This window comes from Delphinapterus leucas, chromosome 15 (assembly GCF_059928025.1).
Source record: "Delphinapterus leucas isolate spDelLeu-1000000601 "Yukka" chromosome 15, BTC_Dleu_Yukka2, whole genome shotgun sequence".
Classification (NCBI taxonomy): Eukaryota; Metazoa; Chordata; class Mammalia; order Artiodactyla; family Monodontidae; genus Delphinapterus; species Delphinapterus leucas.
The window spans coordinates 21,422,341-21,933,120 of NC_143143.1; the positions used below are offsets into that span (position 1 = coordinate 21,422,341).

General features: G+C 43.9%; 12 protein-coding genes, 3 non-coding genes and 4 pseudogenes across 29 annotated transcripts; 6 read left to right on the forward strand and 13 right to left on the reverse strand.

The window, feature by feature from the left end:
• Nucleotides 1-22,765: 22,765 nt before the first annotated feature.
• On the reverse strand, nucleotides 22,766-55,636 carry LOC149747405 (solute carrier family 68 member 1-like; annotated as a pseudogene).
• A 2,823-nt stretch (nucleotides 55,637-58,459) lies between these two features.
• Nucleotides 58,460-83,825, forward strand: CDR2 (cerebellar degeneration related protein 2). 4 transcript variants are annotated; one of them, XM_089896040.1, is made up of 6 exons: nucleotides 58,510-58,857; nucleotides 64,288-64,431; nucleotides 67,136-67,248; nucleotides 79,619-79,767; nucleotides 80,025-80,186; nucleotides 81,691-83,812. In XM_089896040.1, the coding sequence occupies exons 1-6, from the start codon at nucleotides 58,779-58,781 to the stop codon at nucleotides 82,547-82,549; spliced, it is 1,506 nt and encodes a 501-aa protein (XP_089752166.1). In that variant the 5' UTR covers nucleotides 58,510-58,778; the 3' UTR covers nucleotides 82,550-83,812. The 4 variants fall into 4 exon arrangements, with proteins under 4 accessions (XP_089752165.1, XP_022444276.1, XP_022444277.1 ...); XM_089896039.1 differs by lacking the exon at nucleotides 80,025-80,186 and having other exon boundaries at nucleotides 58,460-58,857; nucleotides 81,691-83,825; XM_022588569.3 differs by lacking the exon at nucleotides 64,288-64,431 and having other exon boundaries at nucleotides 58,475-58,857; nucleotides 81,691-83,803.
• Nucleotides 83,826-88,857: 5,032 nt separating this feature from the next.
• On the reverse strand, nucleotides 88,858-120,512 carry POLR3E (RNA polymerase III subunit E). 4 transcript variants are annotated; one of them, XM_089896037.1, is made up of 22 exons: nucleotides 120,357-120,512; nucleotides 115,891-115,945; nucleotides 113,241-113,314; nucleotides 112,037-112,087; nucleotides 108,744-108,821; nucleotides 107,867-107,982; nucleotides 107,349-107,431; nucleotides 105,446-105,553; nucleotides 105,042-105,091; nucleotides 104,595-104,714; nucleotides 103,205-103,290; nucleotides 102,898-102,942; nucleotides 102,712-102,803; nucleotides 101,617-101,737; nucleotides 98,976-99,057; nucleotides 97,625-97,684; nucleotides 97,375-97,532; nucleotides 96,789-96,850; nucleotides 95,682-96,205; nucleotides 93,324-93,401; nucleotides 90,581-90,706; nucleotides 88,858-89,657 (listed from the first exon to the last, which is right to left on the reverse strand). In XM_089896037.1, exons 3-22 carry the CDS (start codon nucleotides 113,274-113,276, stop codon nucleotides 89,601-89,603), a joined length of 2,133 nt encoding a protein of 710 aa, XP_089752163.1. In that variant the 5' UTR covers nucleotides 113,277-113,314; nucleotides 115,891-115,945; nucleotides 120,357-120,512; the 3' UTR covers nucleotides 88,858-89,600. The 4 variants fall into 4 exon arrangements, with proteins under 4 accessions (XP_089752163.1, XP_022444278.1, XP_022444281.1 ...); XM_022588570.3 differs by lacking the exon at nucleotides 115,891-115,945; XM_089896038.1 differs by lacking the exons at nucleotides 88,858-89,657; nucleotides 115,891-115,945 and having other exon boundaries at nucleotides 90,592-93,401.
• A 183-nt stretch (nucleotides 120,513-120,695) lies between these two features.
• Nucleotides 120,696-120,777, reverse strand: TRNAL-AAG (transfer RNA leucine (anticodon AAG)). The gene has a single exon. It is a non-coding gene; the product is annotated as a tRNA-Leu (tRNA).
• A 9,565-nt stretch (nucleotides 120,778-130,342) lies between these two features.
• Nucleotides 130,343-190,889, reverse strand: EEF2K (eukaryotic elongation factor 2 kinase). 2 transcript variants are annotated; one of them, XM_022588574.3, is made up of 18 exons: nucleotides 190,517-190,889; nucleotides 179,057-179,369; nucleotides 164,469-164,569; nucleotides 161,091-161,151; nucleotides 159,739-159,776; nucleotides 159,190-159,361; nucleotides 155,496-155,645; nucleotides 155,132-155,264; nucleotides 154,745-154,872; nucleotides 153,830-154,031; nucleotides 151,950-152,017; nucleotides 148,734-148,811; nucleotides 147,812-147,874; nucleotides 146,224-146,358; nucleotides 145,902-146,090; nucleotides 140,264-140,388; nucleotides 136,166-136,344; nucleotides 130,343-134,431 (listed from the first exon to the last, which is right to left on the reverse strand). In XM_022588574.3, exons 2-18 carry the CDS (start codon nucleotides 179,291-179,293, stop codon nucleotides 134,322-134,324), a joined length of 2,169 nt encoding a protein of 722 aa, XP_022444282.1. In that variant the 5' UTR covers nucleotides 179,294-179,369; nucleotides 190,517-190,889; the 3' UTR covers nucleotides 130,343-134,321. The 2 variants fall into 2 exon arrangements, with proteins under 2 accessions (XP_022444282.1, XP_089752167.1); XM_089896041.1 differs by lacking the exons at nucleotides 159,739-159,776; nucleotides 161,091-161,151; nucleotides 164,469-164,569; nucleotides 179,057-179,369; nucleotides 190,517-190,889 and adding an exon at nucleotides 159,544-159,728.
• Nucleotides 190,890-197,054: 6,165 nt separating this feature from the next.
• LOC111182265 (large ribosomal subunit protein eL22 pseudogene) lies at nucleotides 197,055-197,887 on the reverse strand (annotated as a pseudogene).
• On the reverse strand, nucleotides 197,620-223,470 carry SDR42E2 (short chain dehydrogenase/reductase family 42E, member 2). The gene is made up of 11 exons (XM_089896052.1): nucleotides 221,496-223,470; nucleotides 220,921-221,016; nucleotides 219,593-219,650; nucleotides 218,783-218,901; nucleotides 218,008-218,083; nucleotides 214,012-214,094; nucleotides 212,290-212,427; nucleotides 211,712-211,777; nucleotides 210,025-210,088; nucleotides 208,443-208,516; nucleotides 197,620-205,391 (listed from the first exon to the last, which is right to left on the reverse strand). The coding sequence occupies exons 1-11, from the start codon at nucleotides 222,759-222,761 to the stop codon at nucleotides 205,152-205,154; spliced, it is 2,280 nt and encodes a 759-aa protein (XP_089752178.1). The 5' UTR covers nucleotides 222,762-223,470; the 3' UTR covers nucleotides 197,620-205,151.
• TRNAL-UAG (transfer RNA leucine (anticodon UAG)) lies at nucleotides 198,622-198,703 on the forward strand. The gene has a single exon. It is a non-coding gene; the product is annotated as a tRNA-Leu (tRNA).
• Nucleotides 223,471-225,759: 2,289 nt separating the features above from the next.
• Nucleotides 225,760-276,091, reverse strand: VWA3A (von Willebrand factor A domain containing 3A). Its single transcript, XM_089896065.1, is given in 34 exon segments — nucleotides 225,760-229,282; nucleotides 230,444-230,567; nucleotides 231,503-231,650; nucleotides 232,066-232,214; nucleotides 232,683-232,827; nucleotides 235,607-235,715; nucleotides 236,659-236,796; nucleotides 237,620-237,717; nucleotides 238,269-238,379; nucleotides 239,052-239,142; nucleotides 240,887-241,039; nucleotides 244,007-244,077; nucleotides 246,318-246,513; nucleotides 246,957-247,101; nucleotides 247,299-247,373; nucleotides 251,668-251,787; nucleotides 253,246-253,340; nucleotides 253,761-253,841; nucleotides 255,492-255,595; nucleotides 255,705-255,840; nucleotides 257,484-257,609; nucleotides 259,564-259,629; nucleotides 259,836-259,944; nucleotides 260,256-260,381; nucleotides 262,697-262,803; nucleotides 264,194-264,292; nucleotides 266,263-266,317; nucleotides 268,345-268,422; nucleotides 268,519-268,646; nucleotides 272,107-272,145; nucleotides 272,148-272,223; nucleotides 272,439-272,467; nucleotides 272,787-272,910; nucleotides 273,226-276,091. Coding segments are annotated over 34 exon segments (3,882 nt in total). The 5' UTR covers nucleotides 273,288-276,091; the 3' UTR covers nucleotides 225,760-228,913.
• LOC115803794 (U6 spliceosomal RNA) lies at nucleotides 248,641-248,748 on the forward strand. Its single transcript, XR_004024588.1, has one exon. It is a non-coding gene; the product is annotated as a U6 spliceosomal RNA (small nuclear RNA).
• A 1,613-nt stretch (nucleotides 276,092-277,704) lies between the features above and the next one.
• Nucleotides 277,705-345,285, reverse strand: MOSMO (modulator of smoothened). Of its 2 annotated transcripts, none has more exons than XM_022588582.2 (3): nucleotides 344,592-344,861; nucleotides 294,441-294,653; nucleotides 277,705-289,858 (listed from the first exon to the last, which is right to left on the reverse strand). In XM_022588582.2, exons 1-3 carry the CDS (start codon nucleotides 344,695-344,697, stop codon nucleotides 289,674-289,676), a joined length of 504 nt encoding a protein of 167 aa, XP_022444290.1. In that variant the 5' UTR covers nucleotides 344,698-344,861; the 3' UTR covers nucleotides 277,705-289,673. The 2 variants fall into 2 exon arrangements, with proteins under 2 accessions (XP_022444290.1, XP_089752189.1); XM_089896063.1 differs by lacking the exons at nucleotides 277,705-289,858; nucleotides 294,441-294,653 and adding exons at nucleotides 294,672-312,492; nucleotides 344,929-345,285 and having other exon boundaries at nucleotides 344,592-344,672.
• A 5,364-nt stretch (nucleotides 345,286-350,649) lies between these two features.
• Nucleotides 350,650-365,678, forward strand: PDZD9 (PDZ domain containing 9). The gene is made up of 4 exons (XM_089895395.1): nucleotides 350,650-350,680; nucleotides 352,484-352,729; nucleotides 359,085-359,274; nucleotides 363,927-365,678. Exons 1-4 carry the CDS (start codon nucleotides 350,650-350,652, stop codon nucleotides 364,321-364,323), a joined length of 864 nt encoding a protein of 287 aa, XP_089751521.1. The 3' UTR covers nucleotides 364,324-365,678.
• Nucleotides 365,575-397,051, reverse strand: UQCRC2 (ubiquinol-cytochrome c reductase core protein 2). Of its 3 annotated transcripts, XM_089896054.1 has the most exons (14): nucleotides 396,920-397,051; nucleotides 394,078-394,161; nucleotides 393,831-393,980; nucleotides 392,811-392,875; nucleotides 391,397-391,453; nucleotides 391,053-391,177; nucleotides 389,016-389,113; nucleotides 379,516-379,573; nucleotides 374,958-375,053; nucleotides 374,456-374,655; nucleotides 371,590-371,670; nucleotides 369,247-369,323; nucleotides 367,022-367,175; nucleotides 365,575-365,843 (listed from the first exon to the last, which is right to left on the reverse strand). In XM_089896054.1, the coding sequence occupies exons 1-14, from the start codon at nucleotides 396,950-396,952 to the stop codon at nucleotides 365,760-365,762; spliced, it is 1,362 nt and encodes a 453-aa protein (XP_089752180.1). In that variant the 5' UTR covers nucleotides 396,953-397,051; the 3' UTR covers nucleotides 365,575-365,759. The 3 variants fall into 3 exon arrangements, with proteins under 3 accessions (XP_089752180.1, XP_022444292.3, XP_089752181.1); XM_022588584.3 differs by lacking the exon at nucleotides 391,397-391,453; XM_089896055.1 differs by lacking the exons at nucleotides 365,575-365,843; nucleotides 367,022-367,175 and adding an exon at nucleotides 365,868-366,968.
• Nucleotides 397,052-410,499: 13,448 nt separating this feature from the next.
• LOC111182305 (apoptosis-associated speck-like protein containing a CARD pseudogene) lies at nucleotides 410,500-411,149 on the reverse strand (annotated as a pseudogene).
• An 86-nt stretch (nucleotides 411,150-411,235) lies between these two features.
• On the reverse strand, nucleotides 411,236-411,832 carry LOC111182268 (apoptosis-associated speck-like protein containing a CARD pseudogene; annotated as a pseudogene).
• Nucleotides 411,833-421,888: 10,056 nt separating this feature from the next.
• Nucleotides 421,889-439,482, forward strand: CRYM (crystallin mu). The gene is made up of 8 exons (XM_022588585.3): nucleotides 421,889-422,803; nucleotides 423,309-423,462; nucleotides 425,337-425,399; nucleotides 428,610-428,711; nucleotides 432,839-433,022; nucleotides 436,388-436,509; nucleotides 437,214-437,298; nucleotides 439,143-439,482. Exons 1-8 carry the CDS (start codon nucleotides 422,634-422,636, stop codon nucleotides 439,205-439,207), a joined length of 945 nt encoding a protein of 314 aa, XP_022444293.2. The 5' UTR covers nucleotides 421,889-422,633; the 3' UTR covers nucleotides 439,208-439,482.
• A 2,827-nt stretch (nucleotides 439,483-442,309) lies between these two features.
• Nucleotides 442,310-450,931, reverse strand: ANKS4B (ankyrin repeat and sterile alpha motif domain containing 4B). Its single transcript, XM_022588587.2, has 2 exons — nucleotides 450,768-450,931; nucleotides 442,310-445,189 (listed from the first exon to the last, which is right to left on the reverse strand). The coding sequence occupies exons 1-2, from the start codon at nucleotides 450,929-450,931 to the stop codon at nucleotides 444,115-444,117; spliced, it is 1,239 nt and encodes a 412-aa protein (XP_022444295.1). The 3' UTR covers nucleotides 442,310-444,114.
• A 1,983-nt stretch (nucleotides 450,932-452,914) lies between these two features.
• On the reverse strand, nucleotides 452,915-506,139 carry LDAF1 (lipid droplet assembly factor 1). Of its 5 annotated transcripts, XR_016387799.1 has the most exons (5): nucleotides 503,509-506,139; nucleotides 496,358-496,526; nucleotides 493,951-494,089; nucleotides 487,718-487,962; nucleotides 469,097-469,190 (listed from the first exon to the last, which is right to left on the reverse strand). XR_016387799.1 is itself a non-coding variant. In XM_089896062.1 (4 exons), exons 1-4 carry the CDS (start codon nucleotides 503,602-503,604, stop codon nucleotides 452,958-452,960), a joined length of 429 nt encoding a protein of 142 aa, XP_089752188.1. In that variant the 5' UTR covers nucleotides 503,605-506,139; the 3' UTR covers nucleotides 452,915-452,957. The 5 variants fall into 5 exon arrangements, 4 of the variants coding, with proteins under 4 accessions (XP_089752188.1, XP_089752186.1, XP_089752185.1 ...); XM_089896062.1 differs by lacking the exons at nucleotides 469,097-469,190; nucleotides 487,718-487,962 and adding an exon at nucleotides 452,915-452,982; XM_089896060.1 differs by lacking the exon at nucleotides 487,718-487,962 and having other exon boundaries at nucleotides 469,078-469,190.
• On the forward strand, nucleotides 468,798-480,374 carry ZP2 (zona pellucida glycoprotein 2). Its single transcript, XM_022588588.3, has 18 exons — nucleotides 468,798-468,953; nucleotides 469,048-469,127; nucleotides 469,978-470,061; nucleotides 470,467-470,561; nucleotides 472,107-472,259; nucleotides 473,006-473,047; nucleotides 473,200-473,364; nucleotides 474,134-474,230; nucleotides 474,319-474,500; nucleotides 475,204-475,330; nucleotides 476,173-476,360; nucleotides 476,441-476,532; nucleotides 476,633-476,757; nucleotides 476,916-477,105; nucleotides 478,256-478,391; nucleotides 478,468-478,564; nucleotides 478,978-479,061; nucleotides 479,922-480,374. The coding sequence occupies exons 1-18, from the start codon at nucleotides 468,892-468,894 to the stop codon at nucleotides 480,065-480,067; spliced, it is 2,145 nt and encodes a 714-aa protein (XP_022444296.1). The 5' UTR covers nucleotides 468,798-468,891; the 3' UTR covers nucleotides 480,068-480,374.
• Nucleotides 506,140-510,780: the final 4,641 nt, after the last annotated feature.

Below are 510,780 nucleotides of genomic sequence, written 5' to 3' on the forward strand. Positions count from 1 at the left end.
CACTTACAAAGAGAACCTATAGAGAGAGAGAGCTGGATCTGTAGAGGACACAGAATGTGCCATCACTGTTGTTCATTGTCATCTCTTTGAAGAGGTAATGGACTAAAAAGAACTCATATAATCACATATTTTCACGGACTTAGATTCTTTTTATGCTTCTTAATATTTTGTAGAGTGTCAGAGAAAGGTGCAAGTTTTCCCCAGTGTATTCAATACATGTTCCTTGTGGTTATTAAGCAATGAGCACCTCTAAAAAATAAAACTAGTACATATATTCAACAATTATTTTTAATTAGTAAATGTAAGGAAGGGATTTTTATCTGAACTTGGTTGATATAATCTCAGGCATATGCAATGACATCACTATGGTTACTGATAAAGTCTAAGCTAAGGTGAAACTGCAAATAGGTTTTAAAAAAAAAAAATAATAATAATGGCAGGGGCTTCCCTGGTGGCACAGTGGTTGAGAGTCCGCCTGCCGATGCAGGGGACACGGGTTCGTGCCCCGGTCCGGGAAAATCCCACATGCCGCGGAGCGGCTGGGCCCGTGAGCCATGGCCGCTGAGCCTGCGCGTGCGGAGCCTGTGCTCCGCGGCGGGAGAGGCCACAGCAGTGAGAGGCCCGCATACCGGAAAGAAAAAAAAAATGGCAGCATAAAGTAGCAGAATTGAACCAAGAGTCTGAAAACCTGGTTAGCAAATACAAATAACACAATATACTCTACTGGAAATCTCCTAATGCTACTCATTAGCATAGTGGTTTATCCTCTGAGCTCTGAAAGAGACCACCTGGGTTTGAAGCCTGGCTCTACATTTCTTGATTTTGCAATTTGAGGCAAACAACTTGACCTCTCTAGGTCTTGGTCTCCTCATCTATAAAACGGAGGTAATAATATATAATATTATTATATATTATTATATAATATATAATGTATCACATCATGGGGATGTGGTGAGGATTAAATTGTATATTCTAAATATAGAGGGCTTAGCATAGTGCCTCAACACATAGTAAGTTCTCAAAAAATGTTAATTTGCTCTTGCTTTCACTGTAACTTGGATGACTCAACCTCTTCTGAACCTCCCTTTTCTCATCTATAAACTGTGGGCCACGATTCTGAGTCGCTTAGTTCACAATATGTCTGTGAGAATCAGATGATCTGAAAGCTTCATAAACTATAAAAACTCAACCAAGATTATCATAATGATGCTCATTCCTAATGCGACTGGTGTCTGCAAAGCTAACCTCCATAAAACATTCCCTTAGAGCCCACGATTATAGCTCCTCCTCATAATGTGTCTGTCTATTCCCACACCCCTTCCTGAGACTTTGAACTAGGAAGTGAGAATGAAAGTGGCTAAAAGGAACATGAAACACAAAACTATTTACATAACATTCAAACCTAGAATCACAAAATCAGGCAGCAAATTCAAGTTTACTTGTCAGAGATGCCTGTCTTCTTAGTAGGAAAACCTTTCCATCTCTGATGTATGAAACCCTTCCTGGCTGGCTCATTTGCATACCTCTGGGCCAGCCACAGCATTTCACCTGCTTAGAACCTTCTGAACCCCACAGCTTCCCTCCCATGGCAATCTCATACCTGTTTCAATTTATGTCAGGAATAATATTGGAAAGACAAAGAACTACCACTTTCACGTAGGCAATAAAGATTTATTGAGTACATGCAAGACATCAGGCCCTGGACTAAATGGAGAGGAAAGACAATGACTTACACAATGACTTACCCCCATACAGCTTACTGTTTAGTAGGGAGGCAGACCTGTCCAAGTAATCACAAACTGAATAGTTAATTACAGTTTGCTGAGTGCTAGAAAAGAAGTGTACATTGTTAGGAGAACTTACAGCAGAGACCTGACCTCAGTGGGGGGTGGGGGCAGGGGGGCAGTTCAGGAAAAGCTGTCCTGAGGAAGTGTTGCTTTGTGGGCCTCATTTTGATATCTCCTTGCTAAGCTTGAGAGCTTCCAAGTTGCCCAAGTTCCTCTGGACTACAGGTGCACCCAGTAATTATGGGAGAAAATATGGGGTGCCCCTGAGAGCCTTCTGGGCTGTGAGGAATCACGGTGGGCCACCTATGTACTTATGTTGTCCATGTAGGCAACTGCTTCTAGGATCTCTAAAAGAAATTTGCACATATAATAGTTTGATCCACTTAAAGGAATATATGGTTTTTTAATGTATATTTCTATACATATATTCTATATTTCAAGATCTTCCTAGTAGCAGGTCTGAGTCAGAGCTGTGATAAAAGAGAAGGCTGTTGTTTTCATTCACTTTCTGGGGCATTTTCAAGGTCCAAGATCTTTCATCTTGTTTTAAGTATATTTTCAAAACATCCCTATCCTTGGCCTCTTAACTGCTGTCTCCTGCATGTATGTGGGTTTGGTCCTGTGAATGGCTGCTTCCTCTCCACCCCAGCTCACCATGTAACTTTATGGCACTGTGTTTTCATATACTTATTTTGAAACTATAAAGCCTTCTTATTTTGTGACTCTACAACTTTCAAACGTATGGTTTATATGAAGTACATGAAAAAAAATTGCATGGTACGATGAGAAAGCTTTTAACACTCAAAATCTAAATATTTTATGGTAGACAAAGCATGTATGTGTGTACATAAACATAAGTATCTTAAATAGTTTGTACAACATACCACAGAACCACATCTCTGCTGGCATGAGAGAAGACCACTATTTTATCTTTGCACAACCACAAACTGGTCTGAAAATGAGGAAGAGTACTTTTATGAAAGAGAATACTTGAGCAATCAATCAACCTGAAAATCAGACAGAATTAACTCCCTTCTCTGCTGAAAACTGTGATTGAGTTTTTAATAGCTACAACTAATGTGAGTTTGTTTTGCAACTTAGCCTGGGATCTTCCTTAAACTTACTGTGTGCATGAATCATTAAATCCAGGGGAAATGCATTTGGTTATTAGATAACCAAAACCTTAGATTGTGAGAACTCTGCAGTTGTTCCATACAGTTTCCTAAAATTGACAAAGTAAGTACTGAAACCAGCTATTAAGCTGTTTTACAATAGAAGCTTTATTTCCAAGTTCATTAGATTTCTATGCTCAAGTCTTTCCAAAAAAGTTTTAGATATGACAGGGCAGGCATCAGAGGCCAGAAGCCTTTCCTCCACCACAGAGACTTTTGTTCTTAGCCAACAGAACTCAGATCCCACCTTCCCCTCATGCCTCCCACTCCAGCCCTGGGGACGTGGGTCAGGGAAGCCAGCTTTGCTCAGGAACCTCACTAAAGTGAAGTTTGGTATTTGTGAATGTAGAACAGGCTGTTCTCCCTCCAGGAATGGTCCATTTTATAACCAGAACTATAAATGATATTGAGCCAAATTTGATGCTTTTCAGATATCTTACAATTTAAACAAATTGTCTTAGGTTAGTTATATGCACTTTTTTTGCTTTCATAAGGAGACATATTTACAGATCATTTTTACCACATCTACAGTGCTCATCATGATTATTCAATAGAATAAGTCTCAGGAAAATAAATATAAGTTACTCCTGTAGGGTTTGATAGTACAATGGATTCATTTTTAGAACCTTCAACCCCCTGTTTGATTCATGGACTGGAATTTCTCCACTATTGTCTATAAATAGCAGCCCATGTCTATAAATACATGGGCGTATTTTCATCTTGACACATGGTAACACATCATATTTGAGGACATCTAACATTTGTTAGCTCTTTTATCCAGTTTGGAACTTATGTCTGTTTGGACACAAGCATCAGGAATAAATTATATTTTTGACATATATGTTTAAAGATGTTTCAAGAAAAAAACTTTGTTAGGTTTTTTTGACATGGTAGGTGGTACATGGAGTCAATCATAAAATTGCCTTCAAAAAAATTCTGGAACTAAGGAAACAAAATTGCTGAGAATCACACTTTTTGAAGCATGTACATAATGGATTAGAGCAAAGAGATGAAAAGTCATCTTTAAAATAAGACAGGTCCCCAAACCAAGACTTGGCTAAAAATTGACTGAAGGAAGGTAATAACATATTTTAGAATTAACAGCTCGTGCGAGTGGAGGGTGGGGAGGATCGGGTCAGCCTTAGAAAAGGGAAAGGCAGACTGATTTCACAGTGGATCTCCACCACAAGCCCAGGAGACCAAAGCCTGGTCCATTTTGCTCAATGCAGCAGGTGCCTCTCTGTGTGGATGGAGATGGGTGCATCCATTTTATCAAGTGCCATGACATCATCCATTAACGTTATCCTGAATCACCATGTCCCTCATTCTATGCCCACCATATCCCTTATATAGGATAAGGGATAGTGGGGGAACATAACCATTTGTCCCATGGATAGTTTAGTGTCTCAGTATAGATTAAGATAGGTTTGGCGCTTTTTTTTTTTTTTTTTTGCATTGGTCTGTGAGTTTGATCCATGCTACTGTGCCTGTGAGAGATGATTCCATTCTCAATGGACCAACATATTATTTCTATACCAAAAAACCCTCAAACTGTGATTAATTTACCTACATTATACTCCTTATGGGAATGGTGATGACCAGCCAGCCTTCCCTCATCCAACAGGTATCAGGCCTCACTTGCCTGAAACATGCAATGTATAGGAATGAGGCTTTCTCATATGCCTGTGGTTCTTATTCAAGGTCTCTTCTGTCCCACCACACACTCCCAGTCCCTGGTCCCCATATCAGTTTATCCAGCCCTCATCTTTATCATCAAAAACAGGGTGAACATTTACACCAGGAGGCAGGAAACTCAAATTCTAGTTACAATCCTGATATTTCCCATGTGACCTTGGAAAATCACATAACCTTAATCATTTTGTCTGCAAAAATGGAAATTAATAAAGACCACCTGTACATAAAGTCATGGACCTGGATCAGAGACTCTTAAAGTCTCTTCCAGTTACAGGGTCTGTTCCTTTACCTGCTTACTTTCTTTTGTGAATTATAAATTCTGTGGGTTTTTCCCAAAGGCTAATATAAACATATCTGTACTTACATAGTATACAAGAGAAGTGGTATAATTTTCTGTGTTTTCCCACACATTTTAAAAACAAATCTCATAAATTCAGAGTTCATAACACTCCATAAGATAAATGGGAAACGATTTACTGCAAAATAGTACATACCTGCAACAAAGTGTATAAGTGGAGACATTGTTTTGAGAGTTATGTGCTTGACAAATTGTCAGCTCCTTATGATCTGAAACCAAAATCCCTGCATTTCTTACTCCCCCAGCCCATATTCATCACCCTCTCCTTTACCTTCCCCTGCTGTTTCATTGCGTGAGGCTTGCCTAGTCCCCTGAGGAATACCTGGAGGAAAAGTACTCTAAAAATGAAAATAGATGTATTTCTACCACATGAAGTTCTCAAGCTGGACCACAGCTTCACTCTTCAAGAAAAAGAGTCTTCCATGAGGGAAGAATTATCAGTATGTCAGCCAAATGAAGATATTTCTGAAACGTGATAATAAAGTTCAAAGGATAAAACCAAAAAAGAAAAAAGAAAAAAAGAAAGAAAAAGAGCTTCCTACAACAGCACTGCAAGACTATCACACATGCAACTAACAACAAGGACAGCATGTACTAGGTGCCAGACATTGTGCTGACGCTGTTAATCCTCACTACAATCTAACAAGGTTGATAACACTGTTATCAATTTTTCTTTTTTTAACAGAGAAAGAGTCTAAGGCACAGAAAGCTTCCACTGCACAGCAGATGAGTGGTTGAAGCATGACTTTAGACCAGGCAGTCTGATTTCAGAACCCACATTCTTCACACAAAGCTCTACTGCCTCCTGGTGTTTATTAACAGTGCTTGGACCACAAGCATTAGAATCCCCAGTGATGTTGGTTAAATGCAGTTCCTTGGGCCATCCCATGTGGGCTGATTCAGAATCCTGCTGTAAATAGGGAGTTTGCAACATGGCTCACCAGGGAGAAGACAGAGACAAGGTCCTCAGCAAAGCAATATGTACTTTAATTAAAAGCATTCAAAAGTCATGAAATTATTTTTTAATGAAGCAATTAATTTTTAAGTGTGCAGATAACCTAAAAAAAGAAAATGACATTTCAAAATAGCAAGTCAAATGGCATTTGTATAATCACTTCAGCACAGCCTTCCAAAAATAAAATGAAAGCAAATTCTGTGGTCTGTAAATTTTTTCAAGTCAAGTAATTCACCCTATGTAGTGTACAATTTATGAGTTTTGACAAATGCACACAACTGTGTAACCACCACTACAATTAAAATACAGAGTATTTCTATTACCTAAAAAAAAAATCCCTGTGTCCCCATACAGACTGAAAGTGAGGGGATGGAAAAAGATATTCCATGCAAATGGAAATCAAAAGAAAGCTGGAGTAGCAATACTCATATCAGATAAAATAGACTTTAAAATAGACTTTAAAATAAAGAATGTTGGGGCTTCCCTTGTGGCGCAGTGGTTGAGAGTCCGCCTGCCGATGCAGGGGACGTGGGTTCGTGCCCCGGTCTGGGAAGATCCCACATGCCGTGGAGCGGCTGGGCCCGAGAGCCATGGCTACTGAGCCTGTGCGTCTGGAGCCTGTGCTCCAGAACAGGAGAGGGCGAAACAGTGAGAGGCCTGCATACCGCAAAAAATAAATAAATAAATAAATAAATAATGTTACAAGAGACAAGGAAGGACACTACATAGTGATCAAGGGATCAATCCAAGAAGAAGATATAACAATTATAAATATATATGCACCCAACATAGGAGCACCTCAATACATAAGGCAAATGCTAACAGCTATAAAAAAGGAAATTGACAGTAATGCAATAATAGTGGGGGACTTTAACACCTCTTTTACACCAATGGACAGACCATCCAGACAGAAAATTAATAAGGAAGCACAAGCTTTAAATGACACAATAGACCAGATAGATTTAATTGATATTTATAGGACATTCCATCCCAAAACAGTAGATTACACTTTCTTCTCAAGTGCACACGGAACATTCTCCAGGATAGATCGCATCTTGGGTCACAAATCCAGCCTCAGTAAATTTACAAAAATTGAAATCATATCAAGCATCTTTTCCAACCACAACACTATGAGATTAGAAATCAATTACAGGGAAAAAAATGTAAAAAACACAAACACATGGAGGCTAAACAATACATTACTAAATAACCAAGAGATCCCTGAAAAAAATCAAAGAGGAAATAAAAAAATACCTAGAGACAAATGACAACAAAAACACCACAATCCAAAACCTATGGGATGCAGCAAAAGCAGTTCTAAGAGGGAAGTTTATAGCAATACAATCCTACCTTAAGACACAAGAAAAATCCCAAATAAACAATCTAAACTTACACCTAAAGGAACTAGAGAAAGAAGAACAAACAAGACCCAAAGTTAGTAGAAGGAAAGAAATCATAAAGATCAGAGCAGAATTAAATGAAATAGAAACAAAGGAAACAATAGCAAAGATCAATAAAACTAAAAGGTGTTTCTCTGAGAAGATAAACAAAATTGATAACCTTTAGCCAGATTCATCAAGAAAAAGAGGGAGAGGACTCAATAAAATTAGAAATGAAAAAGGAGAAGTTACAACGGACACCGCAGAAATACAAAGCATCCTAAGAGACTACTACAAGCAATGCTATGCCAATAAAATGGACAACCTGTAAGAAAGGGACAAATTCTTAGAAAGATGTAAGCTTCCAAGACTGAACCAGGAAGAAATAGAAAATATGAACAGACCAATCACAAGTAATGAAATTGAAACTGTGATTAAAAATCTTCCAACAAACAAAAGTCCAGGACCAGATGGCTTCACAGGTGAAGTCTATCAAATATTTAGAGAAGAGCTAACAGCCATCCTTCTCAAACTCTTCCAAAAAATGCAGAGGGAGGAACACTCCCAAACTCATTCTATGAGGCCACCATCACCCTGATTCCAAAACCAGACAGAGATAATACAAAAAAAGAAAATTACAGACCAATATCACTGATGAATATAGATGCAAAAATCCTCAACAAAATACTAGCAAACAGAATCCAACAGCACATTAAAAGGATCATACACCATGAGCAAGAGGGATTTATCCCAGGGATGCAAGGATTCATCAATATATGCAAATCAATCAATGTGATACACGATATTAACAATTTAACAAATAAAAACCGTATGACCATCTCAGTAGATGCAGAAAAAGCTTCTGACAAAATTCAACGCCAATTTATGATAAAAACTCTCCAGAAAGTGGGCATAGAGGGAAGCTACCTCAACATAATAAAGGCCATATGCAACAAACCCACAGTGAACATCATGCTCAATGGTGAAAAACTGAAAGCATTTCCACTAAGATCAGGAACAAGACAAGGATGTCCATCCACTCTTGCCACTCTTATTCAACATAGTTTTGGAAGTCCTAACCATGGCAATCAGAGAAGAAAAAGAAATAAAAGGAATACAAATTGGAAAAGAAGAGGTAAAACTGTCACTGTTTACAGATGACATAATACTATACATAGATAATCCTAAAGATGCCACCAGAAAACTACTACAGCTAATCAATGAATCTGGTAAAGTTGCAGGATACAAAATTAATGCACAGAAATCTCTTGCATTCCTATACACTAGCAACAAAAGAACAGAAGGAGAAATTAAGGAAACAATCCCATTCACCACTGCAACAAAGAGTATAAAATACCTAGGAATAAACCTATCTAAGGAGGTAAAAGACCTGTACTCAGAAAACTATAAGACACTGTTGACAGAAATCAAAGATGACACAAACAGATGGAGAAATATACCATGTTCGTGGATTGAAGAATCAGTATTGTGAAAATGACTATACTACCCAAAGCAATCTACAGATTCAATGCAATCCCTATCAAATTACCAATGGTATTTTTTACAGAACTAGAACAAAAAAATCTTAAAATTTGTATGGAGACACAAAAGACCCCAAATAGCAAAACCAATCTTGAGAGGAGAAAACAGAGCTGGAAGAATCAGACTCCCTGACTTCAGACTATACTACAAAGCTACAGTAATCAAGACAATATGGTACTGGCACAAAAACAGAAAGATAGATCAATGGAACAGAAGGAAAGCCCAGAGATAAACCCATGCACCTATGGTCCACTAATCTATGACAAAGGAGACAAGGATATACAATGGAGAAAAGACAGTCTCTTCAATAAGTGGTGCTGGGAAAACTGGACAGCTACATGTAAAACAATGAAATTAGAACACTCCCTAACACCATACACAAAAATAAACTCAAAATGGATTAAAGACCTAAATGTAAGACCAGACACTATAAAACTCTTAGAGGAAAACATAGGAAGAACACCCTTTGACATAAGTCACAGCAAGATCTTTTTGACCCACCTCCTAGAGTAATGGAAATAAAAACCAAAATAAATAAATGGGACCTAATAAAACTTAAAAGCTTTTGCACAGCAAAGGAAACTATAAACAAGACTAAAAGACAACCCTCAGAATGGGAGAAAATATTTACAAACGAATCAAAGGACAAAGGAGTAATCTCCAAAATATGTAAACATCTCATGCAGCTCAATATTAAAAAGACAAGCAACACAATCAAAAAATGGGCAGAAGACCTAAATAGACATTTCTCCAAAGAAAACATACAGATGGCCAAAAGGCACATGAAAAGTTGCTCAACATCACTAATTATTAGAGAAATGCAAATCAAAACTACAATGAGGTATCACCTCACAATGGTCAGAATGCCCATCATCAAAAAAATCTACAAACAATAAATGCTGGAGAGGGTGTGGAGAAAAGGGAACCCTCTTGCACTGTTGGTGGGAATGTAAATTGATACAGCCACTATGGAGAACAGTATGGAGGTTCCTTAAAAAACTAAAAATAGAATTGCCATATGACCCAGCAATCCCACGACTGGGCATATACCCAGAGAAAACCATAATTCAGAAAAACACATGCAGCCCAGTGTTCATTGCAACAGTATTTACAATAGCCAGGTCATGGAAGCAACCTAAATGCCCATCAACAGACGAATGGATAAAGAAGATGTGGTACATATATAGAATGGAATATTACTCAGCCATAAAAAGGAATGAAATTGGGTCATTTGTAGAAACATGGATGGACCTAGAGAGTGTCATACAGAGTGAAGTAGGTCAGAAAGAGAAAAACAAATATCATATATTAATGCATATATGTGGAATCTAGAAAAATGGTACCGATGAACTGGTTTGCAAGGCAGAAATAGAGACACAGAGGTAGAGAACAAATGTATGGACACAAAGAGGGGAAATCAGGGTGGGTGTGGTGGTGGTGGGATGAATTGGGAGATTGGGATTGACATGTATACACTAATATGTATAAAATAGATAACTCATAAGAACCTGCTGTATAAAAATAAATTAATTAATTTAATTAAATTTTTTAAAAAATCCCTGTGTCCCTTTGTAGTCAACCCATCTCCCTAACCTTCAGGCCCTGGCAACCACTAATGTGTTTGCTGCCCTGATAGTTGTGCCTTTTCCAGAATATCAGATAAATGGAATCATACAGTAGATAACCTTTGTCTGGCTTCTTTCACTTAGCATAATGCATTTGACATTCATTCATGCTGTGTTGGTATTAGTAGTATCTCTTTTTTATTGACGTGTAGCATCCCACAGTGTAGATGTACCACACCCTGCTTACCAGTTAACCAACTGAAGGACATTTGAGTTGTTTCCAGTTGGGGGAGGGGTAATTATGAATAAAGCCACAATCAAATGTGTACATATTTGGGGTGAACATAGTTTTTGTTTCTCCTGGGCAAACAGCTAGCAGTGGGAATTCTGCATTGTATGTCAAGGGTATATTTAACTTAATAGGAAGCTGCTAAAACTGTTTTCCAAAGCAGCTGTACCATTTTAATTCGTACCAGAAAGGCATGAGAGTTCTGGGTGTTCCACAACCCTGTCAGCATGTGTATAGTATTATTCGCTTTTTAAAAAAAATTCTATTCATTGGCGGGTTTTTTTGGCCATACCACATAGCTTGCCGGATCTTAGTTCCTTGGAACCCCGGGCCCACAACAATGAAAGGGCAGAGTCCTAACCACTGGACTGCCAGGGAATTCCTGTATTATTAGGTTTTATTTTAGCCATTCTAATGGTTATGTAGCGATATCTCATTGTTTTGGGTTTTTTTTTAAGATTTATTTTTTCTTTATTTTCTTTATTTTTGGCTGCTTCGGGTCTTAGTTGCAGCACACGGGATCGTCGTTGTGGTGCACGGGCTTCTCTCTAGTTGTGGCGTGTGAGTTTTCTCTCTCTAGTTGTAGCACGCAGGCTCCAGGGCACGTGGGTTCTGTAGTTTGTGGTATGCGGGCTCTCTAGTTGAGACGCATGAGCTCAGTAGTTGTGGCGCGTGGGCTTAGTTGCCCCGCAGCATGTGGGATCTTAGTTCCCTGACCAGGGATCAAACCCACGTCCCATGAATTGGAAGGCGGATTCTTTACCACTGGAGCACCAGGGAAGTCCCTATCTCACTGGGGTTTTGGGGGTTTGTTTTGTTTTTTTTTTCTCGGTACGCGGGCCTCTCACTGTTGTGGCCTCTCCCGCTGCGGAGCACAGGCTTCGGACGCGCAAGCTCAGCGGCCATGGCTCACGGGCCCAGCCGCTCCGCGGCATGTGGGATCTTCCCGGACCGGGTCACGAACCCGCGTCGCCTGCATCAGCAGGTGGACTCTCAACCACTGCGCCACCAGGGAAGTCCTCTCACTGGTTTTTAATTTGGATTTTCCTAATGACCAAAAATGTTAAACATCTTTTCATGTACTTTTATACCATCTGTATATCTTCTTTGGTGGAATGTCCAAGTATTTATCCATTTTTTTTATTAGGTTGCTTGTTATCTTTTCATTAGTTGTGAGAGTTCTTTATTATTCGACCTGCAAGTCCTTTATCAAAGTTGAATTTTGCAAATAGTTTTTTCCCAGTCTGTGGCCTTACCTTTTCATTTTCTTAACAGTCTTTCAATGATAAGAAGTTTTAATTTTTTTTTCAGATTTGTTGAGGTGTGATGAACAAGTAAAAATTGTATATATTTTGGGTTGTACAATGTGATTTTTAAAGGTATACAATGAGATGATGTGTATATTAATACACATACATTGTGAAATATTTACCATAATCAAGTTAAATAACATATCCGTCACCTCACATTGTTACCAATACAGTATTATTAACTACAGTCACCATGCTGTACATTAGATCCCCAGAACTTATTCATCTTATAATTGAAAGTTTGTATCCAACCCTCCCCACCCCTATCCCCTGGCAACCACTGTTCCAACCTCTGGTTCTATGAGTTCAACTTTTTTAGATTCCACATACAGTTGAGATCATAGAGTGTTTGTCTTTCCGTTTCTGGCTTACTTTACTTAGTATAATGTCCTCCAGGCTCATCTGTGTTGTCACAAATGACAGGATTTCCTTCTTTTTTATAGCTGAATAATATTCCTGTGTGTGTGCATGCGTGTAAAATCCCATTTACTTTTTTTCTTCCCATTTTATTGTGATATAATTGACATACAGCATTGTATAAGTTTAAGGTGTACAGCATAATGATTTGACTTACATATATCATGAAATCATGACCACAGTAAGTTTAGTGAACATCCATCACCTCGTATAGATACAAAATTAAAGAAATGGATAAATTTTTTTCCTTGTGATGAGAACTCTTACGGTTTACTCTCAACTTTCATATATAATGTACAGGAGTGTTACATTTATCATGTTATACATTACATCCCTTGTATTTATTTATCTTACAACTAGAAGTCTGTACCTTTTGACCACCTTCATCCAATTCCTCCTCCCCCCACACCCCACCTCTGATAACCACAAATTTGATCACATTTTCCCTGAGGTTGTTGTTTTTGAAGTATACTTGATATACAACACTATGTTAGTTCCTGGTACACAACATAGTGATTCGATATTTCTGTACATTTCAAAATGATCACCATGATAAGTCTAGTTACCATCTGTCACTATACAAAGATGTTACATAATTATTGACTTACATTCCAAACACTACATTTCCCACTCATGACTCATTTATTTTGTAACTGGAAGTTTATACCTTTTAATCTCTTTCACCTACTTCTCTCCTCTCCCACCCCCACAAACTGTGTATTCTCTGTATCTATGACTCTGTTTTTGTTTAGTTATGTTTGTTTGCTTGTTTTTTTTAGATTCCACATCTAAGTTAAGTCATACAGTATTTGTCTTTCTCTGTCTGACTTATTTCACTTATAGCCTAATACCTTCTAGGTCCATTCATGTTGTCACAAATGGCAAGATTTCATTCTTTCTATGGCTGATTAATATTCCATTAGACACACACACATACACACGCACACACCACATCTTCTTTATCCATTCATCTATTTATGGGCTCTTAGGGTGCTTCCATATCATAGCTATTGTAAATAATGCTGCAATGAACATAGGGGTGCATATATCTTTTCTAATTCGTGTTTTAGGTTTCTTTAGATAAATAAACAGGAGTGAACTTGCTGGATCGTATGGTAGTTCATTTTTAATTTTTTGAGGAATCTCCATACCATTTTCCATAGTGGCTGTACCGGTTTACATTCCCTCTAACAGTGCACAAGTGTTCCCTTTTCTCTACATCCTTGCCAACACTTGTTATGTATCTTCTTTTTCTCTTGTCCCCAAACAAGATTCCAAGTGGAATGTACAAGGTGAAGGTGGCCCCAAAGGCATCTGGTCTGAAGAGCTAAGGTGGAGTTGACAGAGCAAGAGGACACCACAGCTGATGGGCCAAGGACACACCTTCCTCTGAAGAAATGCTCAGAACTTGTTTTGAACTAGAAACGCCTGTGGAAAACTGGGCATGTAACTGAGGAGGACCCTATGAAGCCTGCCCAGAATAGAGCCCCCACCCATGTCCTCTGCCTGCCTTTTGTCTGCAGAAAAACTTTAGTCAAAGAATAAATTTAATCAGAGAAATGAGAAAAAAAATGAGAAACAGTCAAGCAAGGCAAAATAATAATACCTTAGCTATTAAACAAAGTCAAGGACCTTTAGTTCCTCCTCAAGGGCTGTAGATAATATTCTCAGCCACATCCTTGAGCTGTTGCAGATACTGAAACCCCCGCCAGGTGGAAGAAGTTAACTGCATGCTGCCCACAAGCACATAGATCCCAGACCAGTTGGAACCAGAGGGTTGGTCATGCTGACTCTCGATGACCTCACCACCAACCAATCAGAAGATCCATGCACGAGTGGACCACGCCCTGCTCCTTGAGCACTATAAGACTCCTCACCACCCCCTCCAGGGTGGGAAGCACAGTTTGGAAGGCATTAGCCCACTGTGGCCCCTTTGCCTGGCAAAGCGGTGAAGCTATTTTTTTTTTACTTCACCCAAAACTCTGTCTCCACGTTTCTATTCTGCACTGGTGAAAAGAGGCAGAGTTTCTGCAACAGATAGGGGGCTTGATGTGGGAGAAACATCTGGGAAGCTAAGGAAGGGAATATCTCATGGCCCAGTGTGCACTGGGACTCTCAGGAAGTATAAGGAGGTGGGGAGGTATAAACAGGCACATTTTAAGCATGAGGCTTTGTTTTCAAGGTTGCCTCATGGTCACAAGACAGCCATTGTACTCCAGCCATCACATCTGCTTCCATCAGGAAGAAGGGCCCAGCCACAAGTAGCCAAACCTTTTAGAAGTTTGTACAAATGTTTCTACAAATAGGATTTCACTTGATCTTTGATCTGAGGGAGGCAGGAAAGCAAGGAAAGAGGTTCATAGGGGCTAAGGGACTTGACAAATGTCACACAACTAGTAAGGAACAAAATCAGGATTTGAACCTCAGCCTTAGTGAAGGCTACCTGCCATTCCTTACTCCAACTAGGGTGGCTCCCCGGGAGGAGAAGCTCACATAACTCTACTTCACCCACCAACCACACCCTGGGTTTGAGAGAGGCAGAGCTGGAGGTTTACTGCCCCTGCAAGCCTTTGCCTGGACACCTTCTCTGTGCACTGCGCTCGGCTGGTTGTGGTGGAGTCAAGACATACCCCCATCTTCGTGGAGTTGAGGTTCCAGTGGGTGATAAGACAAACACAGACCAATGCCTCCAAGCAGACTGTGGACCGGGTCAAGGGGAAGAGGTTGCAGAAGTCCAGGTGAAGAAGTTGGGAAAGGCCCTCAGAGAGTAGCATTTGAACTGGGGCTCAGAGGAAGAGCTGGCTTTTGATATAAAGGTGTAGAAGGAGGAGGAGGAAGGTGTGAGCATTCTGGGAAGAGCGTGTAGTCCAGTACGGTTTTCATTTCTCACATCTACTCCATCGTCACTTCCTGTCTGTCCATTGCAAATCCAGGCCTGCCTTTATCTATCCCTGCCACACCCTCACCTAAGCCGCCAATACCTCTCGCCTGGATGATGGAAATATCTTCCTAACTGGTCTCCTGGCTGCTTCCTTTGTCTCCTTCCAGTTTGTCCCACATGCTGTTACAGGTTTCCAGCTTGAGTGACTAGGTCCAGTAGTATCACCAAGTGAGACTGGGAATATGAGAGAAGAACAGATTTGGGGGTAAGGGGAAGTATTAGGTTTGGATGTCCAGTATGAAGCGATTGTGGGACATCCAGGAGAGGACTTCCTATAGGCAGCTAGGGGACTCACAGTCTATACCTTAGCTGGGAGCTACAGAGTTGGGTGTCTTCAACAGAGATGAAGTGATCAAGGCCACGAAAAAGAAGAGGGCGTACAGGATAGTCAGGACAGAACCTGAAGGCAGAGGGGACGGGGAGAAGACAAAAAAGACATCCACAGAGTAAAACATAAAGACAAGTTTTAATAAGAGGGCAGATCAACAGTGGATGTGGCTGAGAGGACACAAAATGACCATCCCCTGGGCCTGCAGTTGGGATGTCTTGGGGTTTTGCCAAAGTGGGTTCAGTGGAGGTGGGGGCAAGGGCCAGATGCAGGGGCTTGTGAGGGAATAGAGCAGAGAACATCAGGTACAAGTTGTCATCAAAGAGTAAATAGGAAAGAGAAAGCAATAAATAGCTAAAAATTAGATTCACAGGGCCATTCTTAAGAGTCCATATGAATGTAGTGTTTCTACATTATCAGTTACGTAATGTAGTTTTTTTGTTTGTTTGTTTTTTGTTTGTTTTGTTTTTTGGGTTTTTTTTTTGCGGTACACTGTTGCGGCCTCTCCCATTGCGGAGCACAGGCTCTGGTCGCGCAGGCTCAGCGGCCATGGCTCACGGGCCCAGCCGCTCCACGGCATGTGGGATCTTCCCGGACCGGGACACGAACCCGTGTCCCCTGCATCGGCAGGCGGACTCTCAACCACTGCGCCACCAGGGAAGCCCAGTAATGTAGTTTCTTATCAGTTCCTACTCTTAAAAGGAAAAAACTAGAATGCACAAGGACACACAGACGAGGATATTCACCACAGCACTGTTTTTCCTTATAAATTGGAAACATCCTAAATGATATTCAGTAGGAGAAGGGCCGAACCTCTATACATCATATGGCATTACATACAACAATTAAACAAGAAATGATTTATGCACCAAGATGAGAGGTTCATTCAAAATACACGGGCAAGTGACAATGTTGATAGTCATTATGCAAATAAGTTATAATCAATACTTTTTATGGATACATACTTATGTGGATGCATAGATGTGTAGGAAAGTGTGTACCATGAATGGATGATGGCAGATACCTCTGGGGAAGGAGAGTGGATATTGGTGGAAGTCAGAGAGGACTTTACAGCCTTATGAATGCATTCTTTAGAATGAAAAGTGTACACAAGTAAGCCTTCAAGGCCAGAAAACGATGGAAGAGGCAGAACATGTTTACTGGCCAAGAGAAAGGCACCAGTAACAGAGAAATTAAAGACAGGAGAGAGAAGTTCTAGGTGGGGATAAGATCTCAGAGATAGAAGGATGCATCTTCCTGGGTCCACGGATGGAGGGGAAACTCCTAGTGGCTCCAACAGGTAGAAAGGAGATAAGGGTAGGTGTAAAGTAAGGGAAGGGGACACAGACCCAGATCCCTCCAGATGGCTTCAATTTCTAACTAAGTAGGTGACCAAGTTGTCACTAAATATGATAAATATTTAGAGGCATGCAGGGAAAAAAAAAAGGAGAGAAAGCTGGTTGGGAAGGAAGAGAACTAATGAGCAGGGCTTGGGTTGGAATGAACCACTTACCCCACTAGCTACTTATAACACTGTTGGGGTGGATCTGCCCTGGGTGTGAGGACAGAAAGGTCAGGTGGGGGTAACACCAATCCAGGACCGGGTTTGGGTGCAGGTCCAGCACATGCAGAGTGTGTGAAAATGACGAGGTTCAGCTGGGGTAGGGAGAGACCAGGAAGAGAATCTGAGGGATAGGAGAGAAGATGGGATTCAAAAGCCTGGAGGCAACATGACAACAGAGGAGGGCTAGGAAGGGGAGACTGATGGTTAAGGAGGAGCTGGGTTTAATTTCAGAGGCGGGGCAACAAGGACCTACTGCATAGCACAGGGAACTATACTCAACATTTTGTAATAACCTACAAGGGAGAAGAATCTGTAAAATAGATATATACGTATGTACAACTGAATCACTGTGCTGTACACCTGAAACTTACACAACATTGTAAATCAACTATACTTCAATAAAAAAGAAAATATAAATATTTTAGCTAAAAAAAAAAATTTCTTTCAGAGGTGGGCAGGTGGGGGAATAACCAACCAAGTCCAGAGTGGACATGGCACTGGGCGGGGCTGAAGCAGAGCACAAGAGGCAAGGGTCAGAGTTGAGGTCAAGAAGGCTAAGATGTTGACCCAGTCATCGCGTGGACATTAGTGAGCCTCCCAGGAGAGCAGGAGGGTGGGGGAAGGCAGGCCCGAGCCAGGTGCCACCCCAGTGAAGGGAAAGGAACTGATGCGCGTAGAAGCCAGTGCCTTGCAGGAGGGTGAGTGCCGACTTTCCGGTAGAAAAGGAACATCTTGGTGGCATTGGGCTCTGAGGAAGGGAAGGCCCGGCCCTCCTGGCCCGGAGCACGTGAGGTCTGAGAATGAGCTGCTGTGAGCTGGGGCTGCCGGGGAAGCAGAGGTGAAAGAGGCAGCGATGAGGAAAGCTCTCTCTCCACCCTAGGGAGTGTTTAAATGCTGGTGCCCAACCACCCACCACGGCTCCCCCCAAGAGAGGGATTTAGTTTGTCTAAGGTAGAACCTGGATATGGGTGATTTTTTTTTTTTTTTGATATGGGTGATTTTTAACTTGTGATAATTTGAGACTTCCATAAAATTTGCAAGAATAGTACAAAGAATTCCCCCACACCCTTCTCTCAGATTCCTGTTAACATCCGAATCACTCTTCATTACTTTACTATCTCCACACACGTTTTCCCCAAAGTGTCTGCATTTAAGTGGACAGGAATGCCTCAAACCTCCCGGGTCATGTGCTTAATGCTTCCAGGATCAAGAAGCACTGCTTAGTAGAGGAACCCGGAGTGAACAGTATAAAATGGCAAGGAGGTGAAGGTAAAGAAATGTTATAGAAATGAAGGTGGGGTGCCCCCTCACTCAGGCCCAGGGTCTGAGGGCAACATGGACGAGCGCCTGGCTGGCACTGCAGGTCTGCAATGACTTCCTGAAGAATGACCACGGGCATCTGAGCCTGGGCCTCTCCTGGTCCACCACTGCTGTCACTGCCCATCAATGCCTGGCACTTTCCATCACCTCCCCTGGGTACAGGGGGTTGGGGTCCTAGGTCAGCCAGATCTCTAAGTCAGTGTGGCGGAGCCGTACTTTTCCTGTGACACTGAAGAGCATGGAGCCCTGGGCATCCCGGAACACTGGGTTGCCACTGTGCAGTAATGGCATGGGGGAACAGTCACTGTGCGTATGTGGGCAAACAGGACCCTCTCATTTTCCTGCCAGATGTAAGTCTTTGGCCCAATCTCCACACAGGACACATTGCTGTTCTGGTCCAGCACATCATGGATGTAGTGGTATGGCTGGATGTGGATGATGGACTCTTCAGTTGCCACGGTAACTCATCCAGAAGTGTGGCTGGCTGCAACAGACTCATCAGATCAGGAAACTCCTTCACCCAGCCCTAGGGATCAGTTCCTGGCAGGGCAGGGCCTATTTGTTGTCTTTTTGATAATAGCCATTCAAAAAGGTGTGAGGTGATATGTGAGGTGGTTTTGATTCACATTTCCCTGATGCTTAGTGATGTTGAGCCTCTCTTCATGTGCCTGTTGGCCATCTGTGTGTCTTCTTTGAAAAAATGTCCATTCAGTTCCTCTGCCTATTTTTTAACTGGGTTGTTTGTTTTTTTGACGTTGAGTTGTATGAGTTCTTTGTATATTTTAGATATTAGCCCCTTATTGGATATATCATTTGCAAGTATTTTCTCCCATTCAGTAGGTAGCCTTTTCATTTGTTGATAGTTTCCTTCACTGCGCAAAAGCTTTTTAGTTTGTTGTAGTTCCAATTGTTTATTTTTGCTTTTGTTTCCCCTGCCTAGGGGAAGAAAACAAAATATATATATTATATATAAATATAATAGTTATATATATTATATATATATAAATATATAATAGTTATATATATATTGTTATATATATTATAGCAATATATATTGCTAAGACTGATGTCAAAGAGCCTTCTGCCTATGTTTTCTTCCGGAATTTTTATGGTTTCAGGTCTTACATTTAAGTCTTTAATCCAATTTGAATTTATATTTGCATCTGGCGTGAGAAAGTAGTCCAGTTTGAGTCTTTTGCATGTAGCTGCCTGGTTTTCCCAACACCGTTTATTGAAGAGGCTGTTTTTTCCCTATTGTATATTCTTTACACCTTTGTCAAAGATTAATGTGTGGTTCATTTCTGGGCTCTCTATTCTGTTCCATTGATCTATGTGTCTGTTTCTGTGCCAGTACAATACTGTTTGATTACTGTAACTTTGTAGTATAGTCTGAAGTCAGGGAGCATGATACCTCCAATTTTGTTCTTTCTTAAGATTGTTTTGCCTATTGGGGTCTTTTGTGTTTCCATAAATATTTTGGAATTATTTGTTCTAATTCTGTGAAAAATACCATTGGTATTTTGATAGGGATTGCACTGAACTGTAAATTGCTATGGGTAGTATGGTCACTGTAACAATATTAATTCTTCTGATCTATGAGCAGGGTATATCTTTCCATCTGTTTGTGTTATCTTTAATTTCTTTCATCAGTGTTTTATAGTTTTCCTAGTATAGTTTTACTCCTTAGATTTATTCCCAGGCGTTTTATTCTTTTTGATGCAGTGGTAAATGGGATTGTTTTCTCAATTTCTCTTTCTGATAGCTCATTGTTAGTATATAGAAACTCAACATATTTTTGTATATTAATTTTGTATCCTGCAACTTCACCAAATTCATTGATAAGTTTTAGCAATTTTTTGGTGGAGTCTTTAGGATTTTCTATGTATAGTATCATGTCATCTATAGTGACAGTTTTACTTCTTCCTTTACAATTTGGATTCCTTTTATTTCTTTTTCTTACCTGATTGCTGTGGCCAGGACTTCCAATACTATGTTGAATAAAAGTGGTGGGAGTGGACATCTTTGTCTTGTTCCTGATATTAGAGGACATGAAGATAATTTCAGCTTTTCACTGTTGAGTATGATGTTAGCTCTGGACTTTTCATTTATGACCTTTATTATGTTGAGGTATGTTCCCTCTATACCTGCTTTGTTGAGAGTTTTGATCATAAATGGATGTTGAATTTTGTCAAAAAGCATGCTCTGCATCTACTGAGATAGTCATATGGTTTTTATTCTTCAACTTGTTAATGTGGTGCATCACATTGACTTGCAGATATTGAACTATCATTGCATTTCTGGGATAAATCCTACTTGATCATGGGCGTATTGCAGGAGTTACCAAAATATAACACAGAGATATGAAGTGGGCAAATGCTGTTGGAAAAATGATGCTAATAGACTTGCTTGACACAGGGTTGTCACAAACCATCAATTTGTAAAAACAGCAATATCTGTGAAATGCAATAAAGTGAAGCACAGTAGAATGAGGTATGCCTGTAATTTCTATTGACCTATCTTCAAGTTCACTGATTCTCTCCTCACGGGACACTCTGAACATTACAGTTTGCACAAAACCAAACTTCTTCACAATCTTTAGCTTCCCTTTCAAGATTAAGTGTGAGTTTATGATAAATAGACCTCACTGGAAGATAATGCAGTCAATATCTCCATCCCTGGCCTTCCCCATCTCCAGGACCTGATAGAACTTCGCTGATTTCAGGGAAAGCAAAAAGAAAACAAATTCAGGAACTATACCATTTTGCACTCTCTTACTTCAATATCCTGGCTTGAATCAGAGAACTCAGAATATGAATCAGGTCTACTCCACCTACATTCCTTACACTTCTTATTGAACATGCTTACCCACCAACCAAGTAGCAGAGACACAGAGTACGCTTGTGAAGTATACCCAGTGGTAAGCTGGCTGGTGAGAGCCGTTGCTAACTTTTCAGGAACTTCTCAAACTGGTTTTTAAACATGGCCATTATTTTAAAATTTTATATTCCATATATAAAATTTATATATATATATATAATCAAATAAATTATATTAAAAACAAGGGTGATAAATACTCAAGACATTACTTTCTAACTACTTTACTACATTTTACTATTTTTATTCTTTAATGTTATTAATGTCTATTCTACCTGTATGGTGATATGACATGTGTATATGGAGTTATGATTATTTATTTCATCTTCCAATTTTATAATGGTATGCTACTGAGCACTTCTTCCCAAATCTGTGTTCCCTGATATCACATTTGTAGCTTGAAATTAGCCATGTTGGATGTATTTACACCATGGAAATCAGTATAAATTGCTGCTCTGTTTTGTTGATTGTCTAGTCCAGGGGTTAGCAAATTTTTCCAGTAAAGAGCCATATAATATTTTAGGCTTTGTAAACCACATGCAGTTTTTGTTGCATAGTTTTGTTTGTGTTATAAGCCTTTAAAAATGTAAAAATTATGCTTAGGTCTCATACTGTACAAAAATAGGCCACAGGTTGGATTTAGCCCAGCAGTGATAGTTTGCTAACCCGTGGACTAGACTCAAGAAAGTAATAAAATGTTAATAATGCAGATTAAACTCAAAACTTTCATGTCTATAGCTGTTACACTGTGAAAAACACAAGAAATTCAGAACATATTCTTTCCAGTATTCAAAACCTATCATTCAATTAATCAAAGAGGTTGCTCTCATCATGGCTGACTGAGTGCCGTTCTGAAGTGTGTCTTCATTGTGTCCGTTTTGTCTTACTCGTTAACATAAATGAAAATATAAAACAATATTTAGGTTGGAACTACACTGCTTGGTCATGACATGAGTGACTTCTTTGTGGAACTGAATAGCAGTCAAGCATTCATTCATAGTCTTGATTTCATGGCTCTTGTTGCCAATTATAAACACTTCTAATGCAACATGGAATTTGTAAGAAATAGCAAGTCATGGGACTTCCCTGGCAGTGCAGTGGTTAAAACTCAGTGCTTCCACTGCAGGGGTGTGAGTTCAGTCCCTGGTCGGGGAACTGAGATCCCACATGCCGCACCATGCAGCCAAAAAAAAAAAAGAAAAAGAAATAGCAAGTCACACTGAAATTATAGGTATATGGAATTTCAAAAAAAAAGGAGGTATATTTTATTATGATTTGTAAGTCATATGCTATACACTTTTCTTATCAGTAAAATTTATAATAAAATTACATATGTATATATGCATACTTTTTTTTTCAGAGAGCCAATCATTAAGCATTTCTATCACACCAGTGTGTACCAGTGTCTCATGCTGGGCCACTTATCACTCCTGGGTAAGAGAATCTGGACAAGCACACAGAGTCTGAGTCAGATGAAGGTGGGTGACTGAACTGAAAGGTCTGGTTCTTAGCCAGTTGAGCGTGAGAGAGAGAGAATGAGAGAGAAAACAATGAAGGTGACAGAAACAGAGAAAGCTGCCTCAGCCACCCTGCCTCTCCCACTCTAGTCCTATTTCCTGTCCCTGATGTCTATGAATTTGCCTACTGCATCCTTACAAGAAACCTCTCTTTATTTAAGAGAGCTGAAGATGAATTCCTGTTTCTTTACAACCAAAAGCTCTGCAACCAAGACAGTGAACCACAGAAATCTGGACTATATGAGTCCTCTTATCGAGGTCCCTGAATTCCCAAGTCTGACAACCATTAATCACAGGAAATGTACAGATGATGGTGATGAAGTATTACTTAATGAAAAGGGTAAAAAAAAAGGATGTAGCACTAATAAAATCAGTCAAAGAAGCAATATGAGGCTTTAAAAAAATAAAAGGAAGTGGCACACACAGTCAGGGGGGCTCTGGGCAACACAAAGCAGCTCACATAGCAGTGCAAGGGTGAGGAGTGACAGGTTGTGTCCAGGCTATGAGACCACTTGGAAACAGCCCACTTAATTTATATTTAACTTCCTTATTATGGAGTCAAAAACCCCTAAGTTGTGCTGGATTTTTGTTTGTTTGTTTTCTAAACAAATTAGAGGTTATAAAGAACAGTTTTACCCTCTGGCATAATGTAAACTCTATAAGGACAAACAACTGAAGTTTCATTTGACTCCCATGATGGCTGATGTTGCCCTTAGAGAGCCCCTGTGTGGTCTGTCTTGTTCCTGATGGAGAATGGGCTCCAAACCAGAATCTGAATTCCTGCAATGCCCAGTAGGACCAGGCAAATCAAATTAAACATGGCATCATGAAGATCTAAGATTGTACTGGGAGGAAAAAAAGATTTAAAGCACGTTTAGGGCTTCCCTGGTGGCGCAGTGGTTGACAGTCCGCCTGCCGATGCAGGGGACACGGGTTCGTGCCCCGGTCCGGGAAGATCCCACATGCCGCGGAGCGGCTGGGCCCGTGAGCCATGGCTGCTGGGCCTGCGCGTCCAGAGCCTGTGCTCCGCAACGGGAGAGGCCACAACGGTGAGAGGCCCGCGTACCGCAAAAAAAAAAAAAAAAAAAAAACACGTTTAGTTTCTCCAGTGGCTTCTTTTCTTATTAATTCAAAGCTATACAACAAAAAGTTTCAGAAAAGTTTTGGTATATATTGAACCCATTTAAAAGGTAACTGAAATTTTATCAAATAATTTTGATTCTTTCAAATAACTGAATAAGTCAGTAAACCCTACCTTCCGGTTGATTATACCAGAGGAGCTGACATGTAAACCCTGGATCACAATGCCTGGGGAGAAATGCTGAGGCCACAGCGAAGGACCACACACCGGCCACAGGAGGACAGAGGTGGAGGTGGGCGCAATGCATAGGCATATGCATCTGTATACTCATAACACTTTAGTCTTGAAATTACCACCCAATGGGTTTCAAACAAAGTGGCAGGAGCTGGGCATTCATTTTTATTACTAAACTTACTTCCATTCTACAAAATTTGAGGCTACAAGAGGAAACCAGAGTTAATAATAATATTCAGAAATGACACAACCTTATTTACTGCCAAGAACTTCAATTAAGCCCAAAGATGCCTATGGTTCTCCATTATATTTGATAGATCATATTTTTTCATTTAAATCATACACAGTAAAAGAGGCCTCCTAATTATCTGAGGGCTGGTTATCTAGTCTGCAGCTTCTTTTGGGTTACTTGGGCTATTTAAGACAGCACCTCGTTAATTCAGCCGATTGAGGAGATAAGTGGAAAGATCAAACTATATGATACAAGAAAAGGAGGCAGTTTGTTACATTTTCATACTAAAACCAGTTGCAATAACCAGAACCCATGTGTGATTCACTCATCTAAAAATTAGGCACTGTGTGATGATTAACGCGCGAGGCACTGGGTCAAGGACTGGTTATCCAATGGTGGCCAAACTGACAGAATTCCTACTCTCACGGAGGCCGCCTCCCAGTGCTGGAGATAGACCTTAATCAAGTAATCATAAATCAGATCGACTTACACATGACTACGTAAGAAGAAAAAGTGCTGAGGTGGAAAAAACAAAGCATTAGATAGGAGCGCATAACCAGAGCATCTGGTCTACTCTTGGCAGGTGGAGCCCGGAGAAGACTCCCGCAGGGAAGTGGGATTCGAGCTGAGTCCTGAAGGATAAGTAGATGTTTACTAGAAGGCCTCTGCCTAGAATCATGGGCAGAACATCCAACCATCACAACCTCCTCCTCTAAAGGCCACAGGTGGGAAAGTTCTTGGTGCTCTGGGCTGGATTGCATTTGCTTAGGTATGACCACCCCTTCCAACTACTGCTCCACAAAAGCACCCTTCACCTTGAGCCCTGCTCAATACAAGAATTGCTGATTATGACCAACCCAGGCTTTGCTCCCTTGCTGCTATTTTCTATGCTCGGGGACAACCACAAAGGCTTGGGTCATCAATTGGACTACCCAACACATACTGACTGTAGCCTCTAGAAGTAACAGAGGAGCAAGAATGCTGTCAGGATCTGGTTACACTTCTGCTCCACCCAAACTATCTATGGAAAACTTCATTTCTGGGTGCACATAGTGTTTTGTCTTCCTAGCATTCCTTCCCTTAAGAAAAATCCTGGCCGCAGCGGTGAGAGGCCCACGTACCACAAAAAAGAAAGAAAGAAAGAAAGAAAAATCCTCTGCCCTCTTCCACAGTAACCCTGTCTTACTTCTGAAGATGCAGTGGAGGCTGACTACCCTGCTCACACCCCCAAGGGCAGGCACACCCCCAGACCTGGTCAGAGGACTCCAGCCTCAGGCTACAACTACTGCCTCAGGAATGGACATGTGACGCACGCAAAGCCTTTCAAGGTCCACCTGTGAACTTTTGCTGTGCTACTGGGACAAATGTACATGTTTCCTCTAGGATCTGAGGCTGTTAGGCCCATGTAAACCTGGAGTCATCTTGCTGCCATGTGGTAAAAGTTTGCACTCAACACAGAGGGAAAGTCAGAGATAAACAGGTTCCTGACATCCTCTGAGTACTAGCTACATAGATCCAGCTCTGCCTGACTTTTCAATTTTATGAGCTGGTAAGTTCTTTTTTTATTTGAGCTAGGCTGCGTTGGGTTTCTGTCACTTGCAGCCGAAGTGGCCTGACTGGTGTAACTTTACCATTGGCACTCATGTCCATATTACCATAACTGGCTGCCTCTGACCACTATAGGGAAAGGATTCAGTGATTTCTAATTGGCCATTACTAGCAAGGACACAGGAGGTTTGAAACAGCTGAGCACAGATTTCAAGAATGAGAAGACAAGGTCATGACTATACTTTTGAACTTGATGTTGTAGGTGTGCAGAAGCATGATGCTTCTCTCCCCACCTTTGACTGTTCACTGATTGGAACCACAAGACAGACCAGATGGGAGGACTGGACCAATAATGGGTGCAAGATGCCAACAAGGTAAGGGAAACCCAAATCCCACTTTGCAGCAGCCTAAATCACACATTTCTTAAACACAATAAAAGAAAGGAAGCAGCCTGATCAAGACCTTTAAAGGAGAAAAAAACCATAGAGCCATGACCATGAGCTGCTAGTCAAGGAATTAGGACAGTATGTGCTCAAAGCCCAGTGTTTTATGAAAAGACTGGTTTCTGCTTGGCTAGGCACCTGTGTGCTTTTTATCTGAGTGTTTAACAGCAAGGAGCCCATTATCCTTCGGCACTCTCTAGTTATAGCAGATTCCAATTTCAGAAACAACAAGAAATTGGATTCCAGCTGCCAGGGGTTCTCTCTGGGAGATTTTCTATCTCGAAGACAGAATTGTCTTTTTCTCTTTTTTTCATGGTGAGAGGAGGCATGCGGAACACCTGTGATTATCTGCAGAGGCAAAGCCTCATGTGAGCGTGCTGACAACACTACAGGGAGAAAGCCTTAGGCTGGAAGTTCAAGGGAAGGCAGGGGAATGAACGTTGAAATGATTAAGGCAGTTTGATAACTATCATGTTGTGGTCTAACCCCCAATGCTTTCAGGTTGACACCGTTATTACCGAAGCTGCAACAATTTTCATTACCCTACTACTTCACTGAATCACCTGATGCTCTCCAAAACTTTCCTTCATCTTTCTGCTCCTTTCTTAAGATTTCCTCTTTCTTTTAAGATGTTATTCTAATCTGAGAGATATGCCCATGATTTAGAGAATTTCTTTTCCTCTCTCACATTACATCCCCTCTACTGGGATGTGGATGAACCTAGTGACCAGTTGGCCTTTTATACTTTCAGAATGTCAATTTCATCCTTAACAACATTTTTATTTTTATTTTTTATTTTTATTTTTTGCGGTATGCGGGCCTCTCACTGTTGTGGCCTCTCCCGTTGTGGAGCACAGGCTCCAGACGCGCAGGCTCAGCGGCCATGGCTCACGGGCCCAGCCGCTCCGCGGCATGTGGGATCTTCCCAGACCGGGGCACGAACCCGCGTCCCCTGCATCGGCAGGTGGACTCTCAACCACTGCGCCACCAGGGAAGCCCCTTAACAACATTTTTAAATGAATCTCTGGTAGAAAAATAATACCTAAGCTCTGCTTATAATTTAGTTCACTCAAATATTTATTGCACACTTACTGTTTTAGATGCTTACAGTACAGAGTAAATAATTCAACAATGATGCTTACCCTCAAGAAAGTTTACATTCTAGTGGAGGCAAAGAGACAATAAATATATTTAATTTTATCTTATAAGAAGAACCTCTGGGCTTCCCTGGTGGTGCAGTGGTTAAGAATCTGCCTGCCAATGCAGGGGACACAGGTTCGAGCCCTGGTCCAGGAAGATCCCACATGCCGCAGAGCAACTAAGCCCGTGCGCCACAACTACTGAGCCTGCGCTCTAGAGCCCAGGAGCCACAACTATTGAGCCCGTGTGCCACAACTACTGAAGCCGGCGCTCCTAGAGCCCGTGCTCTGCGACAAGAGAAACCACGACAATGAGAAGCCCACGCACCACAACAAAGAGTAGCCCCTGGCTCGCCGCAACTAGAGAAAGTCCATGCGCAGCAATGAAGATGGAACACAGCCAAAAATAAATAAATAAATGTAAAGAACCTCTGCTTATGGAAAAAATTTGCACCCAATTTTCTCTCACAATGCTCTACTTTTGTTTTATTTTTATTTATTTATTTTTTTGCGGTACACGGGCCTCTCACTGTTGTAGCCTCTCCCGTTGTGGAGCACAGGCTCTGGACGCACAGGCTCAGCGGCATGTGGGATCTTCCTGGACGGGGCACGAACCTGTGTCCCCTGCATCAGCAGGTGGACTCTCAACCACTGCGCCACCAGGGAAGCCCATGCTCTACTTTTAAAAGAAAAATATCTACCTGCAGGTTATTACGTTCTGAAGTATTATTGTCTGGTATCTTTTCCCTCATTTTCTTAATTTAGCTTACTTACTTGTCTTAGCTTAGCTTTCCTTGCTAAACCATTTGTAAATTCAGCTCTGTGAGGTAAAGGGGGCCATATAAATCACTACCCTCTCACCTCCAATCCTATCATACTGGGGCTCTTCCACATCTCAACACTAAAGCAAAGTCTGCCTCCTTTCCACTCTCCTTTTCTGCTATCAAAATAAGCTCAGGGTTTCCCTGGTGGCGCAGTGGTTGAGAGTCCGCCTGCCGATGCAGGGAACACGGGTTCATGCCCCGGTCCAGGAAGATCCCACATGCCGCGGAGCGGCTGGGCCCGTGAGCCATGGCCGCTGAGCCTGCGCGTCCGGAGCCTGTGCACCGCAACAGGAGAGACCACAACAGTGAGAGGCCCGCATACCGCAAAAAAAAAACAAAAAACAAAAACAAAATGTAAGGATTTATCTCCTGATATACCTGTTTTTCTTTGCCAGAGGCTGGGAGCTATTGTTAATGTTACCAACTATAAAGACTAAATGGAAAAAAGTAAGATCATAATATTTCTCCAAAAAAAAAATCCCTAATGTTGATTAGCTCCTTCTTTGGACAGAATCTTGTCCTCAGGTGGTCCCTTTGCAATGAAACATTATGACCCTTATTTACAGAGGAAGAGAAGTGAGCTATAGGGAAGAAATCAACACAGCATTGATAATTCTGTGGGAAAACATAGGGTCTATATTATTGTGGTCCTATGAAATTCCAGATAGAATTTCCTACACAAAATTTCACATCACAGCTCCATTTCTGACACTATTAATAAACTGACTTAGCTTCAGGCAGAATATTTGGGGCCAAATATTCTTAATAATTTAGAATGCTACAAGTGCTCATGTTCATCATAGTTGGCAAAAGGACTTATTATAAGAATCTTGAATCAGGGATTAACTGATTATCCCGATATTCATTCTAGCAACCCCAATGAATGTACATGCTTATATGTACACAGTTCATATACACAGCTGTAAGATTTTTTATTTGTTTTTAATCCTTCATTCCCAAATAGGCAGCGATGGAGAAGGGGAAAGTCATGTCTCACCAAAGTACAAAATTTGAGGCTCTGAATATGTGGAGTGCTCTAACTGCTAACTATCTCTAGCTCTCCTAGGGATCCTATACTAGGACACATGAGCTGCTCAGAGGAGGGGCTTTTTTTTTTTTTTCCTTTTCAAGCCTCTATGCTTCATCAGTTGCCTCATGAAGAATATGTAAAACATTAATAAAGAAATTCACAATAAGCATTTCATAACTACAGCAGAATCAACAGTATGATATAGAATGGATACTTTGAAAGACCAAAATCCACCAGCACCAAGTATAATACATAAGACTAGCTCGTTTCTAGTCTAGGTAACTTAATCTTTAACACTGAATAAAACCACTGATTTGATCCTAATATGAAACAGAAGTCATTAAAAAAAGCAGGAGAGATGCTTGCCTAAGGATTTCCAGGCTGTCGTTATAGTAAATCTCTATGGAAATTACTTGTTTTCAAAACACAGTTTCAAGATTGATTTTAATGATTAACTACATGTAGTTAAATACCAAGATTGTTTTCATTATTTAAGAGACAAAGGCCTGAGGTTATTTTTTGTCAATTATTCACCCTGAAGCAACTCACTTTGGATCTGCTTCTTCGCTGGAGTTAAAGACAGTATTGTTTACTCTGTTATTAAGAGAAAAGTCATCTCCTAAACTTTCGTTGCAAGTATAATTTGGAAAGTATCTATTGTGAGGCTTCCAGACAAAAGACAAGAAAAAGGAAAGCTGCATATACAGTATTTAACAACACACTTATATATATAGCAGATCGATCTAGAAGGCTATTTTGTGTGTGTGTGATACATTTCATTTAGGTTTCCTGCAAAGTCTTTACAGATGACACTGTAATTCAACAAATAAATTGGCAGACTTTGACCATTGGGAAAATGTATCTTTCTATTGCAGAATGTGCAGCAAGCAGCAGGGATTTGGCCAGGGCTAAAAGACAGTCCTACCACGTCAGGGCAGCGCCAAGCCACCGAGGGTCAAGTCTGTGCTCCTCCTGCACTGTGTGCTCATCACAGCCCTGGACTTGGCTCACTGCACTGGACTTTGCCGTCTGCCTCAACCACTAGCGCCACGTAAGCTCCCAAAGGCAAAACGGCAGCATGTCTTACGGCTGTTGTACCTCAGCTCCCAGCACAGTGCTCACACCCAGCAGGTACTCAACAAATGTTTGCTGATAAAAGCATGCAAGCATGCTTAATTGACCAAATGGACAGAGTAGCCCTTTATCTAAAATATACTAGAATTTCATCGTCATTGTTTGTTTTGTGTGAAAAGTATGGACTTTGTTGCATTTTTTTGATAGAAGCTACATGTATAAACTAATTAGGTAATCAATTTCTAATATTACAACATGAAACGCCTTATCCCCTATAATTAGAAGAGATTACACATTGGTTTTCTTGCCCAAGTACCTCCGTTATGAATCTCCATTAGCAGTTAAGTTTAACAATTACATTTACAGGCTGCCGACTAGATCTATTAAACTTAGAAATATAATCTACCCTGCAGAACAAACATTTCTCTAACTATATCAAGGAACCACAGACCATCTTTCAAAAATCACAGGGGGGAGAATAATACCCCTGAACCATACAGTTCTGTATATTGTAATAGTAAAATATTAATCAGATATTAGAAAACTCACTTGCAAGTATGAAATTTATTTCAAATAGACATTTTTGCTAAATTTGTCATACTGCTGACTATCAAAGCACTCTCTGATCATCAAACCATATCCTGCTAAGTATACAGTTAGCCTCTGGACTTCAGTCAGACACTTTCAGATTGGCATTAGCTATGTGAGGCCACAAGATGCCAAACGTTAAATTATCAAAGATAAATGATACTTGAGTGCCCTGAATAAGTTTATGACTCTAAAAATGCTTATAGCAGCATGAGATGACACAGCCAACGTGTCTGGTTGTCAACATATCTATGCCTGAGTCAACAAGAATTAGTCTCCAGAGCCTCTTATTTCCAAGGAAGTAAATCTCCAGGTTCTCCACATCAGCTGTACACTAGAATAAGCCAGGGAACTTTAAAAAATACTGATGCCTGGATCTCACCCGAGAGATTCTGATTTAACTGGCCGAGGGTGTAGCCTAAATATCAGGACTTTTTCAAGCTCCAAGTGATTCCAATGTGCAACATGGTTGAGAACCATTACTTTAGAGCTTCTGTTTCTCAAAGAAAACTTGGAGGGGCACAAGCTAACCACACCGTTTCTTCCTCCATTGCTCTCACATCTACCAGCAAATGAACTTCGAGTCAGTTCTACTCCAGGGTCTCTTCCTCTCCCACTTCTGTCACCATGGTTTTCTTCTACAACATTGCTTGAGGCATTTAATGCTACTTGGATTTCGAGCAAATTCCCTAATGCAGGTGGAAAATGTTCACTTTGTGGATGGAGAAGCTAAGACTGAGAAAGAGTTTCTTAAAATTCTACAGAAAAATGTGTTCCAGAACAGTCCACATTCACTTCTCTCACACATTCAACTCACTTTTCAACACACAGTTACCCAATTGTCAGTCATGCCTCCAAATCCAAGTATCACTAAATTCTATTGATTCTAATGCCCTAATCTCTCTTGTGTCCATCTCCTCTTGACCTTCCACGTTACATTGCTTTAGCTCAGGCCCCCACCAGCGTTTCTCATATATAACCAACTCTGGTCTTCAAACTGTTCTTTCTCTGTGAGTTGGCTAACCTCCCTTCAAACCATTCTCTACACTGCAGGGTGATGTATTCAAAGTTGAGTATGATATTATTACCCCTTGGTTTAACAACAATAATATTCCATTCCTTTCAGGATCAAATCCATACTTCTCAAACTCTGCTAAACCATGCACAGCTCCTCCAAGCATGTCACATGATCTCATGCCTCTCTGTACTTGCACAGACTCCTACTGCATTTTCACAATTCATCTGAGAGATCATTTCTTTGCTGCCGAGTCTGAATTATACGCTCAGACAGTATATACTTCCATAGCATCCCACACTTAAATCAATAACACCTAACACATAGCACTATGATTTTCACTATAATTGACTGTGAGCTTATTCAGAGTTGGGACTGCATCTCTTGTCTCTTTGTTCTCTGGACTCAGCACAGGAGCTGGTATATAGTTAAGTGTTCAGTAAATATTTGTTGAATGAATGCCCCATCATTTCACATGTCCATGCTTTGCGATACTGTTCGTCTTCCCCAGGTACCTCCAATCTTCATTCATAGTATTAATGCCTCCACTGAAATGACTAAAGCATCTTTTCCTGTGTACAGCCTTCCTGCACTTGGTTTCTGAGGCAGTGTCTATCATGCCCACCTTTCAGCCTCTGTTACATATTGCATATACTTCTAGTCATAGCACCTACCATTCTGTGCTGCAGTTACCTGTCCTAATGTCTGTCACCCTTACTAGACTGCAGGCTCCTTACTGGCAGCAAACTATTTTATCTATCTTTGTATTCTGAGCACTTTTTCTACAGTAGGTGACCAGTAACTAGGCTTTAATTCTGCCCCCCCAAAACCTTGTTTTGTACCACTGCCAGAATACTCTAAAACAAAATTCAGGTTATGTCTTTCCCAAGTTTAAAAATCTTCAGTGGTGGGGTGGAGTCAAGATGGCAGAGTGGGAGGACACGGAGTTCGGGTCTCCCCACAACTAGGGCACCTACCAGATGCTGGTGGGGGACCTCGACACCCAAGGGGATGGGAGGAACCCCCGAGTGACCAGGTAGGATGTCGGGGGACTGAGGGTGTGGAGAAGTGGAGGCCAGATGGCACTGCCGCCCCTGAGGGGTGGCTGGGGGAGGGGAGGGGTTCCCACGCCTGGAGGGACTCTCGGGGGTTTGGAGGATCAGCGGGGAAATGCGGCTAGGGTTTCCCCTGCCCAATCAGGCCCCGGGAAGCCTGCTGGGGTACCAGGCCGGGTCCTCCGCCCTCCGGGGCTCCCTCTGGCCGCGTGGATCCTGGGGGTGTGCGAGGGAGGTGGGAGGAAGGGGAGGGGAGGGGAGGGGAGGGAAGAAGAGGAGAGGCAAACTGGGAGGGGCCCTCGGGACCGGGGAGGGAATGCAGCTTGCATTTCCCCTGTACACACAGGCCCCAGGAAGCCTGCTGGGCTCCCGGGCCTGGTCCTCCAGCTTCTGGGGTCCCCTCTGGCGACATGGGTCCTGGAGGGTAGGGGTAGTGGGAAGAAGAGGAGAGGCAGACAGGGAGGGACCCTCCAGGATCAGAGGATCATGGCGAATGCACCTAGGGTTTCCCCTGCCCACTTGGGTCTGGTGAGCCTGCTGGGGTCCCAGGCCTGGTCTTGCGCCCTCAGAGGCCCCATCCAGTCACATGGGTCCTAGGGGCGTGGGGGGGGGGCAAGAAGAGTAGAGGCAAACGGGGAGGGACCCTCTGGGATCAGAGGATTGGAGGGGAAGCGTGGCTAGCGTTTCCCCCACCCACTTGGGCCCAGGGAGCCTGCTGAGGTCCTGGGCCTGATCATCCACACTCCAAGGCCAGAGGCACTCCAGGGCCCCTTCGGCCGTGCTGAGCCTAGACCCCACCTCTCCCTAACCACCCCCTACCCCGCCTAAGCCCCGCCCCTGCCTAAGCCCCGCCCCCCCACAGCCAAGGCCTCTGCCAGCCTTTTTTTTTTCTTTTTTGGTTCTGTTTTACCTTCCAGTTGTAGTTTCATCTATATTTTTATTTTTTCTAACATATCTGTTCGTTTTCTAATCTTATTTTATTTTTTACCTTTTGTTCTTGCTCTGCTCCTTTTTTTTCTTTTCTTTTCTTTCTTTTTGGCCACCCCACGTGGCTTGCGAGATCTTGGTTCATGGGCCGGGGTTCAGGCCTGAGCTCCTGTGGTGGGAGCTCCAAGTCCAAACAACTGGACTAATGGAGAGCCTCAGACCCCAGGGAATATTAATCAGAGTGAGGTCTCCCGGACGTCCTCATCTCAGCACCAGGACCCAGCTCTACCCAACAGCCTACAAACTCCAGTGCTGGAAGCCTCAGGCCAAACAACCACTAAGACAGGAACACAGTCCCACGCATCAAAAGAAAAAAGAAAAGAGATGACAAAAAAATATGTTACAGATGAAGGAGCAAGGTAAAAACCTACAAGACCAAATAAATGAAGAGGAAATAGGCAACCTACTTGAAAAAGAATTCAGAGTGGGGCTTCCCTGGTGGTGCAGTGGTTAAGAATCCACCTGCCAATGCAGGGGACACGGGTTTGAGCCTGGGTCTGGGAAGATCCCACATGCTGCAGAGCAACTAAGCCCGTGCGCCACAACTACTAAGCCTGTGCTCTAGAGCCCATGATCCACAACTACTGAGCCCGTGTGCCACAACTACTGAAGCCCGTGTGCCTAGAGCCCATGCTCTGCGACAAGAGAAGCCACCGCAATGAGAATCCTGCGCACTGCAATGAAATAGTAGCCCCCACTTGCTGCAACTAGAGAAGGCCTGTGCACAGCAACGAAGACCCAACACAGCCAAAAATAAATAAATAAACAAACAAACAAATAAATAAATAATTTTTAAAAAAATTCAGAGTAATGATAGTAAAACAAAACAAAACAAAAACAAAACAAAAAACTAAGAATAGAACCACTGTCTGACCCAGCAATCCCACTACTGGGCATATACCCTGAGAAAACCATAATTCAAAAGGACACATGTACCCCGACATTCACCGCAGCACTATTTACAATAGCCAGGACATGGAAACAACCTCAATGACAGATGAATGGATAAAGAAGATGTGGTACATGTACATATATACAATGGAATATTACTCAGCCATGAAAAGGAACAAAATTGGGTCATTTGTAGAGATGTGGATGGACCTAGAGTCTGTCATACAGAGTAAAGTAAGCCAGAAAGAGAAAAGAAAATATCATATATTAATGTACATATGTGGAATCTAGAAAAATGGTACAGATGTACCTATCTGCAGGGCAGGAATAGAGATGTAGATGTAGAGAATGAACATTTGGACAAAGAGGGGGGAAGGGGAGGGTGGGACAAATTGGGAGATTAGGATTGCCATATATACACTACCATGTGTAAAACAGATAGCTAGTGGGAACATGCTATAAGGCACAGGAAGCTTAGCTCGGTGCTCTGTGACGACCTAGATGGGTGAGATGGGGTGGGTGGGAGGGAGGTCCAAGAGGGAGGGGATATAGGTATACATATCGCTGATTCACTTCATTGAACAGCAGAAACTAACACAACATTGTAAAGCAATTATACTCCAATAAAATAAAAATCTTCAGTGACTTCCTTTACCTACAGTAGTCTTACCCAAAGTACAGCGTCTGTACTCCTGGTAGTACATGTGATGATTTTCAGATGATACACAATAGTTCTTGTTATTTTAATGGTTAACTATCTAAATTGTGTTAGAAAAAGTGAAACCCACCAAATGAATGTTTTCATGTATACTTTTTATTATTTTTTAGTTTTTAAAAAATTTATTTATTTTTGGCTGCACTGGGTCTTCATTGCTGTGCGCCGGCTTTCTCTAGTTGCGGTGAGCAGGGGCTATTCTTCATTGCGGTGCACGGGCTTCTCATTGCGGTGGCTTCTCTTGTTGGCCGGGCTTCAGTAGTTGTGGCACGCAGACTCAGTAGTTGTGGCTTGCAGGCTCCAGAGTGCAGGCTCAGTAGTTATGGTGCACGGGCTTAGTTGCTCCGCAGCATGTGGGAGATTCCCAGACCAGGGCTCGAACCCGTGTCCCCTGCATTGGCAGGTGGATTTTTAACCACTGCACCAACAGGGAAGCCCTACTTTTTAAATAATTTAATTTAATTTAATTTTGTTTCTTTTTTTGGATGCGCTGGGCAACATGCAGGGATCTTAGTTCCCTGACCAGTGGTCAAACCCGTGCCCTCTACAGTGGAAGTAGGAAGTCTTACCACTGGACCACCAGGGAAGTCCCAATTTAACTTTTATTAAAGTAGGAAGTCTTACCACTGGACCACCAGGGAAGTTCCAATTTAACTTTTATTAAAGTATAGTTGATTTACAATGTAGTGTTAGTTTCAGGTATACAGCAAAGTGATTCAGTTATACATATATATCACGGATACTTTTGCTTATGACCAGATTTTTTTAAGTTTGTGATTTAAAATAAATTTAAAGAAAAATATTAAGTAAATAATAGTACAGAGAGAACTCATATAACAAAAGTTAAAAAGTCATCACATTTGGGACACCCTGATGTATAGGATTAAGAAAATTTAAATGCAGCATCACCCCCTGACCTTTCCAGCTTCACCTCCCTCCAGCTACCATCAAGCACAATATACCATATGTTACTAAACTACAGGTTTCCCATGTCTTAACTCCCCTCATTCATCTATTCTCTCACAGCAGCCAGAGGGATGCTGTTAAAAGATAAGTCAGGGCTTCCCTGGTGGCGCAGTGGTTGAGAATCTGCCTGCTAATGCAGGGGACATGGGTTCGAGCCCTGGTCTGGGCGTATCTCACATGCCACGGAGCAACTAGGCCCGTGAGCCACAACTACTGAGCCTGCACGTCTGGAGCCTGTGCTCCGCAACAAGAGAGGCCGCGATAGTGAGAGGCCCGCGCACCGCAATGAAGAATGGCCCCCGCTTGCCACAACTAGAGAAAGCCCTCGCACAGAAACGAAAACCCAACACAGCAAAAATAAATTAATTAATTAATAAACTCCTACCCCCAACATCTTCTAAAAAAAAAAAAAAAAGATAAGTCAAATCATGTCATTACTGTGCTCAGAGCTCTTCAGTCAGAATGCTTTTATTTCTAGGAGATGTAAGCTAAACTATAAGGTGTACATAAGCTATAAGATGTATGATATGCTACTATATCTGCAACTTAACCTTAAAATGGTTCAGAGGACAAAATACATACATACACATAAATACAGATAAAGCTAATATGGCACAATGTTAAAACTGTTAAACCTAAGAAATGGGTGCATGGATTTTCCCTGTATTTTTCTTTCAATATCTTTTGTGTTTAAAATTTTTCATAATAAAAGGAAGTTGTGAGGAAAAACAAAATGATTGATATATAGATTGAGGGATGGATACCTTGATCAATATGTGTTAAAACCAATATAGTAAGATATAAATAGTTGAATATAGGTGGTGAATATATGTCTTCACTGTATAAATTATCCAAATTTTTTGTATATTTGAAAATATTTATAATAGAAATATGCAGGGAGTTGTGAGAAAAACTTTAAAAAATAAATTCTTATTTATGTAGAAAATCCAGAAGAACCAACAACAGAAAAGCAACAAAACAATTCCTAGAACTAACAAGCATTTATAGCAAGGTTACAGGATACAAGGTTAATATACAAAAATTAATTGCTTTCCTATATATCAGCAATGGAACTTGAAACTAAAAGTATTATACCATTTACATTAGGACCCCCCAAAATGAAATAGTTAGGCATAAATCTAACAAAATATGAAAGAACTCAAAGATGAACTAAATAAATGGAGAGATTCCAAGTTCATGGATAGGAAGACTCAATATTGTCAAGATTTTAGTTCTTCCTAACTTGATCTATAGATTCAACACAAGCCCTAACGAAATCCCAGAAGACTATTTTGTGGCTATCAAAAAACTGATCCTAAATTTTACATGGAAAGGAAAAAGATCAAAAACAGCCAATACAACGCTGAAAAAAATCAAAGTCAATGCACTGATATTACCTGACATCGAGACTTACTATAAAGCTACAGTAATAAGACACTGTGTTGTATCTATATGAGATGATGGATGTTCATGAAACTCACTGTGATAATCATTTCATGTGGTATGTGAGTCAAATCATTATGCTCTGCACCTTAAACTTATACAGCGCTTTATGTCAATTATATCACAATAAAACTGGAAGAGAGGGACTTCCCTCGTGGTCCAGTGGCTAAGACTCTGTGCTCCCAATGAAGGGGGCCCAGGTTAGATCCCTGGTCAGGGAACTAGATCTCACATGCCACAACTAAGAGTTCGTATGACACAACTAAGAGCCCACGTGCCACAACTAAAAGATCCCACGTGCCGCAACGAAGATCCTGCATGCGCAGGCCAAATAAATAAATAAATATTTTTTAAAAAAACTGGAAGAGAAAAAATACATTGTGATTTTGACAAAAGGATAGACAATCAGATCAATGGAGCACAATGGAGAGGCCAGAAATAGTCCCACATAAATACAGTCAACTGATCTTTGACCAAGGAGCAAAGGCAATAAAATGTCTTTTCAACAAATGATGTTAGAACAACTAGACATCTACATGCCAAAAAATGAATCTAGAAACAGACCTTGTACTCTTTACAAAAATTAACTCAGAATGGATCACAGAACTAAATGTAAAATGCAAAACTATAAAATTCCTAGAAGATAGACTAGGAGAAAATCTAGGTGTCAGTGACTTTTTAGATATAACATGAAAGGCACAATACATGAAAGAAATCATTGATAAGCTAGGCTACAATAAAATTAAAAACTTCTGCTCTGCCAAAGACACTGTCAAGAGAATGACAAATCACCAACTGGGAGAAAATATTTGCAAAAAATATATCTAACAAAGGACTGATATCCAAAATTCACAAAGAAATCTTACAACTCAAGAATAAGAAAACTAAGGACCTGATTTAAATATGGGCAAAAGACCTGAAGAGACACCTCACCAAAGACATACAGATGGCACATAAGCATATGAAAAGATGTTCCAGATCATATGCCATTAGGGAATTCCAAATTAAAACAAGATACCACTATACACCTATTGGAATGGCCAAAATCCAGAACAATGACAACACCAAATGCTGATGACGATGTGGAGAAACAAGAACTCCCATTTCTTTTCCGGTGAGATTTCAAAATGGTATAGTCGCTTTGGAAGACAGGTTGGCAGTTTCTTAGAAAAGGAAACATACTTTTATAATATGATCCAGCAATTGTGTTCCTTGGTCTTTACCCAAAGGAGTTGAAAACTTATGTTCACACAAAAACCTGCACATGATGTTTATAGCAGCTTTATTCATAATTGTCAACACTTGGAAGCAACCAAGATGTCCTTCAGTAGGTGAATGAATAAACAAACTGTAGCACATCCAGACAATGGAATATTATTCAGTGCTAAAAAGAAATGAGCTATCAAGCCATGAAAAGAAATGGAGGGATCTTAAATGCATATTACTAAGTGAAAGAAGCCAATCTGAAAAGGTATGATTCCAACTATATGACATTCTGGAAAAGGCAAAACTATGGAGACAGTAAAAAAAAAATCAGTAGTTGTCAGGGTTGGTGGGAAGGAGGGGTGGATAGGCAGAACACAGAGGATTTTTAGGGCAGTGAAGACACACGTCATTATACATTTGTCGAAACCCACAGAATGTGTAACACCAAGCACGAACCCTAGTGTAAACCATGGACTTGGGTGATAAGGATATAGGTTCATGGATTATGACATTTGTACCACTCTGGTGTGGGATGCTGATAGTGGAGGAAGCAGTTCGTGTGGGAAGGCAGAGAATTTACAGGAACTCTGTGTACTTTCTGCCCAGTGTTGTTGTGACCCTACGACTGCTTTAAAAAATGACTATCTGACTTTAGGCAGACAGAGGCAGGAACCTCTTCCCTGCATTACCACAGTGCCCATTATCACCGAAGGCTGGTGGGGCCTTACACAGTGCTTCACAATCTGTGGGGCTTTGGAGTCTCCTTATTCATCTTGTATGCCCAGAACCTTTGAACCTAGCAGATAACAGCAGGCCCTCAGAAACATTTGCGGAATGAAATAATAAATGAGTGAATGACTTAGAAAAGCAATCAGTATGTAGCTTAGTGTGAATTACATAGACATTTGTAGCATACATAATTTAAAGAATACCCTTAAAGATATTCCTATTGAAGTTCCTTTGACATGAATACTTTTTATTGTAGTTTACTCAAGATCTATAAATTAATGACTAATAATGCCCATAGTCTAAGATACTGCCTAGTAATCAATGTAAAAGGCTGAGTTTGCTTTCATATTTCTATGACATTATTTCAAAGCATTTTTTTTCTCTACCTTTTGTTTGGGTTTCCATATCCATACTGGTTTAGCCTAGAGAGTATCATCATGGGAGCTAAAGACTGAGCAGGTTTGGTAAATAAAGCATTGATGCCAAAGACCATTGAGGAAAGGGGTGACCTGGAACAGAAAAAAGTAGCATGTGTCTACATCACACACAAATTACATGTGTGTATATATGTACATGTATATACATATATATGTATACAAGTATCAAGGACCTTTTGGCTATTAAGTCCTCCTTGAGCCTAAATAGACAATAATAGAAATAGTTTAAAAGATGCTAACCATCATCTGATAATGCAGGGTTGCCACAAACATGCATCGAGCAAGTCTATTGGAGCCATTTTTCCAATGGAATTTGCTCACTTTGTGTCTCTGTGTCACATTTTGGTAATTCTTGCAATATATCAAATGTTATCATTATTATTACAATAAGTCCCCTACATACAAACGAGTTCTGTTCCAAGAGCGCGTTCGTAAGTCTAATTTGTTCGTAAGTCAAACAAAGTTAGCCTAGGCACCCAACTAACACAATCTGCTATATACTGCTGCCTTTACACTTGCTTCTGGACATCCTGGGCTTGGAATAAAGATAGTGTACTACTGTCCTCTATAGAGTACTGTACAGTAAAGCACACCAAAGCACAACCACTTGTAGCGGATGTACGCACATGACAACGTATGCCAGACACGTGAACTAACTTATGTGATTGGACATGCGAATGCACGTTCGCATCTTTGAAGGTTCACTACTTGAAGGTTCATTTGTAGGGGACTTACTGTATATTTGTTACGGTGATCTGTGATGAGTGATCTTTGATGTTACTATTGTAGTTGTTTGGACATTTCATTTTTTAGCAATAAAGTATTTTTAAATTAATGTATGTACATTATTGTATGTATGTACACTATTGTATGAACATAACTTTTATATGCACTGGAAAACCAAGAAATATGTGACTTGCTTTATTGCAATATTTGCTTTATTGCAGTGGTCTGGAACTGAACACACAATATCACACAATATGTATTATTTCACTTAAGCTCCGCAACAATCCCATGAGGAAGATATTATCACTCCTATTTTCGGGATGGGAGGACAGACTAACCTGTCCATAGTCACACAGCTAGCAACTAGTAGAACTGGGATTCATACTTAAGTCTTTCTGCCCAAATTTTATAAAGGATTACTTTAACATGTTCTCTGTAAGAATCCTGCCATATCATATTTTGATAATTTAGTTATGTCACATAAAATAAATCAAGTGCATTGACTGAGTAATCTGAAATTTTGTCATATTTCAACTAATGATGGAAACCTTGCAACTAAGGAAGAAGAGAAGAAAAAGGGGAGGTGAAGAAAGGGAAGAAAAAAAGAAAAGGAAAGGAAAGAAGGGAAAAGATGAGGCCAGAGAATCGGAAGATTGCTTTGATGGTAAGAGCTTGAGATTCATTCCCAGTTCTTCAATCTGCTGGTTACCTTACCTTGGGAAAGTTAACCCCTCAAGAGTTTTAGTTTCCTGAAAATGAGGATAATTATGATTTCATGATAATATAATAATACAACTGCTGTCTGTATCCTCCACTAGACCGTCAGTGCCATAAAGGCAAGGGTTACATCTGCTTTGGTTCCCTGCATTAAGTTCTTATCTCACCTGATCAGGACAACAGTTGACTGAAGCCAAAAAATCATTTTCAGAAGACAAGACATTGACCATTCTATTTCAACTTAACTATACTCATTCACCAATCTTTTCTTTAAGTACAAGTCCACTGATGAAAGTGTTGTGCCATCTTTCTGGCATGTATAGTATCCATAGGATATGATCTATGGTTTCTACTATCAGCTATGGAGAGAACCTAAAGTTGTTCACAAGGCAATCTAAGAACGGAATACCTTTAGATTTTTATGACTTTTCCCCAAAACATTTACAGTTCTCATCACATCAGATTTGATAGTAATTTTTTTACACTTAATCTTTATCAAGTCTTTCTAAAGCATTCAACTTAGTTTTCATAGAAATAACTTTCATTTCATACTTATATTTCCTAAGTTTATAAAATATAAGTGTAATTAAGTGTTGTAATTATAATAACAATTGCATCTGACATTAACCAATTTGAAACAAAAAGTACTGACTCTTGGTAAGGATATAACTTATGGGAGCAGAAAAGCACATGTGTCTTCAAGAGTAGCCATTCAGTCAGAAGCATACAGCATGTGCATAGGAGAGAGTATGTTTTAGAAAGGATCTGTTACAAGACCTGCTGTATTGTATCCCCAGCATTGGCCACAGTGCCTGACATACAGGAGGCAATCAATAAATATCTGTTGAGTCAATAATTCTACCACACATGGCTGGTGTGTGACTTGAATGAGCAAAAGCCATACAGTGCTTACACACATTGGCATTTGGTAAATGTCAGTGCCCTTCCCTTTCCGACTGTCCATTTTATTCATTTGTACCCAGTCTCATTCAAAAAGAATTTGAGGGTTATAAGATGTTTACTGATGTTTCTTCTTGTTACCTTATTCATTTTTTTAAAAAGTGATTTGAGCCGGTCATTTTTCTAGGCACTTAGGGACACGGTCCTGAACCTTAAGGAGCTCACCACCTTGCTCATCACTCCAAATATGACTTAGCAACAAACCCTGAAACAGGAAAGAAATTATATAAGGAAGAAATCACCAAGCTGGATTGGCAAAGCTTCCTTCAATTTAAGTTGTATTAAAAAAAAAAAAAAAAGCCATGCCGTTTCTACAAAGCTAATAAAGACTATGCCAGTCTTCAAATAATACAGTCCTCTCTAATCCATAAAATAGGGCACATATCAGAAAATATTTGCCCATCAAGTGAATTTTATAGCTGATCTAAAGCTTTTATAATAACCATACCAAGGAACAAAATCTCTCATCATCAGCTTACACTTTTTCAAGTAAAAGAGGATAAGATGGACTTTGATTTTCAATTTTAATTCTTGTGATGTCACAGGGCGAAGGTCATTTTGCCTGATCATCCAGTGTCATAATGCATATTGCAATATTATAACATAAAGCTATCTGAGGTTTCACTTTGGTTTCTGAGATTTAACCTTGTTGTAGCACTGGCTGTGTGAAGCTGAGGGATAAAAAATTATGATGTCCTTTCAAAAGCAGAGAAAACTTGCCCAGGGTGAACAATTATGAATATCCTGTTACGTTCTGCTCTCTGATTCCCAATGATGCCTCTTATGGTCATCTTTCAGTTATGTGGTTTGTAATGGCAATGTAACTGAGATATGGAGACTCTGATAGGTCCTGCCTCCATGTGATATTTTTATAGCTAATATTTGAAAAAATATTACTTACTGCCAATTGAACTTCAGTAAATCTGCATTGACCACGTCAGCTAGTGGCAGATTAAATGAGCAAAAAGAAGCTTGCACAATCACCCTAGAAACAATTTTAAATACACAAATGAAAAGTCTATAACTAGGAGGCACAGATTTGTTTAAAAACCAAACATCAAATAAAAGTAGACATTCGGTTTGCAAAAAGGAAAAATGAAATAATATACTACAAAAGTAAACATATATTAGGCACATGCTTCTATCCTCCCAAAATATATCTATGAATATATAATTCTCTTTTAAAAATAAAATAATTACATTTTGAAAATTTTACTATGCTTTTTCCTCATTCCCAGATGACTGCTCATTAAATCTGCTTAAATTACGGATAGGTTCTAAAGAACAAAACATGCCATGAAATTCATCGGACATTTTTTCTCTTTATTTTTCCTTTTTTTCCCTTTTATTTCCTATAGTTGATCTGCCTTAATTAAAATGAACTTTCTAGCTTTATGAGCATGGTAATAATGACATGGTGTTTTTTTGGTTTATATTTTAAACAGCATAAATATTTTGTAAACTGCACAATAACACAGAAGAAATGAGAATCCATTATCTCTCATTCACATAAACATATAACTTTTAAAATTATCTTTGATAACAGAAGGCAAGTATAGCAGATATTTTAATTTTTTTCAGTTTAAATTTATAATCTACTGCTTATGTTTGCTAATTCTTTACCATAAGCTAAGGGAAGGTAGATTATCTTCTTATATTTCTTTTGCACAATCTTTATCCCATGCAAAAAGAAATGAGCTAAGTAAAATATTATATATAAGTAGTAAGTATTTAATAATATAAATTCCAATATATTTTAACTGGAGAAGCATTTAGAAATCTTCTAGTTCAACAGCACATCCAATACAGAAATCTCTTGATATCAAGATAGGAAAGTTAAGAACTATAAAAGAACATATAACATTTTAGTTATGATAGAAGAATAAAAATGGAGGGATGGTTTAAGTAAAAAAAAAAAAAAAGCAAACAAAATTTTTTATTCTAAAAATCTCTTTCAAGATGTCCTTTGAAATATGATATAGCCGAGGCCACTATTGTAGATTAACAGAATAGCTATCTATGTGGGGTTCTAACATCTTGAAGTTTCACAGAGATTCAGTTAATTGGGTTAATTAGTATACTTTGGGTTAATTAGTATACTCTCCGTTACCAATGTATTCAAAATGCAAGTAAGTCTTCACGAAAATTTTCTCAAATTGTTCCAGCAGGGACCTGGAGTAGGCTTTATTAATTCATTCACCCAAAACACATTTTCTAAGGACCAACTATTTGCAGGAACTATAGTAGATAATGGGGCCACAGTAATAAGAAACTAGACCTTATTCATAATAAGCTCAGTCCAGTGGGAGCCACAGACAATCACACACAGGGGGATAGGTGCTACAGCAGAGATAAGCACAGGGCATTGGGGTCATGTAGGAGGGACAATCAATCCAGATGAGGAAATAGAGGAAGGCTTTCCAGAAAACACATCCCTGAGCTGCAGCCTAAAGAAACCCTAGGAGAGAGCCATATAAGAAACAGTGAAAGCTCTCCAGGCACAGAATGCTGCATGTTAGACATGGAGGTGTTGAATCAGGCACTGCAAAATGTTTCTCTATGGCAGGGAGTTCATTCTAAGTGGAGGAGTAACAAGAAATGAGGATAAAGGGTAAACAGGGCCTGCATAACAAAGGACCTCATATGTCATTATTTGCATTATATCCTGCAAGTAATGAGAGGCCACTTAAGATTGTTAAGCAATGGAATGACACGTTACTCTAGAAGCAATATGGAAGAAGGGGTTGGAGGGACTGGGGACTAGAGGCAAGGGGACCATGTGGGAGGCTATATGGAAATCCAGGTAAGAGATGATGAGGACCTGAGCTAAAGGAATGGCAGTGGAAACAGAGAAGGGATGGATTCAGGACATATTAGGGAGCTAAAACTACTAACAATTGGTAGCTTATTGGATGTAGGAGACAAGAAAGAGATGGCAAAGACAACTTCTCAATCTCTGACGTGGGCAACTAGAAAGATGGTAGAGCCATTTCCCAAGATGGCAAAGGCAAAGAACATCTTTTGGGGACAAGATTATTATTTGGCAGCAGCGTTTACTAAATGATGCACTTTAATAGGTTACAAAGAGGTGCTTAACTTTACCACAAAATTTAGCATTAGAAGTCTCTGCAAAAAAGGAGTTCACATTCAATTTGACAGAAAGGTATAATGACTCTGCCTAGAAATGAATACTAAACACATTTCAGATCAAAGATGTTTCACTGCTTGAAAGGAAATGGCAAGACCTACTGTAATTTTGGGACTGGCACCGGCATTTACTTACATGATAAAAGTGAGATAACGAGCCAAAAAATAATAGTATTGCTGTCCAAGAAATAACATGACAATGGAGGCTGTTCCTTCTAGGTAGAATGCAAATAAGATACATAGTAACCAAACTTCCTCAGCCGGGACTGGCTGACAAGTACAAGGCCCTGAAATGGAAGCAGATTGGCGTCGTGTTAAAATGGAATCCCATGAATTATGCTTATTCTTCCTGACAACGAAATACACGTTCTCAGCCAAAGATAAATTTGCTTCTGAATTATAACATCAGTTGAAACACACAATTAATACTATCTATCATGGTTAGAAATGTTATTATCCATTGATATCCATAAAAGTTGACCAATATTCTATAAATAACAAGGAAACAGCTATTATTTCCTATAAAATGAACAAAGTGAGAAACAGTTTCATACATTTTTATTTTCACACTAACATGAGGAGGTTTTACTAAAACCAACTATGAAAGAACCATCACTTAGAAACAACAAGCATTGCTTTATTGTAATGTGAAAAGGCCAGCTCAAATCTAAAATAAATTCAGATTTTAAAATTTGGGATTAAAGCCCAGAATTCACCTAGCACACAGTAGTAAATAGTTAAATGAATATCTTACTATTCTTCTTGCTGTAATATGTCTGAAATGTACTTTCTTAATCCTAAAATCAAGCACCAGAGATAAACAATAGTTTATGATTCTATCTACATTTCTTCTGGTTGTGTTTCCTGCCTAATCTTATATATTTTCATAATTCTACTCGATTCATGTTAAGAGCTCAATCACATTTTTTTACTGCATTTCTTGCTACCAATGAAAAAGTTCATTGTTCTAGACCAAAAAGTTAGTGCTAAATATACATATGTACATTAACAAAGATTAAAAGATCCTCTTTGTTTTCAGTTTTAAGAAGTATATCATTTAGCCCTGAACTGTTTTCACTAACCAAATGTGCGTACATTACAATTAGAGGAGAATTTTCAATGATGTAAGTATAATACCAATATTCTTTAACAAAAATAAGGGGTTTTCCCCCTGACTGATTTTTTTGGTTTAATTCTGTACTTTCAAGGAACAAGAGCACTTTTTTTTTTTTAATATTAAAACAATGGCTCAGTGATTGATGGGATCCAAGGCATTTCTTAGAGTTCTATAAGGTAAAGTATGTAAAACACCCCAGCAAGCCCCCTTATATTCCTATATTTAATAATAATATTGTAAATTTACACAGTTCCACATATTGAAGTGAAGCTTCTTGTTTTCAACCTCTAATACATAAATACTATACAAAATATAAGAAAGTAATAATGTAAGAAATATGTGGCAAAGTGGAAAGAGAAAGATTTTGAAATCAGATGTCCCTAGGTTTGAATTTCAGCTTTGCCACTTTTATCAGCTGTTCATTCATAGACAAGTTACTTTACCTAAGAGGCATTTCCTCCCACTAGCACTCCCTCCCCTTCTCTGTCTCTGTCTCTCTCATCGTATAAAGTACTTAATAATTGTTCCTTATTACTTTTCTGTCCAATGTAAAAAGATATGAACCAGGGACTTCCCTGGCGGCACAGTGGTTAAGAACCTGCCTGCCAATGCAGGGAACATGGGTTCGATTCCCTGGTCTGGGAAGATCCCACATGACATGGAGCAACTAAGCCCGTGCGCCACAACTGCTGAGCCTGCGCTCTAGAGCCCGCAAGCCACAACTGCTAAGCCCGTGCACCACAACTACTGAAGCCCGCGTGCCCAGAGCCGGTGCTCCGCAACAAGAGAAGCCACTGCATTGAGAAGCCCGTGCACCGCAACGAAGAGTAGCCCCCCACTCGAGGCAGCTAGAGAAAGCCCGCGTGCAGCAACAAAGACCCAATGCAACCAAAAATAAATAAGTAAAATTAAATTAAAAACCATTATCTTAAAAAAAAAAGATAGGAGCCAATGATGAGTAATATAACGACAAAAAAAGAGACTACTTTTTCTTTTACTAAAGTAAAGCCTTCTACAAACTGAGGGTTTTGGCTCTCCATTCATGTGTTTATTGAGTAGAAGCTTGTGAATAATGTGTCCCAGAACAAGTGTTGGCAAACAAATGCCAAAGAAGCCTAAATCAAAACAGTGATAAAGGCAACGCTGTGTTTATAGTGAAAGTTTAATAAATATTTGCTGCACTGAGATTTAATAAAAGCTAACATTTCTAGAGTGTTTATTTTGTGCCAGGAACCATTTTAAGTACTTTGTATGTCTTAATTCATTTAATCCTCATAATAATTCCAATCCGTAGGTACCATTTTTATTCTCATTTTACAGAGAAGGAAACTGAGACACAGAGAGCTTCACTAACTTCCCCAGGGTCAGACAGCTAATAAGTGGGGAGGCAGACTTCTCCCTGGCAGTCTCCATGCTCCTAACCCATTTACTATTCTGCCTCTTGGAGGGGAGTGGGATGTGGAAGAGTCACAGACCGATTAAAACAGTTATTAGAGAGAAAAAGCACTTGCTCATTCTTTTCTCCTTTCATTTATTCAATTCCTCAAAAAGAAAGCCACTGGGAAGAGAGCCTGAGAAAATGAAAATACAGTGCTTAGCCTTCGTTGCCAAAACCAACAGGTATTGTGTTAAAGTGACTTAGCCACATAAATAACAACAAATTCCAACAAGCTGTCATTTTTTTTACCCCAATAATTTATACGTGTCACTTCTTTAGAAATTAAGAATAAAATTTAAGGCAACTTTGGATTTCCACTTTATAATGATTTTTTAATTGAGATCAACAGAAATTCATATGTTAGTGTGAAGGCTTGAGAAAAATGATCATTGAAATCTTTTGGCCATACTTCTCTTAAGATTTAATAGCCAAGAGAGACTGGGAGAAAATATTGCTGAACATATATCCAACAAAGCACCTTTACTGAGAATACATAATATATTGAATATATAAAGTACTCTTACAATTCAACAATATACAATTCACTTAAAAAATAATTAAAGATTTAAACAAATAATTCACCAAAAAGATATATGGGTGGCAAGTAAGCACATTAAAAGATGCTCAAGGGCTTCCCTGGTGGCGCAGTGGTTGAGAGTCTGCCTGCTGATGCAGGGGACAGGGGTTTGTGCCCTGGTCTGGGAAGATCCCACATGCCACGGAGCGGCTGGGCCCGTGAGCCATGGCCGCTGAGCCTGCGCGTCCGGAGCCTGTGCTCCGCAACGGGAGAGGCCACAACAGTGACAGGCCTGCATACCACCAAAAAAAAAAAAAAAGATGCTCAACATCATTAGCAGTCATTAGGAAAATGCAAATCAAAACTACAATAAGATACTGCTACACACCTACTAGTATAGCCAAAACTAAAAAGCCTGATATAATATTGATGAGAATGTGGAGGAACTGGAAAACTTATACATGATTGGGAGGAATGTAAAATGGTACAACCACTTTGGAAAACAGTTTGTCAGTGTCTTTAAAAGTTAAACATTTACCTGCCATGCAGTTCAGCCATTCTACTCCTAGGGGTTTACCCAAGAGAAAGGAAAGCATATGTCCATACAAAGATTGACATGTATACACTAATGTGTATAAAATTGATGACTAATAAGAACCTGCTGTATAAAAAAATAAATAAAAATTAAATTAAAATTTATCTAAAAAAAAAAAAGACAATTTTTCACAGCAGCTTTATTTGTAATAGCCCAAAACTGGAAACAACCAAATGCCCATTAAAAAGTGAATAGGTAGGGCTTCCCTGGTGGCGCAGTGGTTGAGAGTCCGCCTGCCGATGCAGGGGACACGGGTTCGTGCCCCGGTCCGGGAAGATCCCACATGCCGCGGAGCAGCTGGGCCCGTGAGCCTTGGCCGCTGAGCCTGCGCGTCCGGAGCCTGTGCTCCACAACGGGAAAAGCCACAACAGTGAGAGGCCCGCGTACCGCAAAAAAAAAAAAAAAAAAAAAAAGTGAATAGGTAAACAAATGTGGTATATCTACACAATGGAATATTATTTGGCAATAAAAAGGAATGAAATACTGATACCACAGCAACATGACTGAAGAATCCAGACCAAAAAATAGTACGTATTGTATTATTCCATTTATATAAAAATCTAGAAAATGCAAACTAAGGAAGAATTAGAGGGAGGGATTACAAGGACAATTTGGAGAGCGATGAGTACGTCTACTATTTTGATTGTGGTGATGGTTTCATGGTACATACATAGGTCAAAATGTACCAAGTCGTACAGTTTAAATATATGTAGTTTCTTGAGAGTCAATCATACCTCAATAAAACCGTAACCAAAAAACTACCTTATTTCAACTCATTTTTTGTTTTTTTGAGATTATGAAATGTTCTAAACTTGACTGTGGTGGGAGTTCCCTTGTGGCCTAGTGGTTAGGATTCCAGGCTTTCACTGCTTTGGCCCAGATTCAATCCCTGTTCGGGGAACTGAGATTCTGCAAGCCATGTGGCACGGCCAAAAAATTTAAAAATAAACAAAAATAAAATTGACTGTGCTGATGGTTGCACATGTCTGCGAATATACTAAAAACCACTGAATTGTATACTTTAAATGGGTGAATTAATTGTACGGTATGTGAATTACATCTCAATTAAACTGCTTAAAAACATCTATCTATTGGGAATTCCCTGGTGGTCCAGTGGTTAGGACTCTGTGCTTCCACTCCAGCGGTCACGGGTTCGATCCCTGGTCAGGGAACTAAGATGCCATATGCCACTGGGTGTGGCCAAAAAAATATCTATCTACTTTTTTTTTTTAATTTATGTAAGAGTTTAACAAACTTTTTTTTACCTGGAGGAGATACTGTAGGCAAGTACATGATTAAAAGTGGGAATGTATATATAGCCTAGAATCTGACAATAACAAGTAGAAACAAGAACTCAAACAGCTCCCCATTCTGGGTCAGCAAACAGCTTGAAAAACCTCAAACTGCCATGAAGGGGGAGCATCATTTTACTGTGTACACATAGTACCTGAGACTATACTGATAAGCCAAAAATGCTACTCTATTTGGTAAACTCTGCTAAACAGACCACATAAACACAGTACACTTTAGAGAGAGAATCTTAAAGTGCACGACTCTAAAGGCCTCTGAGCCTCCCTTTTCTCATTTGGCAGGATGGGTCTTTCAAAGGTAGTTGTCAGGATTACACGAGATAACGTATACAATGTACTTGGCATAGTCCATTGCACATGGTAAGCACTCAGAAAATGTGAGTTACCAGTATTATGGTATATACAGTAACCAAACTATGATAAAGGCCTTGAGCTAATGGCAGAAAGGCAAATTCTATCCCTCATACTTTGCTTAAGAAAGTGTGGCAACATTTAGAACATTTCAGAACTACTTCTACCCCACATGGTTTAAATCTTTTGGAAAGTTGGTAAACAGTAAAAACTTGTCTATCTAGAATAACTTATTCTCTGAAGAGTATAGATAACAGATTTTAATTGTGAAAACAGGAAAAACCCATATCATAGGCTAGGTTAAGTCATATCTTTAGAGGATATATTTAGGTTAAGGGAAGCAATTTTATTCATCAACTCTCCAAATCGTGTAATAAACAACAGGCTGGTATATTTTTTGGAGGATACACCCTCTACAATAATGGTCATGGCCATGGAATTTTACTAACGCTCTGAAATTCTAGGACTCCAGTCTTTTAGCCAAGTGTTTTTGAAACCTGGCTTCAGGAATCCATGATCAAGTAACTCTTCTTCCTCGTAACAGTCACAGGAATCTTAAATGTCAGGATAAAGCAAAATGACATGCTCACAGGAAGCCATGTATTTTCCTCCGTAGTTGTGTGGAGGTTTAAATGAGGAAGCTCAGGAGAACAAAATTGAAAAGCTAAATGTTTAAAATATTACATTGCTCAGCTTTCTTGGGTGCTCCTTCCTTTTTTCCTTGCATCTCTTGTTTCCATTATGTTTCTACAGAATCTTGTATAATTTCTGGGACTCTGAATCTTTGGGTCTCTTAATAAATGTGAATCATTTTTTCCAACTACTGATATAATCAGGTTTTTAATTCCTCAGCCAGGTAAGAGTTACATCTTTAATCCCTGCAGGAAGATACATGAAGAATCATCACATACCTGTGGGCAGATAAAGCCTGATGCCCCTTATGGAAGAAGGAAGAACATCCTTAGGAATGAGATTATCAACAGAGATCATCATGAAGTTACTGAAGAAGGTTAAATGGAAGACCTGGAAGAAATTCATAGTCAGAAAAAGGCGAAAGTTTTTCTGGATCAAGATTTGTCTCATCAGTGAGATGATGGAGGTCCAAGGGAGATCCTATTCAGTTTCTGAGAAAGGGTTTTCCTCAGGGCTTCTTTTAGGTTCTAAGTGACTCACGTGGTGCATGCCAATGTAAAGGCTGGCAGTAGCAAGAACAGCATGACAACAGTGATGGCCTGAAAACTGAGCAAAATTTCCATGTTATCAGAGATGAGACCACAGAAAAGGATACTGGTAGATCCTACCAGTGATGCCACTTGGTTGATTTTAATAAGCTGAAGCCGACTAGTGAAATTAGTGAAAATAATTTAAAGAATTAGCCGACTAGTGAAATATCTAGTGAAAATTTCTGTAAACAGTACACACTGGGCTTGCTGAAAAAAGGTAAGCGTGCTATCAAAAGCACATAATGATACCACCAGGTGAAGCCCACTAAGCCAGTCACCTTCATGATAGTACTTCCAAGGGAGCCAAGGAAGCAGGAAGGCTATTGCATATAAAGGGCCACCACACAAAACAGAACTACGATGACTGGAGCAGCAGTCAGCCTAACAGTTGTTGTGAAGATACCCACTCAGGTCGTTAAGAGCATTCCACATCATTAAAATCATCTAGGAGAAAAAAAAAAAAAACCACAGGATTATTTTAGTATAGTTTATACTGATGAAAATGACCCCTGAATTTTTAATTAATGTGAAGTAACCAAAGTTGATCAGTTGAAAAAAAAAAAAAAGCTCATTGCTTCCAGTATCTGTAGGGGGTGTACATACTGAAATATTAATAATAACAGCTAACACTACCTCTCAAAAACAGTGTACATTCACTTTGTGTTTAGGCAAACAAGTTTTTACATGAATTATTTCATTAAATCCTTAAAACAACCCTATGAAGCAGGTACTATTATTATCCCTGCTTTACAAGGAAACTGAGGGCCAGATATGTTAAGCAACTTGCCAGGCTAATAAATGACAGAGCCAGGGTTTGAGCCAAGGCACATGACCCCAGAGTCTGTGCTTTCAATCATTACGCTACAGTGTCTCCCCACAACGCACACAGCCATGCCTCTGCAAAGAGTGACGGCCTGTTTACAGACCATGGCACAGTTTTACATAATTTCATTAGGAAAGGTTAAAATATTAGTGTTTGCCATCTCAAAATGGCAAAAACACTTATTAGATCAAGGATGTTGTTGTTGGTAATAAACAAGTAACATTATAAACCATATGGGTTTTTAAGACCATGAACTCTATCCATCCTGAACATCTAATTGGTAATGAATTACAATAAAATTTGTGAATACCATGGGTCATTTCAAAACATAGAATATCTTAATAATTCTAATTTTTCCACATAAGGGAATTTTCCAGATAACCAAAAGCTTACCCTTTAGACTCTAAAGCTGTTGTGTTTTGACAATCTTTCAAAAGTCTCTTTGCCGTTAAACAGAGGATCTTGGACATGGATAACCTCTTCTTGATAACTCTTTCAGCTCATGAGGAATCAGCTCCTTGTAAAATCACAGCAAGGCACAACTATGAGGAAGGAGAAACTCTGTCCTAAGGTGAAAGGACAACAAGGGCTCCATCTCACCTGCGCTTGGTAAAAGGCCACTTCTGAAATCTTGTACAGGTGTAAAAAAGCCTTTACATAGTAGAAATTGAAGATAGAATTTAGCATTTCAGTCCCTAATGTTATCCTAGGAAATGCCCAAGCAATGGTTTTGATATTTTAAAATGCCATTTTCCACACAGAGGAATTCTTCTTCCTTTAGTTTAAGAAAAAAAAGAAATGGTTAAGATTCACTGCTTGCATACAATAACTGATGAGTGGCAAAATTCCACTGGACACTAGTTAATTTAAGTTAAATAAAAGTTCAAAACCACTAGCTGTGAATACGCAACGAAATTTAATACTTTACTTTCTTATCCACTCACTCAACAATTTGTGAGATGTTGCCAGGAACCCTAATTTGCATAGAGTGTGGCTTTACTTGAATATATCTTTAGTATCTCTTCTAACTTATAAAAGTGAAATATATTCAAGAGTTTAGACATGTTTAACTAGTGGTCAGGGAGATGTGTTTATGGCAGTATTATCCTCCCTACTTGGGAGGTTACAACAGAAAAAAAACAATGAAGTGACATCCTTTAGCAAGTGTCAAAGAGAAGGAATAGCAGCAAGCCCTTCATCTTAGCATAAAGTTGTCCATTCAGTAGTACAGACTTGCACTGGGAGATTTATTTTTGATCTTCTCCTGACATTCTATGTAGCTTTGGCCCAAAGCTAAGATGGATATAGAAAGAACACATTTTGGTCCTTGCTCTGATGTAAATGTTCCTCTTAAATCTGGCAAATTGTCTTACCCTTTCAGGGACTTGATTTATCCAACTGGAAAACAGGAAAAGGTTAACCAAGCAAGAGGTAGGTATAGACTCATCTTGCTTTTTTAATCTTGACTATAGTTTTAAGATAACACCATGGGGACTTCCCTGGTGGCACAGTGGTTAAGAATCCACCTGCCAATGCAGGGGACACGTGTTCAAGTCCTGGTCTGGGAAGATCCCACATGCCACAAAGCAACTAAGCCCGTATGCCACAACTACTGAACCTGCGCTCTGGAGCCCACGAGCCACAACTACTGAGCCCGCGCACCTAGAGCCCATGCTCCACAACAAGAGAAGCCACCGCAATAAGCAGCCCGTGCACCACAACGAAGAGTAGCGCCCACTCACCACAACTAGAAAAAGCCCACATGCAGCAACAAAGACCCAATGCAGCCAAAATTAAATAAATTAAATTAAAAAAAAAAAGATAACACCATGATTTTCCTGTTTTATAATGGGCAGGTCTCCAAAATTTTACTGAAGCAGAAAACAAAAATATTCAGATAATTCGAGAGATGTTACCTGCTTAAACAATTCTTGGGAATTAAGCAGGAACCTCAGTCTATATTACCCAATTTCTTAGAGAAGGGGAGAGCAAGTTAGAAGTGGGAAGTGGGTATCTGGCTCAAATGATCAAATTACCTAAGCGCCTGAGTTTCATTTTGCATCGGGTAGATACAAGAATGATTTTAATTCTATGGCAAGTAGAGCCCTAGAATTATCAAAAAGGGTTATGAAACCCATATGCAGACCAAGCATTGTCTGTAAACAGAATAAAGAATATTTTGCCCATTTGTGTACTAGCTTTCTTAAAATGTTTGTAGATTCTGCTGTAATGATACAATACAAGTACTTGAACTGTTATCATTATGCATTCTCAAACTCTTGAAAAATACAAGTACTATTATGTGGAGGTCAGCCAACATTTCTGGCTTTAAAGGTAATTCTCAGGTTTGAAAACGCTGGGAAGTACTGTTGAAGACCTCACTCTAGGGAGTTACTTTTTGGCATAAGTGAGAATGAAGATTGAAGCTGAGGCCACAGGGTTACTAAGAGAGCCAAAAACAAGGGAGTCAGTAGAACCAAAAGCCAAGATACAAATTTAGCCCACCAAAATCTAGGCACTCTTTCTTAGTTTTATTTCAGGCATGCTAAAACAAGAAGCATGCCACACCCTCTGAATTGATCTATCATTAAGTCTGAAGGCAGGTATTTATAAACTCAGAATTTTGCAAAGAGTCATAAGTTTGCTTAGTTGAGTTCAAATTTTTTTTAAAGATTTTGAGTTAAGCACCCATCCTGTCTGAAGCATAAGGTTTATGTGATATATATATATATATGGTGAATATAAGGTTTTAATAACATTACAAAAAACTCCATAGCCTAAACTTCTGTTTATATATATTGAGAGGAGGAAGTAAAAATCTTCCTTATTTCTATCCGCAAAAGGAACTATCAATATTTTGCTTTAGATTATTTTCATCGTAATAAACACTTATTTCAGTAGGTATCAGACTGAAAATCACCACTTAAGAATCTTTTTAAAGCCAACACTACCATCTAAAAACTCTCCTTACCTGATTTTACTATAGCAACAAAACACCAAAGAACAAGAATAGTGTATCTTTACAACCAGGAATAAAGGATTTCTGAAACTGGTTCTTCTGTAACACAAAATGTTTTATACAGAAGAGTTTAAAAGTAGCAAAATGGTGTAATGATTAGGGTGGGCAGGTGCACAAAATACTGGTGAATTATTAAATGAAACCCAAAACCCTCCTTTTAGAATCAGCTTGGGTTGTTATTCACTAACCTATTACTAAACCAAATAATAATGTTGCTGAAGAGGCTGCTATGATTGCTTCTCAGCTATGACTATAGACTCTAAAAGAATGATGGAAACCCCTCCAAAGCAGGGTTTTTAGCACTGGAAGCTAACTTGTCTTTTTCAGTGCAATTTTTGTTCAAGCTTTTGCAGGGGGAAAAAGTTTCCCCAAATAGTGTCCTTAAAAAGAACACACTAATACTAAAAGGCATAAAGTCTGGTATGTGGGGTTTTGGGGGGGGGATTGCCATTTAAAATCATCAATAACTTTTAATTCTCCAGACCGTTCTTTTTCGTTGTTGTTTTGTGTTTGTTTTTTGAAGAATGTTAAAGGGCATTTCAATACAGTTTCCCATTTGACCCGGAGTCAAAAGGAGTTTTGCCATGGAGAAAAAGCACTTTCAATCTTGCAGATTAGTGGCTGTGAAAGAGTCTCTTGAAGGTCAGAGGCATGATTCCAGCCCTTCAGCTTCCACAAATCACCATCAGCAAATCCTAAATCCAATCATCTCTCTTTCCAAAGAGCTTTCTCTGTAGTGACTTACTTGTAAATTAAGATAGTTGGTTTTAGTTATTTTCTTTTGGCTCTGGGCTAATAATATCTCTACCAGAATATTGACAACCAGGGCAGTACAAGCTACACAGGGGACCTAGCAATAAAAAGTAGATCAGTTACATTTTACCTTTTAGTATACCTGGATTCAGAAGAAAAGGATTTGTGAGTTTACCATTCCTCTTTTATTACCTCTTCCACGTTTATTGGCTGGCATTCTACTCTAAGCTGTCTTCTGTCAGCCGTACCTTTACCATTACATCAAGGCTGAGAACATTGACCTTCTGGTCTGTCACCCTACTTTAGAATTTCTGTGCTTTGTCTGCACGATGATGGTAAAAGCCACAACCCACGAGCCGTATTTATTTTGTTACTGTCTGTGGAGAACAGCGTTCACTGCCCTGCTGGCCATCAAGTGCTCGGGCTGCATTCTCTTCTTTCCAGGTGTAACGTCATGACTTCAGATGCTTAACTGTGCAGTTAGCTTCAACTGCACCCCTTCCTGCCCCCAGATACTCAGGTAGGTCTGAGGCCCACCATTTCAGGGGGAGTGAGTACAAATTCTCAGTGGGTTAGAGTCTCAGATACCAAGGAAAAAACAGATAACTGCTCTAAACTTCCGACCGACCCTCAATTTCCCCGCATTAAGCAGAGCAAACCTGGGACTCAAAAGACCAGTACGGGCCGGCGGGGCAGCGGACCTCGGTGTCCCGGCACTCCTCGCGCCTCCCGTCCGCAACCGCCCACTGCTCGGAGGCCGGACTCCTGCCCCTCACACCCACGCAACCCGTCCATCGGCTGGACATCCATCAAAGGGGCCGCGGAGGCCGCCACCTCTACACCCCAGCAACCCGAACGCACGCCCAGAAGCGACTCAAAGCAGAGGAGGGGGCGGGGCCTTCGGCCGCACCCCTTCTCCTTTTCCCGCCTCCTTTGTTTCCTTCGGAGTCTCCATTGGCTGCTTGCCCTTGAGCCCGGGCGAACCGCGGGCCTGTGGTGAGAAGCGATTGGACGACGTCGCCGCCGCTCGGCCGGCGGCCCGCTCACGACTGGCCGAGGCGCCGCCGGGGGTTTGAATCGCAGCCCCGGTCTGGGAGGGTTCTGCCGAAGTGCCACGTTGGGCCCGGCTGCGGCGTGAGGAGCCGGCTTGGAGCGCCGGCTGGGGCGCTCGCGCCGGGGCGCTGGCCGTTGGTGTCGTTGGGCGGCGCGGGGCGAGTCGGGAAGCTGGTCCGCGGGGTGTGCTGCGGTCCGCCCCGCGGCGGCAGCGGCGGCGGGTGGCTGTGGTCGGGCGGCGCTGCGGAACTTGGGCGGCGGCGGGTCCCGCCAGAGGGCGGCTCTGGCTGAGTGCGGAGGGGCCGGCGGAGAGCCCGGGGCAGCGGCTGAGGCGGGCCGCCGGCGGCGGGGGCCGCTGCCCCCGGAAGAGCCGGCCGAGATGCTGGCGGAAAACCTGGTGGAGGAGTTTGAGATGAAAGAGGATGAGCCGTGGTACGACCACCAGGACCTCCAGCAAGGTGAGGGCGCGATCGCCAGGCGGGGCCTGGTCTGGGCGGCTGACGGCTCGAGGCTACTCCTCCCGGCCGCGAAACTGTTAAAAAGTTGCTTTTGCTTGGGGCCCACCGATGCCAGGGGCGGGGTCTGGCGCTTACCTGGCGTTGGGACTGTCGCGCCTGCCCGTCCCACCCGGCAGGACTCCGCTTTGCGGGGCCCAGGCTTCTGCGCGGTAGTCAGCATCAGCATCATCAGTATCATAACCACCACTACTGCGTGCGCAGTGCTAACCGGGCGCCAGGCACCGTTTGAAGCGCTCTCTCCGGATTAATTGATTGAATCTCCACGGCGTTCCTTGGAGCACAGAGGGGTAGCCCCTTACCGGGCTCGTGCCCCGCTTCCTCTCCGCCTCTCGGGGGAACCACAGCCGGGGTTCCCAGCGAGTGTGAGCTGCTGCAGGTGTTAAGTCCCCGGCTGGCAGTGCTGTGTGGCAGGAACCATGCCGAGCCCTTTGCACACATTTGATAGACACAATAACTCCGTGAGAGAGTAATTCGCGTTATCCCCATTTTTCAGATGGGAAAGCGGAGGTTAAAGCGGCCAAATGACTTCCCTCAAGTTAGGTGTGGGAGCAAGTATTTTTTTAACTAATTTTTATTGGAGTATAGTTGATTTACAATGTTGTGTTAGTTTCTGCTGTACAGCAAAGTATTTTTGAACCCACCCACTCAGAATGAGGAGTCATCATAGTCACTGCCCAAACCCTGTCTCTTCTTCACCACCTGGTTTACAGCTTTTTTAGTTGGTGTTAGACTGTTGGGGGCGAAAAAAAACTGCTTATGCAGAGTAGTTTACCGGATGCCAAGTGAGATGATTTGAGGGCACTTCTACCTCTGCCACTTACTTCATTTTGCACCCTAACTTTTTAGTTAAAAACAGGCATTCCTGTCTTGGCCTGTCTTGGATTTCTTGTCTCCAGAGAAAACCTTAGAGCGGCCCTCAGTTTGGAGCCAGTGCCACCCAGCTTTTGGCCTATTAATAGCAGGAACTTGCAGTTGGGAAACAGCATTTGTGTGCCAGACACTGATGCGCCCTTCACACAGGTGCTCGTTTAATCCAACGAAGTTTCAGAGGTAGAAGTAGATACTGTTATTGGGGGAGCTAGGATTCCACTCCAAACTCCAGAGTAAACTTTCTCAACCACTATACTGAATCCTGAATAATCCTCAGGAATTTTATTCAGGCATCTTGTTTCAGCTGTTCTGTGTAAATCAACTTTTTCAGCTCTAACTTGCACAAAAAATTAACATCTCATTTAGTTGAATAGTAAATGGCCATGGTGCTTGTTCCTGCTAACCATTGAATTTGGGGGGAAGAAAGAATGTAGGTTTGAATGACTCGTACTTAGAAAAGAAACATAAGGAATTCTTTTTGGGGAAGATGATTTCTTAAATCAATATGTCGTGGCCTGTCGCTTAAACCAAAGTAGTTTACCATTACGCTTTATATAGTCTAAGCTATTTGGTGGCTGCAGTGCAGTATCTGCCATCATGTTCACAGCGTCCACAAGTCAAATTTGTCTTACATTTTAACCTGTTTTCAGAATTCCCCCTAAGGATTGATGGCCTAGTTTGAAACTTTCTCCAGGATTTATGAGGCAGCCATTGTGCACTTGCAACATTTCCCTATAATAAATTAAGCAGTTTGTCCTATAATCAAAGCTAAATAGTTTTCTTTACTGTATTTAGAAAGTGTAGATCTGTATGGGCTCTTTTTTTTTTTTTTAATCTGGCACAATACTTAGCACATAATAGGAGCTCGATTTTAACATTTGTTGAACTGAACTGAGGCACTCACACAGGATTATTGTTTTCATGGCTCTCTTCCATCAGGTGCCTTAGTCCACGCTGCACTTTCCCCCTGCGGGAGGTTGTTAGGAACAACTGGTTGTAATATTTCAATCTACTGAGGAGCAAATGCAACATATTGGAGTTAGATGTGGAACTCTTTAACCTCTGATCGAAATGAAGTCATCAGGTGTTCAAGTTTAATGAAACCTTAAAGAGTACAGGTCCAAACCTCCTTAATGGCAATTTGCATTTGGAATTTGTTCTGTGCTTTTCAGAAGACTTTTACATCTGTTATCGCGATGGACTTTGACATAACCCTGTGTGTCATAACTTAGTTTAAGTGTGTAGTGTAGGAATAGATGTGAAATTCCAACAATCATAACTGTGAATATGGCCTGTAAAAGAAAGAAGGCTACAGTGTGAATAGAAGGGTATCTTTGTCCCAGTTTCATTAAATTATATGTTAAAGAACTCCTAAACTTCTAAAGGATTTTTTTAATTTGTTAATTTCTCAAAAATTTTATTTATTCTGTGCCAGCTGTTCATCCAGGCACTGGGGCCACAGTGCCTGTCCACAGGATTGGATAGGCGGGATCCTACTCATTGGCGGTCTAGGAACCTGTTGACTGGAGGAGACGCCACCTCCTGGTGTGTGCCTACTACATGTAGTGCCTGGCACAGGGCGAGCCCTCACTAGATAATTTTGCTGCTGAATAAAGTTTGGGAGCAGGTCTGTCCTCTTAGATTGATAAGCAGATCTAGTGGGTTTTTATCAAGTGCAGACATATGTCTGTTCATTTTTTAACATCCTCACTATTAATTTTACTGAGAGAGCCTTGTTTGTAGAGAGCTGCTAAAACAACTAAGATCCTGTTCTCAAAGTCATAGAACTACAGATTTTTTTCCTTTAGCAATAGAAGCATTATTTAAGTAGATTGAATCTCTGTACCAAAGTTTGCTTGGGGCATTCTTTTTAAAAATTAAAATTGCTGAAAGTTTCTAACCTCGGAAGGCTCTGGCCTACCATTCATACCTTGTTAGAAATACGTAAAGCTGTATGCAGGCAGAAGGAGAAAACCCTTTGCTTTTATAGAACACTTTGATGAAGAGACTGTCTTTTGTCAAAGAGCTGAGTTGGCACAGTGAGGACACTGACAGTGGTCTCTGGGGGTGAGATCCTTTCTGGGACAGCAGGAGCCTCCAGTGCAGGTAATGATGGTGCTACCTCTGAAATGTGCCCCTGAGAACAAGGTGAAAAGACTTAAGAGACTGGGTTTTCTTTTAGACCAGCTGCTATTATAATTGTCATTTGGTGAGCTGTGCAAGCTTAGAATAAGGATTCGGGTTTCTACTATATGGTTCAGCAAATGAAATCTTAGTTTAAAGGAATCCTAAGATTTCTACTTCTTTTTAAGAGGAGTACATTTTCCATGTGAGCAACTAATTTGCTGAATCACTGGTCATTAAAACTGACACCATCATTTTTCTTGATGTTTATATTCAGGTTTTTTGCTTTCCCAATTATAGTAACGTTGGCAACAGGGGTTGCACAGAAGCATCACCAAATGACGCATTTGTTTTGGTAATAGGAAAAGCTTTCAGCCTTAATGTTATTGAATTACTGCTAGAGACTACAGCTAACATGGGAATATGTCGTCCTCGTGTTTTTTAAAAAACTGAAGTAAAATAAGAAAAATGTAATAGCAGTGGGATTTAAAGATTTCAGAATTCTGGAAGGAAGATCTTTTTTAAAAAATCACTTTGCCTAGAGCATAGGGCTGAGTAGAATATCTGTTTAAAGCTAACAGTTTACACTGTTAAAATAGATTATTATCACTTGCAAAGACTGATTAGTGGAAGAATATTGAACATGAAGGTATTGAAAAGTTGCGGTTCTCAAGCCTGCAGTAAATCTGTGGTATTTTTAGTGGCTGCCTACGCCAGTTCAGTAGGATATAGAAAAGGCAACCTCTTAATGAAAATCCTTATTGTAAGGTGAGATGAACAGGTGCATAAGGCTTCAAAACTATCTTGTTTCCTTTTCTTTTATATGTTAATTAAAAATAAAAGACATTTATTCTCCCATTCCCCCCACTAATTTTTTAGAAAACCTTCTTGGGCTTACTGCTAGCTTTTGGCTCCTTTTGGTTATGGAAGCCAGATGCTACACAACAGGAAATAAACTTTTTTTTTTTCCTTAAGACCAAAAAAGACTCTTGTCTGTAAACTAACAGATGAAGTAATATCCTGTTATACAGTGTGGCTTCACAGACACTTTCTTGTAGTTGAGACTTGTTTTGCCAGAATTCTGTCCTAAACATCCTATGAAATATTTAGGAGACTGAGACTTCAGGTTACTGAGCCAGGCTGGGGCTTTGTTTAACTAGAAATAAGGATTGCGATAAGGACAAGTCTCAAATTCTTCTCTGTTTGCTGTTTACTAGAAGAGTGCTATACTTGGCATCTCTTTCTGCAGCAGCAGGAAAAGGAAAGCTGTTCCTGGCTGGTATTAAGTAGCATAGGTAGTTTCCTAACTGAGGAAAATAGCTGAAGTGGTCTCAAGTTAGTCTTTATTCTGGAAGCAGTTTTGGCTCAGGTTTTGATTGCTAGATAAGAATATCTTTGGTGAGTCTCGGGTCCTTCCCAGTGAGGAATTACTCACCGCTTTACAGCAGGCCAGGAGAGACTTAAGTAATGTCTAGGTAGTGTTTATATGCTTTGTCCTTAGTAATTCATCGTGGTGGTTCCTATGTGGGGCTATGTATACACATTGCCTTCCCTCTGAGTACAAAATAATTATTTCTGGAACGTCTCAGCTGTACTTAGTTCCTTTTTCACTTAATGAAAACAAGATATTAACTTGCCTGGAGTTGTATATGCTTTCACTGGCAGCGCAGGCAGTAAAGGCCAAAGAGCTTAACTCTAGTTTCTCATTGCCATCCAGGAAAACAAGTGAGAAGATTAAGTACCTCAGCTAGGAAGATTTGTACTCTCTACCTTAAACAAAGAAGTATATGGACATCTCTGTCAATAGACTTAAAATTGTGTGGATATGGATAATAGAGAATTGTGATGATGGTGAAAGTTAGAATTGACAGTGGTTTATCTTTTGCTTGTGACTCACCATGTGGATTTGGTCAGGTTGATTAGCATCGGCTAACTACCTTGAAAAGATATAAAAAATTAATGTCTCTTAAATGCTTTGAGTGGTTTGTAAAGGGTTTTATGTCTTGTGAATACAAGATGTTATTTCATAGACTTGATATCTGAAGCCTTAAGTTCATTAGTAGACATTGTTAATATTTAAATCACAAGAGAATGTATTTTAACACCTATCTAACAAAAGTATAAGGTTTTATTTTAAATGGGTGTAAAATGTTTTAAAATAGTGGTGTTTGGCGGGTTTTGCGGCTTTGTTTTTTCCTAAGGAGGGAAAACTAACCAAGCACAATACTAATTATGCACTCAGATGGACAGTACCAGGTAACAAAGGTGGTTGCTTTTCTTTTACCATTTATTCTAGGTTAAGTTTTTTCTTTGTTTTCTTTTTTTTGCGGTACGCGGGCCTCTCACTGTTGTGGCCTCTCCCGCTGTGGAGCACAGGCTCCGGACGTGCAGGCTCGCGGCCACGACTCACGGGCCCAGCTGCTCCGCGGCATGTGGGATCTTCCCGGACCGGGGCACGAACCCGTGTCCCTTGCATCGGCAGGCGGACTCTCAACCACTGCGCCACCAGGGAAGCCCTAGGTTAAGTTTTAATATTGGTGTAATGAATAATGTTAAACCTTATTTGTCAACCTCTAAAAATTGTTTTAAAATCATATGTGGCGAGGTTCCCTGTTTTCATAATGAGTAATAATAAGTGTATTTTTTGACACTAAGTGAAATGACTTTCCATCATACTTAGAATAAAATCTAAACTTTCTTTCCCATGGCCAATAAAATTTTGTGTGATCTGATCCCTGCCTACTCCTCCAGCTCACATACCACTCTCCCCCAGTGTGCTTCCGCCACACTGGCTTTATGTTGGGCTGTGCAGTGTGCCAGGTTCTTTCCCGTCTTAGGGCCTCTGCCTGGCGTTTACATGGTGATATCCTCCTCCTTCAAGCTTTAGCTAAAACATCTCCTAAGACTTTCCTTGTGGCCTCCCTTTCTGAAGTAGATCCTTTGTACATTATCACCACACCCAGAGGTTTTTTCCCTTTTCTCTCTTGCATACCACATGCAATTGATTAACAGATCCTTTTAGCTCTACATTCAAAACATATCCAGAATCCTACACCTCTATTCATCTCCATCTCTGCCACTGTAGTCTAAGCCACCACCTTCTCTCACCCAGATGATTGCAATATCCCTGTCACACTCCCGCCACCTTCATCCCTTTCCATCTATTTACACAACAGCCAGAGAGAGTGATCGTATGAAAAGCCTTCACTGGGTTCCATGGAGCCCCTCTTTGTCTCCTACACACACACACACACACACACACACACACACACACACACACACACACACACACACACACACACACACACACACACACACACACACACACCCCTCAAACCTCATTGACCTCCTTATTAGCCCCAGTCATGCTTGCCAGGTTTGCCTCTGCCTGGAATGCCGGTCCCCTAAGTAGATCTACGTGGGTCACGTATTCAGTTCCTTCACATCTTGAGTCTTATGTCACCCTTGTCGCCTGTTCTTTTTTTTTTATATATATATATAAATTTATTTTTGGCTGTGTTGGGTCTTCACTGCTGCACGCAGGCTTTCTCTAGTTGCGGTGAGCGGGCACTACTCTTAATTGCGGTGCACGGGCTTCTTATTGCAGTGGCTTCTCTTGTTGTAGAGCACGGGCTCTAGGCACGCGGGCCCAGTAGTTGTGGCACATGGGCTTAGTTGCTCCGCGGCATGTGGGATCTTCCCGGACCAGAGATCGAACCCGTGTCCCCTGCATTGGCAGGCGGATTCTTAACCACTGTGCCACCAGGGAAGCCCTTGTCGCCTGTTCTTAAATTTCAACCTCCCACATCCATACTTTTCCTGCCCCCTTCCTTTTTTTTTTTTCTTTAGCACTTTTTGTTATCTAGTATATCTTTTTTTCATGCTGTTTCTCCCAATAGATTATAAGCTCCATGAAGGCAGGGAATTTTTTAGCTGAGTTTATTTCTATATCCCCAGAACAGTGTCTGCTATTATTGAATTATGCATACATGTATGGATGAACAGTGTTTATCACAGTTTGCAAGTTTATTTACTTACTTGCTGTCTGCCTTCCCCCATTAATCTGGGAGTGTCAGGAAAGCAGGAAATTCATCCGTTTATTCACCATTCTAGCCAAATCTTAGCATGGTGCCTAGCAACAAAATCATTCATTTGTGCATCAATGAATACTAATAATAACTTTGCCTGTGTATTGCAGCTTAGTTTGTAAAGTACTTATGTATTATTTCATTTGATTTTCAGAATCATATTGACAGGACAGTCATCTCTCTACACAAAATACTAAATGTAGGGACTATATTGAAAGTGTTAACCTGGTAAATGGCAATCAGAACTGGACCCCAGACCTTCCTACTCAGTTCAGTGCATTTCCCACTATATCAAAGGACCTCAAAGAATTTACTATGCAGATAAGTGTTTCAGTCACCTATGTTAGAACTATTGTCCTTTTTTTGTATCACTAAATTTTTATTTCTGGGATTTATAACAAATCCTGTCTTACGTGCCTATATGCCTAAGAAGAGAGAGCTTTGAAAAATAAGGTTTAGAAAAGAAATATGCTTCTTTGCTAAATGAAAGTATGAACCATGACTGGGTTACCACACAAACTGTACTGCTGCTTTGCTTATCTGGTTTGCTCATCTTGGAGAAGGACATGAAGAGAAACAGATAAAAATGAGAGAGACCTGTGGCAGTGTTCTTATCACTGATGTATCAATAGTTTTCCTTTTTGTGACTTAATTTTTAGTCCACTTAGGAGGCCAGGATCTGTAACAACACACTTTGCTTTGACAGTTGCATTCACAGCAGCCAGATTCCTGGGAACTTTAGAGACTATTGTAAGGTTTGCCTGTACTTTGGCTTAACAGTCCATCCAGAAAAGTAGACAATCAGGATATGATTAAGTCCAGTCCATTAGCAAATAATTATGATCTTAGATGTCACAGTCCTGAATGATCATTCCTAAAGAAGTGAATATCACTATTCTTCACATCTTACAAGTAAGGGTACATCAAGAGTACATTACCTGGTAAAAGGCCCTAATACAACCGAATTTTAAGGAGAATCCAGGTTTCCTTCTGTGCCATTCCACCTTCCATTGGGATCTGACTTAAACTTTATATGTTGGTTAGGTCTTGTTTCATTCTTAAAATAAAGGACTGGGTTATGTAAAATGTTAAGGTGAGATCATTTGCACTATTCTAAGATTTACTTGTTGTGCTAGATCTCCAACTTGCTGCTGAGCTTGGGAAGACATTACTGGATCGGAACACAGAGCTGGAGGATTCTCTTCAGCAGATGTACACAACCAATCAGGAGCAGTTACAGGAAATTGAGGTAATTTACTCAGCGGGAGAGTTACCTTTGAGGTGTGGCCTGTCGCTGCTCTAGCGCCAATTGTATTCCACTAAAATAACACTTGGAATTAAAAGCAGTGTTTAATTTCTAATATACACTTTTTTTAGAATAAAGAACCATTGGGAAGTGTGTGGAGGTTGACTTTTACTTTCTTTAAGCTTTCCCAACATGTAAGTCTGCTGTGATGAAAGAAATTTCTCTCTTCACCCTTGGTGAAGTGTACTAGAAGTAAATGGTGCAGTATTTACAAGTATGTGAAGCAAAGTAAAGCTGTGAATATTATACTTAGTTTTTTCACTTTTTTCTTTTTAAAATGAATGATGCAATATTTGAGATATGCGAAGAGGTATAAGAGAATAATACAATGAACACCCGTGTACCCACCAAGCAGATTAAGAAAGAAAACCATCCACATTGTTGAGACTCCCTCTATAACCCCTCCTTGGCTGCATCCCCTCTCCCTAACAAACACCATCCTAAATTTGATGAAAAATTTTAAAATTGTAGTACTTCATTTCATAATATGAAAGATGCTAGATTAAGGCTTTAAAATGGAGGTGCTGTCTTGTAAATAGTCCCATTAAAGTTGCCCAGTTATGTGTAGGTCAGGTGACTGTAAAGATGCTAGTTATGGATATTAACCAAACAGTTGTCCTATTAGAACACTTCATGCCCCAAACTACCCTCCCACCCACAAAAAGCATTGCACTTAAATTACAACTCCTTCTCCTCAAATTGGTACAGTAGAACCAGGACTCTTACGTCTATGTGCAGAAAAATATAAAAGACCTTAGAACACAGAAGCCATTCATCATGATCAGAACTTACTGAGCTCTGATTATATATTGAACCAGGTGTTAGAAATGCAGAGACGTGGAATAACATTGTCCTTGACTTCAATCAAAATTACACAGGTTTCAGTTTTTGAATACAAATAAGCCTATCATCAAAACTAAGACAAATTTATTATTTCAGTATCCTTAATTTTACATAGTAGCCATAATTAAGATGCATACAGTAGATTCCCCTCCCCCCTTCATCAGGATTTATGAATTTAGCCAATGATGTGACTGAAATATACCTTTATAATTCTAGGAATGTGTATCTTATAATGATATTGAAGTCACCAGCTATCATTTTTGGTATATTCTATATCAGAAGAGCATAGAACATGCCATACCCAAAACTGAACAGAATTGGGCAGAAACCTAAAAATGCAGGAAAACCAGGCATTTTAAAACTATTAAACTAGCCAAATGTCATACATGATCAAGGAATTCATTCCTGTTTTGCTTCATAGACGTCGTTTTTCAACTCATTGGAAAATTTCATAGAGTGGTCCTAGGGCATATACACGAAGATCACCGCATACCGTGAGGTACATTTATTTGTATTTGGGTAGAAACATAGTCTCAATACATTGTATTGATGTTTTCCATGAAAGCACCTATGAATCACTATAACTGAATACTATAATGCTTATTTTAGCACATTTTTCCAAATATAGATGAAAAAAGTCCAAATATTTGTATAATTAGAGAATGATGCCTATTTGTTACTATAGGAGATGACAAACACAGTCACTTTATGGTCTAAGTTACCTGTCTTTCTACCTTTATTTTCTTTTCTGTGGTATTGAAGGTGATTAAACAGTTGAAACAGATCATTGACATTCTGAAAAAAATCCAAAGATCTTTGAAGAGCCTCCAAATCTACAAATAATACTATCTAAAGTCTTCTGTAAGATTTTTTTTTTCCTTAAAAAATGTTTGTAATCAAGCTTTTACACGGATGTGGTCCCTTGGCCCCTGCAGTCACCTCTCCCCAACCCCCAATTCTTATAAGATGTTGAAAAGCATGATAAAAATGAAGTATCCAGGTCAGACCTTAATGATTAAATAAATATACAATTAAATATATGTATAAAGCTAATTAAATAAATTTAGCCTGGATTACTTCCAGAAACATTTCCATGGATCTTTTGTTTCTGTAACAGAGCACGTGGTCCACTGGTTCATAGATCCAAGCATTGTAGCCTTCAACATTTCACTCTTTATCCAAAGCTGTTTTTTGACTAAGAACAACACTGTCTTAGATTTCTTCTCTGCCATTACGGCTGGCTTTCTTCTTTCTTTCTTTTTATAAATCACTTCCTGAAAGTCAGTAGGAATGGGATGAAACAGGGAGATGAAATGGCAGTTCTGGCTAAGCCCGCTTATCAGCCAGAGGCCTCCCACAGACCAGCCTTACTGCCTGTTTGGTTCACACCTGGGCCCAGGCAGACTTGCAGATCACAACAGACTTCCAAGGTCTCCCTCCAGTAGTCTACAACAAGGAAAGCCTGACGCTCTTGTAAAAGTAACCAGGCAGTTGAAGAACCTAATTCTGTACTAAAAGATGACCCTTGCAATAGGTATAGTGCCTCTTATCATTATATCCTTTCAGAGCCCCCTAAACTTTATAAGGACTCTTTCCTTAACTCAAACCTTATGTCTTTTTTTTCTCTTTAAAGTAACCTTTTTTTTTTTTTTTTGAAATATACATACAGAAAAAGGCACAAATGCTAAGTATATAGTTCAGAGAATTTTCATAAACATACCCATGCAGCCAATACCCAGATAAGAAATGAGAACATTATCAGCTCTTCCAGTCACCACGCCCCCTAAACAGCACTCTTAACACCCTAGATTAGTTTAGCCTGTCTTTGAACTTTACACAAATGGAATCACTTGTACAAGTTTTAAACTGACTTCTTAGAATGTTTATTGGGAGTTTTCCTGATTCAAAAAGTAATACATGATCATTTTTTAAATTTAGTAAAATATAGTTGAAAACCAGAAAGTAAGCTCTTATCCTACCAACCCAGAGAAATTTTAAATCAGCCAGAAAATGGTCTTGGAACAAGCTGCTCTGAGTAGATGAAGAATGTGCAGAACCGGTGAAAACGCTAGGATAAAAATCCCCAAAACTATACAAAATTAATGCACAGAAATCTCTTGCGTTCCTATACACTAATGATGAGAAATCTGAAAGAGAAATTAAGGAAACACTCTCATTTACCACTGCAACAAAAAGAATAAAATACCTAGGAATAAACCTACCTAAGGAGACAAAAGACCTGTATGCAGAAAACTATAAGAAACTGATGAAAGAAATTAAAGATGATACAAACAGATGGAGAGATATACCATGTCCTTGGATTGGAAGAATCAACATTGTGAAAATGACTATACTACCCAAAGCAATCTACAGATTCAATGCGATCCCTATCAAATTAACAATGGCATTTTTCACAGAACTAGAACAAAAAATTTCACAATTTGTATGGAAACACAAAAGACCCTGAATAGCCAAAGCAATCTTGAGGAAGAAAAATGGAGCTGGAGGAAGCAGGCTCCCTGACTTCAGACATACTACAAAGCTGCAGTAATCAAGGCAGTATGGTACTGGAACAAAACCAGAAATATAGATCAATGGAACAGTATAGAAAGCCCAGAGATAAACCCATATGGTCACCTTATCTTTGATAGAGGAGGCAAGAATATACAATGGAGAAAAGACACCCTCTTCAATAAGTGGTGCTGGGAAAACTGGACAGCTACATGTAAAAGAATGAAATTAGAACACCCCCTAACACCATACACAAAAATAAACTCAAAATGGATTAAAGACCTAAATGTAAGGCCAGACACTATAAAACTCTTAGAGGAAAACATAGGCAGAACACTCTGTGACAAGTCACAGCAAGATCCTTTTTGACCCACCTCCTAGAGAAATGGAAATAAAAACAAAAATAAACAAATGGGAACTAATGAAACTTAAAAGTTTTTGCACAGCAAAGGAAACCATAAACAAGATGAAAAGACAACCCTCACAGTGGGAGAAAATATTTGCCAACGAAGCAACTGATAAAGGATTAATCTCCAAAATATACAAGCAGCTCATGCAGCTCAATATCAAAAAAACAATCCAGGGGCTTCCCTGGTGGCGCAGTGGTTGAGAGTCTGCCTGCCGATGCAGGGGACACAGGTTCGTGCCCCAGTCCGGGAAGATCCCACATGCCGCGGAGCGGCTGGGCCAGTGAGCCATGGCCGCTGAGCCTGCGTGTCCGGAGCCTGTGCTCCGCAATGGGAGAAGCCACAACGGTTAGAGGCCTGTGTGCCGCAAAAAAAAAAACAACAACAAAAAAATCCAACCCAAAAATGGGCAGAAGACCTAAATAGACATTTCTCCAAAGAAGATATACAGATTTCCAACAGACACACAAAGGGATGCTCAGCATCACTAATCATTAGAGAAATGAAAATCAAAAGTACAATGAGGTATCACCTCACACTGCTCAGAACGGGCATCATCAAAAAACTCTACAAACAATAAATGCTGGAGGGGGTGTGGAGAAAAGGAAACCCTCTTGAACTGTTGGTGAGAATGTAAATTGATACAGCCACTATGGAGAACAGGATGGAGGTTCCTTAAAAAACTAAAAATAGAACTACCATACGACCCAGCAATGCCACTACTGGGCATATACCCTGAGAAAACCGTAATTCAAAAAGAGTCATGTACCGCCATGTTCATTGCAGCACTATTTACAATAGCCAGGACATGGAAGCAACCTCAGTGTCCATCAACAGATGGATGGATACAGAAAATGTGGCACATATATACAATGGAATATTACTCAGCCGTAAAAAGAAACGAAACTGAGTTATTTGTATTGAGGTGGATGGATCTAGAGTTGGTCACACAGAGTGAAGTCAGAAAGAGAAAAACAAATACCATATGCTAACAAATATATTTGGAAACAAAAACCAAAAAAATGGTTCTGAAGAACCTAGGGGCAGGACAGGAATAAAGGCATAGATGTAGAGAATGGACTTGAGGACGTGGGGAGGGGGGAGGGTAAGCTGGGACCAAGTGAGAGAGTGGCATGGACAGATATATACTACCAAATGTAAAATAGATAGCAAGTGGGAAGCAGCCGCATAGCACAGGGAGATCAGCTCGGTGCCTTGTGACCACCTAGAGGGGTGCGGTAGGGAGGGTGGGAGGGAGGGGATATGGGGATATATGTATATGTATAGCTGATTCACTTTGTTATACAGCAGAAACTAACCACTGTAAAGCAATTATACTCCAATAAAGATGTTAAAAAAAAAATCCCCCAAACCGTGACTCATTATGGAAATAGACAACTAGGAAACTGAAAGGATATTTTCTCAGTGGAACTACAAGTATGCTTTCAAAGACTGTTAACAGGTTTCAAACAGTCCTCATAAAAATTAGTATTTTGTTAGGCATTGTTTTTAATGTAAAAAAAAGATTAAACGTTGAAAGTAATGATTGGCTTCAGAGATGCCTATAGCCTGTGTGGCTTTTACTTAGCATCTAATTTTTCAAGATTCCAGAGCAAGTTTTTCTCTCCTGAATGAGGGTGTGAAGAGAAGCTTTGGAGAGTAATGAGATCTGACACATGAGACACAATCGGATTCTCATGAAGTTTTCTACAATTGTGTGAGCAGCCCACAGCCTTGTGTTTCTGTTGCTTCTCTGCTTGGAAACCTGCATTATCCCCACAAGAGTCAAAGAAGTCTGGCCTTAGAGGTGTCCCTTCTTTCAAAAGCTCATGTCATCCTCAGAAATTTTAAAGCATTTTATGCTTCCCCTATGACATTTATCGATATTCTACTATATATTACACTTATTTCTTGATTTGTTTTCTGTTTCTCTCCTCCCGCCACCTCCCCATTTTCCGTTGCAACATTGAAGGCTGTTGCTGTGTTTATTCATAGTCTTTGGAACATAGTAGGTAATCACTGAATACCTGTTCAAATCAGTATCTTAACAGAAGACAGGTAAGCGGTTTACGAAGCACTTCCAATAATTCCTAAACTGTGGTTTTCCACCTCTGGAGATTTTGAAAGGATGTGGAAGGAGCTCTGGCCTCAGTGTTAGAATGTTCAGACTTAAGCCCTTAATTCTATAGCAAATAGCTGGACTTTAGGCCTGTGAATTACCTCTCAGATCCTGTTTGCTCCGCTGTGTAATGGTGATAAGAATGCTTGCATGACATTGGTACAGAGTTGTTCTGAGGTGATGAGATTATGTGTGTGTATATATTTTGGACAGTATAAATTGTTGCACAGTTTATCCGTGTTTTAAGAATTTTAGTAATGAAAGAATCTTAATTCTGAAAAAAATAAATCCTTTTCAATTATTGGAAAATAGATCTTAAGAACAAGCCAAGCTTTTAATAGTGAGATTATAGGTGGTTTTTATTTTCATATTCATACTTTTTAATTTTTTCCTAAATTTCCTTCAGGGGAAATATAATATTTTCATCAGGGGAAAGAAGTTTTTCAAAGGTAATGGGAAATATTTCTTCAGTATTGTGGAAGGTCATTTCGATACTAAATTCAGAGGATTTGGGCTGTAATCCTTAATATAAGAATAATCCCAACACGGCATAAAAGCTGAATTTCCATTCCATTCCCTATGAGTTTTTAGTTTGGTTGTCTGTCTTTTCCAGCATTCCAGGTCAGGGTTCTACAGTTGCAAACAGGTGTTAATAGACTCCTGCTGGCCGTTTTCAAAAGTTTGCCTCAGTTGTAAAGGTGGCCTATTTATAGCTTTTTCACATAACCTGAACCTTTTACTCCTAGTTGAGGTGACATTCTGTACAAATTCTAAGACAAGTAGGAGATAACCCACGGAACTTAAACTTTGACACTCTTGCCTATAAGTGGACATTTTTGCCTGTGTTTTTGCTACTCCCATGTTCCCCTCCCTCCACTGTTTAGCTTAAATATCCCCTCATCACCCACCCCTGTTTAATATGACAAATACTTTTGTACTCGATCTCTTTTTGGCACTTGAATTTTAGGATCTTGTCAGTCCAGACAGGTTCATTTGAGGCTATGATCAAAGATTCTGAATTGAGAAAACCAGAACATGAGAAGCATAGCCATACCTTTAAATGAAGGGTAGAAAATAAGCTAACCCATTTCCTTGTAGAATCAGAAAAAATTTGATTAAATACTAATTTGAAGTTTTAGAGGCCAAGCCTTAAAGCAGTGTCTGACTACATGGATTCTGATTCTCTGGCCTCACATCAATACTTGCTGAGAGAGCTAAAAATTTTTCTTTTAAGTTGCTGACCAATTTAGTCAGATTTCTTTGTTAGGTAACCTATCACAGATTCTTGGAGAAGTGAAGGGCTTTTCTGATTAGTTTTGATTTAATCATAATAAGATTAAACTCCTACCACGTGAAAGCAAGCTTCCTGCCATCCTTTAGATTGTCCTTAAAGCCAAGTCCTCTAAGACCAAAATATCACAAGTTCTTCCTAAATGGTTTCATTGTGGTTTTTTTCCCCTACAGGTTTTTATATATCAAATGAGGGGGACCTACTGCAGTTTTCTAAACAGCCTCTTTGTACTTATTTACATGTTGACTTATTTCCTTTATGTCGGCCATGACTCTAATTTGAATATTATATCTTTAAAAAGGGACACATCTTGGGGCCCATGTAAGAGAGACTGGTAAAAAATGTCTCTTTCAGATTGCTGAGGCATACCTGTGCCATGGGAATAAACACAGAGAAATTGTCCATAAATGGAGCAAGAGGGGAAAGAATTAGTATCTATTAAGGCCTTTTCCCAAAAGGGCTATAGCCAAAGCCATTCTCAAACTCTTTGAAAGAAAGCTCTCGACATTCCAGCAGTCTGAGTTGTGGTACCAAGCATGATGAGCTGTTGTGAAGAGAGCTCTAGAAATTGCCATTAGCCAGTATTTTTTTAGTCCCTACTGTGTATCAAGAATTGTGCTAAATGGACTAGATGTATAAGAGCCTTCCCTTCTTGAAGGAGGGTTAGGAAGACTATGACATTAACAAGTAAGCAGTTTGGTTGTTTATTATTAAGTGTGAAGTGTTTTGAGGGAAATTAATAGAGTGCCTTGGGAGTGGTGTTGCTTTAGACGGCGTAGTCTAGAAAGGCTTCTGAAGCCTTTATGTTTGCATCGAGGCCTAAAGGATAATCTTGAGTTTTTTGGCCATCTTTGTGCTGTGGATCCCTTTGGCTATCTCGTGACTCTAAGATGAACCTCTTAAAATACATAAAATACATAAAATTACAGAGGGAATCGGTTATATTGAAATGACTATCAAAATATTGAAAAAATAAATTTGTGATATATTAATGTGTTTATTAATTCATTAAATACCAAGATCTAATAGCAATCTAAAAACTGTCATTTCATAGTGATAAGTCAAGATTTCTGCAGCCACTGTCATGTGCTATGGAAACATCTGTGATTCCTGTAAGTGATGAAGTCCTAAGTACTCCTCATACTACTGGTGGTTTGTTGCCTCCATTCATAATTGAAGAAGATGCTAAATTTCAGTTAGAAGTTAGTGAAAATGAAGGTGTAACTTTTCTCCCATCCAAGTTCGTGGACCCTGTCGATTCAACCCGTGGACCTCAGGTCAAGAGCTGCTGGATTAGATGGAGCCAGCCAGGAAAGGCGAGGCCCCTGGGAGAGGGGAGATTGGGTAATAAAGGCCCTAAAGGAAGGGGGAGCTTGCCTTAAAGGGAGGCAATTCCACAATTTCAAGATAAAGGTACCCCCTGAGGGTGAAATAAGGACTACATATGAAGCTGGAAAAACCATTTAAGAGATGGGAAAACGTTAACACTGAAACATATTAAGGAATTGTTGGGGTTTTTAAAAGTGTGATTGGAATTGTGGTTAAAATGAGGTCTTATCGCTTCGAAATATATAAATATGTATACTTAAATTAAGGTGTCTTGGATTTGCTTTAAATTGATTGGGGAATGAGGGGAGTGGAAAAGTAGAGATGAAACAAGATTGTGTATTGATAATTGTGAAACTGGATGATGGATAGATGAGGGTTCATTAAGCCATTTTTCTGCATTTTTATATGTTTGAAATTATCCATTTTAACAAGTTTTTTTTTTTGCTGTACGCGGGCCTCTCACTGTTGTGGCCTCTCCCGTTGCAGAGCACAGGCTCCGGACGTGCAGGCTCAACGGCCATGGCTCACGGGCCCAGCCGCTCCGCGGCATGCAGGCGGACTCTCAACCACTGCGCCACCGGGGAGGCCCCATTTTAACAAGTTTTTTAAATGCAGTAGATAAGATTAGCCATCTGTAGAGAATCAGTATTTGGGTGGACTGAGAATTTAGGAAGGAGTACTCAATTATATAAGTAGTATATAATTTCAAGGAATTATGATTGTAGGAACATGTCAGAATACAACATGATAAAGAATGCTGTTGCGATACAATTAAAATATAGCCTAATTTTTGTGAATAACTGCAACTAAATTAAGTCCTAAGAAGGGAAATGGTATACATTAAGTTTAAGAATCATTTCGATCCAAGTGAATGTTTATGTCTCCTGGACCCAAGAGAAAGAGAGACATTGGGTTGGGGGAGGGGAGGCTTCCAGCATTTTCCATGTCCAAGATCAACATTTCTCTAATAAGTGTGATCCATGGACCACTTGCACTAACATCACCTGGGTTTTTACTAAAAATGCAGAATCCTGGCTCTACCCCAGTCTCATTGACTCAGAATTTTAGGGGAAAGGGGCCCAGATTCCTATACTTCAATAAATCCCCCAGTTGAATTTTAGCACATGTAAAGTTTGAAAACGCATAACTGTAGATAAGGACGAAATAGCTACTCTTATTGAGCAATTTTACCATTTGCGAGATACCATGCTGAACCCTTCCCTCATATTAACCTCACAGCAACCTTGTGAGGTAGGTGATGAGGAAATCTCACCTTAGAAAAACTAAGTTACTTACGGGAGGTCACCCAGTTAGCAATGGCAAAGTAGGACTTCAAACCAAATTCCAACCCCACAGCCTGTGCTCTTAGCTTCTGTGCTGCTGCCTCCCATCAGGCCATCTCTCTTCTCTGATCCTGTGCCCACCAAGACTTGGCAACCCACCTGCCCTCTGTGGGGCAAATGTGTCCTACGGAATATGTGACTATTCCAGTCACTAGGCGGGGACAGCTCCTGTGGTAACTTAATAATTAGTGTCTGGTCTGTGCATTAGACTTTTTTTAGGTGGTTGTGAATCAGTCCGAAAGAATACTTGAGATCTTATACTTGAAATAAAGTAGCTTGCAAAATTTCTGCAGCTATTATATACACTCCTATGTTCTAAACCTTTTTCTACTCCAGTATTCCGAAGAGATTGAAAACATTCCCTACCAGTGACAGGAATCTACCGGAATATTGCCAGCCAGAGGGCAGGATTACAGGCACACTTCTAGGAGAAGCTGGTGGGGATTGAGGGAGTGAAGAATAAACATAGGCTTTTACAGGGGCTATGCTGCGTGCTCACTCCATCTCATTTAATACTTTCAATCCTACAAGGTAGGTACTAACGGATCCACAATTTATTTTCAGTTCTGAACCCGAAAAGCTCTGTAAAAACAAGATGTTTTTCTTAAGTAGGCAACAAGTTCATTTGACAGCAAACCCTGACCTGAACTCATGTGAGGCTGTTTATAATCTTTATTCATACTTTTGATGAGAATATCAATGCTTGATAACAGAGTGCTACCCAGCCCTCGCTGGGATGTTATAAAGTGTGTGTTGTCTTCCTAAAATTTAAAGAATTTTCCAAAACACTCTTGGCCAAGAGTTTCAGATGAGAAGGTATGAGAATTAAGTGTTTTCTCAACACATTGCTACCGAGCTATGTAACTAGTTTGAAAAAAGGCCTCATATACTTTTTTCAACTCTGCCACACCACTGCCATTTAAAGAGCCCATTGAAAGTCATATAGCCCTTTCTTTGAAAGAAGTCTGTGAAAGAAGTCTCTTAGCTTTGCAAATACTTGTATAGGTATGTAAGAGAAGCCTCAAGAAAAGTATTTTTAAAGTCATGTCTGGTCTGTTACCATTTGGTCATTGGTAATGCTTCAGACCTACCTTTTTCCTCTTTCTGGTTGTGCCCCAGAGAAATATTGTGACTATTTCATTTGGAATACATACTGTCTTTCGTCCTCTTCAGGTGGAGTTGAGTCGGAGGGGAAACAAGGAAACGTAACATTGAGGCATTAAGGTTGTGACTATTCCCCTTTATCCTTGGCCATTTAGAAAGCAGTCTTAGCAGTACCAAAATAAATAATCTGGCAAGTTTCTCACAAATAAGGAGGATTATGGTGACAACATTCTCACAGAATTAAAAGTATCTTTGAATAATATTAAGTTAAAATATCTTTTTCTGGTTAAATCAATACTTTCTCCCTGTTCTTTGTCCAGAATGTCTCACCCAGAGGGAAAAAAATTAAATTTTTTTCAAGCAAAAATCAGCTAAAATCCTCCTCTTTAGGCTTTTCTTATGTCTATAAAACATATTTTTGTTTAAACATTGATCATGTATTCCATGCTTTTTCTCTTGTGGGATTATCGTGTCTCACTTAGATTTTCCTGTCAAATACTAATTTTATGTGTGTTTTGTGCTTTGTAAGAGTAGAAGAGCCTTATGATACACGAGATGTTGGTGAGCTTTAGGGAAACTAAGCATATAAAGGATGGCTTGTACCCAGTTCTTACTAAGGAAAGTAGTTTAATTGAGATTTAAAGTTCTTCTTTTCATAAAATAAACCTGTGGTATTGTGGTATAATAAAAATCATATATTTGACCTTTGTCCCCATGCCCTGGTGTAGCGCTCCTAAATCCTTTGGAATTTCCTGAATGATAGGATGGAGACTGGTTGCCAGAGGGACCAACCACATGATTAGAGGGTTAGAACTTTCAGCGCAATCCCCAACCTCTGGAGAGGGGTCAGGGACTGGAGATTGAGTTCATTCACCAGTGGCCAGTGATTGAATGAATCATGTCTGTGCAGTGAAGCTGGGTTTCCGGGTTGGTGAACACATGGATGTGCTGGGAGGGTGGTGCATCTGGAGAGGGCAAGAAAGCCCCACACTGCTCTCCACCCCCATCCCTGCCCTACGCATCTCTTCCCTTTGGCTGTTCCTTAGTTGTATTCTTTATAATAAAGCAGTAAGTGTAAGTAAATTCCTTTCCTGAGTTCTGTGAGTTGTTTTAGCGAATTACTGAACCGGAGGGGAGGTCACGGGAGCCCCCAGATTTACAGCTGGTTGTTTGAATATACGGGCGGTCCCTGGGACTTGACAGCAGCGCCTGAATTGGGGGCGGTTCTGTGGGGCTGTGCCCTTATAGCTCCAGTGGTTAGTGCCAGAACTGAATTGAATTGTGGGATGCAGTTGGTGCTGGAATGCTGCAGGTGTTTAACGTGTATCTGTTTAACGTGTAAACTGGTCACAATCATCTCTTCCAGTATCTGACCAAGCAGGTGGAGCTCCTGCGGCAGATGAATGAACAGCACGCAAAGGTTTATGAGCAATTAGATGTCACAGCAAGGGAACTGGAAGAAACAAATCAAAAGCTCGTTGCTGACAGCAAGGCCTCACAGCAGAAGATTCTGAGGTAAAGTTTTTAGAATCCATTGAAGAAGCCCTAGGAGAAGTCATTTAGTATCAACTAGAATAGAACATGGCTGTAGTATGTTTGGGTCAATATGGGGCAAGGTTTAATTTAATTCTTTGTGGAGAATAGAGATTAAATAGAAGTCTTTTCCAATTATGCAAGCCCAGTTTGAGTGGCTGGCAGCTAATCTCGCCTCACTGCTTACGCCCTTAATTTAATATGACAAGCAGCAACTAGCTTCTGTCTGTTCCTCGCAGTCTGACTGAAACAATTGAATGCCTACAAGCCAACATCGATCACCTCCAGAGCCAAGTGGAGGAGCTGAAGTCATCTAGCCAAGGGAGGAGCCGGGGGAAGCATGACCGGGAGAAATCGGCACCCAGCTTCTCGTCTCTGAAAGAGCTGTATGACCTCCGCCAGTAAGAGCCTGCCTTTCCACGGCATTTGCAAGCAGGCGCACATCTCGTGTCACTGACACATTCTGCATTCCAGTAGATTAAAAGTACCCTTTTAGGAAATGCCACTTGGCTATTAGACCACCGGTGGTTTGAACAAAACCACTTAATTTAAACATACAAATGATTGAGTTCTTGAGCATTAGTAATTCGGTGAACACTTATTTTTGAAAGTCTTGTGTATTTTAGTGCTTTTAATGTGTTAAATCTTAATTTAAAATAAGGTGCAGTACTTTATCTGATAGACTACAGATTTTGGGGTTGTATTTCACATTCCAGTGAAGAAAAAAATTGAAAATTCAGTAAAACAAAAATCCAGGCAAACAAGGTTTTTTTGTCTGCAGAAATGCCTTTACAATATAGAGTTCTAAGATTGAATCTTTATTTAGGAACTATTTCTTGAGCACCTGTTGTAAGGCACGTGCTAATGCCAGATGTGAGGAGTGGTGAGCAAAACAGACAAAGTTCCTGCCCTCTTGGAGGTTTCAGTCTCATGAAGAGGCAGATAAGCAAATAATCACACAAATAAGTACAGTTACAAGTTGCCTAGGAGTCTGAAGAGGCGAGAGACCAGCCCGTGCACTTGGTGGTCCTCAGCGTTGACCGTTCACCAGGTCACCTGTGCAGTTTTTCACACTGCCAAACCAGCGACTCCCTCAGGCCTAATCAGAATCTCTAGGTGTGAGGAAAAGGCTGCCTAGGTGTTTCTGATATGTGTTTGTGGTTTAAAAATCGCTGCAGCAGTGGTTCTGTCTTAGCTGTATATTATGAATCACATAAAGAGCTTTAAAAAAAAAAAAAAAAACTCAAGTCCAGGTGGCAGACCAGCTAGGTCAGAATCTACGTGGGTGGGACCCAGGCTTCAGTATTTTTTAAGACTGCCCAGGTGATTCTAATCTGCAGCCAACACTGAGCACCACTGGCTGTTCTGATTTCCTTGAACAGTATCAGTCATACAGCTGGTCTTTGGGAATGGATGTTCTGTAGTTTTTTTGTTTTTTTTTTTTTGCAGTACGCGGGCCTCTCACTGTTGTGGCCTCTCCCATTGCGGAGCACAGGCTCCAGACGTGCAGGCTCAGCGGCCATGGCTCACGGGCCCAGCCGCTCCGCGGCATGTGGGATCTTCCCTGACCGGGGCACGAACCCGTGTCCCCTGCATCGGCAGGCGGACTCTCAACCACTGCGCCACCAGGGAAGCCCTGTAGTGTTTTTTTTTGTTTTTGTTTTTTTTTACATCTTTATTGGAGTATAATTGCCCTGTAGTATTTTTAATGTTTAAAACAAAAATTAGTCACAGAACTTGTGTTTTCTCACGTGTTCATTTTAGCCACTGCTCTAGTGTGGAGTAGGCGAAACATCATTCACATCACAGCTCCTCAAAAACAGGGAGTTGAAAAAAAAATCATCAGTCCCCCTCTTTGCATTCTCAGTTGACCTGTGTAATAGATTCTTTCAACATTTTCCCCAGGCACTTCGTGTACGATCATGTGTTTGCCGAGAAGATCACTGCCTTACAAAGTCAGCAGAGCCCTGATGAAGAAGAAAACGAGCATTTGAAGAAAACAGTGACAATGCTGCAGGCCCAGCTGAGCCTGGAGCGGCAGAAGCGGGCGACCGTGGAGGAGGAGTATGGGCTGGTGCTGAAGGAGAACAGCGAACTGGAGCAGCAGCTGGGGGCCGCGGAGGCCTACCGAACCCGTGCGCTGGAGCTGCAGGCCGACGTGGCGGAGATGCGGCAGATGTTGCAGTCGGAGCGCCCTTTTGTGAATGGGGTTGAGAAGCTGGTGCCAGACTCTCTGTTTGTCCCTGTCAAGGAGCCCAGCCAGAGCCTGCTGGAGGAGATGCTCCTGACCGTGCCCGAAGCGCACAGAAAGCCTCTCAAGCGCAGCAGCAGCGAGACGGTGCTGAGCAGCCTGGCGGGTGGCGACATTGTGAAGGGCCACGAGGAGACCTGCATCCGGAGGGCCAAGGCCGTGAAGCAGAGGGGCATCTCCCTCCTGCATGAGGTGGACACACAGTACAGCGCCCTCAAGGTGAAGTACGAGGAGCTGCTGAGGAAGTGCCAGCAGGAGGAGGACTCCCTGGCCCACAAGGCTGTGCAGACCTCCAGGGCCAAGGACCCGGCCACAGTGAACGCCCAGCCTGAGCCTGGCACCCTTGGCTGGGAACCGGCCTCGGTCACCCCAGAGCCCATCAGTTGCCCCACCACCTCGACACCACCAGAATACAAAGTGCTTTTTAAGGAGATCTTTAGTTGCATCAAGAAAACCAAACAGGAAATAGACGAACAGAGAACAAAATACCGATCTCTCTCTTCTCATTCCTAAGTGAACCGCCAGCCCCACCACTAATTGGCCTGTTTCCTATCACCTCTCTCTCCCACTCACACAAGTGTGTGTAGACCCCAAACCTGATACTGCTCCTGACGTCTGCCTCATTGCTTTGCTTACTTAGCAAATGCATACAGCGAGGGAGGAAGGTGGCTACCGGTGGCAGTTGTATAATCGAGTTCCATTTAAGCTCCTCAGTAAATCCCATGACAAACTGGCCTCTGGCTGGTGTGACAATTAGGTTGCGATTCCTTGAAAAACCCCAAGGCCAGTGGAGGGAAAATATGTGCTCCTGGAGAAGTAGGCCTGGAGTAACTGTAGTATATAGTGTGTATGTGTATGTGTGTATATATATATATATATATATATATATATATATATATACACACACGTAGTGTATATTATATAGGGGAAAGGGCAGAGCTGAAACAAAGCTAAGGCAATTCCTACTGCCTCCTTGCTTAACTTCTCAAAACTATGTAGAAGTCAGATGGCTGCCAAGGGAAAATATCTTTCGCAAACACTGTTGGATACTGTGAATTCATTAAGAAGAATGTTCAGGAGAAAGCAGGGGTCTAATCCAAAATACATGGCATTAACAAATACTCCAAGCCTTTTGAGTTGGTTACATGGGCTACCAGTTGAACTGTGACTGACAGGTAACCCTAATAACATTTTAGTCTAACTGAATACCAAACTAAAAGGGCAGGCTCTGGTTGGCCCAGTTAGCTTGTTAGAGCCCTGGAGGGCCTCTTCCCCACATTCAAATGTTTTTACTCAAAGCTGTAGTGGTTAGGATAGGCAAATCGTTCTTTTCTTAAATTCAGGCTGAAGGGGCACGATGAACCCGTACCCGCACTGTGCCGGCTGAGCTGGCCAGCCTGCCAGCCTCAGGCCGCTCTCCTCACTTCCTGCCATTCCTGTAAACGTTTGTGACTTGCTGCAGAAATTCCTATCTGCCACTTTATTAAACAGTGTTGATGTCCTGACTGGAAATAACACTCATCCTCTCACTTGCATACTTTTAATTTAAAACTATTTAAGAGAACTGAGGTTCCATTTATTGTGTATATTTTTCTAAAAACCAAATAAAACTACCAATGAAAATGAACAAATGGATCAGTTGCTTGTTATTTTAAGCTTAAGCCTTTTCGCTGTTATTACCAACTTTTCTTCTTCCAACAAATCTCTCTGGGAAGAACTGAGTGATTTTTTTTTTCCATTTCCATTTTTTCCCATTTCTTGGAATTGTGTAATAGCACAAATTCTGTTCATACTGATAAATGTTCATTAAAATTACTATATGATTGAAAAACATTTTCAAATTTATATGCTGTATATAATTTTCACTATTTTAGAAATGTCAGGCTTGGTTCTGAATTAATAGCGTTTGACTAGGTAATTCTCAAAACATTTGATCATTCAGTCATAGGAAAGACATTTTACAGTATTCAGATGTTAAAATGAGCATTGAATCTAATTTTGCTCAATGGCAAAACTGGATTAATGGGTAAAACATTATTTTTTCAAACAGTACAGAGATTGTAAAGTAAGTCGTCTCATCTTCCCTGACCTCCCAACCTTTCTTCCCAGAATCAGCTGGTTACCAGTTTATTGGTATATCCTTACAGGTCTGCTCATTATCATCCCTTTTTTCTTTTTTTCTGGCTGCATTGGGTCTTAGTTGCTGCGCGTGGGCTTTTCTCTAGTTGTGGCGAGCAGGAGCGGGGGCTACTATTCGTTGCGGTGCGCGGGCTTCTCGTTGCGGTGGCTTCTCTTGTTGCGGAGCATGGGCTCTAGGCACACGGGCTTCAGTAGTTGTGGCTCGGGCTCTAGAGCTCGGGCTCAGTAGTCGTGGCGCATGGCCTTAGTTGCTCCGCAGCATGTGGGATTTTCCTGGACCAGGGATGGAACCCACGTTCCCCTGCATTGGCAGGCGGATTCTTAACCACCGTGCCACCAGGTAAGTCCCACCCCATATTTTAAAATAGGAGTATACTATATCTTCCATTTTTACTGAACCATGTATCTTTTTTTTGAACCATGTATTTTTTTTAACATTTTATTAAAGTATAGTTGATTTACAATGTTGTGTTAGCTTCTGGTGTACAGCAAAGTGATTGTACCTATATTTTTCATATTCTTTTCCATTATGGTTTATCGCAGGATATTGAATATAGTTCCCTGTGCTGTACAATAGGACTTTGTTGTTTATCCATTCTGTATATAATAGTTTGCATCTGCTAATCCCAAACTCCCAATCCATTCTCCCTCACCCCCTTCCTCCTTGGCAACCACAAGTCTGTTCTCTATGTCTGTGAATCTGTTTCGTAGATAAGTTCATTTGTGTCATATTTTAAATTCCGATATAAGTGATATCAAATGGTATTTGTCTTTTTGTGACTTACTTCATTTAGTATGATAATCTCTGGGTCCATCCATGTTGCTGCAAATGGCACGATTTCATTCTTTTTTATGGCTGAGTAGTATTCTATTATATATATATACCACACTTTCTTTACCCATTCATTTCTTGATGGACATTTAGGTTGTTTCCACGTCTTGGCTATCGTAAATAGTGCTGCTGTGAACATAGGGGTACATGTATCTTTTTGAATTAGTTTGCTCCAGATACGTGTCCCATCTGGATCATATGGCAACTCTATTTTTAGTTTTTTGAGGAACCTCCATACTGTTCTCCATAGTGACTGCACCACTTTACTTTCCCACCAAGAGTACAGGAGGGTTCCCTTTTCTCCACACCCTCTCCAGCATTTATTTGTAGGCTTTTTAATTACGGCCGTTCTGACTGGTGTGAGGTGGTATCTCAGTGTAGTTTTGATTTGCATTTCTCTAGTAATTACCAATGCTGAGCATCTTTTCATGTACCTGTTGCCATGCCAATAAACTTTATGACCCTTGCCAATCTAATAGAAGAAAAAATGGTGTTTCCTTTTAATTTTGTATTTTTTATTAATAAGGTTGAATAGATTTTAATCTGTTAAAAGCCATTTTTGTATTGTCCCTTGCCTCCTACTTTTCTTATTTAAGAGCTCTAGTATTTAGGAAGTTCACTTTTGCAATCAGAAATTACAAATATTCTATTTATCTTAATTTTTACCTTGTTACTGGCATTTTGCCAAGCAGTACTTTTATGTAGTTATATTAATCTTTAAACACTTTTCTTTTTGCGCTTGACGATTGTTTGGGGCATCTGAACTTCAAGGTTTTTGTTTTTATTGTGGTAGAAATACACAGTTACCATCTGGACCGTTTCCCAGTGTACAGCTCAGAGGTATTAAATAAATTCATGTTGTGCAACCATCACCACCGCCATCCATCCCCATAACACTTCCTCTTTAAAACTGAAACTATACCCATTAAACAATAACTCTGGGAGGCGGGATCAAGATGGTGGAGTAGGACCCTGGGCTCACCTCCCCCCACAAACACATCAAAACTACCACCACATATAGTTCTCGTTGAGAGCCATCTGAAGACTAGCAGTGTGGCTCTTCTACAACCAAGGCTGTAAAAAAAGAACCACACAGAGTCTGATAGGGAGAAGTGATGTAGTCCAGGCCTGCACCCCCAGTGGGTGACCCAGAAGAGGGGATGTCAGAGGGCAGGCTCAGGGATCTGCCCTGGGGGGCGAGGTGCTCAAGCCACATATTAGGCACCCCAGCCCTGGGGTCCGACACTGAGATGAGCCCCATTAGCTGGCTTGAAAACCGGTGGGTCTCACCAGACGGCTGTAAGTAACCAGGATTCTGCTCTTGAACAGTATGCACACTTGCTTGCTCCCAGTCCCAGCGTGGAGGCTACAGATTGAAGACCACCTAGTGCTCTGGCTGGCCTGCCAGGACCACCTCAGGGCAACCCCCGGCTTGTACCAGGCTTTGAATAAATGTCTGCTCCAGTCCTTTACCCATTTTTGAATTGGGTTAGCTTGTTGAGTTTTAGTTCTCTATATAATCTGGATATTAATCTCTCAGATGATATGATTTGCAAGTATTTCCTCCCATTCTGCGGGTTGCCTTTTTACTCTGTTGAGTCTTACGATGCATAAAATTTTTAAATTTTCACCAAGTCCAATTTGTCTATTTTTTGTTACCTGTGGCTTTGGTGTCATAGCAAGAAACGATTGCCAAATCCGGTGTAGTAATGCTTTAGTTGTTTTCTTCTAAAAGTTTTGTTTTAGATCTTCCATCAAGGTCCTTGATCCATTTTGAGTCAACTTTTCCTATGATGTTAGGTCAGGGTCCAAACTTACTCTTTAGCATGTGGATGTCTAGTTTTCCCAGCACCATTTGTTGAAGACGGCCCTTTCCCATTTGACAATATATATGAGGGTTTATTTCAGGGCTCTCTATTCCATTGGTCTATTTGCCTTTATGATCACTGTAGCTTTGCAGTAAGTTTTGAAATCAGAAGTGTGAGTCCTCCAGTTTTGTTCTTTTTCAAGATTGTTTTGACTATCTGGTGTCCCTTGAGATTCCATATGACTATTAGGATGGGTTTTTCTATTCCTGCAAAAAACATCATTGGGATTTTGATAGGGATTGCATTGAACCTGTTGACATTTTAACAATATTGACTCTTCTAACCCATGAACGTGTTTCCGTTTGTCTTAATTTCTTCCAGCAATGTTTTGTAGTTCTCATTATACAAATCTTCTACCTCCTTGGTCAATTACTAAATATTTTATTTTTTTGATGCCATTGTAAATGGAATTGTTTTTGTAATTTCCTTTCTAGATTGTTCCTTGTTAGTGTGTAGAAATGCAACTGATTTTTGTGTTGACTTTGCTTCCCGCTTCTTTGCTGAACTCATCGGAACAGACTTTGTGAAATCTTTAGTTTTCTACGTATAAGATCATACCATCTGCAAACATAATTTTACTTCTTCATTTCCAATTTTTTTCTTCTTCTTGCCTAGTTTGGTCTAGCTAGGACTTCCAACACTATGTGAAACCGAAGTAGTTATGGTAGGCATCCTTGCCTCGTGCCTGATCTTAGAGGAAATGCCCGGGTGTCACCCTTGCAGAGACGTTTTATGGTTGACTGACTGACTTCTTTAACATGCCATTGGAATCCACTACTTAGGATTTTTATTCACATCATGCTGTCTTTATCAGGTTTTTAAATTAACCCTTTGATAAGAATTTGGGGGCCTATTACATGCTGAAGTTTAACCCTTGTGTTACCTCATAAAGATGTGCTATAATTCAACTATGATAATCCCTGGCCCTTTTCTTCTCTAATAATTGCTCTACTGCAATTTCTTTCCAACCACTTTTAGTAATTTGTATTTTCCTTATAAATCATCTAATAATTCCTCTAACTTTTCCCATCTCACTATCTATACAAGCTTGTGCCATTTTCCTTCACTGGTAACTATTGAGGTATCTTACTTTACATTCATTTTTTACCTCATTTTGTTTCTCAACATTTCCTATGTTATCATTTTCCTAGCTATTTGAATTCAGTGTTTAACTCATCTCTCTTTATTAGTGTTTAAGGCTTTGACTCCCTGCTGAGCCTGACTCCCCCAACCCCTGCCAGTCCTGCTCTGCTCAGTCTCTGCTGTACCACAAGGGGCCTCCCCTTGGAAGTATTATATGATAGCTGGACACACTCCAGAAAAATTTTCGAAGATTTTTTTACTCTTTTCAGACTCATATATGTTAACAATTAGAACCAAGAACATAATATGCAATCAGCCTGCTAAACTACAGTTCCAAATAATAGATGTTCCTTTTTTTTTTTTTTTTTTTTTTTTCCGGTGGTGGTGGGGGGGCGTACGTACACATAGACCATCATCTAAACCTTCAGATAGTAGTGGCTCTATTGCCCAAAATAGACCAGGGCAAACGTCTTAACTGTAGCAAAATTTCACATCTAGCCCAATCCGGCTTACTCTTATTTTTTCATAATCCTCTAAGGGCTGCACTGTCCAGTAGTCACTATGAGCCACACGTGCCAAGTACTTAAACTGTAGCTAGTCCAATTGTGCGTGTTATAAGATACCAGATCTTGAAAACTTTGTACCAAGAAAATATTAATATTTTTTATTACAAGTTGATGTTTTAGTTATATTAGGCTAAATCAAATATATTAAAACTTAACCAGTTTCTTTTTACTATCTTAATGTGTCTACCAGAAAATTTTACAATTACATATGTGACTGCACAGCACTACCGCGCAGTGCTGCTGGCTCTCTTCCCTCTGGTGTACATACAAGGCTTTGAAACCACAGAGAGCATTGCCTTCTTGTAACCATTTGAAGACAACAGCACCATGATGCCACGTTAGTGTTAGCATTTATTTTAAAAATACACAAAATATAAATTCTTTACATCAAAGTGTGATGACCTCACTTATACATTGTTCCATACTTACCTGGTTTTGCTTGCATCCTTATGCAAACATTAAGAATAAATGGATTTGATTCTGATTTTTTGCTATGGTTCATGTAAACAGTTGAGACTGCTACATAAAGTAGGTTGTTTTAAAAGGTAAAATGGCCACAGGAACCCAACAGTAAAACAATTCAATTTGGATTGTTTAACGAAATTGGCAGAAGTCTTAGCAGATAGATAATTGAAGACTTAATATTGGCTTCTAGGCATTTAAAATATTAAAAACCTTGAGGTTTTCTTGTAAACATAACCTAGACCTTGTTGGCATGAAGTATGAAAGTAAAATATTAAACCATGATTTTCATCATCCTGCCCATGTCAGTATACACTCTCTTTATTATGAGAATGAAACCAAATAATAAACAAAATACATCAGGAATTTCAAACTGTACTGCAGAGAAGGTCCCAGCTGGTCTCTTCTGGGAGCGGTCTAACTTAAGCTGACCCTGCCACTGGCTGAGTATGATCCCCTCTGTCCTCTGGACAGTGCAATGCCACAGGCCACGAGTTGGTCAGTTCCTCTTGCTCCAAGTCGTCTGAAGCAATCGAGACTCTACTTCCACCTCTGCTGGCTCTGCCGTCCTTCCTTGGGCTTGAATTCACTGGGTTAGTGGTTTGCAACTATTGTCAAGACTGTACTGTCCCTTTAAGGTACCACATGCCACCATAGCTTACACAGCAGTCCTATGAATAGAGAAACATGTCAAGGGCAGACTTTAGCAGGAAAAGGAACTACTTACATTCTGTGCAGAATATCAAAACTTGATTTATGATTAATGGAGAGAACACAAATGGGAGATCAAAATCTGCCTGACCACATCACTGTGGTCACCGCCCAGCCTCCTCCACGTGTGGGCCTCAAGCCCCTCCTCTCCTCAGGGGTTATCTTAAGAGTGAGGGACTATAAATGAATGTGCTCTATAAACACAAAATACAAGAACTGAATAAGCTGACCAGAACAAAAGTGCTTCACAAATAGCATCAGCATCTATGGACCTGGAATATAAGAATACTAGAATATAGGGGATTTGTCATCAGCTTTCAGTGTTCCAATGCTTCTGCAAGTATGATATTTGTACCACAGAGTCAATCCATAAAGGCATTATAGGTAATGCTTAACAGGAATTAAGTATTTTCATATACTAGACAAATGATATATTCCTTTTTAAACTAAATTTTATTTAAAAATTGTTCTACTAAAAGCAAGTAGCACAAGAGTGAGTATGTGGCTATGGCAAAAACCATGAAAGTGGTACACGATTCAAACGAGTGGGGTAAGGATTCTAATCTAGGCCCTGGCACTGTAAAGGATGACTATATTTTTTTAAGATGGCGCTTACGTCTTATTCAATTTAGTCCTTTCGCATATACCAACCACACCGATGCCAATTATCTGTTGCTGAAGACCCGACCGGCTGGGGAGGAGTCCAGAGGAAGCCTGATTTATAAACACAGCAGTAGGAAAGGCACGAGACTAGGTCCCTTTCCACACACTGTCAGCCTCTATCTAAGACAGGGAGGAGCCAGCTGTGGGCGCCCTGGTCTTAAGCTCACAGTCAGCAAAAGCCTGGAGCCTCCAGATATTATTATACACAAAATGGATGTACCTTTAGCACTTTATCCACCTCCTGTTTACTCAGATCTTCTCCACACTCTTGAGTCAGCCGAGACTGGATCATGTTCCGGCGTACCCGGTAATTTTTGGAAAAAATTTCAAGCAAAACCTGTCGATGCTTTAGTAGCAAAAACATGTTATTATGGGAAATAATCACCTGAAAGAGAAACATCCCCAAACAAGAAACCCAAAGGCTATGGACCTAACTCCATGCTGCAGTCTTTGATCAACATCCTTGCTCAGGACTTCTGGTTAAAGACAAACACGTTTGGCCAATCTGTCACCTCTTAAGACCCAATAAAATGAAGAAATAAAGGTATATGCCCACAAGAACAAAACCCAGTGAAGCATCGGCAGAGGATGAGTGATTCAGACATAGTTTTTCGTGATTAAAAAACAAGTGGTGGGCTTCCCTGGTGGCGCAGTGGTTGAGAGTCCGCCTGCCGATGCAGGGGACATGGGTTCGTGCCCCGGTCCGGGAAGATCCCACATGCCGCGGAGCGGCTGGGCCCGTGAGCCATGGCCGCTGAGCCTGCGCGTCCAGAGCCTGTGCTCCGCAACAGGAGAGGCCACAGCAGTGAGAGGCCTGCGTACCGGGGGAAAAAAAAAAACAAAACAGGAGTGGTAACTGATTCAGTAGGCAGGTGAAGCCACCATCTAAACTGCGTGAAGACAGAACAGGATGAGGAGTGACTGGCTTAAAGTCCTGGCACACAAACAAGACAGGATGCCATGAAAAGCATTACGTCCCAAAGAAAAACTAAACAGGGAGGATAGAAGATAGTCAAAATCCCCACCCCCTGCAAAGTACAAAAGGTGTTAAATGAGAGAAAAAAGATTTGATCCTCTAGTTCCAACATATGACCTAAGAATTCCGGAAGAAAAAAACAGGTACAGGAATTACAAATCTATCACAGAACTTCGTAAGAATGACTCAACTGTCCAGTACAGTAATAACCCACACCAGGGTGCCTCTGGAGTTGCACTGATGTGCTATATGTGGAGTGAGGAAAACCGTAGTTTGGTTTAAGGGAAGGGTGTGGATCAAACTGAAAAGACCAAGGAACAGAGTGTCAGTGCACGACAACTCTGAAAGCTTGAATACAGTGGAAAATGATCTTAAATTCAGAGGAAAATGATTTGCCCTCCAAAATCCTAGTCCCAGACAAATAATAAAACCGGAGGACAAAAGAAAGCCATTTTAAGACATGGAAGAATGCAGACAACTCCTCTGTGCCCTTAAAAGCTAAAATTAAGCAAGAAGGAAGACAAAAGATTGCAAGCTAGCAAGAGACATGGAGCTGGTTCTGCTGGAGAGGCATCTGGGGAATCAGACTCAAGAATGGTACTACTCTTGGTATCTATGTGTTCAGAAAACCATGTAAGTGAGAATAGGAAGTAGTATAAAGAAGAAATGATGTCAATTATATTTCAATAAAGCTGGAAAAAAGTGAAAAAAAAAAAGAATATAATCGTAGATACTACTGGTATTTGGCTCTACAATGAACAAATTTCCAGTCATGATGCTATAAGCACTGATATATGATTTAACAAAACAATTGTCATAACACATCCCACACCTGTCTACATTCTCCCATAGCTGAGAACTAAATCCTCAACCACCACAACAGGAAGCCCACTGATAACATCGAGTTGAGACATCAGAGAGCAGCATAAGCACATTTTGCATATATATAATAATTTTTTAAAATGGAGGAACTCCTTTGGTGGTATATTGTAGTTAAAAAGCGACTGCCTCTGAAGAGTGGGAATCAGGTCAGGCAGGGCAGGAGATGGTTTCCCATATAGCTTCAGTCTTACTTATTTTTAAGAACATGCACTTACACTTTTTTCCTTTTAATTATTGGAGTACTTCGGGAGTAGGAAACCCAGATGCCACCTATTCTGGCCAAAAGCACACAGAGACTGTTCCAGTTTGCTCTCCATCTACGGCACCATCACAGAAGGCCCTGCCCCTTTGGTATTCTCAGCCTGCCTGTCAGTCCCCTTCCAAGAGGCAAAAGGGGACAGAGAACTCAGTGGGGGCCTTTGCTCACTCCCCTTCTCCCCACCCCCGAGGGACAGGACCTGGAAAAGGACAGATCAATTGGAGTTTAGCAATTAAATCTTAATCTTTAAAACTCAGGCAAGCTCATGATTTAAGGAAAACTTCTGGACCTCAGGTGCTGCTGGCTGCATTCATATTCTGTTCACTGGACACCCGTGACCCTTCCTGTCTGGGTGTGACTAGAGGTAAAACGACCAATTTCTCTAACCTGAGATCTGATCCAGCACCTGAGATCTGATAAGGAATCCTTTTAATTCCTACTGCCATCAGCCACCTGAAAAATGTGGTCTGTCACAGGTTCACAAGCCTGCCGGGGCATCAGAATCATCTAGAAAGCTTTGCAGAAACTTAAGTACCTAGGACCCTACCCCATTCCTATGGAACTGAACTGAATCTCTGAGGTCAGTCCTGGGAATCTCTGTATTTTTTAAAAGGCGATTTTGATGCCGATGGTTCAGACTGGCATTTGGAAACCACTGGTTTTGGCCTACACTACCGGCACATCCAGCATGTCTGAAGTACAGAGACACAGAGCCAGAATATTTAAAATTGGGAGCGGCTGGAAAATCTGAAGTGGACACAACCGCACTCTGGGTCTCCCCGAAGGTCTAACCCTCTGCAGAACACCGACCTGCTCCTGGGAGGACGGCAGCAAAGGTCACCTCACCTGGTCACTCATGTCTCCAGACTCCCAGAGGGCGAACACCTTCTGCTCATCCGGGGAAGCAGCCGTCTGTGGGGGAAACTGACCAAGGCCCAGGTGTGAGCTGGCTGATCTCGTGTTCACCACCTGGACCCTCCCTCCCCCGGGGCCCTCAGTCTGCACCGGCCCATTTCCGGGAACAGAGTTCCAGTCCCAGCTCCTGCCTCCCACCAGCCGTGGGCCGTGGCACACCTGCCTCTGCGTCCTTCTCCTCGCCAGCCACTCCCCGCGCGGAGAGGCTCCTGTGAGGAGCCGGATGCACCGGCCCGCGGCCCGCGGCCGTGCTTGGTAAGGCGGGGAGGAGGCTGCTTCTGTTTTCCTATCAGCCTGGCATTAGCTCTCCTCTCTTCTTTAACATCCTGTGTCCTCCCACCCTAAATATCAACCCTCCGTGTCCTGAGAAGCACTCCCGCCCCTGTAACTCCTTAGGAATATCCTGGGGATTCCTTTCAATCCCTCCCACAAGGGCCATGCTCGTACGGGTTAGAGGGGCTGCCCGACCCTAAGCGGGCCCATGCCTCGCAGCTCAGCAGCGTCCGAAGGTGGGCCGAGGAAAGGGTGGCCCGGGCTCCTGGTTCCTGGAGAAGGGGGACGGAGGAAGGGGCGCCTGGTGGAGTGGCACCGCAACACAAGCAACAGTAACAGTTCCTACCATGTAAAGTCCCAGGTGGGGCTCTAAATATACAGTCTCATTTGCTACCACAGAGGAAGCGAGGTGTTGCTGCCTCCACTCTCCATGAGAAAAGCCCGGTTCGGAGAGTTCACTCAATGTCTGTGGTCACACAGCTAACAGGTGGCAGAACCAGGAGTTAAACTCAAGTCTTTGCGAGTGTACTTGCTCTCCCTGGGCCTCAGCTCCCTTACATAAAGAAAAACAAGGCTGGACAGGTCTAGGAACATTCCACCTTGGACATGACTATGATACAGGATCACGGGTCCCGAGGGTGGCCCACTCCATGCCCCTCGCCCTCTATCCACTCCAACAGCACAAGATGGCCTGGCTAACATCAGGCAGGCGCCTCTCCCTTGCCTCGCTCAGTCAGTCAGCAAAAGGCGAGTCTGCAGATAACCGGACCCGTTTGCTACGTGGACAAGGGTGGCTCCGAACAGGGCAGGGCCCCCAAACCCCAGTACCTTCTGTAGAGAGCTCACCAAGGAGGCTCCTTGCCACGAGGGCCAGATCCCTCGGGACACCCCAGCCAGCCTGGGACCCAGGGCCTCTTGTCCTAGTTTCTGCTCCTCACGTACACAGGGATGGGCCTTTGCCTCACATCACCCAAGGCTGCAGGTGCCTCTGACCTTAGACTGCAGACGTCAGCGCTCCCTTGTTAAGAGGCAGACACAGCCCCACCTCACCCCACGTGCTGCCAGGTCTGGACAGAGGCTGGGAGAGAGAATGACGAGCACAGCCTCCCTGGGACCACAGCCTGGCACGCTTCACCCTCAGCGCAGGGAGATGGTCTCCAAGGGTCCCTCTGCTCTTGCACTTCCACCCCTCTAGGGCCCCTTCCAATGACAGGACGAGAAGCCCAAAAGCCTGGGGGGAGGGGGGGTGGCCCGCCCCTGCACCTGCAGGCTTGGTACCAGAAATGCTAATGGAAAGGCCACAGAGCCACGCTAGTCAGCCAGCCTCCAGGGCAGGGAGGCCCACCGGCAGGAGCCCAGGCACAGATGGGGGCTCTGGTGAGAGGGCCAGCTCATCTCAGCTGAAGCAGAAAGGATTTAAGACTTGGAGCCACTGTAGAGGTTCAACTTCCAGCTCTATCACTTCCTGGGTATGTGACCTTTAAACAAGTTCATTCTACTTTGAAACTTGGGTTTCTTCATCTACCGTTGCAAGAAGATCAAATGACACTAGAAGTGAAATCATCTTGAAAAACGGCAAAGCTGACAGGAATGAGGGAGGTGCCGGCACAGGAGGGAGCTAGACCCTGGGACAGGGAGCCGGCGTGACCAAGGAAGGCCCTGCTGTGTGCCAAGCCAACAGGTGACGGCCTCAGGCTCCCACTCAGCCCTCACCAAAGCCCCGTGACACAAAAACTAACATTCACACACTTGAGATGAGGGTGCAGAGCCGAGAGGCTGACCGGCCCGAGGTAAACCCGGCAACCACGTGGGAGCCGAGATTCACACCGAGGCCAACAGTCTCCCGAGTGCCCCTGCCCCGTGCACCCTACAAACAGCTGTTTCCCCAAAGCCGGCAGGGCTCAGGCCACTCTGGTACCAGGTTCTCTCCACAGCCACTTTCAGCCAGGAAAGATGCTGCCGACCCAGGAGCCCTCCGAGGGGGCGTGTGCTGCCCATCCAGCAGGCGCTACTTACAGGCACCAGTATCTGCTTGCAGCCGGCGGCCAGCACCGTGTCCTGCAGCATGCGGTCCGAGATGCCGCTGAAGAGCATGTGGCCGGGGGGCAGGCTGGCCAAGTGCAGGTTGAAGAGGCGCTTGAGTTCGCTCAGCGTGAGCACAAACTGTCTCTGAAAGGTGGCCTCCACGAAGGCCCTCAGTTCCCGGGCCACGGGGGTACCGGCAGAGCCTGAGGGCGGGTGCCCGTTGAAGCTGTCCCCACCTGCCGCCCGCGCAGCAGGCAGCCCGTTGGCCAGCCTGCTGTGGAGGCCACCGCCGGGTGAGGTGTCCATGGGCTGCTCATCCTCTGCCCCCCGCTCTTCCTCTTCCTCCCCCTCCTCACTCACGGGCTCCTCCTTGATCCGCACAGCGGGCAGGACCGAGGACGCCCGCAGCTGCTCCTTCCTCCGCTGCAGCTCCCGCTCCAGCAGCGCGTGGTTCTGCTGGGCCTGTCTTTTGGCGACTTGGACCCGCTGGTCCCCAGAGACCAGCCCGACAGGCCCTGCGGAGACACAGGGCTGCTCAGGACAGTAGGGACCGTGCAGGGAAGGGCCTGAGATGAAGGGCCCCGGTCCCTCTGCCCCACAGACGTTCCCTTCCATCCTGATGGGGACACCCTGCTGCCCAGAGGAAGGGGACAGGGAAAATGCAAGCCAGCTGGCACAAAAGCAAGTGGCCCAGCTTGCCTTTCGCCCCCACCTTACCCAGAAGGAATGTGGCTACCCCAACAATGAGGGAAGAAACAGAACCAGGAAAAGCAGATTCCCACATTCAGAGACCCAAGCCAGGGTGGGTTACTGCTGAGTCCCTGCCACCAGCATCCCTGCCAACCCAAGAGGGCGAGAAATCTCAGAGGCCTGGAACCCAGACACAGCCCTGGAACCCAGAAGCCTCAGTCCCTAAGGCCAAGGCTCTGCCACTGGACAAGCCTCCAGCTGAGGGAAGAGGGCACAGAAGGGCAGCCAACGATGAGCCACGCCCCCTCATTTCCCCCCACAGGCTGAGCCCTGACAAGTTCCAGAAAAGTAGCCCTTCTGGAGACAGTGTCAGGGTTAGGGGCCCACCCAGCTGACACCCCTCCACACCTGATTGTCCATCCGGCTTCTTTGGCATGGTTTCCTTCACAAGATTATAAACTTTTTCTAATCTGAAAAGAAGAGTGAACCCTCTTAACTTTACACCATGTCCCCTCACGTCACCTGCCTTCCAGCAGAAACACCCCCTTAAGCCCTGGACATCCTAGTCCCTGAAGACGCTGCACGCCTGGAGCTTCCACGGTCTCTCCCCGTGGCTTGGAGCCCCACAGCGGGAGTGGGGAGCACTGGCCCGCCCTCCCTTCCCCAGCTGCTCTCCCGCCAGCCTGCCTGGGGCCACACAAGCCCCCGCTCCTGCTGCTGAGTGCTGCCCCCTCCTTCCCAACCCCTCAGAACAGACGCGGGTCAGTTCAAGTCAGCTCGGATCAGCAGGCTTGTCTGTGCCAGGTCTCTGCCGGGGGGATTCTGGGACCGAACAGCAAAGTCCACCTGAGTGGGGGAGGGGTGCACACAGCCCCAAATTTGCCTTCCCGCCCCAGATGCAGCCAGGCTGTGCTCCCCGCTGGAAGCAGGTGGCTGGGGACAACCTGCTGTTCCTCTGCCTGGCTGCCCCTCATCCCGCCCAGCAAGCTCTTACTTGGCCTGGATGCCTGTCCACAGCATGTGCTGCCGCTGGACCACATCTGGATGTTTCTTGATGAACTCCCCGTCATACGGCAGTATGAACTCCCAGCCCTTGTTGATCCTCACTACGGCCATGTGCTCTAGAAAGTCCTTCACGTCTTCCGCGCAGAGCTTGGGAGAGGGGGGCAAAGGTGAGGCACGCCCAGCCCCCATTCCTCCAGTAGTGGGGCTGGGCCTCTCGGATCAAGAAGAACTTCACTTACTTTAGTCACCGCTGCCACCTCTTTCCTTACCACCCACCGGTTCTGCGTGAACTTCCACATCTAAGGGAGAAAAAGAAGCTTGTTTCCAGGAGGCAGGGATCCTACTAGGATTGTCCCCCAAACCCCTGCTGTTGTCCTGGGAGCCTGGGATGAGGGCACAAAGTGGCGGCTCTGAGCCGGCCTGGGTGTCAGGCAGACTGGGCCTGGGTCCTGGCTGAGGGCAGTCACTTCAACTCTGAGCCTCCATCTCCTCCTCTGTAAGGGACCTCCTGGGCCACCTCTTCCAGGAGGGCAGCTGGACCCACTCCACACCACATAAGCTCCCTGGGATGGGGGATACCTTGCCCGTATGTCACCTACAACAACTCAGATTTGACTAGACCCCCTCCCAGACCCCCAGATGTGACGGTGTCTGCGCGAACAGAGGAGGGCTGACAGGCAGCTGAGGGTGAGTGGCACACATGTGGAAGGTGAGCCTGGGAGTCGACGCCACTGCACCCTGACCCCCAGAGACGAAAATAAACCACACAGGCATCTAGACGCTAAGTACCCACAGGAGCTGGGACACCCAGCTGGGAAAAGAAAAAACGGAGGCACTCTCTGAAACAGCTTAAGGGCCGCCTGGTGTGATTAGGTCTGCACGTGAGCTCAGCAAGGTCACCACGGACAGCTCCAAGGAGACAGACTGCAGCAAACTCAAAGCACACTGCCAAGGTCAAGGGAGGCAGCACAGGTCCCAGCAGCTCAGGGGTCAGGCATTTGGGAGGGATGCCTTGGCTGGGCCTTAAGCTCTGGATAAGGGCTGGGGGGCAGATAGGGTGACGGGGTGGAGGCATGAGCCAGCTCAGGAGCTGCAAAAAGCCCACAGCAACAGTGCAGGAAACACGCACGAGGAAAGCGGTTGTGAACTGGGGAGCGTGAGCCCCACTCAAAGAGGGTGCTGTTTGGGGGTGCGGGTCCAGTGGTACCAGACTGTCCAATTATTCATGACAAGACAGAAATCTAGTTTGAATCATGACTGTGATTTGTAAAAATAGACAACTAAGTCAACATTTTAAAAACACCACTCAGGTCAAACGGCTCCTTGGCCAGAATCTACCTATGGGACTCCAGTGTGCAACCTCCAGGCTAGGAACTCAAAGGTTCTTATGAAGCTGAAGACTCCAGGGTCTGAGAGGAAGGAGAAGAAAGGCACAGAGTCCAGAGCCCTCCACTCCCCCCAGCCCCACCCTGGCCACACATACCTGCCCTTTGCCCGCTGCCTGGACGAAGGTCCGGGAACACTCTGTGCTTGCCCAGTCCCCCGCCCATAACGCCCCAACCCGGAAGGCCGGAGAGCCGGGGCACTTACAACAAAGTCTCGGCCCCTGCAGAGCACCTCAGCAGGCACGCCGCTGTGAGGGCTAGAAGAGTCCTTGGGGTACAGGATGTCACTGCCAATGAGACAGGGTGGCAGGTCAGTCCCTGTCCTCAGCCCCTCTGCCCCCCACTCCCTCAGGCTCCGAGTGGAAGCTCAGGCCTCTTTACAACACGGGCGAGGGCCGGCCTGGGCCCCAACCGCTCCCCTCAGACCCTCCCCTTTTCCCTGGGAGCCTGGCTCCAAGAGTTCTTCCTCCTACCCCTTTCCCAACGCCCCCCTCACACACTGGCCCAGCCCCAAGGCCCCTGACATAGTTGGAGGGGCCAGGGGCTCAGAGACAGACAAGGTGAGCCCAGGACTCTGGCAGACAGCAAGTCCCACCTGTAAAGCAACACACAAGGCCTTACCACTGGCTGAAAGGGAAGGAGGGAGCAGTGTGAGCTGAGGCAGGAGGGGTCAGGGACTGGGATCCAGACAGACCCCAAGCACGGGTGGGGCTGAAGCCTTTGGAGAGAATGGGACCAGCACTCAAGGCTCAGGGACCTTCAAGGGCAAATGAGCAGGCACCAAGGCTTAAAAGCGTCTCCTGACCCCAAGTCCAGACGCAGACCCTGTTGCCCAGGAAAACACACACGTCCCCGGCCATCCGTGCCCGGGGCACCTTTGCTCTCCCCGCCCCACTCGCCTCCTCAATCCCACCTGGCAGCCAACTACTACTTTCCTTCAAGGTTGAGCTCTGTGTCCACCCTTCCTGTAAAGCTCTACGGGACAGGGCCCTGGCCCCATCTCTGCCACACGGAGGGGAGGTACCCACTAAGTACACAGTGTGGTCCGTGCACTGGGCTGTAACGGTGCCTGCCCCACCCATCCCCCCGGCACACTTTCCTGAGGACAGGGACAGCACTGAATGAGAGCACAGTGCAGGGCACAGAACAAGCTGTCCAGACACATTTACTCAACAGATAGGAGTATCCTGTATCACCTCCTCACAGGAACACAGAGGGACAGGGCATGGAAGGACCACTACCCACAGGTGTGGCAGAACACACAGGGCCCAGGAGGGCCTACTTTCAAGTCACAGGGACAGGCAGACCATAAGCTGAATGTGGCAGCAGCACCACGGCATGCGCGGTGCTGGGGGAGCTCAAACCCCAGCTCTGTGGCTGCCCGGCTGCCAGACATTTGGCAAATCTCCGTGCCTCCTCTGGGCGAGCATCCTCAGGGGGCTAATGGGATGGTCCCTCCTGGATTTCACCCATCCGCAGCATAAATACACATAAGTGTCCCATTTAACAAGTGACGTGCCATCACGAAGGTCCTCATAATTAAACACTTGTGTCACATAAGACAATAGCTGCAAGGACCCACAAGGCACGTTGGGCATCGTTTCCCAGGGAAAGGCCATCACCACGTGGCAGTGACATGACTTTGCAGTTTACCTGGCCAACCAACTGTGGAATGATGGACTTTTTGCAATGAATAACTTTTTTAAAAATTTGGAACAATTTACATTTTGACAGATTGTTCACTTTACATCACACTTTCTAAAAAGTGAGTATTCAAGCATTTTATATTATACAATTCAGAAGTAATATAATTCAAGTGTGCGTAAAACATAGCCACACCGTATTTACCAAGGGTCTACCGTTTGCCAGGCATTATACTGAGTACCAGGGATAAAGGGAGAGTCAAAACAGACAGTCCCTACCCCTGACAGTCTAGGGAGGAGGCAGGGTCTAGAGGAGGAATCACAGGAGGAGAGAAACTACTGAAGGACAGCAAGCCACAGATTCAGGATCTATGAACCCCAACAGGATACATAAAAAGAAATTCCCACTTAGGCCCATCTTAATGAGCCCTGGGAAGCCAAAGCAAGAGAAAATCTTAAATGCAGCCAGAGGGAAACGAAGGAACATGTATTAGACAGACAACAAAAACAATGGAAGTCAAACTGCAATGAAATTACATCAGTGTGTGGAAAGAAAATAACCAACCTAGAATTCTATACTCAGTAAAAAATACCCTTAACACAATATTGTAAATCAGCCATACTTCAATAAAATTAAAAACAAACAAAAGTATCCTTCAAGAACAAAGGTGAAATCGACATTTCCAGATAAAAAAAAAAAACCAAAGAAATTCATCACCTGAAGACCTTCACTTTAGCAGAAGGAAATTATCACAGTTAGGAACTCAGAGATGCAGGAAGGAATGATGAGCAAAATAAAAAGGCAAATACGTCAGTAGATCTCAAAAACACTGACTGGACAGTATAATGTCTTACGGGGTTTAAAACAGAATTAGAATATATAAATACAATGACACATGAGTTGAGAGGAAGATAAATATAAAATATTCTAAAGGTCGTTGAATCGTCATGGATGAGGGTAAAAAGCGGCAACTAATATTAAACTGTGAAATCTGCAGGGTAATCACTGAGTCAAGAAAGGATAACTTCCAAGTTAGTGGGGGAAACGGAATAACAAGAAAAGAAAGTAAAAATGAATATAAAATGCAATGTAAGCTGGACAAATAAAAAGCACTAAGGTAGACTTAAACCCAAAACATCAGTACTTAACATTCAATTTAAATGGGTTAAGCGCTCCCAACTAAGGGACTAAAATGAACTTACCTCTTCACCACCCAGTTTCCTTGGACTAACATCGCCACCTTCTGGATGCCACGCAGAACAGCCACAGAGTCGATGGAGGGGCCCAGGAGGCTCATCAAGTTGGCAAAAGGCATGACCTTCACTGAGGAGGGCAAAGGAGACATCAGACAAGGCAAGAGGGGCCTGGGCTCACATAACAATCCCAGCATGACAGTGCTAACAGTAACAGCTGGCATTCACTGGCTGCTTACTCTGGGCAGGCACCCGCCTCTCACTGAGCCCTGGAGGAAACACCCACTGGAAGACCGAGGCGTGCCTCATGAGGAAGACTCAGCCCAGGAAGGTTTCAAAATTCACCCATGATCACTTGGCTAGTAAGTGGCACAGCCAGGACTTGAACCCAGGCCATCTGGGTCCAAAGTTCATGCACTTCATCACCGTGCTCTGCTCTCCCCCACACGAGCCCCTAGCCCAAGTGAGAAGGGGCAGGGCCTGGGGAGGCCCCGTGTCTTCTGCAGCAAGGCCAGCGGCCTGGCTCCCCCCGGGAGCGCCCCTCTCCACTCAGACCCCGGAGCCCCTGGTGCTGGCATCTCAGAAGAGCCCAGGGCCTGGGACTCCGCTCTGAGGTTCAAGGCTCACGTCCACTCTAAAGGTTCTGGCCTTCAGCATCCCCACGGCGCAGAGCCTGGCGAGGGCACCACAAAGTAGTGCAAGGGAATGCACTTCGTTGTGAAAATGAACGTAGCTCACGTTCACATGCAAGGCTCTGTACAGTCCCTTTAGAGGCCTCACCTCTGAGGCCTCACCTCAGCCCCATGAGCTATCTTAGTTCCTTTTTATAGATAAATAATCTAAGGCTCAGGAAGGCCAGCGGCCTGCCCAGGCTCACACAGCAGGTGAGTGACAAAGGTGGCAGGGACCCGCAGCCCATCTGAGGTAGCCTGCCACCAGCTCTAGTGTGCCTTGCAGACAAGGTCAGAGCTGTAAAGCTGGGCGGGCTCTGGGTAGTGGGGCCTCTGGTCTCGCCCCTTGGTCCTTAACTCTTTCCTAACTCCACTTCCCCAGGAGGTGGCAGGGCTGGGGCCCCCAGAAGGCAGGGAAGGGCTGCCCACCCACCATTCTTCATCAGGATCTTGATCTGATCAGCTAGGGGCAGGGTGCGCAGCTGAGCCATGGACAGGACATTGCTGGGGGCCACGGGTTTGTCTCTGTTGGAAACAAATGCAAAGGGTTAGGGGGCCAGGGGCGCGTTAGGGGGTGGGAAGGGGAAGGGGGGTGAAGGCATTCAGCCCCTCTACTCACTTCTCCTCCTCCTGGCTGGGAGGCATCAGCATCATGAGGTACTCACTGTGGCAGGAGAGAACAGGGTCAGCAGCTCCCAGGGCTCTGTCCTTGGCCCACCCAGCCCCCAACCAGGCTGTATCCAAGCCCCCCCCAAACTCCCACACCCCCTCCTGGCCCTCTCCAGAGGATGATGGGCTACTCCACATCCCTCCCCCGTGTTACAGAAGGGGCCACAGTCCCAAGGGAGGACCCACAACACAGGGACCCTCCTGGGGCCAGTGTCGGGCTCAGTAGCCCTTAGCAGCCCTGGGCTGGCCAGTCTCACCTGGGTGACTTGACAAGCTCTGTGTTCTCAACCCCACTGGAGCCCTGGCACAGCAGGTACTGGCGCTCATGCTCAGAGCGGCTGTCCTGTTGGGGAGGAATAGGGTGTGAGAGGAACCTCAGCCAACATTCCAGGCCTCCCTCTGTGATCCAGTTCTCACCCCTGCATCACCTTCTGCTCCAGCCACCCACTGTCCTGCTCTGAGGCCAACCACAGGATCAATCCAACCTCCTGAGCATGGCACTCAAGGCCTCTGCAATGTGGCCTCAACCAACTACCCTCCTGCCTTTATGACTACACAGCCCCAGCACCCGCGCCTCAGTGCCCCGTCTGATACAGGAACACTGAAAGCAATGATAAAAATAACAACTAACATTCACTGAGCATCTACTATGTGCCAGGCCCTATTCCAATGGCTATATACATACTCTAACTCATCTCATCCCCAAAATAACTATGAAATTAGGTACTCTTATTATTATTCCCATTTTACAGATAAGGAAACTGAGCCTCAGAGAGATTAAGTAATTTGCCTAAGGTTACACACTAGGAAATAGCAGAGCTTCTGGAAGCGTAAGGCTCTGTCAACACAAATCTCTTTCAGGAAGGTTTCAGAATAATCAGGGGTTGCTCCTCCCCCAGAAAAACGCTGGGGAGCCCTTGTCTATGGTGTCTTTGTGAGCTAATATTCAATTGCTTCCCTTACTCAACACAGTTTCGAGGACTGCGCTCTAAGTACAGTAAAAATCACCCTTGGCAGGTGCACAGTGAACTCAGCCATGGGACAGATGGCTGATTCTCCACAGAGCAGCCGATGAAGCGTCTAGCCTTCATTCAGGGCCCACGATACTTAAAAGTACGTAACCAGGGCTTCCCTGGTGGCGCAGTGGTTGAGAGTCCACCTGCCGATGCAGGGGACGCGGATTCGTGCCCCGGTCCGGGAAGATCCCACATGCCGCGTAGCGGCTGGGCCCGGGAGCCATGGCCGCTGAGCCTGCGCGTCCGGAGCCTGTGCTCCGCAACGGCAGAGGCCACAACAGTGAGAGGCCCGCATACCGCAAAAAATAAAAAAAAAAAATGTACGTAACCAAACAGTCTCACTGAGCCCGGCAAGATGCTCACATTCAGGGAGTGCCCGGGGGGCCACAACCCCCACCAGTGACATGGCAGACTCACTCCCTTGGGGCACACAGTAGGTGGGAAGAGAGGACAAGCTGCTCACAGGGCTTAACCTCTCTCCCTGTGGCACTACCAAGTGGCTACGACTGAATCTGAAAGAAGTTAAATGTGAGACAATGAGGCCACCAGGTAACACTTCCCAGGCACTGGGGCTTTTCTCCCAGGACCCCACCCTGGCCAGTGTCAGCACCGCCCAGGGACCCCAGCTCACCCTCAGGCCATAGTAGTGCAGGTGGACCCAGGGCTCCTCAGCATGCTTCTTCTGCAGGAACTCGTAGGACTGCACGCGGCGCTGGCGGGCCTGCTCCGACTCAGGCCGGGAGAAACGCACCTGGTTGGGGGGCGGGGAGGGGCGGGTCCACAACCTCAGGCCTGGGGCGTTTCCAGGCTGCTGCCCCAGCACCCACCAGGAGGCCAGAGAACCTCACATCTGGGGCATTTCCCACTGCCACCCAATTCAGGCTGGGCAGAGGGTAGATTATCCCTCCAGGTAGCCCAGCAAGGAGGCTCTAAGGCATGGACTCTGTTTCTGTATGTTTCACCCCAGAGCCCATGTTCTCTGCAGACCTTCCCACCCCTTGCTGCTTCCAGGAAGCTGAGCTACAAAGCTGGCCCTGCTGCCTCCCAGGCTGCACTCTCTCTCAGGGCCAGAGCTCACCGTGATCTGCTTCACATCTTCTTCTGCCTCGTCCTGTGAAGAGTCTCCCGCTGCAAAAGAAAAAGCCTTGCTTGCAACCTGTTGGAGGCTCTACACCCCACCCACCAGGTAGGTCTCAAGCAGCGAAGCCTGTGAATTCTCCTTCTGGACCGACGTAGCTGCCTAAGTCAGTGGTTTTCAATTAGGGGCAATTTTGCCCCCCAGGAGACATTTGGAAATCCAGAGACATTTTTGGTTGTCGTAACTGTGGGGGTGGGTGCTACTGGCATCCAGTGGGTAGCAGCCAGGGATGCTGCTAAGGATCCTATAATCCATCCCTTTAATACTTCTTGCCATGACCAACCTATCCTGCTAACATACACAGACAGACAGACAGACAGCAGGGCTGGGTGTCCAGGGCTCACCCTCGTTGGCTGCCTCCCTCTCACGGTGCTTGGCATCTGCCTTATCCAGGTAGGAGAAGCTGGGCCGCAGCTGCAGGATGCCATGTAAAGGTGTCAGGTGGAGCTCACCTGGCAGAGGAAGAAGGGCTTGGACCTGACTCTAGGAGCTGAGGCTGACCCACACAGCTTGGCTCAAGGGAGCTACCAAGGGCCCCAGACTCCCCTAAAGGCCTCGGCTCACTGCCAAACCACCTCCCACCTCTGCTCTAGCCCCCAGTCCTAGAGCCTTGGGACCACCAGGCCGATGGCCATTCCCAACCCGATCTGGCTGTGCCGGACACAGGAAGTACACAAACCAGATGAAGACATGAACGCAGACTCTTCCACCCAATGTCACTTCCTCAAGGCTTGCCTGCAAAGCCTCCTCCTCCAGCATTCAAGGGCCTCCCAACCCCGGTCCCCAATGCCCTCCCACACTCGCTTGTTCCAGCCACGCTGGGCCACTCATCCACACCAAACACGCCCTGCTCTTTCCCCCGCCAGGCCTCTGCCAGACCACCCTCAGCGCCTCCCTAACCCCACACACACCCAGACCTCTCCTCCTCATCCTCCCACCTCTTCCTGTCAAAATCCCACCCGTCCTGTTAAGAAGTTGGCTAGTGCAAACGGGGCTGGAGAGGAGGCCTGGCGGAGCCCGGTGGAGGAGTGTCTACGCCGTCTCTGGCAAAGATCGTGACTTTCTCTTGTGAATCAGACCTGTGCACTGGGAGGCAGTGCAAAGGTAATCAATTTCAATCAAGCCAATGCAGCCTTGAAAGAAAAGAAATCAGACAGACACTAAGGCTCTGTGGAAGCTCTCTGGGACTCCAGAGGGAGCAGAATGCTTGAGACCAGAAGTAAGTAAGTGACTAGGCCTGGCTGCAAGGAATGTGGCTTTAAAGAACTATATCCTTGAGACTGGGGTTCAAAATAGAAGAGTATAGTTATTTGACATTACTTTTATTCTATCACAGTTTATTTCCTAAGTGCTCAAATTTCATTTATTGCTTTATAAACTCTAAATACTTATAGAAACCTTGTACTTTTTAATAGCTTTACTGAGATGTAATTCACATACCATATAATTTACCCATTTCAAGCATACAATTCAATGTATTTTAACATATTCACAAACTAGTAAACTAGCACCACAATCAACTTTAGAACATTTTCATCACCCCAGAAAGAAGCCCTGTACCCACATCAGCAGTCACTCCCCATTCTACTCTCCTCCCAGCCTCTGAAACCAATAATCTGCTTTCTGCCTCTAGGGGTTCGCCTATTCTGGACATTTCACGTGAATGGAATCATGGAACACGTGGTCCTTTGCGCCTGGCTTCTTTCATTTAGCCTAATGTTTTCAAGGCTCACCCATGTGGGAGTGCTTATCGGTACTTCGTTCCTTAACGTACGGCTAAACCGTATTTTGTTATCCGCGCACCAGCTGATGGAATTTGGATCATTTCCACTTTTCACTACCATGAATAATGCTGCTATGAACACCTACATACAAGTTTTTGTGTGGAGACATGTTTTCATTTCTCTTGCGTAGATGCTTTCTAGGAATGGAATTACTGGGTCCTAAGTACCTTGTATTTAAGACAAAATTCTACCCCATCCAAAAGGTTATGCTGTGTGTGTCTGTGTCCCAGGAGGACAATGACCTTTGACCTCCACCCCATCAGGTATGGTAGTGTCAAGCTAAAAGTCCCTTGAGGTGCCAAATTCCATTCCCCTGGCCATCTGTCATTTCTACAACCTGTCTGGCCTCTCTGGGTATCTAGCATTCGGGGTGTCCTCTTCCTGTCCCAGCCCCCATTCTGCTTCCCTCCCACCCACTCAGCCCTCACAAGCCATGGCAGTCAGGGATGTCCAGCGCGGGTACCTTGCCTGTAGAGCGCGGCAGCATAACGGGACGTGTTACTGGTGGTCTGGGAAGAGCAGAACGTCTGCTTGTCCATCAGCTTCCTACAAGCACAGGGAGGACAGACGTCAAGGGGAAGGAAGCTCCAGGCCTGGGCCTGTAGGCGGAGCCCCCTCCACCCCAGACACCTAAAATCCAACTGCCAGAGACCAAGGCCACAGGACAGGCCACAGGTGCCGCAGGAGGGGAGCTGGGGATGAGGAAACCTCATGTGCAGCCCAAGAAACAAGCAGTGGGTGGGAGCTCCCTCTCCCGTCGAGGGGCCAGCTTGCCTCTCAGCCCAGGAAGAACTTGGTCAGAGGAGCCATCTCGGGAGGGAAGACGTTTCCCATGGGGACGAGTCTGCGCCAGGCCCAGCCATGCAAAGACGGGACGCTGGTGGGAAGCTTAGCTGTAGAGCACAAGGCCTAGGTATCTCTGAGGGCTCTGGAAGGCTCGTATTTGAAAAACGTGAAGCTCGGAGGCCTTGGGGAACTCACGAGGAGTATGTGCTGGTCTCGTCAGCGCAGGCCCCGTCCACGTTCAGCGCGATCTGCTCCCCTTTGCTGCGGCAATAGTTGGGATTCAGCGTGTCGATGGCCATCTCAAGCTCCACCTGGAGGCACCAAACACCCCCAGCAGCTATGAGGACCCCAAGGCACAGCCCTCAGGGGATCCCCTCAAACCCACCATGCCTACCTCCCTAACCCCAGTCCCTGCCCAGAAGCAGGACTGACACCATCCCTCTCCGAGGGCCCCTAGGCTTCAGTCCACACAAAAGCCACAAAGCCAAATTCCAATAGAAGAGCCAGAGTGCTTTCTTTGGGAGGGGGTTCATGTAGTTTTGCTTGCCCGCACCCACAATTCCACTCCCCCAAATCTAAATTAGGTGCCAACATTTAAAAATCAAGAGCTTTTCTCTTTTATCCTTATTTCCAACTTCTTTTGAAAAGTCAGCAGAATTGGCAATACTGGTACAGCTTTTTACATGGCAACAGGGCCTGGAGCTGCAGGCGCCCGAGGAAAGGCATGTCTCCTGTTCCGTCACCCTAGCCCTGAGAGGCACTAGATTCCCCATATTGTGCCCTCTTCGCATTGGCCCTGCCCTGTCCTGTGAACGTGGGTCCACCCACCCCATGTTCTAGTTCATCTCAAGCCTCACTCCTCCCTGGCCTCTCTGGAGCTGCCCACCCCCCTTCTTTCTGGAAGTTTTTCCTCCTGCAGCTTTCAAGGCCCTGCAAGATGCTGGTTTTCTTCCTAACTCTCCAATCACTCCTCTGCGCTTCCACCCCCAAAAGGCCTGTCTCCTGGATTCTTTCAGCTCCCACCCTACCACCCCTCCCCTCCCTCCACCTCCACCCAAGAGGGTAGCCCCACCTTCTGCTGCTTGGGCTTGATCCTGGCTGAGAGGTGCGGAATGTCATCATAGGTCATCGAGACTGGACGCACAGGGTACTGGGGAAGGGAAGGGAGCCGTCAGTCCACCCTGCCCAGCCCCAGTGAGGGCTGAGCTTCAGAGGCGCTGGCCAAGCATCAATAGCCACCCTCCACGCCCACCCCAGACCAGAGGCCCTCGCTGGTCTCTGCCTGCATCCCTGCAACCCATTCTCACTGGCTCCACCTGGTTTCCTTCCAAAGAGCAATTTTCAAATGTCCAAGGGACATGCCTAAGCATCAGACAGGCCCCAGCATGCATAGCCCCACGGGCCCTAGGAAGTCAAGCGCACCGCCATGGGAGTCAAGAGGAAGGGTCCGAAGTCTAACTGCTAGTTTACAGGCCATCCCGGTGGAGAAGGACAAGGGAAATGAGACCACAGGAAGCAAAGAGGGAAAACAAAACTGGCGAACACTGCTCACTGCTAAAGCCTGACGATGGATCTGTGGACAAAGGGTATCACCTGCCACAAAGGATGTTGTGGCCTTCAAACCCTCTGCCTTGCAGCCACTCCCCCTACAGTGCACCCTAAGGGGACTCAGGATGGAGAAAACAGGAGACTGGCCCTAGATAGTTAAGGTGCATAACAAAGGAATGATTTCCAATAGCCCAGACTCTTGCCACTTCCCATACATAGAAAAGTGCTAAATTCATTAACTCGGAGAGTCTGGTTTTCTTTAACAAACAGTAATCTGATGTTCTGACCCCCCGGGGTTTTGTTGTTGTTTTGCAAAAACTCCTTTAAGTCCTGACTCCTCTCTTACCTCTTCAGAATAGTTCCTCAGAGCTACCTGAGAGGCGATCTCCCGTAAGTCCTCAGTACGGCCGCAGAATAAAACATAATTCTCAACTGTTAGGTTGTGCTTTTTTTTTTTTTTTCAGTCGACAGGTCTATGGGAATCACTATCCCATTCTCTCTCCTTTTGCTGATGTGTGGACTTTTCCATAATAAAAAGTTGATGACAGAGAAGGGAGCTGGTCTGCCAGTGACCTGCTCAGAGAGCTCTCTCTGGGCCCCAGTGTCATCAGGTGTGAAGTTCTGTCACATCTGAGCATACTGCTCTGAAATCGCTTCTTTTCTCTGAGCAAAGAAGGATGTAGAGACATCCTTCCCCACAGACGCACTCTTCCTTTCTTTCTCCCGTGCTTTACATATGCCGCTGGGTGGATGGATGAGTCATGGTTTGGACTCACTTGCAAAAGGCCGTGACCATCGCTATGAATGAACCTGGTGGAGGTGTGGCAGTGCATAAAGTAACCCTCCTTTGGAGGCCATTTGAGATCAGCTGCATTCCAGCCCAAGGAAATGGCTGTTTCCTAAAAGCTCACTTAAATAGCAATACAATGACTCCTCCCTGCTTCCTGGGCTGAAGCTTGGGGCAGGAACTTGGAACTTAGGTCCAGGAACAGCCTGGAGCACAGCTGGTCTGGGCTGAGCCCTGAGCTGGGACAGGCTAGCCCACGACAGCCCGGGAGGCCCCTGGTCTGCCGAGGTCCAGGCAGCTCTGTGATCTCCTGATCGCCAGGAAGGGTGGTGGGGAAGGGTGCCAGTTCTAGAATCAGACGGTCCTAACTCTGCCACTTGCTCCCTGTGTACTCAGGCAAGCTCCTCGCCTCCCAGACCATTCGGAGCAGGGAATGAGGCAGGTGGAGCTGACACCCGGCACTGGGCCTGGCACACTATGAACACACGTGGGTCACTGTCACCACCATCCGTTCCATCCCTCTGCAGTCAGTCAAGGAAGCAGATGCAGACAACAGCCCCCAGTGCCACGGCCTGTAAAGGCAGATGCCAGGGGCCCAACACCGGGCCTCTTCCCAGCACATGCTTGGAGGGTGCTGCCACCCTGTTCCAGGCCCCTTGTGCAAGTTACTAGCCTCCCTGGGCTTCTTTTTCTTATATGCAACGTGGGGACAAAAATACTTAACAACCTTACTGCTAGGAATGTAAAGTGGTTCAAAACAGTCTGTCATTTCCTCAAAATATTAAACATAGTTTCTATAGGACCCAGCAATTCCACTCCCAGGTATATACTCAAGAGCAATGAAAAACTCTCCACACAAACACTTGCATGGGAATGTTCATAGCAGCATTATGCATAATAGCCAAAACATGGCAACAACCCAAATACCCATCAACTGATGCATGGAGAAATAAAATGTGGCATATAGGTCCATACAGTGAAGTATATTCATCCATAAAAAGAAATGAGGTACTGATACATGCTATAACATGGAAAAGCCTTGGAAACACCACGTTAAACAAAAGAGCCAGACACAAAAGGCCACATATTACGTGACTCCATTTATATGAAATGTCCAGAACTGGCAAATCCACGGACAGAAAACAGGTTAACGGTTGCCTAGGACTGCAGGGAGTGAGGGCAGAGCGGCAGCAAACACTTCCTAAAATAGACCGGGCCGCTGGCTGCACAGCCCTGCGGACAGACTGAAACCCACTGCATTACACTTAAGCAGGGAAGCTGCATGGGTGTGAATTAGATCTCAATAAAGCTGTTATAAAATTACAATAGTAACCACCACAGGGATGTTGTGGGAGGAGATGAGTTAACATATGTAAAACGCTTTGAATGGTGCCTGCAGACAGTCTAGGGTTAACACCTGAGTGACTATGATTAAACTACAGGCCCAGCTAAGAGGGGAGGGGGCAGGAATAACAACTGGGGGGACTCAGAGCCAGCAGGACAGAGGCGCACCAATGCTGACTGGAGCTGCCCCAGAAAGCTGCTCCCCCGAGTCTCAGTTACAGCGGTGGTGATCGTTCTCGGCGCTAACTCTGCACCAGGCAGGCGGTGCTCTAAGCGCTTTAATATGGACTCACCTGATCCCCGTGGGGACCCTATCAGGCAGACACTATTACTATCACCACTTTGCAAACAAAGAAACTGAGGCACAGAGAGATTTTTGTTTTAAAGGAACTTGCCCAAGGACTCACAGCCAAGCCTCAAGGCCGGGAGACCGTCCCCAGGCCCAAGCTGTACCCACTACACTGTTCTGCCTCTTAGGGTTGCCTTGGTTCCCCATCTTCAAAATGAGAGATTACTATTGACCCGCCCATAAAAGCACAGAAACTGTCTTACAAAACACCCTCTGTTGCCAAGAATTCTAAGCAATGTGGAGGTTTCAGATTGTTCCTGGCCTACCACTTACTGTGTCTCCACCACCCACCAACACTTGCTTTTTTTCCCCCTTTACCTTTATGTCCTATAATTACCTGAAACAGATAGAGCTTCTCTGCCAGACTTTTGGCCAAGTACACGTCGATCTGGGAGCAAGGGAAGAAGACTTAATCAGGAGACAGAACCCAATTCCCAACCTGCCCCGGGCACAAGCATGCTCCTCAAATTTCAGGAATAATAATGGCTCTGAGGCCATTTGGGGAAGACGAAATAGCTCAGCTGATGCTAAAAATAAAGGGAACCAAATCTCCAACCTGGATATGTCCAGAGCCCCCTGCCCAGGTCCACCATAACCCAATAAAAACATATTCCGAGGCTGCCCAGATCAGGATGCATCCCAGAGGGCCCGATTAAACGCTTTTCTGATGAGGATGGGGCAGGGGAGGACTTCCTCCCTGTGCCCTCCATCACCTGTGCTGGATTGGCCTGTCTTCAGGTGGTGTGACCTGGCTCTTTCTTCTCAACCCTCACCACCCCTGCCCCACCTTGCAGTTTACCTTCCTGCTTCCTAGCTCTTCCTATGAACCATTTTCTCTCCCACCTCCAGGCCTTAAGGATGAATGGAGGCTCATCAGGCACAGGGGAGGCATATGTGACGGAAACAGCATGTGCAAAGGCCCAGAGCCTCTAGGATATGTCTTGGTCTGGGCTGACTCTGGAACCACCGTCTGCATCTTGAGACCCCTTCCTTGTCAGTCTTGCCTCACATATCCTAAGCTTCCCAAGGGCAGAACACTGCCTGGCTCCCTGCTGTCACAGCCCCCAGCACATCATGGATTCAGTGAACAACTGCTGAATGACCGAATCTGCATAAGAGCGTGAAGAAGAGGGAGCTGTCAAACCCATTCATTCATTCAACAAATAGTCACTGAGTATCTATTAATTGCCAGGCACTGGACTTGGCTTTGCAGACACAGCGGTGAACAGGACAAAATCCCTGCCCTCATGAGGCTTACACTTTAGTGGAAGGAAACTTATGTGTAGGGGCTGAGAGGTGTTGTGGCCAAACGCAAGGTATGGCCAAGGTAAGGGGCTAGGGAGGGTGTGCAGGAGAACGTCACGTGAGGCAGGAGGGTCAGGGAATCCTCTCTGACAAGGTGATGCTGGATCAGACACCTGAAAGAAGTGAGGGGTCGGCCAGGCAGGTATGAGGAAGAGAGGATGCCAACAGGTCCCAGGCTGGCCTGAGGATGGATGGAAGGGACCCCGTCCCGGCAGAGGGTGGGGAACAGCAGTTACCTCTTGTATGACTGGGTCATCCTCTTCATTGGCCATACTAGGGGGGAGCCAGCCGCGCGGTCCTTGGACTCGATCTGCAAGGAGAGCAAGAGGCCTGCACCGTGAGTCAGTTATTCAACCAACACACCTAGGTACCCATTCTGCAAGCAGCCCTGCTCTGGGAGGGAGGAGCCTGAAGCAAACAGAAACTGATCTTATTTCTACATCTATCGTAGAGTCAAAAATGGACAGCCCATTATACACCCCATCAGCCAAAAAACAAAAAAAAAGCAGGCAGAAACCACCAAGCAATGGGTGTAAACAGGTGGACCCAAGTCACCACATGTCAGCTACACCCATGGGAAGGAATAAATGACCAGTTTTAGGAGTTTTCTGACCACTCACAAAGAATTCACCACCAGGCAGGAGGATGGAGGCTGGCTGGTCCACAGCCATGATGAAAACACCCGAGAAGTAATCGGGGGCCATGGGGAATCTTTAGAGAGCCTGATGCAGAGCAGGAAGAGCAGACAGTCCCAAGACTTGGATTCCAGGGTGACTCCATCTCTGATATTTGATTTTCAAGCTGACTTTAAACCCAACCCCGAGTGAGATGACCTCCTTTCTGTGGTTTTTCTGTGTGTGTGTGTCTAAAAATGACCCTCTTCACATACATACTCTTCTCTTAATTGTCCCCATTTTATAACGAGGAGACTGGAACTCAGAGACGCTTTTATGTGTTTTACCCAAAGCCACACAGGAAGCAAGGGGACCCACTGGACCTCAATGCCAGGCCATCCAACTTCAGGTCGCAGTTACAGGTAGGGGAGTTCAGAGGAAGGAAGGGCCTTCCTGCTGGGGGAAGGGGCATTTGGGCTGGGCCTTGAAGGACAGAAGGATTTGGACAAGCCAGGATAGCAGAGGGGAAGAGGGACTCCAGGCAACAGGAGGCACTTCAAGTACCTGAAGGAGGGAAGGTGGCAGGTCGCCATGGTGGAGGGTGAGTACGCTGTCCCTCAGTATCAGTGGGTAAGGGGGGATTGGTTCCAGGACCCTCAAGGATACCAAAATCTGTGGATGTTCAAGTCCCTTACATAAGATGGCACAGTATTTGCATATAACCTAAGCACATCGTATACTTTATTTTTTTCAAAAAAAAAAATTTTTTTTATTGGAGTATAATTGCTTTACAATGTTGAGTTAGTTTCTGCTGTACAATGAGGTGAACCAGCTATATGTATACCTATATCCCCTCTCCACTGGACCTCCCTCCCACCCCACACCCCCCAACCCACCCATCTCGGTCATCACAGAGCACCGAGCTGAGCTCTTGTGCTTTATTTATAGCATGTTCCCGCTAGTTATCTATTTTATGCATAGTAGTGTACATATGTCAATCCTGATCTCCCAATTTGTCCCACCCTCCCCTTCCCCCCACACACATCCACACGTCCGTTCTCTACCTCTTCTACGTCTCTATTCCTGCTCTGCAAATAGGTTCATCCGTACCATTTTTCTAGATTCCACGTATATGCGTTAATATACAATATTTGTTTTTCTCTTTCTGGCTTACTTCACTCTGTATGACAGACTCTAGGTCAATCCACGTCTCCACAAATGACCCAATTTCGTTCCTTTTTTTTTAAATTGGGGTATAGTTGTTTTACAATGTTGTGTTAGTTTCTACTGTACAGCGAAGTGGAGTTCCCTGTGCTATACAGCAAGTTCTCATTAGTTATCTATTTTATACATATTACCGTATATATGTTAGTCCCAATCTCCCAATTCATCCCACTCCTCCTTACCCCCTTGGTGTCCATGTTTGTTCTCTACATCTGTGTCTCTATTTCTGCCTTGAAAACCGGTTCATCTGTACCATTTTTCTAGATTCCACAGATGTGCATTAATACACAATATTTGTTTTTCTCTTTCTGACTTACTTCACTCTGTATGATAGTCTCTAGGTCCATCCACATCTCTATAAATGACCCAATTCCGTTCCTTTTTATGGCTGAGTAATATTCCATTGTATATATGTACCACATCTTCTGTATCCATTCGTCTGTCGCTGGACGTTTAGATTGTTTCCACGTCCTGACTATTGTAAATAGTGCTGCAATGCACATTGGGGTACATGTGTCATTTGAGTTATGGTTTTCTCAGGGTATATGCCCAGTAGTGGGATTGCTGGGTCATATGGTAGTTCTATTTTTAGTTTTTTAACCAACCTCCATACTGTTCTCCACAGTGGCTGTATCAATTTACATTCCCACCAACAGTGCAAGAGGGTTCCCTTTTCTCCACACCCTCTCCAGCATTTATTGTTTGTAGATCTTTTGATGATGGCCATTCCAAAGCAATCTACAGATTCAGTGCAATCCCTATCAAATTACCAATGGCATTTTTCACAGAACTAGAACAAAAAAATTTTACAATTTGTATGGAAACACAAAAAGACCCCGAATAGCCAAAGCAATCTTGAGAAAGAAAAACAGAGCTGGAGGAATCAGGCTCCCAGAATTTAAACTATACTACAAAGCTACAGTAATCAAGACAGTATGGTACTGGCACAAAAACAGAAATATAGATCAATGGTACAGGACAGAAAGCCCAGAGATAAACCCACGCACATATGGTCACCTAATTTATGACAAAGGAGGAAAGAACATACAATGGAGAAAAGACAGCCTCTTCAATAAGTGGTGCTGGGAAAACTGGACAGCTACCTGTAAAAGAATGATATTAGAGCACATGGTATATTTTAAATCATCTCTAGGTTAATTATAATACCTAATACAATATAAATAGTTGCCAGGCGCAGGGCAAATTTAGTTTCTGAGGTTAGCTGAATCCATGAATGTGGAGGGCTGACTGTAATTCAGCTGGGATGACCCTTCATATTCCCAAAGGGAGGGGATGGGTACAGTTAGAAAGGCACCTGGGCACCCTCCAATCTCAGCGTTCCCAGACCTCTACTTTTAGGTAAGACCAGCTCGATTCTTGTCTTACCTACCTAACATTTGAATGGTTTAATATTTAAAAGAACATAAATATTTTCACCATGGGATTCAATGGCATCCAAGCCCCCTGCCCCAGCCACCAAGCGGAGTCATCTCGCTTATTCCAGATATACTACATTCCAGACGCTGAGAATGCTCAGGCCAAAACAATGGCATCATCCTCAGTGCTTCTTTTCCTCTCGCCCCACGCCAGCAAATCCTGTCAGCTGTGCCTTCTAAGTATGTCGGGAATCTGCCCACCCCCACTGCCACCTCCATCTCCTGCCCGCCTTAGAGCAGCAGCCTCCTAACTGGTCTCCCTGCTTCCACCTTTGCCTCCTACGGTCTTTGCTCACCCCACAGCCCACCCCACAGCCGGCAATCACATCACTCCTCCGCCCTCAAAGTCTTCCCATCTCACTCAGAAATAAAAGCCAAAGTCTTTTTCATCCCATGTGAGGCCCTAGACAACTCCCTCCCTGACCCTTTTCCTTTCAGACCTCATCTCCCACAGGTCTCCTTCCCTCCCCCATCCCTCACCTCTGGGCTTTTGTAACTGCTCTACCAGCCCCCATAACCTCATGGCTCCCTCCTTCACCTCTTTCAGGTTTTTGCTCAGATTCTACCTCATAGCTAAGGCTTTCCCCGTCCACCCAATTCAAAAATCACAACACCCCACCCCGCCAGCTCCTTCCCTGCTCTGGTTTTCTCCATAGCATGTATCACCATGTGACAGCTTATAGCTCTGTATTTATTATCCATCCTCACCCCCACTGCCAGTAAGTGGTAAACTACATGAAGGCAGAGATTTTCATCTATTTCGTCCCTTGCTGGCCCCCAGTGCCTAGCACATAGCAGGCACTCAATACGTACGTGTTGTCTGAATACGTAAACCACAGGAATGCCATTTAATAGGGAGCTACCATAAGACTCTGAGCAGAGGAAGAGAGTAGAGGGAAGCAGGCTACCTCAACAGTTCGGGATTAGAAGACTAGAAGAAAGTCATAAACCCCAAATGCCTGTTACCGCCCGGACTGAGGGCAATGCATGGGAGAGCCTGAGACCCCACCTCACCTGCCAAGGATCATAAACGTATGCAAAGTACCTACCTTCTCTCCAGCTGGCTCTGTGGACAACTGAGAGATTGGGGACTTCTGGGTGAACCAGGGAACCGACGTAGGTACTAAAAGGGTACGGCCTGGGAGGATCCCAAGACAGGCTTTCTCAGCTCTTTCTCTATTGGCCTCTCCCCAGTCAAGGAGGAGCTCAGGAAGGATGGTGCTCCTCCCTCCAGATAGAATATATGATTCGGTTAATGCAGGAATTATCACCTCCCTTCATCCTCCCAGGCAACATCATCCAACTCAGGGGCTTTCAAGTTTTTCAGCCTAAGACCCACAGTAAGAAACCCATTTCATATAAATGACCCGGAATATACATACAATTACCTCACTAAAACAAGGTTTCACATAACCATTCATTGTCCCTACTATATCTGATGCAGTGATGATTTTTATCCTCACTCATTAAAATTAAAAATACTGGTTACAAACCCCCTAAGCTGATTTCACATCCCACTAATAAATCTTGATCTGCAATTTGAAAAGTACTGCTTCAACAAGTCTTTCCTACCTCCAATCCTCCCAGAAACACCCAGAGCTACCCTTGCGGAAAAACAGATCCCATCATTCCCCTGCTCAAAACCCTTCAACTGTCACATAGAATAAAATCCAAATTCCTTTCCATGGCCCCAGGGTCCCATACGATCTTGCTGGGCCTACAACAAGCTAAGCCCCAGCCTGTCTCAGGAGCTTTGCACACCACCTATTTTCCCCAGGTCTTTTCAAGGCTGGCTCCTTTGCACTAGTATCACCACCCCCACCCCCTCCAGGAACAGACAGGTTCCCGGACTATCCACCTTAAAGAGCCCCCCACCCATTTCCAGTCACTACCACATCCCCATTTTATTTCCTTCATGGTTCTTATCACAATCTGGAACTACCTAGTCTATTTGCTTATGTGTGTCTGTCTCCTGCACTAGAAGGTAAGCTCCATGAAAGCCTCTCAGTGCTTCAACCATAAAATGGAGATGATTATATTTACTTCATCAAGTTGATATGGGGATTACTATCTTTTTAAAAAATTGAACAATGCCTGGCATGACGTAAACACTCAGTATAGTACAAAGAATGATGGAGTGAATGAGTGCATGAAATCAGGCAGTTACAGACCTTTTACCCAGTGAGCCTAACTCAGCCCCATCCAGAGACTAGTGGCCTCATGGTTTGGGCCTTGTGGTCACTTGAGGATAGAGGTGTGGCCTATCCTCTCAGGCCACAAGACAAGCTTCCCCAGCAGCAGTGACCACCTTGGCCTCAACAGGGTGTCCTGTGGCCACAAGGGTACTCCATGGTAGTGGCTCCACGCCACTGAGCACAGAAAACATCCCCTGCCAGGGGGCTGCTCAACAAACGGAAAGGGGACAAGAACACCAGGTGAATGAATCTAAGGAAGGGTCCAGAGCAGAGGAGGTGCCTGAAAACCACAGCTGGGTGCCATCAGTGCTGCACCCAGCAATCTAACCCGTCCGCCAATCAGAAAAGCAGAGGCAACTCCAAATAATCTCCAGTTACTGGAGGGAGGGAGACAAGGTGAGGACAATATACAATGTGAATTAAGAGGAAAGGGCCCCGGGGCAAATAGTCTCAACTTCTGGATTCTTATTGGCTGTGTGCCCCTGGCACAAGGCATCTCCCTCTTCGGGTCACCCCAGTTTCCACCCCTGTTAAAAGGAGAGATGGCCTAGGGGCAGGAAGAATGAACTCAACTGAGTCGGACCCTCCCTTCTCTAAGGACTTAATACTCAATCTCATTTAATCTGCTCAATAGCCCTATAAATCAAGCTGTACCATCCCCAATTAAGAAAGAAGGAAACTAAAGTTCAGACAGTAAGTAACCTACCCAAGGTCACAGGGCTGGAGAATGGCGGAGTTAGGACACAAACCTGAGTCTAGCTGATGTCAAAGAGCCTTATTCTCATTCTTAACCACTATGCTGAACGCTTTTTTTAAGAGGAGGCAGGATGGCATAGTGGGTAAGAGCCTGGACTCTGGAGCGAAACTGTGCAAGTTCAAATCCCAGATCCGCTGTTTGCTACCCGTGGCCCAACCGAAGCAGTAGTACTGCTCACTATTTTCATCCCTAAAATGGGGATATCAAAAGTACCGACCTCAGAGTAATGTGGTATAAATAACCTATGGGAAGGTTTGTTACTACGTGGCCCAATGTTTTCTTCCAATATAGAAAGGCAGGAAACACAGCCACGAAACTAACTGCAACCTGGGGCTTCTCCCGTCTTACCCTATTGGGCCCTCACCACAAACCTATGAGGTAGGTAATTCTATTATCCCCACTTCACAGATAAAGAAACTGTGGCGACTGCTAAGATCTCCTCTTTCTGCCCCCAAGCCCAACGATTCTAAAGGTAACACAACAGAACGACCTTTTTTATTTACTGGTTTACGTGCTTACTGACACCTCCTCTGATCAAATGATCAGGGCCCTATCCGCCGCACGTAGCTGGCTCCCAGTTAGCCCTGAATGGTGGCCGGAATAAATGAATGAAGAATTCCGGGCCTAGCCGGACGGAAGCTAATCTGGGGCGAGGAGGGGGCCCGGGCACCCTTCCCCTGCCCATCAGGGCGGGCCGCCAGCCCCGAGCCACACTGTCCAATGGGTTTCGCCTCCCTCGCGGGTGGTCAGGCCCCCTTCTCACGCCCACCAAGCAGCCACTGCCACGAGCCGCCACGCCGGCAGGACATCGGCTGCCTTCGGACAGGTGCTCCCGTAGGAGGCCCGTCTGAGCCGGGCGGGGCAAGGTGGCTGGACCCTGAGTCACCGCCGGCAGCCTCGGCCGCGGCCTCACCGACTGCCGGGCCGAGGCGAGGTCAGAGCCCGAGGCCAGCCCGGGTCTACTGGGCCAGGCTGCCCGTCCTTCCCGCCCGAGTCCCGGGAGGCCGCCGGCCCCTTGGCACCGGGTGGCGCGGGCCTCCGGGCCTACGCGGCAGCCCCGCCCAGGTCCACCTCGAGAGTGCGGCCCGGCTCCAGCCTGGGCGGGCGCTGCCACATCTGCACTCACCTCTCCGACGGGCCCGCGCGCGGGCGGCGGCAACGGCCCAGGTACCCGTGGGCTACACAGGCGGCGGCGGCCCGGTTCTCCTCTCAGGCAGCGGCCATGTTGTTGGTGGAGAAACTCGGCGGACACGTGGGGGGAGCTAGCGGGGAGGGCCCTCGCGCTTCCTTTTACCCACAATGCCCCGCCCAGGCGCGCGCGGGCCCGCCCCCTCCGCCGCTCCATTCATGCGGGCAGCCAGCCGCGCCTGGCAGCAGGGGGCGTCGTTGCAGCCGCGGAACAGAGATGAATACAGAACCAGACACGGAGGCAGCAGCAACAACAAAAAAAAAAAAAACCTCACTTTGGCAGCGGTGGGATTCGAACCCACGCCCCCGAAGAGACTGGAGCCTTAATCCAGCGCCTTAGACCGCTCGGCCACGCTACCCAGCTGTGCCTAAACTCTTCTAGGAAACTACTTAATACATTTATATGCAATTGCAGTTCATTTCTGTGGGAGTTTGTTTCATATGTGCTTTACCTTATCCCTATAGAGCTATTTTAGAACATGCCAGGTACTAAAAAGAAAAATATTTGCTCAAATATTTAGACCCACACTTCTGAACAGGTCTTAGAATGAAAAGCACTTTAAGAATCTGTATTCTGGGTAGGACGTTTAACTCGGAGACGTCAAGTTAACTCACATGGGAGAAATGATGGATTTCAGCAGTAACCCGCACCAGGGGCTTCAGAAGCCAAACCACGGGAACTGGTGGGACAGTTTTCTCTAAAAAATTATGTGTTTTAATTTTTAGTTACACAAATACTATGTGAATTGTTGCAAATATGAAAACTTTGCAGATACAATACAAATGTTCTTTTACCTTTGGCGTCTATCGTAAGTCCGCAGAGGTAACCATTATACAGCTTAGCATACTGTATATCCTTCTGGATCTTCTACTGTAAATTTATATGGATACATATGGATATATTCATAATAGGTATATCCATAGAAAATAGATGTTTTGTTTTTATTGTTATGGGTTTTTACATAAATATAAATATCATGCTGTTAGTATTTATCTGCAACTGTTTTTTCACCCGACTATGTTTTTTAAATATCTATTCATGTTGATATATAGATATTTAAAAATACAGAAAAAGTACAAAGAAAAAATAATCATCCATATTCCCACTACCTAATATTGGTGGCATTTCACTTCCAATTCTTTTCCTATGTATATGCTTTTCATTAAAAGTGTGAATACGTTGTCCTTTTAAAAATCTATTAAAAATATTAGACAATTACAAACAAAAAGAATTAGACTATTACAAATGAAAATATAACCCCTTCCCAAACATTTCCCTTGGCTATAACTATTATGAATTTGATGTGTATCCTTCCAATTCATTCTTATACTTTCATATCTATCTATCTATCTATCCTTGTGTGTGTGTGTGCATACACCCATGAACACATAGTATGATCTTCTTTTTTTGCTTTTCATTTACATAAACCTTACTACGTTGTACCAATATCATTCTGCAACTTGCTTTTCTCCTCCAACATTATGTTTTTGATTTATTGTGACACATTTAGATCTAATTTATTCCATACTATGAATATGTACATTTAAGTTGTTTATATTAAGTTGTTATATTCAAGTTTCTGGTTAATATCCAGTTGGCAGACACCTTGATATTTGGGCATTCCATATTCCTCCTCTGCAGTTCCTCCTTAACCCATTTTTTTTCTCCAGCTACCTTTAAAATAAGTATTGATATGCAAAGACTTCATTGTACTGGGAGAGTTTGTTACTTTTAAAGAAATCTTTAAAAAATACAGAAGCAGCCATCTCTCTAGGCCAGGCATTGTTGGGGGATCTATAGTTCTTGAGATCAATAGAAGCACTAATCTACTCACGGTGTTTCAGTACCAAGAGGCACTGTGTTTGTGAGTTATGTGGCGGGTTTTCCAAAAGGAAATATCCCCATGGTGGAAAATAATTGCTGGAATCTCCGCCTAATCCCACTTTTCTAGGAATTGCCTGACCAGCCCAGAGGGTGGGTCCACCCTCTGGGTAGCCACCTTCCCCAAACCATGGCCAGTGGGCTCTATAGTAAGCATAGGAGAGAGGTTGGACCAATCAGATTCTCTTTTGAGAATCTGAACTGAGACATGGTGAGTTCCTGGTTTGTTATTTTCACTGTGTTAAGTGTTGGAGTTAGTCTCTGAGATTGACTGACTGGAACTAGGGAGAACGTGGGATTTGGGGTGGCCATATTCTGTGAGATGGACTGGAGAAGTAGAGAAAAATAATGATAAAATGAGAAGAAGAGCAGAAAGTCATAGAGAAATTCTGATGGTTTTGTGGCTCCCAACTCAAGCCTCTTCCCGGGGCCCAGTGGAATTCACATTCTTGGAGACATCCCTTTATCATTGTAATAAATTCCTCTTTTCTGCTAAAGATAGGGTTACCTGGTAGCTGTAACAAATGAACTATCCTTGCATGGTAAGGGCTCAAACAGAGCTAAAGGTATTTCTGCCAGAACATTTGCAGCAATTCAGGTCTGTCCCTACCAGAATGCTTAACAGGGATGCAGGCTGATCCTGGAAGACAGAGCCCAGGGCCTCCTTTTGGGCATTTCTTGCAGAGCTGCAGTCCCATTACATAGCTGGCTTCTGAAAATCAGATGTGAAACTAATAAGCAGGAGAAGCAGAATGTTGCACCAGAACTCCTGGACTCACTGGTTCCCAGCAGCTTTATGTAAAAGGAGAGAGGGAAGGGCTGAAACCCTGACTGTCCCTTGGCATGTCTGCTCTGTCCCTTGAGGTGGAGGGGGGAAGGACAAGCACCACAGATCAAACACTGCCCCTGTCACCCACCCTCAATCTAGAGGCTGTCAGGTGAAGGGTGTCTGTCTCCAGATCATAACCCCTCAGTTGTGGGCAGTAGGGATGGACATGGGGGCTCTGTCCTGGATCCTCTCCAATCTTCGCTCCCTTGCCCCTGCAAAAGGAAAATCACCCCAAACCCGGTCTGAGATCAAACTGCACTGCATGAATCTCCTTCTGGAAAGAAATTAACATTCCTGATCAAATGCTTAACGATTTTTCTTATGAAATTTACTGGCATTAAGATTTATACTGGGAAACTTGTTTTCTACCCATCAACCAGCTGACTGTTGTTTGTCAGTCAAGAGAGTAGTGAACTTTAATGGAACGTTCCCTCTCTCTCTCTCTCTCTCTCTCTCTCCCTCATCTAACAATGATGATTTAATCATTCTCTCGTCCTATAAAGTGTCTCTACCAAAATAGAGGTCAGAAGAATGGTCACCCTTGTTGGGGGTGGGGAGGGGGGCTGAGGGAGCTTTCTAGAGTTCTACAAATGTTCTAAAATTCAGCAAGCTCTACACTTAAGATTGTACAGTTTACTCTATTAGGTGATACTGTAATAAAAGGTAATTTTTAAAAAATGTCCCTACCAAGTGTGGATCTGTGAACTAGCCTCAGTGAGGAGTTACACTGGCAGGAAGGCTATAATAAAATTTTGGCATAGGCTTGCAAAAAAACCATTTGAAAAGTTTTCCTTAACACTTGCCTCTAATCTTCAGGGCCCTTTTCCTCTTCCTCCCCAAAGGGAATACTCTCTGAGTGGGAATCTGTTGTTTTTGTCTTCCCAGAATCCATCCCCGACTTTTCTGGTTCCAATGCCGATTTTCCTTTGAGGAAACACTCCTCCCTGTCGTCTTTTTTTTTTTTAATTTTTATTGGAGTATAGTTGGTTGTCAATGTTGTGTTAGCTTCTGCTGTACAGCAAAGTGAATCAGTTATAAATACATATATCCACTCTTTTTTAGATTCTTTTCCCATATAGGTCATTACAGAGTATTGAGTAGAGTTCCCTGTGCTATACAGTACGTTCTTATTAGTTATCTATTTTATGTGCGGTAGTGTGTATGTGTCAATCCCAGTCTCCCAGTTTATCCCTCCCCACCCCACCACAACCCCCCTGTGGTCTTCAAGGAACTGTCAATCAAAGTACAAAGTGGGCAGGCACAAGATCCAAATTAGGCCATTCAGAGGCTTTATCCTGGAAATCTGAATCTGGACACCAGATACAAGGATTTTTAGCTCACTAGTGGGGCTGGGAAGGAAACTTCCAGACTCTTACCTTCTGCTAGATCCCCACATTTGCCCTGGGACTGCCCTTTCTGAGGCCTATTTCCCTTTTACCTTCCAGTATATAAGCTACCTCCTTCTCAAAAAAATTGCTCCTTCGCTAATGTTGGCTAGCGTTAATTTCTGTTACCTGCAACCAAGGAAACCCCCTGATCACCTAGGCCTCCCCAAAAGGAACCTTGTTTTTGCAGAGGAAACAGTTTAGTTGCTTTTGCAGAGCACACCCCCTCAGCAAGGTGACCAGGCCAATTCTGTCAGGAACAAATGCTTAATTAGAAGGAGAACTGGGACGCTGGAGTGAACTAGGACTCTCCCTGGTGGACCACATGCAGTCATCTTACACCTTGACCACTTAAAAGTCCACAGAAATGGACAGACCTGAGTGAGATCTCCTGTGTTGAGTCAAGTTAAGCTGAAGGCTCCACTACTGCTGGCACCCTTCCTTCGATACCTTTAAGTTTCAGCTGTTCAAACACACTCCTGTGTCCTGTGCTGGTAGATCATGGGAATAATGCGGCAGCAGCCACAGTTGGCATCATTTATGTTGAAACTATGATGGTGTTTGAGCTTCAAACCTCCACCTTTCCTTCTTGATGAATGAAAACATTCTTATCAAATACTTTTGCTATGGGATATCTTTAAGCCTCATTTTTCTCATCTGTAAAATGGTCACAATAATACTGAGGTTTGTTGCAGGGTTAGAAGGTGACTGTGTACGTCCAGCCCAATGTCTGGCATGCCATATATCATTATTTCTAAGACATTTTTTTTCACCTTTTAATATCTCTAAAATTGACCTGCATCTTATGATCGATGGCATACAGTTTATTTTCAGTGGTTTTTTTCTTATTAATACAGAAAATAATGGTGCATCTTAACATCAGTGGTGTCTTAGATTCAACAAAGCATAGTAGTAGATGCTCAATCTATGAATTACCATAATGAATTTTTAACTTAGCAAATTTAATTCAGTATTTTTAGCTTAGTAAACATTTAAAATTCTTACTTTGAGCTCTGCAAGCTATCAATCTCTAGAGAGGAAACAGAGCCTCCTGCAAATTTGCCCCCTGCAAATTTCTCTTGCGGTTTCTTCTCTAGCTGGACACACTGGCAAGGGAATTCTTGAAAATGAGGTTCAGCTTAGCCAAGTTGACGTCTAGAACCACCACAGGCTATCACTGAAAGTCTAGTGAATGCTGGCACTAGCCTATGGAATCAGGCTTTATGAGATGGAGGTCAAGATAACTGAGAGATTGTACCAATTTTCTAAGAGCCTGGCAGGAAGAGGAACAGACATAAAATGTAACAGGAGGCTGTGTTACTCCAAAAATATCGCAGGATCGGATGATGTGAAAACCTTCACGGAACATTGGACCATGATACCATTGACATCGGGATGAGCTGCAATGAAGGAAACATCAAATCTACTAAAGGAAAGACAGTTTGCTTGATTCTATATAAGACTCAAAGTAGTATAAAACATGGCCCTTCTCATTATTGATCTTACTATCTCACTGAGGAGCCAAGACATACGCAAGTGAAAAATTAAATGCTGAAAAAAAACCATGTGTATACAAAGTAATAATAAATAAAATTCTTACTTTGATAATTTTATCAAAGTTCTTCATGTGTATAATATCAATTCTACAAGGCTTGTTATCAAAATAAAGAGTACGCCTACTCCTTCCACTCCAGGCAACCACTTTCAACTTTTAGCTGATTCTTCTTGTGTTTCTCTCCATATGTCTAAACAACATATTGTTGCTTTTTTTGTTTCCTCCCTCCCTCCCTCCCTCTCTCCCCACCCCCCCTCTCTCCCTCCCTCCCTCTCTCTCTCTCTTTCAACTTTAGGCGTTTCCTATTGACTTCCTGCTAAGGAAGATAAGAATTTAACCTTAATCATCCCACCTCTGCCATCACAAACACCTCAACGCTCCTAAAAGTGTTGTCTCGTAATTTCATTTGAACAATAATTAGTAAATGCTACTCACTAAGTTTGAGCTTAGCTATGTACTCAACTATGATTATATTTCCTTTTCTGGAAAATATTTTTACCTTATTCTTTACTTAATAATTATCTTTAAAAAAATGCACCTACTTTCTATGAATTCATCCCTAATTCAACTTCAAACTGTCCATCCTTGCCACACAGACACATGAGGTGTTCTATCGCTTCAACTTTTTGAAGACATGTCTTCCACAGCATCCTGACAGGGGCCCTAGACTCTAGGTTTATGGTAAGGCCACCATGTTGAGATGGCCCTTCACCCTCACCTGGGCACTGACTTTTCCTCACTCTTATGCTGGACCTCACACATTTCTTGTTATTCCCCCAACACTGGCCCTCTTTTGATAGAGCAACTCTTCCAGTGGCTTCTGGAGGAACAGTATTTGAGAGGTTACTTTCTTGAGAATTTACATGTCTGAAATTGTCTTTATTTCACGCTTATGCTTCATTAATAGTTTGGGCATATGATTCTAGGTTAAAGTGTATTTTCCCCAGAATTCAGAAGCCATCAGCTTCCAACTTCCAGTGTTACTGTTGAGTTGTCTGATGTTATTCTGATTCTCAGTCATTTTATGAAACTTGTTCTTTCCCTCTGAAAGTTTCCGGGATCTTTTCCCTGTCCTCAATGTTCTGAAATTTCATGAATATGAATCTTGGCATAGGTCTAATTTTATCAATTGTGCTAGATACTTAATGGGCCCTATTGTTCTGGAGACACACATCCTTCAGTCCCAAGAAATGTTCTCAACATATTTTAAAGACTCTCTCGGGGAACTTCCCTGGCGGTCCAGTTGTTAAGACTCTGCGCTTCCATTGCAGGGGGCATGGGTTTGATCCCTGCTAGGGGAACTAAGACCCCTGCATAATGCGCAAAAAAAAAAAAAAAAAAGATTCTCTCCCCTCTACTTTCTCTAACTCTGTTTTAAGTTAGGCTCCTAGACTTATAAAATTTTTTTTCTTTTATTTTAATTAAGACTACTACATTTATTTTTTTCCAAGAGGTACTACTTAGTATTAAGAGCTCTAATTCTTTGGAACTAATTTCCTTTATAATTGGAAAAACTAAAATTGTTCATGAAGTCAGAAAGAAATATATGTAGGAAGAAAAACAAATGGATACCTCAAATGGCTCATAAAAGGAAAAAAAAAACAAACTCAGTCCTAACCAGACTTATGAATTCCTTTTGGTGATCTTAAATACTGATAAGTATGTCAAGGTAGGAGAAAAGAAAGCAAACCTTTTTGGAACCTTCATTGTATTACAATGAAAGCATTTGCTTACTTCTAAATGATTTGCATACTGGTAGGACTGAGTTACACTTCTTTACATTTTAATCTATATGCTAAATATAACTCAGTAAAAATGATATCTATAACTACATGCACGCTTAATTTCTAGTAAAAGGCTATATGAAAATTTTGACTTTGAAACTAGGATTGTAGAATTCTGGTCCTAAATTTTAAAAAGCCAAGGAAAGACCATTAAAAACTACACATACATGATCTTAGGCTGTTCTTAGCTAATTTCTCCACAAAGCAAAAATGCTAACAATTATAATGGTTCCATCGTGGAACAGTTGTACAGCCCAGAGTGCGTGCTCCTCTAGCTCTTAGAATTTCCTCTCCTATTCTTTAGCTTTTGTGTTCTTTTGTTCCACTTCCTGGGAGATTTCCTCAACTTCATTTTCCAACCCTTCTATTAAGTTACTCATTTTTGTAAGGGTATATTCGATTTACAAGAGCTCTTTGCTGTGTGATTTTTTTTAAAAAAAAAACATCTTTATAATTGCTTTACAACGGTGTGTTAGTTTCTGCTGTATAACAAAGTGAATCAGCTATACGCATACATATATCCCCATATCCCCTTCCTCTTGCGTCTCCCTCCCACCCTCCCTAAGCCACCCCTCTAGGGGGACACAAAGCACCAAGCTGATCTCCCTGTGCTATGTGGCTGCTTCCCACTAGCTATTTTACATTTGGTAGTGTATATATGTCCATGCCACTCTCTCACTTTGTCCCAGCTTACCCTTCCCCCTCCCCATGTCCTCAAGTCCATTCTCTATGTCTGTGTCTTTATTCCTGTCCTGCCTCTAGGTTCATCAGAACCGTTTTTTTCTAGATTCCATATATGTGCATTAGCATACGGTATTTGTTTTCTCTTTCTGACTTACTTCACTCTGTATGACAGACTCTAGCAAGACCTGTATGCAGAAAACTATAAGACACTGATGAAAGAAATTAAAGACGATACAAACAGGTGGAGAGATATACCATGTTCTTGGATTGGAAGAATCAACATTGTGAAAATGACTATACTACCCAAAGCAATCTACAGATTCAATGCAATCCCTATCAAATTACCAATGGCATTTTTCACAGAACTAGAACAAAAAATTTTACAATTTGTATGGAAACACAAAAAGACCCCGAATAGCCAAAGCAATCTTGAGAAAGAAAAATAGAGCTGGAGAAATCAGGCTCCCTGACTTCAGACTATACTACAAAGCTACAGTAATCAAGACAGTATGGTACTGGCACAAAAACAGAAATACAAATCAATGGAACAGGATAGAAAGCCCAGAGATGAACCCACGCACATATGGTCACCTTATCTTTGATAAGGAGTTAAGAATATACACTGGAGAAAAGACAGCCTCTTCAGTAAGTGGTGCTGGGAAAACTGTGTGAATTCTTAGAATTGCATCTTGATCCTTTTTTCATGGACACGATATTTTATCTTAGGATATTGATAGTTTTTTATTACTTGAAGTTTTCTTCTCCAGGCATATTGTTTCCTCCAAGATGCTGTCTACTCTTGGTTCTATTTGTCTGTTACATGAAATGCCTTCCTTACATATGGATCTTTGGGTGCCTGTTCAAGTTTAAGAACAGGGCTCTAATGTTATCCGGGAATTTCTGTAGGTGTGGGTGTGACTTGGTGGGTGAGGCTTTTTTTGTGAGGTGCTCTGGCCAGCCTGTTTCATTAGGGGGAAGTACCTTAAGTCTTTTATCTTAGGCTAGTCAGATTCCCAAGAAATTTCTTCAATTGTCTACCTTCTGCCAGGAGGGACAAAGTCAGCTGCCAGTGTCTGGGAGCACAGGGGGAAAGAAGGCTGGTGGACACTCTACAGCCAATACAGAAACTTCCACCAACCCTCCTTTCAGTAGAGTAGCCTCACTTTCTACTGTGCCTGGTGTCCTAGGCTTCTGCAGGGTGATGGAAGGGCAGCTGGCTGGCTACACAGGGGAGCTGAGTGGGTCTAGAGGTCTGATGCTTTAATTGTCTTTCAACTGAACCTACATTTTTAGCCCCATTTCACTCCCCCTTCCAGAGGTTCCTTGTGCCAATTCTTCAGCCTTTGGCGGGGGGGGGTGTCTTCAGCCTTTGGCGGGGGGGGGTCTTCAATGATGAAAACTGGGTTCTTAGATTTTCCTACTGCTGACCTAGGATCCAGCCTTCTTGGGTCTGCTAACTCAATCACAGTCTATCTGCTTTCCAGCATCCAAAATTTTGTTACTGTTGATGACTCTTCCTTTTCACCCTCATGGGCTTATGCCATTAAGAAAATCTCTTTCCTGTCATTTTAGTGGAGACTTCGGAGCAAATGGACCTAAATATGTGTTCAATATACCATGTAGTTATGGTATATTGTTCAAATTTCTAAAAATCCTTAAAATTTTTAAGGAAATTCTCACACCAGTAACGAAGATTTTCTTAAGTTTTAGATTACAAAGCATCTTCAACACGCATTTTCTTTGAAACTGATGACAACTATGTAATGGTAAAGATTATTGTTTTATAGATGAGAAAAACCAAGAAAAACGAGAGGTACACATCCTTTATTTAAAGCAAACAGAAAACGTATGTGCCAAATCTAGAAGTTTTTTTATAAGAATTTATTAGAAATGTTAAAAATCAAGAAACCTTGCATAAAAAAATCCAATTTTCAGCAGCTTGAAAAATTGGAAAATGGGGCAACACTGGGCCTACACTCCCCATGGGGACAACCATTCGGAGCTGAATCTGGGCTGCCTCTTTCAGGTGGGGCTGAGCCCTCCAATTCACCCCACCTCCACCCAGCTACTTCACTCATGTGTTACCAGGAGACATTTGTTTTGTTTTGCGGTACGCGGGCCTCTCACTGTTGTGGCCTCTCCCGTTGCGGACCACAGGCTCCGGACGCGCAGACTCAGTGGCCATGGCTCACGGGCCCAGCCGCGCCGCGGCACGTGGGATCTTCCCGGACCGGGGCACGAACCCGTGTCCCCTGCATCGGCAGGCGGACTCTCAACCACTGCGCCACCAGGGAAGCCCACCAGGAGACATTTGAATTTGAGGCCAGAAAGAAAGAAACCACTTTATTTGGAAAGGCAAAATGGAACTCAATATATATGCAAAAATAAATCTATAATGCAAGCCACTTCTCTGGGTCCACGCAGTGTCCACCTTGTCTAGGTTAAAGGGGTACTGCAGAGATTAGAAAAGTGAATAACAGGCACAAATGCAGAGAATATGCATATTTTGTCTCCTTTCCCCCACACAAGCTGCATATACTCGTGTAAACATTTTTGATTTGTAAAACATGTCTAGTACTGCAGACAAATGTGCTCGGACGAAAGGAAATGAAGTCACTAAAACAGCAACAACAGTAATTTACCTGGCTTGGTTCATCAAGGTCGCATTTGATGATAAATTCCCACAGGGCCTCAGGTGAGGAGGAGGGGATAAGGATATCCAGGTGCACAGGGGTAACAGATTTTTTCCTACTTACATCTACAAAGGCTGCTTTTTTTCTTTTTAAACCTACAGCAAAACTGAAAGAGACATTACACTCCAGTTTAACTTTAAATTTTATTCCCAGGATCCTCTAAATAAAAGCAGCTCTCAAATCCTAGCTCCAGCCTAGCCTCTAACCAGCAGGGTACTTGGAAAGAGTCTACCTTTCAGAATCGTGGATTCTCTGTGACTGAAGATGCAAATTACATCCCCGACTCTGCTAATCTCCTGGACCTTCCCCTGTTTCTTGCACCTGAAAAGAGTCTCTGATGGCTCCCCAGTTGGGCTGGAATATCCTGGGGTTTTTTTGCTTTTTTTTTTTTTGGCATGCCTAGCATTTGTGGAAAAAGAAGATGCCCTAACCAGCTTCAGAAGGCACAGAGCTAGCTTTTTAAAGTGGAGTAAGTTCTGCTGGCTCAGAAGGATCTCAGTATTTTGCATATCATTTTGCTCTCAATGGTCCTTAAAGAAGCATTTGCCTAGCTATCCCAGCCTCCTGCAGAAGGGGACTGCCCTGACATTAAGGCCATGTGAGTGGGATGAATTACAGGGGTGACTGTTCAAGCCAATCCAGACAAGGAATCATTAACCGGTTGGAGGAACCAGAGCCACAAAGAGTGTGTGCTGTGACTAGGGCTGGTTCTCCATTGTTCATGAATTTACTGAGTGCCTACTCTGTGCTAAGGCACTGTTTTTAAGCGCTGGAGACCAAAATAAAAATTGAGATGACTCTTGCCCTCAGGGTTTAATATAGTAGCTCTTAAGTCAGGATTAGAGCAGGGGTTGGCAAACTATAGCCCAGGCAGGCTGTTTTGTCAATAAAGTTTTATTGGAACGCCAGCCATGCTCATTCGTTTAGGTATCGGTCACCGATGTTTCTGCACTACAACAGCAGGGCTAAGTAGTTGCAACAGAGACCATATGGCCCGCAAAGCCTAAAATATTTACTATCTTGCCCTTTACAAAAAAGTTGCCGATCCCTGCGTTAGAGGAAAGCACAGACATATAACTAAGAAATGAGACAGGTAGTCAGGGAACATAAATGATTTGCATAATAAAATCTCAAAGAGCAAGAAGTCTGGTTGAACTAACAAAAGCATGAATTTTATGAGGCTTGACACCTTTGAAGAGATAAGTCAAAATAAAGTTGCTTCTAAAATGCAAATTAACTATATGCACTGGTTTAAAACACACAAACAAGGCAAGCCAACCACTTGATCTGTGGAAACGGAAAAAGGGATCAGTTCCAACATCTAAAGGAAACTGGTTGTGATGAGTCCAAATACAAAAACAGGGATACTGTCATTTATAGCTGCTCTACAGGATTTTTCAAGGGTAATTTTGACTCTGCTTGATTTTTCCTTTAGGGCACACTCTGAACTTTGGAACCTAATGCATGCACAGGGTCATGACTTCACAGTACTTAACATTAACATGCTAAAGCACCTGTCTTAATGAACAGGTAAGAATGGTTCGTATGGAAATTCCCTGGAGGTCCAGTGGTTAGGACCCTGAGCTTCCACTGCAGGAGGAAACGGATTCAATTCCTGGTCGGGGAACTAAGTTCCCACAAGCCGAGTGGTGTGGCCAAAAAAAAAAAAAAGAATGGTTTTTATGTTACGCTCTGTTTTTTTTATGTTTTCATTTTTAAACAAAGGAAGAGAGGCTGCTTTAGCACTTGGGGTTGATCAAAGCAGTCTGTTTTCTTTGCTATTTGAAACACCAACTGGAATCAAACTGGTGTTAAATCTGAATTCCTTCTAAAGAGAACGCTCATTAAATACAGATAGCCATAGCCTGGCCCTGGGGAAACCACTGGAATTAATGAGTGTTTATAGTTCTTGCCCTTTCATTCTCCAACAGCTTAGACAAATCTCAAGGGACCGCTGCTGAAAGCATCCTGCTGCAAAAAACAAGAAAATCACCAAAAGCTTCAAGCAGAAAATGCCAAGGACGGGGGTTGGGGAGCGGATTCTTCATAAGAACACCAGGTGCTAAGAAAATACGGAGGAATACGGTACAAAGGGTACTTCAGTATATTGTGGATGCTGTCACTGAAATGCAGGGTACATGTCCGCTTGGAGGACAGGCTCCAACTTTCAAAGCCACTGTCCTTACATGTAAAAGCTCTGAGGTGCACCCAAAAAGGTGCACGGTAGCTGATGGAGGAGTTAGAGGTAGTAAAAGTGTGCATATAAAAATCAAACCTGTTTTGTAAAGCCCACTGTAGAGAGCATGCTTCAGAATGGAATTTGGCTGTATTCCAGAAAATAAGCTGCATTTCAGGAAGGACATTAAACTAAAAGATTAGAAAACATGGGAATTCCCTGGCGGGCCAGTGGTTAGGACATGGCACTTTCACTGCTGAGGGCCGGGGTTCAATTCCTGATTGGGGAACTAAGATTCCCCCCCAAAAAGAAAACAGTGTGCCGGTCTTCCCCCATGGCAGAAGGGGGCCTGGGTGATGTACAGTCTCACATCCACCAGAAAACGCCAGCACACTTCCAAATGCTCTAAGAAGGCTTTGCACTAAGTCACGACACTACATGCCCCATGGAAAGTTAACGTGCAGCTCTACTGTACCCCATTGCATCCTTACTCAGGAAACACAGGCTCTGTGGTCCTGAGATTTCAGCCCAGCCTGAAAAGGCTGATGAGCAAAGCCTTAGTATTTTCCATCCAGGGGAGAAAAGATACATTTTCTTACATCTCATGACAAAAAACAACAATAACAACAACAAAACACAGAAGAAGAACCTCAGAGAGATATGTTGGTTCATTAGGCTGCTTTTTCAATCCCCCTCCCCCAAAATGCTGCCCTAGGGGACAGCTGCAGTGTCTCCACTGGTAGCAAAGACATTTTCAAGAGTCAACAATAAAATACAAAAGTTGATTTACAACACACTAAAAATATTTGCCTCCTCCGGCCCCAAAACAACCCTAAATAAGTAAAGAAGTCTTTTTCTTTCCCCCACTCCTAGCCCTTTAGCTTGCGACTGGCTGGCAGTGATTTTTCCAGCAAGCTATTCCTCCATCTGTGCCCAGGCCTCCTCGGCTTTCTCGTAGTACTGGTTGGCCAGCCGGCCCTTCATGGCTTCCATTGCTGCCTCGGCTGCCTTGGTGTATAAGTCGCCTGAAAGAAAGTGAAGGGGTGAAGCACCTGTTATTTTTGCCACCCAGTGTCCCCGACCCCCTCTCTAGAAGATCACCCCTCAGTTACCCTTTCTTGCCTCTCCCTCCACATAACCTGGTTGGGGCTCTGGGTGGGCATGTGATTCAAGCCTGGCCAATCAAAGCACTTTCCCATTCCCCACCAGGCCACAGGGAGTGGTCCACATTTAGGCACAGCCAATCAGAGTAAGCCATCTCAATAAGCACAGTGATTGGTTTAGGGATGGGTAGGTGATTCCAACTGAGCCAATGAGAATCAGGCTGAGGGCTTTTACAGGGCAAATTGGGAATATATCAAAGTAGAAAAGATAAAGTATAAGAAATAAAAATTATGAACAACCTCACGTCAGTTCTGGAGAGGTTTTGCCACCAAATGAATTTGTGCAAAACATATAAAAATAGTTGGTTTTCAGAGCTTTTTGGATTTAGAAGTTTCAAATAAAGGACTGTAGAGTTGCAGTATTATTTGCTTGATTTTGTTACACCACCTTAAAAAATAACTTTTAAACTTAGCCTCATCCTATACCTGTGAAATCAGGAGCTCAGTATGTCTATCATGATATTTAAAAAAATACATATAGGGACTTCCCTGGTGGTGCAGTGGTTAAGAATCCACCTGCCAATGCAGGGGACATGGGTTCGATCCCTGGTCCAGGGAGATCCCACATGCCGTGGAGCAACTAAGCCCATGCACAACTACCGAGCCTGCACTCTAGAGCCCGTGAGCCACAACTACTGAGCCTTCACGCCACAACTACTAAAGTCCACGCACCCTAGAGCCTGCACACCACAACTACTGAGCCCGCGTGCTGCAACTACTGAAGCCCGTGTCCCTAGAGCCTGTGCTCTGCAACAAGAGAAGCCACCGCAATGAGAAGCCCACGCACTGCAAGGAAGAGTAGCCCCCGCTCATCGTAACTAGAGAAAGCCCGCATGCAGCAACGAAGACCCAATGCAGCCCAAAATAAAAAAATTAAAAAATAAATACACACATATATATTTCATATATATATAAAAGTGTGAATCAACTGATGACTGTATAAACAAAATGTAGTATCTATACAATGGAATATTATTCAGCAATAAAAAGGAATAAAGTACTGATACATGCTACAACATGAATGAACCTTGAAAGAAGCCAAGACACAAAATGTCACCTATTATACGATCCCATTTATATGAAATGACCAGAATAAGTAAATCTATAAAGATGAAAAGTAGGTTAGTGGTTGCCAGGGATGGAGGGAGGGGGAAATAGGGAGTCGCTGCTAACGGGTACCAGGTTTCGTTCTGGCGTGATGGAAATGTTCTGGAATTAGGTGGTGTGGATGATGGCATAATACTGTGAATATACTAAAACCCACCGAAATTTACACTTTAAAATGTTGAATTTTATGTTATGAAAATGTCAGCTCAATTTGTGAATTAAAAACAAACCTCCCAAACTCCTAATATTTGACTATTAAAATATAAAAATGTTCGTCTGCATACCAACTGCATAAAGCCCCCTTCTAAGCCAGCGTTATATGGGTATCCAGCCTGGCAAAAATACAGGGCCAGTACAAATCTTTCTCCCAACCAGAATTGAAAGAAGAGATTCAGTCTTGCATGTTGTTGTAACTCCCAGCGAGACAGGAATTACGTCTCTCACTGTCTAGCACTGTCCCACCCCAGGGGCAGGTCTGCCAGGCCCTACCTGATCTCTGCGGGTTCTTCTCCAGCCCGCAGCCGCCTGTGAACAGCATCTCTGCCTCCCTGGCCAGCAGCAGGTACCGGGGCTCATCGTGCATCCCATCATACTCCCCACCTTCATCACAGTCAGTTGTCTCCAGGGCAGTGTTGTACCAGAGTAGAGCCTCTGGCCAGCTTTGGGACCTTGCCAAGAGACACAGAGGAAAAGAGGGAAGTTACCATAGCAGCAAGGCAGGAAGGAGGAGGCCCATCAGCAGGAAGGGTAAGTCAGGAATCCCTATGGGGCCACCACCTCTGATTCAGGACCCATAGGACCCAATTCCACCACATCTAAAGGGTGTCATTTACATTGTAGATTTACATATTTATTACAATAGTGCTCAAGCAGTTTTCCCTAAAAAAATTGGGATAGTACAACAATTTTCCAACAGATGGAAGTAGAGCATCCTGAAGAAGGGGAACATTTTCCTCATTTGCACGAAATCACCCTATGGGAATTCCCTGGTGGTCCAGTGATCAGGACTCAGCGCTTTCACTGCCGTGGCCCGGGTTCAGTCTCTGGTCGTGGAACTAAGGTCCTGAAAGCCGCACGGTGAGGCAAAAATAAAAATAAAATCACCGTATGGGTGATTTTTGCATTAGCAGTGGCTGGTATCCCAGCCAATTTGCCCTGTGACTCACACAGGAGAGAAGGTGGGTGGGGGACTCTCTGTCGAGGCCTCCAGAACCTTCTCACAGCAGTCATTCAGCCCCATCTTCTGCTCTGCCTCTTCCGGCCAGCTCTGGCTCTACTCCAGCAAATGCAGAGTTTACCCGAAATAGCTGACTTCCCCCTTCTGGCTCTGCCCTCTACCCTCAACTCTTTCTCCTACTGCAGCACATGAATGGCCAAACCACCAAGGGCGTATGCTGAATTCAAGTTCCAGCTGAATCTGAACAATACAGAATAAAGAGCAAACAGGGCAGTGGGCTCTTTTCCTCGGGGTGTACTAATGCATATTACCAAACATGTGAGTAACTAGAGTGCATCAGGAACGAGCAAAGAGAGACACAGAGAAGAAGGTCTATGGGCCTCATGAAACGTTCCAGGGGCAACAGCTATATATATATATATATATATATATATATATATGGACCTGGCTCTACCCTCCAGTCTTAGCTCCTGTCAACCTCCTCCCACGCCAGGCTCGTTGGGTCACGTTCTCCTCCCCGAACGCGCCAGCTCCTGTCTGCTTCTTGGCTTTTGCACCTGCTGCTCCCTCTGCTTAGAACGTCCTTCCTTCAACTCTTCGCATACCTGGCTCCTCACCTCTCCAACCTCAGCTCAACTTCTTCAGAGATGCTGTCCCCAAACACCCTATTTCTTATAATTACCCCAATCTGTTCATCTCCTGTTTACCTACTTACTTGCTTATTATGGTTTCCCTGACTAGAACATAAGCCCCAAGAAGGTAGGGACCTTGTCTGTTCTATTCACTGCTGCATTCCCAGGGCCTGGCAAACAGCACAGCCTCTCTAAATGTCTGTTGAAGTGGCTGGCTAGGATGGTGTCAGGAGATAACCCTGACTCCATTTTATTTTATAAAAAAGGGAAGTTATTTGAAAATTACAGGTGACACACCCAAAAACCCAGGGTTTTAACAGTGGATTGGAAGCCACTGAACTAGATGATCTCACTTCTTTCAGCTTTGACCCTCCCCAGTCTTGAAGGGCAAGGCAGAATCCCCCCAACACATTAAATGTAAAAGGAGGGAAAGGGCCTACTCTCTCCCCACCCACCCCTACCCAGCTCTGCACCCAGCGGTTAGCATGTCTATCCTGCCTTGCAATTTCCAATGACTTTTCCTTGTCCTATTAGATGGTAACTTCTAAGGGGGTCAAAACCCCTTAAAATGCAAATCGCTGACCCTCAATTAATGCTCCCTGAATGGAAGAGGCTGGAGCTGGTTGGAATGAGGAAGAAGAGTAAGAAAAAGACTATAGCAGAAGCTATAGAAGAAAATCTTGATAGATTTAACTACAAAGTATTAAAAACCAGCATGTCCCCAGACCCAATAAACAATGGTCATTGTGTGGCACATGTGCCATCCCCTGCACCCCAAATCTATGATAGCCAGTTCTCTCTTTTTTTGGCCACACCTTGCGGCATGCGGAACTTCCCATACCGAGGATCAAACCCATGCTCCCTGCAGTGGAAGCGCGGAGTCTTAACCAAAGGACCACCAGGGAAGCCTTTTTCTTTTTTTAAAAAATTTAACACTATCTTTTTTTTTTTTTTTTTTTTGGTAGCCATCTCAGAAAATTTTTTAAAAGCCAACTCATATACCAGAGTTAACAGTTAATATATTAAAATTTTTAACAGGGAATTCCCTGGTGGTCCAGTGGTTAGGACTCCACGCTTCCACTGCAGGGGGGCATGGGTTCAATCCCTGGTTGGGGAACTAAGATCCTGCATGCCACATGGTGGTGGTGGTGGGGAATATATATATATATATATATATATATATATAAAATTCTTACAAATCAAAACCAAAAAACCTATTGTCTCAAATTAAAAAGAGAAAGTAGACAGAGGACATAAAGAGAAAACACATACAGCAAAGATTTTTTTTAAGGGCCTCAGATACAGATATTCAATGCCCAGCTCCAGCTCCCCACACCCATGCGGTGGTGCTTCCCCACTGCACTCAATGGGCACCACAGATGTTGGTATTTGATCGGACACAATTGTGTCGTGTCTGTTTTGTTTACCTCCCCTCCATGCCAGTAATTCTAAGTCCCTAAGAAGCAGGCTAATGTACAGTCCACTGGAGGAGAGGTGAAAAGACCTAAGTTGTGGCTCCACTACTTACTGGCTACTTGACTATGGACAAGCCCCTTCACTTCTCAGAACTACAGTTTACTCATCCATAAAATAAGCCCCCAAATGCCTGCCCTGTCTGTGTCAAAGAGATGTGTTGGTTCATTCATTCAAACTACTACTGAGCCAGGCCCTGCACTAAGCACTGGGTCTGAAGAGATGCAGGAGACCCAATTCTAGTTCTCGGTGAAATAAAATCACAGATATGAAAGTGCATCCAAATATAGGGGAGCATTACTGTTACAACACAGTAGGTAGCTGACAAATGTTTGCATGACATGTAATTCAGGCAGGATGTCATGTATCCGGACGTTTTAGACCCTGAGAGCTCGAGATGACAGACCCACAGCCCTGACTTTCCTTCTAAACCCAGTGAGAGGGACATGAAAACTTGACCCACAGAGGAGGGAACTGCCAAACCGCCCCCATCCTGGAGGTTTAGACAATGAATGTGCCCACCCTGCTCCCTGCGTCTGAGGACAACAGGGGGAAGCCGAGATCCACTGGGAGCCACAGAGGGTGAGCAATGGGTCCCACTAAGAGTTCAACTCCCCCAACCGTCCTCTGCTCCTGAACTTCTGGGACCTCCCACTGGCCAAGCCAAAGAGCCGAGATGAAGCTGCCATTCTCCTCTCTTCCCACTGCAGAGTCCAGTCCTGGCACCCCTGCCAGAGGGATAACCGAAAAGCTGTTGACACCTGCAGGGCTGTAGCCATCAGGAGTCTTAAAACCGCTCTGGAAAACTCACACCAGGCTTGAACTCCCCTGGAGCTTGCTTCCTTCCCTCCCCTCCTTCTCAGAAGTGAAAAATAGTAAGAATAAAAACAAAAGTAGGAAGAATCAATTAAAATCACCCCTAATTCTAACATCTAAGGACCACCGCTCTGGACCTGATGCTACATATCCTTTCAAACTCTTTCTCAGGCAAATCTTTACATAAAATGGCTAAGATGCCATTTATCTCTCACTTTATGTGCCAGGCACAGTGAGGATTAGAGGCAGCATCTCATTTAACCCTCATACAATGAGACACAACCACCCTAGGATGCAGGTTCTATAATCGTTTCCATTTTACACAGTGAAGAAACTGAGGCCAAGGAGGTAAAACTACTTGCCCATGGTCACTGGGCTGGTACTCAGGGGAGCCACATCTGGAACCCAGGTCTGTCCTAACACCGGAGGGGAAGCTCCCACCTGCAGCCCAGGTTCCCACCAGTGTCACCTGAGCCATGGCCACAGTACCTGTCTGGGCTGAGGTTCTGGCCAGTGTCAAAGGCTCGTGCCACCAAGATCATGGACTGTCTGTCGCCAGCTTCAGCTGCCTTCAGTAAGTAATTAAATCCTTTGGTTTTATTCTCTTCTGTCTCCTGTTAACACAAACCAAAGACGGGGAGAGAAAAGGAAATGAGGCTTACATGGGAGGGGCTGCCAGAATCTCACTCATCAATCTTTTCCCTGTTTCTTGAATTGTTTTGAGAGCTCCAGGCTGGGGCTGCTGTAGAATTGCACATCGTGAGAAAGAGAACGGGGCTTCCCCTGCTGCAAAGAGCTCCTGGGGGTTCCCATCAGGCAGGGAGAAATGGAAGCTTAGCTCACTCCCGCTCACTCTCCTCTATCTGCTCTGATTCCTCCAGAGACCACATCATCTCTCGCCTCCAGCAGGGGCTCCCTGCTTCCAATTCTTTTTACATTTTTTAGCACCTTTATTGAGATATAATTCACATAACATACAACTCACTCATCTGAAGTGCACAACTCAGTAGTTCTTAGTATAATCACAGATTGTGGAACCAGCACCATAATCCATTTCAGAATATTTTCATCAAGCCAAGAACGATTCAAAACACCACACCGCCTAACCATTACCTCCCAATGGTTCCATCCCACCCAGCCCTAGGCAACCACTACTCTACATTCTGTTTCTAGAGATTTCCCTATTCTGGACATTTTATATAAATGTAATCATATAACAAGGGGTCTATGGACTTCCCTGGCGGTCCAGGGGTTAAGAATCTGCGCTTCCCTTGCAAGGGGCGCGGGTCTGATCCCTGGTCAGGGAACTAGGATGTCACATGCTGCCTGGCTCAGCCAAAAAACAAAACAAAACAAAAAACATGTGGTTTAGTGTGACTGGCTTTTTTCACTTGGCGTAAACTTTTTTAAAATAAATTTATTTATTTTTGGCTGCACTGGGTCTTCACTGCTGCGTGCGGGCTTCCTCTAGTTGCAGCAAGCGGGGGCTACTCCTTGTTGCGGTTTGTGGGCTTCTCATTGCAGTGGCTTCTCTTGTTGCAGAGCACGGGCTCTAGGCGCACAGGCTTCAGTAGTTGTGGCACGTGGACTCAGTAGTTGTGGCGCACAGGCTTAGTTGCTCCGCAGCGTGTGAGAATCTTCCCAGACAAGGGCTCGAACCCGTGTCCCCTGCATTGGCAGGCGGATTCTTAACCACTGTGCCACCAGGGAAGCCCTGGGATAGTTTTCAAGGTTCGTTCATACAGCTTCTATCAGTGTTTCTCTTTTATGGCCAAATAACATTCCACTGTGTGAATGTCTCACAATTTGTTTATCTGTTCGTCAGTCATCAGGTGACGGGTATCTGGGCTGTTGCCACTGTTTGGCTGTTATGAATAATGCTGCTATGAACACCTGTGTGCATAGTTTTTGTGTGGATGTATGTTTTTCTTTTGGGGGGATATATATACCTAGGAGTAGAATTGCTGGGTCACGTATAACTCTAGGTTCGGCCTTTTGAGGAGCTGTTTCCCACAGTGGCTGCAGTACTCTGCATTCCCACCTGCTTCCATCCTGCTTCCCCGACATCCATCCAGAGAGATGCTTTAAGCCCAGGTCAGGTCATGTCACTCTACCAAAGCTGCTCTAAGACTTCCTATCTCACTCGGAGACAAATCCAAAGCCCTCCTGTCAGCCTATGAGGCCCTTCTCAACCTTCAGGGTTCAAGAAGTGTGGCTGGGGCTACCAGTTGTCTGCCATATGCATTCTCCTCTGCCAGATTTTTGCTGGCACATGGCTGACCAGCTAAAAACTACATTTCCCAGCCTCTCTTGCAGCTGGAATCAGCGTCCTAATAACAAGAGGCCTATCCACTCTTTTTTCTTCAATGTATTTGTTTTTAGTTTTGGCTGTGTTGGGTCCTCCTTGCGGTGCGTGGGCTTCTCATTGTGGTGGCTTCTCTCGTTGCGGAGCATGGGCTCCAGGCACGTGGGCTTCAGTAGTTGTGGTGCACGGGCTTAGCAGTTGCGGCTCGCGGGCTCTAGAGCGCAGGCTCAGTAGTTGTGGCACAGGGGCTTAGCTGCTCCACGGCATGTGGGATCTTGCCGGACCAGGGCTCGAACCCGTGTCCCCTGCACTGGCAGGCAGACTCTTAACCCCTGCGCCACCAGGGAAGCCCGTATCCAGTCCCTCCTGATCTCACTCCCTGTCACAATCTCCCCCCAGCACTTAAAAACAATGCTTGGCACAGGCAGTGCTCAATAAAGGTCAGTTATTTTTACTTCTGTTGGAAATATTTTCATTTGGTAATTAGTATCTGTATTACAACCTTATCTGCCTGAAAAGTTTGCTGTTGTGAATAAGAACCTAGGACGGTGCCCAGAGTGTAGGAGATACTCAAAAAGCATGTGCTGGATAAACGAATGTCTTAGCAAGACAACAGGAAAAGGTCCTAAGAATGGGGGCTTTGGGGAAAGCGGGAGATGGGCCAGCAGCCTTTCAGGGCATGTGGCCATGGTTTTCTTTGCTGCCAGATTCTGTCCTGGAGGGAAAGGCCTTTGGGACACCTGCAGATGAGAAAACCGAAATAGCTTCTACATCCCTTTACAAAGGTGCTCGGGTGCAGCTGGTGTAAACAGTCTGAGATCACAGGGAGCGTCACCAGGGAGTCTCAGCGAGAGTGGTCTCCCCAGTCCTGGCCCCTAGCCACTCATCCTGGACCCCGGCATTCCTTTATTCAGGCCTCAAACCCTTCTGAGTGTCCTCTCTGTGCCAGATGCTGGGAGAACAGGCCAAACGCAGTGGGTACGCTGGAGCCGGCTCTGCAGGCTTGTGAGAACCGATGTGAAAGCAAGCCAGTCGTAAAACACAGCCATTATTAGAAATTAAATTACGTAAACTTACAATTAAATGAAAGGTAACAAATACCCAAAGCTCATCACCTCCTAACTATTTTACTGTGTTTTACTGTTGTCTGTCCTCTTGAGGTTATTTATATCTATTGCAGGGTTTCTCAACCCTGGCACTACTGGCATTTTAGATGACATAATTCTGTGTTGCAGGGACTGTCCTGTGCATTGTAGATGTTTGGCAGCATGCCTGCCCTCTACCCACTAGATGCCAGTTGCGCTCCCAGAGCTGTGACAACCAAAGATGTCTCCAGACACTGCCAAGTGTCCCCTGGAGAAGGGGGAGGCAAAATGACTGGTGGAGAACCACCAGTCTGTGGAATCTTCATGATGGAAATGCTATGTGGAAATGGTATGCTGTGGTGCATTCCCTCCAACTCCGTGCTCGGCGATGTCATCTTAGCGCTTGCACATTGGCCATGGTAGAAGCAGTTATACCACGAGATGGCAAAAAATATTAATAATGCAGACTAATTTGAAAGTGTGCCGTGTCTGTAGCCATTACATTGTGACTAGCACAAGAAACTGGAGAAACATTCTTCAGTATTTAAAACGATCGTCTGATTCAGCAAAGGAGCTGCTCGTATCAGCAGCAAATAAATGAAGTTCCAACTCTGACAAAGGACTTGCTTATTTCACTTTCATCTTACTCACTAAAGTAAGTGAAAGTATCAACCAGCATCTAATGTCAGAACTTCACGCCTCCCTCAGCTGCAACCAAAGCTGGGCTACAGACATGAGTTCCACAAAAATTAGCAAAGGAATTCTGTGAGGATCTATCGACTATATAGAATTCACAATAGTTTTATGATTTGTAAACTGTATGCTCCACATTCCTTATATCAGTAAATGTATAATAAACTTACAAGTAGATGTATAATAAACGTACATACATATATGTGCAAACATTCCCTCCCCACCTGCAAGAGCCAGTTGTTAAGCATTTATCAGCACACCACTGGCTAAATGAGCTATATTCAGTCCACTCCTCAGGGAGCACGGAGACGAGAGAAAGAGGAACAGATCATCTGCCTGTCAAAATCCCCTCCCCCAACCAAGCCTGCCCTTCACCACCTAAAACAGGAAATAAAAATGGCTGTAAGTTATCCCTGACCGCACGCCAAAGGATGTATTTGACTGAACCATATGAAACTGCCAATATTCTACCCTCATGACCTACAAAAACGGTTCAACTTAATAAGTCCAAGTCTGGTCACTGCAGCAATTTTTGAGATATCCTAAGAATGGCACCAACCCAAGTGTCCATCAACGGGGCACAGGTTAAATAAAGTACCTGTACAATGGAATGTTACTCAGCTGTCAGAAAGAATGAGGAAGCTGTCTCTACAGCACTGAGGGAAAAAGTCTGCAGGACACTGCAGAAATAGGGTCTTTCCAAACAGACTGACGTAACTAGTTAAGATGAGGGCAGACTGGAGTAGGGTGAGCCCTAAACTCCATAGGACTGGTGTCTTCGTAAGAAAAGAGACACAGAGGCATAGAGACACACACGCAGAAAAAAGGCCATGTGAAGATGGAAGCAGAGATTGGAGTGATGTACCTGCAGATCAAGGAACACCCAAGATTGCCTCCAGTCGCTAGAAGCTAGAAGATCATGGCCTGTCAACACACTGATTTTGGACTTCTAGCCTCTAGAACCGTGAGAATGAATTTCTGTCGTTTTAAGCCCCCCAGTTTGTGGTTCTTAGTTATGGCAGCCCTAGGAAATGAATACCCTCTTGGAATTACATGTGAGAAACTAATAATGATGGTTACCTGTTAGCTGGAGAATGAGAAGGTGGAGGAAAAGGTGGGAGGGAGATTTTTCACTGTAAACCTTTTCACATTAAAAAAACTTTTAGTCACATGAATGTATTAACTATTTTAAAAGTTAAATAAATCAAGGACTTTTGGGTGCCTTCCCACACCTTCTTCCAGTCTGAGACCCCCCCAACCTGCTGGGCCATGGTGAGGCTCACAGAGCAGGGCTGGTGCCCTGTGCCCACACCAAGCCCAGCCTCATCTGGCTGCAAGCCTGGCCCACGTGACAGAGAGCTGGAGACATTTATGCTGGGAGCACGTGCACACCAGGGGCCTCTCAACTTCTCTAAGGAAAGGATCACACTCCCTAGGCCACGTCAGGTCCCGTCCGCTGTGCGCATGGACCAGGGGAGTGATGAGGGAGCAGACACCCTCACGGATTCCCATCACACCCATCCTGCCCGGGCCCCTCTCCAGCCTCATCTCCTGCACCTTGTCTTCACGCTCCACACTCCAGCCGCACTGATCGCCTCCTGTCTCCCCAGGGCTTGGGCCCGCGCTGTCCCCTCTGCCCACACTCCCCCTCCCACACTCTGCCTGGCTGACTCCACTGGGCCCGCAGGTCTACCTTAGGGATCACTTCATTCATTCGTTCCACAAACGAATGCAGATTATCTAGTGTGTGCCAGGTCTGTTCTAGCCACTAGGGACAGAGCTGCAACTGCCAATCAAGAAACCCTAGCTACGGCCCTTCCTCATTTATCTGCAGTAGCCTCTTCTGCTTCTCCCACCGCACCACGTCGCAATTGCCTGGGAATGTGACTGTCACCTTCCACTCAGTCCCCAAGGCCGGAGACCAATTCTATCAGCGTCAACTAACTTGGAAGTGCCTGGTCCCAAACTGATGCTCGGGAAATTTCTGAGGCGTAAACCCAGGGAGCGAAGGGTGATGGCTTGCCTGAGCCCCCGCCCCCCTCACCTTCAGAGAGACGTCCGCCAGGATGTGGTGGGGCAGCTGCGAGTACATGAGTCCCAGGCCCGCGATGGCCTCCAGCTCGCCGAGGTCGGCCGCCTGCTCCAGGTGGAAGATCGCCGACGCCCGGTCCCACTCCTCGTCCTTCTCGCAGAAGCGCCCGCCCTCATGGTAGCGCACCATGGCCAGATGGACCTGCCACACAGATGGCAGGTGGGCCTGGCTGCCTGGAGGCCGCGGCCGCAGCCGAGGGCCTCCCAGCCAGCCTGGGGGAGGAAGCGATTCTTGGGGGAGGCGCCGGGTTAATGCAGAGAGGGCATCACCATACCTTCCCCAAAATGGACTTCCCGATTCTCTTCTCAAGGTCCAGAGCGTTGAGCCTCTGCACTTCCAGGGCCACGGCTGAAGGCCTCGACAGGTGGAGACGGGAGGAGTTGAGGAGATTCCACTTCTCCACAGAGACCTGAAGGGAGGACCGGGCATTTACAGGCCAGAGAAGCGAGGGGCTGGGGATGGACGCACCCTCCCAGCTGTGAAAGTCGGCCTGGCGAGTTAAGGGGCGCAGACCTGTGCGGTGTCAAGTTTTCCTGGACAAACCCGGCTCCATTTCCAGTCACTTGAATTATGCCAGCTTGTGGGCACTGAGGGACACAAGCAACAGGTAGCAACAGGACACAAAGGCTAGCACACTGCACGGCAGCAGTTCAAAGAGGTGTCTCCTCACTTATCCACCTGACTTAGGTCGGGGAGTTTCGACCCTGAGCTGCTCCTCTGCCAGCTCCCCACACAAGGCACCAGAAGAGCCTCACTTCAGACCTGGCAGCAAATCCACTGTGCTTCCCCTGTGCATCCACAGGGTGCTTCAGGAGATGGGCTTAGAAAACACACCACGTCTCCCAGCTAAAAACACCCCTGTCCAAAGTTCTCGCAGGACAGAGCCAGGCTGCTGTGTGTGTGTGTCTGTGTGTATGCATACTAAACAGCCTACCGTGCACAGGGCATCCTCCACAAAAAAGAATGACCCAGCCCAGAATGTCAGTGGTGCTGGGATCGAACGACCCTGCCTCCGCACCACGCTGTGGCCTTGACCCGACTGAGAAATACCTTGTGGTAAGGAAATACTGCGTGATAAATAATCTGTGTTCTGGAAGCAGTAAGAGTCAAGCCTGCCCCGGGGATCAGGGAAGGCTCCTGGAGAAGGTGCCACTGGGGTCCAGCCTGGGAGAGCAGACAGGCCTGAGGAGGTATGACCACAGGGGAGAAAGGACCTTGCAGGCAGGAGAGAGACTCGCCTTAGCAAAGGCTGGAGGGTGAGAGGTTCAAAATGTGGTTCCGAGTCAGCTAGAGAAGAGCATTTAGGAGGGTGGTCTTTCCCACACCGGCCTGATGATAATCACCTGAGATACTTCTTCCAAGTATTAGCCGGGTAACCTGGGGAGAGTCGCTTAAGACTCCCTTTTTCTCATTCATCAAAACAGGATGAATAACATTAGCCTGTCTCAGTGGGTGGCTGCAAGAATTAAATTTGGGCGGCTGCACCACGCAGCTTGTGCACACTTCCCCAACCAGGGATTGAACCCGGGCCACGGCAATGAAAGCCCGGAATTCTAACCACTAGGCCACCAGGGAACTCCCTAGACGTAAATTAATGTATACTGGAAGGCGTTGTGAGCTGAAGCCTCCAGGACAGGCCGTCCTGATCTTCTCTAATTCTCCCCGCTGATCCCGCAGCATCACACCCAGGAGCTCAAAAAGTGTTTGCCGAGGGGATTGGCTCCTTTGCAAAATCGTCCTTTAGGAGACATGTGGAGCACCTGGGCAGGCAGAAGTGACATGACGTGAGGGGGAAGAAACAGAAGCAGAGTCTGAAAAAGGCAAGCACGCAGCCACGACGAGGATTCCTGGGGGCACATTACCCGTCCGTAGCTGCCCAGGCTGTCTTCGTCCGACTCATACCTCCGGTTACCGTTTGAGTGGCCCTGATGGAGACATAGATTAGAGTGATCCAAAGAGCAGCCTTCCTCCCAAGAACCTCCTCCTGGGGAACTGGTCCAGCCCTCCCAGGGGATCCTCCTCAGGGAACTGGCTCGGCGCCTCAGGAAGCTGGCACCTCCGTCTGCCAAGCTGAGAGGATGCTGGGTAACAGGCAGGACTGATGTGCTGGGGCAGCCGCAGCCTCCCTCTCGCTCTCACCATGTGCACAGACGGAACCGACTCAAAGGCACAGGATCCCAGCAGACAGGAACCAAGAAAACTGAGCCAAGTGCTTCGCTTAGCCAAAGCCCCCATCGCCTGTCTATATATATTCGCAGTAACAAAGCCGAGACCAGAGGCTCCCGGCAAGACTGCCTGTAATGCGCATGCTCCATTTTGGCACTTGGCAAAACCTCTAAATGGCTGATACTGCCTAAGACCACCCTCACCAGGATGCTGCTGAAAAGATACCGTAAGGCATCTTTCATCCTCTGGAGTCTTCCCGAGGGACTGCTGGAATCCCGTGCCTTTGAGCTGGGCCCTCCCACCTACCAGCACCATTCTGGCCCACTGCCCAGCATCCTCTCTGCTTAGCAACCAGAGGTCCAGCTTCACTGTAAGATGTGTCCGCCATATTCAACCTTGTGTCTAATCCCCCATGCTTGTCCCCTTACTAAACTTACTACTCCACATTACCCTGTTTTATCTTCTGCCCTGCATTTATCTTTATCTGAAATGATTTATTTATTAATTTACTTTATGCTCTTACCACCCATTCACATTCCCCCCTCCGCCCCAGCTCTCTATCCTCCTGGACAACTAGGCAACAGGGGACTCTGTTCTCATTTCCTTGGGGTTCCTTACATGTTCTCTGGGCTCTGGGTCGTCCAGCTCACTCCGTTTCTCACTGGGGTATCCGCTGTCTCCACTGTTCTCAGAGTCCTGTGGAGAAAAGATGGCCCTAGGGTCTCAGTGGTCCTCTGAGTACCTGGTGGTGGTGATATCTGGAATCCCAGCCATTTGCTTGCTCTCCTTTGTCCCATCATCCCACAACATTCTCTTCCTCCTACCCTTGCTGGTTGGGTGACAAGGGAGCGGTAAAAAAATAGTGGCGAAGAATGTTGGCTCTGGAGCCAGACTGCCTAGGCTCAAATCCGAGCTTTGTAACTCACCAGCTATGACTCTGGATAGCTGCTCAGCCTCTCTGAGCTTTGGTTTCCCTAGCTATGGGGATTCATTATAGCTACCTACATCAAGCGGCTGTGAGGATGCAATGAGATGTCACACTCAGAGTGTGGATCGTAGTAAGTGCCATTGTTAAGAGTGACTCACCCATTTCACAGGCAGAAAAACAAAGCCTGGCTTAAAGGATATGACCCATGGATAAAAATGCAGCACTGGAGACGCAGACCTACTAGAGAATGGACTTGAGGACACGGGGAGGGGGAAGGGTATGCTGGGACAAAGTGAGAGAATGGCATGGACATATATACACTACCAAATGAAAAACCGATAGCTAGTGGGAAGCAGCCACATGGCATAGGGAGATCAGCTCGGTGCTTTGTGACCACCTAGAGGAGTGGGATAGGGAGGGTGGGAGGCAGGGAGACGCAAGAGGGAGGAGATATGGGGACATATGTATATGTATGTATAGCTGATTCACTTTGTTATAAAGCAGAAACTAACACCATTGTAAAGCAATTAGACTCCAATAAAGATGTTTAAAAAAAAATGCAGCACTGGGAACAATTATTTACTACAACTAAGCCCTCTGCCAAAACCGCACACATCACCTGGGCATATGTTTTATTCTTCTAGATCTGAGTTCTGTTGTGAAAAGGAACCTGGTATAATTTAGAATCTCTAAAACTTCAGTCATTTGTCTACCAACGTTGAGCTCTGGCCATATCCGCATGTCACCTGCATCACTGTTCAGCTAAAACTTCTATTTTTTTCCTCCTTCATTCCACTGAGAAACATTTCAAACACACAAATAAGAACAGAGAATCCTAAAATGAACTCCTGTGCACCTGTTGCCAAGTTTTGTCAACTCTTAACACTAGGCCTTAGTTACTTTAGATCTTTTATTTCTAAAAGGAATTAAAACATTGCTGTTAAAATTTAGACCTCTTATGAGTCCCCTCCGCATCCCATTCTCTTCCTCCTCCAGATAAAACTCTTCTCATGAATTCATACTTCTCTTTTATTATTTTTCTTTAAATAAACCATTTTATTTTACTTAAGTCAATATATATATATATATATTTTTTTTTTTTTTGCTGTACGCGGGCCTCTCACTGTTGTGGCCTCTCCTGTTGCGGAGCACAGGCTCCGGACGCGCAGGCTCAGCGGCCATGGCTCACGGGCCCAGCCGCTCCGCGGCATGTGGGATCTTCCCGGACCGGGGCACGAACCCGCGTCCCCTGCATCGGCAGGCGGACTCTCAACCACTGCACCACCAGGGAAGCCTTTAAGTCAATATATTTTTAAAAGAAGCTTGGTATCACTACCATAAATGTAAAACCTGGATCAGTCTCCTAGACAGATGGGCGCCATGGAACATACACAATGGAATCCTTGGCCTCTGGTCTGGCCAGGATCCACTCCACCCAAAGGAGATGCGTTATTCTAAAAAGGCCCCTGCCCTGGTTTCGAGAAGCACCACAGGCTTCCTACTGCCCTCCCCCAGGTCTTTGTTCTGTGTGAGCCAAACAGCTGTTCTTTTTTTTTTTAACTATTTCAATTTTTTAAATTGAGGTATAATTTACAGACAACCAAACTGAAGTGTTCAGTGTGCTGAGTGAAAGGCTTTTTTTGAAACTGGATCACAGGCTGTACCTAAAAGCTCCGAGCAGCCCCCTCCTCGCACCCACCCTCTGCATGACCTTGGGCCCCGCGTCCCACCCTTGGGAACCACTCCCAAGCCGGGCAACAGAGAGCCTCACTGAAACCCCAGCTCTGCAGTCCCCAGGTCAGACCCTGGGCAAGGCAGCTAACCCCTCCAAACCTCAGTGTCCTCATCTGAGAAATGGTGGAGAACAGAAGCAAAGCGCAGCAGCACAGAGGGTGGGTTCGAGGCCAGATGGCCTGGGTTTGAACGCTGGCTCCATCACTGAGTGACCATGAGCAAGTGGCTTACCTTTCTGTGCCTCAGTTTCCCCATCTCTAAATCAGGGATAATGAGGGCACTGTCTAAGCTGAGGGGACAGGTGGGAGGGAGACTTTTCACCTTGTAATTTTCTGAATCTTCTCCTTTTCAACCTACGCTGAAATTCTAAAATTCATCCTAGCTCTAAAGTAAAACATAAAACCTATTCTAAAAGGAATGGAAACTATTATCTACTTATCTCATAAGTTGTTGTGAGGATTAGATGAGAATTATCTACCAAGCTCTTAAAGCAGTGTCTGCCCGCAGTGATGATTCCATATGTGTCAGCTACTCCTATTTTTTGTTCCCACTCAATAACTCTGCAAAGCCGTCAGGAGCCAAGTTGAACCTTTGGAGCTGACAGTGCCGCTTAAGACGCTGTGGCCTGTGCGAGTGTGACGTGTCTGTGAAGTCTGTTTAAAACGTTCTAATGAATTTTTAATTTGACACCATAATCTATGTTTGTCTGAATGCAAAGATGTCATCTACAGCTTCTTACTGCTAGTCACACAGAGGCTGCAGGAAACCTGTTCTGCTTCTCCAAGCTGTGAGCATCACAGCTACCTCTGCTATAAGTTACACATCGGAGACCCAGCGTAGCCCCCTGTCCCCCAAGATAGCTCGGCCACACGTTGTGCGGCCAAACCCAACCCAGGGCCAAGCCCAGCATGTACCAGAAGGTTGCATTATTGCTGACTCAGATTCTCTCTGCTTTAACCACCTCCAGGAACTGGAATAGACCCAGCTCTTCCCAGGCAAAATGCTGCCCTGGGTAGGAGGCTGGGATTCCCTCCCCGCTGTGCGCCTGTATCCTGCTGCCAGTGTCCGGAGCAGACCAGCGTTACCCACCTCTGAGTCTGAGGTCTCAACCTCAGTTCCCGGGGGAGGGAGGCCCCTCCTCCCCGCCCTGGTCCTCCACCCCCTCTACTCACCCGGTGGTTGTCCAGAGGGTCGTGGTCTCGGGGTGCCAAGTTATCGAGGTCGCTGAACACAGGCCAATCTGAGCAGGGAGAAAATGGAGGAAGGCACCAGCTCCATCGCTGCAACAGTTCGCAAGACCCACCTACAGCCTACAGCCGCCACCAAGCCTTTTTTATTTTAAATTTATAAAGTACAAAAATGGGTGAAGAATGTATGTTGTCAGCACCTGGGGGGACACAATTCTTCCTCGAGAACTTACCCAGAGTCTCTACTCGCCAGCTGTGGGGTCCTGAGCGAGCAGCTTAACAGGTGTGCCTCCTTGGGGTTGTCATAATGTAAATACAATTGTGTCATGTATTGATAAGCACCATGTGCTTGACCTATGGTCAAACCTCAGTGAGGTGCAGTTGTGAAGGAAGGAAAGCCATTTGTATATTTGGGGCCCAATGAGTAGCTACAAATGGGAGAAGCCTTAGATGGCTTAAAAACCGACCATCCCAGTCTTTATCTCCTGTCCTAAGCTGCCACTAGCCAAATCTGGCTTGTCTCCTATTCTCATATGGTTAAGAATGCTTTTTACATTTTTAAATGGTTGAAAAAAGTCAAAAGGAGAATAATATTTTGTGATATGTGAAAATTATATGAAATTTAAAATTCAGTGTCCGTAGAGTTTTACTGGAACACAGCCGCGTCTATTTGTTTTAAGTATCGTCAGTGGCTGTGTTTATGCCGCAAGTGCAGAGACCACATGGCCTACAAAGTCTAAAATATTTATTACTCTCTGGCCTTTTAAGAAAAGGTTTGTCAACTCTTGCTTCAGACTATTCCCCAGGCCTTTCAGTGGTGATTTACAGGCTTCTTTAATATCTGACATTAAAATCCTCCTCTCCTGCTTCCCTGGGGCCTCCTCCAGCTGAATAAATGGCCCCATCATCCTGCCAGTTCTTCAGATCAAAACCGTGGAGTCAGCCTTGCCTCCCCTCTTTCCTGCAGACCCCGCGTCCATATCACGAGCAAACTCTGTCACTTCAACTTCGGAAATAATGATGCCCATTTTTCTCCTTTGACCTGTTCATATGATGTTAATTGGTTTCTGAACACTGAACAACTTTCAGGTTCCTGCAAAAACCCTATTTGGCTGTGACAGACTATTCTTTTAAGGTACTAGTCTTTTTTTCTCCCCCCGATCAGGGATTGAACCCACGCCCCCTACAGTGGAAGTGAGGAGGCCTAACCACTGGATCGCCGGGGAATTCTCTAATATACTAGTTTTTATTTGTTAATACTTTATTTAGAATTTTTGCCTTGTATATCTATTTATTTATTTATTTTTAAATTTTAAATTTATTTTTGGCTGCATTGGGTCCTCGTTGCTGTGCGCGGGCTCGCGGGTTCTAGAGCGCAGGCTCAGTAGTTGTGGCTCGCGGGCTCTAGAGTGCAGGCTCAGTAGTTGTGGCGCACGGGCTTGGCTGCTCCACAGCATGTGGGATCTTCCCAGGCCAGGGCTCGAACCCGTGTCCCCTGCATTGGCAGGCAGACTCCCAACCACGACAACCCCAGGGAAGCCCTGCCTTGTATATTTATACCTGAGGTTGGGATATGGTTTTCTTTTTTGGTGTTTTGTCAAATTTTGGTATAAAAGTTTTCGCTAATTTCATAAACCACTCTGAAAAATGTTACCTTGTTTTCTACAACAAAGACTTTTTACAGCATGTGGATGACTGCATCTTAAAAGTTTATTAAAAAGAACTCACCCGTAAAACCATCTGGGCCCTCAATCTTTTTGGTTGGCATGTCTGATTTTCTAACATAAGTGAAAGCCAGTTTAGCCCTGTTTTACCTGTGCTCGTCCCCTCCAATCACAATGCCCAGGGGCCAAACCATCACTCACGAAGGTGGTCCAGTTTCTGGCTGTGCGGCGTGGCAGAAGATGGCGAGGAAGGGAGAGAGTCAAAGGTTATGTCACTCATGTTCTCATCTCCAGAGTTCTCTGAGAGGCGAAGGAGCAGGGGGGGCCGGCTCCCCGAGAGGGTCCTCACCCGGGGGCTCCCGCACTTTTCCTCTGTCCCCCTCAAGATGGTCTGCGCTGATTGCTGGAGAATTAACAGGGACACGCACGTCACACAGGCACCCTCTGGGAAAGTGGGGCTCTTCCTGTTGCCTATTGTTCCCTCAAAACCTGAGGCCCTTTCAGCCACAGCACCCACCTGTGCCTATTAAGGGACTGGCAGAAAACCTAAAACGAATCAGTGGGGGCTTAACCCAAAGGCCTCTAAGAAGGGGCATCCGGAACAGGAGCTCAGAGGGCCAGCATTCCCAGAAGCGCTGCCCACGCTTTACAGCCCTGAGCTGGGGGATACATTCCAGAATCCCAAGCTGCTCTTTGACAATATTGTCTTATATCTGGTCCATGCAGTGGGCGTGGTGATGGGGGCACATCCTGGACACGGCGAGGTACTCAGTGAGCCAGGTCCAAGTCTAGTCCAGCCGTTTGCCAACACATCACACGAGCCACATCCCACACACCCCACTTACTATCTGTGCCTACCTGGCCCCTCACTCTGGGCAAAAACGGGCCTGTATCAAGCAGACCCCAGTTCCCCTATTAGTGGGGATATGCAGGAGGGCTGCGTGCATTGGTTCAAGAGGGACGAGGGACACAGACAGGACTAAGAGTCTTCCGGCCCCAGTACTCCTGAATTAAGCATTGCAAGGCCTGAGCCACCAGCACACAGAAAACACAGTTTGCGGGTCCTGGCAGCAGACGGGCCCTGCCAGTCCGAGCAGGTGCACGCTGGGTACCCACCAGTAGCTTGATGTTCTGAGTCACCGCGTCCCTCTCTCTTGGGGAGAGGTCGAAAGGAGCGAGGCCCATGCTCTTGCAAATCCGGTTGCAGGCATGAGAGTGGAAGAAGAGAGCCATCCCGCGGACACCTGCGGACACAACAGAGCAGGGGTTCTGGAGCACTGCTCTGCTTTGGGGTGGGGGCAGGACGGTACTGAGCGCCCTAAATGCGGCAGGGGCAGGTGTAAAACATGCTAAACTGGCAGGAGCCAGAGGCCCCAGGCTCCCACCTCCACAATCTTGGGGCGCCCCATATATCACCTCGGCCTGCTTTCTTGGGTGAACAAAGAGCCCGGAGATTTTGTGGGGAGTGTGGTCTCCGTGGACACGCTGGCTTTCCCTGCCTACCTAGGTTGCCATCTCCAAAGTCAGTGCCCCTCTCGGTGTGGATCTGTGGGTCGGTGTAGAGGTCACCCACACCCTGGACGTCCACCACAATCAGCTGGTGGCCGGAACGCTCAAAAGTGAAGTGGCTGAAGGCCTGTGGGGTGACATGAAAGAAAAGGTGACCACAAGAGACCAGGCTGTGGGCTGCACAAACACCGGAAGGCACTGCTCTGAGAGGTTTCAACACCCCACCTCTGCCCATGTCGGGGGCCTTTATCTGCAGGGAGGAGTTGTACAGAGGCAAAGACAAAGGAAGGAGCCCTGCCTAATTCGGAGGGACCCGAGGTCTGCTGAGACGGGGCACGGGCGTCTGCAGGGGCCTCACCTGCGGTGTCAGGCGCATGTTGTCATCGCGGACGAAGCCTGAGTTGGAGTTGTACTTGATGTACTTGCCCTCGATGTAGTGCTCTAGGTGGAAGAGAGGCTGGCCCAGCCTTTCCTTCAGCTCTATGATGCACATCTGCATGATGTCCACCTGGCGGGAAGGTGGGAGGGGGGGTCAGAGGGAGGGCCCAGCGGAACCCTCCTCTGATAAGAGGCTGGAGCAGAAAGGCTGAAACTGCTGACTGTCCCCAGAATCCATTCCCCTTTTCCTTTGAGAATGAAAACCCCTGCTACGGCCTCAATGTATCTCCCCAAATTTCATAGGTTGAAATCTCAACCCTCAAAGGTGATGGTATTAGGAGGTGGGGCCTTTGGGAGGTGATACGGTCATGAGAGAGAAGCCCTCATGAATGGGATTAGTGCCCTTATAAAAGAGACCCCATAGGGCTTCCCTGGTGGCGCAGTGGTTGAGAGTCCGCCTGCCGATGCAGGGGACACGGGTTCGTGCCCCGGTCCGGGAAGATGCCACGTGCCGCGGAGTGGCTGGGCCCGTGAGCCATGGCCGCTGAGCCTGCGCGTCCGGAGCCTGTGCTCCGCAATGGGAGAGGCCACAACAGTGAGAGGCCCGCGTACCGCAAAAAAAAAAAAAAAAAAAAGAGAGAGAGAGAGAGACCCCATAGAGCTCCCTCACTCTGTCCACCACGTGAGGACACAGCAAGAAGATTCCAGCTATGAACGAGGAAGAGGGCCCTCACCAGAACGTGACCATGCTGGCACCTTGATCTTGGACTTAACAAATTTCTGTGGTTTTTGAGTTACCCATTCTATGGTGTTTTGTTACAGCAGCCCAAATGGACTATGACAACCCTCCACCCCTGAGCTTTAACAGGATGCACAGCCATTCGGTAGGGATGGCATCGCTTGGCTTCCCTTGGATGCTAAGTGTGGCCATGTGACTAAGCCTGGCCAATAGGAAGCAAGCAGCAGTGATGATGCAACTCCAGCCTGCCCTCTCCTTCTCTGGCCTTCCTGAGGCTGTAAGGTGGACATCTGCCAGTGAGCCAGATCTGACCATGTAGTCCAGGGCAACTCCCGGCAGGTGGCAGAGCAACAAGACAGAAGGAACGAGGCCTCTGGATGACTTGAGGAGGCAAAGCACCAGCCCACCCTGAGACCCCACCAAAGCGGGATTGTTAGATGAGACAAAAGGAAACCATTTCGAGTTAGCACACAACTGTGGGTCTGTCCGTTAAGCAACTCAACCTGTGCCTTATGCTAACACAGTGAATTTGCGCAAGTTATTTCACCAATCTGTACCTGAGTCTCCTCACCTGTGGAACAGGTAAGAGGATGAAATCTGTTGGCACACGGAAGAGGCAGTCAACGTTTGCCGATGCCATTATTATCAGCAGACACAATTCTAGAGTGATACATACCAAACCGTAAGAGTGGTTCTTTCCCTGCAAAGGGGACTTACAGGGAACTCAGACATTCCTTGCTAAATTTTGCACCAATTATATGTTTAACTTTGTACTCAGAAGAAAACATGTAAGTACTGAGTATGTTTGTAAAGCAGAGCAGGGAAAACCTGAAACTCTAACTCGTTATCTATTACACAAGATCATACCCACGGCAGCCTGTTCCCTTGACGCCATCCACAACAGGAGCCAGGCCTGGGTTTCCCAAGGAAATGACCACCCAGGAAACTGCTTGGCTGAGTCACCAGACAAGCAGACAACAACTGCAGAGGCCAAAGGGGCCCAGAGCCGAGAGCTGAGAACCACCCCAAATGTGGCCTCAGTTTTGAGAACCAGACAGAGGGGAAGGAGCGGCTGGTTCCCAGAGGGTTCCTGTTCCAAAAGCTGGCTCCATTTCTACCAGGAAGCCTGCTGCAGGGCCACCTGCTTGAGCAGAAGGCAACTGGGTGAGGGTCAGTGGCAAGGATACATCCTCAAGGGGACAGCCAGGTCCTCCTCAAACAACCACATTCCTCTCCGTTCATCAGTTCAACCACGTTATTATTCACTGAGCACCTAGGCACTCGGACAGAGTTGAACAAGACAGATAAAATCCCTGCCCTCGGGGGAGAGAAGCAACTGAAATATTAACTACATGAATAAGACCCTTTCAGACGGTGCCAACTGCTCTGAAAAAAAAGAAACCAAAACAAAGTGACATGACAGAGGGTGCAGCGGTGGGTTCCTTCATTTAGGATGGTCTAGCACAGCCTAGCTGAGGAGGTGACATGAGCTGAGACCTGAACCGTGAGCAGGATTGAGGAGATGCAGTGAGGCAGCCTTGCAGGAACAGTCAGTGCAAAGGTCCTGAGGCAGAAACAAGCTTAGGGAGGAAGGAAAAAGTGGCCAGGCCTGAGTGTACTGAATTACTAAAGAGGACACAATCCCCGAGGGTGGGGGTGTGGCTTTTTGCATCCACACCAAGGACACTTAATCAAGGGCTCTGCAAACAGTAGGCACTCAATAAATTCTGCTGGCTACCTGGAAGTGTGGCTCTCCTAGGCACTCAGAAGATGGTACCTTAGAGCTAGCAGGTGCACAAACAGTAGGAGAGCTGAGCTGTGAATTTAAGTAGGGCAGAGGCCCGGGGTGCTATTTCCTCAAATGCCTGCAGGCAACAGGAAGTTCTGCTTGGCTTCAGGTCACCAATACCCTGGGGGCTCAAGTGAAGAAGCCAAGAGCAGGGGCTTGGAAAGCCTGGATTTGAGCCCTGGCTCCATCCCTGCCCATTTGGGCAAGACACTTAACCCCTTTGTGCCCTAGGTTCCCCAGGGGCAGATAAGGAAGGAATCCATTCCCCACTCCCTCTCCTGCTTTTCCTTGGGAGCCACCAATCTCAGTCCACCTAGTCTGGGTGGAAGAACCCATATTGCTGGTGGGTACAAGGCTCAGGCCTGCCTAATCTGCATATTCCCACACCCTGGCCATCGTGATTGGCTCAGCGATAGGCACCTGACCTCATCAAGCCAATGAAACCCATGGGACTTCCCTGACAGTCCAGTGGTTATAAGACTCCGTGCTTCCACCAAAGGCAACGCGGGTTTGAACCCTGGTTGGGGAACTAAGACCCCACATGCCGTGCGGTATGGCCAAGAAAAGAAAAAGAAAAAAAAAAAAAAAAAAAGAAACGCAGTTTTGAGACTCATTGAAACTTGCGGGAAAACATGTCATTCCATCAAGGTTGCCGAGAAACGGAAAGGGAGCCTGCAGCCCCTGGGACTAACGTCACTACGAGTTGAAAAGCCGCTGGAGAGTGATGCCAGCACAGAACGCTGAGACCAGAGCTGGAGGGAGGTTCCCAGCGACTTCAGTTTGGTCCTGGATCTAGCTACACCTGTAGCCAGCACTCTTTCTCAGTTATAGGAGGCAATAAATTCCCTTTTTGGATTAAGCCCGTTTGAGTGGGCTTCTGTTATTTGCAAGCAAAAATCCTGACTAACAGATCCCATCTGTAAATGGAATAAAAACGTTCCAATCTCAAACAACCTCAGACCTCTGTTTTCAGAAATAAATAACTCTTAGCATGTAGAGTACTTGACATATCAGGCTCCATACATGATGGTTGCTATTAGCTGCTGCTAAGATGGTGAAAAAGGAAGCCTGTGACAGGCACCTCCATCGTCCTCATCTCCAGATACGTCCTGGTGTTGGAGAGCGGCAGATAGGGGTGCCACACACCTGCTTAGGGGGCTTGTGCCGATTATACTCCTCTCCCCAGAGCTTGGCTTCCATCTGTAGACGCACATCCTCAAAGTACACGTCCCTGTCCGCGGACTCGATGTAGCGCTTTGCCACGTAGTTGGAGGCCCCCTTCCACTGCTGAGCGTGCAGGAAGTTGGAAAGCTTCTTCCTGAGGGGAGAGGCATCAGGGGGTCCGCCTGGGTGTTCTGGATCCCAGCCCTAGTCCCCAGGACGGGAAGACCCTGCCTGACCCGGCTGGCTAGAGCCAGGAACAAAATGCAAGAGGTGGGAGGGGCTTCCTCACCCCACAGCATCCTTCAAAGGGCTGCGAAGGGGGCTTAAGGGACATACTTCCTGTTCTCCTCCAGCCCATCCCCACAGCCGGTCCCAACGTGTGGTCCAACGGAGACCAGATGGAGAGGAGCTTGGGCCACAAGAAGAGAAGCCACTGTCTCCATTTCTTGACTGGAAATGTCACAGTGCCCCTGCTCTCAGGAGCCTGAGGGAGTCTGGGCAGGGCCCCGAGAGGCAGGCTGAGTCACTTACGTCCTGAAGCACTCCCTCATTGCTCCCCGGCCGAAGGGCTGAAAGACATCACACAGCGGGTTATCAGTCCCCACACCCCACCCAGAGGCTACCCTGAGCCAGGAGGAGATTTTCCCCTTGGACGTCACCCACCAAATCAATGCCCTGGACCTCATCTCAACCCTAAAATCCCTGGGCCCTCCTTCCTTTACTGCAGCACCAAGGCCTCATAGAACTTCCAGCCTGGAGGCTGCAGGACTGGTGAGACCACCCTATTCCCCATCCTAGCTGAGCAGAAGACTCCTCAGGGGGTGAAGATATTATGCGGGTGACGGGGTGGGGGTAGAGACAGTACATGTCAAAGGATGTTTTTCGTAGCCCTGTCTGTAACAGAAAAAAAGCAAAACCACCCAAATGTCCACCGACAGTATAATGGATCGATCAATCAGGTCTATTTGCTTGACAAAATATTATACAGCAATGAGAATGAACAAATGACAGTTCTAGAAAAAACATGTACAAAACCTCATGGACAAAATGTTGAGCTATACATATACGGTATGGTTCCATTTATACGGAGTACAAAAAGAGGCAAAACCAATCTCGGGTGATAGAATTCAGGGTAGTGCTTACCCTTGGGGGTAAAGGAGGAGTAAGTGGGGCTGAGAGGGGCTTCTGGGGGTGCCGGTGATATTCTGTGTCTTGATCTGGGTGCTAGTTATACACATGTTCACTTGGTGAAACTCATCAAGCTACACACTTTTCTGAGTGTGTGATACACTACAAAATGTTTCACAGATCGATCCTGCCCCTTACTATGCAGGAAGTTCTCTACTTTCTAGTTGATTCCTTTTTCTTGCAACCCACTGAGTTCACCTCGTTAGATGAAAAGTAATAGGTGGTGACCTGCAAGTTTTGAAAACGGATATACACATTCACAGTTCACTGATTTTCAATAAGAGTGTCAAGAAGAATCTTTTGATATATATGATTAATACATGAAATGCCCAGAATAGGTAAATATACAGAGACAGAAGATAAATTAGTGGTTGCCCATGGCTGGGGCAGATAAGGGAATTGGAGACTGACTGCTAACGGGTAGGTACGGGGTTTCTTCTAGAGATGGTGAAAATGTTCTGGGACTGATCGTGGTGATGGTTGCATAACTCTGAGTATACTAAAGACCACTGAACTGTACACTTTAAATGGGTATGGGGTATGGTGTGTGAATTATATCTCAATAAAGCTGTTGTAAAAAATAAAATAAATACACAGTACTATAAAGAATCCCCCAAAGTTAAAAAAGTAAAATAAAGTGGGTGTGGAGGAGAGGAAGCAATCCCTGATCACACTGGGCTCGAGACTCTGCTCACCTGAGACGCCATCTTGATCAGAACTTCATCCTCCAGCCACTCCCCGGTGACAGCGTTGTACCTGCAGAGACCAGAACCCACCCCAGGGTGCAGCGTCCATTACCTGATCCTGTCACTCACTAGCTGAAGGCAGAAGACTTTTCTGGGCTGCCCAATGCCCTCGGGATCAAATCTGCTCTCGACCCACAGGCCCAGCTGACCTCCTGGGTTGGGTCTGTGGACACTCCCCCTCCCTCCCAGGTCCCCGCCACACTGGCCTCCTTCCCCTTCGTCAAAGACAGCTATTCCCTCTCCACCAGCTTAGCTGTGCAGCGGGAGGGCTTGCTCCCTACCTATCTGGCTCCCCCACCGGACTGTAACTCCACAAAGGCAGGCCAGTGAACAGGACCTGGTACAGGGGAGGCTTAATAAACGCATGTTGGATGAACAGTTGAATAAGTAAATATCCTTGTTATAACTGGCCTAGATAATGAATGGTGTGTCCCAGGATGGGAGGAGGCCACATCCTCGGTCTTGCCGGTGTGAGGCCCAGCCCAGGTCCCGGTGCAGGCAGCGCTGGGGGGAGGGTCCTGCCTCTGAGTCCAACCAGGAAAGGGGCTGCTGGATACACACCCAAGGCAGAGAGGGATGGAGAGGATTCCAGAACATTTTCATCTCTCTTTTCCCAGGGATCCTCTTTCCCAGAGCAAATCTGCCCCTAGGCCTGGCTGGGCCTTAACAGGTTTGCCTGGTAGGAAGCTCCTTGGCTCAGTAAATCCCTAAAATCTTAAACCTCCCCCAGGGCTGAGGTGTTCTTAGCTCTAGCAGATGCCTCCCTGGCCCTCCCTCAGGGGCGACAGACTCCAGAACCTCCCAGCTCGTGGGAACAGCCTTTTCAGAGCCTGAAAAACAAGCAGAGGCCTGGCGGTTAACCCACCCCAGGCCCAGGGTGGGGAGGAAGGCTTGTCAGAGCCACACACCTGCTGGCACCAGCCCATGGCAGTACTGTGCTCAATAATAAATAACAGCAATCATTGTTATTACTACTATGTAGAGGCCAAGGTAAAGGAAGTAGTCTTCCCTCACTTCCAAACAGACTGAAAGCTGAGAGGCGCCCAGAAGTTGGGGGAGGGCAGAGACATGCAACACTGGAAGGGTCTTAACTGTCCTTCACAATCACTAACCTTACAGAGGACAGAGCTGCTCTAAGTTCACTGAGCATACACTGTGTGCTGAGCCTCCATCAACCGTCACTCAGCCCTGTGAGATCCGTACAAATATTGTGCCCACTTTCCAGATGGGGAAACCAAGGTTCAGAGAGGTGAAAAAACCTTCCTGAGAGCCAAGATTCAAACCCAGGTCGGTTTCAAACAGAACCTTGCTCTTAACCAGCCTGGGTACAACCCACGTGAACAGGAAATCTGTCCCAGTAAAGGGCTGGCTTGCAGCAGAGCTCTTTAAGAACCAGCAATAGAGGTGGAAGCCTCCAATTTAGAAATCTCTGGACATTCTGGCCATCAGTGCCTGACCTCCCTCTGCTGGCAGCCAAGGCAGGTGAAATCAGCTACTATGGTTAAGAAATAAACACAATTCGGCACAGCCCCTGGTCCCCAGCCCCCAAGGAGCTCAGGGACACACAGAACCAGCCCAGCACGTGAGTCCTGCTTTTCCAAGGGCCTCCCTGGTAGCCTGGTGTCCTCAGCCTGGAGGCCAGATGTCACCGACCAGCCACCACGCTGCGTTTATAGGCAGGAAGGAACAGAGTCTGCAACCTGGCCTTCTGGGGCCCCGACGATGCTGACCTCAGCTGCCGGCACAGACCCCAGAGCCCACTAGGAGGTCAGCCTCCGAAATGCGCAAAGGTGCACACTAGGTTCTAACCCATCTCCTCACAAGGTGGGAGCAGGAACACATTGCAGAAAGGTGGAGAGGGCTCCACTGTTTCTGCCTGCCTAGCAACTGCTCCCCTTTCTTCTGGTAACAGCACCCCAATTTTCCTTTGGAAAACCACCATCCTCCATTTTCAGAACATACGGACTGGGTGAAGCTGATCCCCCAGCACCTTCTTGCTTGTGGTATGTGATCTAGACCTGGCCAGTGAGAGCAAAGCTCCTGGCACAATGACTGGTTCAGTAACCGGCCTATAACCAAGGCCAGGCCAATGAGATTCAAATGTGGGACTTTTGTTTTTAAAAAAATCGAGAAAGAGAGATCCTTTCCCACTGAGTGAGATGAAATGTGGGGCTCCTAGGAGCCATGTGTGCCACTGATGTAAGACAGTCTATCTGGGGTCAGAGCCAAAAGCATCCTTGGAGCATCTGGGACTAGCCATACATGAAGCCCACGTAGATGAGTCAACCATTCCTTTCTATGCTTAAGTCACTGAGAATTGGGTTTCTGTCACTTGCATTTGAAAAAGAGTCCTGACTAATTCACAGACACTGATCTGAGTCAGAAAGTTATCTTATTAACTACCTGGGTGACCCTGTTCAAACCTCTCTCTCCACTGGGGCAACGGAGGGAACTCACAGGGTTCACCTGGATGAGTCAGAGCTGGAGGGATCTACAGAGGTCACAGGACAGGCCCCAGGGCAGATCCATGAGTCTTCTAAAATTATGAGTCAAATTAGACATGTGCGTGCAACTTTCTGAGATGGCTTCATCAGATTCTCAAAGGAGTGCCGAAGGCTTGACGCAACTACTCCAGACTTTATTTAATGAGTAAATACACATAGAGTGCGTAAACAGTACCTCGCAGATGGAAAATTCATAAATAAGGACCCTATCATCATCACCATAGCCCTCCTTATTATTATGTTGGTGGTAGCGTTTTGTTGTTTTTATTTTTCTTCCTGAAACCCCCTGAAAACACTCTTCCTTCCTTCTGCCTTTTCAAATAGGAAATCTAGACCCTCCCAGCTCTGTTTTGTGAATCTTCCTGGGGCCAAGGCACTGAAAGGCTGGTCTGCTTTCTTTCCCTTTGATAGCAATTGTGGGGTCATGTGTTGAGATGATGGAGCCACAAGACAAAAGTAGCCTGGATCCCTGAGATGCCCTGAAGAGTTACTCAACTCTCACCCAATTTCGTATGAGCAAGAAATGCACCTTTGTTGCATAAAGTCCTTGGGGTATTTGTACTTGCAGCATAGCTCAGCCTAGCCTGTAGAATACACACTTTACAGGATTAAATACACACTGTAAGGATTAAATGAGATCATGCACAATGCCTTAAGCATGTGTAAATACTCAAATACTGGCTGATATTATTATCATTATACTCCCTTTTCCTTGATCTCCAAGGGTGCTTAAGCCTCACTGATTTTAAGCAGAAGGAGGACCCAAACCCCAAGGACTCCTTGTGGACTGGGGTCATATAGTGTCTGTAGACAAGGTACTGACCTGTGACGTGTGGCACATTCCGTGGCAATGTCCTCCAGGTGGAACTCGGCCCAGGGGTCAGGCATGTGCTTGGCCTTCTCGATTGCATGCTTCCAAGCTTCCTGCAGAAGCAAAGGGGAGTGTTAGGTCCAGACCAGGGGCTTCTGGGACAGTGCAGGGCAGCTCCTCTCACCCTGTGATTTCCCAGTGTCTCCGACCTCTGGGGAGGCAGACGGCATCAGTCAGAGAGAATCACTCCCATCTATTATCCCTGTAGGAACATAGTTCCCAAAAGACCTCACATGGGCACAGCTCACATGGGCCCAGTTTTCCCACCGCCAGAAGTGACCTGTCTTAACTACAAAACCGAAGAAGAAACACAATATGTATAGAAAACACATACTGCTTCACTTGTTATCAAAAAGTTGAGAATGAAAATAAGATGATATTCCCCCATCCCGCCTTGTTCAGACTGGCAAACATTTTAACAGCTGGTAATGACGAGTCTGACCAGGATTGGGGCAACAGGTGTTCTCACGTACTGTCCGTGGGTATAAACCTCTTCTAAAGGCAATCTGGCAATGTACTAAAATGGAAAAACTGTATTCCTTTATTTTGACCCAGCAAATCTACATCTAGGAATGTATCCTCTAGAAATACAAACATAAGTGTGCAAACATACGTGTACAAGAGGTATCACTGTGATTGTGCAAAACTGAATTCATCCCAAACGTCTGTGGGGAGTCTTTGATTCTATTCATTTAAAATGCTAAACCGCCTTATGGTGGGAATTCTGGACTCTATCAGGCCCAATGTCACCTTTTCATAAATATTGTATAAATCATAAATACACCCCATTTTACTGCCCTAAGTGAAATTCATAGACAATTTAACCTTCTTAAACTCAAGAGTATATCAAACTATGCAAAAGATATGTTGCCTTTACATTAACAAAGTGCTAAGTTCTCAGTTAATTATGAACAGATTCCCATGAGATGTTCCAAGGTCCTGGGGGTGCCGGACAATTCCTTGTGCAGATCTGCTCTGCCCGTTGCAGGTTCAGCATCCCTGCCTTCCACCCATTTGGTGCCTCAGTGCCTTCCATTGTTGTGCTGCCCAAAAACATGTCCCCAAACGTTCAAACCCTGTTAAGAACAGGGCTTCAAGGGTACTAACTGGGAAAGATGACCAAGGCACGTTATGGAGAGAACATGCTGATTCTCAACAGCATCATAGTACAACCCCAGTTTTTTGTTTTAAGAAGCTCATTTGGGACTTCCCTGGTGGTCCAGTGGCTAAGACTCCACGCTCCCAATGCAGGAGGCCCAGGTTCGATCCCTGGTCAGGGAACTAGATCCCACATGCCACAACTAAGAGTTCACATGCCACAACAAAGATCCCGAGTGCTGCAACGAAGATCCGCACAGCCAAATAAATAAATATTAAAAAAAAAAAAGCAGCTCATTTTACTGTTTTTATAATCCCAAGGTGGACTCCTTTCTTGTCCCCTCCAAACAAACACTCCGACTCTCACACTGGGTAGCAATACCCTCTCCATCTTTTCCTGTAGAGCTTGAACCTTTGCCCGACAGCCTCTACAGAGGAATCAGTGAGACCAAACCTCCCTTCCAGGCCACAGGCCTGAGCCACAGGGAGGGTCTGGATCGTGGGCTGGCCACTGTCTGGGCCTGGCAGATTCCAGACCTCCCCACCCCACAATGGCATCCCTCACCCTCCTGGACCAGCTCTTAGGAGCTGTTCCACGGACTTGGGTCCAAACAGGACAGCTCCCAGCGCATGCCCCCGGCCTAGGCTCCATCACTGGGAGCCTGCTCAGAGGAGATGAGGCACACACACACATGCACGCACACGGCCCAGGGCTCCCTTACTGGGGCTTTCTAATCTCTGCAAAGTCTAAAAATGAAGCCTGTAATTTTTTGCTTCCTATTTGGAGGTAATTCATGCTTAATGAAAACACTTGGAAAATACAGAAGACAAAGAAAATTCAAATCTGCCACGTGCCGTCCACCAGAGCAACTATCATCAATGCTTTGGACTAGTTATTTTCCAGATCCCTTATGTGCATTTTTAAATAAAATTGGAATCACACTGCAAATATAACTTACAGCCTTTCAGGAGAGTGGGTCAATGGGACTTGGTTCTTTATTTAGTGATCTTGATTTTTTTCCCTGATTCCAAATGTTTGATCTGCTTATTACAAAAAAGTACAAGTACTACAGAATTCTGAATTAGAAAGCAGCAGTCCTTTCTAACCTCTACTCCTCTGAAAACCTCAGCTGACAGTTGATTTAGATATTCTGCAGGTTTCCTCCTATGCATTTGTTAACACACACATGAATTTAAGAGCACTGGGACGGTATTGTGTTCTGCATCTTACGTTTCTCCACTTAACACAGGATCCTGGACCCAGCCTTTCCATGTCATACGTACAGACAGGCTGGATCGACCTCGTTTCCCTTCCACGGTTGCAGGATACACAATTGTATAAATGTACCTTAAGCTGTTTCTCAGACCTCAGGTGATGGTTATTTAGATTCTCTCTAATAATCCCTCGTATAAACAGTGCTCAAGGGACCATCCTCGTAGCTAATCTCTGTGCACCTGTGCAAGAGCTCAGTAGGACATACTTCTTGGAAGTATAATCACTGGATCACAAAGTTTAGAAATTTGGAGTTCTCCTCCGAAAAGATTCTCCTAGGTTACGCTCCAAGAAGCAAAGAACAAATCACTCAAATTTTTTGGCACAAACATCACATCATGAATTTACAAGTTAGCTGTAACAGCTGTGTAACAATCCACTGCATGGGTTTATCATTACTGACTTAACTGTTCACCTGTGGTTCTCCACAGTGAGACACTGCGCTTGCCACTGCCTTTTCCCTGTTACACATAACCCTGCAGCAGACATGTTTACGACTAAAGCAGTTGTTGGATTTCTGTACTTTAAAAAAGTGCCACAGTCCCCTCTTGTATTCCAGCTGCTGCGAATGGCAGGGATGGCCTTCTGACCCCCACCTGTCAAGGAGCCCGCTGAGTTCTGAGTAGTCAGCAGGCCGCCCTTCTGAGCATGTCTGTACAGGCGCCCTGTCCTCTGCCTGAGACACACGACTTTCTCCATGTACCTCTCTCAACCGGTGACTAAGACGTGCCCTAAGCAACCAAAGACAGGGCCCCCCATTCAATGAGGATTATCGACAGAAATTACCTGCCGGCTGGATGCTATGGCAGCAACCAAAAAAAACAGTCAAGGAAAAAAGTATTTCAGAATTAGAGGGCATGTTATTTCACAGGCTCAGAATTACCTTTTTTTAACAAACCCAGAAAAAAAATCAAGCCACACCTTACTGGCAACAGGTGGGTTTAATGCAACTGACTTTTTTTTTAAGCACGATATAAAAAGTCCTGTACTGGGCTTCCCTGGTGGCGCAGTGGTTGAGAGTCCGCCTGCCGATGCAAGGGACGCAGGTTTGTGCCCCGGTCCGGGAAGATCCCACATGCCGCGGAGCGGCTGGGCCCGTGAGCCATGGCCACTGAGTCTGCGCGTCCGGAGCCTGTACTCCGCAACGGGAGAGGCCACAACAGTGAGAGGCCCGCGTACCGCAAAAAAAAAAAAAAAAGTCCTGTACCAAGATTCAGTTCCCTCAGCTCTGGTTCCGGCCCACTGCTGACGAACTTGGGGAACCTCTATTTCCTCATTTACAGAAGACAATGAAGAATATTTTTTGACTACTGGTGGTCAACTTCTTTCCTGTCCCCACCCGTGGGGTAGACATGCTCCCACTAGAAACAGTGGCTCACTGAGCACCCAGTGCTCATTACAGTTGAACAGCCTCAGCTAAACTTAAATCACTGGTACTGTTTTATCCATCAGGTTAGGAAAAACAGGTGGTTACGGAGGACCGGGAAGTGAGTGCTCTCAGACACTGTGAGGAGAGTGGAAGCAGGTACTGCCACCTTTGAGGGCCATCTGATTATGCCAGATGGTCGGTCAGTGGTTATGAACCTTCTTCACTGACTTCTGACCCAGCCATTCTGATCACCTATCCAGGTGTGCTCAGGTAAGCCAGCCCAAAGATGGTCGGTGCTCGTAACGCTATGTAACAGGCAAGCATTACAAACAACCTGCCAGTCCACAGGGGGATGATCAGGTACACTTGGCATATTTGCATGCAGCCGTTAAAAAGATGACGATGCTGATATGGGCAATCTCTAAGGCCTACTGTCTGGGGGTAAAAAGCAAGGTGCTGAATAAAGCAAACAGCATGACACCATTTACTGGTGGAGGAAACCCACAAATCAGTACTATAGATTTCTTAGACTCACAGACAGAGATCAGACCTGTGGTTGCCAAGGGGGATGGGGGGGTAGATGGGTGGAACGGGAGATTGGGGTTGGTAGATGCAAACTATTACATGTAGAATGGATAAACAACAAGGTCCTACTGTATAGCACAGGGAACTATATCCAATCTCCTGGGATAAACCATAATGGAAAAGAATATGAGAAGAATGTCTCTATGTGTGTAACTGAGTCACTTTCCTGTACAGCAGACATTGGCACAGCACTGTCAATCAACTCTACTTCAATAAATATATATATGAAAAAAATACCATAGATTTCTAAGGATATGTGTGTCTGTAGATATATGCATAAATGTACATTTATATATAAATACATCTTAAAAGGTCTGAAAATTTTACAGCACCGGGAATATAGCCAATATTTATAACGACTTAATTTTTAAAATAAATTTATTTATTTTATTTTTGGCTGCGTTGGGTCTTTGTTGCTGCGTGTGGACCTTCTCTAGTTGCAGAAAGCGGGGGCTACTCTTCGTTGCGGTGCGCGGGCTGCTCATTGCGGTGGCTTCTCCTGTTGCAGAGCACGGGCTCTAGGTGTGCGGGCTTCAGTAATTGTGGCTCGCGGGCTCTAGAGTGCAGGCTCAGTAGTTGTGGCACCTGGGCTTAGTTACTCCGCGGCATGTGGGATCTTCCCAGACCAGGGCTTTAGCCCGTGTCCCCTGCATTGCAGGAGGATTCCTAACCACTGCTCCACCAGAGAAGCCCCTATAATGATTTTAAATGGAATATAATCCTTGAAAATACTGAATCACTATGTTCTACACCTGAAACTAATATAATGTTGTAAATCAGCTATACTTCAATAAAAATTAAAGATAAAAATAAATTTAAAAGGTCTGAAAAGTGATTATTCGAAACTGACACAAGGGTTATCTCTGGCAACAGAAGAAGATAAGAGGCTGATCAAGGTGACTTCATCTTCATCTACATTCATTTTTTTACTATGAGAATGTCTTCAGGCGTTGCATGTGTAAGTCAACGCTATTAAAGATCACTGGGTTAGATGACCTTAAGGCCCTGACAGCTCTAACAATCTCTAGCTTCAAAGAGCCTAAAACTCAGGTGAGTGGACTAATTATTCTTACATAAAACAGGGGTTTCACAAAGAGGAAAACATAATCCTGGGAAGAGAACAGAATGGCTTTGGTTCCTCAGAGCCTGAGAGTATAAAATAAAACCAACTAAAGAATTAATTAATAATAATAGTAAATTTCCTGAAATATGCCAGGAGTGAGACCAGATGTGTGGCTAATGTGTTTGCAATCTCTTTGGCACATATGATGTTATCAGCTACGGCTGCTGTTTTTATATCACTATTCTTATTACTACTCTCACAGCAATCAAAGCCTCTGGATCTTACATGAAGCATCCAGTAGCTCCTTGAAGCTTCCTTCTTTTTTAAAATTAATTTATTTTATTTATTTTTATTTTTGGCTGCGTTGGGTCTTCGTTGCTGCGCGCAGGCTTTCTCTGGTTGCAGTGAGCGGGGCCTACTCTTCATTGCGGTGCGCAGGCTTCTCATCACAGTGGCTTCTTATTGCGGAGCACGGGCTCTAGGCATGCAGGCTTCAGTAGTTGTGGCACACAGGCTCAGGAGCTGTGGCATGCGGGCTCTAGAGCGCAGGCTCAGTAGTTGCGGCACACGGGCTTAGTTGCTCCGCGGCACATGGGATCTTCCCGGGCTAGGGCTCGAACCTGTGCCCCCTGCATTGGCAGGCGGATTCTTAACCCCTGCGCCACCAAGGAAGCCTGACGCTTCCTTCTTGAAACATCAACTGTTACATTCAGTAAGCAGATGTTATAAAATATGTTTTCCCCATCATCACTTCTGTAGAATTTAAGAACTACAGCCCTAAGTCAGCCCTACTTACCCCTCCTGACCGACAGTAAAGGGCTTAAACCACAGCCAAGGACAAGTAAAAGAAGTGGGAGGAAGTGGAGATGCACATCACGCTCTGGGATGGAAAGAGGCCACACCGCTGTGTGGCTGCCCCACTCTGGGCCACACGCATTTAGAGGTTTCGTGCAATTTCCATGGAACCCAGCACGGAATATAATAGCAAAAACCTGGAAACTTCCTAAGGATCCCACAAAAGGAAATACTTAAAGAAACTGTGGCATATCTATACAACGGGCTGCCATGGGGCCACTAAAAAAATGATGGACTAGATCCACATTTACTGATGTGGAAAGATATGCACCATTTCTTTTTTCTATTTTTTATTTATTTATTTTTTTTTTGCGGTACGCGGGCCTCTCACTGCTGTGGCCTCTCCCACTGCGGAGCACAGGCTCCGGACGCGCAGGCTCAGCGGCCATGGCTCATGGGCCCAGCCGCTCTGCGGCAGGTGGGATCTTCCCGGACCGGGGCACGAACCCATGTCCCCTGCATCAGCAGGCGGACTCTCAACCACTGCGCCACCAGGGAAGCCCACCATTTCTTGATTGCTGAGGAAAAACTGGTTATTAGAAAACGTATATAGCAAAATCCTGTTATTGTAAGGAAAAGTCCCTGTTTATTTAGTCGCGTCTGTATTTATACGGAAATACACACCAAGACCTTAACAGCAATTGTATCTGCACTTTCAAAGTTGTCTTCTGCAAGGAGCATACATTACTTCTATAAGCAATAAAATAATTATAAAGGAAACAAAGTTAAAAATCCTCAAGAAATCCCTCTCTGTTGAAAACAGTAGCTGCAGGTCATCTTCCCTGACCAGTGGGATTCAGAGTCATGGCTAGAGAGGACAGGAAGAGAAGGATGGGAACAATAACCAGCAAAGCAATAACATTCCCTAGGATGACAAAGCGCCCTGTCTCCTGGAAGTCTTTCCTCAGACAGCATCCTGGCCGGCACCTCATGGTAACCTTGCCAAGGACGGACAAGCAGGTAGGATAGTTCCCAGTCTACTGACGAGGTACCCAAGGCTCAGAAAGTGAGGAGGTGATTTGCCTTCAGATCTACAGCAACCATGAAATGGAAGACCCAGGACTCAAGAACGTGGACCAAACACAGAGTTGCCATATGACCCAGCAATTCCACTCCCAAGTACCTACCTAAGAGAAAGGAAAACATGGTCACACAAAGACTTGTGTAGCATTATTCAAAACAGCCAAAATGGAGGAACAACCCAAATGTGCATCAACTGATGGATAAACGAAATTGGTACATCCATCATCAGTAAAAAGGAATGGGGCTTCCCTGGTGGCGCAGTGGTTGAGAGTCCGCCTGCCGATGCAGTGGACACGGGTTCGTGCCCCGGTCCGGGAAGATCCCACATGCCGCGGGGCTGCTGGGCCCGTGAGCCGTGGCCGCTGAGCCTGCGCATCCGGAGCCTGTGCTCCGCAACGGGAGAGGCCACAACAGTGAGAGGCCCGCGTACTGAAAAAAAATAAATAAATAAAAAATAAAAAGGAATGAAGTACCGGCACACACTTCAACATGGATGTGCCTTGAAAACACTGTGCTAAGTGAAAGAAGCCAGACACAAAAGGCCACATATTGTATAATTCTATTCACATGAACTGTCTGGAGGAGGCAAATCCACAGAGACTGAAAATAACGTTAGTGGGTGTTAGGGTCTGGGTGGGATGGGGATACTGGGGGGTGATGGCTAAGAGGTATGGGGCTTCTTTTAGGGTAATGAAAATGAGCTAAAGTTGGTTGTGGTGATGCGGATGCATCATTTTATGAATACACTAAAAGCTACTGAATTGTACATTTTAAATGGCTAAATTGTATGGTATGTAAATTATATTTCAATAAAGCTGCTAAAAAATTTACAAAATAAAATTAAAGAAGGGGAACCCCTGTTAATGAATATCCAGCATATTCCATAAAGGACCACGTGCTTCATGAAGATGAGTCCCTCCAGCCAGGCTTGACTCTCTTCAGTCTCCTCCTGTTTTCCAGACACCAGGTCACTGACGGCTTCCTGCCCAATGCCAGATGCAACATCTTTTTCCCTCATCCGCCCAGCAGGTCCTTATTTTGCTGGAGGTCCAAAGCTTTTTGGACCCAGGACACCTAAGCTTCTCTTTCCCATTCTGCATTCGCAGAGCACTGGGCAAAGTACCAAAATGGTCACCACCTCTGCGTATGCACAGAGTTTCCTGTGGTCAGTGGGCAGGGGCAGAAGCCCAAAGATGCGAGGCTGGGGTCTCCCCGGGCTCGGGTGGGCAGGGACGCCTTTTTTCCCAGTGAGTCATCAGACACTCATCCACTTCATTCTGGGGTGATTGCTGTACTTTGACCAAGCTGTTAGAGCCACGCTGGGAGGGTTGAAAGTATCAGTTTAATCACCAAAGTCTACCAAGAAGGGCGTGGGAAGCAGGCATGCCTATGCGTCATGGGAGCACCAATGCCGGTGCAACCTCTTTGAAGGGCAATGGGCAATGCTCAGCCAAGTTTTAAACCCACAAACATTTTGCTCCAGCCATTCCACCTCTGGGGATTTACCTGGCAGGCGCACCCCCGAGTGGGCACCAGGACACACGCACATGTAAGAGACACACGTAAGAGATGCTTACGGAAGCGGTTTGTGGTAGCAAAAGACTGGAAACGACCTTCACACCCACCCATGAGGGACTGGCTAAATATATTACAGTGCTTCCAGATAATGCCATGATATTCGGCCATTAGAAAAACAAAACAAAATAAGCAAGACAACATACTGCACTCATGAAGCATCAAGCAATTAAGATCTCAGAGCCTCAGTTTTACTATCTGTCAAAACACCAATCCTCATAGGACTGCTGTGCAGATTCAAGGAGTTGATATGAGTAAAACATGTAAAGCGGGCCTGCCTGATCCACAGTGCCGGTTATATAAGTTCTAGCTGATGTCAGTTCATATGTGCTTCATATGGGAAGACAGCACAGGAGTGCAGAACAGGGTTGTGGTAAACTAACATTTCTGCGAAAAAGAGAAGGAAGAGAGTCACGTACGTACATATGCTTATACTCACAAGGAACATTTCTGGAAGGACATCCCCCAGGGAAACAGGGATCAGAGGTGGGAGGATTACTTTTCACTGTTTACCATTTGTACAGGTTGAATTCTTTCTACAGAGTAGGTATATTATTTACATATTATAAAATACATGTATTTTAAAGTTTGTTTAGATATGTGTATAGATTTATTACAGCACTGTTTGTAATAGGCAAAAAAGGAAACAACCCAAGTGTCCCTCAAGAGGAGGAACTGGCTAGGGATTTCCCTGGTGGTCCAGTGGTTAAGACTCCACGCTCCCAATGCAGGCGGCCCAGGTTCGATCCCTGGTCAGGGAGCTAGATCCCACACGCCGCAACAAAGATCCCAGGTGCTGCAACTAAGACTCGGTACAGCCAAATAATTTTTTTTTTTTTTAAAAAGAGGGGGACTGGCTAGATAAACCCATGTACATCTTGTGATGGAATACAACTTAATTCACTTAAAAAACAGGTGATCTATATGTGCTAATTGGAATGATCCCCAAGATAGTCTCAGACCAGGAAAACAATTCTTTTAAATAAAATTTTCCACTTTATTAAGAACTTGAAAACATATGCTTATTCTAGAAAATGTAGACATGGCACAGAAGTAGAAAAAAAATGATCCTATCCTAAGACAATCTCTGCTGGCGTGTTGATGTACTTCCTTTTAGGGTTTTGTTTTGTGTGTGTGTGTGTGCACGTGTGTGTGTTTACAGAGCTAAATCATACTCTATATTTTGCTCTTTAAAATTAACTCCAGAACAGAAGCACTTTCCCACGTTACGATAAACTGTATAAACATCCTCTGGTTGGCTGCCTGACATTCCACCCAGGGCGTGGCCCCCTGAACGATTCTGCCACCATCCCCCTGGAAACTCAGGCAAAACGCCCCGGCCTTGACAGTGACAAACTCAACAGTTCACAATACACGTCTGGTACGTGCCAGGGTGGCGCCACCTTGGAGGAATGCCAGGTAGCCATTTTGGTTAAACAACTCAGTTGCCATGTCGACAGTAAATGAAAAAACACATTCAGTTCGTTGAGTGCCAGGGAGAGTGAGGTCTGGAAAACTGAGCTGCCATATCTCCCTCTGAAGTCACCACTGGCAACAAGAACCCCATAGAGCCTCCCTTCGATCACCTAGGACGGTGGGCAGCCAAGAGCTACATCTCATCCTTAAACAGCCCTTCCTCTGAATACAGGGGATGAAGTGCGATGGGACACAGCCCCTAGCCTTGAGGTCAGGGGCTGACTCATAAACAGAATGGCATTCAAGAATGACAGATGCACAGAAAGGTCTGCTACGAGCCCCAAGGAATGCCAAGGCGATAGCCAGGGCAGGGCGTCTAGGGAGGCTGAACAATCATTTTAACAGACCCAACTGAAAGAGGTTTCAGGAAGAGGCGTGAAAAGAGAAGCCTGGGGCTTCCCTGGTGGCGCAGTGGTTGAGAGTCCGCCTGCCAATGCAGGGGACACGGGTTTGTGCCCCGGTCCGGGAGGATCCCACGTGCCGCGGAGCGGCTAGGCCGGTGAGCCATGGCCACTGGGCCTGCGCGTCCAGAGCCTGTGCTCCGCAACGGGAGAGGCCACAGCAGTGAGAGGTCCACGTACGGCAGAAAAAAACAGAGAAGCCTGCTGCAGGAGCAGGGAGAGGTGCGGGGCCCCTGCGGACCATGAGCTACCATCGTCAGTGAGGATTTTGAACTTTCTCTTGCAGAATCGATGAGTTTTAAAGACAGCCAATTATTTTATAAATTTATTTATTTGTTTATTTTTGGCTGCGTTGGGTCTTCGTTGCAGTGCGCGGGCTTCTCACTGCGGCACCTTCTCTTGTTGCAGAGCACTGGCTCTAGGCATGTGGGCTTAGTAGTTGTGGCTTGTGGGCTCTAGAGCACAGGCTCAGTAGTTGTGGCTCACGGGCTCAGCTGCTCCACAGCATGTGGGATCCTCCCAGACCAAGGATTGAACCCGTGTCCCCTGCATTGGCAGGCGGATTCCCAACCACCGTGCCACCAGGGAAGCCCAAGGACAGCCAATTACTAATGTTTGTTTAGGGGAGGGGCGGTTACCTGGCTGTGCTGCTTTATTTTTCTTCTGCTAAAAACATCCTTTTGCACACAGAAGTAATACATACGTGTAGTTTTAAAAGCTCCAATGTTTAAAAATATATACCATGTAGATAATCAAAGTCCCCCTTAATGCCACCCTCTCCCCCAGAGAGAATCACCATTAACTGTTGGATGCAAATTCCTTCTTTTTCTCGTTAGTAATTTTTAAATTGTTTTATAACATTATATGAGTTTTTGCTATGCAAATACTAATATATGTATATCTATGTTTTTTGATACAAGTGGGATCATATTTCAACTTGCTTTTTACTTCACAGCACATAAAAATAAAAATAGCTAATTTTTGTTTGTCCTTATTATGGACCAGCACTTTCCCAAGAGCTTTTCATGGATTTTGTTTTCTCCCCACAAAAAATATATCTTGTGTATATCTTGGCACTGTTTTTTTTTGTTTTGCGGTATGCAGGCCTCTCACTGCTGTGGCCTCTCCTGTTGCGGAGCACAGGCTCTGGACGCACAGGCTCAGCGGCCATGGCTCACGGGCCCAGCCACTCCGCGGCATGTGGGATCTTCCCAGACCAGGGCACGAACCCGTGTCCCCTGCATCGGCAGGCGGACTCTCAACCACTGCGCCACCAGGGAAGCCCCTCTTGGCACTGTTTTGAAGTCAATTCACATAGAGACATTTTTGTTTTAATGTAAATACAGCATTCTGTTAGGACCATGGTCTATAATTAAACAGGCCCCTCTCAATAGAACTTTTGAGCTGTCTCCATTTTTTCTTTATTACAAACAATACTGCAAAGCACATCTTTGAATACGTAAATCTGAACACTTGTACAAATGTTTTGTTACTTGTTCTCAACTGAGGGCAGTACCTCCTCATGCGAGCTTTGCAAATATACGGTGGGGAACATTTTGGGTTGTCATGATGAATAGGGGAGAATATGGCATTTAATGAGCAGGGGTCAGACATGCTGAATGTCCTACAATATAAGGGACAGTCCCACCAAATAAAGAATTGTCCCCACCTGAAACTAATATAATAGTCTGTTAATTATAACTCTGAGGTATAAGTATTTTTTACTTTAATAACTACTGTCAAATGGTCCACAGCGGTTTCTGTTTTATGTAAATACCGACTATCTGTCCCTATCTGTCCTTTAGCAAGATAGCACCCAGTGACGTGAGCTCAGCACTCATCCCTCTCCTGATTCCGAATAAAGCACCTGCTGTGTGCACGGCACTGGGGATGAATGATGAGGCCACAGGGTCCTGCCCTCATGAAGCTCACGTCCTAAGCCAGACTTATAGACAAACTTCCCTTTGCTGGATCACTCCGTCTGTGTTTCCTTTAAAGGATTTACCATACTGAGTTTTGTGGTCAGAGACTGTGTCCATCCCTCCCTGTCTGAGACCCTCCAGCTCCTGGACCCACTGAGTGTTTGCCAAAAGGCCAAACCAGGCTCATGGCTCCTCTGAACAGGCAGCTGTGGGTGGAGCCCTTCTAAGGGATCTGCCCCACTAGGAGGCCTCCAGGATCCTCCTTCTCTGGAAGCAGCCCCCGTTCTGTGATCCCCGGCGCCCCACCATGCTGTGTGCCCTGGCCCGAGGTGACTGGACCAGAGACAGAGAATGCCTGACTCGGGCTGGGCCAAGGAGATTAGATTTTCCTCCTCTTACAGCTGGGATGGAGGAAGGTCAGATCTGTCTTTGCATGTGGCTCCGTCTGTAATGAGGGGACCCTGGGGCTGGGGGGATCCATTTTCCCACTGTGCAGACTGAGGTGCAGAGAAGAATAAAGAATAGGCAAAGAGAGTTGAGGAATGAGACAGAGAGAGACAGTCCTGTGGCCTTCCAGCTTCCTGCATCTGTCCCCTGAGAGGCCAGACATTGTTTCTGCCTGTGGGTCTCAAGAAACACTTCTTGACTGCTAGAATAAATTTCCCTTTTTTTTTTTAATTGAGTTAGCATGAGTTGGTTTGTGTTTCACAAGCTCTGACCCCTCCGGCCCCCTCTGGCACCTGGATCTCCTCACACGTGGTACACGAGGCTGCAGGGATCCATGTTTCCGCGAGCCTTCCTGACTTACTGGAACAGACAGGAGCGCCAGGCTGCTCCCCTGTCTTCCCACACTGCCCTCTGAGGGGCAGAGTGTGTGTTTCAGAAGCCACCTTAGGACAGGAAAGCAGGGCAAGCCGCAACCTGACCCTTCAGGGGGCCCCCAACCTCAGAGGGGACCCACGGGCCTATTTTTGGAGCTGCCTGCCCGAGAGAGCTAAGCTAGAACTCTGACTTGAAAGGAAAAATATACAACTGTCTGAGAACTAGAATTATTAATTTTCTAAAAACAGATTAATTCTGCAGTTAGAGAAGAATGACTTCAATTTCAAATCCCAAAGTGGTAACAGGCATTTTCGTTACAGTACAAACTGATACTTACTGTTTGTGAGGATTAACTTAAATAAGGATAACATTACTGCATTAAAAATTTTTTTTTCACCACCAGTTATTATACAAAAGTCCAATAACGTTCGCCTTTCTCCCTCTTCTCTATACCAGCGTTGCCATGGTATGAACACAAATTCCTAACAAACTAAGTCCCCTCTTCCTCAATCCAGAAGAAGGATGCCCAGCTCTAAGCAGTGGCTCTTTCGACCACAACCGACATGAAAAACTACATTTTACATCCTTTCCCTAGACCCTCATACACACAAATGCAGGGATGAAACAAAAATACTTCACAACCGCTATGTCGGAGAACCTGGTCGTCAACAAGCAATTTGGTCACTGCATATGTGAGTGCGTAAACGTGTGTGTACGTGTCCCTAAAATATCTTTACGACTGTCAGTGCCGATATTCTTTCCCCCTCCCACCTCCCTCTCCAATATTTTCTAGTCTATTCTGTTCTGTTCTGGGTCTTAAAAAACTGGCCAAGGTTGCCACAACCCACTAGTGGGTACAGAGCAGCTATTCGTAAAACACTGCTCTAAAGTAATGAAACTTATATTAAAACAACCGAATCTTCCCAGGTTAATAGGCATAGCCTCAGATCCAGAATTTACGCACTGGCAAGAGTTTGGAAACAACCTCAACCAGCGACCCCAACCTCCCATCCCTACGGCAGGTGAGCTGGGCAGGGGGAGTGGGGAGTGGGGGGAGGTGGGAGGGGGGAGCACTCACCTTGAAATGGAAGGAGACGGCCGGGGACCCGCTGGAGCCGTAGCGCTCGCTTTTGGCTAGGTTGCTGTAGTAGTTATTAACCTTGGAATTAACATTCTGGTATGCCCCGGGGTCATCAGTGATGGGGCAGATGAAGTAACCCTCCTCACCATCGCTGTCTGCATCTGAATCACCAGCCCGGGAGGTCGGGCCGCCATCCACGCCTTCCAGGCGGAAGATGAGGTCTTCCTCTGCCATGTGTCCGGGACGCCCGTCTTACCCAAGGGCTGGGCGGCACAGCCAGAGTTACTGGGCAAATGCAGCAGTGAGGGTCCTGCAAGGAAGCAAGAGAATGGGTGCTGGGGTCCAGGGGCTGAGAGCTTGCAGGGCACCTCACCCCGAATGCCCCTGGCACGGAAGGAGCGGGTACCCTCAGAGTGAAAACTACTTCCACCTTTAGGGGAGACACTGGCAGGCAGTGTCTAGGAGCATTTTAAATGTACAAACCCCTCCACCCGGTAATTCCACTTTGAAGAACTCAGCACTTGAAACTGAAAATAAATGCTTCTTAAGCCACAAGGCTGATCTTTTCAGAACATAAATTAGATCAAATCATTTCTCTGCTTGACACTCTCCAGCAGCTTCTCTTCACATTCTTAACAAAATCCAAACGCCTTTTAAGGCTACCAGGCCTGTCTGGCCCCTGTCCACCTCTCCTCCGGCCTTGGCAGCTCTCCAGGCCCATGGGCTTTCTTTGTGTTCCGTGAACACTGGGGGCCCATTTTCCACCTCGGGGCCTTTGTACTTGTTGTGTTCCCTGTGCCTGGAACAACCTTCCCAATCTCCCAGCAGTGGGTCTTTCTCATCATTTGGATCCCAGCTCAAAAGTCACCTCTCCAGAGAAATCTTCTCTGATTCAATTCAAAGAACCCCTCTCAAACACACACCCAGTCACTCCCTAGCACATCACCCTGTTTTATTTTCTTCAAAGAGATTTTCCCAAGCAAGCCAAAATCATCTCATTTAACTTCTTTATCATCTGTAGCCCTGTTGCCTTAAGAATGCCTGGCATAGAGCAGGCACTCAACACACGTCCCCGGAATGGATGAGTGGCCTGAAGAGCGTTCTCTGTAGCACAATCAGTAACAGTAGAAAGAGGGAAGAGCCCACAATGACCATCAATGGAGGCCTGTTATATAAACTACAGTTTTTCTACACCATGAAATACTGTGTGACTCTTACAAAGAAAAAGGAAGCTCTAGATACACAAAGACATGCAAAGATAGTCAAGAAAGAGTTCAGCAACATTGTAGGATACAAAAATCAATAGTATTTCCATATACTATCAATGAAAAAATCCAAAAATGAAATTAAGAAAACAATTTTATCTATAATAGCATCAAAAAGAATAAAAAACTTGGCTAGGGGGTTTCCCTGGTGGCGCAGTGGTGGAGAGTCCGCCTGCCGATGCAGGGGACATGGGTTCGTGCCCCGGTCCGGGAAGATCCCACATGCTGCAGAGCGGCTGGGCCCATGAGCCATGGCCGCTGGGCCTGCGCGTCCGGAGCGGGAGAGGCCACAATAGTGAGAGGCCCACGTACAGCAAAAAAATAATAATAATAATACAAAATAATAATTTAAATAAATAAAAAGCAAGTTGCACAAGAGCAGTTACATTATGGTGATCCTATCTGTGCTAAAAGAAAAGGTACGTCCCTGAAGGGCCCACAAGAGCGCTACCAGCACTGCGATGGGCAGTGGAACTGGGAGCTGGGGGGTGGAGGGAAGTTTTTAACATTTTGTACACTTCTATACTGTTTTAAGTGTTTTGTTTTTTTTTAATTTATTCATTTATTTTTGGCTGCACTGGGTCTCCGTTGCTGCGCACTGGCCCTCTCTGGTTGCAGCGAGCGGGGGCTACTCTTCGCTGCGGTGCGCGGGCCTCCCATGGCGGTGGCCTCTCTTGTTGCGGAGCACGGGCTCTAGGCACGCGGGCTTCAGTAGTTGTGGCGCACGGGCTTAGCTGCTCCGCGGCATGCGGTATCTTCCCAGACCGGGGCTCGAACCCGTATCCCCCGCATTGGCAGGCGGACTCTCAACCACTGTGTCACCAGGGAAGCCCTGCTTTAAGTTTTTACAAAGCTGGTTGCCTTCAATTTAAAAAAAAATTTAAAAAACTTTTAAAATCAACTAATTCCAATTATTCTTAACAGCTGTTTCCACCTGGAGGCAGTTTTCTAGACCTGAGGCTTCAGCATTTTCTTGACAGTCATCAGAGCAAGAAATATATTTATATCCTAACCCAGTACCCACCTACAAAATGTAAGTTAAAATTTCAGGAAACTGCACTTAGCCTTACTTTGTACAATGCCCTCTGCTATTTTCGATTCTACTTGTTTTTCTTTCTTTTTTACTCTTTATCTTTAATGCACCACCCACACTGATTATTCAACTCAGTTTGAAAATCGCTGCTCTGGGTGTCAACCTCTGAGTTTGCTTCTGACCCTTTGGGCAATACAGTCATTGCCTGGATCCGATGCCAAAGCCACCTGATCTTGCTTGTTACCAAAATCGTCCCCGGGCCCTGTGCCCACTTCTCCCCACCCTCCGCCGCTCCCAGCCCCAATGCCTCCTCTGCCCTGGTCAGCCCCTGGCCAGAGTCCCTGCTGACCAAGAGACACGGTTGCCTGGAGCTGCCAGCAGCCCAGCCAGGTTACTGGCCTGTGGGGCTGCGCTGGTGCCAGGGGAGGGGCCGGAGCCACAGCCTCAGCTACGGAGCTCCAGGCAGTGTTGCCCAGCAGTTAAGAGCCCGGGCTCAGGAGCCAGGCTGCCAAAGGGTGCAAATCCTAGCTGTGCTACTGGTGACACCTTGACTAAATTAGTTCATCTTGCCAACTTCCCCATTTGTGAGGGGAGCTGAGTGGGAAAGTGGCCTGACTGAGGCTCCACAGGAGTTCACAGGGGAATTAGGACCAGAATCCCAGCCCTTGGCCACGTCCCACCACAGACCTGACATTTTCCTGGGCCCTGGGAAACAAAATGAGCTGCAGACAAGCAGCTGTGACCCTAGTTGGCACAGTGCCTCGTACTCGGCGGGCACTTGATATGTTTTCCAGAACTGAGTGAGGGGATCTGTTTCATGGCTTTTCAGTTGTCATACATTTGCTTTGAAAAGGCAGCTGTGGCAATGCCTGCTAACTGTCCCCCGACAGCTATTCTCTCCTTATTAATAACAGAACCACTGCTTTTTAGCTAAGCATGCGGCCACTCATAATAAGGTCTACGTTTCCCAGATTACTTTGCAATTAGGCGTGACCATGTGACCCAGTTCTGGCCAAGAGGATATGAGCAGAAGGGTTCTATGCAACTTTAGGAAGGGTTGTTTTTTTTTTTTTCAATTTATTTTATTCAAGTGTAGTTGATTTACAACGTTGTGTTAATTTCTGCTGTACAGCAAAGTGACTCAGTTATACCTACACATACGTTCTCTTTCATATGCTTTTCCATTATGGCTTATCGCAGGATATTGAATATAGTTCCCTGTGCTACACAGTAGGACCTTGTTGTTTATCTAGGGAATGGTTTTTCCAAAGAGGGAGTGTACCCTTCTGCTCTCTCTCCTTCCTGCTGGCTGGAATGCTGGTGTGATGGCTGGAGCTCAAGCAGCGAAATTTATTCATGAGAAGGAAGCCGTGTGCCGAGGATGGCAGAGCCATGAAACAGAGAGAGCCTGGGGCAGCATGACCTCACATCATGGGGCACCATGATTACCCTGGACTCACAATCTTCAGAGTTTGCTATCTAAACTTACACAATAGACGATAATTTTCTTTTTTTTCCTACTACTTGCTAATTCTATCTGGTCCAGTGCCCCTTCTCTCCCATGTCATAAAAAGTCACATCATGTCTCTTACGACAAGTCGATGCCTGGGCACGTCAGCCTAGGAAGACTGTGGTCTCAATCCAGAGACCTAACTTGTAGCTGCTTCCACATCTGCCCATAAAGACCGGACACCTGGAGGATGGTGGATTCCCCTAGACAGGCAAGGAGCCCTCACTGGCGCATAACTCGGCCCCATGATGCCTGTTCCAATACCAGCCTCTTAGGAATCTCCATCTAACCTGGGCTTTGCTCGGCCCACAGAGGGCCTCTCTGTGAGCAGAGAGACTGAGACCAGGAGCAGAACCCCAGTTCCCAAGACATCAGGATTCTCGAGGAGCTCTCCTCTGCCCTCACTCAGGCATCCGCATCTTCCCCTCCCAGGCCCTGACACATCCGGGGAAGATATTTCTATGGAGAGGCAGCTGAGCAGAGTTCTGAGTCAGACCCAAGTTCAAGCCCCAACTCTGCCACTTACTAGGTGTGTGACTTTAACCTCTTGGCCTCGGGTTCCGCATTATAACCTGGGATGCAGAGTTGTACCCACCCCACTAACCTGACAGTGCTAGCACAGAACAAGCACTAAGACTATAATTATGATCATCATTTTTAGTACCATCAATAAAGGGGGCTGAATCCTGGGTCCCAGCCAGGCTGGTGACCTGGACGCCCGGTTAGCAGCCGAGCCAAGCTTCTTCAGGGGTCCTCAGGGAACAGGCTGTCTTCGGCTCTGGCCACTGAACCACTGCTCTCACTGCGTCCTGCTGTAAAGGGCTTCTCCGACAGCCACTGGGGCGCGAAACGATGATTGCAGTGCCTAGGTCAAGGCCTGTGGGCCAAGCCACAGTGACCACCGGCCCTTCTTGGGGCTCCCCTCAGCCCCAGGAGCTGCCTTCCTGATGTAGAAATGATCTGGAATCTCCCACCCACCACTCCTGGGAGCCAGCACCCCAGAGCCAACAGGGGCTGTGCTGGGCCACCAGTACACACACTAGTATATGGCCAGCACGGCAGAACTCAATGGTCTTCAACCGTAACCACAATGGACCGGGTGACTTATGGACCACCTCGTGTCACGCACCTGTTTCTGTTTGGGGATCTGCTTCTCCCCCACTCTCCAGTCATGCGGTTGGGGTTGGGGTTGGGGATCCACCCCCAGGTAACGGGCTGTGTCACATGACCCCACTAAGCCAATCACAGCACTGGGCACCTGGCCATAGTGATTGGCTCAGAGATGGGCATGTGACTCAAGTCAAACCACTATGGCCTAATCTCAGGTAAGCCTGGGGCTTTAGCTTGAGCAACTGGAAGAGAAGGTCAGTCCTTTCCTGCAGGATGTTAATCTGAGACAGGGGCTGAGGCCACCAGAGAACAAAGCTGACTTTTGGTGAAGAGCAGAACAAGAGATGAAGAGAAAAATGAACCGTGATGACATCATTTGAGATTCTGAATCCAAACATGCCTGGGACTCATAGATACAGAAACCAAAAGTAGTGTGGACAGGGATAAAGGGAGGGGCAAGTTAAGATATATGAGCTACTATGTATAAAATAAATAAGCAACAAGGATATATTTATAGAACAGGGAATTACAGCCATTATCTTGTAATAACTTTTAATAGAGTATAATCTATAAAAACACTGAATCGCTATGCTGTACACCTGAACCTACTATAATATTGTAAATCAGCTATACACCAATTAAAAAAAAAAGTTAGTGAAAATAAAAGAAACAAAAACCAAAGCTCAGTGTAGTGCCCGAGACACGGTGTTCTGTGGTCACAGGGCCCAGTTTGAATCCTGGCTACCCAGCTAGGAGCCTGAAACAACAGACTCCATGTGGCAGGCTGGGACTTCCTTGAGTCTCTACCTGCACGGCGCCCGGCACTGAGCAGGGCTCATAAAGTGCTAATCAAATACCTTTCCAGGCTGAGTTTCATTAATTTGCTGCCGGTGGGGAGGGTAACAAGGTGTGACATCAGGAGTTACTAAGTCAAGCCTCCAGCTAAGAGTTCAGGTCAGTGACTTATTAACATACATACCCCCAGGATGTGGTGGGTGCTCATGAATAAACATTTATTAAAACTATTTCAAGAAATAATACAGTTCATGTCAGAGAAAAAGGACTGATTTACAGATGTCCCCACCCAAGAACCAGTCCCCATTCCCAACCAAGTTCTCACTTCCCTGCCCCTGCACCCTAAGGACACTCTTTCTGGAATGCCTCTCCCACCTGCTGCCAAACCCCTCTGTTCCCTTCAAAATCCAGCTCAAATTTTTACCCCCTCCGGAAAGCCTTCTCTGGGTGGTTTCCGGTCTGTGAAACAGGGGACAGCTAACCCCTGGAGCTGTTAGTGAGATCAGGCCCATGGTGCCTGACAGAGAACTGTCCTCAAAAGCACCAGCTGCTATTACGCTCTGACCATACCCCACTCCCCAATTCCTAAGTCACTTCCCTCCCCCCAGGCCCTCCGTAAGCATTTCCATCATAGCCAGAGACCCAACAGTCTATGTCATGGGCAGAATAATGCCCCTCCATAGATGCCCACATCGTAATTCCCAAAGCCTGTGAATATGTTCCCTTATGTGGCAAAAGTGACTTTGCAGGTGTGATTAAGGATCTTGAAATGGGACAGTATCCTGGATTATCCAGTGATTCCTTATAAAAAGGAGGCAGGAGGGTCAGAGTCAGAGGAAGAGATGTGACAATGGAAGCAGGGGTCATAGAGAAATCTTGAAGATGCTATGCAGCTGGCCTTGAAGACGGAGGAAGGGGCCACGAGTCAAGGAATGCAGGTGGCCTACAGAAACTGGAAAAGCATGGCAACAGATTTTCCCTACAGCCTTCAGAAAGAACATGGCCCTGCTGACACCTTGGCTTTTGAACTTCTCATCTCCAGTACCGTAAGAAAAGAAATTCGTGTTGTTTTAAGCCACTAAACGTGTGGTAATTTGTTACAGTGGCAGTAGGAAACAAATACAGTCCAGAACAGCAGGGTAATTTTGCCCCCTCAGGGGACACTTGGCAATGTCTGGAGACACCTTTCGTTGTCACACCTCTGGGAGTGCAACCGGCATCTAGTGGGTAGAGGCCAGGGATGCTGCCAGCGTCCTACAATGCACAGCACAGCACCCCACGACAAAGAACTGTGCAGCCAAACTGTCAGTAGTGCTGAGGCTGAGAAACCCTGCTCTAGAATGACTCTGGTGGATTCCAAGGAGACTTCCCCCGATCCACCCTCCCTCATCTCCTCTTTAAAAACACACCTCCACGCATACCAGAGACAGAGGAATTAGCTTACTCGCTGATGAGAAAGATGAGAACAGCAACCCGCAGCTGGACCCAGAGAGGCAAGTCCACATTGACTCTGCTAAAGCTCACCGTTGCAATTCACTGTCCTTCATTCATATAAAACTGTTAAGGTGCAAAGGCTACTTTACTGTTTTAAAAATCAGAAAAATACATTTTAGAATACAAAGCACAATAATATAATTACAGCTTCAATTGACAAAATGCACAAGAAGGCTTGAATTTTAATTTTTAATCGTTTGCACCCTTCTCATGTTCCCAGGATACTCTGTCCTCCTGGTGGGTCAGACCAGAGAGACAGTGTGTCTGACTTCTCAGGGCAACTCTGTGTTTACACAGCCTCTTGGTGGCCAGACCACGAGAGCGTCTGGAACAAAAGGGGCCGTGTCTCAGTCCTTCTAGCTACCAGCCCAGAGCACAATGCCTGGCACACACTAGGTTCCCTGTAAACGCAGGCTGCATGAATGAATAACTGAACAAAAGTGGGCAACTTCTGCGGGTATAATGAGCATTGTAGGCATGGAGGAATGGAGGGACTATCGGGTTAGAATTACAAGGCATCTGGGGGTTACTTAGCCCAGAGACGCAGCTGAGATCCCGAGTGGGAAAGCCTGGGTCATGGGGAGGCCCTCAAAAGGCAGCCAAGAACAGGATCGGGCCCAACAAGTCTTTTGGGATGAACAGATCTGTGTTCAAATCCCGGCTCTGCCACTAGTTGAGTGATGTTGGGCAAATTACCTAACCTCTCTGAACCTCAGTTTCCTCATCTATAAAAAAAAAACTCATCCACCAAAGTGGGGCAGAGTGAGCAAGGCGAAGAAGAGGTGAGAGAACTGGTCTGTGGCACAGAAGCCAACTGTCCACTATGGATCTGTTCTCCCCTGCCCAAATCCTTTTGCATCTAGGTGGGGCCATGCGACTACATTTGAGCCAATGGGATGTGGACAGAAGTAACCTGCACTGCTTTCAGGCCCTCCCATCCCCAAGGCCCATTTTCCATGACCTGGTCAGCCTCCCCTCCACTGCAATCCGGCCCTGAGACATGTAGCCCAGAACAGATTCATAGCATTTCAGCACCACTTATAAAGCTCTTACTCCATCACTCTTCTCAGCTCCTTGGAGGCCAAGCGTTGCCCCCTCCCTTGGCTCGCCCACACTGTGCCATCTGCTTGGCACATGCTCTAGCCTGCTCTCCCTACCTGTCCCCTGGCCAACTCTGCTCATCCCTCAGGTCTCAGGTTAGATAGATGTCACCTCCTCCAGGAAGCCTCCCCTGAACCCCAGGAGGTACGCACCACTGGCTCCATCCTACAGATGAGGAAACTGAGGAACAGAGAAGTTAAGTGACTTGCCCCAAATCACATGGCTAGAAGGTGGGGGAGGTGGGTCTGAAGCCAGTGCAGGTCTATCCAGGGCTTCACTCAGCCATCACTTGCTAAACCACTTTTTTGGGGGTTTTTTTTTTTCTAGTACGCGGGCCTCTCACTGCCGTGGCCTCTCCCAACGCGGAGCACAGGCTCCGGACACGCAGGCTCAGCGACCATGGCTCACGGGCCCAGCCGCTCCGCAACATGTGGGATCCTCCCGGACCGGGGCACGAACCCGTGTCCCCTAGCATCGGCAGGCGGACTCTCAACCACCGTGCCACCAGGGAAGCCCTGCTAAACCACTTTTAAAGTGTGATCCTTGGACCACTAGCAGCAGGAGCAGCCTCACCTGAAAACTTGTCACATGTGCAAATTCTGGGGCCTCACTCCAGTCCTGCTAAAGAAAACTCTGGGGGTGGGCCCAGCAAGCCATGGTTAAACAAGCCCTCCAGGTGGTATCAATGTTCACTAAAGTTCAAGAACCAATGGTGGAGAGAATGGTCTCCAGCTGAGCCTCCTGCCTTTCAGCCACACCCTGTGGGGTCCTTGCCAGGTCTAGAAAGCATCACAGCTGGAGAACGGAACAATGGCCGCCCTCTGACTTTCCAGCCCTCTGAAATGCTTCTCTGGGTGTTCCACAGCCCTGGGACTTTGGGGACCCAGAGAATGTCATCTTCTACTTCGTCATCAGCCTGTTAGTGACTCACTCCTTCCTTCATTTGAAGCCTTCTTCTTGTGCCCATCAGCCTTGCCTGCAAGAGTTTAATCCAAGCTACTTTTATCCTGTGGTGGTCACTATAACCACTTTCTTCTAGAACATTCTCAGTTCACGGGGATTAAGTCTGCAGTTTCTTGGTCAGCAAAACTGATCTCCCCAACACAGAAATGTTTATTTTTTAATCAGTCCAGCCAGCCACTATTACTTTGAATGCAGTCCCGCTCATCAACTTTTCCTGTATCAGCTTTAGGAACAGGGCCAGAAAGAGTAAATCCTAGAGAATGAGCTTGAACAAATCCAAGTTTCTGCTGGTGACCCTCAGCTTTCTTCCACACTGCTCTCAGTGTCCTGGCAACTGGATGCCAATCCTGCCAAAGACTGGACAAGACTTCTTTGGGGAATCTGACCAGTGTGAGAAAAAAGGCCTAAAGATACCCTTCCCCTGTGGAACAGCCCAGTTAGATCACCCTGAGGGGAAGGCCACAGCCAGCAAGCCTCTTTCATACCCAAAGACCTTCCAAAGAGCTTCCTGGAGCCCCATACTCTTCAGTGGACAGCCACAGACCACCAGAGAGGGGGAAAGGAGAGGCTCTGCTCCACAGTCATTCAGAGGCCCAGGCTCCCTCCAGCTTGTGGCTCTGCCCTTCTCCGGGCCCTCAGAGTCCTCTCAACTCTGCTGGTAAATGAGGAAAGTGGGGAGGTTTTTAGGGTCCAAGCTTGACGGGGGCACACACTCTTTCTGCTCACATTCCATCAGCCAAAACTCAGTCATGTGGCCCACCAAACTGTAAGGGAGCCCAGGAAATATATCCAGGTGATACCCCAAGAAGAAGAGGACATGGGTGACCAATAGCCATCTCTGCCACATAATTCATTAAAAATGTTTTAAAATCATATCAGTGATATATCCTTAGTAGTCGGCCAGAAAGTACTGTTCTGTCACCAAAAGCACACACACACACACACACACACACACAATACCCACCGCAAATCACAGAACATACACAAGTGATCATATGTAAACTGAAACCATTTCAAGGGATGGTCAGGCCCTGACTTCCTGCTTCCCCGCCCCCTGCAAAAGATAAGAACTTGGGATCCCAGCCGACACACCCTCTTTAAGAACAGGAGAGGAGGGAGGATGGCAGTCTCAACCATGTTACATCTAATTTCCCGTCATCAAGCAGCTTTATTGTATTTGCTGAATAAATGCATCGACCAAACAATGACCGTAGTAGGGTGCTGTGGAGGCCACAGAGAAGGATGACGCCTGCCAAACTCTATCTCCTAAACCCTACCTCCTACCACTGGCATCCTTTCCATCACCTCCTCCAGGAAGCCTTCTCCAATAACCCTCCGTCCCCCCCACCCCCCACCCCCGAGTGGGCATTATCAGCTCCACCTGCTTGCTCTGTAGTCCCAAACTTAGTCCATCTTGCTTATTAGTATCTGCCGGTAGACCACTCTGGATCTGTCTCCTCCTCTGTAAAATCAGAGGGGTAGACAATTTCCTGGCTGAGCTGCCCCAAGGCAGGCAGCTTCCAGGGCCGAGGACCCAGAAGTCAGGCTCCCATAGAGCGTCCCCACAAGGCAGACGGAGAAGCGCCCCCCTGCCAGCAGCCCATTTGTCTCACGCGGGGCGCAGCTGGGCCGGTTTCCCGCACGCAATCCCCCAGGCGGGTGCGGCGAATCTAGGCCGGGACTCACCCGGTAGGCCCCAGCCCCGCCACACGCATATTAACGCCCGGCCCCTTGGCGCACAGGTCCACGGAGCCTGCCAACACCCGAACTCCTGCAGTCAACAATGCAGCAAGGGCGCGTCTACACGGTCCTCGAGGTTCCCGGAACTTGGGCCTCTCGTTCAGGGGCCGGGGTGGGGGATGCAGGCCCTGCAGGGGAAGAAAGGCAGCGCTGCCCCCACCCTCTGCGGGCCTCCAGGAGCCGCGGGCGGAGGCCCCAAGCTGCCTCTCCCCGACCGTCACGTGCCAAGTATTTTACCAATAGACACTGTCGATAATCGGCACGGCTCCCCCATTTTACAGAAGCAGACACTGAAACCCGAGGAGCTTAACCCCCACACTCTCCTTCCGCCTGGGGCCCCACTTTTAAGCCCCAGACGCTCCGCGCTCCGGGCGCCGGCTGCACCGGGGAGCACAGGCTTGCAGCGCCGGATCCCGGCCCCCCAGGCCAACCGCCGCCCTACCTACCTGTCTCGGGCGGAGAGGCACGGCAGCCGCTGCCCACGGCCGCGAGGATCCAGAGGAGCTGGCAGAGGCTCGAGGCCCGGTGCTCCAGGGTGCAGGGCGGGCGGGCCCCCCGAGAGTGCCGGGGAGCAGCGAGCGGGGAGCGCGGGCTGGCGCTCCGGGGAGGCAGCGGCGGCCGCCGGAACGATCCCGGGGCGCGAGGGGCGCACGGAGCCGCTGGAACGATCCCGGGGCGCTGGGGGCGCGTTCCAAGGGCAAGGGCAAGGGCGCCGGCGACCGTCGGCTGGGCTGGGGCAGCTGCAGCGCGCGGCGTTCGGGCGGCGTATCCGGACACTCGCCGAGCTGGGGCTGGGGCTGGGGCAGGGGCAGGAGACTGCGGGCAGGGGCGGGGCCGCGGGCGGGCGGGCGTAAGCTCGGCGCGGCGCTCACGTGGCCGCGGGTAATGACTATCACCGCTCCTGCAGCCGTCGCTTGGATCTCCCGGCGCTGCGTCTGCGACTCCCCAGCCGGCTGAATACACAGCGTCCGGATCTAACGCGTGGGGCCGGCCTGGCACCTACCAGCGAAGGGGGCGCCCTCCCAGCGGGTAATTTGAAAGGGGGCAGCTAACCCGTCCCTCGCCCACCGCACCTTCCCATTCTCCATCCGATGCCCGCCTAGTTCCTGTATTCGAGTCCTTTCCAAAATCAGTAGTGATCGGATCTCATTGTACGTCGCTATGCATAACCTTGCAATATTTTTATCAGAAATTGCTTTTTTTTCCCCCTCCGGATTTCTGCTTTGTGAAAACAGGCACTTATGACTGTGGCAATTATTTGTGTAATACGTTGCTGTATTCTTAACTCAGCGCACAGCCTGGCACATAGTAAGTGCTTTAATAAATACCTGTAAAATGAATGACTAAATATGGAAGGTATAAAGGAGAAAAGGAAATAAAACTAGTGATAACTACTGTGAACATGTTCATATTATATTCTTCCAGATATTTTTTCTAGTGAAATTTTAAAAATGTCACAACTCTTATTTTAGAAATAAAAGTAAGGGACTTACCTGGCAGTCAGTGCGGTGTGGCCAAAAAATAAATAAATGAAAGATGTAAGTAATAACAGTAATATTTATCAAGCTATTTATCGCATTCCATCTTCACACCAACGCTAGTACCGCTACTTCACAGATCATAAAACTGAGGCTTATAGAGATACACTTGCCCAGAAGATTTACAAGGTGGCTCCTTCCTCTTGGCAAAGAGCATGTATCTATATTACAGGGCTCCTGCTGGTTTGGGGTCTGCTGAGTCACTCTGTGTAGTAAAAAAGGGGAGAGGAATTTGAAGGACCCCCGCAGGTGAGAGGAGTGCAGGAGCCAGGCAGGGGCTGCCAGGGGCTGTGGGAAGGATGAGGAAAGGAAAGGCTTCCAGTAGGGCGATGTCTAGTGGGGGCTGTTTAAATAGTTCGTGGTGGGGTTTGTGACCTAACCACTTACCTCTGCCCCAAAGAGTTCTTCAGTCAAAGCCTCCTTGGACTGGAATGGTGTATGTGACCAAGTTCTCCCACGGAACTGGAGGGAGGGCTGAGTGTCCAGGTGAGCCCCAGGCAAACACAGAGAAACAGGTGTGTGCAGGCAGGCCAGAGACAGACATGGTTATCTGGGTATGCATATGGGAATACATACATTTTTCCTAACAAGAGTGGACTCATCTATTTCTCCTTTCTACTCAACACTAGGTTGTAAACATGTTGACCACCCCTGTGGTCAAGGGCCACCTGTCGCTTGTAATGCCTTCTTTGATGAGCCTTTTTGGGGTTGTGGTAAAAGCTGATATTTACAGGGCATTTATTTTGTGTCAGGTACTGTGGTAACTGCTTTACAGACATTATCTCTTTTAATTCTCATCCCAACCCTCTTACTCTCCTCACTTCATACACAGAAAGAAGGAGGCCGGTTAAGTGACTCTCCCAAGTTTACATAGTAAGTTGCAGAATTTGACCCAGGTCTAGGTATATACTGACCCCTTTAATGTCCTGTCTATAAGCCTTGCCTCTTCAGTTTTTGTGGCCCCTAAAAATTCAGATCCCGTTGGGAGAGTGAAGTCCTTCAGCTTACCAGCTGCAATGGCCCCTGCAGGGAGAAGGTTCAAGTTTATGAGGCTTGGGGAGTGGGTGACATTCAGGCAGCATCTCATAAGGTGGTGAGGGGAATGAAAAAAAAGAAATAGTCCTGAAACCCATCATTGAGTGTTTTAACTTTTTGGCCTCTGTACTACAAGTTTCAGAAAATATCAATACAGGATCTAGAAGATATAATCATTTTGGTTTGAAGTATTGGCTCCTTTAGTCACCTTGAGAAAACTCCTCTGGCTTTTGGCAAAAAACAAAATTGCACCTGAAATTTTGACCGTGGGAAAGTTGGGCAAGGACAAAGAGTCTGAGCTAGTCTGTCCAAGCCCAAAGCCAGACAAAAAAAAAAACGACTGTTCTACTTATAGCTCTGTGACCCTGCGCAAGTTATTTAGCTTCTCCTTTCCTCTTTAATCTCTTCTGTGCATAAGCATCTTGATTTGTCTTCAAGGAGCCAGTCCACCTTATTCTCAGTTCATGAAAACTGCCCTCCACACTCTTCCTGCTCTAAGATTGGACATATGATTAGACCTGGCCAATCAGCATATTCCATCCCTTTTGCCCCATTCATTGGTGCTGGGGTGAGTATGTAACCAAAGCCAAGCCAATGAGATACTAATCTGGTTCTTTTATAGAAACCATTTAAAAAGAGAATCTCTTGGAAGCAACCTAAATGTCTATCAGCAGATGAATGGATAAAGAAGATGTGGTATACATATATACATATATGTGTGTGTGTGTATATATATATATATATATATATATATAAAATGGAATATTACTCAGCCATAAAAAATAATGAAATAACACCATTTGCAGCAATATGGATGGACCTAGAGATTATAATACTAAGTGAAGTAAGTCAGACAAAGACAAACATCATATGATATCACTTATATGTGGAATGTAAAAAACAATGATAGAAATGAACTTATTTACAAAACAGAAATATACTCACAGACATAGAAAACAAACTTAAGGTTACCAAAGGGGAAAGGGGGGAAGGGAAAAATTAGGACTTTGGGATTAAAAAGATACACACTACTATATATAAAATAGATAAACAGCAAGGACCTACTGTATAGCACACAGAACTATATTCGGCATCTTGTAATAACCTATAATGGAAAAGAATCAGAAAAGTAATATATATGCATATGTATAACTGAATCACTTTGTGTGCACCTTCTGTAACAGTTGTGTTAGTTTTGGGTGTGCAGCAAAGATATATATATATATTCTTTCTCACATTCTTTTCCATTTTAATATTTACAAAATATAGAGAGCTCTTATAACTCAAATAATAAAAAGATAACTCAATTTCAAAATGGGCTAAAGATTTGAACAGACAGTTCTCCAAAGAAGATATATAAATGGCCAATAAGCACATGAAAAGATACTCAACATTATTAGTCATTAAAAAATGCAAATCAAAACTACATCCACTAGGATGGCTATGATCAAAAGTCAGATAATAACAAGTATTGGCAAGAGTGTGGAGAAATTGGAACACTCATACACTGCAAGCAGCAATGGAAAATGGAAAACAGTTTGGTGGTTTCTCAAAAACTTAAACATGGGGTTACCATACAACCTAGCAATCCCACTCCCAGGTATATATCCAAGAGAAATGAAAACATGTCTGCACAAAAACATATGCACAAATGTTCATAGCAGCATTATTCATAATAGGCAAAAGGCGAAAAAACCCCAAATATCCATCAACTGATAAATGGATAATTAAAATGCATTATACCCATACAACGGAATATTACTCAGCAATAAAAAGGAATGAAGCACTGATAAATGCTAAAACATGGATAAACCTTAAAAACGGTATGTTAAGTGAAAGGAGCCAGACACAAAAGGCAACAGATTATATGATTTCATTTATATGAAATGTCCAGAATAGGGAAATCCTTAGAGACAGAAAGTAGATTAGTGGTGGCCCACAGCTAGGAAGGGAGTCTGGGGGTAATGGAGAGTGACTACTAAAGGTATGGTATTCCTTTTTGGGGGGATGAAGATATTCTAAAATTGATTGTGAGGAGGGCTGCATAATTCTGTGAAGATACTAAAAAACAATGAACTGTACACTTTAAAGGGGTGTCTTGTATGGTATGTGAATTAAATCACGATAAAGCTGTTACCCTCAGAAAAGGGCTCCTGGTATCCTCACGGTGCTTCAGGGTGTGGCAGCAGAAGAGAGGTCACCAGGAATGGTGCTCTAGCCCAATCTAGGTATGTGGCTGCTCCCAGCTTCAAGGGATGGCTGCAATCCTTCCACGGGCTCAGGGAGGGCTGGAGAACTGCTCTAGACACATATGCCATGGGAATGAAAGGCTTCTCAAGTGCTACCTGCTCAGATTCCCTGTCCACAGGAAGCCGTGTCCATGGGAGTTTAAGGTAGTTTTAGGTTCACAGCAGAGTTCAGTGGAAGGTTTGGAGATTTCCCATATCCTTCCTGCCTCCACACAAGAATAGCCTCCCCCATGATCAACATCTCCCACCAGAGTAGTGCATGGGTTACAATTAACAAACCTACACTGACACATCATAATCACCTAGAGTCCACAGTTTATATTAAAGTTCACTTTTGGGCTTCCCTGGTGGCACAGTGGTTGAGAGTCCGCCTGCCGATACAGCGGACACGGGTTCGTGCCCCAGTCCAGGAGGATCCCACATGCCGCGGAGCGGCTAGGCCTGTGAGCCATGGCTGCTGAGCCTGCACGTCCGGAGCCTATGCTCCGCAACGGGAGAGGCCACACCAGTGAAAGGCCCGCGTACCGCAAAAAAAAAAAAAAAAAAGTTCACTCTTGGTGGTGTACATTCTGTGGGTTTGACCTAACTTATAATAATATGCATCAACTGTTACAGTAACATACACAGCAGTCCCACTACCTTAAAAATCCTGTGTTTCACCTATTCATCCCCTGCATCCCCCTCGATCCCTGGGAACCACAGTGGGATGTTTTTAAGCAGAAGCTTTAAAAGAAGTCCTTGTATGGGAACGTGTGTATGTGTATAGCTGATTCACTTTTTTATAGAGCAGAAACTAACACACTATTGTAAAGCAATTATACTGCAATAAAGATGTTTTAAAAAAAAAAAAAAAGTCCTTGAAAGTCCTCCTTGGCTCCTTGGCTCAGGAGGTCCAGGGCCTACTGGGCACAAAGCCATCACAGGGCCATTCAATGACCCACCTGTAGCTACAGAAAGACTCACAGAAGCAATGAAATGACCACTCTTCCGTCTTTTGGATAGTGTCTTTCTTCCTTTCTCTTGCACAAGGCAAACCCCAGGATTAGGGTGGGGTATGTGTGGGCCTCTAGTTGCCCCTACGTCTGCATAGGGAAAGATCTGGAAGGATACAGCTAAACTGTTACTCATTATAATGAGTTGTGGGATTCAGCTGTGAAGGAGGAAGGTGGTGAGGAAGAGAACCTCCCTTTAACTTTATCCAGAAGGTTTGACATTTGAAAAAAAAATTTACAATGAGCATGCATTACATTATATTTCAAATCTAAAAAGACAAAGAAGCACCTTCCTTTACCAAAGTGTTGACAGAGCTTAACTGGGTGGAGAAATTAAAGGTGATTTTATTCTCTTATTTGTGCTTTTCTTTCTTAGCTTGGAGTTTCAACAAGGAACATGTATTTATTATTTTAGCAAAAGTTATTTTTAACTGTTACTTAAAAAGAAAAAGAAAAGAACAAAAACTAAACAGAGCCTAGATGCCCTGGTTTCTGTAGCCTCCCCACCCTTGCCTGCCTGGGCCTAGGTTTTGCATAGGAACTGCCCTCCCAGCCTCAACCTTAAGGCATAAATCACCAGGAAAGCCCAGTCAGCACTACTGCAGAAGTCTGCAGGGAGACAGGCCTGCTCACTGGAGCAGACGAGCTCATGGCCTTACTTCCACTGGATTTTTGTTCTGGTGAAACACCTTTGTCATGCAAGTTCTGAGCAGCTCTGCTTCTCCCAAAAGACCTGATTTTTGCCTGATCTGGCCTAGTAGGTGTTGGATAAATGTTTACTTGAATTAAATTATTAGGAACAGAGAGAGTTGGGAGGGGAAGGGTCACATTAGAGTTCAAGCTCGTACTGCTCGTCACATGACAGGCCAATAAATTGAGAGACGAGGTATTGGGGCAAGGAATAGCAACTTTATTTGGAAAGCCAGCAGAGTGAGAAGGTGGTAGACTGGTGTCCCAAAGAACCATCTTCCCCATGTTAGAACTCAGGCTTTTATATTAAAAGGGGAGGGGGTGTGGTTAGTTGTTGTAAACTTCTTGGTGCTGGAATCCTTTGTTCTCGCAGCTGTCCACATAGGTCAGGTCACCATGTTCCTGTAAACCTCCAACAAGACAAATGTTCTTTTCTGTTCTGCAACTTTTTCTCTCTATAAGAATGGAAAAGTGTTAAGTTTAAAGGTCAGAGCCTTGAGAAGGGGGTATCCTGTATGTTTCAGGCTACAGGCAACAATCTTTCACAAAAGGTGCAGAGCCAGCATGACTAAGCACAGGCAACAGAGCACAAAGGTTAGAGTTAAAGGAATAGATTGAGCATGGAGTCAGGTTTGTTCTTCTCTGTTATAGTTGCTGTTAACAAATGATGCAAACTACTGGAGAATGCTTTGAGTCATTTGTGGGGGGATGACTCAAAGAGATCTCTGCTTCCTTCTTGTGGCCGCAGGGGGTGATATCTCAGAAGAGCTGAATACAATTAATTCTCGGTGGCAGAAAATGGAAGTTTGTTATGTATTTATTGATATGTATTTGCTCTGAATTTACTGCATTTTGTTTTTATTTTATTTTTTTTACAAGGAAAACCACCATGTTGGTTCCCAAGTTTTATTCAAGAACTCACACAACATATTCCAGATAATTGAGTTTTAATCGTCTTCAGCTTGATTAATCTGGAAGTAACGCAATTCGTAACTCTCTTTGCTGTTAGCAACTACGCGTAACCAATCATGTAGATTATTCTTCAAATATTTTTTGGTGAGGTATTTCGAATACCTTTTGGAAAAAGGCACCTCAGAGGTTACAGTAATCTTGTTTTTGCTTCTTTCGGTTGTTACAACACTCCACCAAGATTCCCAGCTTTTCCATTCGTTTTGATTCTCTCCTGAAGAAACTGTTCAAAATTGGCAGCATCTATGATTCCATCTTCTATAGGGTGGGTACAGTCAAGGGTAAAATTCGGGACCTGCTTTTATTTTGCTCCCCTTCGCCACAAACTTTTTCACGGGCGCCATGGAGGCAGCGAAGGCAGAAAGGGCTACTGCATTTTAAAACACACTGAAATAGTCTACATAGAAGAACTCTGGGTTTTGGGAGGTTAGGGAATCCTGGCTCTGCCTGGGGGTAGCTAACACAAGTTACTTTGCCAGTCTGAGCCTCAGTTTCCCCCTCTGTAAAAAGTAGATACGAGTGATGATTGAGGGAGCCTACATAAGGCAAGGATCTGTAAAAACGTTCAATGATTTTCCTTCCTGGAACCATGATTTTTACATCGCGGTGGCAGGGGCCGGCCACGGGGCCACCCGAGGCTGCAGAGGTTCCCTGAAGTAGGGCTAGAGAGTCCAAACAAGATGGGGACTCGGCCGTCTCCGCGCAAACCCGGAGGGACCCGCAGCCCAGCCAGGAGCAAGCGGCAGCGAGACACTGCCCCCATGTGGCCGTAGGCAGTATGCCACGCTCGTGGAAAATCAAATGCAAACATACATGACGAGTGAATATTAATATTAACAATTGGGAACTTTGTTTTCCTTTTTAATGCTGCGTCCCAACTGAACTTACTACTGCCGATTACAAGGGCACTTTGACTCCAAAGCCCAGGAGGAAACCAGGGGTTAATATGCTGTAACTGGCGCGTGAAGCGTCAGGCTGATATCGGGCATGCGTAAACCGATGAGGGTGGGGCTTAGAGAACATGAAGCGCCGCGTCACCAGACTAATATAGTATGAACGGAAAAGATTGCGACTGGGCGGTAGCGTGGCCGAGTGGTCTAAGGCGCTGGATTTAGGCTCCAGTCATTTCGATGGCGTGGGTTCGAATCCCACCGCTGCCACACCTTCAGGGGTCTCACTTTTCCATCCTTCAACTTCCATATCCTCTCCCAATTACCCTTCACTTTTTCTGCCTTCTGACGTTTCTTTTTTTTCCCCACAGTAGAAAATCCTCAGAGGGATCCTTCATTCCATTCACTTTCTCCTTACACAGGAATTTCAACCTGTAAAAGTTATTTCTTCCAGTTCAGCCTTTTTTTTTTTTTTAATGGAATGGGGAAGGGAGAGGAAAAGAAGGAAACTGCAGGACAATCCACCTCACTCCCTAGCCTACTACACAAACCCACCAATCCCGCTACCTTAAAAAACGGAAACAAAAACGTCTCCCTATTTCCATGGGAAAGGATCCTGAGATACCTTGAAAAGCTCTCAACAGTCTGTCTGCGCCTTTAATTTAATGCTTCAAGGCCTGAGGCCACTGGGAGTGGGCCCCTTTACCTCCCAAGGACAAAGATTAGGTGGAGGTGATTTTAATCAAGACGTCAGTTAGGCAGGGTCCCTTTCTGGCCCGCTCTGTGTCAGCAGAGAGCTCAGGCTGACTCCATAAATCACTGTTGGTAGAAACTGTGTCAGGTGACTTTATGGAGGGTCTGGGGTATCAGGAGCCCTGCCCCCCCCCCCAGGTGTATCAGCCTTGAGGTCGCAGCTTCATTGATCCACTTCCTGCTTGTTTATTTACTCATTCAACAACCATTTATGAAGGGCCTACTATGTGCCAGAAATCAAGTTCAACCTGAGGCTACAGAGCAAAACAGGAGACATGTTTTGGGCCTCACAGAGTTCACAGCCACTGTAATTTCTTTAATTAGACCTGTGAGGAGTATCATGCAGAATGCGGAAGCCGACCCAGGGACAACGGAACAAGTGACTTTTAGCCTGGACTTGAAATTGAGAGATTAGCTAGTGAAGGTGGGAGAGGGGAGTTCCAGGAAGAGGGAACAGCATGTGGAATATCCTAGAGGCAAAGGAGAGCCTGGTGAGTCTGAGATGCTGGGAAGGTAATTCAGGGCAGCTGGGCAGAGAGCAGCTGGACATGGCTAGAGATGAGACTGAAGTGTTAGGCAAGCAGGGCCATGAATGCCAAGATAAGGCTTTGAACTTGGCCCTGAGGGCATGCGAAACCATGGAAAGGTTTTAAGCCGGAGGGTGGCATGTTCCAATTTTGGATGTTGCCTCTGGCAGTAGGAATAGGAGGTTCTATTCAAAGCCTACTGTAGTTGTCTAGGACAAAGGAGAGTGGCTTGTACCATGGTTGTGACAGTGTGTTGCACAGGGAGACATTTTGGAGATGGATCTGACAGAACTCAATGACGAAGACATGAAAAAGAAGAACACATCGAAAGTGATGACCAGGTTTTGGGCTTGAGCCACTGGATGGCTGGCAGTGCCTCTCGTCTCCCTAGGAGGGAACACAGGATGAAGAGGACGTTTGTGGAAAAGACGATTTCACTCTGATCCACACTGAGTTTGAGATTTAGGACATGGGGTTGAGTAGATTGGACATAGAAGTCTGGAGGCCAAGAGAACACTCTGAGTAATTGATACAGATTTGGGAGGCATTGGAGACTGAGGTCATGGGAATGGATGAACTTGCCCAGGAAGAGCATGCAGAGGAAGTAGAGGGACCAATATGGAGTCCTGAGGACCATCATCCTAAAGGGAATGCAATGGAAAAGAAGCCAGTGAAGGAGATAAAGAAGGACTGGAGACACAAGTGGAAGACAGGTGTGTTGTCATATAGATGGTTGTCAAGAAGATTATGGCAAGAAGGAGGGAGTAGCCAACTATGTAGAAGAGACTCGGCAAAATAAAGGCTGAAAAATATTCTTTGGTTTTATGATTTATGGACAAGGTCATTGATGACCTTAATTAACGTCATTTTGGTGTGAATTGAAGAGAAGAAATGGAAACATAAGTGTGGACATCTCATCATGAAATTTGATGAGTGATGGTAGCAGTAGCGGGAGGGGGAATGGGGAGTCAAGAGAAATTTTTTTTTTCTTTGCGATACGCGGGCCTCTCACTGTTGTGGCCTCTCCCGTTGCGGAGCACAGGCTCCGGACGCGCAGGCTCAGCGGCCATGGCTCACGGGCCCAGCCGCTCTGCGGCACGTGGGATCTTCCCGGACCGGGTCACAAACCCGTGTCCCCTGCATCGGCAGGCGGACTCTCAACCACTGCGCCACCAGGGAAGCCCTAGAGAAACATTTTTAAGATGAGAGAGACCAGATGATGTTTTAGACGCCTGGCATTGGGTCTACAAAGGGGAATAGCTCCATCACCCATAATGGAAAGTTTGTGAATTCGCCTTAATGGTCCATCCTGATTGGCTATTTCACTTTGAGCTGCCCACAGTAATGACTCTGTTTTCTGCGTTTATAATGCTTCTGCTTAGTGTCTCCAAGAAAGCTAGGACCTCTTCCTACTTGCTGTCTCAAAATTAGAACACTCCCTAACACTATACACAAAAATAAACTCAAAACAGATTAAAGACCTAAATGTAAGGCCGCATACTATAAAACCCTTAGAGGAAAACATAGGCAGAACACTCTCTGACATAAATTGCAGCAAGATCTTTTTTAATCCACCTCCTAGAGTAATGAAAATAAAAATAAACAAATGGGAACTAATTAAACTTAGAAGCCTTTGCACAGCAAAGGAAACCATAAACAAGACGAAAAGACAACCTACAGAATGGGAGAAAATAGTTGCAAATGAAACAACTGACAAGGGATTAATTTCCAAAATATAAAAACAGCTCACGCAGCTCAATATCAAAAAAACAAACAACCCAATCAAAAAATGGGCAGAAGATCTAAATAGACATTTCTCCAAAGAAGACATACAGATGGCCAAAAAGCACATGAAAAGATGCTTAACATCACTCATTATTAGAGAAATGCAAATCAAAACTACAGTGAGCTATCACCTCACACCAGTCGGAATGGCCATCATCAAAAAATCTACAAACAATGAATGCTGGAGAGGGTGTGGAGAAAAGGGAACCCTCCTGCACTGTTGGTGGGAATGTAAATTGGTACAGCCACTATGGAGAACAGTATGGAGGTTCCTTAAAAAACTAAAAATAAGGGCTTCCCTGGTGGCGCAGTGGTTGAGAGTCTGCCTGCCGATACAGGGCACACGGGTTCTGTGCCCCGGTCCGGGAAGATCCCACATATCGCGGAGCAGCTGGGCCCGTGAGCCATGGCCGCTGAGCCTGTGCGTCCAGAGCCTGTGCTCTGCAACGGGAGAGGCCACAACAGTGGGAGGCCCGCGTACCGCAAAAACAAAAAAACAAAAAAACCTAAAAATAGAGCTACCATATGATCCAGCAATCCCACTCCTGGCCATATATCTGGAGAAAACCTTAATTTGAAAAGATACATGCACCCCAGTGTTCATTGCAGCACAATTTACAATAGCCAGGACATGGAAACTACCTAAATGTCCATAGACAGAGGAATGGATAAAGAAGATATGGTACATATATGCAATTGAATATTACTCAGTCATAAAAAAGAATGAAATAATGCCATTGGCAGCAACATGGATAGACCTAGAGATTGTCATACTGAGTGAACTAAGTCAGACAGAGACAAATATCATATGATATCACTAACATGTGGAAAAATCTGAAAAATGTACACATGAACTTACTGCAGTTTTCACGGATGTAGAAAACAAACTTACGGTTACCAGGAGGGAAAGGGCGGGGATAAATTGGGAGAGTGGGATTGACATATACACACTACTATATATAAAATGGATAACTAATAAGGACCTATGTATAACACAGGCAACTACTCAATACTCTGTAATGATCTATATGGGAAAAGAATCTAAAAAAGCATGGGTATATGTATATGTATAACTGATTCACTTTGCTGTACACCTGCAACTAACACAACACTGTAAATCAACTATTTCCAATAAAAATTTAAAATAAAATATCTATGAGAAGGTATACAAGAAAAAAAAAAAAAGAACCTCACAGAGGGTGGGTTATCTGGGCAGCCTCTAAAACCCTCATGGGCACTTGGTTCCTCTGCTGGGTGGAAGTGCTACCTCGTTTCCCATTGGGTGAAGACACTTGAGAGGAAGGAAGCTTTCTGGCATAGTGACCCATGCCGGCCCCATGCCCAGGGTTTAGACAGTCTACTTGCAGGGGAAGAGATGACTTAGAGAAATCCAGAAAACAAAGAAATCGGTTTTGCTTTCGGGTTTCACACGCTGAGGTTCGGCAGTAGACAAAAGACCTAGAAAATTATGTGAACAGTGAAAACCTGTTTTCCTGCCCTAAGAACAGATTTCTCAGGGCTGGTAGAGAAAGTCAGAGGAGAAGGTGAGTTTACACGCAAGCATGTTACTGAGAAGAAAGAAAGCCCCAAATGGCCTGAGGTTTGTGGATCTGAGACTGAGAAAGATCCCAGAGCTCAACCCAAGCCCTGACGTGGCTAAGGTGCAGAAAAGCAGAAATAACCCTGTGTCGTGTTTAGGCCAGTGGGCCTTGGGCAGGTCCTCCAAATTACCCCGCCTGTAGAGAAGTGACCCCCACCCTCCTCTACTCTTTGAAGTTAGGCAACCCTAGTTTCCTTATTTATAAAATAAGAATAATAAGCCCTATGTAAGGGTGGGCCTGAGAATTAAGTACGAGCATATAGATGAAAGCTCTTTCAAACTGTCAAGCATTAAACATAAAGGATAAAGCATAAACAAAGCATAAAGGATTATTATTGAGCTTTTAAAAATTATGTACACACATGCAAATTCACCATAGCAAACAGGAGCACACATTTTTGAACTGCTTCACGAACTTTCTTAATTGTTCAGCAGAGGACATACTGCTGATGCCCACGCCGGGCGATGGCCACGTTGGCCCTAACACATTTGCTCCCCCCGACCCCGTCACAGATTTCTTTAGGCTTGTGATGGTTTTCTTCTCTGCTAGGATCCATAGTTTTATCAGCCACTTCCACGTGTGCATATTATGATATATATACAGACGTATTTACACACTAATATTTTGGTATTCACAATTGATACCAAGATGATAGGGAGGCACTGTTTCTGTGGAGAGCAGCGCTGGATTAAGAAATTTTGTGGTTTAAACATTAAGGATTATGGTGATCACTACTGGCCCCCTCACTAACAAATTGAAGCGATAGTAAAACAAAAAATATGACCAACTAATTTCTAATAATTCCCATTATTACTATATTGGTACTTTTTAGAGAGATCCAATTTTTTTTAAGGTTTTTTTTTGAGACTTAATTGACATGTAACATTACATTAGTTTCAGCTGTACAACATAATTATTTGCCATATGTATATATTGTGAAATGATCACAATGTCTAGTTAAATTCCATCACCACACAGAGTTCCAATTATTTTTCTTGTGATGAAAACGTAAGATCTACTCTCAGCAACTTTCATTTATACAATACTGTAGTTACCAGGCTGTACATTTCACCCCCATAATTTATTTACTTTATAACTAACTGGAAGTTTGTATCTTTTGACCACCCTAAAAAAATTTTTTTTTCTTTTCCTTTTTTGATGTCCCTTCTGGTATTGAAGTCTGTGCTTACTGAGTCATCCCCAGACTCATGCACCGGAAACCCAAAAAGGCCAAGTTGGGCTGGGCAGAAGCCTGGGTCTCAGGTGTCCTTCCAACCCTGTCTATCAACACACAGGGAGACCTGCATGAGTGAGCGAACCCAAAACATAAGCATAGCAGCTGATCAAACTCAGTGCTCCTAGAAGGGGTCTAATCCAAGATCCCGAGACATCTCAGGACAAGCACAGAGAAGCTCGGGCAGCGAGGAGGGTCCGTGTCCCTAGAGAGGTAGCAGCAGCCAGCGAAAACTTGGAAACGTCAGCCCAGCTGCACGAGCAGCTGCAGCTAGGCCCCTAGGAGTGGAGCCAGACGGGAGGGGATGGGGCTAAGGCTGAATCACAAACAGGAGAGGAGAGGGACCGACCAAGAGAGATGAGCAAGTCTAGTTACCAAAGGAGAAACCAAGGCGAGGATTCAGGCGTTCGGCTACAGCCAGAAACGGGGCGGACTAGAGCAGGGGAGAACGCGGGGGCGGGCCAGGCCTGGGCAGGGGCGGGGAGAAGGCCTGGAAGGCGGAGCAGGCTGTGAAGATAGGACCTTCTCGTAGGCATCCCGGCCGGGTCAGAGAGAGACCAAGGCCGGAGGGAGGGAAAGGGGCGTGGCCAGGGCTCAAGAGGCGGGGCAGGGGCACGTCGAAACCCAGAGGGCGGGACAGGGGCGGGGTTAGAACGCCGGAATATCCAAGCGGAAGACCTGCTAGGCAGATCCAAGCCCAGAGGGTGGGGCAGGGACAAGCCCAGGACTCAAGGGAGCGCCCAAGTCCGGAGGACGGAGCAGGGTCTGGTGCAAGTCCTGAAGGCGAAGCAGGGGCAGGGACAGGCCGGCGACGATGGTCAGACGACGAACGGCCGCGGGCCTAGGAAGTGCAGGGCCAGCACGAGCAGGCCAAGGAGCAGCAGCAGCCCGAGCAGTAGCCGCAGGAGCGTTCGCGCTGTGGAGCCGCGGGTTCCCCGGCCCGTCGACTGCACGTATCGCTCCACGGCGTCTGCGAAGCTGAACTTGTCGGGCACGTAGCCAAGCTGAGCGCGGGCCTTAGCGATCTGGAAGGTGTGCGTCACGGCCACGCTGCGCACCTGCGGGGAGAGGCGGGGCAGCCGAGGGACGGGACTAGTGGGCGTGGGGAGCAACCTCTACCATGTTTTACTCGGATAAGAGAGGGTAGGGATTTCCCTTCCGTCGCACAGAGATTTAAAATGACCTCTATGCTGGATCTTGCGTCTGCGACGCCCTCATGGGGAGGACTTCCTGCCTCTCTTCCACCTCCATTTTCCTCGGGGGGGGGCCGCCTCCAGGATACATTTTCTGCATCTCCCCACCCTACTGAACTCCTCAGTCCCCCAAAAGTAAAGGCCCCACCTCTGCACTCCCCTTCCCCGGCCCTAGCACGATGCCGGGGCTCAGGAGGCCCTTGATACATTCTGCCTGTGGCCTGAGTGCAGCTATCCGGAAAACTTGTCTCCAGGAAACATCCTTGACTTTTCAGCCCACAGCCCCAGATGGAGTCTGGGCAGGCAGGCTCCAGGGTGCAAGCTTCACGCCCTGGCTGATTAACTGAGCTTCCCTAAGAGAGGCATTCAATTATGCATAAGTGATTACTCTCTCCAGGGTTTGAAGCTGCGTTTCCTGATGCCAGATGGCCTGGGTCCCACAGGCTTCAAAGGTGGTGCTGACAACAACAATTACTGAGTAAGCACTCTGAGCCTGTCATGGGCTAAATTCTTTCTAGGCCATATCTCATTTAATCTTCTGAAGTGGTAATACCACCATCTCCTTTTTTGAAAATTGAAGATCAGAGAGGTTAAGTGACTAGCCCAGGGTCACACAGAGAAGCCAAACTCTAGCTCATGCCCTTCCCAGCTATGCTAGGATTGAGAAGATACCCTCCCACCTGACTCATTTCTTTGCCTTTTGTTCCTCAGCTGGACACTGGGAAGGAGTCCACTAGCTGCTTGATTCTGCAGTGGCCCTGAAACAGCCCTTGCGGTCAAGCCCCTGGTCTTGGATGCTTGTGTGAGGAGAGAGGGAGAGAGGCCAGTTCTTGTCCTTTTTGCCTCAGCTAGTAAATTCAGGGCTTTGGCGGGTACACCTGTGAACTAGATAGGCAGGGTCCTGGGACACAGCATTCTCAGATGTCAGGCTTAGATGTCACCTCCTTTGGGAAGCCTCCCTAACTTCCTCAGAATTGGCTTAGGTGCCCCTTCTGTGTACTCTGAAGTTCCTCATTACTTCCCCCAGTATAGCCCTTGCTGGGCTGCCTTCCCCTTTGGACTGTGAGCTCACCATTAAATGAGATCATAATCTTTTTGCCCCTCCTAACTTAGCAAAGCATCAGGGACAATCAAATGAGAGAGTGGACTGGAAGGATTTTGCAAATAACACCAAACACCACTTGTTGCTTTACTGTTTACAATCTGCATTAAAACATCCTCTCTTTTAAACTCTATGTGCGAATAGAAAGCAAGGACTGCCTTGCCTCCACTCCTCAGCACAGTGCCTGGCGTACATTAGGTGCTCAATACACGTCAAATGAATGAAAAAAGGCTATGAAGTCAAACTAGAGGGCTAGTTGGTGTGTCATAGACTGACCAGAAGAGGGCGCCCGAGCTACAGTGCCCAGAAACTTCCCAGCTAACTAGGGATCCTTTGCCCCCCCCCACCCCCCCCCCCCGCCCCGAATTGAACAAGGAAACCCACCAGGGAGTGGAGAGAGAAGGGAGCCGGCTCCCTACCTGACCACAACTCAGCAGCACTTTGGCAGCTATTTTATGTGACTATGATTCCTGACATTTCACAAGCTAGTGGTTAAGCTTGAAATCATTTAGGTCTCCTCTGGGTTCAAATCTCGATGCTGCTACATAAGGGAATGGTCATGAGCCAGGTTATTTCACCCCCCCTCCCCCCACTGAGTGTTTCATTTCCTTCTCTGTACATGGAGGTGATAATAACAGAATCCACAGTCTATAGTAGTTGTGAAGATTAAATGAGATAAACACAGTGCTTGGCATTTCACACTCTATAGATGGTCCCTATTTTTACTATTCTCTTTCCTCTGCTAGTTCAAAGGAGAGACCATAGGGAACTGCTTCTTTCTGTGGCCCATTCTCGATTCTCTGAGGTGGAGAGCACTGAGCTTGGAATGTGAAGCCAATTCCAGAATGGTGGGAGCTTGGACAAATCACTTATTTCTCTAGTGCTCAGTTTCTCACCATTAAATGAGATCATAATCTTTTTTCCCCTCCTAACTTAACAGAGCATCAGGGACAATCAAATGAGAGAGTGGACTGGAAGGATTTTGCAAATAACACCAAACACCACTTGTTGCTTTACTGTTTACAACCTGCATTAAAACACCCTCTCTTTTAAACTGTATATACAAATAGAAAACTGCATCATCATTATTTGAGAACAGTGTTCTTAACACAGTAGGTACTTAATATATACTTATTATTCAGTGAGCAGGAACTGTGAGCCTCGAATCAACAGGCTGTGTGTGTGTGTGTGTGTGTGTGTGTGTGTGTGTGTGTGTGTGTGTGTGTGTATTGACGGTTATTGGGAGTAGTGACATTCCAAAAAGTGAATTTCATGGAACCTGCCTTTGGGAGCCTCCAGTCTGGCTGGGAAGACAAACTGCTTATGAATGAAATGACAGTGATAAAGGATGGGCTTGGGCTTCCCTGGTAGCACAGTGGTTGAGAGTCCGCCTGCCGATGCAGGGGACACGGGTTCGTGCCCCGGTCCGGGAAGATCCCACATGCCGCGGAGCAGCTGGGCCCGTGAGCCATGGCCGCTGAGCCTGCGCGTCCAGAGCCTGTGCTCCGCAACGGGAGAGGCCACAGCAGTGAGAGGCCCGCGTACCACAAAAAAAAAAAAAAAAAAAAAAAAAAGGATGGGCTTGGAGCTGTTGCCCTTCAGACCAAGAGAGCACAGCCTCAGCAGAAGCTCAGAGGTTGGGATGTTATACAGGAGGTGGCCCTAGATTTGAGCCCACGTGGTAGGTTCTCAGACCTCAGACAAGCATCCAGTTACGGTGTCAAAAGGTGAGGGTTTGTGGCAGTGGAGAAGGGGCAGGAAGGCAAGTGAGGGGCACCAGGACACAGGGGCTCCCCTCACAGCAGACCACTTACCTCACTCCGGGTGAGCAGCGGCGGGAGGCTGCAGATGGGCTTCAGGGCCAGGTGCAAATACTCCATCACCGTGGCTGTGTGGGGAGAGAGGGACCAGTGACCAGGGGGCCTGCTCTAGGCAAACTCCAGGGAGGTCGTCAGAGACAAGTCAGTTGGGGGCATTATTTGCTTTGCTAGGGGGAATCTTCACTTTGCCAAGTTTTCCTGTCCTTGGATTCCTTTAAATCAGCAGTCTCCGCACACCCTGGGGTGCCTTGTTTGGCTGTGAAATATGTCACAAGTAAGTTATTATTAATATTAAAAGACTGACATTTTAAAATAAATCTGAGCAGATTCAAAGTGATCTCTACAGTCACGTCTCTCTCACGCACTTCTATCCCGATGTGCTCTCTTGAGTCAGGGAGAAAGAAGTGGGAACGGTGGTTCAGCTCAGCCCGGGCTGCACTTCGGACCACTTTTTAAAATGTTCCTTCTTCCCCCACCCCCTTGCTTCCTGCGGATGCTGGGGTAATTGGTCTGGGGGTGTGGCTGAGGCATTTTTAAAAGCTCCCAGGTGATTCCACTGTGCAGCCAAAGTTAAGAAGCACTGAGTTTACAGTCAGCTCACTGGGAATTGGGAATTTATAGACAGTCTCCAAAACCGCCAGGACCTGCGGTTGAACTCTTCTCAGCTGGGGGTCAAGGAGTGTCAATCCTGGTGGTGATGCTGTGCAGGGGAAGTCATCCTGTGTGGGCACCCTGGGGGACAAAAATGTGCAGACCCCTGCTTTAAATGGCGGGCATCCCAATGCCTTATTATTTTTTTTGGCTGCGCTGTGCAGCACGTGGGATCTTAGTTCCCAGACCAGGGATCGATCCCACATCCTCTGCATCGGAAATGCGGAGTCTTAACCACCGGACCACCAGGGAAGTCCCCCAATACATTTAAAGATCCAGCTGAGGTTTTCCAGGAACACAGTTATCTGTGACTTGGGGGCCACCTGCCCCTTCGGGCTGATCACTCCAAGCCTGAAGCCCGTGCTCATTCCAGCTGGAAGGAGGCCAGCATAGGGAAGCCGGGGCGTGAGAGTGGAGACTGACCTTCAGGGTGAGGAGGAGACTCTAGGGTCAAACAGAACCCTCACATGTCCAAAAGCAGCCTTAACTCCAGGGCGACCTTGGGGGATGGGGCATTCCAGCACAGGCAGCAGGACTGGAATGCAGTGGGAATTCTGCCTCTCCCGCTTTCTCACTGGGGCACCACGGGCAGGTTGCTAACCTCTCAGAGCCTCAGTTGCCTCATCTTTACAATGGGCCTAACCCCACCCACCTGGCGAGTGGGATAGGGTTTAAACAGGGCCAGGACTAGGGTGAGGGGAGTGAGGTGCCTCGAGTGCAAAATTTAAGGAGGCACTTGCTCTCAGGGCTGGGCAAGTGCAGATGGGGCTTGGAGCATTTGACTCCTACGAGTGAAGGTTTCCTTACATTTTGTGCTCTCAGTGCCCCACTCGCCTCAGCCAGGTCCTGGCTCTGGGTTTAAAATGAGGTAATGCATGTACACCTGGCACATGGAGGGTTTTCACATACAAACTCCTTTCCTCACCTGACAGGTAAACCCAGGAAGTAGGAACCTGGATCCAGGGCTTGCTGTACCCCAGCTTCTCAAACTGCAAGGAAACATGGCTTGAGGTGAGAACAGATCCTTGGGGGGCTGGTATAGGCCACGTGTTGCCTTTACCCCAGGGCCAGCAGAGCACCTCCTGGCCCCTCCTCAGCTGCCCACCAAAGGGGGCAGACCCCACAGCCAGCCCCAAGTTTACACCAGTCTTTAAATGAAGCCCGCACTGTGACCTGGAAAACTAAGTAGGAACTGACTGCGTGGGGTGCAGTCCCATCATTTAGTTATTTTTTACATCTGTGTACACCCAAAGACACTCTAAGGCACTTATATAGAATCTGATTATTTTCTAGAATCTGCTTTTCTGCTATTAAATTTTAAAAAAAAAGCATACGTGTGGAGGGTGGTGGGAGAAGCATGAAGAGATGGGCTGGCATAGGATGAACTGAGGTCTTCACTTGTATGAAAACCCTCCAGGTCAAAAAGACAGATAATAACAAGTGTTGACAGGATGTGGAGAAACTGGAACCCTCTTACACTGCTGGTGGGAAGGTAAAATAGTGCAGCCATTTTGGAAAACAGTCTGGCAGTAACTCAAAAGGTTAAACATAGAGTTACTGTATGATCCAGCAATTCCACTCCTAGGTATATACCCAACAGAAATGAGAAAATATGTCCACACAACTATTTACACACGAATGTTCATACAGCATTACTGATAACAGGCCCAAAATGGAAAACCCAAATTTCTATCAATTGATGAATGGATTAACAAAATGTGGCACAGCGATTGAATGAAATATCTTTTTGGCAATAAAAGAGAATGAAGTACTTGTATGACACATCCACAACATGGATGAACCTTGAAAACATGCTAAATGAAAGACACTTAACACAAAGCCCACATACTGTATGATTCCATTCATAGGAAATGTCCAGAACAGGCAAATCTACAGAAAGCAGGAAGTAGCTTAGTGGTTGCCTATGGCTAGGGGTGGGGTGGGGTGAGAGGTAAATAGAAGTGACAGCTAAAAGGTATGGTTTGGGGAGGTTCTTTTCTGGGAAGGTGACAGAATGTTCTAAAATGTGTTTTGCTGATGGTCGCACAACTCATACTAAAAACCATCAACTTGTACGCTTTCAACAGGTGAACTGTATGGTCTATAAATTATATCTCAATAAAGCTGTTAAAAGTTGACATGCAAAGGGCCTGAATGCCCCCAGGATGTATCCTCCAGCGCGGGGTTTCTGGTCTGCCCCTTCCAGGAGTCTGTAGGCTGCTGCGAGAGGAGGCCAGGACTCTCAGAGGGGCTGCAGCGTAGGGGCCCGAGGGCCAACACCTCCCTTTGTGCTCTGCCTACCTCCTACTTACCTCTTTCAGGGCCTCACCACATAGTACGGGGGCCACAAGCAAAATCCCACAGGGCAGGACATCGACATAAATGAGGAAGTGGGCTGGGAGGGACTATGACAAACTGGGGGAGAGCACAGCCCCCCAAAGGGGCAGCCACCACCCAGCTCCAGCCAGTTCCAATGTTGCCCAGTGGACACTGTTGCCAGAGCTGGTTTTTAATGTGAAATCCTCTGATTTTTTGGGAAAAGGTGACAGGGAAAGAAGACATGGGGATCCCTGAATTCTCACTTGGGATGGGGGTGGTGTTCGGGCACCTACCAGTGGGGCCATCCACTCGAAGATGTTGACGCTCTCCCCGTCATTGATGTAGTACGCCTGCCCACTCTGAGGGGGACACATGGGGAGGGGGATGGTCAGGCACATGCCTGCTGCCTGACTCCACCCTCTCCGATGGCTCCCAGCAGCTGCCCCAACTCCCCACTTCTCCTCAGCAGCCCTGGAGACGGACCTGAGCAAGTCCCTTTGAGTTCCGGGGCTGCCAACTGACTAGCTGTATGACCTCAGTGGAGTCACTTAACCTCTCTGTACCTCAGTTTCTGCATCTGAGAAATGGGAGCATAATAATGGCATCTCCCCCTTGGGCTGTTGTAAAGGTGCAGGTGACAATACACGTAAAACATTTAGCATTCGGTGACTGAAATTCTGGGCTCAACAACACCTACCTCACAGGGTCATTTCAAGGAGCTAACGATGCTCTAAAAGGCCACTTTCCCCCCACCCCATCAGGCAGCTTGAATTGGGGAGCTATGTTGTGTGTGAGCCAGGAATCCCCAAGGGATGGGGGACCCGCCTGCAGCCCGAGGGGTAAGGTCGGGGGAGCACTGCAGGAGACTCACGGCCACGTAGCCCTTGGTGGCGGTGAGAGCCTCGGCTGCTAGCACGTGTGCCTGCACCAGGTTGCACACGTGGACCCAGTTCATCCTCGTCCTGCGGTCCCCAAATCGGAACATGAACAGTCTCTTCTTGATGTGGCTCTGGTGGTGGGGGGAGAGGGCGAGAAACACAGACCTAGCCTGGAGTGGCTTTAAATTCCATCTACATGCAGAAGGCTCCCAGGCCAGACTCCTCTGTCCCAGCCCCACATGCCTTCCGGAAGGCTCCACTTGGCTGCCCGATAGACAAGGCAGACTTGTCCTGTCCTGTGAGCGCCTTATCCCCATTTGGCCGCCCCTCCCCACCCCCTCAGCCCACAGCACCCAGGGCTCAGGCCTAAAGCCTGCAGCCAGCTTTGGCTGTCCCCTCCCTCACTCTCCACACCCAACCCGTCTGCAAACCCAGTCGTCTCAGCCATTACAATCTGTCCAGAATTCGGCCACTCCTCACTGTACTGACTTCCGCCCTCATCTCTCACCTGGACACTGAAAGAGCCTCCTAACTGGTCCCCTGCTTCCACCCCCCGCCGCTGTGGCCTGTTCGTCCAGCTGGGGGATCCTTTTGAATCCTAAGTCAGATCGTGTCTCTTCTGCTCAGAAACTTCCGGGCGCGGGTGGCAGAGGAGGCCCTTCTGCTCTGGCCCCAGCTACTCTCTGACGTGTCTCCCACCGACTCTTTTGCTCACTCTGCACGAGCTACTCGGCCTCCTCCCTGGAACGTGCCAGCAGGGCCCCACCTCAGGGCTTCGGACTAGCCGTTCCCTCTGTCTGGAAGGCTCTTCCTCCAGATAGCTGTGTGATGCACCTGGTCACCTCCTTCAAGTTGCTCAATATCCCTGCTTGAAGAGGCTCCCCGACTGCCGGCACCCCCAGCTTCCCCCAACCCCACTCCACTTTTCCTCTTTCTCCATAGTCCCTGGCACCTTCAAACGTTCCTTGTATTGTATCATGTTTATTCTCTCTCTCTCCTCCTGTGAGAATATAAACCCCACAGGGGCGGGAATCATCTGTTTTGTTCACTGACCTGTCCCCAAACCTGGAACAGTTTTTCATTTCCAGCTTTGTGCCCAAGCTGTCTCCTCTATTTGGACCACTTTCTCTCTACCACCCCATTTCCTTGGTTAGCTCCTTCTGTATCCAAACAGCACAGCCATCACTTCCTCCAGGAAGCCCTCCTGGACCTCCCCTGCCAGGCCCTCTCTGCTGTGCTCCCATCTTCTCCCTCTCACCTCTACACAGCCCTTACCACCCTGAATCTGTGACTGTGGAGTCTGTCTCCCTGACTAGGCTGTGAGAAATTTGAGGACAGGATCTAGAGCCCCCTGTAGCTATATCCCTGGCAACCAGCCTTCTCTGGAGACAGGTTTTCTGCGTGAAAAGCCTGGTGCTGGCAGCATGAGATGAGCCATCTGGCCCTTATGGAGCTCACATCTGAGCAGGACAATAGTTTCCTCTGCTTCTTTGGGGTCATAGCTCCATGTCTCCTCTACCGGTACCCAGGCCTGGCTGGCGCACCCTGAGAGCTCTGTTCCTGGTGGGCCTCATGGGGGCAGGACTTCTCCCAGAACCGAGGGCCCCCCGCTCGGGACACTGCCCTAAGACTGACGCGGTGACCGTGGGTCCCCATTCACACACGTATCAGCCAGGCTCCTCCTGTGCCTCCGGCCTGGGGCTGGGACAACATACCGCCACGCGGGGCAGGTGCCTCTGCTCTTCGGGGCCGTAGATCCCTGGGGGCCGGAGCACACATGTCCGCAGAGCGCCTCCTCCTACAACACAGGGAAGGGCGGTCAGGGGCCTGGGGAGGGGCGGATGAGCAGGGAGAGGGACAGAAAGGCCGTCCACATCTCCTGGTTCTTACCTGGAAAGGTTAGTGGGGAAGGCAGGGCCTTGGGGTTTCCTCATTCAATTAATTATTCTCTCAGTCAGTCATTCAACAAACACTGTTCAGAATCATTCCCCACCTCCACCGCCCTCAGCACTGGGCCCTGGGATGGATGCTGTGAAGAATCCAAGGATGACCAAGAAATGGTCCCTGTCCTCACAATGCTCTCAGGCCAGTAACAGAGGCAAGACCTAGATGCAGGTATCTGCATGGCCCGTGAGAGTTTAACCAGCACTTGACAGACATGATCTCTTTCAACTCCCAGAGTCCTACTGTGTCCATTTTACAGACGCGCACAGACCCACATGTCCTCATGCCAATAGCTATAGTACTTTACTTTTTCTGGTCATCAGATAAGGATCACGATGGCTCTCAGAGAGGTCCTACTATGTGTCTGGTGCTCTGGTAAGCCTGGAATTTTTTCCTCAAAGCAGCCCTATGAGGTGGGAGCTGTTATTATTCCTGTTTTATGGATAAAAGAACCAAGGCTCAGAGAAGGGATGTGATTTGCCTAAGGGCACACAGCTCAGCCTTGCGGAGCTGAGATGGGGACCAAAGTCCAGGCACTGTCCACTAATACCTCTGGTAATACAGTACTAACAAATAGGCCCTCAGCTCTCTCAGCCTGGGTCTCCTCACCTGGAAAATGGGTGCTTTGTAACTGGTGGTAGCAGTTATACTTTCCAGACAACCAATGGAGAAATGAAAAGACTAGAGCCATCAGCATGAGAGCTGGGGGTCTGTTCCCCTAACTCTCACAGCTCTGTGCCAGCAGAGTCCCCAGACCAAGACAAAGTTTGGTCCAGGGCTTCCCAAATTCTCTGCTGAGGGGCCCCCACTGGTGGAAGTGGGAGCATGTCTCCCCAGGGGAAGTCTGGGGGTACAGCCTGAAGGGCTGCTCCAAACATATTCTTTTTAAGTCTTAAGAGGGCCTACAAATTTTTCAATTTATTCTCATAATTCATTTGTGTTTAAGATTAAAATTTTTAAAAATTACTATTTGTAAATTATTCGATCCCTAACCCCAACTCCTTAACTGAGATGGAGTCTCCTGGAAGATGTTTCACTCCTCCAAGGCTCAGGTTTCCCAAGAGGCTGTGCCTCCAGTTTGGGGAGCCTAGTGTATGCCATCCTCTGGGACCGGAAGCCCACCTTCCTTTGGGGGCCCCTTCCCCTTTGCACCAGGTCTAGCGGGGGACTGTCAGTCTAGATGCACCTCTCTTCCCTGAGATGGCAGCCACGGGACCCAGGCTGGGCCAATGCCATGTTCTCACCCAGGAATGTGACTCTGTGCATCACTGACACGGGATTGAAAATCACAGGAGTGGGTTCACCCTGAGAGACTGATCACCAGCTCCTGTCTCCCAGGACCCTGGAACTGCCCTGACCCTGTCCTTTCTAAGCCCTGGTGGTCATTTTTCTGGAATATATTTTCCAGAGGCTATCCCAGTATAAATTCCATTTTCTCCATAAATTAGCCAGGGTCAGTGTTTCCGGGTCATAGCCAAACACCCTGACTGCTCCCCCACCAAAACCCTCACTTTACAATGAGGCCCAGTGTATTGGGTTGAACAGTGGCCCCCAAAAGATATGCCGGTGTCCTGGAACCCGTGGATGCTACTTTATTTGGAAAAGGGGCCTTTGAGGATGTAATTAAGGACCTAAAAATGAGATGATCCTGGATTATCCGGGCAAGCCCTAAATCCAATGTCAGGTATCCTTATAAGAGACTCACAGAGAAGAGACAGATGGAGAAGAGGAGAGGCCATGTGAAGACAGAGGAGGAGACTGGAGCGATGCAGCCACACACCAAAGAAGGACCCCAAGCTTCTGGGGCCATCAGAAGCTGGAAGAGTCAAGGAAAGATTCTCCCCTCGCACTTTTGGAGGGATCGCAGCCCAAATGACACTTTGATTTCAGACATCTGACTGCGAACTGTGGGAACTGCGAGAGAAGAAATTTCTGTTGTTTTAAGCCACCAGGTTTGTGGTAATTTGTGCCAGCGGCCCCAGGACACTAATGAACCCAGAGACAGGAGGACACAACACATTCACATGGAGCTGGGGTCTGCATGCCTCAGGATTCTGCTACAGGGACCAGGGTGCTCCATGCCAGGTTAGAGGCAGAGTCTCAGGGACCAGCTTGGGTAGTAGGGACTGGAAATCACCCAGGGTGACGTGGCTGGGCTCCTGCAAGGCAGGTATCAGGTGAGCTTTTCTGTAAACAGCCTGCAGCTAATTTTAAACTCTGGGTCACCTGGGCATGGTGGGGGGAGGTTGGTTGGGCTACAGCTGACACTGGCCAGTGGGGCACTGGGTGGCCACGTCACAGAGGGACTGCGCCCAGGGTATCCATGACTCTCCTGACCATGGAAAGCTGGGGATGCTTGTATAAATAATTCTCAGCCAGAGGATTAGGTGTCTGGCTTGTAGGCTGCTGGTCCAGCCAGGGGAGGCCCTGGTAGAGAAGAGAATTCAACTGCCGAGGGTCAAACTCCTGGGAAACACAGATGGATGTTCCCACTGGGATAAGGGGTTGAGGCTTGACAGGCCCAGGGTGAGAGGGTGGGGTGGGGAGGCTTTTAGGGAAAAGAGTTCATGCTCAGAGACTTACTCAGCCATAGCTACAGTGGAGCACAATGGTTAAGCCCCAGGCTCTGGTTTTAGACTCCCCTAGGGGGAGAGGGGGTTTTCAAATCCCACCTCTGCCACCTAAGAGCTATGTGGCCTTGAGCTAAGTCAGTTAACCTCTTAGCCTCAGTTTTCTCTCCTGTAAAATTGGGGATTATAATTTCAAACAAGCTTCGCTCTCCAAATCCACTTGGCTCCTGAGTTTAGACGGTGAGGGAAACCAGGTTTTCTGTTTCTTTTTAGTTTCTGAATTTCAGAAAGCAAATAATGATAATTTAGATAGCAGGAATTTATCTGAATCTATTGATATTTGACTCCTGAGTTTGGAAAGCAAGGGGTAGCTAAGGTTCTTACCTCATATGGATGCTATGAAGAGTTATTGAGACTTTTGCAGGTAAAATCAGCGTGTAAAATAGGGCTTGGCATGTAGTAAGCACTCAATAAACACAAAATGTCCATGTTAGTGTTGTTGTTTTTTTTTTAACAGCGCCCATCATTATTTTATTCTCACTCAAGCTCTTTGAGGTAAATTCCACTATCCATTGTTTCATAGGTGAGGAATCTGAGGCTGGGAGAGGGTAAGTGCATTGCCCAAGATCACATAGCTGAGAGGCGGTGGAGCTTGGATTTGAACTCATTTCAGTCTGATGCCAGTACGTGGGTGCTTAGCCACTGTGCCATGCTGCCACCTGTCCTTAATCTACTATTATTTCTCTATCACAATACAGTAAGAAGAGGCGATCCAGTAAGGCAGCCAAGGCCAATTTTTCTGGGAGTTACTGAAGGGCTCCTCACTTGCACAGCCCTTCCAAAGCGCTATATTTCATGCATATTCATAAGTTTGTACTCTTATAAAGAGGGTCCCCAAAACTGGATGCCCTCCTATATGGCAGAAAAGAGAGCTAGACGTGGACTAGCTCAAGTGTCTCCCCACCAGGACATGAACAATGTGAGGGCAGAGATTGGGCCTGACGTTTTCCAGGCTGTATCCCTGGTGGAGTGTGGGTGCCCAGAATTTGTTGGATGACGAATGTCCAAGGCCCTGGGGAAGTGTTCTTTGGAAGGAAGCTGGGAACATACCAGCTATGAGCTAGAATCGCACATGTGCTTCAGGGAGGGAGCAGTGGGCATGCACGTTGGCTGTGAGCAGGGCCTCCCAGTACTCACCTGGGAGAGGCGTCCCGTTGGCCATGAGGATCAACTGGTCAGCAATGGCTTTGGTTCGGGAGTAGTGGTCCACGTGCTATCAGAGAACAGGAAGTACAGAGCCACCGAACGGGGGTCAGAGACACTGCTGGCCACACCTGCCCGGCCCACCCAGCCCTCCTGGCCCCAGGGCTGTACCTCTGCTTCAGACCACATGGGGGTTCACTTCTGGGACCCCCACTGGGAAATGGCCAGGCCCTGAGCCCCACTCCCCTTCCTCTCCCTCTGGGCGGGAGCCACAGGAACAGAGGAGAGAGTTCAGAGCAGTAAAAACGACCAGGGGCTCCCTGATTCAGGGAGGCTCCTGCAAGCCACAATGCCTGCTCTGGGATGTGAATGCTGGACGTGAGTTGATGGATTGTTCACATGGAGTCCTTTAGTGCTCACGGGGCATTTTCACATACATCAACTCATTTCCTGGTCTCCACGTCCCCATAGGGTGGTGCTATCACACCCAGACGAAGAAGGAGAGCCTCCAAGTGAAGTGGTTTGCTCAGGGTTCCACAGTAGAAAGTGGCTTTGCTGGTTCAAGGCCAGGTCTATGTGATTTCAAAGCTCCTACTGGCACGACCAGCCAATATAGGAGAAGGCTTTTGCGCCACGCCGTTTTGGGGACCCTTTCTTCCTGGGTCTTACCCTGAATTGTGAAATTGACCCTGGCTCCGCCCATCCCTACCCTTTGGACTGTGGGTTCCAAGTCCATTGGCCCCGCCCACCTCTCCTGGAAGCCAGGTACCTTCTCCAGTGGGAAATATGGCACAGAGTCCTCATCGCCCTGTTCTATGGGCTTCCCGCCGAATGCGACATTGACGGTGCTGGTGTAGACAAGCCTTGGAACCCGCCGGTGGACACAAACTACAGTGACAGGTCACACGGCAACACACACACACACACACACACACACACACACACATACACAGTTGATGTGAGCAGGGAGCTGGTTGAGGAGGAACCCATGGGGACCTCCTTGGGCGAATCTTCCACCCAGCCTCCTGCACACATCCTGGCTCGGGACAGAAGAGCCTCCTTCCCTTAACTTGGGGAGGGGTCAAGTCCCCGCTCCCTGGGCCCTTGGGGGCCGGGCTGGCTCATTCTTCCTTCTCAGTGTGGCTGCGGCCCTTTAGCTACCTTGCCAGGGACAGGTCAGAAGAAAGTCTCACTCAGTGGGGACATAGGGAAAACACACTCTAGAATCAGAGAGAAAAATGCAGGACAAGGCAGGACATGCCCAGAGAGCCCAGGTGTGAGTTTTCTAATTTGGTGCTTCAGCAACTTTTCTCGCCCGCAACCCCTAATCCCTCTGTGCAAACTCCACTCCCCGTGTCCCCAGACACACTGAGGCCACGCTGAGCCCCATGCCAGGGCCTGGGCAGGCCTGCAGAACAGGAAAGATGTGCTGCCCACAGGCCCTCTACTGGGGAGGGCGGGGATCGGGGGGAGACTCCCACCTTTGTCCCCCTGCCCTGTCCCCCAGAGCCGGGCCTGCGCAGGGGTGGGGAGAGAAGCACAAACACACAGCAGGTCACACTCTGCTCTGAGCGCCTACCATCAATCACTAGTTTGGTGCCTCCAACATTTATAGACTCAATCTGCTCTTTTTGCAGCTAAAAGACAAGATGGAGGTGGGAGAGTCGGGGTGCTGTCTCATGCCTTGTAGCTGAGGCCATGAGGCTGGGCTTGGGTGGCAGGGCGGGGGGCTGCAGCTCAGAGGCAGGGATCCCGAGGGGCCCATGGGCAGTGCGGGGGCCCTGGGCTCTCGTGCCCTTTTCCGTCCCCATATGCCTGGGCCACAGGGGAGGTTCTACCCCCCACTCTGGCCATCAGCTCCGTCATCTATGAAATGAGGGAAGACCCCCTTGGGTGGTCAGCAGGGTTTAATAAGCCCCATGAGAGGACATGGTACAGGGCTTGACACAGAAAAGAGCCTCAGATGTGTTGGATTGTTTCCTGGCTCTAGAAGTCTCAGCTTCCTTATCCATAAGACGGACAAGTAATACTGTCCCTACCCAAGTGAGAGGGCCGGGCTTTGAAAAATAAAAACAACTGGGCTACAGTGAGAGCTGCTTGTGCGCCAGGGATTGGGCGAAGCCTTTACATCTCATTTAATCCCTACAACCACATGAGAGGTGGGTTCCCTATTGATTTTCAAACTATATTTATTCTTGTTGTGGTTGTTTTCAATAGGTAATACAGTCACAAGGTTAAAAATAACTCAAACAGTAAAACAAGAATGCAGTGAAGAGGAAATTTCCCTCCCAATCCTGATTCCAAGTCTCCCTTTTCCCTCCCCAGACTGTTACCAGTCTCTGTATCTCTAGAGATAATTGACACATTAATATCAGCGCACACAATGTGTGAGTATATAGCTCTTTTTTAAAAAAAAAAAAACAGTGTCAAACACTGTTTTTGTACCTTGGAAATTGTTCTGTTATCAGTACATATCGAGTTACCTCATTCTTTTGAATGGCTGCCTAGAATTTCATCGTTTAGCTATATCACAATTTATTTAAATAATCTCCAACAGATGGACATTTCAGTTATTTCCTGTTTTGTTATTAAAAACAACGCTACAAATACATAAGTAAGTGTAGTTTCTGAGTCAAAGGGTATTGCGTGCTTTGATAGATACTGTTATACGGCTCTCCGGGGAGGTCGTGACATAAGTACTAGTAGTGCCCTCACTCTACAGGTGAAGAAACAGAGGCTCGAAGAGGTTAACTTTCCTAGCCACGCAGCTAGAAAACGGCAGAACTGGCATTTTGTCCCATGGGTGTAGCCCAAATCCTCCCTGGAGTAGGCGAGGAGCCTGATGAACACCGGGCATGCAGGGGGCGGGCGGAGCCGGGGCCTAAGCCTTGCGTGTGAGGCGCTCACCTGCTCGGCACCAGACATTCCGCAGGAGGCCATGTGGAATACACAGTCCACGCCTTCGAAGGCGCGGTGCAGGGCTTCTGCATCGCGGACATCAGCCTGAAACAGAGAAGGAATACACGGAGGTAGGAGGTCTGGGTCCAAGGCAATCCGAGGTAACAGCTGTGCCAGGTCTCGGGGCCGGGCCCCTCTCCCCACCCCAGGCCCAGCACCTGCAGGGCCCAGACAGGCTGTGGGGCAGGATTTACTAGATGATCCCACTGGGCGTCTTCACCATCATCGGCCCCATGTATGGAGCTGAGTCACAGGGGCTGTGCTCAGTGCTTTACATGCACTGTCTTCTCAACTCCCCACGAGGCCCTTGCGAAGCACATATTGTTAGTGTCCCCTTTCTGTGGATGAAGACGTGAGGCTCAGAGGTGCGGGACCCTGTGGCCAAGGCTGCCCAGCTGGGAGCTGGAGTTGGAGCTTAAACAGTCTGACTCCGAAGCCTGTGCTCTTCAACGCCAGGCACTGGTTACACATCAGACACCATCCCCTGACCTCCACCACCAGCCTGCCCCCCGCCATCACTGCACCTGGATGAACTCGGTCCCCGGGCACAGCACCCACTGGGGTCTGCGGAGGTCGAGCAGGATGACAGAAGTGCCGCTCTTGGCCAGGCTGGAACCCAGGCTGAAGCCCAGGTAGCCTCCTCCTCCAGTCACCAGAACCTTCTGCTTAGAGGCCTGCACAGGTGTGGCCTGAGTCTTCTGCTGCAGTACTGGCACTGGGGCTGTCACTGGCTCACTGGGTTTCTGCCCAGCCCCTGATTCCCGTCTGGGCCCGGGCCCTACCCCTGACCCAGATAAAGGTGCAGCTCCTGAACCAGGTACTGACCCAGCTCCTGGCCCAGGCCCCAGAGCTTGTCCAGGTGCTGAAGCAGCACCAGGCCCTGGTCCAGGCCCCGAAGCAGCACCAGGCCCTGGTCCAGGCCCCGAAGCAGCACCAGGCCCTGATCCAGGCCCCGAAGCAGCACCAGGCCCTGGTCCAGGCCCCGAAGCAGCACCAGGCCCTGGTCCAGGCCCCGAAGCAGCACCAGGCCCTGGTCCAGGCCCCGAAGCAGCACCAGGCCCTGGTCCAGGCCCCGAAGCAGCACCAGGCCCTGGTCCAGGCCCCGAAGCAGCACCAGGCCCTGGTCCAGGCCCCGAAGCAGCACCAGGCCCTGGTCCAGGCCCCGAAGCAGCACCAGGCCCTGGTCCAGGCCCCGAAGCAGCACCAGGCCCTGGTCCAGGCCCCGAAGCAGCACCAGGCCCTGGTCCAGGCCCCGAAGCAGCACCAGGCCCTGGTCCAGGCCCCGAAGCAGCACCAGGCCCTGGTCCAGGCCCCGAAGCAGCACCAGGCCCTGGTCCAGGCCCCGAAGCAGCACCAGGCCCTGGTCCAGGCCCCGAAGCAACACCAGGCCCTGGTCCAGGCCCCAACACTGCGCCAGACCCTTGTCTGGGTCCCAGAACAGCACTAGGCTCCTTCCCAGGCCCTGACACTGCTCCAGTCCCTGGCCCAGCTCCTGAAGCAGCACCAGGCCTTGATCCAGGTTCTAGAACCACACCAGGCCCCAACCCAGGCCCCGGAACAGCACCAGGACTCGGCCCAGGCCCTGGAACAGTACCAGGCCCAGGTCCAGGTCCTGACACAGCACCAGGCCCCAGCCCAGGTCTGGACACAGCACCAGGTCCCGGCCCAGGCCCTGACTCAGACCCCAGGCTTGAGACCCCACCCCAGGCCTGGCAGACAGGGCAGCTCTGCTCGCCCTGCCCTGCAGCTTTGCAGGCCTCTGGGGAGGAGCCTGCCAGGTTGGGCTTCATCTTCTACTGAGCCATGTGGACCCGGGATCTGTCCACCTGTAGGAAAAAACAGAAGAACGTACGTTCTAGAGTTGTCTCAACTCATGTGGATTATCAGACCCCTGGGGGCTTAGGAGACCTCCTGGTGGGAATTAGAGACCCTCTGAGTTCCCAAACCTGTCCCTTTCAGAATCTTGAGAGCTTCCAAGGTGGCCGCTGCCTTCCTCAGAGTCAGAGACAAAGCAGCCAGGCCTTGGGTCTCACAGCTCAGGAGACCCAGGCCCAAAGTCACACTGCATGGCTGAGATTTACACCAAGAATTCCCGACTTCTCTACCAGTTCCTTAAAATCCCGGTTCCCATGCAGTACCAGAGGGAGACAGATCAAATCGTGCCAAGGGGAACCCCATCTGACTGGGGGGGTGACTGCTTTCTGACGGGGAAATGGGAAGGGCTTCCTGGAGAAGGAGAGAAGGGAGGAATCCACATGGGATCCAAAGGGCCTTGGAAACTTGCACAAGTGCTGCACCGCCTCTGCCCTGGCAACTGCTGTCTCTGGTTCTCCCAGGTCCCCCAGCAGGGCGGATGGCTGGCACCACAAGGCCTAGCAAGCCCCCTGTGGGCTTCAGGATCAGCTCTGTGGGTCTCGGGGGCCAGCACTGAGGATGTCGTCCTCCTCACTCTAGACTTAAAGCGAGCCAGGCTGTCAGTCACTGTTACCATCGTCTCACCCCCAGCCCCCCACTTCCTGCTCCACCTGAGGATAAGGCTGGCCGAGAGGCCGGATCACCATTATCATCATTAATGACAGCAGCAACTGTGTACTGTCAGCCTGCCGTGCGCCAGGCCCCGTGGATACAGAGAGAGGTAAACTCTGCCCTGCGTGGCACACAGTGGCTGTAAAAAAAGAACAGGTGCAACTGGGTGACCGAATGACTGAGTACTGAGCCCCACAGGTGTTGCTGGTGGTGGTCACGGGGCAGGGGCCGGGACAGCTATACAGCATCTTCTAGTCTCCTCTGTCACTGCCCTGCTCTCCGAAGTTCTGAGTGAGGGATATAGTCATGCCCCATACAAGCACTGACACTCATGGGTGTGACAGGGAGGGGAGACACCCCAGATGTTAGTCGTCACAGGGGATGGGTCTAATTCCTCCACTGGGAGGGGGGAATACAACCACAAAGTGGAGCCCTCCTCTACCCAGGCCCAGGGGACTCTGTCCTGGGGAAGGGTTTGTGGCACCAGAACTGTCTTTCTATCCTATGGGGCTGCTTCCAGTGACAAAGGCTGGGACCCTGCCTCAGGTCCCATTTGCTGGGTGTGCCCTTGGGCAAAGTCCTTATAACCTCACTGCACCTCAGTATCCACGTCTGTCAACTGAACCCCCATAACTCTCACAGATGGCAGAGTCCTCACAGACCACTGGCATGCACGCTCCAAGAAGGCTTGGATCACTATAGTGTACATGGCACCCTGGCACAAAGCAGGCCATCAGTAAACAGCCGCTGAGTGAATGAAACCACTCAGGACTGTTCTGCATGAGGGAGCCTAGGGCCAAGCACCCGGCTGACCCCCCGGCACTGCCACATTTCATCCTCCTGGCGGTCCTGTGCAGCGGGGGCTACTGCTCCCATCATCCGGGGAGGGAAACTGAGGCTCAGAGAACATTTGCGAACTCTGATGGAGTCTCAGTGAATGGCTGGCCCTGGATCCAGGTCGCTGGGGACCCAAAGCGGGGTTGGGTGAGAGGAATCTGTGGAAGATGGTCGGGGATCCCTCCGGGCGCGGGCGCGCCCCCCTCGATGGGGCGGCAGGAGCGGACCCCCAAGCTGAGAGTGGCCGCCTGGCAGCTCGGGGGCGGGTCCTCCCTGCTGCCGCGTGCGCCCCCCGCCCCGCGTCCCTAGCCTCACGCCCTGGCTGCGCTCACCCGGCCCGGCTCCCGCGGCGCTACGCGATCCCGGCTGCAACCCCGCGTCAGTCAGTCTCCGCGCAGAGCCCGGCGCTACGGGGCTGCCCCCCTCCTCGGGGCGGGGCCGACCGGGGCTCCTGGCACCGCCCCGCGCCCGCCCCGCGCCGGTTCCCTGCGTCCCGGCTGCACCCACTACCCCCTCCGCCGCAACCGTCGTCTCTAAGGCGGGGACACGCACGCTCTCCCAGAGGGGAAACTGAGGCCGGTCGAAGGTGAAATGGGCCACGATGCTAGTGGGAAAAGGGCGCGAAGGTCCTGCGTGCTGGTCCGGGTCCTGCCCGCATAGACGGCCTAGAACCCCAAGAAACGGTGTTTCTTTCTCCACCCACCTACCCATCCATGTCCCCTCCCACGTGGTCCCGTCTGTTCAGCCTGCCTCTTGCCTTCTTTCCTCCTGCCCTCCTCCCCTCCCTCCTTCCTCTCTTTCATCTATTCATTATCCCACCTATTCTTCCATCCATCTCTTTGTCTATTCGTCCATCCTTCCACCAATTTTAAACTGTTTTTGTCCATTCATCCATTCATCTATTCACCCGTTATTCTGTCTTTCCACCTATCTATCCATCAAGCCTTCCATCCATCCAGTTTATTTCATATCTTTCTGTCCTGCCTTCCACCCATCTATCTACCCTTCCTTTCTTACATCCTTCCACCCACCTCTGGGTTAGCCATTCTCCAAGGCCATCATTCCACACTTAATAGGTGATTCTTCAGCGCTGTCCTTTCCCTTGCACTGGGGACCCAGGTGGATCGCACCATCCCTGGAAAATTCATTTGCAAGTGCCAGTGGCAGAGGGCAGGCATATGCCCAACAGTGGGCACAGCTGCAGAGCACCAAGGGCTGGTTACTTCGGTTTGAAGAGGGCTACTGGAAAGGCTTCACCTAAATGAACCTCCTCTGTGGACATAGGTGGGTGCGGGGAAGAGAAAAACCTCAGCCAGCACATGCGATGTGCCAGGTGGTAAGGTATCTTGCTTAATCCTCACAACTCTGTTTTAGCCCAATTTTAGAGACAGTGAAGCAGGTTCAGAGAGATAAAAAGGGGCTCAGAGTGTAGTGGGAAAAGGCCGTGGGGTCAGCCCTGGGTTTAAATCTCAGCCCTGCCACTTTCATGTTGTGTGTCTTGGGCAGCTACAAGGCTTGGTTTCCTCATCCATTAACAGGAACTGGTGTGTACTTTACAGTTGTGATGTTGCAAGCCTTGTGGCTCCCAAGGTACCATATGCAGAATGCTGAGTATTATGCCTGCCCAGTTGGTGCTCAACCAACGGTAGCTGTTATCATCGTTACATGAGAGGAGGTTGGGATTCAAACCCAGTACCTGTGATTCGCTGCTTTGCAAACCACGTCTCTGGTCTGTCCTTCCATTCACAAAGACCAGCCTCTTCCTCTCCCACCAGCAGGGCTGGTGAACTCTTGTTCCCCAGGCCCAAGAGTCATCTGGCTGGTGTCATCTCATTAGGAGAAGCATAGTTTACAACACAAGTGTTATAGCTGAATTGTGCCCCCCTCAAGTTCATATGTTGAAGTCCTAAGCCCCAGTACCTCAGCATGCGACCTTAGCTGGGAATAGAGTCGTTGCAGATGTAATTAAAGATAAGGTCATACTAGAGTAAGGCCCTAATCCGGTATGACTGGCATCCTTATAAAAAGGGGAAATTTGGACACAGACATGTGCACAAGGAGAGCATCATGGGAAGATTGGAGTGCTGCTGCCAGAAGCAAGGAACTGCTAGAAGCCAGGAGAGAGGCCTGGAACAGACCTTTCCCGGTGCCTTCGGAGGGAGCATGGGCCTGTCTGTACCTTGATCTCGGACTTCAGCCTCCAGAGCTGGAGACAATACACTTGTGTTATTTTGGCCACTCAGTCTATGGTACTTTGTTATGACAGCCTGAGTGACGTACTGCAGCGACCACAGGCGTGGATAGAGATGATGCAGAGGGCAGCTGTCCAAGACAGTGACTAGACTGAGACCCACTGTGGAAGGGGCTGTGGTCACTGCTGTCTCCCTGGGCCAGTACAGAGCCTGGCCAAAGCCATGGCTTGTCAAGTCTCAGTAAACTGTGTTTTTAAACAATCTGATGAATTTTTACTTGTGTATATATCAATGTAACCACCGCCAGATCAAGGTATAGCTCCGTAGTGGCCCCAACACACAAGGTAATCACCCTTCTGACTTCTGTCACCAACAATAGTTTTGCCTATTCTTGAACCTCATATAACTGGAATTATACTGTATGTACTCTTTTGTGTCTGGTTTCTTCTGCCCAATATTCCTCATAAAATTGATGCAGCTTGTTGAATATAGCTGTAGTTCATCCTTTTAAATTGATGTGTAGTATTCCACTGCACAGATGTATCACAATTTATTTGTCCATTCTACCATTGATGGGCATTTAAGTAGTTTCCATTTTCTGACTCTTACGAATAAAGTTGCTGTAAACATTCTTGTGTATGTCTTTTGTCGAACGTGGGCACTCATTCCTCTTGGAGTGGAATTGCTGGCAGAGAGAAGGCACACGTTCTACTTTGGTGAAAATTGCCAGACAGTTTTCCAGCGTGGATGCACCAAGTTACACCGCTCCACCCTCCACTCCAGCAATGCGTGAGGGTTCCAGCTGCTGCCTATCTTCATATTGCCAGTCTTTATTTTTAGCCACTCTGGTGGGTGTGTAGTGGTTCTCACTGTAGTTTTAATTAGCATTTCACTGATGGGTAAGGCTGTTGAGCGCCTATTTTCATATACCTCTTGTTCATTTATACCTGTCTGAGCCTTTTGTCCATTTTTAAAAATAGGATGTTTATCATTTCCTTATTGATTCGGAGTTCTTCGTATATCTAGATACGAGTCTTTTAATAAAGTTTTATCACACCAAAAATTTACATAGAGACACACACACACACACCAATGATCACATCCATTTAAAAGTAACTTTGGGGGCTTCCCTGGTGGCGCAGTGGTTGAGAGTCTGCCTGCCGATGCAGGGGACACGGGTTCGTGCCCCGGTCCGGGAAGATCCCACATGCCGTGGAGAGGCTGGGCCGGTGAGCCATGGCCCCTGAGCCTGCGCTTCCAGAGCCTGTGCTCCGCAATGGGAGAGGCCACAACAGTGAAAGGCCTGCGTACCGCAAAAAATAAATAAATAAATAAATAAATAAAAGTAACTTTGATCCTATTAATTAAATAAAAGCAATCTTTCCTGTCTTAGAAATGACCCCAGCTGACATAACACATGACACGGTCATTTCATATGTACACAGTAGGGCTGGCCCAGCAGCTCCAGCCCGATTTTCACATGCTTGAGCTGAGCATTCGCTCTGGACTGGGCTCCAGAGCAGACTTCAGTTCAGTTCAGATGAGCAGGGACGGTGGGTGGCGGTGAGGCTCACTTGTTTCTTCTTCCTCCAAGAGGGGTTGACGGTGAATCTGCGTCACACACCCGTGGATCAGGGTGTTGGGGAAGCACAGAACAAGAGGACTGGGGCAGAAACAATCTTATCTGGCTGGTCTCCAGAGCTGGGCTCTCACAACTAAGCTTCATGCTCACTGTTTACTATGTGTCTGCCACGTGGCAGATTCTTGGGACCCAGAGATGGTTGGGACACCAGCCTCATCCTGAGGGAGCTCATGGTCAAGGAGAAGAGACAAGGGAGCAAGGAAGCATAATGTGGAGTGCTAAGTGTAGTTAAGTGTCACCTCTATAAAGAGGGATGCGTGGTCAGGATGCTATAGGGGGAAGACTGGAATCTCCCAGCTCTTGATGGGTCCCAGGGGCATCTTCACAGTGGAGTTGATGCCACTTGCACTGTGTCTTCATGGACGAGAAGCAGTCACCAGGCAGAGGGTGGCAGAAGGATGTTCCAAGCAGGGGGCTCAGTGCAGGACTTCCAGCAAGTGACAGTCTTGTGACTGGAGTGTAGGGTGTGTTGGGGACAATGTGGGAACATCGGGGTGGACCCAGGGATAGAGAGCTTTCCTCTCTCGGCTTCCAGGGAGTCCTGGTGCCTGGAATCATGCTGATCTGTGGGTTACAGCTTTCTAGGGCACCTTTCCCTCTGGGCCAACATTTGCTGAGTGGTTCTTTGTAGGATGGCCTTTCTATTTAGAGGAATCATTGTTTCTGATCCTTGCCCATAGTCACTGCTGTCCACAAAATACAGCATGCTGCCTGGTTCTTGACGGGCGCTCAAAAGTTGATGAGTTCATCCCCTCCCCTTACCTGAGAACACTTTTCTAAAACGGAGCGACCTTCGGTTCTGTGTTGTTTTTCTTCTGGAGTTGGGACCTAGTGAACAGGAGATGAAGAAAGATGGACCCTCGATGCCCAAATTTCTGGGCCTGGCAGGGAGAAGCAGGGCAGGAGCTCTTGGAGCAAGGGTGTCATGACCGAGTGGGCACTGACCTGAGGGGGGCCCAGGGTCTGGGTGGGCTGGAGCCACGAGGCAGGTGGGAGGGGCTGCTTGAAGGGCATACCTGAAGGACTGGGCCTGCCAGAGGAAGCTTCTGGCCTTGGTGATCTCCTGGGCCAATCTCCTTAAATCATCTCCTTCAAATAGTGGCAGCATGGGGTCCTTGAAAAGGGGAAATGAGTATGAAATTAGATCCATTAAATGACTGGGTGGGACCTGAAAATCCAAAATCTCAGGAGAAAAGTTTTAGAGTGAACTCAAAGCAGCCTTCCTCCCAGTGCAGGAAATCCTGTGGGCTTCAGCTTGCATGTTTCCAGTGACAGGGAGCTCACCACCTGTCAAGGCGGTCATTCTGCAAAGAGGACACTTTGCAGCTAGATGTCTGAGAGTCAGTGTAGGGAGGGGATGGTGGAAACTAAGAGGGTCTAAGCACTTCACTGAAGTCAGCACAGCTCTGCCCAGTAGAACAGAAGTAGTATATACACCTTATCTCACCGTTAATCAGTTAAACTTATCCAGCCCCTTCTCTATTTCTTCTAGTAAAATAGCTCCACAGATATGCCTTTTTCTTATGTCAACTAATGAAATTCTAGAGCCTAGCCTTAAAAGTACAAGTTCTGGGGCTTCCCTGGTGGCACAGTGGTTGAGAGTCCACCTGCCGATGCAGGCGACACGCGTTCGTGCCCTGGTCCGGGAAGATCCCACGTGCCGCGGACCGGCTGGGCCCGTGAGCCATGGCCACTGAGCCTGCACGTCCGGAGCCTGTGCTCCGCAACGGGAGAGGCCGCAACGGTGAGAGGCCCGCGTACCGCAAAAAGAAAAAAACCTTATGACTTTACTGTATTTATTTTTTAACAGATCATTTGAATATCTGGGCTTCAATGAATTTAAGGCGGGAAGACAGAAATATGCAGGAATTAAAGCACAGAACTTAGGAGCATCGGTGTCTGGGCTGTGGCTTTACCATTTACTCCGACTCTAGGTGTATTCCAAAACCTGGCTGAGTCTGTTCATTCATCTGTTAAATGGGTATAATAATGGTTGGAAGGCTTTAACAAACCTGTAGCATGTAGGAAGTGCTCGGTGAATGTGGTGAATGTGAACTGTGTTCTACTATTAAATAATACCCCTAACCCTGCTTCTTTCCCAACCTGGAGGGGAGGCAGCCTAAAAGGAGAGCAGTAGGGAAACACAACCTTTTTTAGTCAATACTTTGTTTTACAAGAGAAGCAGAGATCTTATCAATCAGGAGGAAAAAGCCACACCTGTTGACATTTTATTGAGCTGTTTCAACAGAACTCACCCAGTAGCTCCACAACCTACCCTTTCGTTGATGAAGCCCCTGGTCAGCAGGCCCTGCATTTTGAAAAGCGAGTCCTCACCGACAGGGCAGTGATAGCGGCCCCCAGTAAGAGAGGCCAGATCTCTCAAGAAGCTAACCGCTGTCCTGTGGGGAGGAACAGAGGGCTGGAGCCAGGCCCACCGAGGTCTCTGTGAGCCCCCAGCCCCTGGGGAAGTCACATGAGTGGGGTAAGGGGTCTCGGACCTTGAGGTCTGTGCCACTGAGACTGTTTCAGCATCACCAAGCCCACTCTCCCAGCTGGTATTTGGGTGGCAGTGGCTACTGCTGTGTGAAGTGGATTCACCGTATGAGGGTCACCCTCAAAGCACGGGGCCCCATTCCTTAACTGGACATCTATCCAGTGCCTACTATGTGTCTGGCCTGGCAGGGACACAGTGTGACCTTTACGGAGCTCACGGTTTAGACAGAGAGATTAAATATGAATGTTCTGAAGGAGCTGAATCTCTCCTGTCTAACACATGTTCTTCTATAACAATAACCATAGCGGGCTTCCCTGGTGGTGCAGTGGTTGAGAGTCCGCCTGCCGATGCAGGAGACATGGGCTCGTGCCCCGGTCCGGGAAGATCCCACGTGCCGCGGAGTGGCTGGGCCCGTGAGCCATGGCCGCTGGGCCTGCGCGTCTGGAGCCTGTGCTCCGCAACGGGAGAGGCCACAGCAGTGAGAGGCCCGTGTAACGCAAAAAAAAAACCAAAAAAACATAGCTACTTTAAACTTTTTCCCCCTAAATATTCACAAATGTACCCCCAAGGAAGACGAAATGGGAGAACACAGCGTGTGACTGTGGGAATCGGTGCAAATCCACTTCCACGCTGGAGAAAGTCAGGATGCTGATGGGTGGGCAGGGGCACCGAGGGGCTCTCTCCGGTGTAATGCCTGCCCAGGGCCTCCTAACTGCTCACACACAGGACTTGGGCCCAGGAGAGCTCAGCGTATAACGTGAGTCCCTGGATTAGGTGAGGATGAGCCTTGCCCCTCAGACACGCGGCCGTGGGGAAGGGATACAGCTCCTGACCGCCCACCTGTCTGAGCAGTTCAGGGAGACGGTGTGCACTTTCACGTCTCTCTTCTCCGTGAGTCTTTGGACTTCACTGAGGATAAGGCTGCAGCTTGTGTCTGGCTTCCCGTCCGTCAGGAGGTACAGTCCTTCCACATCAGGAAAACTGAAAGCTTTCTGAGAGAGCATGTAGGTTGTCTGGCTCAGAAGAGGGGCCAACCGGGACTCAGAAACCACTGGCCCGCTGTCCCCAAGTCTGGTTGGATCTCACCCACTTGTCATTAAGACTGAGAGCCTCCTCTTTCAGCCTATGACAGACCAGGAAGCTGCTGAGGTTTAGGAGAAAGAGCTCAGCTCACTTCCTAGCTGGTTAACCCCAAGCAAGTCACTTAACCTCTCTGGGCCTCTGTGTCTTCATCTATAAAGTGAGAACAGCGAGAATCTCATCCTCACTGGGTTGCTGGGAAGATGAAATGATTTAACAGTAAATTCTAAAGTGCTCTTTGTAAACTGCAAAGCATGATGCAATGTCAGGATAGGGGCGATGGTATTTCTGCTTTGCCACTGGGTCAGGCTTGGTGGTGGAACTTGCCAGCAATGCTTGCAAGACTGAGGTGCTCCCCTGAGCATGCAGGTTGGTCACCCACTGCATAGCCTCGTGACAGGCTGCGTCTGTGGTCCCCACCAGAGTGTCCTGCCATGGCTGTAGGCCCTCTGCAAAGCTGAGCAGGTTAAAACTGTGGAGAGTGGAGAAGAGGTGGGGGGCGGAGAGGAGGTGAAAGAGATTGGTTAGAACGTACCCGTCTATACTGACCTCAGGGGAAGTAACCTCCGTGAGGACTCACACCTATCCCTGAAGACCCTACAGCAAGCCCTGGGCCCCTGTGGACCACTGGAGGATGAGAACATACACAGTGAAGATTCTGGGTGCAGACAGAAATAGATTTAAATCCCACCTCAGCCACTTACTGGTTATGCAATCTTGGGCAAATGATTTAACCTCTCTAAGCCCTTGTTTCCTTTGCTGAAGAATGGGGATAATAATAAGACCGTTGTGCAGACTGAATGACGTCACGCATGTAAAGCGCTTGGCACAGGGAAAGTGCTCTATAAGTGTTGAGGAGGGAGTGACCTTGGCCAGGGGAGCCTCAGGAACTATCCCTTGGATCTCCTGACCCCCGCGCACCAGCACCCCTGCCTCTTACCTGTCACAGTGCTTCCACAGCTGTTCCCAGATCAGCAGAGTGAGCTCTGTCTTCACCTGCTGCAGGTAGGGGCCCATGGATCCCGATGTGTCCAGCAGGATGCACACTTTGCTCTCCAAAATGGCACCAAAGAGTCGGCGGCTCCCTGCTCGGAGGCGGATGGAGGCAGAGGCAGGGGAGGAGTGAGGGTGGCTCTCCTCACTGCAGCTATCAAATCCAAGGTCTTGCCACACCCATTGCCTGAGTGATCACAGATCAGATGTGAACCCACTGGGAGATGGCCTCTGTGGTGTTGCTAGAGGGGTCATTGTCCAAGGGCAGAGCCGGTGCGTGGACTGGGCTTTGGGAGGTCAAGGTTTCGGCTGTGGCTTTGCCTGGGATGACTTGCCCAAGTGATTATAACTTCCCTGGGCTTGAGCTTCCTCACCCCTAAAGTTAAGTGATTGGGTTAAGCGGTGTCACAGTATTGTTTGGGGCTGGAAATGATGTTACAGAGCATGGAGTCTGTAGATTGGCTGACAGAAATCAAGTGAGCGTGCACTGTGTGCCCGGCACTGAGCAAAGTGCGGCGGAGATGAGAGAGTGTCCCTGCCCTCACGGAGATAGCCGTCAGGCAGGGAAGATGGATGTTATACCAACAGCTACCGCTCTGCTGAGCGTTATGACACAAAGTTAAGAAGCACGTACTTGGGAGAATCTGAATTTGATGGACGTGGGATGGGGAGCAGACAAGCTATGGCTGAAGGATGAGAGGGGGTGTGTGTGGGGAGAACAGACTGTGAAAGGCTCTGAGTGGGAGAGAGGAGCATGTCATGCTTGAGGGACAGAGAGAAAGCGGGAGAGGTTGTTAAAGGATTTGGGATTTATCCCAAGGGGAAACAGAGAGGGCCAGTAACTTGCCCAGGGTCACACAGCCTGGCAGCGAAGCCGAGATTCACATCCAGGTCCTCTGATCCACACTTTAAGGCAAACGCTAACCCCAGCCCTTCTGGTGCCCCAAGGCTAAACGGAGGTAACACGGGGGAAGCCAAAGAGAAGAAGATGGCGTGTACAGCATTCCCGAATCACACCTCAGCCCTCACTGGAGGCAGGAGTAGAAAAAATGGAAAACTGCTGCAAAAACGGTCCACTGGTCTCCAGGAAAAGGTGGCCTGAGCTGGCTGGACCCACTGCCCAGGAATCTTCCAGGACTCATCTGGGCTGTTCTCTGGCAATGCTCATGGCAACATAAGGACATGAGGGGAGCCATCCTGAGGTGTGTGGGACGTTCCGCGGGGACAGCTAGCCAGCTGGTCGAGGGGCCTCCCACCACAGAAGGCCAGCTGATCCATCTTGGGAACCAGACAGCGGAAACACCCTGCAAGCCACCGAGCCCCGCCGTTATCGCCTCCCTAACTCTGCTTTTTTTGTCTGTCTCCATCATCACTACCCTTCCCAGCTATCCTAATCTTTCCCCTGGATTCTTACTAGGTTCCGCTGATTGCACTCCGTCCCCTCAGCAATTTATACTCCACGCAGCAACCAGAGGGATTGTTGCCGATGCTAACTTCATCACTTTCCCCTTATATAAAACCTTTTAGTGGCTTCCCATTGCTCTTAGGATAAAGTCTGGGCCATGGTCTCATCTCCCTGGAGTGGTGGCACCCTTTAATCTCAGCCACCCTGCTTCCTTCAGTCTTTGTACTCAGCCTCCTCCCCCGCTGAGCACCTCAGTCATGCCCTGAGAGTCTTCCCTCTCTTTCCTCAGGTGACATCTATTCATTCTTCAGATCTCAGCTCAAATGTCACCTCCTCTGGGAAGCCCTCCGTGATCTCTCTGTGCAGGCTCCCTGTCCCTCTCTCACTGCACCATGCCTGTCTCCTCCTTACACTTGTCACCCTGCTCTTTGGGTAACAACTGTCTCCCCTAGACCATGAGCTCAGGGAACCTGTGAAGTGTTTCCCCTACCACCTCCCCAGCACGGAGCGGGAGAACAACACTTATTCGTTGAATAATGAATGAGTGGCTCAGTGCAGCATGCCCTGGGTACGTTCGGAGGTGTTAGATGGTGTTGGGTGTGTAGCTGTATGTGAGGTGGGGGCGCGACTCATACCACACAAGAAGCGGCTGCACGGCTGCCCTTCACACTCTCCCCGGCGGGAAGTGTGTGTTGGGAATACACACACGACCTCGTCACCCCGCCTCAGCCTCTGACCTGACAGCTGCACCTGAGCTTGCCGCCCGCTCCAGAGGCTTTGGAAAGCAGCAGGCAGCCCAAGGACTGTTTATACCAGGTTCTACTGCAGAGGACTGGACCTAATGAATTTGGGCAGGCACCTGAGTGGCCCACCCTGGGATCCTTCCTCTATCGTCCCAGGAACCCTCCAGGCCCCAAAGCCTGAACTGAGCCTCCGGTTCAGTCCTAGCTGTCTGCCCGGCCTTTTGGCCTTGATGCTTCAGACTATCTCCTAATGCCCAGCCCAGCCTCCTCTGGGATGTGAGCCTGGCTCTCCTCAGCCAGCCCTGCCTTTCACCTCTCCCAGAGGGGCCTTGGTGCTCTCTGTAAAGAAGAACAGGGGCATCTTCTCTGTCCGGAGCCCCTCCCATCTCTACCTTCATGGACTGGTTCTGTGGGGCCCAATCAATACTAAATTGAGGCTCCTGAGGGGCAGCAGCCCTTCAGTCACACCCAGGAGGCGAGGTGTGGGAGACGAGCTGGCAGAGCGGCCTGACCAGGCCTGGGTCTCCCTGCTGCTCTGGCTCGTGCTCCACCGCCCTGTCATCCAGCACCTTGCCTGACCTCTGAACCCAGAAGTCATGTTGCCCCTGGGTGACAGTCTGTGAGCGCCTAGCCTGGGAAGAAGGACTGACCCTGGGGTCCCTGGGGTTGCCCTCCCGCTGCCCATCACGCTTGTCCGCCCTCCAGGATAGCAGGCAGGCTCACCAGACAGCAGCCACTGCAGCCTTTGGACATAGCACCGCATCACCTTCTCCAGGTGTGTGATGTACGCTTCGATTTCCCTGGGTGTACACTGAATGTGTCTCACCATGCCCTGGATTAAGGCAAGCAAAGGGAAATTCCAACCCCGTCCCCTATTTCTTCACCTCCCCATTACCCCCTAAAATAGTTTAGTCTACCGTGGTTCACAATTTTCAAAACATTGTTAACATACATTTTTGTCTGTTTGTTTAAAAGCTTTTTTCTTTTATTGAACTACCAAATGCATAGTTCTCGGAAGGTGTGTGGGAATTGCGATGACGATTTCTTTGGCAGATGTGGTCACTATAATAAGAAAAAAACATAGTATCTCTAAATTTTAAATAGAAAACCCTTAATGGTAGGATGGGAGGTCGATGCATTTCAAACTAAAAGACGACCTCTGATGGAGGAGGGGGGCAGCATGATTAAACTCCCATAAAATTTTTCTGGCGGATAATTTTGAATTTGGTGGCTATTTTTAGCTTTATAGCTGACAATGTCATATCAAAGGGCAAGGAGAGAAAATGGGGTCTCTGTTTTAAAAGCACGATTAGATTTTCATTTTCTACTAAATGTACCTGTTCCAGTGTCAAAGCAATAAAAAAAAATGACCTCAAAACGAGAAAATAGAGAACCCCCTCACCTCCTGTCATAACCGCTGTTCCCGGCCATCCTGATGGGACCATCGTCAGTGTCAGGGTACAGAGCTCTTATTAGTGAGGATTCCAGCCACTGCCCTGCATTCTCGGCAGTTGTTTCTAATTCTCACTCCATTGAGCCCCTCTAACCCTAGAGCATGGTCTCCAGCACTCTGAGGGGCTGACTTTTCTTCCAACAGGATTCTGCAACTCCTATTCCTTGAGGGCAGTCCCCCTTTGCGGGGTGGGGTTCTTAGAAGCAGGAATTGAAGCCAGGGGCATACATTCATGGGGAGTTTTCCCCAACACACTCAGCCATTTGTGCCTGAGAAGAGACAGGAGCTGGGAGGAAAAAAACCGACACCAACCTTGACTTACGTTGATCTCTGTGCTGGGGAAGATACTGCAGTATTTGGCTGACGCCGACGTCTGTGTTGACCTTTGATGAGTGCATTTGGGACCGAGGTATCTGGAGATCTCCATCTTCAGTTTTTTTAGTCCATAATTTGCTACCCACTTTAGAATAAGGGAAAGAACTATTATCTTGGGTAATTCAGGCTTAATGGAATGATTGACTCATCTTTTAAAACCTCATGTTTGAAATCTGTCTTGTATTTGAAATGTGGGGTTCCCAGGTCCTCACTGAGCCTCCATCACATTCAGATTCCTGCCCCTGTGCTGGGGAGAGATGCACAAGAAATACGGGGAACAGGGAACAAAATTTATTGAGCACTTACTACTCCCTAGTCTGGTGGATACTGTTGCCTCCCCAGTTTCCATTTCAACCCTCTCCCATGAAATTTGAATGGAAACCCTGATTGTTCTAAAGTTTAGACTCTAAACCAATGAGGATAGTCTCAGGCTCCTTGTCACAATGAGAGATACAAGAATGGCTCAGTTTAAAGCAATCAGAGCATGGCATCCAGGGTCAGAACCAAGCTCAGACTTTTATTGACCGGTTGTGGGAAGAAAAGATGTTCTATCTTCTGGATCTGTACAAGAAGGCGGATTTCTGCTGCTTGCATCCAAAAGGATCTGACGCCACTAAGTACTTTACACAAAATATACTTCAATTAATCAGCAATCCTATTAGGTACAATTGTTTTCATTTTATAAAGGAAGACATTGAGACTGAGTGACTTGCCCAAGGTCACCCAGCTAGGAAGTGGCAGACCCAGGTTCCCACGTAGTTCTATTGAATCCTTATCCTGACACTTTAAACAGTCATTCTAAGCAGGTTTGGCCTCAATTCCAAGTATACCCACCCTCTTAGAAATAATGGTTGGTGGAAGGAATTATTGCGTGGGGGCATAATTATTGCGTGCAGACAGCATAATACCTCTAGGCTGGAGCAGACTGTATCCTTTCTGGGCAACTCAATAGAAGAGCTAGTCCTTCTTAGGCCTCTTCCTGGAGGGTACTTCCTGTACACGAAGCCTGGGAGAAACAGAGCAGGGTTACTTTGTGCAATTCTCTTACCCTAGCCTCCCTTTTCCATGTCAATTTCTCTGTCAATCAAGTCAGCTGTAACATTCCTTAGGTGCAATTTGCTGAGGGGTAGGAGGGAGGCTGTTGTGCTGATCTGGGGAAGCATGCTGGGATCTTCCTTCTCTACATGTCAATGAGTTGCTACCGGGACCCGTGCCATTTCACAGCAATCAATCCGGCTGGCCTGGGAGGCTCATCTCCACTCCCTTCCCATCAGTCTGAGGACACTGCCCCTCATGCACAGAGCAGGAGCGCCGCGCCCAGGGACCTGGGGGGACGCCGGCATCAATTCTTCCCACTCTCCTGCCTGTGTCAAGACTTTGCAAGCTCATTTCCCTGGGCTGGGAGATGTGAGTGGTTTGAGGATAGGCCTGCTTGGGGTGCACTACTGCCCACGTCCAGGGACTGCGGGAGATTTCTCCTTTCCTTGGGGCCTGATCACCTTCCAGGTCCCACGGGGAAAGGGGGCTGTCCAGACATCTGTGCAGCCTCCGACTTACCCACATTATTCCCTGTCTCTGTATAGAACAGCGAGAGAGAGGTCTCTGCGTCCCTTGATTTGGTCTTCCTCCTCCGATCTGCAGTCCCTTCTTTCACTGGCTGGGCTGTAGCTAGAGGACATTTGGCCTGTCGGCTGGAGCAGCCTTGAGGGTTTATGTGGTGAAGCTGTGCAGCTTGGCTTAGAGACTAGTCAACTTCAGCTATGCTCTGCCCTTGAAATGGGGCTCCCAGGTGGATCTGAGGTCCTTTGGGACTACCCGGGTCCTCTGGCCTCCCCTGGATCAGTAAAGCCAGAGCTGCTGATATATACCAGGCTTGGTACGAAGTGCTTCCCGTAGCCTGTCTTGTTTTATCCTCATAGTAACCCAGGTTACAGATGAGGTAAGTGGGACTCAGAGTCAGTAAGAAGCAGAGTAAAGATGCCATCCAGGTCTTGCTGACTCCAGAACTCTGCTCTGAGCTGCTCTGCTATGTGTCTGACATTAGAAGACACATGGTCTTAGGTTTTATGAGCTGAGTACTTTCATAAAAATACTGGTGCCCTGTCATGACTGGCTGACACTGGACATTATTCTTAGCCCCTCCGAGCCTGAATTTCTTCATCAGTAAAATGGAGGAACTAATAGATTCCCTGCCATACAGGACGGATTGTTATAAGCTTTAAATGGGACAACCTTAGCAGAAGGGCTGGCGCACGATTGCTGATCACTTTAGTTACTGTCATCACGAACCCATGCCTCAGCCGTGCTTGTCCGCCCCTCCACCCCCGGGGCCTTGCTTACCTGGGGGGACGCCCGCTTTGCCACTGAGTGGACTCCATAGCAGAGCTTTCAAGGGGGGACTCTTCTCTCTGTCAGGGTCATCTTTAATGCTCTAGAAAACAGCAGTCTTTTCCATCAGAGGTCTGTTCTCTGTGGGGGGCAGTACCCCAGTCATCCCAGCCTCAATCTGTCAAGTAGGAACCTTTGCATGGCGAGGCCTCAGGAAGTAGACTTCTCACATGCTCGTCCCATCTCCTGTTGTGCATTCGGAGAGGACTCCGGGGTTTGAGGTGAAAAGGGTGTGTGTGTGTGTGTGTGTGTGTGTGTGTGTGTGTGAGAGTGTGTGTGGAGAAGAGAGTGTGCGACTGTGTTTGCGAGTGTGTGCATGAGTGTGTGCATGTGCATGCGTGTGTGTGAGTGGTGTGCGTTATATGTGAGTTGTGCATGAGTGTGTGAGTGTGCGTGTGTGAGAGAGTGTGCGTGCGTGTGTGCATGTGCATGTGTGTGTGCATGAGTGTGTGGGGGAGTGTGAGAGCGTGCATCTGTGTGTGAGAGAGTGTGCGTGCATGTGTGTGGAGAGTGTGCGTGCATGTGTGTGGAGAGTGTGTGCGCATGTGTGTGCGTGTGTTATGAGAGAGGGCCTGCTAGGACAACTGTGGGGATTTGCCTGAACTTTCTTCACCAGTTACCTGCCCCTCTTCCTACTGGACTGGGATTTCTGGGCCTCCAGCATGACAAGCAACCACTCAGGTAACTTCCATGCCCTATTGGGCACCTCGGTTTTAAGGAAGGGGTTCCTTCATTACCGGGTACAACTGGAACGTGGTGATGGTTAAACAAAGTTACCCAGGGCCTGGACCAGCAGAGGAGACTTCTGGGTGGCGGCTGTGAAAAACGCCCAGAGCTGCCATCCCAGAGAGCTACCCGCCAGCAACCCAGCTTCCCACACCTGCATTTCAGGAGGCCTGTCAGAGGCCCTGGCGCAGCCCAAGCCTCCTTGTAACCGAGCCAGTTTGGGAACCACTGAAGGCCCAAGGCGGACTCCGAGACCGCGGGGTTTCACCTCAGAATCTGGGAAGACGGGAAGGCGTGATGTCTCTGGGCCGGCGCCCAAAACCTGGTGGAGTTCTGTACATGAGGGCAGTGCCCATGGGAACAGAACCGCTCGGAAGTGCTGACTCCAGGAAGGGAGTTAGCTGTACACGGTTTGGGTGGATTTCTTCATTCTGAAAGTGTGCTGTGTTCACAAGAGCCTGTCAGTTGGTGAAATGCTGAAGCGCTCACAGATCTCACTGCCCTTCTGCTCACAAGTGCTGTGGAGTCTGGGGTCTCCCCCCCAGACACACCTCTCGAGCCCCCTTCTGATTGCCGAGGTGGGTATTTTATGCGGGACAGATTTGACAGGCTGTGAACGGGGATCAGCCCCGGGCAGGCCCAGGTCCACCCTCAGGCTCCTATCAGGCCCCCAAAAGCCTCAGGCAGCAGCAGAAAGGTCCATTAGATGCCCCAAGCCCCTAATTCCTTTGCCCCGAGAGACCCTCCGGGACAAGCCCTCTTGCCTTACAACCAGCACGTGTAACGGAGGGTGCCGAGTCCATGGAGCCCTTGGTACCGCAAAGCTGGGACAGCCAGGCAGAGCCAAAGGTGGGGTGGAGGCGTGGCCAGAGCTGAGAAGCAGGCCCCCCGGGGGTCCCCTCCCCCTGGAGGCCAGGACACTGACCACTGAGTATCCTGCTCCCGCCTCTGCTGGCCCTGGGGTCTGGGGGCCTGGCCCAGGCCACTTCAAGATCTAGGAAAGACCAGGAGACAAGGCAGAAACAGAATCCCCTGTGTGTTATTAGGGAGGGGAGTCAAACCGTTCTGGCCACAGAGGGTGCTGTGGGCTTGGAGGGACAGAGCTTCCCGGGCTGACTTCTCAGCTTGAGCATCTTCGGCTTTTCTCTCAGGAGGACTGCACTTTCCTGTTCCTTTCCAGACTGGTTCTTCAGAGAGGACACGAGTAAGGCACACTGCAGGGGGATTGGGAGCGTCAGCAGCACCCGAGCCAGCGTGTCTCCACGCAGGGCACTGGCGCACGCGCACGTGCGCACACACACACACACACACACACACACACACACACACAGCGGGAGGCGCTGGGGCCACTGGGGCCCCTGTACTCCTCTTTCTGTCCCTAGAGTGCTGTCTGGGGCCAAGAGCACCGTGGATCAGGCCTATTAATAATAAGTACCATGGGACTTCCCTGGTGGTGCAGTGGTTGGGAGTCTGCCTGCCAATTCAGGGGACACAGGTTCGAGCCCTGGTCCGGGAAGATCCCACATGCCGTGGAGCAACTGGGCCCATGCGCCACGGCTGCTGAGCCTGAGGGCCACAACTGCTGAGGCCGCAGACCACAACTGCTGAGCCCATGGGCCACAACTGCTGAGGCCCGTGTGCCTGGAGCCCATGCTCTGCAACAAGAGAAGCCACCGCAATGAGAAGCCCGCGCACCGCAACGGAGAGTAGACCCCCGCTCGCTGCAACTAGAGAAAGCCCGCGTGCAGCAGCGAAGACCCAATGCAGCCAAAATAATAATAATAATAAGTACCATGTATGGAGGGCCTGGGATGCATCAGGCACCGGGCTAGTTACTGCCTGGGGGTCTCAAACCTCCTTGCCAACAAGACATGCAACTACACTGGCAGGGCAAGGGCTATCCTATCCCCATTTTACAGGTAAGGAAACCAAAGCATATGAATTTAAAGGACTTGTCCAAGGCCATACTGTGAGTAAGTAGAGGATCTTCCATTCAATCCCAGGCAGGTCTTGTTCCAAAGCCAGTGTTCTCTCCATATGTGGACCCAGCAGCCACATGTGGCGGTCGGCTCACTATGTGCCCAGGGCCGACCCTGGATGCTGGCAGAAGTGGTGTGATACTTCGTTCCTTTGCCTATATATCTCTCAACTGCCTGCAAGATTCTTCAGTAATTATTCTCAATCAAGGCACTAGAAGACACCACCCAAATGTAACTAACACCCTAAGAAGGGTGGGTTAAACCATTAGTGCCCATTAACACCTTGTGAGTGAGTTTATCAGATGAGGGAGCAGGACTAATGTGCACCAGAGAAGCAGTTTAATAAAGCAGCAAAGAGGGACCCTTTCCGGGAGGACAGCTCAGGCACGTCTAGGGGAGCTGCAGGTTTGCCAATCTATGGCCCTGCCCTCCCAAGAGCTCACCATGTAGTTGGGGAGACGGGCAGTCCTGACAATGGTCGTTTTTGAAATGTGAGTCACGTCCACCTACATGTTCTCTGTGCATCCTCATGGCTTGAGCTGCCCCACACCTCTATGTCCAGGCCTCATCTTTATCCACCTGCCTGAAGGATGTCCCCACTTGTTATCTCACAGGCCCCGCAAACTCACCTTTGTTCTAGGCCCACCCTCCCTGAATCCCCACCTGTTTTCTCTCTCTGGGTCAATGGCACCACTGTCTACCAGGTCCTGCCGCAAGGAACTTGGGAGTCGTCATGGGATTTCTTCTTCTTCCTCACCCCATTCACTCAATCAGCCACAAGTTTGGTCAATTCTTCCTTAAAGACATGTTCTCACATTTGTTCCCTTATTTCCATTCTCATTGCTCCCGACGTGATCTGGTCCCGCTCTCATCTCACCTTGAACTGCTCAACTCCCTCCCTGAGGAGGTAACATTTTAGTGAAACTTGAATCATAAGGAGCAATCCATGGATGACCTGGGAGGGGAACAGTTGGTGAAGAAAGTGGCAGGTACAAAGGCCTTGAGTTTAGGAATGAGGCTGATGTGTTCAAGAATGTACGGGCCAGGATGTAGAGCACACAGACCTGAAACCAGTGACTTACGGGACACTCTCACATTTCATTGGAAGCCTTTGGTGTCTGTGGATCGGCACAAAGGTGGAAAGCTGATGTGGGATGAGTTGTATCCCTCAAAAAGGCATGTTGAAGTTCCCCTGTACCCATAAACATGACCTTACTTGGAAACAGGGCCTTTGTAGATGTAATTAAGATGTAAGTTAATGAGGTTGTAGTGGGAGGGTGGGCCCTTAATCCAATACAATTGGTGTCCTTATAAGAGGAGAAGAGACACAGACACACACACAGAGGGAGAAGAGCCATGTGGAGATGGAAGCAGAGATTGGGGTTCTGCTGCCACAAGCCAAGGAAAGGCAAGGATTGCTGGTGCCAAGGACTCCCTCCTTGACCAAACTTTAGTCATGTTCCTCTGAGCCCTCTTCTTGACTGGGCTTTGACTTTGGCCTGCGGAACCCAGTTTTAGCAAAGAATCCTATTGAGCCTGTTTAGCAAGAATCCCCCTACCCTCGATATCTAGTCAACTTCATCTTAGTAATTTTCCATCCACTGACCCTCTCACTCTGCTCACTGGCTATAAATGCCCAGCTATCTTTGCTGTATAATCGGAGTTGAGCTCAGTCTCTCTCCCCGATTGCAGTCGTCTTGAATAATGTCTTCCTTGCCATTTTTTTTTTTTTTTCTGCAGTATGTGGGCCTCTCACTGCTGTGGCCTCTCCCGTTGTGGAGCACAGGCTCCGGACGCACAGGCTCAGTGGCCATGGCTCACGGGCCTAGCCGCTCCGCGGCATGTGGGATCTTCCCGGACCAGGACTCAAACCCGTGTCCCCTGCATTGGCAGGTGGACTCTCAACCACTGCGCCACCAGGGAAGCCCTTCCTTGCCATTTTTAACAAGCGTCCAGGGCAATTTCATTTCTTTAACAGCCACCATCTCCAGAAGCTAGGAAGAGGTAAAGAGGGATTCTACCCAGAGCCTTCAGTGGGGACATGGCCCTCTTGATACCTTGATTTCAGACTCTAGCCTCTGGGACTCTGAGGGAATAAGTGTCTGTTGTTTTAAGCCACCCAGTTTGTGGTACTTCATATGGCAGCCCCAGGACCCTAACACAGAAGCCAGCGCAGTCATTTGCCCCACACCTAAGGCATACCTTTTGGGAGTAGTTGAGAGCCTTTTCCATCTCAGACGTGATGGCACCGATATCATCGCTTTCGTAAATACCTGGAAACAAAGCAAACAAAGTCATGATCGATCGTGGGGAAGGGATGGAGATCCTGGCAAGTGTCCACATCTGTAAACACGTGGGCCATGTGGAGGTGACCTCAGCCTAAGGGGCAGGGTGGGGTCTTAATGGGCTTAGCTGACTAGCCACCCCCCATACTTTCTGGTGGTAAAGGGGATGGATGGGTATAGTGAGGATACCAAGAGCAGGGCTGGCCTTGGGACCCAGCACCCTGGCACCCAGCCAAGAGCTCTCACCCACAGGAAGCGTAGGTCAGGGGAAAGGTCCTGCTCCTCCAGTGAATAAAAAGATCCACCTTGGGGTTAATTAAAGTAGCTAATGCCTGTAGTGAATAATGTCTGTATAGTAATATCTCAAATATGACTCATTTGAGAGGGGCTAGAGTATAATGACTAATAAGACAGACTCTGGGTTCAAATCCTGGTTCTACTACTTACTACATCTATGCTTTGGGTTCTGTGTCTCAGCTTCCCTATCTGTAAAGTGGGGATAATAGTAATAACACACTTCATAGGGTTATTGTGAGGAATGAATCACTGCATATGTAAAACCGTGTCTGGCATATAATACCTATTCTATAAATGTTTGCTATTTTAATAATAATCAACAATAATAACTTAAATGTATATGTCTAGCACTTTTCATGAGTTCCACCCCTGGCTATGCCACTAATTTTGTAACCACAGGCACCTCATGTTCTTGGGAGTCATTTCTTCATCCATAAATCAGAGAAGTCAGAATGCACTAGCATGTCCCAAGCTTCAGTCCCTCCTGAATCACGTCACAATTTTGCCTTGTCTGCACATCATCTAAACCATAATCTACTTAACATATATTTTTAATCAATTCACTTTCATTTACTTAAAAGTACACACATATACAAAATTGAGATATAATTGACATATAACATTATATTACTTTCAGGTATACAACATAATGATTTGATATTTGTGTATATTGTGAAAACAATCATATAACCATTTAAGGGAGGGAAAAAAATTTTCCTCTACCCTCCTAGATTCTCCAGCTGGGGCCTTGGAAATCAAACTGACAAAAGACAGATTAACAAGAGAAAAATAGAGTTTATTAATGCATGCGGTGTGCATACATGGGGGAGAAACTCAGCGATGAGTTACTCTGAGGGAGTGGTTGGAACTTGGGGCTTCTGTAGCATCTTAAGGAAGAACAATAGAAATGACAAGACAAAGGAAATGGGGTTTGGCTTTGAGGGCCGGCAAACTGTGGGAAGGTAAATATTTGGGGGGAACTAATGGAAGACAAGGTTTTTTTAGGTGAGAGTTGTTACGTAGATTCCTCTTGGTGCTGTGAAGAGCCCAGAGCTGCCAACCAGAGCTTAAGAGTCTAAGATTCACCCTTCTCCTCCTGGCACAGAAGCAGGACATAGAAATTTATGTCCTGCTTTTAGGCAAATGGGGGAAGGGGAAGCAGAAAGGTTTTTTGGCATCTGCTGTTTCTTAATTGTCTTCAGCTCAAAATAATCCTTATGCCAAAGTGGCACATATTGAGGTGGCATATTCTGATCTCCTACAGCTATGACCAAAAATTGTTGCTTTGTGTTCCATGTACAACTATTTTGCCAACCACCTGCTGTGAAGATATCACCTTTTGAGAAACGCTAAACTAAGGGACCTTTAGGGCCCCTTCCAGCCCTGACATTCTAAAATATATATATATATATATATATATTTTTTTTTTTTTTTCTGGTATGCGGGCCTCTCACTGTTGTGGCCTCTCCCGTTGCGGAGCACAGGCTCTGGACGCGCAGGCTCAGTGGCCATGGCTCACGGGCCCAGCCGCTCCGCGGCATGTGGGATCCTCCCGGACCGGGGCATGAACCCGTGTCCCCTGCATCGGCAGGCGGACGCTCAACCACTGCGCCACCAGGGAAGCCCTAAAATATTTTTAAGTAGTTTTACTTTTTTTCTTTTTCACTTTAAAATAATTATGGGAAGATATACATAACATAAAATGTACCATTGTAACCATTTTTAAGTGTACAGTTCAGCAACATTAAGTACATTTACACTGCCTTGCAGCCATCGCCACCATCCATCTCCAGAACAGTAATTTTACATTTGCAAATGTGATTTGCACATGCCGCTTTCCTGGAATATGTCTATAGCATAGGGAGCTATATTGGCACTGAGACAACTGTCTGGAAAGAAAGATGTGGCGAGTTCAGCCAACTCTTACGCACCTGTGTCTCCAAACCAGTGGAAGCGGCCCCCAGCAGCCTGGGTGAACTCCCGGTAGGCGGCGGCCGTGTCACTGCGGCTGGCATAGCAGGCAGGTGGCGTGGTGTCCATCTGTGACTCGCCCACGTAGAAGAGACACACGTTCAGCTGTAAGTCACAGCCCACACGGGCCTCGGCCATGTAGGCGCTGAGCATGGCCTGTGCGGAGACAGGGAGGAGGGGCCCACAGCTGAGGGCTCTCCAAGCCGCTGATCTCGGGTCAATTCAGCCTAATTGCTTTCTTGAGGACCTACTGTGTACCTGGTCTAGTAAGTATGTGGCACTGAGGATGGAAAGGTGAAAGAGCCTGGGTCACCATTTCTCTTACTATCTTAATAGGGCCTGGCCGGGGAGCTGGGCCTGAGATCCTAGACCAGCATCCTCGACATCCCGTGGAAGCTTGTTAGAGATGCAGACTCTCAGGCCCCTCCGGAACCAGGTCTAACAACATCTGCATTTGAACAACATCTCCAGGTGATTCTTTGGCACGATAAAGTCCAGACTGGAAAAATCATGCTGGAGAAACCAGTTGCTAGGCGTCCACCTAGCAGAAGATGTGGGGTCGCGAAGGATAAGGGATGCCCAGGACGTGGCCTACCCACCATGTCCTGGTCAGGGATGCCCCCGGTGAAGAGGTAGATGCCCTGTGATTGCTGTTTGTCTTTGTCCTTGAAGTCCACTTCCACAGCCTTCCGCAGGGCGCTGAGGACGTTCCTGCTGCCTTGACACTGCAGGCTCAGGACCCACCTGGGGGGCAGGGAGGGCCATGCTGAGAGGGAGGGCCATGCTGAGGGGGAGGGCGGGGAATGGAGGGCGGTTGTTTCCTGATTCATGCCTGAGTCCCTCGGATGGCAAAGATTCTAGATAGAGCTACTTTCTGGGGGAGGGGGGCCAGAAAATAATAGCACAGGCGAGGCTGACGTCAGACCCAGCAGGTCACCTACCGCCAGGCGCTTTGTAAGTTGCTATGGCTCGCGGCAACCATCTCGGGCCTCCAGCTTTCAATGGTGCTTCCAAACCTTGGAAAAAAGGAAAGAGGGCTTGTTCTTAGGGGGAAAATACATGCCCCAGCTCTTTGGGCTCCCCAGGATTTTAAGGGGGCAAGATTTTGATTACACCCCCAAAATGTTAGGATGCCACTGGCCTGGGCCAGCCACAAGATCTCCTTGCTGGTCATGACACGTCTCAGCACATTCACGGTGGGAGCAGAGCTGTGTCCTCAGTGGAGACACAGCCAGCACCAGTTTGGCCAGACTTCCCTCCTGAAGAAGGGTCACTCCCTTCTCTGTGTGAACATCCTCACCCCCAGGGAAGAAGTCGTTTCTCCCTTTTTAGCTCTGATTCATCCTCACAACACATTTTTCGCTCTCCATCTGCACTATAGCTTTTCTTTTGTATATGTATCAGCTCATTTTCCCTATGAGACAGAACTTAAATCTTTGAGAAGAGGATTTATCCCCTTTATCAAGGAAAAGATGTCCCCTCTCTGGTTCAAGAGCGATTCCTCCACCTGGGCTATTGACTTCACCACCACCAATCCCTTCTGAGACCTTGTCCCACAGTGACCTCTCTCCCACACACATGCCCAGCGTCTACTTCCGTCTTCCCCATCGCCTCTCTTAAATATAACTTCTTCGTCTACCAGCTACTTCCCTCTCTTTCCTCTTCCCCCTCACAGACATGCTCCCTAGAAAAACAGTGTTACCACGTCCTCCTCATCTTCTGCTTCTCAACCCCCTGCAGTTCAGCTTCCTCCCCAGTTCTCTGATAACTATTAACAAGGACCTCCTTTCCCCCTCCCATGGAAATATCTCTATTTCAGTTGGATAAAAATTCTAACAATATACAAAGAGTGAAAATTCCTCCAATTTTATCCCCCCCCCAATTTCTGTTAACTCTTTGTTCTATATTCTTTTGGATTAAAAAAAAAAAATGTGTAGGACTTCCCTGGTGGTCTAGCGGCTAAGACTCCATGCTCCCAATGCAGGGGGCCTGGGTTCGATCCCTGGTCAGGGAACTAGATCCTGCGTGCCACAACTAAAAGATCCCGCGGGCTGCAACTAAGAGCCGGCGCAGACAAATACATATTTTTTAATGTATTTAAAATAAATACATATTTTAAAAATATGCATAGTTGCATATTCTATTCTATTCAATAGAATAGAATTCTATTGTCAGGATTATTTTACCAATTTCCTCTTGCTTTTTTCCAGGTTTGCCAACCATTAGAACTCTGCACTGAAAGGCTTAATCGAAGGAACAAAGAACATACACTTAAAAGATTTAGTGCTTGCTTCAGCAGCACATATACTAAAATTGGAACGATACCAAGAAGATTAGTATGGTCCCTGCGCAAGGTTGACACGCAATAAATTAGTAGGAGTTTGCGATTAACAGATACACACTACTATATATAAAATAGATAATCAACAAGGACCTACTGTCTAGCATGGGGAACTATACTCAGTATTTTGTAATAACCTATAAGAGAAAAGAATCTGAAAAAGAATATATATATATATATACATATATATATATGAAACTGAATCACTTTGCTCTACACCTGAAACTAACACAACATTGTAAATCAACTATACTGGAATAAAAAATTTAATACAAGGGCTATACCAAACTACACTTCCACCAATACTTTCCAAGAGTGCCCTTTTCACCAAATTATCATCAGCACTGGGTATTATCAATCTTTTAAATACTTGCCAAAATGAATTGCAGAAACATTATATCTCATTGTTTTCCTATCAGGGAGCGCTACTGCCCGATTCAGTGGATTCCTGCATTCTTCCCCTTCCTTCTTTGCTTCTGCAGGCTCTAACTCTGTTTTTTTTCCCTTGGGAAAGCGTAAACACCTTTCTCTCCTGGTTTTCCTCCTGCCTTTCTGGCTGTTCCTCTCTCGTTTCTTTGGCGGTTCCCTCTCTCTGCCCACACTCCAAATGGCAGTTCTTCCCAAGTTCTGTCCCTGGTTGTCATCTCTCCCCCTTCACGTCTCCACAGGTGTAATTCTTGCCCTCCCATGTCTTCAACCAAAATGCTGATGGCTCACAAACCCGTACTTCTTGGCTAGAGCTCCTAACAGGAGAATCCCCAGACTCCTGAGGATCTCAAACTCTATATGTTTATCTTCCAAGCTCTGCTCCACCTGGCACATCCTCTCCTCACCATTCCCTCATCCCCTACAGCCAAACAGTGACTGCATTCTGTATATTCTAACTCCCCCGCACCCCTCACAGGCCTCCCCGTCTTTCATTTCCACTGCCTTGGCTCAAGCCCCCTCTACCCCTGCAGTGGTCTAACTGGTCTCCCCACCAGTATCGCATCCTTTCCGTCCATCCTTCCCCTGGTAGCTCGAGCGTTTCAAGATTATTACTCTTGCTTAAAATCCTTCAATACCTATACGTCCTATAGTATAAAAACTCCCATATAAAGCCTCCATCCCCTGGTGTTTTATTTTGTTTTCTGGTCATGCCCAGTCTCTCCCTCTCATCCCTGACTCACACTGAACTATTCACACTGACAGTTCCCAGGGTTCTGTAGTACGTCCGTCACACCCCTGTGCCTCTGCTTATGCTGTTCCCTACACCTGGAACGCCCTTTCTCCCCATTTCCTCCATCACTCCCATGCGCTAGGCAAACACTTACTCATTTGTCAAGACTCAGCTAAAGGGTCACTTCCTCTGTGAAGATTTCCTGACCTTACTCTACCCAGGTGGAATAGACTGACCCTGCCTTTGAGCCCTCAAAGTCCCATATCCTCCCTTTTACTTATTTCTTCAGAAAACATTTAATAGCACTTATATTTTGACACACCTGTCTCCTACTACTAGCCCATAAATTCCTTGAGGATAGGTATTGTGTATTTTAGCTTCTCTATCCCTAATGCCTGGCATAGTGACGGTGCATGGCAGGCTTTCAATAAAAGTTCATTGAATGAATGAATGGATGGATGGATGAATGAATGAAAATATTGTCCAAAATGCTTCTCTAAGCATTTTTTCTGTAGAATTTATTAGGGAAAGATTAGACTCTGGTACAGTTTAATATATAATATTAACTGCTGACTTATTAGGTTTAGAACACTCCCTATTTCATGTGAAGTTGTATAAAAAATATATATGTTTATATATATTTTATATGTATAAAAATATACATAAATATTTTATATGTATAATATATATTTATATATATTTATAAAATATATAAATAAATGAATATATATATATATAAATATATATATATACATCCCTGGTGGCGCAGTGGTTAAGAATCTGCCTGCCAATGCAGGGTCACGGGAAGATCCCATGCGCGGCCGAGCAACTAAGCTCGTGCGCCACAACTACTGAGCCTGCGTGCCTAGAGCCTGTGCTCTGCAACAAAAGAAGCCACTGCAATGAGAAGCCCATGCATGGCAATGAAGAGTAGCTCCTGCTCGCCGCAACTAGAGAAAGACCACATGCCGCAACTAAAGAAAGCCCACACACAGCAACGAAGACCCAATGCAGCCAAAATTAAAATTAATTAAAAAATGTATATATATAACTATACATATATTTAAATTATATATAATTATAGATTAAAAATATAAGTAACTATGTAGACAGAAGTATAACAAATATATATAGTATTATATATAGTCATATAATTTAAATGTATATGTAAACACTTGTTATATATTGAATATTTACATTTTAAATTTATTTATATTTAAAATTTATATATAAAATATATAATTTAAATATATAGTTATATAGTTTTAATTTATACTATATATACTTATATTTAATTTAAATATATAGTTTTATATATAACTGTATAATTTAATTCTATATAGCTATATATAATACACAACATATAACTATATACAAAAATTATATTGATATATCTATGTATAATTAAAATTTATAATTGGAATTCTGAATGTTTGAAATACTGTGGCTTGCTAGAACTGAGCTATGAACCAAGCCTGGGGGCCCTTCTTTTTCTCTTTTGTGTTTATCAGCTTGGTAGCCAAATGGGGCAATGGGCTGAGTTACTTTATCCTGGCTGATCAAGCAATGTGTTTTGGGTCCGCTTATCACCTTCGCCCCAGTGGGACTGTCCTGCAACCATTTAATTATTCAATGCCCCAAACAAGATCATTCAAATCAGATAAACTGATGGCCCTCCTAGGATGCTGGGTGCCCATACATCTGTTGTCCTGCCAGGAGCCTCAGCCCAGGGATGGCATCCGAGTGCACACGCCCTCCCCACCACGGGAAGCGGGAAGCAGGAAGCGGGAAGCAGGAAGCGGGAGCGTACGCGATGATGTTGAAGCAGTCCTTGTTGGACAGCTGCTCCTCCAGCAGAAGTCTCAGGGAGTGCTGGATATGAATAATGTACATGGAATTGGTCACAGAGATATCGAGCAGTATAACCACCCTAAAAAGAAACACAAGCTTTAAGAGGAGAACCGAACCTCTCAGATAATGTTTATTTTGTTCCATTTTACTATTTAACGTTTTTTCCAGGGGAGTTCTGCATGCCAAATTCATAGCTGGCCAAATCTCCATGGTCTGAAGTCAACACAGGCGGGTTTACAACAGTAGAACCTTCTCTCCAGGAGGGTCTATCATGGTATAAAGCCTCGTGGTGGAGATGGTTTAAGGGCAGGGCTGCATATAATGATTTCGTACATTTCCTTGTTTTAAATTACTAGTATTCAATATTATTATAGGTTGGGGTCTATGAAGGGAAAACAGAAACAAGCTAAGCAAGTTAGATGGGGAATTAGGCGTAACTGGGGCCTCTGGGGAAATGTATCATTATTTTCTCTCTCTGTTTTAAGATCTCTAGTGCTATTCAGCCTTCTCCTTTTATTACTTCAAATCTTATAGTCCCATCTCCTCCCCCCCCATCCTCATTTTGAGACAGCTATGGATAGCAAAAGAAAATCCACTGGATAGAGTCAGAAGGCCTTGGTTCAAGTCCCACTTCCTGTGTGGCCTTAGGCAAGTCACAATACCTCTCTGATCCTTGGCATATTTAACTATAAACTATTTATAATGAGACTTCATAGGGTTGCTTTGAGAAGTAAATGATATAATAGATGAAGAGTATTACAAAGCATAATACTTGGTAGGTGGTAAGGCATCAAGTAAGGTATGGAAGCGATAATGATATTTTGGATACCTATTGTTTCTCCCTACTCAGCATCCATTACCTCTTCTCACGGCAGCATCTTGATTTTTGGGGGGCGAGGAGGGGGAATACCTCTGTCTCTAACAGTCCATTTGAGTTGAGTAGAGCTGACGCCAGCCCAAGCTTTGAGAGTGGACATTTGACCCCAGGCAATCAGAACATCAAACCCTCTTGGCCCTAGTGAATAGCTCAAGGATGGACCCTTGCCCCAAGCCCTGGGAGTACTAAACTGGAAGGCAGGAAGTTGAGAGCTTGGGGTGGTTATCTTGCCACCTGGAGGGCAAAGCCAGCCTGAAAACAAAGCGAACAGAGAGGAAAACAGAGCTGAGGGATGGAGAGAGATTCCTGACATGCATGAACCTCTGGAGCAAGCCATGCCTGAAGACAGCTATCAAATCTAGTCTAGAATTTTCAGTTACCTTAACCAGACTTCCCTGATTTGTTTAAGTCAATTTGCACTTGGTTTCTGTTGCTTTTTAGCAGAAAGATTCCTGAGTGACATTGTTGGTATTGAGTGATGCTTGCTGATGTTGGGGATGATGGTGGTGACTTTTCCCTCCAGGGGTTCTGCTGAGTGATTACTGATCCTTAATCTAAATGATGGCTTCTGATGCTACCAACAGGGAATTCATGAGTTGGTTGAGTGCTGTGTCACACATGACACCCATGAAGGACAAGAACATTACTGGGGTTAGGTACCTTTTTTCGCAGACGGTGCCCCAGATTCTTCTGCTGGCCAAGGAGAGCCACTCGATCCGTCTCTCATACATCCGCATAGCTCTGCTGAGCTGCTTCTGCAAACTCATGCACCACACACAGTAAGCGACTGCGCAGAGCATGGCCGATTAAGGGGTCTGGGGGGAAGGGGGTGTACCCCACTTGGTTTCTGGGAATGGTGTGTCAAGGCCATGGGTATCCAGGCAGTACAAACATGCCGTTAAAGCATGGACGAGTCTGCCACAGGATCAGGAAGGGAAGAGTCAAAGTATTTCATTGCCTTAAATGGGGAGGAGGTAAATGTTGACCCAAAGGATCAGAGGCTTTTGATCCAGGTCCCTGCCTGGGGAGGAGGTAGAGAAAGCTCCACAGGGGCCTGTGGGTGGAGCACAGTCTCTGTTTATAAGAGGGAGTTCAGTCAATGGCTTGGTGCCTCCACATTCCACCCATCTCCCTCCCCGCACCCCATATTCTGACTGATGGGGCCCACCACTGACCTGGTACTCATACAGGAAGGGCAGGTCCACGTGAATATTCTTCATTGTCCCATCATGCCATTCAAATTGTACCATTGCCTTCTGCACTCAGGTGTGGCCAGGAGGGGAACAGGTGAACAGAAGCACAGGTGGGGAAGGATTTTAAGTGTAAATTGGCCACTGGGCTCTCCAAGTGAGATGCAAGAGAGGGAAATGGGCTCTTAGCACATCTGGGGTTGGATTCTTCCCCACACACCAGGCCATTGCCTTGTCTGGAGCTGGCAGCAGAGGGTCTTCGGGATGCAGTCCCCTGAATGAACTGTGCCTGACAGCAAGCCAGTTCCCTTCTCAGGAGGCTCTTCTGAACATCAGAGTCTTTACTACAAGATATGGCTGGAGGTTTGGTAATAGCAGAGTTGGAGACCTTAAAACATACTAGCCATGAGTTCTTAGGTTTGGGAACCCAGATGGGCCTTCATGGGCACTTTGAAAATCAAATTTATTCATTTTGTTCTTTCATCCTCCACCAAGTTGTCATATCTCTAATTATCACTCCTTCCATCTAGTCATCCATCCATGGGCTGCCAGAACTCTACATGCCCACACTCTCTCTTTCCTTTCATTCTTCTGCCTTTCCACTGATCTTACTTTTCCTTCCTTTTCTTTTTCTTTTTTTTTTTGGACCACACGGTGTGGCATGTGGGATCCTAGTTCCCCAACCAGGGATCGAACCCATGCCCCCTGCAGTGGGAGCGCAGAGTCTCAACCACTGGACCACCAGGGAAGTCCCTCCACTGATCTTTCTATTCGCCCATTACCATTACACCGTCCTTCCATTTTTCCATCCTTCCACCCTTCCTTTAATCTTTACTTTCATTCTTTCGTCTTTTTTTAAAAAATATTTATTTATTTAATTAATGTATTTATTTGGCTGTGCCCGGGTCTTAGTTGCAGCACATGGGACCTTTGTTTCCACGTGCGGGATCTTGGTTGTGGCATGCGGGATCTAGTTCCCTGATCAAACCCGGGCCCCCTGCATTGGGAGTGCAGAGTCTTAACCACTGGACCACCAGGGAAGTCCCCATCCTTTCATCTTTTTAATTTTATCCTGTCATCCATCCTTCCAATTTCCCTTCCATCCTTCCATCTGTTCACTTTTCCATCCATCCATCCATCCAACCATCCATCCATCCATTCTTTTACCTATTCATTCATCATTTCCATCCATCCGCTCATTCATCCTTTTCATTCTTCTTTCCATCCTTCCTTCCAGCCACCATTCACTGAGTGCTTACTTGTACTAGATATCGGGGATAGAGGGTTGGAGTAGAGCTTTTTCTTTTAAAGGGCTCATACTTTGGTGGGGATTAGACATGTAACAAATACACACATTAGCGCATTACAGGAGCGATAGTAGAAGTCTGTACAAGGTACAGCAAGGACACAAAGAGAGTGTGTTCTGAATGGGGAGGAGGAAAACCTCCATGGAGGAGGTGACCGTGGTACCCAATATACTCCCTCTTACCCCAGTCTCCCAAGTTTCATTTTCGTATCTTTGAAAAACAGCAGTTAGAGTAGATTTGATGAGAGTTCTAGAGTCCTGGGTGGAATGCCTCCATCCCACTCCAGGCCCTCAGGCCCTTGCTCCATGGGCTCTGTCTTATGACTTCTATTTCCTGAACATTTCAGATAGGAAATACCACGCAGGAGCTCCCCTGCAAAGGACTGGACAGAACTCTGAATCTGAGTTACCTCATGGATAGTTGATGATACTGTCTTCCGGAGAATAGGCACAAATTCCTCCACGGGAGAGAATGCATTGGGTGCCAGAACCTGATAAAGGCTTAGCTTCTTGGCTGTAAAAATAAATGGTGGGGTTTGAGGCACCACTCATGAAGCCCCAAAGGGTTCATTCCTTTCAGTTAGTCACCTGAGTCCTGGGTTCTTCCCTCTTTGGGTATTTACCTTTCAGGCTATTGGTCTTTAGCCATTCTGCAGAAGTCTTGTCCAAGTTTGGGAACTCAATAGTGAGGGGATCCTCATGCTTTGGGGGTTTAGGCAAGAGACTCGTGAGTGGCCTCTTTGCAACCTCTGTGGAAATCTGATCGAAATGAAAAATCATCCTTACATAATCATCTTTTAGAGCTGGAAAGTCCATAGTCTCCCCCACCCATCCAAGGGAACATCTTAAAACATTACCTGGTAAACTAAAAGCAGTTCTGCCTTCCCCTCCCACTATCCCCATCCACTTCTCAGGAGATTTCTGGAATTTCCAGGAGAAGAGAGAGATGTACCCAGAAACTCCCTTCCTCTTTCACTTGTCCATCCTCCTCACGCCTTCCCACCCTTACCATTAAGATAAGCACCTCGGACTCCAAGATGACAGGTGGCCTTGCCGAGGGCCCAAATATAAGGCTCCAGGGAACTAAAAAGTATCTCCTGCACCAAATCATTTAGGGAGCCCTGATCTAGCCCACCCGCCCTCGCCCACATTTACAACCAAAAACCTGAGGTTCTGAGAGGTTAAATCACATATAGCTCACGTATGAGGAAAACACCGAACAGCAATTCCCAAACTCCAGACATTCGAGCACCTCCTTCATGAACTTTGCTACGAGTACCACTGTACTGTTATTTACTTAATATTTTAAAAATCAAACATATAACATTAAATCTTTTTAATTATTAATTTTAATAATATTAATTGAAATTAACGTTCATTTCAATTTTAATTTTTGACTTCCTTTTTTTGGACTTAAATAATTTTAGAAAGATCTATTTCTGCCACAATGAGCTAGTTTTAAATGCATAACATTGAAAAGAATATTAATCTATGTATCACCTTATAACCATCTTGCAAACTACAAGTAGTACATGTGTTTCATTTGGGGAAACATCTGGCAAGGTTTTGGCATCAAACAGACCTGGGTTCAATTGAGAGTAATCAGCTTCCCTCTGTGATTTCAGGCAAATTACTTAAACTTTAACTTCAGTTTTCTCATCTGTAAAATGGGGGTAATAACATACCTTCCGCAGACTGTCGTTGTAAAGGTAAAATAAGGCATTTAAAGAATTGTGCCCATCTTATAGTGAGCACTCAGCAAATGAAAACTATTATAATACTAATAATTATTGTTATTGTTTTAGATAGTAGAAGAGCTGAAACTAAAATTTAAAATCCCAGTCTAGGTGCTGTGTTTCTTTCACTACATCCAGCCAGGTCAAAACGTCTGGTACCCCAAATCCATACATTCATTCTGTGAAGCTATAAACGCATTACCAGTTCTCCTCGGTACGCAGCTTTACTGGTGATTGTGTCCATAAGCTTTCTGAGTTACTCTGTTGGTGTTAAATTAAGCGTCCTCAAGCAGGGCCTTTGCCCTGAATGAGATACTGGTGGGAAGACCGTCTTCAAGACAGCCTACCCCGTGTGGTTGAGGTTTTCATCATTCTCCAAACTGGGGGGAAGGGAGGGGCAGTGGTAGGGGGAAGGGGTGGCAGGAGCCTGCTGGCCTTTCTCTGAAATAAATCTTTCGGATAGAAAATCCACCAGGATCCTTCCAGCGGAGGCCTGGGCAGCTCACAAATGTTGGGACAGCGGGGGGCGGGGCCTCGCTTTGTTCCATTTTCGGGACGTGGGAGGCCTGGCAGCCGCTCCCTTGCGCGACAGGTGAGACAGGAGAGCACAGAAGGCCAGCTGCCTGCCTCCGCGGAAGGTCTGAGCTTGGGGCTCTGACCACCTACCTCGTGCATCGAGCCGGTCCGCTCCTCGCAGGGGGCGCTCTGGTGCAGGGCTTGCACATGGCCCCGGAGGCTCTGGGCCTCCTGGATTTCTGCCAGCAGCTCATCCACCTCCCGGCTGCTGTAGATCTGGGGGTGGTGAGGGCAATCAGTCATCCAGCAGTCACCTGGCTACCGGCAGTGGGAAAGGACAGGCAGCCACGTGAATCCCTAAGGCGGAGCGGCAGGCTTTTTAAAGCGGACGTTATAAACCGGGGTCCATGTGCAGGACAGAGCCTGCGAAAGTCAGTGTTCCATTTGTACAGTATTGGCTTGCAGTGTTTTTAAACAATTGAAGGGCCGTCTAGCCTTAAAAATGGGAAGAAACACTTTACACCCTCTAGGATGACAATAATAATAATAATAATGATAGGAGGAGGGGGGAGGGGAAGCAGGAGGAATTGGAACTGTGGGATGAGGGTGGAATTGTAAAATGGTGCTGCTGCTGTGGAGAACTGTTTGGTGGCTCCTCAAGAAATTAAACAGAATCACTACCTGACCCAGCATTTCTACTCCTAGCTTTATACCTACAGTAATTGAAAACAGGGACTCAGATACTTGCACACCAATAATCATACCAGTTCACAACAGCTCAAATGTCCATTGACTGATGAATGGATAAACAAAGTGTAGTATATCCAGAAGCTGGAATATTATTCAACGCAAAAGGAACAAAGTTCTGATACGGGCTACAACATAGATGAACCTTGAAAATAGGATGCTAAGTGAAAGAAGATGGATGTGAAAGGTGTATGATTCCATTTATATGAAATATCCAGAAAAGGTAAATCCCTAGAGACAGAAAGCAGATTGGTGGTTACCTGGGGCTGCAGGGGAGGGGGATCACGGAGTCACTGCTTTAATAGGTACAGAGTTTCCTTTCCGGGGGATGGAAATGTTTTGGAGCTAAATAGAGGTGGTGATTGCATAACATCGTGAAAGTTGTAACTTCCCCTGATTGTTCACTTTACGTTTCGAGAATTTCACTGCAATTTTTAAAGAAATCACACACATAAAAAAATCCAGGTTTCTGGCTCTTGTTGAAAAATCAGAAGACCTGGCAACACTGGTGGTCACGCTCCTACAGAGCACCCGGCTGGGGCTGCGCGGAGGTGCCTCTAGCTGCGGCAAGTGTTGTTTCGTTCACCGCACTCCTTACCGCTCACTGTTGTGTCCCCATCAGAATCAGTTGTCATTTTTTGTCACCTCTGCACTGTTGTTTTGCCCATAATAACGAAGACAATGAAATTTGTTTTACCCATACCTCTACCAAGAGTGGAAAAACAACAGATAAGCCAAGAAGTTCACAGGTTTTAACAGAAAATATTTCTTAAACCAGCCAGTTTCATTCACTCACTGTACTTTCCTAGCCCCTGGAGTCTGTGACTCCTCTAGAGTCTGGGCAATGAGGTAACAAGAAGGGGTTCTGCCCAAGGAAAATGTTACCTGACCTTGGCTCCCTCATGGGAAATGTCCAACTTTTTGACACTTGGACATACTTGTGAGATGCAAATATTCATGTGCTCACGGCGATTAGGTTAGCAGGCAAGGCACAGCCTATTAACTGTCACCTCCATTGTGGACACGGAGTATGCGATGTTATTATTAACCGGGACAAGGATACTAATGGAAGGATTGGTACAGAATTACTTGCTCATTCAGAATTAATTGCTGTGCGTCTCCTGCAGTAGGTGGGGTCCATTTAGGAGAGAGAACTGAAGCAACTGCTTCAGACTCAGAGCGCTGGTGGGAGCAGAGGTGGGCTGGGGCCCATGTTGATGGCAACTGGATAGGGATTCAGGATTCTACCGGCGTATAATCAACTCATCACACACACTGACAAAAGGATCTCTTGTGACTTCATGTTGTTTCTGTTCTTCCCACATATTCATTTTAACCTGATTTTACCGTTGTAAACCCACTGAGTTGGGGAGGGGGGAAAGCAAGCACACACACAGCATGGTCTGGCCCAGATTCCCCAGGCACAACCTTGGAGGCAGGCAGGGATGGGAGGAGGGGGCAGTGTGTTGGCCCAAGGGCTTACCTCTGTCTCTGGGCTGTAGCAGTGGTAGTAGCCCCCAAGAGCTTCTGCAAGGTGCTTCAGAACAGCCTGCGGGGATGGTGACAGGGTGAGCCGTCACTAGGGCAATGCCGGTACCTTAACAAACTTTCTCCTTGTCTGAGCCTCCCAACTGAGCTTACCAACAGGAGAACTAGGTACAAGGAGAGTTCTGGTCCGCAGCTCGGGGACCTCAAAGGCTGGCCCAGCTCACTATAGCCAATCCAAGGGAAGCCTTGGAGAATCTCAATACTTACAGGGGGCACCTGATCATCGCATTTGTAGGTGATGATGTGGGTGATGAGGTCCCGTCCCATGATGGACTGTTGGATGTACTCGGACAGGATTTCAGAAGGCTGATCTGGGCTGTGGAGAAGACGGAAGAAGAGAAGGGGACACCTCAGCCTGAGGACATTCCCCAGCAAAATGGTAATTCCCAAGGAGCATCTACCAAATCTAATCAACCTCATGTGTCCCAGGTCACCTGTGTAAGATGCAGGGCTGACTGGGCCACAGGCCTGGCCACGCTGGCTGCCCTGCCCCTGCATCTGTGGACAAATGGCCTGGAAACACAATCCTTCTCTCAAGCGTACGTGAAGAGTCTTGATGGTCTTTTCTCTAACAATGGTTTGGTTCTCCAACCCCTTCATGTTATCAGCTTAGGAAAGGAGACCTACCAGCTTCCCATTATGATCACCAGAGAATTCAGCCCCTTCAGAGCGAAGATTTTCTTCAGGGCTTGCAACAGATTGCTGCCTCTGTCAGGCTGCAGTTTCTTTACCCAGAGCTTGAGTTCCTGGAGGCTGGGGGAGAGGATAACAACCTAATAACTCTTACTAGGGGCCAGGCCCACGACAGGTACGAGCTGGTATAAATCTAACAATCATTCTTTGAGGTGGATACTTTTATTCCCATTTTATAGATGAGGAAACTGAGTCTCAGAGTTAGGACTTGCCCAAGGTGATACTGTGAGCAGCTGGCAACGCTGAGATTTCAAACCAGGTGTGACTCTAGGGCCTGAGCTTCTAGCGACTCTGCTACATGGGGGTCTGGGGCTAAGCTCCTTTCCCCTCCAACTCTCCTGGGAGGCAGACCTCAGCCTGAAGCACAGAGTTAATCCCTTAACCCTAAGAGGGCTTGAAGAGAAGGCACCGAGGCTGTGTGGCTACATTCCACACGGGTTGGGATGCACACCACTCGCAACAGGGAAGATGACATAACACAGAGCTTTCTTGGTTAAATGCCTCATGTGGCACTAGTGAGACAGCCCTTCTCTTTCCATTTCTCTTTCAGTCTGACCTCCCCCTGCAAAAAAGACCCCTCAGCTCGTTGCCAGTAAGTCTGTCTTTCATTATTATAAATGTTTGAATCTCCCTTTTAAGCAAAGAGAACAAATCCCAGGCCTGGCGCCCTCTCTAGCCAATAGGTTTCAAGCTGGAATTTAATAACGTTGTTTTGTCTGCTTTCATTCTATTTATTTTTATAGCGACTTTCTAATTATGGCAAGTGATACGGGCTTCTCAGTTATGGTATTGATAGTTGCCATCAAAGTAAATATAGCGTTGATATTTTAAAAAATCGATAATAGTACAAGTAGCACAGAGTAAATAATAGTTCAGGTGGCAGGGATAGGACAAACATCACAAGGGAAGACCAGGAATAATTGCAGTTGAGGAACTCTTGGCTAGATGGTCTCAAGGTGACTTCCAGGTCTGACATTCCAGAGCTCGGGGGTTGAACAAGAGCAGAAATCACAGTAAAAGACACTCTTACCCACTGAGTACCTGCCCCATGCCAAGTACTCATTTTTCACTCATCTTCACAACAACCCTGTGAGAAACAGTTGTCCTTGCCTCATTCTGCTAATAAGAGAGTTAAAGGACCTGTCAAGATCCCCCAGTAACTGTCAGAGCCAGGATTCAAAGCCTGGGCTGCTTGAACCGGCACTTCTCTACCCCGAAGGCCTCCTCTTTACAGCTAGTGCTGGGCAAGGGGACCTCCGTCCCAGAAACCCAAGCATGTGGTTTTCCCTGGGATCCGCTCTGGGCTTTGGAATCCAATCCTGACTCTGCCATTTTGGAAAAGTTTCCCTAACCTGCGTCCCAGTCTTCTCATCTGCAAAACGGGGGTAGTGATCCTGTCCCACGTGTTGGCTATAAATACTAAGTAAGAGAGCACATGTGAAGCACCAAGCCTGGCACCTAACACAAGGCGGATGATCAAGGCTATTCCCTTCATGGAAAAGAGATATCTATTTACTGGTATAAGTAAGCAGAAATTCTTACCTTCCCCCTCTCCCCACCTGCAAAAATCCCTCCAAACCAGAAACTCCCAAAGGACTAGCTAAATAAATTACAGTATATCTACACAGTGGAATACTATGCTGCTATTAAAAAGAATGAGGTTGGGCTTCCCTGGTGGCGCAGTGGTTGAGAGTCCGCCTGCCGATGCAGGGGACACGGGTTCGTGCCCCGGTCCGGGAAGATCCCCCATGCCGCGGAGCGGCTGGGCCCGTGAGCCATGGCCGCTGAGCCTGTGCGTCCGGAGCCTGTGCTCCGCAACGGGAGAGGCCACAGCTGTGAGAGGCCCGCGTACCACAAAAAAAAAAAAAAAAGAACGAGGTTGATCTCTGTGTACTGAGAGAAAATGATAGTCAAGATTAGGTGCAAAGCCAAGATGCAAAACAGTGTAATGTGCACCTGATTATGTTTAAATAAGAGAGGATAAGCGCACGGATGCGTGTATGTGCAAAGCCTGTGGAAGTAGATAGAAGAAACTGTTATTGGGAGGTGAGGGAGAGCTAGGTAAGAGGGAGATTCATCTGCTATTACTTATCCTTTTATTCTGTTCCAACTTTTAAAAATGAGCATGTATTATTTTCGTAATAATAAAACTACCTTGCTAGTTTTCTGGGTAAAAATGGTGTCTCATCTTTTCATTTTGTGGTGCTCGTGGGGTGACTTTTCCAAAAGTTATTGGCTCCCTGTGTTTCTGCTTTTGTGAATTGTCTCACTTATCTGTTGGGGGTCTTGCACTTTAATCACGCATTAAAGACACTAACACTTAGGGAGGAAGATGACCAGGTAGACATCCGGGCTAAGGCTGGGCAGTCACTCACCTGGAGGTGCCAACTTCCACCGGGCTGGGCCACAAGGTGCTGGTGGTGGTACCAAAGGACAGGACGTACAGCTTCTCCTTGTGGCTCAGCTGCTCATCAATGAGGCTCTGGTGGGCAAAAGGACATCACTGGCTGCCAGGGCCACGGGCCACGTGGAGCCTGGCTCCACCTCTCACGACGTGGCTGGGCCCTCTGGGCTGGGGTGTGAGCCGTGCTGAAACAGGGTCGCTTAAGGCCCAGCTTAGTAGCCCCATGTTGACATTTGCTTGCTGCCCACCCCAGCCTGCTCCTGGCTGTGCGTGGCGGGTATGGGGCCTGGGTGGTCAGCCCGCGGCTTGGCGGGCCAGTCCGGGAGCTGGGCCCTCACTCCCGCTGACCGCAGACCACATGCTCTTCTGCCGTAGCTGCTGTGCACTTAGGTCACGGGTGCAGTGGGATGAGCACCCACCTCAGCGTGTGCTGTGGTTGGACCCTCAGCACTTCACTGTGGCGCCCAGGGAGGAGAATGGAGGTCAGGGGCAGCGGTTTCTGTCCCGGGCGTGTGAGTTGGGGATAGAGCGATGGGTGCAGGGCCCACCCATTGGATGCTCTCAGACTCAACCTGGTGAGTATCCAACAATAAGATAACTCATCCCTCTTCTTCCCGGCCAGCTACAAACTTCACCTGTTACTGCCAACACGAGCCTTGCCCTGGCTAAGACTGGACCAGCCCAGCTGGGGGATCTTTGGAAACCGGGTCCTGAGACCTGTCAGGAAGAGGGGCCTTCACTGACACCTGTTCCCTGACACCTGCTGAGACCAGGAACGAGGGACAAGTCTGGAAACTGGCCCATGTTGATCCCTCTAAAGGGTCCTGGGACCAGCTGTTGCTGCTAAGGTCTCATTCAAAGCTCTAGAGGTCCCTCTAGGAAAACAGACCCTCCATAACACTTCACAGAGACTACAGAGGCTTTTTTCGATGCCACACTCTGTACTGAGCACTTAATTTGCATGAACTCCTTTTGTCCTCTGGTGACCCTGTGAGGTGGCGACTGTCATCATCCCTGTTTTACAGATGAGGTAACATGGTCACACAGCCGAGAAGTGGTGGAGGTGCCTGGGATTTGACCCTAGAGTTCTTAGCTTCTGAGTTACGGCCAAGCAGGATAGCTCCTTGTCTGGAAAAGGCCGGAAGCCCGTGTTGTGCTGAAGTTAGTCCAACTGATTATCGCCTGCGTGCCCTCCTTCCGGGCTCTTGAGACAAAATCAGGTTACTAGGGACTGCTGTGGTGTGAATACTAGAAGCTCACACTGCAGCTGAGAAAGACTCTGAGGCTGGGTTTTGCAGAACGCAACATATATATTTTTTTAACTGTAGGTGCTAATTAAGTGTGAACTGCTCTTTGCAAAACACTCCATTTCGCACTTGCTATAAACAAAGCCCATTAGCAAGCTCACAAGGGGAGGGTGGGGTGGAGGTGCCAGTTCCAGGTCCTTCTCCGTGCCAGAGAGACTTACCATGAGGTCACTTTGGAACTCCTCCTTCTGAGGGCCACTGCTGACAGCTGACACATCAATGAGGACGCCGACTCTGGCCCCCTTGATGAGGCCAAATGCCTAAAACCAAAGAGGGCGTGCGGAAACAACTAGCACAGCTCTGTGCTTCTACAAACCTTTTACTGGGCAGCTCTGTGTAGCAGATGTTCAAGCGCTCCCCGACCTCGACAAGAAGCCGCAGAAGGAAGACCCATTTTATAGAAGAATGCTGCAACTACTGAAGCCCGTGCGCCTAGAGCCCGTGCTCCGCAACAAGAGAAGTCGCCGCGATGAGAAGCCTGTGCACCGCAACGAAGAGTAGCCCCCGCTCGCCGCAGCTAGAGAAAGCCCGCGCGCAGCAACAAAGACCCAACACAGCCAGAAATAAAAAAAATAAATTTAAAACAAACAAACATGCATCCCCTTAAACCTAGACATTGAAATTCTAGAAACTCATCCCATAGAAATAACTGGAAAAGTAAATAAGAGGGAATTGGAGCCCAGTGATGCCAGGTAGTCCCAGTTTTTCAAGAGAAGACTGAAAGCAGACATAAAAGTGAAATATCAGGATTTTAAAATCTTGACAACTAATTCAAAAAATAAAACTATGGAGGCCAAGAAAAACATGGTTGTAGGGCCAGATCTGCCTGCGTGCCACTGGTTAATAACCCCTGCTTTTATCCTCTGCAGATATGGAAACGGACACCCAGAGAAGTGAGGCCTTGCTGACAGTAGAGTCGGGAACTGGGCCCTGTGATGGACCATGCATCACCCCAGGTGCCCCAGCACGCAGAAGACTCATGAGCTGGTTCACAGGTGATTGCTTCCCTGGAATCCAATCGGAGCTTGTTTCCTGGCTCCGCGGTAACTCCATCAGAAAGGGGTAAGGGGAAGAAGGACCCAACCAGCAATCCCTGCCCCCTTTGTCAAAAGTGCCAGGACAGGTGTGATGTGGGTAGGCAGGTGAGAGCAACATTCCCTGAATGGATGTTTGTGGAGTAGGTGAGGATTTCACCCCTCTCAGTTCTCTCTGCCTGTGTTACCACGTGCAACCAGAAGGGGCATGCCACAGCTGGAGATGTGCATTTGCTGACCTGTCTAAGCAACTGAAGATGGTTCTGGACCTGAGATGTAGACTACACCCTGGAATCGGCCTGGGTAGTAGAGGTGGGGCTTGGGGGTGGGGAGCATGGATTTCAGCATCTTGCCTGTCCCAGGGTTTAAGAAAAGAGTTGAGGATTGCCTAAGGTGAAAGCAAATGGTGGCCCAGAAAAGCATCAGTGGAAGAATATAGGCTAAAACAAATAAGAAGGCAAAATAAAGGTTAATTTGCCCATGATCACTCTTCTACTCTTTGGGTCTGAGGAAAACGTTTAATCAAACTTTCAAAAGTTATGTCCAGATGATCGGCCTTAATCATAAATCTCATTAGGGGTCTGAGGTGAAACGGTCCAGGGGATTTTTGCTGTTCTCACCCAGGATCTGTTTCCCCTTCTGGTAACAGCACTCTGGCTTTCCATGTGCAGCCATCTGTCTCCCTTTTCTCAGTCCATGAGGTTTGGGGGGACTCACCCAGTCTCCCCCAACTTCCCTCACCCCCTGTCTTTCCCCAGGCGTGAGCACTAGTTCCAGGCCCAATCAGTTAGTGCATCTCATCCTCCTGGTTATAGTGATCGGTCTAAATTGGTCCAGAGAGTGTCAATCCCAGGACTTGGGAGGGTGTACTGGGAAAGCAAGGTGAGATCCTTTTTGACATGTCACTTTAGTTGGTGACATGTAAGCTTAGAGCTGCTGGTGACCATCTTCCCAAGACTGGGGAAATCCTTCCCGAGAGTAAAACCAACCCAGGGGAAAGCAGAGCTCAGAGACAAAGAATGACATCATTTGAACCCCCGGATACAGCTGTATTTGAGTTTTTCATTTCTGTAGGTCTAGAAATTCCCTTTTTAGCTTTGGCTAATGTAAATTGGAGGTCTAGCACTTGCATCTGAAAGGGTTCTAACAAGTACAGGTGGAATGAGTGAAAGGAGGTAAAGAATGAAATCTATTACCTTCTTGCTGTTTTCTGTGAGCCACTGAATTCTCTGTTGATAGAGTTCAATAGCTCTGTCAAAACACCAGGAAGACTTGTCACCCAAGGTCAGCTTCATCACTGAGCAAAACAGCCACTTACATACATGGAAGGAAAGTGCGGATGGGACTTTCTTTCTTTTAATGTGTCTAAAGCATTGGGAGAATATAAGGCAAAATCTAGCAAAGAGAAAACTGAAGGTCTGGTTTCTGGGATAAAGGATGGAGGGGATTGTGAAAGGGATCAAGCGTGTGTGGGGTCCTTTTGCTGATGCAATGTTCATTATAAACGGCTGTGGTTTGGTGGAACTAGGTGGGCTTCGAGGGAGGGCCAGTCTATGGAGGATGGGGGGGTGTTCTCATGAGGAAGGTGGAAGAACATTCTTGCTCTTCTCAAATCTGTGTCTTCTCAGGTGAGACTTCCTAGTCACCTGGACATGATCATAAATGCACAAGTGAAGCAACTCAGCAGAAGTTTCTCAGTGGATTGATGAACAAAAAGCTTAGTTTTTGAATAGTAAGTGGCCAGGGGAATTTCTTGAGTTTCCCTTATTGCAAACGATTCCAGTGGCTGTTTGGAGACCAGCCTGTAACAGGCACTCAAGTTAAGGACTCAGCCATGTGAACTTAACTGAATTGCCTTCACTGAAGCAGGTGGGATTTGGGGGCCCACAGAAGGGCAGGGAAGGCCTTTGGATATAAACTTATGGGCATGGGGCAGTGGGCAGAATCATAGGCATGCATGAGTGTGGGTGCAGGTAAGGGCATGGGCAGGTAATGAGACGAGCTTGTCTTTGAGACCCAGCTCTGCTGTTTACTAGCTGTGTGACCTTGGACAAGTGTGGTAAACTCCACAGCTTCATCAGCTCCAACATGAAGATAATAAGACTTTACCCAAGTCAATTTGCCAAAAGTTAGTTTACTGAAAACCAATTCTCTGAAAATCAATTTGCCAAATGATCAATTAACTGAAGAGACCTGAAACATTCCTTAAATTGCTGGATTCACAATTAAAACCAATCAACCAAAATATTACAGAAATCTTTAAAATCTGTTTAACCTTCCAACCCAATAAAATTTGCTATAAAAGTTACAGTTAAAATTTTTTTTTTTTTTTGCGGTATGCAGGCCTCTCACTGTTGTGGCCTCTCCCGTTGCGGAGCACAGGCTCCGGACGCGCAGGCTTAGCGGCCTATGGCTCATGGGCCCAGCCGCTCCGCGGCATGTGGGATCCTCCCGGACCGGGGCACGAACCCGTGTCCCCTGCATCGGCAGGCGGACTCTCAACCACTGCGCCACCAGGGAAGCCCCAGTTAAAATGTTTTGATAAATTTGGCAAATTGTTTATTTAATAATTGACTTTTGGTTAACGGTCTTGACAGTAACACTATATTTTGAGTTGTTGTGAGGATTAAATAAGATAATGTGTGCAGCCCTTAGCAGAATTCCTGACACATCAAGAAATGTTGGCTATTAATTATTCTAACCTTTTAAGAAACCTCAGGCAAGCAGTAATCATGGCCCATAGATTGCTACACCGGGGATGGATGGTGACGTCAAAATCTGGTTTGGGGGAATTCCCTGGCAGTCCAGTAGTCAGGACCCCTCGCTTTCACTGCCAAGGGCCCAGGTTCGATCCCTGGTTGGGGAACTTGGATCCCATAAGCCTCTTGGTGTGGCCAAATAAATAAACCAAAGAGAAGCTTTAAAAAAAAATCTGGTTTGGAAGTGGGGAGCCTGAATATTTTTGACATACATCTGTAAAAGTATGAACCCAATCAATCTGTCATCAAAAGTGGTCACTCTTAACCATCACACATCAGATGAGGCTGTGAGGTTTTATGTGTTCATCCAAAGGGACCATGGATTTTAAAAGGCTCAGAAAAACTGATATGGTCCAACCTCTTTATTTGCAAAAACAGGAAATTGGGGCTAGAAGCGGAAAGAAGCCTGCCCAAGGTCCCACAGAGGCTGTCGTTTGAACAAAGTCATTTTCAGGCTGCTGAAACCAGGTACTTCTTGAGCTCTTGGGTTGTTGGGAAGACGCTGAAAAGCATACTTACTCAGAAAGCTTGGATTCGAATTGGTGGATGGTCTGGGTGGAGATGTGCATTTTCCTCGTGACATTGCTACCCTCCTTCCTGAAGAAGAAAAGTCTTATGAAAGGGTCTCTTGGGCTCAGGGGGATGGACGTGTCTTGCAGGCTTGGGGGGAGAGGGGAAAGGCTTCAGACTTACAGCATGGCTGTGCCCTGGCTTATCAGGTCAGCCAAGGTGAGTTTCATAGACTTTAAATTGTGTGTTAAAAGCCAATCTTCTGAATCCTCCCAAGCTGAAGACAGCTGGGTCTCATCGCCCTGCAGCCTCTGCAAGACAGAGTCACAGAAACCGGTGGAAAGAGAGGGTGAAGCTGAGGATGTTTTAGGTTCCCTCCACGTGGACCCCTAAGGGGTGCCAGCCTGACCGGTCCCACCCGAGAGCAGCCCGTTCAAGAACTCGCCTTGCTGAGGCAACAGACAAATGTGGAGGCTGGTGCTCTGGGCCAGTTGCCCGGAAATACCCGTTCCCATCCCTCACCTCATCCCCAGTATGTGTCTAGAGGAGTCAAGCGCCACTCGCCACATCCTGCCTTGTGAGAGACTGAACACACAAACACACCGTGGCTAGACCCTGTATGACAGCACAACTCCGACCCACACAGGTAGCAACCAGACCATGGAGCCAGACCACAACCTCTGCAGCTATTGGAGCGGGGAGTCAGGGCTCTGGCAGTGACCGCCATCTTGCCTACCTTTCATCCCCTTTTCAGCTCAGGACCAACCAGAGAAAACCAAACATGCCCCCAAATCAGTCACAGGAGACGCCGGCTTCTAGTTAGTCCGCCTCTGGCTCCCTTCAGGGTACACCTGAAGCTTTCCCCTTTTTTCACCATAAAGCTTTCCTTCTCCCCTGCCAACCTTTGAGTCTCTGTCAAACACAAGCGATGGTGGCGTCTTTGTTTATTTCTGTATTTGCATTCCCTGCATCCTTTCAGGTATATGAGTTCTGCCTCCCTCTCAGTCTGAGGGATCCTCCACAAACATTTGTTGACTGATGGAAGAGGGAATGGGTTTCCCTGTCCATTCCAGAGGCCAGAAACAGGAGCAGTGGGTAAAAGTTTTAGAGGAAGAATTTCCGAGCCATCACAGGAGTCTGGCCATGAAATGAACAAGCCCCCTTGCTCGTGCTGAGTGACACCAGTGTCACTTACATAGTACTAAGCTCAGGACGTGGGTGGTGGCCTTGGTGATGGAGCTGAAGTCGTTCACAGCAAGCATTCGACATTGGTGATACATTCTGAGAGCCAGAAGGCGGAGAGAGCTGACCTAAGACTCTGAGCCCACTTTGCCTTGTTCCGAGCCCTGCTTTGAACTAGGCACTGTCCCTGGTCCTAGGGCTACCGTGTGAACAAGATAGAAATGTTCTCGCCTTCTTGGAGCTCACATTCTAGTGTGGATAGATGGTCAGTAAAGAAAAGCAAAATCAATGTCCATAATTTCAGCAAGGAACTGTATTAAGAAAGTGGGGCAGGGCAATGTGATAGAAAATGACTCGAGTGGAGATGGGGAGGTCACTTTAGCTGAGATGGGGGGTCAGGGGAGACCCCTCTGAGCTGTGATCTGAAGGTGCAGAAGGAGCCAGCCCTGTGTGTCTCTGGGCGTGCACAGTCCAGGCAGAGGTGGGCTTGGGGGCAGGGGCAGAGTGCTGGAAGAACAGAAAGGTGGCCACGGTGGTTGGAGTGTAGCGAATGCAGGGTAAGCGTGACGTGAGAAGAGGCTGGAAGGGTGTGCAAGGCCTGGAGCAGACAGGGATGCTGCAAGAGCTTCCAGCACGGCCGCCATTGTCTGTGTGAATCAGTGGGCCTTACATGTTGCCAGGGTTGGCTGTGACTCAGGGTATGGGACACAGCCTCACAAGGGGAGAGGCCGGCTCAGTCCCACAGTGAGAGAAACCGCCCTGCAGCGTCCAGGGACCGTGGAAAGGGCCTGCGCACTGGTTAGCCCACCGCGGCCCCCGACTACACCCAAAGATGGCTTTGCCTGTCTCCTGTGCGCCTGCTTGAACCCAGGGTGGGTACTGTTTGGGCTTGTCTTTGTCAGGCTCTCCCTGTAGACGGTGAGGTGATAGACAAGGGGTTGAAATTATCTGCTGTGGCTGACCGAGCTGCATGAGACAGGATTAGATCAAACAGAGGATTCGGAAGGAGGAAAGGGCAGAGGAAGAGAGGGAGGGGAGAAGGGAGTGCAGTCCTGGGCCCCCCACTTACTAGCTTTGTGATGCTGGGCAAGCCCCGTGTCTCTTTCTCCACCTGTAAGATGGGTGCGTGACGCTAAGATCTAGAGCGTGGCCTGCAGTGCTGCTGCATGAGCGGTTCTTAACAGTGATTCTTGTTTCCCCTCAGGTTGGGTCACAAACAGAAGGTAACAAACAAACAAAGGCAATGAAAATAAACTGCTTCTATCATATTCCAGCTAGATAGTATTGGATGCCGTAAGTTCTGTGCCTGACACCTCCTCACCCTCTGTTTCAACATATGTATGTGTATAACTGATTCACTTTGTTATAAAGCAGAAACTAACACACCATTGTAAAGCAATTATACCCCAATAAAGATGTTAAAAAAAAAAGGAAATTAGCAAGTGTTAAAGAAGTGTGAAAACACGAATAATTAGAGCAAACTCTTAATAGTGCTTATTATGTGACAAGCACTTTCCGTATGTTAACTTAATTACGTCTACAAAATAGGTTCCATCGTTATTAACCTCATTTTACTGACAAGGGTGCTGAAATGTTGAGAATTAAGCAATTTGTCCAGTCACACAGCTAGTTAGTGGTGGAGCTGGGATTCAAACCCAAGCACTATAGCTTGAGCCACGCTCATAATCACGATACTATATTGCCTTTAAATTACCACCAAACTGTGACTATCTTTGTGAAGGATCTAGAGAGAACTGACTGAAAAGACAACTTTCTCAGTATGTGATTCTCTGCTAATTAATGTCCCGCCCCAGAACAGCACCGCCTATAATCTTAGCCCCAGCCGCTCGCTTAGGAAAATGGTGCTCTGCAGCATATAAACACTAGGTGTCACTCTTCTCATCTTTCAGGACAACCACCTCCCTTTGGTAACACTGAACCCGGTAGACTTCTAATTCACCTCTCTTCCATTTTACTTGCATTTGAAATGATCCATCATTTTTTAGGACACGGATTTTGTATTGTTAATATTTGAAGAGCCACCATTAAACATGATGGATTTTGACTGTAGGACATACTGATTATATACTGAAGGATGTGCTTTACATACAGAAGAATAAGATCTTTGTGCTGGGGCAATCCTTTACCTCTTTCCCACTGCTATTCATTTGTGAAGTAAAGGAGGCCCCAGTTGTGGCTGATAAATAAGAGCGGTCCTTGTACACCTGGAAAGTCGTGTATCTGATAAGAAATTAGGTGAAATAAAGACTCATAGTATCAACATCTAAAGTCATTGAAAGGATCCTTCAGAATTTCCAGACTCTATTGACATTTGCTCATTTCCTTTTAATTAAACTCGCTTTCCCATAAGTACCAATACTGGAGAAAAGTAAAGCACAACTATTTTCCTGATGTTTAATTGCTAGCATTAAAACTGTATTGTTTTTGACTGATTATCATTTCAAAGGACCATTGTTAAACTCTAGTGTAGAATAGGTACACGGTTATGGGCCAGACTTGCACGGACAACCCCTGATGACAATAGTTTCTATGGTAGAGTGAATTGCGAGTTCTAGACAATCCACTCACCACCACGCGAAGAGAGCTCATCAACACACTGAGAGTCAGCCTAAGACCAGAGTTCTGGTCATTCTAGAGGTTAATTCTCCTGCCATAACGTTCTCACTCCAATGGCACTTCCTGAAACTGATTTTTTTTTTTTGGGGTACGCGGGCCTCTCACTGTTGTGGCCTCTCCCGTTGCAGAGCACAGGCTCCGGACGCGCAGGCTCAGCGGCCATGGCTCACGGGCCCAGCCGCTCCGCGGCATGTGGGATCCTCCCGGACCGGGGCACGAACCCGTGTCCCCTGCATCGGCAGGCGGACTCTCAACCACTGCGCCACCAGGGAAGCCCCTGAAACTGATTTTTGGATCTAGATTTTAGGAAATCCTACAAGAAAAACAAATCTCAGGAAGGAGAATCTTAGAATTAAATTCCTTAGTCTTCAAGATTTGATAACAAGGACAGTGTCTTCACATCCCCCTGAATATTTAATGATATGGCCAAGAAGGCTATACAATTTCTATAAACAGCATAGAGATTCTTCAGTCATTTCTAAAGGCAGGGGATCAGAGATGAGTGTGTAACTAATCCTTTTCAGTCCTGAGATCCTACGTGAAGAAAGAAATACCCAGAGTTTAACACGTTCTGCATTCCCAGACTATGATTTGTAAGCACTGCCACTCAGTTGAAGCACTATGGTTTTTACCAGCAAGTCCTGTGTCTGGTTAATATGTGTAACCAGTAGTCCATTGTCTAGGTTTTGGCCACGTTCATTGATATTCTTCTGGTTCAATTGCTTCTTTGGATCTCTGTCATTGTTTCTCCTCATGCTAAAAAACACAAAGTAATTTGATCAATGCCCCAGCACCAGACATTGACTCCACGTTATCAGGGCCTCCAGAAACATTTTACTTCTGTGTAGTAACTGGGAAAGTTTCCTGTGTAGATCCCGATAAAATGTGGACTCCAGGCTCATAAGACATTTTATCCTACTGTTTTGGTAGTTAGGTAACTGAAGCCCTCAGGTATAAGATGAGGCATCGACCATTTACCCAGTCTCACTTAAAGGCAGGTATTTCCCCCTCAACTCCCGTGAACAAAATATTGTTGTTGTTTTCATTTGGAAAGTCAGAGAAGATGCTTACCAATGATTTTCCAGAAACTTATTATCCTGACCATGGAAGATATGACTAGTTTGTGTGGCCATTATAAAAACACCCAATGCTTATTTTCCTAAGGAGGAAAAGAATACCAGAAAAGAAAAGGGTAAGTGCAGCATATAGACAACAGCTCAACTGTTCTTTACTCCATTCATTCAATAAATACTTATTGAACACCTACTAGGTATCAGGCTTTGTGCTAGATGCTGAGGATACAACAGTGAACAAGATAACAAAGGTTTCTCGACTTCAGCACTCTCGACATTTTGGACAAGCTAATGCTTTGTCGTGAGGCTCTCCTGTGCATTAGCAGCACGCCTGGCCTCTACCTATCAGATGCCAGTAGCAACCCTGCCCCCCTGCAAGTTGTAACAACCAAAGACATCTCTAGACATTGCCTAATGTCTCCTGGGGAGCACGGTTGTCCCCAGTTGACAATCACTGAGCTAGGCATCGTCCTTGTCCTCCCAGAGGGGGAGAGTGATGTAAATATAGTAATAACAAATTGTGGAAAGTACTGTGAAGGAAGTAAACAGGATGATATGATAGTAATCAGGAAAGGAATCTGCTTTGCATAGGCCAGGTGATCAGTGAAGGTGTCTTTTGAGCTTAGACCTTTTTTTTAAATAAAGTATCTTATTTTATTTTATTTATTTTATTTTTATTAATTATTTTTGGGGGCTGCGTTGGGTCTTTGTTGCTGTGCGCAGGGTTCCTCTAGTTGTGGCAAGCGAAGACCCAACGCAGCCAAAAATAAATAAATAAATAAACACCCCACCACCACCACCACCACCACCACCACCAAATCCAGGGAATTCCCTGGCGGCCCAGTGGTTAGGACTCCACGCTCTGACTGCTGAGGGTCATGTTCAATCCCTGGTTGGGGAACTAACATCCCACAAGCCGCACCATGCAGCCAAAACCCCCCACAAATCCTAGGTCACACCCCCTCTTCTCTCTCCTGCTCAAAGCTGTTCAAAGGCTTCCCTTTATTTCTAGGATAAAGACTAAGACCCGTAAGATGGCATTCGAGGTTCGCAAGCTCTGGCTGCTGCCCACCCACCTCTCCAGCTTTCCCACCCCACCATTGCTTGCTGCTTCAGTGTTCGACAACCCCGTTCCCCTTCAGTTCCTAGAATGCTGTATGGTTCCTTTAATCGCAGGGCCTTTTAATATGCTGGCTTTGCTCTGGAACATTCTCCTCCCCTCCCCCCAACCACTCATCCTTGACATTTCAGCTCAAATGTTACTTCCGCTAGGAAGTCTTCCCTACCATCCCACTCTATTCCAGGTTCCTTTGTGTTATGTAAACTGTCATAGAACTGTGCTCCTTTCTTTAAAAGTAATTATCTTAATTTAGAATAATACATTTACTAGTGTGATTTTTAAGAATTGGCATCTTTCTCCCATTAGACTGTAAGTTATGCGAGAGGGACTGGAAGACAGTAAATATTCTGAGGAGGGGAGGTAAACCTCAGTTCTTGAAGAACTGACTTCACTTTCTGCTCTTAGGTTCCATGAGATACTTGTTCCTTCTAATTCCCTTCCTTTTTGCTTAAGCGACCTCATTTATTTATTTATTATAAATGTATTTATTTATTTATTTTTGGCTGCATTGGGTCTTTGTTGCTGCATGGGCTTTCTCTAGTTGCGGCGAGCGGGGTCTACTCTTCGTTGTGGTGTGTGGGTTTCTCATTGCAGCGGCTTCTGTTGTTGCACAGCACAGGCTCTTAGGCACACGGGCTTCAGTAGTTGTGGCACATGGGCTCAGTAGTTGTGGTTCGTGGGCTCTAGAGCGCAGGCTCAGTAGTTGTGGCGCATGGGCTTAGTTTCTCCACGGCATGTGGGATCTTCCACGACCAGGGCTCAAATCTGTGTCCCCTGCATTGGCAGGCGGATTCTTAACCACTGCGCCACCAGGGAAGCCCAAGTGACCTCATTTATATTTCTTGTTACTTGCAACAAAAAAAATATTGTCTAAAACACCGCAAGTGAGAAACTCCAGATGGAGTTGCAGCTTCAACGTTGGAGTGTGTGTTCTTATGAAACCATTAAATTAAATAGCCTAATGATGGTTCGGCAACTTGCTTTTCTCTTTGGGGTCTTTAATCTTTTATTCAGAGGAGTTTTCTCTTGAGAAGCACCAAGATAATGTGAAAATGTCTCAAAAAAAGAAAAAGCGGTTTCACTTCAGTATGCTTTGCTGGGAGACTCTTGTGGCAGAGACTGCTGGAATAGAAATACCTCATCAATACTGGACACCCCGCAGTCTTAGTTCCCTCTTTTCAGTGAATGATTAAACCTAATGAATTCAGAGGCTTGCACGACTGGATTCTGGGATGACTTGTGTTGGCCAATGGAGGGGTGTTTGGGTTGCATAAAACTAGCAAAACAATGTGGTGTGCTAGAAGGAGCACGGAACCATTGGTTTCTTCATCTACAGAATGGCATGGGGATAATAGTAACTGCCCTGCCTACTTCAACTCCATCGTCAGGAGGATCAAATGAAATTGAGAACGTACAAGAGCTTTGTAAAATACAAAGGGCTATAGGAGTGCAGAATACCATTTCAAAATCTGCTGCATCTTCAAGAACTTCTGCACGTGACACAAGCACTCGTTCATTCCGCGCACATTTATAGACTGCATGCTAGGTGCCAGAGAGAGCTGGTAGGCAGAGCTGGACAGCCCTTACCCTCAGGCCTTTGCTCATATGAAACCTTATCAGAGAGGTCTTCTTTGATTACCCCATCTCAGACAGTACCTCCCTGCCCCTGTTTCGTTTTCTCTGTAGCACGTTTCTTCATCTGATGTTCTATATATGTACTTATTATCTGTCTCTGGCCCACTCTCCCTCATCCATCAATCCACTAGAAGTAAGACCCATGAGGGCAGGGACTTAGTTATGTTCACTGTTAGAACAGTTTTATGTAAACATTGCCTAGAACATAGTAGTTGCTAAAAAAACATTTGTTGAATAAATGTACTCAGGGCAGGTCCAGAGCTTAGAGAAAGGTGGGCCACATTACCTTGGGAGACTGGTCACAGGAGGGGAAGAGAATATGCAAGCCGGTCCTTAGGAGATGGCATCTTGTCAAAGGGAGAGAGGTAGCCCTGATTAGTGGATAAAAGAAAATCTTCAGCTAACTTCCTGACTTGCTAACAGCTAGATCTAGGATTCTCCTAAATATCCAGGATAAAGCCACCCCCAGGGTTTGTATTTTTAACTGCCTAATAACCTCCAGTCTTTCCCCCATCCAATCCATTTTACAGCCTGCTGCCAGAATGATTTTTCTGATATGCAGAATTGTTCATGTTACTACTTGTTTAGAACCCAGCCATGGCTTCTCAGTACCGTGGACAAGCAAGTCAAACCTTCTTCACAAGGCTTTTCATTCCATTTGGATCTATTCTTTGCTTACCTCTCTACCTCATCCTGCATCCTTCTACACACCCTGGTAACCCCTACCTACACACACCTTGCTAATTCATGCTCTTCTTTGTTCAAGTTGGACCTACTTCTAGAATTGCCCTTTGCCCTTTTTGTTTGACAAGAAAACCCGGGAAGTCTTTCCTGAACCCCATTTGCTGCCCCCCAACCCCCAAGGAGGAAATCATTCCCTCCTATTGCTGCCTCCTGGCCGTCTCTTACCAAGTTGTCACAGACCTTCTCGGGAGCAGCCCCATTACTTCCTTGTCTGCTGTTGCACCCCCAGCACGTAGCACAATGTCTGGCAGGTAGGGAGCAGGTGCTTCAGACCCAGGCTCCCTAAATCTTTCTCACTTAGTCCAGAGCTTAGAGTCTGGGCCTCCCCCCGCCCACTCTTTTATCACCCTGTCAACGCTTGTGACTCTCAACTTCACCTGCATTTCTCCATTTATTTCTCCATCTTTGGGAGAAGGGCCCCTGGTCATCCCAGGACTGTTTTCGCTGGTTCCCACTTCTAGTTCCTCCAAGCTCCTCCAAGCAACTCAACAGGGAAGCTTGCCCTGTCGGGAAGTGTTTGCTGGTCTCCAAGGTAACAGACTGCACCATTGCAGCTTGAGGCAGGGACAGGGAAGAACCTTCCTCACCCCTGGGAAGAAATTACCACTTTGTCGTTCATAACAACCTCCCCCTGGGCACTCTGCTTTTCTCTGCCCCCGCAAAGGCTGGGGAGCAGGATTTGCACCTCTTTTCTATTTTTAGAACCTTCGGGTCAGCAGAAAACTGTGGTTTAGACCAGTGGAGCCCTGGCGCGTGCTGCCTTCCTGTGGAAGGAACTGAAGAAAGCAGAGAACCTGCGACACACGTGAAAGGTGGTAACCTTCTCTTCCTCCGCAGAGCCCCCCAGACACACTCCTTGGGAGAGGTCTGGCAGTCCCTCACCCCTGCCAGGTCCATCTCCACCCAAACCAGGCTAACACAGCAGCAGACTCAGTGACCTCTTAGCATAACAAGAGATCATCTACTGCTGTGGTTCCCAAACCCAGGCGCCCATCAGAATGATCTGGGTTGTTTGCTAAGGAAACATACGTACATTCCCATCTGGGAGATTGATACAGAACTGTAGCAAAGTGTAGGAACATGAATATTTAACAATGGCCCCAGGTGATTATGATGTAACCAGCCCTTAGTCCACAGCTGGGGACCTTTCCAACTCCTTCTACGGAAATCAGGAGAGATGAAGTGATGTGCTCAACGTCAGCTAGCTTGTAGTAGCTAAGGGAACTGCACTTAGTTTTTCTTATCCAGGTCATTTCTCAAATCACAACCTTCACTTCTGAATCCTTAATTTATAATTTAGAACATGTGCTACTTGTGGTAGTCACTGTCTGGTAGAGAAGCCCTTCAGATGTTGACCCCAGTGCCTCCTATAGGCCAGATCAGAAACAACAAAACCCTTCAAAATAGAGACAGCTTACCTACCACCAGTCGCTCTGGGCAGAAGAGTCACGGGGTGTAAATCATGGCATTTGGTCAGCACCAACAAGGCAGGAGAGGAGGGAGCTCAGAAAGAGGTAAGGAAGTCAGAAGAGGGAAGAGTCACAAGAGCAACCAACCAAAGGCTACTCTGTGAGCAAGAGGTAAGTGTCCTCGTGCCCACCTTACTGGAAATCCTGGGTAGAAGGGCTGGCTAACTTTGAGACACCATTTTTGTAGACACAGGGGCTCAAGATACATGGCTTATCACCTTCACAACGTCCTTTGCTCCTGGATACATGGGTTTTCAACATTTTACAAGAAGTAAAACCCAACATTGAAAAGTTCTTTTTTCTACTTGAGTTTACATGACACATGTTCTGGACGTATTTGTGCCAGATGGATAAAGCAGAGTACGATTTTCAGGCTGTATGACCAGCCAAGGAGAAAGCTCGTGCTGGTACCATCTTTCTCAGTTCTCCTCAGGCTGTATATAGCTCACGATTGGCCCCACGTAAGGAATCAGAGCACAGTAGGAATTTCTTTTCCTCTTACCTTAGGTTCTTGGGACCTGATGGGTCACCTTACCTCTGGTCTTTATTTAGGAGCTCTAAACTGTTCCCATTACTCAAAATATATTTGCTATGATCTGAATGTTTGTGTCCCCACCCCGCAATTCATGTGTTAAAAACCTAACCCCTAATGTGATGGTATTAGGAGTTGGGGTCTTCAGGAGGTGATTAGGTCATAAGGGCAGAGCCCTCATGAATGGGATTAGCACCTTTATACAAGAGAGCTGACAGAGCTCCCTAGCCCCCTTCCACCATGTGAGGATATGAGAAGTCTGCAACCCAGAAGAGGGCCCTTGCCTGACCGTGCTGGCACCCTGATCTCAAACTTCCAGCCTCCAGAACTGTGAGAAATAAATGTTTACAACGTGATGTTGCAGTGAATATTGTTCTGTATCTTAGGTTCACAGCATGCTCATTTCATGGCAAAGCCTGACTTGAACTGGCATGAGGCTAGTTACAGTCTTTATTTGTTCCCTTTAATGTGAATATTTAGATGTTTTGTGATTATGGAATACTGCTTCATTCTCTGATGGGAATGTTACATAATATATAGTGTAGGCACCTCATTGATTTTTTTGTCTGAAAAAATTGAATTCCAAAGATCTTTTAGCTTTTGATAAATACCGTAGTGATGTGTTATATTTAGTCCCTATTATCTTCATGTGTTAAAATGAGCAGATAATGGTGGCTGATGGTTTTGTTTTCAGCATCTAAAATTCCTCTTTTCGGGAATTCCTTGGTGGTCCAGTGGTTAGGACTCTGCACTCTCATTGCCAAGGGCCCAGGCTCGACCCCTGGTTGTGGAACTAAGATCCCATAAGCTGCTCGCGCCATGGCCAAAAAAAAAAAAATCCTCTTTCCCTTTTTTTTTAAATTGAGGTATAATTGACATATAACATTACATTAGTTTCAGGTGTACAACATAATATGTATATATTGGGAAATGATCACCACAATAACTCTAGTTAACATCTAGTTAAATTTGTTTTTTATAAGCCACTTAAGTCTGTGGTGTTATAGTAGTCCAAACAGGCTAAGACAATATTATTGTGTGATATATTTCTTTAGGTATTAATTTGTATTTTGCTCTATTTCTTTCCTCCATTTCAAGCAGTTGCAGGTGCTTTTTAAGAAGCAGCTTGGGGATTCCCTGGTGGCGCAGTGGTTGAGAGTCCGCCTGCCGATGCAGGGGAGATGGGTTCGTACCCTGGTCCGGGAAGATCCCACATGCCGCGGAGCGGCTGGGCCTGTGAGCCATGGCCGCTGAGCCTGTGCGTCCGGAGCCTGTGCGCCGTAACGGGAGAGGCCACAACAGTGAGAGGCCCGCGTACAGAAAAAAAAAAAGAAGTGGCTTGAAGTCAACAGTTTTTTTCTGTCTTTTGTAAAAGCCTAAGCTACCTGAAAGATTATAAAGTGACGTGCCAAAGCACGGGATGTGAGGGATGTGTTTAATGTCAAGAGGAAAGTGGGAAGGTATATAGAGATTCTTTCAGTTAAAAGAGACAGAAACCCAGTTCAAACTGGCTTAAGGGAAAAAGGGAATTTATGTGATCCGATAAAAGAAAAATCCAGGGATAGTTCTGGCTTCAGGAATGGCTTGATCCAAAGGCTAAAATGTTAACAGAAATCTGTCTCCACTTCTCAGCTTCTTTTCTTCTGTGATGGCTTTATTCTTAGGTAGGCTCTTTAGGAGTGGTTGGTAAACTTGGGACATCAGCTCTAAGCTTTCCCCTCCATAGCTTTTAGCACCCTAAAGGAAAGAGAACAACTCTTTTCCAGGAGTTCCAGCAAAGTCCCAGGCTTGGCTTAGTCACAGGACATGCTCATTCTTGAACCAATCACTGTGACTCTAATTGGCCAGACCTGGTTTCTGCACCTAGTCCTGGAGCCAGAGGGTGAAATCAGCCCCATGAAAAGAGCTGTTTTTGTTGTTTTATTTGTTTTGTTTTGTTTAACCAAAGAAGGGGACACTAGGCAAACAAGACTGAGGAAAGCCAAAGGGGAGAGAACAGTCCCCAGATAAACAGAGGTCAAGAAATCAGATCTGAAAAATCAGAGGGAGGAGGGACCTGCCCCGTGTTTGGTAGCAACAGTGGTGAGATGGCAAGACCTGAAAGGAAATGGGTCCTTGGTACATACAGGAAGAAAGTCCAGAGGCATAGGGGCTCACAGCTCACCAAAGGTTACCATGCCCCAAGCGTGGGATTGGGTACTGTAGAACTACTGCACCATTCGGCCTGGAACAGTTGATGTTTCAGCAGCAATGGGTATAGGCAAATGACAAACGACCAGAGGGGACTTTCTAAAGTTTCAGCCATGGATCTGTGCACAACCCTAGGGTATCCCCAATGGCCAATAGATTTCCTACCAACAAGGAAGAAGGGATCTAGTTGATTTTTTAAAGTGCTACAGGGAGGATAGGAGATAGCTTCTTTGGGAAAATTTCCCTGGGTGCTCAATTCTCAAAAGGGTTCTGATAAAACCAATGGATAACATGGTATAATTCACCAGTCAAGGAAGGAAGTGCTATAAAATACCACTGAGCAATGATTGCAGAAATCTTGACAATGAGCAGGGAATGATGGCAGATTAAACACAACTTAATAACATAATTTTTTTCTTTCAACAAAATATGTAATATTCACAAGTAGAGACTACTTTTTATGGTTGTTTGCATTCACATCCAGAAGAAGCAAACCATAGATTTAGCTGCTCATGTCTGAGCCAAGGAATCATGCAACTGGGACAAGCTATTTTTATTTCGTTTAGACTAGCCAAACTGGCAATGTGGGACAGCAGAAGCAGTCCTAGATTTGAAGTCAGGGAACCTAGGTTTGAAACCCAGATTCCCTAATAGAACTTTGGGTAAATTGCTCACCCTTCTGACCCTTAGTGTTTTCTAATCTATACAATACTATCTCCTACTTCATAGGAGGAGTATTAATTAAGATGACATATCGAAAAACACAACGTGAATTTAATGTTAGTTTCTTTCTCTAGACTCTTATGAATGCCACTATTTGTTAACCACAGTTTTTCAAAAAATATGAATTGCCTTAATAGAGTTCTTGATATGCTTCAGTTTTATTATGATATTTGGGAGGTTTCTGTCATCTAAGGGCTAAGTTCAGAGCAGCATTATTTGTAAGAGCAAAGACTTGGAAACAAATGTACAACAACAGGGGAAGAGAAATACATCTATATCTCTACAGTGTGTAATAGAGGCATCTATCCATACTATACAGCCATTGAAAATGAGGAAGATCTGTATTTACTGACACTGAAAGATATTCATCATAAGTTAAAAAAGCAAGTAGTGGCAGTTATGTGTAATATGATCTTGCTTTTGTTAAAACAACTGGACAGGACACACCCATCTCACACACACACACACACATATAAACACACCATACACACACATACACACTGTAAAGAAAGCAAAATGTCTGGAAGAATACCTAATAAACTGTCAACAGTGGTACTCTCTGGAAGGTGGATTGTGTGGGAGGGAACTTTTAATTTCCTATATTCATTAGAAAACAGTTACAGACAGGTGTTACTGTAAAAAAAAAATTCTTTTGTCCCAGTTTAGGGTCATGTTAACTTCCTTCTCCATAGTAGCACTTAGGACAAGAGAAAAAGTTACTGAGACTTCCCTGGTGGCACTGTGGCTAAGAATCTGCCTGCCAATTCAGGGGACACAGGTTTGATCCCTGGGCTGGGAAGATCCCATGTGCCACGGAGCAACTAAGCCCGTGCGCCACAACTACGGAGCCTGCGCTCTAGAGCTTGCGCGCTGCAACTACTGAAGCCCGCACGCCTAGAGCCCGTGCTCCGCAACAAGAGAAGCCACCGCAATGAGAAGCCGGCGCACCTCAACGAAGAGTAGCCCCCACTCGCCACAACTAGAGAAGGCCCCCAACACAGCCCCCCCCCCAAAAAAGTTACTAATGACCCAGAAAGCAGAAATGAGGTAAAGTATTTGAGTGGTGTGTGTGACTGCAACACACAAGTCCATTTTGCTCTCACTGATTAATTAGCAAAATATGTAGAAGATGAGGTAGTAAAAAACTTTCTTAGATATGTGGATTATTTTTTTTCCCCTAGAGTGGATAGTGGAAGGGGTTTTTTTTGGGTGGTTCTTCAACTGCATTTGTATTTTGCCATAGAAAACAAAGCAATGTAAAAGAAAGGTTTTTTTTTTTATTAAAGAAAATACTTGAATTGTCTTATACAACTAAATTAAGTATTTAAACAACATGAAAAGAGTACCAGAGTCAGGACACGGTATTTATTTTACTGACTTGCCCCAAGAGATAATAAATAGAGATTGATTTAATGGTGACCAAACACATTGAAAGTATCTAAAATGCGCCATAAGATGGCCAGTTGGGGATAACCACATCTAAAATGAGATCAAATCCTTGAGTCCGTTCCTTTTAGCAGAAATAATTAAAACCATCTTGGCAGAACCAAGTCTCTGCAAAACATACCAAATGTATGGATGGCTTCAAGAGAACGGAGAACCCACAAGCTTGAAGAAGCCTCCAGAGAGTTCTCTTCAGGATCGACAGGGTACTTGCATCATCCTGGTGCTCTGTATAAGTATCAATATTAGAGCACTGTGAGTTTAGTAGTAAAGGGTCTTGAGTCCAGAGAAATCCTAAGGAGGTCAGCAAGACTGGCATATTATACAAATACTTACCAGTAAAATAACCACACTTACTTATAAAGGCTGATGATCTATGCAAGCTTCTGCTTTCAGGAAAAATTTCACTGAAACAATCCTGGAAGACAGGTGACTGGGCCTTTCACATCTCCAGGAAATATAGTTTCATAATTTTCCTTTATAACCTAGCCCCAAATTTAATCATGATAATTCATGTGTAAAGCACTGTGTCAGGTCTCTGGACTATGAGAAAGCCACATTCCTTGAGTTCAAGAGTTTATGATCTAGTTATAGAGAAGTGTTTAATAACATCAGCAGCTAACATTCGGAGGCTTACTTTGTACCAAGAACTTTCCACACTTTATCTCATTTAAACCAACAATAACCCTATAAGGTAGGTACTATCAGGCCCGGTCTACAGATGAGAAAACCAAGGTGCACAGAGGTTAAGTGATTTATTAAGTGCTTTATTGTGGAACTGAGACTTGAATCCAGGGAGTCGATTCCCCTCTAGTAAGTTCTGTTACAGAGGAACAAGCAAAAGAGAAACAAAGCACAAAAAATTAGATTATTTCAAATAGAGGAGGGATTAAAGAAACTGCAAGGGGGAGGTCATACAGGCACAGCTAAGACAGAGAGCAAGGCGTAGTAAAAGAATGGAGAATAGGCTGGTTTATCAGTAAAAAGCGAAAAGGGAGAATGATGGGAAGTAAGGCTGAGGAGACAGCCTGAAGCCAGCTCGTTAAGGGTTTTCAGTATTATGCTAAAGAAGTTTGGATTTCATTCTGTAGACTGCTGGCGTGACAGGAACTCGAATAACGAAGTGAAAAGTTTCTTTTGTGTTAAGATTACTTTGGCAGAAATGATCTGGATGAATTGAAGTAGATGGAGATTAGTTGAAGAAAGATTCGTTTAAGTGACTATAGAATTTGAACAACTGTCCTAGGCCAAAAACTGTCCAAGGCCTATTTGTCAAAGACATTCTTTTCTACATTGAGTGTCCTGAGATCTAGTTATGTGACTCTGGGAAAGTCCATAAGCCTTTGAGTCCTTGATTTCTTCATCTGGAAAATGGAAACACTGAACATGCTTTTAGATTTCATCCAGCTCTGAAATTTTACAAGTCTCATGAAAAATTTCTTCTTGAAATTTAATCTTGGGTGGTCTTAGTCTTTGGAACTGGGGCTTCTTTGTAGAAACCTTAAATGTGCTTCAAAATATCATCCCAGCATTTTTTTTTTCCTGCTGGGAAAAGAACCAAAATTCTAAAAAAATAATACAGCATTATGCTTTCTATCTTTAATACAATTTATAAATAACTACTTTTATTTTGTTGCTGGGTAACTGTGACCCAGAAGAGTTGACTTTGCATAAAAGGAACCCACAGTCCACTAGTCTTGGTGTTTTTCCTATAATCTTCTCATACAGTGGTTAGAAGGGAGTTGATGGAAGAGTAACTCGAAATAATTTTTTCACCCATGTTATTGTTTTTAAAGACAGTCTGTTGCCTTTTCCTACAGTATTACCAAAGAGAAGAAAAGTGTTTCCTTCCCCTCTTAGAAGTTCAGTATTTAGTCAACCATTACAATTTCCAGTGGACCTATTCATTAATGTTTATAGAAAAGAACTCTTCAAATACCTCTAATCTGTGTTATAAATCAGGGTAAGATTTGAATGGTGGAAAGGTAGGGTGACCAACTCATCCCTGTTTGCCTGGAACTTTCTCAGTTACAGCACTGAAAGTCTCATGTCCCAGAAGAGTCCTGTCTCAGGCAAACCAGGATGGTTGGTCACCGTAAGAAGATGACGTTAAGGTCCAGAAGCCAAGAACACCCCAATCCTACCTTGTCTTAAACTCCCAACTCTGCATGAGGCTCCTGCAGAGGCCATATAAAGGAGAAACAGCAGCAACGGGTAAATATAGTGTTTCATTTGATTACTAGTTTTTATTAGGCTAGGTCACTCCTGATACTCCTAGAGAGAGTTACAGTAAAGCTGTGATGGAGCACACGGATAAGTCTAGAGACCAAAGGGTTCTCTATTGCTCCTTCAACCCAAATTTTAAAATCTTACAAGCTAAAAGGACTTTGGCCTGAAATAAAGTAAAAACAGAAGAATGAAGCAAAGATGAAAGGGCTTAGGTCGATGTGCAAGGAAAAAAGGAAAGAAAAATGAGAGCCTTGGCTCAGTACCTCTCTCCTGGTCCATGGAAACATGATGTAGAAGAGAGTGCCACATGTGTGTGGTCTCTTATTGCTGAGTGCCTCTTCTTATTGGTAAACATAGCCTAATCCATGTTCTGGAACATTAATAGCATCTCCTCCCGAAGGGGGAGCTAGGAGTGAGAGTGGAAGAAGAGAGGGGAGACATTCCCCTGGCAAAATGCTAACAACAAAACTAAGCCAAGAGGCATGGAAGTGTCACTGTGTGAATATGTGAAACCTCTATAAGAAATTCATTTCTGAAATAAATTTTTAAATTCAAAGCTTATTTCAAAGTAATAGAAGCCTTTTTAGTTTCTTTAGTAGACAATTTATTTTGATAAACTTGCTCAATAACAAAAATACAAGTGAAGAAAATTATGTTCATTTTATACAGTTTGTATTAACAATTTGTTTTGAAACTATTAATCGAAAAATGTTATAACCAATTAGAAAACAATTCTTAATAAAGTTGGGGTAATATACAGGCCTTGATGACAAACTTTAAAATCTCTTGAGGTGATATAACTAATAAGTCCTATGTAGGGAATCCAACCTACACAGGTCACTTTTTTCCTTCATATATTTTTATCCTTCCAAAATTAGTTCTGAAAGACAGCTTACTGTTTTGAATTGTGAATGTAAATTCAATATTTTAAAGAAGATCAAAGTGGGTTGCTAAAACAGTTACTACAATCAGAGTAACTGTGGCTAGTAGTCTTTTAATAAAGACAAAATAAATGCAACATGTTCCTCCCATGAAGCCCACGATGCAAAATAATAGCTAAGAGTAGTATATTCAAAGTTAGTTTCCAATACTTTTTCAGGGTCATTCCTCTAAATCAATAGGTTGTATGTCACCAGGACTGTTCATTGTTTTACTTAAGAGATTAAACAGTGAATTCACAGAACATCAAGTGGGGATATCAAAGATTTAGGCAAAAGGGTAAAAACCAATGAAGTGTTTTGGTCATCTAGAACATTAAAAAGAAAAAAAAAAAAAAGAGCCGTCCTTCAAAAACAAAACAAATGAAACGGAAAATAGGCTTATAAGAAGTAGAAGAGTCAGAAAAATTACATACACACATTAACAACATAGAACATGGATTACCTTTGGAAAGAATCATACTGAAATGTTTGCTTTTAATGAATTGAAGATTTTTCATGTTTACAGATGTTTAGGCATGTTCAATAGGAGCTTCCAAAACTTTCAAACTAATTAAGTCTTGTGCAAATAAAACCTATAAATATTTTTCAGCAGATTTTACAGTGATATTCTTAGGTATGAGAAGAATGCACACACTCTAAAAACAATGTAACAGACAAAAATTTGACAAATGATTGCACCATTAAACAGTGTTTTATATACAGTTTACAAGATATGATTTCCTGCTATAAATTAATACTGTACTATATAGTACTTATTATAGTGACCTTTTTAAATGCAACTGCTGAAGTTGTCTATCTGTTCACTTACAGGATTTATAGAATTTTATATGAATGAGTCCATTTCAATGTTTGGTCTGGAAGAGTACAAAGATTTGACTTCACATACTACTTGATGGGATGGTTTTAAGCCTGGGTTAGAGTGCTGACTGGTTAGAGGGAGTTTTCCCCTATCAGCCCTTAGTGCACTGGACCTCCAAGACAATGATGAAATTAAAGACAATTTAATGGTTTGTGTAATAGATACAAATAAAACCTTAAATTCTGCAATCTTATATGCAATACCACTGTAAGTGAAAGACGTAAACAGTGGGGAAATTCTTAGCAGCTGAGAAACTTTCTCTCCCCATGCTCATGATCCAGTTAAAAATATTTTGAGAAACTATTTACAATAAAATTCAACTTTTGGAAGAGAAAAGCTCTTGGTCATATCATAAGTTAATTTGAACCATACTTTGCTAACCCTTTATTTCAGTGGTATAATGGTGACAACCAAAGCTTTCCTTCAAAGTGATCCATTTGACTGAGGTCCAATCAAATCGCAATGGGAACTGCCATCCCAAATGTCCACAGCACATGTCCAGTGGTATTCTTAGAACTGACTAGACATCGTAATACTTGGGGAAAATTAGTCTCCCTCAGGCATTTCCTAGAGGTTTCTTTGGACTGTGGGAAGGAAATGGTTGACATGCCCCCAGCACACTCAAGGAACTCACCCCAGTGGTGGTCTACCTCTTACCTGACTCCTGAGTGAGCTGAAACACTGGGGTTTTCTTCCACAATAAAATACTGCTGAATTAACAGTAAGATATATGAATGTCAAACAAGCCAGTGTGAAATACATCAGGCTCCTCCATTTCATACCTTGAATATCTGAGGAGGCAGCCCCATCTCTGAAGCAATCATTTAAAAAAACAACAAAACAGTGCATTCATTTCAGTTTGTGTGAAACAAGGTACCCTAACTCTTCTGATAGGGACATTTCGGTTGCCGTTGCCATGAAAGACTCCATTGCCATGAAAAACCCTCCTGCCCCACATTTCAAACAGGAGATTATCTATTGTGTTCACCTGGAAAAACAACTAAGCATTGACATAAAGACATGGAGATGTGGAGAAGAGAAATACTATATTTTAAAACTATTTGTGGGCTCAAGGGTTAGCTGCAATGCTTCTTTCTGGAAGAAATGTAAAGCTGTGGGTCTAGTACAGCCCTTCAAAGTAAATGCAAAAATGTTAGCTTTTAGCAAACAAAGGCATATAGCATTTAAAGAAAATACTGTATTGCTCAGGTTTTTGGTAAAGGAGATTATTAATAATGCTTAGATGAAAAGAAACATAAATTTAATTTTTATGGCAGAGTGAAGTTAGTGTTATAAATGGCCAAAATATTGTAAATTGATATTACTAGTGAATTTTGTATTTATGTAAAGTTGTGTGCTTAAACATATAAAATGCTTTATTAATGTAACAGAACGAGCCAGTAGAAAAAGAGAACCTCTGTACAACAGACAACAGTTGCCAATAATTTAAATAGTGTCAGATTCCCCAAATTATAAGGTTTGACATGATCTTACCTTCTACTATCATAAACAAATAAATTAACCCTACAAAGAATTTTAGCTTAACTTAAAATTGCACCTAGAAGGGTATGGGATTATTTGTACCTATTACAAAAACCTGTTAAAATCAAGGGCTGCTACAAAGAATGAGGTAAACTGAAGACTCTCTCCACTATGCAGCCTTCAGATAAATGGCTTTTTTTCTATTGAGTTCTAGGTTTGCACACCACAGTGTTTTGCTAGCAAAGCATTCAGAGTTCTCTTCCAGGAACTGTTTGCATGTGTGTGTATATAAATTTACACACACACATACGCACACACACATATATACACACTGTATACTGCATCAGCAAAATATATATATTATATATATATTTATATAAATATAAGGAAAATTTCCCCCACCCAACCCCCCGCCCCCCAACGACATGTTTCTTAGTGTTTGATTTTTTTTTTTTTTTTTTTTTTGTACACAGAGAATAGGGAATTTCAGAATTTTTACATACATTTTAGCAAACGAGTTTTGATCTATTGGCTTCTTGGTGCAGTAATGCCATGGCAATCCATTCTAGTGCCAAAGGCTCATACCATTACAAGGAAGCTGTGAACTCTAATTTCTTAGGAGGTGAGGCCAGCCCCACATGAACTTCTCTTGCATCCCTCTGGTCCGCCATGATTCATAAATACTTAGACTTATTTTTTCCTCCCTCAAATGAATCATTAGACGTTAAAAATGGAACCACAGAGTCACAAAGGGCCACATGCTTTTCAGTATAAAGCATTCTCCTTCACTAGGTTGCTATCACAGTGCAGACCTGACTGCCTGAATATGCTCAGGAGATTTAGTCAATATTGTCTGTATTTGGTTATGGAAAAGGCTCTCCTTATTTTTCGTTTTTAAATCCAAAGTGCATAGTGAGAACAAATCAAAGCATTTTTTTTTCTTTTCAGCATCAGTTTCATCTAAGCATCTTCCTATGTGAGGACTACTCAGATGCCTTGCCTTTGTCCTCCCCACCCTCCAAAAATAAAAAAATAAAATTAAATTAAAAATAATAAGAGTCAAGCAATTCAGACATTCATCAGCCTGGTAAACAAACTTTGCCGGCAAATAGAAGTCCTACTATTGTAAAGAAAATTGATAAGACAAAAAGTACGTATGATGACCCAACTACTGTGTTGTTGGGTAATTTATATGGTTGACCTCCGACTTCATTGATGTAAAATCCTATTGGAAATATTAGGGCAGCCATACAGAAAAGGATCACTGTAAAACAAACCAGAACACAACATTAGTAACATGGTTTGGTGATTAAGAAAACAATGAAAATTTGGCACAAAGGAAGTTTATAAGAAGGGTTGTGGATTGATGACATGGTCAAATCTGTTACAATATGGATCACTTATCAAAAGATTTGTGTATACTACAGATCCCCAAAGCCTAACAATTAAATACAGTAAAAGCTAGCTTAGCCTTTTACATAGTTTTGAATATCAGCATTAAGGAAGGCCTCCAAACCTACTAAGTACTCGTATATACGATTCTTGACCATTTAAAGTAGTGACTAAGGGCTCTGGCTAGTGTCAGACAGGGGCTAAGTTCCGGCTCTACTACTTACTAATGGTGTAATCTTAGGCTTCTGAAATTCTGAAAATGGGTAAGGATATAGTACAGGATAAACAAAACAATGTCAAGTCCTTCGCACAGTGAGTGACAGGTTGATAGTAAGTGCTGAATAAATGCTGTATATTATTATTGTCCTAGCATTATTTTGCCAATTCTCTGCTCTCTCAGTTGGTATTAGCTATGAGGAATTGAGAAAAGGTGCATACAAATATAAATACTATTTATCTTACTCTGATTTAAAATCAGCTAGTGGAAAGAACCACAGGCTTCTGTGATGAGGAGCAAATTGTCAGACTGGTTATCTCTCATCACGGACAACGTTCCAAAAAGAAAAGTCTCCCAGGTTTCTGACTACAGAGTTTAAAGTGGGGGAGAGTGGGGAAATCTTTTGAATTTTGTATGCAAACAGAATGAAATATATTATTTGCTAAAATGCTTCTAGAAAGATATCAGAAAACCCAGTGTCTGGGCAGAAGTAATTCCACAGTTGGCTGTTTTAGGAAACCACGTGCTCCCCTGTGCTAACAAAGAAACACTCTTCTTAGGGAACACAAATTACCTATAGATAGGCTGGCGTTTCCAAGAAAATATTTTATGCTTTTTATTACTATTATTATTATTATTTTATGCTTTTTGAAAGCATGTTGGTCAAATGTTCATAGTCTTTCAAATTTCTTTGAAGGCAGAAACATTTCTTCAGTGTAATGTCATTCTATAGTCATTCCCAATATTAACTGAATGAGAAAACTTTTCTCAGTTAAACCCATCCCTAGCAATACTGACAAGAGTCCTGGATAAATATACCAGCTGACACTTGTCCTAAATTATTTTTGTGTTACTCAATCTACAAAATTTAATAGGAGAGTCCTGAAAAAGCCAATTAGGAATATTTCCTGGAAGGAAGCTCCAGAAATGCTGTAAAACGTGACATTTTCTTAAGTAATACACTAGCTTAAGAAACACACCAGCACTCTCATTTGCTTCGCACCATTTGGGTGGATTATTTTATATTAAGCAGACATAGAATCTGTTTCATTTTGGGCATATAACCACACCAAATAATGTTACATAAGCAGATTTAAATTCTTTTGGATACCTACTACAGAACAAATGAAAAATTCAGGTATTCAGTATTAGATCTTTCGGCCTTTCTGTTGCATAGTTAGCAATAAATAACTTTATTACTGCTGCCAGTGCCCCCTGATCTGTGGTATCTGTCACCAATCTCTAACGGTGCTTATGCCTTAATATGGTTTGGTAAGTAAAATGAAACCACAATCTAAATAGCTGTAGACAATCTAATAAAAACAATGGGAAAACATTATTGCCTTAAAAACAATTTGTTCTTTAATGTGGATTAATCTCTAACCTCAAGAAACACTAAAATAATTTAGAAGTCCTTAAAAGATATGCAGATACTACTGTTGTTCATTCTGTTAATTGATGTGCCAACTTAATTCCTATCCTTTCCTATTTTCTACTGTAAAATAAAAATCTATCTTTTATAAAGGAGTAATCATTTAATGACTATATTTAAAGCAGGGTTTAATATTTTACAAGTGTTAAATATTTTCCAAATTGGTTAGGAAAAGCTTAATCAAATTTTAAGGAAGCAATGAACTCCTAATTCTATCCAATATTTGTTTTTAATCCAAGGAATCGAGTTCTCTATCCTGGGGAGATGTAATGTTGGTGGGTGAGGTTTTTTTGTCTTTGTTTTCCTGTTTTCTGTGGGTTTTTTTAGGTATTGAGACCTGTGAAGTTACTTTAGATCTTAAAATACTGTTAATGCTGAAAATACATATCAACTTTTGACAATTAAGTTCTGGGTCCTAAATAAGTCTGTAAAGACATAACTTCATATCCTGTATAGCATAGATTTCTTGGTGGTGAAAGTCAATCAGGTGTACTGGTAGACAAGTAAATTAGGGTGGCAAAAGCAAGGACAAGGGTCAGACTTGAAGAAAAAGGCACAGCCTTGCCCCCATAGGTGAGCCCCCTCATGTGTGGCTCTCCTTTGAACATTTCCACTGTGTAAATCCATCAGAAAATGTTAGCTTATATTCTTACCAAACTATAGCTTAACTGGAATAGAAGTGCATAAAATAGAGATGAAGTACATTTTCAAAGACTGAACGGAAACACTAGGGGGAGCCCAATCCCTCTTATGACTACCACCCCAGTAAACTAGCTCTGGGAATGTAGCTCTATGCTTCCTTAGATGACATCAACACCAAGATATATTGCTGAACGAAAAAACCAAGATACAGAATAGTATAAATAGAATAAATATGTATTTATAGAACACTCACACATATACACATATGTTTCTATGCATAGAAGACCACTGGTAGGAAACCCCAGAAACTGGTGAGAATGGCTGCTTCCAGGAAAGGAGTATCAGACGACTGGGTGACAGGGCCACAAATGAGATTTACTTTTTTCACTTGGTGACCCTTTCATAGGCTTTGAATTATGTATCGTGCACATATTATTTTAAAAAGTTAAATTATTAAAAATGGAAAATAAAGGAAAAACATTCTGCATTTCAAGGTAGCTATATATTAAATATGTACTTAAATATTTCTCTTGAAGAGGAACGAAAAACAAGATAATCAAAGTTCTTTCCCTTTACTGGGTTATAAGAACCAATGGCTCATGTGAGCACCTTAATGCTTTTCTCTGACTGATATTACTTTGCTAAACAATATTTCAGATTTTTGGTATTCAGAGCACATGCACTCCCAAATTTCAACTAAATCCAGAAACTAAATCCTTCTTCTTTGATTTTATTTTACTCCTAAAGAGTGAATTCTAAAGAGTGGATAAGTAACTGTATCTGTGAGTAAAGATTCTCTTTAAATTCCCCATCAATACCCTTTAATTTAGTAGCTCTGTCTCTATAACTGCCTCTAGACCCTACTATTTAGAAAAGAACTGTCTCAGGAGGTCTGTTTGACCTCAAAAAAGATCAACTTGTTTCACATTTCTTAACAAGGATGGAGAAGCCTTTTTATGTCAACTGCAACTTGATCTAAATTTTAAAATTAAGGGAGAAACAGATACAAAAATAAAACAACAGATCCAGAAACATATACATTCTCTAAAGAGAGTTTCACAGAGAGATAGGGAGAAACAGAGACTCACAAACTAATATCCCTATCCTATGATCTTTAAGAATAAATTGAGTTTTAACATTAATAGGGATTATGCCTTAGCCCTGTAATACAAGTTCTACATGACAATATCAGGTGAAAGTAAGCTGTGTTGTAATATTCATTTTTTAAAAACTTAAGAAAACCTGAGATGATTATAAGACACTGAATTAGAAATTAAATCCCGTAGTATTTGGCATAGGGATAGTTATCCTGTTCTTTAGAGCAGGGTTTCTCAACAGGTTCCTATTGCCATTTGGGGCCAGATTAGTCTCTGTTGTGGAGGGCTATTCTGTGCATCTGTACACTGTTCAGCAGCATCCCTGGACCCTACTCACCACATGCCAGGAGCATCCCCTTAGTTGGGACAATCAAAAATGTTTCCAGACTTTGACAAATGTTCCCTGGGGGACAAACCTGCTTTAGAAAGAAGAAAGCAGAACTACAGAAATCTTCCCTTTGAGCATTTTTGTTGCTTTTGGCTTGGGAAAAGCCTGCGTTGTGCTCTGAAATTAAACCAGTTTTGCAAAGTGCAAGAGAATGTGTAATATATAAGTATTATCACACCCTTGGGCATAGCTTAAATGGCATCAGAGATGTTGAGAAACGATTATTAAATAACCAAATGTGTTGATTTTTCAATGGTCACACCACAACTTATGGTAGAAACTCAAATCAATGATATTAAAAAGCAAATCACCACCTTAAACTAATTTGTATTTCTGTATATTTTCTTCTAGATTTATCTTTATTTGACAGACGATACCAATACCTTTAAGAAGAGGAAGACTCAGGTTAGTGGTAGCTCTGAGTCACAGACCTGGAACACTTAGGTCACAATGTGAGCAAAAATAAAATTCATTAAAATAGCACGTTATACAAAGCAATTAAGGTTTGGATGTCCTGGTCTTATGGTGAGAATTCGGAAGAGCTGATGGGACCGCGTAGAGTCTATCTGATGGCCGTATGCAAGTGGTGCCCTTTGATGATTAGAGAGTCCTTATTACTGAGTCTTGATTCCAGGGTGAGTGCCTTCTAGACAAATTTAATTAGCACAGGTTACTTACTTCCAGTGAATGCTATCCATCGAGCATATTTTGTGGCTTCTCTTCGCCAGTGGGAAGCCACCAGCAAACCACATGTGACAGTCAATGAAATGATTCCCATGATGATAAAAAACAGTGTGGTGACCCACTCTGGGGGAAGCCGAGGTGGGATGCATGTCCGGTCTCGTCCATGGATTGTTTGACACTGTCGCACAAGGCCCACAGTGAGTGCTCCTGGAGAGATGCAAAACGTGGGAGTATTTTAGTGGGTTTGGCACACCCAGGGAATTGTCCCTACCAAAACCCCTTTAGTCCTTTTCTCTCTGAGTGGGTCATTCAAGCACTGAATTCCACTGACTCCTATTCTTCAGCATCCTGCAGTAGTCCACTATGTAGTAATACTTTGTTTAAGGTACAAAGTGAACTTAAAAAAAAAACAAAAAACAACCTCACAAGTCATAGAAGGCAATTCATTCAGTCATTTATTAAATACTTTTCTCGGTACTTGTGTCTGGCACTGTTCTAGGCTCCAGGAAAATAACAGTGAACAAGAGATGAGGTTCCCGCTCTTGCTGAGATTACCATACTAGCAAAAAGAATTGGAACTTTTCTATTCCCAGATCCAAGACTCAAATGTATATGATTTTATTTTGGCTGAGGAGAAACACATGTTTTAAAAATTTGAAGGCAAACTTGAAATATGTCTAAGTGTAATACATAAATAAAATTAAATAATGGATTAAATACTGGAACTAATATTATTTTATTAAACTTAAAAGGTCTAAGAAAATTTCAATATAAGTACTTTTCCACTAAATTCAAGAAAATGCTGGAAAAACTAGTAGGTTCACCCCATTTGGTAAGTCAACAATTTTTGTACAATGTACAAGTACTCACAGTGCCAAATCATTACTAGTATGCTTCAGCAGAAAAGCATAAAGGCATCGGTGCTAATTTTTAAAGTGCCCCCTCTTCCATTTAAATAAATGAAAGTGGTTTTTGTAAAACATCAACTGCTATTTTTAAACAAACATGTTCTCATGTCAAACCCAGGGAACCTCTCTAGCAAATTTGGGGTGAATTAATTTACAGAAACCTAGATAAGGAAGATGAAAGAATTATTATTTTATCCTTTTCCCCAGTAAGAAGAACAACTAAAATGTCACTTTTGAGTAAAAGTTGCTTGCTTCCCCCTTTAAGGGCAACTGCAAATGGGAAAACAGCTGCCAAAAATACAAGAAATTTCTGGAGCCACTGAAAACAACAGATTTCTGCATCTTTTATTGGTCTTATTTTCTCATTATGAACAACTACAACAAAAAGACATTAACCTCAAAATCATAGCACCTGCCATGAACAAGTGCCTTTTTTGAGGACAGTAAGTAAAATTCCCAGAGGCATTTTGGGAAGCTGCCCTTGGTGGGAGAAGACAGACCAGGGCTGAACCTGTACATACAGATGTATATGTGGGTAGGTGGGGCTGTTGGAGGGAGGGGTTTTTCCTGCAACATGCCTTTGCCATTCGTACATTTGTAGAAATAAGCAATGTATTCAAAGAAAATGAAGAGAAAAATCAGTTCTGCTCTCAGAATTGAGTTGTGGTCTTTTTTCCTCTAATGCTAACTCTGACTATAACTTTTCAAAAGAGTGGAAGACGATAACGCAAACAAGTTGTACCTTTTTCTCTCAAATAATCTAATAATTAGGCCCTTCTTGTGATCTCCGCATAGGTGCAAACAGCATTATAATTACAGGATCGTCACCACAAGATGGAGGCAGATGAGGAGCGGGAGAGGGATAGAAAGTGAGCAAACTGTCACAGTAAGTAATGCCACCCTATCCCTCCTCCGAGCTGCTGTTTGGAGTGGAGTGATTCCACAGGCCAGAGAAGTAAATCAGTTCAAAGTTTTTGACAGTTACTAACATTTTTAGTATCATGGTGATTGCTTGAAACCAGAAAAGGGACGACAATAGGGGTGAGTAGGTACCAGGGAGTTGCATAATTGTTCTTAAAATGAAACATTAAAAAGTTTCCTTGAAAAGAAAACTTGAGGGAGAGGGCGTGTCTTATTATGATAAGGCATTTTATGGTAATTTTGGAAATAAAGAAGGCATTCACAGCAGTGCTCAAGCTCTTCTAACAGGAAACCACTCCTGATCACTCAGCAAAAATCTTCTAACAAATTACCCTCTGTAGTCACTATCTCATTTATAAAAGCTATCAGTACAGTGAGAATAGACAACAGGCAATGAAAGACCCTCTGGCAAAATTCAATATTATGGATTCTGATTATAGTAACAATTCTCTTCACAAATTTAAAATACAAAGAAACTTTCATTGGTAACTCTATAAATAGCTAGTGGACTGAGATTTACTTTTTTTTTTTAATAAATTTATTTATTTATTTTTGGCTGTGTTGGGTCTTCGTTGCTGCACACAGGCTTTCTCTAGTTGCGGAGAGCCGGGGCTACTCTTTGTTGCGGTGTGCGGGCTTCTCATTGCGGTGGCTCCTCTTGTTGTGGAGCACGGGCTCTAGGAGCGTGGGCTCAGTAGTTGTGGCTCGCGGGCTCTAGAGCACAGGCTCAGTAGTTGTGGCGCATGGGCTTAGTTGCTCCGTGGCATGTGGGATCTTCCAGGACCAGGGCTCGAACCCGTGTCCCCTGCACTGGCAGGCGGATTCTTAACTACTGCGCCACCAGGGGAGTCCTGAGATTTACATTTGAGAATTATTTTTTGCTGGCAAATATTTGAAGTTGTAGGTTCAATAAACCATAACTAAAACATTTCCCTTTCAAAATATTTTGAGTATCCTTATGTTGCCTCGTTTACTTTCCATTTATGGACATGGCAAGGAGGGCTCAAATTTAACTTCCTGTGCCTATAGGTTGTAAAGCTTTCTGAGTAGGATTGCTTTTTCCTCCTCTCCTGGCTGGCACAGCACACCAAGTGAATACAAAGAGAACAAGTAAGAAAATGAAAATTATACCTATACTTTCTACAAATCAATGGAAATAACCTGACAGATGTTCCGCTGTAAAAGAAGAGTTATGCGTCTGTATTTACGAAAGTCCTTATCACCACAAATCAAGACCAAATATTCAACAGCTACATTCTGGAAGAAAAGAAGGCTAATGCTAACTAACAAGAAGGTGTACTGTATATAAGCAAGTCAATTCATAAATATTTTATTGAGTGTCTCTTATGTGCTCACATTTTTGTAGTGGTCTGAGATTACAAAACTAATACTGTCACACTTTCAGTGAAAATAGAGTTTTCTTAAATTATGCAAAGGCTAGTGCAAACAGTGGTTGGTCAACATTGTCACTAAAATTCATTTTCTTAAGATTCTACGGCAATATAATTTATATCACAGTTACATATTTTCCATAAGCTGTCTGGGTGTAGGGATCTGCAAGGGTAACTGTGCTGCTACCATTGAATCTTGTACATTCAGGTAACTGTTAGTACCCAAACTTTCACCAGGTCTTTAAATTTCATCTTTTACCTCAAAGAATTATCTCCTGCCTGTAGATTCAAATCCATCGCTCACATTGAGTAGCCAAGATCTTTTACATCCTCCAAATTCTCTGAACACATTTAGACTGTATCACATAATCGTGCACTTGATTTTAAGGTAACTTCTTTTAACCCCAAACAGAAAATGAGCTTTTCAAGAGGGAACTGAACCTTCTGTTTCATTGGAAACCCTTAGAATGGCCTGCAGCAGTGGGCACAAAACAGGAATTAATAAACATTTGGTGAACTTAATAAATTAAAAACAAGCTAAATTTAAAAATCATGCTGCATTAACTAGGTTCTCCTATGGAACTGTCTCAGTTTGATTTGTTGAAGCACACTAAATTAAGCATAAATTCAGCCATTCACTAATTTTTGTTTTATCCAACAGGTCTTTTGCCTCCTGAAGGGGCCTGTAATTCCATTTTCCAAATAGCCAATCCATCTTTACCCTGCAGCTGTTTCCTAGGTAACCAGTCTAGCCAAATAAAAACTTGCACACAATAGGAAAAAGGAAAACCAACTAGGAACTATAGCATCCCACATGCCTCTTAGTATCTCACCTGTGTTATCAAAACACAGAAAAGGAAGTCATAACGAATCTTACCCTGTTAAGTGGGGAATCTTAACTAAAGAGGCTTTTGACACCCATCATCTATAGATCCAGACACTGCTGAAATGATTTAACACAGTCTGAGCATGTCTATTGCCACAATGAGGATGATTACAAGGCATGTCATCACTACATGTAAAAGCTGTGTCACAGAAAATTTGAAACACAGTAATTGTACATCAGAAAAGCACATATTCCCACCAAACTGTCAGAGCAAATCATATGCAGTAACTGCTCGCTAAACTGACTACGGAGAGGGTTTTCCAAGATAGGGCTGAATTTGAACAAAATTGTGAAGTTAACATTTGCTATTGCCCCCTCCCATCTCTCCCTTGAGTTTTCTTCCTACTCATGTTCTCTTCCTCTCAGGGGGCCCTCTTCGTTAGCTGTAGGTATTGTGAACTGGCCCACCCAATCCCTACAACTGATGTGGATTTCTTACTCTACTTTCTCCCTGGGGATATAAGAATCTAATCTTGGCAAGCTATCCTACTGGTAACACAAACCAAACACGTTACCACAAAAGTCTTAGTGACTGATAAAGGCTTAACATATTGCCCTTTCCAAGAGCACCTGTAGTTAAGTAAGGGACAATATTCCAACTTAACTGAAATTATAGAGTTTCATGTTTCAGTGACAGGTTGGCTGAGGAAATTTAGGAGAACCTGGAGGCAGGTGAGAAGGGGCCTGGTAGGGGGCCCCAATGTAGGCAGTGACACATACCTTCCGGTGTAAGTCATACCCTGGCAGCTCATACTTTAAATGAGTAGAAGCACAAGCACAGAAAATAATAGTCTATAGGTAACTTTAAAACTTCACATATTTAATTTTTTTCCTCCGGAAGCACTGCTCGTGATGACTATTTTTTATCAGCTGTGATTTCTGGGTTCTACCTTAAGATGCGGGTGCTTATAAATAGTGAACTGGCCAAAAAGAGTCAACGCGTAAAACAAGGAAACTTAATGGACCATACATAGGCAATGTCTGAAAACCCGAGTAACATAATAGGTTTATTAGGCCAGTCACTAGTGTCCACTATAGTAACAGTGTCCATTCCTGTTACTTTCACCTGTTCTTATACCTCCCTGGCACTTCCTGGCACTGGCCCCTATTTTCTCCCCATCCATCACTTTCCTATTGTCTTCACTTCTTTCCTTATCCAGCCTAGAGTCCTTGATCCATCATATTACCACCTAACTTCTATCCTTTCACTGCACCCACCTGGCAAAAACCATAACCCTGATTCAACATAGGTTTTGCCCCTCCTGCACTTACCTCCAGTATGCTGAATGCTGATGAAGAAAATCACATCTCAGAGCAGAGGTGTTCCACTATAAATTCCTAAGTTTCTATCTCATGACTATCACCACTACCCAGAAACTAATTAGATTTTCCTAATTCAGCGCTTCCCCATTCTCTACTGTGACCATTCCAAGTCTGCTGCACTCTCCCTCAATATGAGAGCCATTCACCACCCCTATCACTTAAGTAGGTGCCTGTGTCTGTTACCTTTCAGAAAAGATAGAGGCCATCAGACAGCAACCCCTCAACTGTCCACCATCAAAACTTATGAATTTATCTGCACACACTTGTTCTTTCATCCTATTGATCTTTCTCCCTTTGTTTTGGATCCCATTCCCTCTCACTTTCTTTGGGAGCTTGCCCAACTTATTATTTTCTTTCTCTTCTGGATTGCAAAATTGTTTGAATAAGCTTAAGTCTTCCCTATTTTTTTTCAACTGTTTATTTTTTATTTTATTTTAATTTTTGGCCGCACCGCGCAGCACGTGGGATCCTAGCTCCCTGACCAGGGATAGAACCTGTGCCCCCTGCATTAGATGTGCGGAGTCTTAACCACTGGATTGACAGGGAAGTCCCCAAAGTCTCCCTTATCATAAAACAAAACTATCACGTCAAGCCATCCTCTGGTGTCGACATGTTTGTGTTTCTGTCCGCTCCGCCTAGTATCCTTTGTCCCCTACCCTGTCGAGAGTCCCTGTCCCCACTTCCCAGAGTCTTGTTCACTCTTTAATCTACTGCAGCTTGGCTTTTACCCCAACCGCCCCACTGACACAGCTCTTGCCAGGCTCGCTCATTCCATACTGCTGACTCTAATGGGCATTTCTAAGTCCTTTCCTTAACATTTTAGCAGCATCTGATACAGCTTCTTCAAACACATTTCCTTTAGTTTTGGTGACTCCATGTTCTATTTATTTTCCTCATGCCTCTTTAGTTTTTCTTTCTCTGTCTTTTTTCACAGACACCTTTTTCTCTGCCATGCATTAAAATTTGGCATTCTTTAGGGGTCTTTGTTGGATCTGGTTTTCCTTCTACACACTCTCTCTCCTCTAAGTCCAAATGTCCTACAAAGGTCTGGATGATATTGCTTTTTTTTCTTTTTTGACATTTGATGCTCAAATTCTTAAATTAACTCTTAAATCATCTCTAACACACACACACACACCCCAGGTCTTCGTATATGCTGTTCCCTCTGCCTAAACTACTCTTCCAAACTTCTTCTCCTGGTTTCTACCTATGATTCAAAACTCCAGTCACAGCTTAGAAGTCACTTCTGGGAAGTCTTCCTCGACAAGCTTACGTTCCCATTCTGGGCTGACTGCTCCTCTATGCTTCCATGGCCCCGTTCAAAGTATCATAACTGTCTCTCTATTGAACTAGAGGGGGTCGTGGGAAATCCCAAATTTGTAGCCAGTAGGTCAGAAGTGCCCCGCCCCCCCGAACTTGTGGCAGTGTCTGAATTAGAGGCAATCTTGTGGAGGACAGAGCCCTTAATTTGTGGGATCTGTGCTAACTCTAGGTGGCTAGTGTCAGAATTGAAGTGTATAACAGTGTACTCAGTTGGAGTTAGAATACATACATTTATACAAAAACTTGTACATGAATGTTCATAGCATTATTCATAATAGCAAGAAAAGGGGAAACAACCCAAATGGCCATCAAGCGATAAACAAAATCCATACAATAGAATATTATTCAGAAAAAATTTTAAAGTACTGATACAAGCTGCAATATGGATGAACCCTATGTTAAGTGAAAAAAGCCAGACACAAAAGGCTACATATTGTATTATTCCATTTATATGAAATATACAGAATAGGTAAATCCACAGAGGCAGAGACATTAGTGGATGCCAGGGGATGCGGGAGGAGGAATTAGGAAGTTTGGGGTTTCTTTTTCCTGGGGTGATGCAAATACTCTGGAATTAGATATTGGCGATGGCCACATACCACTGTGAATATACTAAAAATCACTGAACTGTACAGTTTAAAATGGTGGGTTTTATCTCAAACGAAACCCAACAGCTTAGATTTACCAACTTAATTTCAACAGTGTATCAAAATTTTTGCCCCAATATCCCTCTATTCCCTCCCTTTCTTTTGTAAAATTACATCTTTATACATTATAAGCCCATCAACACACTTTTATAATTACTGCTTTATTTTAAAGAGAAAAGAATTATTAGCAAAAAGATATTTATACTGACTTTTTAAACATCTTTATTGGAGTATAATTGCTTTACAGTGGTGTGTTATTTTCTGCTGTATAACAAAGTGAATCAGCTATACATATACATACATCCCCATATCTCCTCCCTCTTGCGTCTCCCTCCCACCCTCCCTATCCTACCCCTCTAGGTAGACACAAAGCACCGAGCTGATCTCCCTGTGCTATGTGGCTGCTTCCCACTAGCCATCTATTTTACTTTTGGTAGTGTATATATGTCCATGCCACTCTCTCACTTCGTCCCAGCTTACCCTTCCCCCTCCCCGTGTCCTTAAGTCCATTCTCTATGTCTGCGTCTTTACTCCTGTCCTGCCCCTAGGTTCTTCAGAACCTTTTTTTTTTTTTAGATTCCATATATATGTGTTAACATACAGTATTTGTTTTTCTCTTTCTGACTCACTTCACTCTGTATGACAGTCTCTAGGTCCAGCTATCTCACTGCAAATAACTCAATTTCCTTTCTTTTTATGGCTGAGTAATATTCCATTGTATATATGTGCCACATCTTCTTTATGCATTCATCTGTCAGTGGACACTTAGGTTGCTTCCATGTCCTGCCTATTGTAAATGGAGCTTCAATGAACATTGTGGTACATGGCTCTTTTTGAATTATGGTTTTCTCAGGGTATATGCCCAGTAGTGGTATGGTACTTATGGTAGTTCTATTTTTAGTTTTTTGAGGAACCTCCATACTGTTCTCCATAGTGGCCGTATCAATTTACATTCCCACCAACAGTGCAAGAGGGTTCCCTTTTCTCCACACCCTCTCCAGGATTTATTGTTTATAGATTTTTTGATGATGGCCATTCTGACCGGTGTGAGGTGATACCTCATTGTAGTCTTTTTTTTTCTTTTTTTTTTTGCGGTACGTGGGCCTCTCACTGTTGTGGCCTCTCCCATTGTGGAGCACAGGCTCCAGACGCACAGGCTCAGCGGCCATAGCTCATGGGCCCAGCCACTCCACGGCATGTGGGATCTTCCCGGACCGGGGCACGAACCTGTGTCCCCTGCATCAGCAGGCGGACTCTCAACCACTGCACCACCAGGGAAGCCCCCTCATTGTAGTTTCGATTTGCATTTCTCTAATGATTAGTGATGTTGAGCATCCTTTCATGTGTTTGCTGACAATCTGTATATCGTTTTTGGAGAAATGTCTATTTAGGTCTTCTGGCCATTTTTGGATTGGGTTTTTTGATACTGAGCTGCATGAGCTGCTTGTATATTTTGGAGATTAATCCTTTGTCACTTGCTTCATTTGCAAATATTTTCTCGCATTCTGAGGGTTGTCTTTTCATCGTTTATGGTTTCCTTTGCTGTGCGAAAGCTTTTAAGTTTCATTAGGCCCATTTGTTTTTGTTTTTATTTCCATTTCTCTAGGAGGTGGGTCAAAAAGGATCTTTGATTTATGTCATAGTGTTCTGCCTACGTTTTCCTCTGAGAGTTTTATAGTACGTTTTCCTCTAAGAGTTTTATAGTGTCTGACCTTACATTTTGGTCTTTAACCCATTTTGAGTTCATTTTTGTGTATGGTGTTAGGGAGCGTTCTAATTTCATTCTTTTACATGTAGCTGTCCAGTTTTCCCAGCACCACTTATTGAAGAGGCTGTCTTTTCTCCATTGTATATTCTTACCTCCTTTATCAAAGATAAGGTGACCATATGTGCAGGGGTTTATCTCTGGGCTTTCTATCCTGTTCCATTGATCTATATTTCTGTTTTTGTGCCAGTACCATACTGTCTTGATTACTTGCTTTGTAGTATAGCCTGAGGTCAGGGAGCCTGATTCCTCCAGCTCTGTTTTTCTTTCTCAGGATTGCTTTGGCTATTTGGGGTCTTTTGTGTTTCCATACAAATTGTGAAATTTTTTGTTCTAGTTCTGTGAAAAATGCCAGTGGTAGTTTGATAGGGATTGCATTAAATCTGTAGATTGCTTTGGGTAGTAGAGTCATTTTCACAATGTTGATTCTTCCAATCCAAGAACATGGTATATCTTTCCATCTGTTTGTATCATCTTTAATTTCCTTCATCAGTGTCCTATAGTTTTCTGCATACAGGTCTTTTATCTCCTTAGGTAGGTTTATTCCTAGGTATTTTATTCTTTTTGTTGCCATGGTAAATGGGAGTGTTTCCTTAATTTCTCTTTCAGGTTTTTCATCATTAGTGTATAGGAATGCAAGAGATTTCTGTGCATTACTTTTGTATCCTGCTACTTTACCAAATTCATTGATTAGCTCTAGTAGTTTTCTGGTAGCATCTTTAGGATTCTCTATGTATAGTATCATGTCATCTGCAAACAGTGACACTTTTATGTCTTGTTTTCTGATTTGGATTCCTTTTATTTCTTTTTCTTCTCTGACTGCTGTGGCTAAAACGTCCAAAACTATGTTGAATAAGAGTGGTGAGAGTGGGCAACCTTGTCTTGCTCCTGATCTTAGTGGAAATGATTTCAGTTTTTTCACCATAGAGAACGATATTGGCTGTGGGTTTGTCATATATGGCCTTTCTTATGTTGAGGTAAGTTCCCTCTACGCCTACTTTCTGGAAGGTTTTTATCATAAATGGGTGTTGAATTTTGTTGAAAGTTTTCTCTGAATCTATTGAGATTATCATATGGGTTTTCTCCTTCAGTTTGTTAATGTGGTTTATCACATTGACTGATTTGCATATACTGAAGAATCCTCGCATTCCTGGGATAAACCCCACTTGATCATGGTGTATGATCTTTTTAATGCGCTGTTGGATTCTGTTTGCTAGTATTTTGTTGAGGATTTTTGCATCTATGTTCATCAGTGATATTGGCCTGTAGTTTTCTCTTTCTGTGGCATCTTTGTCTGGTTTTGGTATCAGGGTGATGGTGGCCTCATAGAATGAGTTTGGGAGTGTTCCTCCCTCTGCTATATTTTGGAAGAGTTTGAGAAGGATTGGTGTTAGCTCTTCTCTAAATGTTTGATAGAATTTGCCTGTGAAGCCATCTGGTCCTGGGCTTTTGTTTGTTGGAAGATTTTTAATCACAGTTTCAATTTCAGTGCTTGTGATTGGTCTGTTTATATTTTCTATTTCTTCCCAGTTCAGTCTTGGAAGGTTGTGCTTTTCTAAGAATTTGTCCATTTCTTCCAGGTTGTCCATTTTATTGGCATATAGTTGCATGTAATAATCTCTCATGATCCTTTGTATTTCTGCAGTGTCATTTGTTACTTCTCCTTTTTCATTTATAATTCTATTGATTTGAGTCTTCTCCCATTTTTCTTGATAAGTCTGGCTAATGGTTTGTCAATTTTGTTTATCTTCTCAAAGAACCAGCTTTTAGTTTTATTGATCTTTGCTATTGTTTCCTTCATTTCTTTTTCATTTATTTCTGATCTGATCTTTATGATTTCTTTCCTTCTGCTAACTTTGGGGGTTTTTTGTTCTTCTTTCTCTAATTGCTTTAGGTGCAAGGTTAGGTTGTTTATTTGAGATGTTTCTTGTTTCTTGAGGTAGGACTGTATTGCTATAAACTTCCCTCTTAGAACTGCTTTTGCTGCGTCCCATAGGTTTTGGGTCATCATGTTTTCATTGTCATTTGTTTCTAGGTATTTTTTTATTTCCTCTTTGAATTCTTCAGTGATCTCATGGTTATTTAGTAGTGTATTGTTTAGCCTCCATGTGTTTGTATTTTTTACACATTTTTTTCCTGTAATTGATATCTAGTCTCATAGCATTTTCGTTGGAAAAGATACTTGATACAATTTCAATTTTCTTAAATTTACCAAGGCTTGATTTGTGACCCAAGATATGATCTATCCTGGAGAATGTTTCATTAGCACTTGAGAAGAAAGTGTAATCTGTTTTTGGATGGAATGTCCTATAAATATCAACTAAGTCCATCTTGTTTAATGTATCATTTAAAGTTTGTGTTTCCTTATTTATTTTCATTTTGGATGATCTACATACTGACTTTTATATCCACCTTTGTAGTTACCTTTATTGTGCCCTATTTCTTTGTGTGGTTTCAAAACACTGCCTAGTGCCCTTTTCTTTCAGTTTGAAGACTCCTTTCAGTATTTCTTATAGGACAGGTCTGTTAGTGATGGATTTTCTCAGTTTTTGTTTATCTTAGAATATCTTGATTTCTCCTTTGTTTCTAAGGGATAGTTTTGCAGAATTTTTAGTTGACAGTCTGTTTCTTGCAGCATTTTGAATATGCCATCCCACTGCTCTCTGGTCTCTTGGTTTCTGATGAGAAGTCAATTGTTAATGGTATTGAGGACCCCTTGTACATGAGGATTCACTTTTTTCCTGCTGTTTTCAAGATTCTCTTTATGTCTTTGGCTTTTGACTGTTTGACTATGACGTGTCTAGGTGTGAACTACTTTGAGTCTATTCTACTTGGAATTTGTTGAGATTCTTCAATGTGCAGATTAAAGCTTTTCATTAAACCTGGAGAGACTTTGGCTATTATTTATTCACATATTCTTTATATCCCTTCTCTCTTCCCCTTCTGAGACTCCCATTATGCGTAGGCTGGAATACAGTATTCCCCTCTTATCCACAGTTTTGCTTTATGCAGTTTGTACCTGCAGTCAACCGCAGTCCAAAAATATTAAATGGAACATTCCAGAAGTAAACAATTCACTAGTTTTAAATTGCAAGCTGTTTTGAGTAGCATGATGAAATCTTGTACCATCTGGCTCCAGCCCACCTGGGACGTGAATCATTCCATTGTCCAGTGCATCCACACTGTATGGGCTACCTACCACCTGTTAATCACTTATTGGTCATCTAAGTTATCCAATGGACTGTTGCAGCATTGCAGTGCTTGTGTTCAAGGAACCCTTACTTTACTTAATAATGGCCCCAAAGTACAAGACTAGTGATGCTGGCAGTTAGGATATGCCAAAGCAAAACCATAAAGTGCTTCTTTTATGTGAAAGGTGAGAGTTCTCAACTTAATAAGAAAAAAAATTTGTATGCTCAGATTGCTAAGATCTACAGTAAAAATGAATCTTCTTTCTGTGAAATTGTGAAGATGGAAAAAGAAATTCATGCCAGTTTTGCTGTTGTACCTCAAACTGCAAAAGTTACGGCCACAGTGTGTGATAAGTGCTTAGCTAAGGTGGAAAAGGCATTAAATCTGTGGGTGGAAGACATGCTGATTGATGGCAATGTGTTAAGCCAGAAAGCACTGAGCCTATAAGAAAACTTCAGCAAAGGATCCCCTGAAACAAGTGATACCAAGCCATTTACTGCAAGTAAAGTATGATTACACGGCTTCAGGAATAGGTTTGGACGAAAAATATAGAAACTATTAAAGAAACTGTATCTGCCAGTGAAGAAGCTGCTGCCACATTTCTGGCAGAGTTGAAGCTAAAGAGAGAGATCACATTCACATAACTTTTATTCAGTATATTGTTATAATTGTTTTCTTTATTTTAGCTATTGTTTTTAAGCTCTTACTGTGCCTAATTTGTAAATTAAACTTTATCACAGGTATGTATGTATAGGAAAAAACATAGTATATAGGGTTGGGTCCTATCTGCAGTTTTAGGCATCCACTGGGGGTCTTGGAACATATCCCCTTGCGGGGGGGGGCGGGTAAGGCAGGCACAACTGCATTTCGCTTATTGAAGTAAAAGAGCTCCTTAAATATTAAAGAAATTAGCTACTTGTCTGTGATTTGAGCTACTGATATTTTATCCCAGATATTTTGAGAACTCCTGCTCTAGAGATAGGTTTACCTTCAATACTTGCTTCTAGTCATAGAGATGATCAGACCTAAAGAGTAACATCCAATTACATTTGGCAAGAAAGGTGTTTCTTAAACAATGGAATTATTTTTTTTGGAGTTTAATATTTTAAATCACCAAGTAAATTTTCTGGTGCTAGAGATATAATGAATTATGCTCTTTAAAGATCACAAGGCAGAATGTTGATAGAGGAACACAAGCAGAACCCAAGTCAATTCACTTCACTTACTGTAGCTTAAGAGGGGTTTTCCTTTTAACTTCCAAAATTAAACTGTTTGAAAATACTTCCACAGAGTGCTTTCTTTCCAAGGTAAACTCTCTAGCCACAAAATAGATGCATCAATCAATAAAACAGAATCAAATACACCTCAACAGGCCAAATATATATATGATGGCATTAGAAATCAATGGAAATAATGGATTATTTAGTAAACTGTTTTGGATAATTGGTTTACCATTTAGAAAAGAATTAAGATAGATTCCTACTTAATACCATGCATCAAAATAAGATGGCAGAAATATAAAAATGAAAATCATAAAATAAAAAGGAAAATAGTCTAGTTGTGTGGTCTTAGGAATGGGGAAGACCTTTCACCTATATATACAGTCAGATTCTATAAAGAAAAAGACCATGACTGTAATTTAAAAGTAAACAATAACCATCGTGCAATACACATGAAGGGGTAATATTCTTTATATATAGTGAGTCCTTTCAAATCAATGTGAAGTCAAACACTAAAATTGAAAAATGGACAAAGGATATGAAGATGGCACACAGGATATCAAAAGGATATATATTTTTTAAAGTTCATGCTTTCCAGTAATCAAAGGAATGCAGACCAAAACAACAAACGTTTAAAAATATCCGTATCTTCCAATCTAATACATATAGGAATTTAGAATACGGTAAAGGTGGCATTTCAAAACATCCGGGAAAAAATGTGCTAGTCAATGAATAGCACTGGGGCAATTGCCTATAGTTGGGGGAAAAAATAAAAGCTAATTATTTAAAATTATGGATAAAAATAAAATGCTATATACAGCTAAATGTAAAACAAAACAAAACAGAAAATGATAAACTTGAAAGGACTTTCGAAAGAAAAGGAAAAAAAAGACACAAAACCCTAAACCCATGAAGAAAAAAAAGAAATTAAAACTTTAAACTTCTTTACGACAAAAGAAACCATAAACAATATTGAAAAATAAATTTGAAAACCAGTGTGAGGCTGGGAGAAAGTATTACAACTATATAACAGTTTAATATCTGGAATATATGAATAGGTATTAGAAATCAATGAGGAAAAATTAAAAACTTCAAGTATACAAACAGAAGAGTGGCCAGTAAGATGAAAAGATGTTCAGGGAATCCCCTGGCGGTCCAGTGGTTGGAACTCTGTGCTTTCACTGCCAGGGGCCTGGGTTTGATCCCTGGTCAGGGAACTAAGATCCCACGTGCTGTGGGACGCAGCCAAAAAAAAAAGTTCAACTTCACAATAAAGAAATAGAAATTAAGACAAAATACCATGTTTTGGTCATTAAGTTGGCAAAAACTAAGATTTATATTAGCCAGTACCAGAAGAGGTATAGAGAAATGAATACTATTTTACACACTGTTGGGATGGTGGGAAGAAAACTGGTACAGTCTTTTGGGAGAGCAATTTGAAATAATAATAATAGCAACAATATCAGTTAATGCTTATGTAGTACATGTCCCAGGTACTATTCTAATTGCTTAAGATAAATTACCTCATTTCACCTCTTTACAATGCTATGAGGTAGGTACTATTATTTCTCCAGTTTATAGATGAAAAAACTGAGCCATAGAGATGTTGAGTAAATCATACACAAAGATGTTGAACCTAGGAAGTTTGGCTCTAGACTCTGCTATTATCCACTATGCTATATTATCCTGCAGTGGCAGCCTTGGAAATACACTGCTCAGATCTCCCCTGAAGACACCTCAGAGTTTAACTCCAAAGTGCAATTAGCCTACAGCTGTTTGTGCCTTTAAGATTCACCTAATTTTTCAAGATGGAGCCACTTTTTCCTTAGACAGCCTCCGGTCAATAACTGAGCATGAAGGAGTTCTAGGGCCTAGCCATTTCTTTCCAACACAGTACTACTCCTCTAAGAAGTAATCTTTACTTCAGAGTATCCTGCTGAGTTGGCTGAGACTCTGATAGATCTGTATCATGATCTGACCACTTTCCCTCTCCTTCAGCTTCTGCCCCTTGTCATTCACAGGCACTAACCCTTGAATATTATTTGCAGCTCTAACTCCATCTCAGTGTCAGCTTCCCAGAGGATCCAACTGATTCAACTGCCTTCCTAACAAAATTTTAAGTGCATATACCCTTCTATCCAGCAATTTCGTTTTTACATATGTAATCCAGAGAAAACCCTGCACATATGGATAAAGAAACAGGTACAATGATATTCACTGCAGAACTGATGAGGATGATTATAATTTTTGTGACTTTCTGTTTGAATAAAAAATTAAAAAAAAAAGATGTTCACTGCAGTATTACTTATAATAATGAAAAAAACTAAACACAGATCAATAGAGGAATGGTTAATTAAATTGTGGTACATACACACCACAGAATACTGAAAAGAATGAGATAATTCTGTGCATACTGATATGAAAAGATTTAAGACATCATGAGAAAAAAATAAACCAGAGAACAGTATGTATCATGAGATCCACTTATTTAAAAATATTTATTTCTGTAAGTACACATATATGTAGATGCATAGGAAACTGAGTAACCACTGTTACTTCTGGAAAGGAAAGATGGAGCTGGGGGTAGGAAAGTTAGAGATGGGCAAGAAAACCCTATATTTTCCCTTTTTTTTTTTGGCTGCACCTCACGGTTTGTGGGATCTTAGTTCCTGGACCACGGATTGAACCTAGGCCCCGCAGTGAAAGTGCCGAGTCCCAACTACTGGACCATGAGGGAATTCCCCCATTTTTCACTTCAAAATTTAGAATGCATTCATATACAGTTGATCCTCATTATTTACAGATTCCATACTTGCAAATACGTCCACTCATTAAAATTTATTTGTGGGCTTCCCTGGTGGCGCAGTGGTTGGGAGTCCGCCTGCCGATGCAGGGGACGCGGCTTCATGTCCCGGTCCGGGAGGATCCCACGTTCCGCGGAGCGGCTGGGCCCGTGGGCCATATCCGCTGGGCCTGCGCATCCGGAGCCTGTGCTCCGCGACAGGAGAGGCCGCAGCAGTGAGAGGCCCGCGTACCACAAAAAAAAAAAAAAAAATTTTATTTGTAACCCTGAAATCGATAGTTGTGGCACTTTAGTGGTCATCCAAAGACACAGCACATGTGCGGTATGGCAAAAAACAGTCAGCTGACACACACACTTTCATTTGAAGTCAAACCAGGTGATGCTCTGCCTTGTTTCAGCTCTCATACAGAAAACAAGGGTTCTTTCCACGGTCTCTTTATACTGTCTTTTTTACATTTTTGTGCTTTTTCTTGGTGATTTTGCTGTTTAAAATGGGCCCCAAGTGTAATGCTGAAGTGCTGCCTAGTGTTCCTAAGCGCAGGAAGGCTGTGACGTGCCTTTCAGAGAAAATATATGTATTAGATATGCTTCATTCAGACATGAGTTATGGTGCTGTTGGCACGATGTTATTATATATTATTAGTAGTATATAATATATAATATTATATATTAATATATAGTTGATTCATTGAGTCCTTAAGGTGTCTTTAAACAGAAACTCACAAAACTAGGTTACGTATTGCCTAGTTGATGAAATGTGACCATAGGCTCGCAACAACCTAACCCCTGGGGACAATAATCCACTATTTACTAATCCAGTGTTCACAGTGATTTTATAGAACATAACTACCACATGAGAATCAAGTGTGTTATTAAAGTTAAAAAAAAAAAAGCACAAGAGCTATGTTAACCAGAGTCCTTTAAAAATAGAGCAATAAAGTCATCAATAGGGGTCAAGTGTCCTTTTAGCTCTCCTGTGCACTCAAATTCCACACCCCTGAGCTGCCTGCTTTTTACACGGTGATGATACAGCTGTTTGGACTTTTATTAACTCAAATTTTTCTTCACAAGGCCCCACAAAAGAATTAAAGAAATCAGAAAAAATTACTATTGACACCCTGGGTTCATCCGAAGAGACTTAAGATCTTACTACATAAATGACCCCTTGGTCAGCTTGGACCTAAACTAATATGATAGCCACTAGCCACATGTGGCTATTAAGAACTTGAAATATATGTATCATAAAATTTTTTTAAAAACACTAATTAAAGTCCTTTTAAATTTAAGAAATGCAACGAGCAGACAAATTTTTATTTTCAGGATCCAATAACCACTAATTTTTATCAGTTTCCAATTATTTTACTACCCACCAATGCCCACAGCCAACATTAGAGAATTCAATACATTTTATTTACAAAGATCATGGAGATCTATTCCAAATACTGCTCTTCTGGGAATTCCCTGGTGGTCCAGTGGTTAGGACTCAGCACTTTCACTGCCGTGGCCAGGGTTCAATCCCTGGTCGGGGAACTAAAAATCCCGCAAGCTGCGCAGCGCGGCCGAAAAAAACAAAACAAAACGAACACTGCTCTTCTTATGCCTTTCCCACTCTGGCAAAGTGTCACGAGAAAACATGTTGCATTCTTCTCAAATACCCAAACTTCACACTATGAATTAAATACAGACGTTAGAATCTTGACTGTGCATAAGAGATTATAGCGAAGACCTGATTCTTTCTTTTCACTTAGTTATATTATTGCTATTACACATAAGGTCATCAGATGATGCAGAATAACTTGCTAAGCTGTTTGAAAAGTTACCCTTATTTAACATGAGGGCCAGTGAAAGGCAGCACGGAACACTGCACAGTAAGCTGGAGAGCAAGTCTGTCTGGGGCTCTGTCGCTTACTAGCTCTGTAGCTTTGGGCAAGTTATTTATCCTCTCACTTTCTTCATCTGTAAAATGAGGATGATAAATAGTACCTACCTTATAGGGTTACTGAAGATTAAATGAGTTTAATCTTGCAAAAAGCTTAGAACAATACCTGGCACACAGAAGGGCTTAATAAATTAGTTACTATTACTAATATTAAGAAGGTGTTTCAACAATACAAACAAAACACTTCTGGCTACCTAACTTGGGGAAGAGGTAACTAAACAATCATGGGTTGCATTCTTTACAACTATTTTCTATACTATTTTCAGACAACTGATATTTCAGAATTTATCAGACCTACCTCAACTGATCATATATTTGAGGCAATCTAGGCATCTTAGCTTGTTTCCTTATTTGTAAATAGAGATCTTCTATTATCTATTATACAGATTGTTGAAAGTATTTAGTAAGATAAGTATAGTATAAACAGTATAGTGCCTAGGTGTTCCTCCCCACTTAGTTCCAACTGATTCCTATTTATCCAAATCTACAGAAAGCTACAGAAAGCAGGTTGGTTTCCTTTGCCCTGAGCCAGGGCCCTACATTCACTTGGTAATTTCTGGTGCTCAGGTGAAAACATACACCTTCCACAGAGCTGGCCTTAGAAACACCAATCTGTAAAATGACAGCAAGCATCATACGAATTGTAATCAAAGTCCATAAAAACTTGAAGAGTATGGAGAAAGTGAATGTAATTATGTTTTAGCAAATCACAGGAACTACCTTTTGAGTTGAAAGTCAGGTAAATTTTAAATACTTATAAAGTAAAATACCCTGTATATGTAGTTCATTATTCCATGAAGTATGAGACAGGGTAAAATCGTCAAGAAAGGTGTAAGTAAATCTACAGATGACAGAGTCATGATGAATTACCAAGAGAAGAAACATGTTTTTAGGACTATTCCTTACTTTGAAAACTGTCAGGTAACTGCTGACTGGGTCCGCCAGTCATGCCACCTAACTTAACAGAAGCCTAATGCTGCTCAGCAGGGCTTAAGTTCCTCCTTGGTGACTCTGTTGCATCTCCCACAGCAGCTGTTTTGGACCTTTCCACTCTCCTCAAATTCTCTCTTGCCTGCCCAGAGTAGATAACCTTTCTTCCCACTTAAAGGAAAACTCAAGGTCATGTAAATGAAGCAAACTTATTTGTCTATCTCTCCACCTGAAAACATCTTTGAAGCTCAGTGTACAATCTCAGAATTTCTCTGTACCACCTCTTCCGGTTTTTTGGTTTTTGAGAGCTTAATAGTAACTTTCACAGTGATTCTTTTTTTTTTTAATTGACGTATAGTTGATGTATTTCCTGTTTCTTTTAAAGGAGATGAACTCCTTCTCCTTCCCAAAGCTTAACCCTTAACTAATTCCCTTCCTACCCTTTCTTTTGACTTCAATTACTCCCTGGGCCAGTGTTGGTCAGAGTGTGGTCTTAGTATTTAAACATATCAGAATCTCTTAAATGGGTATGTGTGCCTGTGTGTGTCTTGGGGGGGGTGGGGTGGGCGTGGGAGTTACTTGTTTTAAAATGCTGATATCTGGTACCCAGACCTATTGAATCGGGTTCCCCTTATACGGTGCCAACAACTTGCATTTTAAACAAAACCTCTTTTTTTTTTTTTTTGGCTGCATGGCATGTGGGATCTTGGTTCCCCGACCAGGGATTGAACCCACACCCCCTGCAGTGGAAGCACAGTCTTAACCACTGGACCACCAGGGAAGTCCAGGCAAAAGCTTCTTGTTATTCTTGTGCACACTAAAATTTGACAACTGTCTTAGACTATCGATCTTTCTTCTGTCTACAAGATGTTTATGTCTTTATATAAAAAACAAAACGAAGCAAACTATACTTCCTTTAAATGATTATCTCAGATTGCCACACTGCCTGTCTTCCTTTAGCTCTGTGGGGGAAATTTATCTCATTATCCACTCATTCCTCACACCCTTTGTAATACGATTTTCACTTCATTGCTCTATGTAGGTTGCTCTTCCCAAGGTCATTCTTGTCTTCTCCAGTCCTCATTTTCTTCAGCTTTTCCGAAGCGTGCAACATGGGTAGCTCCTTCTTCCTGGATCTGTCTTTGTTATCTTGAAACCATACTCCTGCTGTTCTCCCATCTCTGGGGCTGCCTCTTCTGTTTGGTTGGTTCTTTCCCCTTAAATGCTGTAAATCCCAAGGCTCTTAATTCTTTACAGAATTTTAGCCTCATCTTCTACCTGCTTGGATGTCCTATTGTTACTTCAATCACACAATGCATATAAGATGGAACCTTCTGATTTCCCATTTTCCTTCCTTCATTCAAATATTTACTGCCCATCGCTATATGCTAGGCACTGTTCTAAGTACTGGACATAAAAAGTTGTAAAAGGAGATGGAGGCAGACACTTTCAGTAATGAAACTGTCACTGCTCCAATCACCCAGTTTGGAAATCATGGAACCATCTTGTTGCTTGCCTCATTCTGTCCCTTCTAATATATTAAAAATCATTCTTTGTAATTTTTATTTGTTCCTTCCATTTCCACTGCTATCATCCCTATCTAGATCTTCATACCCTAATGTTGAAATTATTCTAATAATTTTTTTAATGTAACCTTTTAAAAAATTTTTATTTATTTTTTATTTATTTTTGGCTACGTTGGGTCTTCATTGCTGCACACGGGCTTTCTCTAGTTGTGGTGTGCCGACTTCTCATTGTGGTGGCTTCTCTTGTTGTGGAGCACGGGCTCCAGGTACGCAGGCTTCAGTAGTTGTAGCATGCAGGCTCTGTAGTTGTGGCTCACGTGCTCTAGGGCGCAGGCTCAGTAGTTGTGGCACACAGGCTTAGTTGCTCCACGGCATGTGGGATCTTCCTAGACCAGGGCTCAAACCCATGTCCCCTGCATTGGCAGGCAGATTCTTAACCACTGAGCCACCAGAGAAGCCCTCTAATAATTTCTTAACTAGTCTCTCTCCTTCTAGTTCCTTCTTATATTTCATTCATTCAACACATATTTACTGAATGGCTTCTATGTGCTAGGCACTCTTCTGGGTAATGGGATACAGCAGTAAGGCAAACAGCATCCCTTTTCTCATGAAGCATATATCTCAGTGGAGGGAGACAGGAAAAAAATAAACAAATAAACAAGGTAATTGTAGATAGTTACAAATGTTACTATGGCATTGGAAAATGATATAGGGTAAGGGGTTAAAGAGGAGGAGGAAGCAAATCTTAGATTCTCAGGGTGGTTATGGAAGGCATCTCTGAAAAGGTGGTATCTGGCTTAGATTATAAATCCTATCACACTACTAAGTTAATATTCTCATAACACCACTTTCATGTTATCTCTCTGCTAATGAACTTTTAAAGGCTACCTATTGATTATAAAACAAAGGCCAAAATTCCCACCTAATTTCCAATTTAATTTTCTAAAAAATCTCCTACAGATTCTGCTTCAACTCGAAGTTACTAAGTAGTGAAAAGGATATGCCTGGCATAGTGCTCTTTTTTTTTAAAAAATTTATTTATTTTATTTATTTTTGGCTGCGTTGGGTCTTCGTTGCTGCACGCAGGCTTTCTCCAGTTGCGGTGAGAGGGGGCTACTCTTCATTGCGGTGCGCAGGCTTCTCATTGTGGTGGCTTCTCTTGTTGCAGAGCATGGGCTCTAGGGTGTGTGGGCTTCAGCAGTTGTGGCTCATGGGCAGCAGTTGTGGCTCATGGGCTCTAGGGCACACAGGCTTAGGTGCTCCGAGGAATGTGGGATCTTCCCGGACCAGGGCTTGAACCCCTGTCCCCTGCATTGGCAGGCGTATTCTTAACCACTGCACCACCAGGGAAGCCTTGGCATAGTGCTTTTTTCCCTTCAAGATATCCAAATGAATACATACTCCCAACAAGTATTATAATGTCCTTTTTACAAATAAAAAGAAAAGAAACCTGCCTAAAATCATTCAGCTAATAACGGACAGGCCTGGGCCACAAATAACAATAAAAGCTGCTATTTATTAACGTTTATGTGCCAAACTATGTGTTAAGGGACTTACTTGTTTGTCTCATTCATTCCTCATCACTGAAAGAGATAGGTATTATTATGACTAGGAAACTGATATGGTTAGGTGTGGTTTGATTATTAGGAAACTGAAGCTTAGAGAAGCTTAAGTAATCTTCCTAAATCACTAAGTGGTCAAAATAGGATTAAAACTGAGACCCGTCTGATTTAAAAGTCTATTAGACAACTATGCTTAATTAACTCAATGTTATGTGGAACAAACTCCAACCCTGGATCAACACAACGATCTTTTCCCATATCTCCACTTAGTCTGCTGAACTCTACTGGAAAAAAATGTATTACCAGAAGACTGGGATCGTTAAAAAAAATTTATGCCCCATAGGCCCAGCTAGGCCCTCATTATGACCTACAAATCTTCCTACTTTTCTAGCCAGCTCTCTCTCTCCCATTCTCTATAGCAGCTGTCTCAATCTTTTCCACTCTCCTCAAACTTCCAACCTTATCATCCCCTTTTCACTCCTAACAAATGACCCCTTCTGTTACACCACAGAGAAAATATAAGCCATCAGAAGTAAACTCCCTCAACTTTCTACCATCAGATCTAGAAACTAACTTAATCTACTTGCCCCTTACTTCCTTTCCTCTTGTCACAAAGGAAAACTTACCTTGTCTCCTGAAGTCTATCTCTCTGCTATGCTCTGTCTACCACTCTGCTTTGTATCATTAGGATCCTTACTCAATCAAGAATTCCTTCTCTTTGGTGCATTATCAACCCCTCCCTTTCTACCGACTCCTTATTACCATCAAGATAAGCCCAACTCCTCTCAAGCTAAAACTGACACACCCTGGACCCCACATTCTTTTCTATTTAACTAACCTCCCTCTCCCTTCCACTGGCAAAATTCCATCTCCATTGCTATCTTACTTCACCTAGTCACTTCTCAACCCACTGTGAATGAGGCTCCTACTCTACCACTCCACTGAAACTTCTTTCATCAAGGTTATTAAAAATCTTTTTAAAACCAATTTCATTTTACTTTGGTAACACTGCTGACCATTTCTTTCTTCTTGAAGGCACTTTCTCCCCATGGTTTCCACAATATCAAATTTTCTTTTGGTTTTCCTCTTAAGTCTAGCTCTTTCTCAGCCTCCTAAAAATGTTGGTAATCTTCAGAGGTTTGTCCCAGGTTCTGTTCTCTTTTTTTCCCCCCTCACTCCTTGTACTCTCCCTGGGAAATAGGGAACCATCCCTACACAGAGCTTCTAAAATAAATCATATACTAATGACTATTCTTTATCTTCACTCCAAGTCTGATTTATCAGTTTCAGGTTCACCTATATACCTGCCCAGCAGGCATATTCTCCACTTTGACAAGCTCTTCAAATTCAAAATATTAAAATTGGGATTAGGGGCTTCCCTGGTGGCGCAGTGGTTGAGAGTCCGCCTGCCGATGCAGGGGACACGGGTTCGTGCCCCGGTCCGGGAAGATCCCACATGCCGCGGAGTGGCTGGGCCCATGAGCCATGGCCGCTGAGCCTGTGCGTCCGGAGCCTGTGCTCCGCAGCGGGAGAGGCCACAACAGTGAGAGGCCCGCGTACCGCAAAAAAAAAAAAAAAAAAAAATGGGATTAATATTAAAATGGCCCCCTAATGCCCTAACAATCAAGTCCAAGTTCTTCACATAGCTTAAAAGTTTCTTTAGAAAACATGTTGGCAGTTTCTTAAAAAAACTAATCATGCAACTACTATATGACCCAGCAATTGCACTCCTGGGCATTTGTCTCAGAGAAATGAAAACTTAGGTTCATGTAAAAACCTGTACGTGAATGTTCATAGCAGCTTTATTTGTAATAGCCCCAAACTGGAATTAGCCCAGATGCACTTCAGCAGGTAAGTGATTAAACAAACTATAAAAAGAAATTAACTATTGACATACACAACTTGGGATGTCTGATCCTGACTGTGGTGGTGGACACATGAAACTACCCAAGTGATAAAACTGGGTAGCACTTATTAATACATAAACACAAGTGAGTACAAGTAAAAGTAAGTAAATCTGGATAAGATCTGTGAAATACATCGATGTCAATAACCTAGTTGTGATATTATACTATAGGTTTGCAAAAATGTAGGTATAGAATAGGAATAGGCTAGGAATAGAAATGAACTTCCTCAACCTGATAAATATCATATATATATATAACACATTATAACAGTGGGATGTATATATCCCACCGTTAACATACTTAATGGAGAAAGACTGAATGCTTTCCCCCTAAGATCAGGAATAAAGCAAGGATATCTACTCTTGCCGCCTCTATTCAACACTGTTCTAAAGGTTCTAGCTAAGGCAACTGGGCAAGAAAAATAAATTCATGGGAACACTATTAGAATAAATGACTTTAAAAAGATTGCAGGATATAAGATCAATACATAAAAATTAATTGTGTTTCCATATACTAATAATGAGCAATCTGATAATTAAGAGGTAATGAGGGACTTCTCTGGTGGTGCAGTGTATAAGACTCCACGCTCCTAATGCAGGGGGCCTGGGTTTGATCCCTGGTCAGGGAACTAGATCCCACATGCATGCCACAACTAAGAGTTCGCATGCCACAACTAAGGAGCTCTGGAGCTGCAACTAAGAAGCCCACGAGCCACAGCTAAGGAGCCTGTCTGCCGCAACTAAGACTCCATGCAACTAAATAAATTAAAAATTAAAAAAAAAAAGAAGGTAATGACTGCATTTACAATAACAGCAAAAAGAACAAAATACTCAGGAATAAATTTAACAAAATAAGTGGTGGGCTTCCCTGGTGGCGCAGTGGTTGAGAGTCCTCCTGCCGATGCAGGGGACGCGGGTTTGTGCCCCGGTCCGGGAAGATCCCACATGCCATGGAGCGGCTGGGCCCATGAGCCATGGCCGCTGAGCCTGCACATCTGGAGCCTGTGCTCTGCAACGGGAGAGGCCACAACAGTGAGAGGCCTGCGTACCGAGAAAAAAAAAAAAAGTGGTAACTTCTGGTTTCTAGGCCAGTATGTGAGGAGCTTTGAAGCTGTCATTCTTGCCCACAGAACAAGAAAAGTGACGAACAAACTGAATATCAACAACTCTTCTTAGATCCATCTGAGAACTGAGGACACAGGGCAAACCACTACCTCCAAAATTAGAGAAACAAACAGGCAGATATAGAGAATTACAACCTACTGGAGCAGAAACCTTGAAACTTCCATGGGGACTGATACCAGGGTAGGAAAATCTAAACTGTAACTTATGAATTCTTGGAGGCTCAGTGTGATCAAGTTTAAGAGTTAAAAACTCCAGGAGTGTCTAGTTTTAGAAGGTCTCCCACACTTTTGTGAGTTTTACCTCTGGGAGCTCTACAAGGTTCTCACAGTGGAGATAAGAGAAAAATTTCCTTTTGCGTCCAGCATGTAAAAGGAGAAAACAGCTATTTTAAAATAAACCCAGAACATTCTATTCTTAACGAGGCTTGGCCTCAAAAGAAACCATTTCACCAGGGCCTAACAGACTGGGGTTTTTACCAGAGCCTAATGGAGCTGGAGAAAGAGAAACAGCCAACTCCAGCCCTTTTTAGCCTTAATGTCTCACCTAAGGGGGGTAGGGGGACTGAGAAATACTTGCAAAGGTCACAGCCCAGGGGCACAGGCTCACTAGAAGACTCACTAAAAGACCTGACCACAGAACTGTAAAATGCTCTCCCTCCCTACATACCTTGACATCACCTAAATAGGGCTCCTGTATAATAGCAGAGGAATACAACTCAAATAACTGCATGTATCAGATCTTATTTAAGAAGTCTCTAGAGAACCTCCAGACAACACTGAAGACAAAAGACAAAAAAAAAAAAGACAAGACACCAAAGGAAATTTTAGCCACTGATACTACAGCTACAGTAAATACAGCCAAGCCCCTAGCCAGATAAACATAAAACCTCACACTAAAAGGCCTATTTATCTTAGTTTCCTTTTACCCAATATATCATGTGCAGCTGTCAACAAAAAATTACAAGACATACTAAAAAGATAAACAGTTTGAAGAGAAAGAGTGAACAGGCATCAGAAGTAGACTCAGATAAGAAAGACATTGGAATTGTCAGACTGGAAATTTTAAATAACTATGATTAATATGCTAAAGGCATATCTAATGGAAAAAGTGGACATCATGCAGAAATAGATGGGCAATGTAAGCAGAGAGACAGAAACTCTAAGAAAGAAAATGCTAGAAATCAAAAACCCTGTAACAGAAATGAAGACTGTCTTTGATGGGCTCATCAATACACTAGACACAGCTGAAAAAAGAATCAGCAAGCTTGAAGAAATGTCAATAGAAACTTCCGAAACTGAAATGCAAGGAGAAAATAGAAAGGAAAAGACAAAACAGAATATCCAAGAACTGTGGGACAATTACAAAAGGTAAAACATAGTGTTGCGGGAATACCAGAAGGAGAAGAAAGAGAAACAGGAACAAAAGAAATATTTGAAGCAATGACCAAGAATTTTCCAAAATTAGTGACAGGTACCAACCACAGATCCAGGAAACTCAGAACATCAAGCAGGATAAATACCAAAAAACATACAAGTATATATATTATATTCAAACTGAAGAAAATCAAAGAGAAAATCTTGAAAGAAGCCACAGCAAAAAACACCTTACCTATAGAGGAGCAAGGGTAAGAGTTATATCAGGCACCATGCAAGAAGACAGTGGGGTGAAATATTTAAAGTCTGAAAGAAAAAGCCCCGTCAATCTAGAATTCTGCATCCAGTGAAATTATCCTTCAAAAGTAAAGGAGAGAGGGACTTCCCTGGTGGTGCAGTGGTTAAGAATCCACCTGCCAGTGCAGGGGACACAGGTTCGAGCCCTGGTCTGGAAGATCCCACATGCTGCGGAGCAACTAAGCCCGTGCACCACAACTACTGAGCCTGCGCACCACAACTACTGACGCCCATGCACTCTAGGGCCTGTGTGCCACAGCTACTGAGCCCGTGTGCTGCAACTACTGAAGCCCACTCGCCTAGAGCCCGTGCTCCACAACAAGAGAAGCCACCACAATGAGAAGCCCACGCGCTGCAACAAAGAGTAGCTCCACTCGCTGCAACCAGAGAAAGCCCGCGTGCAGCAACGAAGATCCAACGCAGCCAAAAAAAAAGTAAATAAAGGTAGTCTTAAAAAAAAAGTAAAGGAGAAATAAAGACTATCTCATACAAACAAAATTGAAAGAATTTTCCACCAGTAGACCTGCTTGTAAGAAATATTAAAAAATTCTTCAGAAAGAAGGAAAATTACATAGATCAGAAATTTGAATCTACAAAAAGAAAGGAAGAGCATGAAGGAATAAATGAAGGTAAAATAAAATCTTTTATTTTTCTTATTCATGATTGATCTAACAGAAAACAGTTTGTTCAAAGTAATAATAGCAACGATGTATTCAGTGAAGTGAATGACAGCAATGTTACAAGGAGGAACTGGGAATTGAATAATACTTTATAATAAGGTAGCTGCACTACCTCTGAAGTGGTGTAGTGTTATGTGAAAGAGGACTTGGATTAGCTATAAATACATACTGCAAACTTAAGGTCAGTCACTAAAAAAAAATTTTTTTTAAAGTATAACTCTTTTACACTGAACACTACATAATGTTGCTGAAATTAATGAAGTTTTAAATAAACGGTAAGATATTCCATACCCATGGATTGGAAGACTTAGATAATACTCCCCAAATTGATTTATAGATTCAGTGTGATCCTTATCAAAATCCCTGCTGGGTTGTTTTGTTTTGTTTTGTTTTGTTACTGTTGCAGCAATCGACAAGTTGACCCTAAAATTTATATGGAAATGCAAGGGACTTAGAATAGCCACAAAAATCTTGAAAAAGAACAAAGCTGGAAGACACACTTCTTGACTTCAAACCTACTATAAAACGACAAGTAATCAAAATGGTGTAGCAATGGCATAAGGACAGACATATAGATCAATGGAGTAGAACTGAGAGTCCCAAAATAAACCCTCATATTCATGGCCAATTGATTTTTAACAAGGGTGCCAAGACTATTCAATGAAGAAAGAATAGTCTTTTCAACAAGTGGTGATGGGACACATGTGAAAGAATAAATGTAGACCCCTGCTTCACACCATATACAAAAATTAACTCAAAACTGAAGAGAAATCTAAATGTAAGAGCTAAACCTTCTAGGAGAAAACTTAGGAAAAGACCTTCATGACAGTGGATTAGGCAATAGTTTCTTAGATATGACACCAAAAGCACAAGCAATAAAAGAAACAATAGATAAAATGGACTTCAAAATTAAAAGCGTCTGTGCATCAAAGAATACCATAAAGAAAGAGAAAAGATAACCTACAGGACAGGAGAAAATATTTGCAAGTCATAGGTCTAACAATGAGTTACCTTTTATAACTCAATAATAAAAAGATAATTCAACATAAAAATGGGCAGAGGATCAAACAGACATTTTTCCAAAGACAGAAGAGAAATGGCCAAAAGCATATGAAAAATGCTTACCATTATTAGTCATCAGGGAAATGCAAATCAAAACCACAATGAGAACTACTTCATATCCACTAGGATGGCTATAATCAAAAACACAAATAACAAGTATTGGTGAGATATGGAGAAACTGGAATCCTCATACATTGTTGGTGGGAATGTAAAATGGTGCAACCACTTTGGAAAACAGTCTGTCAGCTCCACATAAAGTTAAAGATACGATCCAGCAATTTCACTCCTAGGAAAGCAAGAGAAATGAAAAGGTATGTCCACATAAAAATGTGTACATGAATGTTCACAGTAGCATTACTCATAATAGCTACAAAAGGTAGAAACAACCCAAATGTTCACCAACTGATGAAATGCTGAACAATATTTAGCTTATCTATACAATGGAACATTATTTGGCCATAAAAAGAAGTGAAGTACTGATACATGCTATGACATGGATAAACCCTGAAAACATTATACTGAAAGAAGCCAGTCACAAAAGACTACATATTATATGATTCCATTTATATGAAATCTGCAGAATAGGTAAATATATAGAGATAGAAGGTAGATTAGTAGTTGCTTAGGGCTGGGATGGTTGGTGGGGGGGTTAATAGCTTCAGGGTATAGGGTTTCTTTCTGAGGTGATGAAATGTTCTAAAATTGACTGTGGTGATGGTTGTACAACCCTGTTAATATACTAAAAACTGTACACTTTAAAGGGATGCACTATGTGGCATGTAAATTATATACCTCAATAAATCTGTTTTTTTAAAAAAAGGAGGAAGAGAGATGGAAAATATAAGCTCTTCATGATCTAGTCCCCATTTCCCCACCATCATCTGATACCACTCCTCCCTTCAAACTACTGTTATCAGGCACACTGAGCTTTCAGGTTCCCTACATATAGCTTTTTTTTTTAAACCTCTGAGGCTTTAAACTTGCTTTTCCTTCTACATGAAACATTCTTACATTGTTCCCTTCTTTGGCCAATTTATTCCTTAGATCTCACGTTGGATGTCATTATTCCATGTAGCTAGCCGTTTCTAACATTCCAAGCCTGAATTAGATAGAGGCACCCCAATGCACTCCCACAGCAATATGCATTTACTACTATTTCAGCACTCTTCTTACTGAATTCCAATTAACTGTTTAATTGTTTGTAGTTCTCACTAAAACTGGGTCTTATTTATTGCATCGTGCTCTAGAGTAGGTAAAAAATACTTTGCAAAGAATGGAGTAAACTAACCATAAGCCAGAATCACTTTTGTGATCATTAGTCAGCTCAATAGAATACTTAAAAAAAAAGACCTGAACTACTGGAAATATTTAATTGTAAAGAGAAAAGCACTGGCGCGGGCTTCCCTGGTGGTGCAGTGTTTGAGAGTCCGCCTGCCGATGCAGGCGACACGGGTTCGTGCCCCGGTCCGGGAAGATCCCACTTGCCGCGGAGCGGCTGGGCCCGTGAGCCATGGCCGCTGAGCCTGCGCGTCCGGAGCCTGTGCTCCGCAACGGGAGAGGCCACAACAGTGAGAGGCCCGCGTACTGCAAAAAAAAATATATATATATATATATATATATATATATATATCTAAAACAATGTGGTGTTGTCCTTTGTATAGATTTCTTCTAACTTAAGAACGGACTTCAGAAGAAATTTTGCTAGGAAACGTTCTGAATCTGGGGGGTTGGGTAGAGAAACATGGGTTTATGGGGAAGGAATCTGAGAAAATGGTCTTTTTAGCCAAACATTGTTTTGTGTGAAGTTGTTTAGCAATCCTGTAATTTAGAAATTTCTATGAGAGGTCCAAATAACTGCTGAAAAGCCTTTAAGAACACAACAGCATTTTCTGTCCAGAAGATTTAATTGTCTGAAGTTCCAAGTCAATTGATTGCCAAACTGCATTTTGGTGACACAATGAAAGGAGAGATAAAAGCTTTAAAACTGGAAAGGAGATTGAAGAAAGGAGAATTTTCTCAAACCATAAGATCTATGATAATGACATTAAAGTATGTTAGATTTTTTTTTCCGTAGACAGATGATAAGGCTAGAAGACTATAAATGTCAACTCAATTAAGAAAGAAAAACAGGCAACCCTGTTTCATGTTATGAATCATACATGTATCTAACAGCCTTGAGAAAGAGTACTTTTGAACTTGGAAGTATTTAAAATGCTAGGAATGTACATTAAACAATCTGCCTTTTATAACTTTTAAAAACATGAACATTGCAGAAAGTGTAAAGGAAACAATGCTCTGATCATATACACTCATCCACATATACGATAGTGAGGGAATGCTAAGCAGAACGTAAATGTAGAACACGAAATATATAATTTATCGCCTTTGGGAAAATAAGGTTTTAGAAAAGGAAAAATTAAAGGAAATATGACTGAGAAGGTTATATATAACAATTCCTAAAAGAAAGAGGTTCAGTATAGTAAAAGGTAATTAAAAACGGAAAGAGTGGGCTTCCCTGGCGGCGCAGTGGTTGAGGGTCCACCTGCCGATGCAGGGGACGTGGGTTCGTGCCCCCGTCTGGGAGGATCCCGCATGCCGCAGAGCAGCTGGGCCCGTGAGCCACAGCCACTGAGCCTATGCGTCCGGAGCCTGTGTTCCGCAGCGGGAGAGGCCACAACGGTGAGAGGCTCGCGTACCATAAAAAAAAAAAAAAAAAGGAAAGAGTCACAGATATAGAAAAACTAGTGGTTACCAAAGGGGAGAGGGGCAAATGAAGGGTATGGGATTAAGAAATATAAGCTGCTATGTATAAAATAGATAAACAACAAGGATATATTATATAGCACAGGGAATTACAGCCATTATCTTTTAATAAATTTTAATGGAATATAATCTGTAAAATACTGAATCAATATGCTGCACACCTGAGACTAATATAATCAACTATACTTCAATTTAAAAACAAGTTGTGTTAGAAATAAGTTTAAGACACCCTTCTGATATTTACAAAGTATTAATTATTATGTGCTTCTGATGTTAGGATCCTCTCTTTTTTTTGGCCATGCTGTGTGGCATGTGGGATCTTAGTTCCCTGACCAGGGATCCGATCCGCACCCCCTGCATTGGAAGCATGGAGTCTTAACCACTGGAACTCCAGGGAAGTCCCGGAGCCTCTCTCTTTAAAGTCCAGGGACCAGCAGCTTATCCATGACATTGCTGAAATGATTATAATCAAACAAATATCATAACTTCTACTACCTAAAGCAATTGAGTAATCACAACAAAGGAAAATTACATTTGTATGTATGGGTATATATGTATATGCATGTATGTGTTTGGTGTAATGTTTATATTCTGAAACTGAGATAAGAAGGGAAAACTCCAGTAGCTTAATTGATAATAATAATTTTTATTGATAGTCAACTACATTCTTTGTATTTTCTGCATAAAAGATATACAGCTCTTAAAATGGATGGGCACAACCTAGGAAAAGAACTGAAATCAATAATTTAGAACTACAGAAATTTAATGACATAAAATATGATAGACTTTAAAAGCTGAAACTGCATCCAGATGTTCTTCCAGAAAGTTATGGTTAGCTAGCCATACTAAAACTCCTGGAGACTGTTCTTTGTTGTTTCAGTCAGACAAGAATCTCCAAACGAATACAGAAATTTTCATATTGAGACAAAGGAACTGAAGGCAAGGGCTTGAGGCAGGAAACAAATTAGAAATTCAATCTTCTTGTCACTGCACAAGTAGAGTAGATATTTGGCATCTGTCTTTCTCATTTCCCAAACAAAATCTCAAGTGTTTGGGTTCAGAAAAATCTGGTTTTGTCCTAAACTCTCCTTTAAAACCTTGACATTAGAATAAAGGGTGCTCAAAATAAATTTTGTTTCCCTATCACTCATAAATCTGGAGGAGGAAAAAGGATAAATAATAATAGCTGTCACTATATTCTGGGCACTTTTTTAGTGCCATTCATGGTATCATTAAGTGCTTTACATATGCTCATTTAATTCTCAAAACAATACAAATGAAGGAACTGAATAACAGGCTAAATGAATAGGTACCAGCATGAAAAAGGTCTGATTCGACACTGTGCTCAAAGTTTACTATTTAGTAATATTTTGGTAGAACAGTTTAATTTTTTTGTATGTTTGTCCAGAGAGTTAAAACCTTAGAAACATCAACAAAGAGGTCTCATAGACCCTGTTTCCACAGACAATGGCATATTCTCCACAAACAACTTTGCACAGGAAATACTAAATTAATTTTCTCCAGGTGTTTAGAAACTCAGTTAATCCAATAAAAGACTATAACACTATTTTACTTTCTTAATTCTAATAAAAAGCAATTTTTAAAAATTAATCTGATTGCCAACCTTACTTCCTTTTAAAATTATATTGAAATTCTGGGCCTAGATTTTCTGGACAATTTCTCTGGTATATTATTTAAAATTACATTTTAAAGCCATGCACTTTAAAGACAGTAATTCATGAGTGATTAAAAAATAGACTGAATTCCATTTTGATTCTGCTAATTCAAGAAGTTCTTTAAATTCTGTAATTTATTTTAAAAGTAAGTTTGGAGATTTACAACACGAAGTACTTTAAGCAAGATCCAACTAAATTCTTGTACAGTTTAATTCTTCCTATCATTTTTACTCTGCAAAATCTCAAATAGCAGCTTGTGTACTCAAGTTATTTACATATTTTCTCCCTTAATCATTCGCTTTTCAAAGGACAGAGTTCATTTAACAACCAGTTATTACATCTTTGTTTCGTTGCTATTTTTGTTTGCCTTCTTTAATGAATGAATCATTTCAAAATCACAGTTTATAAAGTGATACTTGTTTCTACTATCTCTCATGGAAAAAATGCAGGTCCAACAATTGCATTCTTTATCACTCTCCCCGCTACTTGTCTCACCACCAAATCCCCAAAAGATATGTTAAATTACAAATAGATATATGTCTTTAAGAAGGCAGGTCTCTCATTTACAACTTTCAGGCTCAGTTATCAATAGACTATGCCCGTAAGTAATCATGACTTTGACACTAGCTATAATTCAGCAGGAAACTAATTACTGGTGAAGTAGGAGGAATGAGAATCAAGAGAAAGATCTGTCAGGCCACCTTAATTCGTAAAGAAAAGGGTGGGAAGTGTCACATACCCTTTAATTTAGGAAGGCAGATTTCAAAAAGGTAGGCATGATTGCAGGGAATGAAATTCTTGAAGGAAAAGAGATGCGAGAGGTTAAGGAAGCTCTTGAAAATGGGGTTCTGACTAATATTACAGATGATGCCAAGAAAAGGGAGGTACTAAAGAAACCAGGGACTCACCTGAACAGCACGCTATAAAAATAGTGCTGCATAAAGAACAGAGCATGGGCTTTTAAATCCAGTCTACCACCTAATTAAATGATGCCAAGCAAATCCTTCTCTAAATATGCTTCTTTTTCAGCAAAATGGGAATAACATTTCTTGTGAAGAGCTACTGTAGGGGATTTGCTAAGTTCAATATTTCTTTGCTGGTCTCTTTGCCCTTAGGCTATATACTATTAAGAAAGCACTATGTTCAAAAGTTACTTAATTCTTTTTTCCTTGATAGTTACATTATCAATTTGACATATAGTCAGGCTCACTGGTTTCAATTTGTATTCAATACTAGGATTTACTTTCTTGCTATCATTTTTAATTTATTTTTTTGAATATGTGACACACATATGTGGTTCAAGCAAAGCGTCCTCTTTGCCCTTCATTACAGTAGTGGTACTATCCTTTATATAGGGTAAAAATTTGACCATTTGTCCACGGGCTAGAATCTATATTCTAGTATGGTGACATTTATATCTATAACCTAAAACTACATAGCATTTATGATCAATTTTAAAATAACTGCCTACGGCTACTGAAAAGATTATAGCAAAGAATCTTCAAAAGTTAGCCCCATTTATTTTAGTTGACACACAGTGCTATGTGCCAAGCACTGTTTTATATACGTGAACTTTTTAACCTTCAAAGAGACCTCTGAAGTATGTCGGCCAAGATCATGCTGCTAGCAAGTGGTACAGGTAGAATTTGAATCCAGGCTCCAGAGTCTGTGTTATTAGCCACTTAACTATAATGTCTCCTGCATCCTAACCAGTCACACAGATGTTCTTGCCATATGGGGACTACAGAATTTAAACCTTTTCTGGCTTACCTTAAAAAAAAAAAGTGTGACTGGGCTTCCCTGGTGGCGCAGTGGTTGAGAGTCCGCCTGCCGATGCAGGGGACACGGGTTCGTGCCCGGGTCCGGGAAGATCCCACACGCCGTGGAGCGGCTGGGCCCGTGAGCCATGGCCGCTGGGCCTGTGCGTCCGGAGCCTGTGCTCCGCAACGGGAGAGGCCACAACAGTGAGAGGCCCGCATACCGCAAAAAAAAAAAAAAAAAGAAGTGTGACTTAGGAAAATTACTGTATCACAACTTTTCCCATTATTAATAAAAATTTAAAAGATAAGCAAATATGGACTAAATCTCTTTTGATTTCTCTCATTCAATTAACATTTATTAAACACCTTTGGGAGATAAAGTGAATCAATTTGCTCTCCTTCCTTCTCCAAATCCCACTGAAATGACCCAAGCAATATATATGTAGAAAAATTCTATAACAGCATGGGAAAATGTCAACAACAAAGCAGAATCACTAAAGAATTTCTGGAATGTAGAAAAGAATAAGTTCACAGAAAAGGAGTAAGTGTCTATGTTGCTTATATAATACAGTTAAAAGACAGTCCTCTTCCTCAGAGAAGTGGATGGAGTTTCCTTTTTAGTTTTTTAACTCAGAAAAACCCCAAGCTCAGAAGATTGGAGCCCTCAACCATAGTAGAGGGCTTTGGGTGATATCTAAGGGGATACAAGAAGTCAGTGGGAACTGCACCAGTGTCCTGACCATTTGGGATGGCTGATGACATTTGCCAGCCAGACTTTTTCACCTGGGTGTGAACTGCTTGAAGTCAAGGTGGGGATTTGCCACATCAAGTTCCTAAAGAGGGAGGGCAGAGGGCAGTAGGAGGTGATATATGAGGGATAAAGTATTTTTGTTAACTCTAGGTTAACAAAGAAAACAAAAGCACCGGCCAACAATTTATAGAGGTAAAAATTAAAAATAAAAAAAATAAAAGAAATAGCACAGTAGGGAAAACCAATAATGCACCCAACCCCCCTGATAACTCTGAAGACATTCACAATAACATTAATGAAAATCTTAAAGGGGGAGGGATAAATTGGGAGATTGGGATTGACATATATACACTACTATATATAAAATAGATAACTAATAAGGACCTACTGTATAGCACAGGGAACTCTACTCAATACTCTGTAATGACCTATATGGGAAAAGAATCTAAACAAAGAGTAGATATATGTGTATGTATAACTGATTCACTTTGCTGTACAGCAGAAACTAACACAACACTGTAAATCAACTATACTCCAATAAAAATTTTAAAATAAAACTTGTAAGTCAAAACAATAAAATAAAATGAAATCTTAAATACAGGGTGGTCCACTTAAAGCAGACATCTTACCGGCTACTGGTGTGATTGTAAATGGTTGATGGATGATAGCTACCTACTGGATGGTTAGTAGGCAGATACTAGAAATAGTCCTCCAAAGCTCTGGGGGTTAGTCCTATATCAGCCACACTTCAACATACATGAGTTTGTCTTCTGATCCTAACACATTAAATGTTACTGAGAGCAGGAGTCCTAAAGGTGATCGAACATGACTGTCTACATCTGTTTTAAATAAGATTCATTGCTATGGTTTTTTAAGTGATTCAATTAATGATTTTAAAACTTTAAACTCTCAAAGTAATTATTTTATCTACAGGATAAGAAAATATAAAGAGTTTCTCATTTTATGCTCATAATAAGCAAATGAATAGGACTGTGACAAATTATCTTACAGGCTACCTGTGATTATCAATCACCCTTTACTTTTAGAACTCTTTATACTTGGTTACTGACTTCAACTAATGAGGTCAGCATCATGACTTATATACTTAGCTGGTTAGGGAGAACTCTACTTTAGGACGGCAGACTACATCCATAACCCACTTAGCAAATGTTAGCTAGAGTAAGAAGGTTGACAGAATATTAATGGTTTAGTATAATATGTCATCATTACTGGAAAATCCCCAAATACATGTTACCTTTGATATGCAGAACAGAACTTGTATAAAAACATTTAAATAGGCTTCCTGGTACTTTTTTCTCTTAGTGCACTGAGGTGGAAGGAAGAAGGCAGCAATCCAGGTTAAGCATCAGGGGCATCGTACAGCGTGTATGGTAAAAAATGATAGGGTCAACCAGGTCTAACACAGTGATACACCCTAGTTTAAAAGAAAATCAGGACTTCCGTGGTGGCACAGTGGTTAAGAATCCACCTGCCAATGCAGGGGACACGGGTTCGAGCCCTGGTCCGGGAAGATCCCACGTGCCGCCGAGCAACTAAGCTTATGTGCCACAACTACTGAGCCTGTGCACTAGAGCCCGCGAGCCACAACTACTGAGCCCACGTGCCACAACTACTGAAGCCTGCACACCCAGAGCCCACACTCCACAACAAGAGAGGCCACCACGATGAGAAGCCTGCACACCGCAACGAAGAGGAGCCCCCACCCGCCACAACTAGAGAAAGCCCATGTGCAGCAACGAAGACCCAATGCAGCCAAAAATAAATAAATAAATATTTTTTAAAAAAATCAGATTGCTTTTGGTGACTATATGATGGGCAATTGCAACATTATATTTTATGTATCACATGTGATAACAGATTAATCCATTTAGTTGCTTAACAACAGCTATCTATCATAGGTGACTGTACTGTGGTAGGTGTTTCAGGTATATTAACTTTGATTCGTACAGCCACTTTGCAAGATAAGAGGTATTATCCCCATTTATAGATGAGGAAACTAAAGCTCAGAGGCCGAACAACAAGTCCAAAGCCACATAGTTGGGAAATGGCAGAGCCAGAATTTGAACTGATTTCTGGCTTCACCCCCATACTCCTTTCACTATAACTTTCTTAATAAAATAATTTTCTAAGAATTCAATGTATCATATATACCCACTTTTATTTTAAATCAAGAGATGGGATTCATGAGGGTGAAGGAGGAACACAGAACTATTTTTTGGTTGGGGAAAATAAAGAATAAACATTTAGGTAATTTTTCAAGCACAAACAAAACATCTACAGCAAAGCCTAAACTAGAAGCCAAGTTTCAATAGAGGCACTCCTCAAGTTAAAAATACTTAATTTGTACCATTTTGTACCCCAATTGGCATATAAAATACTGTTTTCCTCCTCCTTCCATCCATTCACAGGGCCCCTCAACAAACAGTAACCATACTAGCCAGGACTCACGGCCCCTCCCATGGGGGTTGAATGAGGCGCATTGGATCTAGCCTATTCTGTATCACTTTGCTTTACCCATTACAAGTTCCTTATCTTCCCCATGTCCACTCACCACCATCATGCACCATACATATCACATGCACATTCATGCACTCATACCAATCTTCCTCATCTCCACTGAGTTAATTATATCTCAGGTTATTCCACTTCAGCAAATCTCTTAAACATACATTTTCTGCAAGTCCTTTTTCTTCCTTTGACAGGGCAATTTGTAAGTAAAAAAATGACCCAAAATATTGTTGACAAATGTAAGAAGAATCTCAGTGAAGCACCTATATCACACAGAAGAAATGTCATAAGTTTTAAAGTCAAATTGACAAATTAAAGGATCAGAGAAATAAGCCACCATTTCTTATTCCTTTTTAACGTTTTAAAAGCTATTTATTAGTAATACAACTGTATTGCTTTCTACTATTTTTTTTTGATGCAGAAGTAAATGTTTCAGTTATAACATGGCCTTACAGACTTGCTTAGGAATCTAATTTCTGTATTGACCCAGAGAATCAACTAATCAACCTACAAATTAACTTTCATCTTATAATATCTTTTCAAAGTTGGGAATAACTAGATGGTTGCTGGACCTTACTTTCCAAAATAAAAACCAACTGATAATCTGTCAAAAAAATTAAGAATGAATTTTGTGGACATGCAGTTATTGAACAAAAATTTGGCATATGTAACAATGTAAGTATCATGTTTGTGAAAATGAGATAAGACAACTAGGAATGCCAAATAGTCCTCTTTCCTGACTAGCTCCTTTCTGCTTTGATATTTGAATTCTACTCTCACTTCAAACATAACGTCTAAACCAAAATCATCACTTTTGCCCTTAAAGCAGCTCACTCTCCAAAGTTCCCAGTTCTATTCCCTACTCCAGGTTCAAAATCTTAGTGTCAACCATAACACTTCCTCTTTCCTGCCATGTGCAAGCTTGGTGTGAGTGCTACCTAAGGTACAGAGACCAATAAATTTTATGCCCTGTTCTTAAGGAACTTTAAAAATCTACATTAGAGGGACTTCCCTGGTGGCACAGTGGTTAGGAATCTGCCTGCCAATGCAGGGAACACGGGTTTGAGCCCTGGTCAAGGAAGACCCCACATACCATGGAGCAACTAAGCCCGTGCGCCGCAACTACTGAAGCCCACGCCTAAAGCCTGTACTCCACAACAAGAGAAGCCACCACAATAAGAAGCCTCCACTCGCTGCAACTAGAGAAAGGCTGTGCGCAGCAACAAAGACCCAACGTGGCCGAAAATAAATAAATTTATTAAAAAAAAATCTACACTAGAAAACAGGGCAAGTAACACACATATAACCATGATATGGATATGCTACCACGAAAAACATGCAAGAGGGAAAAATCACTTTAGGTAGGGGATCAAAAAAGGTTTTTATGAAGACAGCAGTTGACACACGCTTGGAAGATGGGTAGGATGCTGATACAACAGGAAAGGTGAAGAGTGAGAGGGCATTTCAGACTGAGAATAAACAACATAAGCAAAGATTTAGAGATGAGGCTATAGATCGTATTTAGGAAACAAAGTAATACAGAGGGGCTGGAATGTAGATCCACATAGGGAAAATGTAGGATCTAAGGTAGGAAAGGTAAGCAAGAGCCATATTGTGAAGATCCTTGAGTGAGTGCCTTCTGTGCTATGGCAGATGAAGAGTCACTGAAGGTTTCTGTTTCAAGCATATGCAGTGGTTAAGAGCCAGGACGCTGGAGCTACAGTTCCTGGATTCAAATCTCAGCTCTTCCACTTACCAGCTATGTGACCTTGGGCAAGTTACTTAATTTCTCTGTATCTCTGTGGGGCTAACAGCACTTAGGGATGCTGTGAGGATTAAATTAGTTAATACATGTAAAGTGCCTAGAAAAGTATCTGTCATAAAGTAAATGCTATATAAGTATTTGCAATTATTACTATCCTTATCCTTTAGAAAGATAAATTTAGCAGCGATGTATAGAAATGAACTGAAATGGAAATTTCCCTGTCTTCTATATACGTTTACTCATTGCCATTCCACTTTCAAGCACTGCCCAAGTCTTCCTAATTATTTAAATACCATCATTGGTACTTCCCTGACGGTCCAGTGGTTAAGACTCCATACCCCCAGTGCAGTGGGCATGTGTTCGATCCCTGCTCGGGGCACTAAGATCCCACATGCCGCAGGACGCGGCCAAAAAAAAAAAAGAAAGAATTGAGTTTCATAAATACTCATCATTAAATGTATAATCTATTAAGCTCAAATTCTACCTCCTCCTCAACCACCTGGGCAGAAAGTAGTTTCATCACCTATGACACTTATTTCTTATGTATATAACTTTATCTTCCCAAACACAGTACAGGTTCCTCAAGGATAAAATACTTTTTCATTTGCTTAAATGCAATCCCTCAGAATATTTAGTACAGTTCCTTACAGACCACACATACCTTAATAAACATCTGTTGTGAGACTGTCTGGAATAAAGTACAGTGGTATACGAAATATCTACGGGAAGATTTACAGAATACTCATAGTAAATTAAAGATTTATTTTATTAAAATGGATGGTACTTTATAAATGAAATGGTCATATAAATGAAATGGCTTTGGAAATCTCTGCCTTAATTTGAACACGTCCTATCTGTTTTTGAAAAAAATTTCTATTATTATAGCTGAAAGTAGACCCAATAATGTTCCATGTGAATAACTTACTGTGAATAGACCACAAGTGGGGAGACCTAGTGAAATTCTCCTCTCCCATTTTCTTACTTGACCCAACCAACTGCATTTTCTTTACTCTTTTTAAATCTCTAACGATAGCAGTATATGGTCTCTGGTTGAACAGATCTATATTAAAAGTCAGCAGCTGCCTTTTTGCTCAATATACACAACAGCAAGTGTCAAAATACCAAATGTGACCTTTTATTTATAGCAAAGCTAGTATAAAGAGACATAAAAAGTACAGTCTTTTCCTCCCAATTAAAAAAAAAATTCAGCAATTCAAAGAAATGTTTGCTTCAAAACTGAAGTCATATACTGAAACTTCATGTAAGCAAATTATACTTGCTGGTTTATATATACTCATAAATACATGTAAGTATCATTGATAGCAATACCCAAATCTTTATTTTGTCAACTCTAAAGCAATAAATCCCAAAGGACTACTGCGTCCTGCTTGCCCATGTCATATTCAGTAAGGATATGTAATTTAGCTGTAATTTACAGCTAATGAGAGAATACATAGTAAAGTTTACAGAGGTATATTATTGAAAAGTGATTTTGATCCAGATATTTACTTTTAGGTACCTTGATTTTTAAGGATCCTTCGGTTCCCTCATGCTCTTACCTGAACTCTCTAGTATTTCAACAATAGCTTTGCTAAATATTACTTTTTCATCAGTCTACAGTCAATAAAGAATAAAATAATGTTACCACTACCCCCAACCTGTTGTTACCAGTGGACCAGGTTTTATAAGTATCAAACTTTTCAGCAGCTAGCTGCTAGTTGGGCAAAGAATTCCAAAAAGTACTTGGAAAAAATGTGTAATTTCAGTGCTTGAAAATGAAACATTCTGACAACCAAAAAGATATGAATGTCATGTTTACATAAATCATCATAAACAAAGTTGTAAATATGAAATTTATACCTATACATTGTCATTGCTGTCACTGTACAACCTAATTTCTTGGGTTACTTAGAAGACATAAAACAAGGTCACTATGTAAACAATTATCCATTCAGGTTGCACGATTAAGCTCTTATTTATAATTCAATAATAACAATTTCATAAACAGTAATACTTTACTACACGTCTAAATTTCCCCTATAAGATTATGTAATATGGCCCACTGCTTAAGTATGCATTGAAATGGGGTATGAAAAAATTCAAAGATTCACAGTTGCACTGAGGAAGCTAATGACAACTAGAAGAAATTTTATGCCAAAAACTAAATTTTCAGTTGTACTATTTGCTATTATACAGTTGTACTATTTGCTATTCAGTTGTACTATTCTATTAAGAAACAACTATCTCATATATTTCAAATTTATTTTCAGCCTTTGAGGTGAGACTAATTGACTCGCTATACTCCAACTGTAAAGCTGGAGTATAGACCAGTGATATAGTGATATAGACCACTATATCCCTTTAAAAATAACTTCCGGGACTTCCCTGGTGGTCCAGTGGTTAAGAATCCGACTGTCAATGCAGGGGACACGGGTTCCATCCCTGGTCCGGGAAGATCCCACATGCCACGGGGCAACTAAGGCCATGTGCCACAACTACTGAGCCCATGCGCCTAGAGCCTGTACTCTGCAACAAGAGAAGCCACTGCAATGAGAAGCCCGTACACCGCAACGAAGAGTAGCCTGCCACTCACCACAACTAGAGAAAGCCCGCACGCAGCAATGAAGACCCAGCACAGCCAAAAAAAAAAAACTTACGAAATAAATGATTTTCACAGTGCGCTGCAGATATTACTCTAATCTACAGAAGAACAGAAAGTTGGGGTCTGAACCTGCATAACAATTGGAAGTACTGCAAGCGGTATTAAGTACATCTGAATGATATAATTTTTATTAATAAAAAACCCTCAACCTAAGATCAATTACATGGCTAGCAAATAGTGGGACTGGGATTTGACTACATGTTGGTTTAGTCTCCAAAGCTGTGAGCCCTTTCCACTATACCAGGCTGCCTTTCACTTAGAAAACCTCTTTAGTCTGTTCCAGAAACATATAAACCCAATGCATTCCTTGGTTTTGGTACTTACGTGTATCCCATTAAGCTTATATCACCACTACAACTGACCTCAAAGTCTGTCTTCCCAGAGACCTCCCCTCCCCAAGTAGGACTTCAGAAATATTCAATACAGACACATCGTGTTGCCTTAAAACTTTTTTAGAACAAGGCAAGATATAAGTAAATAAATAACACAAATAATACAAAAGGGAAATATTTTTAAATTCAGATGTTTTGATCTTTCATATAATAATACTAACATTTGAGCATTTGCTATGTATTAGACCATGTGCCAATTCTTCACATGCCACATTTTATTTTCTCACAAGCATCCTTTGAGATAAATATATCATCCCCATTTTACAGCTGAGAAATCAAATTACATGCCCCAAATCATAAAACTCATAAAAAGGGAATCCAAGAATCAAATCTAGATATGTCTGACTCAAATCCCATAGGACCATTTTACTACACTGCAACTCCAATACAAACTCAATATTTATGAGGAAAGGGGTTAAACAACAACACTATTTTAGGACACAGTAAGCTGAACAGTGGAGGACTGACGTATACGGCTCCTACTATGCCAGCTTTGAAAGGGGCTCAGGCAGTCGAGTGAGGAAAAATTCAACAAGTCTGGTTACGTCTAATAAATGCAACAGTAGTCATCACTCTGTAATATCTTTTTCGGAATTTCCTTCCTCTTAGATTTTTCCATTCTCTCATGGCTTCTGTCCATGTTCTTGGTCCCAAATTCCCCTTCTCCAAACTTTTAGGCCAACTAGCTTACACCCTTCATCCTGAAGTGGCTACATCTCTGTTGATAATGGTAAAAACAGAGGCTTTCTGGAACTAAGGTTGTAAAGGGAATAAATGCTTTGTTCAGGAAATATAATCTCATATTGGAAAATCTGGCCTATGCTGTGAAATTCACAGTATTATAAGTGATTTCAAGTTTCAAGTATGACCTGTGAACACTGTAAAAAGACTGGCCTTTGATTTTGGGGGTTCTTTTTGGCTGTACTGGATCTTAGTTGTGGCACGTGGGACCTTCCTTGAGGCATGCAGGATCTTTCATTGTGGTGCGTGGTCTGTTCGTTGCAGTGCAAGGGCTTCTCTCTAGTTGTGGCGTGCGGGTTTTCTCTTTCTAGCTGTGAGGTCTTTGAATTTTTATTCAAAGTTCTTATTTGATATGTTGAAGTAAATAATACTGATAATGTTACTTTTTAAAAAACCAAGGAGGACTTCCCTAGTGGCACAGTGGTTAAGAATCTACCTGCCAATGCAGGGGACACAGGCCTGAGCCCTGGTCGGGGAAGATCCCACATGCCGCAGAGCAACTAAGCCCGTGCGCCACAACTACTGAGCCTGTGAGCCACAACTATTGAGCCTGTGTGCCACAACTACTGAAGCCCATGCTCCTAGAGCCCGTGCTCTGCAACAAGAGAAGCCACCGCAATGAGAAGCCCGCACACCGCAATGAAGAGTAGCCCCGCACAGCAACAAAGACCCAGTGCAGCCAAAAAAAAACAATCTTCCATTAAAAAAAAAAAAAAAAAAGGAAAAAATTTTATACCCCTTTACCATTATGAAGAAATGTTATTCTTGGAAGGCAAAGAAATTTACTGGCCCAAATTTCCATCAACTGATGAATGGATAAATAAACGGGGATATACCACACTAGTTGGCAATAAGAAGAAATGAACTGCTGATACTTGCTATAATATGGATAAACCTTGAAAATGTTATGCTAAGTAAAGAAGCCAATCACAAAAGACCACATATTGTATGACTCCATTTATATGAAATGTCTAGAATAGGCAAATCTACCAAGACAGAAAGCAGACTGACTAAGAACCAGGAAGGTGGAGGGTGATAGCTAAGGCATCTGGGGTTTCTTTTTGGAGTACTGAGAATATTCTAAAATTGACTGTGGTGATGGTGGCACAACTTTATGAATATACTAAAAGCCACTGCATTGTACACTTTAAATAGGTGAATTTTATGGTTATGTGAATTATATCTCAATAAAGCTGTTTTTAAAAAAGAAATTTACTGGAAAAAGACTCAAAAGGCCATTGAAAAAGTTCTGTTAATGCTTTTTAAATTAAAGAAAAGCACAATCTCAAGATTTTTGCCCTCTTAGGTAACCCAATTATGTCCTTCTCTGTAAGTCATGTCCAAGATGATTAACAAGACAAAGTTATAGATAGGTTTGTTTAACAACTGATGTTACAGAGCTCCTTCACACCAAACCAACTTTGTGATTACTGAAGTTGTCACAGTTCAGGAGAAGGCTTATTATTTAACAATTTTCTAGTATTTAATAAACGGGTCTGCTTGGGAAGCTTGTAATTTTAATGCTTTAAACCAAAGACTCCCAACTTGTAGGCTAGGATCTACCTAAAGATCTTGAACTCTTATGTGACAGATGTCAAGCCCACAGTCCCCTATCTGAGGTTTACCAGCATTTCCTGTGGAGAGCGTAGTGAGTAACAGAATGGGAAATGAAACCCTCCCCACAAAGTCTTTTATTTCCCCAAGCATCTGCCAGTCTTTGTACTTGAGGAAAAAGAAAATTCTTCCTTGCAAAATGCCAGCCATATCCTGGGTTTCAACCAGGTAATGCTTTTTTCGCATTTCTGATGTTTCTATCCATGAGGGGCGGGGTAGAGGTGTGGCTGTTAGAATATCTTAGCTTATCTGTGTCCCCTCACTCAATCCTTCTCAGATCAGGAGGAATGACTTCATCTGACTGACAGTTCAGGAGAAAAAACTGGGCATAAGTGGTCCAACTTTTTGCCCTTGGGAGCAAGTTGCCTAAAGGGAGCATTCATCTCTTCTGTTCTTTCATGCTGGAAGTCTTATAGGGCAGGTCCCAAGTCCTGCCTGGGATTGGACAGTTAAGTCTGTTCAATTTTGAGGCCCAGTAAGAGGAAACGACTTGTCCAAGGATATAAGCCACATTCTCCAATATCCTCTTTATCAATAATAAATAATATTTTGGCTCCTAATTATCTTATTCTTTTTTTTTCTCAATTAGTTCAGAATATAAGTAGGGAAGAGGGTGTTACTGAGACTCCTTAGACACCCTAACATCCAATCTAAACAATTTTAAAAAGAAAAAGAATGAGTAAAAAAATAAATAAATAAGGTGGCAGTTATTATATCTTTAAAAGTTTGTGTGCATAATCCGCAAGCTATTAGAACAAACTCAGGAAATGCTATCACACACAGATGAAAATTAAAGGAACATGCTTTCTCTGTATTGGGGCCAATACTATAAAAACTGCTGGTATGAAGCACGGTCCATAATATTATGGTAATATAGTTTATTAGTTGGGATTTTAGGAAGTTCTTCTACTCAGCTTTTTGTTTTAGGATATTTCATTTCCTTTTGTGGTAGTTCAAGTAGAAGCTGAGGAGTAGAGACACTAGAATATGGAGATGAGAGACTGAAAGAGGAGAAACAGCGATGGAGAAGTCCAAAGCCAAGAGGGAAGACAAATTTATTTGACTTACACTAAGCCTGGCTATATTATTCTTGATGTTTCTTCATTTCCAAGAACATCTAATAAAGAAACTGTGTCAGTTCTCACAGTAATAAGTTCTGAGCTTTAGTTTCAAAATTGGGATTCCGACACCTGTTATAAACTAGAACAGCAATATAACAATATCTAACTTTTACTGAGCACTTCCTATGTGTCAGGCACTGTTCTAAATGTTTTACATGGATTAACTCAATCATCACAACAACCCATTGAGATGGATACTATTATTACCCTTATTTTACAGAAGGGGAACTATAAGGAGAGAGGCTAGGTAACTTTTCCAAAGTAACAGAGTTAGTAAGTGATAAAGTCTGGATCTGAATCCTAAACTTTCCCTTACTAGTTTACTGCAGTGGTTTTCAAACTACATTCTACAGAACCTTTCAGTCTCCAGGAGTTCTATTTTCAAAACATATTTTGTTCATTTAAAAAACTGCAGTAAAAACATCACAATCAAGACTTTTGTACAATGTATAATGCACCAAAGGGAATCAACACATTAACTTTTTGCTACCAGGTGAAGTCACTTTTATGCAGATCTTAGCATAAAGCTAGTCCTGTCACCTCTGAGATCTTAACTGAACTTCCTGTAAATGTTTCATTGATTTGGAAAGTATAACTTTGCACTGATTTTTTTTTTTTTTAACTCAAGACTGGGTCTGTCCAGGTAAAAGTGTACAGTGAGCATACAAGCTCAAACACTAGGCAAAGTTCAGGTGCATCTTATCACAATGCAAAAGCACAAGAGTGAACAAAGGAACATACCATACCATCTCATTCATTTTACATTTTGGGGGGCTTATTGTCTGACATATTTAGCCGTAAGAAATACGGGTTAGGGAATTCCCTGCCAGTACAGTGGTTAGGCCAAAAAAAAAAAAAACGGGTTAGATACGATTTTGAACAATTTCCCCCTGTTCTTACTATCTCCTCCTATTCCTCTTTCTAGCCACAGAATATTTAACTGAAGATATCTTGAGATGGCAAGGGAAACTGTTAGAAAAAAAAAATCACTGCCTCCATGCCACTTCAGCCACACATCACCACTGTCACACTCTGGACCTTGTGCCCACAATGCCCTGCCCTTCCATTCTGCTGTATCAATCACTCCCAGTCAAGTCTTCAGCTCCACTGGGCCCAGGTCAACTATTCCACTGACCATATACCAACTGCTATTCAAGGACCAATATACCAGCTTTTTCCCTTTTCACTTTCACTCTTTATCCAGCTAAGATTTCATGAGCCATCATTACAATATTTTGACTAACACCCTAAACACCTTTGCTCCTCTGTCATTCTGTTGCATGTATCTGGCAAATCCCAACCCTGAATGAAGCCTTCTATTGGCTTTCACCACACACTGGTGACAAAGTAGTTGAGCACTACCAGAGACAGTCAACAAAGCAGATCCATTATCACACTGTATGTTCACGACCACTGACTTCAATGAAGTGTCCACACTGCTAGATAATCCTACTGTCTCTGGTTGGCATGCTTTCTCTCACAACTATTTATTTATTTCAAACATCTTCTACTTCTTTCAAACCTTGGACTTCTGTCCCTCCCATCTCCAAGGCAACTCACAGCAGATGACTTTGCCTAATTTGAAGGAGTTGTATTCATCCTATTCTTGCTTTCTTTCAAATATAATAGAGCATAACATCTCAGGAATGTTATGCTATTACTTATCTCTTTCTTCCCTCTCTCAACTCTATCTTTCCCATGGACATTTAGTCTATTTCATACATTGGGATTCCACTTGAAACTTCTTTACAAAAAAAGATCTGCTAGAACAGTGAACCTCTTTGCCCCTAAGTATGTTAGGTCTCAAAGAAAGTCTCATAAAAGGAGTCATTGCACACATAATCAGGATAAAAACAACAACAGGTCATGAACTGGACATCACACATATAACTACAAACTAGTACTAACACTGACATCACCAGCATTTTCAGAAACAAAGCCCATAGTTTCACCAAATTCTAAATCATTGATATTTTCTTTATATGCTTTACAGTTTAAAAAATTGAGATATAATTAACATATAACATTGTGTATGTTTAAGGTGCACAAAGTGTTTGATACATTTATATATTGCAATATTACCACTGTAACATTAGCTAACACCTCTATAGGGTCACATAACAATCATATATGCTTTACAATTAAGAGCTCTGCTAAGACTACATAGGCAAGAAAACGAGCAGAAATTTTTAGTGTTATTTTAATAACCAGTAAATCTGACGGCATGATTTTGTGTTACTAGGTCTAGATGGGGGAGAGAACGGAGGAGGAAGCAACAAATGTCCCAGCCACAGCTTTTTTTAAGGGCTAAAAATATTGCAGGATAAATACAGAACCATAAGTAATACTTAAGAAGTAAGTTTGACAGCATAGTGATACATTCTTACAACAAATTATTCATGGAGGGAGTCTGACATTCCCACCCCCCATTATTCCCTTCATCTGCACTGAACAAGCAGTTGGAAAACAAGCTCATTCCTTTATTCCCATCAGCTCTCCTGGCAGCTGTTACATTAATTAAAGGTTTGGTCTCACAGGTCTGGGTGAGTGTGAGTGAGTGAGCGTGTGTGTGGGAGGGTGGAGGGTGGCCCGAGCTGAGAAAAATCGTGCAAGGGCATTCACCTAGGATACCCTTCAGAAAGATGCCTGCCTCCTTCCTGAGGGCACCACCTTGTCTCTGCTGCCCACAGCTCCGTGGTGTTACAGCAGGCACTGCTACTGGGCTGCCTGCAACTCTAATGTGTTATTTAATTTTGAAACTACTATTAGGATCACTAAAGCGTTTTGTGATTCTCCATAAAATGAAGTTTATTATTAAGGTTATTACAGTGCCGGGGCCTAAAATAAAGCAAAATTATAACCACACAGACGTCAAAGGGAAACTCGGAAGCCACATGCATCTCAAACACTGCCAAGTGGGCAGGGGCTGGCGGGGGCGCGGGCAGGGGGCTCTCATCCGGCGCCCTCCACCGGCACCACTGCTCCCGGCACCATGAACCCGGCCCCGCCCGGACCTCTCCCCCGGACGCCGCTTCCTGGGGAGAGGTGGGGGGACGTCAGCGGTCGGACCCGACTCCTCTTGGTCTCTCATCGACCATCAGCTCTCGGGTGTCTCTCACACTCCATAGTCTGCCTCGCTCCCGGCCCCAGCCTCCCCGGCGGGTTTCTAATTCCTTCACAGTGCGCCTCAGTTTCCTCCCGTCTCCCACCTTGACTTTTGTTTGTTTGTTTAAGTCCAGGACTAAGCTCGTTCCTCCACGGTCCCTCAGGTCGCCGGCTGTCTCCCCTCACTCTCCCTCCCCGGTCCAGGACCGCCAGCCCTGCCCAGGTCTCCTCGCCCTTCCGCCACTTAGCACTCAGCCTGGGGCGCAGCTCCCCTCCGCCCGGGGGTCCCGCTAGCGACCCGCGCGTCCCCTTCGCCATCCCCTCTGCCCCTCGGCCACCCGGCCCGGCATCGCCTCTCCGCCCCCTTCTCCTCAGGCCGGCCTCCGCCTCGCACCCTCCAGCCCGGTCTTCTCCTCAGCCGGGTCTCCCTTCCCCTCCCTTCGCCCTCAGCCAGTCCTCCATCCGGCCCCGCGCGCCCGCCGCTCACCGGCGGACTCCCCGGTGTTGATCCAGTCCGGGTTGGCGATGCTGGCGATGGCGAAGATATCGGCGGCCAGAAAGAGACATCCTGAGATGATGGTCAGTTTATCCATCTCCCCGCCCCGCTCCCCCCACCCCCCGAGCCCCGGACAGGCCGCGGCCTCACGCCTCCCGCCCCATGGGCCGCCGCCGGGGCCAGGAGACCCCGCGCCGCCGCCTCGCGTCCCCTCGGCCCCCGCGCGCCGCTCGCGCCCTCCGCGCGCCCGGGACCAGCAGCCGCGGCGCGGCCCGCACAGCCGGAACCGCCGCCCGCCCCGGAACTGCTCGGCCCGCCCGCCCCTCACCCGGAAGCGAAGCTGCGGCGCTGGCGAGGCCGGCTCCGGGTCCCGGCCGGCGACGACCCTGTTCCGACCTCTCGGTCCTGCCCTGGCACGCGACCCGGACCCTCCGGCCTTCCCGCCTGGGGCCCCGCTCCGCCCGACTTCTCCTCGGCCGCCCGCCTTGCTGTCCTGGACAGGGCAGGAGCCGCCTGTCTTCAGCAGGAGGCGGCCCCGAGCCCGCAGAGGGAGTCGGTGACAACGCCTTGTCACCTTGTGTTACCATTGCCTCTGCCCTATCTGTCAGCCCCGGGACTGCGCCTTTTAGGAAATGGCTATGGACACCTGCTGTGCGTCAGGCACTGTTGGTGTAGGTGCTGGGGCTGCTGGAGTGGACCTGAGAGAGAAAGTTTTCGTTCTCAGGAAGCTTACCTCCTGGTGGGGAAGAAACGGAAACTGTTAAAAACTGATCTTGAAAATAAAGATAATGTTAGGTGTTGATCTATTAAGTTGGGGGTCGGTCTGATGGGGGGTTTAGGGGGCGGCGATGGTACATAGGATGGTCAGGGAAGGAAGGTTACACGGAGAACGCCAGGTTCATAAAAACCTCATCTATGAAGATCTGGGCAAGACTGTTCCAGACAGAGGGAAAAGGAAGTGCAAAGGACATTCGGGGAGCGGGCAAGGAAGAGGTTGGCCTGTTCAAGGAACCGCAATATATCCTGTGTGGCTGGAGAGTGGTAAGAAAAGACAGAGGTGGGCAGAGTCCAGATGTAGGACTTTAAGAGCCATGATAAAGAGTTTGGATTTTGTTCTAAATGCAACGGGAAGGCACCGGAGGGTTTAGAACAGCAGAGAGGGTGACAAGGGCTTATTTAATCTGTAAAGAGAGTGTCGATTGTAGGTGGGGAGGGGCAAGAATGAAAGCAGGGATACCAGTTAAGAAGCACAGTAGTCCAGGAGAGAGAGAAATGTAGCTTTAGCTAGGACGAGAGTAGTGAAGATAGGGGATGATGGGCAGATTGGATGTTTTGTAGGCAGAGGGAAGGACTTGCTGATAAACGGGGGAGGGGTTGAAAGAAAGAGAGGACTCAGGGAATGACTCCTAAATTTTTGGCCTGAGTAATGGGGTGTTTGATGATACTATTTATTGAGGTGGGATGTGGGGAAGGGCTTAGCTTGGATGGAGAATCAGAAAATAAACAAGACATTGGCATAATTTATTAGCAATACAGATGGTCTACCATATACAGTTTTGCTATCTAGTGGAGATTTCCTTTTCTTCCATGGCTCATGGACTAAACCACCATTAACCCTGACTTTGAGTCCAGCTCTTTCTTTCCCAGTTAGTTCCCCATGAGACGCTCATTTTCTCCATAAACCCCACCTAGGTCATCTCTAGAAAGACCTAGAAGAGTGACATCTGTCTCTATTTTTGGAATGCCTACATGTCCACAGAACTCAGCAAGTTTCAAATTCCACCAATCCAACAGCCTTGCAGAAGTGCACAGGGTTATCAGTATCACCACATAGATTGGGCAAGGAAGTTTGATTGCTAGCCTGCAGACTTTCCTGTCCAAACATTGGTCTCTTGGGGGTGGGGGGGTAGTTTTTTATTATTATTATTAAACCATTAATTTTTCCTCTGCCACAGAAACTGATACAAGCTGATTTATATGTTCCAGGGATTTAGACATAATGCATATCACATTACTGCAGGAGGTTTCACTGTTTATTGTTGTTTAAACACTGGAGAAGTTTGGTGGAGTCATATTCTTGGCTTCTTTCTGGTGTTTCTGTTGCCAAGTAATAGAAGAAACTCCAACTATACAGTCCTGAATTCTCAAATAATGTCCACTGATGTTCACTACTGGGCAGTTGATGAGAATCCTAGGGTGAAATGTTGGAACATTTACCTATTCTAACTCCAGCTAAGTGGAACTATGACTTGATTCTTGTGTTTAAACAATACAAGTATAAATCCCTCCTTCTACCCAGGCATCCCTTCCTGGTCCCTCCAGCCTTTGCCCCTCCACGAAATGTTCTGGATCTAAGATTAAAGCATAAAAACAACCAGTACACGGTTAAAAGGATTTAAAACATTTTTTTAACCAGGTTAATAGCTGCATATCACTACAGACAATAGTCACCTATCCCATTCCTTACCAACCAGGATGTGGGGTGGGTGGCATGGGTAGGACCAAATACTCTGTTTACAGATTTCCCATTAATCCCATTAATTTGGGGCTGTTTTTATCCCCAAGTCTCATTCTTGCTTGCCAATGTACCTAGTGTTTCAAAGTCTCAAGTCTCTCAGGACAGGACAGATCAATTCTGTTCTCCTCTATATCTCAATCTAGATTTTAGTAGAGACAAACCCTAGGAGTTAGGGACAGGTGGCATGATGGAGTAAAAAGACTACAGAACCATATTTTAGTCCCGCCTGTGCTACTGACTTGAACTTGGGAAAGTCATGTCACCTCTCTGGGCCTCTTTCCCCTATCTGACCAACAGACTCCCAGAGTCAGGCACTCTGCTTCAGTGATAGAACTTCCCCATCCTCTCACCCCTAAGCAAACCAGCTAGGCCTTTTCTATTCAGAGAGAGGATGAGCCATAAGGCTACTTAAGGCAGAAAAGCCTTGAGGACCCGGAAGAACATAGAAGGCCCCCAGGAGGGAGCTATGCTGGCAGCCTGAAGTCATATATAGTCATTCCGTGGTTGTTAAAGGACCGTGAACACAGCGTGCTTTATGGTGATGGATGGTAGGCTTCAGCCCAGCAGAGGCTGAATCCAAATGGGACCTCAGGGAAAGCTGTGGAGGGGAGTGTGCAATCACTCTTCTCTTTAAGGAGGATCTTTGACCTGACAGCATAGAGAACACACTACCTCCCTGGAGGTTAAGTTTACCATCCAGGCCAAGAATGTGGTGGATGCACCACATGTGTTCACCTGGTGTTTCTGGGACTAGACAAAAGAGCTAAATCCGGAGGTTAATAGTTTGTGCCTTGAGCTCAAGTCTCATTTAGTCTCATGGATTGGGTTCTGCCGGAGCTGACTTGGAGACAAGAGATTATTGTCTACTGTGCAGGAAGTTTATTAGGGTGTGCTCTTAGGATCGACTCCTGTGGGGGAAGGGAAGGAAGCAGGATTGGACAGAGGGAGCAGTTTGACTGTGGTGCAGTCACAGGAGGCTTTGGCAGAGCCCAGGGGGAGCTCTGAAGCTGGGATGGCTGTTCTGAGTTGTTCTGAGTTGGAGTAAAGGGGCCAACCAAGCCTTTGTATCTCTGCATGGACCAGTCATCGGATGTTAGTCATGGGGCATGACCTTGGGTAAGGCGGCTCTCCAGCCAAGGACAATTCCTTGAGAGAGCTGACAGCTGACAGCAGTCAACCTACAACCTCCCCAAGAGCTGGGGCCTAGGTTCTCCTGTCCTGAAAGGGGACTAGGCATGACAGTGCGGCACTTGCAACAGTGCACCCATTGTGCTGCACAGATCCACTTGCTTCTTTTTCTATTCTGAAAGCAGCACCTTTAGGACCCTGGTGGACGTCTTTTCCTGTGGGAAACTTATAAGAGGAAAGTTAGTGGGACAAAGTATAGCTCTTGCTGCTGCTGCCGCTGCTGTAGCTCACCTTAAGGTGTAACTGACATACTCATCATTTCCCTCCTCTCCTATCCATCCTAGATTCCTCTCACCCTCTGCTAGCACCTCTATACTTCTCAGGCTGTGGCTACTGTTTTTGTCCATTTACTGTAAAATAGGCCAAAGGAGAACTAAGAGACACCAGGTGGATCATGTGGGTGCCACATCATTCCATTTTACTACTCGTGAAAAACTGAACAATCTTAGTGCCTCCCTGTGCTGAAGGCTACGTATGCTTCTCCTCTACTGGGGATGGGGTCCTCATTATTACCTGGGCAGCAGGTCCAGCTCCAAAATCCCATCTTAGCATCTACTCTTTCCTGTTGTCCCTGGCACAAGCTGTTGCAGGTTGGGTTCTCTAGGAAATACTCTTGAGTTGCAGGACATTTATTGAGGAGTGCTCTTGGGACCCACATCTGTGGAGGGAGAGAAGGAAGCAGGATCTGGCAGAGGGAGAAGTCGGGTTGCAGTGCAGCCATAGGAGGACCTCAGCAGACCCTTTAGGAAGCTCTGAAGCTGGGATGTCCCTCTAGAGTTGTTCGAATTGGGCTGAGGGAGCCAGGTTTTTTACCCTGCATTGATCAGTCACTGGATGCTAGCTGCCCTGGGTAGGTGTGATGTTGGGCAAGGGGTTCTCTTCAGCTAGTGGCAGGGTTGGGGTGGAGGGAAAGGAATAGGTCCTTCAGTCCTGAAGGGGGAATCCGGGCAGCACAGCATCCATAACAGTTTGTATCCTTCAGCTCCACCAATCAGTGTGATCTTGGCATTCACAATAAAGAGCTTTCAGTCTGGGATGGAGGGAAGGTGGATGGACCCTGTGTGCCAGGCACTGATATGGTCCCCTCACAGGACCTTAAATGCTGATGTGCTTTATTCCTTCAAACTCTCACCATTCTCTACCGATAGGAAAATGGAGGAAAAGGATGCATTTCATAATAGAATTAATTTCGTGTCTGGACAGAAGCCTTGCCAGACTGGAGGAGGAAACAGGCGATCTATCACAAGGCGCTACCTGCAGGAGATGCCTTGATGTTGAGAGTAACAGGGAATGGGATGACTCTTTGCATTTCCTCTGTCGCAGCCACTACAACACAAGATTTATCCAACCGGAAATCTGCCCTGGTTTATTGTCTGGGTAGAGCCACAGAAACAGCTGAATAAGCTGGGACCTCCCAGTTTACCATGGAAATCTTTGCACACTAATAGATGCTTGATTACTACTTGCTGAAGGCATGAACACAAGAGGCTTTCCCTTTCCGTTTCATCAGAGTGGGGATGACAATAGGACCTACTACATTACATTGTTTTCTATTTCTTCTAGAATTTATTTTTGATACTTCATACTTTCCTAAAATTGTCCACTCCATCTGCTTTTTAAATCTAAGTTCCAAGAGGATAGAGCCCTTGCTTGTTTTGTCTACTGTTGTGTCCCCAGCATCAGCAAAAACCACAGAGCGGGCTTCCAGTAAATATTTGCTGTATGAGTAAACGTGTCTGGGGGAGGAAGAATTATTTTGGAAAAAAAAAGAAGGAAGAATTAATTCCTCTCCTAATCGTGACTCATTTTTTTCAGGTCACCCTTGGCCTTTTCTTATTCAAAACATCCGTGAAAAAAGCGCAGTTCCAAAGCATTTGGCGCGGTTGATATAACAGTATTTGAAAACACCATTATCGGGAGCGCAGCAGGGCATCTGTGCTCTTGTATGAACTAGCTATGATCTTCCTCCGTAGACCATTCACATCTTTGAGACACCCTCCTCTGGACCTCCTCCACCGTCTCCATTTCCGTTTCCCAAGAATGGGTGAGGAACCCACTGAGCCAGGCACTGTGCTAGTCCGTAAAAGTTTTGTTTTTCTGCACCAAAATTTTCACATACTGCGTTTTCCAGGGTCCACTGGGGACCTTGTGGTGACCGCACTGCAGCGCAACGTCTGGGCGGCGTTGTCGCAGCGTCCCCTGGGGGCCAGCCCGAGATCTCCTCGCCGCCCGTGGTCGGCCCGCAGTGCGCCGGCTCCCGGAGGGTTCCAAACAGTTGGGAGTTGGACTGACTCCAGCTTCGGTTCCGGGAGACCCTCCTGATCGGCCTGCCGTCCCGGGGCCATGAAGAAGGCCGTCCACAAAGGCGTTAAGGGTAACTGGGTGATGTCCTAGGGACCAAGACTTCTTCACTTTTCCTCCTCTGTAAAATGGGAAAGTCACACTCTTGGGCCTCTCACCATCATTTGTTTACCAAACTATAATTTACATACAGGAAGAGCCCCCCCCCCTTTTTAGCGTACAGCTTTGTGAGTTTTGATAATCATATAACCACGTTTAACCACCACCACAATCAAGGTGTGGAGGTCTCACCACCCCCAAAATTACCTTGTGACGAAGCCCCTTTGCTGCCAGTGCCTTTCGTCACCCCAGTTCCTGACACTCCTGATTGTTTTCTACAGTTTTGCCCTTTCCATGGAGAATGTCACAAAAATGGAATCATATGGTATGGAGTCTTCTGAATCTGGCTTCTTTCACTTAACACTGCTGTCTTTTGAGACTGGGCTTCATAGTAGATTATATCATGAGCACTTTAATTTGCAAGCTGAGGTTGGAACTCAGACCCTGTCTATGATGCCAGTTCTCTGTTTGCTCAGGAGCCAGAGGCTCGAGGAGGGGATGACCTGTAATCCTGGAAAGTCTTGAAGATGGTAACTTCTTTATACTAGGTTACTTTATTTTCCAGACAGAGAGCATCTGTGGTTTGGGGGAGGGTGAGGTTGGAGATAGGCAAGGACACTTGCTTGGAGTCGAAAGGGCCGTGAAACCGCCCAGCTCCCTGCAGCTGGAGATGTGGGAGCATGGGAAGCCCCTCCCCCAGGAGTGGGGAGGACTCCTGGGCCCCCCAAACACCACAGTCACATGGATTTGGCAAGGTAGCAGTTTGTCACTTCTCCTTAAGGGAAAGTGTTGTGTGTGTGAAATGCTGGAAGAGTGTGCTGAAAACAAGTTTCCCCAGAAGCTTCCTGTAGACTGAAAATGAGTCTCCTCAGAAGCTTCCTCTTGGGGGAAAATAACTTGTTGTTTTAAATCACTCCTCCATCTTCGAAACTTTTCTTGTGAGATTTAGTTTTGTAGAAAACATACTTCAACACCTCCCTACCCATTTTTCCTGGATTTTCCTCCCAAATGCTTTTGTTCTACTGTCCATTTCCACTGACATTGCTTGGGTGACATGCTCTGGGTGAATGCAGTAACCCTTTCATTTCTCACTTCCACTCTGGACTCCACAATCCATATAAGAGCCAGAGGTTTTTGTTTGTGTGTTTCTTTGAAGGCAGACCTTAGCTTGTCCTGCTGAAATTGCTTCTAAGCTTTTCCAGTGAGGTAAACCTGCCAAGCAGCCTGTCTGCTCTGCCTTTGCCCCTCCTGCCTGCCCCCTACTGGTCTCCTTTATGTTCTTTCCTGTCTCAGAATCTTGATCTAATTTGCTCTCTCCCATCCTACTTTGCTTAAAGCTTTCCTGTTGGTCTTTTCGACCTCAATTCAGATTTTACCTCCTCTGTGAAGCCTTGACCTGCCTTCCTCACGGGAGACGTTAGCCTGTTGGTCACCCTCAGAGCTCTCTGAACTTTTCCTTCATAGCATGTGTCACAGTTTGTTGTTCTAAATATGTTTACATGATTCATTGATATTTGTCTCAGCCACTAGGCTAGAAGATCCATGAGGGCAAGAAACACTTACGTTTCCTAGCACACTGCCCGTATCAATAACTATTTGTTAAGTGAATGGATAATAATAACTAACATTAATTAAATATTCACAGTGTGCTAGGCACTGTGCAAAAGCCCTTTAACTATCTCCTTTAATTTTCATAACAACCCTCTGAGTGGGCATTTTTATTATCATCACTTTACTAGGAAACTAAGGAAGAGAGGGGTTGAGTAACTGCCCCAAGGGTCTGGCTTTCTACTGTCATGCAGATGTCTAGGTGAAGGACTAAAACAAATCTCTCCTTTTTTAGAAAGACAAATCGGCCTCAAGGTCAAGCCATCTGTACACAACTTGAGCAAAACTCAGCAGACCAGACTCACTGTGGGCAGCCTGGGATTAGGCCTGATCATCATCCAGCATGGGCCCTACCTTCAGATCACCCACCTCATTAAGAAGGGGTCTGCAGCCAGGGATGGAAAACTCCAGCCAGGTGACTGTGCTTTCCCCATGCCTCCCAAACACTCCACCGCTTTCTCTCTCCCATCTGCCTTCAGGGAGACTCAGGTTTCACTGTAACAATGATAATGATGACATTGTTTGAGAGCTTTCAATGGGCAGGCCAGTTGGTATTACTTGTATAACCTTGGCCGTTGGGCATTTTTATTCATTGAATTCTTACAATAACCCTCTAGGTAGGAGCTATTATCATCGCCCTTTTACAGGTGAGGAAACTGAGGCACAGTGAGACTGAGTTCCTTGTCGAGGTTCACCCCCATCTAGCAGGTGGGATTCATATACAGGCACAGCGTCACTCCAGCGTTTATGGCTCTCTGTGGATAAAGCTTTCTTCTTTTGTAGGCAGTATTAATCATCATTAACATTTAGAAGCATGATCTTATTTCACCTTCCTGGCAATCCCTGAGGTAGATTCTACATTAAAAAAATTTTTTTTTAATTTTTTAATAGACCTTTATTAGAGTATAATTGATTCACAATGCTGTGTTAGTTTCTGTTGCACAGCAGAGCAAATCAGCCATATGCACACATATATCCCCATATCCACTCCCTCTTGAGCCTCCCTCCCATCCTCCCTTTCCCACCCCTCTAGGTCATTGCAAAGCACTGAGCCGGTCTCCCTGTGCTATGCTGCTGCTTCCCACCAGCCAACTATTTTACATTCGGTAGTGCCTATATGTCAATGCTACTCTCACTTCACCCCAGCTTCGCCCTCCCACCCCACGTCCTCAAGTCCATTTTCTATGTCTATCTCTTTATTCCTGCCCTGCAACTAGGTTCATCAGTACCATTTTTTTTTTTTAGATTCCATATATACGCATTAGCATATGGTATTTGCTTTTCTCTTTCTGACTTATTTCACTCTGTATGACAGACTCTAGGTCCATCCACCTCACTGCAAATAACTCAGTTTTGTTTCTTTTTATGGCTGAGTGATACTCCACCGCATATATGTGCCACATCTTCCTTATGTATTCATCTGTCGATGGACATTTAGGCTGTTCCATGTCCTGGCTATTGTAAACAGTGCTGCAATGAACATTGTGGTACATGTCTCTTTTTGAATTATGGTTTTCTCAGGGTATATGCCCCGTACTGGGATTGCTGGGTCATATGGTAGTTCTCTTTTTAGTTTTCTAAGGAATCTCCATACTATTTTCCATAGTGGTTGTATCAATTTACATTCCCACCAACAGTGCAAGAGGGTTCCCTTTTCACCACACCCTTTCCAGCATTTATTGTTTCTAGATTTTTTGATGAGGGCCATTCTGACCGGCATGAGGTGATACCTCATCATAGTTTTGATTTGCATTTCTCTAATAATTAGTGATGCTGAACATCTTTTCATGTGCTTCTTGGCCATCTGTATGTCCTCCTTGGTGAAATGTCTATTTAGGTCTTCTGCCCATTTTTTAACTGGATTGTTTGTTTTTTTGCTATTGGGCTCCATGAGCTGTTTGTATATTTTGGAGATTAATCCTTTGTTGGTTGTTTCAGTTACCAATATTTTCTCCCATTCTGAGGGTTGTCTTTTTGCCTTGCTTATGGTTTCCTTTGCTGTGCAAAAGCTTTTAAGTTTAATTAAGTCCCATTTGTTTATTTTTGTTTTTATTTCCATTACTCTAGGAGGTGGGTCAAAAAAGATCTTGCTGTGGTTTATGTCAGAGAGTGTTTTTCCTATGTTTTCCTCTAAGAGTTTTATCGTGTCTGGTCTTACATTTAAGTCTTTAATCCATTTGGAGTTTATTTTTATGTATGGTGTTAGGTAGTGTTCTAATTTTATTCTTTTACATGTAGCTGTCCGGTTTTCCCAGCACCACTTATTGAAGAGGCTTTTCTCCATTGTATATTCTTGCCTCCTTTGAAATAAATTAGGTGCCCATATGTGCATGGGTTTATCTCTGGGCATTCTATCTTGTACCATTGATCTAGATTTCTGTTTTTGTGCCAGTACCATACTGTCTTGATTACTGTAGCTTTGTGGTATAGTTTGAAGTCAGGGAGCCCGATTCCTCCAACTCCGTTTTTCTTTTTCAAGATTGCTTTGGCTGTTTGGGGTCGTTTGTGTTTCCACACGAATTGTAAAATTCCATATGAATTTTTTGTTCTAATTCTGTGAAGAATGCCATTGGTAGTTTGATAGGGATTGCATTGAATCTGTAGATTGCTTTGGGTAGTATAGTCATTTTCACAATATTGATTCGTCCAATCCAAGAACATGGTATATTTCTCCATCTGTTTATGTCATCTTTGATTTGTTTCATGATTGTCTTATAGTTTTCTGAGTACAGGTCTTTTGCCTCCTTAAGTAGGTTTATTCTTAGGTATTTTATTCTTTTTGTTGCAGTGGTAAATGGGAGTGTTTCCTTAATTTCTCTTTCTGATTTTTCATTGTTGGTGTATAGGAATGCCAGAGATTTCTGTGCATTAATTTTGTATCCTGCAACCTTACCAAGTTCCTTGATTAGATTCTACATTAAACCACCTTACAGAGAAGGAATCAGATATTTAGTAACTTGTACCTTGTCACACCAAGGAGTGGGGATTTGAACCCTCTCTGTTACACTCTTTGTCAGTACTGCCCTGCTTCTCTTGGCTTTGGGTGAATGCATTTTCCATCCAATTCAAGACATTTTCCCAGTGCCTACTCTGGGCCTGGTGCTGTGCTCAGGAGTCAGGGATGCACAATGGGATGGTAAGGTGGTGGGAAGGAAAGACCATTCAGTGGGAGCTGGCCTGAATTCAGGCCCAGGCTCTGCCACTTTCTAGTTCTGTGACCTTGGACAAAATCCATTAACTTTCTTGGCCTTAGTCACCTCATCTCTAAATTGGGATAATACCACCTTTGTCAGAAGTTGCTAGGATTTGATGAGATAATCTTTATGAAAGTGCTTTGAGGACTACAGTGCTACGGAAATACTGGCAGTCATTTCTCTTAGGCTGTTCGTACTTAGAGATTCTTTAGACTGGTATCTTCTTCGTTGTTGTTTTTAACCAAAAATGATTGTGGTACAGGAGCCCCCAGTGGATTAAACCACTGGTTTGCAACTCTGGTTACCTATTAGAATCGCCTGGAGACCTTTTAAAGCAAAAATGCCTTGGCCCCATGTCCCCAGAGGTTCTGATTCAATTGGTTTGGCTTTGGGGATAGGGCAGTTCATGGTTTAAAAGCTCCTCAGGTGATTCTAATTGCAGCTAGGGTTAGAAGCAGTGGATTAAAGAATTAAGTAGATCAATAATGCTATTACAAAAGTTTACCTCACCTTAAAATCCAAAGCACTTTCTCCACATAGAAAATGGTGCTGGGGAACAAACTGACAGAAAGAGAGTTCTGGACACTCCAGACCAAAAGAGCTCTAGGCCAGGTCCCATGGGCCTTTTCTGCTTGTTCTCCTTAGCTTCTCTGGGGTCAGGGGACAGATGCTGGTTGATAACCAGAGTGCACACTCACTAGAGTGGGACAGGAGTATGCTTTCATGCACATGAAACAGGATCTCCTGGTGGGGCTACAGTTAGTGGGCTCCTGGAGGTCAGAGGCAGTCTTGAAATCACCTTTTAAATCCACAACTTACCTACAGCACTGGCACATTTATTATGTCTGTGTTTGATAAGTGAATAGCAAGTGAGTATTTGTCCTAGGCATTTTGCAAGGTGTTTCCACATCTATTATCTCATTTAATCTTTGCAACACTCCTGGAAGGTAGATAACAAAACATAGAGCCTTAGAGAGATGAAGTAATTTGTTCAATACAGAGCTAAGTGGGTGGTCAGAGCTGAGACTTGAAACCATATCTGCTTAGAAAGTCCATACCTTTGACTAGAAAAGCGATTTCAATAGAGAATAAGTCCAGGGCCCCAAATCTCTTCATGACAAGTCAGCCACTTCTCTTCAAGGTCTAGGTTTCAAAGACTCTGTAACTCAGTCCTTTTGAGAATGATTATGAGATTCTGAGAGGTGATGAACCTGATGTTTTTTTGACCCCATTACCTCCCAGCCCCATTATTTCTCATTCATGTGCTTTGAATTTCTCTCTTTTTGGTGTTTAATAATAGGGCTTCATCTTGATTTCCTAATTAGTTTATTCTGGCTAAACTTTAAAATCCTTTTGGCTAGTATAGCTTTAGCAAACTCTGATATCCAGAGTCTTAAGAAATTAATATAGCTTTTTCTCCCTTTTCTCGGAGAAATTAATATAGCTTTGAAGGTAAATACAAGTCATGCACTGGTCACCACCCTTACTAGGCCACATTCATTCAATAAGCCTTTCCTGAATGCCTGCTCTGTGTAGGCATCCTGCTAGGCGCTGTGGTATAATGATGAGCCAGACATACATGGTCTCTAACCACACAGAGCTTATGGAATTTACAGCCTAGTTTGTAGAGATGGTAGTGGCTTGGCTGCTGCAAAGTTGATTAAATATAGGTAATCGAGACAGTTTATATAATGTAGTTCCTATAGCCCATTAAATCAGAAAGAAAATGTATAATGTTGATATTCATAAATACTAAATTGGTGTTTCTTTATGAAAGGCAACGTTAATGTCTATTGCCAGAGTACTCACATTCACACAAAGATATGTCTGGTTTACAGCCAGGACGTTCAGGGAATTAAGCTGTTTATTTTCTGCCCTCATGATAAAAGTCACCCTTTAACAACATAAGCAGAATGACAAGCCATAAACACTCCTTTTAAGATTAGGCAAGTAAGCTCATCCAGTGAGGTTTTCTTCCTCCCCCCACCATTTTAATTAACCTCCATAGGGTGAACAGTTTTAGATCACACAATCTGCAGGTTGCCAGGAGAAGCCCTGTTGCATTCTGAAGTTAGCCCCAGCTATTTTTAAAGACCAAAGTAGAAGGTTTTCTTCACCCTTCTAAGTATTCTTTAATACTGTGAACTTTTGTTTCTGATAGGATCTAGCACTATGGAAATTTGTCCTTGGCATTCCTTGGAGGCTTCCTTTGGGATCAGCATAATTCCCAATTATAGCACAGTGGGGAGTAGTATCAGAGAATGTACTTCATCTTGACTCTTTTCTCCTCTGAGGTTAGGCTTCAGCTGTCTTTGAGGTTGATTGAGGGGTCTCTAGCTTCCCATGCACAGAGAGGTGAACATATCCTTTGGGACTCATTGGGGTCACTTTATCCGATGTTAGCTATAAGGTATCCATGACCATTTGGCAGGATGTTGGCAAGAGCTGATGACTAATAAGATTTTACCCAATGTGAGTCTGTCTGTCCTTAAAAAGCAATTTCCCTGCATTCCTTCCTCTCTTGCTGAATGCCCTTGTAGTAGTCAGAGGTCTTCAATGCAAGCAATAGAAAAGTTCTGTTAAGGCATTGGATTTAGAACACTGAGTCTGACAGAATTGCCAGAAAGCCTGGAGAACCAGGTTTGGAAAATGGTGAGAGAACAAAGGGCCATGGAAACTGGGTGCTCCTGTCACGTCTCTGCATCTCCTGCTCCAGGTTCAGTGACCCAGGGAGACTGACAAATAACTGGACCTAGTTTACATGTTCATGCCCTAGCTGCTGCGTACAAGTGAATAACTGGTCTTTTTAACATCCAGTTTGGAGATCCAGGAGCTTGCTGTCAAGATGTGGTTCTCTTCCTATCTGCTGGGGGCTCAGGAGCTCCATGGTTGGCCATCACCCTCCCCTGTCTGTTCAGCACTGTGCTATGGTAGGGGACCTAGCTGTCAAATCCCTTTGAGCTGACATACTCTCTGTATACATAGCTTAAACTTAATTAAAGCATGCTAATTGTCCAGTGTTTCATGTAGAATTACTTGCTCAACGAATACTATGTAAGGGCAAACATTAAACTGAAAGGTTTGATGTTTAATATGGTCTGCTTACTGTGGAGGGCATTGGAAATGGCCAGGCAGGTATAATAGAAAGGTCATTTATTCACTTAGTGTTAAGTGGTTTTTTCTTTAATAGTAATAGCCATTTATTTTACTTGAAACACATTTTTAGAATCCTAAAGGATGATTCAGATTATAAATGGTTTTCAGCCTCTGTCACACCAAGGACTTTAGAAATGTTGTAAAAACGTGCTACAATATCTACCACCACACTATTAAGAAACATCTTGCATGTATTCTTCATTATTCAGAGGATACTTATGTCACTAAGAGGGTCATTTTTATTAAATAAAGGCTGAAGCCTGGCTTTGGTTCAAAATGAACTAACAATATGAACCCATAAAATGAAATACCTCACCCAAAAAAAAAAAAGAAAAGAAAAACATCGCACAATAAAGCCAGAAATGGTATGTCCTTTTAAAGCATTATCTTAATTTTACTGATTTTTTTTTCCTTTTTCAGGTGATGTTTTGATTACTGTTGGCTATGCCAATGTGTTAGGATATACTCTTCGAGAATTTTTAAAGCTTTTGCAACATATCACCATAGGAACAGTGCTACAAATCAAGGTTTACCGAGATTTTATTGACATACCCCAAGAATGGCAAGAAATATATGATTTAATCCCTGAGACCAAATTCCCAATTACACAGTAAGTAGTTAAGTTTAGGAAATCTTTGTTATACTACAGAATTCCCCAGGGTCTATGAAGTAGAGTCTTAGTTTAATGTGAGAACTATCAGTTGGACCATGTAGGAGGGATTGATGACACTGCCACAATTTAGTGGGTTTCTAAGTCCTTTTGCAAAGTACAATCTGTAGGACCTAATATGAGGCAGAATGATAAAGGCAAGAGCCTTGGACATGGAGTTTAAAAAAAGACCAAACTATCCAATGGCAACTCCACCTCCAAACCTACATGCGTGACTCTGCCTTTTCCAAAGTTAGCCCTTAAACATGTGCTGTGAATCCCATTTCCTCATTTGTCTCCAGCATATTCAACTTCTCTCTCTGGATCCTTCCCAATAACATTTAAGCCCTTTTAAAACCTCTACCATCTTAGCAAACCCCACCTAATTCCACTCTCCTCTCCTTTCCCTTCCAGCCACTGCCCTGTCCCTTGACTCCAAACCCATTGAAAGAGCTGTATTAGACTTTGCCATTTCCTCAGGAGACACCATTTCCCCCCTCAGTGCAGGCCTTGGCTGAGTCCTTTTTCCCAGTGTCACCTACAACCTTCATGCTGCTGATTTCAGTGGACTCTTCTCAGTCTTTATTTTGCTTGGCTTCTGAACAGCATTAGACACTGTACACTCAACTCTGGTTGAAACATCATTTTCCCCAGACTTCTGGGATACCATACTCCCATGATTTTCCTATTTCCTCTAGTCACTTCCTCTTGATCTCCTTTTACCCAACCTTGGAGTTCCTCAAGGTTTAATCTTTGGCTTTCTTCTCTCAGTCTCCTAAGCAAACTACTTGATTTCTCTAAAAATAGAACTACCATATGACCCAGCAATCCCACTACTGGGCATATACCCTGAGAAAACCATAATTCAAAACGAGACATGTACCACAATGTTCACTGCAGCATGGAAGCAACCTAAGTGTCCATCGACAGATGAATGGATAGAGAAGATGTGGCACATGTATACGATGGAATATTACTCAGCCATAAAAAGAAACAAAATTGAGTTATTTGTAGTGAGGTGGCTGGACCTAGAGACTGTCATACAGAGTGAATAAGTCAGAAAGAGAAAAACAAATACTGTATGCTAACACATATATATGGAATCTAAAAAAAAAATGGTTCTGAAGAACCTAGGGACAGGACAGGAATAAAGATGCAGATGTAGAGAATGGACTTGAGGACACGGGGAGGGGGAAGGGTAAGCTGGAATGAAGTGAGAGAGTGGCATGGACATATATACACTACCAAATGTAAAACAGATAGCTAGTGGGAAGCAGCCGCATGGCATAGGGAGATCATCTCGGTGCTTTGTGACCACCTAGAGGGGTGGGATAGGGAGGGTGGGAGGGAGATGCAAGAGGGAGGAGATCTGGGGATATATGTATATGTATAGCTGATTCACTTTGTTATAAAGCAGAAACTAACACATTGTAAAGCAATTATACTCCAATAAAGATGTTAAAAAAAAAACTTGATTTCTGTGGTTTCTATTAGTATCCATAAATTAATAATTTTCAAATTGTATTGTCTCCAAACTTGTATAAACATCCACTTGATATCTGCATTTGTATGTATCATAAACCCCTCAAACTCATTATGCCTAAAATCAAAAGCCAGCTTGCCACTGTCCTAGTGGAAGAACACTCACATAGTCAAACAAGTCAGAAATTTATGGGTTGTGCTTGATTTCTCCATCTCCCTTTTCTTTAAGTGACAAATTCAGTGCTCTGATGCAAGAGTGGTCCTTATTAATTCTGACCAGATTACTGACCACTAGTTGCTACAGCTGTGCACCTTTGCTTATTGGGATGGGCTCAAAGAAATATGGCTAGGGACTTTACTAAGACTAAAAAATGGCCCATATTCCATAGACATTACTTTAGAGTCCAACTTGTGGCCCTAGGAACTGATATGGCCAGCAGATGTGCTTTGCTTGTCTTCCTCAGTGTTTTAAACACTGTAGAGAGAAAGGAGGATACGTAGGGGGGGCTTTTCCAGGGGGCAGTAATACGCTATTTCTTGACCTGGGCAGTAGCTACCAAGGTATTTATAATTTTTTCATTCAACTTTTTTGCATTTTTCTGTGTATTTCAAAATTTTATTTTTTTTTGTGGTACGCGGGCCTCTTACTGCCGTGGCCTCTCCCGTTGCGGAGCACAGGCTCCGGACGCGCAGGCTCAGCGGCCATGGCTCACGGGCCCAGCCGCTCCGTGGCATGTGGGATCTTCCCGGACCGGGGCATGAACCCATGTCCCCTGCATCGGCAGGTGGACTCTCAACCACTGCGCCACCAGGGAAGCCCTCAAAAAAGTTTTTAATGAAAAAATATTTGCATCGCTAAATTTACAAATCTAAGATTTCATGCAAAGAGTCTTTATCTCTGATTTCTCCTGAAAAAACTAGAAGATGGGCTTGCATTCCCACACGGTGACAGTGGACTAGAGCTGGGCAGTTGTCCCCTTCAGATGAGGTACAGATTGGGGAAAAAATTCCCAATAACTAAGCCAATCCTGATTTGATTAAAAATCATTAATGATAATAGTGATAACTGCTTACTATGTGGTGGGCACTGCTTTACAAGCATTATACCATTTAATCCTCATGCCAATTCTTTTTATTTATCCTCGTTTTATAGATAAGAAAACTGAAGGCAATAGAGTGTATAGACTTGCCAGAGGCCACAGGGCTAAGTGGTATATGACTGTCTCCAGAGCAGCAATGTCCAATAAGAACTTTCTGTGATAGTGGAAATGTTCTGTATCTGCGTTATCCCATGTGGTAGCCACTAGCCACAGGTGGCTACTAACCCCTGAAATGTGAAGATTTGTAACTGAGGAATTTTAAATTTTATTCAAGTTTAACCAGTTTAAATTTAGCAGCCACACGTAGCTGGTAGACCTTGTATTGGGGAGTTCAGCTCCTGAACCTGAGCTCTTAACCATTTGCTTATAGAACAACTACATTCTAAGCAGAGTTTGAGATTCAGAATACTAAAAATCTAAGGATGGCAGATTGACCATTCAAAAGCAAACACAGAACAGCACAACTTAAGTATGAGGCTAAAATCCACAAACTTAGGAACAATATCAATCATGTTCTCAATCCCTTCCTTAATTAAGCAAAGTGCTTATAGCTCAGGCATTTTAGCATCTTCTGTGGAAGAGGGCGGGGAAGGGGCAGAAGTGGAAGGAAAAGGCTTATTTGGTATGACTTCCTTCAGGAGCAAACAGCACTGTGTGCACAACGGAGAGAATACTCCATATGATGTTCTGGGCAGGCCTAGTCGTATAGAAACTGTTTCCAGCTAACCCTGACCTCTGCTGGCTTGTGACGTCACTATCTAATGCAGTTCAGTAAGAACCTGGCTCTGCCGCCTGTCCTTGATGGTTATCTAACACAGTTACAAAGGATGTCCTTTGCACTCTGAAGGCAAACTGTTCTAGTCCTGAGATCTGAATCTCCTTGCACAGCACTAAATCAAGGATTAAAAGAAAATAGTACAATTAAGACTAGTGGCCCTTTGTAAAATTGACTCCATACCAACTGTCATTTCCAGAAGAGAGAAACTTTAGGAAAAGCTTCAAAAGCTTAGGAGCAAATAAAACAGGCAGGCCTCCAAGGATGTTAGTGAAAACACCAGTAAGTCTGATAGCTTGGAGGGACTGGGGTAGGGAAGAAATCTATTTCCTATTAGCAGCACAGAAAGTAACAGAGAAGGTAACCGAGGTTCATAATTACAAAGGTCTGGTTTTGGATCTGCTGGCAAATCCAGCACCAGAATGAGAGGTAGCAGGTTAACAGACAGCATTTGTTCAGGAAAATAATAGCAGGCGCACGTGCTGCCATTAGAAAAGTTCAAGAAACCTGCTGTTGGCAAATTACAAAAAAAAAGTCTTTACAAGTTTTTGGATGGCAACAGCGAGGTGGAATAGTGAATGACGAGACATCTGGATAGAAGGGTATTCTACAGATCCACATATGTAAACCCAAATGAGAAGCAAAGAATGATGCTCAGGGGAGGAAAGAAAAAGACTCAGATTAGCATGTTGAAGGTCTTTGAGGGCCATTATTTCTGGACGTCCCCTTGGAAATCAGTAATATTCTGTTATTGCTGACCCCATGTGACCCATGAAAACTGAGTTCTGTGGAGGAGATGGCCACATTGACCTGTCATTCTGTGTGAAGTGAAATTAGCCCACCGTTAAGGCCTGCTAATATTCTGGTCAATAGTCTGGCTTAAGTCTGTGCAAAGCTTTTTAAAGTAATGTGAAATAATTTAGGGCAGAATTTGATTTCCATTTAGGAATGGAAACAAATTTAAAGGTAATTTTTTTTTTGGCCACATCTCGTGGCTTGTGGGATCTTAGTTCCCCTACCAGGGATTGAACCTGTGTCCTCGGCAGTGAAAGCTCAAGCCCTAACCACTGGACTGCCAGGGAATTCCCTAAAGGTAATTTTAAAAAGAGAAAATTTTCAATAACACAGAAAGGTAGTGTTAAAGCTAAATTGTATTTTCTTTTACGAACCAAAGCAGGTTGTAAGACAATCTCTTAGGTGATAATGAATGTTCAGACATTAAGAATCCATTTCATTCACTATTCTTCTCATTTCAGCACAACAAAGAAAACTGAGGAGGCAAAAGATGACTCTTTCACAAGCAGTGATGACGATGAAGATGCAGTTTTAGATAAAAGACTTAAGTACTATAAATATCCACGGTCCACTGGGCATTACCCTGCCAGGAGACCGATGTCTATCTCCAGAGAATGGCATGGATATAAAAAGAAGAACTGTACTTTTAGTGTAGGAAAAGACAGTAACTGTGACGTGATGATTCACAGAGACCACAAGAAAGAAGTGAGTGCCCCTTCTCCATACTGGACAATGGTGAAGCAAGACGACGAAAGCTCCTCCTCCTCCTCGGCCTCCTCTACCTCAGATGCATTTTGGCTCGAAGACTATGCCCATGCTGAAAAGGGCAAGAGTGAACCTGTATCAAAAGTTGGTTAGGAGGCGACTTCCCTGGCCCCTTTCTCTCGGACCAATGAACCTCGCCCAGGAGCGTTCCCAAATAAAGCTTGCTTAAGTTCAAAAAAAAAAAAAAAAAGTTGGTTAGGCAGCAGTTTGCAAATCTGTGACCACAGGAGCATTTGTCTTGAAAACACCCATTTTTTGTGCACTGCCATGTATACGTTTGCTATACTTACAGGAATATGTACAGACTTAACATTTCTCTTTCACGAGTGTGTTGTAAAGCCTTTAGAGACCTTCTTCAGTGTGATATCCAAAGATTTCCTTGGGGTTTCACAGGCCTCACAATTATTCAGATCCTTAGGACCCTCCTTTCTGAGAAGAATGTCTCATCATTTAGAAAATGCAGCAGAGGAACCCAATATCAGAATGTGTAAACACAGTAGAGAATTCTACTCTTCAAGTATCACATTTTACTTTAGTTTCTCGTTTGTAAACTTCAAGTGCCCTACTTAAAAAGAAATGAGATTTTTGCCTAGTTGTTCACACTAGTTTTTTTCCCCATTTTCAGCCCCACTTTTACCTTTTTTAAAAAAATATTTATTTATTTGGCTGCACCAGGTCTTAGTTGTGGCATGTGGGATCTTTCATTGTGGCGTGCAGGCTCAGTAGTTGCGGCACAAGGGCTCTCTAGTTGTGGCACATGGGCCCTAGAGCGCTTGGGCTTAGTTGCCGCACAGCATGTGGGATCTTAGTTCCCCGACCAGGGATCCAACCCGTGTCCCCTGCACTGGAAGGTGGATTCTTAACCACTGGACCACCAGGGAAGTCCCCCTACTGTTACTTTGAATGTTGGGTTGATAGTTAATTACTTGAAAGAGATAGGATAGAAACAGATGAGGGAGAAGGCAAGAAAAAAACCCCATAAAATTCTGCCACAGTGAAGATAAACATAAAATGAAGCAGTGCGAATACAGGATATGACTGGCAGGGAATTTATATTTTTCACAAATAACTCTTTCGCAAAAAAGGCAAAAAAGGGGGTAAAAACCCAGACCATTTAATTATTCTTACCCAAGAAGACAGACTTTTAACTGTGTTTATCTTAAAAAGCCACCAATAATAATCTGGAGATAGTTACTCTGATAGCCACTTAGCCTTAATTTTTAATAGTTTCTCATGCTTCTGTACTTTATTATTATATTCCTGTTCTCCTTTAAAGCATCTAAAACAAAAACTCAGCGTGTATCAAATACTTGTTGATTAACTGATTAGGAAAAACGCAAGAAAAACATTTAAACAGAAGTTTTATTGACTTTAGGTCAGTTGGGAACAATTACCTGCATTTATGCTTTATGATATTTCATCTCATTGGAAAAAAGATAAATGTTACATTAGAGACTTTTCACTTTCACATACTTGCTGCTCTTAGTTGAGAAAATGTTCAGCTCTTTCCTGCAATATGTGTTTCAGTACTACAACTCATCAACGAAAGGTGTATGCCCCAAATTTCCACTTGCTGCCATTGACTTCCGGCCAGAAACAAACTTCTTTGCAGCCTTTAAGTAAACAAACAAAATAAGACAGAAAGTTAATAGAAATAAGCAAGTAGATAAACTTCTGTTCCTTTGAGTACTTCATCCTACGTGTGACTGAGCAAGTGTGGTGCTCTAAATATGAGCGTAGCTGTTAAAGAGGGAAAAGGAAAACCCTTCTGACGTTGCAAAACAGGGCAGAGTCTCCTTGAGCAGAGCTGTACTTCCCTGCTTTGGTACTGCAATGGCAAATAGTCTGAGTCAATAAAAATAAACTGATTGTTAACTTAAAAGTTACACTTTATATCCTAGTATTCCTTATGCCGCTACTTTGAGTCCAAAGGCTGGTTGTTTAGGTTAAGTGCAATACCACGAGGAGCAGTCCCACATTATCTCAGGTCAGCTTTTTAAATAAAGAGACAGTGTTGCAGGCAGCTGGGTTGGACTCACATGATAGTATGGTATATAAGATGAGCACAGCCATTTGGAAGAGTATGTAATGATGAACTTATGGTTCAAGTGAAATCAAGTCAGGGCTGCTATCTTAAAATAGCCTGCTTCTTTTTTCTATCCCCAAGGGGAGACCCCTTGGTGAGAAGATGGTTAAGACCTCGACCATGGAAGGGGAGTTGGCATTTTTAATACAGAAAGGACTGATTTTGTGTTCATTCTGTAGTTCATGTACTTGTTAGGCATAGCAGGGAATACAAAGAGGTATAAGACATAGTCCTTGCCCTCAAAACAACTCAATTTTATAGGAAACAATATATGTGAAAAAAAAAAATAGAGCAGGGGCAGGAGAAGGTCTTATGTTGAGAAGACTAAAGAAAATCTTGAGATGGTAGATTGCGAAAGATTGGCAGGATAGAGTTTATTTCTTAGGAGTGAGGAGGAAAATACCAAACTTGACAATTAGGTTGAATCGTATGAAACTGCCAATATTTGACCCTTCTTGACCTTTAAGAACTTAAAATGGTTTAACCTAATGGCAATTTAGTTGCATGAGGAAGATACATCACCCTGAGTTGACAAGGAAGCTATCTGCAGATATGGGGATGAGCCCTTCTGCCTCCACACCAGGTACATAGGCACCAAACACCACGAGAACAGCATATACAGCCCAAGGAAGGTTACGCATTCCTTCTGAAACTGGATCATTAAGGACAAGTTATTTGATGTTAAATAAATTTTCATTTGCTTACATTTATGACATCAGCATCAGCTACCGAGTCAATCTGCTGAAGGACTGTGGATGGCGGCACATATGAACCAGCAACTAGAGCCTGGGACCCAACTTCATCCAGGAAGCCCTCAGAAGACTCCACTGACATTAGGTACCCAGCTTTCAGCTTGTTCCTGTCCAATAAAAGGTGTGTAACTAAGGCAGACGCCAGTTTTACAGAGCAAGGCAAAGTATGTTCCCACACCCTTAAACATGTTTGGGTAAATACACAAACTAACTAACAGCTTTGAAATCTTACAGTGCTAAAGGTCTCCATTCTATTTCTTCAATTCACCAACTATTTTAGATACATTTTTGGTGATGGTTTTAGGTATCTCTATTAAAGAACATCCCTATGTGGGCTCTTCTCACTGTCCCTTTAGCAGAATGCTGTGTGCTGATAATATAACTTCCCTTAACCCCATCCCTAGCCCATTTGTGTGCTGGGATTTGTCTCACTGAGGGTAGGGCAAGTGGGGAAGGACAGTATAGGTCTTATAAGTCCCTGTAGCTTAAATATGGGCACAAAAACATCAATTTGAAATAAAACAAAATCCAATTCATACTTATCCCAGAAAGAAATTATGTTCAATAAGGCACTTGAGTTATTTAACTCAAACTAATCTCCTTGGCACTCTGTAGCAAGACTTCCATTTAAACATAATTACAATTTAATGTAGCAATTTTACCACACTGTCCACTTAATTGAAAAAAGATTTTACCTGCAATAAACTTTACCAAGTGATTATTAGTTTGTCCCTTCAGCAATGACACCTCACCTTCTCTTTTTCACTATAGGAGGACTAAGAACCTTACAAAAAAAGTATCAACTCCATCAAAATGGCAGAAAATAAATATATCTTGACATTAACAACCAAAATTCCATTTTCTAAATGTTGCTGTACCTGATAAGAACTGTGCCACACTTATTAAGAAAATACATTTTCTTAAATAAATTAGATTTGAAACAGATTTCTCCTAAGCTTATCCATTGTTTCAATTTATTATAAGGTTTGTTTCTGATGCAATCATGCAGAGCTGCATCCTATCGATCCTTGGTTCCATGTATACAATATTTAATAAATTGTGTTGTACTTATTTGAGAGATGCACTTCTTAGTGTGTTCAGTATAACAAAAGTAATAATACTAATGAGAACAGAAATGGTAAAAGACTGTTCCCTCCTGGGTTGTAATTCACCCTGTCATATTTCCTTTGTGGGCAATACTAAATGATCACAGAGGCCTCCGGAGTTTTAGGATTCACATTCTGAATTGTCCTAAATGGATGGAGTCAAATTTAAATGTTTTAAACTCCTGTATGAAAATGCAAGCTGATTTCCAACTCTGTCCAAAGTCTGTCTCTTTTAGAGAAACTCCCAGAGCTACTGAGTTAAGAGGAGTTGTTAGCACTTTCAATGTGGGAATTTAAAAATCACCAAATAGGAGACAGATATTACAATCTTTTAATCGGATATATTTTTTGGTCTATCAAATCAGTAAAGAGGAAAAAGTTGCCAATGGTTATGGTAGAACAGGCACTCTCATATATACTGACAATGTGCTTATCAACTGGTAAAACCTTTCAACATTGTGACTCCAAAATATAAAAATAAAAATATTACATAAACACAAACGTATATTTTAATGCACAGCCTTTCATTATAATGTTTATAACTCTTGGCCCAGTTGCGAATCTATACCAAGAAAGTAATATGAAATACAAAAATGTTTTAAAACCCAAAGATATCCTTTATAGTTTATAATTTCAAACTGCCTTGTGGAAAATGTCCAATAAGTATATTTTGACACACCAATTAAAACTGTTTATGACAAATTTTTAGTAATAAAAATAAATGGAATAAATGCAAACAGCATTATAATGTTAAAAAAAGAGAAGAATCATTGGTAGGGAATGAAAAATAATTTTTGTCTTTGTAATTTTCAATTTCTACAATAAACACTAATAAGTATTATTTATTAACAAGTATATATACAATATTAACAATTATATTTAAAAATGGTCAAGAAAATAATCAAAATGTTAACAATTATATCTCTAGGGGGTAGGAGTATATTTCCCTTTCCTTTTAAATACTTTTCTGTGCCTTTCAATCCTTTTTGTGTATTTATTACAATAGTGTTGTAACTAGAAAAAATACAACTTTCAAATAATTGAAACATGAAACATTAATATTGAAACTTACTTGGCAACTTGGACATCTGTATTAGAAAGGTTTCCTTGAGCAACTGTTTTTACTTGGTTATAGGCAGCCTTGATAACCTAGGATAGACAAGTAAAAGCTGGTCATCTTTGATCAGTGCCAAAGTCTGCCACAGGGGCTTCTCTGGTGGTGCAGTGGTTGAGAGTCTGCCTGCCGATGCAGGGGACACGGGTTCGTGCCTCGGTCTGGGAGGATCCCACATGCCGCGGAGCGGCTGGGCCCGTGAGCCGTGGCCGCTGAGCCTGCGCGTCCGGAGCCTGTGCTCCGCAGCGGGAGGGGCCACAACAGTGAGAGGCCTGCGTACCGCAAAAAAACAAAACAAAACAAACAAACAAAAAACAAAGTCTGCTGCAACATTCAAATGCTCCTCTACTGAGGCAAAAACAAAAGATGGAAGGTTAGTTCCAGAGAAACAGTATAGTGTCCATTTGGAATTCTTAAGTCACTACGTGCTGCTTACTCTTCCAAGGTTCCATAAAGCAGCTGTTTGTACAATATCCAAGTGGCCAAGTTTCTTAACAAACGTTAAGTGGCAGAGGGCAGAGGGTGGCAGTTGGGTTTAGGAAAAGAAATCTCAGGGATTTATCATTGCCTACAAAGAATAAGCACCTCAAAATTTTCCCAAGACTCTCAAAGTATCATGTAATTAATACTGCTATCTCTTACTATTCACTAAGAAAAAAGTAGTAATCCATACACAGCCAAATCTGTAAAGCCTGTCCATACCTGGAGTGCTAGAGTCATGAAGGAATCAAGTTCTAGTGATATGGGTGGGTACTTGGTAAATATATGTTGAATAAATAAATTAATAATAAACCTGGCCCATGATTTTCTCCCTCCCAACCCTGGCACCATTCTGGATCTGCTACTTACTGTTCTTTCTAATCACCTAAACTCTAGGACCTTCATTTCCCCTCCAGGTGAGCTACCCATTTCCATAGCCATACCCCAGACCTGCACATAACCTAGATCTGACCTACCTCTGAAATCCTCAATTCCAAGACCTCCGGCCTAAGTCTTTAATCACGCTATCCTTATCTTCCATTTTATCAACATCTCTAGGTCCGTGATTTGTCCACTTTCAATCTATCAGGTCCCCCTGGCTTCACTTCTTTAGCCTAAATCCATGAATCATCTCTTCAATCACTCTTGCCAGTGTTTCCAACTTCCTGCCATCTGTTCATACTTCTGACCTGCCTACTTTGCAGGATTCCAGCCTGGGATCAACCCTACTGCCTGCCTCCTCCATTTCTGCATTAGGCTAGACGTCTGGCTGTACTATGAATTTGTGGTCACTTATCTCAAGGAGACATCTGTACTGCTGTTATGCTCATTCTGTGTGCATCTAGCCACTCATCTGTCCCAAACCTCATTACTTTCTTTAAACTCTCCTCCCTTCTCTTATTCTCAAAACATGACTTAGCCTCCTACCTTACCAGGGATGTACTGCCTCATCTTCCCGACATCCTCTTCTCCCATCAGCCTTTGAGTCCAAGGCTAAAATGTCCGATTGTACTTTGGATCCTGCTTACTGTTGCTTTTTCAGACTTCATCCATCTATAATTTATCTCCTATATTCGCTCCAATTTTCTTTCCTTTCAGTGTGAATGTCTCTTCCTACTTAATCTCTCAGTGGAAACTCTCCTAAAACTACCACCCACCTCCTTACAAGTCTATGCTCCACCTGCCTGCACCAACATTGTATTTCTTTCTTCCCATTCATTCCTTAATATTGTAAATTTTAGTTCACTTCCAATACTCTGATAAAAACTGATAGTATCACCAATATTATCCTAGTTTGCTAAAACTACCAGACCTCTCTGTGGTAACTAAACGGATGTTAATCCAGAGTATATCGAAACAGTGTTAACCATTCTCTCTTTCCTGGCCTCCAAACGTGCCAGTTTCTCTTCTTTTTCTTTCTGTTTCTTTTTGGCCATTTTCCTTAGCTTGACCTTCAGTTTTCTTCTCCTCCAACCTTTCACATGTAACCCTGACTTCAACACACTCTTTATAATGATGACTCCCAGTATACATCTTGGCCTTGACCTCAACTGAGTTCTTCATTTAGATATCCCAGAGACAACTCAATGCCACATGCCCACACAGAACGAAAATACCAAGGAAACATTTCCTCCCTCTTTTCTGGAAGCATCAGTATATGCGTTTTTCATTTCTAACTTTCCTCCACAGCAGATAACACTTTAATGATATTACACTATACAGAACTCTGATAAATCATGGCATTCAAACATTCCATGTTCTTACTAAAAATATGTTAATGGGGGAAAAAATCTTGTGAGAATTGATGAGTTTGCAACTTACATCTCCAGCAGCTGCAGCCTGTGAGATAGTGTAAATCCCAAAGAGTCCAGAATCTGAGTAACTGGCATTAAAAGCGGAAACCTGAAAATATAATGAAACTTTACTGTATGTCATTCTACCAGGTAAAACAGGGCGCAATTTCCCTAAGGCTGTCTAGACAAAAACATATACCTTCACAGTATAAGCAAAGACATGGATTAATATTTCACTTAAATGGTTCTATTAAGGACTGAAGTGTTCTATATACAGGTTACCTCTTTCACAACTGTAATGTTCTAGCTTTTCTCATTTAACTCTTTCTAAAATGACGGCTCACTTTCCTTGGTATTTTCTAACCTTTTGATGATTAAAAGTTAATGCAAACATTAACTTGTGAACATTACTATTGTAGATTCAGTACAGCTGAGTTGGTATAAATCATGGGCTTTGGCATTAGATAAACCTGCTTTCTTCCCTCTGCTGTTGGTGGTGACTTCCTTTTCACCAATTCGCTTTCACTTCTCCTATAGACTAAAATTAAAGGGTTAGGAAAAAAATTTCTGCTTAGTATCTATTATTCAGATGTCCAAGGGAGCAAGAAGTTTAGCCTCTGGAAAACGGGTATTTCTGTCTGTAGTCTGAGTAGAGTGTTAAGTTCCTTAAGGTGGACATGACACCCTAGTAAAGTGCTTTTCAGTGTTTATGTGGACCGTTTACATAAGGATCACTTGAGTTGTTACTAAAAATGTAGACTTTCAGGTTCCTACAACAGATCTACTCACTCAGATCACTAAAGATGCAGTCTGGGATTCCGAATTTTAAACTAGTGTTCCAGATGAAGTTTGAAAACCATTTGTTTGGCCCATACGAAGCATACAAAGATATGCACTTCAATCACCTGAAGTTTAATTACAATTCTGAGACTAACTAGTCATCCTCCAAATTTCTGGCCAAATTCTAAAGTAGGAATTTATATTAATTTTTTTTTGGTGGATTTATCTTTTTAATTTATTTATTTATTTATTTATGGCTGCAATGGGTCTTCATTGCTGCACGCGGGTTTCCTCTAGTTGCGGAGAGCAGGGGCTGCTCTTCGTTGCGGTGCCTGGGCTTCTAATTGCGGTGGCTTCTCTTGTTGTGGAGCATGGGCTCTAGGTGCACGGCCTTCAGTAGCTGTGGTATGCCAGCTCAGTAGTTGTGGTGCATGGGCCTAGTTGCTCCGCAGCATGTGGGATCTTCCCGGACCAGGGCTTGAACCCATGTCCCCTGCATTGGCAGGCGGATTGTTAACCACCGCGCCACCAGGGAATTCCCAGGAATTTCTATTATATTATGTCACTGGATTAGATTAAACTCCAACTACCCAAAGCATCATTAACATTCAATGGTGAAGAGTAAAGCATGAAGAAAAGAAAACAGAGCAGACCATGAACGAGGAGAAAGAAAATCTGGAGGATATCTAATTAAGGACTAGGACTAATTTAAGATAATGGTTTTGGGGAGTTCCCTGGTGGTCCAGTGGGTAAGACTCTGAGCTGCAGGGAGCCTGGGTTCGATCCCTGGTCGGGGAACTAGATCCCATGTGCATGCCGCAACTAAGAAGCCCACATGCTGCAACTAAGAAGCCCGCATGCTGCAACTAAAAGATCCCGCATGCTGCAACTAAACATGCTGCAATGAAGATCCCACGTGCCACAACTAAGACCCAGTGCAGCCAAAATAAATAAACTTAAAAAAAAAAAATAAGATAGTGGTTTTCAAACTGTGCTCCAGGGAACTCTAAGGTTCTGTACAGAAGATTCCAAGGGTTTCACTGTCAAGTAAGCCTTCTAAACTTCTTTAAAAGCAAGAACTTTTGTGTTGGGCATTGCAGTTGGGGAATGGCACTGATGAAAAAGGCTCCTCTGCTAAAAAAAAAAAAGTCTGACACTACCACTAAAGTATTAAACAGAGGAATAAAAAGAGAAGATGACTGATTTTAATTTTCACCATTAAGTGTCAAATGGCCGAAGACTCAGAGGCATAAACCTACCTGTGCCATGTACTATTGCTGAAATTATGAACGATACTTAATCCTACAATTTAGTACATTTGTTACTTTATAAAGATATAATTGAAGGTCACATGGGGCATTACATTGGGCAAACTACCGTCACTCATTAAATATTTTGCCAGTTGACATTTTACATTCTTGATTTGAGTATCGTTATTTTGAAAGCTTTAGCACTTTCCTCACTGTCATAAAAAGGTGTCTTCTAAGGCAACATAACTTTTGGTTATGGTTAAATGTCATTTTTCTCTTTTAACTTAATCTCAAGCTGGAGGAGCAGGTCTGTAAGTAATTTCTTGCTGTATATCTTGTACACTTGGTTGGAAAACATGAAGGGCAGCGAAATTCAGGAAGTAGCCACAAGAATAGAAGGGGACAGAAGAAATCAGAAAAAACGACTAATTAGAATCTAGGGGAATGTTTAATATCTAAAACTTTATTCTAAAGGGAACTGAAGTGTGAATTTCTGACTTTTTAAGCATTCAATTCTTCCTTTTATATTAGAATAACAGCAAGTTTTTGATAGACCCACTAAGGTACTAAAATTAAGCCTGGCTGTCTCTTCAATTTTACAAAGATTTTCTTTGTGTTCATCTTAATTTTTTTTTTTTTTTTTGGCCACACCGCGTGGCATGTGGGATCTTAGTTCCCTGGCCAGGGATAGAACCCGTGCCACCTGCAGTGGAAGCGCGCTGAGTCTTAACCACTGGACCACCAGAGAAGTCCCTCATCTTAAATTTTAAAAGCAGATTAACATTAAGAGCAAGTTATCAGGACTACACCGTAAACACTGAGCCTGTGAAAACAAAAGGAGAGATAGCGACTGTTCAAACTCACATCAAATGGCTGGTGAATTCCCTTGGCAACAGCTTGGTATAGAGAGCTGGTGGCATTGCTGCCCCTCTTAACATGTGGTCCAGCACCGAGGACATGCTGGAGAACACTAAACGCATTTGCTTCTGCACTTCCTGCAGCAGCACTTTCTGCTACAAGAGCAGCATGGACGAGACTGTCTCCATTCTGTTCTCGAATTTCACCTGGGGCCAGGTAAGGCAAGAGCGAAGAAAGTGGCTTTTGGTTTTATTCTTCAATATTCTCTACAACACAGTATTAACCCATTAAGATTAAGCTTTTCCCTAGCCTGGCTCTCCTTGCTATCCTGCCCTTCCCCCAACACATACACAAACATGTTTAATACATAACACTCAAGCAATCTAATTCTTTCTTTCCACACTGATACTATTTGGTAGTAAATAATCAGGCCTATTATACTCCAATATGCTACTGGGGGGAGAGGCGGCATCCTGGTAAATTAACCTTAATGGAACAAAGCGCTTACCTCCACGGTACTTGGTCTTTGCACCAGATAAACCAAGCCCACCCCTCATGTTGAGAAACTGTTCAGCAACTTGCTTTAGAACAGGATGACTCACACCTATTTCAAAAGAAACAAAAACAAACTAGAACCAGAATTTCTAGAACACAATTGTAAAACACTATTTTAAAAATACATCATTATACAATTCAAATATTACAGAAATAAACAGTAAAGAAAATAACAGCCTCCCATAATGCCACTCTTCCAGACATATGCATTTACAGCTTTACTATATATTCATCTAGAACTTTTTCTATGCAAATATTATCCTTTTTATTTTTAAAATGGTGTCATTCTATTGATATTGTTTCTAACTTGTTTTTTGTAATTTACATCTAAGTGAATGGACTACACCAAACATTCAATGGTTATAAAGAATTTTATTATATGGATATACCATCATTTATTTAATCAATCTCTTCTTGAGGGACATTAGTATGCTTCTAATAGTTGGCTATTAAAACAATATGGCAATGTGCATCAAAAGACATTTTCAAAAGAGTGAAAAGATAATCCACAAAATGGGAAAAAATCTGGTAAGGATTAGTATCCAGAATATATAAAGAACTCTTATAACTGAACAATTAAAAAAAACAAATAACCCAATTAAAAAATGGGCAAGGGACTTGAATAAGCATTTCTCCAAATAAGATATATAGATGGCCAAAAAGCACAAAAAAATATGTTCAATGTTATCAATCACTACGGAAATGCATATCAAAACCACAATGAGACACTACTTCACACCCATTAGGATGGCCATAATCAAAGACAGATAATAAGTGTTGATAAGGATGTGGAGAAATTGGAACCCTTGTGCACTGCTGATGGAATGTAAAATGGTTCAACTGCTTTGGAAAACAGTCTCGCAGTTCTTCAAATGGATAAACAGAGAGATACCCTATCCTGGCAATTCTACTCCTAGGTATACACCCAAAACAATGAAAAAGATGTTTTGTTAAAAAACTTATATATGAATGTTTATATTCATAAAAGCCAAAACATTCAGGAACAACCCAAATGTCCAGCTAATGAATGAATAACAAAATGTGGTAATGAAATATATTTTTCAGCCAGAAAAGGGAATGGAACATTGGTACATGTTACAATATGGATGGACTTTGAAAACATTATGCTAAGTAACTAAGTGAAAGAAGCCAGTTACAAAGGCTATTATTGTATAATTCCCTTTATATGAAATGTCCAGAATAGTCAGCTCTATACAGACAGAAAGGAGATTAATGGTTGCCAGGGGCAAGGAGGAGGTGGAACAAGGAGTGACTGCTAATGAGTATGGGGTTTCTTTTGGGAATGGTGAAAATGTTCTGGAATTAGATAGTGGCAATAGTTGCATAACTCTGTGAGTATACTAAAAACCACAAACTGTACACTTTAAAAGGGTGAATTTTATGGCATGTGAATTATACCTCAATTAAGCTGTTATTTATAAAACAAATGAACAAAAACCCAATATTGCAAATAATATTCTCATGCGACTATTTTGTAAACCTGAACAAATGTTTTGGCAGGGTAAATTCTTAAAAGTAAATGCTGGGCCTAAGAGTATAAACAATTACAATTTTAATATATTAAAATAAACCTCCAGGGACTTCCCTGGTAGCACAGTGGTTAAGAATCCACCTGCTGGGCTTCCCTGGTGGCACAGCGGTTGAGAGTCCACCTGTCAATGCAGGGGATGTGGGTTCGTGTCCCCGTCCGGGAAGATCCCACATGCCACGGAGTGGCTGGGACCGTGAGCCATGGCCGTTGAGCCTGCGTGTCCGGAGCCTGTGCTCCGCAACGGGAGAGGCCACAGCAGTGAGAGGCCCGCATACCGCAAAAACAAACAAACAAAAAGAATCCACCTGCTGATGCAGGAGACACGGGTTCAATCCCTGGTCCGGGAAGATCCCACATGATGCAGGGCAACAACTACTAAGCCTGTGCGCCACAAAAGAGCCTGCGCTCTAGAGGCCGTGAGCCACAACTACTGAGGCCACGTGCTTCAACTACTGAAGCCCGCACGCCTAGAGCCTGTGCTCCGCAATGAGAGAAGCCACCGCAATGAGAAGCCACCGCAATGAGAAGCCCGCACACCACAACGAAGAGTAGCCCCACTCGCCACAACTAGAGAAAGCCCGCGTGCAGCAACAAAGACCCAATGCAGCCAAAAAAAAAAAAAAGTCCTCCAAAAATGTACCATTTTGGGGCTTCCCTGGTGGCACAGTGGTTGGGAGTCCGCCTGCCGATGCAGGGGACACGGGTTTGTGCCCCAGTCCGGGAGGATCCCACATGCCGCGGAGCGGCTCGGCCCGTGAGCCATGGCCACTGGGCCTGTGCGTCCAGAGCCTGTGCTCCGCAACGGGAGAGGCCACAACAGTGAGAGGCCTGCGTACCGCAAAAAAAAAGTACCATTTTACACTCCCACCAATAATTTTTGAGAGTACCTATTTCTCCATACCATGGTTAATACTGGGCAGTGTCAATCTTTTAATTTTTGTCAATTTCACAGATTAAAAATTTTTTAGTTATTACATCTTTTACAATAATTGGCCACACACACACACACACACACTTTCCCCATGAATTGGTTCATGCCCTTTGTCTATTTTTCTACTAAACTGTACTTAAAACAAAGCAAAACAAAAACAAAAGCTCTTTGTAAAAGCTCTTTGCTTAGAGAAATCTGCCCTTTGTCATAGGTTTTGCAAATACTGTAATGAATTTGAAAGCCAGTGCTTTAAAAAGTTAAATGCTGGATTCTGCTCAAAAATAAAAAAGACTAGCTATTTTTTTTTTTTAAGAGTTGTGGAGGATTTATTTATATGCTATAAAACTGTGTTGGGGAAGTTGTATTTTTTTTATTTTTTATTGACGTATAATTGATTTACAATGTTGTGTTAATTTCTGCTATAAAGTGACTCAGTTATACATATATATATTCTTTTTCATATTCTTTTCCATTATGGTTTATCACAGGATATTGAATATACTTCTCTGTGCTATACAGTGGGACCTTGTTGTTTACCCATTCTACATATAATAGTTTGCACCTACTAATCCCAAACTCCCAATACTTCCCTCCCCCAGCCCCCTCCCCCTTGGCAACCACAAGTCTGTTCTCTGCGTGAGTCTGTTTCTATTTCATAGATAAGTTCATTTGTGTCATATTTTAGATTCTATGTATAAGTGATATATGGTATTTGTCTTTCTCTTTCTGACTTACTTCGCTTAGTATGATAATCTCTATGTCCATCCATGTTGCTGCAAATGGCATTATTGCATTCTTTTTAATGGCTGAGTAATATTCTATTGTATATATGTACCACACCGTCTTTATCCATTCATCTGTCAATGGACATTTAGGTCGTTTCCATGAAAGACTAGCTATTAAAATCCTATCACATACTGACTTTCTTTTTTTTTTTTCTTTTTCTTTTGCAGTACGCAGGCCTCTCACTGTTGTGGCCTCTCCCATTGCGCAGCACAGGCTCCGGACGCGCAGGCTCAGCGGCCATGGCTCACGGGCCCAGCCGCTCTGCGACATGTGGGATCTTCCCAGACCGGGGCACGAACCCGCATCCCTTGCGTCGGCAGGCGGACTCTCAACCACTGCGCCACCAGAAAAGCCCCACATACTGACTTTCTGACATAAACAGAGGATGAGTTCTGAAATTTTGTGTTCACATAATTATAGCTTAAAGAACTACTCTTTTTTATTTAATGACTCACATTGAGACAGTGAAAAAATACTTTTATTCATAACTATAAGTGCAACATTTAACAGTAGCACATCTTAGAGTTTCTCTTTTTTCAATTAACCACTTTCTAGAATGAGACAGAACAACATAATGGAGAACTGTATAATCAAAATTTAAGAAAATACCCAAGTGAGTATATTATAAATTGAGGCTGGTTACCTATATAGTGACAGAATTACAATGTACTGGAAAGGTGTCCCATCCCCTACCACACCAAATTATAAAGGAAAAGTCAGCAGCCTCAGTGAATTTTCTGACTATCTACCACTTTCTCTGGGAGCCAAGAACCATGGAACTGTAAATTATCTAAATATCGCTCTATATATAACTATAAAAGATGTATATATACATAGTTACATGTGATAGTACCTGATTTTTCAGAGTTTCAAGGATAATTCTACCTCCTCATTGAATAAGTCAGTCACATGTTTCACTATCTGCCAAGTCATACTTCTTTTTTTTAACTGAAGATTTACAATGTTGTGTTAGTTTCTGGTATACAGCAAAGTGATTCAGTTATAAATATTCTTTTCCATTATGGTTTATTACAGGATATTGAATATAGTTTCCTGTACAATAGGATCTTGTTGTTTATCCATTCTATATATAACAGTTTATATCTGCTATTCCCAAACTCCCAATCCAACCCTCCCCTGTCGCCCTCCCTGTTGGCAACCAAAAGTCTGTTTTCTATGTCTGTGACTTAAAAAACTACTCTTAAAAGAAGCAAACTGACATGCAGGCAATTCCCAACTTACCAAGTCCAATCAAAGCCATTCTTGCACTTGTAAAATGATTCTGTACATAGTCATGTAACTGAGGAAGTAAAAACATTTATTAGGTTATATTGGTATAAATATAAAAAGCTATAAAAACGTGAAACCACAGTTCAGCAGAAGATAAATACTCAGGCTTAAAAGCTGCTATAATGAACTATAAAGGACTACTTAGTACTGAATTAAACTGAGCTTTCAAAAACCATTGCTTAAAAAGAACTAGAACTTAATGTGGTGATGGTTATGTAACTCAGTGAATATAATAAAAACCACTGAATTGTGCATTTTAAATGCGTGAACTGTATGGTATGTGAATTACATCTCAATGAAGCTGTTAATGGAAAAAAACAGAATTAAAAATTAGAGCACACATTGGCTTGAACTTGAAGATATGGGACTAAGTATGATTTTTATTATAATGTGATTTAAGTAGTACATCAGGTTTCTTTTGTCTTTATACAGGTAGTAATAAAGCACTGCTATTAACATTCTATAGTAGGGCTAATAGAGTTATATTACTATACCCCTATTGCACATCTTTGAAGGTTTTTTTACTCTGAGGTTACTGTCTATACCAGGGTTTCCAACCTGGATGATTACAGAATTATATGGGGAGCTTAAAAAACAAAAACAATGTCTCCCCACCCCATCCTATTCCTGTGCCCACTGTATAGACTGATATAGTAGATTCAATGTGAGATCTTGGAATCTTTATTTAAAACAAACCACCCACCCATCTAATCAACCACCCAGGTGATCTGAGGATCAGCGAGATTTGACAATCACTGGTTTATACTATCACTTTAGACCTAATATTCAAAAGTAGGGCTAAAACATGCATTCTAAACAGGCACACTATTGCTCCCACGGGAGTGAAAATTAGTTCTTTGGGGTAAGAAAAAACCTTATTCCTTTATATATAAACTACAAATATACATACAGTACATAAACAGATATACAGTATATCCATGGCATTAAGTAAGAAGTAAGTCAGAAAAAGAAAAACAAATACCGTATGCTAACACATATATACGGAATCTAAGAAAAAAAAAAAAAAGGTCATGAAGAACCTAGGGATAAGACGGGAATAAAGACACAGACCTACTAGAGAATGGACTTGAAGATATGGGGAGGGGGAAGGGTAAGCTGGGACAAATTGAGAGAGTGGCATGGACATATATACACTACCAAACGTAAAATAGATAGCTAGTGGGAAGCAGCCGCATAGCACAGGGAGATAAGCTCGGTGCTTTGTGACCACCTAGAGGGGTGGGATAGGGAGGGTGGGAGGGAGGGAGACGCAAGAGGGAAGAGATATGGAAACATATGTATATGTATAACTGGTTCACTTTGTTATGAAGCAGAAACTAACACACCATTATAAAGCAATTATACTCCAATAAAGATGTTAAAAAAAAAATTCACGAGGGGGTGGGTATTGGCTGAAAAGGCTCCTTGGCTAATGTTGAGAACTGTGAAGCTAAGGTAATAAAACTAAACTTTTATTCAATTTATCAGAATTTGTGCCCTAAAATGAATGGTGTCTCCATCTATGGAGCCACCTTGGAAAGTCATATTCTTTTTTTTTTAATGTTGATGTTTTTCTATTGAATGCTGCCTTTGCTCAAATTATTCTAGCAACCATTTCTTTAGAATTTCCTTTAGCCTAGGGATACATTTAAAAAATGCTAATAACTTTGAGATAACCATGGTTAACATCTTGGTATTTGTCTATGATGCACAAACCTTATTTTTTTAAAAATGGGACCCCTTGGTACATCCTATTCATAAATTACCTTTCCTTTACTTGACAATAAGCTATGAAAACTTCATTATCAATTAATATTTTTGAATGGTTCAATAGTATGCCATTCTACAGATATTTAATATATTATTTAACTAGTTCTCTAATGTCGGATATTTGATTTGTTTCTTCTAATTTTTCACAATTACAAACAATGCCACAATAGACATCCTTGTAGGTAAATGTTTTGTTATCTGCATCCTTTTAGCTACCTCAATAATATATCTTCACAAGAGTGAATTTGATTTCTGAAAAACTTCAAAAACTTACTAGAGGCCAGTCTTATGAAACATGTTGGCTGTTCCAAGTTGGATGATATCAGTTATAACTTTGTTTAACAGTACCATATGAATGGTAGGCATTAAATTGATAACTGGATAGTTTTCTTAACCAGGAGATAAGTCAAAAGAGGAAAGGGATACAAAATTCAGTTTTCTGTAGTGGATAACCAGAAATGAGAATGAAAGCCTAATTTCTGAGTCATATATACTTTGAAAGTGTTGATAATTCCCAGTTTTTCTCTTAATGTCTCTTGGTAAAAAGTTTTTTTGGGGGTGGGTGAGGGGTAGGAGTAGGAAATTAAGATTGTATACACATACCTACACTTGCAAATTTAATGCTCAATGTTTCACATTTTGGAAACAAAGTTCTATGATATATACATGGCTGTGACATATGACAAATGTGCACTGCCAGCAAAGTGAGGCAGGTGTGCTAGAGAAGGTAAATGAGCTGGTGAGCAGGCTGATGACAGAACGGGAGGCAAGAAAGTGGGGTTCATTCCTACCTATGTATTCAGAGTGGTTAAAGGAAGACTTTTAGTCACAAGATTATGGTATTTAAACACTTACATACTGTTTAAAAGATAGATATACATAGACAAGGGTCTAGAAGAAAAATACACCTAGGTGCTAACAATGAGTGCCTTTAGGTGTGTGAGATATCTTTTGTCCCCCTTTATTTTCTGAAATTTCTGTAAGGAACATGTCCATTTTGCAATAAAAACTTTTTTAGTTGAAAGATACACAAAAATTGTTCAGATGGAATTTTAGTTAAAAAGCAAGCTGCTGGATAGGAAATTCCCTGGCTGTCCAGTGGTTAGAACTCTGCTCTTCCACTGCAGGGGGCACCAGTTCAGTCACTCGTAGGGGAACTAGGACCCCACAAGCTGCATGGCGTGGACAGAAAAAAAAAAAAAAAAAGCAAGCTGATGGAAAAAAAGCAAGCTAGAAAATTTCTTAAATTAGAAGATACAGGCTTCCCTGGTGGTGCAGTGGTTGAGAGTCCGCCTGCCAATGCAGGGGACATGGGTTCGTGCCCCGGTCCCACATGCTGCAGAGCAGCTGGGCCCGTGAGCCATGGCTGCTGGGCCTGCACGTCCGGAGCCTGTGCTCCGCAACGGGAGGGGCCGCAGCAGTGAGAGGCCCGCGTACCAGAAAAAAAAAAAAAAAAATTAGAAGATACAAAAAACAAGCAAACAAAACTGAAGTGGTAGATGAACATTCAATTTAATGTGAAAATAAGCACATTTTAAAAGGTAATGTGTTGGAGCCTGAACCAAGATGGCAGAGTAGAAGGACGTGCTCTCACTCCCTCTTGTGAAAACACCAGAATCACAACTAGCTGCTGGACAAGCATCGACAGGAAGACACTGGAACTCACCAAAAAATATACCCCACATCCAAAGACAAAGGAGAAGCCACAGTGAGATGGTAGGAGGGGTGCAATCACAGCAAAACCTAATCCCATAACTGCTGGGTGGGTTACTCAGACTGGAGGACACTTATACCACAGAAGTCCACCCACTGGAGTAAAGGTTCTGAGCCCCACGTCAGGCTTCCCAAACTAGAGGCCCGGCAACGGGAGGAGGAATTCCTAGAGAATCAGGCTTTGAAGCCTAGTGGGATTTGATTGCAGGACTTCAACAAGACTGGGGGAAACAGAGACTCCACTCTTGGAGGGCATACACAAAGTAGTGTGTGCATTGGGACCCAGGGGAAGGAGCAGTGACACCAGGGGAGACTGAACCAGACCTGCATGCTAGTGTTGGAGGGTCTCCTGCAGAGGTGGGGTGTAGCTGTGGCTCACAGTGAGGACAAGGACACTGGCAGCAGAAGTTCTGGGAAGTACACCTTGGCGTGAGCCCTCTCAGAGTCCGCCATTAGCCCCACCAAAGAGCCCAGGTAGGCTCCAGTGTTGGGTTCCCTCAGGCCAAGCAACCAACAGGGAGGGAACCCAGCCCCACCCATCAGCAGTCAAGTGGATTAAAGTTTTACTGAGCTCTGCCCACCAGAGCAACAGTCAGCTCTACCCATCACCAGTCCCTCCCATCAGGAAACCTGCACAAGCCTCTTAGATAGCCTCATCCACCAGAGGGCAGACAGCAGAAGCAAGAAGAACTACAATCCTGCAACCTGTGGAACAAAACCCACATTCACAGAAAGAAAGACAAGATGAAAAGGCAGAGGGCTATGTACCAGATGAAGGAACAAGATAAAACCCAAGAAAAACAACTAAATGAAGTGCACATAGGCAACCTTCCAGAAAAAGAATTCAGAATATGATAGTGAAGATGATACAGGACCTCGGAAAAAGAATGGAGGCAAAGATTGAGAAGATATGAGAAATGTTTAACAAAGACCTAGAAGACTTAAAGAACAAACAAACAGAGATGAACAATACAATAACTGAAAAGAAAAATATACTAGAAGGAAACAATAGCAGAATAACTGAGGCAGAAAAATGGATAAGTGACCTGGAAGACAGAATGGTGGAATTCACTGCTGCGGAACAGAATAAAGAAAAAAGAATGAAAAGAAATGAAGACAGCCTAAGAGACCTCTGGGACAACATTAAACGCAACAACATTCGCATTATAGGGGTCCAGAAGGAGAAGAGAGAGAGAAAGGACCAGAGAAAATATTTGCAGAGATTATAGTTGAAAACTTCCCTAACATGGGAAAGGAAATAGCCACCCAAGTCCAGGAAGTGCAGAGAGTACCATACAGGATAAACCCAAGCAGAAACACGCCAAGACACATAGTAATCAAGTTGGCAAAAATTAAAGACAAATTATTGAAAGCAGCAAGGGAAAAATGACAAATAACATAAAAGGGAACTCCCATAAGGTTAACAGCTGATTTCTCAGCAGAAACTCTACAAGCCAGAAGGGAGTGGCATGATATACTTAAAGTGATGAAAGGGAAGAACCTACAACCAAGATTACTCTACCCAGCAAGGATCTCATTCAGCTTCGATGGAGAAATCAAAAGCTTTACAGACAAGCAAAAGCTAAGAGAATTCAGCACCACCAAAACAGCTGTACAACAAATGCTAAAGGAACTTCTCCAGGCAGGAAACACAAAAGAAAAAGACCTACACAAAGAAATCCCAAACAGTTAAGAAAATGGTAATGGGAACGTATGTATCAATAATTCCCTTAAATGTAAATGGATTAAATGCTCCAAGCAAAAGACACAGGCTTGCAGAATGGATACAAAAACAAGACCCATATATACACTGTCTACAAGAGACCCACTTCAGACCTAGGGACACATACAGACTGAAAGTGAGGAGATAGAAAAAGATATTTCATGCCAATGGAAATCAAAAGAAAGCTGGAGTAGCAATACTCATATCAGATAAAATAGGCTTTAAAATAAACAATGTTACAAGACACAAGGAAGGACACTACATAATGATAAAGGGATCAATCCAAGAAGATAAAACAATTATAAATATATATGCACCCAACATAGGAGCACCTCAATACATAAGGCAACTGCTAACAGCTGTAAAAGAGGAAATCGACAGTAACACAATAATAGTGTAGGACTTTAACACCTCACTTACACCAATGGACAGATCATTCAAAATGAAAATAAATAAGGAAACAGAAGCTTTAAATGGCACAGTAGACCAGATAGATTTAATTGATATTTATAGAACATTCCAACCAAAAACAGCAGATTACACTTTCTTCTCAAGTGCACACGTAACACTCTCCAGGATAGATCACATCTTGGGTCACAAATCAAGCTTCAGTAAATTTAAGAAAATTGAAATCATATCAAGCATCTTTTCTGACCACAATGCTATGAGTTCAGAAATGAATTACTGGGGAAAAAAATGTAAAAAACAGAAACACATGGAGGTTAAACACTACGTTACTAAATAACCAAGAGATCAATGAAGAAATCAAAGAGGAAATCAAAAAATACCTAGAGACAAATGACAATGAAAACATGACAATCCAAAACCTATGGGATGCAGCAAAAGCAGTTCTAAGAGGGAAGTTTATAGCTATACAAGCCTATCTCAAGAAACAAGAAAAATCTCAAATAAACAATCTAACCTTACACCTAAAAGAATTAGAGAAAGAAGAACAAAGAAAATCCAAAGTTAGCAGAAGGAAAGAAATCATAAAGACCAGAGCAGAAATAAATGAAATAGAAACAAAGAAAACAATAGCAAAGATCAATAAGATTAAAAGCTGGTTCTTTGAGAAGATAAACAAAATTGATAAACCACTAGCCAGACTCATCGAGAAAAAGAGGGAGAGGACTCAAATCAATAAAATTAGAAATGAAAAAGGAGAAGTTACAACAGACACCACAGAAACACAAAGCAACCTAACAGACTACTACAACCAACTCTATGCCATTAAAATGGACAACCTGGAAGAAATGGGCAAATTCTTAGAAAGGTATAACCTTCCAACACTGAACTAGGAAGAAACAGAAAATATGAACAGACCAATCACAAGTAATGAAATTGAAACTGTGATTAAAAATCTTCCAACAAACAGAAGTCCAAGACCACATGGCTTCACAGGTGAATTCTATCAAACATTTACAGAAGAGCTAACACCCATCCTTCTCAAACTCTTCCAAAAAATTGCAGAGGAAGGAACACTCCCAAACTCATTCTATGAGGCCACCATCACCCTGATACCAAAACCAGGCAAAGACACTACAAAAAGAGAAAATTACAGACCAATATCACTGATGAATATAGATGCAAAAATCCTCAACAAACTACTAGCAAACAGAATCCAACAACACATTAAAAGGATCATACATCATGATCAAGTGGGATTTTCCCCAGGGATGCAAGGATTCTTCAATATATGCAAATCAATCAATGTGATACACCATGTTAACAAACTGAATAATAAAAACCACGTATCATCTCAATAGATGCAGTAAAAGCTTTTGACTAAATTCAACACCCAGTTATGATAAAAACTCTCCAGAAAGTGGGCACAGAGGGAACCTAACTCAACATAATAAAGGCCATATACGACAAACCCACAGCAAACATCATTCTCAATGGTGAAAAACTGAAAGCATTTCCTCTAAGATCGGGAACAAGACAAGGATGTCCACTCTTGCCACTATTATTCAACAGTTTTGGAAGTCCTAGCCATGGCAATCAGAGAAGAAAAAGAAATAAAAGGAATACAAATTGGTAAAGAAGAAGTACAACTGTCACTTTTTGTAGATGATATGATACTATACATAGAGAATCCTGAAGATTTCACCAGAAAACTGCAAGAGCTAATGAATGAATTTAGTAAAGTTGCAGGATACAAAATTAATGCACAGAAATCTCTTGCAGTCCTATACACTAATGATGAAAAATCTGAAAGAGAAATTAAGGAAACACTCCCATTCACCATTGCAACAAAAAGAATAAAATACCAAGGAATAAACCTACCTAAGGAGGTGAAAGACCTGTACTCAGAAAACTATAAAACACTGATGAAGGAAATCAAAGATAACACAAACAGATGGAGAGATATACTATGTTTTCGGATTGGAAGAATCAACATTGTGAAAATGACGATACTACCCAAAGCAATCTACAGATTCAATGCAATCCCTATCAAATTACCAATGGCATTTTTTTTTTTTTTTTTGTGGTATGCAGGTCTCTCACTGCTGTGGCCTCTCCCATTGCAGAGCACAGGCTCCGGACGCACAGGCTCAGTGGCCATGGCTCACGGGCCCAGCCGCTCCGCAGCATGTGGGATCTTCCTGGACCAGGGCATGAACCCGTGTTCCCTGCATCGGCAGGCGGACTCTCAACCACTGCACCACCAGGGAAGCCCACCAATGGCATTTTTTACAGCACTAGAACAAAAAATCTTAAATTTGAATGGAGACACAAAAGACCCTGAATAGCAAAGGCAATCTTGAGGGAAAAAAACGGAGCTGGAGGAATCAGACTCCCTGGCTTCAGACTATACTACAAAGCTACAGCAATCAAGACAATATGGTCCTGACAAAAAACAGAAATATAGATCAATGGAACAGGATAGAAAGCCCAGAGATAAACCCACACACCTATGGTCAACTAATCTATGACAAAGGAGGCAAGGATATACAATGGAGAAAAGACAGTCTCTTCAATAAGTGGTCCTGGGAAAACTGGACAGCTACATGTAAAAGAATGAAATTAGAACACTCCCTAACACCATACACAAAAAGAAACTCAAAATGTATTAGAGACCTAAATGTAAGACCAGACACTATAAAACTCTTCGAGAAAAACATAGGCAGAACACTCTTTGACATAAATCACAGCAAGATTTTTTTTGATCCACCTCCTAGAGTAATGGAAATAAAAACAAAAATAAACAAATGGGACCGAATGAAACTTAAAAGCTCTTGCACAGCAAAGGAAACCATAAACAAGACGAAAAGACAACCGTCAGAATGGGAGAAAATATTTGCAAACGAATCAACAGACAAAGGATTAATCTCCAAAATATACAAACAGCTCATGCAGCTCAATATTAAAAAACAAACAACAACCCAATCCAAAAATGGGCAGAAGACCTAAACAGACATTTCTCCAAAGAAGACATGTAGATGGCCAAGAAGCACATGAAAAGATGCTCAACATCACTAATTATTAGAGAAATGCAAATCAAAACTACAACGAGGTTATCACCTCACACCAGTTAGAATGGTCATCATCAGAAAATCTACAAACAACAAATGCTGGAGAGGGTGTGGAGAAAAGGGAACCCTCTTGCACTGTTGGTGGGAATGTAAACTGATACAGCCACTATGCAGAACAGTATGAAGGTTCCTTAAAAAACTAAAAACAGAATTACCATATGATCCAGCAATCCCACTACTGGGCATATACCCAGATAAAACCACAATTCTAAAAGAAACATGCACCCCAATGTTCACCGCAGCACTATTTACAATAGCCAGGTCATGGAAGCAACCTAAATGCCCATCGACAGAAAAATGGATAAAGAAGTTGTGGTACATATATACAATGGAATATCACTCAGCCATAAAAAGGAACGAAATTGGGTCATTTGTTGAGACGCGGATGGATCTAGAGACTGTCATACAGAGTGCAGTAAGTCAGAAAGAGAAGAACAAATATCACATATTAATGCATATATGTGGAACCTAGAAAAATGGTACAGATGAACCAGTTTGCAGGGCAGAAATTGAGACACAGATGTAGAGAACAAACGTATGGACACCAAGGGGGGAAAGCCACGGTGGGGGTGGTGGTGGTGGTGAGCTGAATTGGGCGATTGTGATTGACATGTATACACTCATGTGTATAAAACTGATGACTAATAAGAACCTGCTGTATAAAAAAAAAAAAAAATTTAAAAAAAAAATGTAATGTGTTTTATCAGTACCTCATCTGGTGTCACTTTTCCAATCCTATAATCAGGACAATATAAGGAATTAGCCAAGGCATTTCGGTAAGCTGCAGCATGCAAATTTTCAATGACGCCTGTAAAATAAGTAAAGAAGCAGTTACAGAAGTGTGATCTAAATAAAGACAACACGACGTTTAGAGCCTAGAAAGCAACTAAACTACACAACTTTGGTCATCAAATTCAAGTATTAAGAGGACTGAAAATATTTCATTTAACCTCTAACAACTGTTAAAATTCTGCCACTCGAATGTGCTGAGAAAAATAAGAGTTTCTATGATAGCAGCTTCTAAATGTCAGAGTCCACCTAAACTCTTCTCTAACTTTAATCGACCTGGTATCATCTGGAAACCATATATGGGTTTTAGATTCAGAAGTCTGAATCTAATTACAGTTCTGCCACTGATTTGCCATGTGACCTTGATTAAGTCATCTAATCTGAATTTTGCTTACTTCTAGGTTCCCTCTCGAGGTAACAAGGGAGTCGTCAGGGTAAGAGGAGATATGAAAGTGTCAGTGTTAGGTCATATTACTAGCTTACAGGGGTCAAATGCTACTAACAATTGTACACCTCCCTGGCACTGTTCCTACTTTCGTGGTTCAGTGCCTTTGCTTGAGGTATGTCTCTTTTATTTGCTTATTATTTGGGTGTCCCTCCATGCCAGGCATTGTGCTGGAAACACAGAGAGCAGTAAGACACATGTGTGCCCTCAAAATGTTGAGGGGGAAAAACTGTAAAATAAAGTATTATGGGTGTGATGTTAGTAGTATATCAAAAGTGCAGCGGGAGCACTAGGGAAGGGCAGTGGGAATTGGAAAGGAGTAATAAAAGTAAAATCTGGGATGAGTCTTACAGAATGAGTAGGTGTTTCCCAGGTGAATGATCTGGGAACAGCATTTGAGGCAGAGGACACAGACAAAGGCATAAAGTATGACAACAGTCTGATTCAAAGGGGAATTGCAGCTAGGAGGGAAAGAGAGCAAGAAACAAGGGAGGGAGGCAGGGGACAGATCATTAGTTACCATATATGCTAAGTTAAAGAGCTTGCCTTTAAAGGATTTTCACTGGATTTTCATGTCAGAAGGATCACTTGTAATGGCAATGTAAAATGTACATTGCCATTGGTGGAAGATGTACACCTGGGGGCAGAGACACAAGCCAGGAGACTACAATAACTGTCCAGGCAGAAAGGATAAGGGCTGGAGCCTCACTGCTACCAGGGGGGAAGAAAGCTACTCTGGACACTGAAATCATCTTTTGTACAATTTTACCATTCTATCTATTTCTTTGGTAGAGGTGTGGAGTAACAAAGTTATCTCCGTGAAACAATATGAGCTAACAGGAACCAAGCACTCATTATGTTCCAGACACTTGACAGGAGACCCTCTCTTGACAGGCCTGCATCTGAGAAGTCCATCCCATTCTGAGCCCCTGCAGCTGGTCACCTGCTTACACCTCAGTGGTCTACCTGCACACTTCCGCTCCTACCAGAAGCGCTGTGACTTCTGAGAATCAGTGGTGCTTTTTTTTAAAGATTTGTTTTGCCAGATGTGCTTGTCAAGATTAGATAACTAAACGTTATATAAACACAAGTATGAATACAAAAAAGTTTTTTTTTTTTTAAAATTAAGTTGATTACTTTGGAAAGACACAATAAAAGTGAGTTGGCTAAACAATAATAGCAGCAGCAGCAACAATAAACTGCTGCCAGATTTAGTGTAAGCAAAACAACCACTGAAAAAACACCAGGGGTGGGGAGATCGGGGAGGGGGACAACACAGGCAAAAGGCCTAGGATTCTATAGTCAATTTACTTGCTATCAAAGATGAAAAATAACAATACAAATGTTTAGAAATGAACAATATGTTTTAAAAAGTGGACAAATTTTTGGAGAGGGTATTTTCAAACCCAAGGAGAAAAAGAATTTCAATAGCAATTTTATTCTTCTACAAATTGATCTTCTCAAAAACCCAGTATCTTAGAAACAACGGAATATAATATGAAAGTGTACTTACGAGCCTGTGGATTCTGAAAAGCCACAGCTTTGTCAATCCTTAGCTGAGACTGAAGGGCAGCTACCTCCCAGCGATGAAATTCTGGTGCTGTGGTGACATTGAGCAGGAACTCCATTAGAATATCACTACAGAAGACATGAAGATAAGGGTTACCAGTCAAAAATTTAAAACCAACATCCATTCTACGTAACTGTATTGCTCTCATTATTAAACTTTAGGCAGTTTGTGAATAATAATCCGAAACCAACATCAGAGGTCATAATGCCACATTAAAAAAAAGACTACAACTGAGCAACTTAGTATTTCTTTAAAAGCAGATGTTCTAAACACACAAAGGTACTTACACATCATCCCGCAGGCATTCCACAGTATAAGCCATGCTTTCCCTTGTTGAAATCACACTGAGTCAAAAATAAATTACAGTGAATTATCTAAATCAGAAGAACAAGCTTTCCCTTATATCTTCGTTAAGTCAACCAATTCTTTTGGAAAAAATTATTTTGAAGTACATAAAGTATAAATAATAGTATAACAAAAATACACTCAACTAAATTTTAAAAATATTTTTAAAAATCTTAAGAAAACTGCAAATATTTCAACCTTAAAAAAAAAGAAGAAAATCCTGACATGTTACACATGGATAAACCTTGAAGACATTTTGCTAAGTGAAGTCAGTCAGTCATGAAAGGACAACAAATACTGTATGATTCCACTGATACGAGGTACCTAGAGTAGTCAAAATCATAGAAAGAGAACACAGAATGGTGGCTGCCTGGGGCCGGGGGAAGAGGGGGATGGGGAGTTAGTGTTTAATAGCTACAGAGTTTCAGTTGGGGAAGATGAAAACATTCTGGACATGGGTGGTGGTGATGGTTGCTTAATGACACTTATTGCCATAGAACTTATACAATAGAAGATGGTAAATTTTACGTTAAGTATATTTTACCACTACTTAAAAAAAAAGGCAACTTTAAAGTTGAAGGTCTCTTTGTACCATTCCCAGGCTAACTCTCACACTTTCTCCGACTCTAGAAACAAACATAATCATAGGCATTACATATTATTTTGTTAAAAACCTCATATCTTAACAAAATCTTGAAACTTGTTTTTCCACAAAACATTTTGTTTTAAAGCCTGCTATGTTGAAACAGATTGAGTTCATTCTTAACTGCTGTGTAGTAGTCCCAGCATATTACTATATCATACTTCACTTATGCATGTCTTTAAAGATAGGCATTTAGATTGTTTCCAGTCTCAATAACGATAAAGAATCCCTTTGTGCATGTGGATTAAAAACTGTTAGGTTGTAGAATATGCTCATTTTCAACATTAACAGATAGTCCTTGATTCTTTCCTATGTAGATGTATCAATTTATTCTCCCACCAGCAGTATAAAATGGTATCACACTGTTGATTATAAGTAAATATCATTGTTTCTGGTTTCCTCTTCTGGGAACAGCCTGTTCCTCTCCTATGTCTGTCCATTTACTCTTTGGTTGTTTTTTCCTAATTTGTAGTTCTTTATTTTTCCAAATAATCCTCTCCATGTTACATATGTTGCAAATATCTATTCCTAGTTACTTAAATTTTTACTTTAAGGCATAAAGATATTTTACATTTTATGCAGTCAAATTCATCACTCTTTTCCTTCTTGTGCCTTAAGAAATTGTTAACCACCTTGATAACAGAGAAAAGTTCCTTTACAATTGATTATCTTCTGGTGTTTTCACTATTTCCGATTACTTATTTTTAACAAACCTTAATTCTCCACCAACTGCTTCAATTCCACGGGTTATCTTGAAAGATGAAGCTCCTTTTGTAGTCTTAGAAATGAAAAAACAATTGTTTTTAGTAGTTTTTTAATGCTAAGCTTGCCAAACATCACTTTATGTCAAAATCTAAAGTCTAATTGTCATTAAATTCAAAAGGAACGCTAACCGAATAGTGAATCCTTTTTAGTTTAAGAATTATAAAACAAAGTTGACCAAAAAGCACAAGTATAGATTTTTATACAAAGTACATTTAGGTAAAAATTCCATTATCAGATAAAGCTTACTGGATTCATCCATTTATTCTGAAAGAGATTTGCATATGAGAAAGAGTAATTTTCTTTCCGTTTCTGGCACTTCTTTTTTAAAATTAAAAATTTTGTTTTTTACTGATTTCTCATGCTCTAGCACTAACATTCGGATGGACACTAATTTAATGCTTCTCTATGGTAAATATCCTGTGGTTTTTCATGATGTATTAGGGGACTGTACTGGGTTGAAAGTGTCCCCCAAATTCATGTCCACCCAGAACCCGCAAATGTGACCTTATTTGGAAATAGCCTTTGCAGATATAAATATTTAAAATGAGGTCATGCTGGATTAGAGTGGGCCCTAAATCTAATATGACTGGAAAAATTCAATAAGAGGGATATTTGGACACAGAGACACAGAGGGGGCCATGTGAGAACAGGGGCAGATATTGGAATGATGCAGCTGCAAGCCAAGGAACGCCAAGGATTGCTAGCAACCACCAGAAGCTAGGAGAGACAAGGCAAGATTCTTCCTAGAGCCTTTAGAGGGAGCACGGCTCTACTGACACCTTGACTTTGACTTCTAGCCTCTAGAACTGTGAGAGGATAAATTCTTGTTGTTTAAGCCACCCTGTTTGCAGTAATTTGTTATGGTAGCTCCAGGAAACTAATATAGGGATGTTGCTTTTAGTTTTTCTTTTCTGTAGGACCAAGGTGCCACAGATTTCTAAACATATTGAGGTAGTAAAGATGCTTACCAAACTGGATGCAAGACGAAGCAAATGAGAGGTTCCTAAATTGTTGGAGTCCTCATATCTGCTGCCTGCTTTAATGAACAAACCAATTCTTGATGCAGGAGCATAGTTTTCGAGAGAAGCAATCACTAAACCATTTGGTAATTTGGTAAACTGTATTTAAAATAAAGTAGGGATGTGATTAATGTCTTTATATTACCAAGGACAGTAAGGCACGTATGTGTCCAGTGAGCAACTCAGTGGGACTAACCTCAAGGTCCTGAGGATGTGGAGGCACTCCTGCAGGGGCAGTTGTGGCTTTAGCTTTGGGAGCAACTTTGAGGGAATAAAATCTCTAAACACAAAAAAGACAGGTTACCACATTTCTCAAAAGAATAGTGCATTGTATCCAAGTGGGCCCAAGCAATAGAGGGTGTTCAGTGATAAAAGAACTCCATGGGGGGATTTAGCTGATTAACTTTACTATGAAATTACTACCCACCAGTTTACCCATGCCACTCTTAAATCTCTAGTTATTTGTGATTTGTAGAGCCTGAAGGAATACTGAGCTGAACATGTTCATTTTGTACTATGTAAAGAATTACTGTATTTTCTTTTACCTTTTAACTACCTTATTAAAACTTCAAGTGGTCCTTTCTAGCTCTAATGCTTTGGAAATTTTTGAAAAAGTGTGGAATAGCCACATTCATACGCTTTTATAGATTTCAGCATTATTGTTTCCCTTATCTGCCCAAAGAGTCTCATCTTTTTAGTCTATTTTCCAATATGACTTCATTTCCTTAATCAGTTTAGTAATCTTTAAAAAAGACAAAGTATATCAAAGAAAACTTCCTCCAGCCCCCGATATTTCCCATAGTATCTTCACTCTCTTCTGTGCTACATTAAGACTACACAACCAAAGGTTTTATCTTCTTTGACTAATATACCCTGAGATTAACAATAGCTTCATCCATAGTAGATTCTCAGTATATAACATGCAGCCACTGCAAAGGTAAAGGGGTCCTCTTAAATGTCAGATAATGGATCCAAAATGCATAACTTTATTCAGTTTTTTTTTTGGCAAATGATATATAATGCCACATGATTCATTTTGATTATGTCTAAGGATCTTAAGGTTACTAGTGGAGATGTTGAGAGTTAATCCTTGGTACTCCCAGGATCAAATGAACATGCTGCTAGAGTTTCCCAAGGACCCCCCTCAGAGGCTGCAATGCCTCTACTCCATGTTGTCCAGGACGGGTTTTTTGTTGTGCATTCAGCATCAGTGCTATACTATCGATAAGCTGGTTCCTAGTTTTCATTTGCTGTTAGTGCTTTCAAATTATAAATTCCAATTAGCTTTGCTTTATCATCATCAATTTCATTTCCTGGGTGTGGTATAGTTAACCCTACTGTTGATTCTAGCTTTTGATTTTCCAGAAAGTAAAAAAGCTGCTGTGGGCACAGCAGTTCAAATAATCCATAGTTCTATTGCTAAGGTACATTTAGGTGCTCTCCTCTCAAATGTGCCTGAACAGTGATACTTTGTTGGTTAGGTACTTCCTATAATTTCTCCCATTCAAGTCTGTTGCAAAATATTATCCTAGTAATTGTTCATACAACTACTAATTTGTTTAAATAACAAAAGATGTATAAATTTATTCTTATGTAAAATAAGTGTTATAAGTAGAAACAATTGCTTTCAAGCTTATTGCAATTTGTTTACATTGGTCCTCTTCAACTCTGAGTTCTTTTTTCTACTGGAAGGTGGGGATGGATGCAATGGAGGAAGAGCTTTTGGGGCCTTTTGCCAGTCTAACTGGGCTTCTCTCTAAGGGTTATTAATCACTGGTTAGTCTAGGGGTGCTAAGAAGGGTAAGAGAGCTACAGACTAAATTACAGCTATTTGTAAAATTCATATTTTATGTATTTAAACATTAAGCACAGGGAAACTCCATTCCCTGGTCTTCTGCACCTCCTTCTAGAAGGTTACTAGGTTACTCAGTAACCCAGGTACTCTTGACACTTTGAGCTGGAAAATTCTTTATTGTGGGTGGCTTTGTGCACCGTAGGATGTTCAGCAGTAGCACTTCCCCCCAGGCTGTTACAACCAAAAATGTCTCTAGATACATTGCCAACTGTCCCCTGGGGGGCAAAATTGGCCTCGCTGAACTTTTTTTTTTTGCGGTACGCGGGCCTCTCACTGCTGTGGCCTCTCCCGCTGCGGAGCACAGGCTCCGGACGCGCAGGCTCAGCGGCCATGGCTCAAGGGCCCAGCCGCTCCGCAGCATGTGGGATCCTCCCGGACCGGGGCACGAACCCGTGTTCCCTGCATCGGCAGGCGGACTCCCAACCACTGCGCCACCAGGTAAGCCCTTCGCTGAACTTTTTAAATCTCAGAGACTGAGACTGTCCCCCCTTGACAACCACCGGTTCACACTGATATAACACTGACCCTAGAGGAGTTTTCCCCAAGCGACAGCTGTGTTTCACTCGGGCTTGAAGGAGGAGTCTTAAGAAGCTCTAGAGGGCACGCCAAGAAACCCTCCTGGATAAACTCTAACAAGAGATCAAGAAAAGCACACTTTATACAGCCAGGACACCACAGTAACAATCAAGTTCCAGGCACGGTGAAAAGAGCTATAAAGGCATTAACTCATTTCTTCCTTATGATTTTACTCATAAGCCCACTTAACCGTTGGGGAAGCTGATGCTCCGTGATACGTCAAGAAGAAGAGGCCGCAGTTGATAGGTTAGGGATGGGGGACTAGGTCTACGCCGGCCTCCTGCGGCCCAGATCTCGCGGTCTCCTTCTGCACACCAAGTGCAGCAGTGACCTTCAAAGGTGTCTCCACCCGAGTCGCTTCACCTCCGCTCTTAAGCCCTCCCCCTCTCTTCAGGTTTTCCAGCATTAAGTCTTCTCTGCTCAAAGCACGAGCTGGCCTTCCAACGCCCAATCCACCCAGCCTGCAGCCCACTTGGCCGGCAGGATTCACCTGAAGGGCAGAACAAAACCCAAGGCCCCGGGAGCCCAAACCAGGCACCTCCGGTCCGTATGACCTTGCTGACAATCTGCTCCCCCACCCTCCCCCAAGCCCGCCAGCTGTACTCACCGAGAGGGACCCAGCTCTGGCTATTAGCCTCATGGCTCAAGTTTGCTCTGAGCCGCGGTCACAGCCGCCTTAGAGTAAAGCAAGATGGCGGCGGACGGCGGGAGCGGCCCAGACTGCCCCGCGGCACTCTTTCCCACGCCTCCTACGTGAGGGGACTCTCTATACGACCGACCGCACTCTACTGCTCCTTGGAGGAGGTTGGAACAGTCCAACTCGCCAAGACGCAGGATAGGGAGACGCATAATTTCGTAACGCAGTTTTCAGAAGCTAATTTAGATGATTTAAGTTACCGCTTTTTGAGTTCTCTTCCTGGCCCGGATATCCGCTTTTTAATCCTCTTCTGACTACGTCTGCGACAGCCTATCGCAACACCCCCCCTCCACTTTGGATTCTTCCGATCCGGGCTGTCCAATGAAAGAGCCCCGGTTCGCCGGATCCCACCCGCGGCCTCTGGGCGCCAGTCTTCTGAACTTCAGGACTTCCTGCACTGTGGAAGCCGGAGGCTTTAGGAGACTATTCCATATCTGCTCCCCTACAGAGACATAGGCTTTGAAGCCGGGTGTGATCGCCTCTTGCTTGGTGAGGTCCTCAGTAGCTCATTAGCTCCATAGGAACAGAGCCCTTGTCCAATGAATTCGCCGCTATAACTCCCAGACCAGGCCTGGGACACACATAGGTGAGACCGAAACTTAGGAAATGCTTACGACTAAGGTCTCTGGTCTCATAGAGTTTATATTCTAGACTGAGATTACGTAGAAAATAAAAACTGAAATATAGTTTTGTCTTAGAAAAATTAAAATGTTTTGAATAGTAGTGGTGTGTGTGTGTGAGAGAGACTTCTGATCTGAAGCCTGCATATGGAGAGTCACGTGACAGCTTTTGTGGGAAGAAAATTCTGTGCTGTCTTCAACGACTGTTAGCTAATAAGTTGCCTGTGCCAGACACTATACTAAAGATTAAGGCACGGTCCCTCCCCTTAAGGGAAGTAAAATCTCGTACCTTGCAACGTTGCGTGGTTGGGAAACCAACATTAATGTCATTTAGGGGTTTGTTAGAAATGCAGAATCTTCAGATTACATAATGGATCAAAATCTGAGTTTTACAAGTTCCCGAGGTGATTCGTATGCACATTAAAATTTCATAAGGGCTGGTTTTAGGCGTTACAGAGCATAGACAAAATTTATGCCCTCGGCCTGTGTCCGAATTTCTTCACAGTTACAAGTGGTTCTCTAACAGGAGATTCCAGGTGACATCTAAGACCCGGTCATTAAGAATCCGGCAGGAGTTCCCTGGTGGCCTAGTGGTTAAGATTCTGCTCTGTCATGGGTTCAATCCTTGGTCAGGAACAGAGATCCCACAAGCCACGGGTGGTGTGGCCAAAATATATTAAAACAAACAAACAGATCTTAAGACTCTGGCACAAAACTGTGGTAGATTTACATAGTGGTGCATGAGATGATTTAAAGTTGGTACATAAATGAACATTGTTCTACTTTAATAGTTATATATTTATTTTGAATATTTATTATGGCAAGCAGTGGTGGTAATGAGTTTCCTCTTGACATATGTTTGTAAAAGAATAAAAGGTTAGTTTGAACAACATTAAGTAAATTAACTACAGGTGATATGAAGATAAGGCAAAAATCATGAAGGTGTTATAATGAGTGAAGTTTGAGAAACATTTTGCTGATCAAGTCACCCACCTGCTTAAACTTTTTCAATGATTTCCCATGTTTTTCAGGATAAAGTTCAAATTGATTAACATGGCATACAAATCTCTGTCTCCAGTACTTTTCTTTATTTTTTAATGCCACCACTCTCCCCCACTTCCCCCCCTTGGTGTCCATACGTTTGTTCTCTACATCTGTGTCTTTATTTCTGCCTTGCAAACCGGTTCATCTGTACCATTTTTCTAGATTCCACATATGTGTGTTAATATATGATATTTGTTTTTCTCTTTCTGACTTACTTCACTCTGTATGACAGTCTCTAGGTCCATCCACATCTCTATAAATCACCCAATTTCGTTCCTTTTTATGGCTGAGTAATATTCCATTGTATATATGTACCACATCTTCTTTATCCATTCGTCTGTCAATGGGAAATTAGGTTGCTTCCATACCCTGGTTATTGTAAATAGTGCTGCAATGAACATTGGGGTGCATGTGTCTTTTTGAATTATGGTTTTCTCTGGGTTATGCCCCATAGTAGGATTGCTGGATCATATGGTAATTCTAGTTTTAGTTTTTTAAGGAACCTCCATACTGTTATCCATAGTGGCTGTATCAATTTACATTCCCACAAACAGTTCAAGAGGGTTCCCTTTTCTCCACATCCTCTCCAGCATTTGTTGTTTATAGATTTTCTGATGATGCCCATTCTAACCTGTGTGAGGTGATACCTCATGTAGTCTTGATTTGCATTTCTCTAATAATGAGTGATGTTGAGCAGCTTTTCATGTGCCTCTTTGCCACCTGTATGTCTTCTTTGGAGAGATGTCTATTTAGATCTTCTGCCCATTTTTGGATTGGGTTGTTGTGTTTTTAACATTGAGCTGCATGAGCTGTTTATATATTTTGGAGATTAATCCTTTGTCCGTTGATTCATTTGCAAATATTTTCTCCCACTGTGAGGTTTGTCTTTTCGTCTTGTTTATAGTTTCCTTTGCTGTGCAAAAGCTTTTAAGTTTCATTTGGTCCCATTTGTTTATTTTTGTTTTTATTTCCATTACTCTAGGAGGTGGGTCAAAAAAGATCTTGCTGTGATTTACGTCAAAGAGTGTTCTGCCTATGTTTTTCTCGAAGAGTTTTATAGTGTCTGGTCTTACATTTAGGTCTCTAATACATTTTGAGTTTCTTTTTGTGTATGGTGTTAGGGAGTGTTCTAATTTCATTCTTTTACATGTAGCTGTCCAGTTTTCCCAGGACCACTTATTGAAGAGACTGTCTTTTCTCCATTGTATATCCTTGCCTCCTTTGTCAAAGATTAGTTGACCATAGGTGCGTGGGTTTATCTCTGGGCTTTCTATCCTGTTCCATTGATATATATTTCTGTTTTTTGTCAGGACCACATTGTCTTGATTGCTGTAGCTTTGTAGTATAGTCTGAAGTCAGGGAGTCTGATTCCTCCAGCTCTGTTTTTTTCCCTCAAGATTGCCTTTTGCTATTCAGGGTCTTTTGTGTCTCCATACAAATTTTAAGATTTTTTGTTCTAGTTCTGTAAAAAGTGCCATTGGTAGTTTGGTAGGGATTGCATTAAATCTGTAGATTGCTTTGGGTAGTATAGTCATTTTCACAATATTGATTCTTCCAATCCAAGAACATGGTATATCTCTCCATCTGTTTGTGTCATCTTTGATTTCTTTCATCAGTGTCTTATAGTTTTCTGAGTACAGGTCTTTTACGTCCTTAGGTAGGTTTATTCCTAGGTATTTTATTCTTTTTGTTGCAATGGTAAATGGCAGTGTTTCCTTAATTTCTCTTTCAGATTTTTCATCATTAGTGTATAGGACTGCAAGAGATTTCTGTGCATTAATTTTGTATCCTGCAACTTTACTAAATTCATTCATTAGCTCTAGCAGTTTTTTGGTGACATCTTTAGGATTCTCTATGTATAGTATCATGTCATCTACAAAAAGTCACAGTTGTACTTCTTCTTTACCAATTTGTATTCCTTTTATTTCTTTTTCTTCTCTGATTGCCATGGCTAGGACTTCCAAAACTGTTGAATAATAGTGGCGAGAGTGGACATCCTTATCTTGTTCCTAATCTTAGTGGAAATCTTTTCAGTTTTTCACCTTTGAGAATGATGTTTGCTGTGTGCTTGTCATATATGGCCTTCATTATGTTGAGTTAGGTTCCCTCTATGCCCATTTTCTGGAGAGTTTTTATCATAACTGGGTGTTGAATTTTGTCAAAAGCTTTTTCTGCATCTATGAAATGATCATATGGTTTTTATTATGCAATTTGTTAATATGGTGTATCACACTGATTGATTCGCATATATTGAAGAATCCTTATATCCCTGGGATAAATCCCACTTGATCATGGTATATGATCCTTTTAATGTGTTGTTGGATTCTGTTTGCTAGTATTTTGTTGAGGATTTTTGCATCTATTTTCATCAGTGATATTGGTCTGTAATTTTCTTCTTTTGTAGTATGTCTGTCTGGTTTTGGTCTCAGGGTGATGGTGGCCTTGTAGAATGAGTTTGGGAGTGTTCCTTCCTCTGCAGTTTTTTAGAAGAGTTTGAGAAGGATGGCTGTTAGCTCTTCTCTAAATGATATAATTCACCTGTGAAGCCATCTGGTCCTGGACTTTCGTTTATTGGAAGATTTTTAATTACAGTCTCAATTTTATTTCTTGTGATTGGTCTGTTCACATTTTCTATTTCTTCCATGTTCAGTCTTGGAAGGTTATACCTTCTAAGAATTTGTCCATTTCTTCCAGGTTGTCCATTTTATTGGCATATAGTTGCTTGTAGTAGTGTCTTAGGATGCTATGTATTTCTGCAGTGTCTGTTGTAACTTCTCCTTTTTCATTTCTTATTTTGTTGATTTGAGTCCTCTCCCTCTTTCTTGATGAGTGTGGCTAAAGGTTTATCAATTTTGTTTATCTTCTCAAAGAACCAGCTTTTAGTTTTATTGATCTTTGCTGTTGTTTTCTTTGTTTCTATTTCATTTATTTCTGCTCTGATCTTTATGATTTCCTCCCTTCTAGTAACTTTGGGTTTTGTTTGTTCTTCTTTCTCTACTTGCTTTAGGTGTAAGGTTAGATTGTTTATTTGAGTTTTTCTTTTTTCTTGAGGCATTGCTATAAACGTCCCTCTTAGAACTGCTTTTGCTGCATCCCATAGGTTTTGGACTGCCGTGTCTTCATTGTCATTTGTCTCTAGGTATTTTTTGGTTTCCTCTTTGATTTCTTCATTGATCTCTTGGTTATTTAGTAACATATTGGTTAGCCTCCATGTGTTTGTGTTTTTTACTTTTTCTTCCCTGTAATTGATTTCTAGTCTCATAGAGTTGTGGTCAGAAAAGACTCTTGATATGATTTCAGTTTTCTTAAATTTACTGAGACTTGATTTGTGACCCAAGATGTGATCTATCCTGGAGAATGTTCTGTGTGCACTTGAGAAGAAATTCTATTCTGTTGCTTTTGGATGGAATGTCCTATAAATATTGATTAAGTCCATTTGGTCTCTTGTGTCATTTAAAGCTTGTGTTTCATTATTAATTTTCTGTCTGGATGATCTGTCCTTTGGAGTAAGTGAGGTGTTAAAGTCCCCCACTATTATTGTGTTACTGTCGATTTCCTCTTTTATAGCCATTTTATAGCATTTGCCTTATGTATTAAGGTGCTCCTATGTTGGGTGAATATATATTTATAATTTTTATATCTTCTTCTTGGATTGATCCCTTGATCATTATGTAGTGTCCTTCCTTGTCTCTTGTACCATTCCTCTTTTTTTTTAATAAATTTATTTGTTTATTTTATTTATTTATTTTTGGCTGCATTGGGTCTGTGTTGCTGCGCATAGGCTTTCTCTAGTTGCAGCGTGCAGGGGCTACTCTTTGTTATGGTGCGCGGCTTCTCATTGCAGTGGTTTCTCTTGTTGCAGAGCATGGGCTCTAGGCACGCAGTCTTCAGTGGTTGTGGCACGTGGGCTCAGTAGTTGTGGCTCACGGGCTTAGTTGCTCCACAGCATGTGGGATCTTTCCAGACCAGGGATTGAACTCATGTCCCCTGCGTTGGCAGGTGGATTCTTAACCACTGTGCCACCAGATTCTTAACCACTGTGCCACCAGGGAAGTCCCCTATTTGTAATTTTATTGATTTGAGTCAATAAATTTTTTCATTTATTTATTGAAAATAAATTTTTTCAAAAAATTTCATCATTTTTTCATGATGAGTCTGGCTAATGGTTTATCAATTTTGTTCATCTTCCCAAAGAACCAGCTTTTAGTTTTATTGATCTTTGCTATTGTGTCCTTCATTTCTTTTTTATTTATTTCTGATCTGATCTTTATGATTTTTTTCCTTCTGCTAACCTTGGGTTTTTTTTGTTGTTGTTGTTCTTCTCTCTCTAATTGCTTTAGGTGTAAGGTTAGGTTGTTTATTTGAGATTTTTCTTGTTTCTTGAGGTAGGATTGTATTGCTATAAACTTCCCTCTTAGAACTGCTTTTGCTGCATCCCATAGGTTTTGGGTCATCGTGCTTTCATTGTCATTTGTTTCTAGGTGTATTTTGATTTCATTTTTGATTTCTTCAGTGATCCCTTGGTTCCCTAGTAGCATATTGTCTAGCCTCCATGTGTTTGTATTTTTTACAGTTTTTTTTCCTTTAATTGATATCTAGTCTCATAGCGTTGTGGTCAGAAAAGATGCCTGATATGATTTCAATTTTCTTAAATTTACTGAGGCTTGATTTGTGACCCAAGATGTGATCTATCCTGGAGAATGTTCTGTGTGCACTTGAGAAGAATTTCTATTCTGTTGTTTTTGGATGGAATGTCCTATAAATATTGATTAAGTCCATCTGGTCTAATGTGTTATTTAAAGCTTGTGTTTCCTGGGGCTTCCCTGGTGGCACAGTGGTTAAGAATCTGCCTGCCAATGCAGGGGACACAGGTTCGAGCCTTAGTCCGGGAAGATCCCACATGCCACGGAGCAACTAAGCCCGTGCGCCACAACTACTGAGCCTGCACTGTAGAACCCATGTGCCACACTACTGAAGCCCATGCGCCTTAGAGCCCGTGCTCCGCAACAAGAGAAGCCACTGCAATGAGACACCTGCGCACTGCACGGAAGAGTGACCCCACTCGCCCCAACTAGAGAAAGCATGCGGGCAGCAATGAAGACCCAACATAGCCAAAAATAAATAACTAAAGTTAAATTAAAAAAAAAAAAGCTGGTGTTTCCTTATTTATTTTCTGTTTGGATGATCAGTCCATTGATAAAAGTAGGGTGTTAAAGTCCCCTAGTATTATTGTGTTACTGTGGATTTCCCCTTTTATGGCTGTTAGCATTTGCCTTACCTATTGAAGTGCTCCTATGTTGGGTGCGTAGATATTTACAATTGTCATATCTTCTTCTTGGATTGATCCCTTGATCATTGTGTAGTGTCCTTCCTTGTGTCTTGTAATAGTCTTTATTTTAAAGTCTGTATTGTCCTATATGAGTATTGCTACTCCAGCTTTCTTTTGATTTCCATTTGCATGAGATATCTTTTTCCATTCCCTTACTTTCGGTCTGTATGTGTCCCTAGGTTTGAAGTGGGTCTCTTGTAGACAGCGTACATATAGGTGTTGTTTTTGTATCCATTCATCCAGTCTGTGTCTTTGGTTGGATTGTTTAATCCATTTACATTTAAGGGAATTATTGATACGTATGTTCCTATTACCATTTTCTTAACTGTTTGGGGTTTCTTTTTGTAGGTCTTTTTCTTCTCTTGTGTTTCCTGCCTGGAGAAGTTTCTTTAGCATTTGTTGTACAGCTGGTTTGGTGGTGCTGAATTCTCTTAACTTTTGCTTGTTGGTAAAGCTTTTGATTTCTTCATCAAATCTGAATGAGATCCTTGGCAGGTTGAGTAATCGTGGTTGTAGATTTTTCCCTTTCAACACTTTAAATATATCCTGTCACTCCCTTCCGACCTGCAGAGTTTCTGCCGAAAAATCAGCTGATAACCTTATCGGGATTCCCTTGTATGTCATTTGTTGCTTTTCCCTTGCTGCTTTTAATATTTTTTCTTTGACTTTAATTTTGGTTAGTTTGATTAATATGTATCTTGGTGTGTTTCTCCTAGGGTTATCCTGTATGGGACTCTCTGTGCTTCCTAAACTTGGGTGGCTATTTCCTTTCCCATGTTAGGGCCGTTTTTGACTATAATCTTTTCAAATATTTTCTCAGACCCTTTCTCTTTCTATTCTTCTTCTGGGACCCCTATAATTCGAAAGTTGGTGCATTAACTGTTTCCCAGAAGTCTCTGAGACAGTCATTTCTTTTCATTCTTTTTTCTTTATTCTGTTCCTCGGCAGTTATTTCCACCATTCTGTCCTCCAGCTCACTTATTCATTCTTCTGCCTCAGTTATTCTGCTATTGATTACTTCTAGTGTATTTTTCATTTCAGTTATTGTGTTGTTCATCACCATTTGTTTGTTCTTTAGTTCTATGTCCTTGTTAAACATTTCTTATATTTTCTCAATCCATGCCTCCATTCTATTTCCGAGACTGTGGATCATCTTTACCATCATCACTCTGAATTCTTTTTCAGGTAGATTGCCTATTTCCTCTTCATTTATTTGATCTAATAGGTTTTTACCTTGCTCCTTCATCTGTAACATGTTTCTCTGTCGTCTCGTTTTTGTTGATGGGTGGGGCTGTGTTCCTGTCTTTCAGGTTGTTTGATCTGAGGCGTCCAGCACTGGAGCTTGCAGGCAGTTGGGTGGAGCTGGATCTTGGTGCCGAGATGAGGACCTCTGGGAGAGCTCACACCAATTAATATTTCCTCGGGCCTGAAGTTCTCTGGTAGTCCAGTGGCTCAGACTCGGTGCTCCCACCACAGGGGCTCAGGCCTGACTCCCGGCCTGGGAACCAAGACCCCACAAGCAACATGGCGTGGCAAAAAACAAACAAACAAACAGAAAAACCCTAAAATAGACAAAGCCCAAGGCAAATAATAAAAACAAAACCAAACAAACAAAAAAAAGAAAACACAAAACCTGAGACAAATAACAAAAACAAATCCAAGCAAACAAAAAGCAAAGCAACAACAACAAAACAATATGGTTAGCAAAAAACAAAACACCAAAACAAACAAGAGGGCCCTCAAACCATAACCAGTAATAGAAATGAAACTAAACAGAAAACAAACAATAATACAAAATAAAAAAACAAACTAAAAGAAAAGCTAAGAGAAAAGACAAACACTAAAATGACAAAAACAAACAAAAGATAAAAAAGCAAAAAAATAACAAAATGAAAGAAAACAACACAAAAATATCAAAAGAACAAACCACCACCACCGAGAAAACAAAAACAAAAACAGACAACAAGTGGAAAAGAGCAGAACAATAACAGAATAAAAAATAAAATAAGAAAAATAAAAAATATATTAGAAAAAAATAAAAATGAAGCAATGACAAAATGAAAGACGATAACAGCAAAAAATAAAATAAAATTGAAAAAATGAAAAATTCCCTGGTGCCTCTGCTATCAGTGTCCTTGCCCCTACAGTGAGCTACATCCAATCCCCGCCTCCCCAGGAGGCCCTCCGAGACCTCTAGGTAGGTCTCTGGACCTGCTGTGTCAGCCCCACCTCTGCATGTGTTCCTTTTACCAGCATCTGCTCCTGAACCTGGCCTGGAGCACACATGCTCGTGTAGGCCAGGTGGGCGCAGGCTTCCACAGGTGTGTCCACAGGGGCCGGGACAGCCAGAGGAGTCTTTGGAGGGTGGTGGCACTTGGCCTGCCTGGACCCATGTGGCCGGAGGAGGCTTTGTCAGGGGTGGCCCATGGGCCACCACAGAGGCTTGGATGGGGGAGGGCTGGTGCTCGGGTCCGTTGGGACTGCGGGACCCTCAGAGGCTTTGGCGGACGCGGGGCTCAGGCCTGGGACCTGTGCAACCATACTAAAATTCCTAATATGCTTGAGGCAGGAACAGACGGATGTCAGGAGTTTGGGTCTGGGAATAGTGCTCTGTGGATGGATTGTGCTCTCTCAGCTCCTTGGATTGTGGCCTTAGCCTTAAACCTTGGGGTTATAGTGCTAGCAAGAAGGGCTCCTTTAACAGGAAGGATGATTGAGAGCCACCAGTGTGGGGACTGGAGACAGGAAGGGAGCTTGGCCTACAGCGTCGAAGATTGGGGGTTCCTTGTGTGTAGCGGGGAACCAAGCTTAGGCAATTGCAGGTAGAGAATGTCAAGGAGGGTGGGGTGGGGTGGGTATGGGAAGAAGAAACTGAAGGGAGCGGGAGCCAGGCTTTCTAGGTAGCGTCTTGCACATGCACCTCAGGGTGGCAGTGTTGCACAACTGCGCTGATTTTCTGTAGCTGTTTCTGCAGGATCCTTAGGGCCTCACTGCAGCCTGCTCACGGTAAGAACCTGTCTGTTAGATCTAGCCTGATGGCTGTTTTTTATTTGTTTGTTTGTTTTATTTTATTTTTTCCCAGAATTTGAGGGGAAGCAGGCCCATCCTGTGTACTCTTTCCCTGAGTGAAAAGCAAGGCAAATCCCCATGTAAGAAGGCTTCTGCAAACCTGTCGCAGTCTAACTGAGGTGGCAGAGCCAGATCCTCCCTGTAGCGTTGTGTGTCTAAGTTGAATACGTACCTGAATCACTTGGAAGTATGGTTAGCAGGTGGGTTCTAATTCTATGTGTAGGTCTTGGTGGGGTACAATATCTCTGGTGATGTTGATGCTGCTGTTTCAGCAGCACACTTTTAGAGCCATGCTCTAAAGTTCTGCAGAGACTCCTTTTCTGCTCATTCCCCCCACCTTCTCTGTGAAGGGGTAAGTGATTTGGTATAAAACTTTCTGTGTAGACAATTTGAGCCAGGAGCTAAGAAAAAGGTCACTCACAGAATGCTGGGTCTTGCATATGGGTTTTTGTTCTAATTAGCACAGGCCCAGTGGACACTGGGTATTGATCTGCTTGTTCTTTTTTCAGTCTTGTGATGCTTAGAGGTTTGGGCAGAAAGTGGTGATTGTTTCAGATTGAGGGCCACTGAGGAGCCTAAGCCATTGAGCAGCTAGGAACAAAAACATACTGGAGGGCTTCCCTGGTGGCGCAGTGGTTGAGAGTCCACCTGCCGATGCAGGGGACACGGGTTTGTGCCTCGGTCCGGGAAGATCCCAGATGCCACGGAGCGGCTGGGCCCGTGAGCCATGGCCACTGAGCCTGCGCGTCCAGAGCCTGTGCTCCGCAACGGGAGAGGCTACAACAGTGAGAGGGCCGTGCACCGCAAAAAACAAACAAATAAACAAAAACATCCTGGAGATCACTGTTGACACTAATGTGTGCTCACTGTGGGCATCTGCTGTTAGGTGATGAGCTGTGTCCTGTTGTCCGTACTTTATAGATGGGGATGCTTAGGTACAAACTGCCCTTAAGTCTCATAACTCGTAAGTGAAGTGGAGCAGGGATTTGAATCTATCCTTTGGCTGCAGAAGTTGTGTCCTTAACCAGTATGCTGTGGCTGGTAGAACTCTGAGCCTCGCCCTTCCTCCCCCTCCAATAAAAAGGAAAAATAAAGCCCCCAATAAGTCTTTCAACTTAGTGGAGCTGCTTCCTAGAACCATACCTTTTGCCTCAGGCCTGCCCTGGTTTTTGTAGCTGCTCTGTTTGAGCATCTGCTGTGCAGGGAAGTGTTAGTTATGGCTCCATCTCATGAGAAGCACTGGGTTCTTGTGAAGTTTTTGAAGAAATCCTCTGTCAGACACTAGACATACACAGGAACTGCTGTTTATTATTTTTCACATGCAAGGCACTGTACAGAGGTTGAAAATATGTCTTTTTATGGGGCTTACTCTAATGGGAGGGTCTTGTGTGAAAATAGACATGACAATATGGTTTGCTCTCCCACAGGGACAGTACGTGAAAGTGCCACTGGAGACCAGAGGAAGGCCACCTGTGGGCATGCTAGGACAGGTGGGTTTCAAGGTGTCCAGAGTTAAGGGACCAATGTGTGCTAGGGCATGGGGTGTAAGTAGTGTTGGGATCCAGGGGTAGGTGAAAAGGAAGGTAGGAGAGGTTGGATGGATCATTCAGGATCAGGCTGGAAGAGGGGCTTAGGTGTCCTAGTGTTAGAAGGGAGTCCATTTCCATCATCAGTTTTGATCACTCAGGACCTTGAAGGTGGTTGACTAGAAGCAGGGAGATCAGGAAGCCTGTTGTGGGTAAGACATGAAGGCATAAGCCAGATGGGGGTAGTGAAGTTGAAAAGGAAGGTGTTTGGTTATAAGCTGGAAGACTGACTAAATCTGGGCTTTATAGAACAGGCTAGGATTTCTTGTTTTCTGGTTAGGCTGCTGCTGTTGCCATATGTCGAGATACAGGGGTAGTAAAAGGAAGACAACTTCAGTTTGGGAAATGGTAAGGTCCTTGCAGAACATAAGTGAACAAACACATCTCAGGGATTGAATAAGGCTTGGTTTATAAGATTTAAGAAGACTTGGTAGAAAAGGGCTGAGGGTGAAATGGGGAACATCAGCATTTATTTTATGGGGTGGCTGACTAAAGATAAGCCCAGGGGATCCTCAGTATTGGGGCTGGTTCCCGATTTGGGGGAAGCTCAGCTTTCCTCCTGGAGTCCTAAATGGCATTAGGAGCAGTCCCATGTGACTGTGTAGCCTTGACAGTGGTCATTAGCTTAGCTTCTTGGTAGCTTCCTCCTACAGCAAATTACTTGTTCTCTCCTGTTGCTCTGGTGATCTGGTCATCAGAATAGGGAAATGTTACACAGACTCTGTGTGTGTGTGTGTGTGTGTGTGTGTGTGTGTGTGTGTGTGTGTGTGTGTGTGTGTAGGGAGGCGGGGAATAAAAACTACATTTGCTAATTCTTGTGTTTAGGGAGGGTATTCCAAGTGAAGTCTTCATACAGCTTTGTTCATTCTGCACTGGTGTATCATTGTGAATGGTACACCTTGCACCCTCATCCCTGGATCCCTGAGTCTGATGATCTGACTCCTAAGGATAGGATAACTGGCCTCCTTGGGGCCTGCCTGTTGCTTTGCATCCACCCCTTCTAAGCCAGAAAGAATTTGGGTGCAAAATGTACTCAGGATGTGGTCCTAGGATCCTGGTTCCCTAACAGCCTCTGGAAAGGCCCCTTAAGTGCTGTTTTCTGGAAATAAATATCCATATTTTCTTTTGTTGGCACAATTCCATCAAGAGAAGGAACAGCTACTAGAACTCATTTCCTAAAGTTCTGCTTTTGTGGTTGGCATGTTTTCTGGGCAAAGTGTGACCTATAACCCCTCTTGCACTAGGTGGGAGGGAGCAGAGGGAGGAGTGACGCCTGCTGGTGTCCGTGCCAGAAGGAGCCCTAGGGACACTTGGTGGCTTGTGCTCTTCTGTCCTGTTTAGATGATACTCTTGTCACTTCCCCTGAAAATTGCTCTCATTTTGCAAATTTTTTTTCCTATGAAAAAGTGAGAGATTGAGAAGCTTGGTAGACGAGTCTGTTTCTAAATGCATCTGTCAAATATGGCCCCCCACAGTTCCAGGCCCTTTGTACATACCTCTATTTTAATTTTTAGACCTTGGCCACAAGGCTAACTTGTATTCACAGGTCTCAAGGGCAGACCCTCTGGGGTGGCATTGAAGGAGCCACAAAATGGTGAGGGACTATTCCATGGTGACTGAGGCAGGAAGGATGAAGTGTCTGGGGAGCCTGCTGCCCCAGGAACAGGCGGAAACTAGAACTTCACCTGATCCTCTGTGGGGCTTGGATGTGTAGCTCACCTCCGCATGTGCTTCCAGGCTGGAAGTAGGAAACACACCAAGTACAAAAAAAATCAGAGACTCCAGGTCAGATGGCTGGAACAGCCAGGGGTTGTCTGTGGGACCGCTGCTGGGGAAGATGCCTCAGCTCTGCTCCAGGTCGACCACCAGGTAGGGCTGGGTGTCCCTCAGGGCCTGGAGGAGCAGATCCTTGCAGGTCAGGTTCCAGGCTGGAGCAAAGCTGAAGAGCTTCCTCATCTTGGTAGGATTGGTGCGCTCCACCCGCACTGCCTGGTACTGCTCCTCTGTCAGGACCTTCCCGTACAGGGCGTCCAGCACCCCATCCACGTCTGTGACCCGCGCAATGAGGGCCGCCCGATGCTGCTCCACAAAGTGCAGTGCTGGGGCGGGAGGGAGGAGAGGGGATGAGCTGGGACCAGGGTGGGTGCTGGAGCCTGTCCCTCTTGAACACTAGGCTTTCTTCAGAAATTGCCCTGAATGCAACCCTAAGCGGTGGGGCTCAAGGTGGGCATGCCACCGGGACTCTGCATATAGTGGGATGAGTTTAACTTTGTCTCCCTTTCTCCTCCCAACCAGGCTCGGGCCCTGGAGGTGTGTGAGTAGGTGGGTGGGGCGGGTTGGCCTAGCTTTGCGCTCTCTGGGTGCTCTTGGCCTTGGGACAACAGATTTAGGCTGTGCAGGGGTGCAGTGGGGCGGGGCTGGTGAGGTGCCCAGGTAGGTGAGGTTGGGTGTTGAAGGCTTTACTTGGCTGCTGTCTGGCGAGGGGCCTTCATCTCGGTTGGCACGGTTCCAGGGCCTGTAAGAAAATGTTAAGTGGTGTCTCCAAGTCTTTCTGGGGTCAGGGATCTCCTGGTCTGGAAGCCAAGGTCAGTACCAAGCCTCCCCAGCAGGAGATGCTTTTATTAAAGGGTAGGAGGAACAGGAAGCGAAAGCGCGGGGAGAGGCAAATGTTCGGGTTGGGAGGAGGGTACAGATGAGGGCATACTGGTCTGGACCTCTGCACGGAGGGTGGAGGAGGTGAGCTCGCCCTTGCCCAAGGTCTCCTGCAGCTGCTCCGCCACCTGCATGCCCATGTCGCGAAGCACGAGCGCCGTGAGGTTGGCACCGTATGCCTCCAGATAGTAGCTGACGAGCTTGTTGGTGAGGTCCACAGCATCCATGGGCAGCAGCATCCCCCGTGGGACGTGTCTGTAGCCTTCACGCAGCGGCACTGAAAGCAGCTTCATCTTGAACTTCTTGAACTCCAATGCAGTCAAGTTCTCCAGCGCATCCAGGATGGCATCACGCATGCACCCCATGGCTCCCGGGGTCCCCCACTGTAGCTCACTCGGGCTGTCTGCCAAGCAGGAAGTCTGCTCTGCGGCGGGACCTGGAACTCTCCGCCTTCTCTCAACTCCGGCCTCTGCCCCAGAACATTGCCCTCGGCTGTAAGGTTCCCGACTATCCCGTTCCTTCCCATCCTCTCCTGGCTATTAGGGGGTGCCCAGATCGCATCCTTTGGCTGGTCTATGAGGTGGGACCCAGGAGACCGGGTGGAAAAGTGCTCATGGGTGGTGCCTGCCTCTCCAGGCTTGGACTAGCTAGCACACATCAGGAACCTGGTTTATTGGAGTGCTAAGGCTTAGAACTGTGGAATTTTAGAACCCTGAAATCTCCATGTTTCCCTAAACCTTAGCATCCTCTCTGACATGTCATAGAATCAGAGTAATAGAATCCTAACAGCCAGACCATGTAGCTTCCCAAATTCTGGGGAATACTGGGGAGAAATGAGGTGTCAAAAAGAGTGTAGAGATAACTGTGTGTGCTTTATCTCTCCAAACCTCAGTTTCGTTATCTATAAAATGGGGATAATAACACACACTCTTCCACCTAGTAAATATTCCAACATAACATGGGCTACCTGATGGTACCTGAGACCTTGCCAAATGCTTCCTGGGAGAGCCAGAATTTGGTCCCCCAGGAATTGAATTTCTTGGGAAGTGATGACAAGAGACACTTGCAATGGTTGAGAAAATTCTTGACTGGAGGGAAAGTCATGGGTAGAGAGCAATTCTGGGGTCAGAGGGCTTGACCCAGAAGAGCAGATGAAAGGTGGCGTGGGATGGCATTGGAGGCCAAGCTATGCCCAGAATCATTAACTTGCCCTTAACATGGCTGGGAAGGCCCTGCTGGTCTGTCCCTGTGGACCTCACCAGCCTTGTCTTGCACCACACCCTGCCCCCCACTCCACCTCTGAGTTCCAACCACATTGGCCTCTCAGTTCCTCAAATCTGCCAGGCTCCTTTGCTTCTCCAAGCCTTTGCACATGCTATTCCCTCAGCCTGGAGCTCTCTTCCCTCACTCTTTGCCTGACACTCTCAAGACTTTAGGTCTTAAGTTAAATGCTACTTCCTCTGGGAGGAAGTATATTAACACGTATATGTGGAATCTAGAAAAATGGTACAGATGAACCGGTTTGCAAGGCAGAAATAGAGACACATGTAGAGAACGAACGTATGGACACCAAGGGGGGAAAGCAGGGGAGGGGTGGTGGTGGGATGAACTGGGAGATTGGGATTGACATATATACACTAATAAGTATAAAATAGATAGCTAATAAGAATCTGGTGTATAAAAAAAAAACCAAAATTCCAGAAAAATATATAATGATAAAGGGATCAATTAACTAAGAGGATACAACATTTATAAATATTTATGTACCCTACCTCAGAGCACCTATATAAAGCAAATATTTAAAGAACTGAAGGGAGAAGTAGACAGCAATACAATAATAGTAGATTCCCATCACCAGCCTCTAAGGCAGTGTGCATACCTGTAGCAATATCCTGCAGCCATGGAATTGCACACTGACAGCTGGGGCCCCCACAGCTGCCTGAGGACTCAGCTCTGGCCTTATCTCCTGTCACTGGCCTGCACCATTAGGCTCACCTGCAGCTGTCCCCATAAACTGCACCTGCACCCAGCCAGCTAGATCCCCATTAAGCCTCCATTGCTGTGCGTGTCTGATGTGAGATCCTGCAGGCACAGAATGTACATACACCAACATCCAGGGCCTCTGAAGCTGCCTGTGTACCCTCACGTGGCCCTGGCCCTTGTTCCTGGCCCTGGCCCCTACCACTGTGTGTGTATCCGCAACCAGCCTCTGCCATTACTTAGGCACCAGTTGGTGGTATGTACACACCACCACCAGCTCCATGCTACTGCTGCCTGCCCTTGTATGTAGCCTCTGGACCTGGAGGCACCACAAGGACCCCAATAGCCCTTGTAGCCATTGCAGATACCCCACTATGCTCACCAAGGACCACATAGTTGTCAATGCTGTGGACCCCTGTGGCCTGACCGAGAGAGACATCATGCCCCCACTCCCCACCCTGTACCCAGAGCTGCCACATGCCCCTGCCCTTGGCAGCCTGCGCCACTAGATACAGAGTCACAACAGACTCCAGCATGCTCCCACCCACAGAAGGTCTTTCATTACCAGAGTCAGTCCATGAAGTCTGGAAGAGGTGACTATTTCTTCAGTTGTGCAGACACCTACACAAGACTACCAGGGTCACAAAGAATTGGGGAAACATGACACCTCCAAAGGAACATAGCAAACTCCCAGTAACTGTCCCCAAACAAATGGAGATAATTTAATTGCCTGGCAAAGAATTCAAAATAATTATTCAAAAAATGTTCAGAGAGCTCAAGAGAACACATAAACAATTTAATGAAATCAGGAAGACAATACAAGAACAAAACGACAGGTTCAAAAAGGAGACAAAAAACAATCCCATTCACAAAAGCATCAAAAATAATAAAATACTTAAGGAGTAAATTTAAAGAAGTGAAAGATCTATTCACTGAAAATAAGACATTAATGAAAGAAATTGAATACACAAATAAATGGAAAGCTATCCCATGTTCGTGGATCAGAAGAGTTATTGTTAAAATGTTCCTGCTGCCCAAAGTCATCTATAGATTAAATGTAATCTCTAGGTTGCCATGGCTAAGGGGTGAGGGAGATGGAGAGAGGTTGGCAAAAAAGTACAAACTTTCAGTTATAAGATGAATAAGTTCTGAGGATCTAATGTAAAACATGGTGACTATAGTGATAATACTGTATTGTATAATTGCAATTTGCTAAGAGAGTAAATTGTAAGTGTTCTTACCAAAAAAGGAGAGGGGGCAACTTTGTGAAGTGATTGATATGCTAATGAACTTGAATGTGGGAATTCTTTCACAAGGTATACATATATCAAATCATCGTGTTGTACACTTTAAATACAGTACAATTTTTTTTTTTACAGTACAATTTTATTTGTCAATTATACCTCAGTAAAACTGGGGGAAGAGAAATTAAAGAAGACCTAAATAAATGAAGACAGCCCATGTTCATGAAAAATTCAATATTGATAGCATTGCAGTACTCCCAAAATTGATCTACAGAGTCAGTCAATTCCCAGCTGCCTTTTTTGCAGAAATGCACACACTGATCCTAAAATTCACATAGAATTGCAAGGAACCCTGGATAGCCAAAAATTTCTTTAAAAAGAAGAACAAAGTTTGCGGTCTCACACTTCCTGATTTCAATACTTTCTACAAAAGTGACAGTAATCAAAGCAGTTTGGTACTGGCATAAGCATAGATATATCTTAATCTAATGAAATAGAATTGAGAATCCAAAAATAAGCCCGTACATCTATGGTCAATTGATTTTCAACAATAAATAACAGTCTTTTGAACAAACAGTGCTTAAACAACTAAATAGGCGTGAGACTGGAAGACAAGAGTACAGCCATTTTTGAAAAGGACCCAGGGAACGACCTTGCTCAAGCAGGCTTCACAGATCCCTTAAAACAAAGTGCCTAAAGCTTTCCAGTTCCCTGAAAGATATAGATAAAGGCCTGGCAGACATTCCCAAGTTGTTTTTGCAGGAGGCAGATCCCCACCAGATGAAAACTGCTGACCGCAAGTGCATAGACCCCCACACCAGTTGACGGTTGATGATTCTTGAAACTTCATCTTGATGCCAACCAATCTGAGAATCGAGCACAAGCTGATCAGGCACCTGCTGCCCCCTCCCTCACACTCGCTTTAAAACCTGTTCCCTGAAAGTCCTTGGGGAGTTGGCACTCTTTTCTGCCTTCTCCCCTGTGCACAAACTATCCTTTTAATAAAAAGCTTTGCTTACCTAAGAGCCTTGTGGGAGTGAAATTCATTTCTATGGTATTGCTGTCCAAGAATCTGGAGAGGGCCTGGTAACAGGCACACGCCAAAGAATAAAGTTGGACTCTTACCTCACAATATATACAAAAATTAATTAAAAATGGATCAAACACCCAAAAGTAAGAGCTAAAACAATAAACTCTTAGAAGAAAACATAGGTAAATCTTCATAACCTGGATTCAGCAATGCATTCTTAGATATGACACCAAAAGAAAATATACATTAATTGGGCTTCATCAAAATCAAAACTTTTGAGCATCAAAGGACAAAAATGTGAAAAGACAAGTCATAGAATGGAAAACATTTTCAAATCATACGTCTGATAAGGATTTCACGTTATGAACGAATAAAGAACTCTTACAACTCAACAACAAAATGACAAACCAATAAAATAAAAGGCAAAAGGATCTATAGACATTTCTCCAAATAAATTATACAAATGGCCAACAAGCACATGAAAAGATGCTCAACATAGCTGTTAGGGAAATTTAAACCAAAACCACAATGAGAAACCATTTACCCACTAAGAGGGCTATAATTTTAAAAACATTTTAATTTTTTAAACAGAAAGTGTTGGCAAGAATGTAGAAAAATGGAACCCTCACACACGGCTAGTGGGAATGTAACGTGGTATATAGCAGCTGTGGAAAAGTTTGGCCATTCCTCAAAGAGTTAATCATATAATTACCATATTGTAATAGCGGCCTCCCCAGCCCGAACCCAAACGGTGACGGGCCCTTTCCTCCTCCCTCTCTGGCGCCGGCGGCTGCGCGGTTGGGGCAGGGGCTGCTCCGCTGCTCCTCTCCGCGCTCGGGCTGGGCCTAGCCCACTGGCCTGGCCCCGCACCTGCCGGCCACCGACTGCGCAAGCTGGCAGGCGGGCGGGAGCTCCGCCCTGGGGACACCCGCTCCCAGGTCACGTCATCAGTCATGAACTGACCGGTGAGGCCAGCCGCGGGTTGAGCCCAGGGGGCCCGCCGCCTCAGACAGCGATCCCAGGAAAGGGTGTGTCAACAGCCTCCACGTGGCCACCGGGGTCTCAGCGGCTTTTGCGCCTCGCTTCACCTAGACCTGGAGGACGACGTTGCTGGAGCAACCTGGTACTTCTTCAGACCCGGCGGCTTTCTGGGGTCGCACCTTTCTACTCAGGGTGTGAGACCTGAGAGGCTGGCGCGAGCTGTAGCAGCCCCGCTCAGCCATTGGTCGGTGCCACAGTGGCCCCGCCCCCTCCCCCCTCTGGTGTATAAAAGGAGCCCGAATTCGGACTGAGGTAAGGTGGATTTTTGAGTCACTAGTCTGCCGTATTCTCGGTCTGCTAGCTTTCCCATTAAAATCGTTATTCCTTATTCCAACAACTCCTCTCCCGATTTATTGGCCTGTCGTGCGATGAGCAGAAGGAGCTTGGGCTTGGTAACAATATGACCTTGCAATTCCATTCCTAGGTTTCTAGGAATGGAAAGCATATGTCAACACAAAAACTTGTACACAGTAGCATTATTCATAATACCCAAAAAGTGGAAACAACCCGAAAGTCCATGAGAATGGATGAACAAAATGTGGTGTTATCCAAAATGTAATACATGACACAACACTCATGAATCTTGAAAATATGCTAAGTGGAAGAAGCCAAACACAAAAGACCATATATTATAATGATTCTATATATAAATGTGATGGAAGAAATTTTCACATATTGAGTTATGAGGCAGTCATTCTAGCTTATACAGGATTTAACTTGACTTTTATGCTAGCTAAAACAGGATGTTCGTAGCCTATCAAACATACATTGTACATCTGCTTTAATCATTAAAGAAAAGGGTACCTGAAGTAAAGAATGTCCTTTTTAAAAATAAAGATTAAATGCCTCCCTTCCTGGGATGTCAGTGCTGCATACTTCTTAGATAAGACTCCCTTCCCAGGTGCCAAGGCCATACTGACTCATTGTATACATGCTGATCTGTTTTTTTTGTTTTTGTAAAATCTTGAAGGAATGTATTCCTGACTTGTTTGGTGTTCTTTGTGCTGATGAGATATAAAACTATGCGGAAAATCATGCTTCTCTGGAGCAGTTCCTCAGAGTTATCTGAGAGACCGTCTCCCGGACGATCATCCTCAATTTGGCTCTAATTGGCTTATTGATTATTTCCATCCACATAAGAAATGCCCAGAATTGGCAAATCCATACAGACAGAAAGCCGATTTGTGGTTGCCAGTGGGTGGAAATACGGGGAATGAGGAATGACTGCTCATGAGTACAGGGTTTATCTTAGGGAAGATTAAAATGTTCTGGAATGAGTGGTGACAGTTTCACAGCATTGTGAATGTAATAAAAGCCACTGAATTCTAATACTTTAAAATGGTGAATTTTACCTCAATTTTTTTAAAAAAGAAAAATCCTATGGGATGGGTAAAATGATATTCCTACATAATAGCTGAGATTCAGAGGTCAACTCATTTGTCTAAAGTCAAATTAAAATTAAAGCTGACTGAACCTCCCAAAACCTTCCTTCTAATCACTGTTACAACCAAAATAAAAAATAAAAACAGTTAAAAATTAACTCTAAGTCCCTAGTGGGTTTTTGCGTGTTTGTAGGGAGTTGGGGCGGGGAGGGGAGGGGCGGGGGGAGGAGAGGAAGCACGCTCTTGGGCTGGAAGGAGGATGGGGGGGTAGGCGGAGCATCTCGATTTGGAGGGCTTAGGGAGGAGGAGGAAGGGCGAGGAGGTCCGTACACTCACGGCCGAGGCCGTGGTAACTGCTTTCGCCCCGCCGTTGAGGGGCGCCAGTCGACCGAGCGCGGTACCTCCTTCCAACGCTTTACCCGAGCGCCCCGCCGGCGGCCCCGCGGACAGGTTTGCAGCCTCTTCCCCGCACAGACCCCTCAAAGGCGAGGCCCGATCCCGTACCAGTCGGGCGGGAGGACCCAGCAAGCGCTGCCTCGGCCCCTTTCCCGCCCACGGACCCTGGAGCCCCTACCTTCCTGGCAACCTGCCAGCTGCTGGCTCGCCCAACCCACCTGTCTCAGGTTTCCCAAATATTTTACCACTTGCTCTTCCTGGCCCACCATACAGTCCCCCACTTCCCGAAGACAGACTAGGAGTGAGACACCTGCCTTGGCATTATTAAAATAATGAAACTATTATTAGTAGTAATGACTTAATAGAAAGAATATTAATAAACTTATTAGTAATGTAGAGGCCAGTAACCAGGATGCCTTGCCTGCCTGTTTAAGGGGAAACCAACTCAATAAGCAAGATAAATACTTCAATATGACATTTAAAATTTTTTTCAAAATAAAAAACTTAAAAGTACCATGAGGTGCTATATGGGAGGCTAAAACAAAAGGAAAAATCAGTAATCCTGATCCTAGCTTTATTTAAAATGGTAGTTTCGTTATCACGGAATTTTTTTAGTGGTTTTTTTTTTTCAATATTACATTAAAAAAAATTTTTTTAGGGGCTTCCCTGGTGGTGCAGTGGTTGAGAGTCCGCCTGACGATGCGGGGGACACGGGTTCGTGCCCCGGTCCGGGAAGATCCCACATGCCGCGGAGCGGCTGGGCCCGTGAGCCATGGCCTCTGAGCCTGCGCGTCTGGAGCCTGTGCTCCGCAGTGGGAGAGGCCACAGCAGTGAGAGACCCGCGTACCGCAAAAAAAAAAAAAAATTTTTTTTAATCTTCAGTACTGAGTATCTTGAGTTCTGCGTATGTCCCTAAATTTTGCGCTGGAAGTGAGTACTTCAGTCACTGTGCTTGGCTTACCCTAGTGACAACCCTGCCCTACTGTCAGCTTCAGTGTGGTAGTGGCAGTACGGAAGGGTAGGGAAGTGCAAGTGGCCACCTTCTCCCCAGAGTCTGTGGAGGCTTAGCAAGGAGCTTCCAGAGGTGTAGGCACAGGGGCCTGTAAACCCTCTAGGCGTGTCCCAGCACAAGGTCTCAGTGGAGGGCAGGGAAGGAAGAGTTACACCAGCATCCTGGTTACTGGCCCCTACATTACTAATAAGTTTATTAATACTCTTTCTCTTAAGTCATTACTGCTAATAGTAGTTTCATTATTTTAATAATATAAACTAAAAAGCATCAATAATATTTATATAATATAATACTTATTAAACACCTACCAGCTAAACACTTCACAAAATGATTTCGTTTATGCCTCACCACAACTCTGGGAGGTTGGTTCTAATATTACTAATACTATCTGATTTTACAGTGCAGGAAACAGGATCAGAGTGGTTAAATCTCTTGTTTAAGGTCATCCAGCATGTACAGTGGCAGAACTAGGATTCAAATCCAAACTGGCTGACCACAGAGCCTTTACTTGGGAATCACAAAGTACAAAGTTCCTAATCCTCTACCTGGAAATGACTTGGGGATTTCATCTCCAAAGCATTAGAACTCCAATAAAAACCTTAGAAACAAATTGAGATGTTAGGATATCTGCTCTTCCAATGTATCACATCAATGAGTTAAAAAAAAACAATATGATAATTTCCATGGAAGCTCCTTGTAAACTAAGCCTAGAAAGGTATTTATTTACATGTTATACAAAAGTATGCTAACTCCATAGCCCAGCCAAGTGGTGTGGCACCAGCAACCCCCTTCCCTCTGGACAATTTGGGCCAATGTTTGTTGTACACTGGTTAATCTGCTGTCAGTCCACACTGCAAAACAGCTTCTAACCTATATTCTAGATCATTGATCTTCAGTTGGCCACCAGACCTGTGCTGCTCCCCTGGAATTCCTACCAGCCTCCCCAGAACCACTGCTGCTACCACCAGGCTGGGAAGGAGGAAGAAGGCTGCCCTCCCCTTTTATGATGACTTCTTTCCAGACCCTTGAGCTAAAACCAAACCACCATGTTTGGCAGCTAAAACTTTGCTGAGGACCTGGGTGATATCACCCAAAGCCGTATGAGGAAGATGGTTTGAGGTGACTCACAGACCTACTGTCTTTTGAATAATCATGCATTTATTTTGATGCAAATTCAAAATGATTGAAATAGCATATTAAACTACAATAGCAGGCTAATTTTGCTCCTAGTGAAGCTAAAAAGAGTAGTAAAAATTTTAACACAATATATTTAAAGTAAATAATAAAAGATCTCAGGGAGGTATTAGAGCTTCAACAGAACATGGCAGTTGGACTCCTAGCATATGTGATCACCTAAGAATTCCCTTCTACCTGCCCAGGTTGTACAACTCCTGATCCTAACCAGATATTGCATATTGTATAACTTTCATTTTGGAAAGGCTCTGGATACTTGGGACCAGTTAGTTCCCTGGGTCTCCAGTCCCAACAGAATTAATTCAATCAAGACCAATTTTCCCAGCGCTACTTTAGTGAGGGCCTGGGTGATGGTACGCAAAGCTTTAAGAACACGATTTGAGGTGATTTACAGACTAGTCCTGTTCCTACAGGATTTGCTAGAAACAAATACAAAAGCTTTCTACTTGACCAGGGCTCAATTTTTAAATACACAATGGAAACAAACAAAAAACCATCTGGCTTTCCTATTTCATTTCTCTTTTAGTTGGTGAGTATTTGGTTTTGCTTTTTTTTCCTCAAGAATAATGAGACACACTGCTATTTTCTTTATACCTCTGTCATGTTTTAAACCCAATAATTGTTACGTCATAATAATTATAACAACACAAATAATGAGCCGTAAACACTTCCGTAATCCCAGCAGCCCTGGGCCTGCATTTCTAAGGATGGTGAACTGAAGAAACAAATTTGTGTAATTGAAATAAGCTTTTCCAACCACCGCCACATCTTCTCTGTGTTTTGATGATATAAGAGGTTTTCATTTATTATGTGGCTACTCTGTGCCAAGCACTGTGCTAAGTACATTACATGTGATTTATTATTTCATTGGTACATATTTTGACACTTACTATACTGTTTTTCATTATGATGTGACCATTTCCTAAGAAGTGCCCTATGTAGCTCCCAGTGAAAATATCAGGGGAGCACAACTTATGCACTGGAGTCTCCTGACTTGTGTCCCAGGTTACACTCTTGCTCATTTGTTTCACCCTCTGCATTGGTACAAGAGCCTTCTATCTAAATGTTTAATCTCTTTAACCATGTAATTCCCTTCCAAAGAATCACCCTCTTAGCTGCTTGACTTCAAGAAGCATCCCAGTTTTATGTCTTGGTGCTCCTAGATATCAGTCCCTGGTTCCAGTCCAACTCTGTCCTCAAGGAGGAGACAACATTCCTTCCACCCCCGGGTTTAACCTGGCCCGAAATGCCCTCTTACACCCTCTCTGCCAATGTAGCCTAATGGCTAGGGGTAGAGTTCTGGAGTCTCACTTCAAGGGCAGATCCCAACTCCTCTGCTGACATGACAACTTATGCACTTGGCGATTTGTGACTAAGGCCATTATATCTTGTCCTGGGAACTTCCCCCTTTTCTAAAGGTGAAGGTTAGTTCAATTAATTAGCCCAGGAGAATACTGTGCACTCGAAGCGGTCAACAGCCCGGGATCTGGGGGTGGGGATGGGGTAGGGGTGGGAGCGAGGTTGGGATAAGAGACTCCAGATGGGGACAGAATTTAAAGGAAAATGTTTTTTAATAACCTTCTATCTCCTTTAATCTAAGAGCTGCTAAAAAGCAGGCAATAATTTAAGAAATAAGGGAGCCCATCATTGTTTGCCCCCATCTCCCTCTGTCTCCTCTTTCCCAGGCAGAAGGACCTAGACAGCAAATAGTGGAGTTGGGGGGAGGGAAGAAGGTAGGGCGCCAAACTAACATGTTTTGCAAGGAATGTGACTACAGCTAACTAGAGGAATTGAGAAAGTGGACCCAAGAATACTAACTGCCAGCCAGCCCGCCGCGTCACCTCCAATCTTCGGGAACCTGTGTCTGGAGCGGACCCAGCTCGCCCACCCCTGCGGATGGGGGTTGGAGGAAACCGGCTTTGCTCCGCCCCCGGAGCTGGGCGGTGACCTGTAGGCGGCAGCGCGCCCTGGGCGCTCTCGCATAGGGCACAGCGCTGGAAGCGCGGATCCCCGTGAGCTCGCGGAGGTAGAAGGTCCGCGGCGACATGAGCTCTGTGCCAGCGTTCCTGAGCGCGGCAGATGTGCAGGACCACCTCCGCAGCTCCAGCCTACTCATTCCGCCTCTGGAGGCGGCTCTGGCCAACTTCTCCAGCGGCCCCGAAGGAGGGGTCATGCAGCCGGTGCGCACCGTGGTGCCCGTGGCCAAACACAGTGGGTGAGTGAGGAAGGCCGGGCCAGGGTCTGGAGAAACTGGAAAGGAGGAAGAGGAGGGGTGAGAATGGAAGCAGCGGGAGGAAGGAAGGGAGGGCTTACCTAACCACTGCTAATAACAGCTCCCACCTGATTTTTGCAACCCACTGTGTCAAGTGGGCGCTTTACAGGAATTACCTTGTTTAATTCAACACACTCCATATATAGGTAGGTATTGATGCAACGTTTACTGATGGGAAAACCGAGACTCAGAGAGGTGAAGTGAAGTACCCAGGGTTACGCAGCTAGTAAGTGGCAGAACTGGGGTGACTTTTCTCATCCAGAGCCGGATTCTTGAACGTACTCAGCATACTGCCAAAGGGAATGGCAGACGGATGGGGGTGGGGGGGGCGAGGGAGAAGGCCAGTAGGGCATTGAGCCAGGAAAGAGAAAGGAAGGGACATGGGGACTTGATAGGATACCTCAGCATTGACCGGAAGGGGTTGAAGCTGCTCCCTCTCTTCTTGTAGTTTCCTGGGGGTCATGCCCGCCTACAGTGCAGCAGAGGACGCCCTGACCACCAAGTTGGTCACCTTCTATGAGGGCCACAGCACCACCTCCGCTGTCCCCTCCCATCAGGCCACTGTGCTACTCTTCCAGCCGAGCGATGGCTCCCTTCTGGCGGTGAGCAACTCCCTGGCCAGGGGTGGGTCAGGGTCCCTGTGCACAGAGCTAGGCTCAGAAGTTGGTTCTCTGTTGACCAGGGGGAGTTTTGAGTGTGGCCACCCATGACCCTCTCTGAGTGACTGGATGCCAGTGACAGTGAAGGTTATCTGTGACTGTGTATCTGATTCCAGAACTGCCTAAGGATGCATAACCCAGCACAAGAGCCCACTGCTGCTTTAAGTGTGTGACAGTGTGGAAGTAATAATCTCGTCATTCTTGTAATGTTCTTGTCCTACACCGGTTACTCCAAATATACAGCTTGCACAAACCCAGTAGCCAAGGAAACGTTTATTTAGTGCATCTCTGCAATGTGGAGTTACGTGAGTTACAGAGTAGGGGTGCTCTCTAATACCTGGGAGTTTTTTTCTAAGGGGTACACAATGACCTGTTTTAACATTTAATGATAATATCAAAAAATAGTAGTAGTCCAAATTTATTAAGCACCTTGTGTGCGTCAGGCACTGTTCTAAATACTTTGTATGTGTTAATTCTCTTAATACTTAGAACCACTCTGTGAGGTAAAGTAAATTTATTACCTCCATTTTGCAGATGAGAAAACTGAGTCATAGAGCAACTATGCCAAACTTACCAAAATTTACATAGCTCATAGTGGCATGGATGGACTTCACACCTACTCTGTGTAAGTCCAAGGCCTATACTGTCTTAAGACAATGCTCTACTGCCTTTCTCACTGCTGTTTACTGAGCACTTATCATGTACCAGGCAGGAGAAATTGGTCTCATTCAATTCTGACAACACTTCTCTGCGGGAGTTTTTATTACACCCTCACCTCCCCACCCGCTTTCTTTTGAGGTTCCTGAGGCTCAGAGCATTAGAGTCACTTTGCTTGAAGTCACACAACTGGTTAGTGAAAGTGCTTTGTGCCCTCCAGCCTAGCTCTGAGGCCAGCCGGTTGAGTCCTCATCAGGGACAGACTCTTTAATCCAAACCACCCCTGGATCCTTAGACTCTCCTCAGAATTTCTGGTTCCCCAAGGAAGCTGCCCATTTATGACTCCCCTGAAAAGAGTATGTAGTATGGAAATGGCATCCATACTACCTACCAACAGTGCTTCCTCAGGAAACTGGGACCACCTCAGGCTTTGGAACTAAATGACAAGGCCTGAGATTCTTCCTGAATCCGATCAGTAGCCAAGCAACTCACTTCCATGTCCATAAAATGAGAGTACTGATACTACTTGGTGAGGACCAATTGAGATGATTAATATAAACAGAGAACAGTGCAAAGGATGGGAGTTATTACTAGCAAGGCGTAATTCAGAATCACCTGGGGAGCTTTTAGAAACAACAGTGTGTGGGTCCCATCCCTAGTGTTCAGATTCAGTCAACCTGAGTGTTGTGTCTGGTCATCTGTATCTTCACAAACCTCCCCACATGTGCAGGAGGAGTTGAGAGCCCCTAAGATAGAGTTTCAGGGCCCTTGCACAGATGTCAAGTGACTTACTCTTATTCCTGAAGTTTCTCCTTAATTTGATGTTTTGAGAATCCCAGGGCAAGTAAAGCAAATGGGCAATTCTTGAGGGCTCGCCATATGCTAGATGTTTTCATGTATGCCAGTGCATTTAATCTCCACAAAAACCCTCTGAGTGGTTGCCATTATCTTTGTTTTTACAGGTAGGAAACCGGTGCTTAAAGATTAACATATTTTTTCAAAGTTGCATTTCTTATAAGTGGAGGGATTGTATCCAGGCAAAGCATTCTCTTTATAGAATATTATGATGCTTCCTAGGGCTAACGCTTTTAGAGCGTCTTCTCTCTGCTTAAGTGGTGGATAGGGGTGCCCCTTGTTCACTGTCTCTCCTTTCCTCCAAGGTCATGGATGGAAATATCATAACTGCAAAGAGAACAGCTGCAGTGTCTGCCATCGCCACCAAGGTGAGATTAGTGCCTGGCTGTGCTGAGCTGGTGGGTGGGATTGAGTGTCTCAAGTTTGAATGTCTAAGGTAGAAGTGAGGAGCTCATTTGGAACTTCTTTGGGCATAGCTGGAACTTCATATGCCAAATATGGGATGTCAGCTGAGCGCAGTGATTCACGAAATGATTGGCTACCATTTAATGAGCCCAAGATTCCAGGTACCTCACATGTGCTATTCCTGATCTTCACACCAACCTTGCAAAGTAGATATGATTATCTTCATTTGCCAGGTATAAGGAATATGGCTCAGAGAGGTTGTGTGAGTTGATCAGGGTCACACAGCTAACAAGTGGCAGAGCAAGAATTTAAAACTTGATCTCTCTGACTCCCAGGACTGCTTTCTTTTCCCCTCTACCACACTGCTCCTGGCAAATCAGTGTGGTTGCCCCATAGGCCAGAGTCAGTACTGCACAAGAAGCAGAGGCGGAGATAAACAGATCCAAGCCACACAGATGTATCCATTCAGCAAATATTGACTGAGATCCTACCACATATCAGGCACTGTTCTAAATGTCAGAGATGTGGTACTGCACGAAACAGAGAGTTACATGCAGAGGGGAGGTGGGACAATAAATAAAATAAAAAATAAAAGACATAGTATGAGTTGCTAAAAAAAATAATTAACCAACAGCAAACCCCTTTTGAGTTTACTAATAGGCTAGGACTTGCTTTAAAAAAATAACACGCCCACCCCCACCACCAGCTAGAAGGATGAAAATAAAGCAGAATTGAGAGCATTGGGAAGGGGTGATATTTTAAATTATCGAGGAAAGACCTCACTGGGAAGGTGATATTTGAGTAAAGACCGAAAAAGAAGTGAGTGAAACAGGAAGAGGGGAGGAGCTCTCCAGGCAGAAGGAAAAGCAAGTGATAGAGGTGATGATATTTCTAAGCAGTGCAAAGGCATCCTACAAGAAGAACAGTAGTTTTAGAGGCTAGGGTTAAGAAGACGAGGTATCTGTAGGAACAGTTAAAGGCTGGAACTTTCACATTAAAGGTCTGGGAATGCCGGTTTATGAGGCCTAAGCATAAAGGAAATGTGGGGTCTATCGGAGGGTTGGAGGAGAAAAGACCAGGTGTTCAAATTGTGAGTGTGTTAAGGTTTTCTAAACACATGATGGGGAGGGAAGACTGTGGGGATAAATCTGGTAATTATATAGGAAGGGAGTAGACTACAGTGTGCAGCTTGATGAACTGGCTTTGAAAAATTATATGCAGACCCAGTTCAGATTGAAATGATCAAGGGACTCTGAAGTATGTTCCCTGGTAACTTAGGAACAGAGGGACTCTAACAATACTGCCCTACATTTGAAAAGGACTTTGATCTTTTCCAAAATAATTTCCAAACCATTGTTTGAAATAAATCAATTTTTGGATTTCTGGGAGGAAGGCAGAACAAGTATTACTGGCCTCATTTTGTGCAGGAGGAAATGGAGTCTAGGGTTTCCTGTAGTCAGACAACCCAGGTAGCTGTGGGTCTTCTCGTCCCAGATCAGTAGTTTCCAACCCAGGCTACGCAGGAGCAGCAGCATCTGGGGAAATTTTTTTTTTTAAATTCAGATTCCCAAAACCACTGAATTGAAATCGCTGAGGGTAGGGCCTAAGAAACTAGGTGTTTTGGTTTTTTATGGTGTCTGGTTGATTCTGATGATCAACCAGGTTAATTCTTCTATCAGAGGTTAAAGGTTACTTTACAGGATACTGCAACAATTTCTGAAGCCCACGTGTACTTCCAAGAATAGATTCATATTAACTGAGAACAGAAAAAAAAAATTAGTTAAGGAAAAATTACATAATTCTCCTTATTGGACAGGAGCATAAGATTACTAGTCTTGTGGATATTGTCATTTTGAAAGCTTTTCAAATCAAGGTTCTTTGAACTATAGTTGATGGCACAAAATGCTATCTCTCCTTCTGCAGCTACAGGAGACATCATCTCTAATCACCTGCCAATATTTGAGACTCCTTTTTGCAGTGATTAATAATTAAGAATACTTTCATTTTTAAGGTTGCACTCCAGAATCTCAATAATTAGCATTGTAAGAAAGAGCAGCCCCAAGGAGCTCAATTTTTATTAAATGAAACAGAGGAAAGGCAGAAGACGGTCTTATTAAATATGGATGGTTTGAGGAGCAAGTGTTGTCATTCCTCAATGCCAGTTGTTCTTAACTGAAAACAATTTGGCCAGCTGCCCCAGAGACAATTAGCAATGTCTGGAGACAGTTTTGGTTGTCGCAACTGAGGACAGAGGGGGTGCTAATGGACAGAGACCAGGGATGCTTCTCAACATCCTATAATGCACAAGACAGCCCACCCACCTGCCAACAAAGAATTATCCAGCCCAAGTATCAGTAGTGCTGAGGTCAAGAAACCCTGCTCTGTTTCTCATAGGTAATGGTAGATATGTGCCAATTCTGTGCAAATAAGACTGTCTCTGTTTTCCCGGGGCTTACATACCAGTACAGGAAAATAAATTTGTAAACAAACAAGTGCTGTGAAGTGGTGAAATCTATCAGGGTGCTCAGAAAGACTTTACTGCAGAGTTGATCAGAGAACCTCACTCACAAATAAAGACACACATACACCCTTAGCAGGTGCCACAAATGCCATCTCTACATCCCTCTTTAAAGGAAGACGGAGGCTGAGTCAGGATCAACAGAGAGTGGACACAGCAAATATAGCTGAGAACCTAGGCTCCCAAGGATTCATGGATTCCAGAAGCAACTAACAGCTCTCAGAAGTAGGTGTGGCTTATCACGCCCCTGAGATAGGGTAGCACAGCAGAAAGCATGTGGGCTTTGGAGAATGAAAGATGTGGTTTTAGAGCCGCACTGTGCCATTCGGTAGTCATAGGGCCCTGAGCAAGTTACTTAACCTCTCTGGACCTCAATTTCTTTATCTGTAAGAGGAGGATAACAATGGGAGTATCTAGCTCATAGGGTCGATTGTCTGGACTAAATGAGATCATGAGGCTTAAGCACTGGCATATGTTAGGTACCCAGTGAAGGCTCCTTCCCTCCCTCCCCACTCTGTGGAAATGGAAATACACAATGACATCTCCTTGATTGCCTGAGAGGTCTTGAAGTTCACCTGATTCTCAAACTGTATTTGATCTTCTCCTGGCTCCTAGAGTCTCCCTTGACCTTTTCTATCTCATTTCTCTCAAATAGTTTTTGAAACCCCCCAGCAGTGAAGTGTTGTGTATCCTTGGAGCTGGCGTCCAGGCTTATAGCCATTATGAGATCTTCACAGAGCAGTTCTCCTTTAAGGAGGTAGGTCCTGGGAGGGTTGTGGAGGAAGTAGCAGTGACCTTTCTCTGTACTCCTTTGTTACAGTGTGGGTTATGCTGAAATTGTCAGGTTGAGGGTCCCACCATCTAGACCATTCTTTTTTTTAATATAAATTTATTTATTTATTTATTTTTGGCTGCATTGGGTCTTTGTTGTGGTGCACGGGCTTCTCATTGTGGTGGAGTCTCTTGTTGCAGAGCACAGGCTCTAGGTGCGCGGGCTTCAGCAGTTGTGGCGCACAGGCTTAGTTGCTCTGTGGTATGTGGGATCTTCCCAGACCAGGGATCGAACCCGTGTCCCCTGCATTGGCAGGTGGATTCTTAACCACTGCACCACCAGGGAAGTCCCTAGACCATTTTTTTTTTTTTTTTTTTTTGTCGTACGCGGGCCTCTCACTGCTGTGGCCTCTCCCGTTGCGGAGCACAGGCTCCGGACGCGCAGGCCCAGCGGCCATGGCTCACGGGCCCAGCTGCTCCACGGCATGTGGGATCCTCCCGGACCGGGGCACGAACCCGCGTCCCCTGCATCGGCAGGTGGACCCTCAACCACTGCGCCACCAGGGAAGCCCCCTAGACCATTCTTTTAACGATTTGCCCAGAAGTCCCACTGGACGTGAAGAGTTGGGGGAAAGGCCTGAATCACCCCCTCCAGTTTCTCAGTTTGCAGGGTATGCCGAAGTACGCAGAGAGCCTACTCGGTTACTTAAAGGATTGTGTCATATCCATTACATACATTCAGGTGTTCTTTTGGCCCCTTTCTATTGTTTCTCTTAGGAGAATCTGGGGTCCTTAAGTATTCAGGCTTAGGGATCCAGGAGCTGGGAATGAGGCCTAGAGAGCAGGAGGCCACAGCATGCCTTCTGCAGCCTAGATGTTAGTCTACTTTTCCCCATTCTGGCTGGCTCACACTTCCTATTATTTCTGATACATTTGATGCTACTTTTATTTTTTTCTATGTGTGTGAGAGGGGTGGGGTATGATTTCTTATGATAAAAATAATACTTCTGCTTTGAGAAATGAAGACTGTAATGAAGAAAACAAAAGAAAAATTCCCTTTTATCTGTTTTCAAAGACAAGTAGTTAACATTTCCAATCTCTCTCGTCTTTCGTAACATAGCTGTATGGTTTTTCTCTGCTTTTTTTATTAAAGTATAATTGACATACATCTTATTAGTTTCAGGTGTACATTGTAGTGATTTGATATTTATATACGTTTCAAAATGGTCACCAATGTAAGTCTAGTTACCATCTGTCACCATACAAAGTTATTACAATATTATTGACTATATTCTCCATGCTGCACATTATATCCCCATAACTTAATTATTTTGAAACTGGAAGTTTGTACCTGTTAATCCCCTTCATCTGTTTTACCCATCCCCCAACCCTCCCCCTCTGGAAATCACCACAAGTGGTTTATTTATTTATTTAACTTATTTATTTATTTAACATCTTTATTGGAGGTTATTTATTTATTTATTTATTTTACAATGGTGTGTTAGTTTCTGCTGTATAACAAAGTGAATCAGCTATAGGTATACATATATCCCTATATCCCCTCCCTCCCTCCCCCACCCCTCTAGGTGGACACAAAACATCGAGCTTATCTCCCTGTGCTATGCAGGTGCTTCCCTAGCTATCTCTTTTACATTTGGTACTGTATATATGTCAGTGTTGCTCTTTCACTTTGTCCCAGCTTACCCTTCCCCCTCCCCGTGTCCTCAAGTCCATTCTCTACATCTGTGTCTTTATTCCTGTCCTGCCCCTAGGTTCTTCAGAACCTTTTTTTTTTTTAGATTCCATATATATGGTTTAGCATAAAGTATTTGTCTTTCTCTGTCTGACTTACTTCACTCTGTATGACAGACTCTAGGTCCATCCACCTCACTACAAATAACTCAATTTCATTTCTTTTTATTGCCAAGTAATATTCCATTGTATATATGTGCCATATCTTCTTTATCCATTCATCTGTTGATGGGCACTTAGGTTGCTTCCATGTCCTGGCTATTGTAAATTAATAGCCAGGACACAATGCTGCAGTGAACATTGTGGTACATGTCTCTTTTTGAATTATGGTTTTCTCAGGGTATGTGCCCAGTAGTGGATTGCTGGGTCATATGGTAGCTCTATTTTGAGATTTTTACGGGAACCTCCATACTGTTTTCCATAGTGGCTTATCAATTTACATTCCCACCAACAGTGCAAGAGGGTTCCCTTTTCTCCACACCCTCTCCAGCATTTGTTGTTTGTGGACTTTTTGATGATGGCCATTCTGACTGGTGTGAGGTGATACTTCATTGTACTTTTGATTTGCATTTCTCTAATGATTAGTGATGTTGAGCATCTTTTCATGTGCTTTTTGGCCATCCGTATGTCTTCCTGGGGAAATGTCTATTTAGGTCTTCTGCCCATTTTTTAATTGGGTTGTTTGTTTTTTTGATATTGAGCTGCATGAGCTGCTTGTATATTTTGGAGATTGATCCTATGCTGGTCACTTCGTTTGCAAATATTTTCTCCCATTCTGTGGGTTGTCTTTTCGTTTTGTTTATGGTTTACTTTCATGTGCAAAAGCTTTTAAGTTTAATTAGGTACCATTTGTTTATTTTTGTTTTTTTCATTACTCTAGGAAGTGGATTCAAAAAGTTATTGCTGTGATTTATATCAAAAAGTTTTCTGCCTATGTTTTCCTCTAAGAGTTTTATAGTATCTGGTCTTAAATTTAGGTCTTTATCCATTTTGAGTTTATTTTTGTGTATGGTGCTAGAGAATGTTCTAATTTCATTTTTTTACATGTAGCTGCCCAGTTTTCCCAGCACCACTTATTGAAGAGACTGTCTTTTCTCCATTGTGTATTCTTGCCTCCTTTGTCAGAGATTAATTGACCATAGGTCTGTGCATAGTCGTCATGCCGAGGGAAATGGAGGTGATATATTATTGTGGTTTTGATTTGTATTTCCCTATGTTCCAGTGATGTTGAACATCTTTTCATGTGTCTGTTGCCCATTTGTATGCCTTCTTTGGAAAAATATTTATTCAGGTGCTCTGCCCATTTTAAAAGAAGGTTGCTTTATTTTTTAATATTAAATTTTATAATTTTTTTGTATATTTTGAATATTAACCTCTTAAAGATTTAATCATGTTAGATATACACAGTTGTATATACTGTATTTTCACTGCATGTTGTAACACCATCACTTTTCCAGATTACTTAATTTTTGTATGGTATTTCATATTTTTCTATCAAGCAAGATGGTATAGTTAACCATTCTCTTATAAATGGACATATTGTATTGTTTTTCACCTTAGTTAATGAACTTACTCAGACATAACATTTATTTCCATATTTATTATATTTCCTTATGAGAGATTCTTTAGGCCTTATTTTCAGTTGAAGGCTGACAGCTGCCACCACAGACATCAAAATCTGTTAAGCAAGCTAGCAAGTCCCCACCTCCTGGTGATGCCAGTGACCCACCCTCTCCCGCCAGCGCTTCCCAGGAATCTAACTGTAGCTATTACTCTTGGCCTTCTACTCTGCTGCACCATTCACTCCTGAAACCCTTCCAGATTTTAATTCCCTACATATCCTTCAGAGATCAAGCTATTCCAAGCACAGCCCTGCACATCCTGTTTGTGAATCTCATACCTGTTATGACTCCTTTACAGACTCCCAAACATAAACTGTGAGTTTGATACTGACTTTGCCTGTTATCATTTGCATTTTACAGACATGAAAACTTAGGCTGAATGAAGTTAAATATACTTCAGAAACAGTAAGTGACAGCAAGGATTGATTCTAAGCCTGTCTAGCTCCAGAACTTGCTCTGCTAATCATTAAGCTATATAGTAGCTATTAAGCTACTGAGGCTGTGTGTCCCAAGCTAGAAGTGAAAAACTTCCCCCCTTCTTGAAAGGGGAATGGGATAGAGAAAGGTCATTTTCAAATATCTGGCCCAGACAAATGTACATTCACCATACGGAATGATTTAAATAACTACAGCCCTAACCCCAGAGTGGTTCAACTTTTCCTTGCACCCCTGGGCTTAATGAAACATAAACAGCCAAATAATCATGGCACCAATGTCCCTCTTATTACCCCCAATGAAGGTGAGGATATGGAACCGCACCAAAGAAAATGCAGAGAAGTTTGCGAACACAGTGCAAGGAGAGGTACAGGTCTGTTCATCGGTTCAGGAGGCTGTGACCGGGGCAGATGTGATCATCACAGTCACCATGGCAACGGAGCCCATTTTGTTTGGTGAATGGGTGAAGCCCGGGGCTCACATCAATGGTAAGCAGAGTGGCTCCATGAGCCTTGGGTGGCCAGACTCTCCCTTGGCTGGACCAAGGGGGCTGCATCTGCAGAGCTGTTTTACTCATGCAAAATGCTTGAGCTTTTTAATGGCCTCAGAAACATTTGAGTTCTGAAAAAAATGATACTCCAAAATATGAAACAAAAATCACAAACCTGAAACTAATAAATTTAATTAAAGTTTTATAAAGTGTATCATTATAGCAAAGGATCAGTTATGGCTCAGTTCTTAAATGTTATGAAATTTAAATTACAAAAGCCAAATGACTCACTTGTTCTTTAACAACACTTGGAATTACAAAAACAAATTTTTTAAAATTACAACACTAAAGACATTTAATGTGACAAGTGGATGCTTTTTAATATGTGGGATAGGATGGTTGGGACTCTAAACATAAGAGTTCCTGGGGCCTCTGAAGATCCTCAAATAGCCCTGGGGGTTATAACAAGATCTGGTCTATATTGAATACTTACTATTGCAGGTGCTGTTCTAAATTCTTTGTATGTACTATATCACTGAATCCTCACAACAACCATATGAAATAGGAGCTATTATTATCATGACCCCCATTTTACAGGTAGGTAAACCAAGGCATGGAAAGATTAAGAAACTTGCCCAAAGTCAGAGGTTCTTAGAGGCAAAACTGGGATTTGAACTGAGGTAATACACCCTCAGAGCCCAAGATCTTAAATGATACCCTATGTTATCTTTCAATAAGAAGACTGGATTCTGATGAGCAAACAATTGAAGACTCAAGAATTTAAACATGGTATCAGTGCCCCATGTTTTAGTGACAAGCACATAGTGTGAACTCAAAATCTAAAATGTCTGCACACACGTGCAAGGGCCAAGTTCATTCACAAATATGTATTGAATCCCTACCATGTGTCAGGCACTGTTCTAGATGCTGAGGAGGCCACAGTAAACCAGCAATCAAGATCACTGCTTTCCCGCTGCTTACATTCCAGAGAAGGGAGGTAGACAACAAACAAGTAAACGAATGGATGAGCTAGATGGTTCCAGCTGAGGATAAGTTCTATAAAGGAAACAAAACGTGGTATGATTGAGGAATGGGCCATAGCAAATTGAAGGTCTCAGCCTGTGTGGGACTGGTATTATGAATGTGGGTCCAGGGGGTAGGTCTTACTCTTCATAAAGCCAGACTCGAACAGTAAGACCATTTCTGGAAGGACTTAGGGAATCAAGAGAAACCAGTTCTTGGTGAAATGGACAAGAGCTGAATCTTCAGCAAGACTGACTTGATATTTTTTCAGCTTTTTCTTTTTTTTTTTCCAGCTTAAAACAGCACATATTTATTATCTCAGTTTCTGTGGTTAGGAGTCTGGGCATGGGTTAGCTAAGTCCTCTGCTCACACAAGGATGAAATCAAGATGTTGTTCAGGCGGCAGTCTTATCCAGAGCCCGGAGTCTTCTTCCCAGCCCACATGGTCATGGCAGGTTCCTTGTGTTGTAGGACAAAGGTGCCCTTTTCCTTGGGGCTGCTCTCAGCTCCTAGAGGCTGTCCACATTCCTTTTCATGTGGATGCTCCACCTTCAAAGCCAACAACAGAGACTATCCCTCATGTTGGATCCCTGTCACACTTTGAGTCTCTCTCCAGGAAGGAGAGTCAAGCCATCTCATATCTTTCCCTAGCCTAAAAACGAAATTGGTTTATGTATTCACAGAGGCATTAAATATACTTAAGTATGTTGTAAGTGCAGTCAACAGGGAAACACCAACAACAGATTTTACTTACTTTACAGCTTGGCTAAAGATACGCCCAATTCCAGCCTCCCCTGCACGTCCCTCATCCTATCCCTGCAGCCCAACAGCCAGCGTCTGACCCTCACCCATTCTCGCCCCACTGCAGGAAGACCAAGGCCCAGCCCAAGTCAAGCCCCTCCCTTTGCTACCCGGACCATCTCCATCAGCCTGAGTGGCCTTATGCAGTCCTTCGAGAACTCACCCTGCTTCCAGATTGGGGGCAACAAGAGCAATCAGAAGAGGTGGCTTGAGAAGCTAGGGTTTTTCCCACCAGCTTATGATTTATTTATGAGCTTCATTAGTTGGTGCTTCTGTTCTATAGAACTTCTCACACAAACAGCCTTCAAGATGGACATTTTGACACCACTCTCTTTGAAAATTAGAGTGAGGGAGAACAGCAGGAGAGGGAACAAGTAGAGAAAACTGGATGGCAGTGAGAGAAGGCTTGTAAATGCTGCCTTATATTTGTATAAAGCTTTATAGCAGTTTCCAAAGACTGGCTGGCATGGGTTGGATCCAGCCAGCAGATGTGTTTTTTTCAGACCATAGAGTGTTCTGAAAATCAAGAACTAACACATGCAAAGAGATTTCCTGCTTCTCTTTTAAAAAAGGAGCAGGGGTAGGGCAGGCTTTCTAACAGTGGCCCTGCATTCTCACATGGCAACAATTAGCTTGAGCTGAACAATAACTGTCCGCTTTAGAAGGGTCTGCTTTCTTCTCTGTACCTCAGTCTCCACCATTTCCAATCCACTTCCTCTGACCAGTTCTGCTCATTTTCATTACCTTCCTGGCCCTGCAGGCATTTGGTTGCAGCCTCTGCGTATTCCTGTGTTCCAGTGCCAGGAGTCATGATTCCTTGGATTCATCATTATGGTTCTGGGCTCTGCAGAGGTTGTGAAACCTTGGTGCCAGGGTGCAGCCAGTTTCCTCTTTATTGGGGCTTCTCTCTGACCCTAACACTGGGCTCTTTTCTCGTGAATTAAGAGAGAAGTGGTTGGGGGTGAGGGATGGGAATGATTGAAGAACAAGCAGACAGACAGAGATAGAGGAGCGTGGGGTCTGAATAAGCTCCAAGTAATGTCTCTGTTTTAGGGGTTTTGTAAGGAAGTCTCTGTTCCTGATAAGTGGAAGAAGCATGAAAGGCATGTACTGTCTCAGAGCTATAGATGCACTTATTAGATACTTAACCTTGGCATGTACCACTTCTTTGAGCCTCAGTTTGTGTACTTTTTAAATGGGAATCAGATGTGAAGTGTGCTTGTGAGGACTATAAATAGTATGTGTGAAACATCCCACAGATAGTAGGCACACAGTAAATGAATGCTAAGTTGCCTCAAAATCTTTTTTTAGTAATGAGAATGGATATGAAATGGAAAGGAAAAAATGCCTAGGTATCATTCTTATTAGTGAATTCAGTCTCGTCGATTGGGAGGGAGTTGGCCTGGGGAAATGGGGCATTCCACATCTGTTCCCATGTGTCCTCTGTCACCTCCTTTTCCCCACCCCTTTCATTCTTTGGAGTGTTTGGTATCCCTTGTGACCATTTCTAGGCTCAGGGTCTGTTTTGCTGTCTCTTAGCCATCGGCGCCAGCAGACCTGACTGGAGAGAGCTGGATGATGAGCTCATGACACAGGCTGTGCTGTATGTGGATTCCCAGGAGGCCGCCCTGAAAGAGTCTGGAGATGTCCTCTTGTCAGGGGTGAGCCTCCTTTCTGGTGGGCTGTTGCCTGGATGGCCTCACCTGGATCCCAGGGTTTCATTAACACCCCCTTCTGTCTGGCCTGCTTCAGACCTTGGTAACCCTTACCTCTTTGTGGGATGACAACTCCCAAACATCTCTCAACCTTTTCTAATCCCCTCCCAGAATAATGTGGAGGTTATGTGGTGATGTGTTTTCCTGTCCCCTTTGCCTGAAGAGAGCGGCTTGATGGACTTTTCTGTTGGACTGGGCTGTCCTATAAAGCAGTAGGATTGGAAGATAGGAGCCTGTTACAGCCTGGAATCTTCCCCAATGTGGCCAACAAATTAGGACTAGGGTTGGCCACTTTCTGGCCTTTTTTTTGGTAATCAGGGCATAGAGGCAAGAAGGGGGCTGCCAAAATGAGTGTTCAGATAAGAACAGGCCTATTTCCTCACTGACAGTATCCTGGCAGGACATTCCCCTGGCTACAGATTTGTATCACTGCAATCACAGTATCACAGAGGCAGATGGTACCCACGCCCGCCCCCCCCCAAAAAAGGTTTAAGGTGGAGGCTTCCTTCCTGACATCATCCAGTTTACAAAAGGTCCTTTTATCAAGTTTATCCCTTATCCAGTTCAGGGACACACTGTCCTGGCTTCAGAAGCTGGCCCTGAGCAGACATTAGCCCCATGGCCTGGGTCAGTGTGTGTTCATTTGACAGGCCGAGATCTTCGCTGAGCTCGGAGAAGTGGTAAAGGGAGTGAAACCAGCCCACTGTGAGAAGACTACGGTGTTCAAGTCTTTGGGTAAGAGCCATTGCTCCCAAGGCACAAACTTAACCAGAGCACAAGGTAGGTTTACCCACGGGTGGGAAGAGGAATGGGTCAGCAGGCTCCACAGCTGAAGCATTGTGAAATCTATCACTCAGGTCAATTATTTACGTCGGCATAGTGGTGAAGCCCATGAACTCTGGAACTGGTCAGTCCTGGGTTGGATTCCTTTCTCTGCCACTCCCTGGACACGCGTCCTTGGGCAAGTGACCTCACCTCTCTGAGCCACAGTTTTCTCACCACCTGTTCCCTGGAGTTTTTGTGAGAATTAAGTGAGATGTGTATATAAAACAGTGTGCACACAGCAAGTGTCAGCATTAAGACAATGACACTCAGAAGAAGATATCCTTCAGAGATGGGAGGACAGGAGAAAAAGATGTTTAAAAACAGGGAGCTTAAGAGAAATAGCAGGGAGCCCCAACCTGACAGAGACCCAGACAGGAAGTACAGCCTGAGACCTTTTTTCCCCCTCCTTCCCTACCTTTCTGCTTGCTGATTTAAGAAGGTCTTCAGTGGGGAGCCCCATTACTACCTGAGTTAGCACAGGCAGAAGCCCAACAAAGAAGGGGCTCCCAGCGGCTGGTTTGCCCCTCAGCCCAGCTCTCCCATCCCACCAGATTTAAGGAAATGGACACACGTGGTAACAGAGCTAATATTCAGCTCCTACACCTAAAATATTGAAATACTCTCAAAATGGTTGGTAAATATTTGCTGCCCTGAGCCCCTCAGCCTCACCAGACCTTACATATTTGTTAATGATTAAGCAACCAAAGCTTTAATGCATGGCAGAGCACTAAGAGTACTCTGACCACCCAGCACCCATGCCAGTCAGTCAGTATCCATGCCTTGCCATCTGTTAAATATTTTTTTAAAATCTCATGCACAGAAAGACAGGCAAACACAGTATAAGCTTTATCTAGAGCTTGGTTCAAAGACATCACACTGGTCTAGCTGGGTCTGAAAGTCTCATTGTTCCTAGCAGATCAGAGGTCAGCCGGCTCCCTTCAGGAGACACAGGACTGCATAGCCCTGCTCTACACTTCTGAGCAATTTTTACTTTCTCACTTTTGGGGACTGGTTTATCGGCACATCCGTTCATCTAGCAGGTGCATATTAAATACCTGCTATGTATCAAGCTCCATACCGGGTGCAGTGGTAGCTACGAAAGTTAATAAAAACCGGCCCCTGGCCTTTAAGAACATATGTCCATTCAAGCTTAAGGTATGTGCCCAAAACTATAAGACAAAAGGGTCCGTTGCTGAAGGATTCAGGGTTTGGACTAGACCAGAGGGTCCAACAAACTGCAGACCACGGGCTAAACCCAACCTACCACCTGTTTTTGCACAGCCCACAAGTGAAATGGTTTTTACATTTTCGAATGATTGGGGAAAAAATTAAGAATGTTTCGTGACATGTGAAAATTTAAGAAATTCAAACTAGAGTGTCCATAAAGAAACTTTTCTTGGAGCACAGTCAGGCTCATCTGTTTCCCTGTTGTCTATGGCTGCCCTTGCACTCCAATGGCAGTTGAGTAATTGCAAGTAATTGGCCCGCAAAGCCTGAAATCTTTACCATCTGGCCCTTTACAGAAAGTTTTCTGACCCCTGAACTAACGTCTGAAGGATACGTAAAATTTCTTTGGTGGGCGTTTCTTGCCTTGTTCTGCCCTTTGCCAATACTTCAAGCCTGAACTCACCTCTGGGTATCAGTCCTTGTTACCCTGATGGACACTGTATCAGGGGACTGCCAGTTCTGGGATCTGGGCTGTTTGAGGAAAAGTTGTTCTGACAAAAGGTGAACCAAATTTCTGTCCATTCCAGGAATGGCGGTGGAAGACATGGTTGCAGCCAAACTTGTGTACGATTCCTGGTCATCTGGTAAATAAAACGAAGGAACTTTGTGTTGAATGGATGCTACAGCTTAAGGGGTATTAAACTAGTTGTCTCATAATCTCTAGATTAAATGAGGGAGCCCAGTGATCTATAGCTTTGTGCTTATCCTGTCTTAACCTTAAATAATGAGATCCCCTTTTGTGTTTGTAGTTAGAAAGCAAAACTAAGTGGCCATTCTCTGTTATGCCAGATTATATTAGCACTCCCTTTCCCCTGTATTTCACTACCTTTTGTAATCCCTTGAAATAAAGCTTTTTCCAATTCTGCAGTTCTTGCTTTGGTAACTTCCATCCCTCACAGCAAGGAAAGTGAGGGGATGAAATGCTCCCGTTCACTCCCTGCAGGAGCTCCGATGGCTATAGTTAAATTTTTCCTATTTTATTAATTGAGATACAATTTACATATCATAAAATCCACCAGTTTAAAGTATAGAATTCAGTGTTTTCTAGTATATTCACTGGGTTGTGCAACCATCACCACTGTCTAATTTCAGAACATTTTCATCACTCCACAAAGAAACCCAGTAGCCATTAGCAGTCAGTCCCCATTCCCCCTTCTTCTCAGCCCCTGGCAACCACTAATCTACTTTGTGTTGTTATGGACTTGCCTTTTCTGGACATTCATATAAGTGGAATCATATATTATGTAGCCTTTTGTTTCTGGCTTCTTATAATTGAAATTTCAAGGAACAGCAGAGCTTCTCTATTGGTCAGAACGCCTTCAGTCACAATCGGTAGAGACCACAACTCAAACTACCTTAAGCTGAATGAATGAGTGAAGAATGGGATTCATTGGCTCTTATAATTAAGAAGTACACAGGTAACTGGTTTCGGCTATAGCTGGATCCAGGGGGTCCAAGTGTCATCAGGACCCAGTCTTGCTCTCTCTGTTCCTTGGCTCTGTTTTCTTTGGTGTTGGCTGCATTATCAAGTAAGCTCTCCCCTGATAGTGGCAGGATGGGTGCCAGCAGCTCTTGAATCATAGTCTGTCCTCTTCAGCAACCTTGGCAGAAAGAGACATTCTCTTCCTTAACAGTTAAAAGTCTCAGAATGGAGACATACCGGACCATCTAGGGCCTATGCCCATATGCATAACTAACATAGTGGCTAAAGGAAATGGAATATGCTGTTTGGCCAGGTCAGGCCCATATGCTTGTTATCCCTGAACCACTGCATCATCCAGGGGGATCTAATTCCCCTATTATCCAGGCCTGGGTCACATGCCCCCCCTTGAAGTCAGTGGTGCAGTCAGCCCATCTGACCGCATTAGCTAACAAAAGGAAAGGGGTCTCTTACCAAAAAGGGGGAGGACTATATTGGGCAGGCAAAATCTACAGGTGTGCACTACAGTATCATTGTTGAAGGGCCATTAGGAATTATCCAGTCCAACCTCTTCAACTTACAGGTGGGAAAACTGAGCTGCAGCAATGCTTTCCTCAGGTCCCCTGGGTTACTAGCAGAGCTGTGTTGTCCGTGTCCTGTCAAAGACCCATTCAAATACTCTCTCTCCAATCCCTAGGCTGGTTATAAGTCAGCAGCAAAGAGAAGCATATTATTTTGCTTTGTTTTCTTACCCAAATTCCTCCTGGCAGGTCCTCTTCATGCTGTAGGTAGCTTACCCAAAAGTTTATCATTGTTTGCCAGACTGTCTAGCCTTTGTGCTAGAACAAAATACCCACGTGATCTGCTCTGCACACCTCAAGTGACTATGGAGTCTTCCTGGGGATCTTAATGGTCACAACTCTAAGGATGTGTAGAGAAGGGTGTGTGACGATGAGATTATCAAAAGCACCTTAATTTATTCATAGGTTTCTTCTTTCATTCATAAGAGTCCCTACAATAACTCATGCTAGGCTGCTAACAGAAAAGAAATAGTCCTCACACCAAAGATGACTCTCTCCAACTATATTAGAGTTAGGGCAGGAAATGGATCGAGAGTAGTGTTGCAATAAGAAGTTTTTTGCCTTTCAAAGTTAACTCTTTTCCATTTCACATTGCCCACCCACCTCAAATGCCGTGTGAAACCACTGAAGTTGGTCAGAATCATAGGAATCAACAGACCAGAGTAATCTGCATCCCGTCTTCAGCCTAGGCATCACATTCTGTTGTTCAGCAATATTTATTGAATACCTGCTGTGTGATGGATTGGCACTTGGTACAAGGGATATATCAGTGAATACAGGACAGAGCAAATTCCCTGTCCTAAAGGAGCTTACATTGTAGTAGGGCAGAACCTAGCTTCTCTGCTAGGGAAGTGGGCATAGGAGAATTCCCAGGAGCTGGAACTGTTTAATTTGCCTCCTTTGCTCCTTGATATGTAAGACCAAAGGTAATTCTGTTTGGTTCATACACTTTAAGCCAGTCTTTGCAATAATCATCAATATAGTATTTACCCTTTAAATGGAACAGGAGTTATTCAGAGAATGGTAGATGAGCCTATGGAGTCTGTAAGCTGGGATACCTTAATAAAAATAAAATGCAACTATTGGAGAAAAAAAACCCAACACCTTCTAACAACCCATTCTGGCCTCACTGTGTTTTATGTTATTCACTGTTATTATATAAAGGGATTATGTTTGCTCTCTCCTTTTTAATCCAGCAATGTTAAGGAAGTTTTATGTGAGGTTTTAAAACCCACGGAACACGCACTCGCTTGAGGTGTTTTCAAATTCATATCCCTTTATCTCATCACAGAACTGACATAAAGTCCAATGGGATGGTCCTGGTGAGAACTTCCAGTCCTGCTGGGCAAACATCCCCTTCCCATATTTCTGAGCAAATTGCTACCCCTCCAGTAGGGCAACATGGACAAATTCCAACTAGAAATAATCAAATCCCATGAAGCAGGACTAAATCCTATAATGCTGAATTCCAGTAACATTTTTGCTGGCCTGTCTTTTCTTATTTTCCCTAAGAGTGCCTTTCCATTTACTATTCTATCATCTTCCAAGTAGCAATGCTGGTTGCCAGCTCAAAATTCTTTATGCTACCTCTCATTTGCTAGAATACATTGTCAGGCTTTCTATATTATTTTTACCTCTGACAATGATGTACAAAGCACTGCTGGAAAGCATCCTTTTTGTTAACAGTAGTACTTTCCTAGGGGCTTATACTTCTCCTATATCCTAGCAATGAGTGTCTCATTAGGCAGATTCTGGGGGTTACTTGGAGAGAGGATCCTGGAATCTACAATAAGGACATACTAATAGAGAAAGACTGAGACACTACAAACTTTTTCTGAGTGCCTTCTATGTGACTACTGCTTTCATGTACATTATTTCATGTACAACTGCAGTTTACTCCAGAACAATGAAATGCAGTATTTGTGAACATAATCATCCCCTAGTGTAACATATTCATTCAATGACTGACAACCTTTTCGATCCATTCATTGAGGAAGAATGTGCCAATTGTTCATCAGATTTAAGCATCTGTATCCTCCATGGTGCCTCTTAAAGTAACACAGACAGCTGTGAATCAGGAAGCATGCTGAAGCTTTTTCTATATTATACACATAATCAATGGTAAATTCCATTTAATGCAAGGCTGGCTATAAAAATCCAGTGAAGCTTAGCTATTCAAGTAGGGTTTCAACTTAAATTTGGGATTTCCATTTAAATAACATCAGCAGCAGTATTAGTGTTGACAGTTTATATTGTAGAACCTACATGTATTCAGACGTGCAGAAATGGTGATAGACAACAGTAAATAAAAGATATGTATATAATAAGCATAAAAGGTAAAATTTACAATTGAATTTTCCCTACAGAGAACCTAGATTTCTTTTTCCTTTTTTTTTTTTTTAAGTTTCAGGAGGCACTTACCCTTAGGAAAAATCATCTAACAAGCCAGAGTTCTTTTCTGTATCCTTCTTTCTCTCCTCCCTGACTCTCTTGCTTAAGCACTGTATTAGTCTGCTAGAGCTGCCGTAACAAAATACCACAGACTGTGTGGCTTAAACAATAGAAATTTATTTTCTTATAGCTCTGGAGGCTGGAAGTCCAAGATCAAGGTGATAGAAGGTTTGATTTCTCCTGAGGCTTTCCTCCTTGGCTTTCAGATGGCTGCCTTCTTGCTGTGTCTTCACATAGCCTATTCTGCGTGTGTGCACATCCCCAGTGTCTCTACCTCTTCAAAGGACAACAGTCATATGGAATTAGGGCCTCACCTTTATGACCTCATTTAACCTTAATCAGCTCTTTAATAAAGGTAATATCTTCAAATACAGTCACATTAGGGATTACGGTTTCAACATAAGAATTTTGGAGGGAGAAAATTCAGTCCATACAGGTACCATACATTCTGTTTCTTTGTCCTCTCTCTCTACCTGCCATCCTCTCTCTGTTCCCAGGCAGGAGTACTATAGACCCATTTCTATTACTTGTGAACATGTGAACATCTGTTGAAGGGTTAGACACATTTAAGTTGGGCATCACGCCACGGGCCAATGGAGGAACTTTAGTCTCCACCAACAGGTAAAGTCATAGAGCTAAGGACAGAACTGGAGTTCGAATCCCTAGCTATGAGGACCAGAAGTTAAGCAGCAGCTAATATGATGAGAGATTATAATTTTAAGTCCAGAGTTAGGAAAGTGAAGGAAGTTTTTCCCTTCTCTGTCATCCATTTAATCCTTTCTGTATTCAAAAATATCAAAAAGATAATGGAAGAGAAATGTCATTTTCTTATTCCCAGGTCTCCTTGAGTTTCTCATTAGTGGTTTATGTGGACAGGTATAGAGTATTTCTCAGAGTAGAATTTGGGCCTCTTAGATGGACACCTCCAAAACCCTAGAAACCCAGTAGTCTGGTACTGGGTAGAGAGTGGGTAATGCCTGAAATGTTTCCAGTGGGCCACAGCATCACCCCACTGCTGCAGACTCACCCAGTTGACCCAACACTCCATCAGAGGCTGGTGTCGACCAACTGCCCAGGCTGTTGTAGCACCTGCTTCCTTCTGTTTATGGCACTAAGGACTTTCTTCCTGGGACCCAGCTGCATCTGTATGCTCTGAAGGTCCTCATCAGAGCAAAGCAGCAGAGCTTCCAGATCAATCTGCTCTCTCATGAAAATAGGAAGGAATTCTTCCAGGCAGTGGGACTGCAAGAACACTTCCAGGGGAGTAGCATCAACCACATCTTCCTCCCATTCCACTTCATCCTCATCCCAAGGCAGATCATCTTCATGGTGGTTTTCCGCTCCCTCTTCATCAGCCTCAGGTCCTCCTTGTCTCTGAAGCAATTCACCGGGCATTTTCAACCCCAACTCCCTCTTGCTGTCTGAGATGTCTTCAGGGCTCAATATTCTGTTCCTTCTAAAAACAACATTTCCTAGACCTGGACGGTTGAGAATGGATTCGTGTTGCACACAGCTGTCCGCCTTTACTGAGAACTGGAGCTTCTCTTTGAAGTGCCCTGAGAAGGGGTCTTCGTCCTCCTCTCTGAACACTTCCATCACATTCTTCTGCCCACTTGTTCTCTCCTTCCCTAACGGCTCTGCTGTATCTTTGTTCTTCTTGAACTTTATTTTAAAGGTGTCTTTAATGCCCTTAGACAGTGACCCAAATGTGTTGGAAGCAGAAACATTTGAAAGGGATGACCTGGAGAAAGTGTCCTTGGAAGAAGAAAGAGTCCCAGATTCCTCCTTGTTGTAGGTGCGGGCCATCTTATTTTGGTGCTTCTCCTGGAGCCTCTCACACTCTTTGATCTGCCTCCTGGCATTCTTCTGAGCCTGCTCCTTCAGCCTGGTGACCTTCTTGGGGTTCATGATGTTCTGGGCAGTGGCAGCATTATCCAAGAGACCAACACATTCATTCTGCTCTCTGCTGGCAGCAGCATCCAGTGGAGACTGTAAATCGTTGTCCAGGGCAAAGATGTTGGCTCCAAAGTTGATCAGAAATGAGACACAGTGGGCATGACCATTGGAGGCTGCATAATGTAAAGGAGTATTTCCCCAGATGTCACATCTATCAGGATCCCCTCTAGAAGAGAAAATATAAAAAATACATGCTAATTTTTTTCTCTGAACATGAGGTCTAAAAAATAAAAACTAAAAGAACAAAATGCATGTTAATCCTGCCTTGACACTGTTACAAGATAACTTCTGAAGGTCCACATACGTCACATCCAGACATCACATGGCCAGAAACAGAAAGAGCCCATATCTACCCTGTATCTCCTCGTTAGAAGCAAGAAAAGCTTTCTAAGAAACTCCCAACATGAGCAACTTTCTTGTCTCATTGGCCAGAATTGGGCCACATGCCTAAGGGAAAGGAAATAGAGCTACCTTGTTTATCTTAAATCAATTAGATTTTTCCCCTGTATAGCATTACCCCGTGGTGTGCTGGTAAACGTTAACAACCAGCTCACCCAGGAAAAAAAATCAAGCTCTGATTTATATAGCATGCGCCAATTTCTGTGATGTAAACACACCACCATAGCACATTTCAAGCTCCTAATGTGACATTACTGGACACAGAATTTGCAAGAGGTGCACAGTCAATTGAGTATAAATTATTCCCACCACATAGATATTTAATAGATGTGCGTTATCTTAAGAGCAAAGATAACAGTAAAATGTGGTAAAATAATTAGAAAGTAGTAAGTTTTGAGTATTACCTTTTTAATACATTTTATTAAATTGTAAGTTTATATAATTTTATTTTTAATAATGGATTGTTTATCTGATTCAAACGTCCTAAAATTTAGTAGTCATCTCTCCTGAGCTGGTAAGAGCTGGTTCTGAAACTATACCTTGTACCTTAAAGGATCTTGGTCCCTAAGGTAGAAACAAGATAGAAACAAAAATCGTAACATGGAGGACACCAAGCTTGTTTCGCAGAGTATCAGGGAAACCACAGATATGCAAACAACTTGCTGACAGCCCCTCCAATTGAGCATGAGCATCACACGGGCACACTGAGGGACTAGAATGACTGAGAGCACACTTTGAATGCCGCAGGCTGAAAATCCACTGCATGTTATGTACTGGACTCCTCCACCTCTGAAATTGTACATGCAACCCATGAAGGGGCATGAAGGACTGTCTGGCCTGTGCAGGAACCCTTGAACTCTCGAAACTTACGTTGAAACTTGCACTTACTTTCCATCAATCATTTCTGAGCACCCTCCCCCTCTTGTTCCCTACTTCCAAGATAAATACTCCATTCAAATGCCAGTCAAGGAGCCAGATCTAAAGCAGTGCCTCTTGTCTCCTTGTTTTCAACCCCGTAATAAAGCCTTTTCTCTCTGCAAAAGACTGTTGCCTTGGTCTTTCCATTGCACAGTGGGCAACGAGCCCACTTGCTCAGTTACAGTTCCAGTACACCACTGCTACCCTCCTCTGAGTCACAGGTAGGGAAGTGAAAACTGAACAAAACTGGTTCCCCATCAGCAAGAAAGAAGAGAAAAATGGGGCTTCCCTGGTGGTGCAGTGGTTAAGAATCCGCCTGCCAATGCAAGGGACACTGGTTCGAGCCCTGGCCTGGGAAGATCCCACATGCCGCAGAGCAACTAAGCCCGTGTGCCACAACTACTGAGCCTGAGCTCTAGAGCCCGCAAGCCACAACTACTGAGCCCATGTGCCACAACTACTGAAGCCTGCATGCCTAGAGCCCGTGCTCCACAACAAGAGAAGCCACGACAATGAGAAGGCTGCGCACCGCAATGAAGAGTAGCCCCCGCTCACCGCAACTAAAGAAAGCCCGCACGCAGCGACGAAGACCCAACACAGCCAAAAATAAATAAATTAAGTAATTAAAAAAAAAATGTATTCCAAAAAAAAAAAAGAAGAGAAGAATGGATACTGGGCAGGAAGCAAACAGTGTCTAATACAACTAATATTTGTACAAAGAGTCTACTGATTCCTCAGTTTATTTCCACATAATTATGAGTAGTTCTGCAATGGTTTAAGGTAGAATTGGGGGCATTATTAGATAGCATTATGGCCAGGGACCCCATGCCTGACACAGAATCGGGTACATGGTAGATAAAAAAGATTTGAGGAATGAATATCTACTGGAATACTGCCCCAGGCTTTAACCCCCACCCCTTGCCCTTCTCCTGTGAGGCCTTGAGTTACAAACAGGCACAAATGAAAAGTAATAACTTTTTAAGGTAAAGTGGAGTAATAACTTATTGTTAACTACGGCTCTGACCCCAAGCCACTGTTGAGAACTCTGATAATACAGGTACTAAAGGGCATCTTCCTTTGCCCTAGTCTAGACTCCAAAATCAGGATCTCAGTAAACTTTGGCCAGGCTGGCCCCATGGGATGGCAGGAGAGAGAGCCTGAGAAGGCCTCTTAACATTCCTGGTAAGTAGCAGGTGGAAACAGGAGAGAAGGTCCATGCCCTTGCGACTGGCATGTTAATGCACTGTGGCCCTTCCATTCCTTGCCCCTTAAATTTGGTCCCTGGACCAGCAGCAGCAGCAGCAGTAACATCACCTGCAAGTTGTTAGAACTGCAGAATCTTGGACTGCATCCCAGACCTCCTGAATCAGAAACTGAAGTTTAACAAGATCCCCAGGTTAGGCTCACTGCAGGTTGAGAGCTGTACTAGTTAAGGTAACCCAACCAGTGTCCTATAATTTGGTGAATCAGATTTGTAATTCCTCCATGGGAATCCTTGGCTTCTTCATGCTTTTTGGTTACAAAGCACTTACACATTCTCTGTACCTCCCCCCTACCACCAACAAGCACAATCTTTCTCTTAGAGAAGGAAGAAAAGAATAATTATCAGAGGGGTAAAATAAGACTCCAAGCCCGTAATTGATTTTCCCACCAGTACACGGGCAATACACTTTGGATCAGGCCTGCCTCCAAGTCTACTGGTCTCCAACACAATATGGTCTTACGTTAACTCACCTCAGCTTTTCCCTTTTACCTGCTGTGAGGCCTCAAGTTCAACTTTTCTAGGACTCAGAGTCCTCATCTATAAATTTAGGATAGTATTACCTACTCATAGAACTATTACATGAATCACTCAACATACATATAGCATTAGAAATGTGCTTGGTACATAATGAATACTCAATAAACTTTACCTGTTACCATTTCCCTTGTCTCTAAACTCAAAATCCTTAATTTCATATATTTATTTTTTTCTCACACCCATCTAGTAAATTCCTGCAGCACTGCGATGACTCTTGTGGCTTTTTAACACTTATAGTCTTAATTTGTCAAACATGTCCTGCCCCCCAACTAGATAATACGTCTCAGAGGGCAAAACCTGTGTCTTTTGTCCTTTGTGTCTTTTGTCCTTTATATCATCCATATCTCATAGCAGATGTCTCAAACTCAACCTAAAGAAGCCAAGAACGTAATGTAAGTAACTTAATGGGGCCAGGTTTGTTCTTTCAACGAAGTCATAATTAAGTGCAAGTTCCATCTAAAAAGCACAGACATTGATCAGCTGTGGCTGATTGCTACCTTGAATAAAAGCAGACACAATATTGCCAGAGTTTCCATTTTCCAAACAAAGCCAGAAATCCGGAATTTCATGTGAAGCTTTTTGATTTTTAAATGTTGGCTCAAATTTAAGAGAAAAATACAGTGAAGTCCAAATAAAACACATTTGTGGACTAGACCCAGCCATAAGCTGGCAGTTGGCAACCTCCTTCTGAGCAGAGAGAACAGTGTAAGCAGACACACATATAGGTGATGTTACATATTTGTGGCACCAGGAGTATACTTCAGTGTGACCAGAGATAAGGGAAGGGAAATAAGTTCAAAGAGGAAGGAAAGAAAATAAAATTGAATCTAAGGAAAGCAAATATATTAAATAACACAGTTCTGTTGCACAGCCTTTTCCTGATTTAATTGTCTCGGATCAAAGGAAACCTCTTTCAACCTTAAAATAGTTGTATATCTTAGGGGAGCACAGTACCTCACCCCCAAAGATGGAGTTTCACTTCTTATTTATTTTAACCAAACACCACACTCAAAAGACATAAAAGAGGGATTTTAAAACATCTAAGACATTACTGTAAACATAAACATATGGATTAAGTTTGCCTGAAATTAGATTGGGTAAGTTAAAAGAGAAATTATTGAGAGGAGTGAACTGTGGTAAGGATGTTAGAGGTATTAAAAAGTTTGGGTTAAATCTACATGCTTCAGGTCATAAAACAGTGGAATTTTCCCATCCTGAGGGACCTTATATGATCCTTCAAGATAGGAAGAACATGAAGAAAATCTGAGGTGACCCCAAAGACTGTTCTTCTCTTAAGAAACACAAAATTCCAAATTTAAAGATGAAACTGTCAGTAAGCTGATTCATGAGTTTCCCTGGTGCATTTAAGCTATTTCCACTTGAAATAAATTCTGTTTACAGACAACTTTCCAAATTAATGTACAACTTAAATCAAAATGTTTACTATTGACAAGTTGGGGGTCCTTCTAAAATCAGTCCTTGTCTTTCAATCCCTGATATCCTTCACATTTCTTGATAGAACCATTACACATACCTGTCCAGATAGTCACAAACTCATTTGATGATCTGAGTCCAATACTGATGTTGTTCAATGTATCGTTTCCTTCAGCTAAATTCATAAAATTTTGATTTGACTTTTTTCCTATCCTTCTTTTCCCAAAAGATAAACTCAATGAAAAGATTTTAAGTAATCATATTTTGCCCTTGCTTTTTTGTAGATTAGTACATTTGGGCAATAATTTTTAGAGCTGGATTGCTATTATTGTCACAAAATAGGCAATTTGCTTATATTAAATTACTCTGAGAATCTGTTCCATTTCAGTTTCTCCTTTTGAAGCTGATTTGATTTTTTTGGAGTTGTTCTCAGAAAAAAAATCACTCTTTCAAGAAATGTTTTTCTACATAGCAAGGAATATTTAGACTCACTAGTAATCAAATAAATGCAAGTGAAAACAATGCACCACCATCTATTTGCCTATCAGACAGGCAACAAATAAAAAGAATACTACTACTCAGTTTTGGCAGGAGTGTGAGGGAATGAACAATGCTGGAGGAAGCATAAAGTGGTTCAAATTTCCTGGCACAATATGTGCCAAAAGCCTGTAAAACATGGCACCCTTTTTTTTTTTTTTTTTTTGTGGTACGCGGGCCTCTCACTGTTGGGGCCTCTCCCGTTGCGGAGCACAGGCTCCGGACGCGCAGGCTCAGCGGCCATGGCTCACAGGCCCAGCCGCTCCGCGGCATGTGGGATCCTCCCGGACCGGGGCACGAACCCGTGTTCCCTGCATCGGCAGGCGGACTCTCAACCACTGCGCCACCAGGGAAGCCCGGAAAAGATTTCTAAAGACACAGAATTAAAATATCTTCCCCCAAGGCAAATAATAGTGCCTTAGAGTTCAGGATCTGTGTGTGTGTGGCTCATAAAGGATCAGCCAACACACGGTGCCAGTTCTCAGAGTGAAAAGAGAGCATCTCTGAAGCATTTTCTCCTTTTCTCTAAAAAAGACAATTTTTTACACAGACTAGAAAGAAAGCAAAGTATTTTCACTTTTCCCCTGCCTCTTGCTGCTGTCTGCAAAATCCTACCATAAACAGTTTCCAATCAAAACCATCAGGTTGATATTACCCTCTGCTGCAGATTATTTCTAGGGCTTCCAAGTTCCCATGGTAGGCTGCCAGGAGTGTGGGAGTCATGCCATCTTCATCAGAAAGATTCAGATCTCTCTTGGTAGCCTCTTTCAGAAGTTCCAGGTAGCTATCACTAGCAGCTTGGTGGTAGCGAGTGGACATTTTTTCTGCTCACCAAAGCTTTGTCAAATATCACTCTCCAGGCAGAGCAGAATGTCAGTGAAGCAGCCTTCCTACGAAGCTTGTTAATCAGTGACAAGGAAGAGTGTCAGCCCAGGGCAAAGCTCATTCCAACCTCCCTCCGTGGAAGGCAGCCAGAAAGGTTCACAGCACTGAACTTAGACCTTTTCTTTCTGGAATGGCCATGACATTGAACACCGAGGACTGCTGTGTTCATCTTGAATGTTTTGAGGCACTGTTTTTTTTTTTCTGTCCTTTAACAAGTCCTGAATGTAATATTGGTCATCTAGGCACAGAACGTAGAAAATAATTTCAAAACAACTCAGAACTAGCCTAGTTCCCTGGAGAGGTCTATTTTTTAAAGTGCTGTATTGAGGTATAATTCACAAACTATGAAATTCACCCATTTTAAGTGTACAATTCAATGATCATTACTAAATTTAGAGTTCTGTAAGTATCACCATGAAACCAAGCAGGACCCTGTGGGGCCTTCCCAGGGACAGACCCCCTCCTCACCTAGTCCCCCACCTCTTGTTTATAGAAAAGCTGTAGCCTCCTAGGCCTTCCCCGAGTTCTAAAGAGCAAACTTAAACAGAGAAGGGAGAAAAGACAGGAACAAAGGAGAAACCATCAAGCAAAACAAAATAATAACAGTTTAGCCATAAAACAAAGTCAAGGGCCTTTAGTTCCTTCTCGAGGACTATAGATAATATCTTGAACCATATCCTTGAGTTGTTTGGCAGATACTAAAACCCTCACCAGGTGAAAAAAGTTAACTGCATGCCGACCACCAGCACATAGACCCCAGACCAGTTAGAACCAGAAGGTTGACGATTGAGATTCCCAAAATATCCCCCTGTTACCTCACCATCAACCAATAAGAGAACTGTGGATAAGCTGATCGCACATCCTGCGACCCTCTCCCTTACACTGTGTTTAAAAACCTTTCCCTGAAAGCCATTGGTGAGTTTGGGTCTTTTGAGCAGAAGCTGCCCATTCTTCTTGCTTGGCACTCTGCAATAAATGCTGTATTTTCAGTAGATTGGCTTTGCTGCACTGAGGGTGAGCAGACCCAACTTCTGTTTGGTAACAACCATAATCCAATTTTATAACATATCCATAACCCCCCAAATATCCCTCATGCTAATTTGTAGTCAATCCTCATTCCTACTCTCAGCCCCAGGAAACCACTAATCTGCTTTCTGTCTCTACAGATTTGCTGTTTGTAGGCATTTCATGTAAATAGAATCATACAATGTATAGTCTTTTGTGTCTAGCTTTTTTTCAGCTTAAAATAATTTTTTAAGGTTCATCCATTTTATAGCATGTAACAATATTTCCTTCCTTTTTATTTCTGAATAGTTTCTACTATACTAATATACCACATTGGCTTTATTCATTCAACAGTTTATGGACATTTGAATTGTTTCCACATTTTGTTTTTATGAATAATGCTGCTATGAACATACAAGTCTTTGTGTGGACACATATTTTCATGTCTCTTGGGTATATACCGAGGAATGGAATTGCTGAATTACATGACGATTTGTTTTTAACTTTTTAAGAAATTGCCAAACTGTTCTCCAAAGTGACTGTACGATTTTCATTTCCATCAGCAATGTATGAGGCTTCAAATTTCTCCATGTCCTTGCAGCATTTGTTATCTGTCTTTTCATTTTCAGCCATCCTAGTGGGTGTGATGTGGTATGATTGTGGTTTAAATATTCATTTCCCTAATGAACAACAATGTTGAGCATGTTTTTTTATGTGCTTATTAACCATTCTTACATCTTCTAAAAAAATTCTTTACTCATTTTTTCATTAGGTTGTCTTATTATTATTGAGTTATATAGGAGTTCTTTATATATTCTAGATACAAATTTTTATCAGATACATTTTGAGCTTAATGAAAATGAAAGCAAACATTGCAAAATTTACAGGATGCAGTTAAAACAAAACTTACGTGGGAAATTTGCAGTTTTTAATGCCTGTGTTAGAAAAGAAGATCTCAAATCCTTAACTTAAACTTCCACCTTACGGAAAGAAGGAAAAGCATAGAAAAATTAGTGTAAATAAAGAGCACAATATAAGACCAAAAACATGGTCCAAATTTATCTGCAATCAAAATAAATGTAAACAGACCAAATTCACCAGTTAGAAGACTGAGGTATGTCTTATTTACAACAGACATCTAAAATATAAAATTGCAAAAAAAATTGAAAGTGAAAAATGTAAAAGTTATATCAAGCAAATACTAACAACAAATTGGTACAGCTATATTTATATCAGACAAAAAAATAGTTTAAGCCAAAAATATTACCAGGGATAAAGAGAGATAATACATAATGATAAAAGGAACAATTCATCAAGAAAATATGATACTCCTAAACCTGTATGTACCTAATAGCATAACCTCAAAATAGAGAAGACAAACAGTAGTAGAATTTAATGAGAAAGAACAAATCTGCAATCATAGTGGGAGATTTTAACATAACTCCTTAATGTTATATATCAGTCAGACTAAAGATTAGGAAAGGTATAAAAAAATTGAACACAATTAAGAAGCTTTATCTAACAATCCTATATAGAACACTGCACTCAAAAGAAAATGCATGTTCTTTTCAAGCACACGAGAATATTTATAAAAATTGCCCACTTAATAGAACCGGTGCAGGCCTCAACAAACATCAAATAATAGGCTTCATGTAGATCATGTTCTCTGAAGACAGTGCAATAAAATTAGAAACCATCATCCTTATACAACTGGTTAACTGTTCACATGTTCTCTTGTGATATAACTTTTATATCACTTTCATCATCAAATACTTACCATTTTGCATTGTAATTTTTCTTCTCTTTAATATGTCATAAATATTTCCCATATTGTTATAAAATATTTAATATGCTTGGATAATAGTCCATGTAATTGATGTGAGGAAGGTATATATTTGAAGTCTGTGACTGTTTATTCCTCTTATCTCTTTTTGTCCAAGTCTTTAGTCCAAGATAAATTATCTGCCCACTCTGAAATAGTACAAAGCTTTCATCTGCAAATTCCTCACAATAATTAGCTCTAAAGGTCAATGTGTGTTCCTTTTTTTGGTTTCTATGAGAACAACAGTGGAAGCTGTAGAAGCAAAGCCTGGAAGGCAGCATTATTTGTTTGTTAAAAAAAAAAGGAATTTTTTTAGCCTAGAGAAAGTGAAATATCCAAACATGATTGTGGGCACTTTGAGAACAATGTAACACTGTTGCTCTATCATTTTTGCATGAGCCACTTTAATTTAGACACAATTGCATTCACTAATGTACTCTAAATAGAAAATCTTATGTAACCTGAGAAAGAGCTTCTCAAAGATGGATTAATAGAAGAGAACACTCTGTTCTATTATACAGTATTCTATTCTATTCTACAGTAATAGAATGCTAAGTGCCAATCAAACAAGGAGTCTGCTGCCAGACAGAGATGATGATGGTGATATTAATGATAATGATACCAATGATGAGAAGAGTAGAATGATAAGAATTAAGGTAGAAGCAAAGGAAAAGGAGGACAGAACAATTATAGAGGGGAATAAGAATTGGAAATGCAAGACAAAGAGGAGAAGGAAGTTTCTCAACTCCAGTAGTACTTACGACTTGGACTTAAACTCTCCTATGAAATGTTAAAAAACTGAGCTTTTTTTTTTTTTATGGTGAAGATATTGGCACCCTCTGGCATTTCCTTGGGAAAACTTTTCCTTGAGAGAAGAATGGATGGGGAGGGAGAGGGAAAGCAGAAACAAATCTTTATGAATCTGAAGATCCTCCTTACTTCATCCCTTCAAGATGAGGTTGAGAAAGAGGGCTGAACTTGGAGCTAGAAGGCCTAGAGTCCATATGGTCTGGGACAAATTATACTATCTATTTGAGTCTCTATTTCTTTGTGGATAAAATTGGAGGAAATTGCTCATGATCCTATCATCATCACCTAAGCTTACAGGAATAAGGGTGAAATGAGATTTAAAAAATTCCTTACAGACTATAAAGCATGGTATTACAAACTGGAAGTAGTGTGATTGTGGCTTAGGGGACAGGGAGAGAGCGCTATAGCTCAATAATTGGTCTACTTCCTTATTCCCCAAAGCCCAAAGAAAGCAAAATTGGTAGAAGATGGTAAGGGCCAAGATTAATGAAAATAACTAACACAGATTTACGTATAATGTAGACACGAATTCCTTATGAGGGGTTGGATAATTGTGGGGCAATTTTGACTTTTGACTGTTTTTTTCTTATGGAAATAAGTATTTGAGTCTGTTCCAACAGTATGCTGCTGGACGCTTGGAAGGTCAGAGAAGACCTGCCATATACAGAGATTTTGAGGATTAGATTTAAGTGGTGATGACCCTCGTATTGTTCTATTAGCTAGCAAGTTAAGGCCCACATCAACCATCCTATTGGAATCAACCCTGCTGCCCTCAACTCACTACACTCCTGCAATATTAGTATAACTTTAGAGAAACATCCTGCAAGTGTCTTCTGTGTTGTTCTGGTTGCTACTTAGGTTCAGAGGGGTAGACTCTATTTCCTCCTTTGTTTTTCTAAAACTCTAGAAACTCAGCCTATTACCAGGATCCCCAAGAATGTAACTCTGAGACCCCTTCTGCCTAGACACCACTTCTTTTTGCCAAAGACTCATAGGAAAACGGGGTTAACGAGCTTCCAGGGACAGCATTTGGAGAGATTCTCTCACCAGTGGGTCTCCTCTTTCCCATAGAGCAATGCCATTTTCAACTCTTCATTGTTGTGTCTATAATTCTGTGACCTCTCCTGCTTTAATAGCAGCTACCTGATAGCTGAGTGGTCTGAACAGGAGTCCCATATACCATGAATGCAATCCTGGCCAAGTAGTCCTTGGATGGAGGATTTATCCAGGGCTTTGACCTATCTATAAAACAGAATCCTGTATGTTCCCTTGCTTCGGGAGAGGAAAAGAAGGGACAAAGACTAGTGGTTGTTGATAATTCCAGTCTACCCCACGAAAAACCAACGCCAGCAAAGTGGAAAACAAACTTCTCCCTTGTTCTGAAAAACCATTCACTGCTATTTGGGAAAGAAATTCAACAGCTTGTGCAACCTATATTTTTATTAATGGGATTGCCCCCTGCACCGCAAGAGGTCTGGCTTTCAGAAGCAGACATTATTTGTTCTTCAAAGCTACTCACATCTAATTACAGAGGAAATTCACTTGTATGGTAGGGAAGCACATTTTTATGTAATAAGGAAAAAGAAAATATCCAAGCAGAACATTTGCTTTTAACAAGATTACTTCATCTAATGAGCCTCTTATTATGAATTCTATTGAAAATAAAAACAATAGCAGAAAGTAAATGAAAATAAAGGGGATTACAAAAGCCCTGTTGTTACCCAGAAAACTTAGAGGAATCAGGCAAGAGCAGAACCAAGCATCGTTAACACACTACCGCATGTGCTGAATGGGTTTATGAGAAATGTATCTGTTGAGGTAAAGACATTTTCATATGGATTATTAAGAAATGTCACTTACATGTGTATTTTTTCCTCTTTATCACTGTAATAAAACTGTTCAACCTATTTGATGTGGACTTTTTCTATTCAAAAGAGATTTCAACAATCCTGCTTGTCATTTAAACTCATATATAACTCTTAAAATACAGAGACTTTCTTTCCCACAGTGAAGATCATTGGTGTTGTTTTCCTTAGAAGCATTGTTTAAACACAAGCATGAAGCAATCAAAAGAACCATTGTCTTCCCTTTTGTTTTTTCTTCTCCAAATGAAAACATTTATGGAAATATTTAGGTGGATAAGTTGAGTATTGAAATTGTAATGTCCCTGAGGTATTGATTGGGCTTAATTTATTCACATAAGTTTCAAGACACTCAAAGTCCTATTTTTTTCTGCCAGAAAAATAGAGCTGTTATTATACCATCTGGCTTGCATGAGGAATCTCTTGGCATCTCTTAACTGCACATTTTATAAATGCTAAACCCCAGATGGCAGTACGTTTTAACAGTGGAGAGTTTTATAAAGGTTTCCAAAAACAAATTCTTTAAAATGTGAATATTAGATAGTCTAAGCAGGGGCTATGAATTTAAATTCCACGCTTGAATTAACTGACTTTGTTAGCTGGACAAATTTCCTTTTATCTTATGTCTTTTCCCCTTCCTAATTAATTATGGTTTTATGAATTGAAGACCTCAATCAACATAATCATATGACCTAAAACCTCACACAAAGTTTAAGTCCTATAAAAACTTCAGGAACAATGATCACTCGGAAACCTACATCAGTGGCCATTTTGTTTCAAGATGGCAGAATTTACCACAAGGGAGGTGTGGTATAGCACTGTTAAGCAGATTATCAAATACCATCAAAACCATTCAACTTTCTCAAAGCTGATAGTTGGACTGAGAAGACAGGAAAATGTGAATGTCAAGCATTGCACTGAAATAAAGCCAGAGTACAGTATGGTTAAGAACACCGATTCTTAAATTAGACACTAGACCCTGCATTTTCTTAAACATTCTTCTCTTTCCTCTGCATTTTTCTTTTTGATAATAAGAACAACAACTTGGTCCTGGGGGTTTTATCATCCTATACCTTACAACACAGTAAAAAAGAGTATATATTTTATAGTCACACAGAGCTGTATTTCCATCTGGGAGTTTACATTGGTTTTCTAAGGCTGCCATAAATAGTACCTCAAAGTGGGTGGCTTAAACATCAGATTTTTTTTTGCTTAGAGTTCTGCAAGCTAGAAGTCTGAGATCCAAGTTTTGGCAGAATTGGTTTCTTCTGAGGGTGATGAGGGAAAGATTTGTTCCAGGCCTCTGTCCTTGACTTGTAAAAGGCCATCTTCTCCCTGTGTCTTCACATTGTCTTCCCTCTGTATATGCCTATGCCCAAATTCCTTCTTCTTATAAGGACACCAGTCATATTGCATTAGGGCCTACCCTAATGACCTCATTTTAAGTTAATCACCTCTGTAAAGACCCTAGCTCCAAACACAATCACATTCTGAGGTACCTTGGTTTTTGAGGGGGAGGCTTCAACATTAATTTTTTTTCTTTTTTTTTTTCAACATTAATTTTGAGGGGTATTGCAACTCCCACTTTCTTGTCATTTCCATTTGCATGAAATATCTTTTTCCACCTCCTTACTTTCAATTGATGCGTGTCCTTTGCCCTAAAGTGGGTGTCTTGTAACAGCATATTATAAGCTCTTGTTTTTTATCCAATATGCCACTCTGTCTTTTGATTGGAGCACTTAGTCCATTAATATTTAAGGTAATCATTGATAGATATATATTTATTGCCATTTTAAATGTTGTTTTCCTATTGATTTTATATTTCTTCTTTATCCCTTTTCTTTTCCCTTTTTTGGTTTGATGATTTTCTTTTGTATTATGCTTATGTTCTCTTCTTTTTGGTTTTTGTGAATCTACTGTATGTTTTTGATTTGTGGTTAACCTGTTATTCAAGTATATTAACCCTCTATGCTTCCCGTACCTGGATATCTGTTTCCTTTGTTAGGTTTGGAAAGTTATCAGTCATAATTTCTTCAAATACATTTTCAATCCCTTTTCTCTTTCTTCTCCTTCTGGGATCCCTATTATGTATAGATTGGCACGCTTTATGTTATTCCATAGTTCTCCTATATTGCTTTCATTTTTTTTTTTCATTTGGCTTTCTATCTGCTGTTCTGATTGGGTGATTTCCATTATTCTGTCTTTCAGATCATTTATCCATTCTTCTGCATTTTTCATTCTGCTATTCATTGCCTTTAGCTCAGCTTTCATATCGGCAAATAAGTTCCCTAATTTTTCTTGGTTTCTTTTTATAGTTTCTAGTTCCTTTTTATAGCAATCAGCATTTCTATCAATAGTCATTTGCAATTCCTTCACTATTTTCATTATCTCTTTTTTCAAAGTCAGTGTCTATTAGACTGAAGAGGTCTATTACATTGTTCTTTCAGCGAAATTCTCTTGATCTTTTCATTAGGAGTGGTTCCTCTGCTTCTTCATTTTACTTATGTCTCTTGCTCCATAAGTTTAGGAGAAACAATTATATACCGTGGTCTTGGAGGGGTATTTTTATGTGGGAGTGTCCTTGTGTAGCCTGCGTGGATTTAATATTTTTTGGTGCGAGGGCTGTTTTTAGTGTGGCTGGCTGCCACCTCTTTCCTCGGTGTATGCTGGCCATTATCCCCTTGATAGGAGGTGTGACTATTGTTGCGGTGACCAGAGCCTGCACTGGACATTGAGCGGGGCCTCCTCTTTGCTATGTGGTTGTCATGGGCCAGGTCTCTTCCCTAGCTATTGGGATAGAGGCCCCCAGATCCATTTCTGAGCTGTGTTTCCGAGCTGTCGTGTGAGGTAGGTGGGACTGGAGCTCTCCCATTGGGAGAGGAGCCACTGAGTATTCCTCCACCATAGATGTTCACCAGTGAATGTGCTCTGTTGTGTCACCTGTCACCCGTTGTGTAGGCTCACAAAGTACACTGTCGTTGGCACTGCCTTGGCCAGGTCTCAACCTTGGGAGTGCCAGCAATTGGCCCTGGTATCTATCAGGTATTGTTTTTACAAGGCAACCAGTGCAGATCCACTGAAATCAGGCCCGAGGACTGCAGTAGGCATGCCCCTGGACCCGCTATGAGTGCTACGGAGCCAGCTCATACCCTGGCCCAGCCCAGGCCCCATGTGCAGGTGCCCACAAAGCCCGCAGCTGCTAAGCCAGAACCATCCCAGCCACAGGAGCACCCGTTGTCCACTCAGATGTCCTGCAGGCGCTGAATTTACAAAGCCGGCAGTGGAGGTGTAAATCCGTGGCTTGTGCAGCCAGGGGGAGAGATTTCATTCAGCCTTGCTGCCTAAGCTGCCCAGGCCCTGGGACTCAGCTGTAGTTTCAGCCCTGTCTCTGCGTGTGGGCAACCTGGTGGCATCTGCTCCCAGAGCCTACCGAGGCAGCGGCTGGGGCATGGGAGGCCACCGAGGTGGGAGGCCCCGAGGTGGCAGCTGGGGCACAGAAGCCTGCTGAGCTGGCGGCTGGGATGCGCTCTCCCTGAGCCCCTGTAGGCAGGGAGTGGTGCATGGAGAAAAAAGCTACCAAGGCAGCACCACTCCTCCCTTTGTGGGCCACTTAACAATGGCGTTTCACTTCTGTGGTGGCCTGGGTTTCTTTCACAAACAATCCCCGTTGCGGCTGTAGCACGCTCCAGCTCCTTCAGGCTGTCTCCATGCAGCCAACAGCACTCCTCTCCCGGGGTCTGTCCTCTAAACGCCGAGTTTTGGCTCCCAGCCCCACCCATAACAGCAGACTCATGTCTCAGGCCACGATGAGCCGGGTGGTGGCACAAATGTCTGTGTAAGTCTCTCTCTGTTCTGCCTGCCACCAACCAGTTGTGGTGCTCTCCTCTGAGCCTCTGAAGCTCACTTTCTGTCACAGCTGGTCTCCCTGCCAGTGAGGCAGCTTCCCACAGTGTGCGGGAACGTTTCCTCTTTTTCAGCTCCCTCCCAAGGCCGCGGGTCCCATCCCACTTCCTCTTTTTTTTTTTTCCTCTCATCCTACCTGGTTACATGGAGATCTTTCTTGTCCTTTCAGGTTTTTGAGGTCTTCTGCTAGTGTTCAGCAGGTGTTCTGTGAGAACTGTTCCATTTGTAGATGTATTTGTGGGAGGAGGTGAGATCCAAATCCTTCTACTCCGCCATCTTGATGTAAATGGATTAAATGCTCCAACCAAAAAATATAGACTGGCTGAATGGATACAAAAACAAGACCTGTATGTATGCAGTCTACAAGAGACCCACTTCAGACTTAGGGACACATACAGACTGAAAGTGAGGGGATGGAAAAAGATATTCCCAGCAAATGGAAATCAAAAGAAAGCTGGAGTAGCAATATTCATATCAGACAAAATAGGCTTTAAAATAAAGACTGTTACAAGAGACAAGGAAGGACACTACATAATGATCAGGGGATAAACCCAGGAAGAAGATATAACAATTGTAAATATATATGCACCCAACATAGGAGCACCTCAATACATGAGGCAAATGCTAACAGCCATAAAAGGGGAAATCGACAGTAACATAATTATAGTGGAGGATTTTAACACCCCACTTACACCAATGGACAGATAATCCAGACAGAAAATAAATAAGGAAACACAAGCCTTAAATGACACCTTAAATCAGATAGACTTAATTGATATTTATAGGACATTCCATCCAAAACCAGCAGATTACACTTTCTTCTCAAGTGCACACAGAGCATTCTCCAGGATAGATCACATCTTGGGTTATAAATAAAACCTTGGTAAATTTAAGAAAATTGAAATCGTACCAAGCATCTTTTCTGACCACAGCACTATGAGATTAGAAATCAATTACAGAAAAAAAAAAAACACCTGTAAAAAACACAAACACATGGAGGCTAAATAAATATGCTACTAAGTAACCAACGGACCACTGAAGAAATCAAAGTGGAAATCAAAAAATACCTAGAAACAATTGACAATGAAAACACGACAACCCAAAACCTGTGGGATGCAGCAAAAGCAGTTCTAAGAAGGAAGTATATAGCAATACAATCCCACCTCAAGAAACAAGAAAAATCTCAAATAAACAATCTAACCTTACACCTAAAGAAACTAACCTTACACCTAAAGAAACTAGAAAAAGAAGAACAAAGTTAGTAGAATTTTATAAATTTATAAAAAAACAAAACAAACCCAAAGTTAGTAGAAGGAAAGAAATCATAAAGATCAGAGCAGAAATAAATGAAATAGAAACAAAGAAAACAATAGCAAAGATCAACGAAACTAAAAGCTGGTTCTCTGAGAAGATAAACAAAATTGATAAACCTTTAGCCAGACTCATCAAGAAAAAAAGGGAGAGGGCTCAAATTAATAAAATTAAAAGTGAAAAAGGAGAAGTTACAATGGACACAGAAATACAAAGAATCATAAAAGACTACTACAAGCAACTATATGCCAATAAAATGGACAACCTGGAAGAAATGGACAAATTCTTAGAAAGGTACAATCTTCCAAGACTGAACCAGGAAGAAATAGAAAATATAAACAGACCAATCACAAGTACTAAAATTGAAATGGTGATCAAAAAACTTCCAACAAACAAAAGTCCAGGACCAGATGGCTTCACAGGCGAATTCTATCAAACATTTAGAGAAGAGCTAACACCTATTCTTTTGAAACTGTTTCAAAAAAATTGCAGCGGAAGGAACACTCCCAAACTCATTCTATGTGGCCATAATTATCCTGAAACCAAAACCAGACAAAGATACTGCAAAAAAAAGAAAACTATAGGCCAATATCACTGATGAACATATGATCCGGAAATCCCACTCCTGGGCATACATCCAGAGAAAACCGTAATTCGAAAAGACACATGCACCCCAATGTTCATTGCAGCACTATTTACAATAGCCAAGACATGGAAGCAGCCTAAATGTCTATCAACGGAGGAATGGATAAAGAAGATGTAGTACAGGGACTTCCCTGGTGGCTCAGTGATTAAGAATCCGCCTGCCAATGTAGGGGACATGGGTTCAAGCCCCGGTCCAGGATGATCCCACATGCCACAGAGCAACTAAGCCTGTGCACCACAACTACTGAGCCTGCGCTCTAGAGCCTGCGAGCCACAACTACTGACACCTGCGCACCTAGAGCCCATGCTCCACAACAGGAGAAGCCACCGCAACGAGAAGCCCACGCACCGCAACAAAGAGTAGTCCCTGCTCGCTGCAATTAGAGAAAGCCCTCATGCAGCAACGAAGACCAAATGCAGCCAAAAATAAACAAATAAATAAATTTACTTAAAAAAAAAGTTGTGGTACATATATACAATGGAATATTACTCAGCCATAAAAAAGAATGAAATAATGCCATTTGCAGCAACATGGATGGACTAGATTAGATTATCATACTAAATAAAGTAAGTCAAAAAGAGAAAGACAAATTCCATATGATATCACCTATACGTGGAATCTAAAAATGACACAAATAAACATATCTATGAAACAGAAGCAGAATCACAGACATAGAGAACAGACTTTCTCTATGTGGTTGTCAAGGGGGAAGGCAGTTTGGGGAGGGAAGGATTGGGAGTTCGGACTTAGCAGATGCAAACTAGTATTTATAGGATGGATAAACAACAAGGTCCTACTGTATAGCACAGGGAACTATATTCAATATCTTGTGATAAACAGTAATGGAAAAGAAAATGAAAAAGTATATACTTATGTATAACTGAATCACTTTGCTGTACAGCAGAAATTAACACAACATTTAAGTCAACTATACTTCAATAAAATATAAAAAAGTTTTGAGGAGGACAAATTCATTCCATAACAGCTTTCTACTTAGTAGCTATCAACTTGGGGGAAATTCACCGTGAGGAGCCTTAATTTCCTTTCCTTATTCCTACCTTGAAGGTTTATACATCGGTGTCCAGCACAGGACCTATACACAATGGACCTGAACAAAAATTCCCTTCCCTCTTTCCTGCAGAGACTCATCAAATCACAGCGTTTCTGAGGACCACCTACTCTTTCCCAGTGCCCTGTGTGAAATGTGAATTATAAAGGCATGGATTTATAAAAACCGCAGGGAAACCCAAAGGGAAAGGGGTGGATTACAGAGATTTAGTGAAGGGAGATTTAACAGAATTAGGAGTTACTTGAATAAGAGACAACCCTTCAGGAAATGGGCTGAGTTTCAACCTGGGTTACCCTGATCAAGACTGAAATTCCATAGATCTTGTTTGATTAGCTTTAGTCATGTGCCTACCATTTGTCCAAAGGGTGATGGAGGCAGCTTGACTGAAAGTCTCACCAAGACTATATCTAATGGGAAAGAGAGTTCCTACCAAAAGAAGAGAAAAGGATACCAGACAGAAAAGAATGTACCTGTGTGTATTTAAGTTTACTTATTTATGCTTAGGTTTTATTTGTTACATAAGTAGTCATTTGGTCTCTCCCATCAGAAAGCAAACCCCTTAAAGACAGTCTTTGTCTGCACTTGGACAAATGTGTGTGTTGCTTCTTTTGAGACTTCACAGTTTTATAGTTGGTCGGTAAATGCTCCCTCGGAGAATACCCACAGTTTCATAATGTAAAATTGGGCTCATTTTCAAACAGGAATTCTAAATAATAGTCACAGACAAGTACTGCCACAGTCATGCTGCTTAACAAACACCCAAAATTAAGTGGCTTAAAAGAATAAGCATTGATTTATCTCACAAGTCTACAGTCAACTGGTCAACTCCTCTGTGCTCAGCTGACCTCGGCTTGGCTCACTCATTCATCAGCAGTCAACTGGCAGGTCAACTGGGAACCAGTTGCTCTAGGATGGCCTCAGCTTAGATGACCTGTCTCTGCTCCTTGTGATTGTTTATCATCCGGCAGGATACCCTGGGTTTGTTGTCACAGTGAATGCCGAATGCTAAGAGACAGTGCATATGTGTACAGGCCTCAAGAGACCTAGTTTCAGAACTGGCATACCATCACTTCCACCACATTCGTTGGCCAAAGCAAGTTACAAAGCCAGTCAGATTCAGCGGGTAGGAGGACCAGGCTAACTGCAAACCATGCTGCCAAGGATGGGAGTCCAGGGAGGGGTGGAAGATTGGCACCTTTACAATTAACCTACCATATCACCTTAAGAACTTTAACATTTCATATTCTATCAACCTAAAGGACTACGCTATATTGCATTTTCTTTATTTCTATGGTAACCATTACCCTAGCTACTACCTATAATCTGTGTTAATATTTGTATGTAAATGAGCTTTTATTTAGAACTTCTGAGCCTTCTCTGTCATTCATTTATCTAAGCTGCCCTATTTTTACATTAACAGATCAATGAGCCCTTTTATGCCCTTGTCCTATTTCTTTCTGAATCCATCACCGTTACAAGGCTCATTCAATTTTGATCTGTCTAAAGATCCAAAGGCGGAAAATGACATTAACTTTGTATAGTTACATTGTATAGTTAAAGGAACTACTATATGATGCTCAAGAACATTCTTATTAACATAGTCTATCTTATTTTTCCAAGTTACATTCATATTTCATATTTGAAAGCTATTTTAAGCTATGTTAGCCTGATAGAAAATTCTGTATTTCTTATTTATCTAATACTGCTAAATTCTAATTAATGCCATCTTGTACTTTTAAAGCTAAGCGAACTGCAAGAGAAGCACTGAGTTTTAAAACACCCCCTCATACACACACAAGCACACACACACAGAAAATCATAATGAATTAGAATGAGCCTGGGAGTAGATATCAGAAGATCTGGTTTCTCCCTGGAGCTCTGCTACTAACTTTCTGTAATGACCTTGGGCAGGTCACAGAACCTCTTAGGTTTAATTTCCTTATTTTATATTCGGGAGTTGGACTTTGAAAGCCTCATGAACCAAATCTACTCACTTGGGCAATATACCTTTATACCATGAAGCTTGAATTCATCGGCCTTTCATTCTATAGCTTCTATAGATCACTTATATACAAATCAGGTTTACTGTTATCACTTTTAAATTACTTTAATTGGTTATTTATCACCAGGATAACTCAATCAATACAGAAGTGAATGAAGTTTAAAAAAAAAAGTATGATACCAAATGTAAAGTAGCTAGTGGGAAGCAGCCACATAGCACAGGGAGATCAGCTCAGTGCTTTGTGACCAACTAGAGGGGTGGGATAGGGAGGGTGGGAGGGAGACGCAAGACGGAGAGGATATGGGGATATATGTATATGTATAGCTGATTCATTCTGTTATACAGCAGAAACTAACACACCATTATAAAGCAATTATACTCCAATAAAGATGCCAAAAAAAAAAAAAAAGTATGAGTCTCTCATCTCCCTATTCCTATTCCGGGAATGATGCATCACGTATACTTATAACCAGTACAGCAAGAGCACAAACAAATCAGAACAGACGGCAGTTGTGAATGTCCAGCACAGCTGGATTGGTGTGGACTGTCTGGATGCCTGCACTGTCTCCTCCCTCAGGTAACGTGTTGGCTCCCCGGCATATAAATGCAAACACACATTTCTATACCCACACACAGACACATAAATGGATAGAAAATACACACGTTTCTCATTTTTCTTTTTCTAAGTAAAATATGACAACATACTAATCATACAGCTCGAATACTCCAATTCATTGTGGATGTCTTTAATATCAGCATTTATAGATCCAGTTGAATCCATAGATTTATTTTAGTATCTGAACAGTATTCCAGAGTTTATCTAACCATCTCCTGCTGGTAACAGTTAGGTCATCTTCAATTAATACTTTTACAGTTGTTGTGGAAAGTAAGGCAACGGGATTGGAAATTAAGAATTATGAAATATTGTTTGAAAGAACTGCATTTCAGAAAGTGAGGAGGGCACCTGCCCAAAGGAGGCAAAAATATGCATTGTTGTTATGCATTAAAACCTAAAACTCTCTTCAAGAAATGCCTGGTGATTAGCAACAGGTGAGAAGAGGCCTCATACGTCAAGCAGAGACCAGGCATTCACAGAAGAGGAGAGGGAACACATTGTAGTTATAAACACAGTTAAAAAGTCTCATTGAAAAGAACATGGAAAACAGAAATACATCTGAAAGAGATCCTACGCTTTATTTAGTAAAATATTAAGGATCTATTATTTTTGTAAAGGTTTTAGTTTTCCTAACTAGTGATATGAGACACCTTCTTATTGTAGAGAGCCATGTCTTCCTCATTCTCAAAGCTGGCTACACTGAACACATTTGTATCCTTGTGCCCTTATGCAGAATTGATTCTTAGGGGCCTGGAGCTAGTTGTTCAGTGACTGTCCCAAGCACAGCATTGGTTGGGTCAGGCAAGGCAAGTGAAATTAATCTCTGGTGCACTCACCACCCTCACTTGCTCTCACAGTGGTCCTCCTTCTCTCCATGCCTCCTGCTCAGGGCCTTTGTGCTGCCCCTTAGTCTCCCAGAGCCCCCAGTTTAGGGCTCTGACCAGAGCTGCCTTTTCCAAGGCAAGACCCCACACTCTGGAAAAAAGGTACAGTATTGGGGGAAGCAAGCCTGTGGGTGGGGCCTGGGAAGCAGGAGCAACACATTAATCTATTACCTCTCTGACCACCTTCTTAATAGGTCTCTCTGAATCTTGCTCCTGCATTCCATCCTCTAATGGCTGGAATGGTCTTCTAATCTCTCCAATGGTCTTCTTATCATAGCCTTAACCATCGTGGTAGCAAATTACCTTCACAGTTGTAGAAAAGGTCCCACTTTTCAGAAAATATGCTTAGAAGTAACTATTGCTATCATGCTTCTGCTCAGAATCTAAATCCTTTCACCATCTCTATCCTCAAAATCCTGCTTATCCTGGATTTTGCTCCCTCTCCCCCATTCCACTAGTATATAATCAACTGATTCCCATAAAGAAGTTAGTTAATCACTGGCAATCATTCAGTTTCTTGCCTGCCTCCCTCCAGATACTTCCCAAATTTTCCTGATCATAAGACTCACCTGGCTTGTTAAACATACAGTACCCCAGGCCCCTCCCCTAGAGAGTCTGATTCAGCAGCTTTTGGGTGGGCCCCAGGAATCTGTGATGTTAACAAGAGCCCCATGTGATCGTTTTGATCAAGGAAGTTGGGGAAACCACTACTCTAACCAACCATATTTCAGACATCTATGACAGGGAATGAAGATTACTCCTCAAGTTATATCATAAAGACATAAAGACATAAAAAACAACACATAAATAAATATTTCAAGTGCCACCCCACTACTTGCACAGAATTTGAGCATTATCACCTGTTATGGAACATGGACTGCAGACATCTAGGTATCTCAGTCTGGCCCTGGCCCTGACACCCAGCTTGGGCAAATTGCTTTTCCTCAGTTTCTCCACCTGTGAACTCCCGATTGCTACACAGTGACATTCTTATTTAGATCACTATTCCCTTTGACCCAGAATTTCTACCTCCAGAAATTTATCCTGAGAGGTAACCAGGGAAATGTACAAGAATCCATCAGATTATTGTTTATAATGATGATAAATAGGACGCTATATTAATGTCCATCATTAGGGAACAGTTAAACACTGATTTATCTAGACATTGAATACTATGCAACCCTAAAAATGGTAATGGAGATCTTTATGTTTGATATGGAAAATGTACATGACATATAAAGTAGTAAAAGCAGGTTACAAACATAATTTATACTTCAATCTCAGGTTGTTTTTAAGTGTGTGTGGTGTTTGTAGAAAAAGGCCATAGAGTTACATACCTAAGTATTAGCAGTGGTAAAATGTGGATGACTTTTTCCTTTTCTCCATATCCTTCTGTAATTGTCGACATTTTTTGAAGTAAGCTTAAAATCTATACTTGGGGGAAAATAATGCTTCATCCATTTTTTTCAAAGGTACTTCTTCATGCACATTGCCAGGATGGTGTCCACAATAGCCAGGAGACCAGGAGTAACTTAAAGGAAAGGTTTACTTAAAGATAGCGTGAATAAGAGACGTTCTTTCCTCAAAAAAATCCCACCACATTCTTTCACTGTGCATTTGAGCTGTAAAGATTTTGTCCAAAAGACCCTAATTTTTCCCAGTGTTACAGAAAAAAAGCACCAATTCATTCACCTGGAGCCAGTTTCAGGGAACTCTGGTTTCATGGCTGGCCCGCAGAGCAGCTGGTGGAACAGCAAGGCAAGTGTCAGAAAGCACAGAACTCTGCTTATTTCAGGCCTTCCAGGAAGGCTCTCCCTTCCCAAGTCCCCTCCTCTCAGCTGGGAGGGCTGGAGAAGATTCAGGTGTCTCCAGTGGGGAGAGGGCGGGATTATGGCCTGCTTCCTGCTATAAAAGCACAGAGCAGCACACCGCTCTGCCTGGCTGATTTGGTGGTATCTTCGGTCATGGCGTGCAGGCAGAGAGGAGACAGTGGGAGACCCTCAAGCTGGTTCAGTGCAGACTGGAGGTAACTGGGGGCAGAAGGGAGAGGACATAATGGCCTTGTCTGCTGAAGTTCGTCCCTCTTTAACTCTCTCCCCCATGCCCTCCAGCACCTACAGGTCATTTCCTCTATTCTTCGCCCTTTTGACTTCGGTGAACTCAACACGTGTTCATCAGTTGGTGGATCCTGCCTTCCCAGGTAGGCCTCTTGGGTGAGGGAAGTGCTCTTAAGCATCTCTCGAACAGATTGCACCTAGGGTGCCTAGATGGCCAGGAAACACAAACATGGGTTAGACAATCTCCACTCATTCCCTTTATAACCTTGATCAAGTCACTACAGTTTTTCCATTGCTTACCTAGAGCTTGCTCTACCAGCTAAATGGAGGAGTGTGCAAAAACACCTGTACTACCTTCTATTCCCTCACTGCCTCAAGCTTTTCGGCATCCAAAGAGTAGCACACCACACACTAAGCCCCCATCTTTGGGAGCAGTCGTCTTCAAACACATGCTCACGCTTAAGGAAAGCGTCAACATAACAGACAAAATCAGAGCCGGTCCACTTGTAATGAGTTTTTCAAAATTTTCATCTGAGCCAGAGGATGCACAGTGTCAGGTTATAGGCAGATTGGTTAGTCTTTAAAAAGTGTGTCCTTGGGCTTACTTAGGGCATTTTTTAAACTTCAGATTGAAAAATCTTAGACAAAACTTTTCTCCAGTTCTTCACAGACCTACCATCCCCATCTCCATCAGGGTTCCAGCCTGGTTCCTGCATGCATGCGTGTTAACCCGAATCCAGGCTTATCCTGGAGTACTTCAGAAAGCCCTAGGCACCTAATTGATAGCTTCCCTACAGTTCTTGGTATCTTGCATTGTAGTTAATATCTTGCCCACCAATCTGTAATTTCCTCAAGGGTGGTAGGCAAGCTTTGCCTCTCCCAACTGGCATCTTCCCTGTTGTCTGTTGGAGAGGAGAGTTCCCTCAATACACTTCTGTAGGAATCATGCCTCTTGTGTTCAAAGATGCCCCATGTGTTTCCTTTGCTCTTCAGGTACTGTCACTTGCTATGAAAATAGAATGATAGTGGCGTTTCAAAGCATTCTTGCCAACAAGATACAGCACGCATCTGTGGTGGGTAAGTAATGTGTATTATCTCATTTTAGTCTTACTTAATAGAAGCCCTTGGCTCAAGGCCATCTCCATTTTCTGGTGAGCAGAGCACACAAACCCTGGAGCAACTGGCACCCAAAACCCATGATGACACAGGGGCCCTGAATTGCATGATGCCTCTGAGAGTGGAAGACCCTGTCTTTCTTTGGAAATCTGTCTTATCTCAGAATCCCCTAGGAAACATCTATCTTCAAATCACAGCATTTCCCAGAGCTTGGGTTATATCACTCAGGTGGGAAAATAAAAGGTGAAGTGATTGAAGTACCTTAGAAATGGATTGGCAGTCTTGGCTATGTACCTCTGGTTGACTCAACGTCACTGAAATGTACTTCTTGGCCATCTCCTGTCTAAACTGCTCTTGCTTCTGTAGATCCCCTTGGTCTTGAAATGCTGAACTGCACTTATGTTCTGGACCCAGAAAAGCTCACCCTGAAGGCCCCATATGAAACCTGTACCAAAAGAGTAGTAAGTAATTGTTTGAGGAGTGATTTGGGAAGTAGTAACCTAGGAGTTAAGGCTTTGGAGTAGAGCAGTAGTTCTCAATCAGGGTGATTTCTTTTGTCATCCCAGAGAACATCCTGCAATGTTTGGAGACAGTTCTGGTTATCACAGGTGGTTGAGGGGTGGGGCGGGAAAGGGCAGCTACTGGCCGTCTAGTGGGTACAAGCCAAGGATACTGCTAAATAGCCTCCATTGCCCAGAGGAGCCCTCAGTAACAGACATGTTAGAACCCAAATGCCAACGCTGAGGTTGAGAGACCCTGCAGTTGAGGATTTGGGCTTGATTTCTGGCCCTGCCACTATCTAGATGTGATTTGGGGTAAGTTAGCTAATCTTTCTAAGCCTCTACTTGCCCATTGGAAAATGGATTATGATATCTCTCCATAAGGTGTCTAAAGATTAATGACATAATACAGATGAAGGACTTGGCATAGCATCTAGACACAAGAAATGATCAAACATGAGCTATTTTGATCTGTAACCCCCATGGAAAAGGGAAGGCTATTTTGGGGCTGGCAAATAGAGTGCTGGTACCTCTAGGCTGTAAAAACATGTGTTGGAAGGCCAGCAGAAGCTGAACAATACGATTTTCTACTGTTAAGCAATAGTACTGCCCAATCAGGGTTATTAGCAGCAGTAAAAGCAACCTAAGTCGTTTCCAAGTTTTAGTGTGCAATCACTTAGGGAACTTGGAAAGTACCGAATTAGTTCATTTAGTTGATGACTTAATAGGTCTGGGGTGCATCCTAGAAGTCTGCAAGTTTAACCGTCTACTTCGTCTGATTCTATAGTGAAGATCTCCAGTAATTAACACTTTCCCTTCTGAAATGGCCTTTCCCAACTTTAGGGAGCTTAGGGTTGCATTCCTTTAGACCAGAGGCCTACAGAGTATCACCTGTGGGTGGCCACATCCAGCCCATGATCTGTGTGTGTGATGGTCCTCAAGCTAAGAATGTTTTCTGTTTTATTAAAGAGTTTTTAAAACATGTTAGCACTTGTATGTGGCCTACAAAGTCTATATATTTACTAACACTTAACAGAAAATTGTTGGCTGACTCCTGCTTTAGACTGTGAGTTCCTTGGGCCAGGAGAAATGGCAAAGATGGCTCCATCCAGCACCCAGCACAATGGCTGCTACATAGGCGCTCAATAAGTGTATTTGAATATCTTGGTACAGGCCCCAAACCAAACAGGACCTTGATATTCAGATATAGGGTGAATGTAAAAAGAAAATAAAAACTGGACTCTGAGCCCTGAAACTCAAGGAACTATTATTCTCTGCCAATGTATGAGTCTTTCCTGGGATATCTAAAGAGGCTATAGAATCTCCTGGTACAGGAATGAGGGACCTTCTAGAACCTGTGGTACTGATAATTTAAGGGCTTTGCCAACGTTAGGGGTTTTGTCAACGTTAAGGGTTTTACCAATCAGCTGGGTCAGATGGTATTCTGGAATCCCCTTTCCCACTGAGGTACTAGCACTCTGTCCTTACTATGCCGTTTTCACACAGCTTGGCCAGCATCAGATGACCATAAAACTCATGGACGACAATGCTGCTTTAAGACAAGAGGCTTTCATGTATGACATCAGCTGTCCAGTTATGCAAGCAGAAAGCCATGAGCAGCATTTGGGATCCACAGTCTGCTTGAAGGATTTCATGTCTGTGAGTGAAGCAGGCTGACTGCTTCTCACCCAGCTAACTGTGGGGGAAATGTGGTCTAGACAGAGCTGGGCTTCAGAACAAGATCAGGACTGCAATCTGTATTTTACTACTGACTTGCTGTGTAGCTTTGGATTGATTTCTTAACCACACTGAGACTTTGTTTCTAAGTCTGAAGTGGGGGACAACAATACCTCATAGGATGGCTTTAAGAATTGACTGAGAAGGCAGATACAGCACTCAGCACATCATGTCTAGCAATAAAAAGGATTAAGTTGGTAGCTTGACCAACTGGATACTTATCATGTGCCAGGCCCTACGCCAGATACTAGGATATAGCAAATGAGCAAAACAGACCAATCACATACTCGTGGACTTTATAGTCTAACAGCTAACATCAACAGTGGACAAAAATAATCATACTTTATTAACAGTGATGGAACTGCATGGCTTGACAGAGTATTTGATTTCTATGCACATAGTAAAAAGCTGTACATTTAAGGACTTAGTATCTCAGCTTACAACTGAAAGGGAGCTTAGGTCTTCCAATTGCCTTTTGGTATCAAAAGCTCAAAGAGGAAATGATGTCTAAGGGCACTGCTAGGATTCATGACTGCCTGTGCTTCTACTACATCCCACAACTAGGCATTGCTCTGGGTGTTGCTCTGGGTGTTTTCCACATACTCTCAGGTAACATGATTTCAGAAATCTCCAAATCAAAGCCTCACATCATCTTTTTTTTCTTCCAGTTTACCTTTCACTTTTTTCCTGGCATGGCTGATGAAAGTGCGGTATGAAAGTTATTTTTTAAATTACAAGCCTAAGTAACCTTTAGTTCTATATTAAAGGTGACATAACTTCCATCCTGGTTAAAATATGAAATTGACAATAGTCTTGGGGTTAAGGTGAGCACCAGCCCTCTAAATGAAACTTTTGACTTTAGGATACCAAACCTCAGATGGGATGGACCTTTGCAGTTGGTGATGGTGAAAGAGCCCAAACTCTGACCCTTCAGGAGGCTATGACACAAGGATATAATCTCCTGATTGACAACCAGAAGATAAGCGTCCAAGTGTCATTCCATGCCACTGGAGTGACTCACTACTCGGTAGGTGTGAATCTTTTTGTACCGCAATCCAGGCACAAACCAATATTTCTAAATCCAAGCATGATCTCAACCATGTCCTCCATTGAGAATACAACTCATTCAACAGGTATCTTAATGCTTACCATGTGCCAACCACTGTACTAGGTACTAAAGATAAAATGGTGAGATACAATGGTGAACAAGAGAGATATGGTCCTTACTTCAATCTGTTCTCCCTCTTCCTCCATAGATCTAAATTAACTACATAATATGGAGCTAGGGTGCTACTAACTTCTTTTACGAATTAAGGTGTTCTGTTTTATCATTGCCCTGTATTGTGTTTACAGTAGGTACCGGCACTTTGGGGACCAACAATCATGACACTACATTCAATCAGTTAATGTGCCAAAATACTTAGAACAGGTCTTGGCACCTATGTGCTCAAATGTCAGCCATGTTAACAGTCCTGGTATATACACTGAGCATATGCTGAATCTTAAACATTCTCTCTGAATGCTGATACCATAAGATAGTCATAAAACAAGAGCTCATATCTGCTTAGAAATGATCAGCTACAGGTCATATCAGTAGACACTACTTTGCCAGATGTTATGAAGTACAAGATCTTAAAACTAGAGCACCTGCAGAACAATTGGGACAAAATGCCTGAACTCTACTTGGGCCAAGACAGTGCCCAATAGTTGAGTATGTTTGCCCTGACTATTCCAGCATTGGTTAGAAATTCAAGTAATTCAGGTAAACCAATGTCTTTGAAAATGCCTCTCCTCAGCAAGGTAACAGCCACCTCTACATGGTGCCTCTGAAGCTTACGCATGTATCTCCTGGGCAGACGATCGTCTTATCATCACGACTCATTTGTGTGTCAGGTAAGTGCCTAGGAAGGGACAACTCCAGTTGTGGAAGATGTTGTTCTAGGGGCTTAATCAAAACTGATCATACTGTCATTCCTTCTAGATCCTGTGGCTTGTAATGCCACACACATGACTCTCACCATACCAGAGTTTCCTGGGAAGTTAAAATCCATGAGCTTTGAAAATAGGAGCATTGCTGTGAGCCAGCTGCACAACAGTGGGGTTGATGTGGAAACAACAAATGGCTTGAGGTTGCATTTCAGCAAAACTCTCCTCAAAACAAAAGTACGTTCCATTGTCAGTCACTGAGCTTTATGGAAGCCCGACTTGAAGCATAGCGTTTTAGGCTACCCTGATACAGCTGCTGACTTGTCCATAAATTCTAATTGCCGGTGTAAAAAATTCAAAATTTGGAAGGCCTCATTTGAACACCTTGCATAAGTGAGTTCTCAAGTAACTCTCAAACACCAAGCCTCCTGCAATGGAAGTTTTCCTAAGTTTCTTAGTTCACTGAATAGTACAAACTGCTATCAAGCTCCTAATGATGAACCTCTCATGCCCTATTAAAACAGGACAGCTTGAGCCAAACAAGTGTCCCCAGCTGTCCTCACTGAGGCCAGTCTTGACTGAGGCAATTGCCAGGGACAACAAAGAATAATTTTATGTTGGTGTGTACTTTGCGATAACATTTTATAACTCCTGGATTGGCAGCTCTTTAGAGGTTGAATTAACAGATCAAATTCCAGTGTCTAGTACAAACAGCATACAGTACTGGGTACTGGAGGGCATGAGCTTAAAGAAATAAATTTCCTTCCTAGGGAAGGATCCTGATCTGGAGAAGTGATAGGGTCTCTTGTTCTGGCTTAAAGGGAAACCATAATAAGTCTGGAGTGTGCCTTGAAGGTTTCAGTGTACTTCCTTCCTACCTCCTTGGACTGCTCTGGGTCCCAACAGGCTGTGGTTGCTAAATGACATTCTTTCATTTCAGTTCTCTGAAAAATGCCTACCCTATCAGTTCTATTTATCGTCACTCAAGCTGACCTTTTACATTCAGCTGGAGATGGTATCCATGGTGATTTATCCGGAGTGTCTCTGTGAGTCAACAGTTTCCATCGGTAAAGACCATTTTTCTTAAACGGTTTCCTACATTCTTTCTCTCTTAGCTCTTGCATGTGGGAAAGTGTATAGAAGTTCAGACTCTGCATTGTTTATACTTTGAGGAAATGAAAGGCTGGTCAGACCAGAAATGTCAGTCTAAGCTGCTGTGATAGGGATCTAAGAAAGATAACACTTCTAAGATACACATACAGGTAGGTTTCACAGCTGTTTCATGTTTTTAAGTAACCTGGATATACTTCATGTTAGGAGCCTAAGCCTACCATCTAAATAAGATTGCTTCAAACCTGAAACTACAGGGACTACAAGTATTTCCCCAAACTCCTGAAAAATCCCTCAAAGAATATGGAAGTAGGTCTTTCCTCTTGTGTAGTATTGCTTCTGCCCCTTTGCTCCTTTTATTCACTGACCTGTATCAGGTCAAAGCCAAATAGGACAAATTAGTTGCTTCTTCAACTTCCCCTTAAACCACCAAGATTTGTGAGCCTTGAAAGGAGGGACATTATGACACAAGGGACGGCACTTTAAGCCTCATCAGGTTTTTCTCATGGGTCTCTTACCTCACCTGGTGCTTCTTCCCACGTCTCCTGTTGCCTCTTCCTTTGGATGAAAAATCCTTCTGCTCATACAGAGCAGCCTCACTCTTGTCTTGGCACCTTAAGGGTCTTCCCTCGTAACTCAAGCTGCTTATCAAGGTATTTTCCCAAACAAAGACTTAAGACAAATTCTGTTGCCTCCTGATAAAACTTCAAACTTCCATCACGCTTCAAATTGGTAGATGACAATAGTCACATGGCAGACAGGTTTTTTTTTTTTTTTTTTAACTCTCACCACTATCTAGTTTCAGGGGAGCTATGTACTCAGGATGGGTTTATGGACATTGAGGTCTACAGCCATCAGACAAAACCGGCTCTCAACTTGGATACCCTCAGGGTGGGAGACTCATCCTGCCAGCCAATCTTTAAAGCTCCATCTCGGGGGCTGGTGCAGTTTCACATACCCCTGAATGGATGTGGAACAAGACATAAGGTTAGTACTGGCCCATAGCAAGAGGTTAAGACTTACTTTTGAGATAACTAATTAACCACTTTCTCTAACCTTACTCTAAGTTCAAGAATGACAAAGTCATCTATGAAAATGAAATCCATGCTTTCTGGGCAGATCTTCCTCCAAGCACAGTTTCCAGAGATAGTGAGTTCAGGTGTGAACGCAATTGCTATTTGACTTTTTCAGCCCCAGCTTAAACTCAAGCAGTTTTTTAATCTAAAATTCTTAACAACTCCACCCACCCACTCTTACAGAATGACGGTGAGGTGCTATTACAGCAGCAGTAACATGCTAATAAATACCAGTGTTGAAAGCCTTCCTCCTCCAATGGCCTCAGTGAAGCCGGGTCCACTTGCTTTGACCCTGCAAACCTACCCAGGTGAGACATTATAACCTAAAAAATCTGCTTAAATACTTTCAGGGAACTCTTCCCTAAAATGAACTTTGATGCCACCAGACTAGAGTAGTAGCGATGCTTAAGCTTCTGTTGTGGCCATCAACTACTTGAGTACCAGAGGGGCTTCTCCTCCATTTCAGATAACTCCTACCTGCAACCATATGGGGAGAAGGAGTACCCTGTGGTGAGATACCTCCGCCAACCAATTTACCTAGAAGTGAGAGTCATAAACAGGACTGACCCCAACATCAAGCTGGTCTTAGATGACTGCTGGGCAACATCCACCATGGACCCAGCCTCTCTCCCTCAGTGGAATATTGTCGTGGATGGGTATGTATTCTCCATATAAGGTAGCCCAGCTAATCAAACTGCCAGTAAAAAGAATAAAATGATCTTGGGCTTGAGAGGAGCACTATGTCAAAGGCCCTGATTTTTGTTCTTGTTTCTTAGCAACCAGTCCTTGGTCAAATAAGGTGACTCATGCTTTCTTATTACCCTTGAATCTAAAAGTATAAGATCCTTCCCAAGGAAATCTGGCTTTCATATGCCAATATCTGGAGAGAAGAGATTTCTAGTTCCTATCCATTTATTGAATACCTACCATAGGCGAAACATGGTGCTATGTGCTCCAGATGCATTACTTGAACCTCATCATTCTATGAGACACTAGCCACCTCACTTCATAAAGAAACCCAAACTTGCTACTTAAATAACTAGGCCAAAGTAATATTTAGTAAATGGTAGAACATGAATGCCCATCTGACTCTAGATCTGAATATCACAGTGCTCTGAAGTTGTGGCTACCCACTTGTATGTTGGTGTTTATCCTCTTGGCTCTGCTGGCACCTAGATAGAACTGCACCTTATCTTTCTTTGAATCTATTGTAATCTGTTAAGCTTGTATCCTCCAGGTGCACTCCTGCTCCACGATCATGGTAGCCAGCACATTCATGCAGCTCATTCCTTCACCCCATTAAAGGCTTGCTCGAGTGTCCACTTCTCCTTGAAGCCTACCCTGACCCTCCTGCACCCTTACCCTGGTCTAACTCTTCTTTTGTTAGTACTTACATGCTACCTAACATACTAATTTATAGCTACTATACTCTGCTAGCATCTAAGATATAAAATGGCAGGAGTTCTCCACCTTGTTTTTTCAGCAACATATACTAAATGCCTGGGACAAAAAAGATACTCAGACTAATAAGAATTAAGCCAGTGTCATCTGAAGAGTTACATAATTCTTGATGAATTTATCTGGCAAACAAATTGGTACTGAAATTGTATTAACACATAGTAGAAGAAAAACTAGCATGAACAACTTATAACTCCATGAATATTGTTGGATAGGCCAAATCAGAGGTATATTAAAAAAAAAAAAGGTACAGGTAGAAGGTGTTACGTGTGACTGAATTTGAGCAAATGCTGAGTTAGACTCTGGGGTGAATTCAGCTGATGTCCCTCCCTGAAATGTACCTTCCAGCTGTGAATACAACCTGGACAACCACAGAACCACCTTCCATCCGGTTGGCTCCTCTGTGACCTATCCTAGTCACTATCAGAGGTTTGATGTGAAGACCTTTGCCTTTGTGTCAGAGGCCCAAGCGTTCTCTCACTTGGTAAGTGATTAACAAGTCACCTGGGACAGGTCGAATGTGAGGCATCAGTTTTACTCAACTCTTGTTCCATCTCCAGGTCTACTTCCACTGCAGTGCCTCAATCTGCAATCAACTCTCTCCTGACTTCCCTCTGTGTTCTGTGACTTGCCTTGTGTCATCCAGAAGCAGGCGAGGTAAAAATTTCAAGTCCTCATTAATGTGAGTTTACAGCAAGCCTCAACCTTTCAGAATTTAAGAACGAGTGCCCTTGGTCTTCACCTAGTCCCAAGAGCACAAGAAACCTGAGTCTGAGATAGACAGGTTCTCCATCAGTCCTAGGGACACGTTTTTTTTTTGCACATGAGCTGTAGCCTGATCTTCTGTAGACTTTAAAGTTACTCTTCCTGAGTCTAGGTGGACTCTGAACTTTGTCTTCTGATATTCTTTGATAGTTCATCCTGCTTTTACAGTAAGGTGTATGCCCTCTCCTGTGAAGGCAGGCAAAACCACCTAGAGCAGGGGCTTCATGGGGAACTGCTCTAGGTAATCCCTCAGCACACTTCTTACCACTACTCATTATCCCAGAGGTCAAACTATTTGTTTCCAGCCACAGGAGCCACTGAGGAAGAGAAAATGATAGTGAGCCTCCCGGGTCCCATCCTCCTGCTGTCAGACAGCTCTTCACTCAGAGGTATGGATTTAAAGCCTTGGGTACTTCTTGGACTCAAGTTCTTGGTTTTATGTCAAATTTAACTGTGCATAGATAACACATGCTCCTGAGTAGACAAGAAGAGAAGGAGTCTCTTCCCAGCAATAGGTTCTGTTAAGTCTCCTGTGTGCCCTTTCAAAAATCCCCATCGAACACAAGTGGAATCATATACTCTACCTACTGTTCTGTAACGTTTTTTACTTGTTTAAGCCATCTTATATCTGTACAGAGACCTCTCACTGTAACTAAAGGATTCCAGTTTTGTCACTAATGCCACATTAGAATCCTCAAATCTTGGTCCTCAAATCTTGGCCTACTATACAAGAACTTCAGACTATGTTTCTAAAAAAAAAAAAAATATAGGACTAACAGGTCAGAAGACATGTGCTTGCTACTATTAAACTTAAGTCTTTACTGGATTATGTTACTGTTAATTATATCTTCAGCCCAGATAGTCTTAATTTTAGGCCTAGAACTTGAAATTAAGCTCTCAAATCCCTAGCTAATAAGCTGCAAGAAATCATGCACTTGGGACAACTAATCATATCTGTTAGTGCCAGAATGTTAAACAACGAGCTGGGACTGTAAGGTCCTTTCCAGGTGTCAGCCCATCTGATCTGAGTGAAAGCAAGTAGGAAGTGGGAACAGCTGTGCGAGTGGAGAAGGGAGAGGAGGAGGTTGGCTTGAGGGATAAGACTATACCCTGTTGCAAGCTTCCCAAATGAGCTCTTTGAAGCTTCATTTCACTTCCTTCTCTGGGGAGCTTTAATGTGTAAAACTTCAGCTTCAACTGACACTTCGTTTCAATGATCTTAAGACTTGAATGTCTGCTTCCTTTCCAGACGCTGTGGACTCTAAAGGGCATGAGACTGCTGGATATGTTGCTTTTCAAACTATGGTTGCTGTGGTTGCCTTAGCAGGCATTGTGGCAATTCTAAGCCTTATCAGCTACCTGCACAAGAAAAGAACCATAACGCTAAGCCACTAACTGGATATTCCAACAAAGTGGTCAACATAAGCCTCTTGCTTCTTTCTTATTAAATTTTGATGGAATTCAAGGACTGTTTCTTGCAATCATTCTTCTTTAGAGAATATAGTACCTTTCCACAATCCTCTGGGCAGGCCTTGTTCTGTGTGGACATGAATACGGATATTTCTGACTTAAGTGCTTCCTGTCACTCAGCTTTTTCTGAACTCCATCCCCAAAACTGGCAGTGCCAGAGAATTCAATCACTAATGGGGCTTGGTGACAGCCCACCTCTAGGGGTGCATTTAGGTGACTTTAATGCCTTTTACCCCCTCCATTCATATATACAAGATGAGGAGGGCAAGAAGTCACCCCTAATCCTTGGCATAACTTCCCTTCTCTACAGAGGAAGGGAAGCCAGGTATTCCTAAGGAAGTAATCTAGTATCATACTTAAGTAATATTTCCTAATTCAAATTAGTCTTTCCAGTGAGTAGAAAACTTTCCCTGAGAACTTAAGGGATTTATTCTCCCGTGTACTCCCATTCCAATTAAAGGCCAGCAATCTCCTCTGGGGGAGGGAAAGGAATAATAAAAGATTCTAGCTTCATTAAGTGCAATTACAACATTCCTGGTCTCATTAAGACTACACAGCTGGACACGAGCCTCTTAGTTGAGCCTGGAGAGCTGCTTTCCCATTACCCAGCGCTCAATTATTACCTCCTCCTGAGGCTGCTCCATCTTCTTCCTGAGGCTGCCCCATCTTAACTACGCTGTAATTATGTCAAAATGACTAGTCTGCCTCACACTGTAGCTCTAACAGACCACATTCAAGATACCTAATATAGACATTAACTTGTATACTTCAACTAGAAAAAGTCTGGATCTAAACAAGAACTTTTGCTATGAAAAAAGTTGTAAAGCTTCTGAATCTCTGTACATGGTGGAGGTGAACAGAAATATGAACATCTTTAGTGTTTGGACTTCACCCCTCAATTATGAGTTGTTATACTCCTGGGTTTTTCAAAACCTTGAAAGAATATTATATATACTTGGTCATCTTATGATACTGTAGGTCTTTAATAATGAATCCTTCTGCCTTTTCTTCAACACAACCTTTGATTCTAAATCCTTTTAAGAGTTATATGGTAAAACTCAACCCTGGTATGGGGAAGGAAACAGCTGCATTCATATTGTATAAAAGGTCTGGTCTTCCTATAGTAATAAGGGCCAAAATTTCAGGTTCTCATCAAGGCTATTCTTTAGACATTTCTTTATAAGAGAATAAGGCATTAATCTGTCACTGATAAAACAAATGGTCTTGGATTCAAACTTTTTCTGTGACTACGTCATATTAGCGTTACATATTAGAATCAGAAATATTGCATTGCTGCATGCACTTCTTAAAACAGCATTTAAAAAACTGTTGGCCACTTACATGGCTCCCTGATCTCATGTGGTAGGCTGAATAATGACCACCCCCAACATGGCCACATCCTAATCACCAAAAACTGAATATTGTTACCTAGTCATGGCCCCAAATGGACTTTGCAGATGTGGTTAAAGGTCTTGACATGGGAAGATTATCCAAATGGGCCTAATTATAAGGCTCCCTATGAAATAGGAGAGTCAGAAAAGATGTCCCAGTGGAAGCAGAAGTCAGAGTGATATTGTCCACAAGCCAAGGAATGTGGGCAGCCTATAATAGCTGGTAATGGCAAAGAAATGGATTCTCCCCTAGAGCCTCCAGAAGAACACAGCTCTGCTGCCCCAGTTTGGACTTGTGAATTCCAGAGATATAAAATAACTTGTTTCAAACCATTTAGCTTGTATTAATTTGTTACGGTGGAAACAGAAAACGAATATACCCTCTAATGAGTCATTACCCACAAGTTGAAAAACACTTTGCTAGAAATGCACATTTTACAGATGAGCAACTTGAGCCCTAGCAAGCTTGTCTAAGGTATCAGAGTATCTTGGTTATAGAGGTGGAGCCTCTCATCCCCAATCTGGTCTATTTGTGTAGAGTCACAAGCCAGGATCAGAGTGACTTGGGCCCCAAGGCTGCCGCATGGCAGGTTGGTTCTGATGCGTTTGCAAATGTTGAGGCAGAAATTTGAGAGAGGAAAGCCAAGCTGGCTGTGGAGCAGCTGCTGGAATGAACGCTAGTTGCCATGGTATCCTAGAACAAATATAATGGGCAGTTGTTTAAAGTCGTATTCTCATCTTCTGAAGGTACCTATCCTACTGTACATGGGGGGAGGCAGCCTAATAAGCGGAGAGGAGCTGTGTGGGCAGAGAGGGAGCTCAAATCCCAAGAAGCTGCTCCTTCATCCAAACTTGTGTTTGCAATCTCCCTCACCAGGTAGGGATGGGCGGTAATTGTAACTCAGGTGGCAGGAGGTAGACGAAAGGCATTTGGGATTCTAATATTCCACTGGACAGTTCTGTTGGTGCAGTTTACAGGGGCTGGGAGCAGACTTGTGTGCCTTGGGAAGCCCCCTTTAATACTGAACTTCTCTTCCCTGCCCTGTTCTGCTGCTTCAAGCTGTTTTATGGAACGTGTACAGCTCTAGAACAAGAGCTGGGCTTGGGTTCTGGATCTGTCTTCCTTACTGTGTGACCTGGGGCAGATGGAACAATTTCCAAGCCTATTTCCACATCTGGAAAATGTGAATAAAACCAATTTTGGAAGCATGCAAGGGTTCAATGAGATAGTCAACGTATTAGTGTATTTGCATTGGAGCCACCTAGATAAAACCTCATAATACTATAAACAATAACTGAAGGTTGAATAAAATTCTGTGACAGATGAGAGGTTCTTGATCATGCACATATTTTGTAAAATATAGATGCCCTGACGTCACCTACTGAACTAGAATCTTTAAGGAGTGGGGTCTAAGCATGTTTAGGCTCTGTGGGAGGCCGAATAATGGCCCCCAAATATCTATGTCCTCATCCCAGGAACCTGTGACTGTTACATTTCATGGCAAAAGGGACTTTGCACACATGATTAATCTAAGGATCTTGGACCAAGAAATTATCTGGATTATCCAGGTGGGCCTGAATGTAATCACAAGCATCCTTATACAAGGGAGACAGAATGAGATTCACCTACAGAGAGGAGAAGGCGATATGATGATGGAGATAGAGACTGATGCACTTTGAAGATGGAGGAAAGGGCTCCAGCCAAGGAACACAGGCGGACACAAGAAGCTGAAAAAGTCAAGCAAACAATTCCCCCAGAGCCTCCAGAAGGAAGCAGCCCCACTGACACCTTGACGTCAGCCCAGTGAAACTGTAAGAGACCTCCAGATTTGTAGGACAGTAAATCTGTGTTATTTTTAAGCCACTAAGCTGTGGTAATTTGTTACAGCAGGGAGAGGAAACTGAACATAAGCTCCTCAGACGATTCTGACATGTACCCTGGATAAGAATCACTGCGCTAGACAAACGCAAAGGCTGTGTGGACAAAGAATGTTGCCTGCCCTCAAGCCCTCAGCCACTGCAGCTGCCCCCAAGGTGCACCCTGAGGGGAATTCAGGATGGAAAAAAACAAGATACTGGCCCTGGATAGTTAAGACGCATATCAAAGGAATAATTTCAAAGAGCCCAGACTCTTGCATCTACACATACACAGAAAAGCACTAAAATCATTAACTCCAGATGTCTGTTTCTTGTGATTAGCAATACTTTGATGTTTGACCACGACGTTTGTTTTCAGCAAATCTCCTATAAGTCCAGACTCCTCCCTTAGCTCTTTGCAACAGTTCCTCAGAGCTATCTGAAAGGCTGTTTCTGAGCTAAAGTCCTCAGTAATGTCCTTGAATAAAACATAATTCTCAACTTCTGGCTTGAGCATTTTTTTTCAGTTGACACTTGACTTTGTTCAGGAATGACATAGCATGCCCCTAGTATCCTGATTGGGCTAAATAATCAAGATAAAGCCTCAATTCCCCTTTCAGATATTTATGTAGTGGCAGGTACATGATACTGTTCTGTTCAATGAGATTTAAGGGAGAAACTGGGAGGGGGTTTCTGTCTTTTTCCTCATTTCAAAAAAAAGGTATATAAGGCTAGCCCCTTTTCTCCCTGTCTTTGGCTGTGGTTGTGTGAATTGTGATTCCTTGAGCTGTGCCAGCTTTCTTGTGACCGTGAGGAAACAAATCTAAAGATGCTCTCTGAGAATGGTGGAGTAATGACACAGAAAGCCTAGATCCCTGATTACATCACTGTGTTTCCTAAATCAACCCTAGAACCACTTGTATCTGGATTTCATGTTTAGTGAGATGCTAAGAGTTCTTATTTTTTAAGGGAGGCACTTTGTTTCCTGTAGGTAAAAGCATTCCAAATCATTCAGGCTTAAAGAACCCTTATTTTTAGAATAAAGTTTATGACTATAATTTGCATCTATAAGAACACACCAAGTTACATGTAAGCTTTTCTTTGGGTTAACAGCCAAATTTGTATAAACCAAAAAAATAAGAAAACCTTTTGTTAACAGATTTATTTTGCTTTGGCTCCCTCAAGGCTCAAGAGGTCCAGAGTCTGATTCTGTTCATCTTTGAACTCCCACTGATACTTCTGTGAGGGAAGTGATTTGACCAAAAATGCAATGCAAAGAAGCTTGATTCAAAGCAAACGGTATAGTCACTTACTTCTCACCCTTACTTAGAGATGAATCCTCCTGCCTTAATTCTGTTCCAGGGTCAAAGGAGCAGGGAAGATGTCATAAAGCAAGAATTGGATGCAGGAGACATGGGTTCTATCCCTGGCACTGCAGACTTACAGTGTGCACTTCCTCTCTGGGCCTCAGGTGTACCAGCTGTAGAAGAAGACTAGAAAGCATCTATTACCTTGCCACTCAGGGTGTGATCAGTGGAAGGCTTTGAAACCGAGGGCAGTCATCAGTTAGATTCCCTTAGACTATAAGGTGCTTAATAAATAATATCCTTTAAACTGCCTTCACTGACCAAGCTTACTTTCTTTTGCAAATTGCATACCCTCCAAACTTCATGTAACTTGGACTATATCAAGACTCCTTTAACAGCCCGTTATAGAAAACACCTCTGAGAGTAATGTTTGCTTAAGTTGTTTTTAAGGAACATGGAGCTAGTCTTACCCAGCTCAAACCGGTTGAGACCACCAACCATTCAGCTGGGCCTGCACAAGTGTCTCATGGGTGACTTTTTGACGTCAGAGGGCCAAAAACTCCACCGTCAGATCATGCTACTGCCACCATTTTCTAAGCATGTGTCCCATGAAGAAGCATGTAACTCAGACATGCTTGTGCAGATCACTGATTACCTCACCTTTTTCCTGACTCCAATCACCTTCCCCTGGACCTTCGACCACCCTATACTCTCCACCCACAAATATCCCAAGCCTCTTGCCTTTGAGGAGGCAGAACCTGAGACCTAGTCTCCTGTCTCCTCGCTTGGCTGCCTTGTGAATAAACCCTTTCTCTGCTGTAAACCTCAGCGTCTCAGCGCTGGTCGGGCAAACAAAACTAGTTCAGTAACAGCTTCAATAGGAGCTGGTGAGCCATGTAGAAGCTCAGGTCCTGCTCCAGACCTACAGACTCAGAATCTGCCTTTTAACCCCTTGTACACATGCACATTAACGTTTAAGAAGCACAGTCTAAGGCTTCCCTGGTGGTGCAGTGGTTGAGAGTCCGCCTGCCGATGCAGGGGACGTGGGTTCGTGCCCCGGTCCGGGAAGATCCCACATGCAGTGGAGCGGCTGGGCCCGTGAGCCATGGCCGCTGAGCTTGCGCGTCCGGAGCCTGTGCTCCGCAATGGGAGAGGCCACGGCAGGGAGAGGCCCGCATACCACAAAAATAAATAAATAAATAAATAAATAATAAGCACAGTCTAAAGCTTCTTCCAGCTCTCAGTTGAGTCACCTTCAGATCACCTGATGTGAGTGCCCTCTACTGGCTTTAGGAAACATTTTCTTTAGGAAACACTTCTGTTCCATTTCCCTCTGCTGGTTCTTTAAGGTTTCCAAATGGGACTTGAAGCTCCTAAATAGGGCCATAAGGACTACTAGAGCATATGTATGGGGCTTGAGTCTTCTCTGCAGTTTTGGGAAGCCGATCAATGTCTACTGCCCGAGCAGAGAGGCCCATGCCCTCTCTAGCTCAGATGGCTCTCTGATTCCCAATTACCGAGTAGTCTGCCTTCCTGATGTCTCACCCTTGCCACTTCTGCTTTAGCAAAAAGCAGGGAGCAGAGGAAGGGCACCTGAGTGGGCCAGGTGATGGTGGGTCCCTGGCTTAATCACTAGCTAACTCTGAGACCTTCAGAAAATGACTTGCTTGTTCGCCCAGTTTCTCCTGCTGCCAGTTGACTAGTAAGGCATGGAAATGAGAAGAGGAGGACCTCTCAGGACTCTTACGAAAGGTCAGAGATGATAACATATGTGAAAGCTCTTTGAAACCCTGAAACATTGCACAAACGTGAAGGTGTATGTGTCCCTGAAGCCGCTAGTGTAACCAGCTACTCTGGTGCAGACCCGGCCAGCGCCAGCCCCGCCTCAGCCTGACACCCACCAGGGTTCTTGGACTCCCCCAACCGATAGACGTTGACTGGAGGCAAGACAAGAAACTCAGGCAAGGCTTTACTGGGGACCCTCCTGCAGCAGAGGGGAGCGAGAACAAACAACACTTCCCCTTGATTGCCCGCTCCCTGAGGGGGTCGAGCTTATTCCTTACATGGGGTGAGGGTAGGGGTGTGGCCAGGGGTCAAGCTGGAGGCGTGGCTTAGGTGTTTTGCCCACCCCTTAGGTGGTGTTGGGTGCAGGGGGCATGCTCCGTACCCTGCTTTTGCTCCCCACACCCAGTTTTTGCTCTGGGCTCTTCAAAATTGGCAGTTGGGTTTTTTTGGTCTCTTTGTATCTTGTGTCCAGAATTTGCCCCAAATTATCACGCAGTTATTTTTAGTTCCATACAGTTTCTTTGTATTTTGTTGCTTGAGGAGAGGTGTGTCCAGGTGCAAGCACTGCAGAACTGCAGCCCAGCAGCAAAGGACCCCAGGTCCCAGCCTGTCTCAAGCCCAGCTCTGCTGTTGTGTGGTCTAATGCTCTAAATTCTCGTTATTTGTCTAGATCAGGGATTCTCAACCTTGGCACTGGTGTTTGGGCCCCTTAGTTCTTTGTTGTAAAGGGCTGTCCTGTGCATTGAAGAATGTTGAGCAGCATCCATGACCTTGACCCACTAGATGCCAGCAGCATCTCCCCCAAACACAGTCATGACAATCAAAAATGCCTCCAGACACTGCCAAATGTCCCAGGGTGGCGGTGGGAAACGTCACCCCCGATGGATAACTCCTCTAGGTTCAGTTTCCTCAGTCTTTCTAGTCAATGCAAAATACTGTGCAGGGGTTTCTATATTTAAGTTTCTGGGCTACCCAAAAGGAAAGATACAGACACTGTTTCCATTCCCAGAGCACTAGAAGAGAGGAGGCAGGCAGGGCAGGTGGGAGGAAGGACAAATATAAGGGAATAGTGGCAAACAAGAGACAATCTAGTCAAGCAAGGGTTTAATTGTCTAGTGTTTTGTAGCACTTTTATAATTTAGAGATCACTTGCCTCAGTTCCCAATGACAGGCTGGGCGGCATTCTCGTTACTGACTGAGGAAACCAATGCCCAGAGAAATTGTCATTTGCTTACCATGCCTGGTCCATGAGGGCTGTAAGTGTAGAGACAGTGTACATTAAATGAGACATGACTTCACTGAGGGATGAGCCTTGAGGTGGATCGTGGAAGGTGGAAATGTTTGGAAACAGGAGGTGGGGAGTGGGATGCTCCAACATCATGGATTTTCAACTTCCACACACGATGGATAATATTCACCATAAAGACATATCCAAGAGGCATGCCAGATTTGGAGGTAATCTCCACCTCCTATCTTTCCCCTAAGAAGGCAAAGAAAGCACTTCAATAATTTGTAATTATCAGAATTCTTACCAACCACTCAGGGTGTGTGTGTGTGTGTGTGTGTGTGTGTATTTGCACACATGCTTACTCAGGTATATGTGTGTGCACACACATATTTAATCACTTGGGGTATGTGTGTGCCTGTACACACACACGTGTTTTGGGGGATGCTGTGGAATAGGTAAGAAAAAGCAGGTTATTCTCAAATTCCGCCCCCCCCTCTAGTTCCACCTGTTATCTCCTGCTCGAGGAAGCACAGCAGAATATGTGAAGTAGTTAGTCATCCTCAACCTTGTGACAACTCACACCTGATCATACCTTGCTGGGGTGTCACAACATCCAGGCTGAATCTCCTGTTCTATGTGGAGCACATAGTAGAATCCATGCAGAGGCGGTGGTTGAAAACAGTACTTCTATGTGCACAACTCTAGGGGGAACCAACGGTTCACGTCCTAGTTTATGAAAACAGGGATCCCTGAAGTTATTCGACACAGCAGCAAAGGTTATAGGAACTGTTGCAGACAATGTCCATTAGGGCATGGGTCCACATCGCAGGCCTTAAAGGCAGTTGGAGGCATTAACATTTAATAGCACACTGGTTACAAGGGTGGGCTCTTCAGTCAGGCAAACTGGGCTTGAGTCCCACTTCTGCTTCTATGTGCCCTTAAACAATTTAACATCTCAATCTTTCAGCTTCCTCATCTCTAAAATGAGTGGTAGTGAGAACTGACTGAAAACGTGTATTGAAGTGTAGATAGAGGGCTTAATATAGCACCCGACTCATGGCAAAAACAAACACCTATAGTTATACTGATAAATTAACATTCCGACTGTATAAAGTCAGTTTCGTGCTTTTAATTACCTTTCCAAATAAGGAACACATTGAACTGTGCCTAAAAGGCCAACAATACCTTTTTTTTACTTAAGTATAATTGACACACAATGTTAGTTTCAGATGTACATCAGTGAGTCCATGTCTTTGTACATTATGAAATGGTCACCACAATAAGTCTAGTTACCATGTCACCATACAAAGCTAATTCAGTATTACTATCTTCCCCATGGTTAACCTTACAACTATTCCACTCAGTTTCAAACGATGGTGCATCTCGCACTTTGACAACTGTTGTTTATGGGCAAGCACTGTGCTGGGTTCTGTATTTTACTTCGTTTGATCGGCAAAGGCCTCGGGCTCCAGGCAGTGTGACAGACAGCCTGAATTGCAAAGCTCTGATTTAGATGCCATGTTTCCTGGCAGAATTGGTGAATCACTTCGGCTCTGAACCTTCGTTTCATTCACCTCTGAAATCCAGAGGCTAAGGGAATATGAAAAATGAGAAGCTGGCAGGCGCAGCTTGTGATGGAAAGGAGTTAGTTAGCACTTTTAAGCACAGTGGAAAGGCAACTTGCACTCTGCAGTTTGAAGCAAGGCTGTTTATGTGATCAGAAATATGTTTTAAAATGGTCTCTTGGCTTCTCTCAGGACAGCATTCCGTAAGAAGGCTGTGTAAAGCTCTCAGTACTGAAAATACTCCTAAATCTTGTATCCCCAGCCCATACCTACTCTCTAAGCCACTGGTCATTTGTCACATCCTCTTGGTGTCAAAAAGGCATATCTGACTCAACACGAGCAAAGCAGATTCTGACTACTCACACAGCCCCCGTATCAGAAACTAGTGTCACTGACTACCCACTGGCTCAAATGAAAAGTTTATGTGCCATCCTTGTGTCTCCCTTTCCTTCACTACCCACATACAATCCACCACCAACTGCTGCTAGCTCTCCAAATGAGGAGGGTCTCCATTACTTCCACTCTAGTGTAAGCCACACCATCCTCTGCTCTGGACCTCCACAGACCTGCTAACTGGACTTTTGACTCCCAATCCATTGGCCACAAATGACCTTTAAAAATCCAAGTCTAATTATGTCCCTCTTAATGCAAAGTGTAAAATTCTTCTTCATCTTCCCTTTGCTTTTTGCTGTAAATTTCTTTCCCTACGAGGTCCTGCCTGATGGGCTCCTGTCTCTCCTCCATTTACCCTTTACTCACCAAGCCCAGTCACACTGATATTTCTTTTCCTAAAACACATTCAGCTCCTTCCGGTCTTGGGGCCTTTGTTTTGCTGCGCCCTCTGCTGGGAATACCTGCCCCCCGCCCAGCTCTTAGCACAGTGGCGACTTCTCATTATGTGGTTCAAAGAAAAGATTTCTGTGGCTGACATGGCCTGCCCCTTCTACTTTCTTCAATGCACTTATCATAATAATCTAATATTTTGTTTACTTGATGTAGCAGGTAGAATCTAAGGTGGAGCCCATGATCCCCAACTGTGGTATGCATTCCCTTGTGTGATCCCTCCTCTTCGTGTGAGTGGGACCTGACTGCTTCTAACCCACAGAATGGGGTGAGAGTGATGGGATGTATGTGATTATGCATACATGATTACGCGTTATAAGAATGTGATGTCCATCCTGCTAAGAGACGTTCTCCCTTGGTGGTTTTGAAGAAGCAAGCTGTCAGGCTGTGAGCTGCCATATGACAGGGAATGAGGGCCTCAGCCCCAAAGCCTACAAAGAAATGGATGTTGCCAATGACCATGTGAGCTCGGATGTGGATCCTTCCGCAGGCAAGCCTCAAAGGAGAAGCAACGTGGCAGCGCTGCTGTTGTAGTCTCGCAAAGGACTCAGCTAAGCCAGGCCTGTACTCCTAACACACCGAAAATGTAGGATGACAAAAGTGCTCTTTGTAAACCTTTACGCAACAATAGATAACTAATACACTTGTTAGCTGACTCCTGCATTAAAAAGTAAACTTCAGGAGGCCAGGGCCCTCTTCATTCTTCTTTTCTGAAGCCTCAGAACCCAGAAGGGTATTTAGCTTAGACAGCTAATAGCAGACACTTGCAGGTCAGAAAGAAACATTCAGTAAATAGTAACTGTTAATATTAACACCCCCATGTATTGGCAGGAAAAGGCAGTTCTTGTTCTCTAAGAGTTGAAGGCCCCTTTAGCGACAGGTGTGGCTGACTGTCATGGGATACAGAAAAGTCTGAGCACCAAATGAAGGCCTTTATGCCCTCCTGAATCAAAAAGCAAGTATTTGCTTCTGTCTGCCTGGCATACATTCCCTTTCCTTGCGATACTCCTTTGCGATCGGATTGTCCTCCCATCTCTACATACGCTAGCACTCCCACCTATGCAGAACCAGTGGGGCTGGCCCACCCCCTCCCCTGGTTCCAGAATGCACACATGTCCCAGCCCTGATCTGTCAGCATATTCCATCCACCCTGGCCACGGTGTTTGGTTTGGGGTTGCTCACATGACCCAAGTCTGTCTAATCGGAGCCAAAAATCTAAATATACTACTGGAAAAGAACAGCTTCCTTGTCCAATAGGGAGTGCTAACTACAAGGCTGATGTAAAATTAGAGCTGCTGGGACCTCCCCATGGGGAGGGCCTGCCTAAAACTCAGCTCACACTGAGAAAAGCAGCGCTGAGAGATGAAGGAAGAGAGATGCCTAATGACACCACTTGAGCCCCTGGATCCAGCAGCGCCTAAAGTCCTACCTTTCGGCTTTTTAGTTCAGTGAAACGAATCCGTCCCCCTCTGCCCCCACTTTTTAAATCCATTTTGAGTTGAGTGTCTATCGCTAGCAACTAAAAAAGCTTTATTACCCAGGATCTGCCATGAAATTGACACAGACGGAAAAAATGGGTTTTATGTCTAGAAAGGGGGTATTTTGAAATAGAGTGAAGAAAAAAAGCTCATCTAAATAAATATTTTTAAATAAAATACCACAGGGGATAAACCACTGAAGTAGATATCCCATAGGATTTAAAAAATTTTTGTAGTCCTTTATCATTTTCATGGGACGTTTTGAAGAAATGGTTTAACAAGACAAGTCCTTAAAACAATAAAAAAGTATCAAGTGCAAATATTTTAAAGAGTAACATGACTTAACAATACTCAACAGTGGAAACCATACCTTTAGACTTAGAAAAAAATGCTCTTGGCCGTAAGGTTAAGTTTGGACTCTATTTTCTAACTTTGTCTGAGAGGCTATTATTCCTAAATGTTGTTTGTCTTTCTGATAAAAGGCTAATAAGGCAGAAGAGCTTGTTCTGTTTTGGATTCTTTCCCCCACCTCTTTTTTCAAATGAGTGAAGAAATAAGCAGCTCTCATTTAAAAAAAAAAAAAGGAAGAAAGAAAAAGGAAAAACAATCTGTGGCTGCCCCAAATTGGGGCCTCGGATACAAGATCTGAGCCTTTGGGGTCAAGTCACCGGCCTGTAGAGGCTCAGAACCCTGCCAAGTTCAGGTGTGCATCTCTGGGGAGGAGGGGGTGAGAGGTGCGAGGAGCCGCCACGCCATCGAGATTCTCTGCTGATTCTCCATGTGAGGGCCGGTCAGCTGATGGAACTGACCAAGAGCAACAAGATCCCCAAAACTGTCCATTGCAGGACCCTACAAATAAGTGAAAAAGCTAGAGGACACCTCCAGGAAAAGCTTGACTACCCAGTCCCTTCTGAGTCATAATCCCAAGGGGCAAGGATGATCCAACAGCTTTCCAGAGGTGCTTGAAAAAAAGCTTTGGTTCCGTTCAGCTGGTCATTCCTGGTAGAGCCCCTCTAAGTGTGTAGACTTCATGGCCAGCTAACAGTCGCCACTGGAGTTGTGTTGTGTCCATAGTCTGTTTGGCAACAAGAGGAAATGATCAGCTCTAAGGCCTCTTTAAAGAGCAATGTTGAGCGTATACATGGCGGAATGAATGACGTTCTTCGCTGGTTTAGTTTTGGTTGCTTCTTGCAACCACACCAGATTTTGGGCTACACTGACTTTACAGATGAGGAAACTGGGGGCCCGAGAGGTCAAAATACCTGAATTAGGGGCAGGGGTTATGATCCTTTTTCCCATTCTAATTTGGATACTGCATTTTCTCCAAATTATTGTTTGTGTCCTCATGACAATCCAGTGAGAGAGGCAGAGCAAGGAGTAGGCCTATTTTACCAATGGAAGAAAACTGAGAACAGAGATGTTGAACAGCTTGTTCAAGATCACACAGGTAAAAAATGGCATAGCTGGGATTCAAATTCTAATTAATTCTAATTAACTGACCATTTCTTTACATCTTTAACAGAAGGGGGATGGGGCAGGGAGAGAAATAGGTCTGTCTTTTTTCATCCCAGTGATGGTAGGTTTCAGAGGTAAGTGAGAGAGGAGGTAGCACTATTGATATTAACTTAACTGGCTCTATGGATTCTCTTTGAATTTCAAGTAGCTAATAACACTTATACCCCAAGCAGGGGAGCTATGGCACACACCAGAGCTTGGCTGACCAACACACATTCCCAAGGCCCTTCTCCTTGTGGGTTTATACTCCATTTCCCAGCCTCCCTTCCAGCTTACGGTGGCTATCTGCCAAAATTCCAACCAATGAGGTTGGTTGGGATAAGAAAGGGGGTAGGTTCTGGGAAAGATTTCATTTACTTGACAAAAAAGGTCAGACTCAACTGGTGAGGACTCATTTTTTTTTTCCTCTCTTCATCCTGCCTTGAATGAAGTTGGTGTAGCCAGCAGCAGCTTTCTTGTGGCCATGAGGTGACAAGCCAGTGGGGTAAGGATGGCAACACAGAAAGGCAGAAGGTGCCTGGTACCTTGATGACACTAGAGAGGCTGTGCCAGGACTGGGCTATCTCCAGCTTGTTGTTATGCAATAAAAATAAATCCCTATTTGTTTAAGCTAGTATCTACTTAGGTTTTTCATTACTTGCCACCAAAGCATTCCTACCTGATAATTTAAAAAAAAAAAAAATGAGAAGGAAACCTTACCTCTTTTTAAGCAGAGATGTGAAGAGGCTAGGCACCTCCTATCTTGGGAGACTGAGTATGATGTGACCAGGGTTAGGGTGTTACTTGTGAAAATCTCCCCAAATAGTAAAGATTAAATTATTGCACTGACATGTATTTACCTGGGAGAAAACCAGTAGTTGACGAGGCTGGAGACTACCATGTAGGACACTATGATTGTCCCTGACATGATGAGTGACACGAAGCCCAAGCCACAGAGGACACAAAGCAGTGAGAGGCTGCCCACAGATATGACCAGTCCTAGAAGAAAGCATGTCAAAGAATCATTCATCTAAAACAGACTGAAAACATCAGACCCTGCACCACTGTGTTTAAAACAACAGTTAACTCAGATGTTTTAAGTGAGGAGGTTTTCCACAAAAATCCAGACTTCTGGTATTGCTTAAAAAGGAGGCAATCTCAATACCCAAGTGAGCATCACTGCATGGCAACAACTGCTGGCCTTCCAGTTTCTTCCAGGCCCCACTGTTCCCAACTGTATTATTCTTGGACTGCTTTGCTCACTTTTGTTACCTGTCTTGCCCATGGCAAGAATCTGAATTTGAATCTCCCTCATTCACAAGGTCAGGGATGGGCTCCCAATGGAATCCTCTAGAAGGAGTTAGCCAAGACAGTAATGGGGGTGGTAAATCATGACCAGTGTTTCAAACTGCCTACCAAATACTATAACTTACACTTACCTACAACCTATGGAAATAAAGGCTATGCAGGCTAAATAAAGTCAAATCTAAACATAACTTTTGATTACATCCTTTACAACCCAGCCTGGCAACTATCACACAGTAACCATAGGTCTGAATGGTCATTTTACCCACCATTAAATAAGTTTTTAATGGGAATATTAATGAATTACCATCTAATAAGTGCAGAGAAAATACATTTTTATAACATGGGGTCTATGGGAGAAAAATAATAAAAGATACCATGGAAAGAGGATGGATTTTCATAGTTGACACGCCTGAGTTTGATCCTAGTTAAGTCACTTATGGTGAGACTTTGGGCCGCTTGGAGCTTTAGTTTAACTAATCTGTAAAAAGAATATAATAATAACTACCTCTAAGTGTTGACATGACAATTAAATGACTATCATATATGTGACTCACTGTGGCAGAAAGTCTGCCCAGCACACTTTCTCTTGCCTTCCTCATAACAAAATTCCTCTTTCCAAAGCAGAACTAATAACATGGCGAATGTTGCATGGCAGACATCCTTCCCCTTGCCTCACAAGCTGTCAAATAGCCCACCCAGTACTCCACAGTGACAGTTTCAGGGATGGACTCTGGAAAGGAAGGAAAGTAGAGAATGTAAACAGACGTGCTGCCTTTTCATAAAGATTTACAAAATCTTAGATCAGTATTTTTCAAAGGATGGCTAACAACCAGCTGTATCAGAATCAGATGCATTAGGGAATCTTGTTGAAAATTTGCATTTCTGGACCCCACTCCAGACCTACTAAATAACAGTCTCTGGATGATACATGAAAGTCCACATGTTCAAAAAGCAAGTAAGATTTATGCAGACTCAAGTTGCAGAACCACCGCTCTAAAGTGGAACAGCTTTGCACATGCTGTTCCTCCTATCTAGAAGGCCCTTCCTTGTCTACTCTGGGACAAAGTTGTTATACATCTTTAAAGTGCTCTCTCCTGTAGAGCTTTGTATGATACCACAAAAGGGTAGTGGCTCTCTTATTTCTTTCTAAATTTACCTTTGTTTTGATATTGATTCATCTTTCTCCCATCTATCCATCAATATTTACTGAACAACCACTCTGCCATACTGTATTTGGCTCATCCACCTACCGTGCCTGTCTTCTTCTTCAAGTGTAAACTGCCTTGTCCACAATCCCTTTGGTAGGGAAGCAACCCTGGGTGCTCTTAGCTCTGGGAAGCCATAGAATGAGCCAGAGGTGATCACCTGAGCAGATGGCAACCATCTCTTTGTGGACTGTGATCTGAGTTGAAAAGGCAAACTAAGCCAATCAGATTTTACTTTCGTAGTAATTTTAACTTAGCAACTCAGGGAGAAGCTGACAATTGGCAGTGGGACTTCAGGAGGAAAGGTGGAGAAGGGGGAACCTCAGTACATAGTAAGGCACCTGGCATGCAACAGGTGCTCCATAGCTATCTGTGGAGTGAATTTTAATGTTCTGTTTAATGACAATAGTTAGCATGCATGGAGAAGCTACTCTGTGCCAAGGATTGTGCTAAGTACTTTATGCAACTGTGAGTTTCAATCCTCACAACCCTCTGAGATAGTATTATTATATCCCTATTTTACATATGAGGAATTTGAGGCTCAGAGAGGGTAAATAATGTGTCCAAAATCACACTGGGGGAGGTGGGATTCGAACAGACTCCAGAGCCCATGTTTTAACTACTCTGACAACCTGCCTTGGTCGATGTGGTTTTGACAAGAACAGGAACCTTTGACAAGAGTGGCAGATGCCCAATAAATACTGTCATCCCAAGTGAGTCATTTTCCAAGGGGGAGAGTAACTGAGTAGGATACCTTCTAGTAATATGACTCCCAAAAACGCAGCCAGGGAGGTGAGCACCACGAGGAGCAGGAAGCAGCCAACAGGAACGGCTGACACAGCAGCAAACACCAGCAAGGTGAGGCTCAGAAAAGGATGCCTGTCCAGGTACTGGCCCACTGGAGACTTCATGAAGGCAACCACCTGTGGGCAAAGGAGACGAGCAGGACTGAATGCCATGTCTGAACCCCAGACTGATGAATTCACCCGAGCTATAGGAAGTATAAGCCAAGGTTATAAAGTTGGAAGGCCCATAGGTAAGAAGTCAACAATAATCCTCCCAAGACATGAGCTGCCCCAGCAACAACTTAAGGCAGCTGTGGACAGGGGGCAAGTTTGAGGGCCCCACCCAACCTCAAGTCTTGTGAAAGGAGGAAAGACCCAGGCATGGCTCTACTGCTTCACACACACCCTCTCAGAAGGCATCCTCAGCATATGTGTGCTCTGATGTAATATATGTACAATTGGCTGCTTACTTCACAGTTGAGGACACTGAGGCACAGAGAGGTTAAGTCCTAGCTACTTGGCATCACCTGGGAGCTTGTTAGAAATGCAATATCTTGGGCCCTGACCCAGACCTGCCAAATCAGCTTGTTTTTTTAATGAGATCACCAGGTGATTTGTACACACATTAAAGTTTGAGAAACAGTGGGACGAAATGACTCACCTAGAGTCACACGGCTTCCAAGTGGCAAAATCTAGGCATTCAAAGCTAAATCTTTCCACTTCAGATGTCTGCAATGGCTGCCACTTCATTAGGAGAAAATGTTTTGATGTCATCATCCTGGATACCACAGTCAGGCCACAGCCTGATGACTACTGCAAGCTTATGCTGTGTTAATAAGTAGGTTATCTTCCTCCACCAGGCAAAAGGGTTCTGGAGCTGGCTCAGTGGAGGGTTGGGGGGGCTGCTTTAATACAGAGCTGGCCCTAGGCATCCTCACAAGGATGGGCTTCCCCCTCTTCTTAGGGTCCATGCCATCTCTCTCCTCAGTGCTGGCATGCTAATTCCCGTTCCCTTGAAAGCTTCTATCATTCCAGAACTTTTCCCCATCAAAACTCGTCCTTCCTGTGTCTCATTCCTTAGGGCCATGTAGGCCAGCAGGTGAACTGAAGATGTAATTTAAGCGTCAGTGATGGTGGGTGCCACTAACCAAAACACACCTTCTCCTAGAAAGAGTTCTTCACCCAAGTGACTCAAATGGAGGAAACTGTGGGCAAGCTGGAAGGCAGGAGGATTTTGGAGCTCAAGTTGATGGTGACAAAGCACAGGACTCACTCTGCTTAGCTAGAAAAGGCTGTTCCACAAAGCCACCGTTCTCAGTCCTGGGGCTTCAGCATTGACAAACTTCACTTCCCGGCCCAAAATGGCATAACACCTACTGGCTACACTGCCTCCAGCTACTCCTTTCTGACAAAAGCTATCTAAGACTTGGCTGTTCAGCTTCTCTCGCCAGAGGTGACTGTGCCAGGAATCACCTCTGAGCTGGAAATACCCAGCTTGGATACTCTAGGATCAGAACCCAGTGAGATCTTCCCGTTAGGGCGGCTGAAGGTGAGAGAGAGGCAGAGGGGCCATGGGAGTGGGGCTGGATGCTCCTTTGAGCTGTCTCAGGTCTTGATTGCTTTCCAGCTCTAGTCCACGTGTATCCTTAGTAAACCTCCAGGGGTCACCTGACAGACCGAACTGCTCTGTCTGATCCTTAAAATCAAGAGACCCAGTAACCACAGTGGCGGGGGAGCAGATGAGGCTGGAACACCAGAATGCCAGGCTTACGACTTTATACCCAGACCGTCCAGCACAGAAGCCACATGTGGCCACTGAGCACTTGAAATGTGGCTAGCGTGACCGATGAGTTGGATTTTTAATCTAAGTTAAATTTAAAAACTGATGTTTGATTCAGTCATTGAAAAAATTTTAATTACATTTCAAATAAGGTGGGTATGTTTCAAATAAGTTTTTCAATTATCAATTTTATGAAATCTAAATAGAGACCAAGTATTTCCAATGGAAAATCAGCATGTGAATTGATATGTGCACTGAATGTATTAAAAAAAGAATGTAAAATATCTCATCAATGATTTTTAAATATTGATTACATGTTGAAATTATATTGTTTTGGATATATTGGGCTATATAAAATATATTATTAAAATTAATTTTACGTTTCTTTTTATGTTTTTTTTTTCTTTTGTGGTACGCGGGCCTCTCACTGTTGTGGCCTCTCCCGTTGCAGAGCACAGGCTCCGGACGCGCAGGCTCAGCGGCCATGGCTCACGGGCCCAGCCGCTCTGCGGCATGTGGGATCTTCCCGGACCGGAGCACAAACCCGCGTCCCCTGCATTGGCAGGCGGACTCTCAACCACTGTGCCACCAGGGAAACCCTTATGTTTTTTAATATGGCTACTAGAAAACTTAAAACTATATATGTGGTTCACATAATATTCTGTTGAAAAGCGCACACTCAAATTTTACCTAGAAAAAAAAACAAGCGAACTATTGGCATTTGAGCAGGACTGTGATGCAATCAAAGGAATAATTTTAAAAAGATGAACCTGGTGGTCCTGTGCAAGAGGCAATGAGGAAGATTTGCAGGGAAGCCAGCAAGAGATAATGATGGCCAAAACTAGGCTGATGGCAGGGAGGGACAAGGAGGAGGAGGAGATGCAGTATGAAAGTGGAACGACAAAAGAAAATTCAACAGGACCAGGAGACAGTGTGGCATAGGGATGCAAGAGGGGAAAAGCAGGAAGGGACTACTTGTAGTCCTTAAGAAATTTAATTTTTTCTTAGCCTCTTCTAAATCTGGGCCCTACAAGGAAAAAATAGAAAGTTATTCAGATATGCAGAGAGACCAATTTAAGATGCAGACAATTAAGCCCAGCAATTGTCTTCCCCTAGGGAGGATGGCCCTGCTCGGACCAGTCTGTCTCAGAAGAGGAAGATATGATTCAGTTATGCCTAATAATAAGAGACAACATTCATTAAACACTCAAGTGCCAAGCACTATTTTAAGAGCTTTCAATAAACCTCCTTATTTTTTTCTCTCTACAATGCTACGAGGTAGGTAACAAGGCAAAATTTAACATTATTTAAATCCAGGAATTAGACTATAGCAATTAACTTTTCATTCTCCCAGGCAACAGAGGGTGACACAATGGAAGGATGGAAAGTGGGAGAGCTTATTATTCAGCAACATTTTCCATCGCCCTCCTGGAAGGAGACACAGGTTATCCAACCTAGATTTTACAGGCATGGTGTGGTGCTAAATAACCCAGGAATGCCAGGCTGGGACAGACTGGCACCATTATGTTCCAGACTCTGTGCTAAGGCCTTCTCAAACAACATCTGAGATCATCCTCACAACAAAGCTATGAGCCTGGCATTGCTTATTTTAGAGAAGATGAGATGGAGAGTCAATGAGCCCAAGCAACTTGCCCAAGGTCAAACACAGGTGATTTATTTTAAAATGCACACATGAGTATGGGAGGTTCCAAAATAGGGACAACATGGCCAGTGTTTAAGGACATGAAGGCTCCATCTGGAACTATTCAGAAGAGAGGCCAATTCCCCGGTGTTAGAATGCAAAAGATAATCAGTATCCACTGTCTTTGCTACCAGAGGGGTGGAGGGCAGAGGGGTCAGCATTATTTAAAACCACTGGTAATGACAAGTCCAAGGTGCTGTGTGACAATTTCTCCCAGATTTTGGTCCTTGTGATTCAGGATTAGAATACAGGTGCCAAGGAGGTAATTCAAAAACACCCTTTGTCCCAAAAAAATAATAATAAATAAATAAATAAATAAATAAACATCCTTTGTGGAAGGAAAGGGCCAGCATGAGAGCAAAACTATTTTGTCCTAGGTAATCCACACAAGGAGATACCATTGGGAGGGCATCTGCCCAGCCCATGCTCCATCTCTCTTCCCTCCTCTGTGAAAACTGCCCCCTCTCACAGCAGGGGTGGGCCCCTGAAGCCATGTTTATACCACTGAAATGGAAAGCCCCAGCCCAACTGCCACCTCCCTGGCCATAGGTGACTTGGTTAAGCAGATTCTTGCTCCTAGGAATCAAGCACTCCCAAGACCAGGTCCCATAGAGGATTTCAGCTGGGAGCTGGAGGAGACATGAGGAGTTGAAGGTACCATCCTGGGCGATCATGTCTGCCCATGTGAATGGAAGAGCAAAGGAAGCCAGGCTGCAAAGAGAGGAGAATGAAGCTGATACACAAGGAAGAGTTACGATGAGGAATAGTATGTCTCAAGAGAGGGCACTGAGAGTTATCTCTGACCCCAGTGACCTGCCAGACTCTGGTTCTAACCCCTCCTGAGGCTCCGCCCTGTTTACTTCCTGCCTTGGCTTCTATGATAGCCTTACATTTCCCAAAAGCCCTGGGAGGTCTCACTGTTTGTTTGCTTGTTTAACCTATTTGGGACAGGTTTCTGACTCTGTCAGTCTAAAAGTAAGACAATTAAGACTTGACATTCCAGAGGTTTCCTAGAAGAGATGACAGAGTTGTTTCACAAACACTCCACCTGGAAGCCATCTATTCTTATCTGGAACTCAAAGGGTTTATTAACTCTGAGAAAAGATTATAAATTACTTGGGGGAAAGAAATCATCTAAATATCATAGAAGCAAGGGGATGACTATGTAAATTATGGTATGTCAATCTGAGGGAAGGTTCTACCACCAAGAAAACAATTGTTCAGAAGACCTATGCTTTAATATGGAAAAACACCAATATACAATATCAAGCAAAAATAAAAATATAGAACTACATCTGCCACAATTAAAACCACTAGATCTAAAAATTACATACTAAAGGGTCCTAATAATAATAACAACAACAGTAATGATAACACCACCACTGGATTTGTTAGTGATGGGTTTACAGGTGATTTCCTTTCCTTTACTGCCAATATTACTCTATTCAGTAAACACAATTAATATAATTAATTCAATTAATATAATTTAAAAATTTAAAAGAAACTACCTCAGGACTATCTGAAGAACATCAGGGCTTAGCCAACTGATGATCTGTCCCATCATCCTGGGAGTCAACTGCCCTGGAAGTTATCTAGTCCAAATCTATTCCAATGACCATGGCTGAGGAGCTAAGGTGAAAAAATGAAGAAATGTCAAGAAGTCAGAGTTCACATGCTTTGAAATGCCTACCTTAGGAGGTAGACACGAATATTAACTAAGTTAAGATACGCCAAGTGCGTAGCACAGTGCTTTGCATATAATAAGTGCTCAACCAAGGTTAATTAATGTACAATCCCTATTATTTGCAGATTCCATATCTGTGAATTTGCCTACCCACTAAAATTGATCTGTAACCCCAGAATCAACACTTTGAGTTGCTTTCATGGACGTGCACACGGCAGTGAAAAACGTGAGCCACCTGACACACATGTTCCCAGCTGAGGCCAAACTAGGCAACACTCTGCCTTCTTGTTTTAGCTCTTTATACAACTGTCCTTTTCATGGTTTATTTCGTGCCACCTTTTTCTGCATTTTTATGTCTTCTGTTGGTGATTTTGACATTTAAAATGTGTAGCAGTACTGTCTAGTGTTCCTAAGTATAAGAAGGCTATGACGTACGTGTATTAGATAAACTTCGTTCAGGCAAGAGTTATAGCTGCCTGTATAGTACAGGCTGTTGGCCTGGAGTTCAGTGTTAATGAATCAATAATATCTACAGAATAAAGGTGCCTTTAAACAAAAAGACACACAAAACAGGTGATGGTTTGATTGGCTGATGAAAATGTTGCCACCAGAAGCTTGCCAGAACCTAATCCTGTACTTCCCATTTGAGCAATTGTTCAGTATGTGCTAATTCAGGTGATTCAACAGAACAGAACTAACACAAATTATATAATGAGAATCAACTGAACATGTAGATGAGTATGAGGACCTTTCTCATGGAGCTAACTTTTAGTAACAAGAGTCTCAGCCTGCTGGCTAGAAAGCTGCTTGTCCAACCTAAAAATATCTTGCTAAATCCACAAAGAGTGCCAGAGGCATTTGGGGATGAGTTCAGAAAAGATCTCTATAGAGTATATTGCTCTAGACTGCAAAGGTCTGGCTCCTCAAATAGATACTAGTGGTGTCCAATACAAAAAAACAGATCACCAACCAGTTCACTTTCTTACATATACATATGTATTTTATGGGTATATTGCATAGAAAAAAAGTCTAGAAGAACATACAACAAAATGCTAATAATATTATCTCTGAGAGCTATTATTTTTTCCCTGAAAAAATGCTGAAAGGCACATAGAAGCAATAAAGTTAAAAGTTCAAGAAAGCAGAATATACTATCTCAAGTCCCATTGCCATTGAATGGCTATTGAGCGCTTGTAAAATGGCTAGTTCAAATGGAAATGTGCTGTTAAGTGTAAAATACAGACTGGATTTCAAAGACTTAGTACAAAAAAGAATGTAAAACATCTCAATAACTTTTTTCATTAATATTTTTAATAATGATTACATGTTGAAATATATTTTAGATAGGTTCAATAAAATACCCTATTAAAATTAATTTCACCTGCTTTTTTTTACTTTTTAAATGCGGCTACTAGATAATTTTAAATTACGTATGTGGCTTATGTCGTATTTCTATTGAACACTGAATTTCTAGTGGAACACTGGGCTCAAAGTAGACATTAGCTTCTCATTTTCAGGGTAACAGGTCAAAATTAACAGCAAAACAAAAAAAAGGATGGTATCTGTGGCACAGACTAAGAGTTGCCTCTATTTCCAGCTAAAGAATTGCATTTGCTACAAGGGGTGATCATAAGACTAAATTTTGGTCTATGAGATGCAACTGGAAGCTTTGTGTGTGTATGACTTCCAGGAAGTCTCCTTAAATTGGAGGTGGTATGCAAGTCTTTCTCTCCCCACATCTTATTGCCTAGAATATGGATACAATGGCTGATACTCTAGCAGTCATCTTGGACAGTGAGTTTGAAGGTCACAACTCAGACATGACAAGGTGGTGAGTTAGAAAGATTCCTGACCTACCTCCAAGTTTCTTCTACTTGAGAGAAATAACTTTCTATGGTGTTTAAGCTAGTATTATTTTGGGATCTTCCATTATATGCTCTGATTGGAAACTGACCTTTGAGTTACTCTGGACAGACGCTATCAGCAAAGACACCCTCCTCTGCAGCTCCTGAAAGTCCTTTGAAGTACTTGGGGGCTCTTCTTTCACCATCCTGAAACCCACTTCAGGTCTCTTTAGGGATTAATTCTACCAGTAAGCTCTTCAGTGCAGGGCACAGTCAAATCTCTCATGTCACCTTGTCTCTTGCTGGAGGAAATGAAAAGTATCTTAAACCATTAGTGGTCTTCACCCAACTGACCCAACAAGAGATTCTACTATCCTCACACACTGATGGTGGGCATGCAGATGGAGGGTAACTTGGCAATATCTATCCAAATTTCAAATTGCACACACCTTGATCCAACAATTTACTTTCCAGGAACTTGAAGGAAATAATCAGTTATATCAAAACATGCCAAAAGGATGTGCAGTGTACCCCTGTTTCTAATACATAATAGTAAAACAGTGGAAAGAAGCTGTCTACTAATAGGAAATAGGTTAAATAATGATAAATTCATAGAATGGAGTACTGTATAGCCATTAAAATGATGTTGATATTTATTTAGTGAAATAAAAATATATCTATGATGTGAAAAAATTATAGAATACTATATATTGTTACATATTTTATGCATATATCCATAATATAAAATACATATATGTATTTATGTATTTTATGTATATATCCATAGTAAAATAAAATATCTAGATGGACATATAAGAAAATGTTAATGGTATTGTCTCTGAGAGCTTATGTTTATTTTTTTAGCCTGACAAAATTGTGAAAAGAATGTGGAAGAAAGTAAGAAAGCTGAATACACTATTTCAAGTCCTATTGCCTTTTTTTTTTGGCCAGAAAAACTTTTTCAAACAAGTGACAGTGGCCAATACACTAAACAGGTTGGCTCCCAATTACATTGTGCCATAAATTATTCTCTATTTACTTGTAAGTCTCAGCTCCGTAACAAGAGAGGCACCTGAGGGACAGACTTTGCCACAATTATACCCTGTGACTCAAGAGGCTGGAATTTCCAGGACTGTCCCAATCTCACATAATTATTTATTTTTAATAAAAGCTTTTTGTTAAGTTAGATATCTATCTTTTAAACCCTTTTTAATTTTCATATAAACTAATATATTGTTATTTTATATTTCCCAGAATAACACTGTAGGGCTGGACACAGATATCTTTTCCATTTCTCCCTTACAACTGATCTCCTGACCTATAGCACAAACGCCTAAAAGATTCTGTCACAGTGGACAAAATTAACTGAGAGATGCTCACATTTATTTACCATACTGAACGTCCCCCATGCTAATTATGTGAGATGGGAAGAGGTGTCTCCTAATATCTATAGGGTCTAGCACCAAATTAAAGCACATTTTAATCTCCCCAGCTAGAGATTCTCTGCTACAATCCCTTTTGTGAAACAGGAATCCCCTGAACAGGGCAGGACTAAACTCCCATTCCCATACTGTCTCTGAAGCTACAGCTGGCACAGATTTGAATTTGCGATGTTCCCAGCACTCAATTCCCCTAATCTCCAATCTGCAAGGGTCAGAAACAAGCCCAGCTCCCCTACTGGTCTCCCAGGGCCTTGGAAACCCAAGCGCCACCCGGACCGGTTTGGGGAGTCCAATAGGGGCCAGCGTGAGTAAAATGCCAGCGGCCACATCCGTGGAACGCAACCACCGGGCCACCAATCCCCAGACCCCCTAGTCACTCACTCCTCGGAGGGGCCTCCCCAGGCACTGAGAGGTCTCGGGAGGAGGGAAGACGGCAACCCCTTAACCCGACGCAGCGCACAGTTTCCCGCCTTCTGCCTTCTCCGCGCCTTCCGGGCTGAGCCGGGAGAACACGAGCCAACCCGCCCTTCCCCTTCCACGCCCCACCCCTCCAAAAGCCACCCGCTCTTCCACTACCGCCCCTCCCGGGGCAAACGGAAACCCTGAGCATTCCAGCCGGGCGGGGCAGGGGTCGCATCTCCGGCTTGAGGCCGGGAACCGCCGGGCGCCTCGGGCCTATCAGACCTCCCCCTCCCCACCTGTTTCCAGTCTCGCAGCCTTCCTAAACGCGAGAGGGGACAGGCGGCCAGTTTCTTGGGATCCAAGGAGAGGGGAAAAGGGGGGTGATGCAGGTACAGAGGGGGCTCTGCGCCCGAGGGGGCACCGAGGCTGAGAAATGGGAGCTTGGGGGCGGGGAGTCGAATACACCGTCATTAATTTGGGGAGGAGAATCCCACCTGTGGTACTTGGAGTTCCCCTCTCTGCAGTGAGGGGGGAGGGGCACCCGGGAACCCGGGAGGGAGGAGGGCACCCATTTTCATTAATCCTAAAGAGGGAGTTCGGAGTCTTCCCAACCAGGTTTCCCAAGAAGGGGAAGGGTCCGGGGTGGGATGGGGATGGCAACCCTTTTACCAAATGTAGTAGTAGGTGTAGGGGTGTATATGTGTGTGTATGGGGGTCTCGCAGGGGCTCGGAGGGATGAGACTCCCCTTATTACCAAACGTCGTGCTGAAGGCTTCGGGCGTGGGACTCCGACTATCCTCTCAACCGACCCCCCCCCCCCCGCCCTCCTCCAAAATTTGTCCCGCCCGGCGAGGGGGCTGTCTAGCCAGCCGGGTCCCCTGCGCCCAAGCTGCCAGCTCTCACCTGGTCCCGGCGGCCGCGCTGCAGGCCGAGCTGCGTGTGCGGGCAGCTAGAGGAGACACGCCCAAGCGGCGGCTCTGAAGCGGGAGCCCGCCTTCTCACTCCACCCCCGCCAGCAGTCTTCCTCCGCCGCGCGGCCCCGCGCCGTCCCTCCTCTCCCTCCCCTCCCCTTCGCTTGGATCTCCCCGCCTGCAGCTCTTGCAAAGGACGCTGTCTCCCTCAGCTTTTTGGAGCCTCCCGGACAAGCCACGAGTGAGGAGCACGTGAGGAAACTGAGGCTCAGAGAGAGTTGCCCTTCCTACACTCTTGGCTTGGAGTGAGGGCGCCCAGGCCATCTCTGAGACAGGTGGACTGGCAGCTGAGAACGGGTTTTCCCAGGGTCTCAGGGCTTCCCCTGCCTAAATACCCTGAACCAGCTCTTCTGGAAGCATCTCTGGAGCTCAGGACAGACAAGTGATGAGGTACGACCTTGACCGGAAGGTTTTAACCATTACTTCTCAAACGCAAATATCATGAGCCAGTGAGATCCCTAAAGATCGGTTCGATTAGTATCTCCATTTTATAAATGAAAAAGTCTAATCCCAAATCCTTCAGTTTCAAGTCAGAGCCAGAACATATGTTCCTTGGCCTGAAATTCAGCCCATACAGCAGGGTTTCTCAAGGGGCAGCGAGCGCTATTGACATTTTGGTCAGGAAAATTCTGTGTTGGGTGGGCTGTCCTGTGTATTGTAGGATGTTTAGCAGCAACCCTGGCTTCCAACCGCTAGATGCCAGTAGTACTTTCCTTCCCTGCAGACCCCCAAACATTGGCAGATGTCCCCTGGCGGGCACAGTTGTCTAGGTTGAGAACAACTGCCATAGAACATACTCGTAAAGACCATGAACCGAGGTCCAACAGTCCTGGACTCTGATCCCAGGGCAGAGTCTTACTGTGTGGATGAGTTAACCTCGCTGAGCTTCAGCTTCATCTGTAAAATGGAGAGGGATAGACTTGAGAATTGGCCTGCTACTGCACAGTTCTCATGCCCTTTCCATCCAGGGACCTTTGCTGATCTGTCTCTCCTCTGTGACTTGTGTCCGTAGGCACCTGAAAAATAACTCTTTAGGAAAGATCAAAGCAATCACAGGGTTGTAGTGAGGACTGGTGCAATAATGGCTGTAAAGAACTTAGCGCCTATCGGGAGCATAGGAGGAGCTCAAAAATATTTAACGTATTGTGCTTTTCTTTTTCTGTGTCTTATCATGGTTACTTGGTTTATTTTTCTTTTTTGTTTATTTTTATTTTTAATTTTTTTTTTGTGGTACGCGGGCCTCTCACTGTTGTGGCCTCTCCTGTTGCGGAGCACAGGCTCTGGATGTGCAGGCTCAGCGGCCATGGCTCACGGGCCCAGCCGCTCCGCGTCATGTGGGATCTTCCCGGACCGGGGCACGAACCCGTGTCCCCTGCATTGGCAGGCGGACTCTCAACCACTGTGCCACCAGGGAAGCCCTTTTTTGTTTATTTTTATATTGCGGTATAGTTAACATATAACATTATATTAGCTTCAGCTGTACAACGTAATGATTTGATGTTTGTGTATATTGCAAAATAATCACCACAAGCCTAGTTAACATCTGTCACCATACACAGTGACAGAATTTTTTTTCTTGTGACAAGAACATTTAAGATTTGCTCTCTTAGCAACTTTCAAATATGCGATACAGTTTTATTTTGACTTCTTTCACTGATTTTGCCCACCCACCAATGATGTATTCTACCAACTAATATTTCTAGAAATAATCAGGCTGGTGGATAGAGAAATAAGCTTGGGGATAATAATAATAAGCTAAGGGATCCTGCTCTAACTCCACAAGAGCCAAGAAGGGGGGAGCTAATGGTGAAGATAGGAGGACCTGGATGGAAAAGTATCCCTAAATTTTTACGTTTCAGGCAGTCCTGTCCGTTTTCATGCCTTTTGTTCAGCTGCAGTGTGATGGGTGCCCCATCCAGGAAAGGGTTGGTTATTGTTTGGGTTTGGAGGGTTTTTTTCTTTAGGACAAAACTGCAACCCTCCTTCCCTGGTGGGTGTTGCTTTGGGAAGCTGAATTGAGGCCTTCACTGGAAATTTTGTTCAAGGGTGCCATCTAGGGGAACCTCTGTGAATCTTCTAGTTCCTTTCACTTGCAATTTTGTAGGGCCAGCCAGATTTTGGGTTTCCTTGTGTGTTGGCTGCCTTCTCTATCTACCACACTATATATTACCCAACGGTGGGAATCTTAGCATCTCTCAGTAGCACAAGGACTTGGCTCTTGCTGACCATTGGATGGGTCAGTAAATTAAGTCCCTGGATAAGCAACTGTTTCAAGCCTCAGAAAAGATCTGCCAGAAACACTGGGCTCTGAATTACAAATGTGTGAAAATTTCCAGCAACAGATTGAGACTCTAAGCTGTTAACACCACAAAGATGGGGATAACCTAGAGGCTAGCTGACCTCTTCTCCCCATATTGCCAGATTTAACAAATAAAAATACAGGACAACCAGTTCAATTTGAATTTCAGGTGAGCAACAGATAACTTTTTAGTATGAGTATGTCTGGGCATCCTGTGTTTCATCTGGCAACCCTATGTACTTGAAGTTGATTAAGGGATTTGAGGACTGCATCCTCACTTGGAAATTGCTGAACAGAAGATTAAGTCAGCAAGCAATTCTGGTGCCAGTGTGGTGGCCTGGGGCAGAGGGAAGATGATGGAAGTTTCATTCTCTTGGGCAGATATTTTTTTTATTTTCTATCTCTCTTCAGACTACATGTAGGCTTTTGGTTAAAGCCATGGAGCAGATTCCATAATCAGGTGAAGTTCTAACTTTGCCACTGACCTAGCTGAGTGACTATGGGCAAATTACTTAACCTCCCTGTTTCTCAGTTTCCTCAGTCATAAAACTTGGGATAGTTGTATTCATCTTCTCCATTGTTGAGAAGATTTGGGAAGATGATGCTCATTAAGTGCTTACCACAGTGCCAACAGCTAATATACATCAATAAATGAAAGCTGTAATTATTGCTTTGATGTTTTTGGACACAGGTAGACTTAAAGCACACAAAATTTTAAAGGGAGGTGTGTCTCCTACTCACCCACAAGGTCACGGGGCTCATGGGCACCCTACCAGGCCCCTTCCAGAGTTCTTTACTTTGTTAGGTTACAGTTGCTGGGTTTTTTGTGGGACATGGGGTTTCATATCCTATTATAGGAGGCCTGGTAATAACCGCATTTCCGTCTAAAGTCTCAAACCCTGTCACTGGCTCATTTATTCCAAACACTATTTGAAACTGTATATATACTTTATGGTAGAGAGTGCAAATGTAAGGAATGAGGAGCCTCAAGGTTATTTTGAAGGTATGGAAAGCCAAACTTTGAGGGAAAAGTAAGAAAAAGGAGAAATGGAAGTACTTGGTACTATGGAATGCTCATCGTAAGATCTCAGAAATGTTTGTTTTATGGGCAGGTACTTTATGGAAAGAACACTGAACTCTGGAGTCATAAGGACAGGGTCCACATTGTATCAGCACTACTTAGAAGTCCTGGCAGTTTAGGAAAATTATGTTTCTTTCTCAGTTTTGATTTTGTCAATCATAAATTGGCAACATCATGGAGTTTGGGGAAAAATTGAATGACAAAACATACATATATATATAGAAGCCTGTCTCCCAAAAAGAGCTCAATAAGTCTAACTTGATTTTGAGGAAATTTTGAAAGTGACCACTTAACGTGTGCTTTGAATGTCTGGACAGCAGCTAATTGTATCTTGTGTGTGTGAGCGTACGTGTGCATGTGTTCCTGTGTTTATCATGAGAATGATGTTAGCCACACTTGTAGAGTGCCTACTGTGTTGAGTGACCAAGCTGTCTCAGTTTGCCCAGGACTGAGGGAGTTCTCAGGGTGTAGGACTTGCAGTATTAAAACCCAGAAACTCCCAGGGAACTGGGACAAGTTGGTCATCCTTCTACTATGTGCAGGTTGCTTTACAGGTATTATCTCATTAACTCTCAAGCCCACCTATGAGGTAGGTTGTCACATTGTTGGCATTTTACATTGTAAAGGACACTTGGAGAGATTAAGCAATTTGCTCAAGCCACATAGCTAATTAAATGTGAAGGACAAGATCTGAACCCAGACCTGTCTGACTCTAGGGCCCAAGAATTTAACCACCACTCTGTGTGCATTTAGGCACCTCCAAAGGCACAACCTCTTGTTGCCATTCACCTCCTGGATCATTGCTAAACACTTTTCCACCTTCCCTCCTGTCACCGAAACTTCCTGCTGGACAGCTGGCCTACAGCAAAGGGAGAGACCTGGACACAAAGCTGAGTCAAGACCAGTCTTGTATCTGGGCACAACAGAGGCCCCTCCTTCCCTAGCAACAGACACTGAAGCCTTGTGACTGGCCCCAGGACCTGGGTACAAGCTCCTCCAGTGTTAAAAATAACCCGAGAGGAGGAGAGAGAAGAGTTCAGGCTGCCAGGGGGAATGTTTGGTGGGGTGCTTCCTCCCTCTTCTCTGTGTTAGTATGTAACTCTGCTTCAGTTTTTTCTCTACAGTGAAGTCGATGTATTCCTGGAAAAGTTCCAAGGGAGGTGCTGCTCAGGGGAAGGGAAGAGCGG

Excerpts from the sequence above, each read along its gene's own strand:
- EEF2K (XM_022588574.3), bottom strand. The coding sequence starts at position 179,293 with ATGGCAGAGGAAGACCTCATCTTCCGCCTGGAAGGCGTGGATGGCGGC. Across the intron at positions 161,152-164,468 it reads GAATGTGCCACACGTCACAG|GTACAACGCTGTCACCGGGG; the intron begins GTCAGTACCTTG and ends TGGTCTCTGCAG. Across the intron at positions 152,018-153,829 it reads CCAGAAACTGGACCACCTTC|ATTGGCCTGTGTTCAGCGAC; the intron begins GTGAGTGATGGT and ends CTCCCTGCTCAG.
- CRYM (XM_022588585.3), top strand. The coding sequence starts at position 422,634 with ATGAGCTCTGTGCCAGCGTTCCTGAGCGCGGCAGATGTGCAGGACCAC. Across the intron at positions 428,712-432,838 it reads AGCAGTTCTCCTTTAAGGAG|GTGAGGATATGGAACCGCAC; the intron begins GTAGGTCCTGGG and ends CCCCCAATGAAG. Across the intron at positions 433,023-436,387 it reads GCCCGGGGCTCACATCAATG|CCATCGGCGCCAGCAGACCT; the intron begins GTAAGCAGAGTG and ends GCTGTCTCTTAG.
- SDR42E2 (XM_089896052.1), bottom strand. The coding sequence starts at position 222,761 with ATGAAGCCCAACCTGGCAGGCTCCTCCCCAGAGGCCTGCAAAGCTGCA. Across the intron at positions 218,902-219,592 it reads CACCAAACTAGTGATTGATG|TTTGTGTCCACCGGCGGGTT; the intron begins GTAGGCGCTCAG and ends CTGTCACTGTAG. Across the intron at positions 212,428-214,011 it reads GGCACCTGCCCCGCGTGGCG|AGCCACATCAAGAAGAGACT; the intron begins GTATGTTGTCCC and ends CCCCACCACCAG.
- CDR2 (XM_089896040.1), top strand. The coding sequence starts at position 58,779 with ATGCTGGCGGAAAACCTGGTGGAGGAGTTTGAGATGAAAGAGGATGAG. Across the intron at positions 64,432-67,135 it reads CGCCACCAGGGAAGCCCTAG|ATCTCCAACTTGCTGCTGAG; the intron begins GTTAAGTTTTAA and ends TTGTTGTGCTAG. Across the intron at positions 79,768-80,024 it reads TCACAGCAGAAGATTCTGAG|TCTGACTGAAACAATTGAAT; the intron begins GTAAAGTTTTTA and ends TGTTCCTCGCAG.
- LDAF1 (XM_089896060.1), bottom strand. The coding sequence starts at position 503,604 with ATGGTGAAAGAAGAGCCCCCAAGTACTTCAAAGGACTTTCAGGAGCTG. Across the intron at positions 496,527-503,508 it reads CTGTCCAGAGTAACTCAAAG|GTGGTTGCCTTCATGAAGTC; the intron begins GTCAGTTTCCAA and ends CTTTGCCCACAG. Across the intron at positions 494,090-496,357 it reads GGGAGTCATATTACTAGAAG|GACTGGTCATATCTGTGGGC; the intron begins GTATCCTACTCA and ends GCTTTCTTCTAG.
- POLR3E (XM_022588570.3), bottom strand. The coding sequence starts at position 113,276 with ATGGCCAATGAAGAGGATGACCCAGTCATACAAGAG. Across the intron at positions 107,432-107,866 it reads GAGACCAGCACATACTCCTC|GAAGCTGATGGACAAGCAGA; the intron begins GTGAGTTCCCCA and ends CTGTGCTTGTAG. Across the intron at positions 102,943-103,204 it reads GAGCTTGTCAAGTCACCCAG|TGAGTACCTCATGATGCTGA; the intron begins GTGAGACTGGCC and ends CTCCTGCCACAG.
- UQCRC2 (XM_089896054.1), bottom strand. The coding sequence starts at position 396,952 with ATGAGGCTAATAGCCAGAGCTGGGTCCCTCTCG. Across the intron at positions 389,114-391,052 it reads TTTTCAGAATCCACAGGCTC|GCGTCATTGAAAATTTGCAT; the intron begins GTAAGTACACTT and ends CTTATTTTACAG. Across the intron at positions 365,844-367,021 it reads CTGATGCTGATGTCATAAAT|GCTGCAAAGAAGTTTGTTTC; the intron begins GTAAGCAAATGA and ends GTTTACTTAAAG.
- MOSMO (XM_022588582.2), bottom strand. The coding sequence starts at position 344,697 with ATGGATAAACTGACCATCATCTCAGGATGTCTCTTTCTGGCCGCCGAT. Across the intron at positions 294,654-344,591 it reads CAACACCGGGGAGTCCGCCG|GAGCACTCACTGTGGGCCTT; the intron begins GTGAGCGGCGGG and ends GCATCTCTCCAG. Across the intron at positions 289,859-294,440 it reads ATGGATAGCATTCACTGGAA|TGATCCTTTTCTGTATGGCT; the intron begins GTAAGTAACCTG and ends TTTGTTTTACAG.
- PDZD9 (XM_089895395.1), top strand. The coding sequence starts at position 350,650 with ATGAAGAAGGCCGTCCACAAAGGCGTTAAGG. Across the intron at positions 352,730-359,084 it reads GGATGGAAAACTCCAGCCAG|GTGATGTTTTGATTACTGTT; the intron begins GTGACTGTGCTT and ends TTCCTTTTTCAG. Across the intron at positions 359,275-363,926 it reads ACCAAATTCCCAATTACACA|CACAACAAAGAAAACTGAGG; the intron begins GTAAGTAGTTAA and ends TTCTCATTTCAG.
- ANKS4B (XM_022588587.2), bottom strand. The coding sequence starts at position 450,931 with ATGTCCACTCGCTACCACCAAGCTGCTAGTGATAGCTACCTGGAACTT. Across the intron at positions 445,190-450,767 it reads GAAATAATCTGCAGCAGAGG|AGGGGATCCTGATAGATGTG; the intron begins GTAATATCAACC and ends TTTCTCTTCTAG.
- ZP2 (XM_022588588.3), top strand. The coding sequence starts at position 468,892 with ATGGCGTGCAGGCAGAGAGGAGACAGTGGGAGACCCTCAAGCTGGTTC. Across the intron at positions 478,565-478,977 it reads GTCATCCAGAAGCAGGCGAG|CCACAGGAGCCACTGAGGAA; the intron begins GTAAAAATTTCA and ends ATTTGTTTCCAG. Across the intron at positions 479,062-479,921 it reads AGACAGCTCTTCACTCAGAG|ACGCTGTGGACTCTAAAGGG; the intron begins GTATGGATTTAA and ends CTTCCTTTCCAG.